The 560,511-nt window shown below is 46.4% G+C and overlaps 1 protein-coding gene across 1 annotated transcript; it reads left to right on the forward strand.

Moving 5' to 3' along the window:
- Positions 1-15,105: 15,105 nt before the first annotated feature.
- EPHB1 (EPH receptor B1) lies at positions 15,106-443,457 on the forward strand. Its single transcript, XM_027091661.1, has 16 exons — positions 15,106-15,536; positions 152,197-152,261; positions 175,402-176,083; positions 299,864-300,019; positions 324,561-324,896; positions 347,884-348,008; positions 355,971-356,133; positions 359,934-360,042; positions 360,856-360,920; positions 373,045-373,167; positions 386,674-386,921; positions 394,458-394,673; positions 429,679-429,828; positions 436,382-436,575; positions 438,450-438,605; positions 442,000-443,457. The coding sequence occupies exons 1-16, from the start codon at positions 15,479-15,481 to the stop codon at positions 442,106-442,108; spliced, it is 2,955 nt and encodes a 984-aa protein (XP_026947462.1). The 5' UTR covers positions 15,106-15,478; the 3' UTR covers positions 442,109-443,457.
- Positions 443,458-560,511: the final 117,054 nt, after the last annotated feature.

Raw genomic sequence — 560,511 nt, forward strand, 5'->3', positions numbered from 1 at the left:
CTCTCCCAGCAGCCTCAGAAGCAGCGGATTAAAGCTTCACAATCAACTTGATGTACCCTGCATCTGTGGAATACCTGAATATACAACGAATCATCCTAAATTGAGGAGGTGGTCTTTGAGAGCAAGATTTATTATTTTTTCCCTGTTTCCTCTTTTTGTGAGTGTGTATGTGGATGCTTCTGTGAAAGATTTGTCTGTATAGCTTTGATTTCACCATTTGCTCTAGGGTTCTATCTATCCTTTTTTTTTTTTTTTTTTTAAAACAATTTTTTTTCTTAATAATTATTTTTTATTTTAATAACTTTATTTTACCCTTTCTTTCTTTCTTTCTTTCTTTCTTTCTTTCTTTCTTTCTTTCTTTCTTTCTTTCTTTCTTTCTTTCTTTCTTTCTTTCTTTCTTCTTGTTCTCCCTTTTATTCTGAGCTGTGCAGATGAAATGCTCTTGGTGCTGCAGCCAGAAGTCAGTGCTGTGCCTCTGAGGTTGGAGAGCCAACTTCAGGACACTGGTCCACAAGAGACCTCCTAGGTCTACATAATATCAAACGGTGAAAATCTCACAGAGATCTCCATGTCAGCAGCAGCATCCAGCTTCACTCAACGACCAGCAAGTTTCAGTGCTAGACACCCTATGCCAAACAACTAGCAGAACAGGAACACAACCCCACACATTAACAGAGAGGCTGCCTAAATTTGTAATAAGTCCTCAGACACCCCAAAACACACCACCAGACGTGGACCTGCTCACCAGAAAGAAAAGATACAGCCTCATCCACCAGAACACAGGAACTAGTCCCCTCTACCAGGAAGCCTACACAACCCACTGAACCAACTTTAGCCACTGGGGACAGACACCAAAAACAATGGGAACTATGAACCTGAAGCCTGCAAAAAGGAGACCCTGAAAACAGTAAGATAAGCAAAATGAGAAGACAGAAAAACACACAGCAGATGAAGGAGCAAGATAAAAACCCACCAGACCTAACAAATGAAGAGGATATAGGCAGTCTACCTAAAAAAGAATTCAGAATAATGATAGTAAAGATGATCCAAAATCTTGGAAATAGAATAGAGAAAATGCAAGAAACATTTAACAAGAACCTAGAAGAACTAAAGATGAAACAAGCAATGATGAACAACACAATAAATGAAATTAAAAATACTCTAGATGGGATCAATAGCAGAATAACTGAGGCAAAAGGACGGATAAGTGACCTGGAAGATAAAAGAGTGGAAATAACTACTGCAGAGCAGAATAAAGAAAAACGAATGAAAAGAACTGAGGACAGTCTCAGAGACCTCTGGGACAACATTAAACGCACCAACATTCGAATTATAGGGGCTCCAGAAGAAGAACACAAAAATAAAGGGACTGAGAAAATATTTGAAGAGATTATAGTTGAAAACTTCCCTAATATGGGAAAGGAAATAGTTAATCAAGTCCAGGAAGCACAGAGAGTCCCATACAGGATAAATCCAAGGAGAAACATGCCAAGACATATGTTAATCAAACTGTCAAAAATTAAATACAAAGAAAACATATTAAAAGCAGCAAGGGAAAACAACAAAAAGCACACAAGGGAATCCCCATAAGGTTAACAGCTGATCTTTCAGCAGAAACTCTGCAAGCCAGAAGGGACTGGCAGGACATATTTAAAGTGATGAAGGACAGAAACCTACAACCAAGATTACTCTACCCAATAAGGATCTCATTCAGATTTGGTGGAGAACTTAAAACCTTTACAGACAAGCAAAAGCTGAAAGAGTTCAGCACCACCAAACCAGCTTTACAACAACTGCTAAAGGAACTTCTCTAGGCAAGAAACACAAGAGAAGGAAAATATCCACAATAACAAAACCAAAACAAGAAAATGGGAATAGGAACATACATATCGATAATTATCTTAAATGTAAATGGATTAAATGCTCCAGCCAAAAGACACAGACTGGCTGAATGGATACAAAACAAGACACATATATATGCTGTCTACAAGAGACCCACTTCAGACCTAGAGACACATACAGACTGAAAGTAAGGCGATGGAAAAAGATTTTCCATGCAAATGGAAACCAAAAGAAAGCTGGAGTAGCAATTCTCATATCAGATAAAATAGACTTTAAAATAAAGACTATTACAAGAAACAAAGAAGGACACTATAATGATCAAGGGATCGATCCAAGAAGAAGATATAACAATTGTAAATATTTATGCACCCAAAATAGGAGCACCTTAATACATCAGGCAAATACTAACAGCCATAAAAGGGGAAATCGACAGTAACACATTCATAGTAGGGGACATTAACACCCCACTTTCACCAATGGACAGATCATCCAAAATGAAAATAAATAAGGAAACACAAGCTTTAAATGATACATTAAACAAGATGGACTTGATATCTATAGGACATTCTATCCAAAAACAACAGAATACACATTTTTCTCAAGTTCTCACGGAACATTCTCCAGGAGAGATCATATCTTGGGTCACAAAACAAGCCTTGCTAAATTTAAGAAAATTGAAATCGTATTAAGTATCTTTTCTGACCACAATGCTATGAGACTAGATATTAATTACAGGAAAAGATCTGTAAAAAATATAAACACTTGGAGGCTAAACAATACAATACTTAATAACAAAGTGATCACTGAAGAAATCAAAAAATACCTAGAAACAAATGACAATGGAGACATGACGACCCAAAAACTATGGTATGCAGCAAAAGCAGTTCTAAGAGGGAAGTTTATAGCAATACAATCCTACCTTAAGAAACAGGAAACATCTCGAATAAACAACCTAACCTTGCACCTAAAGCAATTAGAGAAAGAAGAACAAAAACACCCCAAAGTTAGCAGAAGGAAAGAAATCATAAAGATCAGATCAGAAATAAATGAAAAAGAAATGAAGAAAACGATAACAAAGATCAATAAAACTAAAAGCTGGTTCTTTGAGAAGTTAAACAAAATTTATAAACCATTAGCCAGACACATCAAGAAAAAAAGGGAGAAGACTCAAATCAATAGAATTAGAAATGAAAAAGGAGAAGTAACAACTGACACTACAGAAATACAAAAGATCATGAGTGATTACTAAAACAACTCTATGCCAATAAAATGGACAACCTGGAAGAAATGGACAAATTCTTAGAAATGCACAACCTGCCAAGACTGAATCAGGAAGAAATAGAAAATATGAACAGACCAATCACAAGCACTGAAATTGAAAATGTGATTAAAAATCTTCCACCAAACAAAAGCCGAGGACCAGATGGATTCACAGGCGAATTCTATCAAACATTTAGAGAACACCTAACACCTATCCTTCTCAAACTCTTCCAAAATATAGCATAGGGAGGAACACTGTCAAACTCATTCTACGAGGCCACCATCACCCCGATACCAAAACCAAACAAGGATGTCACAAAGAAAGAAAACTATAGGCCAATATCACTGATGAACATAGATGCAAAAATCCTCAACAAAATGCTAGCAGACCAAATCCACTAGCATATTAAAAGGATCATACACCATGATTAAGTGGGGTTTATTCCAGGAATACAAGGATTCTTCAATATACGCAAATCAATCAACGTGATACACCATATTAACAAATTGAAGGAGAAAAACCACAGGATCTTCTCAATAGATGCAGAGAAAACTTTCGTAAAAATTCAACACCCATTTATGATAAAAACCCTGCAGAAAGTAGGCATAGAGGGACATTTCCTAAACATAATAAAGGCCATATATGACAAATCCACAGCAAACATCATCCTCAATGATGCAAAACTGAATGCATTTCCACTAAGGTCAGGAATGAGACAAGGTTGCCCACTCTCACCACTCTTATTCAATACAGTTTAGGAAGTTTTAGCCACAGCAATCAGAGAAGAAAAGGGAATAAAAGGAATACAAATTGGAAAAGAAGAAATAAACTGTCACTCTTTGCAGATGATATGATACTATACATAGAGAATCCTAAAGATACTACCAGAAATCTACTAGAGCTAGTCAATGAATTTGGTTAAGTAGCAGGATACAAAATTAATGCACAGAAATCTCTGGCATTCCTATACACTAATGATGAAAAATCTCAAAGTGAAATCAAGAAAACACTCCCATTTACCATTGCAACAAAAAGAATAAAATATCTAGGAATAAACCTACCTAAGGAGACAAAAGACCTGTATGGAGAAAACTATAAGACACTGATGAAAGAAATTAAAGATGATACAAATAGATGGAGAGATATACCATGTTCTTGGAATGGAAGAATCAACATTGTGAAAATGACTCTACAACCCAAAGCAATCTACAGATTCAATGCAATCCCTATCAAACTACCACTGGCATTTTTCACAGAACTAGATCAAAATTTTTCACAATTTGTATGGAAAACACAAAAGACCCTGAATAGCCAAAGCAATCTTGAGAACAAAAAACGGAGCTGGAGGAATCAGGTTCCTGGACTTCAGACTATGTTACAAAGCTACAGTAATCAAGACAGTATGGTACTGGCACAAAAACAGAAATATAGATCAATGGAACAGGATAGAAAGCCCAGATATAAACCCATGCACATATGGTCACCTTATCTTTGATAAAGGAGGCAAGAATATATAATGGAGAAAAGACAACCTTTTCAATAAGTGGTATTGGGAAAACTGGACAGGTACATGTAAAAGTATGAGATTAGATCACTCCCTAACACCATACACCAAAATATGCTCAAAATGGATTAAATACGTAAATGTATGGCCAGAAACTATCAAACTCTTAGAGAAAAACATAGGCAGGACACTCTATGACATAAATCTCAGCAAGATCCTTTTTGACCCACCTCCTAGAGAAATGGAAATAAAAACAAAAATAAACAAATGGTACCTAATGAAACTTCAAAGCTTTTGCACAGCAAAGGAAACCATAAACAAGACCAAAAGACAACCCTCAGAATGGGAGAAAATATTTGCAAATGAAGCAACTGACAAAGGATTAATCTCCAAAATTTATAAGCAGCTCATGCAGCTCAAAAACAAAAAGACAAACAACCTAATCCAAAAATGGGCAGAAGACCTAAATAGACATTTTTCCAAAGAAGATATACAGATTGCCAACAAACACATGAAAGAATGCTCAACATCATTAATCATTAGAGAAATGCAAATCAAAACTACAATGAGATATCATCTCACACCAGTCAGAATGGCCATCATCAAAAAACGTAGAAACAATAAATGCTGGAGAGGGTGTGGAGAAAAGGGAACACTCTTGGACTGCTGGTGGGAATGTGAATTGGTACAGCCACTATGGAGAATAGTGGAGGTTCCTTAAAAAACTAAAAATAAAACTACCATATCAATCCCACTACTGGGCATATACCCTGAGAAAGCCATAATCCAAAAAGAGTCATGTACCAAAATGTTAATTGCAGCTCTATTTACAATAGCCAGGACATGGAAGCAAACTAAGTGTCCATTGACAAATGAGTGGATAAAGAATATGTGGCACATATATACAATGGAATATTACTCAGCCATAAAAGAAATGAAATTGAGTTATTTGTAGTGAGGTGGATGGACCTAGAGTCTGTCATACAGAGTGAAGTAAGTCAGAAAGAGAAAGACAAATACCATATGCTAACACATATATATGGAATATAAGAAAAGAAAATGTCATGAAGAACCTAGGGGTAAGACGGGAATGAAGACACAGACCTACTAGAGAATGGACTTGAGGATATGGGGATGGGGAAGGGTAAGCTGTGACAAAGTGAGAGAGTAGCATGGACATATATACCCTACCAAACGTAAAATAGATAGCTAGTGGGAAGCAGCTGCATAGCACAGGGAGATCAGCTCCATGCTTTGTGACCACCTAGAGGTGGGATAGGGAGGGTGGGAGGGAGGGAGATGCAAGAGGGAGGAGATATGGGAACATATGTATATGTATAACTGATTCAGTTTGTTATAAAGCAGAAACTAACACAGCATTGTAAAGCAATTATACTCCAATAAAGATCTAAGTAAAATAAAATAAAATTTAAAAAATTAATAACTTTATTTCGTTTATATTTACTATGTTGCAGATACATTTATTGTGATTGCTAATATACTTGGATTTATTTCCATCGTCTTATTTTGTGCTTTGTGTATGTATGCTGTGCTTTTCTTTCCTTAGTTTTACTCCTTTCTTACTTACCATTGTATCGATAAAGTTTCATTATTCCCTTTTTCCCCCACTGCTTATCTGGGAAGTGGTTACCCTTAACAATTTAAAGCATGACTGACTAGATAGACAAGATCTAAATTTTTTCAATACCTCTGCCTGCCTCCAGAATGGCACCAGCATTTTTAAAAACATTTAGCTTTTTAACTCCTATCTTAGATGCTGTTCATATTCAGTATTTTATTGTTATTTAGTATTTAGTGCTTTTACAAATGCCAAAGATTTGCCCACATTATTGCCTCTTTCATCTTACTTTGCTCTTTTGATTTCATTTCTCTTATTCATGAATGATTTCTCTTAGTAGATCTCAGAGATAGTATCTTGGTGGTAAATGCCCTAAGTCTTGCTTGATAAAGCCTTTATTTTGCACTCAGTCCTGAATACAAATTTAGCTGGATATAGGATTTTAGGTTATACAAAATTTTAGATTCATAGTTATTTTCCTTCTGCACTTAACATTTTGCTGCTGGGAAGACTAATTTTCATTTCTTAAAAGTAACCATCATTTCTTTTCTTTCTATTTTTCTTTTTTTGAGTTTCATAGATTTTTAATATTTAATATTTTCTCCTTTTTACTTTTTATTTTATATTGGAGTATAGCTGATTAACAATGTTGTGATAGTCTCAGGTGCACAGCAAAGGGACTCAGCCATACATACACATGTATCCATTCTCCCCCAAACTCCCCTCCCATCCAGGCTGCCACATAACATTGAGGAGAGTTCCCTGTGCTACTGTCATTTATTTCTGATCACTTTTAAGGTTTTTTCTGTTTTTGGTGTCCTGAAGTTTCATTATGATTTGTCTAGGCATGAATATTTTTTGTTTATTCTGCTCAGGACTTCCTAAATCTGTGCTGCCTAAACCTGAACAATCCATTTCTTCCATCAGCTCTGGAAAACTTTCTGCCATTGTCTCTTAATATTGCTTAACCACCCCCCACTCCAATTACTTCAATTATTTCCTCTTAAGTATTTAAAAAATTATGATAGCCTTCTCTTTGCATCACCCATATACCTCAACCTCTTTTAATGTTTTACATGTCTATACTTTTCTGTGTTGCATTATAGCCTATTTTCTCAGATTTAACGTGAAATTCAGTAAACTTCTCTTTAAGCATATTTAATGTCTTAAGACTATCCATTTAGTTTTTAGTTTCAGTGTCTTTAAGTTTTTTCCTATTTTATGTTGTTCTCTCATAAATATTTAACTTTTTGTAGTGTCTTATTTTAAATATTGATATTTAAGTCTTTCTCTGATAGTTCTATTATAATGTGTCTACTCTGTTTAGTCTGCTGAATTTTGCTTATGGGAGATTTATTCATGTGTTCTGTGATTTTGGATTGTGAGTTCATATTTGGCAGGGCTTTATCTGTGGGAATCTTATGGGGGTGTGTGTCCTTTTTGCATTTCCTTCTACCAACCCATTTACAACAAATTATTTTCAATTGAGTTCTTGGCTTTGGAGATTTGAGATTAAGTAGTATAAATCTGAACTCAAGCCCGTGGTAAGTGAAGGGCTATCACAGGAGTTCTGTGGGGAGGTTACTGTCTCTCACACCCAAGTCAAGCCCAGGTTGAGATGCAAGCTTCCTAGTCCTCCTCTCTGACAGTGGGTAAATGTTTTTCTCAGTCCAGTATTTCAATGAAGATGTTGCAGTTTGAGGCCTCAACTTTATGCAGTGGTCTCAGTTCCAACTTTCTGTCTTGCATTCATTCAAAGCCTTGTTTCCAAGTGATATACATTAAAATTCAAGCCATTAGATTTCCGGACCAGGGACTAGTCCCTGCCCACACTGCAGCATAAGCTCCCACATTTATCATTCTGGATTTTAGTACTTTCTTTCTAGACTCTTAGGGATAATTATGGGCCCTGCAATGTATTGAAAAGAAGATACTTTACATATTATTGAGTTTTTCTCTGGATATGTTTAGCAAGAGTTTTGTGGCTTAACCTATAGTATTACCATGAATGAAAGTTATTCTTTTACTATTTATTTTCCCCTTTGTTTTAGGTATGATATGTAAAACGATAATACTTTTTAGCCAAAAAGTCTTCTTTATCAATATTCTGTTTATTCATTTTGTTATTGGAAGTGATTTCTGTCATTTCTTATGCATTCTTTTTGTTTAACAATGATTTATCTTCTGTTTAATAATTTTTCAATTCCTTTTAAAAAATATACAAGTTATATTTTATTTTTATCTTCTCCAGTGTTTTCAATGGTATATATACTTCTTTAAATTGTATTTGTGGAAAGCTTCAACTATTTAAAACTGTTTTTAAACTAATTTTAACTATTTTAAACCAATTTCAGTATTTGTAAGAAAGAAGCATTTAAGAAAAAAAGCTTCTGAATCCCTCCTATGTGAACAAGGAATTTCACAAAGCTTTGTTCCCCCACCTAACATCCCCCTCCTCTTTGGTCTTAATATAATTTGAGCTATTAGATTTAGGTTTTTGTAATTTGAATTTTAACAACATGTATATTCTCTATTGAGACTACTTTTGATATTTTTATTCAATTTAAAAGTGGTTTACAAACATTTAGACTTCTATTTTAATTGATTTTACTCTTGTCACCAAACTTCATCTCTATCATTTGGATATATTTTCAAGTAACTTTATTTTTAAAACTGCTGCAAATTTTCTGAGACTGGAAAATTTAACTGAAAATGTCTGTTGCTTTTTAGCCTGCTCAAATATATTATTTGTGTCACAAATTTTTCACTCATCAAAGTCTACAGCTTGGGCTCCATTTTCTTTTGGAATTTAGTGTTATGAAGTTAATGATATTTAGCCTAACTGTAGGTAATCTAATCTGTTTTTCTATGTGTCTGTTTGTGTGTGCCCTTGGGTAGATGTAAGATTTCTTTAAAATATCTTCAAAAACATCACCAAGATGGGACTATTAGGCCTTTACTCAGCTAAGTAAAGTGGTTTTTTTTTTTTTTAATATTGATAGCTTTGCCATTATTTCATGACATTTATACTGCTGCCTCTTTTAGGAACTCTAAACTCTTTCAGGAATGCTTCTGGGAATTCTTTGGAGTCCCCAGCCCCTGGCAAGCATGAACACAATTTTACGTATGTTGGTCCTCCATCTTGTGTCTTCCATATGTTCGTATTCTCTCTCAATGTTTTTCCTTTTCTGTCCATTTTGCATGCATTTTTGGAAAGATTCCCCAGCTTGTCTTCAACACCACTCATTCAATGCTCAGCAGCAACAAATCTGCTCTTTCCTGCCCCACCAGTGTAGAGTTTAATTCTGCCCTGCATTTTTATTTCCTTAAAACCCTCTCTCTTTCTCCTCCCTTCTCTCATTCTGTTGCCTTTTCCTCTTAGCCTGTTTTCTTGTCAGCTTCTTCCTTTGTCATGGAATTTGTCTTTATGCATACCAAGAAGCTTGTTGAAAATGTCTCTTGACTGGGCACAGCATCATTTTTTAAAGGGATGCTCCCCCTCAGGGTCTTGGAGGTACTGTCCCTGCTCTTTGTCTTGCAGTATTTCCAACAGGTCCCTGGACTCTCTTGACCCCTTTTCACTCCTTCTTGAGAAGGGAGGGACTCCTCATAGTCCTGTTTTATGCTAGGCAGGAGGAGTGGATTGGCCTTGGGCCCCCCATCTCCCTGCTTGCTTGATAGCTGAATCATCTTTTTAGATCTACAGCTGGAGGACCAGCCAGTGTAGCCTTCATCTAGTATATCTGCTCCACTGAGGTGGCGTCTTTCTCCAACTACCATGTTGATTCTCTGGTGCTCTGACCTGATGTGTCACAGGAAAAACTACACTCTGCAGTTGTACTGCTCCCACAATTATTACCATATCTGCTCCAGCCTCTTGACCTTTCTTCCCCTCCAGAATGCATTGTGTCTCCATTAGCCCATCATCTGTCCAGTTGTCTTGCTCATTTTCAGGCTCTTCTGGGTATAAGAAGACCTTGGGGAAGGGAGGAAGTTGACTTGGGGAAACTGTTCTTCATTTGGTTCAGAGTTGAAGCAATAATGGTGATGGATATTTACTCCATTCTCTGGTTAGTAGAGATCCTGGGTGTCTGAGTCAAGTATTGACAGAGTGGGAATTACCATGTATCTTCCTTTTTCTTTAAAGCAAGTTCTCTTTATGGAAGAGAACTTGGCATATGTCACACATGTGTTTGATAGGATTTTCTCCATCCAGCTTCATCTGCCTTATAAGGGTTGTTAGTTCCTTCCACATCCTGGCAATTAGGTTGTCTGTCAGTGTTCATTCACCTTGTTACTCTGAGCCTTCATATTTGTCTGTATTTGCTGGGGTGTTTTCCTGAGAAATAGGGAGAGGCTTTGTTAGAAGCCTCTAGCCAGAAACCATTTTGTACAGAAAGTCCCACAATGCATTTCAGTGTCTGTCTTCCCAAGAAGACCTTGAGATCCTTAAAGGGAGGGTTTGGGTCACAGACATCACTGGGTCCCCAGTATTTTGCAGGCAACCAACACTGAATTTCTGATCAATAAACATTGAAAGAACAAAAGAGGGAGAGGAAGCTTTTGTTATTTGTCTATTTTCCATTGTTAAAATGTTTTAAATAACTCATAAATGATCCACCTGCCTCTCCAAAAAGAACGATGAAAATGTGTCTTGCAGCTTAAGAATCTAATTAAAGGTAGCTTGGGCCATGGAGTGTATGACTAAACCTTTCATTTATGCAGTTAAATAATGTTTAGAAAGAAAAAGATGGGATAAGAGAGCAACTTAATATCTCAGGTACAAGACACCCATATGATCATCCTCAGGGTGGTTACTATTTGTCTATGCTCCCACTACTAAGTAGAATGAAGAAAACAGGCTTACACTACAACAAAAGGGATGCAGGTTAGCGGTGAGCAGGAACTTTCTAATAGAGTAGCTTCATAATGTGTAGAATGGAAGCTGGGCAATTGCTTTCACTAGAAATGCTTTTCAATCTTTTAGACACAAAACTGTTTAGAGGTGGGGGTGACCTGGTTAGCTGCCCCCAAACCTTCCAGCCAGAAGGGCCTCTGAGACCTAGAAAAAGGGTCAAGTCACCCTTGGGTGCCTGAGGGCCCTCAGCTGCTGGCTTGGAGGTAAGCATCTGTCACTTTGAAGGAATGATTTAGTGATATCCAATAGCTGGGTGATTAATCAAGAAAACAAGTGAGCATTTGACTTCAGAGAGAAGAAAAAACAGCCAAGGAGTTGCTTTGGGGAAAATGGGCACCCAGGCTTGGAATCCCAAACCAATGGTGCTTTCAGGGATATTTACAGAGTATAAATCATTGCAAGAGAGAGATCAATCTGCTGCACGGCTAAATTAATATTTAACTTGCTCAGGATAAGTCAATCCCCTGGGTTATTAGAGAAATTAACAAAAGTCCTAAACTGATGCTATTCTTACCTGAGCCATCAGCATGTGCTAAAAGTCATCAGTGCCGTTCCCTCATACCCTTTCAAGCTGTTGTGCCCCGTCCCTAACCCGATCCAACTCCCTCCTCTAACCCCTCTAATTTTTCCCCTACCTCTTTCTCTTCTTGCCACAGAACACTTCCTTCAAACAAAACCTGATATAGTCAATAGAGTAAAATGAAAAGCTGACGGAACAGAGGTGAGGTCTGCAGCCCCATCCACTGACCACTTCCCTATCTGCATGTCCCCTGAGAGGACCTCAGAGAACAGTTTGAAACTCCTAGGCAGTGGCTCCAGAGCCTCACTGTGCAGCAGAATCCACTGGCGTGAAGACTATAAAACACACCTGTGGCCCTACCACATCCTTACCAACTTAAAATCCTCGTGAGCCTTGGGTGAGCCTTGCAGGTCAGAAGATATTAAGTGGCTGATTCTTGTGTAATTTTCCTCGCACAGGTTCAGAGACCCTGGCAGAGCTCTTGGGACCCCTGTAATTGTGGTGTCCCAGGGTCCTCCCAGGAGTGAGGTTTGCAGTTGGATAATGCCTTCAGCCAAGTCTGGAACTGCTGCTCTGTACCCACACAAGGAGCTGTAGCACAAGACTGTGGGTGAGAGGGACAAGTTAAGGGACACCAAGGCTTCCTGGGAGAGGTGGGCTATGGGTAGAAGTTGAGGGCAAGAAATTCAATTCATTTCATTTCAGTTTGCATGAAAACATCTGGTGCAGTGCTTGTATGCAGCAGGTGCGCAATAAACAGAAGTCATTCCCCTCGTGTCTCACTACCCACCATCATCCTTTAGCTGTTAACCTTGCTTATTTTCCAGTCCTTCCCATCACCTGACACCTATTTCCTGGTTATTGTCATCCTTCTCCACTACACCGTAAGCTGCCTCAGAGCAGGGTCTGTGTCTGCGTCTCCCCAGCCTCGAGCAAGCCCTGCCTGGCTCATAGTAGGTACCCCATAAATATTTGTGGAATAAATGGGTGAATGCATGGCTAGCCGGGTGCAAGGGAAGGAGAGCCTGGGTTGGGTGTGGGGATGGTGAGGGGATCAAGCTGGCTGAGCAGCCCAGCACAGAGGGAGGCTGGCAAAGTCTGGGTTGAGAAGGCATGTTCCAGGGAGCTTGTAGAGGAATCTGGATGCCACGCTGAAGTGGTTGGTCTTTCTTTAGCACACAATGAGGAGCCATTAGGTTTCTGTGCTGGGAAGAGATAAGATCAAGCTTGGCTTGAGGAGGATTGGTTTGGCAGCAGAGTGCCGAAGGATTGGAGACGGGAGGGGATGGAAGCTGGGTGACCCAAGCAGCGGGCTGGCACTGGGACAGGCTAACGGTCATGGGTCAAGGGCATCAGAAGCAAGCTGTGGCACAGGGGACTCTGCCTAATGTACCTCTCAAACGACTATGATGTTCATACAGTGGATTTTGTGTTTTGTATTCAATATGCATCAAAAACAGGACCACAGTCCTTCCTCCTTGTAAAGTAAGAAAATTTTATTTATGATGTGTGTAGTTTACTTACCCTGCCTCAAAAAAAAAGCAGGTTAAATATTACATTTTTTTCCTTTAGGAAATGTAATTTGGGACAATTACCAACACCATTTTTTTGGTCCTTATTCCTATGGAAACTGTATACATTTTCTTCTTGGGTGCTCTTTATGACTTTTAAAAATATTTTAAAAAAGTAATTTAGAAGTAAGTTTTTCAAATAAAGCAATATTTCTTAAAAAAAAAAAAAGACTGTGATATAGCAAAGGACAGAAAGGAGTCTGAGACTCATCCATCTATCCATCCATGGGGGAAGGGCTGGAGGCAGAAGAGCAGGTGAAGCTGCTGAGGAATTGTCCATGGACCCAGTAAGAGTTGAAGAGGGAACAGTAAGAAGTGCTAAGATAGGTAGGAGGAGAGCGGGCACCATGGAAACTGAGGCAAGAGCTCCCTGATGTCAAGGGTGCTGAGGGCTTAGGAGGACTGTGGGTAACTGGGTCATCCCCGGGGTGATGGCTCCAGAGATGTTGGGATGTAGTTGGTGGGGTGAGGCAGGACAGAGGGCAGCTGGCATGCCGTAAAGAAGGAGGATGAGGGAATGAAGGCTGGTGCCGAGGCAGGGTGGGATGGAAGGTAGTGGGGAGGGAGGCAGCCTGAGTCAGAGTGCGGGAAGCAAAACAGTGTCAGGATGGGGAGAGGAGTCTGGCTATGACTGAGGCAAAGGAGAGACTAAACATTCAGGGTGGGAAGCTGATTTGGCAAAGCTGGAAGAGGAGGACGTAGAGCATGGGAGGGGTCATCACATCTGCCCACAGTTAAATCATTGACAAATCTGGGAAAGGCTTGGTGGGGAAGAGGTGACTGTTGGGGGGTTGACCTAACAGGTCCTCCCTGACCCTGTAGGACCAGACCATCATCAGGTCTGGGGTGGGAGTGATGGGATGAGGACATTTCTCCAGCATAGCTTTACAGACTCAAGGCAGATCTTGAATGCTCCGGCTATCCCTAGAGACAGGAAAAGAAAGCAGAGCTGGGGGTGCTGAGCCCGGGAGAATCGCTCCTGCCTCCAATGCCCTGTCCTCCTGTTGCTGTCTCTGCAAGTCCTTCCAGCCCCTCCCCCACAGTTTTGGTGCCTTCCCCCACCTGCCACCTTGCAGAGCTCTCGCTGTCCCTATTGCATTCTGCCCCTCTAAGGGGCTATGTGACCACTGGTCCCTCCCGCCTGACCTGTTCTCTGGGGTTGGGGCCCTCGGTGGATGGTCACAGAACACATGGGGAAGTGAAAATTAAAGGCAGCCAGAGATTTCTGGGGGACAAGAGCAGCAGGGAGCTGGACAGGAAGCATATCCAGTGCCCTGCACCCTGGGGCTACTGCCCCCAGATTCTCTGAACCTCATTCATTCAGTCAGCGGATACATGCCATCACCTTCTACGGGCCAGGCATTGTTCTAGGCACTGGCCATTCCGTAGTGAACAAAACACACACGAATCCCGTTCTGGTAAGGAGAGACCCACAATAAACAAAATTGATAAGTAAAAACCACAGTGTGTTAGGTGAAGTGCTACGGACAGGAGGGATAGGGTGTGCCATGGGGGCTGCACTAAATAGAGTAGTCAGGGTAGTCTCGCTGAGAAGATGAAAGAAGACAAATTTGATTATTTATAGTTCACCTAGTCCTGGTGGGCTGTAAGCGGAAGGGTCTTAGTCAGCCCCTTCCCTAGGCCCCCTAGGTTAGGGCATGGAGAGCTGGGGCTGGCCGGTGCGGTTCTCCGAGAGCACCACCAGGGGGAGCCCGGACCCCTCCTAGCGCCTTCCCAGCCCTCCCGCACAGCCTTGCAAGCAAAAGTTTTTCTTAAACTAACAATGCCAGTGTAAGGAGGTGCTCGCGCCTGATTGGACGGGGGAATTTTGCAGGTTTGATTCCTTGATTGGACAGGAGGTGTTAGGGGTGGGGAGAGAGCTGATGGTGGGGGATCCCGCACCCTCCCCCGTCAGTCTGGCCGGCTCAGTCCTCCAGTAGGCTCGGCTGTAGCTCGCAATGTGACACCAGGACGAACACGCACTCGCGCGCTCTCCCCGGCTAGCACTCCCTCGCCCGCTCTCTCACACACGCACGCACACACCCACCTCTCCCATAAACACACACACACACATGCACACCCACACCCACGCGCGCCCGCACCGCCCCACGCGCGCACAATCCCGCCCACGCCCACGCCGCGCTCCGGGGAGTCCGGTCCCAGCCAGAGCGCGAAAGGATACGGAGAAGCCACCGGCGGGGAGCGCAGCGGCACCCCGAGACGCGGTGCCCTCCCCCCGCGGCCGCCTCGGCTCGGGCTCGGCCTGGGGACCGCCGGCCGGCGATGGCCCTGGACTGCCTGCTGCTGCTCCTCCTGGCATCCGCAGTGGCCGCGATGGAAGGTAACGTACCCACCGCGGAGCAAGTTGGCGGCTGTATCCCCGGGGCTTCCGTGGCTGCTACGCGTCGCCTGCATCCCGCGACCCGAGAGCCAGGTTGTTGGGGAGCATCGGCCGCGGCCGAGCGCGGGGCTGGGGCGGCACCCACCCGCGCGCCCCCGGCTGGCTTTCGGCGCCCGCAGCTGGTTCGCGGAGCCCTCTGGCTCCCGCGCCCGGGCGCTCCTTAGCAGCCCCGGTCTCCCGCAGCTCGGCTCAGAGAGCACGGAGCCCGCTGCATTGCGGTGCAGGCTCCTTAGCTCCGGGGAGACCGGCGTTGGGGAGGAAGGGGCGTCTCGGGCGGTCCGGCCCCTGGAGTACGGGCGTCAGTCTGCTCGCTTCCTATCCCGGGCAAGGATGCTCTTAGGCAGCCGCGCGCCACCTCTCCTTTTCCTTCGCTCGGGATCCGCGGGCTCCAGGACTCGGCCCGGCGGGCTAGCGCTGCGCGCCGGGACCGGAGAAGCTCTGCCCCGGTACCTCGCAAGTGGCTGCCGAATGAGAGGAGCTGAGTTCATTGGCCCGACCCTCGGGGGACAGCTGGTGGTACCGGAGCCTGCGGGCTGCATCTTTCCCGGGTCGGTCGGGGCGGGGTGGACACGTTTGTCGCCTCTTGCTCCTGAAAACGGGGGTGGGGTGGGGTGCGTGATCAGTTCTGACGAAACTCGCCCAGTATCCCTCCGGCCTGGGAAGGTAGCCGACGCGCAGCGACGCTCTCCCTGCTACTTCAGCCTCGGCTGTGCCTCTGCCGCCGTGGCCCGGAAAGCGCGCTCCGCGGGCACAGCGCCTGGCGCAGCAGGGAGACCCGCGCTCGGCGGCGCCCGCGAATCCCTGTGGGAAATCCCTGCCCCTCTCCCGCCTCCCGCCCCCTTCCCCCGCCCCCTTCCCCGAAGCACAGCGGCGGCCGCAGCCCCCTCCCGAAACGCAGCCGGCCTAGAGCGGAGTTTAGTGTCGGGATGGAAGCAATTCTGGGGGGAGATACGCGCCTCAGCCCCGCAGCCCTGGTGTCCGGCGTGGGTGAAACTCCACCGAGGGACTCCGCACGCAACCCCCGGCACCTGCGCCGCCTTCCGAGCTGGGAGCTCGCTCCGCTGGGCCGCCCAGGTCCTCGTCCAACTGCTACTGGTTGCCCAGTGGAACCCTCCGCCCGGCCCCAAACCCCGTGATTCAGCGCCCCGACCCCTCCGGAAAGTGCTGCCCTTCTCGAAGCGAAGCTGGGGCCTTGTGGCCCCGAGGCGGGGCTGAGATTACCCGGCCTGGTAGCGAAGACCACCATATCCCGCGTTCGTTCTGGTGGCGGCGCGGGGGTGCGGCGATTAATGCCTAGAAAGCTCGCTTTTGCTTTTCTGAAGGTGGCTTTTTGTCTGCCCTCCGCCTGCCGCTGCCCTCTCTGGCTGCTGGGTCTTTGTGCCGAGGGGGTTGCTTTTGGGAGCGTACAGGGACTGGAACGTTGGGGAGCGCGATCAACACCCCGCAGAAGGGATGCTTGGATTTGGCTTATTGAGAGACAAGCGCGGGAGCGGTTGAATTAGGACAAGCCAGGCGAGGCACACCTCCAAACCAGTCGGGACGACCTGAGAGAGCGGGCATTTGCAATGGGCGAGGCCACACGGGACTTTCTAACGCTGGGGCGGAGCGTCCTGCCCGCCGATCTTCGCGCCCCTTGGAGAGTCAGCGGCTCGGTCTCGGAGAGCAGATAGGTGCCTACTTGGGGAGCCTGGTCTCGGCGTTGGGTCTCCATCGTTGAAGGAGGGCATATGCATTCGAGCGAAATTGGAGAGCAAATGTGTGGGAACTCACTGGGCGTCTGGCGGCGCGCGGTTTCTACCCTAGATCCCCTCTTGGCTAGCCCTCCCTGTCTTCTGGGCTGGAGAGGCCCCAGGGAGGGTGCCGTGGTGCGGGCGCCCAGCCGCGCGCGTACCGGTCCTGTCACCCAGGTCGTCCGGAGCCCTTGCCTCCTCGCAGCTCGGAAACTTTCCCGTTAGCCTGGCCAGAAGAGCCCGGCTTTCTGGGCTGAACGTCTGTCTCTCCAGTAAGGGTTAAAAGAAATGCCACGTTCAGCAGAATATTAAAGCAGCCCTGGCGTCCCTGCTCAGTGCACAGTGATAGTACACACCATTCACTCCTTCCTCTTCCCGATGAACACAGGCAGGCTCATTTTCTCCTCCTCACACGCGGAGCTGCCTTCCCGCCTGCCTGGCTGGGCTGGGGCCAGCGTCATTCGGTTTGCGATGAGTGAGGAATAATTATCAGAAAAGTGGATCAATGAGCTGCCTACACAGAGAGCAGATCCCTCTTACACTGCCGTGGCCAGGCGGCGCCTTCCCTTGCTGGTTTGGCCACTTTTGTGTCTGTCTGTCTTCTTTCTCTCGTGGGTCTCTGTTGGAATTTCAGAGGGCCCTTGTCACCCAGGGCAAGCAGCTCTAAGAGCAGTCAGGTCCTCAGCCCAGGCCAGGGCAGGGACAGAGGGATAACGGCAGCCGCGGGCCAGGTGGTGGGGACACTTAGCCAGAAGCAGGAGGGGCCCTAGGAGACCCTCTGCCTGGGTGGAAGGAGGGAAGGGGCTGGCTGACCTGGGGAGTGAGAGGCCCACACTGAAGGAGACGGCCCCTTCCCTCCCCGCTTACAGCCCGCTCTGCTGTGTGGGGAGAGAGATGGCATGCAGGGCAGAGGCATGGGCTTTTAAAGGCTATTTTCAGAGGGGAGCAGGCAGGCTGGGAGGCAGGGATGCTGACATACTCTGGACTTCTATACACAGAACCAGGGCTCTTTTCTCTGTCTCCAGAAAAACAACTGCCTCTTCAAGTCCATGTCTTTTCACACTGGGCCTGAGAGCTTGTTGAGAACAGGCTGCTGGTGTCTGCGGGCTGCATTCTCTGAGCTGCCCTTTGGCCCATACCCTTTGTGTTGGGGTCTGGAGACCTGGGCTTCTCTTGAGGTGCTTCTCAGGTGTTGGGCTGGCCGCAGACAGTTCTCCCTCAGAGTGGAGTATTCCTGAGCTAAGAGTATTGGTCCTTCTGGGAGGCAGTGCCCTGGAATCACTGGCAGCTCATAGCATCCTTCCAGCCCGAGCACTCATGGGCGTCCAGGAATGACCCTAGACATGCAGGTGGCCTCCGTGTTCCACGCTCGCTGACCAGAGCACTCCCGGGAGAACTGCTCTTTGATGTGGCCCAGAGTGAAATCTTGGGCTTGCCACCCTTGTACGTGCACACGTTTGATTTGGTGGTAGGGCTTAACAAATAGTGAGTTCTCGAAGGAATGGCTGATGTATGAATACATACACCCCTGAGTTACTGCACCCCTTCGTGGGGTACCCCACCTGGACATGCAAGGGCACTGAATCTCACCGTTCACAGATTGTGGCGAAAAACCCCAACCTCAGCCTGTGTGCCTACAACAGGCCACCAGGCCAGGGGGTAATTGGCAGTTTCTGCATTTTCTGTTAATATTCATTTGCTACATGTGCCTCTGTTTTGGGTACCCATGAGCGTGCATGAGCCGGCAAGTGGTAGCAGGCGCCAAAGATTGAAAAAAATGTCTGGGAGAGAAAAGTAAATTTGAGAGAATTCTATCCATTAGTTGATTATATTTTCTGTGTGTTATGAAACAGTTACCATTACTCAGTGTTTGTGGAGGGACCCCGAAGCCAGTGAGTGGAATGCTGGCGAGGAAAGGTAACGCAGCCCTAGGCCATTGCTTGAGAAAAGTCTTGGCAGTGTAGACAGCTACAGAGGTAGGACGCAGGCCTGAACCTTCTGGGTTGGTAAAGCAGAGCTGCCAGTAGCTGGTGATGCCCACCCATCCCAGCCTTAGAAGTTGGACAGGTAACATACGTTATGAGGATATCCCTGTACTGGTTTAAAAATAAAGTTGCTATTAAAGTCAAAGATGCATTCATATTATTAAACTAAAACAATCATCTTAGCTAATCCTCAAGAGTTCTTAGAAACCCTAAGGTTCAGGAGTGTAGGGTTTCCAGCGTGGGCAAAGGGTGGAGGCAGTTTTGGAAGTCAGTCATCTCAGGCAGGGATTTTTAGGCTTTAGGCAGCCTCATGGCACCTGGGCAATTTGCTATAGACTCCTGGACTCTTCCCACAAAAGTTCAGCAGGTCTGGATAGATCCTGAAAGTCTGCCTCCCAGAAAATCCTGTTGTAGGTGCTTCCTGAAATTCTGCCCAGGGGAATGGTTCTAAAATAGGCTGCGGTCACAAATCCTGGGCAGGTCTTGCTCCACTTTGCACTTACTGAATGGCCTGGGATCTTCATTTTTAATAAAGGACCCCAGTGATTCAGATGCAGGCAGTCTGGCACCGGTATATTTGGGAACTGCTGATAATAGCTAACACTTAACGCTAGGTGCTTTACGTAAATTAATTCATTTAATCTTTAGACAACCCTATCAGGTAGGTATTATTATTAACCCTCCTCTCCCATTTTTCAGATGAGAAGACTGAGGTACAGGGTGGTTCAGTAATTTGATAAGGCCACATAGCTAGTGAGGGGCTTGCACTGGAACCTAGGCAGTCAGGTTCTGGGGTTTGTGTTCTTAACCACTCCACCTCACTGCAGCACTTTTGTAGGCTTTGCATGAAGAAAGGTTCAGATCCACCTGAATCCATGGGCGGGAAGAATTCTAATGCTGATTCAGCCACTGGCCGATGGGTACTCCATTGATTACTGGGGAATCCATGTTTTCTTGGTCATGGGAGAAGAGATGAGTGAAAGTTTCGGGTAATCCCAGCACTTCAGCTGAAGCAGCAGTTTCCTACCCCTTCTTTCCCACCTCCCACTCTAGTCCCATCCTGTGCACAGGCAGACGCAGGGCTAGGGACCTGTACCGTGGTGAGGCTTCTGATAAGGAATCTAGTAGAAAGACTGGGAGCATCTTTCTTCCTCTTCTTGCCCTGGCTGCTCTCCCAAGGAAGAAATGATTGCAGACAAAGGTCCCTAAAGGAGGTGGGCCTGGGCACCCTGTGCATCCTGGGGGCAGTGGAGGGAGCACACTGGATCCTTACCTGTTTCACCCCCCCCTCACCAATAGTCTAGAGCACATCCCTGTACCTGGATTCCAGGAGTCCACATTCCTTGGAAGAACTGCCTTTATGTCTCCCTCTTCGGCATTAACCACTTAAGCAACCTGAATATTTCCATCAGATTTCCATGTCACCAAAGGTGGTGGAGAAACAGCATTGGATGCCTGCCCTTCTGAGGAAATTACTATAATAATAAAGTAACGCCCTGGGAGAGATTCCATATTTAAAAGCACAATTTTGCATGAGAAATTTCTCAGCCCCTTCTGTGGATTGCATTTCAATGGCAACAATAGTCAGGGTCCCCAGGTGTGTGTTTGTGCTCAGAAGGGAGGCATTGAGTGGCCAGGTCAGGGCCACCTGCTCCATCAAAGGCCCTCAAGCCTGACGTCTGAGTCACCTCACTGGCTTTTGTTGATCACTCCTCTGGGGGTTAGAGAGATGGGAACACACTGTGCAGGGAGGCCTGGAGGGTGGTGGGCTTCATTCTTCTTTGCTAATGGAACACTGCTTTCCACCTGACCTAAGACACAGGAAGCAACTGGATGTACAGTTTGCTCTCTCCCTCCCTGTGCCCCAGGTTCCTCATTGTTGAAAGGCTAACGGAGGGGCCGTTATGATGGAGAGGGTAGCAGGGGCTTGGGCTGGGCGCAAACCCCAGGGTAGAAGCAGTGGTAGAAGTAGGAGGTTTGGGGGTGACAGCTGTGGGTAAAATGCAGTCTGGGGCATGGTGACCCTCTGACTAGTTGTGGGTGAGGTGTGGATCCTCTTCGGCTGGCAGGGGTTCTGCAGCAGCACCTCAGAGGTGAGTGAGGGTGAGCTGGGCCGACGTTAAGAAGGGTCTTAGCCTGGTGTGCTCCACGAGGAGACCTTGCTCCCGGGACCTCTTGTTGCCGACCTGGTCCAGCACTGGGGCCACAGTCTTCCCTGGTCTCACGCAGAATCATCCGCGAGGTGTCTCTCGGTGCAATTGGCTTTTACGTTTGCCACTAACTTTGTGAAAGAGAAGGTTTCACTTCCACAGCCTAGGAAGAATATCTTAGCCACCTGCTCCCTCATTCCCCGGGCAGCATGGGAGCCGAAAATCTGGGACCCTTCACGACATCATAACGACCCCCTTAATGGGGTCTTCAGGATGCTCATCTGCTAGAGAGGCTGAAAAAGTGATGAAAAAGGCCGTCTCCCACTCTGCCCCCAGCAGAGGTGTTCCTCCAGGGCAGGGAAACCCCAGCGCCTGCAGACAAACCATTAGCAGCTTCTGAAGGAGGCTGCTCTGTCCCCTCATGGAAGGCTCCCAGAACTCTCTGGAGCAGATCTGGGCCAACGTGGAAACATATAGGAAATTTCCTGAGAATTACCAGGACTCATTTCTGCCCACACGTTGCACCTGAGGCCTGGAGTCTCTCCTCTCGTCCCTCCCCGTTTCCTGGCAGCAAGTGACAAAATGACTGATTTGAATTTAACCTCCTTGTTCTGCTTCTCCATCCCCCCAGTGGAGGTGATAATGAACAGAGAAATGGGCAGAGGCAGGTGGCCAGGAGGGGAGGGGCAAGTGAGGGAACAGGGGCCCCAGGCTGCAGCCTAGCACTAGCTTCTGAAGTCCCTGGGACTGATCCTGGGGCCGCTTCAGCTCGTGGGGGCCAACAGGGAGTCAGGCTTGTTCCCGGGGCCCCGACATGTCAGGAGAAGGACTGGAGACAAGTTGTAGGGAAGGGAAGAGACTTTGCAGAGATCTTACAGCCTAGCAGCACTAGAGCCAGGACTAGACTAAGCTTCTCTTGCCCATTTACCATGTGCTGATCCCATGCCCTTAATATCCAAGCATGTGTTCTCCCATTTTACAGGTGAGGAAGCTGAGGCACTACTGGCACAAGAGCTAAGATTCAAAGCCAAGTCTTGACAAATTGAAGTTGGACAGCTCCTCAGCCTCTGCCTCCCAGTTCAGTGCCTTTTCTATTGAACATTGCTTACTCATGAATGAAATTAGGGAGCACTTATTAAGCACCAGCTGTTTATTCACTGTTCTGCCAGGTGCTGTCAAAGGTACCAGACAATATCCTGGCCTCTGAGCCCAAGTCCCTGTGGCCAGGCTCCTGCTCTCTGGAACTGCCCCACCTGTGCCCCCAGCTGGAGGAAGAGCTTTTTCCTTCTCCATTTGCATTTTCCTGTTTGCACGTGGCCTTTCCCATGTTGTCCCACCAGTCAGACCCCCACTGTGGTCATTAGTGGTTTTCTTTCTGCCACGTGTCCGTCTGGCTCTTGTCTTTGATGTGTTGCTTAGACGGTGGTGGCTTGGCATCGGGGCCGGGCTCGTGATGGTGGGGGCGTGTGGGGAGCAGGTTGCTGTGGGCCTCCTAGAGCTCCCACCACAGGCCCGCCTTCCAGAGGGAGGGCCAGTTGCCTGTGTTCTCCTTTGGGGACCGCCCTGACTTCTGCCGTGTGCACCCTGCCCTGCCCGGGGCCATGTTACTCCCAGAGCTCTGGCAGCTCCTGTCCGTTGGGACAGGTGCAGACCCACAACATCAGGGGAGGACCCGGGGATTTAGCATCAGGTTTGAGTGTGGAAGGGCCCGTAGGAAGAGGGGGGAGAGAACCCCCCCAGCATCCTAGTGTCATTGGACAGTGCCCGGTCCCCCTGGGGCCGTGCCTGTGGACGGTGCTGAGCAGAAGGGCCCGCAATAAGGGCAGGCAGCTTCATCGACAGGGGCGGCAGAGAAAACGCCTTATCTGTGAGAAGCAGATGGGGCCTGCAGTTCATTGTTCTGTTGTTTTCCTCTTGCTATTTTTTTCAGTACGTCAAGGTGGGACCTTTGCCCTTGGCTTTCTCATTGATGCTGAGGCTTGAGCTGTGTGGTAAGCTTGGAAGGGGCAAAAGAAGGGAGGACCCTCGCTCAGGAGGGCTGGGAAGGGAGCCCAAAGAGGGATGCTCTCAGGCCCTTCGGCAATGCATCAAAGAGGTCTGGATGCGTTGGGGATGGGGTGGAGTGCAGGTTGTACGCTTCAGGGCAAGGAAGAGGGTCTTAGTATCAGACCATCCACGGAGCTGTAGGTGGGTGCCCAGGGGCCTGTGTTGGGCACTGGTCAGACCATACTTTAGGTGTCAGACCACACTGTGCTACTTAGGTTTACCCTGGCTGGGGCGTGTGTGAATCTCTTCCAGCACCTTCAGGACTGATGCGAGACCCTTCACAATCTGGGTCCCCCTTTCCCCGACTCTGGTCCTGCCAGCAGCACCTTCTGCTGCTCCATCTTCCCCTGCTCCGCACGGGCACAGATGCACACACGCTGCACAGGTACACACACCCCGGGCATCCCCTTTTTTTTTTCCCCATCTGTGCAGGGGCCCAACTGAGTGTTCTGTTGCCACGTGCCTCCGGGTCTGCACCTGCTTGCTCTGCCTGTGTTGCATTTGTCACTGATCTTTCCTTGGCTAGCTCTAACTTAGTCTTTAGAATTTGCTATAGTGGTTGCCTCCTCTTGGAAGCCTTCCTCCTAGCCCCAGGCTGGACCAAGTGGCCTGCTGGTCCCCACCACAGCTGCTTCTGCCTCCCTCTGTGGGAGCACAGTCCACACTGGTCTGTAATTGCGTGTTTATTTCACTGGAGACTCCACAGCTCTGTGAGCCCTTGAAGGGTGGGGCTCTGTCTTAATTGTCATGGTATCCCCAGCATGTGACATATAGGTAGCGGCAATGTGTATGTTGTATTAATGAATACAAAGAAAGAAAAGGTCAGTAGAACACACAAAAACCTGAAATCATTTCTTCTGTGGTAGTTTAAAACATGTCTGCAAATTTTTTGATATTCTTTTCATCAAAATATGAAACCTAGCTCTTCTCCATTTAAATATGGGCTGGCCTTCTACTCACTCTGATGAATAGAACATGGCAGAAGTGATCTTGCCTAACTTTGGAGGTGAGATCAGAGAAGATACTACAGTTTCTGCCTGGCTCTCTCTCACAAGGGATGTGAGACCTTGTGACCCTGCCACCATATTGTGAGGAAGCCCGAGCAACTTGGAGAGACCATGTGGAGATGTTCTAGCCACAGCCCTAGCTTCAATCCCAGCCCACTGCCAGCACCAAATGCCAGACATCTGAGTGAGTGAGTCTTCAGATGGCTGCAGCCTCCATCTTTCCAGCCATGTCTGCTGACTCTAAGTGGGAAGAGACAGGATTTCCTCCCTGAGCCCTGTCCAAATTATAGATTTGTGAACAAAATAAATCTTGTCATAGTTGAAAACCACTAGGGTTTGGATTGGTCTGTTATGTAGCAATTGATAACCAAAATATCCTAAGAGAAGTAGTAGAAGTAAAATGGTTTAGAGAAGATTAGAGAGGACTTAAGGAGAGGCCGGGGAGAGGGAAGAGAAATGGTATCTCATTCATTCAACATCTAACAAATATTTGTCAACCTCCTACTGTGTGCCAGGCAGTATGTGCAAAACAGGGAGTGGTGGAAAGGGAGCTCAGCCTTTGGGAGCATCTTAGTTGTAGGACAGACAGTTATTAAGCAGACAAATAACGTAGAACATAATTTTAGGAAAGTACTATAAACGGAGTAAACAGGGTGATGTGATTGAAGGTGATGGGTGCAGCCTTGGGCACCTGAAAATGAGGGGAGAATGTAGGGAAGGGAACACCTCTCTCTGTGAATACATGAAGGGTCATTTTGCCAAGCAGGCTTAACTTTACTCAGCATGGGAGATGGATTTTGGCATGATTATTAAATTCTTTCCAGACAAACTGAACCAAGCTGGGATAGGCTGCCTTGAGGGATGATACAGCCCCATTCCGGGGTATCCAAGGAGGGCTGAGTCACTCCCAGAGGTGAGAGCCCAAATTCTACAAAAGGCAAATGGGGAGTGGGAACAGAGGGGCAGAACTGACAGCTTGGCCTGGGAGCCATCAGGTTCATGAATACCCATACAGAGCACATTTATTGAGCATCTACATGAGAAACTTTGTACTTGAAGCTGAAAACATGAAGGTCAGGAAGACACAGGCTTTCCTTCCAGGAGCTCACCGATTAACAGACTGGTGGGGGAGACAGAGCCATGCAAACTACAAGCTGTAACAGGATGTATGATGGCATATGCTAGCTGTGGGGTATAACAGTTACACATCAGCTGCTAGGAGAAACCAAAGGAGAGGGTCATACTTCCAGTGGGAAGGATTTGAAGCAAGAGTGTGTGTGCAAGAGAGAGAAACACAGATAGAGACATGGGGAAAGCTCCTTGGAGGGTGGGTAGAAATTTGTCAGACAGAGATAGGAGTGGGTAGGGATGAGAAACCAAGACTGATAGTCATTCCTATTCTCTGTCTTATGAAGGTGGACTTCAGGAGCTCTCCATGAAGGGCTTTACCTATTTTATTAGCCATATCTTTGGTTGTAGGGACAGATGTACAGCTCAAGCTGGAGAAAAGCAAAGGGTAAGGAGTGATTACTGGCCCTTGTTGTTCCTGGACAGTTTGGGCCTTAGGTTGTGATTATATTTGGGGCACCAAGGCTGTCTTAGGACTCAGTCTCCCTTTCTTCATTCCTTAGCTTTGTGTCTGTGTCAACCCAGGTCCTGACAGAAAACCCGTGGCATTCTCAAAGGGTTAATAGAGGAGAGTTTAGTGAAGAGACACTTTCCAGAGGTATGAACAGGGTTAAGGGAACCAAAAAGTGTGGGATGCACCCAGGGTCTGGCAATAGTGGGAAGCCATAGCTCCCCAAGGCCAGAAATGGGAAGGGGAGGGACTGGTGCCACCAGGACCTGGCAAGAGCTGTACTTGGAGAGGGCTCCCTGATGGGAGCTGTAGACGTAGATAGAGGAATGCAGCTGCTGCCCAAACCGTGCATGGGGATGGGGAGAGGGGCATCATATTCTTTGAACTCTTTCTCCTCCACTATTTCATCACCTGCCAGTACCTCCTGTTGGGTGAACCCAACAGGAAGGCAGTGGACGTGGAAACCTGGTCCATGGAAGTCAGTTTCCTGAGGCTCAGAAGAGGGCAAAGAAATGGGTCTGGAGGGACAACGGAGAATAATCAGCCCAGTCATTTACGTTGACTTCATCCCCCAGCAGTTTCTCCTGCCAGATCGGTCATGTGGCCAGTGACAGCTCAAACTCACATCCTCTTGAAATTTCATCAGAGAGATGAATTCTCACTCCCAGTGGCTCCAGCAAAAGCCCTGGAAGTTTTGTCTCCTTGGTTCCCTTGGGTTCTAAGCCTCTCCATGAGCCAGGCTCTGTCACCAGCATGTTGAAATGCACTCATTGGCCAGGCTTGGGATGCATGACTACCCATCCCCAGAGCTGGGAGAGGGGGGTGAGAGTTAGCCCAGACCCACCTGAACCACCAGGCCTGAGATGGGGGATGGCTGACTCTCCACAGAAATATCAGGATGCCGTTACCAGAAGAAGCAGGAGTGGGTGCTGGACAGGGCAACAGTCTTCCACACCCATTCAACCTTCCTGCATCACTGGAACATTACAGAGGGCTAGTGTGCAGGAAAGGAAAAACATGGACTCTGGGGGCAGCAGTAGGAGGCTGCGCCTGTGATGGTCCTGGATGAAGATGTGGGAAAAGCGGGGGAAAGTGAAGGTGATAGAAAAGTGAAAATCCAGGAAGGGAGACCTAGAGATGGCTGGGCAAACAGCTTCTTTCTTGAGAAAGCTATTTTCTGTATTCCTGAGCAGCATGATCAAACTCAAAGTGATGGACAGCAAGACAGCAGGGGTGTTTGGCTGAAGGCAAAATGATTTTAAGACTAGGGTATCTCAACTAGACTCTGAAAAAGGGAGGGTTCCTATTTGGGACAAGATGAAAAAACAATGAGTGAGGGGCTATGCTTCTCACTGTAACTCTCTCCAACACAGATACCACAACATCTTAACCTAACCATTGCATTTAAATTGGATGCTCAGAGGAGAGCAAGAATGAAAGAAATGCAAACTCATAGATACAATGAGATGGCTTATTTCCTCTTATTGTCCCCATTCTCAATCATGGCTTAGTCTCACCAGGAATTTCCATTGTGTGTCAGCAGAATATTTAGTCAGTTTTCTGTGTACTTTTTGTCTAGGTTTTGAGACTTGTATAAAGATGGCAGGTCTTCAATGTCCTTTGCAGACTTCTTTCTTCACACCTTAGATGTCTCTTTCTCTTTTGAGAGAGAGGCATCTAAAATCTGCTAAAGTTCATCAGAGGAAGACTCCATTTGCCCTTTCAAGTTCCCTGCTCTTGGCTCCAACTTTCCTCTACTCCCAGCCAAGCAGAAAAAGAACAATTTTTTTTTTTAACACAGTAACACAATGCTGCCATTCTGCATGAAAACCCGTGGTTTTCTTTTTCCAATCAGAAGAAAGTTATTTTCCTTTCACTCACCTGACTAACTTGTTTAAAGCATCCCCTCCCCACCCTTGTCTGATATCTTGCTGCTAAGTATTTGCCAATTCATTTGCATCTCAATGGTTCCTTAGCAACTATCATACCCTCAGGATTAGGTACAAAGCTGCTCTCTGACACAGACTGCTGGGGCTACATCGCCCTCTTTTATGGTACCTGAGTTGCCAAACCGAGCCCTGCCCAGACACAAGGCACACTCACTGACAACATCACACAGGTTCTGAATTACAATGCGGTTCCTCCTGACCCTATCTGAGCATGCAGACTTCTCAGAAGACCCTTGTTTTTGAAATGCTCCCAATAGCCTATTGGTGCCTGCAAACTGCCCTCTGATAATACATCTTCAGGAAGAGAATCACAGATCTCAGCATTGGAGGTGAGTCCTGTCTTCAGATGAGCAGTGGATTTGGTCCATTTTATAGATCTGGCAGCTGAGGCTTAGAGAAGTGAAATGGCAAGGTGGGGCAGGTACTGTACATGCCGAGGTAGGATGGGAGCTCAGGGCTCTGCTGTTTCCTAGTGCTTGCTCCACTCACATGCTGCATCCTGTTAAGAGTGACTTCCATCTGCCAACTATTGTGAATTTCAGGAATAAACTTAAAGAAAGGTGTTTTTGTTTTTTTTTTTTTAAACATAGGTATGCTACTCTTCTTCTGAGATCCTAGGAGATTTCTCTTCTCACCTAACCAGAGAGAGTAATTGCCCAAATGAATATGCCAAATATGTACATCACCTCGTTTCTCTGCTCTTGGTGGTTGGTATTCTTTCCATCCTTGGGCTTGTAGCTGTGGGTAGCACTGGAGGAGTGAGGGGAAGCCCGGTGTGTGCGTGTGTCTGTGAGTGTGTGCGCTCGTGTGTGTATTTATGCAGATGGTGAGGATAGACAGTGGCACAGAGACTGGTAAGGAAATTAGAATATTCCACCCAGGGTAGGTGGTGCTACTTTTGTAGCAGCGCCAGGCCTCCACCACCAGGGCTCACTGACATGCAACAGCTGGCAAAGGGAAGATGCTATTCAGAAAAGGACAATAAGAACAAAGCTCGTTCTACAGTAGGGCTGACCTTCGCGACTCCCACTTCACGTTGTTATTAAATATCCAGAAGGGACTGAAAGAACAATTATAGTATTGTCATAACGTATAAGTGCACGAAGCAAGCCTTGCGTAGGGAGGCTGGGACTCGGCTGAGCTTGACAAAGCAGGGGACTCAGTGACAGCGCTTAATTTCTTCTCACTGGGAGGTTGTTTTCATTATTTCACACGGGCGGAAAACCACCAATGTGCTGCATGCGGTTCTACCATCAGGAGCTCCGGAAGCACAGGCATCCAGAGGAGAGGGGTGGAAATCCTTGGATTTGTACTTGGCTCCCTGTAGAACTCCACGTGGAGCCCTGATTGTAGCCGTCCTGATGGCCTGGGCTTCAATGGGTGCTGGCTGCTGGGGTTCTAGTGACAGTTTACTGAGTTGAGTTGGTTTAAAGGCTTTCATGGGATGGAGAGTGAGTGACTGGCTTTGCCATGACGGGGCGTCCTGTAAAGAAGGATCACAGGGGCTCACGTGGTCACTCCCTCCCTCACACATCCTCCGGCTCATGACGCCACCTCCCTGTGGTAAGGATGGGGACACGTATCACAGGAAAAACGATCAGGTGGGAGTTGCACACGTGCACTGGGGGCTGGCTCTGCGGTGTCACGGCTCTCTCTATTCTGCATCTAAACCAGTGTCTCTCAACCTTATTCTCATTGCCCCTCACCCCACCCCCCCACCTCCCAGGAGCCTTTGTAGACATTTTTCCTGACCACCCCCTACCACACCCTATGAAATGTTAATACCTGGATATACTGTACATCTCTTTATGGACGGAGGCCCTTTGGGGCCACAAACCATTGTAATATCTAAGATTTTTCACTCCCCACCCGCCCCCAAGAATCACCTTGCACCCCTGTGCAGAAAGCATGATCTAAATCAAATAAGTCCAGCAGCAAATTAGCCAGCCCTCCACTGAGTTAGAGCACAGCTTGGCATCTTCTGTTTTTCCGTATAAGTTTTGCTAAGAGTGGCACCGGCTGGTTGAAAGGATGTCCACCTTAGCTAGTCCAGGATGTCCCCTGCAGGCTGGTATTAACCTTTAGTTGTCAGGTCCTGGAGTGGTCCGGGGAGTGGTGTCCATTGAAGGCCTGGGGCACAGGGGTAACCAGAAGCCTTGGGCAGCGGTGATTTACCACTAAGTGCGGAAGGATTTCAGTATTTGAACAAGCATGGCTGTGCCAGCCCACACTTAGTCAATGTCAGTCCTGAGTTCCCCAGATTTGGAAATAGTTTCTTGAGTCTGGGTCCATTTTTTAAATAAATAAGCTTTATTGAGGTATACTTTCCATACAGTAACGTTCACCAAGTTTAACTGTACAATTCCATGAGACTTGACCAACGAATGTGGGTGTGTAGCCCCCATACAAACATGATACAGAACGTTTTCATCACTCCCATGTCCCTTTGCTGCCACCCCCTGCCTCTATCCCTCTCCCCTTGACGTTTGGTAAGCACTGATCTGATTTCTGCCTCTACAGTTTTGCCTTTTCTAGAAGTTCATACAAATGGACTCACAGAGCCTGTAGTCTTTCTGTTTGGCTTCTTTCACTCAGCACAATGCATTTCAGATTCATCCATGTCGTCCCACAATTGTGGATTCTTCCTTTTATTGCTGAGTAGTGTTCCATTGCATAGACATACATACGTGGTTTATCCATTCAACGGTTGATGGCCATTTCCTTCTAGTTTCTAGTTTTTGGCTTTCATGAATAAAGCTACTGTGAACATTTGAGTTAGGTTTCTTCGTGAAGACACAGAACGAAAAATAGGTTTTTCTTAGGTACTGGGTAAATACCTAAGAGTGGCGTTGCTGGATAATACGGTTAGTGTGAAGTTGTCTTGATAAGAGACTGCCAATTTGTTTTTCAAACATTTTGCATTCCCGTCAGCTGTGTGGGAGAGTGTCTGTGGCCCCACATCCTCACCAGCAATTGTTATCTTCAGTCTTTTTAGTTTTAGCCATTCTGGGGTGTGTATAAGGGCACCCCGTGGTTTTCATTTGCATTGACAGTGTTGTGCTTATCACGTGCTTCTTAGCCATTCATACATAGTCTTTGATGAAATGGATGTTCAGATCTTTTGTCCAATTTTTTTTTTTTAATTGGATTGTCTGTTCTGGGTCCATTTCCACTTGTACGGTTGTTTGGAGGTAACAGGGAAACCTCACCCCCACTCCTGCCTGTCTGTTGGGGTTGCTGTGTTGTGCTGAGAAGACCATAGGTTGGTACCTGCTGGGTCTCATTCCTGGAGGTGGGGTAGGGATGGGCCATGATCTCCTCAACAAGGATGGTTGTCAGTTATCAGGTAAGAAGTGCATCCCCAGATCGGAGCCACAACCTTGGAAAGTGGGCTCTTGCTGTGGGCATGTGTGAGCAGGAAGCCATAATTCAGGTGATCCAGCGTTGTGTCACCCTGTGTTTACTTCCCATGTGTTATCCCTAAGTTCCAAGCCTGTCTCCGCCATACTCCTGGGTATGAAAGGAGGGCCTGTGCCCTGCCCCGGCCCAGCGTTATGGGGGGAGCTGGGCCTCCATGGTGGTGGCAACAGAAATCAGGCAGAGATCCCCACACATCCTGCTTCTCCAGGTGGTCTTATTACAGGTATCTTTTGGTTTGGGCTTTCCTTCTTAAGGAGAAAGGTGATTCCTCTTCACAGGCTGCCCTCTGAAGGTTGGTCTGGCACTGCTCGGGATGCCTGGTCTCAGGCTGGGCCCATTTGATAGGGCGCCCGGGTGGCTTATCACCTTTCTGCTGCTCCGACTCCTGAGGGGTTTCCCAGCCCCACCAGTTTGTGCTGCATTGAAGCCGTGGAGAATGACTTTGGCTCATTTCTGAACTTCAGGTGACAGATGCAGGATTCCACAGGCTTCTCAACACCAGGGATGATGTAGGTGCTTCGACCACGTTTGCTGTTATTTGCATGACGATGATCAGTGATCATAGTGATCATGGGGGAGGTGACACATAACAAGCACGTGGAGGCCTGCCGTGGTGTCATCAAGAACTGATGGGCTCAGCTGCGCCCTGCGTCACAGCTCACAAGCACTTCTTGCGCCCACGAGCAAAGATGCAGCTGACTCTGCATCACTTCTGGCTCTGGGCAGGGCAGGGCAAGCACCCTGGCCAGAATCCACCCTGACCCTAACCCGGACACAGAGGAGGTACTTGGTAAGTGATGGGTGCCCGGATGGATGGACTGGATCCCTATCACACTGCACAGGGTCACTCAGGGAGAAGCTGGCGCTGGGGCCACCATGGCATAAAACCAGGGACTCATATCAAACAAAACAACAGCAGCATAGGAAACCCAGATCGAACTGTGAAGACAAGACCAACACACCTGGAGCTAGATGGAGAGACCTGAAGATGGTTCAGACCAGGAGACACCATTGAAAGGACCTGTTTTATGGGGAAGCTTAGGGTTAAACTGTACCTTGAACATGTGGAGACGGAGAGTGGCGGGGCACGTGTCATGGGAGAAGTAGCAGAAGCGGAAGTATGGCAATGGGAAAGGAAAGGCAAGCACGTGGAATAGCAATACAGTCAAGTGAGTGCTCAGTGGCTCAGCCAGGTGGCCGGGGCTGTAGGAGGTCAGAGGACGGAGAGACGGAATGGCCAGGGTAGCCAGGATGGCTTCCTGAAGGAGGGGTACCTCTTGCACGAAATAGAGGGTTCTTGCTGGTAGAAGAGGCAGAGCATAGGATTCTCTTCCAGCGAAGCTTGCCCTGCCCTGGGCCAGAATCATCGGGGGTGGAGAACCTGCAGAGAAGCTTGTTTCTGTGACCTCTGCCCCTCTGTCTTGGATCTCCTGGCTCCGGAAAGCCCGGGAGGTGTTCCTGTGGGGCAGGGCTCAGCAGCACTGTTGCATCCTGAGTCCCAGGGTGCAGCTGACACTGCCAACATGGGTTCACCTAGAGGAAAGCAAGATGCTTTTTGCAATGGTCTGGACCAGCTCTCACAGCTGTTTTCTCTGGTCTCACGCTCGGGGTGTGGTGTGTGAGCCAGGGCCTGGGCTTTACCTGGGAGCTCGCCCAAAATGCAGAATCTCAGGCCCTGCCTCGCAATGACCGGATTCAGATCTGCCTCGATCAGGAGTCCCAGGCTCTAAAACTTTTGCATCAGGGACGTACCCTTTTTAAACAATTTAACAAACCTTTTTTGAGCATTTTTTTTAAAAAAGGAATTGCTCCAGATTAATGAAGACCAAAGAGACATGACAAGTAAATGTAACACATGCTCCTTTACTAGATCTTGTACTGGAAAAAAATTTGTTCTAAAGGACAGTATTTGGACAATTGACAATAAACACCCCCAATTAAGGGAAAGGGTCTCATTAGATGAAAGTATCATCACAACGTTAAAATTTCCAAATTTAACAACTTGTGGTCAAGTAAGAGAATCTCCTTGTTCTCTTAATGTATGTACTCTGTTCTCAGAGGTCTTGGGGAGGAAAAGAAGTGAACAAGTGTGTGCATATCCTATAATAAATGTATACATAATACACAAATGTATATGTATATTCTCTTATACGCTAAAATATACTTGTAGAAAGAGAGAATAAAAAAGCAAATGTGGCAAAATGTGAAAAATTGGTGACTCAGGGTAAGGGTATATGGTGTTTGTTTTGTTCTATTCACACAACTTTCTTGTGTGATTGCTATTATTTTGAAAATAAAAAGTTTTTAAAAATGCGTCTTGTTTAAAAATTTGAGGGATGTTACCCTCCAAAAATGGTGAACCAATTTATATTCTCACAACACCGTGGGAGGGTTGGTGCAGCTGTTTGATGTAGCTATTTTTATCTGGCTATTTTCATGCCAGGGACTTTTTTTGGATGGGGTCATAGATCAGTTTTGACCTGGGGATATTTTGCTTTTTCCCGATTTATTATGAATATTTCTAAAAGTAAAGAAAATTCATAGTGCCGCAAACATCCATAGCTGACCACCCGGATTCAAGAACTGTTCATATTTCACCCTGTTTATTTATCAGGATGCATTTTTCAGGGAAGGTTGGGAATTGAGGCACAGCAAAATTCAGTAACAGCCAGAGGTGAGTGATGGAGCCCACCACCATATCCTCTGTACCTGGTGCTTTATCTCCTGTCTCCCGGATTTTCCCGAATTGCTTCCTGAACAGATAGAATTGTATTTATTTTTTTTTTTCTGAAGCACTTTAGGAGAGTGTTGGAGTCAGAGAAGCCTGAATTGGAGCTCCACCTCTGACCTTGGGCTCCGTAACCTCTCTATGCCTCAGTTTATTCATCTGATAAGTGGGGATGGCACTACTTACCTCTTCAGATTGTAGTAAAAGATAAATGGGATAACCTGCTTAGCCATTATTCTTGTCATTTCTTCTGAATGTCTCTTTTCATTTAGCACAGACCTCCAGGCAATCTCCTCCAGGAAGGCTGATCCCCAAGTCTTTACCCTGCCTACCAAGACCTTGTCTAGACCTTACGTTGCTGGTGTGTGGTTCTGTCTTGTCTGCTCCAGTAGTCTCTGGAAAGTTGATACTCAGGCGTGTGTGCTGGGGTGACGCTTGGTAGCTGGACAGCATGACCAGGAATCCCAGACCGTGGGCCTCCCATGTCACTAACCCCCAGCTGCGCAGGTCAGGGTGAAGTCCCCACAGCCCTAGCAGAGTAAGGAGAGGGCCTGTGGCCCACTGCTCCCTTTCCCACTGTGTCTCCAGATTCTTCTCACTAGGCCAGGATTTAAGTTTGTGGGGACAGGGAAGCACAGGGCTGGGGCTAGGGTCAGAGGACTGAGGCACTCAAAATTTAAGGGGGCACCCCAAAACTCAGTAACCAAGATAAATATTTGAATGGAATATTAAAAAAAAAATTCTTCAAACTCTAGCCTGTGGGCTGGCTGCCTGTTTTTGTAAACAGAAAATAGAGTTTTAAAATAAAGTTTGAGGGCCTCCATCTGCCCACACGCCCCTCTGCGGCCCCAGGAACTCTCCTGCACTTGCCGTCCTCAATGTGGAATATCCATCAGACCTGTGACTCTGGAGTTTACACAGCTCTTTCATGCCCTAAAGGCCGGACGCCCTGATGCTCTTAGCACCTGTGTCCCCAGGCCCATGGCCAGCGGGGCTCATGGCTCGGCTGGAGGGAACACTGGGCTGGAGGCGGATGTGTGTGGTGGGTTCACATGGTGCGGGTGGCACTGGTTTCCCTGTCGTGGTGGAGGGGTCCCCACGGGGCCCCTCCTTGGCCTTAAGCAGAAGGAGTGCCTCCACGGCAGAGGTGCAGTGCTGGGGTCAGAAGACTGGCTGCCGTGATCTTGGAAAGTCACCTTGTCACCTATCTAATGGAGGTGATGGGGTCCAATCCCCTCCCCTCTGGGCTCTCCAGTAAGAGGCTGTTGAGTAGGAATTAGAGCTGCGGTGTGTGAGATGTCCCAGAGCTGGCCCTTGCTCTGGAGCTGTCAAGCCTCCTCTCCCGTAACGGTGAGTGCAGTTGATTCCGGTGGCTAAGTGGTCATCCCCATGGAGGATCCCCATAGAGGGGATCAAGTCTAAGACCCCACCACCCAGCCCAGAGTGGTATTCAGCTCTGGGGTAACGAGATCGGAAGTCCCTGGCGCCCTAAGAGTCTGACAGGCGACAGCCGGGTGGGGGGTAAGGTGCCTTTGGTTTCCGATATTTGACCTGGCTCTGGTGTGTCCCTACTCCTGGGGACAATAATATGCTCCCCTGGGAGCCTTCTGCACAGCTGGCCTCTCCTCTCACAGGACTGTGTTTTAGGGTGAACAGGTAGCCTGGCTGGAAACGGAGTAGGGGTGGTAGATGGGAGCAGATTTAATCTTCAGACAACCAAGGGATGCTTAGGGGCCAGCTTATGAGCAGAGAGGGCTGTTTGAATAGGACAGAAATGGGTCTATACCTGGGGTACCAAACAGGAGAGGCGGCAGAGGTGAGCTCCTAACTGAACACAGAGAAATGGAAGGTGGGCGGGCAGAAACACCCCTCTGTTTTCCCATTGCCGTGATAAACTGGGGTTTTCCATTTGGTATGTGCCTCTCCCTTTCCTGTGCCTTGAGGTCTGGGACCTCCTATTTGTGTGTTGGTGCCCTGCACAGGCGGCCAGCAGGCAGGATGCACGTCCCCCGGGAGGTGCAGTGGTACATGTTGGGTGGTCTCCGAGACCAGGTGCCTGTCTTCGTTTGGCCACTCTCGACGTGTGGCCTTGGACAGTCATCTCCTCTGTAAAGTGGGAATGAATAATACCCCCTCGTAGGGGCTTCTGTAGGGAGAAAGTGAGCTAACACAAGTCCGGTGCCTGTTGCAGTGCTGAGTGTGTAGTGGGCACTCAATGAATGCGTCCTTCCATCTTCTTTCCCTCCTCCTTCGGGGCTGTAGCCTGGGGGGTTTACTTGGAGAAGCTGGGTCTCCACCTCGAGCCCACACCCTGCTTCCCACAGGCTGCTCAGACACTTCTCCTTGTGGGCAAGGTGGCTGCCCTGCCCCGAGCTCCTGCATCCCCGCTTCCCTCCTCTCTGCCCTGCTGGGGGCTTCCCTGTGACATTCTTGCCTCCTTCCCTAGCCCAGCCTTGCCTTCCCCACCCTCCTCCCCTGAGCCTCGCTCAGAGGACAGATGGACACCCTTGGTGCCGATTTCCAGTTTGGCCAGTGTCAGCTAATTGCCGTAACAACAGACTTCAAATCTGTTACCCGACGAGATAAAAGTTTATTTCCTCCTCATATCACAGTCCACGGAGGCCAGTGGCGATGACCCGTGCTGATGGAGAAGGCCGGCACTCCTACCTACCCCACCCTGGAGATGACACCCCACTTCCTCTCCTCTCGCGGTCCCGGCTAGACATGAGCTGGGAAATGGAGTGAGCATCCGTCTGGGAAGAGGGCGCAGGTTTAGAGAGCGGCTGGCAATGTCCCTGCTGCTGCACCACGGCCTCTCTGAGTCTGGGAACGGGGCAAATGCCTCCCTGTGGCCCAGGGAGGCCTGTCCGCCAGGAGGGCTCAGAACATTCCTCCCTCCCTTCCTGCCTTCCCCCCTTCCCCCTTCCTTTCCTTCCCTCCCTCCGTCTTTCCACGTTTACAGAGCAGCCCCTTAGACGAGAAACTGGCTGCCTTCATGCAGTGGAGGAAGAGATGCTTAGGGTAACTTTTCAGTTCATGAGGGCTGGGCTCTCGATCACAGGTAAATAATGATCCAGGTTATTCCACTTACCAAACGCTTCCTCAACAGCAAGTTCTTGGTAGTTGCTTTTTATTTATTTGGGTTTGTCTGACCACCTGCAGTGCGTGCTCCAGCTTCTCTCCCTTCGTGCTCCTGGCACTCCCCACGCTGCTGCCTTGGCTGGGAAAAAGGAGCAAAGGTCACATAAGCTTTAAGAGGGACAACTGCTTTTTAAAATGAAGAAAAAGTATTAGAATTAAGAGGATACGGACATTTAAAAATGCTAATAAAGTCATACAACCAGGGAACTAATTGCTTGAAAGAATTAGTGGAAGTGAAAAAGGTTTGAGTAAAGATAAAAGACAGGGACACAAGTTATGGTGAAAAGAGGGTGAAAGTCCAAAAGGGCAAGATGAAATGTGAAATCCAAACACCTAAAATACTGGAAGGCTAGATTACGTACCCCAAGAAGACTAAATTTGGAAGAAAGCAGACAGTCCCAAACCATAGGTGATGGGCGCACAGCCTGGCTCTGGGACCGTTTCTGTGCCTCTTTCTCTGAGGGTTCTTGGGTGTGAGAAGTTCTAACGTAGGTAGAAAGAAACAATGCTTCTCTTTATGAGAAAGAGGCTGGAGGCGGGGAGGGATGGTGGGGCTGGGGGCCTGGGGCGGCTGGTGCCATTTGTCTTGCCCACTGCCCACAGAAGACACCTCCCTTCTGGGAGCGTCCTCTTGCCCTTTTCTCCCTGTGTTTGGGACAGCTGGAGGCAAGGAGGTTGGGAGGTCAGAATTGGGGGCCACACGCGAAGAGCAGAGCGGCCCTTCCCAGGCAGCAACTCCAGGAGAACATTGGCTAAATGGAAAGGTAAGACAGTGTTAAAATGGGGCAGGTAGGGGCTTAGAGGGTGTCACCAGGGGCCTTGTGCTGTCTGGGAACTGGTGTAGGAGCTGGGAGGTCTTCTGCTTTGCTGGGGAGTTGGGTCCCGGTATAAAGGATTGCTTCAGCTGGCAGAGACATCCCCTTTCCCTCCCACTGCCCTCCGGCCTAGAACCCAGCCTCTGGGCTCCACAGCTCTTCATCCGCACTGGCCGCATCACCACACAGGCGGCTTCAGGGCTGTCCCCAGACATGGGCAGACCCCACAGACACCCTCTAGCCGAGGCTTCCCAGACCACTGGCATCTCTGACCGCTGATGCTGGCCATCCTTCACTCCCACCTGGTTGCAGGTGAGCTGCGATGTCGCAGGCTGATGGTGTGTGCAGGCCGGTGAGGGTGGGGCGCTAACTAGCATGTGTGTTTTCCTTTCTCATTCCTCTTGCAAAAGAATTGGCCCCCTAAAGTCAGGGCCTTGCCCTGACACTCCAGGAATGCCCATGATTCTTATTTAAAATCGTAGGATATTATCCTGTACTGCCACCCTCTCCCGCCTTGCTCTAGTGAGCCATCCCTTGCCAAAGCACGTTCCTTTTCCATTTTGTCTCATTTTGCAAAGGTGACAGGTCTAAGTTACATCAGGGACCCTTCTGCTTTTAAATAGCATACTTTTGCTGTTAAAAGATCTTTTTCCAATCACCTTGGAAGAAATTTGTGTCCTTCTCAGAAGCGTTGGCATAGTTTCTGGGAGTTGGCGTGCTGATAGGAGGGTTGGCTTGGCAAACATGCACCCAGACCGTCCAGCCTGGGGTCAGACTCAGCAAGACGTGCACCCTGCACCCTGGCCTCAGATCCAGCCAAGGGGGAAGCAGAAGTGCCCTTGATGGGGTGCCCTGGACCGCCCCTCACCTGCAGCGGGACCACCCAGCTTACCAGTTCCCTGCACCCCCAAGCACCCAGCACTGGGTTGAAAGTCTCCACTGGCTTGCCCCTGGGCCTGTGGCCTCTCAGATAATTGCATTTGCCATTAAATCTCTCAGGAGAAGGTGTGGACTGTTGTAAGTGACTCACCTGCCTTCTGTTTTTTGTTCATGTATGTACTTTTTATTTTTATCCTACCTTATTCTGAAAAAGATTTGTAGAAGAAAAAGGAAAGAAACAGGAAATGTTCATTCTCTTTAGTAATCAAATAATTGAATTAAATTACAATTTTAATCACATTAAATTATAAAAAATCTTTTCTTAAAAAAACCTGTTATGAAGTACATATCCAGTTTGCAATTAATGGATATAATTTACAGTGCTAATGGTATTATAGTTGACAATCTTTTGGAAAGCAATATAATAGATAGCATGAACCATAAACGGAGGCATAACTACTGAATGAGTAGTAATTCTAACCATTATTAATATCATTTTAAAAAAGCAAAATAATATTTGATGGATTTTCATTACAGTACAATCTTTAATTTCAACGAAGAGAACACTTCTTAATTTCTTATTTCTATTTAACTGTTTTTTTATCCAAAATAGTAGAAATGAGTTGGTAAATTTGAATAAATGAAATAATATTCTGAAGCTCCTCATAAAATAATTATTGAAACTATGGAAAAACATAAAAAATTATGAAACTACAGCAAATATAACAGTATAAATTAGGATGTCTGCCTATTGCATTTCTTGAAAAATTATTCATTGCAAACATCACCTGCCTTCTTAATGGAGGAAGTAAATTCAGAGAGAGGCTTCCAGAAAACAACTACAGGCCAAGCTCTCCCAGAAGGGAGGTGTCTTCTGTGGGCAGTGGGTTTGATGAAGGGAGTGGGGCGGAGCTTGCACAGTGGAGAATCAAAAGGGAGCCGGAGGTCACCCTGGACTTGGGGCTTGGAAGGAGCACGGTGTCCTGGGAAAGAGCAAGCCGTTACTGCTGGCGCGTGAAGGAAGCCCCGTGCAAGAGCCTGCACCTCCATTCAGAGCCGCCAGCCGGTGGATTCTTCCCATGGGGCTACCCAGGCTGACAGATGAGTGCCCTGGGATGGTGGGAGGGAGATCTTTCTGGACGAACGGAGGGTCAGGTCTTGGATTATGGAGTGTGGGAAGGAAGAAAGTGGGGAGCAAGGAAGAAAGTAGAGAGGAAGGGGAGGAGGTAGGTGGGGCTCAGGTTAAGTTTCTCCTGCTTCACTTGGCCCCTTCTGTGCAGAACCACCTGCAGAACCCAGGGGAAGCGGAGAGTGAGGACAGAGAAAGAACGGAGAGAGAGTGGGAGGGAACAAAGGGGCAGTGGGGTTGGTGGCATCCTGGTCCTCTGAGTAGCTCAGAATTTCCAGCTCCCATGTTCAGCCCCCACCTCTGCCAGGTTCCCCACTGAATCAGGCTGCACAGGCTCTTTAAGTCAGAACTCGGGGGGTCTTGTTGCCTGTTGAGTGCCTGCCTTCCTGCAGGCTCTGTGACAGGTAACCCCAGAGACCTTTCCATTTTACAGATAGGGAAACTAAGGCTCAGCTTGGCCCAGGTAACACCAGAGCTGCTTCTGGGCCCCAGACAGGGTTCTTTCTCCTATTCCCCTGAGGGAATCTGATGAATATTCTGGAAGTTGATGAATATTCTGGAAGCTGATGTTTCCCATTGACCATCAAGCTGAGGTCCTCTCAGGAAACTGTAAATACAAAGACATTTTATTGTCGACCTCAGAAGTTGGTGATAGCATCAGTTTTCGTGACAACAGGCTATGATGTCACAGACAGTTGCCTGGCACAGCAGAGACACAAGCAGGCAGAACATGGGGAACCATGGCAGAGAGGGTGTAAGACACAATCCATTAGCATAGATGCTGAAAGCCTTCCACCCACCCTGTCCCAGCGTCGGCTGCTGCTTTCTCAAAGGGAGACACACTGACATTTCGGAGCAAATACATGGGCTTGATGAACCATTGAATGCTTCTGCTTGCAAACTCACACAATTAATCAAAAACAAATATGATTTCCCTAAAAGTTTTCTTTGACTATTTCCTAAAAGGAAATAGTCTACTTTTTTCTTTCTTTTCTTCTCTTATTTTTTGTTTTGTTTTTGTACCCCTGGGATCTTGCAGTTGGCTAAGTGGTAGTTGGTTTCTTGTGTGCCCAGCAGGGGAAGCTATTAATTCCTGTCGACATGGCAGAGCAGGATGGGGATGACAGTGAGAAAGGGCCAGTAGGGGGTCAAGTACTGGGAGGCAAGTGAGTTTCTGGAAGGAGACTGGGAGGTTGAGCCCAGATGCTGAATATGCTGGGGCTGAAAGGCACTAGTTCTGGGGTTCTCACCGTGTGACACAGCAGCACTGGGTCCTCTTGCCAGTTGGAATCATTCTCATCGAAGTGCTCCATGTTGTTAAAAGCTGTGACTGATTATGTTGTTCAAAGAGGGCCACAACAACATCTTCCATCCCACACGCTCTTTGGCAAAGGGACTGTGCCAGCATAGAATTGAATTCCCCTTCCCTGGAGCCTGGACTGGTCTTGGTGAATTGCTCCACCAATAAAATGTGGCAGAAGTGATAGGCCTTCCAAAGTTAGGTAATCAGTATCTCGCAGCTTCCACCTGGATGTCTGGGAACTCAGCTGTTAGGATGCTCATGCTGGGAACCCAGAGGCCATGTTGTAAGATGCCCAAGCCACGTGGAGATGCCACGTGGAGGGGCTCCAGGGACAACCCCAGGTGTGCTCCCAGCCTTTGGGCATCAAGCTTGCTAGAGGTTCCAGTGACTGCAGCCCCTGCCAACATCTGACTGCAGCCTCCTGAGTGACCCTCAGTGAGAACTACCCAGCTGAGCCCAGCTGACCGGCAGAACTGTGACATAAAATGAGACATCATCATCTCAAGCCACTACATGTCCAGGGCGACTAATGGTAACAGGAACACAAGCAATGGCTTGAAGTTGTGTGAAACAAAACCCAGACAGGCCCAAGGTCAGAGACCACAGTCATGGCGGATTACTGGCCCTGTGGTGGGCCCTGAGGTCCAAGGCCTCTGACCTTCAGAACCAGGAGACAGTCAGTGGCCTGCCTGTGGGTGAATCCTGCCGTAAGGAGGGCGTGTGGGAAGCATGGGGATCAGCTGTCCGTCTGCTCCAGGAGCCTGGCTGTTGGTCTGCAGTTTGGCAACATAAATGCCAATCAGGCCAGATCTGCTCCAGCTCTGATGGGGTGGTTTGGAACCTCAGCGTGCAGGACCGTTCATTTTATCTGGTTGGTTTTGGCCGAGTCTCCCAGCAATTGAGATTGGATGAATGTCCCTTTGCAGAGTTTCATCCAAGCGGTTGATAAAAATGCCGGAGAGCGCCGAGCCTGTGAAATCTTACAGAAGATGCTGCTTCCACGGGGCCCTCTTTGGGTACTGTTATTCTGCCAGCTGTGAATCCACCAATTTGTACTTATCTCGGCCTGTGCTTTTCCATCTGATCCACCATTTCATGAAGTGCTTTACTGAAATCTAGTACAGAATGATTTAATGGCCTAGGAAAACTTCCAAGCAGGAAAGGAGTTTGAGTTGGTGGTTATTACTAACCCATCATCCTCCCAGAGACTTCCGTGTTTCCTCTGTGTGTAAGTATCCTCTGGTCCCCACCTTCCCCCATGGGTTGGCTCATGGGATACAGTGTTCACCATTTACATTTTTTTCCTTAAAGAAATATTACATTTGCCCTCTCAGTTTTCTCCCACTTTATCCATCCTGTCATTTCCTGAAGATGCCTTTCTTTGACCGTATCTGCATTGTCTTTCTATATTGTATTTCCCACCAGATAGTATTATACCATAAAAGGCAATGAAAACATTTTTAGATGTAGAGCTTAGAACCAGTATACATTTAGGAAGTTCTTCCTGTTGTCATCTTCCAATATTTTTTTTATTGAAGTATAGTTGATTTACAATGTTGTGTTAATTTCTGCTGTACAGCAAAGCGAATCAGTTATACATACATATATACCTTCTGTTTTTATAGTCTTTTCCATTATGGTTTATCATAGGATACTGAATATAGTTCTCTGTGCTTTACAGTAGGACCTGTTGTTTATCCATTCTCTATATAAAAGCTTACATCTGCTGACCCCAACCTCCCACTCCATCCCTCCCCCAACCCCCTCCCCCTTGGCAACCACCAGTCTGTTCTCTATGTCTGTGAGTCTGTTTCTATTTCTTAGATAAGTTCATTTGCATCATATTTTATTTTACTTATTTAATTTTTTAAAGATTTATTTATTTATATTTATTTTTTGGCTGCGTCAGGTCTTTAGTTGCAGCATGCAGGATCTTTGTTGAGGCATGTGGGATCTTATTTGTGGCGCACGAGCTTCTCTCTAGTTGTGGCGTGTGGGCTTCAGGGCTCATGGGCTCTGTAGTTTGAGGCATGCGGGCTCTCTAGTTGGGACATGTGAGCTCAGTAGTTGGGGCGCGTGGGCTTAGTTGCCCCGTGGCAGGTGGGGTCTTAGCTCCCTGGCCAGGGATTGAACCCGTGTCCCCTGCATTGTAAAGGCAGATTCTTTACCACTGGACCACCAGGGAAGTCCCTGCATCATATTTTAGATCCCACATACAAGCGATATCATATGGCATTTGTCTTTCTCTTTCTGACTTCACTTAGTATGATAATCTCTAGTTGCATCCATGTTGCTGCAAATGGTATTATTTCATTCTTTTTTATGGCTGAGTAGTATTCCACTGTATATATGTGCCACATCTTCTTTATCCATTCATCCGATGACGGACACTTAGGTTGTTTCCATGTCTTGGCTATTGTGAACAGTGCTGCTATGAACATAGGGTACACATATCTTTTTGAATTAAAGCTTTGTCTGGATATATGCCCAGGAGTGGGATTGCTGGATCATATGGTAATTCTAGTTTTAGTTTTCTGAGGAACCTCCATACTGTTATCCGTAGTGGCTGCACCAATATACATTCCCACCAACAGTATAGGAGGATTCCCTTTTCTCCACACCCTGTCCAGCCTCCTGTAGTCACCTTGATGTCTAGCCCATGTCAGCTGGGGTGCAGTGCCATCTCTCTTCCCATTTCTTTCCCCCTCATCATGTAAGGGGAAGAATCAGGCCTCTCCTCAGCAGACCTGCTCTCCATATAATTGACAGTTCTTGCTGTGCCCCTCATCTGCCTTCTCTGCTTCTGGATAAATAATCCCCACTTCCTGTGTGTTTCTTCACTACCCCTGTTCTTCAGGGCCCTAATCATTTTTATTTCATTCTCCACTATAAATGATTTTAAAGTCCCTTGGAAATATAAAGGTTCTCTAAATAATGCATCATCATTTTGGCAAATGATACTGAGACATTCAGAGAGAGAAAATTAATCACCCCCTTAGAGCCACAGAGTGGCTTTCCACAGGGTGTACCAAGTAGTTTGTAGAGCTCATCGTTAATCCTCGACCCCTTCCTGGAGAGAGTGGGTAGGGACCATTTATTTTACTGGGGGAAAGGCCATGGAGGTGCAGGCGACTTCTTTGTTGGCACCTCCAGCCAGTGCAGTCCATGGTGTAAAGAGGCCTCTGCTCTCAGCATCCGACACTGCACCTGTGGGTTGTGCTGTCTCTGCTCCACCGTCACACGGTGGGCTTCCTGGGCCCATTCCCTCTGTACATCAGCCTGTACAGAGCCCAGGATAATGACCATAAAGCACTTTTTCCTTAGAGCAAATTCTCTGTCCAGACTGCTGCAGTGTCTCCCACTGCATCTAGTACAAACACCACAGATTCTACCAATATTCAAGGAGCATGCACTTTCACATACATCAGCTCATGAATTATTATGTCCATTTTGTAGATGAGGAAACTGTGGCTTGTGGACCCTCAGTGGCTTATTCAAACCCACACAGCTAGCATGTGGCAGTGCTGGGATCTGAGGCCAGGTTAATCTAACACCCTAGTCTGGTACTTTCTCCTCTCTAGCCTGAGCTTATGGCTACATCCATTCTAGTTATTTAGGTTTTGAGTGACAGTAAGCAAAATCTATACACGTGAACACACATACATACACCTTATTGGCCCATGTAATCCAAAGTACAGTGTGATGCTGGTTTCAGGCTTGGCTGGATGCAGTATGCTGTCGTGACTCAGTTTCTGTCTTGTGGCCCCACTTCCTGTGAGTTGGTCTGACGCTCTCCCATCATGGTCAGCAGGTCCGTTGTCCTGATACAATACAAATAGGGAGATTCACTTCTTGGCAGTTCCTGCACAAGGCCTGGGAGTCATGCTGGTTGATGCCAACCTAGGTCATGTGCTCATCCCTGAACCAGTCACCACGCCCAGGGGCTGGAATTCGCTGATGGGCCTAGATTACTGTTTCTCTTGGGCAACTGAGGGGGTGGGGGTTTGGGTACTCTAAAGGGTGGGTGAAATTGCAAACCAAGACCGTGGACAGTTATGATAAGGAGGATGAGTGGGCGCCGGCTGGCAGAAAATAGGTGCCTTCCCTGGGCACCCCCGCTGAGACCTCGTGCTCTGGCTGGGCTGCTCCTCAGATGAACATTGCCTGTCCCACCAGCATCTCTTTGCTAATTTTTGTTTCCTGGTCCTATTTTTCACCCTTCCCATGTGAATCCCCCGTACCCTTTGGTCTGTTTCATGCCTCCCTGGACCGAGGAAACCTTCTTGTCTGCTTGGCACCTGAAAGCTTCCTCCCTTGAGGACCTGTGATCTGGATTCCTGCTTTCTTTTCCTTGGTACCCCATTGAGGAAAGACATCTGCTCGCCACCTTGGACGGTTTGCGAGAAATAGATTATGTCCAAGTTGGAATAAATGTGCAAAATTCACATCTCCGTGCTATTTGGGACTTTTGGTGAATAGTTGGTGAAAATCACTACAGCCAAGGATGGAGGCAAAACCAAGTGTGTATGAATGGGAACAAAAAAGATCCTGGGGTCTTAATAGACCGATGAAGACTCTGACTCTGAATACAGTGCCATAATGAAAAGTCTGGCAGGATCCTCCTGGGCACCAAATGGGATTCAAACAAATGGGGCATTTTGGCCCGGAAGGTCACGTCATCCTCTTGCTCTGTTCCTGGTCAGTTAGAACCTTCTCCGAGCCTCATCCCCAGTTGGGCCCATTATACCTGAAAACGTGTTAATTCCAAGCATCTGACTCAATCTGATCATTTTCTAGATCAGGAATCTGAGATCCTGAGAGGCTGAATTAATTCCCTAGGGTCATGCAGTGGGTTAGGGCATAGCTAGAAGTGGAGATTACTTCTGATGCCCCCTCTAGTGCTGTTTCCAGCCTCTGTGGTTTTCCAGGGTGGCTCAGCAAAACATTTACGCTGGGGAATGACTCTGTGCGGGAGGCTTGGGGACTGCAGGCTGTGCCCAGACAGAAGGAGGCTGAGGGCCATGGACGGGGTCTGATGGTGCTTCCTGGAGACTGGTCAGCATAGTCCTGGGCACACGTGGACACTGAGCCAGTGTGTGGGCACCGAATTGGCCGATTATACTTTTCAGGGTTGGGAAGATTCTGGTTAGGAAGGTACTGCCCCAATATTTTCTATACTGCAGAGGAATGTGCCTGTCAGGGCGACAGAATGCTGGGGTGGGCCACACAGGATGGCCACTGGGTCCCGTCTCTGGAGGTATCAGAGCAGGAGGTCTGAGTGGCTCAGACAGGAGCTGCCTGAGGCTGGCAAGGTGGGGCCCTCCATCACCCAGCTTGTACTCTGTTTGGGGAGCACCTACCATCTCCCGTTCCTTCCCACAGTCAGTGAAGTATTATGGTAGAGATGTGCCTTCTTACACATGATTTGGATAAATGGAAAACTCTCATATGGGAGGGTGCTATTTTTAAGAGATACTAGCTATGGAATAAAATTCTGTGAAACACACAATTATTTAGCTGTCTTTTGTTCAGGAACATTCTTCTAATTAACGGCCACTAGCATCTATTGAGATGTTGGGCAAGCATGCCTGCTATGTGCTTGTTTCGATGGGGAAAAAAATTAGTTTGTATCCTTGACCCCGGTCCTGAGTGAGCCTCCCCTCCAAGCACCTGAGACAGTCATCTCGGGGGTAAGTAGTAGGGGGACACTGAGACTTGGGGAGATTGCCTCCCCAGGTGCCTCTTGGCAGTGGCCTCCCTGGGGGGCTGTTATAACCCTGCGGCTCTGAGAGGGCCACTCAGTAATGCTGCCCTCCCCGGCCACACCCTCCCTTCAGTCCTTCTCAGAGCTCCTTTTCATTTATCTTAAAAAAAAGGAACTTATTTTGAAATGATTTCAGACCTATGGAAAAAATTTTTAGTACAAAGAATTCTATTATACTCTTGTATGGGTTGAACTATGTCCCCCACCCTCGCTGAAATCCTAACCCCCAATACCCCAGAGTGTGACCTTATTTGGAAATGGGTAGTTGCAGATATAATTAGTTAAATTATATATATGATGAGGTCATATTGGAGTAGGGTGGGGCCCTAATCCAATATGACTGGTGTCCTTATCAAGAGGGGAAATTTGTATGATACATGTGCACAGAGAGAGTGTCGTGTGAACACAAGGGCAGGGATCAGGGTGACGCATCCATGAACCAAGCAATGCCAAAGGTTGCCAGCAAACCACCGGAAGCTAGGAGAAAGGTATGGAAATACATCCTTTCTCCCTACTCACAGAAGTCAGCAAGGACTCAGCAAGAAGGCAGAGGCTGGGGGTGGGGTGGGGGGCAGGGGCATAGATCCTCATAACTTCCATTAGCTCTCCCTGCTTTCTTGAAATGGAGAGTGATTTCCTGCTCTCATGTCAACTGCATGGCATCCCCAACCAGAGTATTGCTCTTAAACCCTTCTAATCGAGAAATTCCAGAGTGGCCTCTGGGGAGGAGACGTGTCATAAGAGGGCTCCTCATTGGAGTAATTGAGATCCAGTGTCCTGTCCAGGCAGATAGCTTTGCAGAGCTCTGAAAACACTGGCCAGCGTGGCGTCCAATCTTCCTTGGAGCTTTCAAGAGCAGCTGGGAGGCCAAGAGTGGGCCCGCAGAGTTTTAGGCTCTAATGAGGGAAACTCTGGCCTGTGGAGCTGGACCCTCGCCCCACAGTTCTGGACCAGCTGCCTGCCCCATAGCTGAGCAGATTCAGGATCCAGCAGACGCTCTGGGACCATGTCTTCCCACCATGTCACGCCCTCCTTTTCTCCAGTTTTCCTTCCCCAAGTTTACAGACTTGCTCAGGTCCCTCCAAACAAGGAACAGAAGTTTGCTTCTGGCCTATCCTACCCCTCTGATGCTTCCACTTTCCCTTCCAGTGTCTCCAAAGTAGTTCCCACGGGCTGCTTCCACCTCTGTAAAGACTTTTCCCCTGCAGTTGAATTGACTCTTCATTCCCGTGCTTTCCTAAATGTTGCCTCTACACAAATGGAAAATCATCTCCCACCTTCCCCACCTTCAGGCCGCTGTGACTTGGCCCAGCGCTTTTTCACACTTTGTAACATTTATTGGCTTTCCCCCCGATTTCAAAAGAAATGCATGCTCTGAGCTCTCCTCATTTTCCAAAGAGGACTTCCTGTAGTCTTCCTTGGTTCAACTGCATTGTGGGAGAACTTACCTCTTTGAATGCTCGTGCGATCTGCTTGGGAGAATTCGGGGCTGTTACTCTGAAAAGGAAAATGTCAAGTGATGCTTTCGGAAATTGTCCAATGTGCCAACATACTGTGAGGGCAGCATGCTGGCTGGGTAGGGTCACCAGATAAAATACAGGATGCCCAGTTAAATTTGGAGTCCAGAGAAACAGTACACCATTTTTAGTATAAATGTGTCCCAAATACTGTGGGACGTGCACTGACATATTGCATGTGACATTGGGGATATACTTAATACTAAAAATGATTTATTATTTATCTGGAATTCACGTTTAACTGGGTATCCTGCTGTTTGTTGGTTTGCTGAGGCTGGAATCCTATATCTGGGCTGGACAGGTGGGATGGAGCTGGACAGGTGGGATGGAGCTAGGCAACCTGTGGACGGCCTTCATCTGAGGTAAACAAGGGCATTCGTGAATATAACATAAAGGCCAGACTGGGAGCAAACCAAGACAGAATGAAGCTGAAAGGAAATCTGGGACAAGTCGTGAGACAACTGAACTTCAGACCTTCAAGTGAAGTGTGAGTCATCGTAGCTCCCGAGAATTTGCCCTGTTAATCTGAGGCCCTCTTCTGTCCCCAGCTCCATCCCTCTGAGATCACTGCCATGACTCCCCCCTCACCCCCTATGTGCTAGTAGAGAACTAATATTTTCCCCTAAATCAATTCACTTAAAACCTTGAATGAATGTATTTCAAAAAGGAATACCATCGTTCTCAGGGGAAAAGCAGTCTCACTTTTCACAAAGTGCAGGTGACTTTCAATGTAAGGACAATGACATTGATGTTATTGAACTCTAACCTTTGACTCTGAGTCTGAAGCCTGCTCTTGATTCCTTAAGTGAACTTAGGGCTTCCCTGGTGGCGCAGTAGTTGAGAGTCCACCTGCCGATGTGGGGGACGCAGGTTCGTGCCCTGGTCCGGGAGGATCCCACGTGCCGCAGAGTGGCTGGGCCCGTGAAACGTGGCCGCTGGGCCTGCGTGTCCAGAGCCTGTGCTCTGCAATGGGAGAGGCCACAACAGTGAGAGGCCTGCGTACTACAAAAAAAAAAAAAAAAAGTGAACTTAGTAAGTGGTGGAGAGGTGCTAATGACACACCAGTCCCTGCTTGAAATTTTGTTCTTGACATAATCACAAGGGCCAAAGAAGAATTGCAGGGGACACAACTTTCTAACCCTGCAGGCCAGCATATTTAATGGTTAATGTGACTCTTGTTTCTAGAAAGTACTGGTGTTGGGTATGTCTTAGTAATGGCCGGTAATGCTAGTTTGCTTTGTTTTTTTAAAAAGTCCTTTATAAATGAATTTCTTCTTTCTGTGGAGAGAAGTTTGAATTTTTGCAAGTGGGAGTCAAGTTTCCACAGTGCATGCTTGTGGTGACCTGATCCCACATCCTCTGTGCTGGGGCCACCAGCCAACATCCAGCAGAAATCACCTTGGGGTCATTTGGGGCTCTCATTCCACCGTGAGTGAGGCTGCAGAGGTAAACACAACTAGACTCTCCCGCTTTGATCTGAAGAGGTCCCACTCTGCCCCTGTGACCCCCAGGCCCTCTGGTTTGATGGCAAGGCCAGGACAAGATAGAGTGTGCTGAATGGACCGATATCCTTGTCGTTGGGACTGTGAGTGGGCAAGCCTCGTCCCCGACAGGCCAGGCAGGACTTGGAACACAATTTTTCCATGGAAACAATGTACTAAAGGGTGGTTAGGTTTTATGGTATGATTGGTTCAGGATAGTAAATTTTCTTTGAGCTTCTAATATATTCCAGACACTGTGCTGGGACTAAAAAATGTAGAAAGCACTGTTTTGGGCTAAATGGAGTTCAGTCCTGTGGGAGAGATGGGCAGAGAACAGACCAACGGGCATTGGCTGCTTGGGGCAATGGGTGCCACAGGAAGGATGGAGGCCCAGTGTGCTGTCAGGGTCCAGCAGTGGGCCCGGCTAAACCTGAGAGCATCAGGAGGAGCTGCCCTGAAGCTGAGTCTTGAAGGGGGAGGAGGTGTTTGATGGTACAAGCAGGGATGTGGGGCATGCCCAACAGGGTGGACAGCTAGCAGTGGGGCCAGGGGGCTGACCTGCATGGTGTGTGCTGAGCTTCTCCCATCTGCCCGTATTTCTAAAGTAAGTTGAGTTTGGAGGGATAAGCAGAGGGGTTTTATGGAGGCCCCCCCAGAGCCTGATAAGAAGTGTGGACTCTCAGTTTTAGGCAGGGGAGCCACTAAAGGATTTTGGTCAAGTTCACATTTAAGGAAGTTGCTCTGGCAGTTGTGTGGGTGATGGATGAGAGGATGCTAAGACAGAGGGAAAAGACCAATAGAATGCTTCTGTGTCATTCTAGGCAGGGATGAGAAGGCCTGGGCCGGGGACTCGCTAGGCTCCCTAGAATGCAAGGCCCAGGAAGGCAGGGATCTTAATCTGTTTTGTTCAGACATATCCCAAATGCCTAGACGAGAGCCCACTACATAGTAAGTGATAAATAAGTATGTGTTGAGTGAGAGGTTCAGAGTGAGGGGAGATTCAGGGGGTCCAGTTTCGTGGAGATGAAATGGGCATTTGATGTTTCAAACTGGATTCCTAAGTGTCCCCTCTAGCAGACCTCCAGAGACAAGGAGGTCTTTTTGTTTTTCTTACACAAAGCAAACTCCTGACCTATGGATGGTCTTTTGGGATGCGAGTTGTTTGGGAATCTCTGGGTGAGGTCATCTCTGGGGTCTTTTCTGCTGGACTCAGTTTGGCCAGCCCAGGCCTCTCTAGCTTGGTCCTTAGTGGAGACGGAATAATGCTTTGCCCTCGTTTTATGTTCAGAACATGTCACCTTCTAGCTTCTTCTTAGGGATAACCCTACCCTTTGAGCCTTTTTACTATGTAAACATCAAGTGGTCTTTCCAAATTCTCCCATTTGGAGGTTGCCTTATAATCTGTGAGCTGAGGACACCAGGGGAAGGTCTCCTGGCCATTGGGACAGTTTGGGATGTCACCTGGTGGAGGAACATGAACAGCCACGCCATCAAAATCCGTGATTAATGGACATAATCTCCACCAGAGCATTAATTTGGGGCATAATCAAAGCCCGCTGAATTACTTCAGTGTCAGACCTTGACAGAGAAGTCAGCTTGGGATTAGCATTTTGATTTAAAGTTCAGGGGGTGGTATTTATCTTTATTTCTGTCACATATGACTGATTGACTGTCTGTCCTAGAAAATAAAAACAAATGCTACTTCCTCAGTCAAGTGAGCAGGGGGCAGTTTAGAGGTGCTTTCTCACGGTTGGCTGGACACATACGGAATGGGTTGGCAGCCTCCTGTCTTGGCTTCCACAAGGTGTCTGGGCTTCAGGTTCTCGCTTCTGTCAGAGGCCAGATGGCTGTGGGAGAAGTTGTGCTAACATCTGTGCAGGGGTGTCGCTCCTGATGGCAGTGCCTTGGCAGAGCCCTTGCCTGAGCTGAGAGGAGCTGGCATGTGGTGTTGGGGACCCTGGAGAAACTAGGTCCATCCCCGTGGGACTGGGTTCAGAACACTGGAGACCCCTCCCCTTCCCCGGGCTGAACAGCACTGAATGGTGGTAGATTTCAGATTCCAGGCCCTGTGATTGCCGCTTGCAACCCTGCAGAGGGGTTGCTTGGAGAACAGCTGAATGTGTGCGTGAACTTGACATTATTGACGCAGACAGTGCAGCCAGGCATTGGGCTGGTGTCTTTACCTTCATTGCCTTGAATCTTGACCACAACTCTTTATAGATGAGGACCTAGAGGCCCAGAGAGGTGAGGCAACATGTCCAAGGTGAGTAGAAATGGCAGGAGCTGAGTCCAGCCCTGGACAGTCTGGCTCCAAAGCCTGGGTTCTTCCTGTCCCTGCACCTGATTCATCTAGCCAGGTGGGGCAGACCACGGGGCCAGAGGTGACGGGCCCCTGAGCCTTGAGCGTGGCTCTGTAAAGGGAAGGGCCCGACTGCGGAAGAAGGACGGCAAAGGGGCATCAGGTTTTCCCGGGCTCCTCAGGGCTCCACCCATTCTTAGCCCCACATCTTCACCCTTCTCATAAGAACCCTGAGGTTCCTGTCGCCTGTCCTGTGGGCTCTTTGGCCGCAAGTTGGAGGCTGTTGCCTGGTAGCTGTTTTGGTCCAAACTCAGAAGTGATCGGCGCTCCGCCAAGAGTCAGCAAGCTCCTTTGCAAATAGGGTTTAGTGAAAGGTTGGGTCAGAGTCAGCAGTTTGGAGCTTCTGTGGACGTTTCATCTGAAAGCAGAAGCTGATGCAGAGAGTGTCTGGAGATGGGGAGGGTGCTTCCCCCCTCAGGGAGAGTGGTCCACGAGGCACCTGCCCTGCACAGCCATCCCAGTCCTTCTGGCCACACCAAGCACCCCCTAAAGCACAGACTCCCTTCATTCTCAGGGTTATCTGACAGCAATGGTCAATGCAAAGTATGATTTCAACATCTATTATACTCACTTTTTCAATTAAAAAGTAAATTTTAATAATGGATTTTAGCTCCTTATCTCTCATAACTCAGACACAGTTTTTTCAAAATGTGCATTTAAAGAATTACTTCATTTGTCTATTTTTAATTTTGCATCTGAAAATGTAGTCATCTTTCAGGAATTTCATCGAACACAAATCGAAGCAGATCTTTGTAAATTAAGAGGCAAACCATTAGCAATCTAACAGAGGTATGATATGTATTTGGTGAATTTTTAAAAATTATACTTTATTAGGCAAATAAAGTACAACTGAAATAACAGGCAGTGAAACTATTTTCTTTGATTAAAACTGTATATTTATATATTATGAATATTTATTTACATTCGACAGAAGCACATTTTAACAAAAACATGTACCATGCATTGTTCGTATTTTGGTTATAAATATGAAACATGGACTTTAAAAAAAAAACTGTAAATATGAATCAGCCTAAGTTTAATCAAGATAAGAAAGTTAATGTCTTCATTATGCAGCCGCTTACCTTCTTCCTGTTAATTCATTGACCGAAAAAGAAATAGGAGCTCGCCTGCTTTTCCAATTCCCAAGTGACTAATCTCAAATAGATTTGTCTAAAGAAAGAAGACATTGTTTCTTCATCTGTAGAAGACGGTACGGTTATTAAAAGCTTGGTTTATCATTTTAATAGTCTGCTCAATGCAGGTAAACAACTTTATTTGAAATTACTCATCGGCAAATCTCTCTCTTAATGTGTCCACCCTTAGCTCCGTCTCATAAAGCTGATGTTGCAAAAGGATGGTAGCTAGTTGTCCATGTGGCTGGATGCCAAGGTGTCCCTGCAAAGCAAGAGTGACCCCAGCCCACCTATGGGAATACTAGCAACCGGTGTGTCAGGGGCACATTGGGATTTATTTGTAGAATGTTTCTTTAAAAGATTAAAATAATCTATTCTCTCAAACACCCCATAACTAAAAGGTATGCTATCTATTCCATGATTATGTCTTTGAGCTTTAGTATATCTTTTTGGCTATGGAAAGCAAATGATTGGGGTTAATTTCTTTCAAAAATAGATGTTTCAAACATCTGATTTACTTCTAAAGGATCTCTGATTCTCATCCTTCTTGGTTCACACGGATGCAGATGTTGTTGATATAAACTCAAGGATGAACACCAAATGGTTCCCATGGCCTCAGGCTGCTTTGCAAAATGACTCCTGCTGTCCTGGGGCATGACAGGGGAGAGGGCAACCAGTCCTCTCCTGCAGACCTTGCCAGAGCTGGGAAGAGGTGGGGCTGGTGGGATGTGATGCCCACAGGGCTGGACCCTCATGGGGAACAGAGAGGGTATTTTGGCCTGGGGTTTCTTTAGGCCTTGCTAGCTTGCATCTATAAAAGCATGGCTTTATCAAAGGAACAAAGTACCAAAGAAAGCTCTCCTCTGGCCCCCAAAGATTGAGAATTAGCCAATATGACTTAAGTATTTAGGGGTATTTGGTGGAATTTTTAACAGTTTCCATACAAGGAAAATTTAGAAAATGGGGAACATGAGAGTAGCTCATTCACGCAATGGAGAGCACAGAATAGGGGCTTTGATTGACTGGGATTTCCCTTCAGGCTTTAAGGAATCTTTGGTCCTGGACCGTGCTTCTGCTCTGCTCTTTCTCCCAGAATCCTCATGCCTGATGGTCAGGTTTCTTATACCTTGGGAATGCCACTGGTCTCCTGACATTCTGGTCTGAGCTCTGTCTTCAGGTGGTGGGGGAATTGTTATCACCTTGGAGGCCCAGGCTTGGAACAGGGAGATGCTGCACAAAAAGGTGGAAGATTCATGGGGCCTGAGGTCCGGGGAGCCATAGGAGGTCATTTACTTGCTCATTTCCAGAGTTTTGAGAGGGTTAGAAGCAGACCCAAAAGGAAACTGTGGCTTCCTTTCCTGCCCCAGCCTTTTTGCCCTCTCACAGTTCTCCTGGGCTTCTTTCAGCTCCTGGGGAAGCCTCCTGGATGCCTCCTCCTCAGAGTCTCCTAGCAGTTTATGCTGAAATGTTGTTGCCCTGTTGGTCAATCAGTTCTTCCTAGTGTCTGTCATCTGTGTTGCCCAAAGTTAAAACCTCATCCTCTCATTGCTGTACTTGAAATCATAAGAAAATAATTGCTTAGCGCTCTCCTCTAAAAGAAAATTCTTCACTTAATAGAATCTTCTAGGGGGTTGGCCGCGTGAACACAGCCTGCAGGGGGTTAGTGCACCACGGCTAGCCAGGAGGGAGTCCGGGGAAAAGTCTGGACCTGCCGAAGAGGCAAGAGACTTTTTCTTCCCTCTTTGTTTCCTGGTGCGCGAGGAGAGGGGATTAAGAGCGCTGCTTAAAGGAGCTCCAGAGACGGGGGCGAGCCGCGGCTAACAGCGCGGACCCCAGATACGGGCATGAGACGCTAAGGCTGCTGCTGCTGCTGCCACCAAGAAGCCTGTGTGCGAGCACAGGTCACTATCCACATCTCCCCTCCGGGGAGCCTGTGCAGCCCACCACTGCCAGGGTCCCGGGATCCAGGGACAACTTCCCCAGGAGAATGCACGTTGCGCCTCAGGCTGGTGCAACGTCATGCCGGCCTCTGCCGCAGCAGGCTCGCCCCGAACTCCGTGCCCCTCCCTCCCCCCGGCCTGAGGGAGCCAGAGTCCCCGAATCAGCGGCTCCTTTAACTCCGTCCTGTCCGAGCAAAGAACAGACGCCCTCAGGCGACGTACACGCAGAGGCGGGGCCAAATCCAAAGCTGAACCCCTGGGAGCTGTGAGAACAAAGAAGAGAAAGGGAAATCTCTCCCAGCAGCCTCAGAAGCAGCGGATTAAAACACCACAATCAACTTGATGTACCCTGCATCTGTGGAACACATGAATAGACAACGAATCATCCCAAACTGAGGAGGTGGACTTTGAGAGCAAGATTTATTATTTTTTCCCCTTTTCCTCTTTTTGTGAATGTGTATGTGTATGCTCCTGTATGAGATTTTGTCTGTATAGCTTTGCTTTCACCATTTGTCCTAGGGTTCTATCCGTCTGTTTTTTTTTGTTTGTTTTGTTTTGTTTTTTCCTTTTTAAAAACATTTTATTCTGAATAATTATTTTTTATTTTAATAACTTTATTTTATTTTTCCTTACTTTATTTTATTTTTTTTTATCCTCTTTCTTTTTTTCTTTCTACTTTTTCTCCCTTTTATTCTGAGCCATGCAGATGAAAGGCTCTTGGTGCTGCAGCCAGGAGTCAGTGCTGTGCCTCTGAGGTGGGAGAGCCAATTTCAGGACACTGGTCCACAAGAGACCTCCAAGCTCCATGGAATATCAAACGGCAAAAATCTCCCAGAGATCTCCATCTCAACACCAACACCCAGCTTCACTCAACGACCAGCAAGCTACAGTGTTGGACACCCTATGCCAAACAACTAGCAAGACAGGAACACAACCCCACCCATTAGCAGAGAGGCTGCCTGAAATCATAAAAAGTCCACAGACACCCCAAAACACACCACCAGACGTGAACCTGCCCACCAGAAGACAAGATCCAGCCTCATCCACCAGAACACAGGCACTAGTCCCCTCCACCAGGAAGCCTACACAACCCACTGAACCAACTTTAGCCACTGGGGACAGACACCAAAAACAACGGGAACTATGAACCTGCAGCCTGCAAAAAGGAGACCCCAAACACAGTAAGGTAAGTAAAATTAGAAGACAGAAAAACACACAGCAGATGAAGGACCAAGGTAAAAACCCACCAGACCTAACAAATGAAGAGGAAATAGGCAGTCTACCTGAAAAAAATTCAGAATAATGATAGTAAAGATGATCCAAAATCTTGGAAATAGAATAGAGAAAATGCAAGAAACATTTAACAGGGACCTAGAAGAACTAAAGAGGAAACAAGCAACAATGAACAACACAATAAATGAAATTAAAAATACTCTAGATGGGATCAATAGCAGAATAACTGAGGCAGAAGGACGGATAAGTGACCTGGAAGATAAAAGAGTGGAAATAACTACTGCAGAGCAGAATAAAGAAAAATGAATGAAAAGAACTGAGGACAGTCTCAGAGACCTCTGGGACAACATTAAACGCACCAACATTCGAATTATAGGGGCTCCAGAAGAAGAAGACAAAAATAAAGGGACTGAGAAAATATTTGAAGAGATTATAGTTGAAAACTTCCCTAATATGGGAAAGGAAATAGTTAATCAAGTCCAGGAAGCACAGAGAGTCCCATACAGAATAAATCCAAGGAGAAACATGCCAAGACACATATTAATCAAACTATCAAAAATTAAATACAAAGAAAACATATTAAAAGCAGCAAGGGAAAAACAACAAATAACACACAAGGGAATGCCCATAAGATTAACCGCTGATCTTTCAACAGAAACTCTGCAAGCCAGAAGGGACTGGCAGGACATATTTAAAGTGATGAAGGAGAAAAACCTGCAACCAAGATTACTCTACCCAGCAAGGATCTCATTCAGATTTGAAGGAGAAATTAAAACCTTTACAGACAAGCAAAAGCTGAAAGAGTTCAGCACCACCAAACCAGCTTTACAACAAATGCTAAAGGAACTTCTCTAGGCAAGAAACACAAGAGAAGGAAAAGACCTACAATAACAAACCCAAAACAATTAATAAAATGGGAATAGGAACATACATATCGATAATTACCTTAAATGTAAATGGACTAAATGCTCCCACCAAAAGACACAGACTGGCTGAATGGATTAAAAAACAAGACCCGTATATAAGCTGTCTCCAAGAGACCCACTTCAGACCTAGGGACACATACAGACTGAAAGTGAGGGGATGGAAAAAGATATTCCATGCAAGTGGAAATCAGAAGAAAGCTGGAGTAGCAATTCTCATATCAGACAAAATAGACTTTAAAATAAAGACTATTATAAGAGACAAAGAAGGACACTACATAATGATCAAGGCATCAATCCAAGAAGAAGATATAACAACTGTAAATATTTATGCACCCAACCTAGGAGCACCTCAGTACATCAGGCAAATACTAACAGCCATAAAAGGGGAAATCGACAGTAACATATTCATAGCAGGGGACATTAACACCCCACTTTCACCAATGGACAGATAATCCAAAATGAAAATAAATAAGGAAACACAAGCTTTAAATGATACATTAAACAAGATAGACTTAATTGATATTTATAGGACATTCCATCCAAAAACAACAGAATACACATTTTTATCAAGTGCTCATGGAGCATTCTCCAGGATAGATCATATCTTGGGTCACAAAACAAGCCTTGCTAAATTTAAGAAAATTGAAATTGTTTCAAGTATCTTTTCTGACCACAACGCTATGAGACTAGATATCAATTATAGGAAAAGATCTGTAAAAAATACAGACACATGCAGGATAAACAATACACTACTTAATAACAAAGTGATCACTGAACAAATCAAAGAGGAAATCAAAAAAAAAAAAAACTAGAAACAAATGACAATGGAGACACGATGACCCAACACCTATGGGATGCAGCAAAAGCAGTTCTAAGAGGGAAGTTTATAGGCATACCATCCTACCTTAAGAAACAGGAAACATCTCAAAGAAACAACCTAACCTTGCACCTAAAGCAATTAGAGAAAGAAGAACAAAAAAACCCCCCCAAAGTTAGCAAAAGAAAAGAAATAATAAAGATCAGATCAGAAATAAATGAAAAAGAAATAAAGGAAATGATAGCAAAGATCAATAAAACTAAAAGCTGGTTCTTTGAGAAGTTAAACAAAATTTATAAACCATTAGCCAGGCTCATCAAGAAAAAAAGGGAGAAGACTCAAATCAATAGAATTAGAAATGTAAAAAGAGAAGTAACAACTGACACTGCAGAAATACAAAAGATCATGAGAGATTACTGCAAGCAACTCTATGGCAATAAAATGGACAACCTGGAAGAAATGGACAAATTCTTAAAAATGCACAACATGCCAAGACTGAGTCAGGAAGAAATAGAAAATACGAACAGACCAATCACAAGCACTGAAATTGAAACTGTGATTAAAAATCTTCCAACAAACAAAAGCCCAGGAACAGATGGCTGCACAGGAGAATTCTATCAAACATTTAGGGAAGAGCTAACACCTATCCCTCTCAAACTGTTCCAAAATATAGCAGAGGGAGAACACTCCCAAATTCATTCTACGAGGCCACCATCACCCTGATACAAAAACCACACAAGGGTGTCACAAAAAAGAAAACTACAGGCCAATATCACTGATGAACATAGATGCAAAAATCCTCAACAAAATGCTAGCAAACAGAATCCAACAGCACATTAAGAGGATGATACACCATGATCAAGTGAGGTTTATTCCAGGCATGCAAGGATTCTTCAACATATGCAAATCAATCAACGTGATACACCATATTAACAAATTGATGGAGAAAAACTATATAGTCATCTCAATAGATGCACAGAAAGCTTTCGACAAAATTCACCACCCATTTATGATAAAAACCCTGCAGAAAGTAGTCATAGAGGGAACTTTCCTCAACATAATAAAGGCCATATATGAAAAAATCAGCCAACATCATCCTAATGGTGAAAAACTGAAAGCATTTCCACTAAGATCAGGAACGAGACAAGGTTGCCCACTCTCACCACTCTTATTCAACATAGTTTTGGAAATTTTAGCCACAGCAATCAGAGAAGAAAAGGAAATAAAAGGAATCCAAACCGGAAAAGAAGAAGTAAAGCTGTCACTGTTTGCAGATGACATGATACTATACACAGAGAATCCTAAAGATGCTACCAGAAAACTACTAGAGCTAATCAATGAATTTGGTTAGGTAGCAGGATACAAAATTAATGCACAGAAATCTCTGGCATTCCTATACACTAATAATGATGAATCTGAAAGGGAAATCAAGAAAACACTCCCATTTACCACTGCAGCAAAAAGAATAAAATATCTAGAAATAAACCTACCTAAGGAGACAAAAGACCTGTATGCAGAAAATTATAAGACACTGATGAAAGAAATTAAAGATGATACAAATAGATGGAGAGATATACCATGTTCTTGGATTGGAAGAATCAACATTATGAAAATGACTCTACTACCCAAAGCAATCTACAGATTCAATGCAATCCGTATCAAACTACCACTGGCATTTTTCTCTGATCTAGAATAAAAAAATTCACAATTTGTATGGAAACACAAAAGACCCCAAATCGCCAAAGCAATCTTGAGAACAAAAAACGGAGCTGGAGGAATCAGGCTCCCTGCCTTCAGACTATACTACAAAGCTACAGTAATCAAGACAGTATGGTACTGGCACGAAAACAGAAATATAGATCAATGGAACAGGATAGAAAGCCCAGAGATAAACCCACGCACATATGGTAACCTTATCTTTGATAAAGGAGGCAGGAATGTACAGTGGAGAAAGGACAGCCTCTTCAATAAGTGGTGCTGGGAAATCTGGACAGGTACATGTAAAAGTATGAGATTAGAACACTCCCTAACACCATACACAAAAATAAGCTCAAAATGGATTAAAGACCTAAATTTAAGGTCAGACACTATCAAACTCTTAGAGGAAAACATAGGCAGAACACTCTATGGGATAAATCACAGCAAGATCCTTTTTGATCCACCTTCTAGAGAAATGGAAATAAAAACAAAAATAAACAAATGAGACCTAATGAAACTTCAAAGATTCTGCACAGCAAAGGAAGCCATAAACAAGACCAAAAGACAACCCTCAGAACGGGAGAAAATATTTGCAAATGAAGCAACAGACAAAGGATTAATCTCCAAAATTTACAAGCAGCTCATGCAGCTCAATAACAAAAAAAAAAACAACCCAATCCAAAAATGGGCAGAAGACCTAAATAGACATTTCTCCAAAGAAGATATACAGACTGCCAACAAACACATGAAAGAATGCTCAACATCATTAAACATTAGAGAAATGCAAATCAAAACTACAATGAGATATCATCTCACACCAGTCAGAATGGCTATCATCAAAAAATCTAGGAACAATAAATGCTGGAGAGGGTGTGGAGAAAAGGGAACTCTCTTGCACTGTTGGTGGGAATGTAAATTGATACTGCCACTTGGAGAACAGTATGGAGGTTCCTTAAAAAACTAAAAATAGAACTACCATATGACCCAGCAATCCCACTACTGGGCATATACCCTGATAAAACCATAATTCAAAAAGAGTCATGTACCAAAATGTTAATTGCAGCTCTATTTACAATAGCCAGGACATGGAAACTACCTAAGTGTCCAACATCGGATGAATGGATAAAGAATATGTGGCACATATATACAATGGAATATTACTCAGCCATAAAAAGAAACGAAATTGAGTTATTTGTAGTGTGGTGGATGGACCTAGAGTCTGTCATACAGAGTGAAGTCAGAAAGAGAAAGACAAATACCGTATGCTAACACATATATATGGAATCTAAGAAAAATAAAAATGTAATGTAGAACCCAGGGGTAAGACAGAAATAAAGACACAGACCTACTAGAGAATGGACTTGAGGATATGGGCTGGGGCTGGGTAAGCTGTGACAAAGTGAGAGAGTGGCATGGACATATATACACTACCAAACGTAAAATAGATAGCTAGTGGGAAGCAGCCGCCTGGCATGGAGAGATCAGCTCGGTGCTTTGTGACCACCAGAGGGGTGGGATAGGGAGGGTGTGAGGGAGGGAGACGCGACGGGGAAGGGATATGGGAATATATGTGTGTGTGTGTGACTGATTCACTTTGTTATGAAGCAGAAACTAGCACACCATTGTAAAGCAATTATACTCCACTAAAGATGTAAAAAAATAGAATCTACTAATCTATCACATGTAGCCTTTCTTGTTCTTTGAAAATTAATATATGGAAAATTCATGGTTGTAGCTGGATCTCAGGCAAATCAGGTGTCTTTCAGCTTGATGAGGAGCTCCGAGCAACCACTGCCACCTGGTGGCAATGTTGCCTAATTACAAGAGAAGTATATAAAAAGAGGGCAGCTTTCTTGTGTGGGACTTTGAAGCTAGAAAAAAAGCGAACATTGTACCCTTAGGCAGGCAGATTCTATCAAAAACAATAAGAGTAAAATAATTAGATGCAGTCTGGAACATGTTCAAGTAAATGAGTTCTTCTTTTTTTTTTTTACTGCATATTCATCCATTAATTCATCAATTAATGTTTGGGTGAAAGAGAAGAAATATTTATGTAGTGCCTACTGTATGCCAGGCACTGTATTAAGTGCTTTACATATGTTACCTCATTTGATTCTCAATATAAAACCCCAAAATATTATTCTTTTTTAATAGATGCCTTGAAGTTAACAGGCAAATCCACACACTCTGGAACTCACAGGGTTACGATGTGAACTCGATTTTTCAGGCCCAAGACCATACTTGTGTTCCTTGCCTCACTGATTCCTGATTCTGCAGCCTGCTGTGTGCTGATGGCATCAATGCTCAGTGGGCACATTCCTGCCCTCACCGTGTTGCTATTGGCTAGTGACTATTTCCCTGTTGTAGATATAATTACTGATTTGAGTTTCACCTAGCATTCTAGAGTCTGTTCCTTTGTTGTTGGCTGTTCTGGCTGTGTTACCAGCTTCTGCTGCTATGAGGCAGAAGTGGATGGGACTGAGTTCTGGGGATGTGACAGGTTCTTAGTTGTGCTAGGTTACAAGGCAGAGGGGCGGGGCGTGTCCTGAAAACGGCTCAGCCCGTGGACACCCAGGCACAAGTCTCAGGGCGCTTGATCCTGGGCCCCTGACTGAATTGTGACCTTATGCCAGGCTGGCCTGAGTAGGATGACCAATGCAGTGCGCAGCCCCAGAGGGAGAGGCTGTGTCCTGGGATGGGGCCTGGCATAGGTGGGATGGTGATGAGTAATGGGATCCATCCGGTATTTTTCCATGTGGCGACGACCAGACACCACCCAAAAAGGGAGTTCAACTCCACCGATGGTGGGACCTGTTTGCATGGGGGTGAAGAAGCCTCTAGATGAGTCTGCTGTATGTCTTGGGCCACCCTTTGGTGACCAAATAAGTGAAAGGTTGAATGTGCTTCTGCTTTGTTGAGGATTCACTTGGGGTGTGTTTGGACTGACAGCTCATTGGGGACCCCAGGGCATCCCACCAGGAGGTCCTGGGGCAATGGCAAGGAGTTCTATTTCTTCCTTTATTACTCCTCTGTCTCTCCCTAAGAAATCTCTTTATCTCCACTTGGTGCCTCCCTTATTGCTTGAAACTCATTCTTTTCTGGATCAGTTATTTCTGTGCGTCTGTGTGTCTGTCTCCCAGGCAGCATGAGTCACTAGGGCACAGGGACCAGGTCTTACTGTTTCCCCATGGTGCCTGGAACAGGGCTTTGCCTATCGTAGACTATGCCGTGAGTGTTTGTGGTTCATCTAAAATCAGGGACCCCAAATCCAGAAGCCAGCCGGGGACTTGCACGGTTCAGAGCCAGCTGAGGTTTCCTGGTGGGGGCCATGTGGACAGAGGAGCCCACGACCCATCTGACTATTTGGCCATTGCCTTGTCTTCTGGATTTTCATGGGATAATCCCCAATTTTTAAATGTTGGCAAAAATGTACTTTTTTCTTTCTACATTGGTGTGCAGGCCAAATAGAATCAGTCTGGCTCTCAGAAGCGTTAAAAACCTCTAAATTAAAGCACCACAAAAAGCCCTTGTCCTTTAAAAACTAGTTTCTCAGTGCTCATGCCTAATTAAATGGGCCTTGGCAATTGAACTTCTTTCTTTCAGGTGAGTGTGTAAGGGCATCCACTTCATGAGAAGGAAAACTTTATGAAGTTGTTTGGGTCAGAACCATAACAATACCAATAAAATGTATTTTATGAAGTTGGTGAGAAAGTTGTAATCTGGATGCTCTTTTACAGTGTGTAGAACTGATACACGTTGTAAATACCAGTTCCCTGACCGCCCCCTCGGCCACTCCTTTGGTGACAGATGTGAAGCCCCTTCCCTCCCTTTAAGAGCCCCCCTCAAAGCTTCCGGCACAGGTATGGGCTTTAATGGCCCTGGTAGCTTACAGCCCTCAGGCCCACTTCTGATCAACTCATTGTGGTGACAGTCACCAAGCTGGTGACTGCAGGTGTTATTAGGAAGACTGGAGGGTGGAGTTCAAATTGCAATGAGCTGCCCCATCTTCGGCTCCCTCCAGGGCACAGGCCCCCTCCCTGATCTCCCATGCTCTCAGAGCCCCCTCCTCTGGCTGCATCTCCCTTCACCTGGCCAGGAGAGGACGTGTGTGCCAAGAAGGGGCAGAACTCACCGGTGCTGCGGTGTGACTGGGGTTTCTGCCCCTCCTGGGGCATTTTCATGGTTTCTGGGAAGATCTCTGATGCGAGCAGGGATCAGGATGTCTCTAAAACCCCACTAGGTGCTCTGCCACCTTGGCTGTGTTCAGATCCAGCCTGGCCACCTTGGAGGAGTGGGCGGCCCATCCCAGCAGCCTTCTCCTACTTGCTCCTAGCACTGCTGGTCCCTCGGGCTGCCTTTTGATGGAGGCTGCTTTTTAGGCATATGTCAATGTGTGGGGGTGTGGCTGGGGGCGTGGCTGGGGGCAATGCTGAGCCCAGGTGTTTTGCTTCCTAGGGAACCCGGACAGGCTTGCAGGCAGTGGGAGGAGATATTCCTGAAGGGAGGCAGGGGCAACTCTAGCTTAAAGAGCTCTCCTCTCCTTATTTCTCCATTTGATTGATTGAAAAAGCTGACTCTTTGGAGTGGGCACCTCCTCACTGGAAAGAGTGACTGAGTCTGGGAGGAGCGTGTGTGGGGTGTTGGGCACTCGTGCATCTGAATCCTGCTCTGCTGCAAGCTTTCTGTGTGGCCTTGGGCCAATGAGTCCTCAGTCTCCTCCTCTATAACATGGACTTAATAAAATCTTCTTTTTAGGCTTAAATGAGGGAATTTGAGATGCTTATCAGAGTGTCTGGCATTGTGTATGGATTGATTTAAATTCTCTTATTTGCTTATTTATTTGGGCTGTCCACCTCTCAGGGTCTCCCTCATTCTTTATACCTTACTGAGCTTATCTGCAGGGATTTTGAGACCTGGGGCGAGAATAAAATAAGAGGATGTCATGGACATCACCACATACCATTAGGGTGGGCTCCTAAGTGACCTCTGTGATCTGAGCCACACTCCCCCACACCACACCATCCGGAGCCCACCCCATCATGGCTCACTCCATCCAGGACCCGCGCCACCTCCGTGCCAGAAGACCCTTCTGAAGGCACTGATTGGAAAGATCAGTTATTCTAATTTAAAAACAAAATCTGGGAGTTCCCTGGCAGTCCAGTGGTTAGGAATGGATACTTTTACTGCCATGGCCTGAGTTCAATCCCCAGTCAGGGAACTAAGATCCCGCAAGCTGCTTGCTTTTCATGGGACTCCTTAGTTGTTACCTGCAGCTGACTCTTCCAACCTCACTCTCTAGGTCCTCCAGTCAGACAGCTGACTCTTCCTTAGACATGGCTTTCCTGGCTGCACACTTTCGGCTGTTCAGTTCTCTCTGCCTGTAGGGCCTTCCTCACTGTCTCCACCTTTTACTATCCCACACACCCTTAACAGCCTGCTTGAAGTGGTGCCCTGATCCTCTCCTTTATGCTAATGTTGTATCTGTTATAGCTATAGATGTTATAAACTCAACAACACAGTGTTACAATGATTATATAATCTTATGCTTTTTAAAGATGCTAAGAGAAGACACAAGGAAAATATATTTATAGAGTCTTTTATATTAACCCACATATTTACCATTTCCAGTACTTTCTATGTTTTCTTCTGTTTCCATGTTACTTCTGGTGCCATTTCCTTCAATTCTGAATGACATCCTTTACTATTTTTTTGTGAGTCAGATTTTCCAGCAATGAAGTCTCTCTGTCTTTGTCTGGAAATGTCTTTATTTTGCCTTTGGTTTTTGTAGGATAGTTTGGCTGGATATAGAATTCTTACTTGACAGTTTTTTTCTTTTTTTTTTTTGGCAGGCGTGTGGGATCTTAGTTCCCCAACCAGGAATTAAACCCACAGCCCCTGTTTTGGAAACAGAGTCTTAACCCCTGGACCGCCAGGGAAGTCTGACAGTTTTTTTTTTTTCCTTTTGACGCTTTGAATATATCATTCCACTGCCTTTGGGACTCCATTGTTTCAGAAAAGAATCAGGAGTTAACCATATCGATGTTCCTCTGTACGTGATAAATAATTTTTCTTTTGCTATATTCAAAATGTTCTTTTTGCCTTTTAAATGTTTGACTATGATGTATCTATATGTGTCACTCTTTTTTTTTTTTTTTTTTTTTTTTTTTGGTTGGGGGGGTCACTGCTGTGGCCTCTCCTGTTGCGGAGCACAGGCTCCGGACATGCAGGCTCAGAAGCCATGGCTCACGGGCCCAGCCGCTCCGCGGCCTGTGGGATCTTCCCAGACCGGGGCACGAACCCGTGTCCCCTGCATCAGCAGGCGGACTCCCAACCACTGTGCCACCAGGGAAGCCCAATATATGTGAGTCTCTATACTTATCCTACTTTGGGTTCATTGAGCTTCCTGACTGTATATAGATCGATGTTTTGCATCAAATTCAAAAAGTTTTAAGCCATTATTTTTCAAATTTTTTCTGTTCTTTTTTCTCCTCTTCCTCTGGAATGCTCATCAAATGCATATTTGTGTGCTTGATGTTATCTAACAGATTTCTGAGGTTCTGTTGCTTTTTTACTTTAATCTTCTTTCTGTGTTCTTCAGATATTATAATTTCCATTGATCTATCTTCAAGTTCACTGATTTTCTTCCTTTTTCCAACTTGAAGAATCTTCTGTCAAGCTCCTCTAGGAAGTTTCTCATTTCAGTTATTACATTTTTCATCTCCAGAATTTCCATTTGATTCATTCTTTATAATTTCTGTCTCCTTAGTGAAAATACCTGTTTGTTGGTTCATTGTTTTCACACTTCTCTAAATGTTTAAACATGATTTCCTTTATTTTTGAACATATTTATAATAACTACTTTGAAGTCTTTGTCTGCTGAAGCCATTGGGGGACTACTTTTTTTCTTGACTCTGGGTTACACTTTCCTATTTTTTTGGGATGTGTCATAATTTTTTTATTGAAAACTGGACATTTAAGATAATATATTGTAGTATCTCTGGTTCTTCTTTCTTTTCCCCTAAAGGCTGTTTTAGATTTTATATTTGTTTTGTAACTTGCCTGGGTTAAATCTGTGAAATCTGTCTCCCCTGGGGTGTGTGGCCACTGATGTGTTAGTTTAGTTTTTATTTTTAAATTTTTGTTTTTATGTTTATGTCTTGCTTCCTAGGCATAACCCCTCTGTCTGTGTAGCTTCGTGGTCTTCCAGTGATTAGACAGAAGTTGTGCTCAAATGCGTTGAGCCAGTCCATCTTCCATTCTCTGCTGACTGATCTGTGTGTGGGTAAAAATGCTCAAAGTTCAGGCCATTTTGAAACCTACTCCAGCTTTGAATTTTCAGTGGGACCTTTTGTTTCTCCTCTGAACAAGCACAGTCTTAGGGCTAGTGTGTAGATATCTTGGGTTCTCTCTGATCTCCACTGGGCATGTGTGCAACCTAAGCCAGGGGTATGCTTGCCCCAACCATTACCACAGCCTTGCCTGCTGAGATCCTCACTTCTACTGACAATGCTGCTGGACCTGGGCATCACCAATCACCCCAAATCCCAAGTCCTCTTTGACCCCACAGCTCTGCTCTTCTCATGTCATTTCCTCCCCTGGCAGAACCTCCTTATCAACCCAGCTGGGGGGAGGGTGGGAGAGGAGGGTGCAGCTCCAGGCAAGAATACCACAAAGTTCTTACCCAAAGTTCAGCCTCTGAGACATAAACACTTCTCAGGTTGTCTCTGGTAAATTTTCAGAGTGCTGAGATTGTTGTTTTTGTCACTTTTGCCCAGCTTTATAGTTTCTTTTTAAAAAAGAGGTTTTGCTGACCTCCTTTCTCTGCTCAGCCATGAGTCTCTACTGGGTTGCATATTTTTTAAAATGTAATCAGCTTTTTCCTGGCTTCAGAGTCACTGGAGAGCTTGGGTCACCTTCCCTACTTACCCAAGAGCTCCTTCTGAATCCACTTTGGGTTCGTCTGTGGATCCTCAATGGGTGGCATCATACCTGGCACACAGCAGGTGCCCGGCATGTGTTTGTTGCTCTTATGATCCTAAAGATGGCTGATAGACGGGATGATCCATGTGAAAGTTGGATGTGGGCTCAGACAGACCTGGCTTTGGTTCTCAAGTAAGAAACTGAGAACTTTACTGCGCCTTAGTTTCTCATCTGTAAAATGTCAAAAATAAAACACTTCTTGTGGTAGTTACGTGAATTAAATAAGAGAGAGTGTAGAAGTCATCTAGAACAATCCCAGCCTGGAGTAGTGCTTTGTGACTATTAATTTCATTTCTTCTCCTAAGATATGGGGTTGATGAAGATAATATGCCTTCAGTAATCTGGCTTATTCATCTATCCATCCATCCATTCATCCATCCAGCTGTCCATCCATCTTTCTACAGATGCAGAGATAAATGAGACAGGGGATGTGCTCTGGAGAAACACCTCTAATGGAGAAGACAGACACATAAATAGATAATCTACAATCCTGTGGACAAGAGCTAAGGCAGGTATGAGTGAAGAGCTTCAGGTAAAGAGGCCAAAGGAGTGACATTGGGGTGGCAGTCTCGTGTCCATGCCCTTTTGCTGTGGCTTTGAGGCTCTCTGGTTAGGGGCAGGGAGCTGAGGTGGGTAGAGACAAGACCACCTAGCACTTTCTTCATCCCATACCATCCCAAGGGAGATAACCCAGCAGACCTCAGGCTGCAGCAGTCTTATATATGCTCACACTGCCTCTGTAGGAGGTACAATTTTACTTTTCCTGCCAAGACACTCATCATTTCTATCCACTGTTTTACTGCAAACCACTAATGTATCATGGTTTTTCATGGAGTCCAGGAGTGCCTAGCAAGCTCTCACTCTTTTTGTCACAGAGGAGGCACTCTCGCCTCTGTTAGGTGAATGGGACTATTTCCCCCTCCCCCGCCCCCCCCCCACCCCAAGCATGCCCATACTTAGGAGATGGAGGCTTTTGTGCACAGGTCGGAGAGAAGACTGTGGTCATTTCACATCTGCAGAGGGTCTTCTGAGGTGGCCACATCCTTGGGGAAGTGGGACTGCCAACCTGCGCCCCAGACTAGCATTTCCTTCTCTGCTTCAGGCATTGCCTCTTCTCGGGGGCCCACAGGCAGGACGGCAAGGAGCAGTGGACAGGTTTTCCCTGAGTCTGTTCGCCAGGCACTGTGGCCCCTGCCATGTTAAGCCAGCAACAGTTTTTCTCTGCAAACACAGACCCGTTTTAGAAGCTCAGTGCTGAGTATTGCGTCTGAATAGAAGGCCATTATGAAGTGGTTCACTGCTTGCATGTCGCGACCTGCCAGGGCAGGGCTCCGGGGCCCCGTTCAGGGGAATGTTAGTGCAGCCCAGCGCTGCTCCGCCTGCCCATCACACTGCCTTTGAGAGCCCTCCCGAGCCCTGCACTGCTGCCTGCATGCACGGCATCGGGAGCATCGCCCCAGCGCTCCTTGCCGGCCCTGGGAACTTTATAGCCCATGTTTACTATTCATTCTTGTTTCCACAGTACATCTTGTGTGATGCCTGTTCAGTGAAAAATGGTTCTTCCCCTGTCTTCTCCATGGAGTTACTTCAAAACCTGCTCCTGGCTGAGGGCAGGGGCTTTCCTGTTTGTGGAGAGGATGCTTACCTTTGCGGGCGGTGTTTGGGGAAGGAAAGGTTAAGGGCAGACAGGGGAGGCAGGCTGAGGGCTCTGGGGGGCCACTCCCCAGTCCGTTTTGGAAGTTGAAACTGAAACCTCTGGGTATTTACCCAGCCAAGTCACCTGGATGAGGAATGGGCCAGGAGGGTCATGTGACGGGAGTTGAGGCGAGCACAAAAGAATCCATTTATTATCCTGGCAGGAAATTTGTTCTTTTGGATTCTGGAGCTGCAGACATAATGATTTCATTTCCTTCAGGGGAGGGAGATTAATGGCCCTTCCCGGGCCCGTGTGGATTGCTGTTTCCTGCATTTCCCCGGGTGTTGTCAGCTCCAGTTTGCTGGGGTCAGGGGGCATGTGCCAGTTCACGCTGATTAAGGGAACGTGGCCTTCCCTGTGGAAGGCTCCAGGATACCCGGAGGTGACCCAGGTTAAAACACACACATCATGGAAAAACACATCCCAGACAGAGAGAGGCTGTCCCTGGAGCCTCTGTGAGCTGCCACCAGAAGTGGCAGGAGGCTGGGTCCCGTCCTGCTTTGGATGTAGCCACTCATCCTACGAGCGGGCTAGAGTGGTAACTGCCCAGGAGACAGCTGGGACCAGGACCCCACCAGCGCTGCCACTCGCCCGTTAGCTTTGTGACTGGGAGCAAGGTACCCAACCTCACCGAGCCCGGCTTCCTCATCTGTAAAATGTGGAGATTACACTTACACCACCAGGCCTTGCTTGGGATGTTAAATGAGAGCTGTGCCAAAGTGCTTTAAAACCAGAGTCCTTCGCGGGAGGGGTGGCCTCCTGGGGCCCCTCTGGACTCCTGATGGCTTCAGGGAGGACCACTCCTGATGCCGAATCTGCCTTATCTAGAGGACGAGATGAGGTGGGTCGACCGAGGCTGGTGGTCTGCCCTGAGACGAGGAGGTTGAGTAGAAGGCAGGACGAGGGAACCAGAAGGACCTCGCCTGGGCGCTCCTCCCAGAGGTGTCCCTGGGTGACCCAGGTGGCCATTGCAACCTGGCCCCAGTGTTTCATATTGTGTGTAGCAGACATCCCATATGGGGAGTCAGATTCTGTGTCTGGATAAGGACCAGTGTTGTGTTTAAAAAAAAACAAACATTTTTCCACTGTGGCCTGGAGACATTGTACCACACTGAGCAAAGATTGCTGTCAGGCTCTGGCTTGTGAGGCACTGGGGCCCCTCCCACTGAGCTTAGCTGTTTGCTCGTTAAGTATCTTTCATTAAACGAAACTTTTGCTTTCCAGAGAGATGCAGAGGTGGTTTATTTGGAGAAATTTGTGTTTTTTCCTTCCCTCAGTTTCCCATCTATGTCTGCACTCAACCCTGGTAGCACACCTGTCATGGAGAATAGTGAGTTTCTTCGTCTCTGCATAAAGAGATGTCAGATTGAATGACATGAAATGAATCTGAGTTAAATTGACAGAGCTGTTGAACACAAGAATGTGTGACCAGGACGAGGGGTTGTCTGTTCCCAGGGGGCCTTGGGAACAGGATGAGGCTCCCAGCAGCGGGTGGTTCCTGGAAGTCTTCCTGAAGGCAGGGGCGTGTCTCGACAAAGCATTACTAAACGTAAGTTAAATATGGATAACAGAGCGATTTTAATAAACATTTTCCTTTTTCTTTTAATATGTTTACACTGTTGTTAATTATCTCTCTAAGTGGAGAAAATAGAAACTGTAGCATATTGAACAAAGATTGCTGATTAGGATAATAAAGTGGAAATTTTAATCAAGACAATAACTTTAAGTCAAAGGAGGTTTTCTCCTAGGCTGCTGGAGCTTCCATCTTTATTAAACTCCCCATTTATCATCACCACTCCATTCATCACCAGCATTAGATTAATATTGACAATTTAAAACAGAAATAACTTTTTCTTGCCATTATGATGCTGATACGATAATGGTGCTGGAGACTTTGAGGAAACCGTCACAAGCTGTCGTGCTTCCCTTCCCTGCTGCAGTCAGCTGCCACTCTCCAGCCCAAACCTTAAGGCACCAGCCACTCGGCAGGGAGGCTTTTCTCGCGGGAAACTCCTCCACGATCCGTGACCCCCCAAGTCTTGTGTGCTCTTCCTTGAGAAAGCAGAAAGCCTTTGGTGGCTTGAGGTTGTCTCTTCATGGTAGAAGCGTGTCCAGGAGTCACAGGCCTCAATTTTTCAATCCAATGCGAGAGGTAGCTGTTGAATATCTATCTGCAAGGCACTGGGCAGAGGCCAAAAGAGGCGAGACTCAGCCCTGCCCTGTGGAGGCCACAACACGCACAAGGCTGGAGACGTGAGTCTCAGATGAACGGTGCAGACAGGAGCACCCAGAGGGTAAACAGAGCTGGCCTGATGACCACACTTGGAGAACCACTGATTTAGACTAAGACTGCTATGAACAAACCAGGAGGGCTTCATGGAGAAGGGTCCTTTTGGCTTTTGCTGGAGGCCTAGAACCTCACCAAGCAGAAAGGAAGAGAAGTCCTGGAAGGTGACAGGGCCAGAGTCGGAGGTGGGAAGTTCGAGGGCAGCTGGCCCAGGAAGAAAGCTGCAGAGCCTTTGCAGTTGACATGGAGGTGGACAGCAGGTGCATCTGGGGGTTGGAGATGGAGAACTCTCTCTCTCCATCTCCGCAGAGGGGTAAGTGGTGCAGGGAGAGCTGTGAGAATGCAGGAAGACCATGAGGGCAGAGCTAGGAGATCTGGGGTCAGAAGTCATTCACGCCAGCTGGACAGCTCCCTCCTGTGATGCACCCCAGCCAGACCACACCAAAGAGACCTGTGGTTCATGGCCCATCACCCCAGGCCTCCTGGTGGAGTTATTATTGCTGCCTTTGCTGGGTGGGGGAGGGGAAAGGGAGGGATGTGCCCCTGGAGCTCTGCTCCACGGAGCCCCTATTGTGGGGAAAAGGACCACCACCTTGGGAAGAGGCTGGCCACCTGCTGCATTAGGTCTGCTGGGCCCAGTTTTGGGCATCGCCCAGCAGCAGGGTGGCCTTGGCCTCTGGGGAGGCTGCTCCTGGTGGGCTGTGCCCTGGGGTGCTGGGGAGGGGACAGGGCCGAGGACGCCAGTGTGGAGCCTCCCCTGTGGAACCACTTCATTCTTCCACCTTCCCAATCCTCTAGGGCTTCTTAAATGTGCTACATATTTCTTAAAAGGCCTCTTTCTTTGCCTTGATCATAAAATTGCCAGGGAACAATGATGCTTATTTAAAACAGTAGCATTAAATCTCCTTCTCGCTAGTTGCTGTTGTCACCTCTGTTCCACATCAAAGCAGCGTGGAGCTCCCGGGAGAGCAGCAACGAGACCCTGGCTTCCAGGGCCTCGGGGACCAGCTCTCTGGCTGAGACCTTCTTTTTAAGAGGGGTGCCCTCCACTTTGGCCCCTGGGGATACCACCCCAGTTTGGGGCCTAGAGAAACGAGGCTAGGAGACCTCCAAGGGTGAGGGCCCCTCAATCCTCTTGGGGGTCCTCTGGGCTTGCCCTCACTGACCGCTCTCCAGGGGTGGGAAGAGGGGAGTGTGGGGCAGGGAAAGGCTTGTGTCCCAGGCACAGAGGTGAGAAGGACCGATGGGGTCTGGAGGCTGACTGAGGAGTCAAGGAGTTGTGCCTGAGCAGGGAAGGGCCGCCCACATTGCTGTGCCCACACAGCTGGGATTCTTGACTTGTCTAATGGCGTTGGGGGTCATGATCCATCCCACTTCCCATTCCCTAGGTGCTCCCATGACTGCCCTGTGGGCATGAGGGTGGCGCAGATAGTCTGCCTGTGGATGCAGCTGACTCTCTGGCTGGTTGGTGCAGAGCTAGGAGGGTGTTTGTGCCCTTCCTCCTGGGAAAGCCCAGCAGAAGCAGCTGGGAGGGAAATTGCATCACAGTGGAAGGATGGGCCTTGGCCTGTGCCTGGATCAGGAATCGTCTTTCTCCCTTCTTCCCTGTTGGATCATTGCCCTGTTTCCTCACGGCCAAAGGCCCAAATGTGTTTGTGAGGAAAGGTGCTGGTTCTGTGTCCTTCCACGGTCAGGCTGCGTCCAGCGAAGAAAGAAGCGGGTGCTGGGGCCCCCAGGGCTGGACAGGCCTTGTCTGGAAGGGAGAATCCAGGCTTCAGGGAGACGGCCCAGCAGGGGCCACACATGGCTCCTTAAAGCAGCTTCTCAACGACAGGTTTCCAAGGGTGGTTAAGGTCTCTGGAGACACTCCCCTCCACTGTCCAGTCCTCACACCTGTTTCCCACAGGTCCCTGGTACCCTGCATTCCTGCTTCTCCTCCTGGCACCCCCTTTCCTCTCCCTACTGCCCCTTTGCTCCCCTGAGCTTCCTTCCTCCCCCCACATTGGTTATTTCCTCTTCTCATTTCCCTTCCCTTTCTCTGCCCCTCCACCTTCTTCAGTCCCTCGGCACCTTCTCCTGTAAACCCCGTTTCTCCTGCCGACCGCATGCTCCCCTCCCTGCTGGAAGAACTCTGTGTACATTTGTTTGCATGGCAAGTTACACACCTGGTGACCCATGGGCACTGTGGTCACTTTTCCCTGCCTGACAAACGGTAGTTTGTTACAAATCTGAGGTTTATTTACATGTTAAGCCTTACAAAGGAAGGTATAAATATGGAATCCCCTTTGTTACACATTTAATGAATTATGTTGGCTGAAAATCATAAAATAGTGAAAATCTTGACAGTCTGGAAAACAAACTGTCGCCTTGTTTACCTTTTGGTAGCTATGTCCATGCTCGGAGCTGAGCCATCGTCCTTTGCCAGGCTCTGGAGGCCTGACGTGCTTCTGTGGACCTCAGGATGAGCCTGAATCTTAACCATCCTTCTCTGTCCAATGTTTGTCTTGAAATTCTGCTGCAGGGTGGATTTTCAATAGAACCCCAGGGCTACAAGGGTTTGTCCAACTTCAGATTATGCGCGCGGCCTCCATGCTGCATGGGTGGCTGTGTACTTAACCCGCCTCGGGGGTGTTTTCCTACCCATTTTAAGGACAGTGCACTGCCGTCTGGTGTCATCCACCTCCCCCAGCCTCTTACCACTGTCCGCCTCAGCGGTCCCCTTCTTTTGGTGACCCCACCCCTCTGGCAGTCTGCCTCGACCCTAAATCTGCAGCCGCACCGTGCACCCTGCCGCTCCCACCCTGGCGAGCAGCATTTTCGCAGATGGCTCTGTTAAATCCAGATGGGCTCCGAAGACGTTATTTGACTTCTGCAGCCCTCTTGTGCGAGACCATGTGGGGCTACAGGAGAAGAGGGCAGAGGGTCAGAGGCACTTAATCTCCCACCCCCATCCCCTGTATGTCCTTCGGGCACCTTCTTCATGGCACTTTAGTCAGTCCTTTGTGGTGAAATGGTGGGATTTTGAAGAGGATTTTTGTAGGTACCTCCAAGTGCAACAGAACGCATCAGCCTCATCAGGAGGAGAACTGAAGGCCTGAAAAGCCACAGAGTAACATGTGAGGAGGCGGAAACTAGTCTCCTCGGAGACTGTGGGTGCAGGTGTCAGGATGTGCGGTAAATACGGAGAGAGAGACATACAAAGAGACATACCCAAGCACCCTGGTTATTGATTTGTGTTGTGCAAAGGATGACCAGCCCTGTCTTTAGCCAGAGTCCTAAGCAAAGGGACAGGGACCAGGGGAATCAGTGAAATAGGGAGTGTGAGTGGGGCAGAGAGCTGGACTGGAGCCAGGACATCCGAGTCCTATAGGGCTGACCCTGTTGCCAGCCGCTCTGAAGATGTGGGCATGTGGCTCTACCATCTGAGCCCCACGTTCCCCCCCCATAAAGTGGGGAGGGCCAGTGAGGTCACTGCCACCTCTGATTTCCTATGACTGTCCCATCTGAAAAGGGGAAGAGAGTAGGGCTGGGGTGGGGTGGAGAGTGAGAGGGATGGAGAAGGAGGAAAGAGGGAGAGAAAGGAAAGAAATAGACAAAGCCAAGGAGTGGACGTGGATAAAGCAGAATCGAAGGTAACAGAGGCAAGAGGAGAGAAGGGGAGAGAAAGAACAGGTGAGCACTTACCTGAGAGCTGGCATTGTCAGAGGAAGAGAGAGGAAGGAAGCACATCACAGACCCCAGAGGCAGTGTGTTCTCGAGTCCCCATGTGACTCATGGCGCCAGCCTGAAAAAAACCAGGGGGGGCCATAGTGCCCCTGAAGGACCCCCTGGACCTGTGATGGGCTTGGGCAGTCTCTCACAATGGAGCTAGACAAGGGAAGAAATGGCAGACATGTTTTGGTGATAAAATCACAGATTTTAGTGATGAGTTGGCTGTGGGAATTAGTGGGGGGAGACGTGGCCAAAGGCGGCATCCAGGTTTCTGGCTTTCACAGTCAACGGATGATAGGGCCACTTGTTGAGATGGGAAAGATGGGAAGCCGACCACGTTTGGGGGACTTGGCTGTGCTGACTTGGAGATGCCCATAAGAATTCCAAGTGGACGTGGTGAAGGAGATTGGATGGATCTGGAGCTCCAAGGAGAGGTCGGTGGGCTGAGATGGAGGTAGAAAGTTGGTAGCCATGCGTATACAGGTGGTTAATTCCCCACCAGAAGCATCGTGGCCCAGCAGTGTTCTTGGACTCTTTTCGTAGGAGTAGAGAAAGAGAAGGCTTCGGGGAGGAAGAGAAGGCTTTGGACCCATGCCCCGCTCAGAGCTCAAGCAGGGTGGAGAGTATAAGACATGGGTTCCATGGAAAATATGAGACATGGATGGGTTCCTTACAAGAACGACAACACACCTCAGCAAAGCCTGTTCCCCTCGACCAGGACCCAGAACCCATCCATCACAGAGTTCTTCCTATGAGCCCATGCTCAGCCTCAGGATCCTTTCCTCCGGCGGCTCCTACCCGCTCTGAATCCTCTCCGTATACAAGCGGGCACACCTGTTCCTCTCCTGCCCTGGAGGTTTACCCAAGGCTCCTGTTCACAGAAATGGTGCTTGTCTTGCTGCAAGCCCGGAGCTGATGTCAGGTGGGGCTGGCTTGGGGCTCCGGGTGTGTGACGGATCTGGGATTATTGGGAGGAATCGTGCAGTAGGAGTGCCCAGTAGGTGCTCAGTGAAGACGTGTGGGATAAACAAACGTCCAGCTGAGCGGGTGCCTGAAGCCTCCTGGGGGCAGAGGCGTAAGGAATCTGTCTGATGACCTCAGGACTGAGCTGAGCTAAGCCGAGTCTGGGAGGTGTTCCATGAACGGTGATCTGTGTACTCACTGTGATCTACTGACGTCTCCCTCCGTTCTCAGACCTACCATGAACCTGGCCTCTTGGTTCCTGCTCCTCGAGGAAGTGCCTTTACTGCAGTGCACTTTGGCGCGATGCTATCCGTCTGCACCGAGAGGCTTTGGAAGAACAGCCCTGGGAAGTCTTGGTGGTGTTTATCACGAGGGTGTCATTGGCAGTGTTCCTTGCATTACACTGTGTCCTTGTGGGGGCCAGTGGGAGGCATTGGCTTCAGGCTTCCATATCCAGAACAGTGGGCTTTTCTGAGCAATCATTTTGTTTATGTCCTATGAACCCCATGACCAGTGTAACTGGTCAGGTTTTCCTCATCCATCTACTGCTAGAAAATCCAGCTTTAATGTGTGGCTTGGCCAAAGAAAATGAGTTGTTTCAGCCTCACCGTGGGCTCCAATTTATGCCTTTACTCTTGGTTTGGCTTTTTCTTCTCACCTATTTTTCTTTAGAGATTTTCTATTGCTTTTTTCTTAATATAAAACAAATATAGATGCTCTACAAAAGTTAAGAAAACATAAAAAACTATGAAGAAGAAAACCAAGTCAGTTGTAATCCCAACCCGCTCTTTGTGGCAATCTGTTAAATTTTGTGTTCAGCTTACCTGTCTCTGTTTTATACACACATGAGCACATGACACATAGGTGCACAATATTCAGACAATTTCACCATATTATACCTAGTGTTTGGTAACTTTAAAAATAGTAATACATAATATGTAATACATAATATGTTTTTTACTTGGTTACTTATATATCTTAGAGTATTTTACATAATCCTTGTAAGCCATCTTAAAGCTTCTAAAATAGAGTGCGTTATAAATAAAATAAATGTAAGAGTTAAGGCAGAGACTTCCAGGGAAGCTTAGGCCTGAGGCAAGTCAAGTGCTCGGGGTGGAGGTGCTCCCCAGCAGCCGGAGGCTCTGGATGGGGGTGCGAGAGCTGCCCTGTGGGTGGAATTGCTCTGGGAAGGTTGCCTGAGTTCTTGATAGAATTTTGAACATACTGGAAGAAATTCACGTGTGCCCATTGGATCCCACAGTCAGACTGGAAGAAACTTACCTATGGAACCTGCAGACAGAATACTGGGGCTGCTATGAAGTGTTGGAATGGGGGGAAGGCACACCATCTGAATGCCCTACCACTCATCTGAGCAGAGACAGCAGACCTCACCTTAAAGCAACAGGATGTCTCCTGGTTACAGACTGGGCTGTAACCTGAGTGTACAGACTATGATGGTGCTGATATGTGGAGATAGCTCCTGATACGTTTTTCTGTATCAGCAGGCTGCTTTATTTCCCTGTAGCCTTTCCACCAGTGATGCTGAGGGAAGGAGAGAGGGAATATACCACAGAGTAGGGAAGAAGGAAGCCAGGACCTAGAGATGTTTCTGCTCCACTGGAATAACTCTTATTATTGAGCCCTGACCCGGTACCGGGCACTCTTCTGAGTGTTTTATGTGTGTTCGGCATTGAATCCACAAAGCAACTCGATGAGATGGTAGTAGTAGGATTATACCCATTTTACAGATGATGAAATAAGAGGAAGAGAGGAGTCAAGCAACTTACTCAAGGTCATGTAGCTACTAAGGGGTGGAGCCAGGTCCAAAGTCAAGGGGCCTGACTACGGATGTCACACTTAATGCACGAGGCTCCAGGGTCCACACAGGAATACATATAAGAACACCCTTCCGGTTCCTGGAGGAAGACAGAAAGCAGGAGAGGAAGGTGAGGGTGGAACTGAGAGCTGGTGCCCCAGCGCCCCACTTTGGGGTGAGGGTGCTGGTGGGGGGCACTGTGGGCTTGGAGACCCTTAGGCAGGTTTGGAGGAGGGGTGGATGTGTGGAGAGGACAAGCAGTTGGGAGCAGGCCTGGAGAGGGGCTGCAGCACCATGGGAGTGACCCATGCAGGCACCCAGGGCCTCCATGATAAGCCAGGCAGTTCTGCCTTCCATCGGGGGACAGGCCGGGTGCTCGGCGTGGGTGGGGGCAGGAGCAGACGGCCACATCTCATGCCCCTGTATGTGAGGATAGCTGAGCTTCCTGGCCCCCCACCCCATTGTGGGATGGGGCAGATGAGCCTGAGTATATCTGAAAAGAGATTCTTTTAAGCTGGAAGAAGTGGAGTTTTCTTTAAGTTTACAGTGCATTTTTGTCTGCTGTCATCAGCACTTGGGGCTGATGAGCAAGAGATCAAATTTTAGACCTGTTTTGTTCGGTATGGTAGCTACTAACCACCTGTGGCTACTGAGCAGATGGAATGTGGCCAGTCCTTCCTGAGAGGTGCTATCAATCTCAAAGATACCCTGGATTTTGAAGACTTTGTATGACAGAAAGAATAAACTATCTCACGAATTTGTGTATTGATAAGTTTAATGGTACTATTTTGGACATATTAGGGATAAGTAAATTATTAAAGTTAATTCTACTTTTATTAATGTGAAATTTAAAATTACATGTGTAACTTATTATATTTCTGCTGGATAGCACTGTTTTAGACAAGGTGGAAAATAGTAAAAAAAAAAAAAAAGGAAGGAAGTTTGTGATTTTTTGCACATTTTATGACACTGTGTATTTCTGTGGCATAAGATGCATCTGAAGAAGGAATGTACCCTTTCAGAGGTAGCGTTAGGTCGGGTTCCTGGGCAGAGTGCCTTAGTGGGATCTGATGACAGGAAACCAGGGGAAGCCCAGGGAGCCAGCCCTGGGAGGGTGGCGGAGGGGTGGTGAGCTCCAAGAGGGGGGCGGCTCCTGGGAGAGCCAGCAGCGGCTCTGAGTTTCCGGGCACCCGTCCCCTTGTCTGCTCCCTGCCGGCATATGTTCTCCCTCTTCTATCGGTACTTTGCCCTGCTTCCTCCGGGCTTGCCCAGACCTGCCTCCTGTCCGCCTCTCAGCCCCGGCTCCTCCTGATGCAGGCATTCTGGTCAGTGAGATTCACCTTCTCACACCAGGCCATGTCCTGGCCACTGACCACCTGAGGATGTCAGTCCTGGGCTGGGTGCCGACCTCGATCCACTCAGTGACTGCCTCTGTGTGGATGCCAACTTGACGTGTGTCCCTGAGCACAGGGCAGGGAAGTTGGGCCTGACAGGCACTATGATAACGGGGGTCAGTCAGGAGAACAGAAGCAAAGACCGGCAGTGTCCATCCCAGCACCACACTTAGGGACAGTGTCGGCCCCAAGCACCTGTCCAGGAGCGATGTCTGTACATCCCCAGGTGGAGGTGAAGCAGAGCCTGTGAGCTTGATGCTACTGAGTATTTAAGATCTATTATCAGTTCCTCTGTGCCTGTTGGATCATGTGACTCTCCATGTAGCTTGTCCACAGGCAGGAGTGCACTGGTGAACCGTAATAGGTACCCTGGCTACCTGGAGAGGTACTTATTTCCTTTGAAAATGACACATTGGCATCCTGGTTATGCATTCCTCTCTGTGAAGCTGGTTGCGTGAGTCAGCCCCCTGTTATCACAGTTATGGGTCTGACCTGGTGTGCCGTGATTTCACGAAAGATGGTACCACTTAGACAAACTGCCTGGAAGCCATCTAGGGGGCCTTAGCTTGTGCCATCCCTCCACCTAACTTTTACAGAATGGCTTCAGGCTGACAACTTTCTCTTGCTCTCAATGGCAAGCATTTGGTCCCATCAAAATTGTCATCATTGTTGGGCTCCCCTGGTGGCGCAGTGGTTGAGAATCTGCCTGCTAATACAGGGGACACGGGTTCGAGCCCTGGTCTGGGAAGATCCCACATGCCACGGAGCAACTAGGCCCGTGAGCCACAACTACTGAGCCTGCGCGTCTGGAGCCTGTGCTCCGCAAGAGAGGCCGCGATAGTGAGAGGCCCGCGCACCGCTATGAAGAGTGGCCCCCACTCGCCACAACTAGAGAAAGCCCTCGCACAGAAACGAAGACCCAACACAGCCAAGATAAATAAATTAATTAATAATTTTAAAAAAATTGCATCATTGTTGTCATCGCCAGGTCTCACTGTAGATGGGGTGACATGTTCTCCTTGATTGGGACCCCTGAAACCTGTCCTGTTACCTTCCCAGATGCTTATTAGGTCCCCTGATGGGCCAGAATCAAAGACGATGCTTTGAGTGTGTTTATGTGAGCACTTGGGGTGGCATGTGGGAGGGCGACTGGGGCTCCCATAGCCGAGTAATTAAACAGGAGAATGTGTCTGATGTCCAGGTAATTACTGCTGAGCATCTGCTAAATACAGAGTTTCATTGATGGCTGGCGTTGTTAGGCACAAGAGGGCTGGTGTGTTTGCACTCCACATGGCAAAGGGATGATTTAAAATCTGTTCCCATCAGCGGCCCCTGGAGCAGCCCCAACATAAATTAAGGAAGCCTGGAGCTTATGTAACCTGACCCAAAAATCACTTCCAGAAAGGGGCACAGGAAAGCTCCTCTGCTCCGGAAAGGCTGCTAGAAATAACAGCATGAAATGATCGACTCTTGACTGAGAAAGGACCCCTGGGAGTTGGTCAAGCTCACGCGTCTGACGGTTGAGGAAACTGAGGCAGCGCAGGGAGGGGAAGGGACCACAGGGTCGGTGACAGAGCCAGGACCGGCTGGCCACCCCTTCCGCCCAGGACATCCCCCCATGGGGACCCCAAAGCCCAGCCTGCCCTGACAGATCCCTCGGAGGCACTTAACAGAAACCCTGGGCCCCTGCCCACCGGGCGAGTGGCAATCCTGGGGTGGCCTTCAGCTCATCCTGCCGCCTGGCCACGTAGGGGGCACGCTGCTCACCCCACGTCCTCCCTGCCGAATGGTCACATGGGCTGAGACCCACAGACGAAGGGCAAGAGGAATCTGGGGAGGTCTCCCATCTGGTTTGGAGGGCTTTTTCTTTTTCCCGTCCACGCCTGAGGGCAGATCACCCTGGATCTCCTGTCTCTGGGGCCTCTCTCTTCATTGACTACTAGTTAACTGTTTTAGGCTCTGCCCTGGGATGTGTGGTGTAACATCTTCTCTCCACCCTCGCTCCCTAATCGCCCCTCCCTAGGCCTCATCAAACGGTGGGTGGTCGCCAACCAGCAGAGAAAATTCTATTCCAACACAGCCTCGCAGTGGTGGCAACTGGAAGGTGTAGCAGAAGCTCACCTTGGGCTGCTCTCTCCACCCAGTCTTCCTGTGGGGAGTTAACTTGGAGGGTGGGAGGAGGTGTCCAGCCCATTCTAGGCCATTCTGGTCAAGGTGTATGGCAGGTCTGGGCCCTGATCTGGTCCAGTGGTCCCAGACTTGGGATCTCTAGAGGACCCATCCCAGGGTGCTGCTCTGGGAAGCCTGGTGCCCCCACCCCCCTGGCGGAGCCCCCACGGAGCCTTCTGCTAGAGGCTGCAGTGGCCATCACAGCTTTTAAAGCATCTTCCTCTGACCGTCAAGACCCTGACTTCGGTCTCCGTGGAGCCTGCCACCATTAGGACTTTAAATTTCTGCTACCCAAATGCAATCATTCATTCAATGAACAAGCATTTATTTGCAAACTTTCCCTTTTTTGAAATAATGCTTTATGTTACCAAAACACTAAGTACATTTTTTTTTTGGTGATACCTCTTCGAATCTGTGTCCAGAAGCATACAAATTTACTGTTTATCTTCCCTGCTTTACATAATCTCTATAATTGTCACTTTTCAATGGCTTTGTAAGAGTCTGTCAAATGGCTGTATAGTGTTTAATCATTCCCCTGCTTTGTGAAACTGGGAATAAGTAAGTCATGTATTTGTATTTTTTAATTTTTATTTTATATGGGAGTATAGTTGATTTACACTGTTGTGTTATTTTCAGGTGTACAGCAAAAGTATATTGTGTGTTTAGCTTTTTTATACTGCTTTTTTTTCCCCTTTGGTAAATTCTGAGGAGGGGATTATTTTGAACACTTTTAGCTGTTTAAAGTGCAGAGTTGAATCATATGCACATTTAAGTGACCAGACTTGAGCTCTAACAAAAGAGAAGGGGTGGAGACACACACACACACACACACACACACACACACACACACACACAGCTCTGCTGACCCCTAAGCCAGCTTCCCTCCCTCAAGCCTCCCATTCTGGTAGCCACACCCTCATTAAAGACTCTGATGTTAAAGATGCGTGGCTTTCGTGTTCTCTGGCATCTTAGGGTCCACCAACTGCTTCGTCTGGTACCCAGCCAAAGGAAGGGCCATCTGTTCCCGGGAAAGACGACGTGGCAGCGTCCAGCGTGGTGCCTTCCCCAGGGACTCTCAAGGGCAGTTTTGACTATATAGACTTTCAAACTCACCCTGGTGTAAGAAGCAAGCCCACTTAATACTTTCCAAAAGGTTGCTTGGCAGTGTCACTGTGAGTGACACTAGATCCTCTCACCAGTCATTGCACACCCCATGCATCCCAGCTCATTCCCAGATTAAATAAATGAAAAGCAGTACTTCAGGGCTCGCTGCCCAATTTGCCTGTGTTTGCTCCGTGTTTCTTTTTACTTTTTGTGTTTCCCCAAGAGGCACTTCCCTGGCTATGGACAGGATGAGTAGGACAGTGCATGGAGGAAATTGGTGGCTTGGAAGGCCATGAAAGGGCCGGGCCAGGTTTGCAGATGTTGGAATTTTGGGGCTACAGGGAGTGAATGCGGTGGGGAATGGGGCAGAAGTGGGGGAGACACATACATGCAGAACCCATTAGGGTCCCAGGAGCAGAGGGAGCCCCTGAGACCAGGAAAAAGAAATAGAACAGAAGGATGATAATGTCATGCTAGACTTGTCGAGGGCTAGGGCGTTTAAGAAGAAAGCAGTCAAGTGGAGTGCGTGGGATGTGGCCAAGACAGCCAGCCAAGGGCATGGATAGAAGAGCAGACCTTGGCAAGCTTGCTTTCTGGCATAGTGGGAGGAGCTCACGTGGGGGGGTAAGGAGGGGATGGGAGGTAGTGAGCCTCCGGGTATAGACCACTTACCTGAGAGTTTCAGCAACCAAGATTAGAGAACCTGTAATACCAGCTGGAAGAGGCAAGGAGATTTCAGAGTAAGGAGAGTCATGGCAGCTTCCAGAAAGGGAAGCTGCCCTGGAAAGAAGGTTTGTGAAAGAGTTAGGGAAGGGACGGGGGTGGAGGGAAATAAGAGGAGAACCATCCTCCCAGAGGTAGGAAAGCTGTATACAAACCCTGTTGGGCTAAGAGAATAGCCCGTGTGTAATATAGTCTCTGGGCTTCTGCCCTGTGTCTCACTTGGGTCTTCGTTTTGGAGGAGTGAAGAAATATGAACTTGGCAGCCTCCCACCACTCCTGGGGTGGGAGCTCCACTCTGCGGGGGTTCTTTGGAGCGTCCATCGCGGCCTCACTGCTGCCCCGGCGCAGAGTCCGTTCCCAGATTCTCAGCTTCCCCTGAGCAGCCTGGGTGAGGATGAGATGCTGCGGAGAGCAAGGAATCACGGGCCTTGCCCTGGGCCTTCCCTGCCTGCTGGGAGCATGAGGTCTAGTGCAGAGGGTGGTGGAGCTCATGGGCAAAGCCACCCGGGTGTCTAGCTTGGGGCTGATGTCCGGGAGAGGCACCTGGCTCTCTGGGGGAGGAGGGGTTGGTTCTGGATTGCAGGTGGGGCCAGCAGGGGGGGAGGGCTTTAAGTTGGGCCCAAAGAGGTCAGAGGTGTGTACTCCATGGATGTCCTTAGTCTGTCCCCCTGGAACCCTAAAACAGACTTAAACCTGTCTTGACCACAGTTCTTCCCCTGGGGATACTGGCCTGTTTGGTCTTAGATTTATTTTTGTGGACAAGCTCTTATTCTTTCTTTTGTTCAAACCTTGTGAACTCGAAAAAAAGACACCCAATTAGAATAAAACTTAAATTGAGACACCAATGAAAACATATCATCAATTAAAATAGAGCACTAATTAAAGTGCTTCCAACAGGCAGCAGCCAATAATGGCCCTGTGGCCTGGAAGCCCCAGCCTTGGTCATGGGACGGCTGGAGGGCCAGCCAGACATACTGCTGGTTTGGGGAGTAGGAAACGGAAGGCTGACTTTGGGCCCTGGGAACAGGACATCCCTCTTGTTGAGTCCTTCTACCTGTGGCACAGTTGGTGACCCTGTTGCTCCTTTTCCTGGAGGCAGAGGGGCTCACAGCTGGTGCTGGCTCCATACGGAGTGGAGCAGAGCCTGTCCCCATGGGGCCCAGAGTAGGAAGGGCTGCAGGTCACACACAGGGCTTCACAGGCCACAACTGGCAGAGCCACCTGGACTCAAAGCCACATGCACATTTGCGGGTGCTCGTTTCCTTTCTCTTGGTAGTGAGGCTCTGAGAACCACTCTGTATGTGTAGCTTTGCTCCACGGGTCCCTGGAGCGCAGGTGGGGTGAACCCTAGGCTCCCCCTGATCTGGCAGGCCTGGCATTCATGGCCGTGTGCCACCTGGGCCCTCAGCCCTGTCTTCCTCATCTCCCACCGTGCCTGTGTGTACTGAGGACCTCTGTTCGGCCACTCTGGTCCCCTGGCTAACTGGCAAGCTGTTGGAAGTAATAAGGTGTTCCTCTAAAACTGTCCCTGGTTACCCTCTCCTCAAGGCCCAGTGAGACACGTCTTCTTGCTTCTCCTCTAAGTCGGTCTGTTGACCTTGACCGGCCTGTCTTGCATCATTATGTGCACATCCACCTCTATCCTTCTGTACAAGTCAGGGTATATGTTAATATATAGTATTAAGCTACATCTTTCTTGTATAGGAGACTGCGTGTTTTTAAGGGTAGCAATTGACCTTTGCTTAACTTTTTATTATCCACTAGTTTTTATAGGCATCAACTCAAACTTTTAGAATTTTATTTTACTCATCTAAGGAAGCATTCTAGTTTGACAGGAACAAAATGTCTGTGGAAAGGCCCCTCCGGTGTCTGGCCAGCCTGCCCCACCTACAGAGGCTGGACCACTGGGCCGTAACGCCACCTACCTGATGTGAGCTCACTTCAAGAGCAGGCGAGTTCTTAGGAGAAAATCAATAACCTCATGTGTGCTTGTCTTTTTTTTTTTTTTTTTTTTTTTATGCTTGTCTTTTAAGCCCAATGCTCTTAAGTGGCAGCAAGCTCTACCAGGAACAAAAGAAGGAAGAAATTAGGTAAAGGGAGAATCAATATTTGTGTTGGGTTTTTAAAGACTTAACAGTCTGTTACTAGCCTTGGTTCCGGGGAACAGTAGCTGTTATTGCAGGGCTTCTGGAGCGAGCCTGGGGAAAGAAACTCCGTATTTGGAATTTGCTCGTCTACCTCCGAGCCTGGAAATAGAACGGGTGTGGCAACCCCTGCAGAGCCCTGTTCCTTCTTTGTAGCGTTGTATGTTTTTACCCAGCTTCGTGTTTAAGGCAAAGATGAGGAGAAGCAGGCCCAAGTGTTGACAGCCTATCGTGTCCAGTGTCCCGATCCCCAGACTGCATCCCCGGAGAGGGAAAACAGATGATGGAAGTGGGCATCTCTGTTGCCTGCCCTTCTCCAGCCACATATCAGCTTTCATTGGGGAGGCAGCTGGTGGGGAGGTGGGGCTCAGGGACAGTACTGCAGGAGGTCACAGCATCTCTGCTGGGGACAGGATGAAGGCTTCCTCACTGGAGAGATGCTTTCAGGAAAGTGGTGCATCCTGGCCTCTGTTGTCTCAAGAACAGCAGAGAAGATGGGTCAGCTGTGACCTCGCGCCCCAGCCCTGGACCTTTTCGTGTCTATTCACCTCCACCTGGCCCTCTTCTGAGCCCCGCTGCAGCTAGTTCTTTTGCATAAGGTTCCTTCACCTCCTCTTTTAAACCTCCTGATCTGTGGGTTCTGGACCGGGCTGGGCAGTCCTGGGGTCAGGAGAGGGCTTGCAAAGACCTGGGCCCTCATCCCCAGCTGTCAGTGTGGCTGGAGCTCCCACTTGCTCACCTTCCCTCAGGTTGTTTGGAGACCTGTGCACATACGCTCCTGTCCTGGAATGTCCCCCCCCCCGCCACCCTCCTTATTCCCCTGGCCTTTTCTAACCCTTGTCTCAGGCCCCCACTGATGGTCCTCTCCTTTGACATAATTTGCCTTCTCGCCCTTCTCCTCCCCACTCCCCTCTTCCTCTAATGTTCTATTTCTCTCCCGAGAGCCACAAGCTCAGAGTAAAAAAGAAATCAGTGGACTCAGAGGAAAGAAATCATTATTCTCTCTCTCTGTAACCCTTTCCCTCTCTTTTCATAAAACCAAAACAGCAGGTGAGGGACAGTATCACCATGGCTGAGAAAAAGAGGGAGTGGTGGAAGGCACATGGAGGGGATGTGTCAGGAAGAAGCATGGTTTGTTCATTTCTTCAGGGCAGCATGTGTTTTCAGAATACCTCGCTGCCAGAGGGGCTGCCCACGGGGGTGGGAAGACAACCCACTGGCCTGTTCTTGAGCGGCCCACAGTCATCAGCCCAGTATCTCCAGACCTGGGGTCCCTGCATGGGCCTCTGAGAGGTCAGAGATCAGAGATGTTGCATGTGTAGGTGCATTTTTCTGGGAAGAGTTTCTACAGTTTTCCTCAGATTCCTGAAAAGGTTCAAGATCTAAGACTTTCAAATTTTTTTTGACCATGACCTGCAGTTAAAAAGACCCATCTAGACCTTGTCTCACACATCTGTGTATGTGTGTGCGTGTGTCTATGTATGTGTGTGTGTGAGAGAGAGAGAGAGAGAGTGTGTTAGTTTTGTGGGTGTCTATATCTATTTCTATATCCATGTCTATCTATATCATCTCTGAAACAGAAGTTCCCCAAACACTACTTACCCTTCTACATGCAAATCAATGTGGTATTTTCTATTTTACTCTTCTTGATTCTATAATAAGCTATTCTATTCTGTTTCATTAAAAAAATACTGATTATAGCCCACAAAATTGATTTCATAACCCAGTAATGAGTCACAACCTGAACTTTGGAAAACACTGATCTAAAGGAAAGTGTTAAGGATCACTGATCCGGGAACTCTGGCACATTCTTGATGAGGGCCTTTTGGCAATATCAATGTACAAATACATTCACCCATTGACCCTGATGTTCCTACAGGGATGTTCTACTTCTAGGAATTTCTAGAAATCCCATTACTAGGAATTTCTCTTACAGATATACTTATGCACAATGATGTTCAAGATAATTCTTTGCTTTGTTGTTTATAATAGCAAAAGACTGGAGACAACTCAAATGTCCATCATGATGGGATGGGTTGAATAACTAATGGAACATCCACACAATGGAAGAATACTCTGCAGGTGTTAAAGAAGAAAGGGAAGCTCTCAATGACCTAAGTTGGAAAGATTGCCAAGATATATTAATTCAAACAACAAGGTGCAAAACAGCATGTTTAATCTGTTACATCTGGAGTGAAAAAGGGGGCAATTAGATTCTATATTCATACCTGCTTATATTGGGTTGGACCATATGAAATTCCCCCTTTTTTTTTTTGCTGTACTCAGGCCTCTCACTGTTGTGGCCTCTCCCGTTGCGGAGCACAGGCTCTGGACCCACGGGCTCAGGGCCCAGCCGCTCCGCGGCACGTGGGATCCTTCTGGACCGGGGCACGAACCCGTGTCCCCTGCGTTGGCAGGCGGACTCTCAACCACTGCGCCACCAGGGAAGCCCTGAAATTCCAATTTTTTAAAGATCAAAATAATTGAATATTGGCAGTTTCACATGGTTCAATATAATGTGCATAAAGGAAGTATAAGGTAAGAACGGGTGGGAGAATTCTTGCTGGGACCTGTTAAAATAAGGAATCCCATTGGTTAATGGGACAGGAAAGGGGCTCACTCTGAGCTGAGGCAGAACTGAGGGCAGTCCCATGGCCAAGTGGAGAATAAGCAGAGGCCGCTGGTCCTTGTCCTCGTGCCCGAGACTGAGGCAAGACGAGCCCCAGACGGGGCAAGAGGCTGGGATGGAGTGGGCAGCTGGAGAATCCCTCTGTCTCCCTCCTTTATCCCTCCCTCTTTCTAGATATCAAGCGTGAATGGTATGGTGGGAATGAGATAGAAATTTAACTTTCAAAATTTTAAATTTTGAACGCAATTGCATGTGTCAAAGAAAGCATCACCCAAGGAATGTTGATACCTGCAGACCGGACCAAGTAGGGCTTTTGACTTCTCAGGGCTGCGCTGGAGAGGGCTGAGGACTCAGGAGAGCTGCCCGCAGGCACAGAACATTTTTCTCATGCCCAGTACCTGCTGCCTACTGCCCAGCCTGCTGCTCAAGCTCAGTGAGGTTTCTGGGACCCTAGGGTTATCTGGGCAGGTGTCTCGAGGGGTTGGACCTGTTGAGGTGTGGGTGGGGGTACAGTTGAGGATGGAGGTGGGACCTGGTCTGTTTACCTCAAAGCCCATGCTGATTCTGTTCAGGTTTCCGGGGCTAAGGAGGATTGCTGGGCAGCTGGCAAGGTATTCAGCTAGGACCTTGTAGGGCAACATTTACCTGGCACCTCACCACCATGATCTTAGTGCTACAGACTTGGAGGTTTGTTTTCATTAGCATGTGGATGCTGTTCAGGCTCTCAGAGACTCATATGTAGACCCTGCCCTGTGTATTCATTACCCTGGGAACAGAACCACCAAGGGGAGTGGATACCCAGGCCCTCTGATCAGTATACCTTCTCCTTTAGGCAGCTCCAAAGGGGCAGAAAAGTATCATCAGAAGGCCTTTCGTAGGCAGGAATCTGAGCTATACAGGCCACCCTGGGGCTATGGGGCAGCAGCCCTGATGGATACCTGGGGACTGATCCTTTGCATTGAAAATGTATGAGATGAATGTGTGTTAGGTACTGGCGTGGGAGGCAATGCTGGCAGGGCCATGGCTTAATCACCTCTTAGAAGTTTCTTTTTATTCTCTATGTGTGAGGAGTCTCCCTTGTAGGGCACATTCCTTCATCAGCTTTATATACCTTTAATTCAATTATAGTTGATTCTATCTGGACAGATATCTTCGGTTCCCCTTGGAGGACTCCATGCCTGGACGTTTATCCAAGTTATATATGTATGTATGTATTTTGGCAGGAGAGGATCTTACACTCCCTCTCATTTCCTGCCTACATTTTACCCAAAACGCCAGTGCTCAGATAACAGAAACAGCCTTGGACAGTGTTTAGTAGAGAGAATTGTGGGACCCCAGTGGGGGTCTGTGAAATTAATCAGGAAGTACCAGGCAGACAGAGTGAGCAGGGACTGGGCAGGGCCAGCTAGAAAGCTACTGCAGAAGCTCCAGTGAGCAGCCCAAGGAAGGGCCTGGGCTGGGAGGAGCAGGCAGGTGAAAACAGGAAGGTGAGTGGTACCGGTGGCCTTGGGAAGGCGAAGAAACAGGCTTTGGAAGCTGACTCAGTATCAGAGGTAAGAGGACAGACATGGCATGGCTCCTCTAGATCGAGCCTGGGGGTGGGAAGTGTGATGGAGAGGAGTCCTTCGGGAAAGATGCTTAATTAGATGCTTAATTGGACTTTCAGATTTGAGTTGCTGATGGGGATGGAGAGTCCCATCTCCCTTGGCCCCGGTTCCCTGGTAGTTAATTTCAAGCTCGGGACTCAGTTCAAGATTTTGGCCTAAACTACACAGAAGTGAAAGGTGGTGACTCACTCACATGAAGGGATGAATGAAATCATTTAAGAGGGAGTACAGAGGATGTAGGTGACCGAAGACCAGATCTTGGGGACTGCTCCATTGGGGAGTGCTGTACCATGTTGCTTCTCATTGGGTCCTGGGCTGAGAGTGATGGGGGTGGTGGGGAGAGTTGAATGGACACGAGGCTGGTCTCCCAGGGCTTCTGAGGGAAATGCTGTGGGCAACACGTGTTGGAGGTCCCTTCCTGTGGGCTCTGTCCCCAACAGTCCCTTCAGCCTGTAGTGGAAATGGAACTGGGGGCACTGGTGCAGAATTGGAACCAGCAGAGGGTATACCCTGAGGACAGTAAGTAAAGACCTCATCTCTAAATGTGAAATTCAGGGAGATTTGAAGGAGGGGTTCTGCTTTAGCCAGGGGAGAAGGGTAGGGTTAGGCGAGTCATTGACTGATGAGTTAAGGTTTAATGAAAAGATATCAAATTGTACTTAAGTGCTTATCTTTCTGTGCCTCTTGTTCTTAAATTATTTATCAGATTTTTAAATGTGGACATGATTAATGCTATTAGGATTTCCGGCTTGGCTGTCTTAACAAAGACTTACATTTTAACTTAAAAACATAACTGAGTGGAGACTCTTACCATTTTTCATCAATTAATCACCTGCGTGTGAAGCTCAACTGTTCGGACCCTAAGGCCATATGCAAAGGCAGCCGCGCCCACTGGGTGGTATCACCCTCATTACGGGGCAGAATATTTTGGAGAAAGTAAACTGACTCCTGAATGTTGCAGCAGTAATGTGAGATGAAGGTCACTAGGAATGCAGAGGTTCTGTGTTGCACCAGGAAGGGAAATGGATGTAGAGGGTGAGAGGGGAAGAGCACAGTGCTGATGCCAGGGCAGGGGCAGTCTCATCTCCAGACACACCAGGCAGAGTCCATGGAGACTTGGTCCTTGAAGGTCCTTGGTCCTTGGTCCTTGGTCTACTGTTCAGAGCTTGGGAAGTGAAGTACCCAGGATGGGGCTGACTTGCACAGTTTAGTTCACTAGACATTTATTGAGCACCTACTATGTGACAGGTTCTGGGGATACAAATAGGAATAGGATACATTCTTGGCTTTAAATATTTCCCAGGTAGTGAGGAAAATGGACTGCTAAACATTGGATGTGATAAACCTGTGGCTTGTTCAATAATAGACGTTTGTATCAGATCTCCTGATGAGAAAATAATGAATCTGCAGTGCAGGCCTGCTGTTGTGCTGGACCCTCAGCCATCATGTGCCACTGGGTGGCCACTTGGTTCATTAGAGACCATGGGCCTCCAGGGTTTGATAAACTCTCACTGAAGGGATGATTACGTGGGTTCAGGTCTTGCCTCTGCCTCTTACAAGTTGTGTAGCCTTGAGTGAGTCACTTAACAACCCCCTGCCTCAGTTTCCTCACAGTGGTACTTACTTCACAGGGTTTTCAGAAGGATTAGATGTGTTACATAGTGTTAGCTTAATGATGGAGAAGTGGAAGGGGAGGTCTAGGAAGCAGATCTTGAAGGGCATTCTCAGAGGAGCAAAAGCTAAGCAGGTATAGAAATCCCAGCCCAGCTTGGCTTAAGTGAATGGGGAATTTATTGACTTTCTCAGTGAACCAGGAAGGTGAAGCAGTGCTGTGGACCTGGTTTCTCTCTCCCCTCATTGGCCACGCCCTCTGGGCTGATGTCATTCTCACAGACTCTCAGCACAACCTTATCAAGTTGGTTGCAGGCAGCTGCTGGGACTATAGCCCTCCAGGATGAATTTAGTGGGAAGAAATAGCAAGAGTCTTTGTTCCTGCATTTCTAGCAAGAGCCCTTGGATGGACTCTGAGGGGGTTAAGCCTGTGCCCGACCTTGAGCCGCTCGCTGAGGTCGGCTGAGTGCTCAGAGACCGTTCCGCTCTCTCCATTTAAGATACACCCTTTGCAATGTCCAATTCTGGCTTCTTGTAACGGAACAAGAACTTTAAGACCCTAAAGCATGTTGAGTGCAGAATCTGCTAGATTGTTAGTGATATTCTGTTTCTGATCTTTTAACTTTGTGTTACCCTGTCCAAAAAATGAACTTTTTTAGCAACTCGTTGTGGCTTTCCAAAGCATTCAACTTAATGCCATAGAATCGAAGCTCTTCTTCTTCACATTTATACTTCATAGATTTATTAATATTTGATTAAATTAAGTATTTATAACCACAAATACAGCTGGCAAACAGGTATGGGGACAAACACAGACTCTGAGCAAGCATTCTGGTTAACTCATGGGCACAAGTGCACAAGTCTCCTTGAGCTGTCACAGGACTGAGGGCATTGGGTCCATGCAGTTGACAGAGCGCATAGAAAGAGTAGGTAAAGCAGGCAATCACATAAGGTCATTAAAGAGAGTTTCCACTGCCCAGGTTTGCTCTTGGATGACTCCATGGCTGGGCCAGTTGCAGAGGATGTTGAGAAAGTGAGCTGAACCCACATGAGATGGGCAAGAGAGGAAGGGAGCTCTGGCCTCCCTAAGGAAAGCCAATGGTCCAGAGAGAGACATAATGACTTCAGTCACATGCAGACCTGATGTCCAGAGTCTGTGGGCATCCAATCTGAGCAAGGAAGATACCCAGGGCAGGGTTGGTGGGGGCAGGGTGGAGGTGTTAGGAGCATCCTGCCCACTCTAAGTGTATCCCCTCAGGGTGGTCCCAGGTGGCAAAGCGAAGCAGGGCGTAGCCTAGCTCACAGTCGGGAGTGTTCTCTTTGGGTCAGTTGAGGAGTATTCAGAAGGGGCTACCGGCCCAGGATGGCCAGGAGGGCACGGACCCTTTGCCAGGGAGTCACAACAAATTTCGAGTCCCACTGGATTCAGGTTCCTGGGCAGAGATTGGCATCATCTAATGCTGCCCTGGACAGCCTGACATCAGCTGCATTGTGCTAGGACGACCCAGCCTCAGAAAACCCCAGCCACACACAGAGCTGGTCTCGGGAGCCTCATCAATAAGATGGGGACAAGGGGACAGACCTCACAGATGGTGCGAGGATTAATGAAATGAGAATCGCTGAGTTCCCAGTACAGAATAAGTACATAGTAAGTCTCAGTTACCCCTTAGCCATGTCTCCCTGGTTTTCCACTGCGGAAACTGATCTCACAGAAGTTATGCAACCTGCCTGGCTTATATGGTACAAGAGGGGCCAAGCAGGGGCCACCGAAGCTTCCTCTTTTCCCCCCAAACCATACGTGGTCCATACACCAGGCAGGATGCTGCCTCTCTAATAGCTTGGACTCCCCGCTCTCGGCCCTGGGATGGGTGGCCTTTATCATGGATTCCTGCACAGTGAGAAGGACCTCAGCTTAATAATGTAACAGAGATTAGAAAAGCGTAGGCCAGAGGGAGGCCATAGAAATACCTAGTTACTAAAACAGTATCAGATAACGACCTTTCAAACCAGCTGCAGCTCAGAGAAGGAGCGGAGCAGAGTAATGATTACAGCTCCGGGCCTAAGGGGCCTAACAAGGAGCCCATCACTTATTTATAACACTGCTGCTTTCTGGCTGTTACTGCACGCATGCCCCTGGGTCTAGGCAGGGGTTACCTTTCATAATCTGAGCAACAAATGAGTCAATTTGGCCAATTCTCTGCACTGGGGGATTGGCTGGGATGAGGGGTGAGGAATTCAGCAGGTGAGGTCCTCACACACTGGTCCTGGGGTTGGGGGGCAGGGGTGCAAAGCTCTGCAGTTCTCAGAGTCTGTTGTTCAAAGTGGATTCATTTGCTGGGGACAAATCAAGTCGATGTAGGGTTGTTGATCTGCCACTTCGCCGTATTCATTATTTATGATCATTATTATCATTCCTTTATCGAGTGCACTGCACTTTGTAATCCAGGGCTCCCTAGGTGAGCTCAACCAAACCTGGGACTTTCAATACCACCTAGATGCTGACGACCCCAAAACTTATTTCCAGCCCAGTCTCTCTACTCACTGCAAACACATGATTCCCTCTGTTCCTGAATCTGTCCACTGGGATGTCTCACAGCCTCCTGAACCATAGCAAGTCCAAAATGGAACTGCTCCTCCACTAGCCTTTACACCCCAGCGAATGGCATTGTGATCTGTCTGGTTGTCATAGCCCCAAAGCATGGGTCCCCTTTAATCCCTCCTTTCCCTCATAGCCCTCAGCCGGTCACCCACATACCCTGCTGGTTCTCCTTCCAAAGTGCCTCCTGGATCTGTCCTCTTCTCTCCACCTGGTCCTAAGCCCCCAGCATCTTTTGCCTCCAGATTGCTTTGCCCCGGTTCTAAGTCTGAGTCAGGTGATCACCCTCTCCACCTCAAACCTCCTGTTCCCAGCACACTTAGAATAAGACCCCAACTTGGTGCCATGGCCCTCAGGTCCCCACGTGCTCTGACCCTTGCCCACCTCTGCAACCCCACCCCTTACTCGGAAATATTCCTCAGGCTGCAGTGACCTCTCTGGCCCTTTAACAGAGCAGGCTTGTTTCCATCTCGGGGTCTTTGCAGTTGCTGTTCCCTCTGCCTGGCATGGTTTCCCTCAGTGTTTCCTGGACTGGCTCTTTCTCCGGGCAGGTCCCAGAGAGGCCTTCCCAGCCCACCTTAGTTTAATAATACCCCTCTTATCTTGCCATCTTGCTTCATCATATATGCAGCACTTGTAATTATCTGAAATAAGCTTACTTATTTGTTTACTAATTTACAGTCTGCATGCACTGGAGTCTGCATGCAATGGAGCAGGAAGCTTTGGTTGCGGGTTCTGCTCTGAACAGGGCCTAGTATAGGACGTGGGACATCATAGGCTCTCAATAAATATTTACCGAGTGAATTCACAAACAAGTGTTTTTCTAATTTCAATAATAACCTAGCAAAGTAGGTTTCATTTGCTCAGTTTTATAGGAAGCTGAAGTTCAAAGAAGTCACAAAGCTTGCCTAAGGTCATCCAAGCTTGTACGTGGCAGAGATGAAGTTCATGCCCAGTTTTGTCTGCCTTAACACTCTTCTCCGAAACCATACTACCTTTTGCCAAGACAAACCTGTTTGGGTGCTGCTCCCAAAAGAAAGTGTGAGGATCCCCTGGGAAGATGTTCCTGAGCCGGCTCATGATCGCTCCTACAGAGCTGTTACTGTATCTGGACCCTGGGGTCTTTGCAGTTACCATCCCCATCAGCCTAGAAGCTGCAGGTGAGACAGCAAGTATGAGTGTGTTCGGGGGGAACGGGTGGAATGAGCAGTGGCTGCCCTAAAGCTCTGGGTTTTCCTCACAGGGACCACATCAGTGTGTCCCTTTGATGGCCAGCAGCTGGCCTGCTGAGGGGAGTTAATATAGTTAATGGCACCAAGCTATTAATGCAGCCAAGGGCAGTATCTGCAAAAGGTCCAGACCAGAGTGGAGCTACGTGGGTGGCTATTGGGCAGCAAGCACTGGATGCTGTGTCACCACGGGGTGACACAGGGGCTGCCAAATTGCCCTTCCACTCAGCTCTGATGGCTGCATCTGCTCCTGTCCCCCATGTGGAGGTGACCCCCCTTCTGCTGCAAAATCCTTGACTTTCTGGTCCTTTCCCACCACTCTGTGTCTCCGTGGGTTCGTTCTGTTTGTTCTGAGTCTCACCTGGTCCCATAGAATAAAGGACGACTTCTCACAACACATTGACAAAGGGTGGCTAGATTTGGGGTAACAACTCTGTCTCCCCCAGGAGGGAACCGATGGATCCCCCACTGAGGGGGCTCTGGGATCCCTCCCAAAGGAGCCTTGACGTGGTTTACCTGGGCCCTTATAAGCACATCGGAAAGGTAATTCCCTCTCGAGGGAGAGGCCTTGTGCTCACAGTGTCTTAGTTCTCTCTCCCATCGCCTCTTCTAATCCTTATAATTTGGATCCAGTACAATTAATCAGACTGTAAGAGTCCAGGAACATTAAGCAGAATTTGCCATTTTCATGCAAAGCTGAAAGACGTGGCTATTTCACATGCAGTGATTGGATGTTTTTATGGCCAACCTATCACATTACACACCACAGACTTCCAATAAATAAAGGAAAGCTAGAACGGGGCCTGCCAGTTGTATTACAATCCAGCTAACAATATCGTGGGCAGAGCAGTGCTTTCTTGACATCTAATTTACTCAATTACGCGAGTGATCGTGTCGCTCCCCGCTTAAGCTCCTTCAATGTCTTTCCATCAATTAGAGTGACGGTGAGGACCGCACCACTCCCCTCCATCCTGGCACCAGAGCACGATATGAGAATAGTCCATGGGCCTACTCCATCAGACTGGGTGTCCGTGAGGCAGGGACCACACTATTTTCCATATCCCAGCCTCCAGAGAGAGCCCAGCAGAGGCTGGCTGAGTGATGGATGACCGAATGACCCACCCGAGATACTGTGGACCTCGGCTGGTGGGGATGGATGGGGGGACATCTCACAGACCTGACACAGCTCGTGTTCACCCATAATTCACAAAGTAACATTGCTGGATATTTGACACATCACATGGAATTTTCTATCTCAGCCTAACCTGAACCATTAAATTAGAATTCATGAGCCAACTGATGCCCTCTTGGAGAGAGAGGGAGAGGGAGAGAGATGAACGCATGCCCCAGAGTGAGTGGGGGCCAGGCAATGCTTTCTCCTCTCTCCTGGCTCCCTTGTGCTCCTTGTGACCCGACATCTTGCTGCTCTGAGTGTGATAAAGGATTTGGCCTTTAAACCTAATTCACCCCACTCTTACCCCAAGTCAGAGAAAACTGTCCTGGGGTGTATTTGCCACACCTGAGCCACTCAGATGGCTTGGGGATTCATACTGAATGTATCCGTATTCTAATAATCAACCACAGTAACTGTCTTTTCACTTAGTCTGCACTGCATCAATTAAGAGTGTATATATTTATTGAGGAATGACAGTGGGGACTCATTACCTGCTGTTGTTAGTTCACAAGGTCTGCTCAGAGCTGCCTGTCCTGCACCCAGGAGATGGTCCTGCCCCATCCCCACCTGCTGCCCTTCTGGAGAAACCGGACTGGTGTGGGGATGGCCGTTAAATGATGACCCTTTCATGCGTCTGGGCCAGCAGGTGGTGGCGGACTGTGTCTCTTGACAGCCCTGACGAGGGCTGGTCGGGTGGGTTTAAGGGCACTGGCGGGGCCTCCAGTGTGGGCTGAAGAACAGAAGTAAACAAGACCAAGAAGGCAGTCTCTCAACCTCAGATCCCAGCTTTGGCAGGGTCGCCTTCCTTAGGACGTCGGTGGGCAGTGGTTTGGCACTCAGCTTGGCCTGAGAGGTTTCAAGCGGAGACTGAGCAAGGAGAATGGTGCGCCCTCCTCTCCAGAGAAACTTTTCCTTTTTTTAACATCTTTATTGGAGTATAATTACTTTACAATGGTGTGTAGTTTCTGCTGTATAACAAAGTGAATCAGCTGTACATATACATATATCCCCATATCTCCTCCCTCTTGCTTCTCCCTCCCACCTTCCCTATCCCACCCTCTAGGTGGTCACAAAGCACCGAGCTGATCTCCCTGTGCTATGCGGCTGCTTCCCACTAGCTAGCTATTTTACATTTGGTAGTGTATATATGTCCATGCCACTCTCTCACTTTGTCACAGCTTACCCTTCCCCCTCCCCATATCCTCAAGTTCATTCTCTAGTAGGTTTGCGTCTTTATTCCCATCCTGCCCCTAGCTTCTTCAGAACCATTTTTTCTTTTTTTTAGATTCCATATATATGTGTTAGTATACGGTATTTGTCTTTCTCTTTCTGACTTACTTCACTCTGTATGACAGACTCTAGGTCCATACACCTCACTACAAATAACTCAATTTTGTTTCTTTTTATGGCTGAGTAATACTCCATTGTATATATGTGCCACATTTTCTTTATCCATTCACCTGTCGATGGACACTTAGGTTGCTTCCATGTCCTGGCTATTGTAAATAGAGCTGCAATGAACATTGTGGTACATGTCTCTTTTTGAATTATGGTTTTCTCAGGGTATATGCCCAGTAGTGGGATTGCTGGGTCATATGGTAGTTCTATTTTTAGTTTTTTAAGGAACCTCCATACTGTTCTCCATAGTGGCTGTATCAATTTATATTCCCACCAACAGTGCAAGAGGGTTCCCTTTTCTCCACACGCTCTCCAGCATTTATTGTTTGTAGATTTTTTGGTGATGGCCATTCTGACAGGTGTGAGGTGATACATCACTGTCGTTTTTTTTTTTGCAGTACGCCGGCCTCTCACTGTTGTGGCCTCTCCCATTGCCGAGCTCAGGCTCAGTGGCCATGGCTCACAGGCCTAGCCGCTCCGCGGCCTGTGGGATCTTCCCGGACCGGGGCACAAACCCATGTCCCCTGCAACAGCAGGCGGACTCTCAACCACTGCGCCACCAGGGAAGCCCGTCATTGTAGTTTTGATTTGCATTTCTCAAATGATTAGTGATGTCAAGCATCTTTTCATGTGTTTGTTGACAATCTATATATCTTCATTGGAGAAATGTCTATTTAGGTCTTCTGCTCATTTTTAGATTGGGTTGTTTGTTTCCAGAGACACTTTGATCAGCGCAGAAATTCAGCTGCTTCCACGGGTTGGTTCTGGGTGGAAACCTGAAGTCCATGGGGCCTGGCCGGTGATGCTGGCAGGCACGTGGGCAGCCTGTGATGGCAGGCTCATTGCTCCAGCCCTGCCCTCGCCTGTAGCAGAGCAGGCACGGCCAGATCTTTACATGTTCTTTAATGCAATCCAGAAATTGGCATTTTTGTGTGAAAGTTGCACTTTTTAAACATTAGCAACAGATTTTTAAAACACTATACACTGTTCCCCCCTCTCACCTTCCCAGAAGGTCTGTGGGCAACGTAGTCGTTGGCTTCTGGAGGCAACAGACTCGCCCGGATGGCCTGGTGGCACTTGGTGTTGACTACCTCACGGGCCCGTGTGATTCTCCAAACCCCATCTGAAAGCACAGACAGAAATACTCCTAATGTGGAGACACGTTCCTCCTTCTTCTGCTGGAGAGTATCCAGAAGGAGGCCCCCAGCCTGGGGGCTGCGTTCATCATAGTGTTACCTGGTGGCCTATCTATAGAGCGTGGGCCCCCACTCTGCTGTCACCGGAGCCCCTTCCTTGCTCTGTTGCAGAGAGATGAGAATGCATCGATGCGCCCTCCTGAGAGCTTGGGGTCCCTGGAAGGGGGACAGTCCACTTCCCTCCATTTCCTCATTGTTGTCTGATCCGGGCAGCCAGCGGGCCAGGTTTTTGCATCATTTCTGGGGTCCTGCCCAGACCTTGGCTCCTGGTGTCCTTAGGAACTCATCCCCAAAGGGATCGGCCTCCCATGGGGCTTGTGGCACCTGGACAGAGTTTTCGGGGGTGAAGGCCCTGCCTAGTTACAACAGGCGAGGAAGCAGGGCGGCTCAGCTCATCGGCTGGCAGGTGGCTCCTAGGAAGATGCCGGGCCTTGTCCTGATGCCTTTCAATCTGAATCGGCCGGGAACAGCTGACCTCCCCGCCTGGTCCTTCACCAGGGCTTGTGTTGGCGGGCAGAGGGGAGCAGAAGGCCGGCTGGGAGGGCGAGTTTGGGCAGATGGAGGTGCTGCCGGCAGTGGGGAGGGCGCACATGGGCAGTGTGGAGAGGCCTTGGCCCAGGTCTCACTTGCGGAGCTGCACGGAGTGTGAGGGGCTGGTGGCCTTCAGGGGACCCCGGGAGGCCCGGGTAGCACGGCCCTGCACGCCTGTTCTTCCCTGAGCCTTCAAGCTGCTGCTGCCACAGTCACAGGAAGTTCCTCAGCACCTCTGAGCTCTCGTTTCCACATCTATAAAGTGTGGATAATAACCGTTCTGATGAGCTAATGTTTGCAAGAGGGCTTGAAACACCAGAGATCGCTACACCTAAGTGAGATGATTATTATGTTTACCTATTTTTATTCCACTTCTCGAGTACTTATTTTTCGTCCAGGTCTTTAAAGCAAAAATTTTAAAGGCATCCAAATAGAACAGATCAGGGAAGTGGCCACAGGGCCTCTTTTGAGCCTTTGTCATCTCCTGCTGCAAAGGAGAATGTTGCCTCCTCCCCGTAACTTGCCTCCCAGCACCCTACCTGGCCTCCTCTGCTTCCTCCTACACACGGACTGTGGAGGGAGCTTTTGGAAACTGCACTCCTGGTCTTGTCGTCTTCATACTCCACAAACTTCAGTTCATAACTCAGCTCTCACATAAGAGATGTACGCTGAGTTCTGTGCTAGGCAGAGAGCCGGGCGGGAGTGGGATGCAGCACCGTCCTGTCTCCGGGCTCATGGCCTGAGGCTTCTCTGCCCCTGCTGGGCAAGAGTCCTGGCTCCCAAGGCTTCTGGCACTGTCCCCTGCCCACCTCTCCAACTTATCCTCCTTGCCCCCTCCTCCCAAGCCCCAGGAGAAACAGCCCCAGTGCTGTTCTCCGACACACCCAGGCTGGTGCTGGGCCCCTCGCCCTTTCTTCTTCCTCCTTTCCTCTTCATGTGCCAGTTACCTGCCCAGCCTTCACGACTCAGCCTTTGGAGTGTTGCAAGGGATGGAAATTCCACTCAAAATAGCTTCAAGGAAAAGGAAATTTATTGATTCACGGTGACGAGTTACATGCTTTCCGGATGCAACATCAGGATCCGATCTCTCCCATCTCCTGGCTCTGCTGTCTTCCCTGGAAGCTTCATGCTTAGGCCCCCAAAGGGGTGGCAGAGGTGACCAGCCGCCAGTTTAGGCTTAAAATGTGGGCAGTGTGCATCTCCATGGTGGTACCAGAGAAGGGCCTAGGCTCACTCGGCTGGTATGGGTCATGTGGCTGGGGTAACGGGCTAAGATGGGGTGGATAGCTGGGGCAGGATGGGGAGTCCATGAATCCCATGGACGGAGAGTGGGAGGGAGTAGTTTACTGGAGAAGAATCAGGGGCTCTTAGTAAAGAAGAGGGCGTAAATGCTGGGCGGCAGGCACAGAAGATCCCAGCACACCTCCCGTGACTGTTCCCACCACCCCGGGGGGTGTGTGCTGCCCACGTGCCTTGCTGCTGTCAATAGAGTGGGAGGAATTTTTGCGCCTGTTTCTCCCACTGCACTGTGAGCTGCCTGAGGCCAGGGCGTTTGTCCCCTTCAGCACTGACCCCTCACCATCTGACCCCAGGCCTGAACCCCATGGGGGTTTGGTACCTGTGAGTCCACTGAGGCCCAGCCTCAGGCTCACACACAAATTGGAGAAGTCTGGAGTCAGATGGCAGAGCTGGGGTCATGGTCCTGGGTGTGGACCCTTGCCAAGCACACTGGTCCAGATCCTGTGGGTCCTGTGGTCTGATAAGAGCCACCCTTGGGGGCCATTCCTTCGTGAGCTGAGAATGCCCTGTCACGGACAGGATGCCTGGAGAACCTTAGCTTCGGATGGGGATGCTGCCCAGCACGAATGGAGATGAGCGGTGCAGCATCATCAGAGCTGGTCCTCTCCTTGTGGGGGAGGAACCCACCCAGCCGCCAGCACCATAGCCCCCAGGGAGCAGTGCTGGCCCCGAAACTGTGCTCCTTCCTCATTGAGAACTTCTCCTTATCCTCCTCTGACCTTCAGGCCTTCACATCCCACCAGCCCCTTTGATGGTGGGCTGAGCACACCCAGGATGTTACCCTCCCAAAGGCACCAACTCCAGAAACAGGGTCGCCATCAGTCAGGAGATAGACCATAAGAAAATTGTAACTGATGACAAAAAACCCAAGTTTGTGAATAATCTGTTTGCTTCTTTAGCAAGTTGTAGGGGTCCAAGGTTCCTCCATGTAACAACATTCCCCTCACTCACGTGTGCTTTCCTGTGTGGAAGGGGAGGGTGGCTCCACTGTAAGGGGTTGGGGGCTGAGTGTCACCTGCAGCCTCTCATACCCATGGTGCAGCCCCCTTACCTGGGGACCCTGGGAAGACTGTGCCCGGCCTGACAGTGTCTCCCAGCCAGGCAGGGGTTCAGGCAAGACCCACTGCTCTAGGCTTTCCTCCTTCCCTTCAGCAATAGGAGTGCCCCTCCCCCACTGCCTCAGCCCTCAGTACTGCCAGGTCAAGTTGGGGTGCAGTCGCCACGGGGCAGGGTGGCGGCTGAGGGAAGGCCAGCCCCTGCCACACCCCTGCGTGGAGGTGCCCACCAGCCCTCCCAGCGAAGGTGATGGCGGCACTGAGTGTGTCAGCTCTTCACATCCCAGCTGAGGTGGCCTGGGGAAGGCTGGGGCTTCCTGGAGAACCTTCTGGCTCTGTCTCCATTGATCTTTCTGAGGGATATTTGTATATCATGAATTAAGAAGGAGTTTCAGGCTGTTCTTCAAGCAATTTCTTAAGCAAATGGCCCAGGTGAAATTAGCTATTCTGAATAATTCATTTTCCTTCTTCCAAATTTAAATTTGCTCTTCCCTTGATGGTGAATCAGCTAGATGAGGGGCAGGGGTAGTTGGTGGTTCGTATTAAAGTTATTAAAGAACAGAGAGAGGCTGGAAACCGTAGGAATTAAAAACCACTGTGTCGGTAGAGGGAATTGCCCCTGGGGGTTGGCATGGTTATTCCTGGCCATCATGAGGCGGTCTGCTTGCCATGCACCAGGTGAGTCCACAGCGCTGGGGGGCTGAGCACTGTGGGGACAGGGCTCTCGCTGCTGTGACTTCCTCTGGCTTCCACAGAGCTGGTGGGAGGGGAGGATTTGGTCTCTTTGTGATGACTGTGATTACAGGGATGATTGGTTTCCCCAGTCAGGAGTCCAGATGCACAGGGCAGAAGGGACCCCCAGGGCCATTTGCCCAGCATTTCCTCCATTTCTGTTGTTCACACAATGACCACACTGATGAATTTTTGCCATGAGTTTACTATTGTTGATTCGCTATTGTACCATTGTTGATTCACTTTTCAAAAATCTAAGTGCATTCATTTGTAAAAGAAAGTTTAAATCAATCTAGTACATGGCAAATACGCAACCAATGGAAGACAACTATCAAAATGAATCGAATGAAAAAAACATTAAGCTTTAGCTAAAACATAAGCCGGTTTTCTTGTTTTTGAGTATCAAGTTTTCAAGAGGTGTTAAAGAAAGGCCACACCCAAACTAAGACTTTCTTCCTTAGGGTAGTCAGAAGGATGGAAAGGAAGTTAGAAGGGGCATGCATTTCTCCCAAAGTCATGCAGTACGATTGAGCGTGGTGTCTGGCGCCACCCTGAAATTGCTTTGAGTGTCACAATGGTGCCTGCCTCTGCCTTCTCACTTAGAAAACCCTGCTCCCCCTCAATCCTCTCGCCCATTTTGCAGAAAGCTTTACTGAGGCTCATAAATAGAGTAATACATCCAAGGTGCCCAGAGCTGGCCAGAGAGCAGAGTCCAGGTCTCAAGACTGTCTGGGGAACTGGAATCTTTGGATCACTGCTAAGGCTGGAAAACCAACATCTGATCCCAGTTCCAAGCCAACAGCATTTACCAAGCACAGATTCCATCAAGAAGTGCAAAGGATGGAGATTCAATGAGGGAAATCGGTCCCATTTCCTGAGCTTTAGAGGAAGGGAATCGAGATTGGACAAAGCTGTGAAAGAGATAAGATAGGTCTGCCGAGTTGACCTAGCCTGATGCCATCATAACAGGCAAGATCAAATCCAAAATGGACATTGGTAGGGTACGATTGATAGGGAAGTGATATAAATGAGGCTGGAAAAAGTCAGCACACCCCAGAGGATGTCTCTGAGCGTCCTGGGCTCCTGTTCCTTTATATCCACCCCAAACACTGGGCCTTCCCTCACACCATGCTTCACTCTGTTCTCAGCATTTTGCAGCTGTGCCTTTTGCTGGAAGAGGCCTTGTGAGAGGAAACACTCTGCCTTGGTCTGAATTGGCCAATGTGCAGCTGGCCAGAGAGTAAACACTGAAGCAAAGGTGACAAGGACGCTGCTGCCCTCCAGCCATTGAAGGACTAACTGGGAAAAGTGGAGGGGTTGGGTGGACGGACCCGGGCTGCTTTGCTCTGGGACTTCTGTGGAAGCGTGCTTCTTCAAGACACCTCAGTGGCATTTTAGGATTGTGAACAGTCTCTTAGGCCAACAAGGGGGCTTTGGTAAGGAGGCCTGCAGGGCTGGTTTGTCCACTTGGCAACGGCCGTGGGCTGCGTGCTGCCCATGGGAGGTAAAGGCTGGTTCTGCTCTTTCTTCTTTGTCCATTCCTCTCACCACTGGCTTGAAAGTTTCCTGGGCAGGCCTACTGGTGGTGGCAACATGCGGTCCACCTATTCAGGTGTTCTTCCTGGAGACTGCAGTAGCCCTCCACACAGCCAGGAGATGGTCTCCATCACTTCAGAGGACACGGCATTGAGGGCCCATCACCAGGGACCACAAGGCCAGACAGCTAGCCCCACATCACTGCTCAGCCAAGATTCGTCTCCCTGGGCCCCCCTCAGAGTACCCAGCCAGCGCTTGGCAGGGCGAGGCTACAGGGATGAGCATCTGGGCTGCAGGGCCGAGCGGTGAGGCTCTCAACACTGATGAGAATCCCTGATGTGTGCTCTCAGGAAGGTTAGGCAGCTTGGAATTGGGCTTCTGGGTCCTTCTTTCAAGAAGGAAGAGATGTTATTGCTTTATCTGTGAGAGGAAGGGGTGGTGTGAGAATTACATGGCCAAGGGTTCTGAGAATTGTGGTGCAGTTAAGGGGAGTAAATTTGTTCATCATTGGAACAGCGCCATTTCTACACTCATGTTGGCAGATCAAGGGTAGCAGAGGGGCCCTGGTCCAAACAGTCTGAGCACTCTGTTCTCGTGGGGGATTCTGGGTAGCCGAGACTTTGCTGGTTGTGGGAGTACCTGTGGTTAGCAGTGGCTCAGAGCCTTTGTACTAACATCCCTAATGCAGGAAATAGCATCTCCCAGGGAGGCAGAGGCCCCAAAGCCTCCATGGGAAGTGACGGGTGGGTGTGTGTTTCACATGTGCATGGGTATATCGGGTGTGTAGCAAGTATATAGTAGTATGTTACAGTAGTATGTAGAATGTATGCTGTGTATGTTGTGGGATGGGACATATAGGTGTGTGCAGGCAGGTAGGGTCAGGGAATTGTCAGAAAGGAAAGCCCATCAAGAAGCAAAATACGGGGCTTCCCTGGTGGCGCAGTGGTTGAGAGTCCGCCTGCCGATGCAGGGGACACGGGTTCGTGCCCCGGTTGGGGAAGATCCCACATGCTGCGGAGCGGCTGGGCCCATGAGCCATGGCTGCTGAGCCTGCGCATCCGGAGCCTGTGCTCCGCAACGGGAGAGGCCACAACAGTGAGAGGCCCGCGTACCGCAAAAAAAAAAAAAAAAAAAAGAAGCAAAATACAGACCCTAGGCTGACTTGAGATAAAGGTGTTTTGGTGGATGATGGATAAGATGCACCCCCCATTCCAGAGCAGGTTCACCTGGGGTCCCATCTGCCTCAGATCGATTAGGCCACTGGAGAGACCAGCTGGCAGAGACTGAGTGCCAGCCACCTGTGGGGCCAGGTCAGAAGGGACCTCTCTTTATAAACTAGGAAAGATCTACAGGGGCAGGAGGCCTGGCAAAGGACAATGACGGGTTCATGTCCACCAGCAGAGCTGCCTCAACAGACGACAGCACCAGAATGGTAAATAAATGAATAATTGAAATCAGCCCCCCAACACAGGCATAGATTTTATTTTTAATCCCTGGAATTCTGACTTTTTTGAAAAGAGCTTGACTTGGCAGGCAGCAGCAGAGAACGTGGGAGTGACTGCCTTAACGCCTGGCCATAGCCTAGCGCGGCTTCCCATCAAAGATGACTGAGTAAATGAAAAGAAGTGTTCACAGAGGGTTAATAAAGCTTTATTTAAAAAATCAAACAAAGAATTCATGGAATGAAATGATAATGGGGAGCTGTCCAACAATATTCTTTGGGATGTGTCCAAGACTGTAATCAGAGGCAAGCTAATGCAGTACTAATTTCAGGGAAAAAGATGGGGAAAAAATGGATAATTAGAGAAGAAAATGGGAACACTAGAGGAATCCTATAAACATAAATTAGGTCCCCAAATACTAGCACAATAAATTGCAGCCAGGGGAGAATCAAACCTCATCCTATCAAGAAGAACTGAAGATTTCAGTTCTGAAGAAGAACTGAAGAACTGAAAGTATACAGAAAAGGGATGAACCAAGAGGAATATAACCAGCCATAACTAAAACAAACAACCAAAAAAAGAACGCTTGTCAGAAATTAACAAGTGAAATGCAAGAGAGAAATAACATCTTCATTAACCCATGGGGATGAAAAGTAGACTCAAAAAATACAACAAATACTCATATTCCTCAAAGTCCCATCTCTTTCTATTGAAATTACAGGCATAACTTTCCAAAATCTTTCTATTTTTCCTCTCTCAGGAGCAGAATGATTCATTGTATATAAAAAGGAAAAGAGAACATAGGAAATAATTAAAGCTATAAAAAAATTCCCAATTATAATGCATCAGATTCCAGATGGCTGTGACACAGACTCACCATGAAGAATCAACTTGTGTGTGTGTGTGATCAGGGGGCATCTCTAACATGATGGAGTTGGAGGCCTGGAGAAGGATGTGCTGTTAGAACTCTTCTTTCCCCCTGAAATTAGGACTTCTTAGGACTGGAAGGGAATATTCCACCATGACGGCTCTTCACTCAGAAGGAGGAGAAACACGCCATGGTCTGCTCTGAGGAGCAGACTCTGGAAATCTGTTGTGAGAAGAACCATCGAAGCAATGAGGACGGGCTGGAGAGGGGAAAATCTCAGAGGTAGATGTGAGAGTTGCTGCAAGGAAAAGGTACCCCTAACACAAAGTTTACACTGAGTGTCTGACTTGGGCCCTAGCTGTCTTAAAAAGAAATATCCTGCCTTGGGGGACAGTGAGCTCTCCATCCCAAGCGGAGGTTGTACAACCTCCTGTCAGAAATGTTGAGAGCGATTCAAGTACTGAGTTTGAAAGGGCCTTTTTATCCTTACGTTGTTTAATTCTGAGATTGCAAGCTGGACCAACTTTAAACTTTCCTAGAAAGGACAAGTGATAGGTTTAAGAGTTTGGGAGGAGGAGAGTGAGTGTTCCTTGGCTAGCTTTTAACAGCTGGCCATGAACCCTGAGTTACCCATGAAAAAATAAAGGGCGTTACTTCTCTCGTGGAGAGGAATTGGGTGGGGTGCGGACAAGGGGATCACTGCCTGTTCTGAGATTGGACCTTCCTGAGAAACCTCTGGTTACCACGGAGCCTCCATAGCAGCTCCCGTCTGGGCTGAGATGCTCATAGGGCAGGTGTTGCCCTGCCTTGGGGGATCAGGGCACGGGTCAGGGAGAGTAGCCCTTACGGACCTTCCCTGTGCTGGGCATTGTGCTAAATGCATTTTATGCATCATCTCATGGCAACTCTATGAATCACAAACTGTTTCCCCTGGTTTAAGAGGTGGAGAAATGTAGTCTCCATGAATATAAAGGTTACAGTGTTGGTAGGTGGTGGGAGGATGGGTTTTGAGCCCAGGTCTATCCATTCTAGAGTTGGGTACACTGCCCTATGCTGCCTTCCATTTTGGCCTCTATGTGTCAGGCCCTGTGGCCACGGCAGGACTTCTGGGCCATGATATCTGAATGTCTGAGTGGTGTTCCATTGGCTGAACTCCACGCCTCAGAGGCTCTGGTCCCCCCCAGCATGTTGGAGAGCAGTGTTGGTGTGGAGAAGCCGAGAGCTGAAATTTCCTTTTTGGGCAGGGCACAGCTGGAAGAATTCTGAGTTCGTGAGCAATCACAATCCTGAAGCCTTAAAGAAGCCTTTTGTATGCATAAGCTTATTATAAATAAATGAGTGTAAGCTTTCTTTCCACTCTAAAATACATGCTTGAAGCCAAAGCTGCTCAGATGTTGTTCCTGGGGATTCAGAAGTTCATTTGATCAGAAGGTGGTCTGTTCTTGCCAGAGCGTACAGTGGGTTCTAATTAGCTCGGGTTCAAAGCCTGAGAGAGCACTGGCTACCGTTCTGTTAGTTAAAGACAATATCAAAAATCAGCATAAACAAGCAATAGGATATGAGTTAATAATACCATTTTCTTTCAAAACACCCGAATGACCCAGACCATATTTCCTTTGGCTAATTTGAATCTTAGCATTTTAAGAGGCCAAGGTACTGGGGCACTGGAATAACATAAGTGAGAAAGCCTCTCAGTTTACTCTGCTGTGTGGGTTGAGCTGTGCGATACCCACAGCTGACATGTGTAGGCACAAGGGAGGCACTGAACCAATGACCAGAAATTGAGCAATCCATCTATTTAGACCTGATCTCTGGAACTGCAGTCAATCAGTCAGCATGCATTTATTGAACACATATAAATAAAGGCATGCTGGAATTGACATCAGCCCTTGGAGGAAACACAAGGAGTGGATGCAATGATTCTCATGCTGCAGGTCTGAAAGGATGACTTTGTTTGGTATTCCCCCAAGTAATTGAAGAAAAAGTTTGGATTCTAATGGTGCAGAGTTATCTCTGCTTTTGGAGGAGGTAGAGGAATACATGAGCATGATACGGAGAGACAAAGAAGATGTAAAAAATGTCCAAGTTGAACATCTAGAGATGAACATCTGAGATGAGAAATACACAGGATGGGATTGAAGGAAGATGAGGCACTGCAAGAAAGATTAGTGAACTTGAAGACAATCCAAGATGAAACACAGAGGGATAAATGATTGAAGAATAATGAACAGAGAATCAGTGAACTGGTATTAAAAAACCAAATGTAGTGCCATGTATAATGTTAGAAAATATAAACAACAGAAAAAGTGCAGAATGAAAGTGATAGCCTCTTGCTCCAATCTGCACTCCCGTGTCATTCTCCAGCAATAATCACTGGTAACAGTTTCTTGTGATTCCTTTCAGAAAAATAAATACACCCATAGCCACCTATTTGTATTTATACATCTGAGAAGCAGTCCCGGGTTTGAGGACAGTTAACTAGCCAGCAACAGGCAGATCATCTTCTCCAGTTCTGTACCTCTAGGACCCCCTAAACACGCTTACTTACATGCCTCCAGGGAATTTTGTGGAACATAATTGATAGTGTGAGAAAGGAGGGTTCCATGGCTTAGAAAGTTTGGGAAACCTTGGGGACAACAAAGTCAAGTGAGCAGGCCTAGCTATTGCTGACCTGGCAGAGCTTCAGACTCCTGGTGAAGGAGAGATTTTTTCTCAGTCTTGGATCCAGGAACTCATTCAGGGAAGGGTGTGTCCTAAGCATGACCTGGGTGCTTCAGGAATCTTTTGGGAGATGCTGCTCTGCCAACAAATGGGAGACGGTGGCTTGACTGGAAACCAACTGAATCTATGGGGTGGTTGTGTGTGGGTGGCATGAGAGAGACAAAAGTCACACAGCTTGGAAGTGATGCTCCTTTCCAAAAAGTGAGCTCACCTGGGAGGAGATTGGGAAATAGGAAAAAAAAAAATTAGAGGTACAGACTCATGGGGCAACAGACATAGGACAACAGTTATCCATTGTTGCACAGCAAACCACACCCCTCCCTGCCTCCATTCCCCCACATGTAATGGCTTAAGACACTAACAGTGAATGACTTCTCAGAGTTCTCAGGATCAGCTGGGTCCTTTCTCTTCTGGTTTTACCTGGGCTCACTCCTGCAGCTGACTTTGGCTGCAGGGTGGTGGGTTCTAAAGTGGCATCACTCTTGTGTCTGGAAGTTGGTGTAGGCTGTTGGCTGGCGGCCTCGTTCTCCTCCATGTGGCTTCTCATCTGGTTCCAACTGGGCTTCTTTGTGGCACGGTGGGCTTGGGGACAGTGGAGTGGAAGTTGTCAGACCTCCTGAGCTCCTGAACTCACACATCACTTCCACACATGCGGTCGGTCAGAGCAAGCCACGGAGACAACCTGACTTCAAGAAAGTGGAGAAACAGACGCCATCTGTTGAGGGAAGGTGTGGCCAAGTCACATTACAAGAGGCATGAACACAGGGAGGGAGGCAAGATTCACTGGGAACCATTATTATAAGTGTCTGCCACACTGGGTTTGGGACAAAGGGCGCCAGAAACAAGGAATGACATTTGCCTAGGAAAGAATAGGAAGTATTTATTTTCGTTTATGTCTTTTGATGTTAGCTCAAAGGCTACCGAAACAACTCTTTATCAACCTGAATAATGTAAAGAAGTTGTTTGGGGAGTGATGCCAAAGGAAAATCAGGTTTTTGTTGTTTTAACTCTGCAGGATGATCCATTTTGTAAGTTAATAAAAAGTTGAAGATTAATGAGACCATATCCATGGAGTATTTAGAACTCCTTTTAAGGAGAGTGGAAGATTCATCAAACAGCTGTCCAAAATGCCATTTAAGAGAGGACAGGTCATATTTTCCACCTGTAAGAGTTGGCATCTGACTTTCAGGGGCCTCCCTGCCTGGATTTGTGTTGACTTAGTTCACCTACTCCTCTTGGCAAAGGGTAGGGTGACTACTTTTCTAAGGAGAGGATTTGGGGCCAGGGGAGGACTCGAGCTCCTCTAGCTGGGAGCACTGAGGGAGGGGTAGTGTGGAAGGGCCCACCTCCAATGTGTCCTGGAGGACAGCCCTTCCCTGTGGACAGCCTGAGCACAGCCCACGGGGCAGCTGCTCAGCACGGGGAATCCTTTCTGGGGAGGGGACGGAATTTCCTCCCCGTCCCCACAGACGGCATCCATGGTTTCACACAGGGGCAGCCAGCCAGAGCCCCAGGGGCCTTCCCATGACAGGACTGGACTAGGACAGTCTCAGCTCCACACCAACCTGGAAGGAAGGTCTCACCACCGAGCTCCATGCCATGAGGGAGAGGGATTCTTTAGGGACCCTAAGGCCCTACGGTCAAAGCATTCTATGCTCTGATGTGGCCTATATCCCTAGTCCCTTCTAGGAAAAGATACCTCTTTTCTGGAAATAAAACATATCTTCTGAGAGTGTCAGTCTTACCCACATGTGATTTGTTTATCCATCAAATATTCTGAGTGGCAGTGCATCCTGGGCAGTGTTCTAGGAAGGGAGACACAGCAATGAACAAGGCAGACAAAATTGCTGCTCTCCTGGAGCTTCAAAGAATGTTCCAGAAGGGGAAGGAGGACAGTGCAAAGGTTCTGAGGGGAGGAGCCTGGCAGATTCCAGTAGCCGAGAGAAATGTTAGTTGGCAGGGACTGACTGTAGGGCCTGGATGCTCAGAGGTGGGCCAAGGTAGACTCCTTGAAAGCCATTCATAGGTCCTGGTGAGGAATTTAGAATTCTGCTGTGTGCAGTGGGGTGCTGTGGAAGGGTTCTACGCAGGAGGGTGAATGGAGGTGGTACATGTTTAAAAGATCCCATGAGCTGTTGAGTAGGGAGGCAAGAGAGGAAACTGCGGGGAGGGGACCAGTGAGGGGCAGGTCCAGGAGGCCAGGCTTGAGGAGATGGTGGCCTGGGCTGGGGAATTATGCATAAGAATGTATTTTTGAGTAGATTGCAATTCTGCCTTTGCTGCAGCAATAAAGATTGAGCCTTCAAAGAAGTTTTGTCCCCATGGTGGGTCACTTTGGGCTGTGGTCCCAGACCCCCAGGTCCCTTGTTCACCACCATCCTATCATGAGGGATTCTTGGGTGAAAAACTGTGCAAAGGGGACTTCCCTGGTGGCGCAGTGGTTAAGAATCCACCTGCCAATGCAGGAGACATGGGTTCGATCCCTGGTCCGGGAAGATCCCACATGCTGCAGAGCAACTAAGCCCGTGCACCACAACTACTGAGCCCACGTACCTCAACTACTGAAGCCTGAGAGCCCTAGAGCCCATGCACTGCAACTGCTGAGCCCGCGAGCTGCATCTACAAAAGCCTGCATGCCCAGAGCCCGTGTTCCACAACGAGAGAAGCCACCACAGTGAGAAGCCTGTGCACTACAACGAAGAGTAGCCCCCACTCACCACAACTAGAGAAAGCCCGTGCACAACAATGAAGACCCAACACAGCGAAAAAAAAAAAAAAAAAAAAACTGTGCAAAGCATTACCACACAGAAACTATTGTGTTAGAACAAGTAGGTAGCCTTCTGGAAAAGGAAAGGCAGGGATATTTCGAAACTGTATTTTATTCCATTAATCTACTTGTTTTGATGCCAGTACCACACTGTTTTTACTGGCTATGGAATGATAATATGTTTTAATATCTGGTAGGACTGTTGCTTGTTCTTTTTTTTTTTAACATCTTTATTGGAGTATAATTGCTTTACAATGGTGTGTTAGTTTCTGCTGTATAACAAAGTGAATCAGCTATACATATACATATATCCCCATATCACCTCCCTCTTGCATCTCCCTCCCACCCTCCCTATCCCACCCCTCTAGGTGGTCACAAAGCACCGAGCTGATCTCCTTGTGCTATGTGGCTGCTTTCCACTAGCTATCTATTTTACATTTGGTAGTGTATATATGTCCATGCCACTCTCTCACTTCATCCCAGCTTACCCTTCCCCCACCTCATGTCCTCAAATCCATTCTCTACATCTGTCTGCATCTTTATTCCTATCCTGTGTATAGGTTCATCAGAACCATTTTTTTTAGATTGCATATATATGTGTTAGCATATGGTATTTGTTTTTCATACTTCACTCTGTATGACAGACTCTAGGTCCATCCACCTCACTACTAATAGCTCAATTCTGTTTCTTTTTATGGCTGAGTAATATTCCACTGTATATATGTGCCACATCTTCTTTATCCATTTATCTGTTGGTGGACACTTAGGTTGCTTCCATGTCCTGGCTATTGTAAATAGAGCTGCAATGAACATTGTGGTACATGACTCTTTTTGAATTATGGTTTTCTCAGGGTATATGCCGAGTAGTGGGATTGCTGGGTCGTATGGTAGTTCAATTTTTAGTTTTTTAAGGAACCTCCAAGCTGTTCTCCATAGTGGCTGTATCAATTTACATTCCCACCAACAGCTGCAGATGACATGATACTATACATAGAGAATCCTAAAGATGCTACCAGAAAACTATTAGAGCTAATCAATGAATTTGGTAAAGTAGTGGGATACAAAATTGATGCACAGAAATGTCTTGCATCTCTATACACTAACAATGAAAAATCTGAAAGAGAAATTAAGGAAACACTCCCATTTACCATTGCAACAAAAAGAATAAAATACCTAGGAATAAACCTACTTAAGGAGACAAAAGACCTGTATGAAGAAAACTATAAGACACTGATGAAAGAAATTAAAGATGATACAAACAGATGGACAGATATACCATGTTCTTGGATTGGAAAAATCAACATTGTGAAAATTACTCTACTACCCAAAGCAATCTACAGATTCATTGCAATCCCTATCAAACTACCAATGGCATTTTTCACAGAACTATAACAAAAAATTTTACAACTTGTATGGAAACACAAAAGACCCCGAATAGCCAAAGCAATCTTGAGAAAGAAAAACGGAGCTGGAGGAATCAGGCTCCCTGACTTCAGCCTATATTACAAAGCTACAGTAATCAAGACAGTATGGTACTGGCAGAAAAGCTGAAATATAGATCAATGGAACAGGATAGAAAGCCCAGAGGTAAACCCACACACTTATGGTCACCTTATCTTTGATAAAGGAGGCAAGAATATACAATGGAGAAAAGACAGCCTCTTCAATAAGTGGTGCTGGGAAAACTGAACAGCCATGTAAAAGAATGAAATTAGAACACTTCTTGTTCTTTTATTAAAGTTTTCCTGGTTTTTCTTGTTTGTTTATCTTGTAGTAAAATGTTTTAAAAATGTTTCACATCTATAAAGAGTAGAAAGAATAATGCAACATTTAAAAAAATAACTAAAAAGAAGAACATGTTCTAGACGCAGGTCTACTTACCACCTAGCTTCTGAAATCTCTTTCAATTTCCTCTACAAATGCAGAGAAACCCCATCCATCCCACCTCGGTCCCTGCCCCTCCTCCCACCAGGGTGGCCAATGAATTTGGTGGATTTTGGTCCCATGAATTTTATTCACTTTTAATGTCTATGTACGTGGGCCTAAATACAACAGTAATCTAGATGTTTCTAAATTTTATATAAACAGTATTATGCTTTGTGTCCTTCTGAATCATGCTTTTTTTCCCCCAACTCAACATTAAGCTTGAGAGACTCTTCCAAATTGAGATGATTTGCTCTAGTCCATTATTACCACAGCTGTGTGCTATTTTGTTGTATGAAAATACCACAATTTATTCATTTTCCTGTTAATGGGCATTTAGCTTGTATACAATTTTATGCCATTATAAACAGTACTTCTACTGACATTCTTGTGCATTTCTAAGAATTTCCCGTGGATCTTTTGCATCTATACTCAGGAATGGAATAACTTGTTCATCAGATATACACTTGTTCAGGCCTCCTAGATAGAGTCAAACTGATCTTTGAAGTGTGTGTACCTGTTGGTTTTCCTGTTTTAACTTTAGAATTAGCTCAACTATCTGCAAATGAGCATATAAATAAATAACAGTTTCAGTGGATTACATTTATAGATTAATTCAGGAATAATTAACATTTTATGATGTTTAGAATTCTTATCCAAGAATATGGAATTCATCTTTTTTCTTATTAAGTATATCTCCAGATATTTTGTCCTTTTTGGTCCTATTATACATGAGAATTTTCTCTCCTATTGTATCTTCCAGTTGGCTGTTGGTAAATATAAAAGCCATGGCTGTCTAGATATTACTTTGTCACCTGCCCTTTTACCATTTAGAGCAGAGTGCAAGTTGATTGTCTTGGGTTTGCCGGGCGTACAATCATAATATCTACTAACGTTGACTGTTTTTGTCTCCTCCTTTCCAATTTATACACCTGATTTCCTAATTAGGTATTAATTGTTTTGCCTACTGCTCCACAACACTGCTCAATAATATGGTAAATCTGGACATTTTGCCTTGCTTCTAATTTTCGTGGGGGAAAATCTGTTGTTTTTCCGTTAAACATTTTGTGTTGAGAAAGACATATATCATCGTGGCAGAAAATATCCATCTATCTCTGTTTTCTTATGAGTTTTTTAAAAAGCAAGAATGAGTGTTGAGTATTATTTATTGCCTCTTCAGTATCCATTGAGATGCTTAGATAATGTCTGGATCTAGTAAACTGGTTAAATTATTTTATGGATTCTCTAATATTGAATGATTCTTGTTTTGTAGTCAACCCCACTTAGTCCTTCAGGGTTTTGCTGGATTTTCAGCTAATAATTTATTTAGGACTTTTGCACTGCTATTCATAAGCAAGATTGATTTCAAAGGCCTGTCTGGATGGTGGGGAGCTGTGTGGGAAGCACCCTGCGGAATATGGGTGTTGGAGTCCCCCTTACAGCCTCAACATTTATACCATGAGCCAGTTCTCATGATTATTTGGGTCCCCAAATGTCCACAGACCTCCAGCCTTCTAGAGATGATCTCCTTCACAATCTTGTCACAGAGGAGGATGGCCTCTCAGGTAGGAGGGGTCTGTTCAGATTCCCACAGCCTCCTATTTCTGCTCGTATTATTCTCTCTCTAGTCTGGCTTTTTTCCATAGAAATGCATTTTGAGAACGAGGTGTAACTCATTGTCTAAGCAGATCTTCTCCCAGCCTTCTGTCCTCTCTGTTTACTGCTTCAGTAGAAGCACTTCGCAGTTTCCAAGCAGGTTCTTTTCTCAGAGTTGAATTTGTAAGGGAGACATTTAGATCTAGGAGTATACTTTCCCAGAGAAAGGATGTTTTAAGTTGTAGATGAACTACTACTTCTTCCTGGCCTTGAAGCCCACTAACTGCTTCTCGTCCCTACCAGGGATGTCCCAGCTACAGCTGCTCACCAGTTGTCATATTCTGGGGACAGGAACGTGGGCTGAGTTCTGTGCTGGGACCCTCCCCAGAGGAACATCCTTTCCAACCTTGGCCCAGCAAGAGCATCTCCACCTCCAAAAGGCCAATTGCTTCTGGAGGATGCTTAGACTGGGCTGCCTACTTGCAACAGGAGTACCAGGAACAGGTTAACTCTGTTTTGAGAGAAGGTCCCTCTCTATCTGCATGAGAAAAGAGAACTCAATACACTTTCTCCAGAGAAAGTAACTGCCCATCAATCACTCCCTAGGTGACCTCTTTGGAGAACAAAGGGCAGTTGGTTTTTTAAGTCAAGTGTTTCTAAGTTAGAGGTAACCAGCAAATGGGATCTCTCTTGGTAGGATGCTTTTACTTTTCTTTTTCTTTTTCTGCTGATGGACAAATTAGGCTCCATTTTTATTTCTTTCAGACTCCCCGCATCCCTGTAGGTCTCTGTTCCCTGGTTTTCCCTCTCCCCTTCCTTTTTATACTCACTTTTTCCAATTGGCTACCACTCTACTCTGCCTTCCCTCCCTCCCTCTCTCCATTCTATCTCTTGGTGTATAATTCGTTTGCAGTCAGGTTGTCTCTTTGATTTACTGGGCCTCTTCTCAGCAGAAGTATAATAAATGGATTGCTTTGCTGCGCCCCGGCTGGCTCACCACCCTTGCGCAGCCTGGGTCAAGCCCCTTGCAAACACAGGATGCTTGCGGCCTGCACAAAGGCACGTGCTCACACATACCATATCAGCCCTCTGCATCTTTTTCTAGCCAGATGTAATGAAAAATCTCAAGTCATCCATCTGAGACCCAATTAAGTTGCAAGAATATAGGAAGAGGTGTCCCCGGGGTGGTCCACCTCCGCATAGTGTGGTCCTGGGTGCCGATGGTCTCAGGAGCCTAGAGATTGTCCTGATTACAGACTTAATTAGCTGTGTAATTAGCAAGTGTAGGCCTGTAAAATCTTTGTTGTTTGCATCCAGAATGCATATAAAGAGTGTAAACTTAAACTGTGTTGCCTGAAACGAGGAGCGAGGAAATCCATTCATGGGCTGCTTGGCCTCAAACACACTTCAGCAGTTTCTCCCGGCACTGAGAATACAGTAGAAAAACAAGCAAACAAACCATAAATCCAAACAAAGAACATCTTAATGTGGCCTAGGAGGCCCAGCCTGCCCTGTCTCCCCCCAGATCTCTCTAATGCAAGTGCACACTCCCCCCACCCCGGCCACACGCACACCTATGCAGATGCCCACGGGAGCCTTTCACTTGCTCAGAAGTTCTGGACCTGCAAGCACTTGCGAGGGCCCTGGACCCACCCTTGCTCTGCCTGCTGCATCCTACCAGGCCCCAGCCCCGCCTCCTTCATCAGGCCCCTTCTAGCCATCCCTCTGTCTCAGTCTCAAAGCTGCTTCTTCCAGAAAATGTTCACATTCCCCAGCCCCCTATGTTGAGTGAGGTCCCCTTATCTACTCCACCCACTGGTGGCGTCCTCCGTGTCAGTCAGTGCAAAGGTCATGATATCAGTATTTGGGCCATTCCTTGCGGGATGTCTGTCTGTCCCCCTAGACCATAGACTGCCTGAGAGTTGGGCTCCTGCCTGTTACTTTCTGGGCTTTATCCGCAGACCAGGTGCTGCCCCTTAAGTACCTGTGGGTGAACTGAGGAAGGAAGGAAGGAAGCAAGGAAGGAAGAAAGGAAGGGGGGATGGAGGCGGGGAGGGGAGGAAGGAATGCCAAGAGTAACAGCATCTTTCTTCCCTCTGCTGTTGGGAGATGTTGGCATTGAAGTGTGCATTTTCTCCTGTATGTGCTTCCTCTGCTTCCCACCCTCAGCCCACCCTCCTTTATTCCTGTTTTTCTCTGAGTTGAGCCCATGCTGGTTTCTCCCCACCAAAGCCAGGGCATCGGGGAGGAAGGGCTAAGCTTCCTCCCTAGTGGTACTCCTGCAGCCAGTGCACATGGGGTTCACTCTGTACTTGTTGAACTGTTTAGTAATTTCATCCAGAGGTGTCCCTTCCCGGGGTCGCCTCTTGTCACTATGTCCGAGATGAGCATGGTGTGGCTGGTGGAAGAAGGGAGGGACTGGCAGCGAGGCCTCAGCTTCAGGAGGACCCGACTCATCGTGCTGCCTTGAGACCACACTCCCGATCTCAGTTTCTTCATCTGAGGACCCTTCTATTTTTCTTTTTTAACACCTTTATTGGAGTATAATTGCTTTACAGTGGTGTGCTAGTTTCCGCTTTATAACGAAGTGAATCAGCTATACCTATACATATGTCCCCATATCTCCTCCCTCTTGCGTCTCCCTCCCACCCTCCCTATCCCACCCCTCTAGGTGGTCACAAAGCACCGAGCTGATCTCCCCATGCTATGCAGCTGCTTCCCACTAGCTAGCTATTTTATGTTTGGTAGTGTATATATGTCCATGCCACTCTCTCACTTTGTCACAGCTTACCCTTCCCCCTCCCCATGTCCTCAAGTCCATTCTCTAGTAGATCTGTGTCTTTATTCCTGTCTTACCCCTAGGTTCTTCATGACATTTTTTCCCCTTAAATTCCATATATATGTGTTAGCATATGGTATTTGTCTTTCTCTTTCTGACTTACTTCACTCTGTATGACAGACTCTAGGTCCATCCACCTCATAACAAATAGCTCAATTTCATTTCTTTTTATGGCTGAGTAATATTCCATTGTATATATGTGCCACATCTTCTTTATCCATTCATCCAATGATGGACACTTAGGTTGCTTCCATGTCCTGGCAATTGTAAATAGAGCTGCAATGAATATTGTGGTACATGTCTCGTTTCGAATTATGGTTTTCTCAGGGTATATGACCAGTAGTGGGATTGCTTGGTCATACGATAGTTCTATTTTTAGTTTTTTAAGGAAACTCCATACTGTTTTCCATAGTGGCTGTACCAATTACATTCCCACCAACAGTGCAAGAGGGTTCCCTTTTCTCCACACCCTCTCCAGCATTTATTGTTTGTAGATTTTTGATGATGGCCATTCTGACAGGTGTGAGGTGATATGAGGACACTTCTATTAATACAGTTTGAACGTTTTGAAGCAGAAATGCAAAGACCGAAGCTTCTCAGCCTAGAAGCCTTCCAGGAGGCTGTCTAAGCCACTGCTAGCCTCCAGGAAAGCTAGCATTTCCTCTCTGAGGGTCTGTTTTTCTCTATTGTCCTTCTACCTGTCTACCTACCATTTGTGAAGCCCAGGATTGTTGGTTTGGGTCTTTCCTTGGGTTCTGGCAAATGAAATAATGTTCTGGAAGAATGATGGAGAGTTCTGTTTGGAACGAGGGCTCTGATGTCAGAACAAGCGGCCTCTGTCCCCAAACCCTCTGCCCTGGGCTCTTGGAGACTCACGCCTTCGTTCAGCGTTTGAGGATACACCAGTCATAGAAGGGACATTTCCCCTGCCTTCTCTTGCGGTCACCTCCCATCTGCAGAGGTATGTTGACAAGCCAAGTGCTTTGTTCTTGGAAGATGTCCCCTTCTGATGGTTTTATTCCCCTAACTGGTATTTTTCTGTCTCGTTTTTTCATTTTCTCTTTGTCTCTGGGAATGAGGAACCACAAAGGCCTCTCTTTTTCTTGTTCGAGTTCAGTAAATCTCCAGCATCTGAAAGGAGTGACAGCCTCCAGCCCTGGGTTTCTGCAGGGGAAACAGGCTTTTCACTCCTTAAGGTATAGCCAGATCTTCTGCGTTAATAATCACTCCCCTTTCTTCTGGGTATTTGCAGCTTAAAAGGTGTCATTTAAAATAAATTAATGCAAAGTAGGGGTCTGTGTTGTGAGGGAGCCCTAACGCCCTCTGCTTGCCCTGCTCCCTCCCTGTGGCCCTGTGGGCTGCCTTGCTTTTCCTGCCAAGCTTGGCTCCCAGGAATCGACATCCACAGACATCAAAACTGCCTCTATCTTGCCTTCTCACTCTGCATTTGGTGGCTCGTTGGATGCCCGGTGAATTAAACCTTTTACCCAATGACAGAGAATCAGGGTTCAGATGGACAGAGGTGTGGCCTTGGTGCCCAGCGCAGAAGGGGTGTGTTGGAGAGGGAGGGCCTGTGATTACCCACGGGCAGAGGGGGAGCTTGGAGAGAATAATCTTTGTTACCAATGCATTTTTTTCCACAAAGAAAATAAGAAAGCCACAGTTTTGAAGTGGAAACTTTCTAGGCTTGGAAGAAGCTGAAAAGTAAAATATGGTGCTCGGACCTTTTGTGTGCAGATACGGAACCCGAAAACATGCACTTTTCCTATCCAACATGCTCAAATATCTTTCTAGTTCTCTAGTAAGGAAACGTGAATTCACCGTTTTAAGCTCTAAGAGGAAAATCCACCAAATGCTAAGAAGGACAGCTGAAGTTTCTTTTGAAGTTGAAACTGCTAGAGAAGATGGATGATAACAGAAAAGCACGCCAGGTTTATCTTCTGCATTGTGAAACAGATGGGCTGGCCTGGGGACCTGGGTGCAGTTCAAACCCCAAATGTAAGGCACACGGGTCTGTCCATAAGGTCACCCTCTACCTTTCGATTTTGGTCCCAAATTCTGCAGCCTTTGCCAACCATCTTCAAGAGAGGCAAACAAGGCTTGAAGATGAGGTGGGGTTGAGAACAAACAAGGAACTGGAATCTTCTCTTTGGCTCCTTTGCCAGCTTTCTTCCATGTCGCCAGTAACAGGGAGTTGTAGGCTTTCTGGAATCTTTCTGGGATCACTGGGGAGATGTGGAAAGAGCAGCATTTGAATGGCTCACCAGGTCAGGCACATGGCGTGTTGAGGCCGGGGAAGAAGCTCTGAGATGCCAGGCAGAGCGCCCGAACCTCAAAGGGTCCTCCATACCACCCCCTGCAGAGCTCATCTCAGAGATGCCCAGTCTGGGTTTGCTTGGCATCTGACGGATGCTGAGCTTCTTCCCCAACCAGTTCTCTTTAGTCCTGGCATCCTCCCTCCTGTAACCTGGCCCATTGGATGAGAGCTGTCTGTCAGTAAAGGGAGACAATCATAGAACCTACCTCAAAGTCATCAGGGACCAACAGAGGCGCTGAGACCATACCTGGCGCATCATAAGCACCCAATAACAGTTGATGCTGTTGTGGTGGATATTATTATTTATTTTTTTGTGGTACGCGGGCCTCTCACTGCCGCGGCCTCTCCCGTTGCGGAGCACAGGCTCCGGATGCGCAGGCTCAGCGGCCATGGCTCACGGGCCCAGCCGCTCCGCGGCATGTGGGATCTTCCCGGACCGGGGCACGAACCCGTGTCCCCTGCATCGGCAGGCGGACTCCCAACCACTGCACCACCAGGGAAGTCCTGGATATTATTATTATTATTATAATAACAGACATTATTTCCACTCCCATTGCTTACTTTCCTGCCAGTTGACTTGCTGGTTTCCTCCTGTCAAAGCCTGTGCGGGCTGGTCTCCACTGTAGATCTTCGTGGGGTTGACCTCCTCCACCCCACACCCTCCGCCCTCAAGTGTTTTGAGTGCTTTGCTCGCTGGGAGTAATTCCCTGGGGTGTCAGGCTCAGAGGGAAGCCCCACTTGGGAAGACTTGCCAGAGATAGAAAGTACCATGGGTTTGGTGTTGGCAGAGGGGGCAATCTGAGTGCAGGACCGTGTCCTGAGGGAGGCAGAGCCCCTGCTGTCCTGATTCAAGGGCATGGAGGTGGGTGAAGGCTTAGCCCTGATGGGAAGCTCCCTCTGGGTGAATGTCACCTTCCTCCCCTGGCACCTCTTCCGTCCCCTGGGACACATCTGGGCTGTGCTAGACGGGACACGAGGAGGCCACCAGGGGGGTGGTGGAAGGAGGGCTCTGGCCCTTCGCTGAGATGGCTGTGCCCCGGAGAGCTTCCCTGAAAGGGTGAGGGCAGAGGTTCTCCCTGATCCTTTCTCACAACCAGGTTTGAGTGGGAGACCCAGGGCACACCCAGCCCCATCACCATATTTATCCCTAAAGAATAGTTTTCTTCTTGATCAGTTCAGTTCATCAACCTTAGGAGTCTGAAAGGTCCCAACCTCTCTTTGGCCTGGGGAGTGGTGAGGGGCCGCACCATCTTGAAGGGAAGGTGCCCCAATCCCAGCCACTCCCTAACCGCCTGGGACTCAGTCCAAGGGCAAAGGGAGGCGGGTCAGAGCAGCAGCAGTCCCACGGGAGAGCGTGGCCACCCTGGGAGTGCAGACCAGCAAAGCAGCACTTCCCGAGTGGTCCTCATTCACAGGGGTGTCAATCTTCGGGCACCGTCGGTTTCCTTTGCCTGGAATTCCTTCCCCACCAGTCTCTTCAGGGCCACAACTCATCCAGAGCTCAGAGGGGCATTTCCTCTGGGCAGCCTCCCCTGACCACCTGCTCTGAAGTTTCCAGCCCTGATCCTTCTGTTGCACTGTTGACTGATGCACTGAGTGGTCGGCTGTGAAAGCCTGGTGCTGGTTTGGGCCCCAGCCCGAGTATGTGTGTGTCTGCACATCCTCCCTGGGGAGAAGCCTCTTTCTGCTCAGGCAGCTGGGTCTCAGTGCTGTGATGAAGGGAGGGGTTTTAGAGACCCTTCCACTGGCAGCTCCTCTTCTCATAGAGCCCAAACTGCATGTGGACCGTGGCCTGAGGCTGTGGCCCTCCTGTATGTCACCATTAAATGTCCCTCAGGGATTTGTGGCTTGGGACTTCGCTGATGGATTAATCAGCGAAGGAATTAGTTTGCCAAGAAGGCAAATCGATGTTATCTCGTGTGCCAGCTGGCATCGAGTGGGGCGACAGCGGGGTGGGTGAGGAGGGGGGTGACTTGGTGGATGAACGTGCCTGGGTCGCCGGCCATGCCTATCGTGGGCGAGAGGAGAGGTGTGGCTGCACACAGCCTGCATGTTTGTCATCCCAGCTCATCAACTTCATGTCCAGCTCATCTCAGTCACACTTTACAGTCATCACCTCATGACTCCAAGCATCATCCTATAAGTGGGCTTCGTTCACAGCCCCATCTTCAGATGGGAGAAAATGACTTGATCACGTGGCAGCAGTGCTGATGGCAGGGCTGGGGGAGAAGCCGGGCTGGTGGAATTTGTAGCCCCACCTCTGCAGGTCCCCCCTTCCCCCTGGTCGATCTAACCATCAACCCCGCTTAATGGCACTGATTCAGCTCCTCTGTGTAGTTGGTGGGGGGACAGCCCCTGATGCTCCGACTCCCAGGAGGCTGCAGACGAGCGACGGCGGAGCCTGCGTGTAGCAGGTGATATGGGGCTTCGGCACAATCTGCAGTTTGGAAGCAACTCTGTGTTTTCCAGGCGCCCATCTGTGGAGGAGAGCGGGGTCTGTGCGGGGTCTGCTTGCTTGTTGAGGAAACAACTGCCGCTCAGGACTGGACGTGTCCGCCCCCTTATGTGTGCCATTTCGTTTCCAAGCTGAGAAGTCCCGGGCTTCTCTGGGGAGGGGCTCCGGCCCTCGGGAGCTCTGCCTGCAGGCCTGGGAGCACCTTGGTGATTCCCTTCCTTGCTGGAATGAACCTGTGCAGCACTGGGTATGCTGCACGTGGTCTAGGGGCTCAGACCTAGCCGTGCGCAGGATTCTGATTCGGGCCGGCACCCCGAGGGAGTGGGGTGGAGGGAGTACTGTGTGGGGCAGCGGTTTTCTTAATTTCCAGGGTGCTAGTCAGTGGAGTGGAGGACAAGAGGCGGGCCATGTGTTCTTCACATCACCTGAGATGCATACAGGATGCTTCCCAGGGGTTAGGAGTAGAAAAGGCACTGCAGACCCGTCATGCATGAGTTCCATCACTCATGATCACCTTCTTCATCACCATTGTTACCATCATCCTCAGCCATGGGGGCCTAGGGATTATGGAACTTTAAAAAAATTATAGCATAGTTGATTTACAATGTTGTGTCAGTTTTAGGTGTACAGAAAAGTGATTCAGTTATACACACACACACACACACACACACACACACACACACACATTCTTTTTCAGATTCTTTTTATGGAACATTTTTTGCTGGATGTTCTAGGCAGAGAGTAAAACTGCTCCTAACTGAGGTTGGCCTGGGGTGTTCATTCACTCTTGCCAATGTATCTGAGATTCTGTACTAGGCAGGTTGCTAACACTTCCCCCCAACCCCCGCCCAGCATTTCGCTGTTGAATGCTTCAGTGCCTTTGCCCTTGCTCTTCCCTTTTCCTAGAATGCCCTTACATGCTTCTTTGACTAGTATGTTCCTACTCATGCTCTAAGCCCCAGCTTAAGCCCCGCTTCTGTCAGGCAGAATAAATATCTTTGCAGGGATAGTGTTGATCACATCCTAAAGTTCATCTCTTCCCTATTTTTCAACCATCCAAAGCACACACTAAGACTTTGAGCTCATTGAGGGGAAGGGCTTTCTAGGGAATGGCACAGCGGGACAATGGACCACACCTGGTGAGTTTGCGAGGTGGTGGGGAGACTGATGGCCCCGGGGCTTGGTGCCCCCAGGCCAGGAGTGGCAGGACCCGGGCCGGGTGGGTGGTGGAGGCGGTTGGTGTCTAAGCTGATGAAACCATCCGAGGTGAATGGACTTGGGAGTTAGGACCTTGGTTGGAATTAGGTTCTGGGTGCAGTGTATTCTGAGGTTCCATCTCCTTTGAGCCTCAGTTCCTTTTTCTGTGGAAATGTGATGGTAGAGCCTATTGCAGAGGCTGCTGTGAGAATCATGTCGGGTGATGCAGGTAAAGGGCGAAGTAGGTGCTCAGACACGGTGGTCATAACTGAACTCATTCTGACTGAGAAGCTGAGGCCTTTGAGTGCAGGGGTGGTGCCTTTTCCGTCTTTAGATCTGCCAGTGGGCCTCGCACAGTGCAGGTGCTTACTGGCTGCTCACTTTTTAAAGCAGTCTGAGTGAAGATAATGCCCTGAGAAGGATTTTGAACCAGCGAGGGGCAGGGTGAAAGTGGTCGTTAAGGAAGACTTTGGCAGGGGTGTGTGTAGGGTGGGTTATAGGCAGCAGAGGTGTGTGGAGGGGAGCCCGAGAGATCAGGACCTTTCAAGCACACTCTGAAGTGACCTGGACTGAGCGCTTCCAGGAAGTCCTGGAGCCTCTTGAGGAAGAGCTTGGGCTCATGGGGCCCAGTGAGAGGTGGACTTGGGCAGAACATGTGCGAACGTGAGGGCGGGCGTGCTTGTGTGCGAGTAGAGGTGCTTGCCGGTGTGTGTAGGGGGTGGGGGATGTGTGTGCGTGTGTGAGTGTGCACTCACATGTGTCCACCCAACACTAACCAAAAGACACATATCCGCCCTCACAAAGCTTGTGACTGTAGTGACACGGGGAAGAAGGACTGTAATGACTTAATGAAATCATTACTCAAAAGTGTGATGACAGGTCTGTTGGGAAATTTCCGGAATTCTTTGAAAGTTCATACAAGTACCTCATTCATAACTGGGGGCTTGGAAGACAATCTGCTTTTTAAAAAGCTTTCATCTTTTCCACTTATTTATCATAATTTTAATAAACATAATTTATATTTTACATAAATACATGCACGTTTTCCTTGTGTAACATAACCACAGCACCATTATCACATCTGAAAACATCAGCACTGAGTCCTTAGTGATATCAAATAGCCGGTCGGTGTTCAGATTACCCTGCATGTCTCATGAACGTTTTTACAGCTGGTTTATTCAAATCGGGATCCAAACAAGATCCACACGTTATGTCTGGTTGACTTGTCTCTCAAGCCTCTTCTAGTCCATAGCTTCCCCCACCCTTTTTATTTTCCCATGTAATGTATTTGTTGAGTGAACCAGGTTACATGTCCTGTAGAGTTCTGCAGAGTCTGGATTTTGCTGATCCAACCCCGTGGTGTTGGTTAGTATGTTCCTTGGTCCCCCAGACGTCCTGTAAGCTGAGAGTCAGACCTATTGATCTGAACAGGTTCAGGTTCGATTTGGTTCCCACACAGGCCTTTCCCGGGTGGTTTGGCAGCCACTGGTGGCTGTGGCCTCCCGGGGGAGGACATCTCATTGATTACAGCATCTAAGCTGAAGCCAGCTGGGCGAGAAGAGTCACCAGGAGAAGGGAAGGGAGGGGATCATGAATCGAGGCTTGGGCGTCTGAGAGGACGTGTCAGAATTGAGCAGCTCGGAGGAGCTGGGAGGTGGGTGGCAAGGTCAGCACCGTGGTAAAAGAGGGCTGGGCTGGAAGCAGAAGCAGAGCAGTGCTGTGGGAACTTGGGCGGTCTCTCAGCCTCTTTAAGCATCATCTGTAGAATGGACACAATTCCTGTGATTACCTCCTAAAGGGACTGTGGAGATTAAAAGAGACAGCAGATGAAAAACCTTTAGCACCAGCATCTGGCAAATAGAAAGGAATCAATGGATGCTGTTGGTGACGAGGATGATGAGGGTGACAGCAATGTGAAGAAGGAGGGAAGGGAGCTGGGACTTTTCCCTGAGATCCATGGGGAGTGATTGAAAGCTTCTGGGTCAGAGTGATACGATCAGATTTGCATTTCAGGAAGCCTGACTTGTCTGCAAGATGGAGAATGAATTTGGGAGGTGCAAGAAAAGGAGTGAGACAGCAGTTAGGGGCTGATGTAGTTGTCCAGAGGAGAGGGGGCTGGCCTGGGTGGGGTGATGGCAGTGGGAATGGATGTGAATGGACTTATTGGGAGGTATCCAGAGAATAAACACAGAAATGAGATGACAGACAACACAGGTGAGAGAGGGGAGCCAGGAGGGGGTCGGGGTTTTGGCTTGGGTCTCTAGCAGGAGGCTGATGCCACCCACTGAGACGGTGGGGAATCTCCACACCTCCAGGACCCCAGGCCAAACACCACCCCAGTACTTGAATATTTATGTATTTAGTGAATGCGTGTGTGCTTATATATTCTGTGCATTTTAATATATTCAATACAATAAAAATTATTAAAAATCAGATAAAGATGAAATAAGCAATATTTTAAACTATCTTACTATGATGAAAATGGCTTCTTAATCTCATTAGCTGGTACAGCAAGGCAAAGTATACACTCAGGGAGAGATTCATCCTTCACAGTGGTAGATGTATATCCATATTTCAAACAGTCTTCCTGATTATTTGATGTTTTTGGCCAATTTCTTGTCAGATCTGATTAGACTGTCACGGCTTTTAGCTCTTCGTGTGGCTGATAAAGAGCTATTAGTAGGGGTGGGGCGAGCGTCAGCTCCCTCAGGCTCATGGGCTTACGACCGCGTGCAGTGTTGGAATGGTTCAACTTGTGCGTTCTTTGCCAGAATCTTTTAAAACCACTTATTCCACCTTTGTAAGGATCATAGAAGCTGTAAGTGCTCTTTGCCAGTACCTCACCCTGGAAATGAACAGAGTTAGGACACCTGGGCTCCCCTCCCTCGTGCTGCCTCCCATTCGGCTCCCAGGACACCTCGGAAGCTGCACCCGACATGGGACCATGACCATGGCCCAAGCGAGAGCATCAGGGTCCATCTGTATGTTCTGTAGGACTAAAGCTTAACTTTTTCTTTCATCTTCTTTTGTGTATTAAAAAAAAAAGAAATAGAAGTTCAGGCACCCCACTTGAGCTCTGGGCTGCTCTTTGCCAAGTTGGGGGAACGATATGCCTTGTGGGAGGTGCTTAAGGCAGGTGAGGCTCTGAGCAGCTGCCCGGGGCTCTAGTCTGGGCTCCTGCATCCCAGGTACACCTGCAGCTCATGGGTCTGGCTGTCGAGGTAGCTCCTATTGGTGCTGGAAGAGCTAGGATGGGTGTGTGGGGGAAGGGAGGGGTGGGGCTCCTTGTACCCCCTCTCTGGCTTCTTCATCAGTCAGGCCAGGAGAGAAGCCGCAGCTCACCCCAGGGCCTGGCGTGTGTCGGCATGCATGTTAATACTGGCACGTTTAGCAGCATCCTTTGCGCTTAAAAATGAATTTGCCTGGGACTATGCTGCCCTTTCTGAGAATCCCCTTCTCAGAAGGTCCTGGGGGCTGGAGGTCGGAGTCCTCCCACCGCTGCCCCTGGGCACTCCCCTCCCACCCAGCCCGGGCTGCACGCACCTGTACCAGGTTTATTTCTAGGGAGGAGGCTGATGAGGCCTCTGCAAGGGGAGGGGCCCGGGCACCCTCCAGAGATGGGAATCAGATAATAGATTAACCAGGTAGAGCTGACAGAAAAGAGATTTGTGGGGTTGTTTAAAATTATCCGGTGTTCATGGGGGCTTCCCTGGTGGCGCAGTGGTTGACAGTCCGCCTGCCGATGCAGGGGACACGGGTTCGTGCCCCTGTCCGGGAGGATCCCACATGCCGCGGAGCGGCTGGGCCTGTGAGCCATGGCCGCTGAGCCTGCGCATCCGGAGCCTGTGCTCCGCAACGGGAGAGGCCACAGAAGTCAGAGGCCCGCGTACCGCAAAAAAAAAAAAAAAAAAAAAAAAAAAGTATCCGGTGTTCTAAAGCCGGTTATCATTCTGTTGCTGTACATCCCGGGTTCTGAAGAATCCCCAGGAGACTGATGGGCTCACACGTTACACCTGTGCTGGGCAGTTCTGCCTCGACCCCAGGGCGGCCAGATGTGCCTGTGAAGGGAAAGTCCGGAGGACTGTGGGCCCTAATTGGCTGCCGCCGGACCATTTTTGATTGAGTGCAGAGGCAGTGCGAGCAGCTGCTCCTGCTTGAGCGAGGAGCCAGGCCAGTTCTCCAGAAAGGTGCCGCCCCCTGGGCCATTTTCAGGAGGGCGTGTCCACCCGTAGTGGGATGGGCCGCCGCTGGAAGGAGCCTCTGCTACGTCCCAGCGTTCCCCACCCCCCTCCACGCCCCGTGGAGAGGAAGAATCCCAGCGTGGGAAGAGAGACCGCTGGGCTCTGACCCATTAGGAGCCCTACTGCCTGGCGCCTTCGTCCTCTGACTATCCTGCCTTCTTCGGCGGGATTCTGCCCTCTGATTGTCGCAGTGCATGGTCTGTTTGATTTTTCTCGGTTTACCTCCCACAGTCATTTCGTGCATGAATGGGTACAATGAAACCCGTTTAATTTGCTGTTAATTCTCTGTTCAGAATATTCCCTTCTGTTTCAGGGACGCAGGCAGCTGCGGGGGTGGGGAGGGGGCGGGGAGGGCGGAGTCTTCAGGAAGTGGGTGAGCTCCGCGGGGAAGACATCCTCCTCTCAGAACCTGTGGGGAGGAGGCTCCGGGGTTGTCGGGCCCTTACACTTGCGGAGCTAGGGGTTGATCGGACTCTCTTTGCAGGGGGTGGGGGGTAGGGGGGAGTTCAGGGTTGGAGAAATTCCTCCAGATGGAGGGGCTGGAGGGGCTTTGGCAGGGAGATTTGAGGGTGCAAACCGAAGCTAGTGTCTGTGGGTCCCCAGCGTGGGAGTGAGGAAATGAATTCTGTGGCGAATCACCAGTTGTGAGGTAGTCGGGGAAGACATCGGATGTGATTTAGGGAACACAAACTTGAAAAATTGCCTCAAAGCGTCTAAATATAGTGTTTGTACAATTTTCTCAAGCTTAGCTGGTCCGAAGGAGATTTATTTTTGACAGAAAGTTGCTTGTTTTGGTTAACTGAGCCTCTCTTTCGCACCTCTGTGTTTTAACCCGGGCCTTTGGAGGGAGGGAGGGGCTTTGCACCTGGTGGCAGATGCTCGATCCCCAGTCACAGGGCTGCATTTTGAGAGACAGATGATGTCCACAGCAGCTGAATCTGCAAAAGCAATGTCGGGGTGAGGGGGCAGCAGCTGTGTCTCTTGGTCACCAGGCCGTCCCTCAGGCCACGTGGAGGTGGGTGGAGGCGGCTGGGTGGTGGATGGGTGGGGCCGGTCCATCAGAAGGGTCTGCCTCGCCCTCCAATAACTGCAGAAAGACCCCTCCCTCGGCAGGGTACCTTTTCAGATACTCTGGTAAGTTGCAGATGGAGAGGTTCAGATGCCGCCCGGGATCAGCCTCCTCCTTGGAGCTATGGAAAGTGCTGGTGGAAGGGGCCCAGGAGCCTCTCTGGAAGGCAACACTTTTGATCTGTGAGTTTGCACCATCTGCGGGCTTCCCAGACTGACTGTGATCATGGCAGGCACCGCCCTGCCTCACCTCCACACGGCCATCCAGTCGCCCTCCGTGGTGTCTAACATTCCTGTTGTCACCCTGGGGTTCCTGACCACCCAGCCACTGTGGACCTAGGTAGGAGGGTGAAGTTCTGCTTTGGAAAGCACACAAGCTTTATCCATCAGTTCAGCACATCTGTAGAGACAGCCTGCTGGGTAAAGATGCTTAGGTGGGTGCAAAGGGAAGGGAGCAGGACAAAGGCAGTGGTGGTGGGTGGCTTTACAGGACCAGTCAGTATGGCCTGGGGGCACACTCTGCTGTGTACTGCCTGGGGCACTGCCCAGGCTAGGAGCAGGGAGAGAATTCCAGAGACCAGGGATGCTGGGAGGCAGGGATCTTGGGAGCAGGTGCCGCCCTGAGAATGGGGTGAAGGGATGAGCTGGGTTGGGCTGGGCTCAGGGGTAGTGAAGGGGCTACCCCAGGCAGGAGGCTGCTTCCCACCCTCTCCACTTCCCGCTGCCCCTTCTTGAAATGAGCACCATTTGGGGAACTGGGGCAGGGATTCCTACCCAGGAGTGAGCTGCGAATGAACCAAATCAGGATCGATGTGCTGTTCAGGGGCACTGTAGTTCTACCAAAGTGGAACATTGTCGTTAAGTTCATCATAAAGGATATAAAATGAAGATAAACACAGTCTGTTCGTGTCATCTTGCCTTCTTTTTTAATTAGGAAGTTTTCCTCCTCACTAGAAAAGATGGAGTTGCTTGTGTCATGTGGGAGGGGACCTTTGCCCACCAGGTTCTTATCAGAGATGCCTCCACCCCAGATGTGGGCCCCCTTCATCTCCGGCGTCACGCCCAGCTCCTGAGTGATGTGGAAGGATGGCTGAGGGTGGTGAGGGTGGTCCAACCAGCTGACACCAGCCTAGCCCTGCCATGGCCACACTCCCCTGTCCATTTACCATCCCTCTTCTTGGCAGCCAGAGAGCTTGTCCAGTGGCAGCTACTGAGAACTGTCTTTTTCCCTGGAGCCCCACTTCTCAGCTCACCCCTTCACCCTCACTCTGAAGAGTCTTGCAGTAACGACACTGGCTTAACTAATTTCCCTAACTGATTTGACCGACTACTTATTTCCCCCTTGAAACACATGTTCTCTTTCCCCAGTTCCACAAATTACCCTTTGGGAAACACTGCTCCAAACCCTTCAGCCTCTCATTTCTCTTCTCACACAAATCCTTTGCATAATCCAAGCTATGCCTATTGTCTGCCTCTTGCAGGAAGCCTTCCCTGACCACCCCAGGCTCTTCTCTCCTCCCCCGAGCCCTGGTAGTCTATACCAGTTGGCTCCAAGGATTCTTTTGGACACTGCAGTGATGAGGGCATTTCTCAGGACAGCCTCAAGCCCCGGGGTCATGGCTTGCCAAGAACCCAGCTTCTGCTTCCAGCGGACCCTTGAACCCCTGCCGAACTTCCTCACTCCACTGCCCCAGTGCCCCTGAGCTCAGGACCTCCTGAGCCAAGCCAGAGAAGCACACAGCCTTCAGGCCAGTGCCTCGGCCAGCTGACCACTCACTTCTTGTCTCACCCTCAGGCCCAGGGACCACCTGTCAGCCAGCTCAGGGCCTCAGGTGGTCCTGACTATCCAAGCCCAGAGCAGGCGGTATATTTACAACGAGCCTGGGGCTGAGGACAGAGGACAGACAAGACAGACCATGCCCCTGGGATCATGGAAGGGACACGCCATTCCCAGCTGAATTAGCTTCCTAGGGTTGCTGTGAAAGAAAAAACAAACAAACATACAAAACCACCACCACAAATTGGGGGCTTAAAACAACAGACATTTATTCTCTCGCTGTTCTGGAGACCAGAAGTCTGGAACCAAGGTGTCAGCAGGGTGCTTCCTTCTTCAGGTTCTGAGGGAGAAGCCGTCACGCCCCCAGCTTCTGGTGGTACTGATGCTTGGTGTTCCTTAGTTATAAGTGCAGAAATTCAGTGTCTGCGTCTGTCCTCATGCGGCCTTCCCCTCTGTGCATCTCTGTGTGTCAGATCTCTTTCTCTCTTTGCTCTTCTAAGAGCACCTGTCATCGGATATAAGGCCCACCCTAAATCCAGGCTGATCTCAGCTCAAGGTCCTCAAAGGTCCCATTCACAGGTCCGTGGGATAGGACCTGGGCTCATCTTTCGGGGGACACACAACTCAACTCACTATGCTGGCCCTTGCTTCTCCCCGCTGGAGGTGTGGTGGGTTCCAGCCCCCTCACCCAGGAGCCCCAGCCATCACCCATTACAGCCATGCACGGTAACACGAGCCAGGTCTGGAGAGGGCTCGCCCTCGGCCTCACCATCTCGCTGGCTGTTGTCTGGGCTTCGTGGACCCACCGGTCTCCCCTTCACTGTGGGAGGAGTTTTGGAGACAGCCACAGGAACCTGCCATCACAGCGCTGCTTAGAGCTGTCTCTCATGCTGGAGGCTCCGCGGAGTAACCCTGTTGACCCCAGCCCTCCTTTGCTTGTGAGGTCTGGCCAAACCTGGACTGAGCCTCAGCTACGTTTTCTGCCGGGTGGTGACAGGGGCCTTGGGGTGTCTGTTTCCCCCAGCTGCCCTCTAGGCTGAGGGAGGCGGACAGAGCCCTGCCATCTCCCCATCGTTCCTGGGCAGGTCTTGGCCTGTAACGAGTGAGCCTCTTGCTGTTGGCTTCCCTTCTGGAGCCCTCTTGGCCCGTCTGCTCCCTTCTCTGCTTCTGCCACCTGGTTTGGCTGTGCCGCATTTTCTCCCATCTCCTTCATCATGCCTCTGATTGTGGTCCCAGCAGATCAGAGGGGACTCTTCCCTGAGCCCAGGGCCCTTCTGAGTGACCCTGTGATGACACATTTCCACTATGTGCCAGGTCCACAGACTCCCTGCTGACAAACACCCTAATTGTACATGTTCCTCTGCAAATTCGTTAGTGGTGAATGAGGCTTATGCTCCCCATGATTCTCCTGTTTCCTTTCAGATCCTCTAGGAAGGACTCAAATTCCCTCCCAAATCTGGGAGAAACCAGTTGCCCCAAGAGGACAGCATCACAGGCCAGAATTGGGCCAGTTGTCTTCTGTAGGTACACTTTGCTAAGATTACCTGTGAATATAAACCTTATTGAAGCTTGTTTTCTTTCACAAATATTCCCATGGTTCCTGCTGGTGTCTTTCTGATGTTCTGCAGGTCACAAAGGCTTCTGCGGAAGTCTGTAGTTATAGTAATGGCTAGAAAGATATGTTATTATTGTATGCTAAAATAATGAGTTAGTTGATCAAAAATTACAAGAAAACATTGAAATATCGCTGAACAAATTTTGTTAGCACATTTGTCCATGCCAGAACCCTCGCCTGTCTGGACGAGGGATGTGCAAACAGTGGCCTGCAGGCTGTTTTCAGGCTGCAGTGGCAATGGCAAAGTTGAATAGCTGCAACAGAGACCTTATAGCCCACGAATCCTAAAATAATTACTATCTGGACCTTTATAGAAGGTTGGCCAGCTGCCAGCGTAGGTGATTGTAGTGCACATCCTAGCAGCCCAGCTCCTGAGGGCCTGTGGTAAACTAAGACCACCCGGGAGGGTGTACTCCTGGGCTGGGCTGGAGGACTTCCCCTAGAGCTATGGTTCTCCCCAGCCAAGACGGTGTATCACCTGTATAGATCTAGGGGAATGCAAGCTAAGACCCATTCAACTGATGGTATTATGTCCAGTTTGTGTAATAAGATCTCAAGCTGGGGCTCAGAGAGTTTGTGTAGGGCTAATGCTTATCTCATAATGGTCTTCTGAAATGTGATCATGTTCGTGAAGACATTTATAGATTCTAAGGGCTAGAAAAGGACTATTTATAAAAAGCATACGTTGGCACTCCCCAAAATGAAATAGTTATGTATAAATCTAACAAAACATGTACAAGAACTATAGAAGGAAAAACTATAAAACTGATGAATGAAGTCAAAGAAGAACTAAATAAATGGAGAGATGTTCCGTGTTCATGGATAGGAAGACTCAAGATTGCCAAGATGTCTGTTCTTCCCAACTTGATCATAGATTCAATGTAATCCCAATCAAAATCCCAGCAAGTACTTTGTGGATATTGACAAACAGATGCTAATATTTATATGGAGAGGCAAAACACCCAGAATAGCCAACACAATGTTGAAGGAGAAGAACAAAATTGGAGGATTGACATTACTCAACTTCAAGACTTACTGTAAAGCTACAGTAATCGAGACAGTGTGATATTGACAAAAAGAATAGAGACATAGATCAATGGAACATAACAGAGAGCCCAGGAATAGACCCACATAAAGATAGTCAACTGATCTTTGATAAAGGAACAAAGGTAATAAAATGGAGCACAGATAGTCTCTTCAAAACATGATGCTGGAAAAACCAGACATCCACATGCCAAAAAAAAACAAAAATAGTCTAGACACAGACCTACACCCTTCATAAAAAGCATAATTTTTTAATCCAACTGTTTAGAAATAATAATAGATAATATTGATGTGTTGTTATTATGGGCTAGGAATAGTAATAGACACTCTACAAATAGCATTTCATTTGATCTTCATATTTCCTTAAGAAGCAGGTATATTGCACCCATGTTACCTGTGAAAAATCTGAGGCTCAGCGAGTTTGTGTGGGTTGCCCAGGCCACACTGCTCTTATGTACACAGCCTAGTTAGAACCCATGTCTTGCGACTTCAACTCCAGTGGTCTCCTAGCTACAGCATGGCTGACAAGGTCGGGGTCCTCTGAAGGAGGCAGGTGTGTGTTTACCTCTGCTGGTAAGTAAAGCTGGGCATCGTTTTTCTAAAGGAAGGGTAGGCGGGCCCAAGGACCTTAGTGAAACATAAAGAAAACACAGTTCATTGTCTCTGACCATTCCCAAATTTAACACTGAGTTTTGACTGTTGTAGAAGTTCCATGTCATTTTGCTGAGATGTGAACTTGACCAGGGGACCTGCCGGGAGGGACACAGTTGCTTTGCTATTTGCCATTTATCATCATTATATTGTGTATGTCCATTAGAGTAACTCTTATGAATTGGGGAAAAGGTGGCACCCTCCTTCCCAAGAAAGCCAGCCAGTAGTACTAATGAGAAGGTAAAGAGAATAGACATTTTACAAGAAAGATTATACCCTTGGTTGTATTATTCAATTTGAAAATTAATAGAAGTCTTGGAACCTGTCCACATTTCACCAGTTGGGAAAGCGAAGAATGGTCGTCATCCATGCCCACACCTACCTCACCTGCGCTCTCCCCTCCCGTGTGCCAGAATTTGGCCTCCTTCTGCAGGCATCCAATGTGTTGCTGCCCTTAAAGTCAGGGTCTCCCCCTCCAGAGTTAGGGACCAGTGTGTTCCAGATAAGCTGAGATGCTGTAGGCCATCTCCCCTGAGATGCTGTAGGCCAGAGCCGGTGGGTCTCGTTCCCTCACTGATTTGGTCGCTGATCCATTCCCCCGTCCTCACAGCAGACACGAAGGGGCCCGTGTTCGGTGTCTGACCCTCCAGGCACATTTCCCACCCTTAGGAAGCCTGGAGTGTCTTCCTGTTGGCAAGCCCTCATCTCTCAGAATCTAAACACAGGATGTGGGGTCTTCTGTATACCCATCCAGAGGCCCCAGTGTGTCAGGGATGGAGGTGCTGATACCCCCAGTGACTGCGTGAGGCGGCGACCACGTCAAGCCCCTGGGACTCTGCAGCTCTGTGACCTCCGACCCTTCCCATCGGCTCTCTCAGGCCCAGGGCCCAGGGCTCCAGCCTCTATGCTCAGGGCTCCCAGGCCCCCACAGCATCCCATGTGGGCAGCACGCAGGGCAGGGGTTTCTTCTCTGTGCCTGTCACTCTGCACTACGTGGAGGGCTTTTGTGAGTTCTCAAGTGAATCCACTGACCCATTGTCTCGGCCCAGTTCTCCCTAGACTTCCACCAGCTCCGTGAGGACAAGGGCGGGGCTGGGAAAGGCCAGATGTATTCCCAGCCAGAGCTGAACACACTATTCATCCCAGAGATACCCTGTTAAGCAGCAACAACAGCACAAAGAGGGAGGAGGGGGGACAGGGCAGGGAGGAAGGGGAGCTGGCGATGGATTCAGAGCTCTGAGGAGCCTCCTTTCTCCCAGGGAGACCCTGGCATGCTTGGTGGGATTCTTAAGGGGATCTACAGGGAGATGAGGAGAGAAGTAGAATGTGCCCACTGGGGCGGTGACAGCCCCCTTCTCTCTCCTGTGATGCTGGGAAACTGTCAGAGGTGGTAGGGCTGGAAGGACAGCTAATGGAGCCAGGAGTGTGGGACTGGAAGTGCTGCCGTGGAGAAAGGGGAGCAGTTGGTTCAGTGGGGACCCTTTCGGGGCACAGCAAGGGCCAAAGAAGGAAATCCCAGGAGCCAAGCCTCTGACAGTTTGGACTACCTGACAAGAAAACGGCCCATCTGGACAGGTAGTGAGTGCCTCGTCTTGGGTGGTATGCAAGCAGACATTGAATGGCCGATTGGTGAGGGTGCTGGATCAGAGGCTGAAGCTTGGGGAGGAGGAGTGCACCAAGTCTCTGCAGCTTTTTACCCCTTGAGAGGTTCTGAATTGAGAGCAGTGCCCGGATTTGGACCCAGTCCCTGACTGCGTTTGGATAGGCAGGAAGTGGCGTGGGCAGATGAGGTCTGGACTGGTCATCAGGTCCAAGCTGGAGGGCAGGGAACAGAGCTCCAGATCCCGGGCCACTGAACTTAATCTTTTCTCAGTTCAAAAGGAGGAGAAATGCAGGCCTGATTTTTCTAGAAGTCTGTTCTCTTTGCCAGAAAACCACAATGGAGAGTCTTGAGGTTCCAGCCCCTCAAGAAAATTTTTGCCCCACCCCAGTGGGGAGAATGCAAGGCCAGGTCCACGAGCGACCCTTCCCATTAGCTTCTAGCCCCTAACAGGAGGAGGAGATTTCCAGGGGCCCCAACTGCCTGTTGTCAGAGACCGGGAGCTGTGCTTCTGCTTCCTCTCACACAAGAGCTTCTGATAGAGAATCTGTTCTCATCACACCCGACCCTCCACCCCACCACATCCCTCCAGCTCTCTGAGGCCCGGCCACAGTCCCTCTCATCCTCTCGGGAAGCCTGCCTGGCCACACAGCCCTTGCTCTCCTCCTGCACCCGAGGATGTAGGCCACCCCTCACTGGCGCTCCAGCTCTGTAGGGCCTGAGCTCTGGGCTGCTCCTCTGGTGGTTCCCTGGCCACAGTGGCTTGTAGGCTGTGTGAGTGATGTCAGTCTCCTCCGTGGATCCTCTCTGCCTCGCCTGTGGCCACAGACAGATAGGGAACCCACTGATGTGGCCAGCCCTGCTATGTGAATCAGGGCCAAGATTCAAAGGCTGCAGGCTGCGAGGCAGAGGCCCCATCACTCCTCCTCCAGGAGCCTCCCTGCTGGTTGAAGCCACCCATTCTATCCCATGCCTCACCTTGTTCCCTCAGGGCAGCCTCAGTCACTCTCTGCCTTTCGTCCTTCCCCCTGTTCTGTGGGGTGGATCTTGAACTGCTTGTGATGGCCTGTCTGTCCTGGCTCTGATCCTGCCCTCCTGCACCCCATGACCGCTGTCATCTGCATGGTGGTAGAGGGAGCGAACAGGCCCCCGGTAACAGAGCCCATGAGAGGAACCTGCCAGGGGAATGGCTCCTTCCTGTCTGCGAGGTCACAGTTCTGGCCTCCTCTAGCTGAGCGGTGGTGGTGGCCAATGGCGTGATGCCCAAGGCCCCTCCAGTGCAGCTCTTGTAACTCCACGGATGCCTCCTACCCCAGGAATGGACCTTTGGCCATTGTGCCTCTCCTTGTCGGGGCCAGCCTGTCATTCCTGCTCCTGAGAATGCTCCAGCATCACCAAGGCACCTGGAGAGCGCCCCGGGAAGACTTCTATTTGTGTTTCCCAATCAGTAGCACTGACTGGCTCCTGGCATCCTGCCTTTCCTAAGACCCCAGACCACCTCGATGCCATTAGTGTCCTCCCCAAGCCTGGCAAACACCTGCAACGCATGCCTTTGTGCAGAAATGTCTCCAGAGATATTGAGGCCCCAAGCAAAGCTCCCTTGTTAGCCTTCGAGGGGTCCTGCTGGGTTTCCACAGCTGGGGGCTGGCAGGCCTGGTGGCCGCAGAGTCCTGCTTCCCTCCCGCCCTGGCCGGGAGTACCTCACCTGCCCTCTGCCACAGAAAGGGAGGGCAGGGGGCCGTCTGGTGCCTAAAAGCCCCCAGGGCCGGAACTGCCACACTCCCAGAGCTGTGAGGCTCTGGGGGCTGGATAAATGCCACATCACAACCCAGAAGCCACCCATCCACACCAAGCCTTAGGACAGCACCCTCAGCAACAGAGGAGACATTTTATGCAATTGTTGCCACTTAACAAGCAGCTAAAGTGAGACATGGAGAAGGGAGGCTGTCTCCACATAAGCTTGTCAGAGGGAACAGACCAGGAGACGGCGGACCTGGGGAGTAGGCCTGGCTCTGCCATCAGCATGTGATGTGACCCTGGACCCTCTCCACCCGGTCTCCTTGGGTGGACAACGATGGGGTGGCTGGCTGATCACTCTGGGCCTTTCTGGATGGCGCCTGGCTCTCTGGAGGGGGTGGGGGGGCGCTGGGCATGAAGGCTGGATGCCAGGAGAACGGTGCCATGAGACAGCAGCAGCCTCCGCAGGGCCGTGCCGAGGATTGCACACCCCTGGAAGGAGATGTCCGTGCATCTGGTGGGAGGTGTGCTGCGGAGCGGGTCCAAGGGGTCGTTTCAGCTCTGGTGGCCCCTTGGGACTCAGCAGCCCCAGTCTGGTCCAGGATGTGTCCACGAGAAGGCCAGGGCCTGCCTGCTAGCCGCCGCTCCTTCCTACTCTGGCTGGTTGCCCTGCCCCTTTGCACATCCTCAAGCCCCTACCACAGCCCTCCCCTGGGGGCCCCCTGGCTCTGTGGCTGCTGCTGGTGCCTGCAGGGGCCCTAGGCGCAGAGACATCTGAGAGTCACTGTGCCACAGATCAATCCAGGATGAGGGCGCAGGAGGGCCTGGCGGCGGGGCGCGGGGGGGTGGGGGTGGGCAGACGGCAGCGTGCTTCTTCTGATTAACGAGCCCGGGTGGCCATCCATCGCCGGCCTTCATTAGGGCTGCAGAGAGTTATTTTGCATGGGCGTGCGGCCTCTCCTCCCCGCTGTTCTCCAGGGTGATTGATGCCCCTTGGGTGCCGGCATCCCCCGGAAAGTGAGAGGCTCTCTCTCCTCGCGCCCATGAGGATCAGAGTGCCGCGCTTATCGTGCATGATTCTTACCTGTATGCCACTGGCGCCAACTCACAGGTCTGTCAGAGTGGGCGGGGCAAAAGGATTTAATCTCCCTTAGAATTCATGGCGCTGGGAGACGGGAAAATGCCAGACGCCTCAATCTTAACGGGTCTTTGACTCTCCCCACAAAAATGCAAATAGGTGGAGCACGGAGCAGTGGGGTCCCAGCCAGACCTGCGTCATCAGCGTGCCGGGACAATGATTTAAAGGATGTCCCTGGACCAGAGCACTCCTGTGCGGTTCTCTTTTCTCTCCTTGCTGCTAGATGGTGTTGGGGAAGAAGCTGGGTCAGGAGGAGGTGAGGGCTTTGGGCAAAAGCTCTGCTGCAGGGCTGGTTGAGGGCTCCCCTGATGCATGATGGCCTGGGCGTAGCCGGTGCTGCTGGAGGTCATGCCTGGGCTGGAGGGCAGCCTCGGAGGCCCGCCTTGCCTGTGCCCACCAACACGATCTGGCCGGTTTGGCTTCTGCCTTTAGGTGTTCGGTGGTGGAGAGGACCGGAGATCCCCAGCCAGGAGTGGTGAGACTCACTTTTCTTCTTGGCTCTCTGGCTGTGTGGTACTTTCAGACGTAAGAGGGGTGCACTTGGATTTGAGAGGGTGTCTGGTCATCTTGAAGGATCAGGGAATACAGGTATCAGAATGGGAAAGGGAGCTGAGATAGAAGGAACAGAAGGCAGACGAAGGAATCAGGCAGAAGAAAGACAGGCTGTTTGGCATTCAGGGCCTAAAATGAAGGCTTTCAGTCTCTCCTTTTCCCGGCTCCTGTGTTTAGTCTCACTTGCTCAGGGCTTCTCCTTTGTTGGAGAACAGCTATCAGTCCTTGCACCCCAGGCCCCCTCCTCCATCGGGGAGCCCTATGGAGGCGGGAAGCAGTGCAGGGGCGTGAGGGGGTGGGCGAAGAGTAGTTGAGCTGCTTGCTGGTCTCTTCCCAAAGTTCTCTGGGTGCAAGGAGAGACTCTTGCCTTCAGTTCTTGGTGACCTCCCAAGGTGGCACCTATGACAGTAGGTGGGCAAGAAGACCACTCCTAGCACCATCATTCTCAAACCAGTGATTCTTCAACCATAGTTTTGAAGAAGGAAGCCACAAAGCACCTGACTGAGGGGACCCATGCTCTCTGGAGCCAGGGCTGCTGGAGCCCACTGCCTCACGAGCAAGACAGGCCATGGGGCGTGTGTGATGTATAAATCCACTACTCTCTCCCACCCGCCCTCCACAGGCCGTGATGGGTCCCTATCCCAGTCCAGGGCCCTTACACGGACATTCATCTTCGGTTAATCCAGAATGTTTCTGCGTCCAGCCCAAGAGAGAGGCTGTGGTCCCCCAAGCCTGGCTGCTGGAGGCTGCAGACAACCAGCTGACCCCTGGCTGCAGAGCCCATGCCCTACCTTGGGATGGGGAGCTGTGTGCAGAACAGGGCAGTGTCGGGGGCACTGGGTCTGGAGTGTGGCCCGTTCACCCAGAGCAGAACCGTGGCTGGAGCCCGCACACGCCAGCCTCGCCAGTTCTGCACGAACACCAGGGCGCTGGGGCCCTGGTCTTCAGAGGCAGCCTGCGGGAGCGGCATTGGGTGCCAGGTCCCCCGTGCCAGGGGTCCGTGGGGTGAAGGCTGCAGCAAGTGTCCCTTGGTGGCTGGGTGGGGGCCTGAGGAGGAATTAGAGTGTGGCTGGAGGGCCGAGGCTTTTCAATCAACCAAGGCTGCCACGGTGGGCCGGGGTGAGGGGGGACCAAAACCCACCCTTCAGCGTGGGCCTCAGGGTCCGAGATCCAGTAGCTGGACCATCTCATAGGGCACAGCTAGGGACCTTAGGCCTGTGAGAGAGTCTACTGCCCACACCAGGACCAGACACGGGGCATGACAGTGCCTACTGCTAGCGGACCAACTTCTGCTTGTCAAGCACTTGTGCAGTAAGTGTCTGGTGACACTTACTTCCCTGGCTCCGCCGACTGCCTTGTGACGTGCGCATCACTACCCTTGTTTAATGAGGGTGGCTGAGCATGAGGTTTAGGGGTCTAGGTGACTTGCTCAAGGTCGTACAGCTGGAGAGCGTGGGGCTGGGACTCACACCCAGGTCGGTCTGATCCGAGCTCAGTGCGGTCAGGACAGGCCAGGCTGGCGGGTGGCTGCCTCCCATGTGCGACGCGGGGAGGGCACAGGAGACGAGGTGCTGCCAACCGGGGGCTACGGACCGAGGCCCTGCGTATCCCCAGGGACCTGGAGAAACAGATGTGACGCAGTCCAAAGAGGTGATGGGTGGAGATGAACGAGGGGACTGTTTGCAAAGGTTTGCACAGAGTTAAAGAAAGGCAACAAGGATGGCAAAACACATAGGGACTCGCAGCAGTGGGGAGCTTGTACCAGGCTAGGCCTGAAGGATGAGTGGAGGGGCCCTGTGAACAAGATCAGGCAGTAGGAGGGGACCAGCCCCCTCTGCAGCTCAGCAGGGGGCAGCTGGGGATACTGCCCCCCCCCGAAGCCTTTCCCTCCCACCCCCCCTAGGCTCCATGGCAGGGGGCCCAGTCCATGTGTCTATGAAGGCCTGCCTCCAGGTAAGCAGTGGGGGGTGGGTGAGCGGACCTGGAGCAGCTAATGAAGACCTCCCATTGCCTGCTAGAATGGGGTCTTCCAAGGAGGCACCTGGCCTTCTTTGTGTCTGAGTCTCCTAAGCTCCCAGCGCAAGGCCGGGCATTTGCTGGAGGAAACCCGACAGCCGTATTTCCTGGCATCCTACCCTCCTGTTATGGGTTCACTTGTGTCCCCTCAGAAAAAAAGATCTCCTGAGGCCCTAACCCCCAGTGCCTTACCATATGACCTTACATGGAAATAGGGTCATTGTGGATATAATTAGTTAAGATGAGGTCATACATACTGAAGCAGGGTGGACCCCTAACCCCATAGGACGGATGTCTTATAAGATGGCCATGTGAAGACAGAGACACACGGGGGACACCCTGTGACCCTGAAGGCACAGATTGGACTGATGCAGCTGCAAGGCAGGGAACGCCAAAGATCGCCATTAGGACCCCAGAAACTAGAAGAGGCAAGGAAGGATTCTCCCCTACAGGCTCCAGAGGGAGCATGGCCCTGCCGACACCCTGATTTTGGACTCAGCCTCCAGACCGGTGAGACAAAACATTTCTGTTTCCAAAGCCACCCAAATTGTGTACTTTTGCTATAGCAGCGCTGGGAAACTAATACACCTCCTGAAGCAATTTTTATATTTTATTAGTGAAAAGCATTTGCAGGGGACAGGTGTATGCACTGCTAAGTCACCAGAAGACCAAGCCAGACCTGGGGATTCAGGAGGCAGAGGGGTCCACCCAGGCTCCAGAGGTTCATTTCGGTTTCTTGCCATGTTTCTTAGAGATCACCCTAGGGACAGGGGGCCAGAAGTGACCCGCTGAGGCCAGAGAGGACAGGGACCCTCCCAAGGCAGGTACCAAGTCTGAGCTGGGCTGGGCAGAGAAAGAAGCCCTTCTGAGGCTTGGCCCCAGCCCCTTCCAGCTCCCTAGCTGAACAGACCGTGTCACGTCTCCATGCTGTGGTCTGCTCCCCGGGAGCCTCGCTCGCCCGAGCCCTGGGAGCGAGAGAAAGCAGGGCTGTGCGTCTGGGCCTTGCAGGCTTGCTCGTGGGCTCTGCCATGTGGGAACCGGAGCCCCTGCCCTCCTGGAAGCATATTTCTATGCTGTGATCCATCTAAGCTGTGGCTTCTTTCTATTTATGATAATGAACTGCACCTTGGAAAATAAAAGCAACAGAAGGAAAAGGGTGTGGTGGGGAGGACTGGGCTAATGTGTGTTCTTTAAAAGAGCAAATTTCACAGTTTGTATTTATAATTTAAGTGCCTGTTCCTACTCATTCAATCAGTCAGTCATTCAGCAGATGGGCTGGACTGGCTCATTCATTTACTCAGGCTTGTTGCTCTTCCTTGCTGGCCACTATTACACGTGAGTCGATGGAGACTTATGTAATAACAGCTTCTCTTGACCTAGCATTTTACACTTGGCATAGACAGTAAATAAATGTTATTCCAATCAGTGTTCTTAAGAAGATACAGAGCATCTTTCTGGGTCTGGTCTCCCTGGCTCGTGGATGCAGGGGAGACGCCCCTCTCCGTGAAAATCAGACTTTGATGCTCAGAGGTGACTTGATTTGCTTGTCAGTCCTGGAGCTGGGACTTGAACCCAGGTCTCCAGAGCTGATGGAGCATTTCTGCTGTATGAGACATCTGATCAAACTCTGTGGGATATGTCACAGCTCTACCTTCTCACGGTACTTACAAAGTACTTGGGGAGGAAAGATGCAAACCAGATTTCAGGTAGAGAAGAGGAAGAAGCCATTCCAGGCAGGAGGACCTGCCTGAGCGCAAGTGCAGGGATGAGAGGTGATGGGTCTCCTTTGGGAAATTGAAGATCAATTTGGAAAAGACGGGCTTGGAACAGAAGGTTCATGGAGGCCAGAAGTTTGTGGCATATCTTGGAATAGTGGAGAGATTTTGAAAATCATAAAGGAGGGGAGTGAGGTGGGATGAAAGAGGTATTTTTAGAAGGTGGGTTAAATTTCTATTTCTGAACATGTGTCTTCTAAAACAGCACAGTAGTAGTAAGGATGTAAGTAATAGTAAAACCGACATCCCTGACCCATCAGCCCTTGTACTTTGCTTTCTGGTCTTTGTACTCATGGTGCCATTTTACTCTATTGAAGCACTGTTTCCAGAGTTGCATCTGTGGTGCAGACACAGCTCTGTGTTTAATTGCCGGCATCCTGATGCTGTGACATTATCCTCATAACACTCCAGGAGCATGAATATGAGCACGCCATCCTTCACTTCCTTCCCCTATGCTGCTTCTAGTGTTCTCATATTCTAAATAATGCTGTAATGAACATCTTCACGAAACAGAACCTTTTGTTTTCTTTTCCTTTGGAATTATTTCCTTTGGACTAATTCTTGGGGGTGACATCACTGGGTGATCAGAGGACCTGAGATTCTCTAGGCCCTTGCTTAGTGTGGCCATATTGCCTTTGAACCATTTACACTGACAGCAAGAGCTGAACTGGGCAGCTGTGTGGAAAGTGGTGCAGCTGGGGGCTTCTGCTGAGACACCAGCTAGGAGGTGGTTGCTGTGGTCCCACTGTGCAGGGCTGATGCCCTAGACTCAGATACGGTGCCGAGACTGGAAAGGAATACACAGTGAAGAAGGTGCAAGAGTCACTGTGGCATGGTGAGTGATTTGATGATGGACTGAGGGAGAACAAGGAATCAAAGCTAAATGCCTCTGAGGTTTCACATATGGGCTCCAGGGAAGGGCAGTGGGAAAGCGTGGAGGGGGGCAAGTGTGAAGAAGCTTTGGATGGGTGGACACATGGGATGGGATGTGAAAGGTTTGCTTGGAATACTTTATCACTTCAGTCTTTCATAGCTGTGCAGGGCCTGGGGCCCAATTGTGCCAGAACATAAGCCCCTGAGGCTAGCTGGTGCCCTTCACAGTTCACACTCAACCAGAATCATCCCCAGACCCAGAGCCAGCAAGGCTTTCCCTCCTCTGGTCCAGGGAGGTGATTTGAGGCCTATTCAGAAGGATGGGGCTGAGATTACAGGGAGGCTGGCCTGAACTGGCAGTAGGAGGTCTGGGCAGGTGTGAAGTTGGGGCTTAGCAGCTATTGGTTCTGGGACCCTGTGTCAGGGGCTGAAGATTGCGGGGGCAGCAGACCACCTGAGGAGTCTGTGCCCAGTGAGCGGGGCGTGTGAAGACAGGACACAGCCCCAGGGAAGGTCTGGGGAAAGAGCCCCACGAGGCCTCTGCAGCAAGGCTGGGCTGGAGTCCTTGGCAGGCTGTGGTGATGGATGGAGCAGGGCCAGGAGTGGGGGCCACTGAGAAGCCTGGGGTGGTAGCTGGAGGATGTGAGCTCCAAGAAATGCTCAGGTTCTCTGTGATGAGTCCAGGTCTGGAGGGCAGCATGGGGATCCCATGGAAAGGCTGAGTACCACACCGTGGTCAGGGCTGCTCAGAACATCGTGGGTACCGGCACGCTCTGGATTTGGGGTGGGGGAGACTACCAACTACATGTCCTATTCCTGCAAGTATGAGCTCAATCCTGGGACAGGAGTGTGCATGTGTGCGTGAGCGTGTGTGTGTGTGTGTGTGTGTGTGTGTGTGTACATGCGTGTAAAGCAGGCAGTCCCTGTGCTTCCGTCAGCCGGGGGCTGGGGAAGGAAGGAGGAAGCGCCAGCTGTGTGCCAGGCTCCATACACCTGTCATTTTATTCAGTCTTCACAACTGTCCCTGGGATCACTCTTCCTGCCATTCACCAAGGCTGTAATTGCAGGTTTGGCTGTGTGCTTACTGGATTAATTTCTGTTTTCCCACTTGCCTGCAAGCTCCCTGGGGTGTCTGTCTTTCTCTGCTTTGTCTCTGGTGCCCACACAGTGCCCACCTGGCCTGTGGGAGTGACTTGGACAACCTTTGTTGAATGGGTACCAGCACCCCTTTATGCCACTGCGTTTCAGCCCTCTTCCAATGATCCCGACTGCACTGTGAAGGCGAGGGAGAGGGTGGGCTGCAGGGGGCTGACACCCAACTTCTGGCATTTACCTGATAGGACCTGGACTCATGAAGCAACTCTGTGCTGTGGCTCCTGGGTTTCAGGAGCTCTGTGGGTCACGGAGGGCTGAACAGGGCAATGACAGAACAGCTGCGCTGGTCCTTCCCTGCTTGGAAGGTCCATGGATTTGCCTTATCAAATACACGTGAGGCACTGCTCAGAGAAGGCCTGGAAGCCCCCATTCCATCTGTGTATGTTGTTGTGTATTGTGACCACCATGGAAGGACGTTGTAAATATTTTCAGCTGAATGTCTGATTAATGTCTCTCCAAAAACAGTGACAGAACGGTAAGGAGAGGATTCATTTAGCTCTCTTTCACCGTGATGGACATCTAATTCACCCCAAATGTCAATACATCCCAACGTGCCAATCCACACAGAAACAGGAGCCGTCTGAGAGTCGGGCGGCAGCTGCCTCTTCCCCCTAGCAGGGGGCTCAGACCTGCCCCCTCCACCTGGACCCTCGGGCGGCGGCCCCGTGTGGTTGGTTTCCATATTGAGACCCCTGTAGGGAAATCGTTCCCTGGGAAAATGGGGTCTCTCTGCCAGGCTGCTTGTGTGCCCCAGCCTTTCCGGCGTCTTGCCAATCTGGCCGGCTCTTGCCAGAGACCCCCTTCTGTCTCCCCACGGGGCCTCCCCTCCCCTCTGGCTCAGTCTTCCTCACCCCCGCCCCTTAGGCTTGGGACGGCTCCCACTTCGTTCCAATTGACCTGTCTCTGCTCCCTCCTGGTTGCTCTGGCAGTCACTCTGCCATCTCTGCCCAGGCGCCATGTGGACCTCTCCATTCTTGCCTCCCACCATGGCCCACCCTTATCCAGGAGACCACAGCATTGCTTTTGCCCATACACAGTGTGAGTCTCCCTTTTGGGACGGGTCCACTGACTCCCCACATGGAGAAGAATTGTGTCCATTCTCTTGAGTTTCTCAGTCTTCTTCTCATGGCCTCAGCCAGAATAGGATGTCTAGTGGAAATTTGTTTCTTATCTCTCCCTGAACTGGGCCATGAGTCCCTCCAGGGGATCCACTGCTCTGATTCACTGCTGTATCCTCCACGTGTCACTCCTTGGTCTTTACAAGGAAGGAGGTAGATGAGATATCTGTAGATATCCACGATCGTTGATTCTTCCATATATCTTATACGTATTTTACAGGTAACGATCGTTAGATTCTTTTCATAGCTAAGAAACAGAAGCTTGGAGTGATTAAGTTATAACAATAAAAGCATTTGTTTTGCGGTGCTTTGTGTCATGCAGTCCATCCATGGTCCTGAGCACTAACTGGCCCTAGCCCCGTTCTGCAGGTGAGGATGGAGGTAGGAAGAGAGAGAGAGGGAGGGGGAGAGAGAGATGGCCACTAAGTGGTGGAAGTGGGACCCGGACCCTGTCTGTCTGCCCATACCAGCGCCCTCTCTGCCTTCTGTGTGCCCTCCCCAGCTTTCCTCCCGTGGGCAGTGAGCACGCGCTCCCAGAGAGCAGAGGCTGGCGGTGGGTGGGAGTCCCAGAGTCATGTCCCCTGAAGGCATCGGATCTGACAGCAGCACGTGCACCTCCAGCTGGTTTGGTCCCCATGCCACTGTTTGAGAGTAGAAGTGATGGTAAATATTTAATTGTGCTTCCATCATAACTTTCTGCCAGAACTCTCAATATGCTTTATAAATGCAAATGAGTACACTCTTCTTCTCCAGGGAGATGTAAACCTCCTCAAATCACTTTAATTCAGCCCCCACCAGAGTGTAATGCCATAATCAGGAGCACTCTGTGCCAGAAAGGAAACTGCCCTTAATCACATCAAGCGGATGGTTTACGGTCTTGTGGTCTTTTGTCTCCACGCGGGCAGGATGCAGAGAAATGGATTCCTCTTGCTGCAACTTCTGTCCAAGAGGGTGGATGGAAAACATTATTTAGAAACAGATTCAATTACAGCCCTTGAGCAGGTAACTATGAATATCATGAACTCTTAGATTGTATTCCTGGGGTTAACAGAACAAGCCAGTCCTTGGAAGATTGAGGAGTGAAGGAGGATTCTTACTTTTGATTCTGGACTCTAGTTTCCTCCCCGCCCATGTCCTCTGCCTGTTTACTGCACTCCAACATGATCCTGAGTTTGGGGAGTGCCATGATATACATTATTATCACATTATGCCTTATCCTGGGGGCTTTTGTGGCTTCTTGGCTTTACGAGCAAGGACTTCCATTCCACGGCCACAGCAGAGCCACTGGACGCCCAGGTCTGCCTGGTGAGCAGCAAGCTGAGATTTGGGGCTGTCGGCATCAGGATGGGAGGCTGTGTGACCCAGCGGGAGGCACTGCACCTTTCTGTGCCCTAGTCCCCAACCCTGCCAAATGGGTTCAGTGACTCCTGCTTCAGGCCCACCTGGCGAAGACATTTTAATCATGGAGATGAATTTCTACAGGGCATCATGGAGTGCCTTCTGAGAAGTGTATTATGTAAATTTGGTGTGTCATTATGATCATTATTAGTGCTGTGAAGTGGAGAGAGGGAGGGCTGCTCCATGCAGGGATCTGCCTCCCCAGCTGTTGGAAGAATCGGAGGAGAGAACAAACTGGAGAAGTCTGCTACAGTGCTTCCCTTCCTTCAGATATGCACGGGGCATGGCTCTCAGTCCAGTTCCAAACTCAAATGGGCAAGAAAATCCAGCTCACTTTATTTGCTTTACTCCCCTCCGTTTGCAGTGTGAGACCCCCTTCCACTGGGGTGGCAGAAAAGCTGTCTAGGTTGCAGGCGGGCTGTATAGCGTCAGGTTGTGCGGGAGATGCCTCACTGACCTGTTAGCGCCCATCCACCCCAGCATGCATTGGGACACCCTGGACTCCATCTGACCCTTGTGTATAGTCTAGGCAGGTCACCACTGGGTGGTTCTGGGCTCCCTTCATTAGACCCGTTCTGGCTCAAAGGCTTCCTCTGCTCTGTCTGTGCCATGTCAGCCTGGTGGGGTCACTCCAGGCTGGGATGCTGGGTGTTCAAGGCCCTGTCACCTGGACAGACTTCCTCTATCCCTTTTCTGGGATTGAGCACTTGGAGACGAGAGTGTAGGGGACCCTTTTGCTCAGCATAGCTCCTCGTTTATCACTCTATTTTCACCCCTTCCATCCTGCCCATAGGGTGGGTTTCTTCTCAAACCTTTGGTTTATGCCAGGAGTCCTTCTATTTTCCAAGGGGCCCAACCAAGACTCTGCCTTCTGCCTTCGTACCTCCCATCTCCTGCCTGAAGCACTGAGCAGTGAATGGATGTTCACAGCGGGAAGGATGTTCAGGAGAAAAGGAAACAGAAGAGGGAGAAACCAAAACAACCCGTCATGTCTATTTCCTGTGCCTGTGTTTGTTGAGCACCTGTGCAGCTAGGGCGTGCTGTGCCTGGTCCTTTGATACATGCCCTGGGAAATTCAAGTGCATAAGACACCTCCACTAGCCTAAACAGCCCCATTGTGTGATTTTAAAAGGTGCCCCTCTGGAACACTGGATACCCATGTGAAAAGAAAAAAAAAAATGTATATTTGACTCAGAGCTCCCACCTTATGCAAAAATTAACTCAAAATAGATCATAGACCTAAGTAGGAGAAAAGTCTTTGTGGTCTTGGGTTAGGCAAAGATTTCTTAGATATGACACCAAACCATAAAAGAGAAAATTGAAAAATTAGACTTCTCCAAAATTGAAAACTTCTGCTTTTTGAAAGACGCTGTTAAAGGGACAAAAAGATAAGCCATAGAGTGGGAGAAAATATTTGCAGAGCGTACATCTGATAAAGGACTTGTATCCAGAAGATATAAAGAAGTTACCAGGCATTCCCTGGTGGTCCAGTGGTTAAGAATCTGCCTTCTAATGCAAGTGACGCGGGTTCGATCCCTGGCCGGGGAACTAAGATCCCACATGCTGCGGGGCAACTAAGACCACGCACCACAACAAAGAGCCCGCCTGCTGCAGTGAGAGATCCTGCATGCTGCAACGAAGATCCCATGTGCCACAACTAAGACCCGACGTAGCCAAATAAATTAAAAAAAAAAAAAGTTACCAAACTCAACAATAAGGAAACAAGCAACCCAATTTAAAAATGGAAAGATTAAACAGATGCTTCACTAAGAAAGACATACAGATGACAAAAAAAATCATGTGAAAAGCTGCTTAACATCATTCTTTATTAAGGAAATGAAAATTAAAACCACAATGAGATACCACTGCACATCTGTTAAAATGGCCAAAATTAAAAATGACTGATGCTGCCAAGTGTTGGTGAGGATGTGGAGGAACTGGAACTCTCATGTAATAGCCCTAAACTGGAAATGACAGGTGAACAGTAGACAAAATGCAGTCTCTCCATACAATGGAATATTACTCGGTGATAAAAAAGAATGAACTATTGTTACACACAAACATGATGAATCTTAAAAACAACTGTGCTGAGTGAAAGAAGCCAGGTTAAGAAAACAGTATATACTATATGATTCCATTGATGTAAAATTCTAGAGAATGCCAGTTAACCTATAGTGACAGAAAGCGGATCAGTCATTGCCCGGGCACAGTGACAGGGTGGGACAGGGGTAGGAGGGAAGGAGGGATTACAGAGGGACAGGAAACTTCTGGGAATGACAGATATGTTTATTATCTTGATTGTGGTGATGGTTATAAATATATGTCAAAACTTACAAATTGTATGCTTTAGTTATGTGCAGTTTATTGCATGTGATTTCTACCTCGATAAAACTGTTAAAAAAACAAAACAAACAAAACAAAGGGGCTTTTGGATTTGCTGATCAGAGCTCTTATCAGCCTTTGGGGAGGTGTTTCCCTTGAGAGGTGGGGCTGACAGAAGTCAATAATAGATTGAAAAGGAAAGAGAGGAAAAAGAAAAAGCTGCCCCGTTTTCAGGACACTTTACTACTAACTGCCAGAAAACAGGTCTAATAAACACCAGCTCTGTGATCACTACATGGTGCCTGGTGATCTCAGCGTGTGTACTGTAGCCACCCTGGTGGCCCCTGGGAGCTCACAGCCAAGCCAGGGTGTCTGTCTTTCCCTTACTGGCCAGAGGGATTGGTGACCAGGAAGCAGGCCCTTGGGGTCTGAGATGTGCATTTATGTTTGGGGTAAGGGCTTTGCCAAAGCTATGTGAGCCCGCAGCAGAGTCTTGGGAAAGGGGCTGGCCATGTATCTGGGCCCAGGGGCAAAGGGACCTGCAGGAGGGCTGAGTGTTGGGGCCAGAGGGGTTGAAGGGAAATCGGCCAAGAGTGTCAACACGGAGGCCTGAGGGGAGGTGGAGAAGAAGGGTGGGGAGAAAGGAAGGCAGGCAGATGAGGTTGGAGGGTGGGGAAGGAGCGGGGAGGAAGAGGGAAGAAGGAGGTGGCCGGGGAAGGCTTGAGGAAGGGATTAGGTTTGGCTACTGGGTCAACATGGCCTGGGAAGACCCTGGAGGTAGAGTGCTATGGGAAGAAGCTGCGTCTCAGGGTTAAAGTGATGAGTAGGCAGATGACTTCACCCCACCCAGGTGGCTTGGGGTCATTCAGGTAGAGACTTAGCATCAGGACACCTGAGGTCTGCGCCTAGCTCTGCCACGAGCTGCGTCCTCCTAGCAGACCTCTTCCTTCTCCGAGCCGTGGGCTTGGCAAAGGAGCCCCGGGCTCCTATCACTGATATTTACAGTCATAAGTAACTTCAAGAACGTAAGGACCACTGTCCAGTCACCCTTCTGATTCACCAGTTTTTTCTTTTTTTGATCTGCAGAAACTTTAATGGACACCAGGACAGCTACTGCAGAGCTGGGCTGGACCGCCAATCCCGCATCAGGGGTGAGTTTCAGACCATCCATCCTTCAATCCTGAGGAGTAGTCGTGGGAGCAGAGCCTGACTTGCCCGTTTGGGACGTGGAGTATAGGCGTGAATGGCTGTGTCCATGGTCCATCCACAGAGAGGCAGGAGCAGGGCCTTCAGACCTGAGCTGCTCCCTGGTGTGGAGTTGCAGACCATCAGGTGACCAGGGCCTGTGTGGGACTGGGGCCAGTGGCTGCCAATAGCTGGGCTCTCAAGCCAGTGGTGATGGGGCAGACATCCGTGCCACCCATGGGGCTGCAGAAAGGCAAGGGCATGAGGGGGAGCTGGAGTTCAGAAGGGCCGAGTTCTCTTTCACCTGACATTTCCTTAGAGAGATGTTCTGTATTCATTTGTTCAGTGCTCATGCAGCTGGCCAGACCCTGTAGCTACAAAGATGAAACAGCCTTGAGGAGCTCATGGCCTCCTGTGGGATCCACCATGTTCATGAATGAGCTGAAATGCATGTCTCCTTTGTGGCAGTGGAGAGGTCGACAGGCAGGTGTGGGCACAGAGCTGGGAGTGAGGCACTTCAGAGGGAGACATGAAGCCTTTATAGAGAAGGTGCACGCGAGCTGGGTTTTGGAGAGGGAGTAGGAGTTCGACAGGTAGTGAATGGGGAACTGGAAAGATATTCCAAGTACGAGGAATAGCTGGTTAAAAGGGATGGGGTCACGAAAAGATGTAAGAGCAAGAGTCTGTGTGTCTGGACCAGGGCAGGGTGTGGGCAGTGCTGAAGTTGGGCTAGGGTGTGGATTGGCTGGGGCACAGGGTGGGGAACTGGGACTGCCGTGCTGAGCTAGCAGTTTGCATTTATCCTATAGGTAATGGACGGATCTTGTCATGCTTGCTGACAGGATTGTAGGGAACAGTTGAGAGAAAGGCCTTTAAGAGGTTCTTTGAGCTGTCTCAGATGGGTTGGAAGCGTCAAATCAAAACGGGATACTTAGGACAGTTGGAGCAAAGCTAAGCAGGAGGCATTGGTAGCGGTTGGCAATGGATGGACTGCGGAGAAGAGAGGCAGAGAGAAGAGTAGGGAGGAGATTCGCATCCCTGGCTTCAGTGATGGGCTCTCTGAGGGGCTTAATCACGAAGGGAGAAGGCAGGAGGAGTGCGTGAACACTTCATCCCAGCAAGGGGGTGAAGCTGGCAGGGGTGGGGTGGGCTAGGCCCCCTTAGCTGCCCCACACCTCCTCTCTCCTCCCTGCCTTTGGTCACCTCCAGCCCAGGGCCTCTCTGCACCCTGGGGTGCACGTCACAGCCGGTCTTAACACACCCACTTCTGCCTTAGGGACACTGGGATTCGGGGCCCGAGGCAGGCTGTGGCTTCACCCGTACCCTCTCCCCTGGTTTCTCACTTTCACTGCCCTAGGTGCAGGCATCAAGCCTTGGGGCAGGAGGGCAAAGTCTGGCGTGAGCTGTGTTTCCCAAAGCAGGGGTGGGAGCAGGGGCACATCTTGCCCACTCTGACGAAGTCCAAATCCTGCTGGGCACACTGTGGGCCACTGGGGAACACTTCCCGCTCCCAGTAGGGACTTTATGCAAAGCCGACGAGGTGGCAGCTCTTCAGGTGGCCTGGACATTAAGAACTTGCCACTCTTTTACAAGTGATGTTGTTGCTTGAAGGTTTGCATGTTTTCTCACGAGGCAACAATGTGATTTACGGTTCATTTTTCCCTTAATTTTTGTACACACCACCTGTCTTCTTTAAACTTCTCATCTCCTTTCCCAAGGAAGATCGTCCTTTAGGGAAACATTCAAAGTCAAGAGATGCCCTGTAGAGACAGCAGCTGGCTGGGCTGCTCTCTGCTTACCCTTCCCTGGTTACCAGCCACGCTCGGCGGCCTTGCCCTCATTGCTCTCCTCCCAGGGACACACATCCAGATAGTTCTCCTGGCCCCCTGAGCAGCTTCTGAGCCTGTCTGGTTTAGGGCGAGGAGCCGGAGGGTCAGGCAGGCCCTTGGCCTGGTCGAGAGGGCGGAGCGAGGGCTACACTTCCACCCAAGCTCTTGCCCTGCCTCCCTGTGTTCTCGTCCCTGGAGAGTTGCCTCTGATTCCGTGAACACACCGGTGACTCCCAAGTTTGTCCCTGGCCCAGCTCACATATCCACCTGCCCTGTCTTTCATTAGCTGCTCAGCGTGGCCCGAGCAGAATTCACCCTCCTTTCCTTCCCCCACTGGCACACGCGGGCGCCGTCTTAGCGCACTGTGAAGGCCAGAAACCAGAGCCATTCTTGACTTTCCTCTTTCATCTTCAGGCCTCAGCTCACTCGGCCCATCCTCAGGATACCTTCCCTGCATCCCCAGCCATGTTAGGTCCTCCATCACAGGTCATCTCAGGGCCGGGGAGCTTTACTTCACAGCCCTTTTCACAGCTGCAAATTTTATATCTCTCTGTGTTAGTATTGGACCCATCTCCGCCCTTCCCCACTTTGGCCATAGTGTGGTCTCCATGGTGGCCTGGACTCTATTCGTTCACCATTGGACACTGGCGCCTAGTTCACTACGTATATTTCAATGTATTATTTGTTGACAGTTCTTGACTTGGGTGAGTGGGGGGCTGATGGTGTCATTCTTGGAGATGAGGACAAAGGAGGAGGGGCACGCTTGGTGGAAGGAGGCCGAGCTCATGAATCTGAAGTGCCCCTGGGCACCCGTGGGGAGGGGCCCATTAGCATGTGACTCCAGGGCAGGGGAATGAGAAGGCAGCCTCACGTGTGGGAGGCGAGCCCAGGGGGTGGCTGCAGTCTCCCAGGGAGAGTGTCTGGAGGGAGAAGAGGTGAGAACTTGGGATGGGTGACCTGACTGAAGTGTGAAATAGAGAAAGAGGAGCCTGAAAAGGGCATGAGAAGGAGTGGCCTGGGAGGCAGGAGAAAACCAAGGGGTGGTCTTCTCACGGGAGGAGGCGTCAAGGAGGAAGTGGGGCAAAAGTGCTGCTGGGTGTTGAAAGTTTCCACTGGGCTTGATTACAGGGACCCTATTGGTGACCTGTGCTGATGGCTTCAGAGGGGACCGGGGTCAGAAGCCAGAAATCAGGGTGTTGAAGGGTCAGGGGGAGGTGAGGATATGGAAGCAGCAGCTCATGAGGAGAGAGAATACAGAGTGTGGGGGGCGGAGGGAACGGGGGGCTGTGGGCGTGGGTGCCTTTCAGGGCACGGGACTCCTTTGCTGTTGAAATGGCAGTGCAGTGACCGGGTGCCTTCAGAGAGATGGGCATATTCAGGATTGGAGACAGAAGCCATGAAAGAGAAAAGTCTTTCAACTTCCTATCTTCTCTCTGAGGCTGGAGGGGAGGTTTGGAGAGTGGAGGTGGGGAGTCTTTTTATTTATTTTTTCTTTTTTCATTTTTATTATCAACAAGCATTGGCCAGAAATTTTAAACAATGTGTGTGATAAAATACTTTCCCCTGCCCACATGCCACTACCACTACAGAGTGGATTGAGAGCCAGGGAGTCGGAGAAGGGAGAATGCTTAAATCCAGAGTAGGACAGCCAGGCTTGAATCCCAGCTCTGATGTTTACTAGCTGGGTGACGTTGGGTGAGTTACTCCACTTCACTGAACCTTCGTTTTCCCACTTGTGAACTGAGTACCATACAAGTTCAGGCATTGTTGATAGCTTTACGCAAGTTATGAGGTAGGGAGTCTTGAGTAGCAGGTTTTAGGAGGGAGGAAAAGGTGTGAAGTAAGTGCCACTGCTGGTGACTTGGAGAGAGGCTGGACTTGTCTGGAAGGAATGTGGCTGGAATAAGGGCCTAGCTGAGGTCGAGGCCGTGTGTCTGTGACGGCCCTGATCAGGTGTACCTGGCGGCCGAGTGATCCTGAGTTATGTTTGTGCAAGAATGGTGGGTCCGGGGCTTCCCTGGTGGTGCAGTGGTTGAGACTCCGCCTGCCGATGCAGGGGACACGGGTTCGTGCCCCGGTCCGGGAAGATCCCACATGCTACGGAGCGGCTGGGCCCGTGAGCCATGGCCGCTGAGCCTGCGCGTCCAGAGCCCGTGCTCCGCAGCGGGAGAGGCCACAGCAGTGAGAGGCCCGCGTACCGCAACAAAAAAAAAAAAGAATGGTGGGTCCGGAGGGTCAGGAGCTGAGGACGTTGGCAGCAGGGAGTGGGCTCTTGCAACGTGGCATCGACCCCACGAGAAGAAGAATGAAGCCAGGACGGACTGACCATGTAACAAAGTATGGGGGGCCCAGTTGAGGGTCTTGGCGAGACTGGAGGAGGACCAGAGACTGTGGCCTTGAGTCAGGGCTTAGATTTAAAACAAACAGAGTACTTCTGGGTGATGAAGGGGTCCAGAGAGTGGGGCCAGGGCCGGGCATTTGAGAAGCCAGGAGGCTGGGCGGGTGGTCCACATCTTCTTGGGATCCAGTGGGAGAGGAAATCGCCCCCCCCCCCCACAACCCCAGAAAGGGGACAAAGGCCTCAGATGGTCCCTGCAGTCAAGGTACCATGCATGCGTAAGATGTTGAAGGGTGGGCGGACATTGTTCTGGTAGCCTGTGGGTCTCCAGGGAACTGGGTTGGCCTCATCCAGAAGAGGCACCATGATTCTGCCAGGGGGCACAGCTGGCATTTCAATGAACCCTATCCACAGTGCACTGTCTGTTAGGTGGGCTCCCCAGAGAGAGACCAAGAGACTTCCTTTTATGGGGTCAGTAGGTATCTTCACCCCTGTACTTGAGGACTGCCAGATGTGGGAAGGAGTTGGACTGCCCACCCACACATAGCCCGCAAATTGTTTTCAGCTATATTGCTGGAAAGTGGATTATAATATTACGTGTCAAAAGCAGAAAGTATTTCTGCTCAAATGGCAAAATGTTGCTTTATAATCTAATTGCAGCTTTAATTTAAAGCCTTTAGTTTTAACCGGAATCAGAGGCCACCTGGTGAGCAGAGGGAGAAAGTAACAAATACATTTCTAAAGTAACAAATGCCAGGGAGGGGCTGAGGTACCATCAAAGGGCATCCTGGGACCCTTACCCATGACCCTGCTGACCTCACCCTCCTCCCTCAGGCTGCCTTCAGTTACCTCTCCCAAACCCTTGTTTCCAGCCCTGCTCCAGAAGGGTCCTGACCTTCAATTTCAGGATCTCTGGGCAGTGGGGGAGCTCTGAGAGGTCCCGTGGGCAAGCACTCGGTGCTGTGCTCAGCCACCGGCAGAGCTCAGTAAGTGCTAGTCTCCGTGGTTGCATGGTCCATCTTAGCAGTCCACGCCGGTTCCTAGATGCTGCCTGGCCCTCTCCCCATTTTCTTTTTCCACTGCCCGCCCTCCTTGCATCACTCTCTGTCCCTCAAGTGTCAGCTCCGTTCTCCTCCCCTCAGGGAGCCCTCCTGGACGCCCCTCCCCACCAGGACTCTGTGGTAGGGGCCCTCTTCTTAAAGCAGAGGGCTTGGTGCTGACTTCTAATGTACTGTCCATAAACCTGTGTTGATGTGTGCTTTCTCCCACCGGCCAGAGAATGGAGTGGCTTCATCTCTGTCCCCGGTGCCCAGCACTGGTCCAGCAGAGGACAGACTCCAGTAAATGTCTGTTGGCCAAATAAATGAGGAAGGACTGAAGCATTCATGATACTTCCCTGCACCTTCAACCCAGGGTTCTGAATTTAGGAGATGCTCAATTTAGGTTTATTGTAGCCCAATAAAATGCTTGTTGTAGGCCTCTCAATACCCAATTGATTGTCCATATCTTTTTAAAGACGTTAGTTAGTGATGCAGATGGAGCCACCTCTCCTGAGATGAGCATGAGAGAGGAGACGAGGACACCCACCAGAAGGTCCCAGTTGCTTTCAGACACTGGCTGGGATGGATTAGGAAGGTGAGCCTGGGTCCCTCTGATAGTGAGGCTTCTTCAGCTTGCTTGCTGGAAATCCAAGCAAGCCCTTTTACTTTCACAGTTTTGCCAGGGCTCACTGGCTATTTGCATGTGGGCGGCCAGTGGCCTCTGCATGTGTAGGTTTCTGTGTCTGTGGGATGTGTGGCCCCCGTGTGACCATCTACAGATCGTGAGTTATCTTCAAACAACACTCCACGGGCTTTCAGACTCCAACTCCATCTGTGCTGCCCTTTGAAACCACCTTCCCGGCCCATGACATGCTCTGTTCTCTACTTTAATATTGGCAAAGGAGGACAGTCAATGGGAAGTGGGGGAGGTTGATAGAAGAAAGATGGAAAAGGAATCTGGAGCCAAGCCTGATGAGCCTTCAGGACGAGCAGGCTGGGTGTGTGCGTGCCTGTGCTCCATGTGTGTGTGCATGTGTGTATAGGTATGTGTCTGTGCATCTGTGTGTATATATATATATGATATATGTGTTTGCAAGTGTGTGTATCCAGGTACATGTACGTATATATGTGTGTATGTGTATATATGTGCTTCTGAGTATTTCTATGTGATATATGTGTGTATTTCTATGTGACATGATGTGTGTGTGTGTGTGTGTGTGTGTGTGTGTGTATGAAGTTAAATGAGCTTATTTCACCTTATGCCTCTGCAAGCAGTTCCCAGAGTTCCAGAAAAATCTTAAATGATGGGAGGATTATTGGACTAAGTAGAGAGCTTCCAGGGAGGCCAGTGTGAAGGGAACAACCTTCATTTGAATGCCTGTGTTTGATAAATTAACTCCCCACACAGGATGCATGCCCATGAGAGCAGTGCATTGGGATCTTCCTCCCTCACAGCCCTCCTTGTTCACGTGGGGACCCTCCTGGCAGCCTCCCGTCTCCTTGTCTGTCAGATCCAGGCACCCTCACCAGCTGCCCACATCCTGGGAATAAGGACAGCACGCACTGGAGAGAAATCCACCCTAATAACATCCCATTCGTTCCAAGGCCAAGCAAAATCAGTTGAAATTTAGCTGGTCTGATGGGTGGGAAGTTTATGGAGCAGCAGTGAAGGCATCAGGCCTTGACATCAAATAATCCGGCTCCCCTTCCCGCTCGGCAGCTCCCTGGCTGTGTGATCTTGGGCCCGTCATGCAGACTCCTTCAGTCCTGGTTTCCTCCTCTGCTCAGCAGAGTGAGAATGGGAAATGTTCCATATATGAAACCATGTCGGTAAAAAGTTTTCCTGGGTAAACACTCAGGAAGTGTTAGCATAGTACGCACCCTCTGGAGGTCTGGATTTTCTCTTTTCTTCCTCTGATGACTCAATCATGCTAATTAAGACAGAAAAGTCTGAGCTAAATTAGGCAAATCCAAGAGACATTTAACTCTGGGCAAAATGATTCTGTGAATGGAGTTGTACGGTTTTTGAATTTCCAGCCATGCCGGTGGCAGGCAGGCAGAGCGGGACAGAGTTGGTCATCCTTTCTCAGACTGGTACCCCTGCCTGGGACTTGGGGGTGTTGGACCTGGTTGCTGACTGCTGAGAGCCACACTTTTGTGTCAGTCAGGGCTTCCTGGTGGCCAGGGACAGCAAAGAGTAAGTCAGTCTTAAGGAAGGTATCTTGGCTCATGTAAATGAATGGTCCAGTGGCTGATGTGGCTTCATGGGTGGCTGGTCCACTTCCTTAGATCAATCTCTCTCTCTCTTCCCACCCACTTTTTCCTCTCTCTACTCCCCTGGTGTTGGCTCCATGCTGGGCCTCCTCTTGGTAATAAGAAGTCTGCAGAGGCTCCCGACCCTACAACCATATCCATCCATGTCCCCTGGGGAAGCGCAAGCACTTCCTCCTGGTCCCCCCAGCAGAAGCCCTGGAATTAGCCCTGAATGGGCCTGACTGGATCAGTTTGACTCCCGTGCCTGCCCTGATCCAGTCCCTTCATTCAGGAAGTACTGAGTGGTACTCCCAGGTCTTGTGTTCCAACCCCGTGTTGTGATGAGCCCACCGGAAGCCTTGGACTGACAGGCTGGCGGGAGTAATTCCCCAGAAGGAATCGGGATGTGGGTACCCGAGAACTGGGTAGGTGCTCAGCAGAGAAAGAGGAAACCTAACACTGTATCACAGGCCCCATGTGCTTTACAGCCAGGCGTGCATTAATCGTCACAACAGCCCCGTTTTACAAATGAGGAGACTGAGGCACGGAACAGCTGTTAAATTGCCTCTGGTCACATGGCTAGAAAGCGCCAGTGCTAATAACATCCAGCCTGCTCTCCTGCTGACAACCAGGCTGTACCCTCTTTCCCAGTGAAATGCTACAGTGTCTCCAGAGGGTGGCTTCCAAAGGAACTCCCAGCTCGAGTTGCTGGGGGTTCCTTGAATTCAGGTTCAGTATCCAAAAGGTTTTTCTCACAGTTCGGGACATGGGTGGTATCCTTTCCCTGAGCTGTTACCCAGGAATTAGTACTGCTTTCTCCTCTGGGAGGGGCCCTGCCTCCCAGCAGGTGGGCCTCTGCCCTCCCTACTCCCTCTCCCCTTCCCACCCCTCCCCTGCCCTCTTCAGGTAACCCCCTGAGATAAGTCAGAGCTCCCACCCTGGGCCTCCCACCCACTCTTTATCTTTTTCTCTCGCTACCAAAAGGCCTGTAATTAGGAAACATTAGCAGGCTCAAAACAGCTTTCATACCTGAAACGTCCTCTGTAATTGCACTCAGCAGTGCTCTTCTCTGGCTATTAATGTCACTTTTATGAAACAATGAGGAACAAAACACCCCAAGGCACTTAAAACATTTTTTTTTATATATAATATGTGTCTTTTAGGAATGGAAGTTTAAAATCACCTGCTTGACAGAGAGAGTGATAGAAAAGGCCTGGGGGCTCAGGACAGAGCCACGGGGGCGGGACCCTGGGGAGGTGGAAGGTGCTCCACGGGGTTCAGACGCTGCTCTGGGAAGTGTGACAGCCCTGGGGTGGGTTGGCCGAGGCTGATGGATCCCAGGGGAGGAGAGGTGGGCTGGACAAGGGCACAGTTCTGCTCTGTTTCATCTTGCGTGGTTGCTGTCTGTCACAGGGCTTTTATATGAGCTCTTTTCTGTGGGCACGTGTGTGCCTTTGACAGAGAGGTGACTAGAATGTTACAGATGACCAGTGTCATTGGTTAGAATATGAATGATTACATTGAGTAGAATATTAATCATTGCAACTGGTTGCAGAAATGCTAGGGAACCGTTGACCGAAACTGCCTGCCTTGGCCAGGCATGATGATAATTTGGGAGGGGCCGAAAGGAGGGAGGAGACGCCAGTCCCTATGTCCTGCTCTAACCTCCCAGAATCCTTCGCTTTGGAATCTATCTTGTCTGAGAGATGTGCGCACCAGGGGAAGGACACTGAGTCAGACCAAATATGGGCCACGCAAGATGACTGGCCAGAGACAAGCTGGAAACTAACCCCATTACCATAGAATTGGAGACAGCCAGCCACGTGGCAGAGCAGTTCTGGCTTCCCTTACCCTGCTGCTCTCCGCCCAGGCACCCCTTCCCAATAAAGTCTTTTGCTTTGTCAGTACGTGTGTCTCCTTGGACAATTCATTTACGAGTGTTAGACAAGAGCCCACTCTTGGGCCCTGGAAGGGGTCCCCCTTCCTGCAACAGAAATACATCGGATATGACTGCGTATATGTGTGTGTGGGTGGAGTGGAGAGAGAGACTGACTGAGGGAGAGATGCTTCTCCAACTTGCCGTGTTAAAGAACTTTGGGAGTTGTGGTGGTTTACCAGAACCTTACTGTCTGGCAGATTGATTTTCTTGCTCTTGGAAATGCCTTGCAGACTCATTCATCAGCAGAGCAGGAGATATCTCTGTCCGCAAACTCTGGGAGGGAACCACAGAGGTCACCCAGCCCCCCTCCCCCTCTCAGAGGCAGGCTTAACCCTCATTTGTCCGGACAGATAGGGGTCTTTTCTCTAAAACCTTCCCTAGAACGGCAAATCCCTGGCACACCCCTTGTCCCAACCCTGGAAACCTTTCTCCCACAAACATGTGAGGCTTAGGACCAGCTGCCTGGTGACAGCTTTTCTCAGGTTGAAGGCTGGAGCAGCCCTCAGGGCCCTGGAAGGAAACGGGGCTCCTGACACAGGCACTAGGATGCAGCTGAAGGGGTTCCGCAGGGGCTCATTGCCCTGACAGCCTGAACTCGCAGCTCCTCACTGGTCTCATAGGTGAAGGAAAGAAATATATTACAGGGGAGGATGAAGCATTAGAAGGAAGGTGAGGCAGAGTTAAGAGGCCTGGAGAAGATGGACAGGAGGAAAACGGATGGAGAAGGGGCGTCAGGGTGGGCAAAAGACATGGATCTTCTGGCTCTGGAAGGACAAGCCGAGCTTACGCGGGAACAGGGAAGCCCTGGGGGTGCACCCTTGGCCTTACCTCCAGCTACGGCCCGAGGGAGAAGAATCCTTTGGCCTGAATCCCACTGTACTTCCCGTAGCATCAAGGAGCAAACCCAGGATTTGCAATCTAATATTCTGGGTTTATTTCCATTTTCCTCTGAGTTCTTTCACTCCTCTGAGCCCATCTTCCCCCTCTGTCACATGGGTAATGTAAGATCTTATTTACAGAGTGGTTGACAGTATAAATTGGCTTTAGCTTCTTTGGAAACACCAAAGCTTAGTCAGTACCACTTGCCCTGACTAGTGCTAGTGGTCTCAGTGATTCTTGTCTGAGGGACTTAACTTGCATGGGATGAGGGTAGGAATTGATGGGTGAGGGGGCCCTGAGATGCAAGATCAGATTTCCAGCCTTTCTGTCAGGTTGTGGCTGTTGTGAGAATACCATCAGAGGGTGCACCCTGTTATTACTCATAGCACTTTTATTAGGAATAGTGATAACTACTGCTACCACTAGTTACTGTGAATTAACTACCAGCTGTGTACCAGGCACTGAACATCACTTGTATCACTTCGCTGAATTCTCACCAGGACCCCGCAAGCCAGGGGGGTATTTCTCCCATTTTACAGAGCAGACACTGAGGCTCGGGGCAATGGTCCAAAGTCACAGGACTGCTTAGGGGTTTTGCCGAGACTGACCCCAGGCCTGTCTGGCCACAGAGCTCACTCCTGTACTTGTACTTCTGCCCCTGGATGAGAGTGAGGAAGGGTGAGTCATACATTGTTGAGAAACCAGAGAACAGGGGGGCAAGGAGAGGAAAAGTTTCCCAGTTTTCTACAAAGGGAAAGGGTAGGTTTGAGAGTGAAACGTACACATGTTAAACACCCATGAATCGCTTTTTAAGGCAAGCTGTTTGGGGAGGGGTGGCGCAAGCGCTGTGTGATGTGTGGGGTTTGGGGGTAGAGTAGCAAGTCCAGGAAGAGCCTTGAGGGAGCAGCCCTGTTCCCAGGGCAGGTGAGGCCTGGCCAGGGAGCCAGAGGAGGACACAGGTGGTCCCTGGGGATGGCTGGTTCCAGATAGTGATGGAGGAGCGTGTGGTCAGCTCCCGCCCCCAGGCCTTGGCAAATGCTCAGGAAGTGAGGACTCCTGGGAAGGGAGAGAGGTGAGGGGTCTCCGTGAGCTGCTGTTTCCCATCCAGTGGCCCCCGTGTCAGTTCAGCTGAACCAGCCCCTCCTGCATTTGAGGTGCTCCTCTGCTAATAGAATGGGGGGGGGCGTCTAGTCGTGGCACACCCTCATCTCCATACGTACTGTCCCACTCACCACTCTTCCTGGTGGAGAGAGGCATGCCCAACACATTTCCCAGTGTCACAAAGGACAACCACATGAAAGATGTCACAGTCAAGATTCAGCCTTATCTTCTCAGTGAGAGCTCTGTCTTCAAACTGACATGGTCAGTGGTAATGGTCCACACTTGCGTTTAGGTGTAAATGGGCCACTGTGAGAAACAAGCCAGGGGTGACCCAGGTGGGCAGTGCCTCATGTGGTGGGAACTTCCGTGTGGCTGGCCACATATTCATAGGGACTGACTGCAAGACGCGGGTGCAGGAAAGGCAGCTGCAAGTCACAGGTGATGGTGGTCCCATTGTATGCTGTGCCGGCCTGAGCACATCTTCAGAAATGGGCTTATTCTGGGAGCAGAGTTTTGAAAGGGACAATGGACCCGAAGTGGTGCCTAGTCGGGGGTGGTGCCGAGTGGGGGGTGATACCTAGTGGGGGATCCTATTGGGGGTATGGCCTAGAGGAGGGTGGTACCTAGTGGGGGGTGATGCCTAGTGGGGGATGACCAGTGATCGTGTCATTCAGAGAATGTTGGTGGACCTGGGAACCTCAGCCCAGAAGCAGTCTGAAGCAAAGTCCAGGAGGCAGAAGCACGAGATCAAAGTCCTCCCCAGGCTTCCCAGGACCAAGCTCCAGCAGCCACAGTCCCTCAAAGTGGATCACACACAGTGACCACATTCCCAGAGTTGGGGAGGGGACAGGATGGAGGGGAGTGTGTCCCCTTCCCAGGTCAGATTTGATTTTCCTGCACCCTGAGAATGGGAATGATGCCAGGAGCTCCTCCAGGAAGGCCAGTCTCTTCCTCCCCCGTGGCTTGCTGCCTTGTCTCCAGGACAGCTCCAGCTTGCTACGGCCAGCCTGCCCACACTCAGTCAAAACTCTCTGCACTCATGGAATGAGGAGCCCATCTCCCTGGCCTGTAACCCAGCGTGCTGGCCTTGGCTACGCGTGCTGAGCGGAAATCCCTCCAGGCTGAAGGAAAATGCCATCAGTCTCTCCCAGGGGTAACTGCTCTTCATCAATGGAGCCCAGGCCCAGCAGAGCAGTTCCAGGCCACTAGGGCCTGGGGCCCGCATCTCCCGCCCCTGCCTTGTTCGACAAGGCCTTGTTGGACAGCAGTGGGGACTGCATTCAACCGACAGCTTAAGATAATCACATGTGTGAGGCGCTGGGATAATGACAGCTGAATACCCTGCCACCGTTGCCATAGTGACCAGCCAAGCACTGGTTCCCTCCTTTTTTTTTCTTTCTTATTTTCTGGGCCTCCTTGTTATAGTGCTGGCTGGTGGGCGGGGGGGTGAGTTTGGGAAATGGGAAAGAGGAGGAAAGGGGGAGGGGAGACCCAAGAGGGGTAGCCCATTATATGCTCTTTAAATACCCCAGCTGGAGGTGTTTTAAATCTCAACAGAGACAGAGAGAAACAGTGTCTTAATCCCCAGCTCCCTGTGAATTATTTAAAAGGGATCTTGTCAGAAGGATGAATTTGTCACTGTTTCAGTGTCAACAGCAGCAGCAGCTGTCATAATGGCCGAGGACCCCACTCCAGGCAGGGCCTGGTACCAAATGCTGCTTCCTGCTGGAAGTTACAGCGGCCCCGGTGCTGTGGACAGGGAGCCCCCACCCGAGGCACAAGCCTTCAGTGTTTCTCCTGGCGTGCTGACAGAGACTGGGCTGTGAAATGTGCCAGGATGCCGAGATGCAAGCCATCTGGACCTCAGGCCGGCTGGCCTTGCCCTCTGTTAGTGCGGCTCCCATGACCCATAGCCATGGCGTCTCTGTGTAGCGAGGGGCGCTCCCTGGCTGGGAGTGGGCTGACCCACTCACTCACAAATGCTTATACGGCATTTGATGGGTGGGCCTATACCCGAGGGAGGGCACACGGGCCCCACCTGGGCCACAGCCAGCACCCCCAACTACACACACACACACATGCACACCCAGGCATGCATGCACACATGTACATATGCATGCACACATATGCACCCGAGCACATGCCAGAGATGATGCACAGGTGCAGACAACTAGACAGACAGGAGAGAGTCAGAGTTCATACACATCACGGAGGGAGAGCAAGACTTTCAAGGGAAAATGCCTGGTGCTGAGAGAGAGGTGCTCAGAGGGCTGATAGCCGCGACTCGCAGGGGCCTCTTATTCAGGCGCATCACCACGTTTAATCCTCACAGCCATCTGGTGAGGTGGGTACCCTGAGTATCCCTGTGTTAGAGAAGGAAACCGAGGCTCAGGGAGGTTTAAAGACATGTCCATGGTCACAGGGCTGGGTCTGGCTGACTCCAGAGTCTGTGCACTGAACTCCTGAGCTAAAAGCCAGGGGTCACCATGACCTCTGGGGTTCAGGGTTAGGCAGGGTGACAGCAGTGCTTCTTCATCCCAACCCTTTGTTGCTCAGCACAAAAATCTCCTTCCGAACAACCTGGGTATGTTATGCTTGGGGCCATTTCTCTCACTCCCACCTCGACACAGTATTTCTTGCATTTTTCCACCATCCAAGTTTTCAGAAGGATTCTGTGGAGATTTATAGAGACTGCCTTAGGAAATAATAAGTATGTTTTCCATACTCTAATTCTTTCCATATTCTAATTGTGTCTGCCACCCCTATCCCCTGCTCTTCTGCATCTTACGCACCCTTTGGAAAATGCATCGCTTTGTGCCCTTTCAAGGCTCTGGACTCTCAGAAGCAGTGGCTGCCCCAAGCCAGGGGCCCAGCTCCTTGGCACACCGCATAGGGCCATGGTAGTGAACAGGGGCCAACGGGTCCTCCCAGCCCAGTCCATCAGGGAGGTAAATGAAGCATATCGGGAGGTGAGCTGGGGCTCGCAGCCCTCGGGGGAGCCATTGACTACGTGGCTGCCTTGCTTGGTTGGTGTACTAAATGGTAGATCCCTCTGGGCTTGTAGGAATTTATGCCCCACGGACCACATTTTACATTTTAATTAGCCCTCAAGCTTGTCTAATATCCAAACTCTTTCAGGCTTAGTTTACTGTCTACACTGGAGCTGTGTTCTTGGGATCCAGGTTGATTGGCGGTGGTGTCTCCAGCCCTGCCCGAGCCATCTGCTGTCCTGAAGAACCTCTGGCTTCCTGTGGGCTCTGTGAAGTTGCGTGTGGCTCAGGCCTCAGTGGGCTTCTCTTCCTGTTCAGAGAGCAGCCATCTCTTACTGGGAGCCTGAAAGCAGGTCTTTGGATTTCCCCTGATTGAGCAGTGCCATGGGAGTCAGGGTCCTAACGGGGTGTGGTGATGGCAACTGTTTGCAGAATAGCAGGTTCCTCCAAACAAAGGTTTGCGCCCAAATGCAAGCTGAATGGGAGCAAAGCCTGTGATGTGTGTCCAATCTTGTCTCCTTGTGGTCTGGTGGCTGACAGTGGCCCAGGGATTGCCTGGCTGAGGGAAGGGGGCCCATGCTGAAATCTGCCCAGAGGCAGCCCTGGAGATTCCGGGAGGCATGGGGAGAAGGCTGCTGGCTGTCCCTCTGGGTCCGTAAGGAGACTGAGTTCAGCCCTTTAGTCCCTGCATTTTCTGCTGACGGAAGGGTAGGATTATTTATCTAAAATGGAGGAGATGATTTCCACACCCTGATGCTCAGGTTAACATAACAGCGATGCTGCTGTGGATAGTAATGATAATAGTTGGTACTTAGTGAATGGTAGTTACTTGTAGGCTCAGTGCTAGGTGATTTCTTACCTAGGTGATGATCTTTGAGTCCTCGTGACACCCTGCAGGTAAAGAGTGTTTTGCAGATGAGGAAACTGAAGCTCAGAAAGCTGTGTGTGGTTGCAGAGCTGTAACTGGCAAGGGTGGGGTCCGCCTGCGCCCGGCAACCTCTCCTGCCTCCCCTCCTCCCACTTTCCCCCTGCCCTATGCCACTTGGCAGCCAGCCCGGCACCCTGGCTTTCTCGGCAACATGCCGGCAACACTCTTGCTCCAGAGAAGTTTGTTCTTCTTCCCTGAGCCTGGGGTGCTGCTCCCACATGTGCCCTCCAGGCTGGGGGCCCCTGAGTGTCATTCCCATCTCTACCCAAAAGGAGACCTCTGACGACCCCACTGCCAGCTGTCACTTGCTAACCCCTTACGTGCTCCTCAGTAGTATTTAACACTGTTCAACTTTATGTTATTAATTTGTTTGCTTGTTCATCTACTGGTTTGTTCCCTTAGGTTATCAGGCCCATGGGAGCAGGGCTTTGTCTCTTAGTCACTGCTGTGTCACCAACACCTAAGACCACTACTTGGGGATGTAGTAGGTGCTCAATTCTTTATTTTAAAAATGAGTTAAATAAACTGGGTTGGAAACAAATCAGAATAGCCTCTTGTTAGACTAATAGAGGCCAAAATGCCAATTTTGATGATTTCTGTCCTCATCTTAAATAGCAGTGTCCAGAGGAGCACCCCTTCCTGGACGGGCCCTGTAGAGGCGGCTTATTCTTGGCAATTGCTATGATGCAGCACCACGGCAGCCACTGGGCACTCTGGGGCGGGCAGGGCCGGCCCAGGGAGGTGCAGCAGTCCAAGGAAGGGCCAGCGATCATAGATCTTTGCAGAACTCCATGCTTGGAACTGTCTTCAGAGGCATAAGTAGCATCAGCTCCCTCTTCTTAACTTCATTTTATAGTGGTTCTTCATTTTCGACCAAGAACTAGTGTTGCTTAGCTTGCTCATCCATCTGACTCATCAGACTGGGCTCCAGAGGACCTTTGCCTGTTTCCGAAATCCAAACCCACCCTTGGAGGATAAAGAATGTGTTAGTGTTTCTGAAGGTTGTTCTAGAAGGGCAGTGTCGATGGACCAGTGGGTAGAGTTCATGGCAGTGGTTTTGAAGGAGAACAGTGTGTTCTATACACACATACGGACACAATCGGCGAGACAGCAAATGCCAGCAGTCACTCGGGGGCTACTCCAGAGCAACAGACCTGCAGGTTCTGATTCCAACAAGCCAGTCTGAGAAACCGAGATCTTGGAGGAACCTATAGGGGTCTTTATCATACATCAAAGTCCTGATCTGAAAGCCTGAACAAGTACTTTCTAGTGGGTGTCATTGTTTTCTTCATTATGTTTATCTCAAGGACAGGTGGTCCATTGGCATCAATAATAATGCCCTTTCAGAGGTTGTTAATATTCTGCTGGTTGTGCAAGGCTGCTTTGTTTCTTCTTCTCCCAGGGACAAGTTAGCCTGGTGGCACCTGCTATAAGTCCCCAGGCAAGGACCAGGGGCTGAGGAACAGACCAGGAACTTGCTCATTCCCTCAATTTGTCAGTATGTATGGAGGGTTAGGCACTGGGTATATCAGGAGGTCCCTAACACAGTCCAACCTTCTAGGGGGCAAGTCCACATTGGGGAGGGTGGGTGGAGGTTGGATTTTTGAGACTGCAGCAGGACTGCAGAGAGCAAGGAGGTGAGTTCCAGGAGGTTACCAGGAGATATCCAGCAGGCAGCTGGATAAACAAGTCTGGGCACTGGGAAGAGGTCGGTGATGTCGCGCATGGTGGTTGCGGCCTTGTGTGTGGCTGAGATCACCCAGGATAAAAGGTGAGACGAGAAGGGAGGAAGGGTAGAGCCCCAAGAAACCTGTGGATTTCACTGGTCCCTGACATCGCTGAATAACAACGTCATCATGTAATACCAGTGTTGCAAAGCTAAATGCACAGAACTATTTCGCTGTCGACAGAACTAATAACTTAGTCAAAACATAATTCCCGGGCTTCCCTGGTGGCGCAGTGGTTGGGAGTCCGCCTGCCGATGCAGGGGACACGGGTTCGTGCCCCGGTCCGGGAAGATCCCACATGCCGCGGAGCGGCTGGGCCCGTGAGCCATGGCCGCTGAGCCTGCGCATCCGGAGCCTGTGCTCCGCAACGGGAGAGGCCACGGCAGTGAGAGGCCCGCGTACCGCAAAAAAATACACACAAAAAAAAAAAAAAAAAAAAAAAAAAAAAACATAATTCCCCGTCCTCAAGGAGCTCACATCCTGGTAGCGGAAACGAAAGCAATTAACGAATCGTTCAAAGCAGTGCATTATCAAATGCTAAATTGTGGGGAATAGCTCAACCATACTCTAAGCATTTGGGAAGATGGTGGCTGAATATAAGCTGGGAAGGCCTCCTGGGAGAAATAAGACTTGAGGCCCCTCAAAGGAAAGGCTGCCGAGAGAGCTAGGCTCTGCCACCCACCAGCTGCCTGACTCCGGGCCACTATTGTGTCTCTGGGCCTCAGTATGCCCATTTGTCAACAAAAGGTCTTGGTCAACGCGACCTAGAGTGGTTTCCAGGCAGGCTGTTATTCTCCGGTTCTGTGTCACGGAGGAGTTGAGATGGGATGAGGATGGGGTAGAAGAAAAGCTTCAGAACATTAGCAACATTATCAGGAGACAAAAATGGGCACCGTCTCTGAGTGATGGGAGAAGATGTGGCCCTAGCTTGAGCCCTGGCTGTCTCTTGCCTGGTCTGCTGTCATTACTCTTTGACCAAACAGCAAGCCAGGGCATGAATCCAGGCGTGAGGTAATGCTAGCCGTAGGGCATGGCCACGGAAAGCAAGAAAGAAGCCAGATAGGAAGAACTTTGTTCTGGAAGAAATGGCAAATTGTGGTGACAAATTGGGCATGAAGTTGCCAGGGGCATACTGTTTGTGTATAATAGAGACCAGGCCAGCATTGTTGGGTGTTGAGGTGTAGGCTGGACCAGAAAACAAAGAGTGTTTTTCAGAAAAAGCTATGTTAGTTATTAGTTACATGTCATAAAATTTACTCATTTTAAGGGTACAATTCAGTGATTTTCAGTACATTTACAGAATTGTGTAATCATCACCACAATCCCATTTTAGAACATTTCCATCACCCCCAAAAAGATTTTTCATGCCCATTTGCAATCACTCTCCTTTCCCATCCACGATCTCAGGGAAATACTAACACTTTTCTGTCTATAGATTTGCCTTTTCGGGACATTTCATGCAAATGGGACCCTGCAATATGCGGTCTTTTGTGTCTGGTTTCTTTCACTGGGCATCACGTTTTAGAGGTTGTTGCATGTACCAGTGCTTCCTTCTTTTTTTATTTCCAAATAGTACTCCATCGTATGGCTACATCACATCATTTCTGTCATGCCAATTAAAAATGTATGGAGCTGAATTGATCAATATGTTCATTTATGGCTCCTGAGTTTCATGTCATAATTACTGTGCTTACATTGTCTCCATAGTTTCTTTTAGTATTTTTATGGTTTCATTTTTAATGTTTAAATCTTTGATTCACTGAGAATTCTTTTCTGGAGTAAGGTGGGAAATATGGATGAAAATTATGTGTTCTTTTCCAGATGGCTACCCAGCTATTACAACGATTTTAAAAAATGATTCACCTTTTCCCCACTGATTTGAGTTGTGGCCAACCTTTTAAATGTTGAGAGAAACTATTGATTTGACATCTAAAAAATTCCGCCAGTTACACTGCCACCAATAGGCTTGGGAGTGGCCTTTTCTCTTCATTCTTACGGAGACTTGATATTTTATCTTTTTAATTTTGTGCCAATCTGATAAGCAAATCACTGTGTTTTGTTGTTTTACTGGGAGGAGATAATTATAGAAAGGAACACAGGAGGCAGTGTGTCAAATGCCTAGAAGTGGAGGCTGAGAAGCTGCCACTGAACGGAGACCTTTAGGAAGAAATTAGCTTTGGAACAGGCGGTGAGAATGCGTCACAGAGACTGGAGCCAGCACAGGTCTTGGGTAGAAGAAATTGGGTCTGAATATCACTGGGGTCATATATCCATTACTGGTGAAACTCCCCCTTTTTAAGGATCTGGGAAGCGGTGTGCCCGGGGACACAGGGTACCTCAAAGCCTGGCTGGGGAAGCAGGCCTGATGCATGAAAGGGTGTTAAGGGAGCACACTGCCCGTTGGGTCTGGTTAAAGCAGCCTCTCTCTGTCCCTCCGCCCCCACCCCCACCCTGCCCACCTCGGCTGATGAGAGCCTAGAGCTTCTGCTACACCAAGATATATTTTCAGTGTCCACTGGTCTGGTCCAACCCACCATCATCTCTCACCTGGACTAGGACAGTGATGTACATGTCCCGCCGTACACTCGTCCAACCCAGTCTCTACTTTGCATCAGAGAAATCTTTTAAAAACTCAGCTCTGATCACCTGATTTTCCTCCTTAAAACTCATCAATACCTTCTAGTTACCCTCAGGATGAAATTCGAAGTTCTCTACCAGACTCATCCTCTCCCCAGTCTTCTTCCTGCCACCTCCAGCTTTTTATGACTCTTCATTCCTCAATGGTGCCAGGACACTTTTCCCCACCACAGGGCCTTTGCACTTGCTGTTCCTGGGCCTCGATGCTCTGCCCCTTCTCTGCCCCTCTCTGCCCCCAGCAGATGCACACTTTTCCTGGCTAACTTCTATCCATCCGTCCCTCTCAGCTTGGAGGGTCTTCTCTGCCAGACCTCTGTATATCAAGTACACCCCCCGTCACTTGTCATCCTGAAATTTTTCCTCACAGCAGTTAGCACAATTGTAATAATTTAGTTATTTTAATAACCATTTGTCTAATTTCTGTTTCTCTCACTAGATTATAAGCTTCATATTTCTGCATCCCCAGTGGCTAACGGAATGTCTGGCATAAAGTTGGCATTCAGTAATTATTTTTTCATTGATGGATGAATAAGGTAGAACTATAAAGCAATGACACTGATTCCAAGTATCATAAACAAATAATAATGTCTATCCTCGCTGCTGGGAATGCTATTCTACCCTCATCTCGATTTCCCCAAACCTTCTCTTTCCAGGCCCCCAATCCTAATTGCCACTAACTTGGAGAGCATTTGTGCCTCCTCCAGCCCCCTCTGATTGCTATATTTCCAACCCCCGTACCACCCGCGGGCAGGAGAAGAATGAAAAAAGGAAAGAAAAAGACTCCGTCATGGCCTTTTCCGGAACAACGAGGAGTTATTTTCCCTTCTCTCAATTTCTCTCTACTCTTTCCCTTTGAATATACAGCTGTATTCCCCCTAATTTGCTTTGATCGCTCCCTTGGGAGTTGTCATGGAATCAATTAGACCCGTAGATTTTTATGACTCCAGGTCACCCAGTATGATTCCTCATTTTACAGATGAGAAAACTGAGGCTCAGAGAGGTTAATGTTTGAAACAGTTACTTCTGTTGGGTCTTAAAATACCAATCAGTGTCATTTTCTAAGACAAATGTTCTCAATATCCCAGCTCCACAGGAGCGTAAATCCTCATTCTGTCTGTTTAAGGGTGTACTGGTGGTGATAGTCTCAGTGCTAAGGTGAGCCCCCAAAGGTGGGCTTCCTGTCCTGCTCCCACACAGCAGAGCTGCATTAGTCTTGGGTGGGTCAAGGTCCCCACCTTAATTGGGGCCTCAAGCTTCTCCTGTGCTTTGACAAAGGAGTCCCATGTTTGTGCTGAGACCTCATACAGCCCAATGAAATGATGGATCGTGAGTTTAAACAGTTGCAGAACGGCAAAAGAAAAATCCTTTCCTTCCCTCAGAAGTCATGTAGGGTCAACTGGGAAAATGTAATTTCAAAACAGCCATGGGAGAGAGGCCTGAAAATTTGAACTGAAACAACTGTCAGTGATGACTTCTCCCTAATGTATTTGCTTTCTGGTTCCAAAAAACCAGGCAAGCAGAACATAACTATAATGAACACATTTAAATAGAACATAACACAATCTAAAGAAGGAATAAAAAGTGGTTCCTCAACATCTAGAGATTCAATAAGAAATGAAGCAAGGTCTAGGTGCAGTTGGCTGTGTGCGAGGATCCCAGAAGGAGCCCACCAGCTAGAGAGGGAACGGGGCCCCCTGAGAGTGTGGAAGGGGCCTGGGGAGAAGGAGTGGCCATGGGGGTCACTGTACAGGCCTGGGTGGGTGGGGCCCGCTCTCCACGTACCCATCTTTCCTCTGCACCATGCCTGGTCATCAGAAGCCCTGGTACAAGTTTAAAGGACAGCTTTGCTTTGCCCTCCTGCTCCTACAGATAATTAATTCTGTGCAAGAAGAAGTTCTGGTATATTTTCCATGTACACTTGATTAGCTTTTAGCTCTTTTTTTTGCTGTACGCGGGCCTCTCACTGCTGTGGCCTCTCCCGTTGCGGAGCACAGGCTCCAGACGCGCAGGCCCAGCGTCCATGGCTCACGGTCCCAGCCGCTCCACAGCACACGGGATCTTCCCGGACCGGGGCACGAACCTGCGTCCCCTGCATTGGCAGGCGGACTCTCAACCACTGCGCCACCAGGGAAGCCCAGCAATTAATACAATATTTAAAGAAATGGCAGTTGTTTGGGGTTTTTTTGTCACCACTGATCTATTTTCTCTTTTCACTTTAGAAGTTGGATTTCTTCTACCCCTTATTTACTTCTTTAGCAAACACATTGGAACCTCCTGGGAAGACCCCCAGTTCTTGAGGTCAGCGTCCTGAGAGCTCCTCAGTATGGGCAGCTGCTTCCTCTCCCGACATAAGGAAGAAAGAATGACCCAGCAACTCTTCTTTGACCCCTGCCCCAGAGTGGCTCATTAAGGAAGCTGTGTCTTTATGGAGCCCCTCCTCTTATTGCCTGTTACTGAAATAAGTTACTAGGTGAATTTCTTTGGCCATTCAAAGCACTTGTTTCTATTTCCTCTCTTTCCCATCTCCTTTATGGCCATGGGACCATGGATGAAATTGCATGATGTCTTTTCACCTGTAAATTGAGGATGATAATCTAGTTGTATGGGGAACTGTTGAGACTATTGAGAGACATCACTTACTAAATGCATTTTTCCTCCTCTCCTTCCAATCTACAGGACTGCTAAAAGTGAGAGTTCTCTTTTCCAACATGAATCACAATAGTCTCTCCCTTATTAAGAAGCTTTCCTTATTCCCTAAGTAACCCCCTCCAACATTCTCTTCCATCACATCTTTGTTTGACGTGTGTGCAGATGATGCTTAATTTGCTTCATTAAGGATCTCTCTTAGTATCTCTACTCTTATCCGCTTCAGTCTAACTTTTTCAGAGATTGATGTTATAAAACAAAAGTTTATGCGAATCTAAGTTTATTGAACAATTCTGAAAAGCTTTATACTCATATGCTCTTTGGAGATATAAAAGAGTTTCACCACAATAAAGAAATTAGGTTCAGAAATGAGAATTTCCCAGGTGGGGGCGTCATGTGGTCAGACCCGTAATACACAGAGTGACTGCTGAGAGCAGAGGCAGTGGCATTGAAGATGAAAGTGCCTACCATTGCACGGGGCTAAGAGCTGCAGGTGGTCCCTTGGATGTGATGAGTCATTGTCACAATGAGAGCTGTGGGTTAGATGAAGGGAGGCTTTCTAGGGTGAAGTCTGTTATATTTTGGGATGGGCTGCAGAGAAGTCTTCTGAAGTCTGCTTATAAGGAGACCTTTAAAAGCAAGTTCAAATTAGGTGCGTTCATTTCTCAAGTCAAGCAGCCAGACTGGTGAGCTCGTAAGGCCCCCTCCAGTGCCAGGCTTCGCCTCTGCTCTGCCTCTCCTTGTCTTCTTACTCTCTATTTTGTGTTTTTCATGTGTGTGCCTGGCCTGCTTGGTACAGTGGGAAGAAGTCAGTGGCTATGATGAAAACCTGAACACCATCCGAACCTACCAGGTGTGCAATGTCTTCGAGCCCAACCAGAACAACTGGCTGCTCACCACCTTCATCAACCGGCGGGGGGCCCATCGCATCTACACGGAGATGCGCTTCACTGTGAGGGACTGCAGCAGCCTCCCCAACGTTCCAGGCTCCTGCAAGGAGACCTTCAACTTGTACTACTACGAGACTGACTCTGTCATTGCCACCAAGAAGTCGGCCTTCTGGTCCGAAGCCCCTTACCTCAAAGTGGACACCATTGCTGCAGATGAGAGCTTCTCCCAGGTGGACTTCGGGGGAAGGTTGATGAAGGTCAACACAGAAGTCAGGAGCTTTGGGCCTCTTACGCGGAATGGTTTTTATCTTGCTTTCCAGGATTATGGAGCCTGTATGTCTCTCCTTTCTGTCCGTGTCTTCTTCAAAAAGTGTCCTAGCATTGTGCAAAATTTTGCAGTGTTCCCAGAGACCATGACTGGGGCGGAAAGCACATCTTTGGTGATTGCTCGGGGCATATGCATCCCCAATGCAGAGGAAGTGGACGTGCCCATCAAACTCTACTGCAACGGGGACGGGGAGTGGATGGTGCCCATCGGGCGCTGCACCTGTAAGCCTGGCTATGAGCCTGAGAACAGCGTGGCCTGCAAGGGTAAGCCCTGAGGCTCTTGAGGCCTCTACTTCCTGCCCTTCTGGGGCAGGGCTGAGTCAGCAAAGGTCCCTGCCTCCAGCTCGGGATCATAAAGGAACAGAAGAGCCTAATGGCTTCTTCTAAATTTCTGGGGGGAACCTCCATCTCCAGTGCTAGGCCTGATGATTTTCCAGTTGTGTTCAACTGGATATCTGTATTATGGTGGGGGGAAGAGATGGGGAGAATTCCAAACGGTGGATAATAACTTAATAACCACTCAGGTATATTTAGTTTTGGGGACACTGGCACTCATATTCTCCTTCTCTCTCTCTTTCTCCCTCTTTCAGACACACACACACACAGAGACCCACACACCTGCATCCAGTCCAGCCCCGTGCTCTGAGGTGTGGACTATTTGGGTTGTCATAGACAAGTCACTCAAAGATAACTGAGAAATGACTGAAGTTGGAAAATATTTTTGTTCATTTCAGTACAGCTCCCACAGCACTTAGCTTGGTACCGAACTCATGTAGCTCATTAACTCAAAACCCCCTGGCTTGGCTGTCTTCCTCCAGGGTCTCAGTGCCAGGCCCTGGGGTAGGAATGGGGTCTAGCATTAGTAGGTCCTGAAAGGAGGTGAAGCTGTTGGAATCGGGGTGGGACAGTACTGTGTGTTCTACTACCTGTGCTTTGGGATGATACAGTGTGATGGTGACTGTGCAGATGGGGGCATCAGGGTACCCTGTGCTCACACTGACCCTCCTCAGTCCAGGAGAGCACGTGTGCAATACATGGCAATAAACGTGCTGAACTGGCTTGAGACTCCATCTTCTCTGGGAGTTAATAGAGGGGTCTAGAGGGTCCATGGCTCATCTGTTGCCTGAGTACGTGGAAGCTGAACAGGAGGGAATCCAAAGTTGGGGAAGAGAAGACTGTTTTCCTTTATCTTTTGCTTGTGGCTTTCAAAGTTTCAGATTCTTTCAAGAGCAAGGCTTCCCATATGGACCTCAGAAACCACCTTGACCCTGACTCCTTACTAGGGTTGCCCCAGTCCTTTGGGGACAAGTTGGAGGTGGAGGGGGCTGTGGTTGCTCCTTCTTCTCCATCATGAGCTTCATTCCAGCTGTCCTCCGTCATCATCCCCACCCTGCCTGAGCATCAGAACATCCCTTGCATGTCTCCTTCCCCACTTACCTTGCTCACCAAACACCTGCACAAAGCACCAGGCACAGGATTGCTGATGCCCACCGGCTCTGCGATCCTCTGGACTCAGCTAATTGCCTGGGCTGGGGCACTCACACAGCCTTTCTGAGGCCTGCTGAGAGCAGAGAGCTGTGCCTTTGTGTCTTGATTGGGTTTCTTGGTTATGGTACCCGTGATGGATGATGTGGAAACTGGAGGGAGAGAGTGCCAGATCAAGTGATGAATCAACGCAGACAGGTTTAAAACCAACCCAGCCTGGTCCCACAGCGCTCCTCTTTGTCCCATTGTTTGGGGGTGGGAGGGAGGTGCCCTCTTGGGCATGTGTCAGGGTCTGAGTGGAGACCCAGGCCCCAGGCTGAGTTCTTAAAGGCGCAGGTGCGGCAGCTGCCAGGCATGCTTGCAATAGCATGGGTGATTTCTCCAGGCTTCAAAGGGTGGCCACACTGTACTTACTGGCTGGGGTCCTCTTGTTTCCCATTATTTCCTGAGCAGAACGGCAGGAACCAGAGCAAGCATTGATTGGTTCTGATTTAATTGGGACTCTGGGAACAGGCTCTCATTTCTCTGGGCTAACTGGAAATGTTCTCTTTTGGGGGGTTCTTGTGTCCCTGTTGCTTGTCCGTCACCTCCTGTGGTTGTCCTGGGAGGGCCTATGGAGACAAATATGTAAATCCAAGTGGTTACTTTCCATCCTCCCTACTCAGCCCCACCCTCCTCCTGACTTTTGGTGGATGTTCCTGATCTAGGGCTGTCATGAACCTGACCTGACTTCACAAACTACTTGTTGCAAACTCACTGGAAGCTGGAGGAGATGGGGAGACCAGGACATCATCACTTTGCCATTTCAGAGGCACAGGCAGCCACATTTTGGTGGCATCTCTAAGAGCAGAGAGTGGCAAGCCAGGTGGCATCATGGGTCCTGCAGCCCAGCGGCCTGGCTGAGCTCAGTGCCCTAGAAAGGCAGAAAAGCACCTTTCCTCTGTCTCAAGAACTTTAAGCTGAATCTTCCAAATTCTTTGACCTTGGCTCTGCTAGTAACCCGGGCTTGATGGCTGAGCCTGACCTCCCTTCCCAGGGCTCATAGCAAGGGACTGCCCGGGGACGTAAAGGGGCCTGGGGCATAGATGGTGATCTTAGGAGGATTTTGCACCCTTTGCATAGGGATGGGCAGTGCATGGAAAGGTACTTGTAACTAGTCCTTGGGGTGTTTCTTCAAGAGAAGGTGCTCAATTCATTTTGGATGCTCATGCTGGGGGGGTGTCAGGTGGGCACTGTGGCCCTTCACAGCAGTTCTGGGGTGGCCTGCCTAGTACAGGCAATTCTCCTGAGGCAAGAAGCATGGAGATTGGTGGATGCAATAGAGACCTGTAGGTGAGAAAGTCTTGCGAGTCTCCATCAGCTGTCCCGGTAGGACTGGAGAATGAAGGCAAGCTGCTCTCTCTCAGTACAGCCCTGAGAACTGATGTCTTGGAGCCCGGCTGGGAGAAACCTGGATGGTTCTGTGATTCACGGTTATGTTGATCTGATTAACTTTCTTTTCCAGATATTTGAATCTGAGCCTCTGCATGTGTCGAATCTATGGGCTGACAGAAAGAATATCTTTTATATTGTTTTTCTGGCAGTTCAGACTTTCATCACAGGCAAGAATCTTATTCTGACTTTTGCCTTTGCATCTGCTAAACCCTCTCCTGTCAAAGACATGGTGACCAATTTCTTGGTTTTGCAGAAACATTTGGGGACCAATTAGGTAGCTCAACCAGCAAAGAGTGGTCCTGGCCTAGAGCTGTTCCTGTTGTGAGGAGGGAGGGTGCTGGAAGGAAGGGGTGGCAAGCAGAGGAAGCCGTGGGAGGAGCTTGCACATCAGGCTGTGCAGCGAGCACACTCTCTAGAGGTCTCCATGGCCCCAGGGGAGAGACTTCCTGTCCCCAACTCTCTCTCTGGAGCCTGTTCCGGACTCATCCTTCCTGCACACGTAGGTTGGATTGATCAGGCAGAATCACAGCAGCCTGTTGACCCCACCAGTGACTCTGACCCCATCATGCATTTATCTCTGTGAAATTGTTAATTACTAGGAAAATGACCTATATGCCCCACTTTCAAGTTTTATGCTCTTAGTTTAGCAGATTAATGAGAAATCATGGCTTTGTCTTTCCCCACCTGCATGCCTTCCCTGCTCAGGTTGATGGCTAAGTCCATTCTCTTTGTGAGTCCCTGTAGCCTAACTGTCCCTGGGCCAGGGAGGCCAAGAGCTGGTGCTTGGCAAGCTCCCTCTGTGCTGTGACGCCTAAAATGTTGCATCAGCTAAAGTTGGTCTCAGGGGTCAGCTAAGATCATTCCAGCTCTGGATGTTAGCAGGGCCTTGGCAGCTCCTGAGGAAGAACAGAGCTGTTCTCAGCTGTTCTCTGTCCCTCGTTTTGTGTCTCTTCTGCTCCTTAGCATCCATCAAAGGCCTGCCTTGGGCCCTACAACCTCATGGGCACTGTCTGTGCAGCCCTTCGCCCCCGCCCCCCGCCGCCCCGCTCCTCCCCCAGGTCTCTTCTTCCCTCCTTCCCTCCCTCCAAACGGGGACTGTTTTCCTTGGTAATTTTCCACCTACATGTAAATTCCTTCATGCCTGGAAACCCAAGGGACATTTTGAAGCTTTCAACAGTTTCAGCACCTTTGTCAACCTGAGCAGCCGAGATGAGCCAATCTATAAGCCTGGGGGAGTTGAGACAAAAAATCTGCAGGATTCGAAGGAGGAGAAAAATGTGTTTAATTTAGCTCCTCTTGGAAAAAAAGAAGTTTCTGGGACCTATTTCCACCTCCCTTCATCCTGGATGTTGAAAGAGAAACTGGGGGCCTGACAGAGAGTGCGTGTGTGTGTGTGTGTGTGTGTGTGTGTGTGTATGGTGCTGTGCTGGTGGCTGCATTCAGGGGCACTGAGGAACCTTTTCTGCTCTGCTCTCTGGCCCATCAGCTGTTGGCTGGTGACTGAGAGGAAGGCCACAACCTAGACGCCTCCTCTCAAGCCCCAGGGAGACCCGCTCTGTGGAGGCCAGGGTCATTAACACCGCAGCCTGGTAAGATGAGCTTCATAATGGGATTGCCCAACGGACTACTTCATTGAGAAACCTCTCGGGCCTCCACGGTGGCCCTGCCCAGCGCCCTCCAGAGAGGCCTCCTATGTAATTGGCTGGATGTAATGGACACCCGCATGAGCAGCAGGAAACAGAGCTGGAAGGATGCCCCCTGCCTCACCGACTCCAGCACGCTGGGCAGGGTGCATGGTCCCAGACTCTGGTGGTGGCAGGGGACAGCAAGGAGAACAGGGGAGAGGGGCAGCTCTGGGTTCCAAACCCCCTTGTGCTCTGCATCGCCCCTTCTGCCTTTGAAGGACAGGGGTAGAAGCACCCAATACAAGCAATCATGATTCTTCCAGGTCAGTGCTAGTGTAAAGAGAATGTTCTGGGCATGATAGCTGTCCTGGGTAGAAGTCCATGACTTAGTAAATATTATCAAAGATGATGACGAAGGCACCATACGGTCATTATTGAGTCGGTGTGGGCAGTGGAGACATCATGGGGTGAGCAGTTGAGCTGGGGCTCTGGGCCCACCACTATTGCACCATGAAGAACCATTGAGCCTGAAACAGCCCAAGCGGGTGGGTGGCGGTGAGGGTGGGGGTGGGAGTGGGCAGGATATGGAGAGACCATCTATTCTGACTGCCTCATTTATCCATGGAGAGAGGGCGGCCAGAGAGCATCTCTGGATACCAATCCAGGGAGCCCTGTTGGGTAATGTCAGAGCTGGGATCAGGACCCAGGTCTGGGAGGCCACCATCTGCCTCTGCTTCTGAGTCTGGTTTTTGTTGAAATTAACCGTCCTTGGACACACAACATCTGTTTCCAGGAATATCCACCCCCTCTCAGCTGTTTTCCCATGAACACTTTCTCTGTGTCTGTGTTGTCCCTTGTTTTATCTTGGGTCCAGGCGCTCCGTGGAGCTGTGCTCTACAGTCATACATTTCTGCACCATACAGCACAGGGCTCCACGTTGACTACCCCCATCTTCTTTGTAATCTTTCTGGGAGCAGTACCATGCCTCCAGATGTTCTGACATGTTGACGTGCCTGTGAGCCATCCAGAGGGGCATGGCATCTGGGTGGGGGTGGGGTGGGAGGGTGGTGACACCAAGCTCCCTGAAAAAGGTGAGGTCTAAGGCTTTGTGCTTTCAGAAGAGGACAGGGGGAATGGCAGGGCTGTGGGCTGGAGGCCTGATTGTGGCTCTGTAATCGGCATCAAGGAACAGCATGGGCCCCGAGGGCTGAACCCGGGCTCAGGCAGGGCTGGGGTCAGACTTACCCCCTTTGCTTCCTGTCCCCAACTCTCTCTCTGGAGCCGGACAGCCCCTGTATATGCAGAACTTGAGCACACCCATCTGCACAAACTTCCTTGCCTAGAGGGTGAATCACCACTTTTGAGTTTGAAGCATGGAGATGAAAACTCCCACTGGATCTGAGCTTGCCTGGAGCTGGGACCCTCCATTCTGGACCACAGGAGCTCTGATGATCTGAGCTCTGTTTCCACTGCTTTGGCCCGTTGACAAGCTGTGCTGACAGTGCCCTGATGCTTCTGGGCCTCAGTTCTCTCTCAAGGCAGCGGGGTGAAGATCCCGAGAAGAGTCAGCTCAGGGCAGCTGCAAATGGTGAAGGAATGCATCCTGTTTGCACACCGCCAGGAGCAAGCCTTATTTTGCCAACAGGGCCATGGCAGGGACACTGAGAGAGGGACACCCTGGCCTTTCCCTAGGGGTGGGGTCTCTGTCTGCAGATGTCCTGTCTGTACTGTCCTTGCTGGCTAAGAGCTGGAGTACCAGTTACCTGGTCAGGCAGCTGCAGCTGAGCCTTCCACTTTTGTTTTAACGGTCAGTTAATGAGGCAGGGCAGGAAAACCCCAGGGAGATGTGGCTTAGGACAGAGGAGTATGTCTCGATCTGTTTGGGGCCCCGAGAGCTATCCTCTATGACAGAGAGCATCTTGCCTTCTAGTGTGCCCACCCAGCCTGCCGCACGAGGAGTCTGTGCAGCTGCAGGTGTACTGGGTTCACCCTCTCGTGTGTGTTTGTGTGTGTGTGTGTGCATGCGCGCGGGCACACTCATGGCCCAAGAGGTCGGGAGGAAATCAGCTCGGCTGCGTCAGGCCCTGGAGAGGTTGGTGAGGGTTAGGAGGCACTGTGGGAAACCTCAGGAGGCTTCTTGGAATCACAGGACAGAAATTTAGGGCCAGGAGCAGCTCTGACAAGGGTTTTTATTGAGGGTGGGACTGGTTCAGGAGGAGGGCTGGACCAGGCCCTTCAGCTTCTAGCTTGTCCCTGGCGTCTGTCTGGAATAGCCCACCAACGCCGTGGGCACATAGTGCCCCTAGTGGGGGCTGGAGTTACTTGGTCTTCAGGTATGACCCTGGGGCCTGCTCGGGTCACCTCCTTGCAGGCCTTGGCACTTCTGGCCTCCCATTCCTCAGTCTAGCTGGATTCCACTTGTGAGTTCCCGTGGATGGAGTGTCTCTATGCTCATTCTTTCTCTAGGTTCTTATTGGACACCTACTGTTGCCAGGCCCTTTACACTTATACACTCAGATGAAGCGATTATGCTTCTGAGAATCTGCTAGATTCTTAGCTCTTAGAAAGCACTTGCAATAATCAGAGGGCAAGGAGACCACAAGTGGCCTATGGAGGGTGGCCCCTCCCAGCTAGGTAAGGCCTCTAAGCCCACCAGATGACACATACTTTGCTTTCCCACAGTGGTCCCCCAGCCTGCTCTTACACACCACTAGGGATGGGACACTCTGACTTCCTGAGGCAGCCTGGTTCATCACGGAGCCCTTCTTTCTAGGACTGAAATGAATTAGGGGCCCACTGCTGTTGTTCCTGGGTTGGAACTTTTAAGCAAATCTCCCTTATCCCAAGTTACCTTTTGTTGTTGTTATTTTTTAAATGCTTTGAACAGGTAGGACATATGAAATGAAGTTTCCCTTTGACTCTGGTCCTGATCAGGTCCCTCACTGTTTTAGTTTCTGATATTCTCTTGCCAATAGGATCCATGCATTTGCACATCCAGAATGTAGACAAGCCCTTTCCTCATCTACACAGGGCTTACTGCACAAGGTTTTTCACCTAGTTCCACACACCCCCACTTTCTTGCTTAACAAGGAAAGTTAGCAGTAGTTTGGTTGGTTGTGTTACCTAGAAATCTGGCCTTTTTCCTTCCAATGATTGTGTAATATTCCACTGGATGGTTGTACCTTTATTTAATTGGTCCTTCATTTATATACATGTAGGTTGCATCTTGTGTTTTGCTATTTCTAAACAATTTCAGCAAACATCCTTGTGCTTCATCTTTGCACTTAGGAGTGAGCATATCTGTGAGATTAATTAATTAATTTATTTATTCAATGAATATTTATTGAGGACTTTCTGGTGTGCCACGGACTTTTCTAAGAGCTAAGATGTAGCAAGTTCTTAGAAGTAAAATTGCTGAATCAGAATATAAATTTTTAATTTTGATAGATATTCCCAAATAGTCCTCCAAAAAAAGGACATTTTCTTCCAACTTTTGCTCCCACCAACAATGTATGAGGGTTCCTCTTCCCCATACCTTTGCCAAGATAATAAAATATCAATTGTTTTTAGCTTTGCCAATCTGAGAGATGAAAATTGGCCTCCCACTGTGCTTTCAGTTTCCATTTGTCTTGCCATGAGGGGCACTGAACATGGCAAAGATCCATAAATTGCCCTGCTTGTGGGTCGAGACGCAAGTGTTCCTATGTAACGCATCATTACGTTAGGTGGGTTTGCACTTGGCAGTCAGTTTGGAGTGTGCTCACTCCACGATGTAGTCTACCCTTCACTCTCCTCTGGTCCCTTCCCTCCTGCCCTTCATCCCACCCTTCATGCATTCTTCGCCCATCTCGAGCCTCAGGACATTTGGGCACGTGCTGTGCACCTATTTCAGTGTTTCCCAACTGTGGTAAGGAAAAGGAGAACAGGTGGGACAGGACAAGAGCTGGTGCTGTTGCAAAAGGGCCATGCCACCCTTCTGGCCAGTCTCAGGAAGGCTGGCCAAGCCCGGTTTGGGGGGAAACACACCTCATTTTTCCCATCCTTCTCCTGCCCAGGGCCTGTTCTGGGCTCCATGCTCCCCTTCTTGCAGTCCTGCTCTGCCCCACGCATCCCTCAGCTCTCACCCTTTGCCCAGTGCCTCCACCTGGCATCGCTTCCTTTTACTCTCTCAGCTTACCTCTGGGGCCTCGGGGCTCAGCTCACCCTGGTGACTCCCACTCCACTGCCCCTTCCTAAATCACCAGCCCTCAGCCGGTGCCTCCTCCAGCCTCCTCTACATTTCTTCTGCAGCCTCTCACCCTCACTAGACCTGCCACCCCTTCCGCGGCAGCCCTGAATCTGGCTCAGTCCCATCCCTGACCAGGTATCCTTGCCCAGCCTGCAGAAGCCCCAGGTCTACTTCTGCCAGTGGGCGTTGTCTTAGCCCTGGCCTGCGGCTCACTGCCTCATTCTCTTCTTGGTTTTGTCTTCAACTCTGCAGCAGTTCTTTCTCTCTGGGGCCATGGACTTCCCACCTCTCTTACTAGCCTCAGCCTCCCTCTCCCCTCTCCTCTCCCCTCCACTCCTCTCCCCTCTCCCCCTCCTTTCCATCTTCCTCCCTCCCTTCCTTCACTACTTTTCTGTTTAAATATATTCAGGTTAAAAGGTGAGTCAGCTTAAAAATAATAAGTTAAATAATAAATTTTAAAATCTGGCATGTAGATATGGCAAAAAGCAATCAAGATAATATGCAAGTGACTGATGTTTAAAAAACTGCTGACTTGGGCTTCCCTGGTGGCGCAGCTGTTGAGAGTCCGCCTGCCGATGCAGGGGACATGGGTTCATGCCCTGGTCCGGGAGGATCCCACATGCCGCGGAGCGGCTGGGCCCGTGAGCCATGGCCGCTGAGCCTGCGCGTCCGGAGCCTGTGCTCCGCAACGGGAGAGGCCACAACAGTGAGAGGCCTGCGTACTGCAAAAAAACAAAAACAAAAACGAAAACAACAACAACAAAAAAACTGCTGACTTGCCCCGTTTACCTAGGTTAAGAAAGCAGCCTGTGTGCTCTGCAGGGCAGTCCCACACTCCATTGTCAGATCATGCTGACGGCTCTGATTCGGGTACAGAGCAAACTTCTCTGGACTGGCTTTCAGCTTGCATTGAGGCACTAGTGCAGCGTGGCTATCCTTTATAGAGCACTCATATGTACCGGCTGCTCTGCCAAATTCCTCTCCTGCATTATCTCATAAATCCTCACTGTAGCCCTATGAAGTACATACAATCATCATGCTCGCTTTTCAGTTGAAGATACTGAGGCCCAGAGAAGCTAAGTAGCTTTGCCGAGGTCATGGAACATAGGACTCTGAGGCCTGGCTGATAACTCTTATTCTATATTCCTCTGACAGCTGGAGAAGGGCAAGATTTGCTTAGGGGCAGACCTGTGTTTTGTGAGGGGAGCTAGGGCTTCAGTGTCCCACGTGGACTGAGATATAAGCCTTCCCTAAGGTACCCAAAGAAAAGCCATCAGAGTTTGATCAGCATTTTCCATTGGCTAGGGATGAACCAGGAGGTTCATGGAGGGACCATGCTCATGGCAAGAATGAATCAAAGACACACCCCTCCGGCTCCATGGTCAGCCCAGCTCTCACCCTTCTCCTCCCCAAGCTCCCTACGGGCAGGGCCACCCCTGATGAGCCTCTGTGTCCCAAATGCCTACACTGTGCCATCTGTGAAATGAGAACCAAACAAAACACATTGAAAACAAAATTGGTGGAAACAGGATGTGAGCTGAGGAGGAAGAAAAGCTTTGCAAGTAAGTCAGACAGAGAAAGACAAATATCATATGATAGCGCTTATATGTGGAATCTAAAAAAAAAAAAAGTGATACAAATGAACTTCTTTACAAAACAAAAGCAGACTCACAGACTTAGAAAACAAACGTATGGATACAAAGGGGAAAGATACTGGGCAGAGTGGGCAGAGATAAATTGGGAGTTTGGGATTGACATGTACACACTACTACATTTAAAAGAGATAACCAACAAGGACCTACTGTATAGCACAGGGCTCAATATTGTGTAAGAACCTAAATGGGAGAAGAACTTGAAAAAGAATAGATACATGTATATGTATAACTGAATCACTTTGCTGGACGCTGAAACTAACACAACATTGTTAATCGACTCTACTCCAATATAAAATAAAAATTAAAAAAAAAAAAAGATGTTTAAGAAAACATCTCAGCTGAACCAGGCAGTGTAAACTCCGAACAAACCAGGCAGGAACAGAGCGCGAGTCCGATGACAAGGCGTGCACTCGGAGAGGTGACGATGGCAGAACCAGATGGAGGAAGTAACCAGTGATGACAGAGGCCTTGTCTGTTGTCCAATAGAGTGACACGTTGTACACACAGGCACACACAGAAGAAAATCAACAGAGCGGTTGCAAGCCCATACGTCATGAAACCCTTTTGCTAAAAGTTGGTGATAATGTGTCAGTTTGACAGAGGACATAAGGTCAGTGTAACGTGTGTGCTTCAAGCAGAAAATGACAATCTGCTCTTTGCACAAGATGGATACAGCTTCTCATTGAAATTGTATGGAATATGCAAGAACTCTGCCAAATCATGAACTTGGCAAAAATGTACCTGTTCTGCGAATTAGGCAATTGGAGGGTTTCTGTTGGGTTTTTGGGTCTGTCACACACATGCCTGTGTTGATCTGAATGTGGAGGCCCTTGTGGCTTGGGCTTCTCTTCTCTCACTGGTTCTGTTTGTCTTCCCCTCTGCATCTTTGGCCAAATTTGTCTCTCCTCTGTTTTCCTTTTTTTTTTTCCTCCATTTATTCTATTCTTTTGTCTGTCTTCTCTCTGGAGTTGATTCGAAAAGAGAGAAAAGAGAAAACACATTCCACTGGTAGAATTTTAATGAATGGATGGCTAATTCCATTCATTTTATTTTTTTTTTTCCTCTAGGAAACTGTTTAGATGCAAATTGCAAGGACAAATGCATTTTTTCACATAGGAAAATATAGGAAATCAATGTTCATCAGTGAAATCAATTGCAAATATTACGAGTAAATTTTTTCTCAAAATTATTAATATGTAATCACACGTGTTGATAATAAGGTTATTTTTTAAAAAGAGCATAGCTTTTAAAAAAATGTCTTTGTAGAATGCCCTGCTTCTCCATGCTCATTTCTTTATTTTTCTGGAACATACTCTACTGCTTTCAGCTTCTTCAGCCCCATTCTTGATTATTCCTGGCTTATGAGAATTCTTTCAAACTTCCTTTTTTTCCTAACATCTTTCAAATCTTTCAGTCCAGCTACTAGTTAAGAACCAGTTACCACAGACGTTTGTGTTTTTTTTTTTTAACATCTTTATTGGAGTATAATTGCTTTACAATGGTGTGTTAGTTTCTGTTTTACAACAAAATGAATCAGTTATATATATACATATGTTCCCATAACTCTTCCCTCTTGCGTACCCAATCAGAGTGACAGATGCAACCTTTCAGGCTGACAGCTGCCCCTCCCCTCTTGTAGGTAGCTCTAACCCGCTTACCTAGCCCACTTACCTCAGAATTTCCTCATGCAAACTCAGTTATTTGGGAGAGTGTTTCATCTTTGGGGATTGGACTTTCCACTCCCCTTTGCTCTGAACCCCATCAGGGGGCACTTACCGCCCCTCCTTGCGCATTTGTAGAGTCTAAATGTGAACTCACAGTCCCAACGCAGGCAGCAGCCCCCTCCCATCTGAGGACTTGCTGCAGCCTTGGAGGCAATGGACGTCTCCCCAGAGAGCTGACAGCATCAGCACACTAGCCAGTTGGACATCCACACCCCCACGTCTTCCTGACCAGGAGGAGGTAGAGGTGGCCGGACATCCTGACCCCCCGGGTCCTCTCCCTGCCCTGGCTCCCCCCGATGGCCCGGGCTCTTCTGGCCCTCCCCCCCCCCCCCCCCCCATGCCCCCAGTCTCCTTTCCCGCCCGTAGCTGTGTACCGGCCCTTCCTTCTGGGCCACAAAAGCTCTCTAGACAGACATTGTGTGCTGTTTGCCAACACGGGGGCCCGGGTACACAGAGGGGGCGAGGGAGAGGCCAGCTGCTCTCTCTTTTCACACAGACCTTTGCTTTCTCCCTTTCAGTCTCCCCCTGGCTCTCTGTCTTTGAACGTGCATACAAAAATAAAAAAAGCAGTTGCTAATTAGAGCCAGAGAATGAGAGCGAGCCTGGAAGAGGGAGGTAGTGGAGGGGCCAGCTCCCGTGCAAATCAACCAGGGAGGAAGGGCAGAGGGGCCCCTGTGGGGCTTGGGAGGGATAGTTGGTCAAAATAAGCAACAATGCTTCTTCGGAATGGCAAAGAGGGATCTTGTCTTAACCTCCTGTCCTAAAAGGGGAGGAAAGCAGAAATGACAGAGTTTCTTGTAAACTCCCACTGCTGGTGTCCATCTACCTTCTCATCTTTGTCCCTCTCTCAGTAGCCCCGTAAACAATAGTATCTATTTGGGGGACACTTAAGTGTATCCTTTTATTGGTCATTTTTGTTCTGGCTGATAGAGAATGCAGGATCACTGGCTGAGAGGGGAGCCCCCTTACGGAGGAGCCGCTGAGGCATCAGGAAGTGCCGCTTGGAAAACATCCTCTGACAAATCAAGGCTCTCCGTCAGGGCTTTTTTCTCACCCAGTCCTATTCTTGGTTCGCCAGGCAATTTCTTTTCCTAACCCCATGTCATTAAGTTCGCCAAAAGCAAAAGCAGCCCTGATGCCCGGGGCTGAAGGGCTGGAGGCCCGGTGGATGGCTGGGGAACAGCAGCCAGTGTCAGGACAGGAACCGACTCCGACCGGAGATCTTTGAACCCATTGCAGGCTCACAGAAGGTTCCAGATACCACAGCAGTCAGGGCCTGGGGGCACCTACCTGGCAGTTATGTGGCTTAGAATGACCCCGTGCTTCATGGGGCCAGGATCACTCTGAAGGCTGGGAGGTGCCCGGGGGCACTGGCTTTGGAGAGCTGGCAGTCACAGGGAGGAAGGGTTACCTGGTGACTCGGCCTGTCTAGAGATGCAGTTTCTCCAGGCATATGGTGAATGAACTGATGATGCAGATCTATAAAGGTTTTGACGTCAGTGCCCTGTGCGTTGAAAAAAAATGAGGTAATTTTCTGAAAAGGAGAACAGTGGAAGCCTCATCGTGATACACATTGGTACTAACAAGTCAGGAAGGAAGAAAGGAAAAGGAAATAGAACCTGGAAAGCAAAGACTATAACTAGCTCATTTTCTTCCACTGGTGGCTGTTTCAGGTGATGGCTACGTGTGAGAAGAGAGACCCCACTGGAATCTATTGGGAACATCCTCCAGTTCTGGGATGAGGTCTCAAAATGAGCTTTTCCGGAGTCCATACACAGTGGACTGTCTGTAGCACACAGCTCAGTGTAGCTCGTCTTAACCCTGCCCAAGGACTCCTCTGGAAAATAAGGGCTTGAATCCATATCCCATGCAACTAGCCAGACCACAAAGCTGTTGAGAAAACAGCCATCGATGGGTAGTTGTCAAGAGCAGGCGGCAGGAAAGCTTGGGTTGTTCTGTCCTGGCTCTGTGTTTATGGGCAGAATGACCTCTCTGGGCTCAGTATCGTGTTAAGTGGTTTTATAACACTGTGTTAAGTGGTCTTATAACACTGGGCTCGGGCTGGCAGTGAAGACACCATGAGAATCTCTGCCTGGGTAGAGTTCAGCCAAGATCTTGGCATGTTGCAAGGGTTCAGAAATAGATGCTGATTATTATCAACATTTTATTATTAAATAAGCCAGAGGATAATTTTCTATCTATCTGTGGGGTTGGTTCTCTTGAGGGGTATGAGAATTGTGGAAAGGATGTGGTACATTTACAGAGATCTGGTAAATATTAAGAAGGCTTAGATAACATGATCTGGGGTACATAAACGAGTTTAGAGTCTCTGGAGATAGTGGAAGCCACCCATCTAGTCATAAGTGGACATGAGTTTGTCCAGTTTCTCATTGCAAAATTAATTTTTTTTAATTCTTTTTTTCATTTTTCAGTAACTTTAAATTTTATTTAAAAAAATTATCATACAGAAAAGTTAACTTATTTTGGTGGACCGTTTTATGAACTTTAACACATGTTTAGATTTGTGTAACCTCCATAAAAATTAGGTAACAGAAGAGCTGCCTTATGCTTTCCCTTTATCTCCATTGCCTCCTCCCATCCCCCACCCCTGGCAATCAGTGATCTGTTCTTCATCACCATTATTTTGCCTTTTAAAATGGAATGATACACTGTGCCAACTTTTTTAGACTGGCGTCTTTCACTCAGCATAACGCCTGTGAGATTCATCTTAGCTGCTGTTTGTGTCAGTAATTTGTTCCTTTTCATTGCTGAGTAATAGCCCATTTTATGGATGCACCATAGTTTTGTGTACCTATTCACCTGCTGAAGAGCATTTAGATTGTTTCCAATTTTTGGTGATTACATATAGTTGCTATAAACATTCAGGTACACGTTTTTGTGTAGACATACATTTTCATTTCTCTAAGGTTAATACCCAGGAGAGGGATTATTAGGTCATATTAAAATGGGATGTTTTACTGCCAGGCCGATTTTCAGAGTGGCTGTACCATTCTGCATTACCAACAACAATTGCTCTGCATCCTTGTCAGCTCTTGGTATTATCAGTATTGTTTATTTTAGTCATTCTAATTGGTATGTCGTGGTTATTTCATGGTGGTTTTAATTTTCATTTCTCTAGTGAATAATGATGTTGAATATCTGTCATGTGCTTATTTGCCATCTCTTTATACTCTTTGGTGAAGTGTCTATTCAACATTTTTGCCCAAGTTTTAATTAGGTTATTTGTTTTCTTACTATTGAGTTTTGAGATTTCTTTGTATATTTTGGGTACAAGTAGTTCTGTTGAAAGTGCCATTTAAAAATATTTTCTAGTTTGTAACTTGTCTCTTCTTTCTCTTAACAATGTCTTTTACAAAGCAAACATTTTTAATATTGATGAAATCCAATTTATCCATTAAAATTTTTTTATTAAAGATTGTATTTTTAGAGCAATTTTAGTTTCAGAGCAAAATTGAGAGAAAGGTACAGGTTTTTCCCATATACCCCCTGCCCCACATGGGCATAGCCTCCCCCATTATCAACATCCCCCGACAGAGTGGCATATTTGTTACAACTGATGAATCTACACGAACACATCATACTCATTCAAAGTCCATAGTTTACATTAAAATTCACTCTTGGTGTACATTCTGTGGATTTGGACAAATGTATAATGACATGTCCATCATCATAGTATCATACAGAGTACTTTCACTGCCCTAAAAATCATCTGTGCTCTGCCTGTTCATCCCTCCCCACATCCATCCCCTGGCAACCTCTGATCATTTTACTGTCTCCATAATTTTGCCTTTTCCAGAATGTCATACAGTTGTAATCATGCAGTATATAGCCTTTTTTAATTGTCTTCTTTCACTTAGTAATATACATTTAAGTTTTCTCCAGGTCCTTTTCATGGTTTGACAGCTCATTTCTTTTGAGAGCTGAGTGATACTCCATTGTCTGGAGAATTTATCCCTTTTTTTCCAAATTATCCAACCAATTATTTTTTCAATTGTTCCAGGACAAGAATCATATTTTTGGTGTCATGTCCTGTAATTCTTTGCCCAACCCCAATTCACAAAGGTTTTCTCCAAATGTTATCTTCTGAAAGTTTTATAGTTTTGTGTTTTTAGGTCTATGATCTGTTTTGAGTTAGCATTTGTTGGAAGTATTTGTTGGAGGTTCAGGTTGAAGGTCATTTTATTATTACTTTGCCTGTGATGTCTAGTTGTTCCAGTACCAGAGATGACTCCTTCACCTCCTCCAAGGCTTTACTTGAATATTATCTTCTCAGTGCCCCCCACCCTGACCACCCTACTCACAGTGTAGACCACCCTCAGCAGCCCTTCTGTCTCTCCTACCTCACACTCATCATCTCTAAATAGTGTATAACTTATTGTTTATGTGTATTATCTGTCTCTCCTCAGTAGAACGTGGGCCACATGAGGGCAGGGATACTTTGAGGGTGTGTGAAGGTCTGCTTGTTAACTGATGTGTCCTGAGTGCTTAATAAGAACTGGATGCACGGAGAGGCTGGGCTCCCTCAGGGCACACGGCTGCAGAGGGTGAAGGAGCAGGGGTGGCTGGTGGAAGCTCCCAGGCCAGGTCAGATCTCAAGTGAGCTGTCCGGAGCCCTGCCTCCCATGTTCATCAGGCAAAACAGGTTTGTCAAACACTCCACGCTGAGCTCTCCTCTCACCCACCCGCCCACTGTATTATTTGAGGCCAGCAAGAACTTAAGCAATTAAACCATTTTTTTCTGTCTTAAAGTATTTGTTCCTTGAAACTTAAGCTTTATCCCTTTTTCACCCTTATACCCCTTGAAAAAAAGAAAGTGCTCTAATGCCCTGGGAAAGTGATCTTAAATTCTAATCAACCCTCAATTCTGGGGGTTGGAAGCCACTCAGCGATGAGGCGTTGGCAGGGCAGGGGTGCACGGGGAAAGCTATATAGGAGGCAGAGTCGGCTAAGGTGCAGGTTTCACCTGGCCGGACAGTCTTCCGTTCCAGCGAAGAGGCTTAACTTATCAAGACAGAGGCCCAGGGAATCCGAGAAGCAAACAGTACGAAGATATGGAGATGGCAGAAGAAAAGAGGGCAGCTTAGATGAACTGGGGTGGGGGACTTAATGGGTTCTTGTCCTCCGTAATGGAGTCCCTCTCCATGCTGTCCTCACCTTGAGTCCCAGCATCACTCACTCTCTCCACTGGCAGGTGGAAGGAGTGTATGATGCTGTGTCTCCCTGGGGTCGGCTCTGGAATTTCTATATAGGAGGGGTTTGGGGCCATGGCTTGGTTGGATGGGAGGGGAGGGAGCTGGCTGGGCACTTGAAGGCTGCGTTTGTACAGCAGTCTCACTGTTCTTAAAGGGAATGTTAATTTGGAGTGCAGGATGCTGATGGGAACAGGAAGGGAGGGAGCGTCTGTGGGGACCTGGCTGCAGAAGGAGCTGGTCCTTGCCTCACTGCAGAGGAATCTGCCCCATAGATACCACCCATCTCCCGCCCCAAGGTGGAACCCTGCTCTCTGATGATCTCTGAACAGCTAAGGCTCCTGGCCTGTTTAGAATCTGGTCACATACTATATTTGTTCCCAGAAAAGCAAACCCACGTTGTCTCCTATTTCTGTCTCATTTCCACCACTGGAGACACCAAGTCGGCTAATTTTCCCTTTTGATAAATTTGCTTTAGTTCAGTGGGAGGCGCTGCTGCTTTTGAGTCATCAGACCTATGAGGATGGGGGAACCCTACTTGTAATATTTCTTAAATTACACTTTAATGAAGATACCCACTAACACTTGTAATAATTCACAGAAAAGAAGCTCAAGCAGATCTGGTTGAAATGTCTTCCTTTGTGGTTTTTGTTTTTAAAGAAGTGTAACCAGCTTAAACAGAGGTCTTAATTACAGATCAGAAACAAAAACTTGCAGTGTCTGAGACTTGCTTCTCGCCTGTTCCCTTGGCCACACCTGTCTTCCGTGGCTCCTCAGGGGGAAGACCCACCCAGGAGAGGCTGCTTCTCCCCCTTGGGCCCCCTTCCCTTCCTCCCCCTTTGAAGCATCCTTGCTGTGAGCCAGCACTGGGTGCAGGGCTCCTTAGCTGTATAGAGAGTGCCTGGATCTTTGGTCTTTCTCTGAGAATCTATGTGTGGTAATGCCAAAACAGGGTTACAAAAATTGTGGTATGATTTAAGTGTTTGCATTCAACAAATAAATGCTTTGAACACAAAAATTGCAATACTTGATGTTATGCTACAAGAAGATACTTGCAGGGTTTATGAGATGTGTACACGTGCAGCCCCTTAGAGGCAGGCTGGTTGGATAATGTGATGTGTTTGAAGTTGTGATGGACTCCTCATCTCAGTCCTGTGACTCTCTCATCAAGTGTGAATTTGAGGCCTTTCCCAAACGGGAGTGAGGCCAGGTGGCCCTCCTACCTTGCCCATGACAGCCCGGCTTGGCCCCTGAGTCTGGGGGATGGGCAGCTCTGACAGAGATGGGTCCCTTGCCCACCTGTGCATCCCAGCCGGTCCTCAGCAGCATCCTCGTCTCTGGGAGTCTGACCCCTATTCTTCCTCCCTCTACAGCCCCGCTGGGGGCTCCATGGACAGAACCATTTGGAGTCTGATTCAGAGGACAGGTAAATCTGATGGCTGACCAAGCTGGGGGTTGCCGGTGCAGTCACTCTCCTTCCTTGGATGTGGGGCACGCATCATCCTGCAGGAGCCCCGCCCTGTGACTCCCCCTGTGGTCTAGATGTATGTGGGCATCTGTGTGCCCTGACACCCAGGTCTGCAGCCCGTTCCAAGGGCAGGTGCCCAAAGGGACTGCTTCTCTGGCTATCTTGATGGGCCCTTTGTCTTTCCTGGGGAGCCAGGCAGGGGAGCCTGATGGGAATGCTCCCTGCTTCTTTATTCTGGGGGATCCCACTGTAGGTCTGGCAGTAGGGGAAAAGCCAAGAAGAAGCTCTCCTTGTCTGTATTCTGGTCTTTCAAAAGGAATCAACTAAGTAGAATTAAAATGCCCAGGAGTGATGGGGTGGGTTGGTGTAGGGGTGGTCAAAGGACCTGGGGAGAAAACATTTGTGGAATGCTTAATCCTAGAGGAAAACACTGAGGCTGGTTCCTGACTCCAAGGCCTGAGTGGAAGGGTGTGCCTGATCTATGCAGGGCGACCCTGAGAAGTGTTATCTGACCTGGAACAACACAGAGACACATGTCTGCAGGAGGGATGATCCCAAGGCCAGTGGGAAGTTGGTGGTTTGGCTGAGGGGATAGTCTTCAGAGAGTACGGTGGAGTGATTTAGAGCTGCCCCTGGGATGGAGGGTGTATCCCATCCCTCTGCCTTCTTGTTGGAGATCCTGCCTAATGCAATGGCCTCTAACCAAACCCTGCCCCAGTACTCCACGTTCACCCCATCTCCAGATTCATCTTCCTAAATCCCAGACTGGCTGTCATCCATCTGCTCACAAACTCTTACAGCTCCTCATTGCTCTAAGAGCACGTCTCAGGCAAGCATTCAAAAGTCACACATACCCACAAATACTGCAGGCCCCAAAGCCTGGTTAAGAGTGTAGACTCTGGGATCAGACTGCCTGGTTTAACTCTGTCTCCACCACCTACTAGCTGTATGACCTTGGGTAGGTTACTTTACTTCTCCGTGCCTTGGTTTTCTCAGCTGTAAAATGGGCATAATAGTAACCTACTTCCTAGGGTGGCTCTCAGAGAGCATTCAGTATAAATGAATCATTGTTATTGTTTTCCAACTCTCACAGGTAGCCTGCTGGCACCCCTCCCCATTCAATTCCAAGAGTTCACATTTTAAATCTCATCAACGCCCTCAAGGCCTGACTGAACTTCTGCCTCTTCTTAAACAGTTTTTGATTTCTTGCTCCAATTGTCAGCTGGACATAATAATTGACTTTTCTGTCCATACGTATCTGCCAGTACATTGCCTATTTGCCCGTTTGTCCCCCAAGTGCCAGAGGCAGACTGTAAGCCCCTGAGGGGTCCCGTTTCTTGTCCTCATGTCCCTGTTTCTTGCAGGGGATGGGCTCTCACTGCTTCTCCTGGCTGAGCTGCTTCAGCACTGGCACCTCCTTGCCCATCTTCCTCCTCTCCCCGGACCCCACTCACCTCCCTCTGTTTCTTTTAGTCCTCCCCTCTTGCCATCCCTTCCTTCTTGATTCTCCTTGTTTCTCTGACCTCCCGCACCTCTCTCTTAATGAGAACTTTCACACGTCATATTGATTTGGAGTTTTAAAAAGCCAGCTTCGATTTTCCTGGGGCACTTTTCATGATCTTACTTTTAAATGTAGGAAGAAAGCTATTTCAAAAGCCATTGACTTTGTTCTGTTGAGTTAGGAGTTGAGGTTGGAAACTCTTTTCTGGAGACTCTGAGAACTCGGGGACCTCAGACGCCACATCTCATGAGCTGGGGCCGGGGCCAGAGAGCCTTGGGCAGGGGAGACCTTGCACACTGGCCTGGACTTGAGGATAAGGGTAAAGGGCAGGTGTAGAGCTGGACGAAGACCAAGCCGACGGACTGTCGGCCGCTGGGGTGAGGGCGGAGGAGAGGGGGACCGTGGTGGGGATTTGTTGGTGAGGCCCCGGCTCCCACTGCTTTGGCATCAGAGACAGGCTGGTCTCATCTCTTCCCACACAAAGCATGTAGTGATCCAGCCCCTGTGCTGAGGGCCCCCGCCTGCCTCATCCCATCTAATCCTTCAGTAACCTTAGGGGCTGGTCACATTATTTACATCTTGCTTTATGGGTAAGACGACATTACAGGAATAAAGCTAGGGAAGGGCAGTGGGTTCGAAAACACGATCTGTAAAGATGAAGTAATCGAAACAGCTAAGTGGGCTAAGGGGGGGAATGGCAGCATCCTACCTCCTGGAGGACGTGTGTGTTCACACATGCAGGCTGAAATACATCTTTTTGGGAATGACGCTGTATATATATATATATATATATATATATATATATATATATATATATATACACACATATATATAATATATATACATATATATATTATATATATATATACCAACAGAATCAAGGGAATAGTGAAGATATTGGATGAAGGGAAAATAAAGGCAGGGAAGGAAGATGATCTGTAGCTGAAAGTCCTGACGCCCATGGTCAGAGGTGGGTCCTCTGGATGGACTGCTTGCTTGTCACCAGGTTTGCCCTGCTTCTCCCTCCTATCCCCCGGCTTGGGTTCTGCAGCCATGAGCTGTGACCACCCCTCCCCACGTGACTTCAAAGCTCTATGGAAGCAGCCAGAAGAGCAGTAGCCTAACCACATCTCATCTGACCCAGGCTCCTGGGCAGGCGCAGGGAGGAAGTGTCAAGGGCATGGCCTGGTCCATGCAACAGCCCCTCTGGGCACTGCAGCCTGGCAGCCCCTGGCAAACGCAGAACAGCTTCCCCACCTGGCTCAGTAAACATGGCACAGGAACAATTCACAGGGACGTTGAAAGGTGATCAAATCATCCTGAGATGATACAGAATTTTAGCCTGTTTGCCAACTTTTAGATATTGTCTAGATTTCGTTGTGGAAAAATTTTGCCCTTTTTTTCACCAGGCTAACTTCTCCCCAGTTTTTGGATTTCAGCTTAGGGGTCACTTTATCCAGAAGTCGTGCCATCTCCTCCCGGATGCCTAGGATACTCTCCATGGCCCAGGCATTCTTCTGTAACGCAGCACATAATTCCCTAAATTTGCACCCTACAGTGCCATGGCTTCTGGGGAAAGAAAGGCTGGGGCTTGTCCTTCAACGTGTTGGAACTCTGTAGCCAAAGCCCTAAGGAAACAGCAGCCCAGGTAAATCTCTTCCTCCCCATAGGTAGAGGCTTTGTAGCCTTGAAGCCTGGCGCCCTGCCTTCTTCTTGGAAATGTAGGTCCCTGGAGGACGTTCACTTCTAGTTGAGACCCAATTTGTCAAAATTAAAAATCGGAAGCTTCCTTGTGGGTGTTTCAAGACAGACAGCCATGTCTTTGAGGCTGTTGCATCTGCATTCCCACCTTCATGGCTTAACGGAGGGCAGGAGGGGAGGTGCTTGAAGCCACTAAACGGCCACAACTTACACTAAAGGAAGCACGTGTGTAGACTTTCAGCTTGTGCTTGTGAGTGTCACAGGCACTGCCACATAGTGGTCTGGGGTGTGGAGGAGAGAGACTCAGAAAATCCCCAGCTCCTGGACAGGAGGAGGGGCGGGAGCTGCTGGAAATTCATCCTGGGCCCAGTGGATGCCCGGGTTCCGTGTCCTGTCCATCATCCCTCCGGGGCCCATACCATGCTGACACCCCCAAATACCTGTTCCTTCATTTTTAGGCTTTCCTTTCAAGAAAGACAGTGAGGCTCAAAATCTCTCCCTCGGTGACCAGACACCCTCTGGTCCCTTTCCCTCCTATGTCCCCCACCCCAGTTTCTCATCATCACCCTCGACACATTCAGTCTTCCTACAGTTAGAGGCCCCCAATTTGCTCTTGGGGTGAGATGCCCTGGTTTGTTTAGAGTCGGGGGTGCTCCCCACCAGAATCATTCTCTGTGACTCCCCCTGCTCGCTCTATACCCCCCAACTTCACCTCAGCTGCTTCCCCTCCCATCCCCACCATGGGCGGGATGAGTTTTCCACTCTCCCAAGATGCTCCCTGGGTCATCCACAGGAGGTGTAAGGATAGAGGCCTAACCCCAGTGAACGCGGGAAATCTTCAGGGCCGGGAACCGAGCCTCCGGTCTCCCCAGGGCAGGCTGGTGGGAAGGCTTTACTTGTGGAGAAAGGAATCAAAAGAGACTTTCCCACATCTTCTCCATCCTCCGTTTTACTTTCTGCAGTGTCCAGGCCTGTTTAGAGGATCCACAGACAGTGTGATGGATAATGAAGGAGACTGGTGTCTCTGCCATACTTACACATTGGCCCGTGGCTGACTTAAACCCCCTCTGAGGAGGCAGGGGCTTGCTTCCAGAACTTCAAAAATTGGAGGTCCAAGCTTTTCCCTCCTCCTCCCACAGAATCTTCCCATCTCCCCAAGCCATTGAGTTGCCAAGTTCTGTCCATTCTACTACTAAAGCTCTCTGGAACCTTCCCTTTCCGTCTGTTGCTCCTATTCTACTGCATTTGGGCCCTCTCTGGTCATCCTGACTCCTGTCCTGGCCCCTTAGTGCATCTTCCACACAGCTGCCGCAAGGGTCTTCCCAGAAGGTAAAGCTGGTCTTGACCACCTATGTAAAACTCTTTAGATCTCTCCATGACTTCTGTTGGATAAAATCTGATGCACCCCAACCCCTTAGCACCTGGGCATTTAGTAATTTGACCCCTGACTTATCTCCAGACTATCTCCTGTGACCCCACCTCAAGCTTCTGGCCGAACAGTGCTCAGGGGTGCCCAGCATTGAGTCTGGTTCTCAGTGTAACTTACATGCTCTTTCTTCTTCCTGGATTTCCCTTCTCTCTCTTCGATTGGTACAGCTTAAGTCTGCTCAAATGGCTCCTCCTTAGTAAGCCTCCCCTGTCTCCCCCACAAAAGCTTGTCAGCAGCTCTTGCTTCTGTGTCCCCAGTGCGTTGTAAGCATTGACTCTGGTGGCATGCATCGCACGGTACCACAGCGTGTCCTCTCTCCTGGTCCTCCCAGGAGATCGTGAGCTCCCTGAAGGCAGGACAACCTCCAGGTCACTTCTGTGGCTCCTCACCCGGCCCAGTGCAGGTATTATAAGGACTCATTGTACATGTGTTGAATGAGTGAATGAATGAATGAATGAGAGAATAGTGTGGGATCTACACAGTGATGTGCCGGTTGGTGGATGCCGCTGCCACCTGGCTTCGGAGGAGTAAAATAGAACCAGCCTTCTTGGGCTTCCTCCCACAATGTGCTGTCCCCATGGAGGGCAGGGCTGTGGGCCTTGGTCATGGGATCTGGAAGCTAGACAAACACTCAGGATTTCTGGCCCCACGATGTAACTTGTTGAAGCCACCAAGGAAACAAAATCAAGATGTTGTAGGATTTTTCCTTAGGGAAATAAATATTCTCAACTTATATTTAGAATGGTACAGTATCTTCTGCATGATGATTTGACTGACAGAAGAAGTGTGTTTAAAGGTATTTTTAACTTGGAATCTGAAGAAGAAATCTAGTGATTAGATCTTTGGAAGCTATTGTATAATTTTAAAACTTTGGTAAAGGAGTATGTTTAAAAAAGAGAGAGAAAAAAAAACAAAAAAAACAACCCAACCAGATTGATGTGTTTTAGTTCTCTCTGTAACTTTAGACTTTTGTTTGAAAGGCATCCATTTTCTTCAGAAAGGGGCAACTAGCAGAGTGTGAGTGTGTGTGTGTGTGTGTGTGTGTGTGTGTGTGTGTGTGTGTATTCACATCATTCTCCATAAATAGCTTAAGATTACATTCTTCCTTCAAGAAAACATTTTAGAAGGGGTCTTTTTCACTTTGTTAACAGCAACAGCGAGTGCTTGTGAAGAGGTTATTACTGTGATCATTATTATTCTCATTTTGTAGAAGGAAAAAGGTGCAAACAAGGGTGTTTGAATGACCCACGCGAGACCATTCTGTCAACACATGGTTATAGATGGTGTTTGAGCCCAGACCCTCTTTCCCTAAATCATGTATTTTTTCACAGTTATTTTGATGTCTGAATGCAGAAGTTATTTGGGTTATCCCCACATTGCATTGCTGGAAACTTAATGTGCAGAATTGTGTTTTGCTTACATCTTACTACATAACTAACCAACCTCAATGGTTGGGTAAAATAGTGACCAATTTTATTATGTTCTCAGATCCTCTGGATCGGAAATGTGGACAGAGCACAACAGGGATGGGTTGCCTCTGCTCCACCATGGCTGGGGCCTCAGCTGGGAGACTTGAGCAGCTGAGAGATGGAATCTTCTAGAGGCTTCTTCACTCACATGTCTGGCACCTGGGCTGGGATGACTAAAAGGCAGAACTCAGCTTCTAGAACTGGACTGGACCCTTACAGGTGCCCTCTCCATATGGCTTGGGCTTCCTCATAGCATGGCAGCCTCAAGGCAATTAGACATTTTACAAGGTGGTTCAAGGTTATTAGAGAGAGTATTTGAGTGAAGAAGGCAGAAGCTCCTTGGCTTTCAGGACCTAGTCTCAGGAGTCACACATCATTGCTTCTGCTCTACCCCACTGGTCAAAGAAGTGGTACGCTCACCCAGATGTAAGAAGAGGCAACATAGATCCCAATGAATGTAGATCTCAGTGGGAGGGTTGTCAAGAATTCACAGCCATGTTTTTAAAACCACAACAGATCATTTCTCTTCTGCCTGAATTGATCTGGATTCAGTGTTATCTGGAAGGAAGGGGAGGAAGAAGGTCGCCTCTAGAGAGACTTGCTAGCAGTGGACCTTTAGTGATACCTTAGATTTCTCCAACCACATGAGACGACAGGCCTTCCAGATTGTCCCAGTTAGTTCTCCTGGGCAGGACCAGGCCAGAGAAGAGGTGGACCCTGCCACACTCTGCTGGGATAGACGCTCAGTGCATGTCAGATGGATCACTGGGCACCATGCTAGGCCAGGGGCTTAAGTATTGTGTGGTTTGTGGTTTTTCTGCCTGCTGCTGCTAAGCCATAACCCTGTATCATCTTGGAGGGAAGATATTTCATCTGGCAAAGTCCTCGGGGGTGAAGGGATTGAGAACCTTTCAGAGAGAGGAGCAGACAAAGAGATGGCTTCCTGGAAATTCAAAGCACTTTATCCATGAGCTCCAAGGGTTCCCCCCCTCAACACTGGAGCAAGGAGATAAGCACAGGACCTGCAGGATATGGGACCTCACAGGGTCATCCTTGTCCTGCCGAGGCATTCCCGGCACATTAGGGTTTCCTGGAACACATGTTGACCAACTGCTTCATTCTTGGTAGTCAAAGGTGGGCCCAAGTGAGCCTTCTTACCTTATTTCCCACATGGTGGTCCCCTCCAGTCACACCAGATTTTGCATTAAATTTTCATGAGCCATCATGCCTGTACCAGTCAGCATAGGCTGGGTTATATTGCAGTAACAAATACCACCCCCCCCCCAAGTCTTAGTGGCTTAAAACAACACCTGTTTATTCCCCCTTCATAGTGTATGTTCATCATGGGTTGGCAAGGGCTGTGTTTCATGCCATCAAAAGTCATCTGTGAGAGGGAAAGGGGACTCTGGTGGGTCTTGCTTTGACAATTATGCCCTGGCTTAGAAGTGACACACGTCACTTCCATTTACAACTCAGTGACCAGAACTACATCCGTGGCCTCACCACCACCACTCTGCCCCCAAAAGGGCCAGGAAGCACAATCTTACCATGTACCTGCAACACAGGGAGCTGGAAAACATGGCAAATTGCATTGATTGCTACGTGAATACCACAATGGTCTCCTCAAATCATTATCTTTGCCCTCTCTTCACAATATCCTTTCCCTCTTCTTCACATTTGCATTCATGCCTACATTCCTGCATGCAACCATCCATCTGCCCATCTAATGTTTAGTGAGCACCTGTCCTGTGCCAGCTATGGCTCTAAGCATATGGAGATGAAAAGGTTCCCTGGAGAAGTTCCTAGTCTTAACTGGGGTTGTTCAAAATCTATCCAACTTTTTCAGGCTGTAGCAGAGTTGAGGTTTAAATCTGGGCCAAGTCCAAATTCTTACTCTTTGATGGCTACATCACACTTATTTTTAATGCTCATGCAATCTTTTTCTCTGAATCAGAGACCTGGAAACAACAAAGATTATTTTCCTGCCGTTGTACTAGGAGCACTTAAAAGGATCATTTCCAGTGATTTCTGATCATTCGAGTCCTTTTTGATGAACGAATGAAGGAGGGAGAAAGAGAGGGAGGGAAAGAAGAAAGGAAGGGAAGAAGGAAAGAGGGAAGAAAGGAACAAAGGAGGGGGAGGAGGGAGAGCAGTTGATGCTCTTGACATAGAGTGAAAGTCTTGCCTGTGAGGTGGCGTGGCTCTCTGGGCTGCAGGCAGGCGAGGGCATCACGGACCCTTTCGGAGGGTGTCCTGTAAGTCGGCAGTGCTGCTTTTATAACCGGATCATCACTGATCAACAGCTCTGTCCATCAGCCTCCCAGTTCCGTGCCTTGGCGTGTCTCATTAACGCTGAAGAGGATCACCCATCTACTACGTCTAAACTGACTACAATTAAATACACAGATGTATCCCTCCTCACTCGGATCCTGAAAAGGAAATATTTTTGAAAAATATGAAGCTCAGTATCACAGCTTGGAGAAACTGGAGGAAGAAAAGGCTACAAAGGAGGCATTAAACAGAATTTTTAAAGGTCACTCTGATTTTGTGTGTTACTTTCCAAAGCGATATTTTGAGATTAAAAAAGAAAAACAAACCTGCGACTATAACAATATGGCTCTCCTCCATCCTCTGCAGTTAAATAATAGTTTACATGGGAATCAACAGCGGTTGGTGAGGTCTGAAAGCATCAGCCTTTCTGCAGCTTGGCACTGTGTGCTAGGTCCAATTTGTTTTCCACGATTGCTCAGGCGTTATCAAAAGAACAATCTGCAGTCCTGGGCTGCTCTCATCTGGTGCCGGAGCCTTAGACTGTGTCCTATATATCGATACAAGGCTTGAGTTAACCTAGATTTTTCTAATGCAGCTTGTTGGCATTTAATAAAAAGGCCCCCCTTAGTGTCTTTCAGACTCCAACCTCGAGGGTCAAATTTCTTTCTTCTGTGTTCACTCCTTCGTGTGTGTGTACCCCTGTGCATGTGGGTGTGCCTCTGTATAAGTGTGTGCACCCCTTTGTATACTGTGCGTGTGCACGCACGCCCATGTGTGACCATGCATACACTAGTGACTACTGTGTTGGCAGCTTGTGGCTTGGAGATGATGTGTAGGCACTAATTTCATTTGCTCTTTAGCAATTAACCACTTGCAGGTGCAACTAGTTATGAGCACAGTTCTGTGTGTGTGACTAATTGCAGGTGTCAAGTGCTCACCTCTTGAGTTCCCTTCATGGCTCAGTGGGGCTCAGCGCTAAATCCCCCTCACCATCTGGGTTCAGGCACCTCCTCTGGCCAGAGCATCTCCTTGGGAGAGGGGCCCAAGGGGAGAGGTGGGAAAGCCGCTTCAGAGCAAGAAGGGGAAGGGAGGTGAAGGGCAGAGTTCCTGGGAGCCTCTGCAGGGAGTCAGAAGCTTAGCCGGTGAGCTGCTTCTCTAACGTGCCACCCATGCCACGCAGAGGATTAACTCTGTCTGGATGGCACAACCTCCACAACCAGGGCCTTGCATCTCCTCTGTGAAGGACTTTGGTTTTCTGAATGGCCTGCAGAGGGTGGCTCCCTCTCCTGGACCCAGGCAGTGACCCAAACCCTCAGGGACAGAGGTGGCGGATGGAAGTCTGGACAAGTGTTCCGGAAGCTGGGGCCCTTCCACAGTATCACCCCCCGCACTGTGTGACAGCTGCACCTTTGACCTTAGCAGCTCATCTGCAAAGTGGGAATGACCCCCTCCCTCACCTTCCTGGTGGGCCCCCAGTGTGTCCTGAGGGTTAGGCGACTGTGATTTCAATTGTGGACTTGCCTGGTGAAGAATACATTCTGTGCCCTGCAGGGGAGCAGGTGACTCTTGGGTGGCCATGGGCAGTTTCTTACCTGTAATGTGTTCATGGTAAAAATCTCCAAAGGGGTCAAGGGGCTGAAGAAGCAGGAGTGAGAGCAGAACTCTTGGCCCTGAGCTCTCCGCCCTGCATCTGAGCCCCTGTCTCACCACCAGTTGAAAGTGAGGGCCTGAGAGCAGCCTGAGATGACCCTCCTCAGGACATGGGTGGTCCTCCCAGTGGGGGCCCTGTGAGCGCCCTGCAGCTGGGCCTCCTTCCCCTACCCAACGAGGCACACCTACCTAGATGACGGTGGCCCTGACCATGGCCTTCAGAGAGCTCCTCTCCACAGCTCAGGCCTGGGTGGCATGGGGCTTCAGGGAGTGGAGAAATGGGATGAGGCAGAGCCCCAGGGAAGAATGAAGGCCAGGAGGTGGCCAGGACAGTGCCATGTGGCGAGCAAGCACAAGGTGGAGTATTAAGCTCTCCAAGAGGACTCTCTGGAAAGTCTGGGGGGATTGGCTGATTGGATTGGAGAGGGAAGAGCCCTCGCCCTGGGAGCTCCAGAGAGTTCGGAGTGCCCAGCCTAAGGGCATGCATGGAGCCCCTCTTGCCATGTTAAGGTCCAGACATGCATTCCCGGGGTGAAGGGACTCAGGGAGTCGTGGGGAGAAACCCTCAGAGAGTGACAGCTCAGTGTCCTACGGGGTGAGGTGTGCTAGAAGAGGCCAAAGAGGAGTGTGCAAGGGTGGGGCCTGAGGCCAGGGGAGATGGGGTGGCACAGGGCGAGAACAGTCATGTCATACTCTACCTTGTGGCCAGGGTCAGGGAGCTAGGGTGGCCTCAACGGAAGAGCATGGAGCCTGGCAGAGACCTCGTGGAATTTGTGATTCCCAGAGTTTACTCCACAGGGAAGCTGGGCCAGGGGGACCATAACCCTGGTGTCATATTTTCAGCTGAGTCCTTTTTTTTTTTTTTTTTTTTTGCGGTATACGGGCCTCTCACTGTTGTGGCCTCTCCCGTTGCGGAGCACAGGCTCCGGACGCGCAGGCTCAGCGGCCATGGCTCACGGGCCCAGCCGCTCCGCGGCATGTGGGATCTTCCCGGACCGGGGCACGAACCCGTGTCCCCTGCATCGGCAGGCGGACTCTCAACCACTGCATCACCAGGGAAGCCCCAGCTGAGTCCTTTTTATTGCAGGATTAAACCTGGCTTCCCAGTCCTGAGCCTTGGGTTTCCACTCTGGGCCACTTTCAGTAACTACCCTACAGGATTTAGCTCGACCCTGCGACCCTCGGCCTGCCCCTTGGAGGGATTCAATGGTGTGCGCTGGAGCAATTAAAGATGGCTTTCAGTTGGGATTGAGTTGACTGGTTCGTTTTGCCTTATTTCTGCAGATATTCTGATTCCTTGGAACAGAGATGAGGACTTTTCCATCTACTTTACCACTTGCTACTTGTGCCTCAGATTTCTTGTGTATAAAATGTGATAATATATATTTTTTTAATTTTTATTTTATATTGGAGCATAGTTGATTAACAAGTCATGTTAGTTTCAGGTGTCCAGCAAAGTGATTCAGTTATACATATACATGTATCTATTCTTTTTCAAATTCTTCTCCCATTTAGGTTATTACAGAATATCGAGCAGAGTTCCCTGTGCTATACAGTAGGTCCTTGCTGGTTATCTATTTTAAATATAGTAGTGTGTACATGTCAATCCCAATCTCCTAATTTATCCCTCCCCCCAACTTTCCCCTTCGGTTACCTTAAGTTTGTTTTCTATGTCTGTGAGTCTGTTTCTATTTTGTAAATAAGTTCATTTGTTTCATTTTTTTTTCAGATTCCGCATATAAGCAGTATCATATGTTATTTGTCTTTCTCTGACTGACTTACTTCACTTAGTATGATCATCTCCAGGTCCATCCATGTTGCTGCAAATGGCACTATTTCATTCTTAAAATGGGATATTAGAACCTATTTGTTAGGGTTGTAGGGAGGATTAAATGAGATGAGTAAAATGTTCATTTTAGGTAGAACAGAGCAAACCCACACTAAATGTTAGTACTCAGGTTACTCACGTTGTTATTACTGTTCTTACTTTTACTTTATTGAGACTACTTTCTTCCCAGAACACCTGCCCCTCACCCAGGATGGCTTAGTCAGTGTTGCCTGTTGGCTTTGGCTGCCAAGACCCCATAATTCTGAGATCAGTGTGGTCTGAGCCTGAGTTATTGGCCCAGTCATGAGAGCCAATGGCCGTGTGGTCGCTGGGCAATGTCTGGCTAGGAGTCATGAATGGTTCCAGCCAAGAAGAAGATGTGCTCGCCCAGATCATGGCCCTTGGACAAGGGGTTTCACTCGCAACAACTCGGGGGTGAGGCACAAATAAAGACTTTATTTCACCCATTGCTTTAGATCATAAACTCAAGCTTAACACAATCAGTTCAGGATGTGATCATTCAAATGCCGACTCCTCAGCTTCATCCCAAGATCCTGGGGAGTGACCGTATTCCATATAATTAAAGAATGTGAGTGCTGGGAGGATCCCGCATGATTATTCCACAAAACCATCTTTTTCCTTTGAGAAAAGTGGTGACAGAGTGTTCAGTAAATTTAGCCAGAGTTCAGCTGACTTGGGGTGCTTTATCTTTCAGTTGGTTCCTTTTAACTCATTCCTGTCAGATGCAGTGCAGCTTAAATGAGCCTTTCTTAATTGCCAGTACTCACCAAGAAGCATGTGCATTGATAAGTGTCTGTGTGCCTGGCAGTTAGCATCCTGGCCAATGCGGGGCTGATTCTGGACGTTAGCCTGAGGGGCCGGCTGAGGTTCAGCATCAGCCAGGGCACTTGGAAACCAAGTGAGGTCATGATCCAACTTATCCATCTGGAAAGTGGGGGCCTGGGACAGAGAGCTCTGATTTTTCAGTTCATATTGTACCACAGTCCAGCCCATGGATTCCAGACTTTTGGACCAAAAATGATGCCCAAAATACAGGTTACTAATATAAGCTCCCCATTAAGGATATTAAAACACACACGCACACGCACACACACACACACACTGCCTGAACAAAAACAAGAGAGCCGCTTTCCATCACAGGAGCATCATTTCTTAAAGAAGGTCAGTTTAACACCAGAAAAGGGATAAAAAGGGATCCTTTTTTTTCAGCATAATGTGTTTGTCATCACAGTCCTGGAACAGTGTAATTATATGTTTTCCAAAAAGGGGAGGGGGACATAATCTCAGAATTTAAACACTTAAGAATTTAATCTTTATGAAAATTTCATCTTTGTGAAAATCTCACTACATTACATTTATCTCTCTCATGTTCACAGAGCTCTTTCACCTTTGCCTGATCCAGGTGTGGGAATAACTGATCTAATCTGCTCTAAAGGTGAAGGACATTCCCCTTCTTATCTTGTACAACTCATCAAGACACTCACATAGAGAGAACTGTGAAAGATTGGACACTCGCTATTTTTCAAACATTAGTCTATGATGACTCAATCTTTTGATAACTATATCAATAATAATTGCTAACATTTATTAAGCATGTAGTACATACAGGCACTGTCCTACCTAAGTGCATCACATGCATTAACTCATCTAATCATCCCCACAACTGTTAGGGACTGGATTGTATCCCCACAAAATTCTAGTGTTGAAGCTCTAACCTCCATTGTGACAGTATTTGGAGGAAGGGCCTTTAACAAGGTGAGGGAGGTTAAATAAGTCATAAGGGTGGGGCTTTCAAAAGAAGAGGAAGGAACACCAGAGCTCTCGCTTCACATATGCACAGAGAAAAGGCCGCCTGAGGACACAGTACGAAGGTGCCATTGGCAAGCTGAGCTCTCACCAGAAACCAGCCCTGCTGGCACCTTAACTTAGACTTCCAGCCTCCAGAACTGTGAGAGATCAAATGTTTGATGTTTAGGTGACCAGTCTGTGGTATTCTGTTATGTCAGCCCAGGCACACGAATACAACAGCAACCCTTTGGGGTATGTACTTTTGTCAGCTCCTTTTTGCCAAGGAAGACCTTAAATCCCGGAATTGTGACCAGCTTGTCCAAGGTGGAGCAGAAATTGTGGCACTTGGCCTTGTTCCAGAGTCCGAGCTGGTATCCATTAAGGCACCTGTCTTACACTGAGAATGGAGGGAGGCCCAAGTCGCTGCTCTTCAATCTAAGCCAGTCAGTCTGTCCCTCTGAGCCAGGGCACAAGAGTCTGTGTTGAGAAATGCCCGACAGCCCAGTGGGGCTGTTATGGTAGAAAGAGAATGAATATAAAGTCCTGGGCTCAGCTCTGGGCACAAAGTAGGCAAGAGCTCAAGAGATGCTAATGGGATCTGATGAACAAACACACAAAGAGTACGTTGGCATCTCTTTATCTTCAGCTTAATGTGTGTAACCATGTTCCTAGAACAGCTTAAGTATATTTTCTTTCAAAGAAGAGCAGTTAGCCTAATCAAATGAGTAAACATGAGCAGAATGAATCACTGTGAGTTTCTATAAATTGTGTCTTGAAGTGCTAACAGCCCTAACAAGAGCAACCACAGTAAATGAATGTGCCATTAGGCTGAAAACAGAACTGTTCATACCAGAAGACGCCTGCCCCCACCCCCCTTATTGCTAATGGATACTGGCTGGGGTGACCATGACAGATACATGGTACAAGGGGTCAGGTGTCCAGATTCATGTGATTTGTACTTTACAGGGTTTTGTGTGTACAATAATCCCTCCCCAAACACAGATTCTCTTTTTATGGAATTCTGGTATCCCTGGATTTACTTCTGTATACTTTGAGAATTTCTGTTCCAGGCTACTCAGGTTTTGAGTCACTGCTGTTGGGAATACTTTAGAAATAGAGGAATTGGTGGTAGGAGAAAAGAGGCTGAGTGCAAGGTAGAGCAGTGGGCAGTGCTCACAAAGCTGTCTTGGAGGCAGACCTGGGTGCCCTCCTATGTCCAAGTCTGCTCTGGGAAGGGTATTGTGATGTGCCTTCCCTTGGATCAGAGTTTGAGGCCGGGGGCTGAGGAGCTCTGGCTGTCTCTCCCACCATGTTTGCAGGCAGGCTGAGGAATTAGACACCTACGGAGGTCTTCTGAGTCAGGGTCCAAGTAGCAGGTGACATAAATCACATAAATCAGAAAGGCTCTGAATATTTGATTAGAGGACAAGATAGGGCCATAAAAGTGAATTAGTGTGTGCATTTACTGCCCCAGAGTGAGAAAATTACAAATGCCTTTTCAAAACTATGGAGAGGGAGATTCTGAAAGTGTTTTAGCAAATGGGAGCTAGTAAATGGGAATTACTAACATGGAAATCATAAATTATTACTTTAATTTATACAGCAGGTTATTGATATTATTTTTGTGTCCGACATTTTTATTTTAAGAAAAGTGACTTTTTGTTTTTATTAAAGGTACACATTTCTACTAACATTTCACAGAAGAAAAAAAAGTATAATGAGGAAAGAAAAAATGACTCAAAAAAGTCAGAAACTATAATTGCTAACGTTAGGTCAACAGCACTTTAGATATGCCTCTATAATCTATCTTCACTATAGCTAGAAAGATAGATGAAGAGTCAGAACTAATTTTAGAAAAATGTGATAACGGTAATCTTGAAAACATTAATTTTGTTTAAATGTAACTGAAGAAAAAGAAACTCATGTAAAATGGAGGAAATTGCTACATTTGATAAATGTTTCTTCACCAGAAAATATATTTCCTGAAATATTCTCTTAAGATCAAGAAAGAATATTATCAAAAAAATGTGATTTGACTCATTATTCTAAACTTCATATTTCAATTTTAAATAGTAACTATTAACCTCTTTCTGTTATAAGGTTGGTATATATATTGTATATATAGTATTTCTTTCCCTTTCCCTGACTCCTAATTTTCATTAATTAAATTTTTTTTTAATATTAGGGTTTATAACAACTTCAGAATGTTTTCATTTTATTTCTATATTTAAAAGACTATAACAACTCCCAGTTGCTTCATCACAATTACTCTGTACTGAATTTATCATTTTGGTTTATCTCTTGGTTGATCGAATTTCATTATCAAGTAGCTTTTCCCCCTAGAAGGACTCTCTGTTACCTGAGGTTCTACATCTCTGAGAACATCTGCCTGCAAATGGAAGGTTGCTATAGACAGGCCTGGGGCTCACCTAGGCCTCCCCTGAGAGGTGACCTGCTGAGCATTTCCTTCCCTTTGAAGTTCAGCAACTTCACCACACTATGCCTTTGACTCTGCTGATAATTCCTTCACTTTTAGGAAATTTCTTTCTGTTGGGTCTCTGAATACTGAATACCTTTTTCTTTTTTTCTTTTTTTTTTGTCTCAGGCTTCTAATTTAGGAATACCAATTATCCTCCATAGATTATTTTGAGCCTTTTTTTTGCTCACCACTTATTTTTTATGTATTTACTCTGTCAGTAGTTCAGTCTTAAACTATATCAGTTCTGTAGCCTTTTCTGCTTTATTTATTTGCTTTATAATGTTACTTCCATCCATAACTTGTGTCTTTCATTCTGCCATCTCCCTTTCTAATTGTTTTCAGTTGTTTTATCGTCTGGTTTTGAGCTTTGTGTTACTGAGCTCTTCTGGAAATGAATCCTTATGGATACTTTTCTTCTAGTTCTTGGACTGTATTTTCTTCCATACTGAGTTCTATTCCTGTTTTCTTTTCATGCTATGTTTCTATATTTATTTTGTATTTTTTATACAGTTGGTAATGAGTTTGCATATTTGCCTTGCCCTTCATTTCTTTTCATATCGTTCACAGTCCCCAAGGGCAGCTCTGGGCGGACCTCCTGTTTCTCTGCCCCACTTGACTTTCTGCGCCCTTAGCCTTAGGCCCGTTTGTCTTCACACCTGAGCCACAGTTTAAGCGCCTGGTTATTCCTCCCTCCACCTTTCTGTCCCTGTGGGAGGAGGAAAGCTCAGCTAGGTCTATGCACCATCTTTGATAGAGGCACAATATCTACTCTCTATCAATGCTTCTAACTAGGGTTGGTCTTCCTCAGCTTTGGGGTGGTGGGTAGAGCCTTGGCACCCTGTTTCAGGGTGGAGCCCTGAAGTTTCTCCTTCTGTAAGGGTATTAGCCCTGAAAAGAAAAAAAATAAATAAATACCCTTTTAGACTGTTCCTTTCCAACTCTACACATGAGGAGGTCTGGAGAGAATTCTCAGAACTCTAACTTACCAGTTGCACTGAACTGGCCCCAGAGACCTGCGTGGTCTGCCTGACTCACCCCTCACCCCTGTGCAAACCAACTTCACCCTTGCCGACCACCCCTCCTGCTGGCCTGCTTTTGTTCCTTGCCCTGCCTCATTCTCTAAGTCAGACCTCAGCTCAGATGTCCCAACCTCAAGGAGCCCTCAGGGACCTCTCACACAGGCCATGCTTCTGCTGTTCACACAGCTCTCCATTCCCATTGGTGAGAATCCCTCTTCTTCTCTGAGTCAAGATGTGAGGTTAAACTCCCTCAGGACTTCTACTGGTGGGTAAGTCTGGAAGCTGGCCCCTTTCCAGGGCTGTTTATCTTAGTTATCCATTTCTCCCCATGATTCCCTCAGCCTCCACTTTTTCTAGCTGCATTTTGGAAACTTTAATCTCAGGTCACCTGTGAGAGAAAACCGCCTGTCCTTTTTCATTTGTTTTTTTTAAAGGTCACACAATAAATGAGCTCAATGTTGGGACCTCACATGAGATACTTTGGCTTTAGAAGCCTGTGATTTATGGTGCCGGGACATTAGCGCAGTACCAGAGGGCTGGTCTGGGGGATGAGGGGCGGCCCCGCAGTGAAAATGAAGGTTGGAAGCTGCTCTCGGGCCCGGGCTCCACGGAATCTCTCTTTTTGAGCTGTAAGCTTGTGGGAGCTTGGTAATGCTTTTGAGAGAGGCAGCCCCATGAAGCACGCTGGGCTCCAAACTTCCCTCTGGTTCCAGGACTACGTTGCCCAAACTTCTGACCAGTGTTCTGGATGAAAGTTTGTTTGTGTTCTTAGTTAAATCAAGACAGACATCCCTCAAGTGTTGACTGAGCATCTACTTGGTGCCAGGCAGTGTCTGAGGCTTTGAGCACAAGCACAGAATGGTCCTGCCCCAGTGGAGGGATCTTTAGTCGCACTAGGGCTGCCAAGTAAATGCCCTCCGCAGTCGCTTCCTATAGGAAACAGTGTCTAGGGTCAGGTGGGGACAATGTGGAGCCTTGTCACTCCCTGTCTGCACTGGGAGCTCCTGGAGGAAAGACCTGTCTTTTCACCCCCACCTGCAATGAGACAGCGGATGGAAGGGAATCTCACAGAACTTCTTCTTCCCTTCTCTTCCCCGAACACTCCAATCCCATCCCTCCTCACCTACATCACCCTGGCCCTGCTGTTGTGGCCCCTGAGTACCACTGTTGAGAGGTGTGCTTCCGGCCCTATCTGGGGATTTCTGCCTCTTGTTTCTCACCCGGATTTGGAGCTGACCGGTGGGGTCCCCCCTCCCTTGTTCCCCTAGCCCTTGGCCCCATGTCCTTTCCTGAAAGCCTTTCCCCAGATTGTACTTGTTCCTGACAGGCATCTCGAGGTCCAGAACGATGCCTGCCTGGCCAGAAGGGTGCTGTCCCCTGCCCCTCCACGGCCAGGGTGCCTATCTGCAGTTCTTGCTCTGACTCTTTGGAAGCTACAGCAGCATAGGCTACTGGCTGCCCTTGCTGCCAAAGCACTTGCTGGGAAGCCATCCAGCCTCATCCGGATGCCAGGCGAGTAAGACCTGAAGAAACAGATAGATCTAATCCTGGCCTGGGAGGGGACAGCTAAATTGTGAAGCAGCACACTAATGGGGACTGCTGACTGCACAGGTATCTCTGGGTTATAAATGCCCATCACCAGAGAGCCTCCTAAGTCACACAGAGGACAACTTTATGATCCAGAAAATAAAGAACTAGGACAAGATCAGCTCGTGACAGGGAGCAATTGATTGGGAACGGGAGAGAGCTTGGCCTGAGAGCTTGGAACTCCATAAACCACGGAGCTCAGTGCTTCCCGAGGGGACGTGCACTGACCACAGCACAGGGGGCCTGGGGAGCTGTGAGAGGGCTCTGAAGGGCTGTGTGGTGGGAACCTAGAGCACAGATGGGGCTGGGTTCCCTGCATCGCCCCAGTTGATTTCCCTCATTGCTCACAGCGTGATCTCCCTCCAGCTAAGTTCTGATCATGAGACTCTCCTGTAAAATAAAAGACTTCAGGGACTCCTCCACACCCTGCCGTTCAGGGTGCTGTGAGATCCTGGGTTTGATTAGCTTTCCAGCCACATTTGATGTCTTGGGTCCCCCCAACTGTGACACACATTTTCATCTCTGGGCCTTTGTACAAGCCATTGATTCCTTTTACCTTGAAGGCCATCCTTCCCCACCTTCTGCTCATTTGGATTTCTGTCACTGATGCTTCAGGTTTTAGTCCAGATGCCACCTCTTCCATGAAGCCCTCCAGGTTTAGGTGGCCCTTCCATATGCAGTCTGTGCATACTCTGTCATAGGACTTTTCAAAGAATAACGTTTTTGCATTTTTCTCTGTTTGCTTGTCCATATCCCCACCAAAACCTTGGCTGGGGGTGGGGGGGTTGGACAAGGATAGTTTCTTATTTATCATTTTATCCCTAGGGCATGGTGCAGTGTCTAGCACATGGAGGATATTTGTTGAACAAATGAATGAATTAATAAATAAATGAAAGATATAAAAATAAATGAAATAACATGACAAAGGGGGGAAAAATGTTGGCCCTCCTGGGACATCCTCTCTCCCTGTCTGCCCTGCTTCTTATGCCTCTACAGCAGGTTTCTGAGGCTTCAGAGATACGGTCATCACAGGATCTTAAGCTGCATCTTCAACTACTGCTGTTTCATGCCTGGGAATGCGCTTGCTGCTTAGAGTCCTTTCAGACTTCTCAGTCACCTTCCTCCAGGAAGGCCTCGCTGAATCTCTCGTGGGCCTCCCCCAACCTCTGGTGTTCACATTGCTCTTTGCATAGCTATGTCTTAGCCTGTATCTTGTTGCATTTTCGTATATTTTTTTGTCCCATATTTAATTTCTTTTTTTAAAATTTTTAGATAAGTACAGATTCTTAGGCACTTGTAAGAAATGATACAGAGAGACCCATGTGCCCTTCATCCAGTTCCGCCAAGTGGTATAGTTATGGTATAGTTATATGGTATAGTTATGGTATAGTTATATGCATAACTATAGTACAATATCACAATGAGGAGGTCGACACTGATACAGTCCATTGACTTTATTCAGATTTCACCAGTTTTACACGCACTCACTGTGTGTGTGTGTGTGTGTGTGTGTGTGTGTGTGTGTGTGATTAGATCTATTCATTTTAATCACACGTATAGAATTGTATGACCATCACCATAGTCAATATGTGGATAGTTTATCACAGGCGTCCCTAGAGATACCCTTTTGGAACCGTAGCCAACTCCTTTCCTCTTCTTCCTGCATCATTGGCAACCAACCTGTTCTCCATCCTTATGATTTTGTCTTTTCAAGAATGCCATATAGATGGAATTATGTAGTATGTAAACTTTAGAGACTGGCTTTTTTTTTCACTCAGCATTATTCCATTGAGATTCATCGAAGTTTTGTGTATCAGATATTTCTTTTTATTGCTGATTAGTGTTCCATGGTGTTGATGTACAGTCAGCTCTCCATATCTATGGATTCCACATATGCAGGTTCAACCAGTTACGGATCAAAAATATTTGGAAAAAAATTCCAGGAAGTTCCCAAAAGAAAAACTTGAATTTTCCATGTACCAGCAACTATTTACATAACATTTACATCGTATTACGTATTATAAGTAACTAGAGATAATTTAAAGTATATAAGAGGATGTATGTAGGTTATATGCAAATACTAGGCCATTTTATATAAGGGACTTGAGCATCCACACATTTTTCTATCCTTGGGGGGGTCCTGGAACCAATCCTCTGAGGGTTGACCATACTGTAGTTTGTTTAACCATTCACCCATTGAGAGAGATCTGGGTTTTTTCCAGTTTGGGGCAATTATGAATAAAGCTGCTGTGAACATTCATGTACAGGTTTTTGTGTAACCATAAGTTTTCATTTTTCTACAGATGGCTGATGAGCACATGAAAAGGTGTTTGACATCATTAGCCATTAGGGACATACCAATAAAAACCACAATGAGATACCACTATACACCTCTCAAAATGGCTAAAATAAAAAATAGTGACAACACCAAATGCTGGCAAGGATGTGGAGAAACTGCATCATACATTGCCAGTGGGAATGTAAAATGGTACAGTCACTCTGGCAAAGAATATCACAGTTTCTTACAAAACTGTGCATGTGCTTATCATATGACCCAGCAATTGCACTCTTGGGCATTTTAACTGTATATTAAAGCAAGTTTGAAAAAATACATAATTCATATCCATAATAAAAAAGTAGAAATATGAATAAACATAAAGGAAATAATCTCCTGTAATCTTGCCATAACTACTTGACATATCTACTGATAATATTTTGATGTACTCTCTGTGTGTGTGTAGTTCTTTCATCAAAAATGGTGGCGTATACTTTTCTGACTTTGTTTCTTTTTTTTTTTAACAATATAGTGTTCCCCCCCCCATATCAATGGATGCCTATGTTATCATGTTAACACTTGCCTTATATTAAGTTTGGTGACTTATTTCACTAAACTGAGACATCTAGGTTATTTTAATTTTTTTCTCCTGCTGTTATAAACAATACCTAATGAAATTCCTTATTCACATATTTTTGATAATTTAATAGATGATATTCTCAAGATAAGTTTCAATATGTAGAATTTTTGGATCAAACTTTTTCTCATTTTTAAGTTTTTTTTTTTTTTTTTTTGAGGTATGTGGGCCTCTCACTGTTGTGGCCTCTCCCGCTGTGGAGCACAGACTCCAGACGCGCAGGCTCAGCGGTCATGGCTCACAGGCCCAGCCGCTCCGTGGCATGTGGGATCTTCCCAGACAGGTGCACGAACCCGTGTCCCCTGCATCGGCAGGCGGACTCTCAACCACTGAGCCACCAGGGAAGCCTTAAGGTTTTTGATAAAATTCCCAACTGCCATTCAGGCAGGTTGCACTGACGTACCCTTCATATCCTAGGTGCTCATGAGTGAGCCCTGACTGTCTCCAGCAACGGCCATTGTAATTCTTCTTATTCTATGTTAGTCTGACAGCTGAAAATGATGTCTTAGCTATTTTATTTTAGATTTTTAAATTTGACTGCCAGAAGAACTAAATTTTTGTTTGGATTTCTTCTATTGTGAATCGCCCGCTTTTATTTTTATCCATTTATCTATTGATGGGAAGGATATGACCTTGGTCATCTGTATTTCATTTTTCCTAAATTTGTAATTAGATTTAGAAAAGTATTTTTTCAGCAAACCTTAAAATTTTACGTAGTTCAGTCTATCAGTTTTTCTTCTAAGTGCTTTTCCCTTCGGTTCCTTCTTTGAAAGTTCTTCCTCACTCTAAAGTTATATAAATATTCATCTGTGCTTTACCATATCACTTTTACGGCTCATTTTTTTTTTTTTTTTTTTTTTTCAGTACGCGGGCCTCTCACTGTTGTGGCTTCTCCCGTTGCAGAGCACAGGCTCCAGACGCGTAGGCTCAGTGGCCGTGGCTCACGGGCCCAGCCGCTCCGCGGCACGTGGGATCTTCCCAGACCGTGGCACGAACCCGTGTCCCCTGCATCGGCAGGTGGACTCTCAACCACTGCGCCACCAGGGAAGCCCTATGGCTCAATTTTTCATTTAAATATTTAATCCAGCAGGGATTCATTTGGAGGATTTGGTATAAAGTAGGGATTTAACTTGTTTTCCTGTAGCTAACTTGTGTCTCTGCCTGGTTCCCTGAGTAATTCACTCTTTCCCCCAACTGGAAAGGTCATCTTCATCATGGCCCACATCCTTCTCTGCCCTCAGGTCTGTTCTGTGTCACCAAGATGTCTGAAGCCACCTCATTCAACCTGCGAGCAGCCTGCTTTCTCTCTTCAACATTATCTTTATTATTTTCCATGATGCATCTAGGGTCTCTTTTTGCTGATTTTACCTGTTGAGCCCAACGGTCTGTACACACAGGTCTTTATCTTCAACTCAGTAACATTTTATTGCATTATGTCTTTCATTTCTCTTCTGCGTCATTTGTTGTGGATTCTATTTTAAGAATCCTCATTATCTACATGTGTTCTTCATTTTCTATTTGCCAAATCTTTCACCTTTGGCCATATTGTCTGAATTTCTTTCACATTTGTTTTCTGTGTTATTGACTTGATATCCTGAAGCTTGACTGCTACTCTTCCCTGCCTACAAAGTGGCTGTGTTTCCGCTATTGCATTTTCAGTTTCCTTGCTATCCTCTCATTTTGAATGCATCCTCCTTTTCATCTCATCGTGCTGATAGCCCCGTCTTGTGACTTTCTGTTCCTCTGTCTTAGAAGCCAAGCTTCTTGTACACTCCTGAAAAAAGTAAACAGTTTCCTGAACTTTTCTTCTGAATTCTGCAGTATCTCACTTTTAGAGGCATGCTCTTCCTCTGGCTGCACAGAATGATATTCCCATTCTTGTGGTATGTGGTGTTTTCCCTTGTAATTGAAAGCATGATAGACTTTGGTGAAACTTGGTGAGGTTCCACAAACTGGGTGAGAGGCCTGTCCTGAAAACCTATATCCATTCAATTCTGGGGGAGGCCTGCTCTGGGACTCCGTGTCTGCCCACTTCCAGGGTGACTTCATTCCCCTCTCAGCACCAGCTGGGGAGATGGATGTGTCCACTTTCTCACATCTAAAATGCTTCCATGATGCATTTCTCCCCTGCTCAGCTGGCACATTCCTTTGGCCTGCAGCATCTGGTTCTTTGGTTGTTCTAGTCTGATGTGATAGGTGAAAAGTATGATTTCCTGCCTGCATCGCTTCTGGGCATTACTCTCCTTACCCTTTCCCCAAAGTGCTCTTCCCCTCAGACAACAGCACTTAGATGCATGATGTTACTTGTAGACCTTGGATAGCTATGTTGTATCTGGCTGTTTTCTGGGAAGAGAAGAGAGTGTGGGGAGCAGGGTGGTGAAATGGAAACTTCCTTGACTCCCAGCATAGCCCAGTTCCTCACCAGTAGTAAGTAGCCTTGGATCTCTGGGGCAGGGACAGCGAGTGGATCTTATTACTTTTTTTCTCAGGCAGTCCTCTGTTTCAGGCAGCAGAGTCAGGGTGTGCCTGTCCCAAGTCCCAGCACATTTTCTCAACCCAGCCCTGATGCAGAGCCTCCCTTCCCCCATCCTGACACCGGATTATCTGATTATCTGTCAGTATTAGAATGAAGAAATGTTGTTGTGAGCTTTCAACATTCCTCTGACATGATAATAATTTTACTGAAAAATTGGGCATGCCTTGGGCTGCTCTCCCCATTTTGAACCAGAAAGTCTTCTTAATATAGTGTGTGCAATCATTTATTTATCTGTCTACACCCTCCTCCCCTCATTTGTCTGTCATCTTTTGGTAAGAATTATAATTCACCACTACATCAACAGTATCTAACAGAGTCTTGTGCGTGTGTTTAATAGAATTTTTTTTTTTTTTGAATTAAACTGGGATATGATTGCCAAGGAAGAGACTGGGGAGAGAGACAACACTAGCCTTTGAGAGACAAGGCAGCAGCAGGAGGAAGATACACCAGCAAGGGAGACAGCAGAGCAGGCAGGAGTGTGGGTGGGAGAGGGCTGGGCAGGTGGACTGGTCAGGGCTGACAGGGTCGGCCATGTGGCTGAGAAGGGCGATGAGTGAAGAGGTGATGCCTGGTCAGTCTCTGGTGACCTTTAGTTTCAGAAACGTGATGGAGACAATCCCTTCCCAAGTTGAAAGGCTGTGTAGGTTGAGGAAGGAGTTCAGAACAGATTTTAAAAGAAAAAGTGAAACAGAGAAAAAAGAGGTCTTGAGGGGAAATCGGCATGCCAGAAGGGATTTTTGTTTTGGTTACTGCTGTTGCTGTTGTTGGAATGGGGAAGATCTGATCAGCTTAATATCCAGAGGGAAGGAGATTGTGACTAGAAAGAGCAATTTGCAAGACAGAGGAGGAATATGGGCCAAAGCCAGTCTGAGTCTGATCTGAGGAGGAAGGAATCAAAGGAGTGAACGAGTGGAGGGAAGGCTGGTCTGAGAACTGGATGATGAGGGCTGAGCTCCCTGTGTAGGAGGTCCCTGGGCGAGGGAGGTGCGGGGCTTGTTGGGTGGGGAAGGCAGCCCAGGGCGGTGGTGGAGATACCTTAGATGGCAAGGACAGAGGGGAGGGGCGCCCTCTTCTCCCTGCTCCTAGTACAAGGGTAGGGGTTGGGCGGGGGAGGGGAGGACGAGAGGCACAGAAGGCCTGGTGTAGCAAAATGCGGAAAGATGAAAGGGTTACCCGGCAGCCTGCAGGCCCAGCCTAGGGGCAGAAGAAGCCTCTAGATCTGATGTTGGGTGGCACCACAAGAGACCTGAAAGCCTCTCGCTTCAGGTGGCCTTGTGCACTGTGCTAACATTGATTGCCTTTCTAGGAGTCTTGAGGAAAGGCTTTAGGAAGTGGCTTCAGGCCAGCAGGGAGGCACTCCCTGGACTACAGCCCTTTTTTCCTCACCTTTCAGATGTTTTGGGGGATTGCTTCATACTTGTTTCCAGAGATATGAAATACATGGGCTGAGGACACACAGTAAACCTCTGTAGAGATGTCCCTGTCCTGGATCCTCTGATCTCCAGACACCGGCAGTGGCTCCCCTCACACCCTCTGTGCCCCTGCCCACCCCCTCTCTGCTAATTTACCTCTCCGAGGACTAACCTGAGCCCCTCAAGTGGCCTGGCTTAGCACTGTCAGCTGGACCAGAAAGCTGGTTGTGAAATACGCAGCTCTGAACTTGTGCTTAAGATAGCCTTCTGGGGTTGAAAAACAAGATCTCAATTAACGAATTAATCAATTAATAAATAAAACATGTCCAAGAACCTTGTGTACGTCTGATACCCTAGAGGCAATCAGGCCATCATCCATGCCCATGAGAGTGTACACGTACCTCAATGAAAGAAAGTCACAGAAATAAAAGCCTTTAAACTAAGGGGGACAATTCATCTGAGGTCTGAGGGGTAGACAGTCCATTTAAAGGAGAGACAGAGGGGTGGATGAAGTGCGTCTGGAGTCCTGTCTCAACCAAACCGTTTCATTTTAAAGCAGGACTTGCAAATTAACTTTTCCTTTTGGTATTCTTCAACACCCTTTGAAACAAATAATTAGCCATGCAAAAATTCTAGAACTCAATTCCTAGTACTACTCTCCAGAGCACTTGAACCGTGCCCCGAAGCTGGCATTGTTACAAGGAACTCTTGATGAGAATAATGCCTGATACTGTGCAATTGTGTGCGGTTGGCCTTCCTTGCGTGGTTCTGTGTACGCACATCAATTACATGCATTCAGGATAATTTGTCTTTTTAAAATCACACCTTCTATTTCACCCCAAGAAGATAAATGGATCCTGCCTCAGTCCCAGTTCCATTGATTTTCCTGTGGTCCTATGGTGAGGCTATTACCAACACTAATCTCAAACCCTGCTAGGAGCCAGGAAGGCCTTAGAATTCAGAGCGCCAATTTCGGCAACTTTCACCTTAATTTTCTTTTCATGGGCTTTTGTTCTGACTCCCCTCCTCACATCTCATTTTCAAGTATGATTTGATTATCATTCCGTGAGGTCTGTTCCGCTGGCTCTGAGCAGACACCTTTTCGTCATATGCAGCTTGCAGGAGGGTGACAGGGGCCTCTCTTGGTGAGGGTGACCCTCCTCAGGGCAGGGTGTCCCTGCAGCTTTGAAGCCTCACCCCATGGCCTCCCCTTCTGGCCGGGTGAGCCCACAACCTTCACCTTGTAGCTCTCAAAGTTACTCTTCTAGGGAGAGGAGGAAGAAAAGAAGAAACGGGGAGTGGAATTGAGAAGCTACAGGCACTGGGGAGGGTTTTGATAGTGAGCTCAGTGTCGGAAGTTAGGGCAGCTGCCGCCCATGATCCCAGGGTTTGAAGTGATAGATGTCAGGTGGCCCTTTCCTTCCGTTTCCCAGGGCTGTTCTGCAGCCTCCCGGCTGTCACACATCCCCACCTTCTGCTGGACCCGGGACCACACTCAGGATCTGAAGAGATCACACGCCAATTAAAAAACGTACTGATTAATTTTCAGAAGGCAAACCATTCAGTTCATTAAGATATTTCTAACAGGACCGAGGGCATATAAGAAAGAGTAAGTCTTCCTTCACTGTTAACCCTGGGCCCAGTGGCCTCCCAGAGTATTGCTCTTAGTGGCTCCGTGGAACCTTCCAGGGACCGTCTATAAATAAGGCATGCCCTCAATTCCTCCTGCCACATCACTGTCCACGCTTCTGCTGTCCCTTTCTGCTTCATTTCCCTTCCTCCTCTTCCTCTCTCTCCTCCCTCTCCTTACCCCCCACTTCTTTTCCTTCTTTGATATAATAATTTATCTTGTAGATGGTTCCAGACCAAGGCTCATAAACCTGCCTCATTCTAAAGGGTTGCATAGTATTCTACCGTGTGGAAATATAATAAGTTATTTATCTAATCCCCTAGTAATAGTTATTTTGGTTGTTTCCACTCATTTTTTTTTAACCATTAAAAAGAATGCTGCACAAAAGAATTGAAAGCAGGGACTCAAAGTGATGTTTGTACGAAGATGTTTATAGCAGTATTGTTCACGGCCACAGTAGCTAAAAAGCAGAAACAACCCAACTGTCCATCAGGAGACGAATGGATAAACAAAATGTGGTATATCCATACAATGGACTATTATCCAGGCACAGAAAGGAATGAAATGCTGATATATAGGACAACATGAAAACAGTATGCCAAGTGAAAGGAGTAGCACACAGAAGGACAAATGTTTATGATTCTATTTATATGTATGAGGTACATAGAATAGGCAAATTCATAGAGATAAAAGTAAATGGAGGTTTTGGGGTGGAGGCGAAGGGGAATGGGGAGTTATTGTTTAACGGATACAAAGTTTTATGGTGGGGATGATGAAAATGTTTTAGGTATAGATAGTAGTGATGGTTGTGCAATATTGCAAAGGTATTTGTTTTCTTTTTGTGCGTGTGAATGTATTTAATATTACTGAATTATGCCCTTGCAAATAGTTAAAAGTGAAAATTATCATGCCATGTACATTTTATCACAATAAAAAGAAATGACGATAGAAAGATAGGAAAGATAATAATATGCTGCTGAAGCCTTAGAAAGAAAAGAATGCTGCAGGGAACATCCTTGTACAATAGGGCGCTCTGTAGGAACACAAGTGTATCTGTATGATACATTCCCAGAAATGGAGAAGGAGTGTGTACATTTTAAATTTTGATATACAATGCCAAATTTTCTTCAGAATATTGGACTAGGTAATGCTCTGACTCATGAGGTATGAGGTTGGTTTGATACCAACCACAGTCTGACATCAAACAGTTTGATCTTTGCCACCCTGACAGCTGAAACATGGACCCCTTGTCGATTTAATTCACATTTCTCTGAGGGGGTTAAGCCATATATGTGGTGAGTGTCACAGACTCCCCTGATCAGGAGTCACCTTGGGGCCAGGTCAAGATGGAAATAGGTCAGGAGCAGCCTGGAGGCACAAGGGCGGGCTGGCTGGCTGGGCGTGAAAGAAGAATTTCTGGCTCCTTTACCCCCTCTGCAGCCTCCCTCTACTTGCTGCCTCAGCTTTATTATGTGGTTCATGGAACCGCAGAATGGCACCTTGGAAGAGGACCTAACAGGTCCAGATGCCCAGCACAGCGAGTCCTTGGTGTGCTCCCTTCCCAGCTTTGAGAGTCTCTGCGCACTGCTCGTGACAGCAACCTCACTTCTTCCTGATTCCTAGGAAGGTTATTCTCCATCAAATGTACCTCCTCCTGGTTTTCCACCCCATGATCGTAGACCCTCTGAAGAACCAGAACAAGTGTAGTCCTTCTCTGAGCAGCTCTTGGGCCAGTCACTTGCAAAGATAAAGCCTGAAATAAATGATGGTGAATGGATCCCTGAATACATGCATTATCTGCAAACTTCAATCACTAATATTATTATCCTGCGGCTTCCATAACAGTATAGAGTTCTTAGAAAGGAACTTCCTCAATTCAGAGGACAGTGGGCTGGCCCTGTCTGGGGTACAGCCTGCGCTGAGTCAATGCAGGAAGCATGTAGCCACCTGGCATGCTTTGGCCTTCTTCACGTAGTGAGCTGCAGAGCCAAGGCACCTTGATTTATAATGTACATGTGTCCTGTCTAAGGACCACCTTCTCTTGGCTTCAATCCAGAATTCCAAACCCCCATGATCAGTCTGAGTGAATCTTAACTCACTCACCAGCATTTTAGTAATTTCTTCCAGCTTTTTGTCACTTCCTGATTTGATATATATTCCGTTAAATATTCTTCCTCCACTCTATGGATTACAATGTTGATTAGGTCAGGACCAAGGGCAGTGTCAGGTAATGACATCCCATTTCTCAAGGCTGACGGGATAGTTATTTAACAGAACTAGTCCTAATGGGATGGCTGAGGTCTCAGCCAACTATCACATTTATGGTGAAATCATGAGGGGCTCAGACGCTCTGCTGATATCAGGATGCTGGGGACAGTGGGAAGAGGTGGGAGACAAAACAGGAAAGTTATTGTTAGTGCTTGAGTTCTGACTACCAAGGAACAAGCAGGTTGTGCTGTGGAAGCGGGGGTGGGGTGGGGGCAGGGAACTTGGACCAGATCATTGGCTTGGTATGTGGAACTGCGGGAGGAGAGTAGGGTGCTTGCATTCAGACGCGTAGGTATAATTCGGGCCTCGGAATAACAAATCTATACGTAGGGCTTACTGTGTGTCAGACGCTGTCCTATGCACATACGAACTCATTTCATTCTTACACATCCTAGGAGGCAGGTGCAGTCATTATCTCCATTTTACAGATGAGGACACGGAAGCACAGAGAATGGTTAAATAATTTACCCTGAATCATACCTGCAAGGTTTAAAGCCAAGCCTGCTGGCTCCAGGGTGTGTGCTCTTAACCACTTCACTCTATGGCCTTGGAAAGCTCAACCTCCATCATATTACTGAATGGATTTCAGAGTCTGCTGGCATGTTCAGCTTCTAGAAAGAGGATGTGGCTAACCCCAGGGACTCCAGACCTCAGGGCAGTCTCTCCAGGGCCAGCAGTCCCTGAGGAATCTTCTCTCAACCAAGTGGGAGAGGTGAAAGTGACTGCTGTGAGGAGTTGTTAACTAATCTGCCTCAAAAGATGTCTTATCATGTTCTGAATGTGCGGTGGCATTTCCTAGCTGAGTGGGAATGGTACAGGGCCAGTGGGAGAAGGTCTGGGTCAAGGTAGGGCTTTGCCATCACCTGACTCCTTGGTCCCCAGTTGTCTCTTCTGTGAATAAACAAAGCTGAGCTAAAAGATAACTTTAGTGTAGTTACTTTCTTATGTAAAAGTTTAGTATGTCTTAAGATGGGGGAACTTTAGTTATATACCTGGATGAGTGCATTCAGTGCAGGCAGCCTCTTCACTGGACAGGTGTGGTCAACACAGGGATAGACTTGCCTTCTGTCACGCTCGGAAGTGACAGAGTCCTGTGTTGCCTGGGGAAGGGAAGCAGAATAAACCCACATCCTTCATTAGATCCCAGAACAGATGTGAGCGCAGTGGTTCTCAGCCCTGGCTGCCGTTGGATCACCTGCAGAGATGCTGAAGCACACATGGGAGCCGTGAGGGAGGGTAGAGCCCAGGCTGTTACATTTTTACCAAGTTTTCCTGGACGGATTCTGATCATCATCAAAATTTGAGAACTAGTGGTCTGGGGTGTGGCTCACAGTCATTGCTTAAAGTCCTGGGTGTTCTATTGTGCAGGTAAGGTGATACAGTCTGTGGGCTCTCCTGTATTTGGCTGTGAGAGGTGCAGAGAGCAGCAGAGGACAGGAAAGCAAAGGCAGGCCTCAGTGAGCTCAATCAGGGACTGGTGACACCAGGACAGGCCACAGCTGAAGCTGCAGGCACCGGCGTGGCATGGAGGGACAGAGCCCTGGAGAGGGACAGAGCCCTGGAGAGATCCAGTGCATTTGCAAACTGCCGGAGAAGCTTCTTAAAACAGAAAGCACTGCGAGGTTTTTCTAACGTCCTGGAACATAATGGAAAAACAGTGTTTAGTGGACCTAGGGTAATTAAATTTTTAGCCAGCTTATCTCCCAATTTGACTTCTTTTAGCCTCATTTTAATTATTTTCCCTTAGGATTTATACAAGTTCTAATTAGAACATCACATAAATCTGTTATTTAAAACAAAGACAGATCTTTCTGATCATGTTTCTTAAGAATTTTTTTTTTGTGAAATTGATACAAACCCATTATTTGTTTTTTCAATCAACTAATATACAAAAGTACCCAAAAAAAGAAACAGAAGAAATTACTTCAAATTCTGCCATGGAGAAGAAATTAACATTTGGTGAACATTATCACAGCTCTCTCTCTCTGATAGAGTGATAACTAATTAGGTAAATTGAAACACTTTTACAAAAATAGAATCTTACTGTACACATTTTTAAATTAAAAGCATTATGTTTAGTTTGATTCAAATTTAATAGCCAAATAAATTAAAATGAAACTTCAAAAATTGCTGAAGTTCCTTACAAGTTATTTCAATTTCGGAAAGAATTTTCTGAAGTTATTTATTTTGGGGAAGGAAGAAGAGTTTTAGTCCCAGTTTTAAAATGGCACAGTGACTCCTGCCACTTTCCACCATCCCTCCAACTCTGGATTTCTCTTGCTACTATTTTTACATCAACAAGGTTTGCAGCATTTGCATTCTGTTGTCTGCTGTCATGCCCAGGTGTTTACCGTACTCCCCTCTGCTCACCTGCTGTTTGCCTGACCTTCACCAGCACTTCTGTATTCCAGGGCAATGATTCTCAAACTTTAAAGTGTATATGAATCACTCGGGGATCTGGTTAAAATGCGGATTTTGGTGCCCTAGGTCTGAGGTGGGGGTCTGTATTTCTTACAGGCTCCCTTACGATACTCATGCTGCTGCTGCAAGAACCACACTTTGATGACAGGTTCTAAAATGTTTTACTTCTTAGATGATCAGACTCTATCCTCTGACCCCTACCCACCCACCCCTCTCCCCATAGCTCACTGGTGCTGTGTTCCCTGAAATGTGGCATTCTTTAGAATGCTTGGATCTTCTTGCCTGTTTGTATGCATGGGGTGGGGAGCAACCTGCCTGGCTTTAAAATACCTGGGTGACATACATTCCTTTGCTCAGAATTGTGGACATTTTTCAGTGTCTTCTGGCATTGAACATTGCTGTGGTCAGTTTAGGACAAGCCTGATTTTTACCTTTTTAAGATGATTTGCCTTTTTCCACTTGGATAGCCAGAGGATTCCTTCTTTATCCTTGAGGTTTGGTAATTCACGAGGATGTGTCTTGATTTGATCTTGGGATGTATTTTGACTTTTTCAGAGGGCAGTGTCAAGCCTTTAATTCAGGAAGCCTTTGCCCCATCTGCCCTCGAACCGTCTGCACTGTGCTTCTGGAGTCTTACGCAGAACACTGATGAAGCACTGTCGGTGGATGCACCGGGGTGTGCCGTTTGTCACTGGGGCTGTGGGCTGGGACCCACTGAGGCTGTTTCCCTGCCTCCTCCACACTCTCTCTGCAAGCTGCTCTCAGCCAGGAATCCTTGTCCTGGTAGCGCTGGAGATGGGGACAGGAAGAGGCAGAGACACAGGAGAGAGAGAGGAACACCCTCGGGCTATTTCACAGATTCCCACACCTCCCCTGCACCTTGGCTCTCATATCGCTGGAGGGCCTTTCAGGATGCAACATTTCCTTTGGAGAAATACAAATCTTGCCCAAAGTCTGCGGAGATTTGGGCCAGCTTTCAGTATTCTTCAAATTTCTCTGCATTTTCTACTATGCAGTTTGTGGCAGTGGCTGTTGCTTTTAGCAAGGGCTGGTCTTTCTTCCCTCCCTACAGGAAGAAGCCCTTTCCTTTGTGCATTTAGCTAGAGATACATGGGAGGAGACAGAAGGCTTCAGCTTTCCAGCTTTGCTTTCCTCCACCTTTCTAAGCCAAGGCCAGGATGAGGTTCAACCTGTCTCACATTTAACTGGGTTTTTTCTTCTCCTTTTTTTGTTTTTTGCTTTTTTTGCAATTGGATCTTGCAATGGCTAATGGCGGGACACCTGACCAGCAGGGGCCTGGCCCTCTGTCCCCGCTGCCGGGGTTCCTGCCTCTGAAGCTGCTCAGTGCTGGGGCAGCCCCAAGCCAACTCCCTCTCAAGGGGAATAAACTTCAGCCCAGGTGTATCCTCAGCTCTTTTCTCTGCAAGGCCCGTTTTTTTTTGGTACGCGGGCCTCTCACTGTTGTGGCCTCTCCCATTGCGGACCACAGGCTCTGGACGCGCAGGCTCAGCGGCCATGGCTCACGGGCCCAGCCGCTCCGCGGCATGTGGGATCTTCCCGGACCGGGGCACGAACCCGTGTCCCCTGCATCGGCAGGCGGAATCTCAACCACTGCGCCACCAGGGAAGCCCTGCAAGGCTTGTTTTATTGGCAAATGGTGAACCGGGAGAAAGTCTGAAACCACCGAACCCACTGACCCAGCTCCTTGGTTGAAAGACACTTGCACCATCATTACTTGTGCTATTATTTGCATATCTAGGCTTTACTGGGAAACAGGGAAGGCTGACTGGAGGTACTTCAGGGTGACCAAAACCTAATAGATGTGGCACCTGACCACTTCAGAGTGAAGGCCCTGCAGTCTCTCAAATCATCCCCACCTTTACCCATTTAGGATGGTGCCAAACAGGAGGGCCATCATCTCCACTTTCGAGAAAGGAAAGTTGAGGGAACAGAAGTGGGAGTCACAGACCCAACCTTGTTTCTACCTAAAACGATGAAACAGATGACGATAGACCCCCACCTCAGGACCTTAGTGACAGTTATTAGGGAATTGAGGAAGGTGCAAAGGTTTACCCCTGATGCAAACTCATGTGTGGTCCATTCCTGTGGTTCCCCCACTGCTCCCACACCTAGTGATGCTCACCCTCCTTATTGGGACAGCTGAGAAGTCAGCTGCCTTCGGGGAGGATGGACGACGAAGCAGATTGCAGGCACTGGGAGGGGCAGCCCGACCCGCTGCCTCACCACAGCGTGCCATGTGTCAGAGGACACATCTGGGAGAGCTGGCAGCAGATGGAGAGATGCTTTTAGGGTAAGATCGGGCAGGGGAAAAGGAGGAGGTGTCAGCCGTCAGGCTGAAAATCCTGGGGCTAAGCTCCACTAAGAGAGAAAAGTAGTTTTGTTCAGACCTCTGCTTCCTGCCAAGGTTGCGATCCCTCCTCCCCCCAGCCCCAGCCCATAGCTTGAAAACAACCTAGTTCTCTAAGGAAGCATTATCTTCTTCCCAAGTGTCTACCCCAGACAGTGTTCCTAGCTTCCTTTTGTAACCAGAGGCTAAAGTTACAACTGCCACCGTTTCCCCGTGGCTGTAGCTTAAGCGTGTTGTAAACACTAGATTGTAAAACTGAGTCCATTACACATCAAGCAAGAGAGCTGCTTCAATTCAGCTAGTTTTAAAAGTCTGCTGGAATGAAATTCTGGAAATTGAAGATGGGATTCCATGTTGTAGTGGACACATGTCTGGTGGGCTAGGGGCACCACTTAGAACACTCCTTCCTGCTTGAACGGGGCTGGGGGCGTCTACCTGGAGAGCCTCAGGAGCTCTGGGGGGCCCAGATGGTCTTCCACCTCAGGGAGCTGGGCGTGGGCACCGGGCCTCGGCTCAGCCACCTGGATGCGCCTCACTAAGGCTTTGACTTTTTTGTTTGTTTGTTTTTGCGGTACGCGGGCCTATCCCTGTTGTGGCCTCTGCAGTTGCGGAGCACAGGCTCCAGACGCGCAGGCTCAGCGGCCATGGCCCACGGGCCTAGCCGCTCCGCGGCATGTGGGATCTTCCCGGACCGGGGCACGAACCCGTGTCCCCTGCATCGGCAGGTGGACTCTCAACCACTGCGCCACCAGGGAAGCCCAGACTTTGACTTTTGAGGGAGCGACTCGAAGGTTTAGGAGACTTGGGACATTTGCAGCAGCATTAAGTCCCAGCAGCTGCATCTGCATCGGGCGTTTGGAGGGTGGGCAGGGCGGAGGGGCCATCAGGAGTGTCTAGGCAGGTCCAGACCCTCTAGGGTCTAGGTGCAGCCCAGGCTGCTTTGTCTGCTACCCAGCTTCTCCAATGATTCTGAGCACTGCTCCATTGCTTTCCGAAAGGCTGCCTCCCTTTTCTGTTTCTTTCGTTTAACCCAGTCAATTTCCATTGCTTGAAACCAGGAATCCTCACGGATACAAGAGTGGTGCCGAGTTTTGAGTTTGCCAGTTATTTCTTAGAGGAAGTCTGCGCCTAGCAGGAAGACCGTACCTGTGGAGGAGATGCAGGAATGCCCATTCCTAATTTAGTAAAGGGCTATCGAGTGGGTGCCGGTGGCAGGCACTGTGCTCAACAGTAGGAAGCATGCCTTCATGGAGCTTTCGCACAAGTGGAGGAGACGTGCCTGTCCAGCTTCCGGATCACGTCCCCAGGTGGGCCCCGTTTGGAAAGCTGCCTGCCTGGTGGGAGGCTGTGCCATCCACTCGCACAGCTGGTGCCCAGCAGGCCTGTGTGGAGGGTCAGGTAAGGTCCTGGCGTTCATCCGTGGCAAGTCACCTAGAGCCCAGTGTTCATGCAGGCACAAATCGCTCAGTCTTTCATGGGTTGTTATAGCTATTTCTTCTAGTTTTTGCTTTCTGGTTTTATTTTTCTTTCTTCTTATTTAGACTTCAAGAGGGAGAGAATTACTGGTCACAGCCAATCGCAGATTTACCCTCTGTCTTTAGGGTTGAAGGGACACTGGACTACCAGGTGCTTATATGTTTAGGGGTGTTAGGAGCCCCCATGCGGCACCCCAGGCTCCGGTCCTGACTCTTCCTTTGCACAGCCATCCCATTTGGGCCCAGAGCCTGACTGCAGCCTTCTGCAAGCAGGGCCGTGGCTCCCGTGTGCCAGTTTCTATGCTGTTCTTGCTGCTGCCCTCTGCCTGCTTCCTCATTCCTGGAGTCACTGGGCATCTCAGTGCCCATCAGCTGGAGCCTTGGACTTCTGGCTGCTCACCACTGACCCAGTGGCCTTTGCATACCTCCAAGGGCAGGTAGCACACGTCCCTAAGCGCTGATCCAGGGCTTCTTAACCCGGCCTGGGGAACTTTTAAAGCAACACTGATACCAGCCCCTGCCCCTCCCCTGCCATCTGAGCCCCCATGGGGATGGGCTATAGTATCTTTAAAATCTTCCCAGGTGATTCCATGAGGTGCCAGTGTTTAAAAGCACTGTTCGAGGTCTTTTGTTCTGGGATAAGCCTTCAAGGGGGAACCAAGCCCAGTCTTGCCCTGCCCAGGGTCTGGCAGCCAGGCGGGGGCCCTGCCCTCCCACTCAGGCCCAGACCCAGAATCCTGGGGGGGCAGTGTCCTCCCTTCCAGGAAAACTAAGAGATTTTCTCCTCTTCTCTCAAGATCAGAATAGGAACTTCACCAGAGAAGCATGGCCGTCATCCCATCCACTTGATGTGTTTCCCTTCAGAATGTCTGCCGTGCTTACTTCTCAGGACGCTGGCCAGGAGTGTGTTCTCACTGCAGAGATGCCCAGACGGCCCTCCCCGGCCTGGGCTGTGGCCAGCACACGACTCCCTTCCCTCCTCTCCAAGCGACGGCCGAAGGCCTGGAGCCTGAGGGGGCAGAGGATGCAGAATTGGCAGACATTTTCCTCAGGCAGGCTGGGGAAGATTGCTTAAATTTAGGCCCTCTCCTCCCAGAATGAAAATAAGTTATTTTTATGTGAGTAAGTATTTGTTATTGAATTAAATATAAGTCCAGGGCACTTCTCCTAATTTACGGCTGTGGGTACAGAGCTGAGGTGGCCTGCGTCACCGGGTGCCCCCTTTATGGCCATGCTGCCTTCACAGCATCTTTCCCACCCCCTACCATTGCTCATCCGTTTCGGTGTCTCTCCCAACTTTGTCAAATGTAACGTGAAATTAAAAGGAAACAAAAGAGAGATTTTCCAAGAGGAGAAATCAGATTTATCCTGAGGTAATTAAATGTGTAGAAAACCCAGAACAAAGGATTGCAAATAGTGTGCATGTGTGTCTGTGTGTAAGAGTAAGAGAATGAATCATTATTTCCCAGACAGCCAGAGCCTTCTGATTCATCTTAGGTTCAGGCGTCTCTGAGGTGGCGTCAGCCAGAGAGGCCACCCGCTCAGGTGTCCCAGCACCTGCACAGACGCTGTCAGCGCCCCGGGGCACCCCACAGAACCTCAGGTGGAAAACCAGCCACTGCCTTTCCTGGCAGCCTTCTGCTCTCACTGTCCTGCAGAACTGACCTTCCCTGTCTGAGCTCAGGGACCTTGGACTTTTCTCTTGTCTGTGTCATCTACTAGAAGCTGAATAGTTTGGGGTCAAAGACTGAGTCTTTCATGGTCTTTTATTGTGGCATTCCCAGGAGTCCACCGCAGGGCCTGGCTTACTGTGGTCAGTCTGTATGTGTTTGTTGAATGAGTAAATGAATGAATGGATGACTGGGCACAGAAGGGACCTGCAGACATTTCAGACACATTGAGGTCATCTCGCTGCCATCTTTGACAGATGCGTCCACCGTGCCTGAGCTGTGAGGTGGGGTGTGACGGGACTCCCGGGGGGGACAGAGGAGGGAGGAGAAGCTATGAGGTAGGAGGTGGTGCTTAAACTGGGCCTGGGCAGATGGACAGGTTCTGTGAAGCCCCCATCATAAGGGGTGCTGGTACTTCCAGGCAAGCAGCAGTCTCCCTCATCCTCCCCACACTCTGCTCAACTTAGACCCGTGGACATGGGTCCTCTGAGAAACAGTGCTGGTGAGTGGCCAGCAAGGCCTTTCAGCTGCTTTGATGGGATGCTGAGCAAGGACCAACCTCCTGGGGAGGCTCACTGGGGGTGTAGTCTACACAGGCCATCTGACACTTCTCCCACCTAGGGGACCTTGCTGATGCTGTGAGTTCCCTCTGTTGTGGCCTTCTTCCCCTTCTTCAATGAGCAGCTCAGGTGTCACCTTCTTCCCCTCAGTAGATTCTTGAAACCTCTGCTTACACTGTGACCACTGTCAGCCCTGTGTCTTGGCTGCTGCCGCGCTGTCTTTTCCTATGACGTGCCCGTCCACGCGCTGCACAGGACACGAATCACATCCCGTTCAGTTGGCTTGGTAGCTGCTGAATAAATGCAGGGCTTGTTTCCTTGATGGACCAATTTCCTAATGCGTTTTGAGTGACACTGTATGACAGGGATTATCCATGGGCTTTGGTGATGCTCTCATTTCCTCCTCAACACTGAGCAGGAGTGAGTCTTGCCAGCTGACGGGGACCGAGGGATAGAAATTCCGGGCTGGGGCTGTGCCTTGGAGAGGACTATGGGGACAGGGGGACCGAGACCGTTTGGGGTAAAGTCTGCCTGAGAATCTGTGTGTTCAGAGTGCTCTTGCCTTTCTTCCAAGGTTTAACCACAACAGACCGCCCAGCCGAGCTCTGTGTGCCATGCTGCAAAATACCTAGAGGCCCCATCTGGCGTGCCCCGTGCTCCAGCCTTCGGCTCCAGCATGGGAGGGGCTGCCCACAGCGACAGCCTTGGGGGCTGAGTGGAGACTCTTCCTCATCTCTTACACAGGCCTGAGTTTCCACCATGAGACATCCTTTGGATAAACTGTGGTAAAATACTGAAACACATCTTACTGTCTAAACCATTTTGAAGTATAAAGTTCATTGGTGCTAAGTTCATTCATATTGTGGTGCAGCCATCACCACCCTCCATCTCCAGGACTCTTTTCACTTTGCACAGTTAACATCTTGCTGGCTAAGCAATAGCTCCCCATGAACCCCTGCCCCCAGCCGTTGGCAACTACCATCTTACTTTTATCTCCCTATTTCCCCCATACCTCAGCCTCTGGTGACTACCATTCTACTCTCTGTTACTATGAGTTTGGCTTTTAATCTATATTCCACTTATATATAAGTGAGATTATTCACTCTTTGTCTTTCTGTGTCTGGCTTACTTCACTTAGCACAATGTCCTCCAGGTTCATCCATGTTGTCCCAAATGGCAGAATTTCCTTCTTTTTTAAGGCTGAATAATATTCCATTATATGATAGAATATATATATATATACACACACACACACACACACACTCATGTATACACACATATCACAGTTATATACAATGGAATATATACATATATATGAGTACATATATATCACATTTTATTTACTCATGAGACATACTTTTCACTGAGTTTTACAGGTTCTTTAGCCTTTAATATGTTCTTTGTTAGAATAAATACTACTTTGGGGGAAAAGACCTTTAGATGCATCAATATTGTCAGCTTTATTATTCTCTGAGATTCTCAGCTCCCAGAGATAAGAGCCTAGGTGAGCTGGAGCATAGGAGTGCTTCACAGTCAGTGCTGTGGTCTGAATGTTTGTGTCCCCCCCACCCCAACCAAGTTCATACGTTGAAATCCTAACCCCTAAGGGGATGGAATTAGGAGGTGGGGCCTTTGGGAGGTGATTAGATCACAAGGGTGGGACCCTCACAAATGGGATTAGTGGCTTTATAAAAGTGGGTCCAGAAAGTTCCTTTGCCCTTTTGGCCATGTGAGCATACACTGAGAAGTCTGCAACCTGGAAGAGGGCTTTTACCCGACCATGCTGGCACCCTAATCTCAGAATTCTAGGCTCCAGAACTGTGACAAATAAATTTCTGTGGTTTATAAGCCACTCAGTGTGTGACATTTTGTTATAGCAGCCTGTGTAGTCTAAGACGGCCAGGCAGGTCTAGCAGGATGGAGCTGCCCCCAGGAGAGTGGGTGGGCCTTTAAAACGGACTCCATCCCAGGACTCTGGGAGGAGGGAGGGCAGCCGGCGGGGCAGGGGTTGGGCGTGCAAAGCAGGTACCAGATTTCAAAGAAATTGGTTTTTCATACTTCTGGCCAAATACTTGTCTGTAGATGAATATTCCAGAAAAATATCAATTTTTTGTTTTTGAATTACAGTAATAAAATATGCCTATTGTAGGAAATGTGGCAGATATGGGAAATAAAAAGAAAAATGAAAATCACCCAGAATACCATCTAGAGATCATTTCTGCAGCCTTTTGGTGTATTTCATCCCAGCATTTTGTGTGTATGGGGTCATATGGTAAGCAATTTTATATCTTTCATCCACTGAACATTATACTGTGATCATTTTCCCTGTCATTAAATTTATTTGAAAACATTATTTTTAATGGCTGCATAATATTCAGTCTTGTGGCTGATACATAATTTATTTAACCATTTCTCCCTTTTTTTTCCTGAACACTTATTATGCTCATTCTAATTTGTGGATATTATGAATACCCACAAAATAATGATGCTGTGAACATCCTCATACATGAATCCTTGGACACTATGTGCTTAAGGACGGAGGACAGAATTCTAGACATGGAATAAAAGGTGTGTGATTTGGTGATGGGTCTGGGTGCTTACTTACAAGTTGCTTTCCAGCAAGGTCTCCAGATGAAGGCTTTGCCACAATAGATGAGAATGTCCTTGCTCTGGCACCTTCTTCTGCATTGAGCATTACTGTTCCTCAAATCTCTGCTAACTTGGTGGAATAGATACATTGGTTTCTTAGTTATTTACCGTCTGTTCATTGATTTTGCCCAGTTTTCCAATAGGGTGTCAGTCTTTTACTTATTAAAGAGTCCCCCATATATTATATCAAGATTATTAATCTTTTCTCAAATATGTTACAAATCTTTCTCCCAGTTGGTTATTTGCCATTACATTTTTCATAACAGCTTTACTGAGATACAATTCGCATACCATATAATTCACCCCATTAAAGTGTACAATTCACTGGTCTTTAGAATATTCATAGAATTGTGCCACCATCACCACAATCAATTTTAGAACATTTTTAACATCCTAAAAAGAAACCCCATACCCACCAGCAGTCACTTCCCATTTCACCTCCCCTCCCCTTGCCCCCAGCTCCTGGCGACCACTAATCTACTTTCTGTTTCTATGGACTTGCCTATTCTGGACATTCCATATAATGGGAAGCATACAATACATGGGCTTTTGTAACCAGCTTCTTTCATTTAACAGGATGTTTTCAAGGTTGCATCATGTCTCAGTACCTCAATGTGCCATTAAATTTTGCTTATGATTTTTAATAGTAGAAGTTCTAAATTTTTATGTAGTGAATGTTTTGAGCTTTCTTTCTGTGATCTACCTTCTCTCTCTCAAGGCTTTTATGCTTAAAATGTCCTTCAGTTAAATTTACAACTGTATTTTCTGTTAGTTTTTTTTTTTTTTTAACTGCTTCATTAAAACATTAGAATGAGGGCTTCCCTGGTGGCGCGGTGGTTGAGAGTCCACCTGCCAATGTAGGGGACACGGGTTCGTGCCCCGGTCCGGGAAGATCTCACATGCTGCAGAGTGGCTGGGCCCATGAGCCATGGCCGCTGAGCCTGCGCGTCCAGAGCCTGTGCTCCGCAACGGGAGAGGCCACAGCAGTGAGAGGCCTGCATACCGCAAAAAAAAAAACAAAAAACAAAAAAACACATTAGAATGATTAATCGCAACATAATACACGGATATAGCCCTGTTTTAAATGGCTTTAATTTTTATATGCATTCTTCAATCCACCTGGCATGTATTTTAGTAAATAGTAATAGGGTGAGAGTCTAATTTAATTTTTTTTCCCAATAGTCAATTGTCCCAGTGCATTTCTACCCCATTTACTTGTGCTGCTTCCTTTGTAATTTATTAAGTTCTCAAATGTACTTTGGTTTATTTTAGTACTGTGGCAGTGCTCTGTTTATCCACCACTGCACCAGAGCTGGGCTTTCTAATTCTAACAGTTGTAAAATAAAGTACAGTCTGGTTAGACTTGTACACCTCTCTTTATTCTTCTTTTTACGGACTTTCTTAATTCCTTTGCCCATTCATTTCACCCAAAGATCTGAGAATTTTTTTGGTCAAATTTCCTTCCCTTCTCTGGAACAATGTCTTCTCCCCACCAAACAGCTGCTGGTAATTTCATTGGTCATGCTTTAAACTTCCATGTTATTTTGAGAATTGATTATATTCAGTCTTTTATCCAGGAGCACGTCTCCCCATTTTGTCGAATCTTATTTTATATATTTTAGTAATGCTTTTAATTTTCCTCATTTTGGTGTCACAATTTAGGGCTATTCTGATCTCTTTGATTGCTTTTGATATTTTTTATTGCTCTTGTGAGTGGATTTTTAAAACTGGTTATTTCTTTTATTAAAGGAGGCTCTTTTTTCCCCCTGTTTGTAATGGTCTACTTTTCTGAACTCTCTTTTCTAATTATAGGATATTTTCCAGTTGTTTCTTTTGCAATTTCTCTGTCTCTAATCATACTGTCCAAAGCCACGATGGTTTCTTTCTTCCTTTCTAATAGTTACATCTCTATTTCTGTTTCATTTCTTATTGTCTTGGCTTGATCTTCCAGAAAAGTGTAAAGCATTAGTGAGAGGGAACAAGCTCATTTTCTTTACTGGAACTGACTTTAGTTGTTTCATTATTAAAATAGTGTAGGTTTAAAGTAGAAAGCTAGGGAGAAAAATAGAGTACATTTATTTGAAAAAATAATAAAGAATATAGTCAGTATGTTTTGAGATAAGCATATTGTTTTCTCTGTTGCTCAGTTGACATGGGGTTTTGATTAATATTAATAAAAATATATAAAACTATATTTTCATTTTTTAAAATAAAACTTAGTTGGCCATGGTGAGTGTTGTATTTGATTTATAGTGCTTTTATTTGGATGCTCGCATCTGTATTCATAAGTGAATTATTCTTTATTTTTTTTAGTTATATTGGCACATTTGGATACAAGGTTTTACTAACTTCATAAAATGAGCTAGATAGAGCTTTATATATTTTTAATGCATGGGACAGGTAATACAGCATGCAGTTATCTTTTTCTTAAAAGTTTGAAAGACCCCCCCCCTTGTAAAAGTATTTAGTCTTGGAATATTTCTCTGATGTAAACATTGGTAGTTTTTTCATTCTACCCTGATAACTAACCGATCGCTTAAGGTTTTTATTTTTTCCTGTATCATATTTTGATAATTAACATTTTTCAGGAAAACTATTCAATTCGTTGAGATTTTTCAATTCATTAGCACAGTGCTATACACAGATTTTTTTGAACTACAAGAAACCACTGTGTCTGTCCCTTATTAGTTATGCTATTTGTTTCCTCTCATTCTCATTTACAATAATAATATACAGAAGTTTACATTTGAATGGGTTTATCGCTTACTTCCAGCTTTCCCATTCTTGAATTCTTCATTTTGATTCATCACTCAGTCGGGTGAAGTGTATTTTCAAGTAATATTTTCTTTTCTACACAATACATGTTAAAATTTCAGAGTTCATGCTTTATCTTGAAATGTCTGTTGCTCCACATTTAGACAATGTATTGGTTGAGTATAAAATTTCATGGTCACAACCATTTTCTGCAAAACTCAATGGGTGTTGTTGTCTGAAGTCTTCTGTTCTTGCCTTTGTGATATTGCAGAGGTGATCTGAGGCTAGTCCTTTATTGTTATTTCATTTTTGTTTTGTTTTGTTTTGCTTTTTCTCCTGCCTGAATACTTGTATATTTTTAAAAAGTTCTTTTAGATAACAATATTAGGGGCTTCAAGCCTAATGTATTATGGTGTATTGTGAGAGAGAGAGAGAGAGAGAGAGAGAGAGTGTGAGCATGTGTGTGTGTGTGTGTATGTGTGTGTGTGTGTGTGTGTGTGTTATGATGGGAAAATAGATATTCTCATTGCCTTAAAATATATACCCCACATGGGTATTCCCTGGTGGTACAGTGGTTAAGACTTGTTGCTTTCACTGCCGTGGGCCCGGGTTCCATCCCTGGTCGGGGAACTAAGATCCCACAAGCCGTGTGGTGCTACCAAAAACATATATATATATATATATATATATATATATATATATATACACTCCACAAGGTACAGCAGTTTTTCTCATCATTGAAACTACTGACATTGTGTTTCAGATCATTGTTTGGGGAGCCATCTGTAAGATGTTGAGCAGCCTTCTTGGCCTCTGCCCACTAGAGGCCAGGAGCATCCCCTCTCTTCAAGTTGCAACAGCTCCAAATGTCCCCAAACGTTGTGAAATGTTTCCTAGGGGGCAAAGTCACCCCTGTGGAGAATCTCTGGAGAGAGGGTGGCATGAACTTGTGTTTTGAACTTGGGTTCAGGAACAGAACGTCTTCCCCATCTTACTTTAATTGGTCTGTAAGTCAAGCAAATATATATATATTGTGTTTGTGTTTTTCAGTCCTGCTCCCATGGCTTTATAATTGGTGGAAATCCCTCAAGGTTTTAGCACCAGATCAAATGTAGTTTATGTAGTGGCTTTTGAGTTTTTACTTGTCTAGTTTTTACCGGTGTTTTAGTGGGAATTTGAGAGAAACTGTCAGGCATTTCTGGCCAGTGACTATTTAACACCATTCTCCCTTGTGAATTTTCTCACTCTGCATTTTTATACTCAGACTTTAAAAAATAATTTTTGTTTCTTAGAGGAATTGTTTTGAATACATATGTTGGTGTTTCGGGTGACTATGTCACTGGTTCAGGTTGTAATTTGGGATGCCCAGTGAAGTCGTTTATTCTGGGCCACACTGAAAAACGGCCCCTCTGCAAGCTTCAGACCTCGATCAGCGATTCCAGACCCGCAGACAGCTTGGTTCAGACCACACGTGCTGGCTGGGATTGCTGGGCTGAGCTATCAGCTTGCGGTCTACACCTAGTCGGTTCTGAAACCAGGCAGTGATGAAAATCCCCTCTAAATGCAAAGATGTGTGAGACTCAGTCGAGGCTTGGTGTGAAAATAGTTTGGCTGCGCCCCCTCTGCCCAGCTTCATCTCAAGAGACTCGGGAGAAACACAGAAGCACCTCCTTTCCAGGATTGTTTATTTTCATGTCACACACTGTGCGGTGGAATGAAAACAGTGCCCTAGTGTGGCTCTAGTTGTGAAAATTCGAGTTTTACTTCTATTTTAATCCCGCAAAGGGAAAATTCCAACTAATCTGCTAAAGCCACCTTCTTTGAAACCTTTCAACTCATGGTTTAGAAACAAAGCTGGATGTCACCAGAATTTAAGAAGAGTGTCAGTCCCATTCAGAGTGGAACACGTGTTTCGGGGACTCCCTTGTCATTTGCCCCCTCCCTACCCCACACCAGCGGGGGGACCAGTACCTTCTCCCCCTCGTTGTAGTGGGCCCACCTGTGGAAAAAGCAGCTTTTCATTTTTTCAATTAATTTTAATTTTTATCAAAGTAAATGGATTAAAAAGTTCAATTAGTACCAAAGCGAAAAAATATCAGTTTCCTGACCATCTACCTCCCCCGCACCCCATCCTGTTCCCTAACACTTTGATCTGTTTCTTATATTTACTTCCATTTTTTGAATTATATACTCCTAATGCTATTTATTGATATCAGTTTAGACATTGTCTTTTGACTCCTCCCCATGGTTGCTGAGGATTTACCTCTCCTATTTCGTCCTTCTCCACAGCCCTCCTCTTCCCTCAGTTTGTTAATATCCATCACTTTTATCGCTTATATATAATTATATAATGTTTTGGTTATATATATCTGACTTTGGGATACCCACCTGTGTGTAATGCAGAATATATTTATATATTTTGTTAATTTATACTGATAACTTTTTGGTTAAATCCATATCGCGTTTACATTATTATATCTATGCAACCATTTTTCAGTGCTGAGTCAAGTTACATGGTTATTTTCTTTCTTGTATTCTTTTTATAAAATTTGGAATTAATAAAAGTTAATAATTTTTTCACTTATTTAATTTTCTATATAGTATCTATGTTTTTCACAAAATCAAATCGATCCAATAATAATCAATATTATTTTCCCAAAGCTCAGAAAATTCAAATGATCTCCCAAGTCCTTCCTGAAATCCTCTATCAACCTGCTTAAACCTGCTCTCCAGTCCTGCTGCCCACTTGGCATTTTAGGACTTTTCTTTGCTACTTTCATACATTGCTTCTTGTGTTTCCTGAGTCTTATGTCTTCACCTGTATTGGTTTACTCTCTTGTTTAGCTTGAGCGCATCTTTCGGAAATTTTGTTAAAAAAAAAGTGTGCTTGGGAGATAAATGTTTTGTATTCTCACCATGTCTGAGAAGATTATTTTACTCTTGTACTTGATTGATTGGCTGGGTATGAATTCTAGGTTAAAAAATCATTTGAAGACACTTAATTGGCTTCTTCTACATGTCAGTGCTGCTGTTGGGATGTCCAGTGACATTCTGATTTTCCTTATTTTATATTTGGTATTTTGTTTGCTTTTCTTCATTGGAAGTTTTTAATATCTTCTTGTATCCTTGGGATTCTGACATTTCAACCTTTTTTTTTTTTATTTTGTAAACACTCATTGCCGGGCACTCCATGAATATTTTAATCTGGAGTCTGCTGCTTTTTGTTCTGGTAAAATTTATGCTACTATTTTTTAAAAATCATTTCTTTCTGTCCATTTTATCAGTTATCTTTTTCCTAAACTCTCATTAGTCAGATATGAATGAGACCTCCTAGCTTGATTTTTTTTTCTAAATCTTTTTCCTATTTTTCATCTCTAATTTTTTTGTTCTCCTGTGTAGGTGATTTCCTTAATTTCATCATGCCATCATTTTACTGATTTTTTTCTTTTACTTTTATTTTCTAAGACCTGTTTCTTTTCATAGCATCCTATTCTTTTTTCATGAGTGTGATACCTTTCCATCTCTCTGAGGATATTTACATTAATCTTAGACATTTTCTTCAATTCTCTGCTTTCCTTCTTTTTCTTCTGGATGCACTTTCTGTTTGTAGGTTTTGCTTTCTCATGTTGCAGGCTTAAAAATCATATCTGAGTATTCAGGCAATCTGTTCGTATTTTAATGTATGACACTGAAAGATGGTCAGACATTCCACATGAGTGGCTGGGGCTTGTTGATGGATGGATAAAACTGTCAGGTAGTCAGATGGCAAAGGTGACCAATTCACTGGGGTCAGTATCCAGAGATCTTTTCCCAGATGCCCTCCAATTTCTCAAGAGATGGTTTCTCCAGTACCCTGATCTGTTATTTATCTGTTTGTTTGCAGCAGAGACATCTCTGCCTGCATGTCCCACTCCTACCCTCTGAGGCCTGTGCCTCTGAGGAGTTCCAGTGATCCAATAGCTCATATGGCCCCACTCGAGGCCTGGACGCTGTGGCCATTCCTCAAAGTCAGTGTCAACTCCTCTCTTCAAAAATATACACAGTCCTGGACTTCCCTGGTGGCGCAGTGGTTGAGAGTCCGCCTGCCGATGCAGGGGACACGGGTTCGTGCCCTGGTCCGGGAAGATCCCACATGCCGCGGAGCGGCTGGGCCCGTGAACCATGGCCGCTGAGCCTGCGCGTCCTGAGCCTGTGCTCTGCAACACGAGAGGCCACAACAGTGAGAGGCCTGCGTACTGCAAAAAATTAAAATTAAAAAAGAAAATACACAGACCTTTGTGTCCTGAGTCTCCCTGTTCTCTGGGAATTTACACATTTTCTACTGTTTATTGTCATTTCCCGGGTTGCAAGAGGTAGCAAAGAGAAGCATGTGTTTAAATTAGAGGTTTGACTGTGGATGACATTAGTAGTAAAGTCCATGTGACTGTCTAGCACAATGGTGCAGGGAAGAAGAACCTGAAGGGATCACCAGGCGGGAATAAGAGCCCCTGGGCTTTGATACAGGATTCAGTCTGTGTTTGGGATAGGGTATTGCAGGGGAATTCCTTTCCTGCAATGTGACAATCAGGGTAGATTCTGGAATTGTTTACTGTTGATTTAGCTTAAATCGTTTACTGTCTTTAGCTTAAAGACAGAGGGATAGACTCAGAGAACTCAAGGCCAAAGCTCATCTTGAGGACAAGGCAGCATGTGTCCTGCAGGGAAGGTCAGCTCCCCTTGGGACCTTCCATCGTTACAGCCACTGGAGTCCCTAGAATCAAGGCCAACCTAAGCCTGCAGGAATCACGCAGGACAGCTGCTCTCTCTGTTACATTGACTCACTAGGCCTCCTCCCTCCTGACTCTAAAGTGAGGAGATTGTTTCTAACCTCCTGGGGCATGTGGCTGTGAAATCACAATCTACACAAGGGTCTGGAGGCTCTAGGAAGGGAACCACCATTGATTGAGAGCTTGCTTTACACCAGAGCCAGCGTTAGGGATTTCACACACGTCCTCCTAGGAAGATGGAAGATAGCTAGAGTCAGGGTAGTATCCTTAAAAAAGCAAAAAATCGCTGTTTCTGAATAAATTGTTTGCAAATATGTTGAGAGTGGGAATCAGGATATGAAGGTGAATAAATCACCAGCCCTCTCCTGTTGCATCAGGAAGGTTCTATCCAAGTCCAGTGTGCTCTGCCTTGGCCCCCTGAGTGCTCTCAATAATGTGTCACAGATTCAGAGAGTTAAGTTGCTGGAAGGGGCCTGAAAGGTTCTAGCAAAACGCTTCCCTTTTGTAGATCCTGCTGCGGCAAAGCTGTTGTGCTGCACGCTCTCCCTCACACCATTAGTGTCAAACCCTCGTCAATATTTAAACATTCATTATTCAGAATTTCATTTCTCCGCTCCTCATTTTTTTTTTTTTTAATTTGGAGAAGGAAAGAAAAACAAGGTTAGCAACTATATCCTGTATTTCTGCAGGAAAGAAATGAGCCACTTCAAAGCTGAGTTGATTTACTGGATAAATATATATTTAGGCATTTGGGAACTTTAAATGTATATGATTTACCAGAGAAATAGGGGTCATCCTTCAGAATCCATTATGCAAAGACATACTGACACAATTTCCACTGTATGGTTATGTCTTTGATAAATCAGCCTGCCACCTGCAGACCTTCATGGTCCACTGGACATAAAATATGCACCTCCTGTCTGGGGAGGGGCAGGGGGCAGGCAGGCTGGGAAGTACGGCCACGTCTGCCTGGAAGGGTCTCACACGGGAGGCTCCTGTGTGGCCCAGAAGCTCAGCCTGGGAATCATGTGTGTGTGGTGGTTGGGGGGCTGGTGTTGGCCGCAGGCTCCTGACTGTGCGTTTGCAGCCAGGTCGGGGGCCGTGAGAGGCAGGCACTGTCTGCTTAGGGGAGAGCTGGAGGCTGGAACCCCATGTGGGACCCTGGTGGAGGTGGGCTGTGCTGAAGTGATAGCTCTACTGCCTGGACAAGGCTCGGCCCCAGTCACAGCCATGGAGGCCCTGGGCAGGTCCTGCCAGGTGGCTTTCCCCAGAAAATCCCTGCATGTGAGCTCAGGTGATCCTGTCAAAGCAGCTGTCGGAGGTCTTGACAGCGGGCGCTTTTGAAGGTCACTAGAGGGGGCTGGTGACTATTTAAGCAGGTGGGGGACCCCAGCCCTGTAGCTGGTGTGTAAGTGCAACCTCTCGTCGCCTGGGAGCCTTCGGAACCCCTCCTGCAGGGAGCCCTGCAGGATGGACCCTGCCTGGAGGACCTGAGTAGGACGTAGAGCCAGAAGGAAGGGGGACAACGGACGGGGAGGCTGCCGAGTGGAGCTGAGGAGGGACAGAGAGGCCCCCTGCATATCGGAGGCCGAGGAGGCCAAGCGCTCACACACTCTTCAGGCTGGAGCAATCTTCCGCGGGCGCACGCCCGCCTGCTGCCGGCTCACAACCATTGCCATGGCCACGTTCGGAGCTCATTCTTCTAATCCCACTGGGGTTTGGAGCCACGTGGCCTGAGCCCTAGGCTTCTGCTGCTCACATGGAGTGGGCGTGCGCTGTGCCAACAGCCCCGATTGCATCTAGCCCCTGCCCTCCTGAATCCATCTCCCCTCGGGGAGGCTGCAGAGATACCCGCCGTCATCCTTGGCAGGGGTCTCTTATCCACAGGCCTTGTCTGCTGCCCTTTCCCACTGACAGGGCCTGGCTTCTTACCCACCAAGTGGGAATTTTGCCACCCAGTTCCACAGATGCTGAAGCTAGAATCGCACAGGGAAAAACTAACTTTCTTATTCCAGGCCACTATTTACAATAATTCCACGCAGTGATAAATGGAATTGGGAAAAGTAAATTAGCTTTAATTAGAGGGTCTTTTATTCTTAAAGTACATCCTAGAGAGCACTTCCTTGGGTAATTAGAGAAGGAGGTTGAAATCCAGCAGGTTCTGTGTTTGGGGCATGGCCTCACCGCTCAGGACAACCCCGCCGCTCACCAGCACAACCCCTCTCACACCATTTGCATGGATCTGGTTCCTATTGCTGGGGGAAGCTGGGCTGGCTGGAGACCTGGAGTCTGTTGGCCTTGAGTCACTATTTCAGCGTCTCCTGCCACCACAGACATCCTTGCCTGATGAATGAGGCATAGGCCCATCCAAAGCTTTTGAGCCTGTGGCAGGTGTCAGATGACTGGCCCACTGGAGGCCTGTGTGTAATATGCCAGCCGTCTGCTGTACCACCAAGAAGAGAAGATTGGTCCCTAGGGAGGTCGGCTCATGGGACTTTTCAAAGTTTCTGGTCTGGGCAGGTCCACAGGTATGAGGAAAGGAGGGGCATGAGGGCTTGGGAATCCCTTTAGGTGCTAACGTTCATTTACTTCTCCCTCCATCCATCCTCCCTTCCATCCACCCATGTCTCCACCCATTCACGGATGCCACGTACACCCACAGAGTGGCTGCCAGGCTCTGGGCTAAAGGCTGAGGACAGGTGAGAAGCTACTTCTGATCCCTGGGAGTCCATGGTTGGGTGGGGAAGGCTGACAAGGCCAACAGCATAAACAGCACGGCAAGGCTGATGCAGCACGGCCTCTGGAGGACCAGAGCCTCAGACTCACATCATACCTAAAGGGGACAGGTAGTTCAAGGGAGGGCTGGGGCCAGTCTGACCAAGATGCTAGACTGTGCTTGAATTGGACAGGGAGAGACTTCATCAAGGCAGTGGTGGAATTGGCACACACCTGTCCAAACTGGCCAGGATGCAGGGGGCAGGCCTCGATGGGTCAGAAGGCCCCTCACTACTTTACCGTTCTGTGCCGTCTCTACCACATGGGGACCCTGCAGTGCACAGATTACCACACCCTGAGATGGAGGGAGGTGTGTGCCCTGCAGCCTTTCACAGCGCTATCTTCACCATTCTTTTCACCTTCACACCTATGTGGGGTCCTTTCAGCTCAGCCACCGTGACAGTGTAACTGGGGGGGTGTCCCAGCCCTCGCCTTACCCTGAAGAGCTGTCTGAACTTGGGATTGGTGCCTTCACCTCTCTGGTCAGTAGGGTCCTTGTGCCTATTTAGGAAACTTCTAAAATAGCAGGTTGTGTAGACGACAGGCAGCCAGGTTAGGAAACCAAAATTTGGAAGCCACAGTTAGGATCTACCCAGCAATGGGCTGGAGTGGCCAGGATCCAGGGCTGTAGAGGTTTACAGGGTGAGCATTGGGGCTTGACAAGCAGTAGCCATAAGGACAGCGTTCTGCTGCCCTGGTTGATTTGGGGAGTGGAACGTCAGGTGAAGTGGGCGGGACCAGGGCTCTGGGTTGGTAACTGGACCACGGAGAAATGAATGGGTTGCTATTCTGGAATCAGACTTTCTGAGACGTGGGCAGCATCCTGACCTAGGATGCTGCCACCGTCACACCAGGCCCGGTAACAAGAGAATTAGCGTGTGCCGAGGACCCCAAGTCGCTGCTCAGGTCCGGAAGCGAGATGAGGGTTTTCAGTGCAGGGAATCACTCCGAACTCAATCAATCTCCTCACCCCAGATGCACACTGAAAATGAAAAGTCTACTCTTTGTTTCAAATCTCCATGAGACAGAAGTCCTAATGGGATGAGTCTCTGGCCTCTGGGAAGGATTTGATAGAATTTTCTGTGGTCTTGGCCTTGAAAACTGGAGAGAGTTCAAACCCTCAGGGTGGTGTCCCTTGAGGATAAATGTTCTGTGAAGAAAAGCACTCGTTAGGTATGTGAGGGAGAAAATGATTAGTTTTGCATGGATTTGGCTTTTAAAGGTCATTGGCAGTAGTCCCCGACATAAAAATATTGGAAGAGATTTAGAAATCAAGTAGACCAAGTCCCTTTTACATAAGGGGAGACTGAGGTTCAGAGAGCTTAGGTGACTTGCCTGTGGCCAGGGACAGCATCTATTTCTATTCTATCCCCAACCCCCATCTAAAATAGCAGGGGGGCGAGGGGGTGGGTGTTGCAAAAAGAGTGAATGAACAAGCTAAAAATTTGCATTGTACCTCAGGTCCATTTGGGATAACAGTCTCATTACAGAGCAAGCCAAGAGGTACAAAGTTGCAGTGTGGATTTCATATGTCCTGGAGGTTCCACCATGTCTGCCTGCAGTGGGTACTAATTCATCTGTGTTGCTTGAATGGTGGATTTCATCAGGCCACACGTGCTCTGCCTCCTTGGCCTTTGACTATTGCAGCGATTTATGAAGAAAAGTTACAGGAATTCTGCAGTTAGTGTTAGAACACTTTTCTGGTATGCCCTTTGTCAGTCCCTATCCTTCTTTTTTTTTTTAAATTATGATCATTGTTTACACCCAGCAGCCTAAGATCCCCCAGCCTACAAGCCCCAGAACCGTTGCTCCTGCCACAGGGCTCTGGTGTCCCCCTGCCTGCAAGCATGCTACTCCCAACACCTTTAGCAGAATAAGGTGTGAGGGGCAAGTTGGCCATGTGTAGCTCCAGTGGGGCAGCCTGGCCAAGTCTATCTGTGGGTTTACTTATCCCCTGTGGGGGAATAGAGATGACAGCAAATTCTTTGACACTCATCCCATGGAGAGATGGGATCCATTTACTCTCCCCCGAATCTGCTCTGGCCTGTGACTACTTTGACAAACAGAGTGTGGTAAGAGTGACACTTTGCCACTTCCAGGCCTTGCCTATAAGCGTGTGTGCTGCTCTGTCCCTGGTCTCTTGGTGCCCTGCTAGAGAGAGGACACTGCAGGGTGAGGGTGAGGGAGATGGGCCCAGCTCAGCCCCGCTGGCCCTGCCATGGTTCCAGGCAGGTAAGTGAGGCCATCTTGGACCCTCTTGCCCAGTTCAGCCACCAACTGAGGGACACAGCTTAATGCCACTTGGAGCCCGAGAATTACCCCATCAACCTCTGTTTGAATTCCTGACCCACACAAACTCTACAGATAATAAAAATACGAGTTTGGAGTCTGACTTCCTGGGTTTGAATCCCAGTTCTGCCAGTTTCTGGCTGTGTGACTAGAAGCAAATACTGATCCTCTCTGAAACCTTAGTTCCAGTACCTATAAAATTGGATAACACTACTTTCCTTTCAGAGGAATAGTATACACCATAGTATGGTGTGAAGGGCTTGGCATATAGTAGGTGTACAATAAGTCCAAGCTATCCTTTGAACATTTTGTCAGCAAATCAGAATTCCCTCAGGCAGTGGGATCTTGGGAATAGCTCCCCACATGCAGTGTGATGTCCCAAGAGCTTCCCTGCTTGTCCTCTTGGGGACCTGAGGTATTGATAGGGAAGGGCCACCCAAAGATGCTGAGCCCTGGGTCTGGGGACATTTGGTGAGCTGGAGGCCCATGTCCCAACTTGCCAGGAATGCAGGAGTTGGGTTTATGGTTGAGACACACCTGTATCTACAAGGCATGTCTATGTGCCTGTGCACACATGTGCGTGTGTCAAAGGGGAGAAGGAACTGAGGTTGAAGGTGTTCAGTCCAGTGAGCGTGGCTGTGAGAACCGCTGAAGCAGGAGCTGCGAAGGCTCAGAGCAAATGTCCCAGCCCGGGAGGGTCACCGGTCTGCTTGGCTCAAAGACAATGCACGGAAAGCTCTTCCTAAACTGTAAAGCGCTCTCTGTGCACAAGGCACTATTCTTAATAGCATGACAAGGAGGAAGAGAAGTTAGAAGAAGTGGACAAGTAGAAATCCACCTGTGTCCTCCTGATAACAATTTTACATTGGAATTTTACGGGATTAGTGAGCATCCAGCTGAAGAAGGGCCGAAGCCTCTTAGGAAAGGCTCAGCTAGGACTTTATTTAATGAATCCCCTCAGAAGAGATTTTCTATTGTGTGGATATATTCCCTGCTGGTAAGGGATGTTTTCCACAGCCTGGGGCCCGCTCCTTGGGTCTCTGTAATCCAGGAGGGCAGGGATGAGCCCACTCTCCAGGATGTAGTGGTGGGTGCGTTGGTTGAACTACTTAGAACTCCATAGCCATTCTAATTTCCTCCCTCCTTGTCTCTGCCCTGGAGAGAATAGCTCCCAGACCTATCATTCCTCATTCCCCACACACCATAATGTGGTCCCCCTGGAGTTTACTTGTGTGGGCCAGAACTGCTGGCTTGTTCCCACGAAATGCCTGGGGAGACTTCTGTGGCTGCAGAAGTGCTAGCTGCGATGCTGGGGTTCTTGGCCTTCCTGTAGAGCTACTTCCTCAAGTGGGGTTTCTCAAATGCATTCCAACTAGTCTTTCATAAGGAATCCTATGGTCTTATCCCCCCCACCATGATAGCCCGAGCAGGCCTATGACCTGAAAAGATAAAGAAAGGTCCACAGTCCCTGGGCAAGGAGGTGAAAATGTGAAGCCCAAGATTTGAGACCATGAGGATGGGGTGGCCAGATAAAATATAGAAGGCCCAGTTAAGTTGGAATTTCAGAGAAACAGTAAATAACTTTTTAGTATGCCCCAAATGGACTTCTCACAAAGAATGAGTTTTCAGTATAAGTATATCCCATGCAATATTTGGGACCCACTTATGCTAAAAGAAAATGACTTGTTGTTTGTCTGAAATTCAGAGCCAGCTGGGTGGGCATCTTGCGTTTCATTTGTTAAATCCCCCGAGCCTGCCTCAGGAGGCTGCTCTCCTGCGGTGGTGGTTGGGTCTTGCGTACTGAGCTGAGTCTTTGCTGAGCTCGCTGAGTTTGCAAGGCAGCCTCAGCTGATTATTTCCTCTCAAGGAATTCACTTGCTCCAAGGTCGGTGGCCCCAGGTAGGCAAGATGCTGCTTTTTTATCTGGTCTGTCCAAACAGCAAGTGCATTCTTCAGCTGATCTAGAGAGACCTCATGACTCATCCCCTGATGCCCCTTCTTTAAGCATATGACCATCTCCCCACGCCAAACAGCAAATGGTAGACCATTGAATTAAAGAGGGTAACTGCTAGGAATTTACATTCTTGTTTACCTCCTATTCTCGTATCAAAAATAATGTGGAGTATCTGAGCCCCTAAACTTTTCTCTCTGATCTTTTAACTGTTAGTCAACCAGGTTCAGGCTTAATCAAGGCAAGAACGGTGCTGTCTTGTGCCCAAATATCCATCTCAGAATGTAAACCCCTCCATGAGGCCAAAGCTGGGAGTAGACTCTCCCCAGCAACAGTTCTCCCATCGTCCCTCCCCTCTGCCTCCCCCTCCTCCTGCACACCAGTTCCCCTGACTTGCCTGTTAGGAGAGGGTCTCGCTGACCTCCCCGCCAGGGGAGGCATCTTTTCCATGTCCCGTGTCCACCTCCCTGCCCTCTCCCATGTGAGGTCCTGCTCCGGCTCCCTACTAGGAATTCCCAAGATGCATTCCTTGGGTGGAAGCCTTTTGCATCCATAGAGATGCAGCTGCTTCCGGCGCCCATGGTGCCTTGAGGCTGATTGGTCCCTAATACCTCAGATTGTGCTACACAGGTCCTTTCCTGAGTTAGTGCCTGGGGAAGAAGAAGTGGGAGAGGCTGACCTGCATAAGTCCCCAAAGCCGGTGGTGGGAGGGGGCCAGTGAGGAGGGAGCATCGAGGACGTGGCTTGTCGGCTGGCCGCCTGATGATACCACTCCAGCTCTGCTCTGGAGTCTCCCCAGCACTCCACTCTTCCCAGGCTGACTGTCAGGGCTGGGTTTGTCCTAGAGCAGGTAGGACAGTCACAGATTCACAAGGTAGATTGTAAAATGAATGTCCTGAGTAGTGAATTTATCAGGAAATGGATTCTAATTAAAACGGAATCTATCTCACTTTCAAACCACTAATTTTTTTTTAAAAAAGGGTGTTCTGCCTATAGTTATGGCAGCTCCCCAGGATGTCGGGGAGGGGGTGGATGTTTCTGTATATGTCACAAGTATGTGTGGGCAGTTTGGTGCTGCCATGGCCACTGTAATGAAGACGATGGAAATGATGGGAAGGCAAGACCACACCTCTTGAAGGTTTGCAAATGTGGCAGAGACACGCTCTCCTGGAGGACAGCAGCTGTGCCTGCATCTGCCCTGAGGGACCAGTCCCCATGGATGCAGGTCAGCATCGAGCCCTCGGCAAGCAGCAGAGTAACGTCAGCCCAGCCTATGGGCAGCCATGCTCAAGGTGCTGCAGAGCAGAGAGGCTGAGACCACCAGCTTCCTGGTCAGACGGAACCAAGTTTGTGATCACAGTTCTGCTTACTTCTTTACTGTTCTTTGATATGGGGCACATTACTTCACCTCTCTGAGTCTTAGTTTCCTGGCCTGTAAATGGAGGTAATTATATTTGTTACATAGGTTGTTGGAAAGAGCAAACAAGATAATATAGGCAAAAGTCTCAGCACAATGTCTATCCCTTAGTAAATGTTTAATAAATGGTACTGATTATTATTAGAAAACTTATTAATTAGGTCTGTAGTATCTTAACACATTTGGTTGTTTTTAAAGTGATGCCTTTTAAGCTAAATTAAGCTGCCTGCTTAATTCAACTATATTAGCTCATGCACTGCAGTAGAGACTATTAACTTTCCTGAAATGTTTCCTCCTTACATTTTCACCTTTTGTGTTTTCTTTTCTTGATGTGTCTAATCTCTTAAGGCATCTCAGAAGCAAGGCTGAGTATGAACTGGATAGTTAGTTGTTCAGGTGGTGCCTCAGAAATGGAATTTAGTGCTACTGTAGCACAGGGGTTCTTAATGTGTGCTCCATGGACCCCTGAGTGTTCCTTTTATGGGGTCTTCAAGGTCAGAACTGTTTTCATAATAAAACTTATATGCCATTTGCCTATTTCCCTGTGTTGATATTTGCACAGATGGTGGGTAAAACTTGGATCTACCTGACTTTGAAGCTGGTATTCTTAAGTCAAAAGCCAAATATTCTACAGAAGGGAAGAGGGGAAAAAAATGCCTCTTCTGTTTAAGAACCCCGAGTCTAGAGTAAAGAGGGGCTTCCAGAAGGGTGTGAATAAATGTTTGTTAAGGGAAGGAACAAGAGAAATGAATGAATGAATGAATGAGTGAGTGAATCAGTGTACTGGAGAGGAAGCATTCTGCCCCTGGAGAGTCCTGGGTACAGAAACCTGAGAGCTGTAGGCAGAGAAGAGTTAAAGGGTCAGCGGGTCCTACTGAGGCCCTGCATCCTCAATGGGCTTTTGCTGGCTATGCAGTTCAATGCGTTTTCAATTAACGAGAAGACTTGTAGATGCCAATGGCTTTAATAGGGCCACAGGAATGGGGCCTCTGATAAGCCAGGCTGAATTCAGAGAGTGACACGGGAAGCTCAGGTACCTGTCTGCCGAGGAGCTGATTCATCCCTTTGTCAAGCTGTAGTTTGGAATGACAGCTTCTCACCTTCTGCTTCCCCAACTGCCATCTGCAAAGGTTACCTGCTCTAATTTGCCTGGCATTTCTCCTCCCTTAACCTCTCTCTAAGCTGTCACTTCTCTCCCTCCATCAGGGCCTCTTTTGCGGTTCACTGGACTGCTGTGTGCTGTCCCTCATTGCAGGGTTAAAAGTCGGCACACTTTCATCAGGAAGGAGAAGGAGACAGAGGGCTCAGGGGCCGGGCTGCATGCCATGCTTCCTCAGCCTCCTGGGCCTCTCTTCTCGCTCTCCAACTCAGCCACACTCCTTATCCTTACCCCAAGCTCGGGGCCCCAGAATGTGAGCAAGGGCTGGGCTGTGGGCGAGGAAACAGTCCAGTAGGCTATAAAATAGTCTAGGCATCCTTGGCCTTTTTTGGGTTTTTTTGTTTTGTTTTGTTTTGCGTTACGCGGGCCTCTCACTGTTGTGGCCTCTGCCATTGTGGAGCACAGGCTCCGGACGCGCAGGCTCAGCGGCCATGGCTCACAGGCCCAGCTGCTCCGCGGCATGCAGGATCCTCCTGGACCGGGGCACGAACCCGTGTCCCCTGCATCGGCAGGTGGACTCTCAACCACTGCGCCACCAGGGAAGCCCTTTGTTTTTTTAACACATTTATTTATTCTTTTTTTTTTTGGCTGTGTTGGGTCTTCATTGCTGTGCATGGGCTTTCTCTGGTTGAGGCAAGCAGTGGCTACTCTTCATGTGGTGCAAAGTTTTCTCATTGTCATGGCTTCTCTTGTTGCAGAGCACGGGCTCTAGAGCACAGGCTCAGTGGTTGTGGCGCACGGGCTTAGTTGATCCGCAGCATGTGGGATCTTCCCGGGCCAGGGGTTGAACCCGTGTCCCCTCCATTGGCAGGCAGATTCCTAACCACTGCGCCACCAGGGAAGCCCCATCTTTGGCCTTTAAAATGAGAATAAGTCCTTTTTTTCACTCACTGTAATTCTCTGAAGATTCATTCAAGTCTCTCTCTCTAAAGATATAGATAGATAGATAGATAGATAGATAGATAGATAGATAGAATATATAATACAATTTGTTCCTTTTTGATGCATTCCTGGAATAAACCCTATGTGGTCACTCTTTTTTTTATTAATTTTTATTGTAGTGATCATTTTTCTTATAGACTGCTGAATTTATTTGTTAAATTTTGTTAGGGATTTTTGCATGTATATTCATTATGGATATTGATCTCTAGTTTATTTTTGTACTGTTTTTGGTTTTTGTGTCAGTGTAATACTAGCTTCATAAAGTAAATTGAGAAGTGTTACATCCTATATCTCTTGGAAGAGATTGTTTAGGATTCTTCTTTATATATTTGGTAGAAAGCCAGTCCCATGTTCCATTTGTTGAACATGATTGAAATGACAAGATTATTGAAATAGAGAACAGATTATTGGTTGTTAGGGGTTAAGGTGGGAGAGAAGTGAATGTGGCTATAAAGGGCAACATAAGTGTTCCTTGTGATGATGGAAATGTTTTGTATCTTAATCGTTTCAATGTCAAGATGCTGGTTGTGATATTGCATTGCAGTTTTGCAAGATGTTACCATTGGGGTAAAAGTTACCTGGGATCTCTCTGGCTTATTTCTTATAACTGCATATAAATCTATAATTATCTTAAAATCAAAAGTTTAACAATAATAAAGTCCATGGAAATGGAAGACATGGATGCACGAAAAAGTGGATATAGCCCAGGAATACAATAAAAAGGAAGCCCAGGATGATTAAAAAAAAATGAGACTAGGTCCTGCTTATCGAGTGTCTAGGCATTGCTGCTAAGAGTCTTAGGACTATCACCTCATGGAATCTGTCAGCAACCCCCAGGAGTGAGACTCCTTGTCTCCATTTTACAGGAAAATAAAAGGTGTTTAGAAGTCCTCAAATTTTAAGGTACATCAGAATCACCTGGAGGGCCTGTTAAAACCCAGATGGCTGGGCCCCATTTCCAGAGTTTCTATTCAGTAGGTCTGGACTGGGGCCAGGGAATTTGTATTTCTCAACTAGAGTATGAATGCCTTAGACTAGAAACCAAGTAACTTACTCAAGTTACTACACAGATGCCGAGGCGGCAGGTATGGATGGGAACCAGGTCTCTTGGATAGTAGAGTCTGAAGTCATAACTTGACATCACTTCAGGTAACTCTGTGGACCAACAGATCCCATTTTTATAGATGGAGAGACAATCCAACAGCCATTATCCCACTCTTTAAATATTTACCAAACATCTGCCATGCGCTAGTTGCTGGGGATGCAAACAAAAACAGTAAGTTGTTCTCCGTGAGCTTATACCTCCATTGAGGGAGAGAGAGGCACACACACCAATAATTACAATAAAATGCCAGCAGAGCTACGGTTCAGAAAGAACAAAGCATTTGCTAGAGCAGCAGTCCTTAAATTGTTTTGGTCTTGGTGTCCTTTTATAATCTTAAAAATTATTGAGAACGCCAATAATAGAATCATTACATTGTAAACATAAATACCATATTTTATGAAAAATAACTATGCAAGTGATATTAGCATTGCTTTACAGTTTTTCAAATCTCTTTATATTTGGTTCAGTACAAGACAAATGGACCCACACTTGTGCTTCTGCATTCAACCAGATGTTATATGTTACTTTGGTTGAAGTATACGAAGAAAAGCCATCTCACGCAGATATGTAGTTGGAAAAGAGAAAGGCATCGTAGTAGCCTTTTCAGATGACTGAGGCTATTCTTCTCTAATACTACACCAAAACTCAGTAGACTTGGTTGCAATGTGGAAACTGAAACCTAAACAATGAAAATTTTGCTTTCGTGTTGCTTTACAAATGTATTCATCGATTTTGAATTTTTCGTGGAACTTTTACTTATGTTTGGTTTAGTCACATCATGCAGAGGTCGTGTGGCAAATATCAATAAAATGAGTTACGCAGGACTTCCAGATGTTGGCACATCATACAGTACCAAAAAAACCCGATATTCATTAAAATATAATCTCTAAAATAATGGGAAACTTTCAAGTGTCCCAAAGCTCTAATTTTCACTTGAAACCTCACATTTTATCATCATCATTAGCAACCAAATTTTTCAGGTGTTTTCCTTCGAATGATAAGCTCACTCCTTGTATTTTCAAGAAAACATCTGCCAAATATCCAAGTCTGAGTAGCCATAACTTGTATGTCTGCTGTTCTTTCAAGTAAAAAATGATGTTCCATTTAAAAAATGGCTAGTTCAGCTTGCAACTCAAACAATCACAAGCGTGCTTTTCCTTGAGACGACCATGACACATCAGCGTGCAGCAGAAGTTTTTTATCTGAACCTGGCATTTCATCACATGTTAAAAGGACATGTACTCAAGGATCAAGACTTTTAAAAATATTGTTAACTTGTGCTGCTTCATCAAGGACATTCTTAAGTGAAAATGACATATTCTGTTTGTTTTTTTGACTCTTAGTAAAGGACAGAATGACAACTAGTACACTTTGGTGCTTTAATCTTAGATAAGGTGTGTTCCCTTTGGAGTTTAAGCTCATGTGCAATGGGTATTCTGTTACTTGCATTCAAACTGATATAGAGCATTGACTAAGAATGAATTAGGGGGAATGATACAGGGATGCATGCGTGCCATCAAGTATGTATGGCTGCCATGGAAGGCTAATGGAGAGGCTTTTTGGGGATTAGACTTTAAGGCTTTTGTCTTATGTGCTGACTTTATAGCCTAACCTTTGAGTTGGTATGCGCTTCTTCTGTGAAACCACCGAAAATGTAATGACTACCTACAGCCATTGTTAATTCCGTAAAAGAGAAGACACCTTAACCCAACCCCCAAAGTGGCAAACACATAATAATAAAGGGCAGTGCTTTCAATTAAAATTAATTTATCTTTATGAAAGCATATTGCATTTTTCATATTTTTGTCATCATACTGCAGATTAATAATCAATGTTGTGGGTGCTGTCTTCCTGGGGCCCATCCTTTCTGCATGGGAAAGTGAGTGACTTTTGATTACTAGGCATGGTTTCTGCTTCTTGTAGCTTTGGGCCTCACCTCATTCATGAGTATTTGCCTCAGAACCTCTGATCCACTTGCAGTTGCTGATGGAATAACTCCAATATCCAACCACCAGTCATAGCTGGGTCTTTTTATCCTTGATTTTCTGGGCCTTTGTTAACTTTGAGAATGGACAAAAGGACAGGAAATAAGAAATCCAACAAACTAGAGTGTGTATGTGGAAGTTTATTTTATTCTAGCCCACCCTTACTCTGGGCTTGGAGACTAACCACCTTTACTTCTTCCCAAAGTTAATTTATTTTGCTTTGAAAACTAAGATAGACAAAGGCACCGAGGTGGTTATTCTCTAACAATAACTGCCCACCTCCACCACCAGCCTCTTTTCTATCATTCCATTAATGACTTAGTCCCTTGGAGGTTTCCTCTTGGAAATTTAGGGATGGCTCGAGCAAAAGCCTTCATCTTTCTAAATCATTTCTGATCAGAGCTTCAAGATTGATTAGCACCTGCTCTCCTATTTCTCCCCACCTGCAGGCATTTTTGAGAGCAACACACTGAAAAGACGACAACGGTAGGGACCTACGTAATCCATAAATGGCTTTGACTGTGTGGGTTTTGATGAGGCAATATGGAAAATGATTGCATTAAGCACTGCTATTTATTTACTTGACTTTGTACAGGACAATCAATTTGTTCACATTCTGTGCCCCCTGTCAGGAAGTTAAACAGCAGAGAAGGCAGGCTGGATGCATTACCTCATTGCTCTAAGAGATGCTGTCACTTCGTAAATCACTTTAGATTGTTTTTAATAACAGCATCTTTCATTCCGGTCCATGGAGGGAGTGGAGATTCTCTCTGCACAGAGAACAGGATGCTGAGGAAGGTGAGGTCCGACCAGGAAAAGATGAGCTCATTTTTCCTTGAACTCCATGAAAATGCTGTTTCCTAGGTCAAATATCAGCAATTTCCTATGGATCGACCTAATAGTTTAACACATGCCTTTGCCAGGATAGAGTTCATCTGTACTGGGAAGGGAGGAATAGGTCCTATGTGAGCATTTAGGAAAAAATTCCCAATCCTTGCTGAGAGAGCTGGTCAGTATTCAGCCCTGGTCACGGCAGACATCAAACTGAGGTTATGTAAAAAGATGGCAGGTCAGAGGCTGAACTGGACCCACGGGATGAGCCCAATTGGACAGTGCATGCATCTCTGGTGTGTGCTGATTGAATATTTTTGGAAGTTCTGGAAAATTGATCAGAATGATAGTACCTTTAAGATGGCCTCTGAGTTTGAATAAGCTCTGGAAATCAGGCTTCTGGGTTTAAGGAAAAGGCTGAATAGAAAATAGCAAAGGAAAAAAATATGTTTGCTATTGATTTAAGAGGTGTAGAGTGGAGGAGGGAAGTTGCATAGACACCAGATTGACTATGAGTTTAAGCTCTGTCAGCTCTGTGGCCAAGTCATGGTGTCTCCAAGGATTGGCTTTTTTCTCATCTATAAAACTATAAGATTAGTGTGATGGTTAATTTACTATGTCAACTTGGCTGGGCCATGGTATCCAGATAGTTGGTCAAACAGTATTCGAGATGTCTCTGTGAAGATTTGTTTTAGATGAGATTAACATGTAAATCGGTAGACTTTGAGTACGGTAGATTACTCTCCACACATGGGTAGGCCTCATCTAATCAGCTGAAGGCCTACATTAAAAAAAAGAAAAAAAAAAGATGGACATCCCCCAAGAAAGAGGGAATTTTGCCAGTAGACTCCCTTGGACTTGAACTGTAGCTCCTCCCTGGGTGCTCAGACAGCTGACCTAAAATATGACCTGCATAATTTGGACTTGCCAGATCCCATAGTTGTGTCAGCCAATTCCTTAAAATCTCTGTCTTTCTCTCTCTCTCTCCAAACACACACACACACACACACACACACACACACACACACACACACGCACCTCTTATTTGTTCTGTTTCTCTGGACAACTCTGACTAGTACAGTGGATAAAATTATTTTTAAGTTATCCCATTTACTCATTCAAGGCTTGAGGCATCTACTCTGGGTCTGACCCAGCACAAGGTACCTTGACAATAATTTAACCTCTAGGAGACCACAACTGACTCATTCACCTCTAGGCTCCAAGTTCCCTGCACAGCACTTAGCACACAATGTATTCCTATCAAATGATCATTCTTTTTCTTTTTGGGCCCTTAAATTTGGGGTCTGATCCAGAGGAGTGGGGCTTGGCTTGGAACTGGAGCAGAAGAAAGTGGATTGAAAGATGGGATACAACGTCTTCAGAGCCCTGGGAAGCCAGGTGCAGAGAGGAAAATTCAGGGAGCTCCGGGTAGATGCTAGAAAGGGTCTGGATGGGCGTGCTATATGCTGCACGTCTTGCTTTACCCTGTCCTGGAGGGCATCAGATGGCATCCCACACAGGTGAGGGAGGGCGACGGCCTCAGAGCATAGCCAGCTAAACCCACCATCGTTGTACCAAGGCCCCCAGTCGTCTGTGGGGAGCCTGAGACTTCTCACAGTGCTAGCTGGCATGGACATTAGCTCAACGGATCTTCACAGATTTATTATAAAAGATTTACATTATATACATATTTATTGTTCTTTTTTCCAACCACAACACAATTTCCACAAACACTGCATGTTTATTCCTTATAAACTCGAATTTATGATAGATTCAATTTTCTTTTTCTCGGCATGGGTTTCATCCTTCCCTTTCTGGGTGTTTTCCTGATTTTAGAGCTGCTTCTTCCAAAGGCGTCCATTTGTCCTGATGCATCTCATTCCCTTATGCCTCTTGATGCCTCACATCCTACATTATATTCCTCTGGCTCTCATTTTTCATTTTTGTTCAAGTAAATTAAATATTTTAATACACAGTTGGCCCTTTGTATCTGCAGGTTCCGCATCCATGGATTCAATCAACCATGGATCAAAAATATCCGGAAAAAAAAATTCCAGAAAGTTTCAAAAGGCAAAACTTGAATTTGCCACGCACTGGCAGATATTTACATAGCATTTACATTGTATTTACAACTATTTACATAGAATTTGCATTGTATTTACATAGCATTTACATTGTACTAAGTGTTACATGTAATCTGGAGATGATTTAAACTGTATGGGAAGATGTGCGTTGGTTATATGTGAATACTACATCATTTTATATAAGGAACTTGAAAATCTGAAGATTTTAGATTCTGCAGGGGGAACCAATCCCTTGCAGATACTGAAGGATGACTATATAATTAACAGATGCCTACTGTCAAAAAGTGGAGAAGTTGAACATAATAAAGAAGTAGGCAACACAGTACCCATAATTCTATTAATATTTTGGTATGTTTACTTTAACTTGTAGCCTCATTACCTGCTTTATTATCATTTGGTACCTAACAGTCTAGTCCAAATATTTGATATAAAACATCATGAACCTCCTTTTTAATGGCTGTCCATTTGGCTGTCTACCTTTAGGTATAATATCATCTAGAAAACAATTCCTATAATGTTGGATATTTGGTTTGTATCTGCTTTTCATAAAATGATGATGCATAACACTTCAAAGAACATATTGTACCTAGCTCTCTGTCTTTGGGGGTACATATTTAGGGAAGATCCCATCATACTGCTGGCTCCCACCTACCGTGCACTCCTGCGGGTGCTGCCTGGTTGCTTGTGAAGCAGCCTTATGGAATTGCTACCACTACTCCCATTTTTTAAGGAGGAGAACACCAAAGTATAAGGAGATGAGGTGACTGGGACTTGTCCACGATCACTGCTCAGTCAGCAAGCGGCAGAGCCCCCTTTGAAGGTGAATGGGGTCATGCAGCCAAGGCCTGGCACCAGCCCACACTTGGTCGGTGCCCAGAGGGATGGCTGCGTCATCTCTATGGCGAGACCTCCACAGCATAGGTCTATGAATGAGCCCTTCTTCCCCACCTGTGGGGAGGCTCCTACTCTCTCCATCCATGCATCTTCCTGACCTGTGGCCTAGAAGACAGGGAAGCAGGAAACACAGCATTCCCCCAGAGCTCATCCACCCGGGGTCTCCCTGGATAGCACTCTTCCCTGTGTCCTGTGTCCTAGCATTGATAGCCCACCCGTCAGATGCTCATTCCCTGGAAAAAGAGTGCTCTTCACATCCAAGCCCTGGCCTGGTGACCGTGGTACCCGGAAACCTGCGCATCACTGTGGAGCATTGGTCTGGAGCCTTCTGCCTCTAAAGCTCATACAGGGCACACTGAACACAGTAGGGGCAAGGCTCTGTCCTGCAGGGATGCTCACCCCCAGGCTGCAGAGGCTCCGCAGACATTTCACACACCCCTCCTTCTCTTTAGATGGAGCAGCCCTGCTAGGAGCCCTGCTCTTCCCAGAATGCACCGCGTCAGCAGGCTTGTGGACTCCCTGGAGTCTCTGGAAGGGCCTGTCATAGGCAGAGCCAATTTGATACTCTGTGTTCTACCCCAGAAGCAGCAGATTTCCCCAGAAGGGCCAGAGCTGTCATGGAGACTAACTCAGGTGTGCTGATGGTATCCCAGGGCGCTTCTGAACAAAGGCAGGGCCACATCCAGGGACACATGAGATGACAACATCAAATCCAGGACTGGGAGAGAGAAGTTAAATTCTGTTTTTCTATTATCCTCTGGTCTCATTAGTTTCCCAACAGATTTCATGCTTCCAAATGCATTTGCCACACAGAGGTGCTTGAGGTTTCTCGGAGGCTTTGCAGACAGGCAGGTGGGGAGGGAGGAAGCTCGGCCCCGGGGGCAGGGCTGCTGACAAGCAGGGGGCCTGAGGAGTATGGGCGGGGCTAGAGGACATGAGCCCCAAGAGCTATGACCAGGGTGGGAGAAGATTCCTGCCAAAGTCACTCAGGGTGACCTGCCCCTCCTGCATGGGCTGAGAGGACATCCATGTATGCAGAGCACTGAGATTGGGAGTCCCCTCTGGGCCGGCTCAGTGACCCCCAGGATAGCAGTTACTGGGTACCCTGGAGAAACCATCAGACCCCACGCACATCACAGCCACATCCCTCCTGCTGCCTCTGATCCAGGAGCAGGTGAGGCAGGGGTGGGGGAACGATCAGACACAGGCTCAGAGGTGTCCTGCCTACACAGACGGGCTCCAGGGACCACATGCCACCCAGGTTATCTTGGGAGAGCCCTTCCCGGCAGGAGTCCCTGAATAAGGAAGGCTTATATGAGAGGGGGGCCAAAAAGCAGGAAGTCACAGGCTGGAGGGCTTTGGGGGCAGATGAAAGGGATGGAGAACAGGAAACGTAGGGGCTGCCTGTGAACCCCTAGCGTCCGGTGCTGAGGCCACTGGGCTCATTCCCATCCTGCCCCGGGGACAGTACCACTTGTCTCTCCCGTCCTCTTCCTCCGTTCCTTCTCTTCCCGCTCTATTATTCTCTTCCCCTTTGGGCAGGTTCTTGTATGGCCTACTAATGGGGTTATCAAGTCCTCCAGACCCCAAATCCCCCAAACCCCAGCCCCACGCGTTCCTTAAACCACCCTCCTGGACCCACGGAGGACTGCGGTCCCTGCTGTGTCATTCCATCCGTGATGCTTACCAGCGCCCCCTGTCCTGCCTTCTGTCCACAGGACTGGGCAGTCTGGGCATGGGCTGGATCCCTTGTCCAGCTCTTCAGAGGTGTTCTGCTCCCAACTTCCCAAGGCTTTGGTCACTCTTTCTTCCTTGCAGGTTTTCTGAGTGTAGTGACCACATTTTCCAATCTCCTAATCAGACTCCTTGACATATGTACACCATGTCATACGTATGCATGTGTCTGTACACACACACATACTGTATTTGTCAGTATACACGTGTCGGTAGGGATGCTCCAAACCCTGTGCTTTTCTGCCTTTACTGAAAGCCCGGGACAGGCTTGGCTGTGGTGCTGAGCCCCTACCTGCTCGGGCGTTGTGCTCGGGCTTTGTCTTTCAGGTTGCTTCACTTCTAGCTCCCTTGCTTTAGTGAGTTTATTTTTCTCTCTCAACTGGAAAATCACATCCAATCAGCTGTAGAGAGCAATCAGATACCGAAACGTTGGGATTTTGCCCAGGAGGTGGCTCCTCCAAAGCTGGTATGCATTCTCTGGGGTGAGACGGGACTCATGGGAAACACACCCAAGCTTCAGGAACAGGGAGTCAGGCAGACGGCAGACGGGTGCAGACTGGGAGAGACAGAAATGAAGCAGCCAAAAAACTATACTGTGCTGAGCTCTGGAGCCCCAAGCTTCTGAGTTTGGGCTGGTGCCTTCTGTCAGCCTCGCTCTCACTCTCACGCTTCTGTTCTTAATCTCACTTGATGAACGTGACAAAAGGTGAATGAAGTGACTTCGTGGCAGCACCTATGTCCATTCCTCTGTTGCTGGGACATTCCGTGCATGGGAATGGTGGGGTGGGCACCTGGCAAGACAGTGGACTCAGCCCTCCTCTGCTCCCCACCCCTTCCCCCGCTGCCTGTGGCCACTCCATGCCCCGGAGAGGAAGAGGGCCAGCCACAATAGGGGCTTCCTTGCAGGCCTGTCTTCACCGCTGTTCCAGATCTCATGGGCAAAGCTCTCCTGCTGATGTATAAACATAGTCCGAGCAGCATCTCTGGGTGTCTGCCCACGTAAAGCTCCTGGAGGAATGCATCAGTCCATAGCCCGGAGGGTCCTCACACCAACCCACTCATCCCATCCTTAGTATCAATCCAGGCTCCAAAACACCTTACCTGCTTCTGCTGCTCGCCCATTCCCAGCATCGGAAGCTCAAACTGCTCCTTCAGCCCTGGCTGTCCTGCAGCATCCTTGGCTCAGCCATGGCATCTCCTACCTACGTCCACAGAGCTCCTGTTCCTTCAGCTAACATGGGGGTCTGTGGAAAAGGGTCCACAGTCAGAAGGATGCGGGGCACATGGGAGGGCTCTTCTCTGCAGACCCCCTAGATCTCTCATATTCTGGGGTGCTTCTTAAGACTCCACAGGGAGGTATAGTATGAACCTTCTACTAAACTTATTTGAGCACAGGAAACTTCTCTTCTCAGAACACCTTATGATACCTCCCAGAATACAGTTTGGGAGAAGCAATTTATTTTTAAGGTTGACTCCTCGTTCAAGTTCCTGAAGTGATCCTTAATGGATAATATCAAACAAATCGTATCAACAAAGATTTTTCATGCCCCTTCTACGTGCGGTGTATCAGGTTGGTCCCTACAGCAGCAGATTCTTCTGTCCAAATTCCGTTCTGTGATAAAACTGGGGGGCTTAGGCTCAGCTTCTCTACAAGGTTTACTTCTGAAGCAGGAAGAATTTTATTACAGAAGGAGCCCTCTCGGAGTGAACACAATCATTTTCTGCTTCACAGCTCCTAATTTGACATTTAGAATTCAGGTGTCACACGAGAGTGTCTGAACTAGCAGGTTATCTAGATATTATGACATGGGTCACTCTTCCTCTATAGGCTGATCCTTGACAGCTCACCCCATTACAGGGAGGTCTTCCAATTTGCCATTACTTGAGGCGCGAACTCCCACCTGCTTGAAACAACTCGAAAAGGGGGGCGGAGAGGGGAGGAAAGGTGGAGGTTTGTGGCAGAGAAGGAGGTGAGGCCCAGCCAGTGGGGGTTTTGGGGGAGCAAAAGTTGCCAAGCCTCCTGGATTCACTGTCAGTGTCTGTTATGTGAGAGGCATGGGGTTTTTATCTGTTTTAGGTATGATGGATATTTGCTTCCTAATGGGAGTGGATGGGGGTGGTGATAACATAGACATAAAAAAGCAAAGTATATATTTTACTCCAAATAGCATCCCACAAGGCCTCCAATTCCTAGGGCAGCTGAGTAGGTCCTTAGAGGCTCTGAGGTATGGGGACATGGGCTCTGGTTCCAGCTCCGCCACTGCTAACATGTGACCTTGGACAGGTCCCTGTGGCCTAAGTATGCTCATGCATAAGATGAGAATCATTTTGGGCCACAGTTCCCAGAGGCAGTGTCTAGAAGGGCCAATCCAGGGACAAGGCCACAGGCAGGGACGGGAGCGCCAGTGTGCATGTGTTCTCTCTCTCTCTTTCAATATTGAGATAGTTCCCGTATCATAAAATTCACCCTTTAAAATGGCTTTTAGTATATTCACAAAGTTGTGCAACCATCACCACTATCTTATTCCATAGGATTTTCATCACCCTAGAAATAAGTCCATCAGGAGTGAGGCAACCACTCATCTACTTGCTATCTCTGTGGGTTTGCCTATTCTGGACATTTCACGTGAATGGAATCATGTAATATGTGGTCTTTTGTAACTGGCTTATTTCACTCAGCTTAATGTTTTCAAAGTTCTCCAGCTTGTATCTTTCCTCTTTATGACTGAATAATATACCATTGTATAGATATCCCACATTTTCTTTCTCTATTCATCAGTTGATGAACATTGGATTGTTTCTACTTTTAGCTATTACGAATAATAATAAGATTTGTGTACAAGCTTTTGCATGGACATATGTTTTCGATTCTCCTGGGTTTGGGATTAGAAATTCTGGATCATATGCTAACTCTATGTTTAACTTTTAGAAGAACTGCAGAACTGTTTTACAAAGTAGCTGCACCATTTTACGTTCCCACCAACAACGTGTGAGCATTCCAACTTCCCCGCGTCCTCACCAATACTTGTTATTGTCCATCTTTTTGACTATAGCCATCCTAGTGGGTATGAAGTGGTACCTCATTGTAGTTTAATTTGCATTTCCCTAATGACTAATGTTGTTGAGTACCTTTTCATATGCTCATTGGGGCCATTGGTACATTTTCAGACAAATGTCTGTTCAACTCATTTGCCCATTTTTAAATTGAGTTATTTGCCTTTTTATTGTTGAGTCATAAGAGTTTTTATATATTCTGGATACTAGTCCCTTCTCAGATATATGATTTGCAAATACTTCCTCCCATTCTGTTGGTTGTCCTTTACTTTTTTAATAGTATCCTTTGAAGCACAGAAGTTTAATTTTGGTGAAATTCAATTTCCCTATTATTTCTTTTTTGCTGCTTGTGTGTTTGGTGTCACAGTTAAGAAACCATTACCTAAATTCAAGATCATAAAGATTTATATCTATGCTTTCTTCTAAGAATTTTATAGTTTTAGCTCTTAATTTAGGTCTTTTATTCATTTGAGTTAATTTTTGTAGCACCCTCTTTTAAGACAATCTATGCAATTGAAAACAAACAAAACCTTCTTGTGTTTTGTTGGGCCAAGCCAAGCCTTCCTGTGGGTCACTAGTTTTGCAAGTTCTGAGCAAGGGTTTTCTAAGGGATCTCTGCTACTTCTCTGTCAGGCTGCCCTCCTTTAATGAGTTACTGGGGAAGAACCTAGAACCCCAGGGAAGACAGTTTAGAGCAGGATCTCCAGCAGCAGTAGAGGCCAATGGGGCCGTCCTGGGACAGGGAAGTGTATCGGGTCTTCTGACGAGGAAGGCCAGATGGACACAGATGTGCTGCTCAGCGGGCCCCAGAGCTGGGTAAGGCCTTGCCAGGTTAGATTGAGGCTGACCCAAGTTCCGTTGGCTTAGGCCTGGTGTGCTTGCTTATACGTGTCCTCACAGAGCTCAAGCACTGGCCTGGTTTCTGGAGCTCTGGGTCCCCTTACTATTTCTCCTACAACCTGCTACGTGTTCCTAGGCCACTCACTGAACCACTCTGAGCCTCCAGTTTTTGCTTGAAACATGACATTGGTGACCTTGTATTAAAGATTCTGATGGCTGCTTGAGTCCCACTGACATATGATGTTTTCAAAACAGAAAGGTTTGATCGTGTAGATGCTGAGTAGCGTTTCCTGAAGGGCATACCACAGAAATGTGAGAGACTATGGCTGTGTGCACAAATGACTGAGAAACACTAAATTAAACACAAATAAGTCTCTTTACCATGGCACTTTCCAGAGTTTTTCTGGGAACATCGAGCCTGAATCTGTAGGAGGGAGGTGTGCCATGCAGGATTTCCCAAATTAGTTTAACTATGAAAAGGCTATTGAAAAAAAGTGAACGCTGCCTGTTTCACATCATGTAAATGAAACGACAGTCATGGAGCTGGACGTCTGCCTGTATGTGATGCTGTTGGGTCAGGTGCCACTCTGTCCAACCTAGCACAGCGTATTTTTGCCACCCAGAGTACGCTTTCCCCTCTGGGGTACCGAAAACAATCCATCAAGCTGGACTGGTTATGGAAAGGGACTCTGGGTAGCCTGTAAAGGCTGGTCTTCACTCCCAGCTGGTCTGACATTCAGGGCTACCTGCATTCCTCTTGGAATTGGCAGCCAAGGAACCCCATAATTCACCTGAGCTGTCCTGGACCAGTGAGGCTTTGACCTTTGATCATGTCCGAGATGGAAAGCCAGGTGTCTTGGGCTCATCCACAAGCATTACTGGCAGTAGAACTGGCCAGGCCACCAAGACGCTGAGCCCTAGAATTTGGGAAAGAGTCCCAGGCCCAGGGAGGAGAAGAAGGGTCTGACAAGGCCAATGTCCCAGGTGACTTCCCTCTTTTCATCAGCCCAGGTCATTTGCTTATTATTACTGTGAGGAGTTTGGGGTGGGGTGGGTGGAGATAGTAATGAAGGAAAAACTCTACACAGGAATGTAATTGATTAATTTATTCAATAATAATTTGATGTTAGATCCTTTTTGTATTCAATTTAACTCCATGGTTTTGCAGTTTTAGACAAATGTTTGCATTATTTTGCACCCCTAAAGTACACATTGAGAGTTGCAGGATGGATGGCAGGGTGGGAGGTGGGATTGGGACATGGGAGAGGGAGTTCTACACCTGAGACAGGTAGACAGGGACACCAGGCTGTAAGCTCTGATTCTGCACGTAATCAAAAATGATGCACGTGGCCAGGTGTTCATTGTATCCCAGAAGTGTGGCCTGTAGGGTCAGAGGGTGGTGTGTCTGGTCCATGTCTTCTTTCCTTCCACACAGCTGGGAGCTTGGGGAGTGAGCAAGGCCACTTCCTTGTATATAGTCCTCCTCAAGGGCCAAGGAGACCTGCTCCCAGCTGCACTTCCTCTGTTGACCTGACCTGGCTCTGCCTTGGCAACAAGATTTTGTAAACCTTCAACAATAGATGATCCTTCACTGAAAGAACCACTAAGGAGACCCTGGTTCCAAACATCCATCCACTTTGTGCTGGGATGCATAGGTGAGGCTGACACAGCCTCTGCTCCTGGGGACATCACAGTCTGGCTGAGGCTGACGGTGCCCACGTATTCACAGTACTAGGCTGACAGCAGGCAATCTCAGAGAAAGGCAGATGCATGTCAATGGGAGTCAGAGAAAGAAAGATCATTTCCACCCAGCCTGAGGGACAGGAAGCCTTCATGAGAATAACATGACTTTTTAAGAGTCCTCAAAGAGGGTTGGAGTTGCATATGCCGAGTCAGAGGAAGGGTTTTTGTGGCTTCTTCCAAGAGTTCATGCAGAGGAACTACACGGATACGAAGAGAGAATGTGCTGGACCAGAATGTGTGGAGTCTTACATGCTGGGCTCTGGAGGTTGACAATTTAAAGCTGTTTGACCCCTCTTTCTCTTCCAGCACCATTTCATTTGAAGTTAGAGATGTCTTGGGAAATGAAGTGGGGCCTCCCCTTAGTGTTTTATTTTGGTAATGAGTGCAAAAGCTCATAGCTCTAAATACCATCTATATGCTAATGACTCCAAAATTTACATCTCCAGCCAGACCTGAGCTCCAGAGTCATATATTCACCTGCTGACTTGACATCTCCCCCTGGATGGCTAATAGGCATTTCAAACTCAATGCCACCCACACAGAACTCCCGCGTTTCTCTTTCACATCAGCTGCTCCCCACTTTTCAACATCTCAATAAATGGCATGAGCACAGATCCAGCTGTTGAATTGAATAAGTTAGGACATTCTTGATTCTGCTTCTCAGAAGCTTTCCCAACCCTGCTTGCAGTCCACCAGTAAGTTCTATCAGCTCTACCTCGAGGATATGTTCCAGCCTTTGCTTCATCTCAGCTGTAGAGTCCAGCCCAGACTGCCATTGTCTTTCCCTTAATAAAACCATCATTGTCTTTCTCAATAAAACTAAATTCCTTACCAGCCTTCTGTGACATGACCCCTCTCTACTCTCTGACATGTCTCCTTCCGCCCCGCCCAGGTCCACTGAGATGCAGCCACGTCAGACCCAAACAGCCCATGATCATTCTGAGGCTTTTGGTACTTGCCACTTCTGCCTAGAAAGTTACTTCCCTGATCTTGTGTGTGGCTGACTCTGACCTTCCCTGACTTTAAAGTCTAAGAGATCCTTCATGCCCCATCCCTATCACTCACATTTTCCCTGTTCTATTGTCTTCAAGGCATTTATCATTGTATGCATTAGTTTATTTATTATCTGTCTCTTCCTCCTGCTCTACCCTCAGTAGAATGGAAGCCCCATGAGTGCCATGAGAATGTTTATATTTCCCGTCTAATTCACTGTTGCATCCTCTGCACTGTCACCTAGAAGCTCAAAGATATATTTTTAACTTATTTATAATGAAAAGTTTCCTACATGCACAAAAGTAGAGAGAATAGGATAATGAACCCACTTCTCATCACTCAGCTTCAACAATTATCAGCCCAAGGCCAATCTGTTTTCATCTATCCCCCTATATTGAAGCAAATCCAAGATATCATGTAAGTTCATCTATAAATATTTCAGTGTGTATCTCCAAAAGATAAGAGTTCTTCAGAACAAAAAATGCCATTATCATATCTACACAAATTTACAATAATCCCTTAATATCATCAAATATCCAGTGAGTTTTCAAAGTTCTCTGAATGTCTCACTTTTTTTTTTTTACAGGTTGTTGTTGTTTGAATTAGGCTCTAAAGAAGGTCTTTAAACTGCAATTGTTTATAATGTCTTTCAGTCTGTTTTAATCCCTCCAACTCTCTTGCTTTGTTCTTGCAATCTATTTATTGAAGAAACTAGATAATTTGTCCAGCAGAGTATCCCATAATCTAGGTTTGCTAATTGCATTCCAGTGATGTTGTTTAACACGGTTCCTCTGTTCCCTGCATTTTCTGTAAATTGGACTTAAGAGGCTTGATAAGATTCAGGTTTGTTTCTTTGGAAAGAATGCTTCTGCCTCATATTCTTCCATCAGGAGGCACATCATGTCTGCTTGTCTCCCGGTGATGTCAGAGGGGTTGGTTATCATTGCCCAGATCCAGTATTTCATTAGACGTGACAAAATGTTAATATTCTTCTGTCTTTCCTTCTACATATATTAGCTGAAATACTTTTATAAGGAGAAACTTACCCTGATTATGATTTGGTTACCTTGAGATATAGTTTATATAGGAAAGGCAGATAAATGCTTGATCCTCTCTCTTTGTCCATTTCCAAAATAATGAGTTGGTCCCTACATCCTCCAAAGTTTACCAGTGAGGATTTTCATTTTAAGTATCATCATGAGTTCATAAACTTAAACAAAAGTGATGCATTTCAATCAATAGATATTTGTTGAATTGATGCATGAATAATTGAGCAAATGCAAGTTTAGAACTTTCTATAGGCTTTCAGTTCTTTCTTTCCAGACTTTATAGTCCCAAATTTTACATGCAAAGCCACTGGGTGATTTTCCTTTAGGGTTAATTCTGTTCCTTAACTATTTACTTAGTCCTCTAGGGTTTAATTGAGTAGGTACCACACAGTCCCTGTTTTTAGAAATATGTTGATCCATCTGCTACTAGACAAAATGCCTTCAGTTAGATCCTGAATCAGTTCATTATCAAAACTCACTGATGTGCTTCCCACTTGGGAAAGTACTGGTCACTGACCCAGAGGCAGTGGCACTGATCAGGCCTGGTCCAGGCTCCTCTGCTGTGGACTTGGACCAATCACCTCCCCTTTGGATCTCAGCTTCTGCATCGGAACATGTAGGGAAGGTACCAAGTCATTACCAAGGCCCCTCCTCCTCAGTGTGTGTGACCTCTTGGTAGAGGCCATGTGAATGGCGTCAGATGGGGTGAGCGAGGCAGCAGTGGAGTGGGGGTGGGGAGGGAGGAATGGGACCCACCGGCCAGGAGGGAGAGCCTCCCACACACAATTCAACCAGCGGCTTAGAAGGCGCCATGGCTGAAAAACATGTGCAATTCTGCGTGCTGTCTTTAAAAGCTTTCTGGCATGTGGTGGGAGCAGCAGGTGTCTACCAGGTTAGGAAAGATTTCTGAAAGTGTTTGGTGGTCTCTGGAGGAAGAGAAGCTAGGTGCTGGATGCAGAAAGCTGTTTTCGTAGTATGGTCCCTGGAGCACGGGATCTGAGGCCTGAGCCATCCCCCTGCTCCGCCCCACATTTCCTGCTGGAGCTGCTCCAAACCCTCAGCCCATCTCCCGCTGTCCCTGCCGCCCTCCTGGAGGCAGAGGCAGCCTTGCCAGCTGCCCTGGCAGCTCTGCCCGTCTGGGAATTCAGACATTTGGAGTGCCAGAGGGTCTGCTGGCATTTTCCTTTTGTCTGCCACAGGTTTGCGTTGCGTGGGCCTCGATAGCCTGCATTCTGGGAGCTTTCTGAGGAGCAGGCCTGCTGCTGAGTTGTTGTCTGTGTCCCCACCCTCCAGTCACAGGGCCCACATTTCCCCATCTCCATCAGCGATGTGCAACACAGGCCCCCATAGAGATCAGTTTATCTGATGTTCACGTGGACCTGACAAGGTATCTAGAGATGATGCACCGTCTCTCTCTCCTGCTTCCTGACACTAGCTGCAATAGCCAGGGGCTGGTGAGGGTTTTTTTTATTAACCAAGGACAAACATTTGGCTGATAAGGGCATATGGTGGCTTCCTGCCCTCTGTGGTAGGAAGGCTGCTATCCTGCCCCCGCCCCCATCACCTTCACAGTTCTCCTCCATCACTGCCATCAGCCTGAGTGTGAACAGTGGGCAGGTCACCCTAAGAGGGGAGAGGTAAGCTCTGCACCCTGCAAGGAGGAGCTCCTGGGCCTTTCTCCTCAGCACCTTGTAGGCAGTGTTACTTTCCATTTGAGGCATCTGGGGATGATTGGATGGTCAGAGTCACATTGGTGGCTGGAAAGCATCCCAAGAGGTGGGTTCCTGGTGTTCGTTTAGAAAGAAGGCACAGTGGTTGGGACAGTTGGATATCCATACTCAAGAGAAACAAACACAGACTCTTAAATCACCCCATACACAAATATCAACTCAAAATGCATCATAGACCTAAATGGATAAACCAAAAGTATAAAACTTCTAGGAAAATATTTTGTGACCTTAAGGCAAATATTTCTTTGATATGATTCTAAAAACACAATCTATAGGAGAGAAAATCAATAAATTGGATTTCATCAAAATTCAAACTTTTGCTCTTCAGAAGATACCATTAAGAAAATTAGAAGACATGGCACAGACTGGGAGAAAATATATGTATATCATATATCTGATAAGGGACTTATATTCAGAATATATAGAACTCTTAAAACTCAATAGTAAAGAGTAAAGCAACTCAGTTAAAAATGAGCAAAAGATTTGAATAGGCATTTCAGCAAAAAAAGATATAAAAATGACTAATATGTACATGAAAATATGCCCAACATCATCAGTCAGCAGGGAAATACAAATCAAAACCACAATGAGGGGCTTCCCTGGTGACGCAGTGGTTGAGAATCCGCCTGCCTATGCAGGGGACACGGGTTCGTGCCCCGGTCCGGGAGGATCCCACGTGCCACGGAGCGCCTGGGCCCGTGAGCCATGGCCGCTGAGCCTGTGCGTCCGGAGCCTGTGCTCCGCAACAGGAGAGGCAACACAGTGAGAGGCCCACGTACCGCAAAAAAAAAAAAAAAAACCCACAATGGGCTACCACTTCACGCCCACTAGCATGGCTATAATTCTAAAATTTAAATTTAAAGAATGTGTCCCTTGTACATTACAGATGGTGGAAATATAAATTACACAGCCCCTTTGGAGAACAATTTCCTCATTCTCTTAAGTTAAACGTAAATTTACCATACGACCCCAAAATTCCATTCCTAGGTTTCTACCCAAGAGAATGGAAACATATGTCCACACAATGACTTGTATGTACATGTTCACAGCAGCATTATTTATAACAGCCAAAAAGTGGAAATTATACAAATGTCTATTAACTGGTGAGTGGGTAAACAAAATGTGATATACCCATACAGTGGAATATTATTCATCAATAAAAGGGAATGAAGTACTCACATATGCTACAATATGGATGAAATTCAAAACCATTATGCTAAGTGAAAGAAGCCAGATCCAAAGAAAATATAGAACAAGTCCATGAAATATCTGGAAAAGGGAATCTGTAGACAGAAAGTAGATCAGTCGTTGCCTGGGGTTGGGGGGTGACAGCAGTTATTGGCTATAGGGCATGAGGGAACTTTCAGGGGGTGATGGACATGTTGTAAAATTGGATTGGGGTAATTGTTGCACAACTCTATAAATTCACTAAAAATCATTGAAATGTACACTTACAATTAATTTTTTATGGTATGTTAATTATACCTCCATAAAACTGCTTAAGGAAAAAAAAAGGAAGAAGGGAGAGAGGTAGACTCCAAAATGTGCTTTGCCAAAGGGACCACCTCATCCAGGGAGAGAAGGGGAGAGTGGGTGCAGGACCTCATAAACAAGCCCCAGCCTCCAGGTAGGGTGCAGACCCCACCCGGTCCAGCCCACTGAGCTGAGTCCTGAGGACCTTCTACTGCCCCCTGCAGGAGGGGCAGCCATTGGCGGCTCTGCAGCTCAACCGTGAGGCCTCAGCTCACCACCCCGTCTCCCAAGCTTGTTCTCCCTTCCTCCAGCAGACAGCATGGGTGCCTTCCTGCTCTCTGCACCCGCTCAGCCATCACGGTCCTGCCCCGTCCCACTTCTGGAGTCTGCCATTCCTCCCACCTTCTCCATTGTCCTGCAAAAAGTTTCCTCTAACGGGCATGCTTGTTTTCTAGTGTACGTCACTGGGTCATGAGATGGCTGGGTGTAGACTTGCTGGGAAATGGTCCCAAATCTAGGGAAGGGGAAGACATAGTAGAAGAAGCAGACTGGATTGAGAGGGAGCTGAAGGAACATCGCGTGGGATGTGGGCAAACATAAAGAGCATCGGATGTCTGCACACAGGAGGGGCGGGACAACTCGAGGTAGGATGCTTTGGAGCAGCGAAGGCCTTCTGGGGTTGACTTTGCTGAATTTCAAGAATTGAGGCCCCCTGGAAGGTCAGCCCTTGCCACTGGTTTAGTCACTTACTTCAGAGTATGAACCAGCCCCTCAGAACTTTAAGCCCAGTTTTGGAGCCCTTAATACCTGGTAGATTCTATTGAAAGTATGTAGTCAGCATCAATTTATTTAATCCTCACAAAACTCTTTGAAGTAGGTGCTATTATTATCACTCCATTTTGCAAATGAATGGAACTGAGGTCCAAGCTTTGGAAAGCAATGAGCAGCAGAGCCTGGATTGGAGCCCAAACAATGGGTCTCTAATTCCTGCATCCCACCAGGTCCCTGCCAAGAGTGGGTTTGATGGGGTAAGAAGCCAGACTCTTAAAGGCCCAGTATGAGAAGGCTGGAGGCCTTCAGGGCAAGTTCATCTACTGGGCCCAGCAAGACAGGGAAGAAGGAAAGAAGTAAGAGAAGAAGCTGACATGCTCTGGGTTGGAGGATAGCACGGGTCCCCCCAGGGAGGTGTCCTGGGAACCCAAGGGGCCTGAGGCTGCCTGTCTCCTGGGGGGAGAGGAGCTGGTTGGGCAAGGCACCCTAAGCCCAGCTCCCTGGCTCAAGGTGGCAGGAAAGACCAGCCACACACAAGACCAGCTCTTACATCTGTAAGGTACAGAAAAGTAGAACCCTGTGGCCTGGGCACCGCAAAACCAGCACCTTCTCTGGCCACAGCCAGCTGAGGTCTTCCAAAAGAGCAGCCCATAAGGCCAGTGTGGGCAGAGATGGCACTGCCTGCATGAGAGGAAGGCAGAGGGAAGCAGAGGGAGTTTGGGGAGCTGGGATGTGTTGTGCCAAGAGAAACCTGATCTTGCATCTTTCTTAGGGAGAGTAGGGGCTCACAGCAGCAAGGGGCTAAGCCTCGAAGAACCCAGTGACAGAAGAGTCTTGAAATTCAAGAGAATTTTTACCTTCTCCTAGCGTGGCTTCTAGGAGATTCAACCTAGATTGAATCTAAGTACATGTTGAATCGTGGCTTCTAGATTCAACCTGTACTTTCTGAGCCTTACTATGTGCTTGGCTTCTAGGATAGAGGCCTTCTCATAGATCTGGGCAGGCTCATTCCCTTCTTTGCATCCTTTTTCCTTTTCTTTGATTTCTGTACTCACAGAGAGGGTCCTTGGGGTAACAGTATTTGTGAGCAGGTGCCACAGATATCCAACACCACAATGCTGAGCCCAAAACAGTGCCTGGGTTAGGAAGTGGGTGGGGAGCTATAGACATAAATTTAAAAACCAACCAACCAACCACTAAAGACTTACCCTCCACAACATCTTAGAAAATCGATGCCTCTCTTGGGCTTGGGCTCAGAAGGCTAGAATGAGTTGATCATAGAGCTCTCAGCCTACAGAACGATGGTAACCTGCGTATGGGCCCATGCCTCCAACCAGCTGGGACCTTTCCCTCCATCCAACTGGGACCCATGCCTCCATTCAAATGAAACTCATGCCCCTCCATCCAACTGGGACCCATACTTCCATGGGACCCAGGCCTCCATCCATTTGCGACCCATGCTTCCATCCAATCGGAACCCATGCCTCCATCCAAATGAAACTCATGCCCCTCCAACCAGTTGGGACCCATGCCTCCATCCACTTGGGATCCATGCCTCCATCCAAATGAAACTCATGCTCCTCCGTTCAGTTGGCACCCAAACTTCCATCCCAAAGCCTATGCCTCTCTCCAAAGGGCACCCATGTCTCCATCATAATGGGCCTGTGCCTCCAATTAATCGGTGCTAGGTGAGACTTCTGTCTGCTGCTGCTGCTGCTGCCACAAATTCCCTGATTCCATTAGAGCAAGTACTCCACAAAGCCCATGAGAGAGAGCAGGCCTCAATCTGCTTCCCAACTCCCGGAGCCCAGCCATTCATTTAGATAGTAATGCTGGGGAGCTGGGCGGGGAGGCCCTTGGCAGAACAGTCCTGAGCTCCCTCAGGGCGATTCTTCTTCCCTTTCCCTTCATTTTGATTGTTATTCCAAAGGCCTCGTTATGGAAATTACAAAATAATGGTTCTGCAATTTGTGCCTGTATGGCTATGTGCACAGTAATTGCCATCCCTGTGTACCCTCTCTAGGAGGCACTGCAGCAGCAACCGACGCGAATCACTCTTCACTGCAGCTTTGCCTCCCACTCCTGTCACCTGTCACCCCAGCTATCTCCTTTCTCCAGGGTGCCGGGATAAAGTGAGTGTCTGGGTAGAAATGGCCGCCCCAAGCCCACCTACATATATCTAAATGGGTCCAGGGCACACAAGGGATGTAGAGATGCCTCCTGGCTTCAAGATCTATGAAGCATGCCCACTGTTTTAACAGAGATCCTGTTGATTTGGGGGTGACTCTAGGGGGCTGGTAGAGATAATGAGGCACACTGTCCCTTGGCATTGTCACTGTGGCAGCCCCGCCTCCTGGTTTGCACAATCCTTGCAGGTTGGGAAGTTACTTGCAGGGTTGGGAAAGGGAAGGGTGGGAGAGAGGAAGCTCATGGCAGATGGGGGTGTTACTGCAAATCCTGGTCCAGGCGTGGTGCCCTGAGCAGGAGAGATCTTGGGCTCAGAGGAGGGCTTCATGGAGGAGGAGTGGCCCTCAGTTGGATTTCAGAAGGGCAAGCTAGGGCCAAGGAAGAGAGCAGAGAGGGCGGCAGGGCGAGAGGTGAGCAGAAACAACCTGCCCCAAACCCCAAACTCCTGTTGCTTGTACTTACAAGCTTAATCAGATTCTTTCTAAAGGAAATTGTTTCTGGGGAAACTCAAACTTTCTTTGCAAGAAAAGGTAAATTGCTTTCATCAAATTACCCCTGGGAACACTTGGCCTGGGGCAGAGCCTTCAGAACACCACCCTGCTTGAACTGTTTGAGGAAAGTGTGGTTCTGGGGAAGGGGAAGGGGCAGCAAGTGTGAGAAGGACTCAAAGAGGTGAGCACTGGCAGGACAACTTGGCATCTCTAGGATTCGAGGGCCAGTGAAAATGGCTGTAGGTCGTGGTCTGAAGCTTCAAATTTCACCTTGCCTCAACTTCAATCAGGTGCAGGAGTGACACAGACCTGGGTTGAATTTTGATTCTGTCTCTTGCAGCTGTAGGACCTGGGTGGAGCTACTTAATCTCTCTGTACCTTGGTTTCCACATCTATTAAAAGGTGTAATGACAGCACCTCCTTTGTGAGCTGGGGGGAGAAGTGAACATGACAAGGTAGCTGAGCCCTGAGTGCAACACTCTCCCAGAGGGAGTCCTTGCCTGCAATGGCCATTTGCTGTTGTTATTGTGCATGGTGGTTGTGCTGTTTTGAGGATTAACTGTCATAATTATGTAATTTCTGTACAGCATCAGCACAGTGCCTGGTACGTAACCACTGTTTATTGTGTTGACTATTGCCTTTACATCCAACCTCTTTCAGTTCAGTCAGACATCTCCCGCTCCAAATCTCCATCCTCTCTCCCTCCAGAGAAGTGAGGGGAAGTATCAGGTGGAGGGGAGAGGGGCGGGGGAGTGCCCAGGGTTCCGCCCCACCCCCTCCTCCATCATCAGCAAAGCACACGAAGTCCTTGAGGAATTTCATATTCCTGGTACCTTTGAATACCTTCTCACAAGTTCTCAGAGTGTGTAGCATAAAACTAGGGCTTTGGGAAGAATTATTTCAGCATATTTTAGAAAAAAAAGCTGTGTATGGAGAGGAGAAGGGAGTTGATATAGAAATATCCCAGTATTTCAAGTGGAATCAGATTAGGTATATTCCTATACTAGATATAGGAACTTAGATGCCTACAAAACCCTTGAAAGAGACAGGAGACAGAGGTCAGTCAGGCCCCTGAGCGCTCTCAGGTTGGACACTAATATCCAGGGGCTCAGTAGCCGGAAGGTGGTGTTCCAATGGTCATAGCTGCCCCCAGCACAGAGGCAAATGCAGGGACAACACGTGGAGGTCACTGTGACGCTTCACATCTGCCTAAACAAAGGGTGGCTGCTTCCCACGCCTGCCCAAGAGGCATCCCAGCTGCTGCCTCCTGTCCCCCTCCCCCTCTGGTGGGAGGGCCTCTCCTTGGTGGGCTCTAGTCCAGACCCCACAGGACAGCATTCTGGGAAATGTAGTTCTCCTGCTTCCAGCCCCTGAGGGGAGCCTGAAGGGAGCAGAAAAGGTAGGAGGTGGATGGGGGCTGATTGTCTAACAGACAATGCGTTGAGAAGGCAGCGGTCACATGTGCAGAGGTGGGACCCACATCAGGGAGGCAGGAGAGCACAGAAGGCACCAACAGGGTGGGTGTGCGCAGAGAGCTCAGAGCTGCACAACTTCTGGGGGAGGGAGGGGAAGGAGAGGTGACGCCTGGGCGCCTCCCCGTGAGGCGGATGAAGCAGCAGCAGGAGTGGGGTGATCGGAGCAGGATGCCCAGTCTAGGAGGTGCTAAATTAAGGCTCTCCCTAGCACAGGTGATGGGCAGTGTAGGAGGGATAAACTCAGAGCTACAGCAAATCCTGTATCGCCCCAGAGGCCCCCTAAAACTGGGTCAGGGCCAAGACAAGAGCTTGGGGAAAGCCAGGGGTTTCCGTGGAAAGACTGCAGGACCACCGTGGACAAACACGAGAGCCCAAGAGCCAATGGGGATATAAGGACAGTATTGTAGTGAATTTAATTCAACAAGTACCTGAAGCCACCGTCTGGGCTTTACAGGACTTTGACATAGAAGGGTACAAACGTGACCTGGATACAGCCTCAGCAATGTACTGTTTCGTGAAAGAGGCCGAACGATGATGGTGACAGTGGTGGTGAAGATTCTGGTGAGGTTGATGGTGATGAGCTAACTAACTAACTGTTGACTGCTTAGTATACAAACAGTTGTTTTATATGGATTGTCACATCTACTCTCCAACAGTACAGGTAGGCACTATTAATGTTATGCACTGTCCTTATGTACTATTATTCTTCTAGCAGGTAGGAACTACTGTATTCCTAGTTTACAGGTGGGGAGCCTGAGGCTTCGAGAAGCTAGTGCCTCTGGTCACACAGCTTATAGGAGGTGGGGCCACTTTCCCTCCCTGGGCCCCCTGACTCCATAGGCTGCACTGTAACGCAGGCAGACAGGACACAAATGCATGGGCAGTGTGCTAAGGGGGAATTCAGGGAGGAGACATTCTCACCAGCCGGGAAGTGAGGGGCACTGGCATGGGTAGGGTGGCATGAGCTAAGCTGGAGAGAATGGGCACATTTCAGGTGCAGAGCTGGGTGAGAAGGGCCTGCAGAGAGTGGGATTCATGTTAGCGACGTCTTGGAAGGTGACAAGTCATATAGTACGGAAAAGTAAACAAGAGGTCTGAGCTCTTCAATGTTTATCTGGCTTGTACCCATTCTTTTGCCCATTCAACACGAGTACGTGAGTGCTGGCAGAGGCGCACAGGGTACTGGGAGCAGCTTAGGGGGGAGGTAGGCCGGTAAACAGTCACACCCGGTGTGGGCACACAGAAGTCTAGAACAGGTACAGAAGCCGCAGTGCCTCCAGGATGAGGAGGCCCTGAGCGGTTCTGACACATGGATGGAGCGCCTCAGGCAGCCGGGCATGGGTGTTTAGGGGCAGGGAGAGGCTGATGAAGAGGCTGGAAGGGTGAGTAAGACCACTGATCCCAAGGGGCTTGGAAAAGACACAAACCAGGCATAGGACTTCATTGCCAAGTCAGAGGCGCCTTCGGAGCCTTTAGACAGGAAAGTGGCATCGATTCAGATCCCTGTTATTGGAAGATTTCTCTGGCAGGTGTACAGGGGAGGCAAGAAGCAGTCAGGGAAATCAGGGAGCTGGTGACAAGACAAGGGCCTGAACCAAGGTAGAGACAGAAATCAGGAGATTTGACAACAGCGCGGACAGATGACAGGATGTGGAGACAAGTGGATGTGGGGAGTGGGGGGGAGGTTAGGGAAGTAACAGGTGTGGGACATCTGCTGGTGGACCATCCACAGGATGCGTCCTAGAGGCAGAGGCCGAAAATACAGAAGAGAGGATGAGACCATTAGGGCAAGGCTCCAATCCCAGCAGAAATGGGGCTGAGAGTGAGTGGGAGTGGCGTGGGGTTCATCTCCATCACAAGGAACATCTTCTCTGGAGCCTGGGGAGGGGCAGGGGGGAGGTGGTGAGCCTCTCTCCTGCTGTTCTCCTGTGTCTCTAACTGGAGATTTTTTTTTACATCTTTATTGGAGTATAATTGCTTTACAGTGGTGTTAGTTTCTGCTTTATAACAAAGTGAATCAGTTAAACATATACATATGTTCCCATATCTCTTCCCTCTTGTGTCTCCCTCCCTCCCACCCTCCCTATCCCACCCCTCTAGGCGGTCACAAAGCACAGAGCTGATCTCCCTGTGCTATGCAGCTGCTTCCCACTAGCTATCTATTTTATGTTTGGTAGTGTATATATGTCCATGCCACTCTCTCACTTTGTCACAGCTTACCCTTCCCCCTCCCCATATCCTCAAGTCCATTCTCTAGTAGGTCTGTGTCTTTTTCCCTGTCTTACCCCTAGGTTCTTCATGACATTTTTTTTCTTTAATTCCATATATATGTGTTAGCATATGGTATTTGTCTTTCTCTCGCTGACTTACTTCACTCTGTATGACAGACTCTAGGTCCATCCACCTCATTACAAATAGCTCAGTTTCTTTTCTTTTTATGGCTGAGTAATATTCCATTGTATATATGTGCCAAAAGAAAAAAAGAGAGAAGGAATCTAACTGGAGCTTTTAATTGTGTGTAGTAGGCAAGTTAGTGCTGTGTGGGTCAACTTAATTAAAGCCTGCACATTGAAAAATGAGAAATGATAATAAAGGCCAAGTGCGTTCATCACATCTGTCCCGCTGGCTCCATCCCCAGCTTCCTGGGAAGCCTGGAGTAGCCCATGTAGACCTGGTCTCCATGGTCCCCAGTCCCATCCTGGGGCCCCTCAGGGGCCCTCTGAAGAGCAGGTGATGATAGCAGTTCAATGAGCACCCGCACAGGGCACGTTTGTGGCAGCAGAACCGTGAAATAGTGAATCTAGGAGGTGAGTAAAATCTTTGCTGGATTTCTCTCTCTCCTTTTCAGGACAGATTTTTCCCTTTCTTTCTTTCTTTCTTTCTTTCTTCCTTCCTTCCTTCCTTCCTTCCTTCCTTCCTTCCTTCCTTCCTTCCTCCCTCCCTCCCTCCCTCTCTCCCTCCCTCCCTCCCTCTCTCCCTCTCTCTCTCTCTCTCTCTCTCTCTCTTTCTTTCTTTCTTTCTTTCTTTCTTTCTTTCTTTCTTTCTTTCTTTCTTTCTTTCTTTCTTTCTTTCTTTCTTTCTTTCTTTTTAGCTCAGAGATATGCCAAGAAAATGAAATAAAGTAAAGGAGGGAGAGAGAGACCAAAGTGCTTTCAATTTGAATAACTTTTTCCCATGTGAAAAAGCGACAGTTCATTGCAAAATATTTATCTTCATCACTGCTGGTATCATTATTGATGGAGAAGCCCTACAGACTAGTGGGGAAATCTCTGTAGGAGGCCTGAATCCAGATGAGCTGAGTCTTCACCTTGCCTTCAACATTCTGGCTGAGCACGGCCTTTAATTTCTGGGTGCCCCCAACTGACCCACGGGTACAGCCGGAAAGGACAGTGCTCATGGTTGGGTTAGCCGCATAGAAGTGGGAGAGGTCCTCCATATCAGGGAGTGAGCTCCTTGTGGCTGGGACTGCTTCTTGCTTGCCTTTGTATTATGCGGGGCCCCTGCTTAATAAAGGTGTGTACTGAATGGCTGGAGGATGGATGGATGACCGTGAGAGCGAGCGTGTGCTAAAGGGATAGGCGGGTCACTGAATCCAGTTCAACCATTCATTTCACCAAAGGGGTCAGTGTGGTCCAGAGAGGGGGCTCACACCCATCAGCGGCACAGCTGAACTGAGGTTGAGCCCCTTCCTTCCCAGGGACTTCTCTGTCCCTGTCCCTTCTGCTGAGAGATGTTGTAAGATATAAATGAGAACGTGCTCTTGCAGCTATTTTTGCTACTCAGAATAAAAGGAGTTTACAACAATCAAAGTGTCATTTACCATGACGGATGTCTCAGAGGCTCAGGTTAGCAACCGTGGGAGCTGTAATTCACATGAAAATCAAGCCTTGTGTGTGTCCACCAGTCAACAGCAAAGGTGCAGAACTGGTCTTACTCCCCCCATTCCCATCTCACAGATGAGCCCACCATGGCTCAGAGAGGCGACAATGGGTCCTACCCAGGACCTCACAGGCAGCAAAGGTTTAGGAACTGGTTCTGGAGCCCCGGCGTTTGGAATCAACACTCAGGGTGAATTTTGCTCGCCCGTTGCCACGTCCTGTGACACCCTGGGCCACGTGTTGAATGTGCAGCCATGAGCAGTCGGGGCCAGGGCTCAGCTGGGTTTTCTGGCGGCTGAGCCGGTTGATTAACACAGGAGGTGCTGAGAACAGCCCTGACTTTGAGGAATTCCTCGAGGGGAGCTGACTGCATCTTCCCAAGCTTATTACCTGGTCTCAGAACTTCACAGCCACACCTCATAAATTGCTACAGTGTAACATGTGGCTGTTTCCAGGGAAGAGATGGCAGGGTGATTTAGAGCTCCTGCACGCGGGTTTCTGTGCTGTGTCAGCGCACGGAAAGCTTCTGGAGGACGGAGACCTTTATGAATTGTTTTTTGCCTTCACGCTCAGCCACTTTCAGGCCCAGGTTTACTGCTCTGAGGTTGTAAAGATGCCGAGGAAGGGAGCCTGGGCCTGATTTTGCCCGCGACTGCCTCAGAAGGCACCTGCTGGCCTGGACAAAGATAGCATCACGGATGTCTGACGGGGGACAGAGCTCGCCCTGTCCTGAGGGCGTGGGTCAGAGGTCCCCAGCACATCCCTCCCAGCAGCAGAAACAAGGCATCCAGGCACTGCCTTCCTGCATCCGTCTCCCCCAGGCAACCGGCCTCCCCTCTCACGTGTCCATCTCCGTGCTTTACCGACACCTCCTCTGCCTCATGCCGCTTCCCTTCCCCCAGGGAGTGCTGTGGGTTTGAAATGATGGTCTTTAATCATTTCTTAAGTGACCAGCCCAGAAATCATTTCTTAGTGCCATACACACAAATTAAATCATAAATCCACACGGGGCCCTGCCTGAAAAGGACGGAAGTACAGCCTGATTTGGAGCAGGGAGGAGGCCTCCGTAGGAGACAGGAATCAGCCTGCGCCTGGAGGGAAGGCCAGGGCCTGGGAGAAAAGGAAGACATGTCCTACCATCTGAGCGGGAACTGCTCTAACAAAATACCCCAGGCTGAGGGGTTTAAACAACACACATGTATTTCTCTCAGTTCTGGAGGCTGGGAAGTCCAAGATCAAGGCGCCAGCAGATTCGGTGTCTGGTGAGGGCCCGCTTCCTGGCTTGTAGGCCGTTTTCCCATTAAATCCTCACATGCCCTTTCTTTGTTGCTTGCGGGGGTGGGGTGGGAGGTGGGTCTCATGTCTCTTTTTTTTTAAAATAAGGGCATGAATCCCATCATGGGGGCCCCACTCTCATGATGTAGTCTAACCCCCATTACCTCTGAAAGGCACCACCTCCAAATACCTATCACATTGGCGGTTAGGACTTCAACATATGTATTTGATGGGGTAGATGAGGGACAAACATTCAGTTCATTGCACCTACTAACTCTCCTTCTTCAGAAGGGCCCTTTTGTACTTCTGTTATTCTGCTCTGGACAAAAGAGGTCCCAGAGAATGCAGACAAGTGGGTTCAGGGCATTAGAAATGTGCTTATCTCAGGGTTAGGAAGGCTGGGCAGCCCCATCCAGGGCTGAGACACCCATATCCTGCTATTCGGAATCAGCCAGGTCCAAGAGTTTCTTTAATTAGCTCTGGGAGGTTGGAAGGAGGTGGGAGAGTGAGGCAGGCGCTCATCAAGAGAGACTCAGCCTTGGGGGATGCAAGTGTGTGTTCCTGAAACATCCATGATTCCTACTTATTTCAAGACTCAGTGCAACATTCTGCCTCCATTCAAGACTAATTCCAGCCTATTTGAAACAGCTGATATCTCTCCCCATGAAGACAAAGTCTTCTCGTTGATTAGGTTGGTGATGGGCTTACAGCAAGGACACTAGCAAACTACTAAACATCCTTGACTCTTTCCCAATCACCATGCCTTTGCACATGCCATTTTCTTTGCCTGAATGCCTTCCTTCATTTTATCTACTTAGTAAACTCCTATTCATGCTTCAAAACCCAGATCAGCTGTCTTCTCCAAGAGACTTCTCCTCTCTCCCAACTAATACAGAGAGGGGATTGCCTCTTTTCTCCCCACTCTTATACATGCTTCTCTTTTCCCATTAATCATGCTATTTTATAATTACTGTTAGTATTTTGTTCTTTCATTAGGCCTGTGTTCCTTGAGAATGGGGACCTTAGCTTACTCTGCTCTGTATCTCCAGCAGCCTGCCTAGCACCTGGATCCAAGGAATGATATTTCTTGAGCTGTGTAGTCAAGTGATTGGAGCCTCAAATTGAAAGAGCTGCTGCCTATCTTTCCTTTGCCTCCAATATGCTTTGTTTATGTAAGTCACTCAGCTTCAGAGGAAGAAATCCAAGTTTCTTCCTCTGCAAAATGGGAGGGATAAAACCAGTGCCTTCACTATTTCAGAAGTCTGCAAAGAAGATGAATCTGAGAGCGGGTTGGTGGGGAATGTGTCGAAACACTTTAGCTTGAAAAAATCCATTAAGAAGTCAAGGTGTTCGTATTGCAATTATTATTTGATTCCCAAATGGTGAGAGTGCTTCCAGAGATGTGCTTTGCTTGATGAACCAATACATTCTCAGCCCCCACTGATGAATTTGGGAATCGAATACCTGTCATCTTGAAATAATTGACACATCTTGATGAAGCGCTTATATTCCTCTGATGAAATTCTGGAATCTTATTGAGAGCAAGGAGAAAGACATGTTACACGGGAGCAATATTGTTTTATGGACCTTTATCTTGGTTATTAACAAATGAGTGTTACGTGTAGAAATGGTGAAGGGGGAATTCAGTAATGAAGTTTCATAGGATTATAATGATTATTAGTCTGATGACGAGGAAATCCAGACTTCAATGCATGTGGTTTCCTTGGCCCTCACTGCTCTGTGCCCCCGATGCTGGAGGACAGCAGGCTGTCCTCTGTTCCATTCTGAAGTTATCTGGGAAGTTGGCATAAAGGTAATAGCCTCTTTTGGCATATTTGGACTGAGATGTAGTAAACAATAATAATTCAAGTGCCCATATGTCATGTCTATAGCAAACATCTTATGTTCTAGGAAGCTGGCACCCACTGGAGGTGGGAGCAGTGACTGCCAGTGAATACTCAGCCCCCACCTGCTGCTGGGCTGCCCACGTGTCCTCTGGAAAATCAGCCTGTCTCACCATTGACGCTGCCTTCCTTTCCCTCTGCCCACCGGAAGCCACAGGGAGGATGAATTTGCCTTTCAGAGCAGGCCTCTGCAGAATGCCCAGCAACCAGACATCACCTTTTTACACGTGGTCAGGAGTCCAGGCAGGCAGGGGGACTCAGAGGGCTCAGAGCCAGTATATGACATAGACCATAGCTGGTTTTCCTCCCTCCCCTTGGAAGCAGGGAAAGTAGGGCAAGATGACTTCAGTGAGCAGGAAAGCAATACATCTTGTCCCTTTCCCAAGCCTCTCATCCAAACTCATGTGCATTTGAACACGTCACTCTCAAGCCTAAGTGCACAGGCCCATAAATACAGAATGCTGCCACCCCCATGAATAAGTTATCTTAGTAAATATAACCGGGGAGGGTATCAGCTTTGAAGCCAAGCAGATCTGGTTTTGAATTCTGCCTCTGCCACAGATTAGCTGTGAAATACCAGGCAAGTTGTTTTACCTCTCTGAGCCTTAATGTCGTTGCCAGTGAAATGGGAATGATACTATCTTTCTTACAAAGTTTCATTGAAAAGAAATGGTATGTTAGGATTACAGTTGTCTATGAGAAAGGGAAAACATGTAAGATAATTCGGTTTTTAAAATATAGAGATTTGTTTTCTGTCATGGAAAATATATACAGGCTGGTAGAGCACTCCATAGCCTGGTGTTAGAGACCCAAGTATATTCAAACTTGTTGCTCTGATATCTTCACAGCCCAAGATGGCTGCCTGAGTGTCAGCCATCATGTCTACTTTCCAACTAGCTTTCTCTCTTGACAGTCACTGCCCAGAAGTCACATATGCTTCTGTTTACATCCCTAAATCTTAGCAATTCAAGCCGAGGCTCATGCATTATTAAACCTTGATGAGAATGTTCCATGTGGTGGGACAAATGTTGACTATAAAAAATGTAGAACATTAGCAAGGTGATAACACACTGCCTATAGTGAACACATTACAATTTTATAACAGAATAATATTAACAGCTACTTTTAATTGAGTAGTTAATACACGCCAGGAACTGCACCCAATATTTTATATTTATTATCTCATTCAATGATCAAAACAACTCTTATTAGATAGGGACAGTTATTCCATTTTTACAGATGAGGAAACCAAGGCTCAAAAAGATGACAGAACTTGCTTCCTATGGCTCTGGAGTAGTGGAGTCTGTAACTCAGAAGCTGGTATTCCTTCCCCATGAAGTTATGTTGGCATAGTTTGCATTTAACATGATATACACTAGTTTTTATTGGTTGCAAGGAAATTTATTTGATTTTAAAACATTCCAACCAATGAGTCAGGCAGGCTGTGTTCAATTCCTGGCTCCACCACTGACTGTGGAGCCTCAGACAAGCTGCTGATCTTGTTTGAGCCTCAGTTTCCTGATGTGCAAAATGGGAATAATTGTAGCATATGTCTCTTAGGGCTGTTATGAGTATGAAGTGAGGTCATGCTGAGCACCCGAGTACCTGGCCCTTGATAAGTGCTATTTAAATACTGATTGTTGTTATTATTAATAATATTGACACAATTTTGTAACCAATTTTAGCCAGTGGAGGTCAGCTTGGCAACCCACAGAACTTGCCTTTGAAGGCTCCTGAGGGTGGGAGGAGAGGGCCCAGCATTACGCCCCAACTGTGCTCTGCAGGAAAGGCTAGTCTCTCATTTAATAAGAGGCCTCTGCTGGCCTGACCCAAAGGCTGGCGGGGAGTGGGTGGGCAAGGAAAAGCAGGCCCCTTCCTCTGCAGTGGAGGGTTAGGGTAGTAGTCTCCTGTCCAGCTAGGCTCCTGTGAGCCCTTCAGCCCCAGACTTGTTTTGTTTGGGGAGGTACTCTCCCAAGCTGCCCAGGAGGGCCTGTGCCCACTCTCCCCACTCCTTCCTCCTGGCTCTCCCGGAGGTCTGCACCTGCCGCTCCTTCCTTAGGCCCTCCCTCATGTGGTGTCTTCAGAGGGATAGTTCTCTTGGCCTCCCCTAGGTATGCACCAAGATCTAAGTGCTAAGTGCACCCTTCACACCTCTGATCTTTGCTGGAAGCTTCCCCCTTAATCATGTTTAACTGACAAATCTGAAGGCAGCCGGTGATGCTAATGTATATCCAGGAACTGCAAATAGGGAGGACGCAGAGCACTTTGGAAATTACCTCTCAGCACCTGGGAATAAATGGTCACTCGAGAGACTACAACTCTTCAACCCTTTTCTGCCCTTCCTGCAACAGGAGCCCTCTCCCAACTGCTCTGATTTACAACAGCTGCTGGGCCACTCACACGGCCTCCAGGGGTCCAGTGCCTTGGGCGGCCCTGCTCAGCTGCGCCCAAGGATGGCATCCTCTCTATTCCAGAATCCATGAGCCCTGTTTCCCTGTTCAGATTTGGTGAGGTTCCTGAGCAAAGTCATGGGTCAGACAAAACATATTCCTCCAACTTTGTCGTCCTTCAGCCTTTTGGATAAATGTCATGTTCACTCCTACTTGGAGAATCTTTTGGGATGAGTATAACCTTATTATTTCAATACTGATTATTACTCACAGCTATTTCCTGTTTTTTGGAGTTGACACTGGGACTTGCTGAGTGGTACACCCACTGCCACTGCAGTTGAGGAGCTGAGACAGGGCCCAACACACCCTCCTGGCAGGGGACCCAACTGTTTCCTCTGTGACCTTGGACAGGCCCCTTTTCTCTGACACTCTGCAGGAAGGCCCATGCCACACTCTTTGTGCCACCAGGCCAGGCCAGGGCAGCATGAGGGAAGGATTCCTGTCCTTTATCTGTCAAGACAGCTCTGGTAATCCAGCTTGAGAATCTCAGCCTCAATGCTTTTGCTTTGTCATTACCAAAAAATAAAAATCATCTATTTTGCTCACTTATCCCACTTGAATGGTGTGTAATAGTGCCATAGATTGATGGTGTTTATGACTTTGTGACCTAGGGAGAAGCTGGAAATTCCACTGTGCCCATTTCTACTCCTGGGTTTCTGTAAAGGTCACAGTGAAATTATTCTATCAAGTACACCGCAGAAGGGGAAAATCTTAATCTTATATTATACATATGCAGCACTTGACCTTCTCTTGAGATGTGGCACCTCTTAGCTACACTTACTTAAACATAATGCAGCTCTTCCCCGGATGCACACAGAGAGAATAATTAGGTGCCATGGCATTCCGGCTGGAGAGGAGTCTGTGCTGTGGGGCTGACCTCAAAGATGAAAAGGAAAAGGAGTCGAGGTAGGTAGGGACAGGGATGGAGTGAGCACCCCAGGGCTGCAGCGGGCTTGTCCTGATGAGGCAAGTGGAGCGGACTCTGTGGCTTTTTCTGGTTCCCCCACTGACTGTGCATCTCTGGCCAAGATATTCATTGCCTTCTCTGGTCGTTAGTTTCCCCATCATAGATCTGGGATGTGCCAGCTTTGATCTGTGGGTAGTGGCTGCCTGGGACATTGTGTTAAAGGTTCTAAGCTCTGGTCCGGGTTGAGTGGGAATGAGTGCCATGATTGATTAGTGATGTCTGTCATGGGCAGCGTTGAGGCTTGGTGATCATAGCTACATGGGCTAACCCTGTTCTAGGGTGTTTCTTAAGTCTTTTTCCAGCCTGACCGCATGTGATTTGTGGACTCACCAAAGCCCTGGGGCGAGGAAGCTTAGAAAAGGGGAAACAGTAACAACCTTCCCTGAGAGAAGAGTACTATTTGCCTTGTCAGATTTTGGAGCGGAAATGAGATTTGTGTGATGCATCCAAACACGGTTCTTTTTTAGTATTTTTCACATCGGCTCTGTGAGAAGCGGAGAGACCAGGGGACAGCAGTGCTTTCTCTGGGTGTGATGACTCCCCAGACCTGGCTGTCTATGTGCGTGCAGGTGGCCGGCCCTGCCCCGGCCACAGGAAAGAGCGAGGAGCCCTGGGTGGCTTTTCGTCATTGTCTAGCCTTGAGAAATGCAGTAAGAAGTCACCTTCGTTTATCTTAAAGACTTGCTATAAACTATATTTTAAAGGGAATCCATCAAGGTCTGTGTCAGGGGAATACTTAAAAATAAGGCTTTTCTCAAAGGGTAAAATAAGCACTTCAGTTCGAAAATGTGGGAAGCAGCCTGACTGCCAGCATATGTCCCCTTGCCTGCTGCCCAGAGCTACCAGATTGACGGCGCTTTTAGAACGCTGGCAGCCGGGCTCTGACGTGGGTGGAGACAGGGCCTGGGGAGGGGACATGTGGGGATTCCCTGCCCTCCCCTTCCCCTGGCATAGCAGTGGGGGGTCTAGGCCCGGCAGCCCTGTGACCTAATGCGTCGGATCAAGATAGAGAACCTTGGGGCCCTTTGGAGTAGCCAAAGCGATCTGACCCTCACTTCCTCTTTGCTGAGGCCCAGGGTCCCCGGGAAGCATCTCTCTGGTGGTGGAGAAGGAAACGGGAAGCCCATATTCCCTTAAAGGAATCTGTCCTGCTGCTGGCAGGGTGCTTCTGCTCTCTTCTCAAGGACAGACCCCTCTCGCCCTGTCCCCCCAGCATGGGTTCACCCACCTCCTTCACCACCTGGCTGTGACATCAGCTCTTCTCCAGGAGGCTTTCCTCTGCCCCTGGAGCCCCACATCTAAAGAATTCCACCCTCCCTGGCCAACTGCTCCCTCTGGATTGAGGGCTCCTCCAGGCCCCCTTCCACTTCTGATTCCCTGCACATCTGCCCTCACTCCTCAACAATAGCCTTCTTCTTTCCCAAGGTAAAGAACGTGACTCTCTTATATCGAACTCAGGGCACGTAGGAAATGTTCCCCAAATAAGACAAGTGTATAAAAGGGAAAGGGCTCTGCTGGGCTAAAGGTTAGGAAGCGGCTCCAAGGCTGTCCAGGTGGCCCGCTGGGAAGGCGCGCTGGTAGCACTGCACCTTCAAGGTCCAGTGACCTCAAGTAGATGTCGGGGGTGGGTCTCAGCTAGAGGCCCCTCCCCTACCAAAGTCCCGAAGGGTTCCTGAGTCTGAAGGACCCTCCACGGTGGGTGGGCTCCTCCAGCCCCATTTGCAGGCTGGTGGGGAGGGGGCAGACTTGGGGAGCAGACCTAGCCAGTTCCCAGAGGAGCCGCCCCCCACCTTCCCTACTCTCCCCTCTCCTAATGTCACTCTCAACCCCCTCAAAGTCATCGGGACAGTGAACCCACTGCCAGGGTATAGGATTTTTAAAAGAGAGCTCCAGGAAGAGGAAAATGCCTGGCCCAAGTGGTTGAAGTGTGGAGGGAGGGCTTTCTGGCATTGATAGGAAAGTAGGGGTACAAGCCAGACAAGGGGTCACCTGGCCCAGTGCCTGGCACCCAGTAGGGGCTCTGCTGAATGAATGAGTGATCCCCAGTAATCACCAGATCCTCTTCTTCTAAATGACTCTGGACTGTTCCCACTACCCTGGTGATTATCACTCTTTCTGGACTCCTGTGTCTCCCCCTAGCTGTCCCCACTCCTCTGCTCCCTTGTCTTCCCAGAAGCCAGTGTGATCTTTCAGACACAAAAATCTGATGCATGTGTTTTCCCCATGTTAAACCCAACTGTGGCTTTCATGACCTAAGGATAAAGTCCAGGGGCTGCCATGAGCTCAGGTTACCTCTCCAGACTCAGCCTCTCCCTTGCCAACTGACCCCTGCCCAGCCCACGAACAACTGTCTGCCTGAGCCCGTGGCACTCACACTACACGTTGATCGATCATGGAAACGCTGCTCTCAGTTTGTTGACTGAGTCGTACTTTTTCTCCAGGGCCTTTGCACATGCTTCTCTCTCCACGTGGAGGGTTCTCTGTTTCCCCTCACTCACCCACCTTACCTCTGCCAACCCATATGGCCCCTATTCATTCTGTATGACTTGACTTAGACCTCACTTGCCCAAGACGCTCCCAGACTCAGAGAGGTCCCTGAGCCGGCCTCCTACACTGATTACCTCTGTTGGAATTTCCAGTTTAGAGTCTGTCTTCCTCCACTAGGATGTCAGCTCCATGGGGGAGAGCTCTTTGTGTGTTTCATCCATTGGTGGATCCCAGTGCCGAGCACAGCTCCAAGTTGACATTAAGTGGCCAATTTAAATACTTTAAAATGAATAATTGATGAAAACATTCAGCCTGGCTCCTTGCGGGAAACGCCCAGCTGCTATTTACTGAGGAGATGCTACATTCCAGAAAGTTTGCACTGACCTTCACAAAGCAATAAGAAGGAAGTTACCCTAGTACCCCTTTTTACAGAGGAGGTGGCTGAGGTTGAGGGTTAAGTAACTTTCATAAGATCACATAACCAGTAAGTGGCAGTTTTCACGGACACCAAGGCCAGGATGTTTCCTCTCTACCTGGAGGTCTAGAGCAGCGGTTCTCAAACTGGAGCTGCGTCAGAATCCCCTGGAGGGCTTGCAGACACTCAGATTTCTGGGCCTCACCCCAGAGTTTCTGGTTCAGTAGGTTTGGAGTGGGGTCTCAGATTCTGAGTTTCTACAACTTCCCAGGTGATGCTGCTTCTGCTGTCGGTCTGGAGACCACAGTTTGAGAATCTCTGGCGTAGGTCACAGAAAACCTCTGGGTTTGCTTTATGCTACCCCACTACCCAACCACACTGACCTTGGGCCAGGATTGCAGGATGCAGCCCTGAATTCCCTGCTGAGAGGCTCTGATGCCCAGCCCAGCCTCCCTCCCTGAACCTGGCCTTGGCTGTGCTGTGCCCGGCTGTTCCCTAGGGACAGGCGCCATCAGGACTTAAGGGCCTGCCCCTCCCCCTTGGGACACTGCCCTTCTGTTTGTCGTGTTTCAGTCCTGACCAGTGATCTCCCCATTCCACCAAGGCTAAGTGCCCCTGACCCTGACCCCACGTCTTTAACAACTTCCATGCTGATTGATGCATGCTAGGCTCGCTGCTGCTGCTGCCGGAGCAGCTTAATAGCACGGGAAGTTACAGTCTCGTCTGTGTCAAGGTGCCTGCAGCATTCGTCAATTTCAGCAAGCGTCACCGAGAGTGATAAGAGTGTATGACACAGCTAAGTGTTCCCTCTGCGCAGGCCATTACAGCTGGAGGTGGGCCCATGGAGACAGGGACTGGAGACCAATTTGGCCTCGTGTGTGCAGGCTGACATAGACACGAGCGCCGCAGGTCACCTCCTGCTGTGGCCCCTTGAATGCTGTGTGTGCCTGGCAGTCTCTACTGCCAGGTTCCCTCTCCCTACAGGTTCCCTCTCCCTACGGGCAAGTGCGGGTCCTGTTCTCTCTGATGCTTGGGGCACTCTTTTCCCTTGGCCTCACCCTCCCATTTCTGCATCAACTTTTACCTGTCCTTCAAGGCCTGTGCATGTGCCACCATCTCCAGGCAGCTTTCCCAGCTCTCCTTTACTTTCCCCTTCCTCCAAAGACCTCTGGCACAGGGCACCTCCGCCTCTGGTGTAGAGCTTTCCTCGGTAAGTAGCCCACTCTGACCTGCCCTGCTCATCGCAGCTCCTTGGGGTTGGAGGTTGCTGTCCATACTTTTGTGTCCTCCGCCAAATCTAAAAATGTAGTGATTGAGATTTTCTTTGATTACTCGAGTCCTGTGTATACAATGCAAAACACTGGGAAATTATGGAAAAGCACAAAATCATCACCATTGCTACCACTCCCAGTTTTTATTTTACTGCTTATGGTTTATATATATATATGTTTGCATATATATGTATATGCTTGTGTGTGTATGTATAACGATGTTCATACTCTATAGTTTAAAATGACTTAAAAATTTTTTCCATGACATAATTTTAATGACTGTGTAGTATCACACTATACAGATGTTCCATAATTTATTTAGTGAATACCCTATTATTTGACTTTTAAGTTCTTTTTTTTTCCCTTCCTTCCTTTCTTCTGCATTATAAATAGCAGTGGTGTAAGCATCCGTTAACATAAATCTTTTTCCACATCTCCTTGCTTTTTCTTCAGAAGTAGAATTGTTGGATCAAAACTCTGGACATTTTGAAGGTCTTAATGGAGAAAAGTTTTAAGAATCCACACTTTGTAGGAGAGTGCCAGTCACCTCTTACCCTGTAATGTTAAGATCTTGTCATTATTGTTGTTGTTATTATTTTTTTAATCGCAGCTTTTATCTTTGGGTCTTATCACAGCAGGCCTTCAGTGAACTTACAGTTCAACCAGCCGCAGAGTGCATGTGCCTACATGCAAGGCCTGTGCTCAGAACCAGGGAGAGGACAATACAAAGATGGCGACACCTAGCATCAGCCTTCAGAGAACTTTCAATCTAGTGCAGTAGTTGGAGTGCTGGCTGGCTGGCTGGCTGGATGCCTGGGAACTACTTCTGTGCTAGTGGTTTTCTCAACACATTGCCCTGACTATAAGGGGAAATGGGGGTTTCACCAGATCCTGGGTCCCACTGGGATGGCCTGGGGTTCTTCAGGGAGACGCAAAGATTGTTTTCTGGGAAACGCAAAGACTGTTTATAAGCATAGACAAGGAACCCCAGCACACATCCTTCCCTGGAGTTTCACACCTGGAGTTCCAGAGTCAAGAACCCCTGAGGTCAGCCCCCATAATGTGAAGATGAGGGAGGCATTGAGCTGCAGGTGTGATTCTAAATACTGTACGGGGCTCAATGAGAGGCCACAAGACCTGTGAGTAGAGCCGTGCAGAGCTGTGCGCATGCTCTGCAGGAAGCTCTTGTCCCCATCCCCTGCCCCACCCGCCACGCCCATCCCAGGGATCTCAGCGTCTGCCCAGAGCGGCTGGCTCTTTGCTTGTCTTCCAGAGCAGCAGCAGAACCTGGAGACCAAGGGGAGCTTGAGAGGCAGTGAGCTCAGGGCTGTTTACCTCTTTCTTCCCCACCAGGAACACGAGCCTTGCCCCTCTCACTGTCACCTCTCGAGGCAGGCACACCGCCCGAGCCAGCTGCTAGGCTGCACCTGCCTTGAGAAAAAGGCACCCGGTTCTTAAGCAGGGGATGAATATTCATTGGCATGAACCTTTGCAAACTCATTTGGGGAAAAAAAATTAGATCAGGAGCAGTAATCAGATTATTAAAAAGAAAACGCAAGGACAGAAGACAGCGGTGGAGGGAAGCATCACATTTAAAATGCAAGGAGAGACTTCCTTCCTGCAGAGAAGCTGTGACCCACCCCTGGACCATGCACCGGGAATAGTTAAGCTCTCCCACATTCCTGCTGCATAAAAATGTTTTGTGAGGCTTCTGTGGAGGGGGCAGGGGCAGAGGCAGTGTGCACCCTCCACGTACAAAAATTATAAAATAATGTTATGAGGTTTTCATTTTATCTTCCTTGGATATCAGGAAAAATTGTGAGAGCTAAAGAGGCTCTGGCGAGTGCTGAGTGACAGGTTAAAGGGCTCCAATAAAGATTAGATGGTCCACTATCTCCTGAGGAAATTGCATAAAAGTGGTTATTCCCTCTTGCTTCTATTAATTTCCTCTTCCTGGCTGCTTGGAAATGCTTCATAACCTGATGTTGCAGATGGGGACGAGAGGTGCTTTCCATTATCTCAATCACTGCACTGTTTATGAGACACTTAATCTGTTTCTTTATAAAGTAATAGTACTGTAGGTGATGGATTTAGTGTCACTGGAAGGCTGTGTGCAGGGATGGCAGGGGACGGGGTTCTCAAGAGCACCGTAAACACTAGGTAATTTGTTACATCTCGAGACTCTGAGAAGTTGGGTGGGCGTTTCAAGGTGATCTTCTGGATATCAGCTGGAGGTCACGCATACCAGTCCCTTCTTGCTTGAAGGGAGAGGGAAGTGCTGCATATTTTGCTTGGGGAATGGAAAATGCACACATGCTTAGGGACCTCACGTCTTATCTCTTCCTCTCTGCCAAAGTCAGAGGTGGGGAAAGAGGTGTGTATGTGGGGTGCCACTTAAAAGCTGCATCTATCACCTTGTCAGAACTGTGATCCCCTACAATGGAGGGAAGTCAACCCCCTTTTCTTAAGGAAACGAAGCCATCCGGGCTGCGCTGGTGTCAGAAATGTACAGCCCTCCACCTCACAGGTGTTCCATGGACAAAGGTCTTGTGGGAATACACAGCGACTCTTCCTTTCCCACCCACCTCCTGGAACAGTGATGAAACCCTCCTGGCTGAGATGGAGCTGAGCACTGTCTGACCTAATTCCCCTTCCTACCTCTCCTGTTCTTCCACCTCTTTCTTTCTAGCTTTGTCTTTGCCTCTCTTGAATCTCACCTCGTAGTCCCCACAAGAAAATGCTTTTTCTGGTCCTCGTCTCATAGCGATGGATCCTCCAAGTCAGCCACTTCCTGCCTGACGGGTCCCCCACCCCAACCCTGTGCACATATAAGCATAACACAGAACACAGACGACGCTGTGTGGGAATCAGCCAGCGTTCCATCGTCTGCCTCCTTCCTCACCCCCCAAGGAAGGCGGGCACTTCCCAGGGTCTGTCCCCCACCCTCTGTGCTCTGCTCTTTTCCTCTAGCAAGGTGCCAAGCTCACCTAGATCTTCTGTAAAATTTAGTTGAATGAGAGGTTCATGACTGTAGTGACAATGCTGACCATAATTTTAAATCAAGAGAAAGGCAACCCCTGAGTTTTGAAATGATATTAAAGCAAGTAGCTGTGCTATCCACTTCGAAATTTCTTGACAGTGTGGATACGTGCCTGATTAGATGATCACAGTATTTAATTGTTATTTTTTGAGCCTGCAGGCAGATGTGAGGTCTGCAGGCTGCTGGGGTCCCCACCATTCTCCGCTGTGTTACTCCCAACCACTTTATATATTCAGGTGATTTCTCTGGGCTGAGGTGATTGCTTTTACCTCCCTTGGTCTAAATATTCTTTGTTACACTCTACCCAGCAGCTCCACGTATCACCTCTAATTAAAGCTCCTTTTCCTCAAGGAGAAGCACAATTTTCTTATTTATTTTTCTATGTAAATTTGTGGTAAAATAACAATCTTATTCACTTCTATTTCTCATTAGTGGCGTCTGGTACAAGGTGAGTTAAAAAAGGCTTTGTGGACTAGCCTGGCACTTTAAGCATTATTTAAAGCATTAATTCTATGAGAAAATATAGTCCAGGTGTGCTTACAACTTACAGTCCACTTTGTCACTCTCTCACTTTGTCACAGCTTCCCCTTCCCCCTCCCCACATCCTCAAGTCCATTCTCTAGTCGGGTTTGTGTCTTTATTCCCATCTTGCCCCTATGTTTTTCATGACCTTTTTTTTTTTCCCTTAAATTCCATATATATGTGTGAGCATACGGTATTTGTTTTTCTCTTTCTGACTTACTTCACTCTGTATGACAGACTCTGTGTACATCCACCTCACTACAAATAACTCAATTTCGTTTCTTTTTATGGCTGAGTAATATTCCATTGTATATATGTGCCACAAAGCGAGAGAGTGGCATGGACATATATACACTACCAAACGTAAAATAGATAGCTAGTGGGAAGCAGCCGCATAGCACAGGGAGATCAGCTCAGTGCTTTGTGACCACCTAGAGGGGTGGGAAAGGGAGGGTGGGAGGGAGGGAGACGCAAGAGGGAGGAGATATGGGAACATATGTATGTGTATAACTGATTCACTTTATTATAAAGCAGAAATTAAAACACCATTGTAAAGCAATTATACTCCAATAAAGATGTTAAAAAAAAAGTTATAGGTCAAATGTTCAATAAATGAACCTAGGTATACTGTTTCTTTATAAATTAGGGAATGCCTACACATAGATTTTAATAAAATATTAACTTATGAAATGTGAATATTAATGAGTTTCATCCACTTTGTAATTATCGATCAAATATATTTTACAGATATAATGATCCTCCCATTATACAAAACAAAAATAATCTGTGCAGAAACACATTCTTCCATTTGGTTCCAGGATTTATTTGCCGACTTTGGGACTCTAAGTTTATATTCGAACCCTCAATTCTAAAAGTTTGTTGAAAGAAAACTTGTTTTTCAACAGGGACTGGATAAATGGAGGTAAAGAGGAATTAGCACTATTTAACACTTACTGCGCATAGGTAAATTTTCATATTTGAGTTTAATAAATTCTAATGACCTGTGGGAGTTGTTGTGAGAAGTGTTAAATTTCTTTTTTATGGATACTTTATACAGATGAGGAAGTGAGGATTACATAGCTTGCCAGTGATCACCCAGCTAGGATCCAGCAGAGCCAGGAATTGGACCCGGGACTGTTTGATCACTACCTGGTGCTCACTGCCCTGGGGAAGATGGAGTCATACCCCCTCCCAGGGCCTTTCACCCTAACCCTTCTCTGAGCTTCTCTCTCTTAAAGCTCAGCTTGGCCTCCCTCTCCTTCATTTCCTCCCTCTGTGGCTGTCAGAGTCTAGAGCCACCCAGTTCTGCCTTCCTTCATCAGAAATCTCAGAGGAAGACACTTTCTAAATCCCTCTGCTACTTGTGGACATCAGGATGGTTGTTTATGCTGTTAACTTATTAAATGTAAAGCAAGGAGGCTTTTAAATGCTGGAAAGAAAGTGAGAACACCTTGCGTCTCTTGGATTGATACATTAAGAAAATTACATGTGGCAGGGCTCCAGTGAATGCATGAGTCTCCACATTCCTCTCCCCCACTTTCCAGGGAAACAGCTTCCACTGGGTTTGGGCAGCACAGGCCTGGGATTTCTCTGTGTTCTCCAGCTCCAGAACTGAATGGGGTGCAGAAACGCTGGGAGATTTACAATAGAAAGGGCCAAGTGCTTCTCATGGGTGATAAGGAAGAGATGTGGAAAGAAGAAAGGGAGAGAGGAGGAAGGAAATAGGGGGAGAGACTTTACTGAGTGGGCTTGGAAAGATAGATCAGCAAGCCAAATTCTAGGATACTAGGTGTACCATTCAGAGTTTTCCTTTTGGTGTTTTATTTGTTGAGCCTTTCGTAGAGATTGAATTTTTTTTCTTTCTACTAAGAAGTTTATTTGAATGTACTGAGGTGGGTAGCAAGTGGCCCATTTTTACATGGGTTACAACAGAAATCCTTAAGAACCTTATTGTAGCATCTATTGTAGCACCTCAGTACGTTCCGTGGACTTGAATCCCAGGAGATGCTCTACAGTATAGGGCTTCTTGGTGAGAAAACACAGCATTCTGTATCCCATTTGGGGAAATTCTGAAAAATTCTGTAATAAAAGATGAGATGAACTTTTTAAACCCACAGATTCAAAATATCTGACCACAGACCCCTTTTGTAAGTATCAGGTGTTAACAATCCTAAGGACATGGACTCCGTTGAACACTCTTGGGTTATGCCATTCCAGGACATTCCATTTCAGAAATTCCCTCCCATTCAAGATGAGCTTCAGCCCCGGGGCACTTCCAGAGTGACTGAAACCCTATACCTCACGTCAAATGAGCAAAGGAGTGAGAAAACTTACCCAGCATAGGAAACGGTTCTTCTTTCTTGTCTTGGTAGAAAAGCTGTGGATATTAGTCACATAGTTTATATGTATATCATCGCTATTACTTCTCCCACTGTGTGATTCTGGGCAACTCTTTTAACCTTTCAGTGTCCCAAGATGGAGCTAATCATAGCTACCCCATAGAGGAATGCATGCAAAGCACTTAACAAGAATGTTAACAGATGGTGGCTACTGCTCCTGTTAAAGAATACTCCGCACTTTCCAGGAGGGAACAGTATATTTGGGAAGATGAGCTTTGTATAAGTAGAAACCTTTATAATGGTACGTCTACTATGGCAACGATCACATTGTATTGCAACTGTATGACCTCATTGGATCAAGAACTCCTTGAGGGCAGGCTCTGTTCTCAAAATTCCCTGGATCAGGTTCTCAGCAGGATCACAGTAAATGTCTGTTGAATGAATTAGTGAAGTATGTAAGAAAGCCAAATGAGTTGACCATGAAATTAGTTTTACCTGGTCTCAAAGGAGGATAAGCCAGAGCAGGTTTCTTGGGGACCAGAAGAGTCAGGAGCTGAGATAGTGAGGAAGGGCCTCAGGGAAGCAGGGCAGGCAGGGGCAATTTTCTGTGGAATCAGCAAGGCAGAGACCAGATGTCTGGAGTCAAAGGTCTCTGTAGATGAGGCATGGTAAAAGCTTGAGGGATGGCCTAGAGCCAGACATTTTGGGGCATGGCTCTTCACAGGCTGACCCATGGAGCAAGGAGAATAAGTGCCTCATATCTGAGCAAAGCTCCAGTGGGCTTCAGGCTATACCAGGTGTTCCCAATCTTCCCCACTGACATGTACATGATAGATGACACCAAGTGCATGACACATTCCCTGGTGCACTGCCTACAAATGCATCCTGCTTTGCCACCCCCAAAGCATTTCAAAATGCAATTAAGGGAGAATGTTGTTGTTAAGCCAGTAACCTTGAAATCACTTTAATTTCTTCTTAAAGAATCACTCATGAATTTCAGCCCTTTACCACCATTCATAATAAGTGTTAACACAACTCACAGTTTCCCTCATGTGTGTTGAAACATGGGATTTAAGAACCATGGGTCCAGTTCATTGTAAACCAGGACCTCTTTCCATCCGAGGCCGAGGTGAAATTTCTTCACTGAGTGAATCAGGGTAAGGTCATGACTGTTAACAGGTGGAAGAGGGAGGGAATAACCATTTATAGAGCACTTATGCCTCAGACACTGCGTTACACATTAAATCATTTTCTCAATTAAATCTCTTGACGCACCTGAAAGGGAAGAATCATTATTCATATTGTTCAAGTGAGAGAAGCCATTGGTACCAGGAAGGTATATTTCACTAAGGATGTTTGAAGACTTGGAAGTGTTAAGTAGGGGTTGCCTCAATCCGAAATGCTCACTTTGTGCAAGGGGGTATCTCAATGTCCTTTTTAAGGTGACAGAATGTTTCATTTTCCAGTTCCAGGGAAGGGCCTCTGACTGCCACTCTTCCATTAATTCTAAGATGGTCTCTTTGTGTTACAGCCTGCCCTGCCGGGATGTTCAAGGCCAACCAGGAAGCTGAGGGCTGCTCCCACTGTCCCTCCAACAGCAGATCTCCTTCAGAGGCATCTCCCATCTGCACCTGCCGGACTGGCTATTACCGGGCAGATTTTGACCCCCCAGAAGTGGCATGCACTAGTAAGTATCTAGCAGGGGCTCTGGGGTGGGGAGTTTGGTTGTCTGATAGTGCAAGTGGTGGGCCTAGGACAGGGAAGACTTAAGACACCATCCTCCAATTGCATAGTACAAAGCGGAGACGTTGGCTGTGGTGCTGAAACGGACAGCTCCTCGCTGGGCAAGCAGCGCCCCTCTTTCAGTAGTACCGGGTCAAGACTTTTTTCTTGGCCCCCTCCTCTCAGATGGGAGGGCCTTCCTCCCACCCAAAGAAGACAACTTATGCCCACCAGATGGTTAAAAAATCTCAACTGGAGAGTTCTTTGAGTGCAAAATCAAGATGCACCAGGATGTTGCAACAATTCCTAGTAACTCTTCCAGTCACCTCCTCCAAGAAGCCCCCTTGGTCTTGACAGATGAGAATATCCTCTCTTTTCACTGGGCTTCCTGTATCTCTGTGACCAGGCTCCCTCAAAACTCTCCTGATTTCATTACTTGTCCAATCATTCTGCACTTGTCTTCTTGGTTACCCAATGAAGGTCCTTGTGTGCCAGCTCCATGTATTCATCTCCCTGTGTCCCTTCCAGTGCCTAGTGTGGTGCATCCATGCCTCTGCCAAATGACAAGACCAGAGTCCTGGCCTGTGTGCACTGAGGCAGAACTTCTAGGGGCTGGGTCCAGAGCGTGAGCTCCACCACTCTCCTACTCTCTGCTGTAGAGGGAAGGGCAGTCATCCTGCCCAAAGTGGAGGCAGCAACTCCACTCCCTGGGGAGGGATGGATGAGGGGAGAATTTCCTCACAATCTTCTCCCGTATGATCCACAATCGTGGGGAGTCAGGAAGCACTACTCTCCCTGCACAACACTTTCAAGAACTTGTTCCTCCTCTCCTAAGTGTAGCAGCCCTGAAATAGGGACACTTCTTCTTCTCAGTATTCCTGTTGCATTCAAAAGTCAGTGCTCCAGGTTAATCTCTAATTATGCTAGAACTTTCTTCTGGGTTGGATGCTGTTGCCTGGATCCCTCTGAGCAAGAATCTTCCCTTCGCCTCCTCTGACCAAACTCCTTCCACCCATCCCCAGCATAGAAAGGCACAGACAGAGCATTTCATGCCTATTTGCAGTTTGATGAACAGAAAAGATATGACTGAGCTCCAAGTAGAATAATTTCTTAATTCTGGCCTTGCAGTTTACATAATCTTGGCTGGATAAAAAAGAAGAATGAAAGTGTCTTCTAGATCAAGGTCCTAAGGTCAATCAATGCTTAGAGATTTGAACTGAGGAAAAGCGCATCGTCTTATAAACTGATTTTTCCCCAGACCTCCCTGGGTTGGTATGAACAAAAATGATTCCATTTCTGCTGACTGGAGTCCCTGTCTTTCTGCTGTGTTATCCCATCTACTGATTTCGGAGGTTCCCCTGTGTGTCTCTGTAGGCTTGAGAAGCATTGTTTAATGTACTTCTTTAGAAGCCACTTAAGGATGCTGAATCTCTGCTGCCTGGATGTCCAGACCAAGGACCAGTCCCCATGATTGCCAAAGCCCAGGTCTCACAGCTTCCCTTCTGGAAACATTCCCCTCCACTCTGCTCATGGACCCTCTCTGATTGGCCAGGCTCCTTCTGCAGATAAATTCATGCAAATAAAATTCTGGGTCCCCAGCTTCCCACCTAGGGAAGTTCAGCAGACACACCCTGTAAACGCATCCAGCCCCTGGACAAGGTCACCTAGAGAGAAGGTAAACCAATAACCAGAGGCAGAATACTGACGTGGAGCTCCTTGCTATACAACGCCTCTCCCATCTACCTCTCACCTGACATCTCCCATCTACCTTCTATCACCTGACTTGATGTACTTGAACCAACAGGACTTATTCCTGGTATAAACAGGAACATCCCAGAGCCTTCACTCTGCACATTGCAGACCCTTACTCTGTGCTGCTTACCCATATTCTGAGTCCAGCTCATTAAAATCAGACCTCCCAGGCTTTTCTCTCCTGTCCTGGCCCAGCCAACTCTGAGTTAGGGACACCTTCCCACCCACTATGTCCCACCAAAATCTCCGCATCTTCCCCAGAGTGGGGGTGAATGCTGGACATGCCTGGGGGTGTCACCACATGCTGTACACAGCCCTGTGCTCTTTTCCCCCCAAAGGAGAGCTCTAGGGTCAGACCAGAAATCACCAAATCAGAGCCACACTTGCCTGTGAAGGTCAGGCCAAGAGCTGCTCAGGGACACATTGTCTGGCTCCCTGCCCTGGCCAGCAGGGGCCAGTACTGGGTGAGAGGACACAGAGGCCAGGCTGGGCAGCAGCACAATGCTAGGCAAAACAAGTGTAAACAAACCTATTACTTTATTGAGACTCATTATATATTTGATTTATTGTGTGCCAGGGAAGTACTGTATGAAAAAGTCAATTTGTTGGCTTTTATAATCTCATTAGGCTTTCCTTTTAAAGCATTCTATTTGGAGGTGCCATCTGTTCTCTTAAAAAGGCATCACACATCACCACAGTAAATAATTTTTCAGATACAAGGAGCATATCTGGAGCTGTGGAGGTCAGGCACAGCCCTGCACCATGGCCTGGGGCCCAGTTGGTTCTGCAGGTGGAGCAAGGTGGCCAGCATGGGCCCAGCCATCTGACAGAGGGTGGGAGGGGGGGCAGAAAGGGCCCAGGTGCTTGCTCACATTGCAAGTGCATCCCTCTCTCCATCCAAGCAGGAGACGGTGATGGCCCGGTCGGACACTGGGAGGACCCAGGCAAAGGTCTGTTCTAAAATGTACAGGACAGCGGGCATCTACAGTGTTCAGGTCCCATGGGTGTCAGGGAAAGGGGACACAGTGTCAGAAGCTTCCGAGATCCTAGGCCTCAGGTGTCACCTGTTGCCACCATCTTTAAATGAGGTTGTATCAAGAGTCATTCACTGACAATATTGAAAAGGTTACAGAGAATCCTACGATTTAAAATGTACTCTTTTACAAGGCTAAAAATATCTATAGTGTGCTAAAAATGAATGTTTTTAATGAATCATGTTAATCTCATGAAATGAGCACATATATATTCATCGTATTTTTTTATTGTGTTCAAAGTGTTAATTTATTCTAAATTAATCTAAACATTTAGAATGCATGACGACTTTTGTAGCCCTGTGTGGACATTTCTTCATTTTCTTTTTAATCTCCTGGGAGAGCCTGTCATTTCCTTGACCTCTGAGAGGCTCTGGCATCCCTGTGTGTCCAGCCTTATCCTTGACAATGTTCATAGATTCAGCAGGGATTTGAGCACACCCCAAGCTAAGGTGTCAAAAGGGCTGTTGTGGGCTTCAAATGAAGTGAGACGAGGGGCCTTAGGGAACACGGAGAATGAGTCTGTGATGATGTATTTCTGCTGGTCTTGGACCCCCAGCTCCCTTCTTCTTCCTTCCTCATCCTCCTTGCACCTCTGCCAGGCCTGGCATTCTGGATCTGTTGCATCAGTATCTGGCCGACTGCCTCCTGGTACAGCCATGGCCCCATGTGCTCATGTTCAGGAGGAGGCCTTGTCTCTGACAGGCTCTGGAGGGAGGGAAGGTAGTACCGGGAGGCTGATGTCAGGGTTTAGGGTGCACGCTGCATCATGTCAGGGCTGCCCTCAGAGACAGAGGGACAACCTAAGCCATGGATGGGATGAGGTGGGAGCTTGGGGGATGGCTAGAGGCAGGTCACAGGTGACCTCACCCCTCCCCGCTAGCAAAACCCTCTGAAAGAAGCCAGGCTACACAGAGTGGACAGTGGGGACCAGGTATAATGAGGAGTTACCAAAGGGCCACTTACAGCAGGGGGCAGGGGGAGACGTCAAGGGGAAGGTGCAGCCCCACCCGCCAGAGGGGTTGCAGAGGTTGTAGGCTGGGGAGCTGAGACCCTGAAGGTTTTCTGAGCTTCAGCTGAGGAAGTTGCAGCTTTCCTCCTCCTGCTGTCTCCCTGGGCCACTGTGCAAGAGGCCCTGAGGTCCCCTGGGGAGTCCTGGCACCCCAAACAGCCCCAACTTTGAGTGGGTCCTAGGAAAGCGTATTGAATCATCGATTTGCACGTAACACTGGGAAGGTAGGCTTGGCACTTCACAGACAAAAGTTTGAATCCTGACTCTGTCTCTTACCATCTCTGTGACCTTGCGCTAATGTCTTAACTTTTTTACATTCTGTCATTTTCTTCTCATGACCTCATAATAATGTATGCCTTTCTGGTTGTTATGAGGATTAAGCAAAATCATATTATGGAGTCTTTGGCGCAGTGCCTGGTGCATAGTAAACTCTCAGTCAGTGGTAGAACTTGCTTTGGTTATATCCCTGGAAAGTGTGAAGATTGCAGCAGATATGGAAGCTTCCAGCATGATAGGAGATCTAAAAATAAAAGTGACGTCCTTAGGGAGAGTATAGGTTTGACGCCAGCCCCACGTGTCACAGCAGAATCCATCGTGTGGCTCAGATCACAGTCACTATTCACCTTAGCCTGGAGATCCTGATGAAAACCAGCCAGAAGGTGACAGCCACTGGGAGCTGACGGGCTGTAGGAGGGGGGGAGGTGCAGATAGAGCATCAGAGAACTGCAGACACTGCTGAGCCCTCTCCTCCACGACTGAGATGTGCTGAGAAGCTGGGCAGGAGTGGCCACTGAGGAGATGGGCTCTCAGTTCTCAGGGAGCAGGGGCTCAGTGACTCCTCAGGCTTAGACCCGCTTCTTTCACAGGAGGGTCTGATGGCCCTGGAAGCGTGACGGGCGGGACATCAGGAGACAGGTGGCAGCCAGGAACATATGAGGAAGTGCATGACAATGTGAAACCAAGCACTGAAATGCATGTCTTCAGTTTTAAGTAATTTCTATTTACGGGAGGAAGAAATGGAAAGGAGGAATTTATGAAGCAGGTGAAAATAGATAATTATGCCTTATAAAATTGCTGTCTGTGAAAAACTATGCAAAAGGACTGGTGTAAAAATAATTACCTTGTTATGTTTCCGACCACAGAAACCCTTTTTTCTGCATCCACATGGGAGAAACTTTGACGGATCACAGAGACAAGCTAGTGCTTGTCTTGTTTCTTTATTTCTTCTTCAAATACAATGGGTTTCCCTCTGCAGTTTTGATTATAGAGGTGGAGTGAAAAGGGGCTCCAGAGATCATTGTCTTGTCCCCTGGCCCCGCCTGCCATCTCCTCCCATGGGGGGCACATTGGCGGCCAGCCCTTCAGGGTCCCCCAGAGACCACCCCTGACCTCCCTGCTGACTCAGAGAAGTGGCTGGGAAGCTAAGCAGCAAGGCAGGCACTTTGGGTGTGGATCCCAAAGGTGTGTGACCTGGGGCATGGGACGGCCTCTGTGAGCAGGGGCTTCTCATCGGCAGAATTGGGCATGATGGAACTCAAATTAGGAGGTCGTGGGAATTAAATGACAGGATGTCAGGCAAGCCCCAGGATGGAAACTCAGGTCTGTCTGCTTCCAATGCCACGACCTCATACACAGTTAGAGCTACAGTTTGGTAGCTCTTAGGAGCATGTTGTAGATGGTCATGGCAGGGATAGGGATTTGCTGTTACTCTCACTCTTGAATCTGTACCTCCCACAGAGAAGGATAAGAATCCAAGCTTCCCTCCCCCATCTCTGCCTACTCCCATTTCTCTCTTTTAAGCTCATGTTTCACCCTTTATGGGGCTGGCAGCTGTTTCCCTCTTTCATCCCAACTGCCCCAGGGCAGCAGAGTGGTCCCTATGATGCAGGGAACATACTCCTTGGATGGACTGCCCAGGAGTGTGGCACTGCCCAGACCCTGGTCTTTGCAGGCAGGGTGGGTGGAATGGAGAAGAGGGCCCAGAAGATGGAAAGAACCTTGGGATGACAGAGAAAGAAGGGAGTCCTCTGCAGCCAGGTCTCATGGCCTTTGTGGTGTTGTGAAAAGTCTGTAAGGACATCAGATCATAACCTCCTCCTGCCAGTCCTGGGTCCTGATGGCTTATGCTTGACAAGTTGGCCAGTGATGGTTTCCTTTGCAGCAGTGGTTTTTGGATGCAGTGCTTGGACGAACAGCCTCAGTGTCACCAGGGAACTTGGTGGGAATACAAATTCTCAGCCCCTCCCTAGACCTCCTGGATGACATACTCTGGGGATGGGGAGTGGGGAGGGGAGGGGGCAGAGATCTGAGTTTTAACAAAACCTCCAGATGATTCTGAAGCTCGCTAAAGTTTGAGAACGTTGCTTTAGAATTAGGTCATATTTCTCTGTCCTTTGCCTTATGACTCCTGGGGAGGCTATTGAGTGAATTCCTGCAGACTGGGACCACAGGCCTGCCCCTCCCCGTCAATGTCTTGTGTAGCAGGCTGGAGAGACAGAGAGAGAGAGACAGAGAGAGAGATGGAGAGAGAGAGAGAGAGAGAGAGAGAGAGAGAGGCTATGAATACATGCCTGAGGACTAAGAGAAGAAGGGTATGTTGTGATGTGAGTGTGTGTCTGTGTTTGAGTGTTTCAGGGAGGCTCTCACTAGTTCTCAGAACCACCCATCTTCTCTGGCCCAGTTTCCATTTCATTCTCAGTCTTGGGTGGTGGCAGCAGTGGTGGGAGAGACAGTGGAGACCATAGAGCACGACCTGGCTGGAGTGGGCTCAGGGAGAGCTGAGGGGGAAACTAAAGCAGAAGCAAAGTGACTGGTGGGGACCGTTGTCCTGAGCTCAGATGGAGGATCAGGTGGGCAGGGTGATGGGTGATGGGCCTCACCCCTCAGGTGACCTCTGGGGGCCACTGCTTCAGGGAGGGGCCCTTCAGTCCAGTAGGGCAGGAAGGTCCCCCAAGGCGACAAACACTCCACAGGACACAGGAATCCAGTGTTATAAATTGAGGACTGTTTGCTCGTTAGTCTACATGCCTTCACATTAGGGATGATTTTAAATACTTTTCAAAACCCAGCCTTTTCAAAAGCACTTACCTCCTCATCTAGGAGTTGCAACCTATTAAAAGAGGGCTGCTTTAGTCAAGGTTAGTTTCACTCATTCATTGCTGATCAGGGTTTTAGTAAAACGTCCACCATGTGCCCCTTTCTATAGGCAAAGGTGCTGCTTGATTTTACCCTGGTTTGTGATCCACACTGCGTATAAAAATACATCATTTGTGTTTTTGAGGGGGAGGTAATCTGTGTGTTCCTTGAGATGAGATTCCAACAGGGGTCACAGATAAGCAAGAGTCATAGGGTAAGCTGCTTCTCGGAGCGCCTGGATCTGGGTAGTGTATACATGTAGATGCAGAATTGAGGGAGTGTGACAGCAATCTGAAAGCTATTTAGAACTGTCAGTGCTGTTTCAAGAAGGGTCAGCATTACCTGTGTACATGGACTTTCACACTTCTATCATCTACAATTTCTTTTCACAGTTGTTGGACCCAAGTGGGTATAACTCTTAGGAGGCATCCTACAGCTCTAAGTTTTAAGCTAATAGCCGGGCACAGGCTCCGCTGTTTCTGCTTCAGCGTTTCCTCTTAAGAGCATTTCATCTAATGGGCATTTGGAGTCACAGATTATTAACACTCTGAGCAGCCTTCTAGGCCCTGCCACCCAAACCCCTCCCGAGTGCCAGCCTTGTCTCTCCAACAACCCTGAGAGGTAGTCGTTCCATTTTTAGTTTTCTGAATATTTGTGATGACGGACAGCTGATATATTTTGCAGGGCAGCTCCACTCCACTGTTAGGCACCCATCACCCATCACTGTAAGAGAGATTTTCTGGACCTTGGATCAGGCACTGCCTTCCTCCCAGCCTCACCACTGGTCCACCATTGAGGACCAGAGTCCTGCAGGTGGAACCAGTGGTTCCAGTGCTTACGAAGAATTTCCTTATCCTTCCTTAATCACCTACTGTAGGCAAAGCATTGGTTAAGTTATCTACTCCCCAACACGTATGATCTCCTGAACCCCAGTGTCCTGGCAGCCTTTTCTGAATCTCACATTTATCAATACAACTCTTAAAACATGGCAGCCAGATTGAAACATATGACCCTTGCTCCCAAAAATCCAGTGGAAACTTGGTGGATTTTCTCCTGTGACTGGGATACCGGGGATTGTTCACTTTGGTTGCAGCCTCTCGCATCGTGGGCTCCGACCATACTTTTTGACCACTGAACATTCAAAGTTTTTGTTTGTCCCTTTAGGAAATGCTGCCCATTTGGGTCTCCCCTTTTCTGCACTTACACATGTAACTTCAGGCATTTTGCCTTGTGGATTTGGGCACCATGCTCTTTCAAGTGTAGACCATTTTGAAAACTGATTTCAATGGACAAGTATTAACATAATTGTTAGGAGTGTGCGCTCTGGTGTCTGGGTTCAAACACTGCTCTGACGTTTGCCAGCTGTGTGATGTGGGGCAAGGGACAGGGCTATGTGTCTCTACTTTCTCATTCAAAAAGTGGGTATAGTATTAGTGTCTGCCTCACTATGTCGTCAAGGGTCTAAATGGAGTAATGCTATTTAGAACAGTGTTTGGCATTGTTCAAACAGGAAGCATTCAATGAAAGTAAGATATTTTATTTTACTACTATTATTGGAGTTGCTTACCCTACTTTTGTGCTATTTTCAAAGCAGCTAAAATCCAAGCGCTGGAATTAACATTTTGCTAACATTTCTTCCTTCAGTACACAAGTATCTGTGTACTTTTTTCAGTTTCCATTCTTAAAACCTAGGTATACTCTTTATATTCTTTTTCTCTAAAGGCTCATACATTTTAAAAAGAAACAGTGTCATGTGGCCATATTTAGAGACCCGTGCTGGTTTTTGTCATTGTTTCCTCGAGGCTCACCAGGCACTGATTTAACTATGAAGTTTCAGAAGTAGGAGGGGATTGAGGTAAAATTTATTTATTTAATCTACTTTCTTCTCTATTTTGAAAATCGGAACAAAACTGTCTACCCCATGGCTCTAGGACCCTCTGTTGTCCTGAATGTTCCTTGCTGGCCTTCAGGCAATGGCTCTGATGTCTAATTTGCAGGCTCTGATCCCAGGTGGGGCTGGTCTCGGAGGGATGCTGGAATTTGATGGCAGCTGTAGCTCAGGGTCCTTAAATCTTCTCTGCTCCAATTCTCCTCCTCAAAGGAGGAGACAGTCGGAGGCAGGTGGCTGTGCAACCTCTGTGTTCTGCCAACATCTTACCTCATCCCCAGGAAAGGAGATGCACACTCTGAATATTCTATTCAGATCTATTCAGGTGTAGGGCTTTCTCTGTCCACTGGACTGGAAGCTGTCGACACGCTGATTTGATTTTTTATCCCCTCTGTGGCCTTACGTGGTAGGTGCCCAACATAGCCAGGTGGTAAGAGCCCTGCTCTTGGGATCAGGTAGACCAGACTGGATTCTTGGCTCCTTTGCCATGGTTACTTAACCTCTCTGAACCTCTGTTCTTTTCCATAAAATGAGGATACTGTTTATTATTGTGCCAAGTTGTGATGATGTGTATACCTAACTCACTGTCAGACGTATGGTAAGGGCTCAAAAATTGTCTTTGTTTTGGTTGTTATGAATAAGGTTTGAGTCATATCTGAATTGCACGGTCCAAAATAAGAACAGAAAAAAAAGTGTGGGGAAAATGGGCATTTTAGGGCAGTTGCTTCTGGAGAGTCATCCTAGGTTGGCGGGAATCTTACACCATCACCCCTATCTCCACCCCATCACGATGTGATCACTAATCTGTGTGTTACGTGTGCAGACCACCTTGGTCCCCAGCTCCTCATAGGTGGTCCCCAGCTGTGACTAAGGTCTTGGTTCCCCAAGTCCGCCTTCTTCCATCCATGTAACCCAGAATCAGATCCTGATCCAGTTCTGACACCAGAGGCCAAGCCCAAGTCCCATGGGGAGGGGGTCAGGTCTGGGACTCCCTCCTAGACCTCCAACCAGTTTCTTCTTTGCAATCACCTTTCAAAGTCACCACTGCCCATCAGTCCTGGAACAAATATGGACCCACTGCACCCCTCTGTTACTGATCATTGACCTTGTCCAGGGACTGAGTTCAGAACCTACCCTCCAACTACATTACACTGGGTGGAATCACTGGCTCCACCCCTGTTTTCATTCTCTGGACCTCCAGCTGCCATATTGGAAACGTGGCACTAGCCAACCCTTTCCCAGACCAGGACTGTGATCTTCTGTATGCCCCAGTTGGCTAAAACATGTGAATGCAGCAAGGCAGTTAGAGCCAGAGACCCACAGATGTCCCTGATGGCTTCACTTGGGTGTGACAAAGACCAAGAGCCCCAGGTATCTTTGACTCTCATCAGAGATTTAGAAGGAAGCCACTTTCAACTTAGTCTAAGGGTAGATTCTGAACACCGTCCAAGAGAGTGCCCTGCGGCTGGGCCCGTGAGCCATGGCCACTGAGCCTGCGCGTCTGGAGCCTGTGCTCCGCAACGGGAGAGGCCACAGCAGCGAGAGCCCTGCGTACCGGAAAAATAAATAAATTAATTAATTAATTAATTAAAATGCTATTGTCCTGGTCCGATGCCACACATAATTCAGACAGCATGGACATGCTCAACACTGACTATGAGACTCATTTCTTTCCACTTCACCCAACCTCCCGCACAATTCAGAAGGCATCACCAGTACCTCTTTGTATACTTCCAGTTGGGAGTAGATCACTAATCACTCAGGAAATGGCAATAAAGGAAGCTCCACATTGCAGCGTGAAGTGAGGCCAGCATGACAGCTGTGCAGTGAGATGCGCCTTGGTGCAGTCTGTCTCTGTTGGTGGGTGATTGGGGGCCGGGGGGGCAGGTGGGCCATGGAAAGCCATGGTCACCACCAAGCCCTACCAGTGCTCAGTGAGCAGAGATAGAAAGCAACTCTGTTACTCCAGAGAGGGTGCTGTTTGCTGGCCAGCACAGGGGAACTTGCTTATGAGGTGAGAATTCACTCTCCCTGTGAGCAAAGGGCAGGCTTTGTGCCAGTGCCTGTCAACTGTGGAAGGACAAGGGCTTCCTGGTCCTTCCAGGGCTGTAGGCAGCTCTGATGAGGTTAGCCATGCCTGTACCTGTACCCCCTGCATGGAGAAGGCTGTGCACCACCACGGCCTAGGGCAGAGGCCTCTTCCGAGTGAACCCCAAGTGCTGTGTGCCTGGTGCTCCCCGACACAGCCCACAACCGACTGGAACAGGAACATAAGCGCCTAACATAATAGCTGATGCTGATTAAGCCCCTGACATGGAGTTTCTCAATTAACCTCACAGAATATAAGATAGCTACCTCTGTTATTCCTAATTTATAGATGAGAGAACTGAGGCCTGGCAGGGCTAGTACCCTAGCTCACACATTCGAGAGTGTCAGGGCCCGATTTCTGCCCAGAACTGACGGGTTCAGGGCTCCCTACCCGCAGTGCTGGACTGTATCCCTCAGGAAGGAGTACGGTTGCCTCTGAGCTGGCCCGACAGCACAGTAATGCTGATGTCTGCTTGAGACAGTGAAGGATTGCATTTCATTGGTCAAGATTCCTCATGTGATCTCTGTGGAAGTGGTTGGGAAATGTGTCTTCAGTGAGACTGGGGAAGAGAGGAGAGTTGGTGTGGTGGTGGAGGGGAGATGGCAGAGGGGGGGAGCAGGGGGATGGGAGGAGGGAGGGGAAGAGCAACCTCTGCTGTGTTATACAGTTCCCCATAGGTGGGCATTTGGGCCAACACAGTGTTTCACTAATACGAACAATACTGCCATGAAAACGCTCAGACATACCTTGGGGGCACATAAGCCTGTATTTGTGGAGGAAATTCACCTAGAAATAGAATTGCTGGGTTACTGGGCACATACACTCAGAAAGCCAATCAATACCACCAAAGTGCTTCCCCAGAAGACTGGACCAAGTGACACGCCTACCAGTGGTGTACATCTTGCTTCCCCACTGGCAGGCCAAGCTGGCTGTTATCAAGACTTCTGGCTTTTGCCAATTTGACTGACCTCCTAGTAATTTTGATGGTATTTCCCTCATTATAAATTAGTGTTTTTCATATATTGACCAATTTATTTTGTCTTCTGGGAATTGACTGTTCATAACATTTGCCCTTTTTCTATTTTTAAAAATTGATTTCTAGATGCCTATTAATTATATGTGACATCTTGCCCCCCAGCCCTGTACTTATTTTTAACTCTATTTATAAGTGTATTTGTTGGCATTATCGAGGTTTTTAATTTTTGAGCTCATACCTGACCATCTTTCTCTTTCTGGTTTTGAGGATTTGTGTCTTGACTTTTTGCCTGGGTTTTGTATATGTCCTCCCCACTCTAAGGTATAAAAACACTCTCATATTTTATTTTAAATCTTTATATAGAGTTTATTTTTAGCCCCTTCCTCCATCTAAAATTTATTTTTGTGTAAGATGTGATATTGGTATTCTTATTTCTCTTATTAAAAATAACATCCCGGGGCTTCCCTGGTGGCGCAGTGGTTAAGAATCTGCCTGCCAATGCAGGGGACATGGGTTTGAGCCCTGGTCTGGGAAGATCCCACATGCCATGGAGTAACTAAGCCCATGCACCACAACTACTGAGCCTGTGCTCTAGAGCCTGTGAGCCACAACTACTGACCCCACGTGCGTCAACTACTGAAGCCTGTGTGCCTAGGGCCTGTGTTCCGCAACAAGAGAAGCCACCGCAATGAGAAGCCTGCACACAACGAAGAGTAGCCCCCACTCACCACAACTAGAGAAAGTCCACACACAGCAATGAAGACCCAGTGCAGCCAAAAATAAATAAATAAATTTATTAAAAAATTAACATCCTGTGAGCTCCATCTGAATTGTCCAAAATGTTAGTGAGATAACTCTTTTATTACCTACTAAGTGACTGTACAGACTTATCTTTATTCTTTCCCATTGATTGTTTAGTCTTTCCTGGCACCAGTTCTAAGCTGTTCTAAAGATAGTAGCTTTATTGTATGTTTCAATAACTGGTAAACCAAGTCTGTACATATTATTCATTGTCAAAATATCTTGCCAATTCTGAAACATTTTTATCTTCAAGATGAGCTTTGAAATCAGCTTGGCACAGCTCATTAATCAATCCTACTACATTGGGATTGGGATAGCATTGACTAGAGAGATTACTTTGGAGATGACTATCATATTTATGATGTGCATCTCTTCATCCAGGAGCATGTGTTCGAGTCTTCTTTTGTGCCCTTAAGTAAAGTTTTATAGTTGTCTCCATACAAGTGTTATGCAGGTCTGGTGAGATTTAATTCTACATATTTTATGGGTTTTGTGGTATTGAGAATAGGTAACTTTTTTCATTGTATTTTCAAAGAGGTTATGATTATTGTTAGCAGATGACTTCCTGGTGGTGGGAGTAGTGAGCTTCCCATCACTGGAGGAATCAAACAGAGGCTGGCCAACCAGGTAGGGACTGTAGAGGGCATTCACCACCAGGGACACACTCTGACCTCCAAGGTTCCTTCCCATGCCAAGAATGAGTGTGTCTATGAAGTGTCAGAATCAGGACTTGCTTTTGATGACCCAAACCTTTCTGGGAGGTATACCTGCCTTTTCAATTTCTCTTTTTGTTCCCTTAACCTTAAATTGTTATCTTTGGATTCTGGGCCTTTTCTGTACACCTGGAAAAAGACAGTACAAGTCTCTTTTAGAACCACATACAGCAGTGCTGGGAGACTCTTCTGTGTATTCCCAGGGAAAATTAAATGAATAATCCATGACTATGTAACCCATAGTCTCTTCCCAGCTGTTTTCTTGATGCCATTCTGTTATACAGCCTCTAAAAAAGATGGAGAATTATGACAACTGGAAAAATTCTGCCACACGGTGAGGGGCTTTTTGTCATTTGTGAAGAACTGTGGAGATGCAGGAGTCCTTTATGGGCACCACACTCTCTCTGTGGATGGTGGAGAGAGCTACTGCTTATCCTGCAGTAGCCTTGAGGCCTTATCCCAGCTACCACCCCTGCATGCTGTAGGGGCTTCTCCAGTCTGGCCCAGATGGTTATTTTCTTTTAAAAACTACCTTGGAAGATCCTTGCCCTTCTCTCTTTAGTACCTAGTATCTGAGAGTTCAGAGTAGGCTCTGTGCCGAGAGGAGTTCAGAGGAGTTGAGATGCTTTACCTGCAAAACTTCCATCAAGTGTGTGACCCTCATCCTTGACAGGCCTTGGCCTAGTGACTGCCAACTGTACCTCAAGACACATAGGATCAGTTTCCTTGTTCTAGATTTCTTTCCTGATTTCAGTCTCCACACTGGCACCAGCCTGGGGGAAATTACCAAGCTCTGGGTTGAGTCAGGACATGCTAAATCAAATGAGTTGTTTGGGGTGATTCAGCGTTTGAGTTTGCATCAAGTAAGAATGATATTCCAAAACAAGGTGCTCTGTGGGAGACCCTGCCCAAGAACGGTCTATCCTTCTGTTGTGCCGAAGACTGAAGTGTGTCCCAAAGTCCTTTGACTTCAAGAAGAATCTGACTGGCTTATACTGTTGCCTCTGGTGGCAGCAAACACCTTAGAGCCTGCCTAGCAGGTTGTGACCTAGTGTATGGATCTTTCAGCAGGATGATCTATGGGGATTCTTTGTCTCAGGGACTACCTGAATCCTGCAGAGAAAGAATCCCAGTCTGGGGTGGGAGCCCTGTGTAGAAGCCTGGTAGATCCCATAGAGAAGATCTGCCTGGGACCTCAAAAGCCTTAGGCAGGAAGATGTGGTCAGAGGGCCTTCAGGTCAAATGTTCTGGACAGCGTCTTTTATTCACTGTACAGGTGTGCACGTGGTCACTCTTTCTCTGCTGGAAGGTGCATGGATGGGCAGGGATTCCTGGGTAACTATACTGAATAGTCTTTAATGCATGTGGAGCATACTAAGATACACTATGGCTTCAACGTATATTCTGCCATTTGATTCTCCCATAAGTAGGAAGAAGGCAGGGACCCTGCATGTCCCTGCAGCATGGTGCCTGCCCTGCTCAGGGCCTGGGGATGCGTCTCTACCAGTCTTGTCAGTCAGTGGCTTGTGTGACAGCTGTGCAGGTGCCCACCTCCCCTGCAGACTTTGAGCTCCTCAGGGTAGACGCCAGGGAATTTTTCATACCATAATCTTACATACGGGGCTTAGCACACTGTAGGGTCTCAGCAACACAGATGGATTGATCAGTCAAGAATCCATGAAAGATTAGGCTCAGAGAGCATGAGTGACCTGCCTAAAGTCACAAAACTGGCACTCAGCCCGATTTTCTTTGTGAGTCCAGTGGATCTTTCACCACTTCTGAAAGCCCTGGAGGCCACATTTCAGGGCCAGGAAGGAGGTCTTGATGGGCAGGTCTTTAAGAGGACATGACCTCTAGCTTTCCTTGACTTGAAGTGTCCCCAAGGAATCTGCAGGGGGTGTCATGTCCAAGCTCCCCTCTCTCTGGCCTCACTTTGGGCCACAAATAGAAGATTCCACCTTCTATCCCTCCCTCACACAGACAGTGACGCAAGATGGCTGTCAGCCATTCCTGCTGAGATACACTGCCTCTTGGGGTGCAGGGCCCTCAGCCATCCTCCAAGGGCTCCTGCAGCCCTGGGGAAACCTACATGCTCAGGCTTTGGCTTAGGCCAGGTGGAGGGGCTGTCTCTTTTCCCACAAAGTGAAACTCACCCCCTTCTCTCCCAGGCAATTAACTCCATAGAAGCAGGAGAAACAAGAATTATTTTCTACAAACATTGGTGTTTGGTGAAATGTGTAACACTGGGTTCTTTGATGCTCCTGAAATCCCTCTCAGCGGGGTCTCTCCTTGTTTTGACTAGTCATTTCTTCTTATTACTAACTCTTATAATTAGGAGAATTGCCTGAGTACAGGACCAGTGTTTCCAAGACCTTAAAGAGCAACAGACTCAGACGTGCTCAGCAAGGCCCTGGAACCACGGTTGCCCTGTTTCTATAGGGAAACTACTGAAACGGTTCCGGAACAAGAGCTTCCTGCCTCCACAAGGGACCTACCCCCTACCCCCCAGCACCTGCCTACATTTGCATCACACTTGCACCTTGCACCCTTAGGTGCCTCCACCCTAGGGGGAAGAGTAATTAAGAGTGCACTTTGGAACCATTCAAGCCTGTACTCAAGTCTTGATTCCAGCATTCACCCACCACATGATTTAGGCAAGTTATTTAATGGCTCTGAGCTACAGTTTCCTTATATGTAAAATGGGGATAATAGTTCCTACACCATGGGATATTGGGAAAATGAGATTTCATTAAGTTATATAACAAAATGCCTATGATAGTACTTTGCATAGAGGGTTTGTTGTTAAAATGAAATTCACAATTCCATGTAGAACTCCACTGAAAAGGAAACCACAGCCATCTCTCTGATCTTTTAGATGATCTTTGTAGAAATCTATTCTAGGCAAACTACCAAAATTACTCACTCACTCAGTGGCATGAAGCAAACGAGTTCCACCCAATCAAAGCCTTGTCCTCCTGACATCCATGCAGATGGCACAGGTGTCTACCCCCAGGAAGACTATGTCCCTGGGGTTCATTTTAAACTGGTTCAAAAGGTGACATAAAGTTGTCTCTGGGAACATTGAGATCTCAGGGCAGTCAGGAAAAGTAAAGCAACATGACTGCTCCAGGTTTCAATGTCCTCTCTTCCTTTCTCCAGCGGGGACAGCCTACATTTTGAGAGGAGTAACCGGCGTACCTGAGCTTACAAAGGGACAGACATGACTCAGTTTTCCGGTCCTGTGCCTCAGGCCCCCAGCACAGCTCCTTCTTTGGAAAAGACACCTCAGGACTTCAGACACTACCATTTTCACATTGAGCAAAACAGTGTTCTAATTGTCTGGTGCTCATCCCTCACAAATTATAGATAATCCTTGATCAGTTTTTCCCAAAGATCCCAAGCCCCTCTCAGCTTCCACTATTGAATGGAGGGTGCCTCAGTGGTCTGTTCATTTGATGCCGCTGCTCTCCACCAGGTCCCTGATAACTTACTCTTGGTTTCCTGATATGGCAAGTAGTCATACACCCCACCCCCTTAATGACAAAACTTTACAACCCCTGTTGTCGAAGACCCTTGTTATTGTGGTGTTATTGGTGCCTGACAGAGAAGCTTTGGGAACTGCCCACTGCCATCCAGGGAACCCCAGTGAAAGTGGGGGTGCTCAGGCTCATATGCTCCTCTCCAAGGTGCTGAACCTGCACGACACACCACGTCACAAACCTTTCCTCTAGCATAGCGGTCACTCTTGTCCAATCTCTCCCAGGAAGTCTACAGCAAGTGAAGGAATGGTGGAAGAGGAATTGGTGTCTCAGGAGGGAAAGAGAAATGGAGAGAGAGAGAGAGAGAGAGAGAGAGAGAGAGAGAGAGCTGAACTTAGTCTGAAGAGTATCAAAGCTACACGTGGCAGCCAGAGAGAATAAAGAGATGTTCTTTGTTTTGACATTGTTTTCAATAAACAAGTTACCAAAGAAGGAACCACAGCTGAACATGAAGTTGACCTCATGTTTATTTGGTAACTCTACAGCCTTTCTGACATTCACAAACTTTCCCCTTTTTGGCTTATGTTACCCTCCAACCCATCCTGCTTTCAGCCCTGTATGCTGTATTGAGGGCAAAGGCGTAACCACCAGCCTGACTTAGTTTCCTGCATACTTTGCCTATATATAAAACCTCTTCAGACCTTCATAGCCCCCATTTCCATGTCTGCCTCTTCTCCCTGATTCCTATCTATTTCTCTATAAAATCTCAAAGACCTTTATTCTTCCCTAGGAAGACTTCCAATCACTCAGACATGGTTCCTTAAAGTAGCTATGTCACAGTGAGCAGTGAGTAAAGAGATGTCCTGATAGTACTATCACTTTTGATAACCAGTCCTGGACCGCTCCTCACATGTCTTCCTTGCCCCTCACAACACACTTTTTTTTGCCATCCCTATCCCTGATATTATTTTCTGATCTCCCTTTCTCTCCTTTTTAATCCTCAGCCCACATTAAAATATGCAAACCACATATTTCCAAACTAAAATCTTGACTCTTCTTAGCCATGAGAACACTGTTTCTGCATTCAAGAGTCTTGAGTATCAAATGTCCTTTTTGGCTCATTCACAAATCCTATCTCAACCCTTTCTCCTAAAGGAAGATTGCATAGAGAACACAGTTTGCTGTAGGAGTATAAAGGTGGGGTTTCCCTGCCAGGAGGAAGGAGAATAAGCAAGACCGGATACTGGTCAAAGCCAGACAGCCTCTCAGAAGGCCAGAAAGCAGGTGTATAGATGTACACAGAGGTTCTGAGCCCAGGAGGTAAAAAGAGCTGGAACCATTCTGGAGACACAGCCCTATACTCAAGACTAGGGCTCTACCTAGGATGTGCTTGCAAGAGTTAGGTGTCCCAGAGGGTATAGACTAGAGCAGAAAGCCTTCAAGGTGTTTCTCCCCAAGTACAACTCCAATCTTGTAGGCAGGATGCCCAGACACCATCTCTAAAAATTTTTTTCTTCATTGATCTTATCATTCCTCAAACATCCGTTTGTAACTCTTTGTGTCTGTATCACTTGCTTTGACACTTAACTGTATGTGCCCACAATTCCCAGTACTCTGTAGGTAAGGGTTCTTGCCTCATTAATAAACATATGGGTTCCTCTTATCTTCATGGATGTCAGCATAGGTCTGGGCATCAGGGTTTCTGCTCAAGGAACAAGTGGCTGAATTAGATTAATCTTAGTTCAACGAGTGGGTCAACCAGATCATCCAATAATGACAATACTAATAATAATAGCAGCTGACATTAACTGAGTTTTTCTGGGTACCAACCATATAGCTAAACTCCTTGGACTTACTATCTCATTAAATCCTCAAAACTACCATTTTTCAGATGAGAAAATTAAGGCTTAGAAGTTCACATCCCTAAGTTTTGCCAACAAGAGAATATTTTTTTAACTTTGTTGCTGTGAACACTTAGGAGGTTTGTTGGTTGGTTTCAGAGACCTCTCAGAGTCTCTGGAAACAAGTATATGTTCAAGTACATGTTCATTTTTCTCAGGAAAATCTTCGTTGCTCTCATCAGATTCTTCAATGGGTCATGCACACAAAAGGGATGGCCTCATCTGTGGCCTTATGCAGAGCACTTCAATTCCAGCCTGCACAAGGAGCCTCCCAGGAGAGCATGGCCTCGCTGTGATTGTCACCCTCACCTGCTCCCCATGGGGAGGGGTACAAGGACACAGACCCTGGCAGCAGCAATGCACAGTTAGCTGGACACTGCCTGCTCTATACCTCGGACCAGCCAGAAATTCACATCTAAATTCTCAAGCCAGAATGTTGGCTTTATTAAGATTCCTAATAAAGAAATTGGCTTCCGGGGCTTCCCTGTCTTCAGCAGATTTTCCCTTTGATTACTCAAGAGTGCTCTTATTTCCAGCTTTATGCCTACAAATAAACTCAACTACTCTCTCCCACCCACCCTGTCTCTCGATTCTTTAAAAAAAAATCATCTGGCCTAAAGCACATTAAGAAGCAGGAGATTCTATCTCAATGTGACAACACTTGGGCTAGCCCTATGGCTCTAGAAGGATCACTTCTGCTTAACTCTTTGAAGTCCCAACGCCATCCACGCTCCATGCAGTCTGAGCCAACCTCTCAGGCACATCCTGGAAGACCCTGGAGACCCATCCCTACAACCCAGCACCCACCCTGTTCCTTCCACCCAGACAGAGGATCACAGCTCAGCAGTTTTCCCATCCTTTAAAAGGACTGAGTTTTCCTAGCCCTTTCATCAGGAAGCTTTCATCAGTAGTAACCGTGGCAACAGATCAGAGAGGCTTCAAAAAGCCTGTCTGTATGTAATTAAGAAAAACGAGGACACGGACGAGAGAGCAGGGAGTTTAGACAAGGAGACCCTGGCTCTGAGCCCTGCCAGTGTACTTCCCGAGGGCTTCTGAGGACGGAGAAAGCAGATTTTCTTCTCCCTCTGGCCTCCCTCTCCACTCCCCCTTTAAAGTTTTGGTTTGCTGGTCTCAATTGGCCTCCTTCCTGAGGATGTTGCTGGGGACCCCAGTGCTGGCCAAATACTCTCTGTGGGGGGAGGGTCCCAAACCCAGGGGATGCAGCCTGGATGGGTAGGAAATGGCCCTAGCACTTCCTCTAGGGAGATTTATTTGGAGGCCAAATCTGCTCTCTGGTTAGACTCTTTGTTCAGGCACAGGAGAGACTAGGCTGCCTACTTGCAGGAATGCATCCTTGTCATCAGGACAATGGAGCACAAACTTGAGGACAGTCATTGTTTTAGCTGCCCAGACACTGGGCCTGGCTTGCCTGGCCTGGAAGAAGCCTCGTGGGAAAAGGGACAGGAGCAAGCATTGTGGGGAGGCAATCTGAGCCTGGGGATGGCTTTATTTCCTGACACTTATTCTCACCTGGAACCGTCTCCTTTATCTCTGTGTTTCCTTTTTTCCTGTCAGTTTTTTCTCTCCATGTAAGCTCCATGGGAGTAGGAGCTTGTCTGGCTTGCTTTTTCCTATTTCCCAAGTGCCCAGAACAGTGCAAGAGTATTTATTAAAAGAGTGAGTGAGTGAACAAATGAATAAAGAATTGGGTTCTAGCCATCGTTTGTGGCCCAGACTTGGGTCACTTCCACAAGTATGTGCTGGGAGCCCAGGCACCGTGCAGGTTCTCCGAGCTCTCTGAGTCTGCTCTCCAGGGAAGGCTCTTAATGTCTGTTCCTGCTCCTTGGAAGGAAAGGATTCAGATTTATGCAGCCTTGGACTCGGCAACCACGGCTCCCACAGAGCCCTGTTCATGCCCCACAGATGCATTTGCTCTGGAGTGCAGCCATGAATGAGGGGTGGTTGCTTCATATGAAGCCTGTTTTTAAATAAACTTGAAAAATTCTTCTTGGAAACCCACTGCTTTTCTTCTTGAGTGGGAAGCAAATGAACAGACATGGAGAAAGTATTGACCAGGGTTGTTCTCCCCCAGCTGCCATGGGCACCAATGGATCAGGGACGGGGCAGCTCCTTACCTGCCACTTTATCTCACCAAAGCCTTTACCATTCAGGGGCACAAGCGGGGTCCTCCCTGCTGCTGCTGCTGCATCCTCTCTCAGCCCCACCACAGGGCATCATGTCTCATGCTGGAGAGGGGTGCACACGTGTGACCTGAAGCCTTGCACACTGCGTAGAGGTTGAAAACTGGTGGAATGGGGCCTCTTCCAGGCAAAATGCTGAGCGTAAGAATCATGGAGACTAACAAGCCACCAGCCCCTGCTCACCAGGAGGCCACAGCATGGTGAGGACATATAAGAAGAGCCCATCACAGTGCAATGGTGGATTCTGAGTTAGGCATCCAGAAATGGGCTTATGGAAGCCCAGCGCGGAGACGCATGACTCCTGGTGGAATGTGCTGGATCTGGAGGGTGAGCAGGAGTTCTTCAAGTAGATAGAAGGAAAAGAATTCCAGACAGAGGAGAAAGCACAGTGCAAAGGCTTGGCAGAAGTAAAGAGAGCTTAGTGTGCACAGGACATCACAGGAATCTTCCTGTTCGTTACAATATGAGGGTTAAGGTCCAAGGGGCCAGAGATGAGATCAAAAGCAGCAAGACCACATGGGGACCTGAAGGACTTGGAAAGGAGGGTGAACTTTTGAATAATTGGGGTTTGAGTAGAAAACAGTATGAGCGCATGTACGTTTGGAACTTACACCCTGGCAGGAGAGAATGGATAGGAGAGATGGAAAGTGATGTTAGAGAATTGTTAGGAGTCTTTGCAATAGGGCAGGAAAATTGACGAGGCCCATCACTGTGAGGCAGTGGAGATACAGAGGAAGGGAAAGCTCAGAGGAAAAGAGATAAGCGGACAGACTGTGTGTTGGGCTCCCACATGTGGTGACCACACAGGGAGTTGTCAGGAAGGTAAGGACTGAATTGTGTTCCCTGGATTTTTCAAGTAGGGGCCCCCCTGCCAAAAAAGGCAGGCATGGTGGTGGGGTGGGAGAGCAACCAGGCTGCAGCTGGCTGAGCAGGGAGAGAGGGAGGCCCAAAAGGGTGACTCCGCTTTGGGAAAGATTGGCTGGAGAGTAGATAGAGGACATGTAATATAGAGAAAGAAACACCAGGTGACCATATTTTGGTTTTAAAATGGCAATGACTGGGCTTCCCTGGTGGCGCAGTGGTTGAGAGTCTGCCTGCCAGTGCAGGGGACGTGGGTTCGTGCCCCGGTCCGGGAAGATCCCACATGCCGCGGAGTGGCTGGGCCCGTGAGCCATGGCCGCTGGGCCTGCGCGTCCGGAGCCTGTGCTCCGCCACGGGAGAGGCCACAACAGTGAGAGGCCCGCGTACCACAAAAAAAAAAAAAAAAAAAAAAATGGCAATGACTTATTCACATTTAAGGGGATAAGGTGGAGTTAGGGGAGAGGGTGAAGTTGAAGTTCAAGGGAGAGAGGAGGTAACTGAAGTGGGGAGGTCTCCAAAGGGTGGCAGGGGTGGGTGGTCACTCTCCCTGTCGGTACCTGTCTCTGCTCCTCCGCCCAAGGCTGCTTTCTGAGTGATAGCCTCAAGATATCCTAAGGATGCAGCAAGATAACATGGTTAAAGGATTTACCCCATGCCTGGCATAGAGCATGCGCTTGGTGAACGTAATTATTATGATCATGAGAAACAGCGGCCTGTGGCTGAAGCTAGGCTGTCTGCTGTAACAATGAGACAGGCAGGGATGGCACTGACCACTGGGAGCTTGTGGTCTGAGTGTCATCAGTGCAAGCAAACAGACACGTCTAAGACAGGCACCCACCGATATGACCATTTAGTGACTAGTGCAGTATGAGATGAGGCTGGCCACGACCTGTAGAAGCCCAGCTAGCGTGGTCCCAACTGCCCGCCCAGTACTAGTTGTGTGCTGATTCCCAAAGAGGTGGATGTTCATCCCTGGGCACATGGGTGGGGAATTCTTGGACACTATTTGCAAGACTTTAGTAAAAATGCTTCATGAATCCTGCCCTGTCATAAGCATGCATGACAGTCGTGCTTTAGCTCAGGCCTAATGGGTTTTATATAGTACAGTACTGATTTTCTTTCATGTTTTCATACAATCCGATTTAATATTTGCTTTCTGCTCTAGCTGCTTGCTGTTGACTGATTCAACACAGAATCCTTCCCTGGTGCCCCCCGACCTTGTTGTTATTCCCTCATTCTGTGTGTTGGCATTTGATTCCTGTCTCCAGCATGAATTGCCCTACACGTCTTCGTTCAGCTGGCGACAGTCACGTGCGTGAATTCTGAAAGCATTACTATCCAGAGCGGTGGCTCCAGCCGGCCCACCATTCGGGGGGGGCGGTGCTTCCAGGAGTGATCCATTTCCATCAGGTGGATACTGAAGATAAGAAGAGCTCAGCCTGGGAGCCAGAGGCTGTGATCTGCTCTGTTCTTGGGCAGGAGGTTCTCCAACTTAATCTCCAAATGCTCAGGACTGCGGCCGGCCATTAATTCGGCAGCATTTTTGCCCTCCTACTAGGGACCAGGCTTTCTAGAGTTTTGCAACAAGGCATTTCAGCCTTTGCCAGAGTGTGACCAGCAGCCATGGGCAGAACTTTCCAGAGGGAAGAGGCTGCCCTCCTTGAGTCCCTGTGAGCCACGCTGATTTGTAGGAGAGGCAGTCTGTTCAAATGTCCTGTTGTCCGTTCATAGATTTGACTGCCAACTCTTGGAGTGTCATATCAGAGTAAGGCCAGCTCTTCCCTTAGTAGGAAAAGATAGTTTCACTAACAGGCAGCCCAGGGCTATAGCTAAGAACGTGAGCTTTGGAATCAGGTAAATGTGGTGTCCATGCCAATTTTAGTTCTCATAGACAAAATGATCTATAGCCTGTCCCCCTTCTCAGCATCAGTTTCCCTTTCAATAAAATTGAATTAATTATTGTACCTTCCCAATAGCGTTCTTGGGGGGGGGGGGAGGCGTGTTAAATGCATGCAAAGTAGCTAGCAGAGTGTCTGGGACAAACCCCTGTGTTCTTCTAGTGTCATGGGGTCAAAAATGGTGGCTGCGTGAATTTCCTGACTTCATGCACCTAAACTTGTGCAATGTGAATATTCATCTCTCCAGGTCTTCTGGCAGCCCATCCTACAGAAAAACACTCCCAATGCCATGCACACACCACATAGATCCCAGATTGTATGAGATTTTATGCAGGATGCCTGGATATGTTGGGTCTTATGAGGGGTCACTCCTATCCCTCAACCCTTGAGCTCTACACCAATTAAGAAAAGACAAGGAATCCAATAAGAGTCCAATATACATACATGTTATTGATACTAAAGTTGCCTGGAGGATGCAGCTTGGTCCTTCGAACAGAAGGGCTTGTACCCAAGTCCTCCATCCTCCTCTCCCTTGGCACACATGATTCAAAGAAGGAAAACCCCAGTGGGGATGACTAAAAGGGGAGTGGGAGACAGGTTGTCATCTCTGTCATTTTTTCTCAGAATGGATTGAGGCATGGAGATTTGGGGCTGAGGGAGGAGAAGGGATGTGTGTATGTGATGAGAGTAGGAACACACCAAAGACAAATGGAGAGATGCTGGGGAAACTTCTATCCAACCTCACTGTCCTTTCGTTGTCTCCCTATAGGTGTGCCATCAGGTCCCCGCAATGTCATATCCATCGTCAATGAGACATCCATCATTTTGGAGTGGCACCCTCCTCGGGAGACGGGTGGGCGGGATGATGTCACCTACAACATCATCTGTAAGAAGTGCCGGGCAGACCGCCGGAGCTGCTCCCGCTGCGATGACAACGTAGAGTTCGTGCCCAGGCAGCTGGGCCTGACTGAGTGCCGTGTCTCCATCAGCAGCCTGTGGGCCCACACCCCCTACACCTTTGACATCCAGGCCGTCAATGGGGTCTCCAGCAAAAGTCCCTTCCCCCCACAGCACGTCTCCGTCAACATCACCACAAACCAAGCTGGTAAGTCTGGAGGCATCTGTGCTCCTGTCTGTCTGTCTGCGGGGCTGGCTCTTTGCCACTTCTGTGCAGGAACAAAGCTTCGGCCACACATATCCCGTTTGTCTGCCCTCAGGCCTCCTCCCAGGAGTGAAAGTATTAGGCGATGGGCGTTTGTGGCCATGGAGGAAAAGGCTGTAGTGTTTCACCTCTGAGAATGAACTGCATTCTGAGGGGTTTTCTTGTGCCCAGTTCAAAAGCAAAGATGTACATCCAAGCCAGAGTACGACCCAGTGCTCTGCAACCAGCTGGGGCTCAACGAATGTCCTTGGAAGGGTGGATGGACAGATGGATGGTTGGGTAGGTGGGTGGATGGGCAGAAACACCGCACGATCTTGAGAACACCAGTGCGGCTTTATTAGCCAGCCCAGCGAAAGAAACTTCCCAGAAATCATGTGATAGTCAGTGCTGCCTTCATAGATTATTTTTCAATTAAACCCATGTAATTCAGCAGTACGTTCTCCTTTACAACTTGGTCAGATGAATGCTAAACTGTTATACAGACTTCAGATAGTTGGCAGTAGATCACTCCTGATGGCTGGTACATCCCTGTGGCATGCATAGCTCAGAACACATTTTCTTCTCTTCTCTTTATTTCTGTATCTTTTGCTCTTCTGACCTTTTCCTTTTATTACTTTTCACACCCCTTGCAACAATCCATTTCTTTTTATATCCATTTAACCAGTCCATTCATGCACTCACTCATTTGTTTATTTATTCACTCAATTATTGAGACAGTTATTCAGCATTTACTGTGTGCCAAGCTATGGATTAGACACTGTGAGGGATACAATGATACTCGGACACCATCGTTCCTCCCGTGAAACTCAATCACTGAAGAATCTCCAGGACATAGACACAAAGTACAGAGCTAAGTATTGTGTGCTGTAAACATGCAGTAAATACCAAAGGAGCTAGAGAGAAATGAGCAATCTCCCCCTTGAAGGGAAGGTGCAAGGCTGCAGAGGGGACATGAAGATCACGTCTACAGGCAACGATGGGGGTCGTGGGCAGTGGACCATGATCTTCCTTGGAATTATGGATTTTTCTCAATCAACAAATTCTAAAAGGACAGCTTGTTAGCAGAATAGCAGGACCCGAGCATTTCTTTTTGCTCCCTCTCCCTCCACATAACCCCCAATTCTTGACCTCTTCTATTCTTCTCCATCTTTTCCTACTCCTCCTCTCCCCATCCCGAGACTCATTCCACCTCTTTTAACACCAGGCATCTTTGATGACAGATGATTCTTGGGTTTAAGCTGTCAGAACTGAGAAGAAAAAAAGGTGTCGTCGGAGAGCATGGCTATCCAGATGGCTGCGTTGTTGCTGTGAGCGTGTGTGTGTTCGTGTGTGCGTGTTTGTATGTATGCGTATGGTCACGTGTTTACATGCATACGTGTGTAGTGAGAAAATAAGAGTGGAAGTGTGGAAGCCTCCAGCTGGTGACCACAGCCCCAGTGCCATGGAGACAAAGGTTGTGACAGCCCGTCTTACTCAAAGAGAAGAGAACGGTAATTTCTGCATCATGATGAGCACATAACATGAGCAGCCTTTGTTAGCAGTATTTCCCTTGGAGAGTTTAAGGCAGAAAACTGGCTGAAATATTTTAGTGTCCCAGCTTCTGGGAATAATAATCCTTCCAGTCTGTCATGTTACGCTGGGCTTGGCTGTCTTTTCCCTCTCTCTAAGCATGTGTGAACAAACCTGCCACTTATATTGGTTTGCTTTGATTTCTGCCCCTCCCTTCCCTTCCCCTGCTATTCCCGAACCTGCCCATCTGCTTGTCTTGCCATCTGCACCTTCTCAGGCTGCCGTGGAGCTGAGGGACCAGGGCTTCTACAAGGGACCCTGCGTTACCAATATTCAAAATATTTATTTCTGTCGTTACCCGTTGGCCCCTCCAGGAACATTTCTCATGCCCTTTGTTCGCCCTCTCATGGGCCCTTTATTTTTAACCTTCCCTGATTTTGTAGTCCCAGCCCCATTGTCACTGTCCAATCTATGATTTCTCTTTGGAAATTCTGGAATTTGGGTGTCAGAAAAGTTTACAATCAACAAGGTAAGGTTGCAAGTGCTTCTTGGTGGCATATGGTTATTATAAAATAAAGGTCAAGTTAACCAGTGGTTTCTCATCCGTGGGCTGTGGGGCTCTGAGGAGCACGGTGCTGTTTGGTGAGTCCACATGTGAATGCAAGTTACTTTCCACAAACAGATATTTGTTTAAACAGATGAGAAGTTTCAAAATAAACACTTGAGCCTGTACCTCTGCAAGAAGAGTTTAGAAACATGAATGGAAGCCCCAGATTTTATAAGGGATGAAAGAGAGACTAAATAACAGGCATCAGAAAATCCCTAGTGACTCACTCAGATCCATTAAGAGACAAGGTGGATGAACCCCTGTATCACCAAGAAGTCATGATATGCCTGTCCCCTTTCCAGAGCAGCCCTGGGCTCTTCCACTCTGGGCAAGATCCAGGTCAGCCTTCCCCCTTGGACCTCCAGGTATGGTGCGACCCTTGTCAGTACCTGTGGCCACATTTGTCCTACTGTTTGTGTCATGAGTAGGTAGACGGCAGGTAAAGAAGTTGACCAAGAGCCGTCCTGGAATCAATCATTAAATCAACTGTTAAGTGTTTACTGCGTATATATTCCCTGCCTGGAACAGCCCAAACTGAAATGGTGGGGGGACTATTGAGTGGGTCCTGATTGAGTAATAGTTATTATTCATAGTTTGTGTCTCTTTTGAGTTGACAAACAATTTTGGAATATACAGACTCATTTGATCTTCATAATTACCCTGTGACTTGTACATTATTGTTCCCATTTTTCCTATAAGGAAGCAGAGACTTGAAGGGCTTGGGAAATCTGGGATTAGAAGGAGGGTCGGCAGGGCATCCGTTCTGTTTCTCTCTTCTGTTTCCTGCCCTAAAAGGTGGGCAGTCCCTCTGGGCTCCCCATATCATAGCCTCCAAGCACAGAGGGGTTCTTCAGAGACAGCCAGTGCCATCCGGCTGAGTGGATAGCATCTCAGTGTGCAGGCTGATTACCCTTCCACAATTTTCTCTGTGACGCTGAGCCATGAAAGGCTTCCCCCTGCCTCTGGGTGGAAATGGGAGATAGGCGTGTGTTTGTTGAGGGGTACAAGTTGTTCCAAGGTGAACTGGATCCTGACAATGGATATCAGGGTCACATGAGAGAAGGGTTTGGACAAGTTGTCTGCCAAGGGTTTGGGGCTTGATCTGAATGTGAGAATCTATTTTGGGAGGCTGCTCACTGCTCTGGGCTGGTTCCTCCTTTGTTTAGGAGCTATGGACAGCATCTGTGGCTGGGTGTGCCATTCTTACTGTCCAGTAGAGGCAGGATTGTCATGCTCTCCTTCCTTGGGGCTGCCCAGATGTGCCACGTTGGTGCTGCATCGTGTTGCTCTCATGAGCCCTGCCCAGCGGAGGCAGGCAGCTCATCTTAGCTGATTTAGCTACCTGACAAAAAGAGTCATGGTTGGTATCAGTCTATCAGAGAAAGTCACCAGTAGGCTTCTCTTTCTTTTTTTTTTTTTAACATCTTTATTGGGGTACAATTGCTCCACAATGGTGTGTTATTTTCTGCTTTATAACAAAGTGAATCAGCTATACATATACATATATCCCCATATCCCCTCCCTCTTGCATTTCCCTCCCACCCTCCCTGTCCCAGACCTCTAGGTGGTCACAAAGCCAGTAGGCTTCTCTTGACCCTAGGGTTTTGATCTAAGGAGATTTTGTAGTCATCTTTTGGTCCATTGGATACATATTAGGTACAGTTCTTCCCTCGGAACCAGCATGACTGGGGGACACCACAGGGTCTGTGGCATCCTGAGATCCAACAAGCCTTCATTTCCTTCTGTGATGACCCCAGTCAAGTATATATACTCAAGGATCTTGTATCGCTCGGAGAGTATCAGGATGGGATTCTCATGCAGCCCATAGGCTGAGGCAGAGGACTACCATTTTTGAGCACCTCCAGTGTGCCAAGCCCCTACCAAGTTCTTTACAAAACTGATGTGGGTCATATGAAGAAACCGAGGTCAGAATGCTTTTGGAATTTGCTCAGCATCTCACAGCCAGCAAATGATGTTTCTGGGTTTCATATTCAGGTTTGTGGCCATTTTATCCTCAGACTGATCAAAAGTTGCATTATGGTGAGCTGTGTAGCTTGTAAGCTCCCTCTAAGCTATGGCCACGTAGCTGGGCCACTTTAGGTGTCAAAAAAATGTCCATCACCTTTGGTCAGGGTTGGTCATGAATTATGCAAGCTCAGATTTACGTGAGGTCTTTAGGGATGCAGCCTGGAGCTGAATACAGCTGCCTTGAGTTTAAACTAGGCCAGATCAGGTGGAACTCTCTCTGTTCCAGTGGCCAAGCGATCTGCAGAGAGGTTGTTATCACCAGTAACTTCTGCGATCACTCTCCGGCACCTGGCCCCAGGTTCAGACTGATGGCCGGATCACCTGGCTGTCAGAGAGAATTAAAGTGAATGACAAACTTGACTTCTCTTTTCTGCCAACTAGACTCTGAGTGTCAGAGTTGGGGAAGACAACCTCAGAGGAAATCTTGGAAAAAATACATAAGTCAAATCAGACCAGCACATCTATAAAATCAACTTGTAGTGTGGTCAAATAAAGTCAGTAAATTTGGGAGCATCTGAGCCAGAGAGAACACACTCAAAGACCCATGAGGCCAGGCAGGTAATGGCAGGAGCGACACGGAGCCAGGAGTCACACGAGAGGGTGCGGTGGGGACTATATAGGGAGTTGAAGAGAAGAACAGGGGCAGCCCCTACTCAGCTCCAGCAAGTGGCATCATACCCAGCGCTGCCAGATGTTATAAGCTGAAAATCCACATTAAAAATGTTGACAACTAATTAGAAACTTTTAAAACACTTGAGAGGCAAGCAAATCCAATTCTGGATTTGGCCTTTTGGCTGTGGCTTGCAGCCTCTGATTCAGAGGGCTAATCTGACTTACCCAGGCTTGAAGGGTGAGTGTGCTGTGTGGTACCATCTCATCCCCCCTCGGGGCAGTCACCTTCCCTGACTCCTGGGCTCATGGTGACAGCCGTGCAGTGGGGAGGGGAGACGTGGGGTTGGCCCCTCTCTCTGCTCCTCACATGACTCATGCAAGTTCATTGAATTGCCGTGATCCCTCCTTTCTCCACAGTAAGATGGGAGGACTGGCACCTGCTTCCTAGTGCTGTGTGACAAGCAAATGAGACAGAGGAGAGAAAATCACTTTGCAAACCGTGTGATGGACTGGGAGATGAGCATAATTTCTGAGAATATGTCCTGAGCCAGACAGCAATTTGCTGGGCTTTTTTTTCCCCCCTAGGCTGTTTCCTTCCAAGGCCCCTGGTCCCTTTGTTTGGGACTGATGTCATCTAGATCAGATAAATGACAGATATTGGTTTGGCCACTCTTCAAGGAAGGAGTAGGCACCAGAAAGGGGAGCAGTGAAATCTGTGTTCCAGGGGGTTAATGAAGACGGCAGGGAAGGAACAGAACCTGTATACCCGACATAGGCTCAACCTGCCGCTCAGAGGAGCCTGACTGTCTTTCCTCATCATGTGTTTGGAGATGCAGCACTTTTCCCTTCCCTGTATGATGCATCAGCAGCATTTATATTGCGCACAGTTCATGTATGGCCTGTGGTGCCAACTGCATGTGAAACACTAACATATACACTGTGCCCACAACACAGACACAAGCCGTTACTTAATTTTATTTAAAAAATACTACACTACTCTGTCAGTCATCACAAGCCCCTATAGTTTGCCCATTTTTAAGGCATTTTCAAAGTTCCTAGACAATTAAACTCACTCAGAGATGCTACTTTTCCCACACATGAATTACCCAGCCCACCAATTCCTCTGAACACATCACCTAATTTGCATTATTCCTTGGTTAAGTATAGTATTTGCATGCATAAAGAATAATCTTTGAATATGAAAAGGACTTTTATGATATTGCAATATATTGAGCTCTTTGGAGGGAAGATATTATGTAAATCTCAAAATTAAATATTAAAACAATATTACACTGCTGCCTGTAAAAATTTAGAGTGTTAAGGTCCATATGCTGAATCTAGTCCATTTTTAAGGGCTGGTTTCACTGGAAATTAACAGGTGAAATTTGTTCCAGAGCAGAGAAAAAGATTGAGTCAGAACATCAAAAAGATGGGAATGACTTTAAGGAAAACTTTCACTGAACTTAATAAGGAAAAGTTAAAAACAAACTTAAGTCAATGACAATTTCACTGTTCTTAATTCAATTTCGTAGTTCATTTTATTGCTTTCTTCTCATTGTTAATCTCCAAAAGGCTGTTTTTATTGTTTCTTAAGTCCTGGCATTGAGGAGGAACTTCCAAGTGGCCTCAGAAAGGTCCTGCCATCTGCAAACAGGGGTTGTTGTCTCTTGAGTGGAACAGGTCACCACATAGCATTGCCCTTGACCAAAGTCATGGCCTTCCACTCCCAGCAGCCTTGGGTTCTCCGCTAGGTGGTGAGGTCTGCAGAGAATCAGACTTTCCAACCTACCCCACTGTCATGAGGGAGGGACCCACAGCACTAGGCATAGAACCTTGATAAATATTTGCCAGGCTCCTTTAATCCCTACATATAAGCTTTGGTATATAAATGTTTGGTTGATGTGTAGTGATCAGAATATATCCTGGTGGTCCACGGGTGGGCAGGTGCTCCCTCCATGTCAGCCAGGGGACAAGGTATCTTCCTCTCCTTTGGCTCTTAGAAGGAAAACTTAAGGGGATGACCTTAGGATGTTACCAGAAGCCCTGATGTACTCAGAGGAAAACAGTGAGATTCAAAGGGGGGTTTGTTTAAGCGCATTAACTTTGGAAATGCATTCATTCATTCACCACAATCTTTGTGACTGCCTTCCACATGCTGACTCCTTGGCTTCTGCTTCTAGGGGCTCCCATTCACTTACTCAACAGATATTTATTGATGTCTTCTGTGTGTCATTCACGGCTCCAGGCCTGAGGAACACAGGAGCAAACAGCACAGACAAGCGTCTGTGCCTTGGGGAGCTCCCATTCTGATCCCCAGCACTCATTGAGACTGGGCTCAGATGCCTAGAAAGTCACCAAGGGGGATCTCAGCCGGGCTATGGGTACCACAGCCCACTGAGGTGCTAGCTCTCACTTTGCAAAAGTTAGGATATGATCACATGCCATTGCTAGAAAGCATTTCAATCCGAGGAGGTTGTTGCTATACAGTGACAGTACAGGGTGGGATATCTTATTACTTACTATCTGACCAATTTGAACTTCTTGCGGACAGATTTCACATGCTGGGCCACGCAGTGGTTGGGCGTAGGAAAGCTCCCTGTTCCAGGTCCTGAGCAGTGCCTAAGATGCTGCTAAAAGCTGGAGAACAGCTGTGTGGCTCTGAGGATGACTAGAGGGCCCCACGGGCCCCAGGGACCTATTTGCTCATTTTACTACCTCTTGGGCACTCTAAATACACGGCTTGTTCAGTGAAAATGGGACTGCCAGGCAGTGAGATGTAGTAAGTTCCTTCCCCTGTTCAAAGTCCAAATGAGATTGTTATCGCCCTCATTACAGAGGGAGGCTCTAGTTGGATTACGAGATAGTTTCTGTTCGCCTTGTGGCCAAGGCACAGGGGGCAGGAGGGAGGAGGAGACTGGTGATGAGTCTGTCCTCGCTCCTCTGGCAAATGTCAGTTCCAGGAGAGCATGCCCTCTATCCACCTGAGTGGCTACTGTTCCCCAGTGTCTAGCTAGGTGCTATTATTCCTCTAATGACAGCATTTGAGAAATGTTCATTGAATGATTTAATAAATTATCAAATAAATGTATGAATGGATGCCTCGATCCTTCTTAAACTCATCTCAGACATCAGCAAATGGTGTGGCTTTAGCTTTCTCTGTGATCTTTCCTTCCTCCGGCATCTCTGTGCGGGCACTGTGATTGCAGTTAAGACCCCACATTCTCCCAGATGTTGGTGAGACCTGGACTTCCCGGGTGCACTGTCCTCCCAAAACACGGCCCTGCAGGAGACACTCTGCTATGCCCAGGCTGGGCTGCCCCCTCCCGCATAGGCAGGGCCCCAGCTGCTACAGCAGGCACCAGTGGGGGTGTCGGGTTGGCAATTCCGACGCTGCTGTCCATCCACCTGCACGCCAACTCTGCGCCTATCATTTTCACAGCACCATCCATGTTAAACAGGCAGGAGCACCAGGGGTTTTTGAATGCAGCAATTAACAAAACAGTAATCAAGCTAAGTGTTTAATTTCAGAAAATTAACATCTTCTCTGAGCGGATGTAAAAGATGAGGAAAAAAGGCACATTAAATGTTCTGGGTAAATAAAGGCAAAGCCGGACTACAAATATTTTCCAGTGCAAGTGGGACTTTTTGCCAACCCTCCAGGCCCTGGGATCAGTTTCCTTCTGAGAGCTGAGCCGCAGCACAACCTCAGCTATAGAAATGAGCCCTGGGGATTTGAAGTGTGTGTGTCTCTCTTTTGCTTCCTTTCTTTTTCTTTTCTTTTCTTTTCTTTTCTTTCCTTTCCTTTTCTTTTCTTTTCTTTCCTTTCCTTTTCTTTTCTTTCTTCCTTTCCTTCCTTCCTTCCTTCCTTCCTTCCTTTCCTTCCTTCCTTCCTTCCCTTCCTTTCTTCCTTCCTTCCTTCCTTTCTTTCTTTCTTTCTTTCTTTCTTTCTTTCTTTCTTTCTTTCTTTCTTGACAGAACAAATGCTTTATGTATCCAGAAGACCTCAGGGGAAGAAGCATGCCTCTGTGAGCCCGTCTGCCCCATAGAAACCCCTGATGTGTTTCTTGTCCTTCTCTGAGCAGTACTAGTTATAAGGATGGTGCATGAGTTCTTGAATGTGTAGGAGTTTTTTGTGTGCATGGGCCATATGTCTCCTGATAGACTGAGGGCTCCCGAGGGAAAACACCAGGTCTCACTGCTCCAGTAACCCTTGCACCTCAGTGCAGTGTCCTATGTGTCCCAGGAAGTCCTGTTAGGCCTGACATAATGTTCACAGTCTGGTGGCACCTCATAACCCAGTGGGCTGGCATTTGTTCGCAGGAACGGGTTTGCATGTGGGTAGGGAAGCTTGTGAGGAGGTGTGTATGTGGAGGGCTGGTTGGAAACAGGGCCTCCTGGTGTCTGTTGTCTCATCTGATGCCCTAGAAGGAGTGAGGACGAGGGCAAGGAAGGAGGCTTTGCAGGAGGGTCGCCGAGGTTTGAGGCCCAAATAGGCAGCCCCCAGGCTCCTGAGGAGGAGCTGCAGCTCAGCGGGGAGGTGGGCTTGGGAAGCTGAGTGGGTGCTGCCTCGGGGAGCACAGGGGAACCGTGTCCCCACAGGCCCACAGCTCCCCAGGGAGGGCCCTGGAAGTCTGGCTCAGGGAGCAGGTTTCCCAGGGGGCTCTTGCAGGCAGCCGACATGGAAAACAAAGAAACCAAAGCAGGAGAATAAGCGGATGGTTTGCAGATATGTGGGAGATGTGCCGCGGGCTCCCAGAAGTGCACAGGGACCGTGGGTTCGGTTTTGCGCATGTGCAATTTGAGGAGACTTTGAGTACCCGAGCCGCGATATTATTGATGCAGTTGGACGTTCAGGCATCTATTTTCTCTGTAGGTGGGTGGTAAGCTTGGTTGCTGAGAGTGAAAGAGGAGACACTGGGCTTGAGGGGTTAAGGAGAATGAAAAAAGTTAGGCAGTCCACTCCAGAGAATGGGAGATGGAATTGACCAGAGAAATTCAGCATTTCCAGAAAGTGTTTTGAAGGCTTATTTGAAGTTGGTGATCTTTTATTTACAAAGCTGCCCATTTGCCCCGTTTTGTGGCTTTCTCAGCAGTGCCTGGCTGCTCAGAGCAGACCCTACAGGAAGAGGATGGTGGGTCTCTCGCGGGTTGAGTTTTGCTGCTTGTACCCTATGGAAAGATAAAGGCAATTCACGCCTGAGGCTTTGGGGAGTATTGTCAATTACACTATTGCAAAATGGAACCCAAGCTGGATGATGCGGGATATGAACTGGGAGAGGTCTACGCAGAGACAAAGGCGGAGAGAGCCAGATGAGGCTGCAGCAGCTGGGGGCAGTTATCAGAGGTTGCCCCAGGCAGGATGCTTGCATTCAAGAATACTTGAACGTGTGGCTTTGAAACTGGAGCACCTTCAGATGAGGCCAAGTCCAACTGTCTGGTGGGGAGGGTCAGACATGGAGGAGTAGTGGGGCTGTGAGCGTGTGCTGTTCAGGTGGGTGTCAGAGTCACCCACAGGAGGGTGAGGCTGGGATTGAGAAGAAGATAGAGATGGAAGCCCAAGGCTTCAGTGAGTCAGGGAGTGAGTGGGAAGGAGTGCCCCGCGGTCCCAGGCTCAGGGAGCAGCGGCCCGGCCGGCATGTGGACAGAGGGGGAGGTGGTGAGCAACGGTGGAGAACACAGCCTGCCTCCTGACCCTGAGATGTGCCGGGCGTAAAGTCATACATACACTGCCACGCTGGAGAGAGCTGCAGGGCGGAGGGCGTGGAGGGAGTGTTCTGGGAAGAGCCAGGTGGAGGCCATGGGGGAGTTTTGGGCTCCTGAGCAGCCGTTTTGGAGGGCCTGGGGCAGCGGTGTGTGGAGTGGTGGAGGAGGAAGGAGGCCCCGGATGTAGTGGGGACGGGGGTGCAGGGAGGGCTCCAGCTGGGCAGTGCCCTGCAGGAGGCGGGCTCTCGTCCCTGAGGCCAGAAGACTTTGACCTCCGGGCCCAGGGAGGACAGTCACAGTGGCTGCAGGCACGGCTCCCCTGCCTGGTGGCAGTGGCAGTGATGTCAGGCTTTAGGTGGTGGTGGGTGCCCTACTGAACCCCTGTGGGTGAGAGCCAGGAGTAATGGGGCACACAGGGTGTCCTCTGCTCACTCCTGTGGCTTCCCCAGTACTGCCTTCTGTGCTCAAACACTCAATAAACCAGAGCTGCCATTGCTCTGGTCCCACACAAGGAAGTCTGACGGGCCTGCCCCAGGCACCCTCAAAGCCACTCTGGGGTGCCTGCCTAGGACTGGCATCACCTGACAAGAATTCCCGTCTCTCACACACCCCTGCATAGCCTCCTGCTGCCACAGGGCACAGCATTCAGGTTTGCTCCCTTTAACTGGTGCACCTTCTGGTTTCCCCAGGAAGAAGAAGGAACAGAGGAAAAGTGCCAGGCAGGGGTGACCCAGGGGCAGAGGGGCCCTAGGAACACACTACTGAGGATGCCTCATCCTCCTGGCACAGAGCTCTGCTCACATCCACCTCTGCTGGGACCCTGATCTCTCCAAGGGATCAAGGGTCCCAGAGGGCAGCACCCACCCGTGAACGATGTGACCCTGACCACACGCCTCCACATGCTGGGCATCCTCCAGGGGCTCTGAAAATGCGGGGTGCTTGAGTGTAGGGGGAAGGGAGAGAGAGCCAGCGTCCGTCTCAGGGACAGGAGCCAGGTTGATTTGGGCTCTGCTCTAGCCTGCTGGGGACATAGGGAAACAGTTTCTCTCTCTTACCCTCAGTACTGTAATCCATAGATAGTAAGAACTGACAGAAAACTGAATAACATCAGATGTCCTTTTAAAATGTAACATTCTGGACTTCCCTGGTGGCGCAGTGGTTAAGAATCCACCTGCCAATGCAGGGGACACGGGTTCGAGCCTTGGTCCGGGAAGATCCCACATGCCGCAGAGAGACTAAGCCCACGAGCCACAACAACTGAACCCGCATACCACAACTACTGAAGCCCGTGCGCCTAGAGCCCGTGCTCCGCAAAAAGAGAAGCCACTGCAGTGAGAAGCCCACGCACCACTATGAAGAGTAGCCCCCAATCACCGCACCTAGAGAAAGCTTGCATACAGCAACGAAATTAAAAAGAAATAAATTTAAAATTTATAAAAAAAGAAATAAAATTAATTAAATAAAATTAAATTAAAAAATAAAATGTAACGTTCTGATTTCTAGACAAAGTTTTCAAACTTGAACTTGCCTCAGAATCCCCTGGAGGGCTTGTTAAGACTCAGGTGGTTGGGCCACACCTCCAGGGTTTCTGATTCAGGAGATCTGAGATGGGGCTCAAGGTAGTGGGAAGGTTCTGCCTTTCTTATCAGTTCTCAGGTGATGTTGATCTGGGAGTATGTTTTAAGAACTAGCAGCATCAGATAGATGATCCCAAGAAAGAACCCACGCCCAATCAGAGACAATATCAAAAACGAGGGCCTCTGCTGTAAACCCACAAACCCAGAGCAGCCCCCAGCCCCCAACGCCCAATGTCACAGCTTGGCTTTTAGAACAAAACCCTTAGTGGATGGACCAGTGAGGGAGGAGCCCCTCTGGGGGGGGTGGGGTTGACTCAGCCACCCAGGCTGGAAGCCCTCACTTTCTCTCCCACTCACACTTGGTTGAGCCCGTGACAAGACTCAGCCAATATTCTACAACAGCATCGAACTGATGCCGCCCACCCAGAGCAGTCCTCTGTCCCCAGGGGACTCAAGGTAGAGAAGGAGATTGGAAAGGCTTGTCAGGGCCATCTCAAGGCACAGCCCAGAGCAAAAGCAAAGAAGCCAATGTCCACACTAGGGGAAAACAATTAGAAAAATAATGAATTCTGCTTTTGTAGTCATACCCAGTCTCCAAACTAATTACTTATTTGTTTAATCTACTTTGACCAGAAGTGTTACTGCATCAAAAATATTTAATGAGTCAGGCTTCCTGATGTAAAATTCAAGCATATTTGTGCAATGAAATGAGTTTCCATCAACAGAGGCGGAACCTGTTATCTAAGCAGTACCTTCTCAACAAAGTTCTCTCCTAGAATACGGATGTCAGAAGAGACAAGATTCTTCTATGCACAGTTCATCATTTGCACAATTCATCTGTGTGCAAATTATTCTTCTTTGTCATCAGTACTATTGGGCCTGATGTCTTTACCTGACATTTAAATACAGATTTTAGTTTTTTCCTAAGGGTGTATTTCATATAAGGAAAAAGATAACCCACAGCCCTTAACTCCTCATATCCAACCTCGAGACCCATGCCTTTTAGGAACTCACGTAATTTAATCTGAGGTCTCAAGGGGCCTTTTGGAGGCTGCCTAGCAGTTTTGGATTTTTCCATGAAACCTTCAGAGTCTGGGCTGGGGAGATAGGAAATGGACCAGCCTCGGGGCTCTGGGACCCCTGCTTCTGATTCATCCAGAGCAACATTGCATTGTTCTGCTTCACACTTTATACTTCAGGGAATCTTTTCTTGGTAGAAAGGATTTTACAGCTTAAAAAGAAAAGTTAGAAAACCACTCACGTTAAGGTAACCTTTCAGTTGAAACATAGTGAGATGGGAATGGCCCCAGCCTCCCCAGTTTCTGCCTCTGCTATCTAGAAGCACTCCTGTCCCCACTGCCCTGGGACCGCTGTGTTCAGACCCACTCCGTGTTCCTTCCCAGGTACAGGCTGCAGAATCACAACCCTGCCTCCCCTCCCCCAACACCCTTCTCCTTTAAAGGCCTATGTCCATGTTTGGTGCAACTGTGTAATTTTCCGACCCCTCTTACTTCCAGCGCCTTTGGGGAAGAGCCCACAGCCATTCCAGTAAAGGCAAACTTTTACTGAACATCGATTAGGGGCTAACACAGTGGGAAGAAGCTAAAAATAGGACTTGTGCCCTAAAGAGTTTATTCCAGTGATGGAGACCAGAGACAATCACCTGGAAAGTTAGATCCCAGTGCACTGTGTCCCAAGGTGGTAATTACAGCCCCATGAGAGTTATTAAAAGTAAGGACTTTGAGTTGGGAGGAGAGAAGGGACACTTTGGTGGGCATGGTCTGCCGTGGCTAAGCCAGGGCAGTGTGTGGACTGATCAGGACCTTTGAAGGCTGGTGGGGTTATGAAGAGAGGTGGCCGTAGTGGGAGATCCCTGAAGCTGAGTTCTGCTGAGACTCAATGAGTGGAACAGTGAGATGAGAGCAGCGGGCTCCTTAGAGGGAACCATGGGAGGCACCTGGACTGGCCAGCAGCTGCCACGTTGTAAAATGTTAGGGAAGGAGTTGAGATTTTTTTTCCAATGGGGATGCCATTTTTGAGCATCAGAGGAAGTGAGTAAAATGAGCTTTGGGACAGTTAATCTGGCTGCATTATATTTTAAACTGAAGAAGCCCAGAGGTGGACAAGGGATCTGGGACAGGATATTAGGTGTAAGGCAATGCCAGTGACCAGACCAAGAGAAAGGTGGGCACAGAGCCGAGGGAACATTGTGACTCCTGGACCTGAGTCACACCATGGGATGGGTGGGCCATGCCTCAGCCCCTCCCCACAGTCACAAGCTTTCCTTGTCCTCAAGGACAAGGCACCCCATTGTTTACTTCCTAGATTACGTCCCAGAGAAACTTCAGGTCATCTCCAGATGTTACAGGAAACCATCTTCCTTCTGGAGCACTTATCACACCCACCTCCGGGAACCCGCTGTTAGCCTTCCCTTTCTCCAAGCCCATTCTTATTCATCACTCCACTCTGACTGGGTTGACATGTTTATTTATCTCCTCAAAGCTATTTACCATACGAATACCCAAGGCTTGTCACTGGATTGTGCTCTTCACATTTACCTGGGGGAACGATGCCCAGGGATTGATTTGCATCTGTGAACACTGGTGGACCCAGAAGGAGACTTTGGGCTGGTTGCCAAGTCCCCTGGGCTAGCAGACTGGATCTAGTTGGAAGAAACAATGGACCACACAGGGCACATCCTCAGAACATTTGAAAACCTCATGACATCAGGGTTAATATTCTTGTTTTACAGTTGAAGAATTTGAGGCCCAAAGTAGTTAAGTAACCTTAACCCAAGATCACGGAGTAAGCAGATGGCAGAGCCAGAATAGGAGCCCTCCTCTCTCTGCAACATCTCTAGAGCCCTGAGCACAGTCCCTCTCTATTTTTGCTAATTTCTACTTCCCTAGACTGGGGCCCTTGGCTCCTTACTATTCCTTACCACCCCCCTTGTTTTCCTCACAGCTGGGATCTATGGTGTAGATTGCAGGTGGTTAGTCCAAGGATGATTTAGCTGGGAAATGCTATTCTAGAAAGAGTAGGAGAGGTTAGCATTACCATATGATCCAGCAATTCCACTCCTCAGTATATACCCAAGAGAAATGCAAATATAGGTCCATGCAGAAACTTGTACATGGATGTTCTTAGCCGCATTATTCACAATAGTCAAAATGTGGAAACATCCCAAATGTTCATCAAATGATGGATGTTTGTCCGAGAAACAGCAATGCCCCAGATGGCTGAAGTGACGATAACACTCAGATGCTCACTGTTCTGGCTGGGGCAGCTGTATCACTCTGAGGGGTCACTGTGGGGACCTCACCCCACCCCACAAGCCTTTCCCTATGGAAGGACAGGGGCAAGCTCCCCAACCCAACCCAGCATGAGTTATTGTGAGGGAGGCAGTGGGCTGCCCTTTCCATGGGCCTCCTTGGGAAGTTCAGACAGGAAAGCCTCCTAAGTGGAGACACCATTTGTCTTCCAGGACACTTGCTAGGCTTGTTACCTGAGCCCAGGCAGAGGGGACTCAGCTGTGACCCTCACCCCTGCTCTAGGGCAGGTAAGGGGTAGCCTCACAGCAAGGCTGTCCCTGGCATGATTTCCACCTGCAGAAGCAACACTGTTTTCCCCTTTAGATGAGATTTACTGAACTCTGAAAATCCAAGTTCCATATTTTTATAGCCTCTTCAAACTTTTTTCTCCAATAGGTCAACTTAATTTTGAATGTATGTGTGTTTTGCTATTATTTTTCTTCAAAACTACTGATAATACTTTTGATGTCTTAAATAAAATATTTTAACATCATTTATTATATCCCAAAATGGATTATGGTGATAACTGTTGAAAGAATTCTTTTGACACAAAAATCAACGAAGACATTAGGAAGTAATTTTTAATAAGCAAAGATAATGCTTTAGAACTTAGTAATTGTCCTAGGAAAAAAGCATCAGTTCGTTCTCACATTTTGGAATCTGAGATGCTTAATCATTGGGGGAAAATGCCCCTATCAGATAAGGAAAACAAAATGAGTAAGAGAAAACTTTGAATATGACTGAGTCAGTAACTAAATTAAAGGGTCAAGGAGTGTCATAAACATAAACTGTATGGTCCAGGAGAACCTGAGATAGGAAATCAAGGCTCCACACATTAAGAGCCAGGGTCCAGATTTGGGGTTATTAACTTGCAGACAGATTCATGCCACCCTCCCAAGACCCAGCCTGACTCTGACAGGAGTGCAGGCCCTATGATCTCTTTTGGAGCCCTTCTTACAAATGGAGGGCTGGTGGTGGTCCACCAGGCTGCATCCGTGATGCCACTGGCAGTGACCTGTGACTAGTTTGGGCTGATACTTGTCCCATGTCACCGGTGAGTTGTTTCATAACTTACAGCTGGGGCCATCCTGTCCCTGCAATTTATCCACATCTCCCTTGTCAGTTCAGACAAGAACGTTCTGTGCACTCTCGCTGCTGTATGTGATACACTATCTTAGATCTGTCTGCTTCAAAACAATGGACTTGAGGATATGGGGAGGGGGAAGGGTAAGATGGGACAAAGTGAGAGAGTGGCATGGACATATATACACTACCAAACGTAAGGTAGAGAGCTAGTGGGAAGCAGCCGCATAGCACAGGGAGATCAGCTTGGTGCTTTGTGACCACCTAGAGGGGTGGGATAGGGAGGGTGGGAGGGAGGGAGACGCAAGAGGGAAGAGATATGGGAACATATGTATATATATAACTGATTCACTTTGTTATAAAGCAGAAGTTAACACACCATTGTAAAGCAATTATACTCCAATAAAGATGTTAAAAAAAAAAAAAAAAGCACTTTGGGAGGAAGTTCTCCCCAAAGTCTTCCTTGGTAAAAACAGAGACAAAGGACTCACTCCACCTGCATTTGCAGTTTCTTCATCCCTAAGCCCTTTGACCTTTGGCGTTTAAGTCTCTTTCTGCTTCTGACACATTTAAAGGGCTTCTTATTATTGGCTGTGAACAATACCGGTGTGTGACTTTTACACACTCCTGGTTTTGATTCTGGTTGAACGCTCAAACAGATTTTCCTCAGTGCCTGACAGGACACTTGTCATTGCTTCTCCACTGTCCTCTTTGGATTCTGGTTTCCTGTTGGGCCAGCCTCTTTATTTTGCTGAAAAGAAGTGCAGGGCAATTTTGATTATGTTTGGATTTTTTGAGCACCGCCTCTTTAGGCCAAACAAATCTTTCTTTCTTTCATTTTAAAACGTTTTTGAAGTACAGTTGATTTACAATGTTGCGTTAATTTCTGCTGTACAGCAAAGTGACTCAGTTATACATACATATATTATTTTCATATATATTCTTTCATATTCATATATATATTTCTTACATATTCTTTTCATATATATATTCTTTTTCATATTCTTTTCCATTATGGTTTATCACAGGATATTAAATATAGTTGCCCTGTGCTATACAGTAGAACCTTGTTGTTTATCCATCCTATGTGAATACTTTGCTAATCCCAAACTCCCAGTCCAACCCTCCCCTTCCCTCCCTCCCCCTTGGCAACCACCAGTGTGGTCTCTATGTCTGCAAACACATCTTTCTTGATCCTTCAGTACCTTCTTTCCAAATAGCCCCTAAACTAATCCTTTGTCCGTACTTTTTCTAAAGAAAGGTCTATATTTGCTTATTTGCTGAAGTTTAATAATTTTCATTTCCTTCTCTCTGTAAAATGTTTAATTTAGTCAAAAACATTCTGTGTGCTTGTGAGGGAGAGACTCTTTCAAGCATTCAGTGAAACTGTCCCTTCATCTTAGGACGCAGGTTGGTTTATGGAGAAAAGACAGCTGGCCAGGACATACTGTTCAAACTACTGTATTCAGGGGTCCCAGGGGCTGCTGCTTTGAATTAATTTTCCCTTCCTGTCTTAGTCTGCCTTAGTTTTGCTAAAAGAAGTTGGTGTTTGAGTGGATACCTGAGCTCTTTTTTATTTTGTTTTGTCTGAAGGTTTTATTGCATGTGAAACACCAGATTTAGAGGTGGCATTTGCACTTGGAGAAGGAAAAAAAGCATTTGTCACCGTAGGTGATCACTGATGGCAGAGTACCAAATGTAAGCTGTTCTGATCTTCAGGGAGGAGGCGTGATACTTTCTTACTTTCTCCCCTGTGCAAAATCCCATCTCAGTTAAAAGGTAAGACATTTAGAGTGACCTGTGTGAGAATAGATGGCCTGCCAGGGGGCCCGTGACGGTGGTATCATCACCATAAATCTGAGAAATGCTGGCGGAGGTGACTGTCACCCTCCGGCAGCTTCTCCTGGATCTGTGTGCTACTGCTGGCCTGCTGGGAGGTCCTTGCCACCTGTATAACAGGGACACTCCTCTCAGTGGATTTGACTATCCATTGCGTCTGGATCACCTTACCTCTTTGCCAGTTGACCCCAAATGGGACCTTCAAGCAAGGGCTGTGACTTTCTTACTTGTCCTTCTGTCTTGAGTGATTAGAGCAGGGGCATGGCACAATGGTTGGCATATATGCTGAGTTTTGAATGATGGCTTTCCAGGGATTAGGAGCAAAATAAAGAACCAAGCCCATCAAAAATCCTCAGGCCATTGGGATTAAACTTTCTAATTTTTAATACATGATGCTTCAGCTTTTGAGGCAGAAGGATCCTGAAAACCTATATGACACTGACATGATAAAAAACATGTCAACTGAATCGTGTTTCCACAGAGGCCTGAAAGGGCAGCCCTTTCAGTGTGGTGGGCGGTGGCCGGGGATAGTGTAGAGAGGGGAGGATTAATAGGGGCCGTTCCCATCCATCCTGGTGGGCCCAGCAGGATCCCAAACCATCCAGACTGACTCCAGAACACTGTCTCACTTTCCTGAAGCTCCTTCATCCTCTCTTGGGGCTCTGCACAGCGCACACAGGCCTTGGGAAGAAAAATCCCAAGCACCCCATTGACCATTCAGCCTGTAAATCCACACTCACTGCCTAGTTTCACTGTGGTGACTCGGCAGTGGCATCTCACACATCCTGTCCTCCGGGGAAGGCTGGCTGCCACTTGATTTCTAGGTGATCACTCTCTGGTTCTCCCTCCACATCACTGGCCTTCTTTCTCAGGCCTCTTGGTGGCTTTCCCATCACCTCCTGAATCTTAGACTATATATCCTCTTCTGCTCCTTCTCTTGGCGATTTCTGTCATTTCCAGTGCTTTCAATATCTTTGAAATATGATGACTTCACATTTATAACTTCAGTCTGGACCTCTTCGACATGCATTTGCCTACTCAGCATCTCCTCTGGGACATCCTGGATGTCTTATAGCCAGCAGGTCCGAAGTGGATCACCTATGCTTTCCTCCCAAACTGTTTGTACCGATGTCGTCCCTGATCTCAGTTGATGGCTACTCCACTTTTCCAGCTGCTCAGACCAGAAACACAGCCATTGAGATATATTCTAAATATATTCAGAATCTGACCATCTCCTTTCTCACCACCTCCACCACTCCAAGCCTGGTCCAAGTCACCATGATCTTCCAGCTGGATCATTCTTTCAGCTTTCACACGGCCCCTGCACTCCATTAGCAATATAGCACAGGGTGATACTGGTAACATGTAACTCACATGATGTCATTCCCCTGTTTGCAACCCTCCCATGGGTCCCCATGTCTCTCAGTAGAAGCCAACATCCGCTTTTAGTGTCTCTGGGGGCCCTACCATCTGTGACCTCATTTCTGCATCAGTCCCACTGGCTCTTTTCTGTTTCCCTGAAACACCAGGATGCTCCCAGATCAGAAACTTTGCCCTGGCCTCTCCCTCTCACATGCTCTTCTCCCAGGCATCCGCCTGGCTCCCTCTTTGTCCTCTTTCATCTCTGTGCTCCTGCGTCTACTTCTCAGACAAGGCCTGGCCGAACATAAGATTCAGAATTGCAGTCTTCCCCTGGCCGGCCTTCTATATTTTGGCATTCTGTATCCCTTCTCCTCTGCTCCATTTTTTCCCATTGTACTTAATATTTTTAACATACCTTGTAATGTATTTATTTATTATGTCTAGTCTCTGAATCCCTCCACTAGAAAAGAAGCTCTATGAAGGCAAGAAATGTTAATTTGTTCACTAGGGAATCTTTACAACCTAGAACGATTACTGGCACATGACAGATGCTCAATAAATATGTGTTTAAATAGCTGATTAATGGATCTGGGCCATGATCCTAAGTTGGAAGAGAAGATGCATTTGATGGTTGAGTCAGGATCAAAAATTATTTCAACTTACCAAACTCATAGGCCGAATTAGCACCATAAAGGCGCATGTAAATCCCTGTAGTCAAAGCTAAAAGCCAACTCTACAGACAAAAGGTGAGGAGCATACCATGGGAAAACCTAAAGGTTATACTGACTGCGGTTTCAAAATCAAGTAGCAGGGGCCTCCCGGGTGGCGCAGTGGTTGAGAGTCCACCTGCTGTGCAGGGGACGCGGGTTCGTGCCCCGGTCTGGGAAGATCCCACATGCCGCAGAGCGGCTGGACCCGTGAGCCATGGCCGCTGAGGCTGCGCGTCCGGAGCCTGTGCTCCGCAGCGGGAGAGGCCACGGCAGTGAGACGCCCGCGTACAGCAAAAAAAAAAAATCAAATAGCAGGGACATGTTTTTGAAGCAAAGGCTAATGGTAATATTAATAGATGTATAGTATGCAGATCATGGTGGATATTAGTTTTACTCTAATCTTTGCTGTTCAAACAACAGTGAGAGAACTGGGTTCACCTCTGGGCCTTATGCCTAAAGAGATTTAGGTAACATGAGCCCCGTGTGGAAAAAAGCCACCTCAGGTGCCGGCATATCATGGGAGAAATGTTCATAGTATCTGGCCATTCTTTTCAGCAGGAAAAACTCAGGGGAGACCTCAATAGTTTCTTTCGCTATTTAACAAGCCAATCTGTGGAAGAGGGAACATTCTATATTACTTCACTTGGCAGAACTGAGACCGGTAGGAAAAGACATATTTCAGATAAGAATAAGGAAGACATGCAAATTGGTGAGAGGTATCCAGGTATGGAGCGGCAGCTTCTGGAGGCAGTGAGCTTCCCATCCCTGGCAATGCAGCAGGGCGGGGCAGGGAATACTTGATAGGGGGATTCAGGACTGCATCAACTCAGGTCCTCCACGAAGCAGACACCAAGATGGGATCGGATGGGATCAGATTTACTAGGGAAATGGGGTGGAGGCCAGAGGAGGCTGGGAGAGCTATCAGACCACAGTGAAGGTCTGATCCCTCTGAAGGAGAGAGAGAAGGAAGGAGGATTGAGTGGGAAGAGTCTTAGACTGCCGCGAGTTACAGGGAAGTGTTGGGATATCCAGTGGGCAGTATTTGCCCATCAGAAGAGGGCAGAAGAGGGCATATCCAGTGGGCAGAAGTTGCCCATCAGAAGAGTCAGGAACGGACCTGCCTTAGCATCCCCGCCATTCTCAGTCATTGGCTGGGAGCAGCATGTGGGAAGTGGGCTTTGCGTGGATGCAGTGATGGATCGCAGAATGCAGCAGCTGGGGTCATTAGGCAATTATGCTCCCAGGGGTAGGAGCTCTGAGGGGCACATTTTCATGGCCATGATGAGGTCTCTAATGGGAACTGGGCAAAGTCCCAGGCAGACACTGCAATTCTAAGGGCTCATCACAGCACCTCTCACTCTGTGCTCTCCTTACGGCTCCCCTGGACCGTGGGTATCTTCACAGCTCTGTGTCTCCACCCCGGCCCAGGGACCTCACGCAATAGGTTCTCACTGAGAGTCCGTGGATCGTGGAGAATGAGGAACCGCCTGTGACCCAGTACCCGTGCTCTGTAATTTCAGGTCTTGCAGGGGAATCTGTTAACTTAAATCCAGGATAGTAAATGTCACTCAGCCATGGTCCCCAGAGAAAGCCTTGTAAAGTGGAGTTCGTGTGAGGAAGCGACCTTCATCACTGCAGAAGTGCCAGGACTAAATGGAACAGCCCCTGAGCAGAGCACAGACCGCAGCCTCATCCATCACCCGCCTCTTCTCCTAGACAGACGACCCTCATTTATTATCTCCAGACTGTTTTCATTTTACTTACACTGTGTGAAAAATGTTGAATTGGGAAATAAATATTATTCTTTTTAAAGAGAGATTTCGGAAGCACTTCACAGATTTTGGAATTATTATTCTGTTTCCAAATGTTTGGTTTGTGTATCATTTCTTCATTTATATTTGTGAGCTCTCAACAGCAAATGTCCTCATTTGGAAAACTCTGACAGAAGTCTACAAGAACTCTGTTTTTGGTCTGTGTTCATGTCTTCTTGAGAGATGTCACCTCTCTTCCTTTGGAAATGCAGCAAAATCTTCCATGCAGTCTCAGAAGATGTTTGCTAGAATGTTCCTTTTCACTGCACAGCAATTCTGTACTGACCAGCTCGACTCTCTCTCTGTCAGTTCTTGCCTCTAGATCCTCTTCTCTGTGATGGCTCAGCCCATTCCTGCAAGACTGAGGTTCCTTCAACACCATCTGCTCAAAGACATTCCATCGCGCCTCTTGTCCCACTGCCTGAAGCCTGGACTTGTCCTGCTGGTCACATCCTCCATGCCTGTCTCCAACTTTCCCCACCCACACTGTTTTCCTGTGATTTCTCCAGCCATCTCTTGTTTTGGTCAAACCTTTTTTCTTCCTGTCCACTCTGTTCCCTACCCTCACACATGTTCTCCTGTCCTAAATTGTCACCTGTCCTCTCCTTTGGTACCCAAACTCCATTTGTTCTGCAAAACCCACAGAAAGTTCTATAGATCCAGCTTAGTTGATGAGAAATGTCCAATGACATTTCTCTGCCTCTTTGTCTCTGAAAGACAGCACTTCTCGTATAATCGAGGGTCTGTTCATCTGCCCTGTCTCTTCCTCTCTCTGCAGCCCCTTCCACTGTCCCCATCATGCACCAGGTCAGTGCCACCATGAGGAGCATCACCTTGTCATGGCCGCAGCCGGAGCAGCCCAATGGCATCATCCTGGACTATGAGATCCGGTACTATGAGAAGGTGAGCCAGCCCTGCCTGCAGGCTTGCAAGACCCAGGGCCAGCCACTTTTCCATGGGTGGTGGTCAGCTGAGGTCCCAGGGAGACAGGCTGGAGGGAGTCCTGAGTGGGGGAGGAATCTGGTGATGCAGATCAGAGGCTCCCTGAGAGTGCTCCCAGCTCTGCCCCAGAAAAGGCCTCCAAAGCCCAGGCACTTTCTGTACCAACTCAGGAGAGAACCTTCCAACCCCACTGTCTGCACCACTCACTGGGCTGTCATGGATGGGCAGGACCAATCCCATTCTCCCAGTCACATGCTTGCTATAGTAATGCAGATGCTACACACCCACCAGGTGTCCCTTGAACTTTCTGAAGATTCTGTGGTTTTGAAAACTAGTCTTTTTCTTTTTCTTTTATGGCCGTGCCACACGGCTTGCAGGATCTTAGTTCCCCAACCAGGGATTGAACCTGGGCCCATGGCAGTGAAAGCACGGAGTCCTAACCAATGTACCACCAGGAAATTACCTAAACTGGTGTTTTTTAAAGTTTTTGACCATATACCTCCAATATAAAATTGTTTATTTATAAATTATATGCATATACTACTGTGCTGAGCTATGTATGGAGGTTTCAAATATTTAAATGGAAATGTAAAAGGATAGATAGAAATTTTGAATAAATTTTGAATAATATGTTATTTCCCTTGACTGCTCTCTCACAGCTGCTGCTGGGGGCTACAGCAGGGCCTGCCCTGCCAAGAAGAGGGAAATGGTGCCCTGTGGAGTTGACCCCTGGCCTATCTGTGGGGGAAGCAGGGCTTTCCTTCCACCATGGTGATCTATAGCATTTGCAAAATCCCAGGAAAATAGAGTGCTTTCTATACTGACCCAACACAATATTTTTGCAAATACCAGATTTATTCCTTTATTATTCGGCAAGTTATTTATTGAGTGCCTGCTATTTGGCAGTTACTATTCTAAGATACATTTGTGATCAAAACAAGGATTCCTGCCCTCAAGAAGCTTACTTTCCAACAGAAAGAGAGAGACAATGAATAATGAATATAACAAATAAAGATCTCATATAGTGTGTTAGAAAATGAGTGTAAATTGGGGGGGAAGCAGATCAAGGTAAATGGGGTCAGGAGGGTCAGGTTTGGGGGAGGAGTAGGTTGCAGAAATAAATAGAATGGTAAAGGTGGGCCTCTTGGAGAAGGTAAGTTCTAAGTAAAGACCTGCAGGAGATAAGGGTGTTGTGAAGCAGGCATCTGGGGAATAAAGAGCCTGTGCAAAGGCCCTGAGGTGAGATCATGACTGTTGGTTCAAGGAGCAGGAAGGAGACTGGCATGACTGGAGTCATACGAGCAATGGGAAAATAGTAGTCAGGGGAGAGGTAATCAGAGGAGGTGCTCATGTTAGGCCTTAAGAACTTGAGCCTTTCCTCTGAATAAGATGGGAATCCATAGCAGGGTTTTGTGCAGAGGAGAAACAAAATCTGACTTACATTTTAAAAGGGTCATTCAGGCTTTTCCACTGAAAATAGACCTGTTAGATTATAATCATCTAAGACAAGGATGATGGTGGCTTGAATCAAAGTGGAAGCAGATGGCTGATGAAACATAGTTGATTTCCAGGGGTATAAACTAAAGACAAACCAACGGGATTTCCAACAGGTTGGGTTTGGGATGTGGGAGGGTTTGGGCCTGAGTCACTAGAAAAATGGCAACACCAGTGTCTGAGAAGAGGATCACTGTAGGCAGAGCCTGTCTGGGGTGAGGGAAGGGACCAAAGTTCAGCTCCGTGTCTAAAATTCCCCTGAGATAGCCAAGTGTAGATGTGGAGCAGGCAGCTAAATGTGCACATCTGGAGCTCAGGGGAGAGGACGGGCTGGAGATGACCATTTGGAAGTTGCCAGTGTGTGGATGGTATGGGTGAGATCATCCAGTGCGTCGGTGGGGATACGAAGAGGAACAGGGATGAAGACCTGCAGCCTCCAACATGGAGGCAGTGTTGAAAGTGGAGCATGACTGCACTGGGAAGGGAGCCCTGGATTCCAGGGCCGTCCATAACTGACAGACACACAGCCATGGTCCCATTACTGAACCACTTACTCTAGATTGGTTTTCACACTTGTAAAATGGTACCAATTTACCTCCCTGAAAGCAGAAGCTCAGATGGATCACCAGTCTAGCCTGCAAGGAGGTGTGCCCTTCAGCCATTACAGTCGAACTTGCAAGCAAGGTGAGGGTTCGGCGGCTTTCTACTCATTTAGAGGAAACTGGGTTTTGTAGACAGTTGATTCTGATAATTCAGGGAATTGGGGGTAACTCAAATGGTATGGATTCATAAGCAGCCATTATATCCATTCAACTTTGAATTGGGGACCCTTATTTACTAGATATTTTTTATCATTAAGTAAAGTAAATGTTGGACCAATCCAAAAATGTTTTGGACCTATTTGGGCCTATTGATTACATGGCCTCGTTTCATCACCAAAGTTGACCTAGACCAAGTTCAAGTTGACCTAGACCTAGTTCTATTGACCAAGTCCAGTAGGATATTATGCTTGGCCATATATGGTGTGATGTCAGAGTCACCAGTAAGGTCCCACCCAGCCCCCCTTCCCACACACACATGAACTTGAGCCTTATGGCTCATCTCAGATAAATAATAATACCTTCTCCCTAGCGTGCCCCTGTTGGGTGTCAGAGGCTTTCTAAACATCATCTCCTCTCCCCTTTCACAACTCAGTGTAGTAAATCTTAGTATCGTTGTTTTGGGTAAAAGAAACAAATGCACAAAGAAGTTGAAAAAAACAAAGCCCAGTTGCTCAGGTCACACAGCTAGAAAGGGAGTCTATAGCCTGAGTTCTTTGCCCTGCAGCCCGGGGCGGTGCTGGGAAGGGGTTGGACGCATGGGAAACCACCGGCCCTTCTCCTCACCTGCCGTGCCAAGGGCATTCACCCTGGGACGGGGGTGAAAGGCACAGAACCGAAACCATGAGGCTCATGCCTGTGTCCCCTGACTCCTCATTCCCCAGCCCACACCCGAGTCCTCCATGGCCTTTCCCTGTACAAACTGTAGTTGACCTCAACTTCTTGCTGGACAAACTGTAGTTGGCCTCAACTTCTGACACTATGAAGGAAGATTATTCTCCCATCTTAGGCCCTGTCCCTACTTCTCAGTAATTTATACCAATTATTAACAGAACACATGCACAGTAGCTCAAGACCTGAGGGGGCTTCCACACCTCAGTGAAGGATGTCATTGTCCCAGAAGATAGAATGCTTTTTTTAGGAACGCAGAAGATTCTTCACCTAAGCACTGGTTGCCATTTGGTATATTACGATAGAACTCTTCCTCACTTATAAAGTGCTTGACTATAAAATACATTACATGCCTTGACCATTTCTAATATGTCTAAAGGAAGGACATTGCCTTGTGAGGGCATTTTGAAATAATAGCCCCAATGATAATAATTCATCATATGTTGAGTGCCTATTATATGCCAAATATATTACTTCTGATCCTTAAAAGAAATAAAAGAAAGATACTTGAAAGCCAGGTATAACCAATTTATGGATGATGGAACTAAGTCACAGAAAGGTTAAATGACTTACCCATGACCTCACAGGTCGCAGCTAGAGAACCACAGAACTAGAACTATAGATATTTTTACTATATTTCAGTATATTTCTGAGCTCAGTGTAGGGCTGGATGCAATTGTGCTGATGCTGAGGATCTGAAAATTATCATGGCCCCCTGAAATAAGAGATTGTATCTTAATTTTCAATCCAAATGCTTGTAACCAGAATGGTTTCCCTCCCTGCTCCACAAGGCTGTGGAATCCTGGTCTTAAGAAGATGCAAACACAAGTAGAACTCAGCCCAGTACATGTCCTGGGTTCAGTCCAAAGAAACTGAACTCATCATTCCTCCATCCTGCACTACTTCTTCTAAACCAGGAATCAGCACCATTTTTCTGTGAGAACCAGGTAGTAAATATTTTAGGCTTGTGGGCCATAGAGTCTCTAGCCCGACTACGCAACTCTGCCTTTGTAGCAGGAAAGCAGCCATGGGCAATAGATGTCAATAGATGGGCATGGCTGGGATCCAATAAAACTTTATTTACAAAAACAGGTAGCTGGCCATAGGCTGTAGTTCTCCAAGCCCAGGTCTCCTGCTCCATATCACACTCATGGTTTGTGCTTGGTACACCTTTCAATCTCAGTGCTGTGAGTAGAATCAATGAGGCTTTCATCTCCTGCAACAGCTCATTAATAGAGTGCTCAGATGCCATCGAGCTGATGACACTTCCAGGGTCTCTCCCATGTTCATCTTCTTCCCCATTTTAATACGTTTCCATTCATCATTCCCTCTTGTTTACTGTCTTGTAGCACTTTTCACGCCTGGCATCAGCACTTGTAGGCAAACCAAGGGAGGAGCATCTACAGCTGCCCTCGGCTGTCTTAATGACTAAGTGTTTAGACATGTACTCGTCCTTCATATTAACTGTCTAGGTGAGAAGGGGCTGCTTTAGGCCTTGGGAATTTCTACCCTTCAAATTTAGGATCATTTTCTCATAGGAACTATTTCAGACTCTGGCAACGTCTTGTGCTCCATTGATGGGTTAAAATGACTGGTCCAAAGTGTGCTGTTTATTCATTCATTTAGCACTGAGGTGTTGGGCACTCAGGCAGGGCAAGCCCTGTGCTATGCATTGGGGATGGAGAAAGATGTGGTCTCTGCCCTCCACAGCTGCAGCCTCTGTCTCCCATACACTTGTGAAATCAGTCATAAGCAACCAAAAAAAAAAAAAAAAAAAGAAAGAAAAACAACAACAAAAAGCAACCCTGCTCTTCACTCTCACTTGTTTGCCTGAGGTTGATTAATGGTTCTGAGAGAACAAGGACTGATACTCATTTTAATCACTGAACTTCTTGAAGGATGCATAGACGATAAAGTGATTATGGGTTAATGTTTGGTCCTCACAATCCAAATGCCAATATACCAGAACACATTTTTCAGTAAAAGAGCTGCCCAGCCAATGCTTCACTTATTTCAAGCAGTGCACACTTGCATCTGATTCCAGTAAAACCAGAGAATTCAGGCAGTCACCTGGATTTTTTAGCAATGGGATTTTGTCCTAATTCGTAAGGTGAACTAAGATTTTCATAGTTTCAGATCTCCAGCGTGTCAAGATAGTAATGACCAAAGTTCTAGATGGCATCCCTTCTAGAGTGGATGACCTTCTTTCTGCTGAATCCCTGATTGGTGGGGGCTGGGTTGGGGGGGCATCCACCTACTTTTTAAGTAGATCAAATGATGGACAGGTGGTCCCTCCCCAGGCCGTCTCTCCCAGAGGCCAATGGATATCACCTCACTTAGTGTGAGCGTGGGCCTCTTTGTAACGTTCACATGTCTCTTTGCTCTGGCCTCTAACCTGGAGTCTCTTACAACTGCTCCCAAGCCACTCATCACCACCCCCATGCCACTCATGCTCCAGAGATGCCCACTCACTTGCAGGCTCCTGAAGCCCTTTAGGGCTTTTTTTTCAATCCTGTTTTATCCTGTTCTCAGGGGATATTCTACTCAGTTCTCACTCTCCTCACTCATCCATGGGGCTAATTTTTTTCCTCTTCCATGACTCACTCATGTCACCCTTTCTCGGAGCCCCTCTCAACTGCCTTGTCACTCTAGGCTGGGGGACCTCTTGAGCTGCCCTCTGCCAAGTCACTCACTCAGCACTGCTGTCATCTCCTGTTTGCTTTTGGCCCCACACCACACGATGTCGCATACCCAAGGGCAGCTACCATGCCTTGGTTCCTGCAGCCCTTGTATTGTGCCCAGCACATGGTAGTGTGTCATCAATATGACCGCCTGGCCAAATGAATGAATGATTACACATCCAGTCATCTCTGCCTCTGCAAAGTAGAATTTCTTCATATTTTAAGACCACGGTAATTTCTTATCATGGGGCTGTATTCTTTTGTCCTGGTTCAACTCCCCATGTTTCTTCTGTCCTTTGACTAAGGATGTGGCTTACAGACCTCTGGTCATCAGCTTTCCTCTCATTTGTCATCATGCCTCTTGGACTGCTGTGCCTAGAACTCGTCACAGTGCCCTAGATCTGTACGTGGGACTCGGGACCTCCTTCTCAGTGACCCAAGATCTTCATTTTCACTAATGTTGCCGTTTTACTCTAAGATTCATGGTGCAAAACAGGGGCAGACCCAGACTCTAGACTTCTGTGCCTGCACACTGGAGGATAAGCCACCATCTTCACAATGCTCACGTGGGAATGATTAGAGACCAGGAATGGTGTTCACGAAAGTGCTGAGGGTTAGGTGGAAGGATGAAGGGCAGCAGTGAAGAGAGTGCATGGGCTGGAATAGTGAGGGGTGCTTTCCTAGGAGAGGAGGACTTGAGGGGTGTAGGCGTAAGGAACCTGGAGACTGCAGAAGAGGCCTGGAGAGGCATTTCAAACTGGGAAAACAGCCTAAGCGAAGGCCTGGGGGCCAGGGCTGTGGTACCTGGAGGGGCAGCAAGGTGGCGATTTAGGGGGATGTGAGAGATTGGAATTGACTTTGTTATGAAAGACCCGTGGACTGAGATTGAGGAGTTTTGTCTTTATCTGATAATAGCTTTAGGGAGTCAGAGATCTTTTTTCTTTTTTCTTTTTTTTTTAATTAATGTGTATCCCTTAGAGTTTGTTTTTTAGATGTTGGGGGTAGGAGTTTATTAATTAATTTATTTATTTTTGCTGTGTCGGGTCTTTGTTTCTGTGTGAGGGCTTTCTCCAGTTGTGGTAAGCGGGGGCCACTCTTCATCGCAGTGCGTGGGCCTCTCACTATTGCGGCCTCCCTTGTTGCGGAGCACAGGCTCCAGATGCGCAGGCTCAGTAGTTGTGGCTCACGGGCCAAGTTGCTCTGAGGCATGTGGGATCCTCCCAGACCAGGGCTCGAACCCATGTCCCCTGCATTGGCAGGCAGATTCTCAACCACTGTGCCACCAGGGAAGCCCTCAGAGATCTTTTTTACAAACGAAGTTTAGTTTGGGTGGGGAGGGAGTGGCAGAAAAGATGGGAGGCTACAAAAGTCCAGGTGCAAACCATATATTACACAAGATCAGCAGCAAGGAGAGCAAAAGCAAGGACCCTTTAAGGGCACTCACGGTGGATGGGAGGGTCAGAAGGAAGAGACCCAAGCAAGGTCTGTGCATGCCAGAGGACACACGTGTGCAGGTAACAGGGACTGCAGAGGGCAGGGCAGAAGGTGCTGGAGACAGTGACACACAGGAGGGTGGGGCTGACCCCCTGGATAGTGGGAGAGGTGAGGACACAGGCCCTGCTCTCTAGGAGAAGGGGCATGTCCTCCCTAGATGCTGGTGGAGAGGAACTCAGACTATGGGGACCCAGACGGACACACACCAAAGCGAAGGCAGAAGCAGGTAGTCCAGAACGGCCTCAAGTTTTCAGTGGAGTGAGTGGACACAAAGCCATTTGTCTAAGGACTTAAGGGCCCTTAAGGAGTGATCTAGAATAGCCACTGTGCGGGGTGACCGAGAAGATCTTGAGTGAGGAGAGGAAAGACCAGGACTCAGCAGAAGCAACACAGAGAGAGGCAGGTAGGGTGTGAACGTGACCCAGTTTGCTTCGGCTGAGGTCAGAGACCAGAGTGGGTTTGCAAACCTGGATGTGCTTTGTGATTCTGTCTCTGAACCCCAGAGGGGAAGGAGTAGAAAATGACTGGGTCCCCCTTGCCAGTCCATGAGAGCTAAGCCATTTGCTCAGACCCCTCTCTTCAGAGCATCACCACCACATGGTCCAGAGCTGATTTGGCATTCTTTAGGTCCAGGTCAGCCTGTCCCTGTTTCGAGGGATGGCTTGGGGCTGGGGACAACTTCTAGCAGGTCTGCAGGACCAAGAACTGAGGGGCCCGCATGCTTAGGAGCAGGCTGCCCACCTCTTCCCCTTGCTTTTCTGTAGGAACACAACGAGTTCAACTCCTCCATGGCCAGGAGCCAGACCAACACTGCACGGATCGATGGCCTGCGGCCCGGCATGGTGTACGTGGTCCAGGTGCGCGCCCGCACCGTGGCCGGCTATGGCAAGTTCAGCGGCAAGATGTGCTTCCAGACTCTGACGGATGGTAAGAAGCAGGCCGGTGACCTGGGTACAGGGCAGGCCGCTGGAGGAGGGAAGAGCCCCCCGCAAGGCTGTACTCGCAGCCAAAATGCCAACTGCTAACTGGATTCCAGTGGAATTCCCAAGGCAGTGTTTGTCCCCAGTAGGGCCGTGTAGACTCCTCGATTCACTAGGCAGGGCAGCTGTCTGAAGTCTGGCCCGTTTCTCAATATCTAGTGGATTTGCCTTGGAAATGTCTATGTACCCCACATGCTCAGGGACCCCCACGTGTTGGCCTGTGTTTGCACAGCAGTGAGACACACACAGAACTCAAGAATATGCCTCTGTTGGTGCCTGTGTTGTTTCACCCTCACTCCCACTTCACTCCTCTGTTCTGGAGGCTGGGAGCTGAACGCGCAGCCTCCTTGTATGAGCTGAGGACTCCAGAAAGAAAACAGAGGGACACAATTTGGGAAGTGGCTGTCCCACGTGTCTCAGAACATTTGAAGCAGCTTCATGTGTGACCCTCAGTAGGTCCTGCTGAGGCGTCTCCAGAGAGCATGGCCACTGGTTTCCGAAATGTCCCCAAGGCCACACAATCTGTCACCAAAAATACTTTCACCTTTGAGCTTTATTAGTTCTCTGTTTTAACAATCGCCCCTAGTCCTCTGAGATCTCCTCATTTAATTGTTATGAAAATCCAATTCCCTGTAACCTCAGCCTTGTGTATGGGTGTCTGTCTCTACATTAGCCACTTACTGTAGTGTATGTATTCATTTACCTATCTACTATCTCTCCACCTATCTCTCTATATTTATTTATTCACTGAGGAGCTGTTTCCTGATAGTTTCCCAGGTGTCACTCTATTCCCAGCGTCACAAATTGAAAGCCTTTAATTTTTCCTTCATTACTTAAATTATATAGAAAACACTCTGCCCTTACATAACATTTTATTTTAGGCCAGCACTCTCTGATGAGGCCCTTAAGAGGGCTTGAGGTTTTCTACTGACCCATATTATATTTCGAAACAATTTAAAGAGTCATCAGAAAGATTTAAAAATCAAATGATTTTATATAAAAATTACACTATCCATTTTCTTATGAAAAATTGTAAGAGAAGCCAATGCTGGTGGGCATCCTAGTGTGAGGACTCTGCCTTGAGCTGGGGGCTTTCCCCCCACTTCCCAGTGATCTGTACTTGGATGCTTTGATGTGAGCTGTCTGGCCTTTGTAGGATGAGAGTTTGCAGCCAGCTCTGAGTTTATTTTAGGTGAGTTTTGGTTCATATTTTGAGGATAGTGAGCTAGGGTAGAAAGGTGAGCCACTTTATCCAGATGAGTAATACTGCTGGTATGAAAGAACACAGGCTGTCTTCGGTTCCTTAAGGATTCTGTTCCCCTCTTTGCACCTCACTTACCATCTAGATTTATGGGCACTTTGGCATCAGGAGGTACACAGGATTAAAAGCCCAAACTCAAAATGCTCTGAGTACTGGTCTCTTGGCAGTTCTGCTACACAAATCAAGAAGTAAAAATTTCCCCCAAGAAGGCTATTCCTTTTGCATTTGGCAGTTAAGTTTTGTAAACCCAACAGAGGTTGGATGTAGGAGAGTTCTGGTAAGTGGCCAAATTCGAGAGTATTTATCTTAATGACTAAGGTTCACACATCGGTAGTAATTATGTTCACTGAGGCTTCAGGCCTCCCTGCAGCACAAAGGTGAGTCTGAAGGTTGTCAGTGATAGGGTCACTGGGGCGGGCAGGACCTGTGGGATCCCGCCCAGGGTCAGTGACCCTGCTTTGGGCAGGTGATGTCCACGTGGGGCAGAGCCGCTGTGGTCCCGGCTGCTCTTAGCTACAGCCTGCTATTTTTTTACTTGCTCACCTCATTTTTTTTTTTTAAACCCATTTATACAGCAGGGTATCTACATGTTTACCACGTATTCTGCGTGATTCTTATGCACCCCAGTGTTTGAGAACCATCCTTCAACTCTGTGGGTGGCGAAGGAGACTTCTAAACCCAAGGATATTGGTTCTCGAAGCCTCTGACTCTCTAGAAATTAGTGGGAAAGGGTGAAGGTCACATGGCTTAGGAATTTTTTAATTAACATGAATTTTATTTTATTTTTTGCCAAATTATTTTTTCTTTAAACACACATATTACAAAAAGCTCGCAGCAGAGGGAAACTCTACCTTCAGTCTTTTAAATTGATTTCTAGGGAGTGGGAGACTTCAAGAACAACATCCTCGTCTTTTTTTTTTTTTTTTTTTTTAGGGTACGCAGGCCTCTCACTGTTATGACCTCTCCCATTGCGGAGCACAGGCTCCGGACGCGCAGGCCCAGCGGTCATGGCTCACAGGCCCAGCCGCTCCGCGGCATGTGGGATCTTCCCAGACCAGGGCACGAACCCGTGTCCCCTGCATCGGCAGGCGGACTCTCAACCACTGAGCCACCAGGGAAGCCCCATCCTTGTCTTTTGAAATCTCATCCTCCACGCACAGAGTTGAAGCATGGTTCCCAAACGTCAGGGTTCATAAGAACCACCTGGAGTGCTTGGTAAACACGCAGATACCCTGCCTTTCACTCACAGGTTCTGATTCAGTAGGTCTGAGGGACCTGGAAATAGGTCTAACAGTCGGGCTCGGGTGATTCTGATGCAGGGCCTGAGAACCTCACTTCAAGAGGAATTATTGTTATGGGGGCCAGATAAAATACAGGATGGTCAGTTAAATGTTGTGAATTTCAGATAAACAACAAATAATGTTTTAGTCTAAGTATCTCCCATGTAATATTTGGGTCATACTTAGACTAAAACATTATTTGTTGTTTATCTGAAATTCACATTTAACCGGCCAGAGCATACTTTTATTCACTATATCCGCCTACCCTACTTGTAATAGCACATACTTAGCTTGACCTCCATCTGCCTCAGTCCCGAACATTCGATAATGGCTCCTTGACACCAAGTGAGAGAATAACCACAATAATAATAGCCCACTGGGCCAAGTGGTCTACATGGATTAAGGAAAAGAGAATTCGTATTAAGGACATCTGTGATAGATCACACACTGTGAAATATGTCACATGATCTGATTAAAAAATTTATTTTAACAGATAAGACGTCTGAGAGTCAGAGAGGCTAAATGCTTTGTCCGAGATCACCAAGCTTCCCCGTGGTAAAGCCAGGGTTTGGGCGAGCTCTGTCTGTCTCTGTGACTGGCGGGCAACCGCTCCCCCGCGTGATACAGCCTGGTTCTAACACCAGCGGAAGCCTGGACCCATTCTCTTGAGTGTGAGCTTGAGAGTGCTGGGCTGTTTTCTTGGCATTTCCTCCATCCTCTGCAGTACTGGGTGCGGTGCTGGCTGGCTGCAGATACGCTTAAATCTCTGCTCAGCGAATCTGTCGACTGGGCTGCATCTCAGCGACTTTGTGTTTTAGAAGGTACTTCAGCAGTGGTTTCCATTCCCCCCATTAGACATACCCTTAAGGTGGCTGACAGACCTTTGAGAGACCTTCCGAATGAGGGCGTGTAGATCGGAGTCACCTCTGCTCTGGGACCAGTGTCATCAATTTAGTTCTGAGGTCCTCTGTCACTGCTGTTTTGCCTTTATTGTTGACACTGTGATTTGGTTTTCATTGTTTTTGTTTATTTGTGACAAAGATTACTCTTGGTTTGGGTCAGGCTTACAGCTCTGAAGTATAGAACCTATCATCTATCTATCTATCTATCTATCTATCTATCGTCTAATGTCTTTGTTGTCATCACTGAGTACCAGCCCTATGCAAAGGGCATACAGGAAGCTTCTAATGCCTCTTTCTCACCTAGACGATTACAAGTCTGAGCTGCGTGAACAGCTGCCCCTGATCGCTGGCTCGGCGGCAGCTGGGGTCGTGTTCGTCGTGTCCTTGGTGGCCATCTCCATTGTCTGCAGCAGGTAGGCCCCCCGCTCCTGCCCCCACCTGCTCTCCTTAGACCCAGGAAGCCCCGCTTGTGGACCCCTCCCATGCAGACTGGACAGGGCCAAACTCACCACAGTCATCATCCCATCTCCATCCACAGGCAGCCTAGAATTCTCCAGATTATTTATTTTCTCTGTGCCTGGGATAAAATCTTCTGTTAAGAGCTGGGCCAGCCTCTGAGCATTCATCCTCAAACCTCATTTTAGCCAAGACGTTTAGCCCACCTACACACACTGTTTTCCTGGAGTGACAGTTACAAAATCGCCCTTGACCCACTGGAGCATCACACCATGTGCAGCAGCCCATCCTCTGGCTACAGAGCTATAGGGCCCTCGGCACAGGGCACAGTGGGGCAGTAGGGGAGCCAAGGAGGAAATGAGGAGCTCTGTGTCCTTCAGGAGGGCAGGCCCTGAAGGCCTTGTGAATTTTTAATACTGTTGCTGCTGCCTTGGGTGGTTAGCCCAGATTCAGCTGGCCCCTCCCGAGAAGTTCTGCAGTGCGGCCAGAGTGCTAATAGGCGTCATCCAGAGCCTCTGCACCAAGCTCTGATGGAGACGCACAGCCCTGCCCGGCCTCTGACAGACGTTGACTTGAAAGACCTCCACCCAGCTGCCCAAGGTGGTGGTCAAGCCAGAATGCTGGCCACGACAGGAGCTCCACTTAAAGTGAGAGTTGCAGTACCCAATCCCACGAGATGCCTGGGTGAGCCCCCATCAGGACAGGAGGCCCGGGAGCAGGGTGGTCGGGGTGCACCCAGCTGAGAGCGCTCCTCTCCCTTGTGTCCACAGGAAACGGGCTTACAGCAAAGAAGCTGTGTACAGTGATAAGCTCCAGCATTACAGCACAGGCCGAGGTGAGTAGAAAGTAGACACCTACCACCTGAGCCCCGGAAAACCACTGAGTCGAACAGGCGAGTGCTTGGAGGGCTCCTTATAGCCAGACTGGCCAGTCCCGATCGCAAGCCCCCTCCCGGCCCCCAGCGCCCAGAGGCTGGGTCCCCAGGGACTGAGGCTGCCCACCCCATCTGTGTCCACCCTTCATGGGCACTCATTGGATGCCTGGTGGGTAGATTATCTTCTGCATTGATAAGCCCATAGAGGACATGGGATGCAGGGAGAAGATTGGGTTTAGCAAGCCAGCGAATCCTGAAATCAGACCCAGTGGGAAAAGACAGAGGGTTCTCTATTAACATCTTCTGCCTTATCTTATCCAATGGAGCGGCTGGGGAATGTGTTAACCAAATTCACAGATAAGTCAGAGAACACGAATGTAGGGAATTAAAAAGATAGCAGAGCCCAAGAGGCCAAAGTGTTGGGATATCTCCCAAGTGTTTTCTTTTAAGCAGTGCCTTTAAAAGTTTTTCTCACTCATTATCTACTCTCTTTTTTTTCAAAACCTAAATGTAATATTTTATAACTAAAATTTCCCCTCGCCAGCGTGCAACATAAAGGCCTGTGTCAGGATTATTCTTTGATCTGTGTAATGACAACGTTGCAGGATCTGCACAGGTCCCACTCAGTCCAGAAAGCAGAACGCTTAGATCTTTACAGCAGACAAGCTCTGATTCTAAATAACTCCTTTTGAATTCCACGGACTCCCTCAGAAACCTGCCCCAGCACTGTGTGCTGTGCACTCTCTGTCCCAGGCTTCCGCCGTGAGCTGCATCTCACCTGAGTCCTGCTGGGCAGTGAGCATGCAAAACAGGCTCCGTCTACACACATCCTAAGCTGGCTTTCACTGGGCGGTTCTGGGAGTGGAAATGGGCTCCAAGGCAAAAGTTTTCACCTGAGGTCACCCAAGGCAGGAGAGTGATGCCAGGTTGCTCCCATGGCAGCTTCACTGCCGAGGGGCTCGTGTTCGGGCGTGGCCAAGGTCGATGCTGGCTGGAGCTGCACAAAGGCCACTCTGTAGATATGGCTTTGTTTCCCGGGGGGCTTTCAATCCAAGAACAAGAACCTGCCAAGGGTCTGTAGAGGACCAAACCCCTGGCAGCTGGGCTGCTGTTCCACAGTCATGACTGGGAGAGGTCTGTGGGCTGGGCACCGGCTGAGGCTCCCACGGTGGTCCAGGCAGCCCCCATGATCAGGAGCACAAATGGGGAGTGAGGGTTTGGGAGAGCAGCCCCCTTCTAAGGCGATAGGCACAGCTCCTGCAACACTCAGAGTCCCATTTACCCCTCTTTCTTTCCCCCAGCAGGCCAGTTAGGCCTCCATTTTAACCAGACATCACTGGTTTTAGAGGGGAAACTAGAATGTGTTCTCTCTCCTCTCCTCACATCCTGACTCTGCACCTCACGGCAAAATCTACAGATGATTTTTCTTATAGTAACCGGGGCATTTCCCTTCCAGGAAGGGCCTTACCTTCCTAAAAACAGAGACTTTGATTGATCTGTGATTCTTAAGTGAAGGTGCCCCCTTCCAGGGTGCCTCAGAATTACCTGGAGGGCTTTCTCCACTGCCCTGCGTCCCTGCCTCTGCCTCTCGGGATTCTGACATCGCCACTCCTCCCTGCTCTGGGCTGACTCCTGGCCATGTTGAGAGCCACTATAAAGTCTATTTCAGATTTGGCATCCTTTGAACTCTGGATGAAACATTTAAAGATGGCCATGTGGGCTTGAAAGCAGAGGACACAAAATTGGGTTCAAAAGGAAGAGTGCCATTTTGAAGACTAGAGACGCCCAAAGGTGAGAATGTCCCTTTTTAAAGGCATGTAAGTTAAGCCTTGCCACCACCCCTTAGTTGGGGTACAGAAAGTCCCTAAGCATCAAGCTGGGATGCATCTTGCTGCCTGTTTGGACACTTCAACCTCAGACCTGACCACTCTGCTCTGAAGTGGCCGGCTTGGCTGGGCCGCCACATGGCACCCACGTGCACAGAGGTCTGCTCCCAAAGCACTCACAGCCCGCTTCTGGGGAACTCTGTCCCCTCTAAGACCAACAGAAGGAGGCTTCCCTGGTTCTCAGGGTCCACAGAAAACCCACCACCCAGTCTGCAGTAGCAGAGGCCTTGCTGCAACCAGTGAGGGTGGGACCCGGGAACGCAGAGTTCTTCACGGACCAGAGTTCACTCCCTCCTTGGCCTTAGAGGTCTGTCTTCTTTTAAAATCCATTCTCCTTTTTATAAATGCTCTTTCCTCCTATTCATAACTGTTCTCTTTTTATCCAGTCCCCGAAACCTGGCTCCTCTTTGCACTCTGGTTCTCTAAACTCATAGCCTCATGCTTTGAGCTGCATTAGTGCATTTTCTCCCACGGACATCCATCATTCTGACTAAAGCTATTACTGTTGGAGAATGACAGTCTAAGAGTTGTGGAGCTGGGAGAAAACTCAGCACACATATAGCAGAAGAGGAAACTCGAGGCTCTGGTGGAGAATAGGCCTGGCCCGAGACGGGGGAGTGTAGGAGTAATTAGTTATGGAAAGCCTACTCGGTGCATTGGGAACTTTATTCTGGAGGCTCGTATCCATCCCTCTGACTCTGACAACCACTCTAGGTGGCAGACATTAATGACATGACTTTGCCTGGTCTCACCACTCATGGGTGGCCAAGGTGGACTGCACACCCTCTAAACCTGGCTGCAGAGCCCATGATCTTACCATATTGCAGAGGCGCAAGGTGGCTGGAGGTCAGAAGCAAGTCAAAATGGGGTGAGGACTAATCTCAGAAGCCCTGGTTGGTGGCTTGTTGGTCCTCTCTCTGGGTCCCACTGCAGGAGGCAGAAAGGTGGACGCACCTGATGTGAATGTGTGCACATAACCATTCCTGGGCCATCCACGTGCATGTACCTCACTGTGGGACGTGGATGGTAACCTGGACATCTAAGTGCTTCCTGCCCTGAGAGGGACAGAAAACCTGCAGCAGTTCCCCAGCCTCACTCATCAGTACCCGAGAGGGCCCCTGCCTCTCTTCCCCGCAGGCAGGGAGGGCATAGGGCCACATACAGAGGTCAGCGGCCCCTGCCCTCCCAGACCTACCTTTCAAGCTGATGCAAAGGCTGAAGGAGACATAACAGAAATGTTGGCAAACATAATACCTTCTCTAGTCCGTGAAGCCCTGGCAGATCTGGTCAATTTGAGAATGCCAAGTGCTCCCTAAGGCACTGGCTTACATCCCCACTCTGAGCCTGCAGCACAGAGAACAGACTTGTAAGGGGGGATTTGATTTGGGTGAAAGAGACTAGAGGGAAGGCAGGTAGGGAAGTGAAAGTGCATGGATGCTGGACTGAAGAGCCTGGGAACCTGTGGTTCATGTTCAAGGGTGGGTGGGAGTGTGGGTTTCCCATGTCGGGGAAGAGGCAGACAGACGGAGTGTTCTCGTGGTTTCCGTGGGCCAGTCCGCAGAAGGTGCTGGCTGCCTAAAAGTTGCCTGGATGGGATGATCCAGGTGGGCTAGGGTAGGCTGGGTAATCTATCTTTAGAAAACTTCCAGCTGATGCTACATTTTGGAAGTGTTACCAGGTACTTATGGGGCTTGGATGGACAACTATACACTCGATGGTGATTGACACTGCACTGATTTCTGAGATGGATGGAGTGTGCAGGGGTGGGGAGAGAAGAAGGTAAGGGCTTGGTAAGGGGTCAAGGGCTTTCAGAAAGCAACCCTAACAGAATCATCTCCTTGTTACAGGCAACTGCAGATATAATCACCGAGCTACTTTTGTTAAGCTTTGAGAAAAGCAAAAACAGATAAGATATGTGTCTAAAGACCATAAGACTGGCAAACACACTAATTTTCACACAGGACAAGAGGACAGAACACAGGGACCACAGAACAGGAGGGTGAGCTTGATCCCTGCCAAATGCTCCAGAGACTGGGAAGCAGATGTGTTCTAAAACTAAATCATTTGGGAACGAACACAGGATTGTTAAGAAAAGTTAAGGGGACCTCATCTCTTTTACTAGGGTTACGCATTTAGTAAATTCAAGAGGAATTGTATACGTAGTGGATTTTTATTTTGGCAAAAATATTTTATGATCTCCCATGGGAAAGCATTGTAAAGTGGGTACAGAGCTGGTCATCATACGAAAAGATAGTGGGTTAGTGAGTCTGTCAGCCAGGAAGGAAGTCACCAGTTTTATTCTAGTTCTCGTCCAATTCAATCTCTTGTTCGTTTGATTGTTTTTTAAATTCATGAGTCAGGTGCAAGCCTAGGGATGCTTATCAAGTCTGTAGGTAACAGTCGGGTGGCTCAAGGAACTCCACAGAAGACAGAATCAAAATTCAGAACTATACAACAGCTTTGAACGCTAATTTGAAATCTGCAAGACAAAATGTTAGAGGGATAAATCTAGAAGCTAGTGTTGGTTAAAACAAAAATAAAGCACTACAAAAAGGAGGAGACCTGACTTGCTATCTGTTTGTATGGAAAAGTTTCAGTACTTAGTTGATCACGTGCCTAATAGGAGTGAGAAAAAGCTAATAAAAAAGGCTAAGCACTGTTACTAATGCAGAATACTACTACTAAAAGCCTCCAATTTGAGCACTTACTATGTTGAGCACAGTAACTTTAAATTAACTAATTTCAGCCTCATAACCGTCCCATGAGGTAGATTTGGCATGTGAAGAAACAGAGCCTCAGAGAAGTCAAGTAGCCTGTCCAGAGTTTTATGCCTCTGTGGTCACAATTAAAGTTGGGATCAGAGGAGGTGATACACAGAAATGCTGTCCTCTGTGCTGGTGAGAACACATCTAGAAGGACGTTCTTGGTTCTGGGGGCCCCATGTGTCAAGAAGGACTTTGTCAACAAAGCAGCTGACCCATGGAGGGTGCCAAGTCCTGACCTGTCACCTCAGAGACACCAACCGATTTGGTGCTGGAGAAGTGCAGGCAGGAACCTGGGGGTCAAAAGCATGACACTATCACAGCAAAAGAAAGGTGATACTGTTGTGCTCTGTTGTGTTAAATGGAACCATCGGTGAGAGATCCAAGTAGGCAGACTTTGATTCAATATATGAACAGCCCCCCAAACTGGAAGTGTACACACAGAGCCAGGCTGCTTTGTGGGGAGGGAGGTAAGCTCTCTGGTCTTGCAGAGACAGATATCAGTAAAGGCTACTGTAGAGGATGTTGTAGAGAGGATTCCTGCTTTAGGTAGGACACTGGACTTGATTCGACCCAAGATTCTGCACCCAGCTTTCTTGACTCTGGGTGGGAGGGACGTATCTGAACCGTTCAGGACACAGCATCCAGCGCACTGGAAATCGCCTTTGGACACCAGGGTGAAGGTCAGGTGTAGCTGGAGGAGGGACACAGACCATGGATATTTTGGCTGCCTCTCCTGAAGCTAACAGGAGCATTAGCACCTGAACATGAGTAAATGAGGGCCTATGGGAAGAGGAGGAAAGGCCCCCAGGTGCAAAAGGTGGCTGAGTGTTCAGTGAGTGTTTATTAAATGTCAAATAAATTTAACGAGCTAGCTTCACCCATTTGTCTGCTGCTGGCTCAAAGCCAGAGCCTCTAGAAACCAGGGTAACCCTTTGAGTCCCCAGCTCCTGGGCTGTTGCCCTCAGGTTCCTGGCAGGACTTCAGTGGCCCAGAGACAGTGGGCCTTGCCTGGAAGGACCTGCCTGTCCTGGTCATTGATACCCAAGAAGCAGGGAGATGTTTTTTTCCTGAAACTATTTTTCCTGAAATACCTTCCTCAATAGCAAGTAGCCTGTGGTCCACTTTCCTTCTCTTGGAGACACATATTAGGCAATAACTGTGGTTTTAAGAACAAATCTTGAAATGTGGTGAAACCCCCAAACAGAAGGTGGAAGGAAGAGCTTCCTCAGATTCGGTGCTTTTCCACCAGCCTTGTTGCCCACCCTGGGGCTCCCTCTCTTGGATTCTCCCTCTAGCCTTGGCTGGACACCCATGACCTCCACTCTTTCAGGGAAAAAGACAACCACCCATCATCCTGGTCTTGACCCCAAGCAGGGGGAGCAAAGTGTTTCTAGTGTCCATCAACCTTTCCTGGTAGATTTGCTCTGAGAAACTACCCGTTCTCAGCCTTTCACATCAACAGCTTCAACTGTGTGAAGCTCTGGGTAACTCATGTGTCCACCACATCCACCACTCCACATCCAGCCTTTCAGCTCTGTTTCCATTCTGAGTTTTCTGACTGACTTCTAGGCCTTGCATATTTCATCCATGCATTCAAAGTCTAAAGCCACGTGTGCAAACTTCCCTAACAATAGGGTTTCCTTCCCAAAGTCCATCACCTGGTTAATAGGACCACTTGATTCTGGAAGCCTTGGCATTGATTCGCATTCTTCTGGTCCTTCCTTCCTTCCTCATCTTTAATTGCTCACCAAGTGCTGTCAGTTATTCCTTTGAAATTTCTTTTGCCTCTTCTGCTGTTGTCATTGTGATGCTCTGCTTAAAAACTGTTATCTTGTACCGTAATTATAGCAGCAACCTCAGAGCTGTTTTCTCAGCCTCCAGCCCCTTCCCCGCAACAATGCAAGGGAATGCTGTGGCCTGTCAGCAAAGTGAACTCCCTGATGCCTTGCTCTCAGTACATCCCTTCCCTGCTGCTGGTACAGTTGTCAGCTCTGTGTGTCCAATGGCAGCAATCCAGATGCCTTTGATGGTAGTCAAGGCCCTCCCACTAGTGCATTAACACTGTTCCGCCTCAGACACCCCCTTCCTTCCACACTCAAGCTGACCACACTGTCCCTGCTCACGCAATGGCAGGTCTCTCTCTGAGCTGTGCCTCATGACACTTCAAGCTTCTCCCTCTTCAGTGAAGGACCACATGACCTGTCCTTCTAGAACTCTGACCTTGAAGGCTAGCATCCACAGTCCTCCACCTTCTCTGGTTTCTGCAGCACTTACAGCTTGTTTCCGGGTGTGGGATCCTGATTTTAGACTCTCTGGCACTGCTCCCCAGTTTGTTCACATCTCAGTGACCTGAGAACTCCACGAGCTCTGTTTTCCCTGTAGATCCCACAGTCCCTGGCACAGGGCTAGTTGCATGTCTGGTCAGCATTGAGAAAAAGAGGGGCGATCAACGTTCTGAGGCAGAGGACTGGACGAGGTCCCTCCCAGGAACCGGAGTTTACGTGCAGATCCCTAAACAGCTTCCCTCTTGTGCTTAGATATCTGGACCAAATTTAGGTGAGTCATGAATATGACAAAGTCTGCCTTGGATCCAGAATGGGGAATGAGGAGGCAGATGTTCCCCTTTCCTATGGCTCCATCAAACCTGCTGGGACACAAGATATTAACGACTGAAAACAACCTAATTTATGCACTAGCTTTCCGGACTCTACTGTGGGATTCTAGGAATCCTCCACTAGCAGGAGGGCACTGGGCTCTTCCTGGCACCCTGAAGCCTCCCTCATGGGACCCGCAAGCTGTCCGTGGTACTGATTTTGTCCTTTCTGAATGCGCAAGAGGGCTGAATGGCAGTATTCCATCTTCTTCTTCCACTTTTAATACCTAAATGTCACTTACTGTTTAGAACTGGCCCTTTACCAGCCCACGCTATCCTGCCCTGAGACCCTGGCAGTTGTAAACACGTCGAGCTGACTTTTTAGCTACACCCCACAATCTGCCAGCATCCCCCAAATTTATCCCAGCCTCTTCCCTTTTGAGAGCACACTAATCTCTTGCTACAGGATCTCCAACAATACTCAGGAGTTTCTTGTGCTTCAAGGACTGCTCCCTGCCATGCAGGAAGGCTCTGGATAATGGCGAAGTCATTTCTCCCCAAAGTTAATATCTTTAAAGCCTTGGTTCATGTTTGAGATTTTGCAGATCTCCTGGGACTATGGTCCTTTAAAGCTTTAACAGTCCAGGCTGTGACCCCACTCATAGCATAAATGGGTTTTGAGATCAAAGAATAAACATATCTGCAAATCAGATCTTTAATAGGGATTAGTAAACTAGAAGATCATAAAATTGAAGTTTTTCTTTTCTCTCTCTGGGCACCATCAACCAGTTTAGGTCTGTACATACCACTTTTGTGCCAAAGGTATGTAACCTATGTTAAAAATGATGAAAATAATCAGAAACTATAAGATATTATAAATATTAACACTAACAATAATATGAAGCATTGGACAGAGCATTCTAAAATGTCTTACATTATAGAGCTATATTACATCTGATATTATTATAACTGCCATTAATAATATTTCCCCAACAGTCACCATCTGAGAATATTTTCTGAGCCCTGTCTCTAAACGTTTGGCCGTGCCCGACTCCACAGCTGACTCGAATTCCTTGTTCACTGTCTGGTGATTCATTGCACTAAATACCATTTCCCTGATAATTAAAAACTGCTCACTGGCAAGTGGGAGCAGAAACAGGCTGATGCAGGATTTATGCAGAAACACAGAATGAGCCAAAAGACAAATGACCTGTTCTGCCTATCTGAAGACATTTTATTTTTCCTCATCATCTTCTGGGACTAGAAAAAGGTTAGCTGTGATGTGGGAAAGAGGTCTGGAGAGATGTGTCATCCCGAGACGAGGTGGATGCAGGGAGAGCCATTAGTGCACGTGTTCCGCCAAAGCACTCTTCAGACTTAGGACCTAGGGACCCTGCCCACAGCCATTCCTAGACCGGCCCTATCTGACCCTCATCAGAGGAAAAGCACTGAGTTTGAACCGTTTGTTAGACTTCTGATTTCAGTTTTCCTTCTTCAGTCTAACAAAGGTATCCTCAATTTCAGGGAAAACAAGAACTGATTCCTACCCTGCATAGGTGCAGGATGCTCTAAATTGACATTGCATCACCAGGTCTAGGCTCCGTGCCACCTCCTCGGCTTCTTGTGAAAAGCTTCAGTGAGGACCAAAGCCTCTGCCTGGCCCAGAGCAGCAGCTGAGACATCGTGTGTGCTCACACACGCACATACTCATACACACGCACATTTGTACACTCACACACACTCACATACATACATACACACATACGCACTCACACACACACACTCCTTAATTCCACAAGCCAGTGCGGTAGCACAGCTGCCCGTGAATAAACCACACAGTGGTTAGAATGTGAACTTTCTCCCATGCAGATGCCCTTGCTTGGACGCCACTGGCCTAAATGAATCCTGGCACCATCAAGAGATGAGCTCTACCTTCTGGGAATAGCGCCTTCCCAGAATTGATTGGGGCCAGTATCTGTGGAGCTCATTAACTCATAACCCTCTCTCATTCATCCTTACATATGTCTTTACTTGCAAACCATTCATTACAGCACATTCTAGATTATTTAATTAGTTTCTGTGGAAGAGTTCCTGTAGGACAGCTTAGCATACATCGTTTAAAAGCCCTTGATCCAAAATAACAAGGTGGTATTTTTAAAATAACTAATATAACCCTAAGCAGTTTACAGCCCCCCAATGCTCAGCTCCCATGCCCGCCCCCCCTGCTTCCTCTTCCTACCGCCCCAAACACTTCCTAGAACAATTTACTGATAATAATCACGAGCATATCAGCTTGTGAGCCCTCCCTGTACATCAGGCACCGTGTTAGGCATATCACTTGCAACATGGTCCTTAATATCACAGCCGCCCCAGGAGGAAGGTGTTCCCTCCTCCGTCAGCAGAGGAAAACGACGTTATAAGAGATGTATGTGGTCTTGGCTCAGAATGCCCAGCTAGTGAGAGGCTTTGGTGTTGTGACCTCACCTCTAGAGCCCAGCTTCTGGGCTCTGAGCCTTCTCTCATTTCAGCCCAGAACTGGGAAGAAGTCACAGGTTGTTGACACTGGCCTGCTGCCCCTGTGGCATTTTGAGTGGGTCTTTTGTGGTGACCTCGTCTCCTGAGCTCACCCCTCCAGCGCACACTAGCCAGCTTCCACCTGAAGCATCTGTGTTTCTTCACCTAAGCGCCTCTCAGGCCCTGGAGTCTCCCCGCCCACCTGCCCAGCAGGGCAGCCAGCCCTCAACCAATGACTGACGGGAGTCCTGTGGAGCTTCGCCAGCTCCCTCCACCCTAGGGTGGGCCAACTCTGAAGCATATGGTCTCAGAGATTCCTAGGGGCTGGGGAGTTAAGCCTGTGTCAGTTACTCACAGTCCCAAGGCAGTAAGTGCCTTGAGAGCACACCTTTCATAGGCTGCCTTCCTTTCCTACCTACCTGTCACACTTGCCTACGGCTACTTCTTCGGATCACCTCCCAGATGAGCCACTTGCTTTCGAAACCTTGTCTCAAGTTGTTGCTTCTGGAGAAACCCAAAGTGAGACTGCCTGGAGATACTGGTCTGGGTTGTTAGACTTTCTGTGTGGTTTCAATCCTTCCTGCACTTCACTTGTTCTCCACACCAAAGGAGAAAGGGATGAACCTCCGATTCTGTTTTCCCCTTTGTCCACTGTTATTAAAGTAAACTCTCCCTCTCTCTCTCTCTCTCTCTCTCTCTCTCTCTCTCTCTCTCTCTCTCTCTCCCCCCCTCCCTCCCTCCATCCCCCCAGGGATTAGAACGTTCTATTATAAAGATGAGGATTTGCTTTGTCCAAAGTTCAATCAGCAGATTCCAAAGTCAATGTTGTCATCCCCAAGTTTTCAAAGAGCATTCTAGAGTGACGTCGACCACCCTAAGCAAGCCGCCTAGCGTGCTTGGAGTGCTTTCATTTCATGACTGGGAATAACCCAGCTTTCAAAAGAAGCAATTCCTCTGGTCAGAGCACCTGGCTCTCTTTGGCTTTCAAAACATATCCCCCTTTAATTGTTTGCTGCATCTTCCTCCTCCCTCTGGATTGTATTCTGGCCTGAACTGGTGATCAGGGCAACATTGATCTGGGGCATCTGTAGAGTCACCAGAAGTTTTTTTGATGAAAGATGTCAAAATTAGACCATGCGCTCAGGGCTGGGACTCACTGAGAAGAAGCCACGGTGGCCGGGTGGGAAGTGTGCGCTGAGAGGAGCTCAGCTCGGGGAACCTGAGATCCAGCCTCCACCGCGGGCACGGCACTTGGGCTTTTGCACACCTGCCTGCCCTGCTGACCTGACTCTTCCACGAACCAGACAGCAGCGACGGGCAGGGAAAATGGCTGCTCTTCCCAAGAATGCGATGCCAGACCGTGCTGAGCAGCTTTCGAAGCTCCCACTACATCACCGCCAGGAAAACCATCTCCATTCTTGCCTAATGACACAACCAACATGGTGAAAAACGACATTGTGATGAATCCATTTGTTTTTGGATTCCATTTCCTTTCTTTTGTCCCCTCTCCTCCACTTTTTGAATGTATTTTTTCTGCAATGACGATTCTCTATTTTGTCCCCGTGCACACCTATTTATCTTGCCACTGTAAACATAAGTGACAAAGTCCATATTCCTTTATGTATTTCTCATTCACCATTTTATTCACTTTTCATACTTCACTGTGTCTGAGGGCATGAGGGTTCAATCACCATTTTTCTTTCATTCTACCTCATTTTTTTCTATGTAGACTTTGCTCTTTCCTCTCCCAGGGTTTTCTATGCTTTTCTCTTCCCATTTTCTCTTCTGGTATACTGGCTTAGCACTCCTGTCTTGAGGTTTTTCTAATAGCAATTTCTTTCTTTTTTTTTTTTTAAATCCATCCTCATCCCTCTTCCAGCCCTGGACACAGCTGTCAGTTATAACCTTAATGGTGGCCTCCACTCAGGAAAGTTGTCAAGTTGATAATATTGATATCTGCCCTACCATTTTACCACCACTTTTCTGCTAATGCATTTGGTTGGCATCAATCAGCTTCTTTGCCTTCTGTGAGTGCCCGGTGTGGGAACTGGTCCCAATCTGTCATTTATAAGTAATCTGCTCCACATTTCATCAAGAGCTCAAAAACAGAAGAAAATACAGAGGAGAAGTAGAGGACAGAGAACCAGGCTAGCATGGCCCAGAGGGAAGGGAGTTGGGGAGGCCCAGCAAGGAAAAGAGAGGCAGCCCTATGTGTAGGAGAGACACCCCTGCCCCAGTCATACCCTTACAGCTGGGGACATCAGCCAGTGCTTAATGACCACCGTGTCCTCTTTGGGATGTTAACCCTGCTTATCTCCTCTAAAAAGGCTCCCCAGGGATGAAGATCTACATTGACCCCTTCACTTATGAGGACCCCAACGAAGCTGTCCGGGAGTTTGCCAAGGAGATTGATGTCTCTTTTGTGAAAATCGAAGAGGTCATCGGAGCAGGTATGGCTCTCCCCTCCCCTCCTTTCTGTTCTCTTGGTGTCCAAACAACCTCTTCCCACCGCTCTGGGTGTTCTCTACCATCTTTTTCCCCAGAAGATACGTCTAAGCCATCTACAATGTGTGTCTAAGAATCATTTGGGGAGCTTGTTCGTGGTGTCCAAGCTTATTTAGTATTGCAGAGAAGTCAACTCTAGTCTAAAAAGATTCAGAAATAGCTTTGGAAATGGACCACCAAATGCAGATAAAGAGAGAGAAATAGGGTAACCAACTGAGAAATATACATTTCTAGAAGCTGGACCTAGTATCCCCTTCACTGACTCTCATATCTCCATGGCTTTGGGCCAAGATTTCTTCCCACACTTTCAGTTCTCCTTTTCTGATGTACATGGATTTGGAGGCAGACCGTGATAAACTGAAGAGGGACCACTATTTTCAGAAGAACGCTCACCCATATCCATATTTTTAAACAAAAGATCTATGATATGGGTGGTAGTACAAGACACATTTCTGTCCCCAAAACGTGTGCTCTCATCCAGCTCCCTGCATTGGAATAGAAACCCAGTCCAGCAGAGAACTAACTGCCTGAGATGCTCTTAGGAAATTCTACCTAAAGACTGATCTAAAATTTTCATCTTCCTTTAGTGGATCAGTAGTTGAGTCAGTTGGGCAATGGATACAGCCTTATTGATGTAAAGGAGTAAAATATCCCAAAATATCATTCCTTTGGAAGTAATCTCTTTACTGCCCCCTCTGCTATCTTTTCTGAATCTTCTCAAAGATGTGTTTGCTTTGTGTCCTCTTTCCTACTTTTGTTTCTACAACATTCTTTGTCTTCTCTTCTTCTTTAAATTGTATTAGCCACTATTCAATCTCTCTTCACTCATATGTTGTATTCTTCTTTGTAGTTCATATGTATGGAAGTGCTTTTTTTCACATCAGTATTTGGAGAGCCATGGGGTTGTCTCTCCGAATAATATTTTAAACTCCATAAAATATGTTTAGTCAAAGTCCTCCAGACAGCCACTCCATATATTGTCTTTAGGGGGAAAGTCACACTCTTTCCATTCATTGCCTCTCTTAATGCACTGAGGGTTCAAAAATCCATCTGTGAAATTGAAAGTCACATTTGAAAGCTTGCCCCATTAAGCCACCATTCTCATGCTCTGATTTCCCTCTTAAAGAGCTCCAAACTCATGGCATCCTTGTGGTGGGTGCTGGGACTCTCCCTATCAGGACACACAAATCTCTTCCTACCAACCCCTCACATGTTCCAGCCGGCTGACCATAATCTGATCCACTTGAGTCTATACATATTTCCCATTGACTTTCATTAAATACTGAACCACGACATTCACTTCTGTGCAGATAATTTTCTGTTCCCCCTTAGACACTGACAGACCTAAGGATCATGCCTTGGAAGGCTGGATCCCAGCTAAATTTGATGACTCATAGGGGCTCAGACTTCTCCAGTAAACTTGAAAGAGCGTTGGGCAGGGTGGGAGGGCGTTCAGTCTGGCATGCTATTCCTCCACGTTGTTCATTGTTGTTGTCATGTGGCAATGGTGATAGCAATTTTAATGTTGTTATTTATGTCACGTGCTTAGAGCAATGTGTTCTGGACTGCATTTCCTCCAGAGAGCACACGTCAGCCCCCCTCCCGACTTTGTCAGGGGAGGAGTAAAGAGCCTTCTCACTTTATGACCCTGCTGGGGAGTGGCAACTTGGAGTGAGCCCACCAACTGCTGGATGCTGGGTAGCATTTGCTGATGCTGCCATTTTTGTGCATTCTGCTCAAAGAAGGCTCAGTCCCCTCCATGGCTCACCTGATCCCGGGGAGGGTTGATACATGCAGCAGTTTATAAGATGGCCAGCAGCTTGGGATAAAGACTTCCACCCAGGTGCTGCTGACCGCCCTCTACCTGACACCCATCTGCTCACGATTCAGAAATCACAGAGCTAATCCCTGCGGATATGAATTCACTATGTGTAACTTGATGCAGTTTCAACAGGAGACACTCCTGGCTGGTGTCAACCTCTCTCCACTCTCCGGTTCTTTCTCTCTGTCACCACCCCTGCTTCTCCCACGCCCTGCCTTACTGAGACTGACTTCACATTGTGCTAAAAGAGCTGGTGTGAAGGTTGAGTTTAAAAAAAAAAAATTTTGTAAGGTAACATTTATGCAGTGTAATTGGCAATATTTCCCTTAGCCACCTGGCAGATTCGGCTCGGGGGACCAAATCTGGGATGCAAAATGGTAACACAACATGAGAAGAAGAATCAGAAATCATTTCTCCTTCCTTCCTTCTATTCCTTCCCACATTCCCTCAATAAGCTCTTATTGAATAATTTTTGCATGTGGGTGTGGAGAAGAACAGACACTCTCCTGTTCAGAGGTCTGACAGTCTTGCGGAGAAACAGGCCAGTAACATGCTCACTACTTCACACAACCCACAACACAGGTATGTGCAAAAGTTGTGACCAACATAGAGCAGTGTTTAGCTCCCTGTTCTGGGAGTGAGTTGGGGCATCAGGAAGACTTCACAAAGGAGATCACCTGTGGCCTGAGCTTTCAAGCATGGAAGCTAGTAGAGAAAGTAAGTTTCTGTGAAACTCATGAGAGGATGAGACAGAAGAGGAAAATTAAATGACAAAAGGAGGGGAATGACCATGACTTTCCAGCAGTGGTGTGCTGGAGCCAGCTTGCACTACTTCGCAGGAGCCAATTGTGTGCATCCTTTTCCAGCCCTGTGTTCGGTGGCATCATGTTGGTAGTTTGACATTAGCCATGGGAGGAGTATTTACACCGTAAGAATTAGCAAATGCTACAAATCAGGGGTCTTTGTTTCTTCGTTTTCTGGAGAGCTGGTAGTTGAATGCTTACCAGCACACTCCGGCCTTCCAGAAGGTGCAAGATAATTTCAAAGAGGTTGCAGAAAAACTGGCCCATTCCTGCTGAGAACAGATCCAGAGGAGAGGGCTATGTTTGTTGCAGGAGGGATTAGGTTGAGAATTCAAAAGATCACAGCCTGTGACTGTGGTGGATTCTGGAAAACACACTCAGTGCCTAATAATCCCGGCTGATATGTTAGTGTCTAACACAGATGCAGTCCCACTCCACGAGAGGAGGAGAGGAGACTGAGAGCTAAGACAAGGGACCAGAGAACACGCAGCGCCGGAGGTGGGAGGAGGAGAGGCCTGATGGCCGGAGAGGACTCAGGGAAGAGTCCCCCGAGGGCTTGGAGGCTGTGGATGGGCTGACACTCGGTACGGCACATTCTGAGAACAAGGCTGAGAGGAGGCTGCTAGGGAGGGGTTTCCTGAAGGTAGGAATCAAGCATTAAGTCTGGAATCAGGCTGAGACTTAGCAATCCAGAGACTGCAGTATGGATTTTATCCTGTAGAAAATGGCGAGTGGGCTGCTTTCTGACCAGGGTGGGTGGTAGGGGTGAGGGGGGAGAAGAACCTGATGAACCTGTGTTTCGATTGGACTGGAAGGGGTGCTGAGAAATTGTAGGTAAGGACTCAGAGGCATGCAGACCAGTTATGGGGCTTGGAAACGTGGAGAAGTTTTGAGATGGCCGATGCTGGGATCAAGGGTGGTAAGGAAGGCTGCTTTGCAGTGAGTAAACTCATCTAAACCGGAATGTACCCATACATGGCAAACGGAGTGAACAGTGGGCTTGGTGGCATGGAGGTTGTGACCAGAAGCGAGGGCCATCAGGTTAAACACCTTGAAGGGAGAGGGGGGCTGCCTGGCCCCCAGGGTGTGGGACTGGAGGTTGTGCTTGCGAGTAAAGGCCAATAGAGTAAAATCTAAAAACTATAAGGTTGAAGAATGGCACCAACCTCCAAAGTTTCTTCTATAGTTGTTGAGGATATTGAACAAAGAATAAATAACAAATCACTGTGAGCCAGGTGTGACACCAATCAAGAGGACTGAGTTACATTTGACCCTAGAACAACACAGGGGTTAGGTGCATCGACCCCCATGAGCTGTTGAAAATCTGCGTGTATAACTTGACAGGCAGCCCTCTGTATCCATGGGTCCACATCCCTGGAGTCAACCAGCTGTGGATAGCGTAGTACTGTAGTACCTATTGAAAAGAATTCTGCGTATAAGTGGACCTGTGCAGTTCAAACCCATGTTGCTCAAGGGCCAACTGTATAATTAGCTCATTAATCATTATGTAATTATTTGTTTAGTGACCCTCTTTTATCACCGTGCTTAAAGTTCCATGGGAGTGATGAAACTTAAGTACTTCTGTGAGTCCCATGCTTGGCCTGGTGTGGCACTCAGGTACTCGGTTAAACATTTGTTGTGTAGGGTTGAATGTCTTTGGGGGAAAACCATAACAGGGATAAGAATTTGGAGAACTGGGTGGAGTTTGGGAGAATGCAGAGAGATGAGAGAGAGGTTGAGTGAGGTTATGAGTCGTTCAGTGCTCTGAAAGAAGCCTACTGGAATGAGGAAGGCTGATCCTTCCTCTTTTCCCTGCAGATGATGGGAATGATTGAAGTCCCTTTACAGAGGGCAGACAGCCATCTGATATCTTTGGAGAATGTCAGCTTTTTATAACCATGAAGTCACTCACAGGTCAGCTTCAATTGACCTGTGGAGTTCTGATCCAATGCTTAATTCTTTTTTTGTTTGTTTGTTTTGTGGTACGCAAGCCTCTCACTGTTGTGGCCTCTCCCGTTGCACAGGCTCCGGACACGCAGGCTCAGCGGCCATAGCTCATGGGCCCAGCCGCGGGTGGGATCCTCCCGGACCGGGGCACGAACCCGCGTCCCCTGAATCGGCAGGCGGACTCCCAACCACTGCACCACCAGGGAAGCTCCAATGCTTAATTCTGATCGATTTGATCTGTAGACATGCCCAGAGCATAAAGCAGAGCTGCCATGTCTAATTGGGCTCCATAGCATGAATGGTGCTCCTGGGTCATACAGTGTGCAACCTGCATAACTGTATGTAGCAGCCCTGAGCATGACAAATGCATGAAAATAGAGGTGTCACCATAAGGGGTCATCCAAGGGGAGACATGCCAGTTGTATTTTAATTAATAAACACATCCTCCCCTGACTCAGCAGCTGCTGATCCAGCATGTCCATGGATGGCTTACTGTGAAGGAGAAAGAGGCTTGAGGTGAGAGGGCTGGGTAAGGAGAGCTGGGGAGAGGAAATTTGTGATGTATATGGGTGGAATGGGGCCAGCAAGGCCCACCATTTCTCTTTGAAGAAGAGGATGTGTTTCTTGGGGATGATTTGGTAGAAAGTCACCTGCCAGCCTGACTCTCGTGGGCTCACTCAGACCGAGGATGGGCAGGATGAGGGTAGCCTCATACTGGATAAGAATCACAGCAGGAAGGGTTTCCAGAGGAGCAAATCAAATAGATATTGCCTGTAAGTATGATTAATATAACTGGCATGCACTCAACATGTACATACTTTACAAGCATTGTCTCATTCAACTCTCATAATGGCCCTGTTAGCCCTGTGTGTTAGTGTGTGTGTGTGTGTGTGTGTGTGTGTGTGTGTGTGCGCGTGCACATCTGTGTGCATGCATGCATTTGTAGGCTGGTAAGGATATCCACATTCAGTGAACAGCTTGCCAAAGGCCATGCTACTGGTTGGACTGAGTTAACGGTAGAGCAAAAACTGAAACCCAGATAAGGTTGATCTTAGTCTGGTGAACGTAACTCCCACACTACCTGCCACTTTTGTCACTGTTCTGGAAAATGGCAGCTAAGTATAGAGACATTGTTTCTGATGGCAAACTCTAGCTAGCAGTTTGGAATACCCAAGCCTCTTGGCTGGAAATGACGGGACTCTCCTAGAATTCAGTATTCCCATATGGTGGTGCCACAAAGATGCCCTGGGGAGAGCATGTTCTTCCCAGAATACCCTTGTCCCATCCTCTGGTCCTCCTATTCTAGTATGATCAGTTATTTCCTTAAGAAGGTAACAATGAGGGCCAAGATATTTACCATTTTTAATTATGTGTGCTTGCTTATATTAAGAAAATAAGTAATATCTAGGTATGTGGTTGTCTAATGAATACAAGAAGCTATGAGAAAAGAGAAAGCTAGGTTTACTCTCACCATCTACATATTAGGTATTGTGGGCACCGTGGCTATTAATTAGATTCCATCTCATTTGCCAACCCCAGTAGCCTGGTAATGGGTACCTGGGGAACTCTGCTGAGGAGAAATAGGGTTGTGATCAATTAGTAATGTCTGTCCTGGGTGCAAGGACAGGAGGTGGTGGAATGCCTGTCATGGTTTTACTATCCCTGGTTTAGCATAACCTATCTTGCACAGGACAGTGTGAAAACTTGCTGGAAATCATACTTTAAAAACCTAGTTTAAATTAATTCTTTAAAAGTTTCTTTTCCGGTGGAAGCTTGAACTAGTAGTGAGAAGCTCTGCTTTCCTTTTTCCCTCCCTAAGGCAGTGTGTGACTTCACAATGCTGCTAAAAAAAAAAAAAAAAAAAAAGACTGAAATTGTGTGTAGAGCCACGCGGCACATAGCCAACAGCTAGTGCTTGAAATGTCTGCTGGCAGGTTGGATGTTTCATTTTCAAAAACTGAAAATTCTTTCCTTCTGATTTTACATATAATAGTTGAGGCATTTAATGCTGCTGAGCCACTTTTTCTCTCTTCCTCACTTTGTCAAGGAGCTGAAACTTGTAGGGAATAATTTCAGCAGCTGTCTGGGAGGGCAGTGACAGGAACTGGCAAAATGACACTCAGCTGACAGCCCTGAGGGCCACGGTTCTCAAACCGGAGCCAGGCATCAGAATCACCTGGAGGCAAGTTGAAACCCAAGTCACGGGGCCCTGTACTAAACTTTTGATCCCGTTGGATATAAATGGGGCTTGAAAGTCTGCATTTTCTAATAGGTTTCCAGGTGATGCTGATGCTGTTGGACAGGAGCCACACTTTGAGAACAACTGCTAAGAATCACTGGCACGAAGCTGGAGCTAGTTTAGTGCCAGTCCTAGCCAAGAGGTTGTTTGGCTGTAGGAGAGGGTCCAAGGTCAGCTGCAAAGATGTGTGCCAATCAGAGTCCAGCCAGACCAAAGTTAGGTTGGCTGCAATTACTATCAGTCAGCAAGCTGTACAGAAAGAACTAACCATAACCACTACCCAGTCATTTCCTGTAAGTATCTATTTTAAATATAATGCTGGGGAGTTCCCTGGTGGTCCAGTGGTTAGGACTCAGTGCTTTTACTGTCGTGGCCCCGGGTTCAATCCCCGGTTGGGGAACTAAGATCCCACAAGCCTCACAGTGCGGCCAAAATAAAAATAAATAAATATAATACGAATGCTTCATTTGTTGAAAATATTTTTTAGGCATTAAGAACTTTTCTTAAAAAGATGAAAAATGGATGGCCATGTTTTGGAGCTCATATGAAAGGAAGCTCTATAGAGTTCAGATCATGGCAAATCGAAGCACCACAGACCTCAAGTTCTGGCCCTAATGACAGGAAAGGTGTCCCAAAAGCAAAAATAGTTCCCTGAGCAAAGTATGTGAACCTGAAGTCAAAGATCACAGGTGACAGCAGTAAGATTGCAAGTGACACAAGGTCTTGGTTTTCTGTTTGCTACTAAAAAGGGCCCATCGACTCCCACTCCCTAGGAGTCTGTGGCGGTGCTAGGGGGCCAGAGACCCCAGACTTTAACGCCCCGGGCTTACCTGAAGACACCCTCCATGCCCAGATACCTGGCAGGGGGACTTCCCAGCACCCCTGGCAAGATGCTCTGCTGTGTCTTGGATCAGCCTCCTTCAAGTTCCGCTAGGCTACAGAAACCTATGTTTGCTACCTTTTCTCTTCCACTACCCATCCCCACTCCCTACCCCATGACCCTACCCTCACTTCCCACCCCACTCTCTACCCCTGGATTGTCTTTTCCTGTGTCTCCAACAGTGTGTAGTTTACAAAGCACTTTTTCAGAGCCCCCACGCCCTGTTAGGAAGGCCCCACAGTTGATCAGGTCCTTTTGTCCAACAGAGCTGAGAAAGCTGAGGCTGAACAAGGGAAGCACCCTGCCCCAGGTCCAGTGGGCGGGGAAGGAAGGGAGGATGGTGTAGACTCAAGCTTCTTCCCCCAGAGTTTCTTCTTCTGGCCAGAGTTTGCCCCAGCTGCAATGAGGGCCACTTAATTACAGGGTGGAGCACAGCCTCTGCGTAAGGACTGTGGATTAAGTGACTTCCTTTGCAGTTGGTGGTTGGAAAACCTCCGGGCTTGGGGAATATGAAGTCATTTCTTTGTCAGACACAGAAAAAGAGCTATTTTTACAGAATCACCATCCTTTAAGCCGCTGCTTTCCAGTGATTATAGAGCAGATTTCCAAGAGCAGTAACGATACAGAACCCATCTCTCCCAACCCAAGGAGAGCACTTTCTTTTTTGAAAAAGACTTTATGGGCTTCCCTGGTGGCGCAGTGGTTGAGAGTCCGCCTGCCGATGCAGGGGACATGGGTTTGTGCCCCGGTCCGGGAAGATCCCACATGCCACGGAGCGGCTGGGCCCGTGAGCCATGGCTGCTGAGCCTGCGCGTCCGGAGCCTGTGCTCCACAATGGGAGAGGCCACCACAGTGAGAGGCCCGTGAACCGCAAAAAAAAAAAAAATAAAAAAAAAAAAAGACTTTATTTTCTGGAGCAGTTTTAGGTTCACAGCAAAATTGAGTGGAAGGTACAGAGATTTCCCATATACGCCCTGCCCCACACATGCATAGCCTCTTCCATTATCAACATCTCCCCGCAGAGTGGTACATTGGTTACAATTGATAAACCTACACTGATACATCATTATCACCCAAGGTCCACAGTGAAGGTTCACTCTTTTTTTTTTTTGCGGTATGCGGGCCTCTCACTGTTGTGGCCTCTCCCGTTGCGGAGCACAGGCTCCGGACGCGCAGGCTTAGCGGCCATGGCTCACGGGCCCAGCCGCTCCGCGGCATGTGGGATCTTCCCGGACCGGGGCACGAACCCGTGTCCCCTGCATCGGCAGGCGGACTCTCAACCACTGCGCCACCAGGGAAGCCCAAGGTTCACTCTTGATGTTGTACATTCTATGGATTTAAACAAATGTATAATGACGTGTATCCACCATTTAATTTCATATAGAGTAATTTCACTGCCCTAAAAATCCTCTCAGGAGAGCACGTTTTTATTTTATAATTTCAAAAATCTATATGATGAGACCCCTACAGAGGATATAATTTGGAGCTAAAGTATTAGGAACACTGAACCTGAAGACCAGTCAGCCACAAAGATTAAACAATGACATGACATTTGTCAATTAGGAAACGAATATACGTAGCCCATACTGCTCTATACAGATAGGACTTTGCAAAGCCACACCTTCATTGATTTCTTGCTTCCTTCTCTTCTTTCTCTCCGCTCACAGCTACAAAGCCCACACTATGTGTCAGGCCCTGTGCAGTGAAAGGCAGCTTGTAGGCAAGCACTGCTTTCAAATGAATTCAAAGGTGTAGGGATGAATTCCAGGTACTCCAGGGCCTTTAGCAGTTCCCTAATCCGTTTGAAACACGCTTGGGTGGTTTAGACCCCTGGCTCTCAACGTTGGCTGTTCCTCAGAACCACCTGGGCAGCTAGGCCTGGTTTCATGGGACCTGTGTGGTCGCACGGAGTCCCATGCTCAGCAGGGCCCACACTTAGTTTAATGCTCTGCTGTCACCGTGTTGAACTTCTTAATAAATTTTGAACAGGGAGTCCTGCATTTTCATTTTGTACCAGGCCCTGCAAATTACGTAGCTGCTCCTGCGAGCAGCTTTTAACTATGTCCGTGCCCAGGCTGCACCCAGACCAACTAAACAGAATTCCTGGAGGTGGGACCCAGGCCTCTGTGCTTTGTAAGCTTCCCAGGGGATTGCAGTGGGCAGCCAACTTTGGGAACGCTGGTATATAACAGAAGTCCTCAACTGGGGAGTTTATGTGTATGTTGTGGGGAATAGCAGATTCACCTGGGGCACTTTTACACACTCCCCAGACTGATGTGTAGAAATTCATAAATATTCTGATTCCTAAATATTCTGATCTCATCTGACTAGCCGGGCAGGAACTTTCCATGAATATGATATTTGTCTATAAGGTAGTCCTGATGCCAACCAGGGTTCTTGGCCTTTCCCAATCAATAAAAATTGACTAGAGGCCAGACGAGAAATTCAGGCAAGGCTTTACTGTGACCCCTGCTACAGCAGAGGGGAGTGGGAACAAACAACAGTTTCCCTGCTTGCTAGCTCCCTCAGGAGGGGCGAGCTTGCTCCTTATACGGTGTGTGTGCAGGGGTCAGTCTGGAGGGGTGGCTTTGGTGTTTTGCCCACCCGTTAGGAGGTGTGGTTTGCAGGGGGCATGCGCAGTGCCCTGTTTTTGCTCCCGACTCCTTGCTCTTGCTCCGGGCTCTGCAAAAGTGGCAGTTGGGTTTCTTGGTCTCTTTGTATCTTTTGTCCATAATTTTGCCCAAACTGCGCATGCATGCAGTTATTTTTAGTCCCATACAGTTTCTTTGTATTTTGTTGCTTGAGGAGAGGTGTGTCCAGGTGCAAGCACTGCAGCACTGCAGCAAAGGGTCCCAGATCCCAGCCTGTCTCAGTCACACTGTGTTTGCTGTTCCCTGGTTACTGAGTCACTATAACAGTAACTGCATATGAATGGTTAGGACTTGCACAGTTGGAGCACAGTGGGCCCTGCATTGTGACTTCACATCCACCCAGCTCTCTTCTCTGTGGCACTGCTAACCGAACACACCTTCTGAGAGGCGGTATGGCAGGAAAAGGGATAGGCCCAGGGAGTATCCCTGGCTCTGCCTCACAGATGTGGGGTTTGAGGCATGTTTTCGTCGTGCCTCAGTTTCCTTATTAGTAAAATGGGCATAATAATACCCAGCTCATGAAGGTGCTGTGAGGATTAAGACATGCAAAGAGCCCAGCACGGTACCTGGCACAGAGCAGGTAGTCAAGACATTTTGGTGTACTATCTCCCCCAAGAAGAAATATTAGCATACTTTCCCCTCACTCTCAACCGTGTCTTTTTACTAAAAGAAAATAGAAGTCATTAGTATGACAACAGGGAAGAAATACTGATATTCTTCAATTAGTATGCTTATTAAATATGCAAGCTGTATTCATTCAGCTCATAGTTATTGAATAACTACTAGGTGCAGGTGTCAGAGAGATGGATTCCATATATCTCTATACACAGACACATATATATACATACAAAAATATATAGAGACACATCCATATATACAATATATGCACAAATGCATACAGACACATACATATATGCACATATATACACAAGTTTGTATACATACATACATATACATACTCTACACAAATATATATACATAGAGAAGCACACATATATGACAGGTGGTTGTTATTCAGTACTCTTCTTCAAATTTTACTCATTTGAACTGCAAAGACAATGCTTATTGTAACAATTTAAACGAAAAAGTAACTAAAGTTTACTAACCCATACTTCCCCACTCCTATTCCCACCATTCTAGTGTAACCAATTTTTAAAATAATTTGAAGTTGAAAGTAAATTTGCTATGAATTTTTTCCATAATGTTTTTTTTGGCATTCACCACCCCCCTACAGGCATATTCTACAGACCACATTCTATTAATATAACTTTCTCTTCTTTTCTGCTTCACTTAGCAATGTAATGCAGACATTTTTGAAGCCAATACATCTCACTCCTCTATTAGTTTTCAGAAGCTCATAGCATTCTGCAGGATGGCTGTCCCTTTCCAGCCATCCCCCTGATTATGGTCATATGGTATTTGGCTGTTGAAGGAGATGCTGCCATAAACAGCCTTTTGTAAAAATGTAAATACTGGTACCTCCACTTCTTTTGGAGCCTCCAGCAGTTTGTAACCCAAGAATGGGCAAAGCCAAACAAATAAGAATAAATAAGATACCCCAACTTTTATTGGCATACCTACCACGTACCAGACACCTCAGTGGTGTGTACAAGTTACGGACATGAATGAGACTTGGTCTGACCTCAAACAGTTGTGATCTCATGTCAAAACCAGTATTACACATGCTGTCTATCTTAGGTCCATGCTGAAACCTTCCTAATGGTGCTTAAGCCAACCTCTACTCCAGCCTTAGATTCTAACAAGTTCCATAGACTCTGGAGCAGTTCTGCATCCACAGGTCTTTCATGCAGCTTCCTTCCAACCTATGCAGCAGAAAATATAAGAAGTTCCCAACTAAATCACAGATGTTAACTTGCTTTTCTAATTCGGCCAGTAACGTATCTGATTGCTCACAGTTTGCTCCATCATCGCCTTGCAGAAGCTGAAAGTGAGAAAGAAAGTTTTCCCAGCAGAAATCCATGTTTCTCCTATCAGGCCTTTGACACCCGTTTCTGCAATGCACTTACAAGTAGATTCTAAATTGCTTCACATGAAAGAACTGAAGTTACAAAACCAAGTTAAATCATAAGATAACTTTTGAAAGCACGTTGAATGGGATTCAACAGATTTTTTAAGCAGCTGTGAAATAGTGTCACCAGAATTGTTTTTACTCTTGGTGATTTTACTGCAAAAATGTTTAAATGCTGTGGCACCCATGGAGGTGTGCAGCTCGTGTCTGCTTGAAAAAGCCACTGTTCAGCTGCCAGGAGTGCAGGTAGCTGCCAGCCTCCTGCTGCAGCGCCTTCAAGATCTGCCTCGGCTTTCTCACAGGGACCCAGCTCTTTCTGGCAGCCCCAGTCAGTGACTGAGCACAGTGGGATACTAGGGCCTGGGCCTTTCTGGAATGGGCACTCTTTATTCTGAAGCTCCTCATTGGGTTAGATGAGACTGTCAGGTCTGCATCAACCAGGTCTGCACTGCAATCTGGGCCTCTCCTTGCCCACTCCCGCTTCCCCCTTCTTTTCATAAAGTCAGGTCTGCACCATGATCTGGGACTCTGGCAATCCTACTTCTCTCCCCTTTATCCTGCAGTGTCTGCTAACTTACCTTCCTTACTCCACAGTTTCTGTTTTCCGAGGGACCCAATAGACACAAACACTTTCAGGGCAATGTAGGAACATAAACGCTATACATCTCATTCAGAGGACTAAAGTACCTGAACGTATCCCATAACCCCTGGACATTCTTGCACTAGGCTCTGCTAAAAATGAATTATGATTCTGCCACAGTGAAACTGACCATTTCATTTCAGTTGTTCATCTTGGATACAAATGAAAAAACAAATGAGGAAAAACAAACCCATATAGAGTCTGAAATTTCACTTTAGTTACCCAAGAGATCCGAGGTAAAGAACATATTTGGGTATTCCTTCTGTGTTTGCTGTGAACTGCATAGTGCTGGGACGTCACAATTACAGTGAGAGGACACTATTTCCTTTCTGCCACCTTAATCACCGTTCCACTTGGAGCACCATTGTTCTTGAAAAGCTGCCTCCCCTCATGGTTCCACAGACAGAAGGAAGTGAGTAATAATTGCATTCTTGTTGCAGGAGAGTTTGGAGAGGTGTACAAGGGGCGTTTGAAACTTCCAGGCAAGAGGGAAATCAATGTGGCCATCAAGACACTGAAGGCTGGGTACTCGGAGAAGCAGCGACGGGACTTTCTGAGCGAGGCGAGCATCATGGGCCAGTTCGACCATCCCAACATCATTCGCCTGGAGGGCGTGGTCACCAAGAGTCGGCCGGTCATGATCATCACGGAGTTCATGGAGAATGGCGCTTTGGATTCTTTCCTCAGGGTAAGAGCAGCTCAGCTCACCTTTACTCCTCAGGGCAAAAGCATGGATGATGCTGGCGCTGGTGGACGCTGGCAGACCGTCGTGGGCTGGGGAGAAGCGTCCGTGTGAGGACGGCCTGTCGCTCAGGAATCCCTGATGAAATGCGGGTGGGCGTTGAAGATGTTAGCGAGGTTAACAGATTTGCTGCTGAAAGGAAAGAACAAAGCAGAGCATGTGGACCCCTCTGTAGGAGGACAGCATCGAGCCAGGCCTGGATAAGTGCTTGCTGGATGAGTAAGAGTGAATAGAGGAGGACGGAGAATGGCCATCGGTGGCACTGAAGAGACTGAAGAGACCTCCAGCCGCTATGCTGTCCTGCGTGATTCACGCAGATGCCAGTGGCTATCTCTGCCTCTTCCCCAGCATAGCCGCCCTCCCAGACAGCTCCCTTTGTTCACAGTTCAGAGAAAAAACACGTTGCCCTTTTCTGATGCCTGGGCATCCCGGCCTCTGAGGAGGCGCTTCTGGGCAGGTCAGGGGAAGAGTGTGTTGCAGGTGTCCACAAGTCTTTCCTAGAGTTGATGGAGAACTGTGGCTCCCAACCACCTGCAGCAGAGGTGCGGGTGTCTGAAGGCCTATGGCCAGGAGATCTGCAAAGGACCGTTGTCAGAGCATGCCCACGCAGCCACAAAGGAAGCATTTTCACTACTGTGGGGTATTCCAGAGCTATTCACAGAAGGGGCAAGTGAGCATGGCCGAGGTGCTCATGTCTAGAGGGTAGAAGCTGTCTGACCACAGGCCACGGAGCAAGGCCTGCCCCGGACCAAAGGGACAGCTGGGCAGCCTGGGAGCAAGAGAGTGCAGGGAGTGGCATCAAAGAACGGGGCAGGACCTTCTGAGCAAGGGCTTCAGGGTAATACTAAGTAGCCAGCTATGCATGTCACCAAAGCTACCAAACAGTAGCTATGGCTGAAGATCAAAGGACCATTCGTAGAGTCTCATTGAAACAGTCATGAGGTGCCCTGTGCTGGGATGAGAGAGACATTGCTCTAATGCTGTGGAACAAATCACCCCAAGATTTTAGTGACTTAGCCCAACAACAATTTGGTTTGCTCACAAATCTGCAATTTGGGTAGGCCTCGGTGGAGACCTCTCTGTTTCATGTGTTGTCAGCAGGAGAAGCTCAAGGGTTAAGGCCTGGAATCGTCAGAGGCCTCATTCATTCGTCTGTCCCATGGTTGATGCTGGGTATGAGCCGGCATCTCTCCACCTGGCTGACTAGGGCTTCCTCACAGCAAGCTGGGCCCCAAGAACAAGCAACCCAAGAGTAGAAGGCAGAGGCTGTATCAGTTTTGAAACCTAGCCTGAAATGTCACAAAGCATCCTTCAACCACATTGATGGACCCACCCAGATTCAAGGGGAAGAAACATGTCCCACATCTTGATGGGGGACAGCAGCCTTCTTACACATAAGGGATGGGAGGTCCTGTTATATCCATTTTAGAGAATACAACCTGCATAGATGCCTCTGACCCCCAGGACCTTAGTGCCCAAAGCTTCCAGCAATCATCTGCCTGGATTATGCTTTTTGTTTCCGTACATGAAGTACAGAGGTATCACATAAAGAAGAACTGAAACCTTCCTGAGGAAGCCAGGGAAGGCTTCAAGGAAGAGAGAGAATTTCTCTGATATGGGAGAAGGAGGAATTTGCCAGACAGGTCAGGAATGGGCAGGTAGGCTCACAGAACAGTGGAGCTGTGTGTTCATAGGTCAAAGTCAGCGTGGCCTATTTGGTAATCTGTCGTCAGCTGCCTGGTGGCTCCAAAGCTCAGAAGCAGAGCTTAGGGGATGCAGTGTGGAAAGGGAGCTGAGGACTTGTCTGGAAGCTGCATTTGTACATACTGAACCTACCTTTGCAGGGGGAGCACACACTTTATGCCTCGTCTGAGTCATTAGGCAGCAGTGGCTTTTGTTTGGTGGGGTGGGGGACAGCTGATGTAGGTGATGGGCCCCACGTACTTTGCCTGGTACAGCCTCCTTGAGGGTGTGGGTTATGCTTTGTATTTTGAAACCCCAGCACCTAGCACACTGAGCACCAGGTCGAGGCTAGTTGAATGAAGAACAGTTTCTGGAGCAAAAGAGTTTGGGCAGGAGAGATGGAGCTTGCTGAGTGTACACGGTCTCTTGTCCTTGTAGCCGGACCTCTCGTGTCAGCCAAAGAAACGTGAATAGGAGGTAATGTTAGGAGAAAAGGTATTTTCCGGAACCAGCCTCTGGACCTATCAGGAGTCATTTACTTCCTGCAAGTCACCTGTCTGTGCTTCACAGAGACTCTCAACGCAATCTGGAGACTGTGATGAGACTCTTTCCCTGGAACGCACAGGCGAACAGGAAGATTCATTCTCAGGAGCCTGCGGAAAATCAGAACCCTGCACCACTGCTCTGCACACACCTGTTCCATTTTGGGGGCGCAGGACATGGGGGCAGGTTGGATACCAGTTATTTTTCATGACAATGTGGCCCAGGCAGTGGGAGAAAAGCTAGGGGAGAGAGAGGAGCACAGGGAAAAAGAGGGGAAAGGATGGCCAGAAGGGAGCGGCCAGAGCAGGTGGTGCTGGGAGCTGCGGGAAATGAAGCATGTCCGACTCCCCACCCGGCACAGAGACAGGTAATCTATAAATCTAATTTCAGCCTCACTACCAAACCCTGGAGCATAGCAGCATTAATTGATGTATTTGCTGCTTGATAAAATTGAATAGTGGGTCATCAGTTCCGTCCTGCAGGGTCCATCTTCTGGGAGGTAGTATACTTTTAAGATCACCATTCAGAGAAGAAAGGAAAAGGGTTAGTCTTCAATTTGTGCACCTGCTTCCTCCCCAACCCCCCACTGGTCCTTTCATACCAGACGTGGTGGCTTTGGAGAGTGACCACAACTCCAGCTCTGGATGGGTGTCTCAGAGGCTCTGGGCATCGAGGGTCCAGGGAACACACTGGAAAGGGCTTCTCACAGTCTGCTCACTGCTCCCCACTCATTTCAGGACTCAGAATTCTTCACATTCTGGAGGGATTGGAAACACCATTATTCTTTAACCACACATTCAGTAGGTTCATAATTATCCATTTTTTTTAAAAAATGTCTGTGCCATGGGTTAGGTAGACTGCAAATCCATAATTAAATATTTCCTTCTTGGCACTCAGATTCAGGGGATTCAACCTGGTAGCTCTTCCATAATCTTAGGCACAAGCCCTGAAGCCCTCCTCAATGCCTCACACCTCAGCCAAGAGGGTCGACCTGCTCCATAAGGCCTTCGTGGCTAAAGCTTGGCCTTGTGGTTACTGCTGGTTCATTCACAGATGGTCGTAACTGGAAGACTCTTGGAAGTCACTGAGCAATGTCAAATGGGGACATTTATCATTCATGGGGTGCTCGTTCATGGGCTGGAGCTAGAGGACAGCAAGCCAGTTGTCAGAAAGAGAACACCAGGTTGCAAGTTCTGAGACTGAGGCCCAGCTTTGGGCTCTGCTATGAGTCACCCTGTGGCCGTGAGCAAATCCGTTAACTCAATTTCCCAATCTATAAACTAAAGGCATTGAGCTGGATGATCTTGAAAGGGCTCTTTAAGGTAAAAAAAAAAAAAAAAGAAAAAAAAATCTATGATTCATTTTCTTCAAACAAATCAAATAAAGGTTTCATTTCCTGAAGTGGGTTTGTCAATGTAAGTTGAAATACCTAAATCCTTCCTGGCTAATAAAAGGGCCAGCAAGTGGCTTCAGTGAATTTGCAGAAAAGCAATTTCAGCAGAAAGCACTTCATAAAAGGAAGAAAGTTTAAATCACTTCACCCAGCCTGTATTTCTACTACAAACTGTGTTTTTACCATGTGCTCAGCACAGAATCACATCTTTCCCAAAGTTCTAAGAAATCTGTTTTTCTTTTTCTGTCTTGTTTATCTTTGTATGTTGATGCTCATATCTCTGAAAGTTCTTTTTTGGGAGTTTATATCAATGAAGTGAACATAAAACAGCTGGACATGTCAGAAAATCTTAATATGTTTATATCTCTAAGTTTCCAAGATTATGGACGCAACAGGTATGACTGTCTTATCATGATACCTGATTCTCCTGCAGATTCTAAAGAAAATGTGTTGTAGAGTCAGCATTTTCCAGTGGAAGAGGCACTGGACAGGAATTATAAAAGATTCAGATAAAGTAGCATATTTGTGGTACATGTTTCTACTTTATCTTTCTATGGCCATGGCAGACATCACTAATCAATCATAGATCTTCTTCCTACAAAGCTTATACACAGACTGCTCCACACAACATTGGAGGCAGCCATTACCAACTGATAAAAGATGAAACGTAAATGGAGAAGCAATTTGCTGTTTGGACTTAGATTCTTGTTATAAGTCAAAATCACACAGAGTGATTTAAGGCTGATCACTTAAACTTTCTGGACTTCCTTTATCTTCTCTATAAAAACAATGTAATATTGCCTGCCTTGCCTACTCCACAGGACTGGAGTTAAGGATGAAAACATATTCCATGAAGTACGACTTGCCATTCAAAGGCCAAGAAGGGAAGAAATCAGAGTTTGTAGATTAATTGATCCTAATTTCAGGCCTACATTATTAGTTCCTACTACAGTTAGGGTGGGGATGATTATTACAGATGCCAAACTGCTGAGCTTAGAATGCGCTGTGAACTAGGCTCTCTGAGGGCACTGATCCTAGGATGTCTGCCCCACACGCCCAGGAAGCCAGAAGGAAACTGCAGTCCTCGTCCAAGGTGTCCTCAGTCTCTCTCACCAGGCATCTGGGGGTCATGGGAGAGAGGATTTGTGAGACATTATGGCCTTGCTGATAATTCCAGCAGTCATTGCTGCTGTCTTAGTATTCATGGGGCACTGAGCTGAGCCCTCCACATGTATTATCTCATTTAACCTTGAATCTCAAATCTCAGGAAGAATGGACACTCTGTTCTTATTTTACAGATGTGGGAATCACTGCTCTGGAGGTTAAGTAACTTGCCCAAGAGCATGCAGCCAGTGAGAGACACAACCCGGACCCACCATGGTCTGTCTGGCTCCAAAGCCTGGACTTTTAATCACTTTTTGCCCTTTGTCAACACCAGAATCTATAAGATGACTGATCTAAACATTTAAACAAATCAGAAAATGAAGCAGCTCAGTGAAGTCTTTAATGACTTAAAGTAGAAACATAGACACAAATCTGCAAAAGCTTTCAACACTGCTCTTGGCAAAGCTGCTTCCAACCAGCACCAGTGCCCTCCCCAACATCTGTCTACAAGTGGGCTTCTGTAGGGAGACATTTATTTTTAACCACATTGTTGTCTCCACTTACAGAGGAGAAGAAACAAACTGAATTGAAAAAATCTGACCCTTGGGACTTGTGGCTGAAATATATTTTCTAATATGCGGAAGTCGCATGACAACTTTCTGGAGAGGCAGATCCCCAGAGACCTACTTAGAGAAATGATGGTGCTGGGGAAATCTGGGCTAGCTTCTCAAGGAAGTGTGGAGTGAAGTTCATTAGTGAGCAAGATTTGCATCACTCACGGCACATCCAGCTCTGGCAGATGGGCACCATGTGCTGAAAACCAATCAGTTTCCAAAAAGCAGCTCTGCACTTTATTTTGGAGTTGGTTAGAAGCAAATATTGCAGAGGAAGCATTCTGGGCAGATTGGGAGGTGGTTAAGGTTTGAGTGAGAACTTGGAACTTGGAGTATGTCAAACTCAGTGTGTTTGGGGGTCCTCCTTCTGGTGGGGGTTGGGGGCTCAGGAAGGAGTGGAAGGAGTGCCAGTTTGCTCCAGGGGTATAACCAACCCTCGGGCTTGCAATCTCTCATGAGGAACAAAGTCTTCAACAATCCATGCTACCGTTGTTAGACTTTTCAATTGTTGGAATATTTTCCCTAATAAATAGTGTATTTTTACAATAGCTCTTTTATTTTTCTTTACTTATTTTTGCATAGAAAATTACTTTTGCAGAAGCTCATGCATAAATGATGTGCCCATACATATTAGTGAGATAATGCATGTGAGTGCATTGGGCACCATCTCACAGACAGTAGGTGCTCAATAAATGGGAACTCCTCACACTGTTTATGCTTCCTGCATTTCACAGGAGGATCCTGGGGCAGAGGGAGGGACTGCCTTGCCCAAGGTCTGTGTTCAGCAGTAACTGGACTAGCCCAGGGTGCCCCGCCTCCTCCTCCCTCTCCCCCACTCAGAGCATCTCAATGCCTGGGCCATGCTCTGCTTACACAATACAACTCATAACCCTTCAGGGAGCATCTGGGGCTGGACTAGTTGGGGAAATGTGTTCTTGGCAGCATGGCCCAAGGTCCACTGATGTAACCAGTGTGTGCAGAGCCCAGACTCAGGGGCTTTGGGGAGGTGGAGGAAGGCATACATTCACTCACAGAAGAGCCTATCCTCTAACCACGGAGGAGGGAGGCCACCCAGGTAAGAAACTGTGATTGGAGAGAAGGCAGCACTTCAGGTTGGCAGGAGGAGGGGCAGCAACAGTTCCCATTCACTGGGAGAGTCCACACACGGTGTGTGTGCTCCTCCTGACCATCCAGCCCTCTGAGGCAGGTGTGTTATCCACTGTCGACCAAGACACCCTAAACATTTAATTCTGGAGACAAGAAGCGATGTACCAGCCATTCATTCAGCATATGTTTATCGAGCTACATCTGTCTACTCAAACGTTCTCAGCACTGGGAATGCTATGGTGACTGCAAGAGGGAGGGTTCTTGTCTCAAAGAGCTTAGAGTCAAGTAGCAGAGACAGACAGACAGACAGGCACACACACACACAACTAAACCTTGTGATACATGCTAAGAAGGAAAATAAGAGCATACACTGAAGGATAGTAGTAAGAAAGTGCTACTTGTGTGGGGGAGGGGACTGGCTAGAGAGACATCCTCTCCGAGGGAGTGACATTTAAGTGGAGACCTGAAGCAAGTAGGTGTTGATTGTGGGGAAAAGACAGAGGGAACAGCATGTGTAAGGGCCCTGAGGCAGGACGGGCTTGGCCAGGGAGAGGATTGAAAAGTCGCCAGTCACTGTGGCTTTAGCACAGGGGTGCAGGACAAAGTGACATAAGGTGAGGCAGTAGCTGATCCCATGGGGCCCCGTGGGCCACGCTGAGGAGTTTGGCACTTTCCCTTAACACAGTGGGAGGCCATTAGAGCGTTTCAGTGACGTGACCTGATTTCTGTCTTACGAGGATGACTCTAGCTGCCCTTGGAGAATGGATTGGGACGGGGGAAGGTGTAGGGAGGCTGTTACAGGTGATGGATGATGATGAGTTGGTTACAATGGTGTCAGTGAAGGTGGAGAGGACTGGATGGCTTTGAGATGTAATTTGAAGATGAAATCCACAAGACGGCAAGGAGAAGGCAGAGTGTTCAAGGAGAGGGAAGAGAATGGGAGTCAGAAGGGAGAAGGCAGTGGGGCCCTGGCACCTCAGCTTCTGCTTGACCACTGAAGCCCATCTTGATCTGGTTGCCCTTGGTGTCTTATTACAGCAAAATGATGGACAGTTCACGGTGATCCAGCTGGTGGGGATGCTGAGGGGCATTGCCGCGGGCATGAAGTACCTGGCTGAGATGAACTACGTGCACCGGGATCTGGCTGCGAGGAACATTCTGGTCAACAGTAACCTGGTGTGCAAGGTGTCTGACTTTGGCCTTTCCCGCTACCTCCAGGATGACACCTCAGACCCCACCTACACCAGCTCCTTGGTGAGTCCTTCTGTGTCTTCTCGGGTCAAAGTACGACAGGGGTGAAAGGTGGCTGCTCACGGCAGGGACCCATGACGGACCATACTGGGAGGGACTGGGACCAGAACTCATCTATCCACTGAGGGCAGCCAGATGCTGGGCGGACCATTCATCCAGGAGAAATTACAGTAGCTGTTTGTCCAGGCAAGCATTGGGGCATAGGCTGTGAGAAAGGGTCAGTGTCTCCTCTGAAGCCATGCTGTTCCTGGCCCATGAAGAGGACATTTTGGAAAGGACGATTTGAGGGAATCCAAACATTTGGACAGTGGCATTGGAGACAGCTGTCAGCAGGGAGTGGGCTGCAGTTGGGTTGAGCACTGTGATACCAGGTAGACTCCTGGCCCTCTTCTCTTTCCCTATCACTTCCAGAAAGCCTTAAGTACCATCTACATGATGAGTACTCTCAAATTTGTATTTCTTGCTCAGCCTCCCTCTCTACAGCCCAAGCAGCTTAATCATCTGTGTCCAGCTGCCTAGCTCACACAATTTCCTTTAGAACTTTCACAGGTCCAAAATAGAGCTCTTGATTTACTCTCTAATTTCCCCTCCCCCATCTCTTCAACTCAGTGGTTGCACCATTCAACTAATGACTGAAACCTAGGAATCAGTCTTGAGTTCTCTCTGTGCCTCCCCATCCGTGTCCAATCCCTCAGCTACTCCTATAGGTTTCTATAAAGTCTGTCCCTTTCTTCCCACCTCTGCTGTGCACCCACCCTGTTTCTAAGCACCATTCTCTTTCACCTGGACTGTTACAGTGGCTTCCTAGTTAGTCTCCCTGGTTTCCTTTTGTCTTCTTACATCTATTCCCAACAACATCCAAAGTGATTGATCTTCCTACTTAACTACCTACCTAGATTCCTTAAGCTTGCAGAAGCAATACATAATTATCATAAAAATCAAAACAAGACAGAGGAGAGGAAAGACTAACTCAGAACCTACAATTTCCTTGAAGCAAGTGTTGGTAAATTTTTCCTAAAGGGCCATATAGTAAATATTTTAGACTTTGCTGGCCAAGAGGCCAAATGAGTATATTATGCATATGATTATATAACCATTTAAAATGTAACCCTTTAAAAATGTATGAACACCACCTTTAGCCCATGGGCTGTAAGAAACCAGGTGACCTGCCAGATTTGGTACTTAGGCCATAGTTTACCAAGCCCTGTCCTGAAGCATCAGTTCCAACAATTAGGTGTGCCTGCTTTCACACTTTTCTCTTTGTTCAAAAATTTGAAAATTTTTATTTTATAGAAATGGGATCATACTATGCCTATTTCTCTGTGTCTTGTTTGTCTCTTGGGGATTCTTACAACAGGTTGCTGCTTTGAAAGTCTGTAAACATTCACACTCCATTAGGGATATACAGTGCCCATCTTCCAACATCCTCACCAGCATTGAAAGTAATCAATATTTTAAAATTTGCTAATCCAAAGGTGAAAAATCATACCTCATTTTGTTTTAATTTGCATTTTCAACTGACTGCTGGAGATATTACTGTCTTTTTGCACAGTTACTGGGATTCATGTTTCTTCTTTTGTTAATTATCTGTACATGTATTTACCTATTTTTCTATTGGGTTATTTTCTTGTTTCTTAGAAATTTATAGGAATTCTTTTTATGTAAGAGATGTTAACCCTTTTTCTGCCATATATGATACAATTAGTTCCTTCACCTTTTTCTGTACAAAAAAATACAATTCTTTTTTTTTTATTCAAAAGAATACAATTGTCCTTTTGATAGTGTTTATGATATCCTTTGGCTTGCAAAAGTGGTTCATATTCATTTAGTCAAAAATATCGATCTTTTCCTCTACTAATTGGATTTTCTGGTTTATTCTTAAAGTTCTCAGGGTTATAAAATGCCTTTTGAAGTGGGTTGTCCTATATCTAAGTAGTTAGTACACCTGAAATGTATTTATTTTTCCCAAGTTTTTAGTTTGAAAAATTTCAAGTGTACAGAGAACTTGATAGAATTTTGCAAAAGACAGCCATATTCTCACCACATAGATTCTAGAATTATTATCTTGCTATGTTTGCTTTATCATATAACTATTTAATCCATCCCTCTGTCTATTCATCACTCCATCCTATTTTGTTGATGCATTTCCAGATAAGTTGCAGGTATTAGTACACATCACCCCTAAATACTTCAGCATACACATCTTTAATAAGAGTTAAATATTTGTTTATAGTTCTTTCCTTAATTAGGGTAAAATTTGCATATAAAGAAGTGCACAAATCGTAAGTGTACACTTACAGAGTTTTAACAAATGCATGCAACTGTGTGACCCAAAATCCTATCAAGATAAAGAACATTGTCATCATACCAGGAAGTTCCCTCATGTCCCTCCCCTGCCCCACACCCAGAGGCACCCACTGTTCTGATTTTTTTTCTACCATAGGTTTGTTTTGCCTGTTCTTGAACTTCACATAAGTGGAATCAGGATGTTCTTTGTGTCTGGCTGCTTTCTCTTAGCATTCTGTGTGTACGATTCATTCCTATTGTTGTGTGCAGAAGTAGTTTGTTCTTATTTACTGTAGCATTCCACTGTTTATTTATCCATTCTCTTGTTGATAGACACCAGGGCTATTCTCAAATATGTTTCTGAATATGTGTTAGGACGTATATTCTTACCCTGTTTTCATACAGGTGAATAGATAATTATACCAACACCATTTATTGAAGGTATTTTCCATATTTTATTGAATCACATGTCATCCTTGTCATATGTTAAGTTCCTTACATAAACTATGTTTTGATTCTCAAATCTGCTCCATTAATCAACTTAAATTCTTATTCCCAACCATATTGTTCTAATTATAGTAACTTTATCAGAAGTTTTACTATATGATTACAAGAATTTTAGCAAGAGTTTTACTGTTTGGATAAAGTAAGTTATTCTTCATTCTTCTTTTAATAAAAGTTCTTGGCTCTTTTCAAATATCTTTTTTTTTTTTTCAATTTAAGATCACTCTGTCTGGTTCCAAAACATGCAGTGATACATATACACTCACATATGGATTTTGAATGCAATTCTACTCTACATTTGGAAGGACTCACATTTTAATGACCCTGCGTCACCTAAATTATAATGTGAGTCAAACATACAATCTCTATATGTCTTACATTGAAAGTTTCTTAAGTGAAATATTCTCCACATTACTTTCCTGCACACATTATTTAGATCATTTGCTGTGATTTTGTGTTTCTTCTAAATGATGAAGCTTATAAACTAAACCTAACAGCTTTCAGGATCCTTCACATTTTATCATATTATTCTTCTATGTTTTGCCTTTTATTCAAAATAGAGAAAATTATCATGTTTGCTGATTAAACTATTGATATTTCTAAAATTTCTAAATATGCAATTTATTCACATGAAAAATATTTATTGATCATCTGCTATGTGCCAATCCTGGGCTACAAGCTAGAGGCACAATTAGGATTGAAAAGAGGCAGCATTACTATTCTCACATTACTCACATTCGAATGAGGAAAAGGAAGATTAATCAGACACATACACAAGTAAGTGCATAATTGCCAGTTGAGATAAGAGCCACTGTGTTCTGTGAGAGCATGAAGAAAATAATAAATAAGAAAAATACCCTGGGGCTTCCCTGGTGGCGCAGTGGTTGAGAGTCTGCCTGCCGATGCAGGGGACACGGGTTCGTGCCCCGGTCCGGGAAGATCCCACGTGCCGCGGAGCAGCTGGGCCCGTGAGCCGTGGCCCATGAGCCTGCGTGTCCGGAGATTGTGCTCTGCAAGGGAGAGGCCCCAACAGTGAGAGGCCCGCGTACCGCAAAAAAAAAAAAGAAAAAGAAAAATACCCTGACTAGATCTAGGGGAATTAAGGGCTTCCAGAGGAGGAGATGGTGCTCCAGCAGAGATTTGAAGAATAAGTCACCCAAATGAATGGGGCAGGTTAGAGCACTGAGAAACATAAGCAGCACATACAAAGGCTCTGTGTCAAGAGGGAAGGTGGAATTTTAGAGGAGCTGAGAGAGGACTCCTGTGCTTGGCATTTGGAGAAAGAAGGGAAAGTGACCAAGGAGGTCAGCAGTAGTTACATAGGACAGGGCCTCCTAGAGGCTTGTGATGGAATTTACCTCCTTAGAGCAATGAGAATTCATTCAAGGGCTCTGTGTGGGGTGGGAGTGGGTGGTGGGAGGGGTGTACACAGATGTACACACATGACCCAAAGGTGATGAATTTGCATTTTAGAAAAATAACCTGGTTTTTCTCTTGCTTTTCCTTTCCAATATTTTCCTTCCCTTCTTTATAAACAAAACAAACAAAAAAACTTTCTTGGCTTTCTTCCTTCTTTCTTTCATCCAAAAGTCATTTGGCAAGCCCAGTCAAGGTAGATGTCCTGATCTAGAGAGGAAAGCCCTAGCAGGGATCAGGACCTACGGGTGAGGGGGCTGGAAGGCCAGCACTATTGGAAGATTAGCTATAGACAGGGATATTGAGAAATATATTGGAGACAATGGGACCTTTTGGTAAAGGAGGTACAAATATGGAAAGCATGAAAGCTAGAATGAATTATGTGATGTTGAATTGGAATTGGAGGTATCTGTGAGAACTTGTGGTTTTCAATATATAAGGAGATAGAGAAATAAATAAGAGCTGAGAGTGCCTGTACACAATGGTACCTGTGTAGCAAAAAGTACACCTGGCACTCATATCTTGGATTCTGTATTCTCTTCTATACTAAAAGCACCCAGGACTCATTAGAGAAATGGCCCCTTCCAAGGGCCTGGGTAGGAGTATTAGATGAGCCCAGTACATCTTTATGTGCCAGAAAGTAAGAAAGTACTCAAAGAATGATGGGACTATGTCAAAAGTACACAATACCCAGCTTAAAGGGCTTCAATGTCCAAATATAGTATAAAATGAACTTCAAAATATATACTGATGGTAACAGATTATAACCTATTGAATAAGATAGTAACTATGGAGTCCACACTGATATGAATATGAATGAGTAAATAAGAGAAGATAAAGCTTTTCCCAATAGTGGAAAGAATGGTGTTATTAGAAAAATCACTATTTGGTGACCATAAGATTAATAGTTAAGAAACATGTTGATACATGGGGTGAAACGAGAGAGAATGGGGACTTTACATAGCCTCAAAGTATTTCCCCCCAAATATTAATAACATAAAGGGAGAAAGTAAGTTTACGGAGAAGTCTGGTAATACTATCTGAATCAAAGATTAGAGTTCACACCACCAATAACAGACATTGTGTGCCACTGAGAGTGTGCAGTGAAAGAACATAGCATTTCAGATACTCTGTTCAAAATGTATAACTTAGATCTTATCATGAGGAAAAATCAGACTAATTAAAATTGAGATACATTCTATTAAATGCCTAACCTATGATCTTAAAATTTCAAGGGCATGAAAGTTAAGCAGACTGCCAACTGTTCCAGATTGAAGGGCATTAAAGAGGCATGATAAGCAGGTAATATTTACATATGATCCCTAAGAGGGCATTTCTGTGACAGTTGTTAAGAATTTGAATGGAGTATCTGGATGAGGAGTGTATAGGCATTCTTTGTAGTATTCTTGAAACTTTTCTAGACATTGAAACTGTCTCAGAATAAAATATTTTTTAAAAACATTTACCCTGGCTGAAGTGTAGAGGACAGATGGGGGAGGCAATAGTAGAAGCAAGATGGTCAGTGGAGTGAATGAAGCCCAGGGGGATCAGGGGAGAAACATGGAAAAGACTTGAGAGTGGATGATGCTTAGGGGTAAGGGTAACAGAGGTCCAAGGATGACACCTGGTATCTGGACTGTGTCTCTGGATGGATGATGGTGCCATTCCCTGAGAATGGGGATTCTGGAAAGGAACTGGTTGGAGGAATAGAAGGATTGAGAGTAAATTGTGGGTTTAGTTTAAAGCAGAGTCTCTCAAGTTTTGGTGAGTATCAGGTTTACCTGGAGAGCTAATAAGGAAAACAGAGGAACAGACTCATGAAGTTGAATAGAGTCTGGGCCTTGGCATTTTCACCAATATTTCCCAGATGATTCTGTTACAAAATTTGTAAGACACTTGTTTAGAATATTTTGACTTTTATGTGCTGGTAGGATATCTAAGTAGAGCTGCTGAACAGGCAGCTGGAAATCTGGGTTTGGAGCATGGAGGAGAAGTCCAAATGACGATGTGTATTTAGGAGTCATCAGCATAAAGACAAGAATCAAAACAGGGGGTGTAAATGCACTTGACTTGGGAGAGATAGAGTGGGCAAAGGGTCTCATTCTGAGCATGAAGAAGCCCAACATTGACCAATACAGATGTCTGTAAAGCAGGAAGCATGGATGTCCAACTGTCCCTTTCCTCCAGAGAGGCAATTACTAAGAATTTGCTATAAATCCTACCCCCTCACTTTGCAGAGGAGGGATCGAGGCCCAGAGTGGTCAAATGAGTTACTCAGTCACATAGGTTGTCAGTGCAGCTTTGGCCCTTCAGTTCAGGTTTCCAGACTCTGAATCCAGTGCTTGGGACACCATGGCTTCCTCTCTGGCCCCACAGTGTGCCAGACTCCCTGCTCAACTTGGGTCATTTGTGATATCCCAGAAAGCCTATTTCTCTTTCTCTCTTTCCCCTTTTCTTCCCAAAAATCCAGCAAAGGATTGTCATCTTTGCCAAATGGCTCTGCTGGCCTTTGGGCAATACACACAGAGGTCAGGCCATATTGCATTGCCCCCACCCCACCTTCAGGCAGAGGTGGGCAGGCTGTTAACTTTCATTTATCTATTGATTTCTTTTCAGCTCTACTTCTTTACATTTTTTTTATGGTTACTCTAGGATTTATATATATAAACACAAATATAAATATAAATAGTGACTTTTTCTCTGTTTGCTTTCAAGATTTTCTCATTATCTTTGGTTTTTAGCTTGACTATGATGTGCCTGGTCATACTTTTCTCCCCTAATTTATCTTGTTTGAGATCCTATCAGCTTCTTAAATCTGTAAATTTATGTCTTTTACTATTATTGGGGAATTTTTCAGCCACAATTCTTCAAATATTATTTCCTATCCCCTTTTCCTTCCTTCTAGGACTACCATTACTTATGTGTAAAACTTGTGAAATTGTCCCACAGGTTCCTGAGGCTCTGTTCATTACTTTCCCCATTTTTTTCTTCTCCCTTTCTCAGATCTATCTTTAAATTCATTGATTCTTTCATTTGTTATCTCCATTCTTCTAAGAAAAGTCCCTCAAGAGACTTTTTTTTTTGATATTGTATTTTTTAGCTCTATACTTTCTTATGAATCTTTCTTTTATACTTTCCAATTCTCAGCTGAGATGTCTTTTTTTTTTATTCATCATAAGCATATTTTTCTTTACCCCATTGATCATAGCCATAATAGCTGATCTTGTAAGTCTGGGTCATTCTGGGATTGGCATCTTTTTTTCCAATGAAAATGGATCACATTTCTCTGGCTCTTTGTATGTCTAGTAGTTTTGGATTACATGTGTTGTGAGTGTTGTATATGTGATGTAGAGACTTTGAATTCTATTACACTGATCCAAAGAGTGTTGCTCTTTTTGATTTAGCAGGAAATTAACATGTTATACTCAACCTGTAGACTCTGTCATGTCTGCAGTGGGCAACAGCTCAGATTTCAGTTCCTGTGGTTTTCAATCTGTCTTATACTTGCATGGTTTATGAGTCAGCCAGAGAACTGGCAAAAGTTTATACCCAGAATTTGGAATCCCATTTCCCTGGTTCTCTTGTGTCCAGGGATTCTTTCCCAACTCTCTAGCATCCCTGATTATCCAGGACTCCTTCACTTGGTTTCTCCAGCCAGAAAGGTGGTAGGTTTTTCCACTAGAGTTTTAGCCATTGGGTGGACAGCTGCCCCCAGGGCAAAACTGCAAAACGTAAAATTCACCTCATGCTGCTCAGTTTCTGGAACCTTCAGGTAGCTTTTCCTTTCTTTTCTTTCTTCTTTCCTTTTCTCTTCTCTTGTACTTTGTTGTTATTTGCTGGAGAGTCTGTTTGTTAGAAGCATACTCCTCCACATCAAAAGTGGAACCTTCAGCTTATTACCATAATTAGCAGGTCTGTAAGACAGCCCTTAAGGCTGCTTTACTCTATCTTAAGTTCCTTATTCATGCAGTTCTTTCAAGATCTTTTAAACATCGTCACCTTCTAATACATCTTGTTTTACTTTATAGGTGGAGACCTCAGTCATAGCTATTAAAGGTTTCTAGTTTTTCCTACTAGGCCCTCAGTTTTCATCTCTTATTCTGTCTTAATTCTCCAACATGCTTCCCCCAGGTTTTCCTTCTCTATTTTAAATTGCTATTTCTAGCCCCAAGAGCATTTCCTTCCCATCAGGCTCCTGGAATAATGAACAGATAGAATTTGCTCCTTTGTGCTTTTCTATGACTGGAATAAACCCACTAAAATAAGGAGGAGTTCTGTACTGCTCCTAACATTCCAGAGAGACAGATCAGTGAGCTGGGCTGGGCTCTAATACCTGTACAATTTATATAACTTTCTTTTTGGCAGGGGTATTTCTGAATACTGTTATGGGTGTTCAAAGTAACATTTCTACGTGTCTTAGTCTGCTCAGGCCACTCTAACAAAATATCATAGGCTACGTGGCTTAAATAACAGACATTTCTTTCTCACAGTTCTGGAGAAACTGGAGGCTGGGAAGTCCAAGATCAATGTGCTGGCAAATTTAGTTCCTGGTTGGAGCCCTCTTACTGGCTTGCAGATGGTCGCCTTCTTGTTGGGTGCTCACATGGCGGAGAGAGATAGAGACAGAGAGAGAGGCAGAGATAGAAACAGAGAGAGCAACAGCTCTGGTCTCTTTTCCTCTTCCTGTAAAGACACTAATCCCATCACGGGGGCCCACCCTCATGACCTCCTCTAAACCCAATTACCTCCCAAAAGGCCCAACCTCCAAACTGGGGGTTAGGGCTTCAACATATGAATTTTGAAAGGACACACTCATTCAATCCATAACACCGTGCTTGTGTTAAAGACCAGTGCTCAGTGTTTGACTTCACAGGTAACATTCTGGTTATTACTGGTCCTGTCTCCTGTTACCAAGGGACAAAAAGGCACACATATCAGGGAAAGTGCCACATCTTTGTTTAACTCTGCATTTGGGGCTCACATACACATTCACAAAACTGACCTTAGCCCTTTCTCAGCTCACACTGGTGGAGAGAGCCCCAACAGGGTCCCACAAGCCCTCTCTGCATGGCAGCTTTCTGCTGGTTAAGTCAAAAGCTCTGCTCCAGCATGCCTTGCTTTCTTTTCTGATCAGTAGGAAGAGGCCCCATCCGGTCCCTTTGTGAGCAAAATCTTTGCTTCTTCGTATTCAGCCAGGTTCCTTCTGCTAAAGTAGTGTTAACTTTCCCATCCTTCAAAGCCCCAGGCTGTCTCTCTAAGAAGTCTCTGGCCTTGCCCATGCCTTCCCTCAACGCTGCTCCCGGCAGACCTCCGTATTTTATCCTGAAGTGCACTCTGTCTTCAAGGCGCCTCTGATCTCCCCCAGCCCCTTCCCCTTTGCTCCTCCTGACTCTCAGCCCTCCTGTCTCAGTCCCCGGCTCCTCCCACACCCGGTGTTTTTGCCCTTCTGAGGCTCCCTTCCTTCCAAGCCTGCCAGTGTCTCCCTCCTCTTTGCTTTCTCTGTTCTAATGTCTGCTGATGTTCCCTGCCCCCTCTGTCCCCCTCTGGGAAATCTCAAATAAAGCTGCTTCTTGGGCATCTGCCCCTCCTGGCAAGAAGCAGAAGCCATTTTCTCAGGCGATTCGCCAGCCGCTCCTTGTCCTGCCTTGATCTCCGTGCCTGCCCAGCTCTCCCTCACATACTGCCCTCACTTCCCTCAATGACTGCCTGGACCAGCTCCAGGAGAGCTCAGCTGGTCTTTCCTCTAGAAGCTGCCCCATCTGCATTAGACTCATTTCTTGAGCTGCCCCAGGGGCACTGGACACGGAGGGTCCACCCTCCCCATGGGACAAGGGTCAGACTGTCCCGCAGGGACATCTCTGCGAGCACCTGTCCCACTGGCTCGTCCTGAACCTGCCGGGGAAACCAGGCCTGCCCCGCACGTGCTCTACAGAGGTTCTTGTTCCCCTGTGATGAATTTCAGTCACCCTGTCACCATGGAGGCAGGACCCTGTCTCATCCTCCCCCATTATTCCCATGAATTATTGTCTCAGCTGCAGCCTCCAATTTCACCAAGTTTCTGGGAGGGAGCATCCATTCTAGCCACAATCGATTCCCTGCTGAAGTCTCCAGGGCCTTTCCTTTCACAAAAAAATTGACCTTTATTCCATTATATTATGCTGCCCATGTCTTCAACAATGTGGGCTGGGAAGGTGGCAAAATATCCCTTCTAGAAGTCTCTCCCACTCTGAGGTAGCAAAATAATTCTATGGTAGGAAGATGCAGGATTTAGTTTCAAACTATGCTCTATAAATTTGGCCTTTGGTCTCCTCATCCATAAGACGGGATGTGGAAGAATTGTCAGATTCATATGACCCCCTGTGATAAACTGGAAACAACCCCTAATGTAGGTCCTGCCCTGGTCGCAGCGTCTGTGATTATTGTGGGTGCTGCCACCAGTGCATCCCAGGCTCTCAGAATCCATACCCCATGGCGACAGACACCCAGGTATACATTTTCACGGCTAACTGATAAAAAAGATTGTGACTTTACCTCTTCCTACTCACTCCAAAACAGAAAACAATAAAGCAGAGAGCTTCCAGAAGCCCAGGATATTTTGTGAATATTTTGATATTCACAAAGGAGAACAGGGCCCTCGTGACAGGATCCCCATGGAAGAATTTTGAAGAAGACTTCTCAGGAGAGAAGAGGGGAAAAGGCAGTTAAGATTATTGTGTCTAGGGAATTCCCTGGTGGTCCAGTGGTTAAGATTCAGTGCTTTCACTGCAGTGGGTCGGGTTCGATCCCTGGACCAGGGAACTAAGATCCCACAAGCTGCAAGGCGTGGACAAAAAAAAAATAAAGGATTATTGTGTCCACTGAAACCCGTGGTTCTCACACTTCCCTGTGCCCCAGGATCCCCTGGAGAGCTAGGAAAGTGGAGGTTTCTGGGCCCTGCCCTCAGAGTTTCTGATCAGTAGGTCTAAGGTGGGGCCCAGGAGTATGCATTTCATACAAGAACCCAGATAATGCTGATACCACTAGTGCTGGACTGCACTTTTAGCATGACTGCATTGAAACTATTTTAGGGCGCATAAATTCACTCACAAACCTGCGTTGCAAGAAAGGTCAGTTATTTTTCAAAAATCAAAGTAAATCTGACACTGGGTCCCCATCCTGTCAGACTAGAAAGGAAAATGTATTTTCAGGCATCCTGGAGCGTTTCCTCTCTCCCCAAGCCCGAGGGATTATGCAGGTCCTGGGGCCACACTGGGGCACCATGTCTTTGCAGGGACTAGAGCCCCTCCGACTCTGGCCCAGCATCACCTGTGTCTGGTGAGGTGGGGAGGGCACAGCGCCCATAGGTGTCCCCACCACAGAGCCCCAAACCAGCATCTGTCTCCAGGTCTTAGAACCTCCATCTGACCCTGCCACTTAGCTCCCCCAATAACCCATTTCTCAGAATCTGAATCCCCATCCTGCCCCATTCATCAGCTCTTTTGGAAAAAGAAAAAAAAAAGCAAAGTTGATTAAATCAGCCCTGAAGATCCCGGGGTTGTTTTTTGAGGAGCTGGGGACATATTGATGATCATCCTCAGTCTTGAGGTTCTTCAGTGCCATAGCACCAAACACACATGAATCAACACCTCAGTCATTTTCATTGACATAGTTACCAGTGAAATGGCTGCCCAGTAAACTGGAGTTCAACTCAGAGAGGGTATCTGGCATTGTGTTTGTCTACCCTCCATCTTCTATATTTAAATAAGGGCTTAAGGAAGGAAGGTGGTCCAGGGTGCCGGAGGGGCTCACCCATGTTTGGGATGGAGAATCTTTTTTCTCCAGGAACTTTTACTTGGGTGACTCAAAGAGGGGATCCACCGAGAAAAGACCAAGAGAGTCAAAGCCTCAGCCTTAGGGGCCCTCCCCCTTCCCCGCCAGGTCCTGAGCCCGACCTGCACAGGAGAAGTGGGTGCCCCAGTCTGAGAACCCCTTTGCTTTGACACATCTCAGAGGAGTGGCTGACCTGCATCCCTGTTCTCTGAACCAGCTGGGGACCGAGGGCAGAGCAGGGAGCGTAACCATCTCCCCGTCCAGGCTGCCCAGACTTTCTGTTCCACCAGGAGCCAGCAATGCTGTCCCTAGCCCTTGTGGGTGACAGATGGTTAGGGGGACTCTGTGATGAAGGTAGGAAGCCTCTGTGAACTTTCTTTAAAGCCTGTGGTGAGTGGCTCCCACCAGCAACACACACGTGGCATGCACAGGCATACACACAGGTACAGTGCAGTACACACACGTGGATACCCAAGCACAGAGACAGACAGAGAAACACACAGGCACCCGGGGCTACCTTGAGACAGGCACGTGCCTTCCCAGTTGCTGTGGGGCAAGGGCTAGGCTTTTCCTTTCCTTACCACTGAGAAGTGAGTTCGACTGCTAGAGCACTGATTTTTTGTTTTGTTTTGTTTTGTTTTTCTTATAATGTACTTAATGCTTAAAAGGTGCAAAGAAAGCAGAACATTATCTGAGATAATCCTTCCTGCAAGCCTTTGGGAAAAAGCCCCCTCCGTCTGCACTTTGCAGAAGTCGCTGCTGAGAAGGTTCATCCCTCTGCTTGATGGTTTGGGCTCAGGCTAGGAACTTGGTCCTTCCAAATGAGAAAGGTTTGCTGGCTTTCTGTCCAGTGACCCCAGGCCCAGTTTCACTTCTCCCCACCATTCTTGGCGGTTTTTACGTTTAAATCATACTTCTCTTCCCGGTCTGATCCCTGGCTTCCCTCAGGAGGCCGTTTTCAAATTGTGATTTCTCACTCTTCTTTCAGTCACTGAGTTAGGGTGACAGGTTCTCTCTTGGATGGATGGGAAAGTTTAGAGGGATGAAGACAAGCAAAGAAAAGAGGGGAGCCCCTTTAACTGCAGCTGGAATAAAACCGAGGCCCAGTCCCCCGGACATTCTACCCCAGCATTAATTAAGCTGAGGGCAGAATCACTCAAATTCCACTCCAGTCACCCCACTCTGCCGCTCACATCACTCTTCTTCAGGCAGCCCTGCCCTCCCCTTCCACCGATATCTCTCCCTGGATCATTTTGTCACCAGATGCTCAGTTAGGGATATCAAGCCCTGTCTGAAACGCCCTTTTGAAAAAGACTCAGCATAATTATGATTAGTGAGGCCAGTGTATTATTAGCATGAGTAGGATCGGATGGGATTTCAGAGCCTGAGCTAGCTCATACCCTGGTGACTGGCGCAAGATCAGGGTCAGTTTTCCCGGCCAGCACATCTCTCTGCTCTGAGTGTGGTATGTGGGGTCAGCCAGGCAAAGCCCTCCTCCGTGTGTGCCTGTCATCATGCAGGAGGGGCCAGCCACCTGCAGGAGCATGCAGATGCATGCAATGCCTCTACCAGCCATTCTCAGCCAATGCATATTTATTAAGCACCTACTGTGTGCAAAGCCCACCTACTGTATGCAAAGCCCAGCCCAAAAACAAAACAGACGCTTCCTGAGCTCTTTGAAGTTCCTTCCTAGCAAAAAAGATGGACATTAAACAGCTGATGCAATTAACTATGTAATTACAATTGTTAGGTGCTATAATTACAATTGTTAGGTGCCATGGAGAAGCATATATCAAGCATGTATTGCATACCCTGAGGAAGGAACATCTGGGCCGAAACTCAGAGGTGTTCATTAGGGCAAGAGTACAGCCAGGAATCCATGGGAAGAGCCCCAGAGCTGGAGGCAGACTCTGCTTCCTCAGCAAGGACAGGGCGTGGAGGAGAGGAGGGTGCTGGGGACACTTGTGCACAAGCACAGATTGGGGAGAAGCAGCTGCCCAGTGGAAAAGGCTTTCAAAAGAGATGTTGCAGGAAATGGCGAGTAGAGATGAGTCAGGATCGTGGGGTAGGACTGTGTGAGCAGCCCACGTGGGCTCACAGTAGCTTTGCTCCAAGCTGTGAACTTCGAGGGCGGGGCGGGAGGGGGCTGTTGGCCAGGGGAGGTAGGAAAAGAGGAAGAACCGGAAATGAGACCCTGATCTAGGTCCTCAGGGAATAGGCCTGGGAGCCCTGTGCAGACATGGAGGCTTGAACTGTGAGGGCACCTGGATTGAAGCACACCCAGCAGATGGTGGAGAGATTTTTCCTTCTCAGCTGAGGTCCCAAAGAGTCAGTCAAGAAGTCAGTGAACCAATCAATCAAGGATCATTGATTCCTTGCAAGACCTCTGCTAGAGAAGGTCGTTATTTAATATGTCGATTGGCAGTAGTATCTGTAAATCACTCACTAAGATTTAAGCTTACTTTCCTGATTGGGTGCTTAGTAAATAAAAGTTTGGAGCCATGGCTTAGAGAAAAGAGAGATGGCTTTCAGCTGAGATGAGAGAAGGGGGTGGAGTAGATTCCCAGATGAATTGGAGGTGAACTAGGCAGTAAAACTGGGCACAGTAAAGGTACTCAGTAACTGTTTATAGGATGGATGGGGAAATGAATAAGGTTATAAGGGCTCAGAGGCTGAGGGTTTTCCGGAAAGAGGTAACATCAGGATGGAACAGGTCAGGAGGTCAGAAAGTAGTGTGCTTGCTGCTGCACTCCCAGCTTGTAAACAGGCTCATCTGGCTGGTTTTGGGAAGAGGGTGTGCAGGCCGATAAAGTCAAGGTGTGCTAGCCCTTGAAGGGCCCTGTCATCGGCTGCATCGTGTTCCCCCCCCAAAAAGTTACTTGAAGTTCTAACCCCTGTATCTGTGAGTGTGCCCTCATTTGGAAATAGGGTCTTTGCAGATATAATTCAGGTTAAGATGAGGTGGATTAAGGTGGGCCCTAAATCCAATGACTGGTGTCCTTTTAAGAAGGAGATCCTGGAGTCTTTGGAAATCTCCCTCTAGTTCTGCGGGCCTCCTCTGCATCATTAGAGAAGTTGGTATCAGGGGGTGGAGGTGCTCATCCCCTGCACCTGTGAGCCCTGCACAGGGCTGAGCCTCTTCACGAAAAGAGGCCTCTGGGTCTAGCAAATCTCTAGAAGGCAAGGTGTTTATCCAAGGAAGCAACACCAGGCCCTTCAATCCAGTCCTCCGAGAGCACACGGAAACAAAAGCGATTTTTTAAAGACCCCAGTAGCTCAAAACCGGCCCTATTGAGGCTGAGCATATTACACCTCCTCTGGGAAAGCTGAATTTAAAAATGTGAAGGCAGCCAAGAAAGTCTCTTCCAGTGTAGTTTACAGATCCAGAGGTAAAAGAAAGAGTCAGAGTGTAAGCAAGAGAGAAAAAGAGAGCAGAGTGAGGCAGGGGGAGAGCTGATCAAAGGCCACTCTGCCCCCACTCGTTCTGCAGATACTCTAGCTGCTTGGGGCGGGGGGGATATGCAGGGAGGACTTTAGAGGGGAAGGTTTTATTTTAATCCTCCCACAAAAGCATTCAAGTAAACCCTTTCCCTGTGAGACAGCGAGAGAGTATAAAACAGGAAGAGAAGATTCTCAGTGAAAAGATCCATGTAGACTTCTACTAATACTGCTCACTTAGAGAACACATGCCATCTGGGTGCTTGATAAAAAGAAAAAAAAAGGCATAAAGAAAAGTTCAAAGCCCATGGATTCAGCTTGTGAGTTGCAAGCTGCTCGCCTCTCCTCCTGGCAGATACTTTTCTGTCTTGGTCAGCAATGACTAGCTTTTCAAAGTGACCTGTCAGATCTTCGTTCCTTTCTTCTCTTGTCGGCCAAGGAGCTGAGCAGTGGGGAGAAGCGAGAGGAGGTGACCCAGGTGACAAGAGCAAGGCTGACCTTCTATTCATTAACCTTCTGAGAATTTTCTATTGAAATACAAAGCCTCAGCCCACTTGTGCCTGGGCCTGACCCAGCAGCTTCACATCTTGCTACTCCATGCCAGATGGGACAAGACACCTGCCTCGATCCATGCACAATTTTTTACCTCTTGTCTGTTAGAGGTGTATATTTTGGGAACATGCCCCAGGGCTCTGGCCCATGACTTAGCCAGGAGTGGCCATGGGACCTTGATTTTAGGCCCCATCATTTTTTAAAACTTCTCCTTTGGAAGGGAATTTGGCATCCTCCAGGGATCGCAGAGGATGACAGAAAATCCGGGGAGGCTCCGTCTCCAGTTACCAAGCAATGTAAGTTCATACGCTTTTAAACCAACATCACTGATAAAACAGTATGAAGCAGCTTTGTAGTTAGATATTCTACCTGGAGAAATTAGAAGGGCAAAGGTTTTGTCAGGAAATGCTGTGGCAGGAGGGGGTAGAATGGGTGAAAGTTTGGGGGCAAAAGCCTGGACAAGGAGAGGGGCTGGTTCCTTAGCATCACCTTAAGATAGTTTATGTTCCTCCTAAATTACTTTTCTTCCTATTACACAAGCTATAGCTCTATTATTCTAAAATAATGATTAGTATTCTACAATAGCTGTCTATTAGAAAATTATTTTAGTTAATAAGACATCATTTAGGGCTTCCCTGGTGGTGCAGTGATTGGGAGTCCGCCTGCCGATGCAGGGGACGCGGGTTCGTGCCCCGATGCGGGGGGGATCCCGCATGCCGCGGGGCGGTTGGGCCCGTGGGCCATGGCCGCTGGGCCTGCGTGTCCGGGACCTGTGCTCCACGGCGGGAGAGGCCACAGCAGTGAGAGGCCCACATACCGCAAAAAAAAAAAAAAAAAAGACATCATTTAAAACCCATTATTCAATTTGTTGTTGTTTATTTGTATTGGCTTTTGATATGCATTATTCTACCAGTAATCATTATCTTCAATGACAAACACACTAAACTCATTCTTTCCTTCCTTTATTTTTCAATGTTTTCATCACATTTCAAAAAATGTAGCAAACTCGGTCCAATAGCTCTAATGACAAACAATTCAATGCATAGAACTTCACAGTAGATAATTCTGAAGGGTGGTCCCCTCAGCATTTATAAGGACAAGGCTGGATTTTCAGCCAGAAAACATGACTTGAGTCCTGGCCAATTATTAACTTAGGGTGAAAGTCACTTTACCTCTCTGAGGCTCCATTCCATTATTTGTCAAATGGGAATAGGATATTATACTCGGTCTGTATCACATGACTATTGTAGAGATCAAAGGAAAAATATTGTATTGAAAGTGCTTTAATAAATTTCTGAAGTCCTGTAAAATGTAACAAAATAAAAGTTACTATAAAAACTGATGCAATAGAATAAATTATTCTGGATCTTAGTGAAATACTTTTACCTGATTTGGGGGGAAAGATCTGTTCCAATACAGTTCCATTCAGTTAATAATGCAAGTGGTAGGATCTTGCTTTAAACTCTAACCAATGTAATATAAAGAGTACAAACTTGGATGGCAATGAGACTGAACTACAAACCCTGGCTCTGCTACTAATACATTATGTAAACCGGGTGAGGTCTTTACTTTGTGAGCCTCACTTTTCTAACCTGTAAAACAGGGATAAGAACCTACCTCTTAGTATGACTGTGAAAATTAGGTGATATTAAATATGTCAAGTGCCCAGCAGAGCAGCTGGCACCCAGTGATCCTTGATAAATGTCCATTTGCTCTAGCCTTCTCTGAGATTCCTCATAAAAATGGGAATGGAAATAGAGCCTGTTCTTTTACAGTGCCTACTTCTTCAAGGTGAACTCACTCAATATGTGGTTGATAAATTGGGGAATGACATTGGTATAATGGTTCTCATATAACCTTTTTCTGGGATATTTATGTCCTAAAGCAATAAGGGGCAAGATTTCTTACAATTAAAGAGAAAGTCTTAGCATCATAAGAAGACCTTAAGGAAAAAGTTGGAATTGACAGAAAAGCCTTTCTTTAGTGCATGCAAGTAGTGGCTAGTTTAGTGGTTTCCAGAACCACTATATTTTCCACTCTGTTACCTGGTAAAGCTGAGATAAAAAATTGAGGAGACTATGAAAGCATGTCCTTTATGTTAAATTATAATTTTTTGGACAAAGAAGTCTATACTCTGCGTCAGATTTTTAATTTTAATGAATCTGATCTCTGTGAGATGGGAATGCCGCCCCCTCTGACCCCCACCCAGGACCTATTTCTCCAAGGAGGAAGCACAAAATCCAGGGTTTTGGTTGCAAAGGATTGACTGACTTACGTAAAGGCAGGTTTTAATTTACCTGTGTTGCTATTTTTATTAGGATTGTTGTGTTTTTGTTACATTTTGAGTGGTCTTCTCCAAAAGCAATTTTGTCCCTTAGTCTCTGTTATTTTATTGTGCAATTTTGCAGAATGTGAGGTTTTTAAAATATATAGCATTATAGCAGAAAGCCTGTATTAGGAAATTAGAGTCCATTCAGTCACCTACAGGAAGCATATGCTCCATTTAGGTATAATAAATAGTTGAACCATCACTAGGCCTAACCATTTGAGACAGGGAATATTTTTAGAATTTTTAATAAGATCAAAATGAAAGCAATTATGTTAGAATATATATGTGAATCAAAGGAAAGGAAAAAAATGTGAGTCACTAGAATGCCTTTCAACTCATGTGATTGATAACGTCAGCTTCACATCCCAGAGTTTATAGGAACTGGGTCAGGGCCCTGCTGGGGTGATGGGGAAACCTAGCCAGGCTCCAGACCACCACCCGGCTTCAATCACAGAAGCTCCTCTCTTCTCTGTTTTAGATTGAACTTACACTGAGGTTTCCTTTCAGACAAGGGTTTTTGAAGACTATAAGTCATTAAATGTGATGACAATGGGTCATTTGCGGTCAATATTTCTGTCCCACCAATTGTCCTTTATCCAGGCCTAGAAGAGACTCTACAGATCATGACCAATGTTGGTCTTTAAGGAAGATTCAGAAAAATTTTATTACATTTCAAGAACTTCAAAGCTAGGATATTGTCCATGTTGCACTTTCTTCACTGCCTGCATTTGAAGTTATGGTAAAAATGCTTTCCAAAAAAAAAAAAAAAAATGCTTGGGGTACTCCTCTCCTCACTGGCTTCTCTGTAAGAACAGCTTCAAAAGGAAATGCCATTGTTTGGTCAGAGAATTCCTTTAGATACCTGATCATTTGAAAAGGAGATTTTTAAGAACTTTTTATTTGGATAAAATTTCCCCCCCAAATTTTAATGAAGACATCTACACTATGGTAAGATTTTTAATTTTGTCCAAACCAATCTCTAGGAGGAGTGACTGCCTTCCAGGACCTGCGGTCCAGGGTCTAGTCTTTTTTTTTTTTTTTTTTTTTTTTTTTTTTTTTTTTTGTTTGTTTGTTTTTTTTTTTTTTTAACATCTTTATTGGGGTATAATTGCTTCACAATGGCGTGCTAGTTTCTGCTTTATAACAAAGTGAATCAGTCATACATAAACATATGTTCCCATATGTCTTCCCTGTTGCGTCTCCCTCCCTCCCACCCTCCCCATCCCACCCCCCCAGGCTGTCACAAAGCACCGAGCCAATATCCCTGTGCCATGCGGCTACTTCCCACTAGCTATCTACCTTACTGCGTTTGTTAGTGTGTATATGCCCATGACTCTCTCTCGCCCTGTCACAGCTCACCCTTCCCCCTCCCCATAACCTCAAGTCCGTTCTCTAAGAGGTCTGCGTCTTTATTCCTGCTTTACCCCTAGGTTCTTCATGACATTTTTTTCTTAAATTCCATATATATGTGTTAGCATACGGTATTTGTCTTTTTCTTTCTGACTTACTTCACTCTGTATGACAGACTCTAGGTCTATCCACCTCATTACAAATAGCTCAATTTCGTTTCTTTTTATGGCTGAGTAATATTCCATTGTATATATGTGCCACATCTTCTTTATCCATTCATCCGATGATGGGCACTTAGGTTGTTTCCATCTCTGGGCTATTGTAAATAGAGCTGCAATGAACATTTTGGTACATGACTCTTTTTGAATTTTGGTTTCCTCAGGGTATATGCCCAGTAGTGGGATTGCTGGGTCATATGGTAGTTCTATTTGTAGTTTTTTAAGGAACCTCCATACTGTTCTCCATAGTGGCTGAACCAATTCACATTCCCACCAGCAGTGCAAGAGGGTTCCCTTTTCTCCACACCCTCTCCAGCATTTATTGTTTCTAGATTTTTTGATGATGGCCATTCTGACTGGTGTGAGATGATATCTCATTGTAGTTTTGATTTGCATTTCTCTAATGATTAATGATGTTGAGCATTCTTTCATGTGTTTGTTGGCAGTCTGTATATCTTCTTTGGAGAAATGTCTATTTAGGTCTTCTGCCCATTTTTGGATTGGGTTGTTTGTTTTCTTGTTATTGAGCTGCATGAGCTGCTTGTAAATTTTGGAGATTAATCCTTTGTCGGTTGCTTCATTTGCAAATATTTTCTCCCATTCTGAGGGTTGTCTTTTGGTCTTGTTTATGGTTTCCTTTGCTGTGCAAAAGCTTTGAAGTTTCATTAGGTCCCATTTGTTTATTTTTGTTTTTATTTCCATTACTCTAGGAGGTGGGTCAGAAAGGATCTTGCTTTGATTTATGTCATAGAGTGTTCTGCCTATGTTTTCCTCTAAGAGTTTGATAGTTTCTGGCCTTACATTTAGGTCTTTAATCCATTTTGAGCTTATTTTTGTGTATGGTGTTAGGGAGTGATCTAATCTCATACTTTTACATGTACCTGTCCAGTTTTCCCAGCACCACTTATTGAAGAGGCTGTCCTTTCTCCATTGTACATTACTGCCACCTTTATCAAAGATAAGGTGTCCATATGTGCATGGGTTTATCTCTGGGCTTTCTATCCTGTTCCATTGATCTATCTTTCTGTTTTTGTGCCAGTACCATACCGTCTTGATGACTGTAGCTTTGTAGTATAGTCTGAAGTCAGGGAGCCTGATTCCTCCAGTTCCTTCTTTCGTTCTCAAGATTGCTTTGGCTATTCGGGGTCTTTTGTGTTTCCATACAAATTGTGAATTTTTTTGTTCTAGTTCTGTGAAAAATGCCAGTGGTAGTTTGATAGGGATTGCGTTGAATCTATAGATCGCTTTGGGTAGTAGAGTCATTTTCACAATGTTGATTCTTCCAATCCAAGAACATGGTATATCTCTCCATCTATTTATATCATCTTTAATTTCTTTCATCAGTGTCTTATAATTTTCAGGGTCTAGTCTTAATCCTCATGTCTCTTCAGTCTCCTTCAGTGTGGAATATTTCCACTGTCTTTCTTTGTCTTTGATGACATTCACATTTTTTTTTCTTTTAAGAGTACATTCTTTTTTCATTAATAGAACATTCTTCCTTTGAGGTTTTCTGGTATTCTTCATAATTAGATTCAGGTTCTACATTCTTGGCCACAGTCTTACATTAAGTGATATGTGTCCTTCCTAAGGTATCATATCTCAAGACACAGGATGTCCATATGCCCCCTCAATGGACATACTGATCTTGATCACCCAATCAAGGTTTGCTCCAACTTCTCCAATGTATATTTACATGTAATATATATTACATATTGTTTTCTGATAAGCAGTCTCTGGGAAGACAGTTAGGCTATGTAAATATCCTGTTCTTCATCAAAATCCCTCCTCCCCCTTCCCCAGTTTTAGCATCCACTGATGATTCTTATCTGAACCAGTCAGTACTACCATGGCTGCCAAATGACCTTTTCCAACTCCAGCCAGCAGGCCAACACTTGTCATTGACAAGAGAATATTTTGGATGGTAGTTCCATAACCCAATAAAATGTTTTTTTGTCTTGCTTGGAAATTCAACCTAATAACATTCTGAAGATCACACTCTCTATGATTTTTATCTGAGAACTTTTGGAATGACCTTTGGCTAAAAACATTAAGATTCTCATCTGTCCCCAGGCTGCCAATCCCCGTTTTAGGTTATGACCTTTCAGACTGGTCTTGTCCCATCACTGTGCCCACACCTTTGATCTAAATAGTCTGATTTACTTGAAGGGAGGTCAGATGAGGAAGTTAGGCAGACAAGCTCCAATCTGTCGCACAAATATGCTGGCTCATTAATTCCTGGTTCTCTGCCTCGTGGCTGCTCTGCTCCAGAGCTAGGATGCCCTGCCCTCTACCTCCTCGTGTCCTAACCTCACCCATCCTTTGCCACAGGTAGTAAAATACAGACCTGGAGGGCTCAGAAATGTGAAAGTCTGAGAGGCCTCAAGAGATACTGAAATGTTCCTACAGGATATAGAGCCACTGGGAGGCTCTCCAGCAAGCCCAGAGGAGCAGTCTCTGCTTACCACGTGCAGAGGCCACAGATCTTGGGAAGTTGTGAGAGCTTCTCTTGACTTGTGGTTGAGGATTATCACCTGAAACTTTTAGGCTCCTATAAAACACTGGGTTCCCAGGCCTTGGGAGACCATGGATCTGGTGGAAATGGGAATTATTTTGGAGGGGCTCACAGTTCACCAGCCCCAGATAAAATGGGTTCTGAACTCTCTGAAGAGAGAGTCTTGGACTTCAGCAGGGGATGCTTCCATGACTCTCACAATTCCAGAAAATTCTGGAACAGAGGCCTGGCAGTTCTAGACAGAGCTTCAAGGCTATGGTGAGATTAGGAAGGCCCTAGTGAGCGGGGCTGGTGATAACAGCCACTAAGTGCCACAGCAAAAAAGTCACGTTCAGGGTTGGAGGAGCAGACACTGATGGGTCTCTCCTTCCCACTGTGAAGAACCCAGCTGCCTTTGGGACCGCCATATGGTCAGCCCATCTCTGGGCTCCCATGGGCCCAAGCAGGTCAGGCAGGGAGGCAGACCAGGGGTTTAGACCCACCAAGTTGGGAGAAAGCTAAGTCTGGGAATGCAGGGGGATCTCCAGGAGTTGGTTTTTCTAAAGAATGGGAAAACAGCATAAATTCTAAAGTAGATCATTAAAAAATAGATTAGTCAAGAGAAGGAACAGATAAGATACAAGCAGCATTGGCTAAAGTCTAAATCAAGCTGGGGTCCCAGTACACCTCAAGCAAGTTCTGTAGTGCAGGCCGAGGTAGGACAACAGAATCCGAGGCCAAAAGAATGAGAGTTTGGGAACAACCTTGGGCAGCTCAGCCCACGGTCCAGCCCCCGCCGTGCTCTCAATGCTACTCGTACAGCCTGTACCAGCTTTCACATCAGTGCCCTTGTCCAGGCTGTTCAGTGGCTCTTCAAAGCCTCTGCCACATGCCTCGTGGTGTCACCCAGCCCTGCATCCTTCTCTCCCAGCAGCTGGTTTGGCTTCCTCTTTCATCACAGCATCCCCGAGCTTTCGTGTGCTGCTCAGTAAGTGTTCGTGGAGTGAATTAAGAAATTAATTAATGAGTGACACACATATGCCTGGAGATCTGAGATACCAAGCAGGAGACTGGTCAGTGTTGACTAGAGCAGAAGCCTGTGTACCCAGGGAGAGAGATGGCTGTCCCAAGACAGCTGGGCTCTACACAGCGGGAAGAAGATACCCTTCAGTTCCTGCTCTTCCAGGCTGGACTTGACGCTTCCCCAGAGGCTCTTAGTGGCTGTTATCACTGGCCCCCCTCACCAGACTTACGCCTGTCATAACCCCCACTCCCTCTCCCCACATCTGGGGAGGACTGATCCCAGACCAGGCAGGGAGAAGGGACTCATTGGTCCAACTTGAAACGTCAGCCCATCTGAAGAAAGGGACCCAAAGAAGTCTCTAGAATGCTGTATTTTAAAATATTATGGTTTTATTTTTAAAAGCAATGCTTAAAAACATCAAAAGAAAAAGTATATTTAAAGTAAAAAGTGAAAAAGACTTTCCCTTCCCAATCCCCAGAAGTCAGTCATGAATAGTTTGGTGTGTTTCCTTCCCAGCTTGTGTGTGTGTGTGTGTGTGTGTGTGTGTGTGTGTGTGTGTATGTGTGTGTGTGTACTTATATTTTTAATGGTCTCAAAAATGGTCTCAATATACATACCAATCCATTCATCACCTTGCTTTGTCACTTAACAATGCATCATGAACATGAACTTTTCCCCTGTTAGTACCTTACTTCCTGCCTTTGGAAACATTTTGCTGCTGCTCCTGTAGGTTTCTTAGATTCTTTCTCAGGCATCCTTTGTATGAATGAGCTGTAGAAACTATTTAACAAGCTCTCTTTTTAAACAAGCTCTCTTTGACAGCCATCTAGGTAGCTTCTGATGTATTATTTCAAACAATGCTTCAGTGAATATTCTTAAGGAGATGCCTCTGCACACTTATATAGATAGTTCTATAAAGTTAATTTCAAGAAAAAAATTACTGGGCCAAAGAATTTGCACATTTAAAAAAATTTAAAGTAACGTCAAACTTAAAGAAAAGTTCCAAGAATAATACAAACAATACCCACATAACCTTTGCCCAGATTCTTTACCTGTTCTTATCATTTCACGCCATTTCTTTGTTATTTGCCTGCTCCTGACCAAATTTTTTTTTTTTCCTAAACTCTTGGAAGACACGCTACATGCATCATGGCTTTTATCCCCATAAGGTAACACATACTTCAGTGTGTATTTCTGTACTTCCTAAGAATAAGGATGTTCTCTTAATAAGTGTAATAGTACAGTTGTCAACCTAATTTAGTTTAACATGGATAAAATACTTTCATCAAATCTACGGTCTGTATTCTAATACTGTTAACTGACCCCCAAAAGTCCTTTTTAGCACTTTTTCCTCCTAGTACAAGATCCAGTCCAGGATCAGATATTGCATTTCGTTGTCATGTTGTTAAAGCCTCTTTTAACCTGGAACATTTTCACAGCCTTACTTTGTTTTTTATGCTATTGACATTGTTAAAGAATACTGCCCCTATTTGTAATAGAAGCTTCCTCTTTGGGGGTTTGTCTGATCTCTCCTCACGATTAGACCCAGGCTCTGCATCATGCATTACATAAATGATGGTGTGTGCTTCTCAGGGTACCACATCTAAGCACGTGATGTTCATTGGCTCCTCACGGTGATGTTAAGAACTGCATATTTTAAATTCTGGTAGGAAAAAAGTTCAGTTCCCAAAACGTTTTTCCCCGTGTATACTCCTGCCACACTTTGTGAGATTTCTGCACAACCCTATCCCTTTCCTTACGCAGGCACCACCACCAGTCTTCTCAACATATGCCCGGTCAGTACACTGTGCTTGTTAATGCTTTATTTTAAAAAGAAAGCAATACATTTTTTTTCTCATTTCATTTTGAGATACTCTTTAGTATTCTTATGCCTCAACAAAGGTTCCCCAAACATCAGAAATGCAGTAGAGTCCCATGGTCTTTTGTAGCCCCAAACTCACTGGGACTTGGACAGTGTGAGTGTGATGATGGCACAGGCGGGATGGGACCCTTGGCTGAGAGTTTGGGGCTCCACACTCTGTAAAAGCAAAACAGAAACGAGTCTTTTTATCCCCCACTTTGGGAGAGAAAAGATGCCCCTGCCCTCCATATGCAGGGACATTTATCTCCATTTATGCTTCCATCTTCTTTCCTATTATCTGCTATGAGGAAAAGGAAGCATGGGATTGGGAGTTGAAGGATCGGTTTCAAGTGTCCCCTCCACTTTCTATCAGGTGTGGACTCATGGCCACCCTCCTCGCCTCCCCCGGTTCACATACCTGATGAGTAAGGGACTCAGGAGGAGCTGGCCTCCCCGAATGGTCTTTGGGGCTGGCCCTGCCCTCCCTGGCCTCCCTCACTGCCACCAGAGAGGACAGGCAGCCCGGGGAACAGGGCTCCTGCCGGGAGACAGGCGGAGCAGCCTCACTCACGCATCTCACACGCTGCCAGCATCAGCCAGCAGCACCTCGTATGCCCCTCTGAGATAATTAAGCATTATTATCCCTATTGGCAGGTGGAGACAGTGAGACAGTGGTTCAGTGACTTGGTTATAACTGCCGGGATTGTTTGAGGGAGAAGCCGTGCCAAGAAGGGAGTGCAGTTCAGGAAGCTAGAAGAACTTAAGCTATTTAATGTGACTGATGATTTTAAAATAGCTGCTGGAGGGTGGGGGCCGGAAGAGGGGCTAGAGGCATGGCCAGTGGACGTCGGGGAGGCACTAGAAATTACCCTGCGGACGAGGAATAGACCTAGTATACCTGAGAAAATGGGTTGCCACAGTCTGTCAGATGCTTACAGAAGAGGAGGGAAAACACTGAAGGCTTAGTCAGCTCTGTGAGGACAGGAATAAACCCCTCAGCTTCCCGCAGAGCTGGACAGAGGTCCCCAGGATGGGCGTGTAGACAGAGCATCCACCCTACCGGCGCCCTCCCCTCACGGCTCAGCGTCTGGAGCGCTGCCGCGTTGCCCTAGGAGGTGTAGCACTACCTCAGAGTGGCAGGAAGCCCCGAGTGTCTCCATACACAGAGGTGGGAATAGAATGGGAGAAGAGTGGGTGCCTGCCTGAGGGTCACAGGGGAGACACTTGGGACAAAGGTGGGGAAGCCATCACGGCCTGTTGACAGAGACAGGAGCCACAGAGACCTGGTGCCAGCTGTCACTAGTGAGGCAAACAGATGCACTAGAAAAGGAGAGGAGAACTGTGGTCTCTAAGGGCGAGGCAGACAGGCAGCAGTGAAGCTGTGGAGATGGCAGCTCCAGGGAAAAGCACAATTCCTTCCATGTTCAGAAAAGCAGCCAATACACCCTGGACCAGCCCGGGCGGGGAAGGGTAGAGAGCACGGTGACTGGCCACCCTCGTCCTCAAGCCTGACCATCCCGTTTGCTGGCCCTCCCCGCCAACCTGGCCATTCCGAGGTCACATAGAGGTTCACCCTCCCACCCCACCCTCTTGGGGCCCAGGCTTGGGGGTTGCACCAGGGGAGACTAAGCCCCATCATCCCTGCCAGTTACCACTGTGGAATTCCCCACACAGTGCCCTCCTCAGGGCAGAAGTGGTTTTGTTCTCTTTCCCTCTACTGACCCTGACCTTGCCCGGAGAGGCTTGTGGAATGAATGAAGGCAGCATGTGAATGTTTAGCCCTTGTCTCTCCACCCTTTCTTTTTAATTATAACCTCGAGAAATGCTGTGTGATAAAAAAATATATAGTGAAATGCCCACATCTCAGCCATCGGGGGCTATTTTGGGGGTGGATAGTAAGAGACAGCTGTTTGCCCTGACAGTATAGTACAGAGAAACAACGTCTGTTTGGTTGAAGAACAGGGTTTTTTTATTATTTTTTTTTCCCAGCTGGGAAACGTCACCAAGTGGCCTTTCTGTTCTTCACACATGAAACACACACTATCATCCGCATATTTTTAGTTAATTTATGTCCAAATAGGCCTTTCTCTTGCTGCTGGAAAATGATGTTTGGGCTGCAATTACCTTTCCAGCATCTCACAGAAGGGTTTCAGCGCTCACAAAGCTCAGCGGAGAGGCAGCACGTACCCCACCGACTGTAAATCTCTCCATTTGTAGCTATTCAAATCACATATTTTATTACGAGTACAAAATACGTTGTGTCATTCATTTTGGAGGAGCAGCTAATGCTTCAAGAAAAGCTTTGAAAAACATTCTATTTAGAAACAATTTTGTCTGCAGCCAATGCATTGTGTCTTTTGGGGTTGTCTTTTCTCCCAGCCCTTTTCTCTGTTCTGTGTGCCACTTGCATGACAAATGAGATCATCTTCTCTCCAAAAGCTCACCTGTCCATGCAGCCGGTTTCCCACCTAAAGTTCTAATTCTCTGTATGTTGCATCATAATCCTTAGCATGGTAATAAATTACAGTGTCACCATCAAGATCGTGGCTTCTGGAAAGAAATAAGCAGCGGGGCCAGATGAACTCTCTCAGAAGATTGAGAGACTGTTTTCATGCAAATTCCTGGCATCCTGGGGAACTAGAAACAGCCTCTTTATTATATAGACTCAGTTGCAATCCAGCAGCCAGAAGCCATTTCCACTGGCTCTTAGAAGCCGGTAATGCTAGAGAAAGATAACCTTTTTGGCAGAAACTTCTTTTTCTTCTTGGCTGATACGGGTCTTATCTGGAAACATCACTTTGCTCATTAGGTTGGGCATAATGGGTCAGTGTACTTTCCAGAGTGCTTTTAAATAGAGACATTCATTCTAAAATACCTTCTTAATTTAACACTTAGAATCACGTTAGATCTCTGGGTCCAAAGCAGTGGACGGTGACTGGGGAGCAGCGCACAGTGACTGCAGGGCAGGAGGAGTGCGTGTCCCATGGATGCACCCTAGGGCAGGGCCATCTATGTCTGAACTGTCTACAGAGGGCTGCACAGAGCCAAGGCTGATCAGCCACATGGTCAGGATGGTCACCGCTTCAAGGGGGAGTGTTCAACCTGCCACTCCAGAGGGCCACTTGCTCTATGTGATGTGAACTTCACCCCAGTTCACCCTCCATTCCCCTTGAGTCATAGATACACTGGACAGAAACTTTGAGGAAGCCAGCTCATTGCCTTTTTCCCCATCATTTTAAGATCTTTTGCAGTTCAGTGCAGTAAGGCAAATACTTGCCAAATATAGGCTACTTATTCTCTCACCTGTAGCAGGCATCACTCATTAGTCATGGCAGCATTCCATGCTGAGCCCAGATGAAGCCTCAGAATCCTTCTCAACCCAGCCATTAACAACGACCAGAGTTGGTATATGAGATGAGACTTCACTCAGTCCATGACTTATGCTGGATTGATCTATGCCAGTGGTTCTTAAAGTATAGGAACCACACTGAGAATTTGTTAGAAATGTAAATTCTCAAAGCCAATCCCAGGACTAGTACATTTGAAAGTCCAGGTTAGGGCCCTTGTGATGTGTGTTTTAACAAGGCTTCCAGGAGAGTCTGATGCACACTCAAATTTGAGAACCACTGCTGCAGGCCAGTGCTTGTGACTAATGATTGCTCATTAGAATCACCTGGAGCATGTTAAAACTTACCAATGCTTGAGCACCACTCCCAGAGATTCTGAAGAAATTAGAACACCCACTGGCATTAAATAATAATAATAATAATAACCTTCCCCAGAGTGATTCCCAATGGGTAACCAAACTTGAGAAGCACACGCTAGTGTTTATGGGTATGTCAGGAAAAGGGATATTGACATGGCCTTCAGCTACTGTTGTGCAATTAAGATAAAGCTCCCCAGGCCTGGAGTGGCCACCTGGGTCTGTGGACACTGCTGGTGGAGTGAGGGTGGTTCTCCCTCAGGCATGTCACACCTCTCCAGTGAGTAGGGGTAGTGATGTGGCTCCAGAGCTGCCTTCTGACTGTTGTCCCCGTTTCCACATCCGTGGAGATGCCAAGGATCTGTCCCTTGAAGCCCTCACCCCACAGCACTCACATTGCTCAGCAAAGGGCAGTCCTTCAAGGAGTAGACTGGCCGGGTCTGAGCAACAGCGCTGAGGAAGTATTACAGAGGGCCCTGTGGTCCTCTGGGCTTCCACCTAAATGTTAGAGGTTTCCCTCACCCCCAATAGTAGCCCATGGTGGATCTGCCACCTGGGAATTTAACAACAGTATTTTTAAACTAGTGCCTGATAAAATGGTATATACTCAATGTATTCATTCCTAGGGCTGCTGTAACAAAGTACCACAAATTGGGTGACTTTAAGCAGCAGGATTTTTTTTTTTCTCTCCCAGTTCTGGAGCCTAGAAGTCCAAAATCAAGGTGTTGGCTGGGTCATATTCCCTCCAAAGTCTCCAGGGAGGAGTCTGGTCCATGCCTCTCTCTCCTCGTTTCTGGTGGTGGCTGTTGCTATCAGTCTTTGCAGTTGCTTGGCTTGTAGTTGCATCACTCCCCCCACTGCCTCCATCTTCACTTGGTATTCTCTCCTGCATCTCTGTTTTCACATGGCCTCCTTATAAGGACACCACTGGCTGGATTTAGGGACCACTCGAATCTGGTATGACCTCATCTTTTACTTTATGTTACCGAGCAAAGGGCTTGCTGCCTGACATGCATAGAAGCCAATACCATGGAACCAGCATTTGAGAAAAGAAAAGGCTTTATTGTGAGGTTAATCAGCAAGGAGACAGGAGGCAAGGCTCTCAAATCTGTCTCCCTGATCCAGGGCTGGGTCACAGTTCTTCGAATTAGGGGAGGATGGTTGGTAAACGGAAGCACTGGTGGGGCAGGTTTTGATTGGAGGGCTTTTGAACTTGGCTATTTATGGTAAGGTATGGTAAAGGGGCTTCAGCACCGGTCTTCATGGACAGCGCACCCTTAGTATCTGAAAGGGTTCCAGCATTCAGGTTCCAGTCACGTCCCAGTTTTTTGGTTCTGTGGGGTGGAGAAACTTTGGTTCCAGTGTTATTTGAGATCGAAAATTTCTCCTCTGTGTATGCTTCAGCTGCACGAGTTGCAGTTTTGTTCTGTTGTCTCTGAAAAACAACTCAGTATATTGCTAGAAACAGAATGGGGCCAGTTTGGGGCTGGTTCTTTGGTTACAGTTACATCCCCAAAGACCAGATTTCCAAATAAAGTCAGGAGTTTAAAAGTTGAACGTATCTTTTTTAGGGGGGGGGGGGGTGCATAAAGCAACTCACAACACTCAATAAATTCTTGTTTAATGGTAACAATAATATACTGGGTGATTTACGTATATATAATGTTGGATCTTCACAACAACCCTCATATGTTTTATATATTACAAACCTATTCAAGAGTGAGCATTGTGAAATTCAGGACCATTGTGTGATGATCTCGGTCATAAACCTATCACTCCAAGGGGATTCCTCATGAGGCACGATTCCAATGATTCCATGATCATGATACTCAATATGCATGAGTGTCTGGATTCCTGTTATATCCCTGCTGAGACTTCCTCTCACACATGATGGGGGAGAAAAGTACTGTAGCAACACCCAGACACACAGAAGCATTACCCTTATGGGCATCTCTAGGATAAGTAACTAGCAAGGGAAATCAGTCCTCTGCTCAGACTTTAGCCTGGAAAACTCCACAATTGGTTGGGTTCTAGAAACGAAAGCTACGAGCTGTGCCTATCTAATGTCACTGTGGCAAGGCAGTGAGCTGTCTGGGTGGCACTGGAGACATCCTTCACTCCTTGAGAGTAGGGTTGAGTCTCGTCACTGCCAGGTTCCCAGCCGGGTGCCAGGCAGAGTGGGTGCTGCATAGATGCTTGTTGCAGGCTGGCTGAGGCTGAGGGACTAAAGTACCTCTATGCTGGAACCTTCTACCTGTTGGCATCACTCCTGGTGGCAGGTGTAGATGTAAGTTATCAGCAGGTGCCCCTGCAGATGGCTAGGTTAAAATTAATCTGCTGCTAGACATCATCTCCTACTTTATCAAATTACACATGCACACACACAAAACACACACACGATCTTTATAGTTTGTCTCATACCTGAATTAAGGCATGATTATCCTGAAGCAAACTTTTAGAGATGTTAAACTTTTGAAGAATTTCTGGGCAGCACAACCATTCAATGCCAAGCTTTACCTGGAGGGTCAGTGTAGGAAGTACACCGATAGTGGCGAGATGCCTCTCCCTCCGTGCCTCTTCTCCCTCCCCCACATCCCAACAGTGCCCCCCTGATGCAGCTCTGGGGGAACCAGGTCCCTGCCGAATGCACACCTGCGACTTCAGCATCCCTGGGGGCATCGAGTCATCTGGTGCTTTGAGGAACCTCTGCAGGGGACAATGCTCTCTGCAAGCCCAGTGTTGTCCCCTCTTGCCCACGTGGGCACAGATTCCTTCCAGAGAGTCTCGCCTGTTCTTCATCCCCTGAGAATTCTTCCCTCATGCTTCTTCCCATCCAACAGAGCAAACCACTCCTTCCTTATTCCCCTTCCTCATGCCTGCATTGGTAATAACTGGGACCCTCAGAGAACTTTGCAGTCACAGGAATGCCTTGGCCTTGGACTTTCCAGTCCAGACTCCTCTTCTGGCAAGAAGACTTCCCTCACTAACAGAAGCCCTGGTGGCTGCAACACTATCCCACTTCCTTTTCTCCTAGTCCCCTGCGTGGAGCTGGTCACCATCCTCTACATTAATAGATTTCCTTTCATGTCATTGAAGATGGGTTAAATAATCATCACCATAATTACCTCTGAGCATCAGAAGGCAACGCTGATGACATGATGTTTGAAAGGCTGAGAGGAAATCGAAAACTCCCAGAAGGAAAACACCCATCCCCATGCTCCCCTGGCTGCCTTGGAGGTCAGCGCCCCCTGCTCTCATGGCAGAGGGCCGGTGGTGACAAGCTGTCACCTGCCTGTCCGGCCACTCTTCTCAAAGCCTCTGCCACCTGCTGGGATGGGGGCGGGGTAGTGACAGGCCAAACTCCGTGTTCAGTGAGGCCCAACAGCGCAAGGTGGCAGGAGGGCTGAGGCGCCTCAGTGGGCCTGGCACTGCTACTTGACATGCAGGAGGGAGGGCTCAACAGCTGTCACTGGTGGCCCCTGGGGTCTGCTCCAGACTCGGGAGAGAGGACACCTTCAGACTCCCACATTTCCTCTTTGAAGTTCAGAAGAATCACACTTTCGTCTCCCCTCCCTCTTCCCTCTGACACAAACAGATGCATAAAAGATAAGCCCTAACTCTCTTTTACCCACAGACCTACACGGCCAAGTTTTCTCTCTGTCTCTCTGTCACACACACTGGTAAATTCTCACTCACAGAGTCTCATTCCCTATCTCTCTCTCTCTCTCTCTCTCTCTCACACACACACACACACACACACACACACACTCACACTGATCTCTCCTACCTCAGGTAACCCAAGTGTATTGAGAGACCAGAAACCGCTCCCCTCTGGGGGAGCCCCAGGCGCCCTCCAGGTGTGGCAATACCACTTCCCCTAATGGGGACACACAGCATGGGGTCCCTGCGCTGTCAGACACCTGCCTCAGGTGTCTGACAACTCCCTGTTCGCTGGCTGAGTTTTCCACCTCTCTTCGCAGCCATGGTACCGAGGAGATAAAGCCAGTAAATTCATTCATGTTTTGGGGAATGGTGAGAACAGAGCCTCCTGTTGCCTCGCAGCCCAAGCCTGCCCTCCAGGCATTTGTCACGTTGCTGGCATTTGAGCTGAGAATGTCTCCCACCACAAAAGCCTGCCATCTCCTGGGGGAAATCAGGGCTGTCTTCTTGGCAGAAAGCTGGATGTGTGCCTGGGGAGGTCGGGGCCAGACAGCCTTTATTCCTCCCAGACCCCGGGTAGGAAACCAGGTAAAAATACACTTTGCAGTTTGCTCCTTTTTCTCTCACTCGTGCTCAGATTAACCACTTATATATACATTTTTTTTTTTTTTTTTTTTTTTTGCGGTATGCGGGCCTCTTACTGTTGTGGCCTCTCCTGTTGCGGAGCACAGGCTCCGGACGCGCAGGCTCAGCGGCCATGGCTCAGGGACCCAGCCGCTCCGCGGCATGTGGGATCTTCCCAGACTGGGGCACGAACCCATGTCCCCTGCATTGGCAGGCAGACTCTCAACCACTGCGCCACCAGGGAAGCCCTCCACTTATACATTTTTAAGGTATTTTTGCTAAAGTCCAACACATGTTTCTGGTGATTTGAACAGATCGTGGGAATGGTCAGTATAAAAATAACCTCCTTCAGCCGAGGCAGGAGGCAGATGAGAAGGGGGAGGAGATAGGGAGCTTCAGGTCTCATAGCCCAGGCATCGCAATGGGGCCGTGGGAGTGAAGTCCAATATTTGGCCTGGAGAATTGAAAATGAGGACCATTTGCTCTAGAGAATGATGAACTCCACCCTCGTAAGTGGTATCAGTGCCCTACAGAGCTGTTCTGCTCTCTGCTCCCCTCTATTTCCCCCGTGAGAGTTCCGTGCTCTAGCCATCCTGCATTGCTGGCAGTTACCATCTTCTCTGTTACCCCAGCATCTGCACAGGCTGCTCTCTGCCTGGACTTCCCTCCTCCCCACACTCTGCCTGATTAACTAGTTACCACATGTATAGCGTGGACCCTCTATGCCAGGCCCTGCCCCAGCACTAGATGGAGCGTAATCCACTTATCCTCATGATGACCTGACTGTGTAAGTGTGATCACTACCCCCATTTTGGCAATGAGATACAGAGGCACAGAGAGGTTAGGTAACTTGCCCTAGGTCACACAGGTAGAAAGGGACAATACTGGTATCCACACCTGGCCAAAGGCTTCAGGAAACTGCCCTTCTGACTGCTCCTGTCCACCTTCCCTGACCCCTTCCTATGTTAGGGAGTTTCCTCTGGTTCTCAGAACACCCCGTATCTGCCTCGGCCTCACCCTCATCACTTTCCACCTTGTTAACAATATGTATTAAGTTTCTGTTTTCTTGTCTGCCTCCCCATGCCTGCCCAGCTTGAGGGCAGGGCCCCTGGCTGGCTCAGCCCTGGGACACCAGCTCCTCAGAAAGGGCCTGGCACAAAGCAGTGCTTCTTGCCTATTTGTTGACGGGGTGCATGGATGGATGGATGGATAGCAACGCCTTAGGTTAACAAAACAGGCCAAGTTCTGGCGGACAAACCAAGGGCCAAACAGAGAGCCGAAGTGGAAACTCCCAGGGTGGGATTGGAGGGTAAAATGGAGAAACAAACCTAAGGGTGGCCCTTTAGAAAAATGTGTCTGCAGCTCTGCATGTCGACCTGCACAGAAGGACAGGGAGGAGAGCCAGCATCTATCCGCTCTGGGCCCGGTAAACCCAGTGCAGCTGGGGCTGCCTGCAGGCTGCAGAGTGAGGAAAACCTGTCCCCCAGGGCTGGAGCACAAGGCAAGTGGGGCAGAGGGGTGGCGCAGCATGATCTTGTAGTCAGGGGTGTCCCAGGAGGTATTACCAATCACTACCTTCGTGTTTGCTTGTTTTGCTTCCTTCTGGCCCAAGTGTTGTGACTCATACATGCTGCGGGACAGCAGAGCATCACCTGCCTGTCACGGCACGGTGCCCACTTTATTCTCACGCACCTTCAGCTAGGAACCCTACGGTTGGGCTGACCAGGTTTCTCCTTCCCACAGGGAGGCAAGATCCCCGTGAGATGGACGGCTCCAGAGGCCATCGCCTACCGCAAGTTCACGTCTGCCAGCGACGTCTGGAGCTACGGGATTGTCATGTGGGAAGTCATGTCGTTTGGAGAGAGACCCTATTGGGATATGTCCAACCAAGATGTGAGTGTCAGTGGCACCTGGCTGTTACAACCCTTACCCCAGGGGTCCCACAGGCCATGGCATGCCAAGCCCACCTATCTGTTTTCTGCTTGGGGCCTCAGAACGTGAACGTGAGGTGTCCAGGGCAGGGGATATTGGATCCCCTTGGCACCAATATTTGAACTAATCAAAGAGCCCAGCATGACCCCAAAGCCTGTAAAGATGCCCAGGGCAATGCAGGAGACAATGGGCTGGTTCCGAATGGCCAGGAACCATGAATAGATCAGGCCCAAAGTGAATCAGGAAATTCTACCCCACTTCAGAGCTCCATCATCACGTGTAAAGGAAGGGAAGCCGTGCTGGTGGGAGGGCGGGCCTGGCTTCCAGGCTGCTCTGCTCTGACAGATGTGCTGTGTTGAGCCAGCTGCAGCTTCTGTCTGGGACTCACACCTCTCCGCTTTAAAGAGAGGAATTAATCGTAAAAGCCCTTCTTTCCTGATAATCCGCTCTTCTGGGAGTCTGTGTCACCTGTCAGTGAAGGAGGTGCTGAGTGAGAGTCCCAAGGCTGGTCAGCTTCAGATGGGCCTCAGGAGGGGACCTGTCTGAGTGGAGGTCAGCAACAACCCTCCAGGCCACTCACAAGGGACAGGGGGAAAGGAAAGGGCCATCTGAGATGCTTTAAGCAGAGGCATTTTGGGGAGGTGTTCCAGAGGGGACCCTTTGCTACATAATTACTAAAAGGTAGGAAGACTTTGAGGATGATTTGCTTTGGTAAGGTCCCAGTCAAAATCCTACCTGGATTCCCCCACTGCCTTGGACCCTGGGCTGTTCCCCAGGGCCACTCCTCCTTTGTGTTCTGAATACATGCCCTCCCCTTGGAGAGTCTGCAGTGTCCGTGTTACCTCTGTTCTCTGCTTGCTCTTCCCATCACCTTGGGGGACAGTTATTATCTTTCCCAACTTCCAAGCAAGAAGAGGCAGAGCTGGCCCAGTCCAGATGGGGAAACCAGCCACCCCATAAGCACCTACAGAGTGGGTAGGCTCTTCGTTACTCGTAAACTGGAGAAGTCTGCCCCCAGCCAGCCCTCTATCCAGACAGACGTTCCGAGCCATGGCTGTCGCTCATAAGGTTGAGAAAGGTGGCCATCTGGGAGTCCAGGAAACACTTTCCAATGAGCCAAAATGGGAGCTGGGTGCTGCCGTGACAGTGGGTAGAGTGGCTTCAGCCCAGAGCAGGTGAAATGGCTGCGTCCTTAACCAGGTCCTGCTGCCGACCATGTGTGGCATCTAGGTCCTCTATTATCTCTGATTATCCATGCTTTGTCTCTGCTCCTGTAGCATGTCAAATCGGTAAGTGTTGGAATTGATGCCAAGGCTGCTTTCATGAAATCAAGTGCACCCTGGTTTTGTCCATACTGTCAGCTAGATGAGTAATAAACGTTAGCCGGAAAACGCAGACCCATTTTGTCCTGCCCGGAGACTGTAATCCGATTAAGCTCAATTCAGCACACATGGAACGGATTATGAAACTCTGACAGGCAAGATTTGACATTCAAGATATTCTCAGCAAATGCATTCACCTCTGCTGAAAACAAGTGAAGTTTCTGATATTAGACTTCCAGAATTCCCAAATCATTCATTCAACGAACACTCAGGGTATGCTAACTGTGACTAAGCATTGTGCTTGTCGGCTCTGTTCTTGGGGGGGTTTATAGGCCAGTGGCACATACACAGGGCTGTGGGAACATTTTGGGGGGAGGTAAGGAAGGTTTCCAGATATTTGACACTTGAGCTGGGCCTCAAAGGGAATAAGGACATCTGCAAAGTAGCTGTTTATTCTAATTTTATTGTATTTCTCCAAAATAAAGCCTCTCAGCATTGTTCCAAGTACCATTCCACTCTCTGTGGAAGGCGGAGGGTGACTTTTGCCCATTCAGAAGGTATCTTCTGACCCAGCCTGGGAGAGAGGCAGGAGGGGCTCCCAGCAGCTCGGGCTGCAGCCCGACTCATCAGAAACCACTGAGGTGGTGGCAATAAAGGATTTTACAGATGACAATTGAAAGGCTTTACGAAAGAGAATTGCAGAGGCAAGTCAGAGTGCTGGTAATTGGGCTTCCGGAGCCCAGGAAGGTCTTTGAACATGTACAGAGTTTGTCAGCCAGAGAGAGAACTTGGAAGTTCTACGGCTTGGATCTGATTGACAGAGATAATGAGAGTGGCAGTGTCTGTGGGGAGAAGCTGTGGTTTTATTGAAACATCAGAGCTCATCTTAACCCCCTCTGCCCTGGATCCTCCACTGCTCTGAGCTCCTCCACTTTTCTCCCTCCGCATGGAAGGTCGAGGAAGCCCGCCCACCGCCCAACTTCACTAATGAAAAGTGCACGTCTGGGGGCAGCCAGGAGCCCCTCTGGGGACAGGAGAGCAAGGGGAGGGGCCCTGCTCCTTTCCCAGAGGAGCTCCAGCCCTGGTCCCCAGTCCAGACCACCTGTCCCTGGTCCCCACCTAATACCCGCACCTGCCATCTCGGGGTACAGGTGAGCAAAGGCAGCCCTCACCCCATCCCGTTGCTGCAGACCATTCAAAGCAAGTCAGCCCTGCTCCGTGACAGCTGCCGAGACTGGTTCTCGCTGCCACACTCGCCATCACCTTCTGTCTGGAGACGCCATCTGATCTCATTTCAATCTCCAGTCTTTTCAGCATCCATTTATCTCATCCTGTTGTGGACCAAGGAAAGGGGCCCAGGACTCGCTCTGATTTTTCTATTCTGCTCAGCAAGACCCCCTCTGCCCCCAAGCTTGGGCCATATCTTTCTTCACAATGCAGACGCAGTCACTGGCGTTTGGACTGAAAGTGGTTCTCCTGCCTCCTACCTGTTTTCTCCATACCTGCCAGTGAAGCAGGCATGACAGGGAGTGATCCCAAAGCCCCATTAGAGGACTACAATTCTTTTTTCAAAATAACGATGTTTTAATTCGATTGTAAGTTATATGTATTTGGAAAATTTAGAAAACACCCAGATCCTTAAAAAGAACAAAAATCTCCAAAGGCATAGTGCTTCAGAGAAAGACTTGACTAGATAAATATTACCCATACAGCAATTAATGACGTAGTACTTTTTCTTTGGAGTGGAGGGTAAAGCTTTTATTTTTTTCATATGTGCAAGAAGCGTCAATGCTCCCAGAGCATCTATTCGAGTAATAACAACAAAGTTATCTAGAAGAAATAGCAAATAGGAATTCCCTGGTGGTCCAGTGGTTAGGACTCTGTGCTTTCCGATTTTTCACTCCCAAGGTCATGGGTTCGATCCCTGGTCAGGAACTAACATCCCTCAAGCTGCGAGGCGGGGCCAAACATTAAAAAAAAAAAAAAAAAAGAAATAGCAAATGGAATAAAGTCCCATTTGTAAACAAGAGCATGGGAAGGGGGCTCCTCTATCCTCTGTCCTGAAAGGTGAGATACAGAGAGGGAGGTGGCATTTACCAAGTCCCCACTACATGCTTGGTGCTTCCCAAACACCATCTTCCTGGACCTCCAGTTGTCCGGCAGCAGAACAGCAACCCTCTTTGAAGAGAAGACCTCCACTGTAATAGACGTGGCTGCAGTGACAGCCTCCATGTGATGATGGGATTCTTTCTACTCATATGTGTGGTGCTCACTGCGCATCACCTCACTGTGTCATTTAATCCTTCTCACACCCCCATCTGTACAGTTTCAGGAAGTCAACTGACTCTCCCAAGTTTCTGGAGCTAATAAGAAATGGAACTAGGATCTGAACCCAGACCTCCAAGGTCTATGCCCCTGATGGCAATGCCACACCATCACTAACACAGTGCGTGGGGCTACACTCCTGTGGACCTGCAGGGAGAAGGAATCAGTGACTCTCTGATGTCCTCTTAAAAGGAAAGTCAGCACATCAAACAAACAGAGGAAGTACAGAAACACACGCCAGGATGGTGTTCCAAAAATTCCAACGAGGTGGCCTGCAGAAGAGCTGGGGGAAAAGCAGCTTAGTGGCGTCCAGTCGAAAGCTCACAGACGGAAGAGTCAGCACGTGCCTGGGTCCCCAGTCTCTCGATGCTCTGCCAGGAGTGCTCGGGTCAGCTGGTCACACCTCTGAGTTGCGGCCCCCTTAGAGGGCTCCTTCCTCTTACGGGCAGATGGGAGAGTAATCTTGTTGGGGGGAACATTTGTGTTTGGGAATCTGGTCATCAAATAATTTGGGCAGCAATGCCAGTGGTTTAAGGGGAACAGGAGCTGCCCTACACTGGAAGACTTTGGGGGCCCCTAACCCCCAAAAGAAGTTGAATTTGGACACCAGCCCCTCCTGCTGGTCCCACCTAGCTTGTCCTTAGGCAGCCCAGAAAGAGCTCGTGGGGCCATTCAGTGGGTAATCCCACTTGTCCCCTTGGTGAGTGGGGACTCTGTGACAGGGCCCCTTAATCTGGCTGCTTGGAAGGAGCTGGAAAGGATGCCAGTTTTAAGCAAGGCTATTCATCCTCATGGATTACTTGGTTTAGCTCCATACCCCTGTTTCCTACCGTGAAGACATCAAATAGCTCCAAGGACTGTTCTCCAGGCTGAGATTCCTGTGGCATCCCCACAGAGCCTAGGAAGAGTGGGTTTCAAGGTATTCAAAACTTAAACTCAGGGACTTCCCTGGTGGTCCAGTGGGTAAGACTCCACGCTCCCAATGCAAGGGGCCCAGGTTCGATCCCTGGTCGGGGAACTAGATCCCACATGCATGCTGCAACTAAGAGTCAGCATGCCGCAGCTAAGAGCCCACATGCTGCAACTAAACATGTCACAACAAAGATCCTCCTGCATACTGCAACTAAGACTCGGCACAGATAAATAAATAAATAAATATTAAAAAAAAAAAATTAAACTCAGATACCCCTGTGATTTTTTCCCAACCCTATCCCTTAGTAGCTTCGTGCCCTCAGGCAAATGACTTCCCTGTTTGCGCATTCATTTCCTCATGGGGAAAATAGGGCTAAAATGCCCTCCTCAGAGGATAACAGGTAATTGACTGACAACAGTCTGGCTAAGATAAACATTTGTTAGTGGTATAAAATATTATTCAAAAGTGCATATTCCCAGTTGCTGTTGTTTTATAAAGTGGTCACATTGGTGTGGCTTGTATGCTTGTTCTGCCACATCGAACAGAAGGAATAATACACCTTGATTATCTCTAATGACTTCAGGTTATTATGTTATCTCATGCCCCGTCTCATGCCCTGTATCCTGTGCATAGAATTTGTAAAACTATAAACTGATTGAGAATGTTCACTTTCTGACCAATTTACAAAGTAAAAAAAAAAAGAATAATCAATTGAAATGAATCTGACATTTTTTAAAGTAGAGGCAAAAATACCTGAAAATCCCTGAACTCCAAATTATTCCCTATGTTGTTAAAGGTGCTTTAACTGTTTATATTAATGTAAAGTCAATGCCTAATTATTATAGAAAATAAACATACAAAGAAACAAAAAGAAAAACACAAAGGGCATTCATGTTTCTGCCTGCCCAGAGGCAACCACCGTTAGTTCCATGATACAGATCCTTCCAAGGACTTTTCTATGCATGTGTGTAATTATTAGTTTTTGTTTTGTTTTGATTCTTGCTTTTTTACAAAAGCAAGCTTATACCATACCTGCACTTACGCAGCCTGCTGTTTTGCCTAATATTACAATGTGAGTATATTTCCATTTCAATAGGCACATTTTTGTAACATCTTAAGGCCTGCATTGTATTCCTGGCCTTCCATTGTGTTATAATAAATTACAGAGCAGGCATAATTGTTTTAAATGAATTAGAAATTAAGAAGTAAAGGGTGAAAAACACAACAATCTGAAGAACAGAAAAAGGACTTAAAGATCCTAAAATCTTTGCAAAACTGTCCCCTGGAGTCTGCGAAAATTAACAAAACCTGATTGGAGATATTCATGTTGGATCACCTTGTTATTTCCACTGTTGTCATTGTACCGAACCAATTTGTTTAACTGGATTATCTTCTACCCAATTCCTGTCGCTGCCTCATGAAGGTTAAGGCAGAAGGTGCCTAGGAAGCATCTAGAGGGTCCCTGGCATGGAGTAGGCCCTCCATCAAATTGTAATCCCTTCTCCCACTTTCTTTTCCCGTAGCAGTGAAAGGATGAGGTCACGATGGGCTTTGGTGGGTGTCCTTTGCAAATAGTTGGCACGTTTCCCATGTGCCATTGTTTCATCTGCCCTGGTGCCACCAGCTGCCAATAAGGCAGAATTGGGCCTGACGTCCTCTCAGGGAGAAGCTCAAACCATTCTTCAGTAAACATTTACAGCCATCTAGTGCGTGTCAGGCCCTGTGCCAGGTGCTGGGGACACAAAGGCACAAGAAGAGGTGGGCCCTGCTTTCTGGGAACTCACAGTGTAGGGGGAAAAGCCAAGTACATGTAAAATCTCTTACTGCGGGAGGTATAGGAGCAGAGAAGGCGGGGCACCTGGGGTAAGGAGGCTCCATCCTCGGAAGCTAATTTGTGAATGACTGGCTGGTGGCTCATCCCCAATCACACCTGTTCCCATGTGTGTCACTGCAGGTCATCAATGCCATTGAGCAGGACTACAGGCTGCCCCCACCCATGGACTGCCCAGCTGCTCTACACCAGCTCATGCTGGACTGCTGGCAAAAAGACCGTAACAGCCGGCCCCGATTTGCAGAGATTGTCAACACCCTGGACAAGATGATCCGGAACCCAGCAAGTCTCAAGACTGTGGCAACCATCACCGCCGTGTGAGTCTAGTGGAGCCAGGTGGCTCCTAGGGGTGAGTGGTCTCACAGTCAGGCAGGGCCCAGAGCGAGGCTCCTAGCCTTCAGTCTACTGAGAGCAAGGGGGAGACAGCTGAGCTTATCCACGGATGGAAGAAGTTCCAACACTCTTCCCTTCCTTTTTCTCTTCCATCTCTCTGAAATATCCCCTGCCTCCAGCATGGGCTGTAGACAGATGAAAAGATAACATATCTGTATCTCTACCTTCCATTGGCCTCAGATGGGCTGGGCACTGGGCTCTGTAGTAGTTGAGTGTATCTGGTCTGACTGGTATGAGACCCCACTTGTGGGCAATCCTGTTTCAGGAAGGCACCCTTTCTGTTAACCACACCAGCGCATGAGGCAGGTGGAGCTGCAGACTTGGAACCTTGGCCAACCTATTAACAGGTAAAGGCCCTGACTGATGTGGGACAAAGAAATTCAGAGCAGTTGGATTTGTTATAAGCAAATGCACAGAACTGTCAGCTGTCAGCCAGAGTCAGCTGTACATCACTCCTTTACATTTGCAGAGTGAACTCATTTGTTAATTCATCCTTTCGACTAGAGTTTATTGGGTGCTTATGTGCTAAGCACTGTGCCCTTGCTGACTGTATAGAATAAGCAAGATAGACATGCCCTCATGGAGCTTAGAATCATTTAGGAGCAGCGAACATTAATCAGATGATTGCCCAAAGAAATACAAACTGAGACTTCACTGGCCAGTGCGGCAGGGAAGTGCCTGATGCTTGGAGAGCATACACCTTGGTCTGGCATCAGGGAGGCGACCCTGATGCCTGTTATTTTGGTTGCGAGCTGAGGAGGGAGGGTGCGTTAACTGAATGAAAGGAAGATGGGAGTAGAGAGTCAGGGTTCCAGATCAAGGGTACAGCATGTGCAGAGGCCCGAGTGTGCGAAGGACAGGGCCAGCGTGTTGGGAGTGCAGTTTGTGGGGGGACCAGGTGGGGACTGGGGCTGGTGAGGTGGGCGAGAGCCAGACACTCAGAGCCTTTAGGCCCTGCTAAGACTTCGGAGCTTGGTTTTCAGAGCAATGATCACCCACTGAAGGGTTTGACATGAATCAGGTCAGGAGTTGGGTTATTGTCAGGATCACATCTCCGTATTTTAAAGAGCACCAGGCTATAACATGGACCTGTTGTTGAGGGGACCATGAAGACAGAGTTGGTAGGAGGACATGGCAGTAGTAACCATGGTAGAGAAGAGAGCATTTTAAGTCAGGCTAATGGTGTGGAAAGAAGCGTTGAGCTTGAGAGATTTTGAAGGTCAAATCTTTATGACTTGGTGAAGGGTTGGGCATGGGTGCTGAAAGTGAGGGCGATGTGAAGATGACCCTGATTTCTGGACTGGGTACCTGGGGTGGGGGGTTCTGCTTTGAGAACATGCCCGAGAAGGTCAGTGGTGCGCTGCTCTGTTCCATTTCTTTCAGTTAGCTGAGGACGGAACCCGGAGGAAAAAATGTTACCGATAGATTTGGAGAGGTTGCAGTGAACTTTATATATTTGTTAAAGGAGCATATCTTTGGTAGGTGAAGCTCTTAGATTTCAGTTTACAAAGGAGTTGTGGTCCTTCTCTTCCCTTCAGACTGCCTGCTGTGCCAGTCTGCCCGTCTGGGCTGACCGGCATGGGACAGAGCCCAGAGCCAGGGGGACTGGCCACCCAGCCTTGAGAAACCAGGCAAGCTCAGGATTGTGTAGGGAAGGAAGGGTCAGCCTGGGTTTCCTGCATAATCCTCATCCCACCAGGGGTGCTGAACCTCCATGAAGTCTGCCGTCCGCCCAGAGTGTGCCTCTGCCCATGCGCCCCTGCAGCTGTGGGGTCACCTGCTCCCCTCTGTCTTCCAGGCCTTCCCAGCCCCTGCTCGACCGTTCCATCCCAGACTTCACTGCCTTTACCACCGTGGATGACTGGCTCAGTGCCATCAAAATGGTCCAGTACAGGGACAGCTTCCTCACCGCCGGCTTCACCTCCCTCCAGCTGGTCACCCAGATGACGTCGGAGTGAGTGACAGGAATCACCTCTGTCCGGCCTGTGGGTGGGGTCAAGGCTCCCTGCCTGCAATCACCCGTGGTGCAAGTCATGCCTTCTGGCCTCATCCTCAGGGCTCCACCTCAGCGCAGAATCGGACCTGGTGGGGAAGCGCCTTGGGAAGACGGAGGGCTGGGGTGGGGAGGCCCAGATCTATTCTGGGTCCCAAATGAGAGTTCTTCAAAGTCACAGCCATATGTCATTTGCCTAATCACTGAGAGTCTCTCCTCTGTTTAAGTTTTTAAACTCAGCCCATCAAAGAAAGCATCCAGCTGGAAAGAACACAGCCAGCCAGCACTTTAAACAGCATAGCAGGAAGAGGCAGAGCCTGATTCAGCAGCAATCTCCGATGTACTGGGAGCCTGTCTTCGTGCTTAGACAGCGCTTGTAAATAAGCCGACGTTTCCATCCCCCACTAGTTATTTTCTAGGCTGCAACCCCCATAAGAGTGTGGAAGAATACAAAAACTAAAATTATTCAAATCAGATGAGAGCCAGAAAGGGTCTTAAAGGCCCACGTAGTCCATCATTTCCCCAAGAATATTCTGAGCAGTACCCGCTCTGGGAAATGTTAATAGGTTCTCCTTGGAAAAAAGGTCCCATGGTCAAATAAATTTGGGAAATACTGAGCACTTTAGCACTCTCTTGGAGAGTCACTCCACATATTAGCATTGTAAAGGCTATAAGAAATCCCGAAGTAAAGAAACCCACGTAAAATTATTAAATACCATGGAAGCGTATTTCGGAGGGGTGGGGTTTTCTGGGCCTGCATTTTGGGAAATCTCTATCTAGTTCCACCCCTTCTATTCAGCGATTCAGAAAGGAGGTGATGTTAGTGCCTGAAGACTCGGCCATCAGGAGTGACAAAGCGGGAACAGAAGCCTGCTTTCCTGACTGCCGGGTCCATACGTTCCAGCCTGTCCATCCAGGGCCACATGGGGCCATACTTGGCTCTACACACCCTGGAGTCACCTGGGCGTCTTTAACTCCTGATGTCTGATTCCTACACCCAATGTAGATCTTCTGATTCATTTGGTACATGGTGAGACCTGGGCATCAGGATGTTAAAACTCCCCAGGTGATTCTAATGTGCAGCAAAGCTTGGGAACCACTGGACTAGAGTGGGCAAGTCGAATTTTGAATACATACACACACACACACACACACACACACACACACACACACACAGAGCAGGGACCTCACCAGCTGCCCGGCTGTGACGTGCACTAACAGCACCAGGGTTGGTAGCCTATGACACACATTTCCCCTGACAGAGGATAAATCAGTCCGCCAGGCAGTTGACAAACACTTATTGATCACCTGTTCTGTGTCAGGTTCAGTGCTGGGTGCTGGGATTCCCTGCTGGGGCAGGCCCGTTGCTGAGTCCCAGGGGAGAGGCAGGGGTAATCCATCCTGAGCAGTTGAGCCCCAGGGGGATGGCTTATTGAAACTCAGCCTTCCAACCCAGATTCCTGCTCTGCAGTCAGTCTTCATAGAGTCCAGCTTCATGTCTCTCAAGCTTATTCTTGCCTGAAATGATGGAACCTCCAGTTTCTCCCAGGAAATGACTTGGATGTGCCTCTAGCCTTGGATCCACTAAACACCAGAATTCACTTTTTCAAACCTGAGTTCATTTCCTGGTGATGCCTAAAAACGTCCTTACCATTATGAGTTATCGTCAGACAGCAAAAATAAACACTAACCCCTTCCCAGTGGAAAACCAGCTTTCCCACCCCACAGAGCTGAAAAGCATGCCTGGGCTCAGAGGCAGAGTGGGTGTCCATGAAGGCAGGGCTGCGCCTGCTTTCCCACTGTCATGGGGCTGAGTACGGGGACCATCATCACCTGATCCCCCACAAACTGAAGGAGTCAAATGGAGTAATTCCCTCAGTCTGGGAATAGCCACATGAAGAAGAGTTAGAGGAAAAATAAAAGGAAAGTGAAACTGAAAAGTAAGGGATTTACTTCAGAGTAAAAAATGTCCACACACTATTGGAGCACTTCCGTTTGCTACTTGAGAGAAAAAAGGCAGGAAAAGAATATGTGTACGTAAATAAAGTAGATTGAGGGACCATTTGTGAATTCAAAATCCAAGCATACCTCTCAAACTTGTGTGCTGAAAAGACGTGGGCAATTTGACAATCTAGACCAGTGACAGCCCTCGGGGGACTGAGAGCCAGCTGAAAGGAGGGGTCAGGAGAGCCCAGGCATTGTGGACGGGGGTCCAGCACAGGGGTCTCCTCATACACCTTGTGCACAGTGCACAGAGCGATCTGCTCGGCTGCGGCAGGGGGGGTCCTCAGGGAATACAGTCAGGACGTTAGAAGAATTCTGAGAGCAGCCCTGCAGGGTGGCTGAGAGCCAGGCCATCCTGAATTTGAAGCCCAGCTCCTCCACTGCTTACCTGCTGTGTGATCTTGAGCATGTTACTTAACTTCTCTGAGCCCTACTCTAGAAAGGGGCAAATAATAATAGTGCCCACCTCTTGGTTTGTGGTAAGAGGTGAGTGGAATAGTACATACAAGGCAACTGGCCTATTGTCTGCCTGCAGGACACACATGAGAAATGATGGCTGGTAAATTATTATCATTGACTCTGAGTGGTTTGACAGTTTTTATGAAATGCTTCCATAGGTATAAATAAGTTAGTATATGGCACATGGGAAGCACTCAAGTACTGTAATATTATTAACTAAAAAAAGATGTATGGGTCTCCCCAAAGACAAATATAAGCCATGAACTTGTTCATATTAAGATTCACAGTTCAGAGATGAATCCAGTGCAAATCCCTACCCTAAACATCTTCCTTGGATTCCTGCTCGGGCAGATATTTGAAAGTTATTTTGAGATCACCCTTCTTAAAAATTCATGATGTTAAAATTCAAACAGAGGCAGAAAATGGAAACTCAGGGGAAAACATCAGAAAACCAGGCAAGCCTCACATCTTTTCAATCACAGTGGGCGATCACTAATTTAGGCAGAAACCTCACAGAATAACCGAAGCCCCATACAGTGTGTGCTTGCATTGTTAAAAAAAAAAATAACAGAGGAAAGTTCTAGCCCACCTAGGGTCATGGACACAAGGAAGGGCTGCTCCAGAACCCGCAGGCAAGCAACAAGGCACAGCACTTCCAGGGTCATCTAAGTTGGAGGGGGCATTGGAGGTGGGGGCCACTGCTTGGAGGAAGTGAGATAGAGCAAGAGAATATCTAGTTAGGTGTTTTTCAGACTCGGGTAAACTTGGGCTCATCAGAGTTTAAACGCTTTTATTTGCCTACCCCACTATTACCAGGAGCTTGCCTTCTGTGACGAGTTTTGATCTGTGAAAAGCACTAACATGCCTTCTTTTGTGGCTTTTTCCCACCTAGAGACCTCCTGAGAATAGGCGTCACCTTGGCAGGTCATCAGAAGAAGATCCTGAACAGCATTCTGTCTATGAGGGTCCAGATGAGTCAATCACCAACGGCAATGGCATGAGAACTCTCGTTTTCTGTGGGGAGGAGAGGAAGGAAAAGGAACAGGCTCGGGGGGAACCAGAGGTTGACCACTGTGGAATGTCCTGGAGAGACTGGCTTTTCAGCTGAGAAATGCATTCTCATCAACGAAGAATAAACTGGACCTATTCCTAATAGGCAACCTTCATTTCTCAGTGACAGACGCAGGTTTAAGATGCCGTGGGAAACCAAATATGTAAGAATAAAAATACACAAAGGTGATGTTCGACGCAAGTGAAGACAAAACAATATGTGTCTGGGGCACCAAGCGTGAACACAGCTCCCACCCTGGGTGGGCTGGAGTCATCCATCTACAACAAGAAAGGGAAGGAGGTAGAGGGAAGAAACAGAAGCAATTTCCCATTTTCTTCCTCACCAATGACATTCTTTTCTTTTCTCCTTTTGTCCTCCTCTCTGAGTCCTCACCCTGCCCCCACATCCATCTCCCTTTGCTCATGACTCGTGTAGGGAAGTTTCTTCAAACAAACCCCAGCTCCTGAGTCTCCAGATGTTCTGTCAGTTGCCAAAGGACCTTGCTGACCACTGCATGGGGAATCCAACCAATTCAATTAATGTCTTCATATTGAAGAAGAGATGTACCTTCAATTGAAACCTTGTTTTTCTTTTGTTTGCATTTTCTGCAAAAAGGAAAAAAGAAACCACAAATTGGAAAAAGAAAAAAAAAAAAGAAAAACCTGTTTCCGTGTTCAAGGGCACGCCTATGTATGTCTGTGTTATAAAATGACCGCTTGTTCGTAACAGATGCAAACAAGAAAGAACTGGGAAGTCTTCGACCCTGGAAGATCCAAAGGGGCCAGGGCATGCTGTTGGTCTGGTTTTCTGATTGGCTCCATTGGCCTATTGGCTCAATGAGGAGACAGGGTAGGGAGAAAAATAAAATGAAAAGGGGGAAAAAAGACTCCAGAGGGTTTGCAAATTCAGACAGGAAACAGGTGAGTGGGTTTGAATTGGATGCAGTGTGGGACATTCGAGAATGAGACTGACTGATTCACTATTCTTGGTGACATCTGAAGAGAAGGAGAAGGAAGGTGTTTCTGGAGAATGTTCTTCCACATCCCTGGAATCTACAATTCAAGATGGCGAGGGCAAGTCCTTCTTCCCTTGTCTGGGGACTGGCTTAAGCTGTGTGACATCCGAGGAATGTTTCAGATGTGTCTGTGTTTCTCTGTATTCCTTCCTGTACCACAGTGTTCAATTCACTTTTGTAAATTCCACCTAACATTTAAATATTTTTAATTTCTCCTTCTACCTTAATCTCCTTGCTAATTTTATCTGTCTAATTAAAATGAGCAGAAGCATGTCTGGGTTTACATAGAATGGTGTCGGAGTGTGTGTTCCCAGACGCCATGTTATAGGAGAATCCTTTATAACTGCCCTTCTTCCCCTAATAGGGGAGGGAGGGAGGGAAACACATACCGGACCCAGGGACTCCCGAGAAGCAGAGTTTGTGAGAATCACCCAGGGACTCCCGAGAAGCAGAGTTTGTGAGAATCACTCTCACGGGAGTGACCCAAAGGAAGAACTAAATAAATAGGAGGCTCTCAAGCCTCAAATATGCAGCGTGAGAAGTCACTGGCAAATAAACATAAACAATCAGCGATAACGCACGACCTGCCCTGAGCTCGGTTTACACGCTGCATTTGAGAAGTTCACATCCAGGCCAAATCTGTAAAAGCCACTGAAGACTATTCCAGACTGCTTCCTTGTGGGGTCCGTGAATGTACAGTTACGGGGGGTGGGGGGATGCGGCAGCGAAAGCAGCTAGGTTTCCCACGTAGCTTGTTTCAAACATATTTAAGGTGAGATGAGCCTTTTTCCCTATTCCGAGGTAACTTTGTACTTGGAGAGATCCTTACCTCTGAGGCCCCTTCAAAGAGGCTCTTAGGCCTAGGGGTACAGCTCTGATGCAGAGAAGCCCCATCTTAAAGCTCCACCGTTTGCTTGGTGGGCTGGGAGAAGATGGAGAGAACTGTCTCAGCAGATTGGCATATGGCTGCAAGGGGCCCCCATCCAGCCATATAGCTGGTAGAAGAGAAAACTTCCCTTATTAATAGCTTACCAATTCCATGCACAATTTGCTAATTACCCCCACGACCTCAGTCCATGCCATGTCTTACAAGCCTAAGCAATTCAGCTAATCTACTCTCAGTTCTCCACAGGAATGAATTCTAATTTGTCACCAAATTCCTCAGGCAGCCTCCTGAGCCTGAAATCCTCACTGTGCCTCCACCAAGGCCAGCCCATCTCCTGGCTGTGGACAAAGCAAGGTCAAGGTGAAGGTCATGTCATGCCCTTAGTAAGTTTTGTCTGTAAGATCCCACAAGAGAGAGAAAGAGAAAGAACCCAACATACACAAGGGGAAAGCATGAGGGGTCAGCAGAGCCAAGGCCTGGGCACCTCAAGGCATAGTTCCCAGTGGCAAGAATGTCACCAAGTCTGGACACGGCCCCTCCCTGTAGATGCCCAGCACGGCTTCACAGGTCAAGATCGCCCCCTCCATAGCCCGAAAGGCAGTGTCTCTCCGGAGAGTGAAACCCTGTGTACTCCCTCTGGGCAAGGGCAGGTCTCTAACCTCTCTGACATCAGTTTCCTCAGGTGCATAGTCAGCTGGTGATAACTACCTTGGAGGAAGCCTAGCTAACACTCCGGGGCAGGCCCTCCGTGCCAGGCACGTTTCTAAGGACTTTACATGTATGAACGCTCAGCAGATGCTTTATTGTTCCCCATTTTCAGGTGAGGACACTGAAATACAAAGACCTATCTTAGATCACACAATGGTGGAGCCAGGATGTGGCTCAGGCTCTCTGACTCCGTGCTTTTACTCTCCATCCCAGCAGGGCTTACCCCTAAGTCTGCATCAGCGTCACCTGGAGGGTGTGTTAAATAAAACACAAGTCACTGGGCCCCACCTCCGAGTTTTCTGATTCGGTAGATCTCAGGAGGGAAACCCAAGAATGTGCATTTCTCACAAGTTGTCAGGTGGTACTGATGCTGCTGGTCCAGGGATCACACTTGGAGAAGCACTGCACTGCACAAACCTACCTTCCTAACAATTAGTAATAATAGACATAAAGCCCTTGACTCAGGCAATGATAGGCATCGAGGTTCTTGGGCTGCCCAGGAAGAGGGAAATGAACCCTCACACTCTTGGGCATGAGGGATGGGAGAGGCTGGTTCTCCTGCACCAGATGTCAGTGCCCACCTGCACTTTAGCACCAAGGGACTTTACTCACACCATGAAAAGAATTCCCTGGGGAGAAGGCTAGTGGCAGCAAGACCCCAGTCCTCTGAATTTCAGTTAGACAGGCTGCCTCACCATGTGGTAGAGAATTAATTCTAATTCAGATCCTTTCTTAAAAACACACTTTGCACAGTGGTCAGTGGCCTGGGGCCCTGAGAGCCAGGTTAGAAATGGAACCTACAGCCATGCAGTGCAGCCCAGGGTATGGCTCCCAGGGGAACCACCTGCAGCCACCAGGAGTCACAGGGGCGGGGACGACCTAGGAGGCAGGTGGGAGATGCTTAATTGATGTTCCTGGGTCAGGAGTTATGGGAATGGAGGCGATTTGTGGGAAAGCCTTGGAGATTATGACTCACCTCCTTGTGGCCCCTCCCTGCCCCTCTCTAATACTCGAAGATAGGAATGAAGAATAGAGTAGATAAATCTACAGACACGTGTTTATTGCATCATCTGAAAAGCATTGAAGTCCTTAGATGTTGAATAGGTATATGTACTTCTAAGGTCATATGTCTCCTTCCACCTCCCTGTAACCCCCTCCCCAAGTTATGTGTAGAACCAGGTCACTGGGCTCACACCGAGGACCCCTAGGATAATTTAAATCCAATGAGGATTAGAAGTTACCCTTGACCATCCATTTGTGAAGAGGAACAGAAACCAGTGAGGACTGAAGCCTATGGGACTCCAAGAACACTGGAGGGCAGGAAGGATGAGACAGGAAGGAAGGTGAGAATCTTCAACGCATCAGTTAACAAAGATGCCACCAGCTATGTTTCATTCCAGGAAAGCCTTTGTGGGCTGGCCTGGAACTTTCATTATCATTTCTGAAACAATAGTGGCTCTGGCACCAACTGATTAAGCATGATGAGTTCCTCCCCCAGAAAGTGAAGCAAGGGAGAAGCACAGCGTGATGGGGTACCAGCAGCAGACAGGCACCATCCAGAGTTCACTGCCACCAGGAAGGTTCAGAGGACACTTAAGATCCCTCAGAGTGAGCTCCGTGTTCATGGCCACACCTTGCAGTTCATATAGAAGTCACAGGGTCATTTTCAAAAGTAGCCAAAGGTTTTGTATTGTCCAAATTATCAATGGGCCTGAGGGCTGCGGGCTGTACAGGGCAGTCACTGAGGTCACAGAAAGGTTATCAAATGGAGGAAGGTCGTTCAAGCTGATTGGGGTCAAAATGTGAATTATTCACCACTGGGAGTCTTTTGAGTTCAGCAATTTCCAATTGAGAATAGAACAGGAGCACAGAGGTCTGAGAACAAACTCTCTGTCCCTCTCAGAGAGCAACAGTCCTGGGGGTGGGGGTAAGGATGGGGAACAATGCACTCTGCAGACCCCACTTCAGGGTGGATGGGCTGGACAGACCCACGGGCAGTGGTAGATGGACCTGTATCACCCACCTGAGAGAAAAGAAGAGCCCTCCACGCCTTTCCCTCCATGCTTGCATCCCTCCTGGGCTGACCATGTTATCACAGGCCCTTGATGGGTCTCATGTTGCTGGGAGTCATGATTGGCACACAGCGGTCCCAGACAGAACCTTCTGGTGATCCCCAGAGTGAGAGTGGACACAGGGCACGTCCTATTCACTTCTGTACCTGGCACACCGCCTGCCACAAGGAAGGTGCTCCATACATATTTGGTGGCTTAAACAAGTTTGAGTTGAGAAAGTCTAACATGTCCTATATCACCTGCATTGGTCCATGACCTTAACAACAGGCTTTTAAAGAAGTGAATCCCTAGGTATTTGGTTGGAATCTTTCTCATTACTCTTAGCTACAATCAATTGTAGGCTATTCTAATTTTAGTTTTGTGAAGTTAAACACACTCCTTTTCAACCCTGCATCTTTGATACAATGTCATGAACTTCCCCAGAGCACCAGCCTGGGAAAGCAGCCTCCCACTGAGTGTCAGTCACTGTGCAAAGTTCCTGAGATGCAGAAATGAAATCGGCACCATCCCTGGGACAATAGAGGCAAACTGGAAGGGCAATTAAGCACAGTGAGTGGCCCAGCCTTCTGAAAGCAGAACCAGGCCCTTGTCCCTCCAGGAAGATGTCCAGCTGGGCAAAGAGGATAGGCAGGACTTTCCTGGCCAGGGGAACTTTATTTGCATCTTTGCCACTCCCTGTCCAGTAAGACTTTCTTCTAAGAGTTGTTTTACCTTTCTAAAGACACCCTTACTCCTGTAGATTTCCTGTAGCCACACATTCACCAGAAGAAGTTAAAATAAGCAAACAAAATGATGGGCAAATAAGCCACTTTTAAGCTACTGAGATGCTGAGCCCATGCTGTTCTCCTAAAAGAGAGAGGTTCTCTTCACTCCAATAAGACTTCAATTTCCTTTTCTGATCTTTAAATTCATATTGGCAAGTACATTATGAACAAATGTAGCTCTGGAAATGGCTTTCAGACACAGAATACGATGGCAAGTCTCAGCTACCTTCTTTATTGCACAACTCAACTTCGTAAATAACTTCAATGGGGAAATAAACATGGCCATAGGAGCCAGAGAAGGGCACTGTCATTGTCCTAGGGGGTCAAAGAAGGCATTCTTGAGGGAGTTCACTGAGGAGTGAAAGGACTTATCAAATTGGGATGAGGGAGATGTTAGTGATGGAACTTGTATTGTAGGAGGAGGACGCAGCAGCATGGACAAAAGTTCAAAAGCCATAGAGTAGGTGGCATGTGTGTGGGATCATGGGCTGTTCAGCAAGGCTGTAAAATAAGATTCTGGATATGGGTACCTGGAGGGGGAGGCAGTGGCTAGATCATGAAGGGTCTTATATGGCATAAGTAATCTTGATACTATTCTGAATGCAATTGGTGGAAAGTGGGTTGAAGCAAGGGAATTATATTTTCTATAAATCACTCTGGCCGCAAAATTGAAAATGGAGTGGAGGAACTAGACTCAAGTCTGGGAGCCTGGTTAAAAGGCTAGTAGGCCATAAAGTAGGCAAGAGATGATGGTGGCCTGGGTGGGGGTGTGAAGTAACATTGGGAATGGAGAAAAGTGGACCCATTCAAGAAACATGAAGGAGGTAAGACCAGCAGAAGGCAGAGGTGGATTAGCTGACAGGGGTGAGGGAGGGAGGAGTTGAGGTTGACACTCCATTTCTGGCTTAGGCAACTGAGTGGGTTTTGATACCATTCACTGAAAAAAAGGGATACAAAAGGAGGAAGAAATGGCGGAGGGGGGTAACAATATGAATTTGATTTGCCCATGGCCCATTGGACACAGAAGTTCATAATTCAGCAAAGAGATTTGGGCTGATGATATAGATTTGGGAGCCATCTTTTTCGTCATGACACTCTTCCACTTCCGTGGTCATCAAAGCCACGGGAGTGGAAGAGTGTCCTGCATGAGAATGTGAGGGTGGAGAGAGGACACAGAATCCTGAGAACAGCCATATTTAAAAGATGCCCCAGCAAAGGGAGGCCCACAGAAGAGTGGGGATGGGGCCACTGCAGGGAACAAGGAAAAGCCAGAGTGTGCTGTGTCTGTGGAGCCAAAGGAAAGCCTTTCAGGGAGAGAGCAGCAGCACCAGGGTTCAGTGCCACCAAGCAGGGCTAATACGAGGCAAGGGTTGAAAACTGCCCATGGGCTTGGCCACAGGAGGCCATGGGTGACCTTGGTAAGGGCAGTTTCAGCAGAAGTGGTAGCAGAAGACACTGGCTGGATTGACGACAGGGAGGCCATCACAATCTTTCAAGAAGCTCGACTTCAAAGGGAAGAAGAAAAAGAAGGAAGTAGCTGGATGAGTCTTCCTTTGGTTGTTATTTTTTAGTGGGAAAGATTTGAGCATGTTAAAAGCCGATGACAAGGAATCGGGACTTCCCTGGAGGTCCAGTGGTTAAGACTCCCCGCTTCCACTGCAGGGGGCATGGGTTTGATCCCTGGTCAGAGAACTAAGATCTCACATCTTAGTTCAGTGTTGCCAGAAAAAAAAAAAAAAAAAAAAAAGGCCAATGTAAAGGAGTCCATGGGGAGAGAAGTAGAGAAGGAGGCTCATGGAGAGGGTCAAGCCCCGAGAAGGCAGCGGGTGTGGCCGGATGGGTGCTATGGCTGAAAATGCAATCACTGTAATTTGGTTTGGAGGGTGAAACGAAGAATGACATGAGTTCCTAGCAGAACTCCTTGAGCTCACCTTCCCAGCTCTTCCCAATTTAATCACATGGCTCCCGCAGCCCCTTGTGCAGACCTCCAGAGCCGTGACTGAACCCATGGGCCTCGCCACTGCAGTGCTAGAGCAACAGGTAAGCAGGCCCATTTGTGATGAAATGGATAAGCGGACAGTGAGAAGATGGTGAGGAATGCATGTGGGGCCTCCCAGGCCCCTCTCCCACTCCGATTCAGTGGCCACTCACCACCAAAGGTATAAAGTCCAAACTTCCCACCACAGCACCTGCTGCCTGCCTTGCCCTTTCCACCTCTGTTTCTGTACTCATGGCTGTCCTTGTGCTAGGATCCCTTCCACCAGGGAGGGATCTTGCCTGTAAGCCCACCAGGCCCCAGCTCAAACATCACAGGTCTTGTGAGGGTGGCCCCATCTGCCTGGTCACTAGCCTCCTTCTCATCTCCTATGGCTCACCTTCTAGTCTGTGATCTCCCTGAGGGCAGGGAATGGACTGTATTCATCTGTGTGTCTCCAGCATCCTGCCCAGGGACCACATATAATAAATACTTATGGGAGGAGAGGCATGGCCAGGTTCAGGGAAACTAAGCCCAGAAGGAAGGGGCTGTCTGGGTGCCCTGGGGTCAAGAAATAGATAACCTCTGGGCATTGGACAAAAGAGCATCAGACACAGAGAATGGAAGGGGAACAGGCCTAGGGAACAGGGGAACTGTCCAGGGGAACAGGCTCAGCTAGGATGGTAGTAAGAGGCCACAGGTGGTCACTCTGGCACATTGGGGTCAGGACTCGGAAGTCCAGGAGAAGTTCATGGACATCCTAATGAGTGGAAGGGCTGAACAACAGGCAGGCAGTGGGGTTGGGTTATCTATGCTTCAGGGTTAGACAGTCTTCACCAGAGGGCAGAGTCTAGGGTCAGGACCCCAGACTTCCAGGAACTAGGGTTGGGGGGGGTTGGAGAGTAGAACCTGGTAATAGCAAAGCAAGGAATCTGCTCATTTATTCAACCAACATGCATGAGACTGCTGCTGGGCTCTGGGGGCTTTGCAGAGTGGTGGGTGGATACCATGAAGTCATAAAGTTAGCATAGCCTTGTGAGCTATGTAAAGGGAAAACTACAGCTCAGGGCAAGGAGAAGCCTGCCTGGGGACCAAGGCTTCAGCCACAGGGAGAGCCAGGCAGCCAGCAGACAAGGGAAGGTAGGAGATAGCACTGCCCATCCACAGACAGGCCAGGACCTCAGGTCAGACGGATCGGGGAGGACCCTTGGCTTTTTCGCTCAAGCTTGGTGTGTGTTTGGACAGGTCACCAGCCTCCTCAACTGTGGCTTTCCCAGCGCTCACACAGGAGGAACACAACAAAACTGGGGGAGGGCGGGGGGCGGGACTGTTCTCCCAGGAGCTTTACTGCTGCAGAACACGATCCTGAGTGTGCACAGCGATGTTTCCCTGTCCAGGTGGTGGCTCCTGTTGAATGAACAGGTGGGCGGTGACGTGTGAGCTCAGGGCGCTATCTGCCCATGTCAGGGGCGGGGGCAGGAAATGAAGACCTCCTCAGAAACTGTCCAGTGTCTAAGCTGTACAAATAGAAGATGCTGCTTCCAAGTCCGACCGAGCACTTAGCCCACCTTTGCTGGATTGCTGTGGTTCTGTGTTGACAGAGTCCCCTCCATGCTGCTGGGGCAATAGGACTTGGTGACAGCCAAGTCCTATTAGGAGAGGCATTAGGAGAGGTCTGGGAGTAGAGTGCACAGCACTTAAGGCTGGTGGGGTTTGGCGCACCAACTGGGCTTTCTGTGTGACCACAGACGTCTCCAGGACCTCTGATCACAGCCAAGAGATTTTCCAAGGCAGATAAGCTAATTAAGGCTCCTATACCAGGTTTCGGTCTGAATAAGAGCTAGGAGTATGCTACATTTAGAATTTAAAGTGAGTCTTTCTATCAGATAATTAGAGGAGGTATTCCTGGGGTGAGGCCGGAATTATGGCCACTTGAGAAGTTCTCAAAAACAATAATCACAAATTCAATTATATAATTGGTAATAGCAATTCCTACTTTTTTTTTTTTTTTGAGCACTTGCTATGAGCCAGGCACGCCGAGTATTTATACAGCTGGTATTAGTATACCCATTTCACAAATGAATTAACTAGCGAGGCTCAAGTTCAAGAAGCTTGTTCTACATCACAGTGAAGAGTGAAGATTTGAACCCAGCTTGTTTGTCTGAAGTGTGTTCCCTGAATCACCAAGTATACTGTCACTAGAACAAGGAATCTCGCAGGAATTTCTGCTGGCCATCCCAGTCCTGTCACTCAGCACTGGTGACATTATTAACACTCCAAGGCTTTGTGTCTGTAAAATGGGGATAATACTATCTACCCCACGAGGTTTTTGTGAGGGGAAAAGAGGGGCCCTTATATATCACCCAGGCTAGTTTCTGTTTATAGGGAGTGCTCCATAAATGTTGCCTGGTATCAGTTAGTTTATTTTGCTTCTAGAGATTTGGAAACATGACCTAAAAATAGAAGGCTAATCAGTGCCCAGGGTTTGCTGTAAAAAGCCTTCTTGCATCTGATAAGGTCAATCCTTAACATCTGTGGATGTGGGGTTTGTGTGAACTTCACAGTTGCATGTTATCTGTCATCTTGATCATTTCTGCCTTCACCTTGCCTGTCTGCCGAGGTTGGAACTGAGCTTTGCCTTGCTCCAGAGTGGGTTCCCAGGCTGCCTGTCATCCTGGACCAAGGGTTGGATTCTGGAAACGTCTTCAATATGCTGCCTAGGCATGCTGCCTGCTCTCGTCCTTTCTGGTGCTAAACCAAACCTCTTCATTGGATTAAAACCCAATTTCTGGGCCTATTGGTCCATATGAGGGGCTTTCTTCAGCTAATAACTATTCCGAGATTTTCTTGTGACTGAAATGCCGTCCTTGGGGTCAACCTGCTGGGTTTCCAAGAATGCATCAATTGGCAAGAGGGTTTTAGGATGTACATGTCCAAATTCTTTAAAGCCATAAAAGTTATACATTTATCTTAATGTATACTAGAGAAAAAAATATATAGTGCATAAAATACATACTACAGGGAGTTGAGGAAGATGGCGGAAGAGTAAGACGCGGAGATCACCTTCCTCCCCGCAGATACACCAGAAATACATCTACACATGGATCTGCTCCTATAGAACACCCACTGAACGCTGGCATAAGACCTCAGACCTCCCAAAAGGCAAGAAACTCCCCACGTACCTGGGTAGGGCAAAAGAAAAACAATAAACAGAGACAAAAGGATAGGGACGGGACCTACACCAGTGGGAGGCAGCTGTGAAGGAGGAAAGGTTTCCACACACTAGGAAGCCCCTTGGCGGGTGGAGACTGCGGTTGGCGGAGGGGAAAAGCTTCGGAGCCACGGAGGAGAGCACAGCAACAGGGGTGCGGAAGGCAAAGCAGAGAGATTTCCGCACAGAGGATCGGTGCCGATCGGCACTCATCAGCCCAAGAGGCTTGTCTGCTCACCCGCTGGGTGGGCAGGGCTGGGAGCGGAGGCTTGGGCTTCGGTCGGAGCGCAGGGAGAGGACTGGGGTTGGCGGTGTGAACACAGCCTGCAGCGGGTGAGTGCACCAAGGCTAGCCGGGAGGGAGTCCGGGAAAAAGTCTGGAGCTGCCGAAGAGGCAAGAGACTTTTTCTTGCCTCCTTGTTTCCTGGTGCGCGAGGAGAGGGGATTAAGAGCGCGCCGCTTAAAGGAGCCCCAGAGACAGCGCGAGCCGCGGCTAAAAGCGCGGACCCCAGAGAAGGGCATGAGACGCTAAGGGTGCTGCTGCCGCCACCAAGAAGCCTGTGTGCGAGCACAGGTCACTATCCGCACCCCCCTTCCGGGGAGCCTGTGCAGCCCGCCACTGCCAGGGTCCCGGGATCCAGGGACAACTTCCCCAGGAGAACGCACGTCGTGCCTAGGGCTGGTGAAATGTCATGCCGGCCTCTGCCGCCGCAGGCTCACCCCGCACTCCGTGCTCCTCCCTACCCCCAGGCTGAGTGAGCCAGAGCCCCCGAATCAGCTACTCCTTTAACCCCATCCTGAGCGAAGAACAGGCGCCCTCAGGCGACCTATATGCAGAGGCGGGGCCAAATCCAAAGCTGAACCCCAGGAGCTGTGCGAACAAAGAAGAGAAAGGGAAATCTCTCCCAGCAACCTCAGCAGCAGCAGATTAAATCTCCACAATCAACTTGATGTACCCTGCATCTGTGGAATACATGAATAGACAACGAATCATCCCAAATTGAGGAGGTGGACTTTGAGAGCAAGACATATTATTTTTTCCCCTTTTCCTCTTTTTGTGAGTGTGTATGTGTATGCTTCTGTGTGAGATTCTGTCTGTATAGCTTTGCTTTCACCATTTGTCCAAGGATTCTGTCCGTCCGTTTTTTTTTTTGTTGTTTGTTTTTTACTTTTTAAAAAGCTTTTTCTTAATAATTGTTTTTTATTTTAATAACTTTATTATATTTTATCTTACTTTATCTTATTTTATTTTATCCTTTTTCTTTCCTTCCTTCCTTCCTTCCTTCTTTCGTTCTTTCCCTTCCTTCTTTTCTTTCTTTCTTTCTTCCTTCCTTCCTTCCTTCCTTCCTTCCTTCCTTTCTTTCTTTCTTTCTTTCTTTCTTTCTTTCTTTCTTTCTTTCTTCCTTTCTTTCTTTCTTAGTTTTTCTCCCTTTACTTCTGAGCCATGTGGATGAAAGGTTCTTGGTGCTCCAGCCAGAGTCAGTGCTGTGCCTCTGAGGTGGGAGAGCCAACTTCAGGACACTGGTGCACAAGAGACCTCCCAACTCCATGTAATATCAAATGGCGAAAATCTCCCACAGATCTCCATCTCAACAACAACATCTTCACTCAATGACCAGCAAGCTACAGTGCTTGACACCCTATGCCAAACAGCTAGCAAGACAGGAACACAACACCACCCACTAGAAGAGAGGCTGCCTAAAATCATAATAAGGCCACAGACACCCCAAAACACACCACCAGATGTGGACCTGCCCAACAAAAAGACAAGCTCCAGCCTCATCCACCAGAACACAGGCACTAGTCCCCTCCACCAGGAAGCCTACACAACCCACTGGACCAACTTTAGCCACTGGGGACAGACACCAAAAACAACAGGAACTACGAACCTGCAGCCTGCAAAAAGGAGACCCCAAACACAGTAAGATAAGCAAAATTAGAAGACAGAAAAACACACAGCAGATGAAGGAGCAAGGTAAAAACCCACCAGACCTAACAAAGGAAGAGGAAATAGGCATCTACCTGAAAAATAATTCAGAATAATGATAGTAAACATGATCCAAAATCTTGGAAATAGAATAGAGAAAATGCAAGAAACATTTAACAAGGACCTAGAAGAACTAAAGAGGAAATAAGCAACGAGGAACAACACAATAAATGAAATTAAAAATACTCTAGAAAGGATCAATAGCAGAATAATTGAGGCAGAAGAATGGATAAGTGGCCTGGAAGATAAAATAGTGTAAATAACTACTGCAGAGAAGAAAAAAGAATGAAAAGAACTGAGGACAGTCTCAGAGACCTCTGGGACAACATTAAATGCACCAACATTCGAATTATAAGGGTCCCAGAAGAAGAAGAGGAAAAGAAAGGGACTGAGAAAATATTTGAAGAGATTATAGTTGAAAAATTCCCTAATATGGGAAAGGAAATATCTAATCAAGTCCAGGAAGCACAGAGAGTCCCATACAGGATAAATCCAAGGAGAAACATGCCAAGACACATATTAATCAAACTATCAAAAATTAAATACAAAGAAAACAAATTAAAAGCAGCAAGGGAAAAACAACAAAAAGCACACAAGGGGATCCCCATAAGGTTAACAGGTGATCTTTCAGCAGAAACTCTGCAAGCCAGAAGGGACTGGCAGGACATATTTAAAGTGATGAAGGAGAAAAACCTGCAACCAAGATTACTCTACCCAGCAAGGATCTCATTCAGATTTGATGGAGAAATTAAAACCTTCACAGACAAGCAAAAGCAGAGAGAGTTGAGCACCACTAAACCAACTTTACAACAAATGCTAAAGGAACTTCTCTAGGCAAGAAACACAAGAGAAGGAAAAGACCTACAATAACAAACCCAAAACAATTTTAAAAATGGGAATAGGAACATACATGTTGATAATTACCTTAAATGTAAATGTATTAAATGCTCCCACCAAAAGACACAGACTGGCTGAGTGGATACAAAAACAAGACCCATATATATGCTGTCTACAAGAAACCCACTACGGACCTAGGGACACATACAGACTGAAAGTGAGGGGATGCAAAAAGATATTCCATGCAAATGGAAATCAAAAGAAAGCTGGAGTAGCAATCCACATATCATACAAAATAGACTTTAAAATAAAGACTATTACAAGAGACAAAGAAGGACACTACATAATGATCAAGGGATTGATCCAAGAAGAAGATATAACAATTGTAAATATTTATGCACCCAACATAGGAGCACCTCAATACATAAGGCAAATACTAACAACCATAAAAGGGGAAATTGACAGTAACACAATCATAGTAGGGGACTTTAACACCCCACTTTAACCAATGGACAGATCATCTAAAATGAAAATAAATAAGGAACACAAGCTTTAAATAACCCATTAAACAAGATGGACTTAATTGATATTTATAGGACATTCCATCCAAAAACAACAGAATACATATTTTTCTCAAGTGCTCATGGAACATTCTCCAGGATAGATCATATCTTGGGTCACAAATCAAGCCTTGATAAATTTAAGAAAATTGAAATTGTACCAAGTCTCTTTTCCGACCACAACGCTATGAGACTAGATATCAATTACAGGAAAAGACCTGTAAAAAATACAAACACATGGAGACTAAACAATACACTATTTAATAATGAAGTGACCACTGAAGAAATCAAAGAGGAAATCAAAAAATACCTAGAAACAAATGACAATGGAGACACGATGACCCAAAACCTATGGGATACAGCAAAAGCAGTTCTAAGAGGGAAGTTTATAGCAATACAATCCTACCTTAAGAAACAGGAAGCATCTCGAATAACAACCTAACATTGCACCTAATGCAATTAAGAAGAACAAAGAAACCCCAAAGTTAGCAGAAGGAAAGAAATCATAAATATCAGATCAGAAATAAATGAAAAAGAAATGAAGGAAATGATAGCAAAGATCAATAAAACTACAACCTTGTTCTTTGAGAAGATAAACAAAATTGATAAACCATTAGCCAGACTCATCAAGAATAAAAGAGAAGACTCAATCAATAGATTTAGAAATGAAAAAGGAGAAGTAACAACTGACACTGCAGAAATACAAAGGATCATGAGACATTACTACAAGCAACTCTATGCCAATAAAATGGACAACCTGGAAGAAATGAATAAATTTTTAGAAATGCACAACCTGCTGAGACTGAGTCAGAAAGAAATAAAAAATATGAATAGACCAATCACAAGCACTGAAATTAAAACTGTGATTATAAATCTTGCAACAAACAAAAGCCCAGGACCAGGTGGCTTCACAGGCGAATTCTATCAAACATTTAGAGAAGAGCTAACACCTATCCTTCTCAAACTCTTCCAAAATATAACAGAGGGAGGAACACTCCCAAACTCATTCTACAAAGCCACTATCACCCTGATTCCAAAACCAGACAAAGATGTCACAAAGGAAGAAAACTACAGACCAATATCACTGATGAACATAGATGCAAAAATCCTCAACAAAATACTAGCAAACAATCCAACAGTACGTTAAAAGGATCATACACCATGATCAAGTGGGTTTTTTTTTTCCAGGAATGCAAGGATTCTTCAATATATGCAAATCGATCATCGTGACAGACCATATTAACAGACTGAAGGAGAAAAACCATATGATCATCTCAATAGATGCAGAGAAAGCTTTTGACAAAATTCAACACCCATTTATGATAAAAACCCTGCAGAAAGTAGGCATAGAGGGAACTTTCCTGAACATAATAAAGCCTATATATGACAAACCCACAGCCAACATTGTCCTCAATGGTGAAAAACTGAAACCATTTCCACTAAGATCAGGAAGAAGACAAGGTTGCCCACTCTCACCATTCTTATTCAACATAGTTTTGGAAGTTTTAGCCACAGCAATCAGACAAGAAAAAGAAATAAAAGGAATCCAAACTGGAAAAGAAGAAGTAAAGCTGTCACTGTTTGCAGATGACATGATACTATACATAGAGAATCCTAAAGATGCTACCAGAAAACTACTAGAGCTAATCAGTGAATTTGGTAAGAGTAGCAGGATACAAAATTAATGCACAGAAATCTCTGGCATTCCTCTACACTAATGATGAAAAATCTGAAAATGAAATTAAGAAAACACTCCCATTTACCATTGCAACGAAAAGAATAAAATATCTAGGAATAAACCTACCTAAGGAGACAAAAGACCTGTATGCAGAAAATTATAAGACACTGATGAAAGAAATTAAAGATGATACAAATAGATGGAGAGATATACCATGTTCTTTGAGTGGAAGAATCAACATTCTGAAAATGACTCTACTACCCAAAGCAAACTACAGATTCAATGCAATCCCTATCAAACTACCGCTGGCATTTTTCACAGAACTAGCACAAAAAATTTCACAATTTGTATGGAAATGCAAAAGACCCCGAATAGCCAAAACAATCTGAGAATGAAAAAAAGGAGCTAGAGGAATCAGGCTCCCTGACTTCAGACTATACTACAAAGTTACAGTAATAAAGACAGTATGGTACTGGCACAAAAACAGAAATATAGATCAATGGAACAGGATAGAAAGCCCAGAGATAAACCCATGCACATATGGTCATCTTATCTTTGATAAAGGAGGCAAGAATATACAGTGGAGAAAAGACAGCCTCTGCAATAAGTGGTGCTGGGAAAACTGGACAGGTACATGTAAGAGTATGAGATTAGAACTCTTCCTAACATCATACACAAAAATAAGCTCAAAATGGATTAAAGACCTAAATGTAAAGCCAGACACTATAAAACTCTTAGAGGAAAACATAGGCAGAACACTCGATTACATAAATCATAGCAAGATCCTTTTTGACCCACCTCCTAGAGAAATGGAAATAAAAACAAAAATAAACAATGGGACCTAATGAAACTTAAAAGCTTTTTCACAGCAAAGGAATCCATAAACAAGACAAAAAGACAACCCTCAGAATGGGAGAAAATATTTGCAAATGAAGCAACTGACAAAGGATTAATCTCCAAAATTTACAAGCAGCCCATGCAGCTCAATAACAAAAAAACAAACAACCCAATCCAAAAATGGGCAGAAGACCTAAATAGACATTTCTTGAAAGAAGATATACAGATTGCCAGCAAACACATGAAAGAATGCTCAACATCATTAATCATTAGAGAAATGCAAATCAAAACTACAATGAGATATCATCTCACACCAGTCAGAATGGCCATCATCAAAAAATCTACAAACAGTAAATGCTGGAGAGGTTGTGGAGAAAAGGGAACCCTCTTGCACTGCTGGTGGGAATGTAAATTCATACAGCCACTATGGAAAATAGTATGGAGGTTCGTTAAAAAACTACAAATAGAACTACCATGTGACCCAGCAATCCCACTACTGGGCATATACCCTGAGAAAACCATAATTCAAAAAGAGTCATGTACCAATATGTTCACTGCAGCTCTATTTACAATAGCCAGGAGATGGAAGCAACCTAAGTGTCCATCAACAGATGAATGGATAAAGAAGATGTGGTACATATATACAATGGAATATTTTTCAGCCATAAAAAGAAACGAAATTGAGTTATTTGTGATGAGGTGGATGGACCTAGAGTCTGTCATACAAAGTGAAGTAAGTCAGAAAGAGAAAGACAAATACCTTATGCTAACACATATATAAGGAATCTAAGGAAAAGGAAAAAAAAAAGGGTCACGAAGAACCTAGGGGTAAGACGGGAATAAAGACACAGACCTACTAGAGAATGGACTTGAGGATATGGGGAGGGGGAAGTGTAAGCTGGGTTGAAGTGAGAGAGAGGCATGGACATATATACACTACCAAACGTAAAATAGATAGCTAGTGGGAAGCAGCCGCATAGCACAGGGAGATCAGCTCAGTGCTTTGTGACCATCTAGAGGGGTGGGATAGGGAGTGTGGGAGGGAGGGAGATGCAAGAGGGAAGTGATATGGGAACATATGTATATGTATAACTGATTCACTTTGTTATAAAGCAGAAACTAACACACCATTGTAAAGCAATTATACTCCAATAAAGATGTTAAAAAAATACATACTACATTATTTCACAGATATCAGGAAGTTTCCTTCTAAAATAATTTTATTCAAGGAAAACAGGGCCTTGGTTTGAAGAAGAAAGTGTAACTAAATGATAGTATAGTTAATATGTGGATATGGCAAAAAAACTTAATGGAGGGACTTGAAAAATGGAAGTTCTGAAACCTATGAATCCTCCTCACTTTTTTGTGTTTTCCAACCCCCGCTCTGGCACCTCCCATGACATTCACTTTCCCTGATACCCATGGCCTTGCCTTCTGTCCTGGGATTCCACGCTGGAGCAATGCCCTGGCCCACCTCTTCTCACCAGAAGGCTGCTTCCCGGCTCTGCCTTGAGCCTCAACTCCACTTGAAGGCATCCCGGAGCCCTCCCACCCGGTCAGCTGCTTCTCCTCTGGGGCCCCTCAGCTCCCTGTGCTTCTCACCATCATAATGCTCATTCTCTGTATTATAATGATCTGTATCCAACCCTCCCAGACTGAGAGCTTAGCCAAACTGGGGAGCATGTCTTATTCATGGCTGAATCTGCAGGCCTGGGGCACAGTCATCACACAGCAAATCTGCTGAATAAATGAACTGGTAATTGAATCCATGTACCTCTGACAACAGTTACTTCCAACCGAGGAAACCAAAGGACCAACAATACTCATTGATTACACTGATTCTTCTTGAAGTTACTTCACTACAGGCTCAAGACTGGGCCACGTTTACTCTAACTCTTTAGAACCGTGTTTACACCGCCTTGCTCACATGGTTTTATTTGTGCTTTCTCTAAAGGAAAATGCAGCAGCTGAGCAGGGCACCTGGTGATGGGTCTCTCTGCAGAACAGAGCAGGTGGCACCAAGCCTCGCATCCACTTTGCCCAGTGGGGGAAGGGCTCCTTTGTCTTACTGGTGACCTCCAGCCTTATTCACAATCATACTTTCCAAATGCAAACTGCCTACTGCAACTTGGAAAGATATTCTCTCTGACAACCAATTTAACAATTAACAATTTTTTTATTGCTTTTTTTTTTCCACCATGGGGCTTAACTCCTGCTGGGATGTTTCACAGAGAGGGCAGTTTGCCAAGCATTAACTTGTCTGGCCCAGAGGGCATAACTGTACAGTGGATTTCATCTGAGTGAACATCATTCCTTTGGTCTTATTTGAAAACTGTCATATAGTGCTGAGATTTAGTTAACCACTTGTGGTTCTGAGTCCTGCAGATAACCAGAGAGCAAGACTATCCAGCATCTCTTCTAAAATCTAGAGCAGCAGATGTAATCCAGGGGACGGTAGAACTTTTCTGTTAAGTGCCTGAGAATAAATATTTGAGACTCATGAGCCATATGGTGTCTGCCACAACTATTCAACTCTGCTGTTGTAGTATGAAAGCAGACAGGAGTGATATTTAGATGAGTGGGCATGACTGTGTTCCAATAAAACTTTATTTACAAAAACAGGTAGAGGGCTACATAAAGTACACAGGTATTACCTTGCCGAGCCTGGTCTAACTAGCGGTTAAGAGTTCCCTGCTCTGGAGTCAGGCCAACCTGGATGCAATCTGCCTCAGATGGATGAATGGGCAGTGCCTAGAATCAGGGAGACTGTGGCATAGTTCAGAAATCCAAAACACTTATAAAAGCCTCCCCAACTAAATCCCGATCCTGGGATGGTCTCATCAGTGGTCTCTCACAGTCATCCTTGAAAGCCCATTTTAGAAGAATCTTACTGGACTCTAACCCTGCTTATTACCACCCATATCATACAGAAAGGTGGAAACAAAGCATTTTTCTCAGAATATTGCTGGGAGTGGTGAAAAGTAGATGCTCATGGTCAGTGTTAAAATGATCATGGTCCTGAACTAAAGCACCAGGAAAGGGAACAGTCAGCCCCATGGACTCTGTCTCCTTAGGGATTAGGGCAAATGATGAGATCTTCTCCAGGCAACCAGCAGGGGTCAGGGGAAAGTAGAGACTCAGGAGACTCCAAGCAGGTGACTCAGGAGGGAGTGGTAGCAGTCAAGATCAAAGAGAGTGGGCTTCCCTGGTGGAGCAGTGGTTGAGAGTCTGCCTGCCGATTCAGGGGACACGGGTTCGTGCCCCGGTCCGGGAAGATCCCGCATGCCACGGAGCAGCTGGGCCCGTGAGCCATGGCTGCTGAGCCTGCGCGTCCGGAGCCTGTGCTCCACAACGGGAGAGGCCACAACAGTGAGGGGCCCGCGTACTGCAAAAAATAAATAAATAAAAAGATCAAGCAGAGTCTCTAGGAGGTAAAACATATATTTATTTACGTATTCATGCAGTCATTGACTCACACCTCTTTACTGAATCCCTATAAAGGCCAGGCACACTCTTTGCTCTAATGGCACTCAACAGTCAAATCAGGGAGTAGAGAAAAATGATGTGAGAGGCGCTGCCATAAGGGCAGGAGTCCTGAAGGAGGCAGAGGAGGCCGATTTCTGAAGGTCTGGCCTCCTGGCTGAGAGATCTGTTAGAAGACAAGGTGGCCATTTCCATGCACGAAGGGAGCAGCAGACATGCTCCAGAGAGAGGCCGGCTCGAGAAGCTTAGCCCCCAGCTGCGTGCCCCTCCCCCTGGCTCTCAGAGCCATCAGCGCACCTCTGCGGTCTCTGGGGCCCCTGAGAGCGCTCCGGAGGCCTCGCTAAGACTTGCACTCTCCAGATGCCACGCGGAAATTGTCCCTTTCCCAGCCCCCGCAGAGCAGCAAGCATAACCAGCTGCCTCACACGTGTAATTAGGAGAAATAAGAGCAATGAGCGAAAATTGGTTAAATAAGCTCAAAATGACTTTTTTTAAAAAAATGAAGGAATAAACCTCAGGGAAAAGAAGCGAAATTAAGGCAGTGTGTTCCCTTTTGCCACACCTCAGTTCTTTAGAAGGAATCCCAAGGTCCCCTGGCCGACACCGGGCTCTGCCTCACCCACACCAGAAGGCTAGTGGGCGGTCCCACTGCTGGCTGAAGGCGGAGAGCATCCGGACAGTCCCTGTGGCATGGCTACATTTCTGCAGACCCTGTGTTGTTTGTGTCTCTTGCTCTAGGACTACATTCTGATGTCAGCCCTGCCCTCTGGCAGGATCTGCGCTCCTAGGCGGGGACCTCTCTCCATATCTTCTTTCCTCCAAACACATATTATACAACTGCCTATCGATCAGCTGCTCCTCTCGCCCCATTCATCACCCTCCCCTCCTTCTCCTTTGCACTGCGGAAGCTTCTCAGTTGTCAGTTCCATTTCTATGGCAACCACAACCCCCAGCCTCATTGCCTTTCCCCCCTCCTGCTTTTCTCCCCATCCCCTCCTCCTTTTGTAAGTAGGATTTGCAGGGAAGCTGCTGACAGGCTGGTCTAGTAATTTCCCTCATAAAACAAACAGCTGAGGAGAGGGAGTTGGGAGGCGGGGCTGCAGGGTGGGCAGGGGGCAACAAGCTCCTCGGAAGACAGAAGGGGACAGAGAAACACAAGAGAGTGGTGTGCACGCAAAGAAAGAGTCCGGGGCACAGTGAGTGAAAGCAGTATGAAGTCGGGGCCACCCCATCCTGGGGGGCTGAGCGAGATGTGGAAGACTCCCTCCAGACGTGCAGGGATGATGGGCCAAGTGCCAGCCTGACTGTTGGCCATCCCACCAGCCCCCAGGGGAGGCACGCCTGCCTGGCTGCTGTGATACAGACCCGGGCGAGTGAGGACACAAGCTGCAGCCCACAGGGGACATTATCCCAAATATCCTCATTATCGAGGCAAGTGTCTCTGAACCCATCAGTGTTTAACAGCCGCAAGTGCCCTCACCCTGGAAGACAGGGCCATTTCACCAACTCTAATGGCAATTTTCCTCCATCCCAGTCGCTTGCGAGTCACAGGCTCCTCTGGGTGCTGGAGGTCACCAGGCAGGTGTCAGGCACAGAGCAGGTGTGTGGATGCAAAGTCCACCAGGGGGCACGTTGCTGGGGGCCAAGGTGAGGCAGGAGTTTTAAGTTGGAGCGAGTCAGCAGGCCAGAGCTCGGGAGGAGAGTAAATATTAATAGCTTTATTACATGTCTTTTTTATAAATAAAAGAAAAATATTTTTGGCTGCTAATGACCTTCAAATTAGCAGCTCTTTCAAAAAGCACTTATGTATTTTTAATTCCAAATTTAGCTGAGTGTCAGTTGCAGCAGCAATGGAAGCAGTAGGGCAGCTGGGTAGTTTTAAATAAGAGGAAATCCAGATCATTATTTTTGAAACTGTCAGCTTTTACGCCTTTTAATGGATTCACTTTCTCTCATCTCTTCCCCCACTTCTGTGCTCTTTGAAGATTCCCAGGCATTCTCCGTGGGAGAAAGGAACAGAGGCACAGGTCTGCCATATGGAAGGACCTGGGCTTTAGTTCCTACCTGGGCATGCAGGGTGTCACAGTCCCCGGCAGGGAGGCTTTGGCACAAGGGCTTGTGAAGAGCATCAGAGAGAAGAGGAGAGAGAGAGTTCCAGCCTGGGATGCAGGGTGCTGGGTAATGGGACCTGGGGCTTCCTTCTCTACCCTGCTCCTGATTCTAAGTAACCAAAAGAGAAATCAGTGACCTCAGAGCAGCAGACAGAGAGATTAGCAGGGACGTAGAAGATAGACCAATACAATGAGAGAGAGGACACGGAGGCAGAAGTAGATAGAGAATCAGTGAGAAGCTGAGTAGGGAGGAAACTAGCAATAGAGCAGGGCTTCTCGGCGTGGGACCCCAGACCGGAAGCTGCAGCATCGTCTGGGAACTTGTTAGAGTTGCAAGCTCTCGGGCTCCAGCCCAGAAGCAATGGATCAGAAGCTCTAAGGGATGGGCCCCACCACCCGTGTTTTCATAAGTCTTCCAAGTAGTTCTGGTGCTCACTAATGTGTGAGGACCACTGACCTAGAGCAGAGGAACCCATGCAGAGGAAGGAAGGCAGGAGGGCAGCGAAAGGAGGCGAGAAGGTAGGAAGACGTCTTGATAGTGGCAAAGGAGGAGGAAGAGGCACCTAAGAGAGAAGAGAAATGCGGGTGTGAGTCTATCCCTCCACTCATACACTCCTTGTCATTTTCGAATAGCCCACAGATGACTGTTCCACGGATGCCACAGACACCTGCGCTCACACCTGGGACCTCTCTTTCCCAGTGGGTTTCTTAGTTGAGCTGACCTCCAAGTCGCCAGTAACCTGCAGCTGTACCAGGCTTCTTCCGACACTGGGGAGGATGCTGTGTCATTTCGCTGATCTGAAAAATGGGGGTGGTGTTCCTCCTTTGCTCTTGTGGGCTCCTGACAATCCTTTCCAATGGGCACTCCATTTTCATCTCAGCTTCCAGAAGGACCAGCTTCCAGGCTGAATTTTACATAAAACTGAGCTTTTCTCCAAGTGTCAGGCTGATGGACAACGGGCAAGGATATTTCTCGTTTGGTCATGGAGATCTTGGTGCTTAAGGCATAAATGTCCGCATGTTCAAAGTTAGCAAACGCATGCCATCTCCAAATCCAGCCAATAGACCTTTATTAAATGCCTACTCCATACAAAGGTGACTCTACCTAGCTAAACCCCCACCCCCAAGGACCTCTGATCTCCTAGATAGTGATTGATAATAAGGACCCCGACCCCACACAGACCTCAGCCTGGTGTTTGTCTTCTCCAAAGACTTACTTTCTCAAGCATTCATTCTGGCACTGTGAAAAATGGGGCTCTCAGGACTACTCTGATTTTAGCAGTGTTAAGTGCAACTATTAATTCAACAAATGTTTATTTAGTAGGGACTTCAAGCCATCTGGAAACAGGCACTCTTTCCAAGTGCTTAGGATCCATCAGTAGACAAAACACAGATCTGGGTCTTCAACAGGATCTAGGAAGGGGAGACAGAGAAGTAACAATAAACGTAAACATAAATAAAATTTCTAACATCTTTGAAGGTAAAAGTGCTGTGGAAAAAGGAAAAGTTGGAGAGTAGGAGAGTAGTTTGCAATTTTAATTATGGTGATGGGGCAGAACTCATTGAGAAGGTGGGACTTGGGCAAATACTTGAAGGAGGTAAGGGAGTGAGCCAGGATGGGAGTCCTGCAGGCAAACGCCACTGGAGCTATGGTCTGGTATGTTCAAACAACAGCCTGACATCTTCAAAGAACAGTAAACAGACTTTCCATATGCTATCTCACTATGCCTTAATGCACCAGCTATTGCTATTAGCATTTCACTGATGTAAAAACTTAGATGTAAAAACAGAGGTTTAGGAAGTCTGCATGGTTTGGTTAAGGTACTGGGTTTCAGAGCAGAGATTCCAATCCTGATTGAAATGATCCTAAAACACACATTGTTTTCTACAACTTACCTTGCTTCCCTGTGTGTAAAAGTGGATGTGGGGATGTGGATCACAAATTGAACACAGAGCCAAGCCATGAAGACAAGGGAACTGCCACAAAGTATGGCCCATCTTCCAAACAGGGCACATGCATCTTTGTGTAAGACACAAAGGAAAATGGTCTTACACTAGAAAAGGGAAAACTCAGGGCCAACAGAAGATGCAAATCCTCAACAGTAACAGAAGAGTCAAGATCAGCCATTTTAAGTGATTTCAAATCTCCCAGCTGGTTGACTGATGTCACAGGGCTCTACCAGGAATTGTCTGATGGTAAGAAGTCAAGGCAATCTGGGTGCCCATTGCTGAGGAAGTCAATAGTCAACATGTGCTGGATGCACACCAGGAGTGCTTGTGTTCCAGGTAATGGACTGTTAGACTTTTTTCACATTAACAGTTGCATAGAGTTTAAGATCATAGGGCTCAATAGGCAAAGCAAGAATTAGGTTGGATATGTAATATAACACCTATTCTACAAGAACATACATAACCAAATTATCTGCATTGAACACAGTAGAATGGTTGCCTATGGTTGGGGATAATGGAGATAAGCTACCATTTCCCATTTATTTCTCTTGCTGCCTTTAAACTAGATCAATACACTTATGTGTGTATATATATATATATGTATATACATATATATGTATGTATATACATATATGTATACATACATATCTGTTTCTGGACATATGAGATGCTTCATGAGTCTGCCAACTCTTATTCTAAGACAGCACTCTCTTAATTATCACAGCCTCATTACACATTTTAATGTTGTGTAACATGGGTCATCCATCCTTATTCACTTTCATAATTCTCATGACTATTTTCACCTGTATATTTTTCCAATTGAATTATGAGATAATTTTGTAAAGTTCCAAAATACTGGTATTTTTATTGATATAGCTCTAACTATTAAATTAATATGGGAGAATGGAAATCTTTATACCAGATATATCTTCTAATTTACAAATATGGACATTTCTCTCTGTTTCATCAAGTAGTCTTTTGTACTCCTCAGCAAAGTGTTGTACTTTTCTTATGGATGCTGTGTATTTTTTGCTAAAAATGCCTATAATTCAAGTTTGGCTGTAGTCAAGGGAATCTTCTTTTTCATTACACTTTCTAATGATTTTTTCAGTGATAATGAGTGCTTTATTTATTTTTAACATCTTTGTTGGAGTATAATTGCTTTACATTGTTGTGTTAGTTTCTGCTGTATAACAAAGTGAATCAGTTATACATATATCTCCATATCTCCACCCTCTTGCATCTCCCTCCCTCCCACCCTCCCTATCCCACCCGTCTAGGTGGTCACAAAGCACCGAGCTGATCTCCCTGTGCTATGCGGCTGCTTCCCACTAGCTAGCTATTTTACATTTGGTAGTGTATAGATGTCCATGCCGCTCTCTCACTTCGTCCCAGCTTACTCTTCCCGCTACCCGTGTCCTCAGTTCCATTCTCTACGTCTGCGTCTTTATTCCTGTCCTGCCCCTAGGTTCTTCAGAACCTTTTTTTTTAGATTCCATATATATGTGTTAGCATACGGTATTTGTTTTTCTCTTTCTGACTTACTTCACTCTGTATGACAGACTCTAGGTCCATCCACCTCACTACAAATAACTCAATTTCATTTCTTTTTATGGCTGAGTAATATTCCATAGTATATATGTGCCACATCTTCTTTATCCATTCATCTGTCGATGGACACTTAGGTTGCTTCCATGTCCTGGCTATTGTAAATAGTGCTTCAATGAACATTGTGTTACATGACTCTCTGTGTGTGTGTGTGTGTGTGTGTGTGTGTGTGCACGTGTGTGTGAGACATCAAAAGCTGGGACATACCCAAGGAAAGAGATGAAGTTACTGATCTGAAATTATTTTTCTTTTTCAAGTGTAAATATTTACTGTTATAAATTTCCTTCTAAGCATTGCTTTTTATGCTTTCTGTTGTTCAGTGGAGTGTCCTACAAGTATCAATAAGATAAACTGGTTGATAGTGTTGTACAGGTCAGCTATATTCCTGCTGATTTCTGACTACTTATTTATTAAGGATTAAGGTCTGGAAGTGTTGCTGTAGATTTGTCTACTTTTGCTTTCAGATTTTTTTCTTTAATGTTTATTATTTATTTATTTATTTTTCTTATTAGTCATCCATTTTATGCACATCAGTGTATACATGTCAATCCCAATTGCCCAATTCATCACACCGCCACCCCCACCCCCCGCCATTTTCCCCCCTTGGTGTCCATACATTAGTTCTCTACATCTGTGTCTCAATTTCTTCTCGGCAAACTGGTTCATCTGTACAGTTTTCTAGGTTCCACATATATGTGTTAATATACGATATTTGTTTTTCTCTTTCTGACTTACCTCAGTCTGTATGACAGTCTCTAGATCCAACCACATCTCTAAAAATGACCCAATATCGTTCCTTTTTCTGGCTGAGTAATATTCCATCATATATATGTACCACATCTTCCTTATCCATTCGTCTGTCGATGGGCATTTAGGTTGCTTCCATGACCTGGCTATTGTAAATACAGCTGCAATGAACATTGGGGGTGCATGTGTCTTTTTGAATTATGGTTTTCTCTGGGTATATGCCCAGTAGTGGGATAACTGGGTCATATGGTAATTCTATTTTTAGTTCTTTAAGGAACCCCCATACTGTTCTCCATAGTGGCTGTATCAATTTACATTCCCACCAACAGTGCAAGAGGGTCCCCTTTTCTCCACACCCTCTCCAGCATTTGTTGTTTGTAGATTTTCTGATGATGTCCATTTTAACTTGTGTGAGGTGATACCACATTGTAGTTTCGACTTGCATTTCTCTAATGATTAGTGATGTTGAGCAGCTTTTCATATGCTTCTTGGCCATCTGTATGTCTTCTTTGGGGAAATGTCTATTTAGGTCTTCTGCCCATTTTGGAATTGGGTTGTTTGTTTTTATAATATTGAGCTACATGAGCTGCTTGTAAATTTTGGAGATTAATCCTATGTCAGTTGCTTCATTTGCAAATATCTTCTCCCATTCTGAGGGTTGTCTTTTCGTCTTGTTTATGGTTTCCTTTGCTGTGCAAAAGCTTTTAAGTTTCGTTAGGTCCCATTTGTTTATTTTTGTTTTTATTTCCATTACTCTATGAGGTGGATCAAAAAAGATCTTGCTGTGATTTATGTCATAGAGTGTTCTGCCTATGTTTTCCTCTAAGAGTTTTATAGTGTTCAGTCTTACATTTAGGTCTTTAATCCATTTTGAGTTTATTTTTGTTTATGGTGTTAGGGAGTGTTCAATTTCATTCTTTTACATGTAGCTGTCCAGTTTTCCCAGCACCACTTATTGAAGAGACTGTCTTTTCTCCATTGTATATCCTTGCCTCCTTTGTCATAGATTAGTTGACCATAGGTGCGTGGGTTTATCTCTGGGCTTTCTATCCTGTTCCATTGATCTATATTTCTGTTTTTTGTGACAGTACCATATTGTCTTGATTACTGTAGCTTTGTAGTATAGTCTGAAGTCAGGGAGTCTGATTCTTCCAGCTCCATTTTTTTCCCTCAAGACTGCTTTGGCTATTCGGGGTCTTTTGTGTTTCCATACAGATTGTGATTTTTTTTTGTTCTAGTTCTGTGAAAAATGCCATTGGTAATTTGATAGGGATTGCACTGAATCTGTAGATCGCTTTGGGTAGTATATTCATTTTCACAATATTGATTCTTCCAATCCAAGAACATGGTATATCTCTCCATCTGTTTGTATCACCTTTAATTTCTTTCATCAGTGTCTTATAGTTTTCTGCATACAGGTCTTTTGTCTCCTGAGGTAGGTTTATTCCTAGGTATTTTATTCTTTTTGTTGGAGTGGTAAATGCGAGTGTTTCCTTAATTTCTCTTTCAGATTTTTCATCATTAGTGTATAGGAATGCAAAAGAATGCATTAATTTTGTATCCTGCAACATTATCAAATTAATTGATTAGCTCTTGTGGTTTTCTGGTGTCATCTTTAGGATTCTCTATGTATAGTGTCATGTCATCTGCAAACAGTGACAGTTTTACTCGTCTTTTCCCATTTGTATTCCTTTTATTTCCTTTTCTTCTCTGAATGCCATGGCTAGGACTCCCAAAACTACGTTGAATAATAGTGGTGAGAGTGGACATCCTTGTCTTGTTCCTGATCTTAGAGGAAATGCTTTCAGTTTTTCACCATTGAGAATGATGTTTGCTGTGGGTTTGTCGTATATGGCCTTTATTATGTTGAAATAGGTTCCCTCTATGCCCACTTTCTGGAGAGTTTTTATCATAAATTGCTGTTGAATTTTCTCAAAAGCTTGTTCTGCAACTATTGAGATGACCATATGGTTTTTCTTCTTCAATTTTTAATATGGTGTATCACATTGATTGATTTATGTATGTTGAAGAATCCTTGCATCCCTGGGATAAATCCCAGTTGATCATGGTGTATGATCCTTTTAATGTGTTGTTGGATTGACTTTGCTAGTATTTTGTTGAGGATTTTTCTATCTATATTCATCAGTGATATTGGTCTGTAATTTTCTTTTTTTGTAGTATCTTTGTCTGGTTTTGGTATCAGGGTGATAGTGACCTCATAGAATAAGTTTGGGAGTGTTCCTTCCTCTGCAATTTTTTGGAAGAGTTTCAGAAGGATGGGTGTTATCTCTTCTCTAAATGTTTGATAGAATTCACCTGTTAAGTCTTCTGGTCCCAGACTTTTGTTTGTTGGAAGATTTTTAATGACAGCTTCAAATTCATTATATTTTATTTGTCTGTTCATATTTTCTATTTCTTCCTGTTCAGACTTGGAAGGTTTTACCTTTCTAAGAATTTGTCCATTTCTTCCAGGTTGTCCATTTTATTGGCATAGAGTCTCTTAGGCTGCTTTGTATTTCTGTGATGTTGTTTGTAACTTCTCATTTTTTTTAATTTCTAATTTTATTGATTTGAGTCCTCTCCCTCTTTTGCTTCATGAGCCTGGTTAAAGGTTATCAACTTAGTTTATCTTCTCAAAGAACAAGATTTTACTTTCAGTGATTTTTGCTAATGTTTTCTTCATCCCTGTTTCATTTATTCCTCTCTGGTCTTTAAGATTTCTTTCCTTCTGCTAACTTTGGGTTTTGTTTTTTCTTCTTTCTCTACTTCCTTTAGGTGTAAGGTTAGATTATTTATTTGAGATTTTTCTTGTTTCTTGAGGTAGGCTTGTATAGCTATAAACTTCCCTCTTAGAACTGCTTTTGCTGCATCCCATAGGCTTTGGATCATCGTGTTTTCATTTGTCTTTAGGTATTTTTTGATTTCCTCTTTGAATTCTTCAGTGATCTCTTGTTTATTTAGTAACATATTGTTTAGTCTCCATGTCTTTGTGTATTTTAAGTTTTTTTTCTCTGTAATTGATTTCTAATCTCATACCATTGTGATCAGAAAAGATGCTTGATATGATTTCAATGTTCTTAAATTTACTGAGGCTTGATTTGTGACCCAGGATGTGATCTATCCTGGAGAATGTTCCATGCACACTTGAGAGGAAAATGTAATCTGTTGTTTTTGGATGGAATGTCCTATAAATATCAATTAAATCTATCTGGTCTATTGTGTCATTTAAAACTTGTGTTTCCTTATTAATTTTCTGTTTGGATGATCTGTCCTTTGGTGTAAGTGAGGTGTTAAAGTCCCCCACTACTATTGTGTTACTGTCGATTTCCTCTTTTAGAGCTGTTAGCAGTTGCCTTATGTATTGAGGTGCTCCTATGTTGGGTGCATATATATTTATAATTGTTATATTTTCTTCTTGGATTGATCCCTTGATCATTACATAGTGTCCTTCCTTGTCTCCTGTAATATTCTTTATTTTAAAGTCTATTTTATCTGATATGAGTATTGCTACTCCAGCTTTCTTTTGATTTCCATTTGCATGGAATATCTTTTTCCATCCCTCTCTTTCAGTCTGTATGTGTCCCTATGTGTGAAGTGAGTCTCTTGCAGACAGCAAGAAAAGTAGGTGTTGTTTTTGTATCCATTCAGCAAGCCTGTGTCTTTTGGTTGGAGCATTTAATCCATTCACGTTTAAGGTGATTATTGATATGTGTGTTCCTATGACCATTTTCTTAATTGTTTTGGGTTTGTTTTTGTAGGTCCTTTTCTTCTATTGTGTTTCCCACTTAGAGAAGTTCCTTTAGCACTTGTTGTAGAGCTTGTTTGGTGGTGCTGAATTCTCTTAGCTTTTCCTTGCCTGTAAAACTTTTGATTTCTCTATCGAATGTGAATAAGATCCTTGCCGGCTAGAGTAATCTTGGTTGTAGGTTCTTCCCTTTCATCACTTTAAGTATATCATGACACTCCCTTCTGGCTTGTAGAGTTTCTGCTGAGAAATCAGCTGTTAACCTTATGGGAATTCCCTTGTAGGTTGTTTGTCATTTTTCCCTTGCTGCTTCAATAATTTTTCTTTGTCTTTAGTTTTTGCCAGTTTGATTACTATGTGTCTCAGTGTGTTTCTCCTCAGGACTCTCTGCTCTTCCTTGACTTGCATGGCTATTTCCTTTCCCATGTTAGGGAAGTTTTCCACTATAATCTCTTCAAATATTTACTTGGGTCCTTTCTCTCTCTTTTCTCCTTTTGGGACCCCTGTAATGCAAATGTTGTTGCTTTTAGTGTTGTCCCAGTGGTCTCTTAGGCTGTCTTCATTTCTTTTCATTCTTTTTTCTTCATTCTGTTCCACAGCAGTGAATTCCACCATTCTGTCTTCCAGGTCACTTATCCGTTCTTCTGCCACAGATATTCTGCTATTGATTCCTTCTAGTGTATTTTTAATTTAAATTATAGTATTGTTCATCTCTGTTTGTTTGTTCTTTAATTCTTCTAGATCTTTGTTAAACATTTCTTGCATCTTCTCGATCTTTGCCTCCATTCTTTTTCCGAGGTCCTGGATCATTTTCACTACCATTATTCTGAATTCTTTTTCTGGATTGTTGCCTATCTCCATTTCATTTAGTTGTTTTCCTGGGGTTTTATCTTGTTCCTTCATCTGGTACATAGCCCTCTGCCTTTTCATCTTGTCTATCTTTCTGTGAATGTGGTTTTTGTTCCACAGGCTGCAGGATTATAGTTCTTCATGCTTCTGCTCTGTGGAGCATGACTTTTTGAATTATGGTTTTCTCAGGGTATATGCCCAGTAGTCAGGTTGATGTGTCAAATGGTAGTTCTATTTTTAAGGAAACTCCACACTATTCTCCATAATGGCTGTATCAGTTTACATTCCCACCAACAGTGCAAGAGGGTTTCCTTTTCTCCACACCCTCTCCAGCATTTATTGTTTGTAGATTTTTCGATGATGGCCCTTCTGACCAGTGTGAGGTGATACCTCATTGTAGTTTTGATTTGCATTTCTCTAATGATTAGTGATGTTAAGCATCCCTTCATGTGTTTGTTGGCCATCTGTATGTCTTCTTTGGAGAACTGTCGATTTAGGTCTTCTGCCCATTTTTAGATTGGGTTGTTTGTTTTTTTGATATTGAACTGCATGAGCTGCTTGTGTATTTTGGAGATTAATCCTTTGTCAGTTGCTTCATTTACAAATATTTTCTCCTATTCTGAGGGTTGTCTTTTTGTTTTGTTTATGGTTTCCTTTTCTGTGCAAAAGCTTTAAAGTTTCGTTAGGTCCCATTTATTTACTTTTGTTTTTATTTCCATTTCTCTAGGAGGTGGGTCAAAAACGATCTTGCTGTGATTTATGTCATAGAGTGTCCTGCCTATGTTTTCCTCTAAGAGTTTTATAGTGTTCAGTCTTACATTTAGGTCTTTAATCCATTTTGAGTTTATTTTTGTGTGTGGTGTTTGGGAGTGTTTTCTGCATACAGATCTTTTTTCTCCTTAGGTAGGTTTATTCCTAGGTATTTTATTCTTTTGGTTGCAATGGTAAATGGTAGTGTTTCCTTAATTTCTCTTTCAGATTTTTCATTGTTAGTGTACAGGACTGCAAGAGATTTCTGTGCATTAATTTTATAACCTGCTACTTTACCAGATTCATTGATTAGTTCTAGTAGTTTTCTGGTAACATCTTTAGGATTCTCTATGTATAGTATCATGTCATCTGCAAACAATGACAGTTTTACTTCTTTTCTGATTTGGATTGTTTTTATTTCTTTTCTGTCTCTGGTTGATGTGGCTAAAACTTTGAAAACTCTGTTGAATAATAGTGGTGAGAGTGGGCAACCTTGTCTTATTCCTGATCTTACTGGAAATGGTTTCAGTTTTTCACTATTGAGGATGATGTTGGCTGTGGGTTTGTCATATATGGCCGTTATTATGTTGAAGTAAGTTCCCTCTAGGCCTACGTTTTGGAGAGTTTTTATCATAAATTGGTGTTGAATTTTCTCAGAAGTTTTTTCTGCATCTATTGAGATGATCATATGGTTTTTCTCATTCAATTTGTTAATATGGTGTATCACATTGATTGAAATGCATATACTGAAGAATCCTTGCTTTCCTGGGTTAAACCCCACTTGATCATGGTGTGTGATCCTTTTAATATGCTTTTGGATTCTGTTTGCTAGTATTTTGTTCAGGTTTTTCGCATTTATGTTCATCAGTGATATTGGCCTGTAGTTTTCTTTTTGGGGGACATCTTTGTCTGGTTTTGGTATCAGGATGGTGGCCTCATACAATGAGTTTGGGAGTGTTCCTCCCTCTGCTATATTTTGGAAGAGTTTGAGAAGGATAGGTATTAGCTCTTCTCTAAATGTTTGATAGAATTCGCCTGTGAAGCCATCTGGTCCTGGGCTTTTGTTTTTTGGAAGATTTTTAATCACAATTTCAATTTCAGTGCTTGCGATTAGTCTGTTTATATTTTCTATTTTTTCCTGGTTCAATCGCAGAAGGTTGGGCTTTTCTAAGAATTTATCGATTTCTTCCAGATTGTCCATTTTATTGGCATATAGTAGCTTGTAGTAATCTCTTGTGATTCTTTGTATTTCAGTAGTATCAGTTGTTGCTTCTTTTTTTTTCTTTTCTAATTCTGTTGATTTGAGTCTTCTCCCTTTTTTTCTTGATGAGTCTGGCTAATGATTTATCAATTTTGTTTATCTTCTTAAAGAACCAGCTTTTAGTTTTATTGATCTTTGCCATTGTTTCCTTCATTTCCTTTTCATTTATTTCTGATCTGATCTTTATGATTTCTTTCCTTCTGTTAACTTTGGGTTTTTTGTTTTTTTGTTTTTTGTTTTTTGTTTTTTGTTTTTTTTGGTTCTCCTTTCTCTAATTGCTTTAGGTGTAAGTTTAGGTTGTTTATTTGAGATTTTTCTTGTTACTTGAGGTAGGATTGTATTGCTATAAACCTCCCTCTTAGAACTGCTTTTGCTACATCCCATAGGTTTTGCATCATCATGTTTTCATTGTCATTTGTTTCTAGGTATTTTTTTATTTCCTCTTTGATTTCTTCAGTGATCTCTTTGTTTTTTAGTAGTGTATTGTTTAGCCCCCAGTGTTTGTATTTTGTACAGATTTTTTCCTCTAATTGATATCTAGTCTCATAGCATTGTGGTTGGAAAAGATACTTGATACGATTTCAATTTTCTTAAATTTACCAAGGCTCGATTTGTGACCAAAGATATGATCTATCCTGGAAAATGTTCCAGGAGCACTTGAGAAGAAAGTGTATTCTGTTGTTTTTGGATAGAATGTCCTATAAATATCAATTAAGTCCATCTTTTTAATGTGTCAATTAAACCTTGTGTTTCCTTATTTGTTTTCATTTTGGTTGATCTGTCCATTGGTGAAATTGGGATATTAAAGTCCCCTACTATGATTGTGTTACTGTTGATTTCCCCTTTTATGGCTGTTAGCATTTGCTTTATGTAGTGAGGTTTTCCTAGGTTGGGTGCATAAATTTTTACAATTGTTTTATCTTCTTCTTGGATTGATCCCTTGATCATTATGTAGTGTCCTTCTTTGTCTCTTGTAATAGTCTTTATTTTAAAGTCTCTTTTGTCTGATATGAGAATTGCTGCTCCAGCTTTCTTTTGATTTCCATTTGCATGGCATATCTTTTTCCATCCCCTCACTTTCAGTCTGTATGTGTCCCCAGGTCTGAAGTGGATCTCTTGTAGACAGCATATATACGGTCTTGTTTTTGGATCCATTCAGCTAGTATATGTCTTTTGGTTGGAGCATTTAATCCATTTCCATTTAAGGGAATTATTGATATGTATGTTCCTATTACTATTTTCTTAATTGTGTTGGGTTTGTTTTTGTAGGACTTTTCCTTCTGTTGTGTTTCCTGCCTTGAGAATTTCTTGTAGCATTTGTTGTAAAGGTGGTTTTAGTGGTGCTGAATCCTCTTAGCTTTTGCTTGTCTGTAAAGCTTTTAATTTCTCTGTCAAATATGAATGAGATCCTTGCTTTGTAGTGTAATCTTTTTTTTTTTTTCCGATACGTGTGCTTCTCACTGTTGTGGCCTCTCGCATTGTGGAGCACAGGCTCCAGACACGCGGGCTCAGTGACCATGGCTCACGGGCCTAGCCACTCCACAGCATGTGGGATCTTCCCAGAACAGGGCACCAACCCATGTTCCCTGCATCGGCAGGCGGACTCTCAACCACTGTGCCACCAGGGAAGCCCATAGCATAATCTTTGTTGTAGGTTTTTCCCTTTCATCACTTTAAATATGTCCTGCCACTCCCCTCTAGCTTGCAGAGTTTCTGCTGAAAGATCAGCTGTTAACCTTATGGGGATTCCCTTGTATATTATTTGTTGCTGATTTTAATATTTTTTTCTTTGTGTTTAATTTTTAATAGTTTTATTAATATGTGTCTTGGCATGTTTCTCCTAGGATTTATCCTGTATGGGATTCTCTGCACTTCCTGGATTTGATTGATTATTTCCTTTCCCCTATTAGGGAAGTTTTCAACTATAATCTCTTCAAATATTTTCTCAGTCCGTTGTTTTTCTCTTCTTCTTCTGGGACCCATATAATTTGAATGTTGTTGCATTTAATGTTGTCCCAGAGGTCTCTGAGACTGTCCTCAATTCTTTTCATTCTTTTTCTCTATTCTGCTCTGTGGTAGTTATATGCACTATTTTATTTTCCAGGACACTTATCCGTTCTTCTGCCTCAGTTATTCTGTTATTGATTCCTTCTAGAGATTTTTTAATATCACTTATATTGTTGTTCATCATTGTTTGGTTGCTCTTTAGTTCTTCTAGGTCCTTGTTAACAGTTTCTTGTATTTTCTCCATTCTATATCCAAGATTTTGGATATATTTATTCTCATTACTCTGAATTCTTTTTCAGGTAGACTACCTCTTTCCTCTTCATTTGTTTGGTCTGGTGGGTTTTTACCTTGCTCCTTCATCTGCAGCATATTTCTCTGTCTTTTTGTTTTTCTTAACTTACTGTGTTTGGGGTCTCCTTTTTGCAGGCTGCAGGTTTATAGTTCCCATTGTTTTTGGTGTCTGCCCCCAGCGGCTAAGATTGGTTCAGGGGGTTGTGTAGGCTTTCTGGTGGAGGGGACTAGTGCCTGTGTTCTGGTGGATGAGGCTGCATCTTGTCTTTCTGATGGGCAGGTCCATGTCTGGTGGTGTGTTTTGGGGTGTCTGTAGACTTATTATGATTTTAGGCAGCCTCTCTGGTAATGGGTGGGATTGTGTTCCTCTCTTGCTAGTTGTTTGCTATGGGGTGTCCAGCACTGGAACTTGCTGGTCATTGAGTGGTGCTGGGTCTTAGCATTGAGATGGATATCTCTGGGAGAGCTCTTGCCGATTGATATTACGTGGGGCTGGGAGGTCTCTGGTGGTCCAGTGTCCTAAACTTGGATCTCCCACCTCCGAGACCCAGGCCCAACACCCCTCCGGAGAGCTAAGACCCACTCAGCCACACAGCTCAGAAGAAAAGGGAGAGGAAAAAAAAGAAATAAAATAAAATAAAATAAAAATTATTATAATAAATTTTTTTAATATTATTAAAGTTAAAAATAATAGAAAAAAAAGAGCACAATAAAACCAATAAACAAATCCACCCATTATAAGAAGTGCTAAAACTTAAACTAAGATAAACATATAAATCAGAAACTAGTCAGTCACATACAGCAAACCCCAAGTCTACTGTTTCTCACAAAATCCACCACCTCAATTTTGGAATGATTCATTGTCTATTCAGGTATTCCACATATGCAAGGTACATCAAGTTGATTGTGTAGATTTAACCCACTGTTCCTGAGGCTGCTGGAGTAATTTCCCTTTCTCTTCTTTTTTTCGCACAGCTCCTGGTTTCAGCTTTGGATTTGACACTGCCTCTGCATATAGGTTGCCCTCTGGCATCTGTTCTCCATCCAGATAGAAGGGAGTTAAAGGAGCAGCAGATTAGGTGGCTCTGGCTCACTCAGGCCGGGGAGAGGGAGGGGTATGGAATGCGGGGTGAGCCTGTGGTGGCAGAGGCCAGCATGATGTCACAACAGCCTGAGCCATGTCATGTGTTCTCCTGGGGAAGTTGTCCCTGGATCACAGGACCCTGGCACTGGTGGATCACACAGGCTCCCAGGAGGGGAAGTATGGATGGTGACCTGTGCTTGCACACAGGATCCTTGGTTGCTGCAGCAGCAGCGTTAGCATTTCATAACCGTCTCTGCAGTCCACGTTGATAGCCATGGCTCACGCCCATTTCTGAAGCTCAATTAGGTGGTGCTCTGAATCTCCTCTCCTCACACACCCCGAAGCAATGGTCTCTTGTTTCTTAGGCAGGTCCAGAGTTTTTCCCAGACTCCCTCCCAGCTAGCTGTGGTGTACTAGCCTGCTTCAGGCTGTGTTCACACAGCCAAGCTCAGTCCTCTCTCTGGGATCTGACCTCCGAAGCCTGAGCCTCAGCTCCCAACTCCCACCCACCCCAGCGGGTGAGCAGACAAGCTTCTCAGGCTGGTGAGTGCTGGTCGGCACTGAATCTCTGTGCAGAAATCTCTCTGCTTTGCCCTCTGCACCCCTGTTGCTGCACTCTCCTCTGTGGTTCCAAGCTTCCCCAACCCGCAGACCCCCCATCTCTGCCAGTGAAGAGGATTCGTAGTGTGTGGAAACTTTTCCTCCTTCACGTCTCCCTCCAAAAGGTGCAGGTCCTGTCCCTATTCTTTTGCCTCTGTTTGTTCTTTTTTCTTTTGCCTTACCCAGGTACATGAGGAGTTTCTTGCCTTTTTGGAAGTCTGAGGTCTTCTGCCAGCATTCAGTAGGTATTCTGTAAGAGTTGTTCCACATGTAGATGTATTTTTGATGTATTTGTTGGGAGGAAGGTGATCTCCACGTCTAACTCCTCCATCATCTTGAAGGTCCTCTACACTTTCTAGTTTTTAATGTATATTTTATAAATATCAAACACGCTGAGCATTATTATTTAAATTTTCTTCAATGGAATTTATTATTTCATTTGTTTGTCTTTTATTCAGGCACATAATATCACAGTTTATAATACAAGAAAATATTAATTTCAAGTTATCCATATTTTTAATTTGTTTTCCTACCTTACTGCATTGTCTGGAACTTCTAGAAAAATATTCAATAATATATTGGCAGAAGTATTTCTCTTTCTTCTCATTTAGGTGGAAATGCCTTTATTTTTTCACAATGAAGTGTGCTATTCATTGCTGCTGTTATATGAATATTCAAATAAGGGAGTTCCTATCCTTGTTTTACTAAGAATTATTATTTTAAATAGATACTTTATTTTTTTCAAATGCATTTTAACATCTACAGATAAGAGAATATATTGAACCAGACTTGAATTCCTGAAGTAAACTCTACTTCATCATGGCATGTTTTGTTTTTAATTTACTGGTGGATCTAATATGCTATAATTTTACTTAGGATTCTTGCTTCCATATTAATAAATATGATTAAGGTGTAGTTTTCTTGTTTGCATATTTGCTAGCATTTTATTTTCAATGGCCCTGAGTATTTAATTTTCACTTTTATGAAAGTATAATATAGAAGAAAAACTGTCCAAATTATATCAACAGCCTGATGAATTTTCATAAAGCAAACTTACCCATGTAACCACCACCTACATCAGGAAATAAGAAAGCCACTAGCATCAAGTTCCCTCCCAGTCACTATTCCCCCAGCTTTGCAAAAGTAAACAGGTAGCCATCTCCTGACTTCTAAAACCAAAGACTGTTTTGCATTATTTTGGACTTTATATAAATGGAATAATAGTGTTTATTATTCTGTGTCTGATTTGTTTTGCTCAAATCATATTTGTGAAATTCATGTCCTTATAATTTAATTCATTCATCTGAATAGCTGTATGATATTCATTTGTATGAATATACCACAATTTGCTTATTTACTCCATTGTCATACATTTGAGCTATTTCCAGTTTTTGATTGTTATAATTGTACTATGAATATTCTCACACATGTCTTTTGGTGTACATGTCTTTCAATAAACACATGTCTGCATTTCTGTTAGTATATATATCCAGAAGTGAAATTGCTGGGTCCTGGAATATCTATATGTACTGTTTTAATAGGTACTTTCAAGTAGTTTTCTAAAGTCATAGAATAGGAGATGAAGTTTCTCCCAAAGAGATAGCTTCCACTTTTTCATGAAAAACCAAGGTGCTGTTGGGCCAACCTGGCTAAGGACTTGAATATAAAATTTCCATTTGACAAGTGAGGCTCATTGGACACTCCCCAATTTGTTAAATCATTGATCCTGGGTCACAAGGACTTCATGATCAAGCATTTACTTTCCACAAGAGAAAACTAATAGGTGGTTTTCAGAAGGGATGTACTTGAACACTGTGAATCCATCCACACAGTCCCATAGACTCAGAGAGCAGGATTTGAATTTTATCAGTTTATCGGCCACCCCAGAGTCATGATCACATTACAGTCAGAAACACAGAGACCCAAGTTTCTGACTTGCCAACCAACAGGACATCATTTATGTAGGAAAGCATTGGACATCAGGAAGTAGAAACACTCTTGCTAAAATCTGATTCATTCACCACTGGCAAATCACAGCACAGTTTAAGCACCCATGGGGAAATGTTAAGCATTCAGTGAGCACTTCTCTTCTGATCAAGAGACCCTCCTTTGCACTTTATGAGCATTCACAATGCATGCATGTAAAACATCAATATCAATTACACATTCAGCAGTGAAAGCCACAACCATAGTACATTTAATTGTCCTGAAGGGTCCCAACCACAAAATTACATTAACTCCCTTCCCCTTCTCTGAACCTTGTCTAAACCCCCATTAACTACATCTGCTTTTTTATTTCCTGATCTGGGTGGTGGTTACATGGGTGAGTTTGTTTTATGAAAATTCATCAGGCTTTTGACTTATCATTTGGACAATTTTTATTCTATATTATAGTTTCATAATGGTGAATATTAAATTATCAGGCAATGGGCACAATGGTGACTTGGGCAACTGTGTCCAACAGAGCCACAAAATTTGAATCTCTTCCCTCCCTGAAGTTCCCTAGCACACACAGACAGGTGCATATTGCCTTCAGTACTTCTGAACAGGAGGAGATCTCAGCCCCAAGTCTAATCATCTTTCTCCTTAAAGGAACTGAGAGAGTGAGGGAAAGATGAATCGAGGGGACTGGAGAGAAAGTGGCTTCACACCGTAAGTAAGGCACATTTACCTTCCATTTCGAGCAGTGCAGCAGCTACTCTCAGCTCAAACAAACAAAATTCCATTGTTTCAGCCTATCTAATACTATATGGAATGGTGATGTCCTCATGGCTAACACCCTCTGTTTCATCCTTGGGAATCTCTTGACTCAGCAATCACAGCCACATTGATTTCCAGCTGGGGTCATGGGGTGTGTGCCATCTGGCTGGCTTGGGCTTGGCTCCCACAGCAGTAACCTTCTTTGAGGAACCCATATTAATCTGGGACCTCATTTCCCATTAAGAAGATAACATTTCCTAAGTTCTTACTTGATCTCCACATAAGCGCTAGGGGAATTTTCCAGGGTGGCAGGGTTGAGAGCAAGCATTTATCTAGATTTCTTTGGGTCAGTTTCTCATTCTACAGTGGGTCACTTTCATCATTATAGTAAACCCAGTTCAGAGCAGTAAGACCCTGAATACTAGTCAACAACTCATTTATGGTTTCCCAGAGGAGTTTGTCTGTTTTAGGGAAAAGTCCTTTATTGCAGCCAGTACCTACTGCAAAAAAAAAAAAACAAAACAAAACTCTAAACCTATTATTGTCAGCTCCAAATGGACCTGCAGTTGTCATGACAGACTGACAGAGCCCTAAGATGAACCAGCTGTTCCCATTCTTCCTTAACAAGCATCATGCATCCCACCCCCTTCATCTCCCAAGTGAATCGGCCAAAGGTCTATAGATTTTCCTGTTTTCTGCACATTGTGGTAACAAATTTCCCTCCTTTCATTATCTGTGTATGTGAGTGTTTTTGTAACTGTTATTTCACAGAGACAGAACCTTTAACCAGCTACCCTCAAGAGAAATCTTAATATCAGTTATAGGGTCAACTTGAAGTTGACCACTGGACTGGCAAAGTGGAGAGTTACAATATCCAAGGCCCAGTTCAGGCAGCTGTTTTTGAACCTATTTCCCGGTATTTGATCTACAATTTCTCCCCAATTCCTTGTCATTAACAGGCAATGAAGTAGAGGACAATTTATTGCCTGGTTGAACATATATTTTGGTCAACATGTTTGCTGAAAATGTCAAAACTGTGAAGGGTCAGAGATTTTACCCTACTTTCAAGCTAACAAGGTACCCTGCCATTGTTTCATGAATGCTGTTCTACCAGACTCCTGGGTCAGAGATGAAGGACAGTTTATTACCACAGAAATAATAGTAACCAGAATATCATAACTTTTGGACCGTTCCCTGAGTCCCAGTTCCCACAGGGTGTCATGACATGGGCCAAAGGACACCTGCACGTGCAGCGTGTTGCATTGCAGAAGAGAAACCCTGAACTTACTCAACAGTAAGTTTTCTTTTTGACCCAGAGAGAGAGACTTTCTTTACTATACTTGACTAAGTATGCCTGTGCTTTGCTCCAGACAGTGTCTCCCAAGGCTATTTGCTATGCAAACATTCTTGAAAAAATAGTCCAGAACAAAGGGTAAGCATTGCCTTACCCACAGGACATGCAAGAAATCTAATTTACATAAAGTTCACCCTTTTGAGGTGTACAGTCCTCTGAGTTTTGAAAAACATATACAGTCATGTAATCACTAGCACAATCAATATAGAATATTTTATCATCCCCAAGAGTTCACTTGTGTTCCTTTGTTGTCAGTTTCTTCCCTCCACCCACAATCCCTGGCAACCACTGATCAGATTTTGAGCTCTATTGTTTTCCTTTTCCAGAGTGTTATATAAATGGAATCATAAAAAATATAACCATTTATGTCTGGCTTCTTTCACTTAGTGCAATGCTTTTGAGATTTGTCCATGTATTTTTAATGCTGAGTAGTATTCCATTGTATACACAACGATTTCTTTATCAATTCACCAGTTGATGGAAATTTGGATTGTTTCCAGTTTTTTACTATTATGAATAAATATGCTATAAACATCCACATACAGGCTTTTGGGTGAACCTATGTTTTCATTTCTTTTGAATAATTAGTTTGAAATAGTTGCTTGGGCCATATAGTAAGTTCATGTTTAACTTTTTAAAAAAACTGACTGCGGTTTTCCTAAGTGATTTGTATCGTTCACTTGTAGCAGCAATGGATGAAAACATTACTTCACATCCTCGCACTTGACATGGAATTGTTTTTAATTCCAACCATTCTAATAAGTGTTTAGTTATACTTTTCATTTACATTTCTCTAATGATTAATGATGCCAAGCACCTTTTCATGTCCTTATTGTTTTGTATGTCTTATTTGGTGAAGCAGCTATTCAAGTCTTCTTTCCATTTTTTAATTTTTTTTTTTCTTATTGAGTTTGGAGAATTCTTTACATATTCTGGATAGACATTTTTTTTTATCAGACTTTCTTTTTTTTTTTACCCCAGATTTTTTCTTCCAGTCTATGGCTTTTTATTTTCTTAACATTCAAAGAACCTAAGTTTTACATTTTAATTAAATTCAATTTATCTTTTTTTTAATCTCATGGTTTGTATTTTTGTGTCTTCTCTGATAAATCTTTGCTTAACTGAAAGTAAAAAACATTCTCTTCTATGTTTTCTTTGTTATGCTTTACAGTTTTCCGTTTTCTTTTCATTTTTTTTTTTTTTACTTTTTAAATTTTTTTGGCCACTCTGAAAAGATTGTGAGATCTTAGTTCCCCAACCACGGATTGAACTGGGGACCCTGCAGTAGAAGCACAGAGTCCTAACCGCTAGAACACCAGGGAATCCCCAGTTTTTCATTTTATATTTAGGTTTGTGGTCCGTTTTCAGTTGTTTTTGTTGAAGTTTTGTTTTGTTTTGTTTTTCTTTTTACATGTGGATATCCAACTCTTCCATCAATATTTGCTGAAAAGACTGTCTTTCATCTATTAAATTACATTGGGAACTTTAGTGAAAAATCAATTGATTACATAGGTTTGAACCTATTTCTGCTATCTTTATTCTGTTCCATTTATCAGTATGTCTAACCTTTCACAAATATTACAGTGTTAATTATTGTATTTTATGGTAAGTGTGTAAATGATGTGGTCGTGTCCTCTGTGGTCTTTAAAAAATTGTTTTAGCTATTCTAAATAATTTCTTAACTTTTCCATGTAGATTTTAGAATCAGCTTTCTGATTTATACAAAAAGGTCTGCTGGTATTTTGAATGGAGTTGCAATGAATTTATAGTATAACTCTCCATTTATTTAGTCCTTCTTTGATAGCTTTCATTAATATTTTGTAGTTTCATGATGCAAATACTGGAATATATTTTGTTAATATTTTGTGTTTATGATGCTATTATAAGTGAAACTAATTTATATTTTAAATAAATGAACTATTTATTTTATTTTATATTTAAGTGATCATCTCTACTATGTAGAAATGCAATTATTTTTTAATCTTGACCTTGTTAAATTTACTTATTAATTCTAAGAGCTTGTTTGTACATCCTTTAGGATTTTCTACATAGACACTCATGTTATCAGCAAATAAATACAGCTTTATTCCTTCCTTTCTAAACTAGATGTCTTTCTTTCTTTTTTGTCTTCCTTGTTGGCCTGGCTAGAAACTCCAGTAAAATGTTGGATAAAAGTGATATATATATATCTATATATATATATATATATATATCACTTTTATATATATATAAGTATATATACTTATATATATATATATATTTTATATATATATAAAAATGAGAGCAGACAAACCTGCCTTATTCCTTAGGGGGAAAGTTTTCAGTCTTTCACACTAAATATGGTGTTAAATGTAGGTTTTTCTAGATGCCCCTTTTTAGACTGAGGGAGTTCACTTCTTTTCCTAGTTTGATAAACATATTTCATCATGAATAGATACAGAATTTTGTCAAATGCTTTTTCTGCGTCTATTGAGATGATCATGTTTTTCTCTTTTTTAGCTTGTAATATGGCTAATTGAATCAATTAATATGCTAGTGTTAACCCAGCCTCACATTCCTGACATAAGCCCAGTTTGGTCATGGTGTATTATCCTTTTTATGCATTCAGGTTGCTAAAGTTTGGTTAAAGATTTTTTTTTTTTTTTCAGTATGCGGGCCTCTCACTGTTGTGGCCTCTCCCATTGCATAGCACAGGCTCCGGACGCGCAGGCCCAGCGGCCATGGCTCATGGGCCCAGCCGCTCCGCGGCATGTGGGATCCTCCTGGACTGGGGCACGAACCTGTGTCCCCTGCATCGGCAGGCGGACTCTGAACCACTGAACCACCAGGGAAGCCCTGGTTAAAGATTTTTGCATCGATGTTCATGAGGGATATTAGTCTACTGTTTACTTTTCTTGTAATGTCTTTGTCTGGTTTGGTATCAGTGTAATGCTGGCCACATAGAATTCCTTGGGAAGTTTTCCTTCCTCTTAAATTTTCAGAAAGACTTTGTGCAGAGTTGGTATTTTTCCTCCTTGTATGTTTGGTGGAACTCCCCACTGATGTGAACTATTCCTGGGGTTCTTTGTGAGAAGGGATTTAGTTACATATTCAATTTCTTTAATAATAAATGGCTATTTAAATTATCTGCTTCTTAAGAAAGCTTTGACAGTTTGTGCATTTCAAGGAAATATACCATTTCATCTAAGATTTTAAAATTCTATTGCTATAAAATTCTCTATAATGTTTTCTTAAATTTTTTTATAGCTATAGAATCTGTTTTGCTGCATATTTCTTTCTTTTAATTAATTTTTTATTGAAATATGGTTGAATTACAATGTTGTGTTAATAACTGCTGTACAATAAAGTGCCTCAGTTTTTTATATATATATATATTTATATATATATATATATATATACATTCTTTTTCATATTCTTTTTCATTATGGTTTATCACAGGATATTGAATATAATTCCCAGTGCTATAGAGTTGGACCTTGTTGTTTACCCTTTCTATATATACCAGCTTGCATCTGTTAATCCCAAGCTCCCAATCCAACCCCCTCCTCCTTGGCAACCACCAGTCTGTTCTCTATGTCCCTGAGTCTGTTTCTGTTTCATAGATAGGTTCATTTGTGTCACATTTTAGATTCTGCATATAAGTGATATCATGGTATTTGTCTTCCTCTTCCTAACTTACTTCACTTAGTATAATAATCTCTAGTTGCATCCATGTTGCTGCAAATGGCATTATTTCATTCTTTTTTATGGCTGAGTAGTATTCCATTGTATATATGTATACAATATTTACACATCTCCTTTACCCATCCATCTGTCTTGCTGAGTATTTCATTGCTGACATTGATAACTAGTGTCTTCTCTCTCTTTCTCATAATCTGTCTGGCTAAAGTCTATCAATTTTTTGATCTTCTGAAAAAAACTTTTGTTTTTATTGACTTTGTTTTCCTGTTTTCTATTTCATTGTCTTCCACTTTGATCTTTATTGTTTTCTTTTTTTCTACTTACTTGAACTTATTTTACACTTTTTTTTCTAGTTTCTAGAGATGGAAGCTGATTTGGGATTTTTTTTTTTGTTTTTTAGTTCCAAATATTTTCTAACTTCCCTTTTGATTTTTCTCTTTGATGCATGAGTTATTTGAAAGCATGTTATTTACTTTCAAGTATTTAGGAATTTTCTAGATATTGTTTTTTTACTGATTTCTAATGTAATTTTGGTTTTGGTCAAAGGGTAAACTTTTAATCATTTCAATTCTTTCAAATGTATTGAGATTTATTTTATGGTCCATAATATGGTCTATCCTTGTAAACAGTTCATGTGCATTTGAAAAAAGCTGTATTACACTGCTGTTGGGTGAGTGTACTATGCATGTCATGTAGCCCAGGTTGGTTGACAGTGTTGTGCAAGTCTTCCATATCTAGTTTTCTGTCTTCTCATTCTGTCAATTATTAAGAGAACAGTATTGACATTTCTAAAAATGATTGTTGTATTTATCTATTTCTTTTTGTAGTTTGTCAGTTTTTGTGTATTTTCAAACTCTGTTGTTTAGAGCATAAACATTTAGGGTTGTTACATTCTCCTGCTACATTGATATCTTTATTATCATGATATGCCCTTCTTTATCCCTGGTAATATTCTTTACTCTGATTAATGTTAGCATGCTGTATCATTTTCCATCCTTTCATTTTTAATCTACTTATGTCTTTATATTTAAAGTGCATTTCTTCTAGGCAGCAAGCACTTGGGCCTTATTTCTTATCCAATCTACAATTCCACTGTGCAGTTAGAGTGGTGACACCATTTTCATTTAATGTAATTACTGAATAACATTGTTATAAGGGTAACTTTTAAAATACTATTGAGAGACACAAAATAAGTTTTTAATAATGGAAAGGCTATTGTATTATTGGATAGAAAAAATCAGTATTATAAAGAGTTCACTTGGTCTTAACTTAATATCTACATTTAATTTTGATCCCTATAAAATCAATAGGTTATTTTTGAAGCAGAATAAATTGAATCATATATTGTTAGAAAACTAACCACATATGTATCTCTAAGAAAATTCTGAAAAATAAAAATAATGAGGAAAAAATCAGTCTTACAAATACTAAAATATTTTATAAATATAGAGTAAATAGTGTACTGTTGACATTACTGGAATATCTATGAGTGGAACAGAAAAGGGAACGGAGAAATAGACACAACATTCATGTAAAAATTTTGTATATGAGGAATCTGGATCAAGATGGTAGAGTAGGAAGATCCTGAACTCACCTCACATGGACACAACAAAACTACAACTATATATAGAACAAACATCTGAGAATGACCTGAAGACAAGCAGAACAGATTTTTTGCAACTAAGGATACAAAGTAAACGTCACTTTGAGACAGGTATGTGGGGGCAGAGATGTAGTCTTATCAGAACTTTCACCCCTGGTATGGGGACCCACAGGCAGGAGGGTTATAACGATTGCAGAATTTCCCCCTGAGGAGCCAGGATTCCAAGCCCCACATAATGGTCCCCAGCCTGGGGGACCTGCAGCAGGAAGAGAGTCCCCATAACATCTAGCTTTGAAAACCTGTGGGACTTACATCTGGGAGAACCAGAAGGCTGTGGGAAAACCAAGACTCCACTCTTGAAGTGTTCACACACAAGTACTCTCTCCAAGTCCCAGCACAGAAACAGAGACTTGAAAAGCACCTGGATCATATGGGAAGGAGATTCATTGACTAATTTTAAGGTATATGCCAGAGGGGGCAAGGGATTAGGTGGAAGTTTCACCAGGGACAGAAGTGCTGGAAGCCCCCCCTTTTTTTTTTATCCTTTTCTTTGGTGAAATTATTGTGTATGATACTGTGTTGTATACTGGCTTGACTTGATTTCAAATCCACTTGTTTATTATTTAAAAACGTAGTTTTAATCCATTTGTTTATGACAAAGACCAAAAAAAGTTGTTTTTAGCAATAAAGTTGTTTTGATATAAAAATAAAATAAATTGTGTCAAGATTTCATCATGTCATCTGTTGTCATTGATAAGCACTTAGTAGCTTTACTTCTGAGGGCTCCCACTGGGGGTTTATCAATAAAACAGATAAAGAAACAACTATGGAAAGGGGACACTTAAACGATAAATATTGAGAGTATGTAAGGAATATCCTAGAGTTTCGGTCAGAGGAAAGCTACCCTTTGCTGACCTGCTCTCTCAAGATCTTGAGACACTTGCTCCTGCCATAGCCAAGCGACTCTTTTTCAGTCGGCCGTGGTGTTGAATAGTGCAGCAGTCTCAGGAAGAGAAGGGACATTTGCCTCCACCCTAATAAAGGAGACTCCTTTATTGGCAGTGGTGGCAAACTTTGCAACAGCCTGAAAAGATCAGGCAGCCAGTCAACACCATTGTTCCCTAGCAATGTGCTCTAGCAACAAGGGACTTTTATTTTTGTGCTGGCAGCTGAACTTCAGCAAAGCCTCTCTCCAGAGAAACTCTACAAAAGGTAAACCTCCACTTAATTTGAACTTTATTCCTTTCATTTTACCTTGCTTGGAACAATAGAGTAATAAAGCTATCATTTGTTTGGAGTATGTTATTTATTGGCTTATTAAGAAACATTATTCTGTATGCTATTGGCTTGCAAAATTATTATAATTCCCACTGTGAATCTGTGTTAAATAAAATATTGGCAAAGACAATTTCAGTCTCTGAGCATAATTTGCCACCCCCCAAAACAAAACACACTGTAATTGTAACTGTATGACACTATACAGTTGCCAACCCTGTAGAACTTTAAAGCACAAAGAGTAAACCTTAACATCTGCAAATTTTAAAAACTCATTTAGGAAATTGTGAGAGCACCCTAGGATGGAAAGTAGAATGTGACAGAAGAATCTAACTGCATTACAAATGTATGGAACAACCTCACTGAAGAGGATGAGGGAAAAATTGCTAATCTAAGTACTTTGGAAGTGAGTAGAATCTGTAAGACTAAAAGCAAAGGGACATGTACTTCAACGCTGTACTCTAATTGATAAAGTTGTTTTCCAAGGAGTACAGGTTAACAATTCTGAAAACACTATACATGTATACTGGAATTGAGCAATTAAGTAAGTGCGTGACAGATGGTAGGAGCCAGGGTTCTCAATGTTAGAGTAGGATTTTACTGATAGGCAAGGAAGGAAGCTAGAAAGAACATGTGGTGCTGGATTATAGTTGAAGACATTGATAGAAACTCATGTTTAGCTTAGTATACGTTCAGATGGTTGTATAGAAATATTTATAGATATATGTATATACACGGGCTATTATACACACATATATTCCTTGTTCTGTCAGCTGAGAGGGCCTAGAAGCAATGACATTCCAATTAAAATGAGCACACCTAGCACCCATACCTTGGTTTGTAATATCATTCTCCAGTGAAAGGAATAGGGCTCCTTAGAGAAATGGTTGATTCTAGGACTGGGACAGGAAATATAAAGATGAGCCTGGAACATCTTGAAGTAAGGAAGTACTTAAGAAGACACACATTCACAGTGATGGGAGTATGCCAAAGGGACACAGGGTCCAGCTAAAGACCTCCCAATGGCCAAAGCAAAACAACTGGAGCAACAAAATAAATAAAGTGGTATTGGATTATAAACCAAATTATAAAATAAATATTCATGAGTCCATACTGACATAAATAAATCATTGACTAAGTAAACAAACAAATATGTACATACCTACATAACTTATAAATAGTGGGAGAATAGACAAATCTGCCATGCAGAATTCTCAATAATTCATGAAGATACTCTGCTTCAAGAAAGTAGAGCATAAGTCCCCACTCCTTAGATGTGAGCTGCACATAGCAACTTCCTTCCAAAGAGTAAAGTGTAGAAAGGGGGAAAAACAGGGTGACTTTACAGTGGAGAAACCTGACTACCTCAGCCAGGTAATCAAGGTTAACATCAACAGTAATTTAGTCATGTGTATAGTATGTTCGTTTTACATGATGTGATGAGAATGGTACTTTACCTTTGTGGTCTTCCTCCCAGTCTAATCATGAGAAAAACATCAGACAAAGCCTAACTGAAGGACACTATACAAAGTACCCAACCAGTGCTCCTCAAAATTGTCAAGGTCATCAGAAACAAGGGAAATCTGAAAAACTGACTAAAAGGAATCTAAGGAGATGTGATGACTAAATGTGATGTGATAAGATCCTGGAACAGGAAAAGGACATTAGATAAAAACTAAGGAAAATCTGAACAATAAAGTATGGACTTTAGTTAATAATAATATGTTAATATTGATTTATTAATTGCTTCTATTGAATCATACTAATCTAAGATGTTAATAATAGGAGAATCTGAGATGGGGTATATAGAAACTGTACTTCGCAATTTAAAAGAAAAATTTGAAACTATTCTAAATTTTTTTTTCAATAAAAAGTTTGTTGGAAATTTAAGATGGAAAAAACTCCATAAATAGTATCTAAATAAATGTTTTTAACTCACATGATAGCAAAATACTAATTTCTGTAACCCATAAAGAATTCCCATAAAACTTTAAAAATAGCAATAACTTAATAGATATGTGGTCCAGGTTTAACTAAATAGTTAACAGAAATTAAATTGCAAAAGACTTTTGAACGTATAATAATTTGATTTATAGCACTCATAAAAAGAAAAATGCAAATTAAACTATACTAAAATACCATTTTTCACCGATGAAGGTGGTCAAGTCTGACAGCATACTTTGTTGAAGAAGGGGTAGGACGCAGAACTCTCTTCACTCTGTGGGATTGTAAATAGTGACTCAGTGGATGAAGATTTGACAATACCTATCAAAATGAGCAGTGCATATACACTTCAACTTAGCACTTTTTGTTTATTTATTTAGTGTACTGTTTAGGTGCCAACTCTTTTTTTTTAATTGAAATATAACTGACATAACATTATATTCATTTCTGGTGTAAAATGTAATGATTTGATATTTGTATATATTGCAAAATGATCATCACATTAAATCCAGTTATCACCGCACATAGTTACAATAATTTTTTTTCTTGTGATGAGAAGATCTTGTGATTTCAAGATCCACTCTCCCAGCTACTTTCAAATATGCAATATAAATTATTAACTATAATCATCATGCTGTACATGCTATACTTCAGCACTTTTTACAACTATGAATTTATTCCACTGAAATGATAACCTATATGCACAAAGATATTCATACAAGGAGAATAATTGCAAAATTGTGAGTGTAATATCATTTCTATATTTTAAAGCCAGATATCATTAAGACACTTGTTAAAGAGTTACACATATGTAAAATATAAAATGAGATACAATGTTGCTATTAAGAAGAATTGAAATAACCTCATGGGTGCTGACATACAACAATTGCCAAAATAAACTGTCAGGTGAAAAAAAGCAAAGTTCAGAATACTGCGTTCCTAATAATAATTCATATTAGTATACATAACAACAATTTAAGAGAAAATATATCCCTAGAAGAAGAATTAGATCATTTAAAAAGTATCATCAGAAAAAAAAAGTGTTCTAAGTAATAAAATATGATTGCAAAAATAAAAAAATTAAATTGCATTCTGAATAATAAGTGCACAGCTGAAGACAAAGTTGATCCTCTGGCAAATAAAGTTATGTTAATGTCTCAAAACAGAATAAAGTGAAAAATATAATTGAAAGTTCGAGCACTGTAAGACAGGTTGTAGCCGTTCTAATATTCATACAGAAGAGATTTAAAAGAGAAAACTGAGGGGAAAAAATGATAATAACAAATTATCAAGGAAGTATTAAAAGAAAATGTCCTGAAGCTAAAGAAGAGATTCTTCCAATGGAAAGATGTGACCAAATTCCAACTGGGATTAACACAAAAAAAGCTCACATTGAGAAAAATCTTACTGACATTTCTGAACTCCAAACAGAAAGAGACAAATCCTAAAACTTCCTAGAGAGAAACAAAGAGATGACCTCAAAAGAAGAAAAATCAAACTGATCCAGACTTCTCATATGCAACAACGGGTTCTAGAAGACAAAGGAGAAATGCCTTCAAAATTCTGAAGGAAATCATTTGAATCCAGAATTCCATGCCAGTCTGAATGATCAATCAAGTGTGAGGCTAAATGAAGACATTTCAGGCATTCCAAAATTCTTAAAGTTTAAATTCCATTCACATATATTGATATTTTCTGAACAAAAACTCAAGGATGTATCCCAGATACCTGAATAAAAGAGGAAAACATGGACTTCCAAAATAACATTAAGTGCTGTATAGCCGTCCTAGAACAGAACTGGTCACATAAAAACAGCATAGAGGATTTCTGTGAAGACTGTTAGGGTAAAAAAAGGGGGATTTCATTCAATCAGCAGCATGATTAGGCACTTAAAGATCTTCAAATGTGAAAAGGATCTCAGTTACAATGTCTAGGAGAAATGAAAGGCTACCCAAGAAAAACACTGTTCTTTATTTAAAAGCAAGTTAGAAATGAGGCATGGTTATGTGCTAAAAGGGATGTAAGGAAAGAGAAAAAGCACTTGGCTTTTACATTCTTACCAATCTTCCTTAATAATGAAGGAGAATATACATTTTTGAGAGGAAAAATCTCAGTATTGGAAGTGGCATTGAACAAGTGTTACATATTCATAATAGTTTAAGAGATATTTATTTACTTTTGGAATTAACTTATGGATAAGTGCTTAGAGGACTAAATTATGTTTACAGAATAAAAATAAATGTTACAAACTTTGACCATGTAAAAGGTACAGGGGAGAAATGAATGTCAATTTCTTCTCCATACATTGTAGGGAGTAGATAATGTCTAAAGTTGAAAATAAAAAAAAAAGAACCTAACATTAATGCTGTCTGAAGTTTGAACAATTACAAGACGATAGCAGGTTATTTAGCAACACAGTGATAAATGACCATCAGACATGCTAAGTACAGGAGAGGTGATGAGTGGCTAACCCAGGGGAGTGGGACTTGTGTGTTTGGGCTGAAGGAAGACAATGAGGGTTATCAGTTTCCATAGCAGGCTCTACTGTACAATTTGAAATTGTTTAGCAATGTGCATGTTTGCTTCCATGATAAAAAGTGTGAAATAAATTATTAAACCAATGATCAGGGAAAATTAGAAAGTAAAACTGTAATCAGTTAGAGCCTTCATAGATATATTTATTATTATTATTTTTTAATCTCCTTGATGTGGTCTTATGAAAACCATAGTGGAAAACCAGTATTCTAGTCCTGGGTTTGCTGAGAACTCACTCCTTCCGAGTCGTTTCCTCTTTCGGGCCTCAGGTTCCTCCAATAAAATGGAGGCTTGAGCTTGACAATGTCTAGGTTCTTTTCAGCTCTAAATTTCTAACATTCTAATATGAACTTTATTTCACATTTGATAAGCTCACTAGCTTGGCCGATTAAGGGCATCCCACAGATCCTTGTATTTTGAGGCTGTCAGGTTTGGGCTGTCTGGTTGATCTATTCATGATGAGCCATGTGGTTGATGAAGTGCTGGGATGGAAGGCAGGCCAGCTTGTGGTACAACAGTCGCTTCTAATGAGTAGGGTTCTGGGCTTATGGCTACTTGGAAGGCAGGCAGGGTACATAGCCCTGTCTTTATTGACAAGGTTATCAATGCATCCACATGGGACCTGCAGAGTTGTACTTAGAGTTCATTTTGCAGAAAGACAGTCACCACAAGCACAATGGAAGAGTTTGCGGCAATAGATGCTAGAGTCCGGCATTGAGTCCATGAGTGGAAGGAGTGGGGTGGGGGGTGAGGGTGGCTTTGGCACGGCATCACGTGTTCGGAAAGGACTGGTTCTGAAGGAGGAGGAGAGGGGAGAGAACATCTCACCTGCTCACTCACACTCAAGGTCAGCCGGCCCCAGCTGCTGCGGGCAGGGAGCAGTAGTGCAGAGTTGTACCTCCAGGGGCACTGAAAGGACAGAAAAACCTTGGCTGTGATGTGATATTGTGATTTATAATAAGAAATATATATTTGGTCATTATTCCCATTCCTGGCACAGAGCTCCTAAACTCTTGTAATTTCCAGTGATAAGAGCACTAAATGTATCTTTTGCTATGTTAATGAGGTGACTTTCAGAAAACACCTAAGGATGGGGGCTGGTTGCCAGGAGAACCAACCATGGGATTAGAGGGTTGGAACTTTCAGTCCCATCTCCCTGACCTCTGGGAAGGGGAGAGAGGCTGGAGGTTGAATCAATCACCAATGGCCAATGATTAAATCAATCATGTCTGTGTAATGGAGCCTCCATAAAAACCAAAAAGATGGGGTTTGGAGAGCTTCCATGTTGGTGAACACATGGATGTGCTGGGAGAGTTGCAAGCTTTGAAAGAACATGGAAGCTCCAAGCTCTTTCCCCACACATTGCTCTATGCGTCTCGTTCATCTGGCTGTTCCTAAGATGTATCCTTTTATAATAAACTACTAATCTAGTAAGTAAAATGTTTCTCTGAGTTCTGTGAGCTGCTCTAGCAAATTAAGAGAATGCAAGGAGGGGGATATTGATACCTCCCATCTATGGTCTGTCCTTCAGAAGCACAGTTGACAACCTGGGCTTGAGATTACCATCTGAAGTTGGGGGAAGCAGTCTTGTAAGGTGAGCCCTTAACCTGTGGAATCTGACACTATCTCCAGTAGGTAGTGTCAGAGCTGAGTTGAACTGTAGGACACCCAGCTGGTGTCAGAGAATTGCTTAGTGTAGGGAAAACACCCACACATTGTAATTGCAGAATCTGAGGTGGCCTCAGCTATTAGTTTCCTGGCACTGCCATAAGAAAGTACTTCTCAAACTGGGTGGCTTAAACAATAGAAATGTATTGTTTCAAACTGCTGGAGGCTGGGAGTCTGAGATCACGGCATCTGCGGGGCTGCTTCCTTCGGAGGCTGTGAGGAAGAATCTGTTTCATGCTTCCCTCCTAGCTCCTGATGGTCTGCTGGCAATGTTTGTCATTCCTTAGCTTTTAGAAGCATCACCCTGATCTCTGCCTTCAGGTTCACGTGGGTGTTCTCCCTGTGTGTGTGTCTGTCTCCGTGTCCAAATTCCCTTTCTTTAATGGACACTGCTCACAATGGATCAGGGGCCTGCCCTACTCCACTATGACCTCATCTTAACTAATCACATCTGCAATGACCCTATTTTCAAATAAGGTCACATTCTGAGATGCTGGGGGTTAGGACTTCAGCAAGTGAATTTGGAAGGGACACGATTCAACTCACAACAACTCATAATTAAGCTGTAGACCAGAGCCCTTTCTACTGCACAGAACAGGAATGTTTGGAGAAAAGAATGTTAGGACTAGCCAGGAAGTGTGGCTTCCACTCCCTTACCTGCCATGTAGGTGATGGTGGGAAGCAAGTGACTCAAGGGCAGGAGTCAGTGAGCGTAACTGCAGTGGCTGGGGGTGAAGCACAAAGCAAGGAGAGGGTAACTACAATAGTTGGAGAAGGGTGGGCGACTATTGTCAGGACACACTGGTCAGCATGGGAGGAGCTGACTCTCCCTTCTAGTCAGTTATTACTGTAATTATGCTACTATTTTAAAAACTCCCCTGATTACGTTTATTTTTCTCAATCAGGTTTCCGTGGGTTGATGGGGGAATGGGGATTTCTGCCTTGGGCTATGGACCAGGGTGACATCTGCTCGAAGGGCTCTCAATTCTGGGACCAACGGCTACCTGGGGCACACCTTTCTCTTGGTGGATGGTGGGCTGCAGAAGCACAAGGGGCCAATCAGACCACACAAACAAGCTGATGCCTCTGCTCACATCACACCAGGTAATATCATACTGTCCATAGCAAGTCACATGGTCAAACCCTAAACCCAAAGTCAATAGATCAGGCACGAACACAGTGCTTACTCTACTGGGAGCCAGTACAAAGTGTCCCAGCAAAAGGAATGGGTGTATCATCTCTTTCAGGAAGACAATGAAGAGGTGGAAACAATATCCAATCAGTAAAATTCCTGCTTTTATTTCTTTTTTAAAAATGACAAAATTAACCCATGCTCATCGTTAAGCATTTGGAAAATATAGAAAAATACCCATCATCTGGAAATAGCCACTGCTGACATTTGGTGCATTTTTGGTATATTTCATTGTTAATACACTGACCCTCATAAACCATCCCTATACCCTCTTCGCGCCAGCCCTGCAGTTGCCCCTTTAGGCCTTGGAAAATAAGGGTATACTTATTAGACTTATGAAGGAGAAAGCTTCTAGGCTTTCGATTCAGAAGTAAAAAAAGATTTAATTCGCTGGAATGCTAGAACACAACCAGCTACATGAAACTCAGTAAGAAGATATAAAATATCCTACATTTAGGTGACAAAAAAAACTATACAAGATGGAGAGATGAAAACTTAATAACACTTCATGTGCGAAAGATATGGTTGTTCCAATTCATCATAAATAAAACAGGAGCCAATCGCAAGACTGTTTAACAGATGTAGCCAAGCTAAGAGTGGATCGTGTGTGTGTTATATATGTACCTATGTGTGTATATGTGTGTGTGTTCATTACTTTAAATGAAGAACACATTTTTTGAAAGACATACAAGAAACTGCTAACAGTGATGATCTCAAAGTGGAGCAGGGCTACTGGAGAGGGAGCTCTTTACTTTTTATTTTATATCCTTTTGTGTGTATGATTTTTTTTTTTACCATGAATGTGTATTATACATGTATTGTAAACATGGTTTAATTCGAAAGAAAATGTAATGAGGTGGTAGAAACACTGTTGGAGCTGGATAAAGCTGTGTTCTCTTTGGGGCATGCTGCTTTTTTATTATTTTTATTACAATAGCACAATTTGACAGCATTAGAGCATATGCAGTATATATCCTCATAGCTGCAGTTATGGCTTATATAGAGTTCTGTATCTGTGGCTTTATCATTTTAGCAGTGGCCAGGCACAGTTACTCTCAAACTAAACTGCCTGGGCTCTAGCTGTATGACTGTGGGCAAGTTACTCAGCCTCTCTGGGCCTCTTTCACTGCTTTTAAAATGGGAATAACAGTGTTATCTAGCTTGTGATTCAAGGAGGTAATCACTAATATACTGTGAACAGAGTCTGAGGTGTAGTCAATGCTCTCTTTAATGTTATTGTCATGAGTACTTCCTTAGGTTTCTATGTAGTTGCTACATAGTTTCTATGCGTAATATCTCATAGCCTAAATATGTCATAATGTAATTAATCTTTCTCCTATTGTTTGGCATAGAGGTTACATTTGAACGTGTGTGTTGCTATGAAGATGCTATAAGCCAATGCTTCCGGTATTTGTCGAAGTTTACCATGTATGTAAATCACCTAGAGAACCTGTTAAAAGGCGGATTCTAATTCAGGAGTTCTAGGATGTGACTTAAGATTCTGCATGTCTAAGAGGCTTCCAGGGGATGCGAAATCTGTTGGTCTGTGGACCGCACTTTGAGTAGCAAGTTATGAACATCCAGTGAAAATAGGAGGATTAAGAGGGGTTTAGAAACAGTCCCTGGAGAAACAAGGGGTCACTTGCAGACCACACAAACAAGCTGATGCCTGGATCAGCTGGATCCTATGGGTGCTGTGACTCTTGAATGCCTTTAAATACTGGGAAGACTGTCACACAAAGGAGAAGCCTGATTTTTGGAACTTCAGAATTCAGACTAATGGGTAGAAATTGTAGGGAGGAAAAATTTCCATCAGTACAAGGAAGAACTTTCTTATGGGTCCCCTTGATCTCCACAGCTCTAGAGGTATGGGAACTAGCACGGCTCAGCTAGTGACCATGGTGACACAGCTGGCACCCTGCATCAAAACGAGGAAGTGGCAGGGATGAATGACCCCACATACAGTGACAGCTCGAAGGGAGGAGATGAGCCTCCGAATGTGCTCACAAAGGAGCCCTGGAGTCCCCACCGTATTCTTCGTGCCCCTCTAGATCTTGCCAGTCCTTCCTCTGCCCTGAGCGGCTGTCGTGAGACCCCGTCTGGTGGCTGGATGGCTCTGCCTGCAAGTTCTTCCTGTGCCAGACTCTTTGAGCCTGCCTGCAGCCACGCTGCTCACTAACTCATTTCCTGGCTCTTGGTCTCTCCATGAACTTGCAGCCCGGAGACTGCCAAGACAGCAGACTTCAGTGACAGATTTTTGCTCACCACGTGGCCAGGAAGGATCTGGGCATGTCCTTCAGTGGGATGTAGGCATCTCATCGTCCCGCTGGCAGAAGTCAGTGGCACCTAAGTTCTCTCCTCTCTTGAAGTGGTGGGCCTGGCTCTCCACCCGCTGAGCAGGAACAGCTGTGCCTCTGCAGGAGCGGACGAGCACCAGATTTCCTGTCCCTGTTCTGCCTGGAAGCAGAGTACCGTTAGGGTCCTAGGTGACTTCTGAAGGGCAAAGGAAAGGGGGGAAGGGTGTGCAGGCGATAAGCAGGGCAGCCCAAGCTCTAACTGGAGCCGGCCCCAGAAGCCAAGAGGGGTGGAGGTGTTCTAGAGTCATAGAGTCTGGCCTGGGGAGGGGTTGTCATAGGAGAGGCTCCCTGTCAGTGATGTCCTACAGTGGGACCACTTTTGTCCCAAGAGACAGCTCTCACTCCAATGCAAATTCATCTCCTTTCATCTCAACACAGAACAAAACTTGCCCGGCAGAGCCTTTTCTTCTGTCAGTAATGTTTGCTACGAGACAAACGGGGTACAAGGTAAGTGAGATGTTTTGCAGTATTAGAACTCAAGCCTAAAGTCCTTCCTAAGATGCTGGAATGAGAAGAGGGTGTCAGGAAAGCAAAAGACCACACTACTATTAATAGTAGTTCACAGATGCTGCTGTGAATGATGGAGAAACAGGAAAGCTGGAAGCGAGCACCCCATACCATCCGCCTTGCCCTGGGGTGGGGTGGGCAAGGTGGCCTATCTCTCACGTGTTTATCTTCTGGTGCTGACTCAGAGCAGACATTTGATATTTATCTGTTTGTCTTGCATCCCCAGTGTGTGGTTCCAGCCCCACACTGAGAGCTGATTCTCAGTAAAATCTTGTTGAGTGACTGTGTCTCTGGCTGAAAGGGGAGGGAAGGAAGGGCCAAGAAAGAGATGAGAATAGCAGTGTGAACTCCCCAGCACAGTGCCTGGCACGTGGTGTGTACCCAACACTCGTAACAGAAGATGGGCCTTCTTTTTTCATAACCATCTGAGAAATGATGATCATTTTTCTCAAGGCCAAAGACAGGAACATTAAGTAAATCAACGGAAGGTATTTCTTGAGCACAACTTGTATTCTCCCCGGTGCTCAGTATGGTTAAAATATACAAAGCCCTCCACTCAAAGTTACTCACCTTGACATAACCAATATCTTTAGAACAGAGGAGGCTTCTGATGAACATTTGTTAATGAATGAATATGAAGCACCAATAACAATGGGACATAACATGGAAACCTTCTATTCAGTTTATTTCAAAGGGGAAGGAGAAGGATGTGAGGAGAAGAGAAAACAGAGAGGAGAGTGATCCCTAATGCAGCCTGAAGGAATTCAGAGCTGAGCTTGTGTGTTGAATGGCCAGGTGGAATTCTAGCTTGAATCTTGGTGGTGGACACACACCAATGGGAGATGGGGTCGGGTGGGGGGCCACCAGCTCACCGTTGCATGTACTCATGCATTGTCAGGTTCTCCATTCTCCCAGGCCTTGCTCTAATCTCCCTCTTTTTGATTATCTTATAAACACCCTTATTAGACAATTAAATGCTTAAGTTGGATAAAAGAAGAGAGGGTGTGAAAACGTTAGTTCACATGCACACCTAATTACTACTGAGTGGGACAGATTGCATAAGGCCCAACTTGGATGCATAAAGAGAACTAAGCTGGAGCTGCAAAACCAAACTCTGTTGAAATGCGGAGGGAGATGGGTGTCAGCCTGATCTTCCCACTGTTTGCCAGTGACATTACTTTATTGTCTCCCCACCCCTCTCAACCCACACCTTCACTTTATATTATTGTTTTCTTTAACAGGAAGCGTACAAAGCTCTTTAGGTCACTTGACTGTGATGGTAGAGTTCAAATGCATTATCAAGACATCTTCAAGGTATAGAGAGCATAAAAGGAAGCTCTTTCACACTCTGCATGCATGGTTTGTTCTCTGGCACCTTCCAGAGCTGGGGCCTAGCAGGTGGAGGGAACTGCCAAACAGTGGGTTGGCCTGGACCCAGAGACTGGATCTGTCCTCAGGCCCTAGGAAAGGTGCAGGTCCAAGCATCAGGCAACAGAAGATTGACCAAGCAAGATAGTAAAAGGAACTTGCCTCCTTCCTGAATAAAAAAAAATCCCAATCACCCAAGGCTGGAAACGTATTAAATTTGATAGACACCATTTATTGAGAACTTACTATGTTCCAGGCCCTATGCTGGATATATTATATACAGCATATATTATCTCAATTAATTCCTATAATCCAAGTATTAGAGTTTTTACTTTATAAGTGAGAAAAGTAAGGAACAGAGAGTTTAGGTAAATTGTCCAAATTGTAAATATAGTGGGTGATGGAGGAGTGTCTGTAACCCAGGACCATCTGCATTCAAAATCCATACTTGTAAGTACTCCACCACCACCAGCCTCCTAGGGATGGTGGGTCTCCAACAGGAGGGCTAATGGAACCAGTTCACTCAGATTCTCACCCCCAAGGTTCTGATTCCCTTTGAGATCTTACTGATAGTTGATGCCACCGTCACCTAGTTTCAGGTGATCTGATTTGTGATTTCATATTCCAGCCCAAACAGAAACCCTGAACCCTACCTCATGTGGCTAAAACCATGTTGCAAGATTGGAATGAGGCTCAATATTTCATACTCAGGATACCACCACACACCTCCCTATAGTCAGGATGGTCTTGTTTGCTTTTAATGCAGTATGTACTCTATAAATGTTTGTAACATGACATCAGGTAATTGATTACAAAATAGAGTCAATTTTCAAGGGCCAATTGCTCCAGCCCTTCCTACTGGATGGTCTGCACCCTTCTTGTGGATACCATCAAAGCACCCTTTACAACCAAGAAGCACATGCTTAGCTCTCTTAGCATAAAATATGGTCCCTCTTGGTACCTTCAGAGAGGCAACTGGTGTCACCTATCCAACTGGCCTGAGTATGAAGCTGGCATCTGGGTAATTGTCCAGAGGGATGGCCCTACCCTTCAGAGCCAACCCATAGACACAGGGCACAGCACAAGCCCAGTAGATCGTGGGATCAATGAAGGCAGCATTGGGTGGGAGGAGGTCTTGCCGATATCTTCCAGCAAGCAGGACAGTGACAAGAGGTCAGAAGGTAGCACTAAACCCACCCAGTAGGAGCTGGGAACCTAGACCACGAGGGCAGGGAGATAAGCATATGTCCAGAGGGTATGGCATCCTAAGATGTAGTCTGGGCAGACATTTAACAGGAGGATGGGGCACAGGTGTTCAAGTCTGGAGCAAAAAGGGACTCTGGTGGGTGTGTAAGGCATGTAGGGGTATTAATGGCTAGGTCCAGGGATGGGATAGAACCTGTGGGTGGGGGTCAGAGGAAGGCAAAGGCTGAGAATAAGACAAAGTCTGAGTAATATCAGGGTCCCAGACACAGACTCAGGGCAGGACCAATCTCTGGAAGACTTGAGGTCAATCAGGACCTGCCATAGGTCAGGAGGAGCTGGAACCCAGAGATGCAAATTCACTGTAGAGGATAAGTCCGGGTCAAAAGAAGATAAAAAGAAAGGCTGATCCTAGACAAGGGGTGAATGCCTTGGTTCTGTAATCCAGGACACTTGACATGGTACCACAACCAGGCTGATGGAATCCCAAGTCAACAAGTCACAGAGCCCAGGCTCCTTACAGAACACCTGCCTGAAGCTGGATGTGGTCTCTGAGACTGGAATGGTTGCAGCTTCCTGCGAGGGTTAAACGGTCAAGTTACAGGGGAGGGCTGTGGGAGCCAGGATCTGAGCAGGCAAGCTGTCTCATCACTGTCCTTCTGTCTGGTGTGATATCAACTGCAGATCAGCCATCTGTGGAAATCCAATAGACATATAACATGGACATGTCAAGTAAATCAGTCTCCGATTGACCTGGACCAGACGTTTCTGCTTCTTGCCCTGAGTGGGTGCCACTCAGGAGCTGGCTGACAGCTCAGACCACAATGTCATGACCTTCCTGCAGGATGCCCGGGGCTCCACATTCACTGTACCAGGCTCCTCTCCCTGGGACTGCAGGGGCTTCAAGGAGTGTGTATGGTCTGACAGCAGTCCGAGCCTTACAAAGGGAACCTTCAGGATGGAAAACACTCCCCAGGCCTTATCATGCTCGTGTCCTTAGCAGGCTCAGAGAACAATTACCTCACTACCAAGAGGAAGCAACCCAGCATTTGGCCATCAGGAGTCAAGCCACCAATCCAGAAATCTCTGCTCCTTCCTCAAAAATCTCTAATGGCTCCCCATCCCCTGGGCCCCCAGCACTGGTCCTGAGGCTGCCCTCCTCTACCCTGCCTGGCTTTGGGCTAATCCCAATTTAGCCATCCAAGAAACAGAGAAGCCCCCTTTCCTACCATGAGTTGGAATCCCTGGCTGGAACATGAGGCCTTATTCCCATCAGTCCCTTCCCCAGGGTCAAGGTTCTGTTGTGATAAAAAAAGGAGACTGTGGTTCAGGAAGACAAGACATATTCATAGTCATAAGTGTAGTGAGGGCCTGGCACTGAGGAGGGGTCCCACAGGTAGAGGGGTAAACTAATGAACAGATGAAGAAGCACAGAATCACACCAATGGGAATCATCCTTATCCATGAAAGGGTTTGCTAAGAAGATGTGTACAGAGGAGACAGTATTTTTTTTTTTTGCTTCCACTACCCAGACCTTGATAGAGTATAAGTGTGCCCTGATGACGGAAAGGCAGGTGTAGAAGATGGAGGAGTAGGAAAACCCTGAGCTCACCTTCCCTCATAGGCACGACCACAGTATAACGATTTACGGAGCAACTGTCTATGAGAACAATCTGAGGACGAGCAGAAAAGATTTTCCACAACTAAAGACAGATATGGGTAAGAAGGTTGGTGACTCAGTATAGTCAAGACCCACCCCCCCCAGGTAGGTGCCCACACATGGGAGGCTTATAATAATAGCAGAGGTTCACCACAAGGATCGAGGGTCCAAGCCCCACATATCGGGTTCCCTAGCCCCGGGAGTTCTCCATCAGGAAGAGTGCCCCCCAAAACATCCTTCTTTGAAGGCCAGTGGGGCAGGTGCACGGGAAAGCTAGAGGGCAGTGGAAACAGAGACTCCTTTCTCCAAGGGCACATGCAGAATCTCACACACTCTAACCACCCACCCAATTCCCCAGCCACTGTCAGAAATTGTGTGGATCCTTAACCTCAGCTTGTCTACACGTCCAGGCTGATCTTCCGGGAGGGGTTCCCTTCTCCAGTGGTGGTTCAAGCCATCTCTGAGAGGAGATGCATTCACTTCTTGGTGGGACTGACAGATGCTGTTGGAACCACCCGAGGGTCAGCCTCTCATTTTTTCTCATTGTTGTGTAAAGGTCTCAGAGAATGTTCCCATAGTGTCATAGGTGCTGTGTGATAAGCAGGTGAATAGGGTGGTAGTCAGAATTAGGTTTTTTTCCCAATTATTTTCATCTCTCCACTTTTAAGTACACAGTAAACTGTGTTTCCTGGCTTCCTATTGGTTGGGCGGGCCTGTGTGACTACTTCTGCCCAATGAGAAATCATATGTGTCCCTCCTTTGAGGCTGAGTGTGAGACCCGCTCCCCAGATCTCCCTCTCCTGGGTGTGACCCACATCATTTGAGATAGTGTCTACTTCATCCCCTTGGGCCTATATATAACCATGAGGACCACAGCCCTCCCCAGTCCCCTCCTCTGAGTAACCCTCAGTGGAAAATGGTATTGAGTGAGAGGGATTTACATCTTTGTTATCTTAAGTAAGTGACATTGCAGGAGCTGTTTGTTACTGCACCATGACCTAGCCTGAGCTGAGTGATACAGACTCTGAGGTGGTCACAGTCTCTGGGGCACATGACTGTTTGATCACAGCTAGTTATTGCTAGGTGTAAGACCCTTCACTGAGTCCCAACCACACTTATAAAACTGTCTGAGAACCAAAACTGCTTTGCTTCTAGCTGTGCCCTGGACCATATCATTCTAAGATTCTTCCATCCCCAAGGATACCAAGGGCCCATTTTGAGTGAGCCCCATCCACAATATTCGTGCCCAGAGGGAACTATCAGTAGAGTATTTTTAAAAGATCCTGACATTTCCCTTACCATCTCTTCCTCAAGGCAAGGGAAATAGAAGAGTCTTTGGGGCCCTGTCAAGGGATAAGCAAGAGAGTAAGTTTCCGAATTTCCTTCTCTGCATTGCTGCAGAGCTTTCTGGCCATTTGGTTCCACCCAGCATGGGCCAGTTTTTAGGAGAAATGTTCATTAATGAAAGCATCCAATTGTTGGAACCCAGCTGACTGTCCAAGCAGGCACACAGCAGGTACAGCAACTGACGGGCTCACCTATGACAATAGATTCTGCCTCATTTAAAATTTTATTTCAACTTCATTAGTTAACTCTCAAAATGTATGCCTCCAAGTTACCCCAGGTGATGGAGCTATAATTATTTCCAGGCACATCATTTTCTTTTGTATCCTGATTATCCATTTTACCTCCAGGCCATGTCGACTCCAACTCTTGCTTATTCAGAGAGGAACAGTGAGGAGGGGTATCAGACTGTCAGCCCCTTTGACAGGCAAGAGAGGGGTACAGTGGGTGTGTGTTTCAGAGGGGTTTGGAGAAGGAGGGTCCTCAAGTCCTCCCATGCTCAGAGGTCCCCATGCCAGTATCATGAGCTCCCTTCTCCACACCCCTGGGTCATGAGGTTGTGAATTAAGGAGTGCTGTCATTCAGAAACTGGAAGACTCAATCTTTGGAATTTTTATTTATTTATTTATTTATTTTTTTTTTTACATCTTTATTGGAGTATAATTGCTTTACAATGGTGTGTTAGTTTCTGCTTTATAATAAAGTGAATCAGTTATACATATACATATGTTCCCATATCTCTTCCCTCTTGCGTCTCCCTCCCTCCCACCCTCCCTATCCCACCCCTCCAGGCGGTCACAAAGCACCGAGCTGATCTCCCTGTGCTATGCGGAATTTTTAAAGGTGCATCAGCCCAACAGCCACAGATAGGAAATGATCTACTTTAAGGAGAGATTTTTGATTGAGCTGAGGTTAGGGCACTTGCTTATGCTATCGGATGCTCTGCCAAGGACCCACCATGCCCACGGCTCGCCCCTTACGTGCTCTGTGGCAGGGCTGCTGGTCCCCAGCACTGCACCCTCATTGGACTAGTGGAGTCTCAGGTGAACACAAGAGGTAACCAGTCGCTGCTCCTTCTCTGTCTATTCACACATTCCATCTGGGCCCACGAGCAATTCCACACACCCCGAGGGCCTGCTGACAACCACTTATTTCTGGAACCAATTTCTATATCAGCCAAGATTTTGCTGCAACAACAGAAACCAGTTCTGACCGACTTAAGCAGGGGGAAAAAAACTGCGAGGAAAGAAGGGGGTTTGTGTGTGTGATTAATTGGAAGGAACCCGAGGTAGCCCGCAGAACTGAGGAGTGAAAAGTTGGCCTCGGAACCTGGGATCTCAGGAACGGGACTGTTCCACGCATCTCAGCAGCAGCAGGAACCAGGAGTCTTTCTTGGGTGATATATGTGACCCTTTATCTTCCTTTGTCCCACAATTATATTTTCCAGGATAGAATATGAGATTGGTCCAGCTTGATCACGTGTGCAGTCCTGGGAAGAGTCAAACTCTGCTACCAGCAGTAGGGGAAGAAATAGGAGTCCATGTAGAAATGCCTTGACCCCTTCACCCATCCTGAGGCCACGCAGCCCTTTCTCCTGAGCACCCTTCCTACCAAGAAAGCAATATGGGGGGATACGTGGCACAGCTGCCTGCCAATGAGCAGCCTCTCCTTGTCTAGTGGAGAGGTTGGTGTCTCTGAGACCCTAGACACAGGGACCCCTGGGTCACTGTCCAGACCCCGCCCAGAAGGAATTCCTCTGAGCTTCTCTTCATCAGCCTCCCAGATCTGCCTGCTTTCGCTACAGAACAGGTTTCTCAAGCATCACAGGAGCCTGGAGAAGAGACACAGACCCAGTGGGACTCTTCCCCTAGATGCAGGGGTACACATTCTTTTACTCTTTTCCATCCCTGCTAGGAGGTAGTAGTCAGGAAAGATACCATTCTCTACTTCCACTGGGTGGAATTAACACGACCCTAGGTGAACCCCCTTAGCACACTTGGCAAAAGGGCGGGTTTCACTCAAGAAATCCTTTCAACACCTTACCAGCAGCAGACTCTCTTGAGAAGACTGATCCCCACGTGAGTTCACTGACAGTACGAAATCTCCTCCCTGCGAGTGTGAAAGCTCACTTCACTGAAAATAATGCACCCCCCACCCCTGACAGCACAGGGAGGACTGGGCTGTAGGGAGAGCTATAGTTTGGAAGGCAAATGCCCATACGTCTCCATATCCCAGCCTGAAAGAGCATTGGCAACAGGCCCATGAGTTTCCAGAGGTCTGTTTGTATGACCAGAAGCCACATCCCATCATGACCAAATGCCTATCTTACCACAGGGCAGGGCCTGATTCTCACATTAACCCAGCTTCTTACAAGGGGTGATGCTGACAGGAAACAGGTCAGGTACTTGTCCAGGAATTTGTGGCTAGGCATTTACTTCTTGTCATGAGTTGACTCTAGGATAGCCTCTTCCCTGCTAAAGCCCCACCATGCTCCTTCCTGCCTGGTCCCTGTCTACACTTAACTTCTTTCTCCCCTTCACACTTGACTCCCATGCCATCTACTATTTACCTTCCAAACTCATCTTCTTTGGATCCCTCCTGACCACATGCTCAGCCCCTCTCTCCGGGATAACTGGCTACTTTCCTGTGCCCCCGTGTCTCCCGTATTTCTGTTAGAGCACCTTAGCAATTGTGTGCAATTATTTGCTTAACCTCCTTCCTTCTCCTGTAAACTAGGAGCTCCTCCTGGGCAGGCACCACACGTCTTTCTATCTGAGAGCCCAGCAGAGTGCTTAGCGTGAAAACCATTCCAAGCAAGTATCAGACAAATGGGTGCATGGGTGCAGCAGCCCGTGCCCTGTGTGCTCAGGACAACGTTAGGATCCAGGCACCTGCACAAGTCCTTCTTCAGCCTAACTGGCTCCACACTCAGCTTTCTAGAGCCTCCTCTTATTCACGCCCCCGATGCCACTTTGTAGCGCTTCAAATAGTATCAAGGCTTTAACTCTCCACCAGCAGCCTTTTCACACTGTCTCTGCTGACAGAGAAGAGCAAGTTGGGAGAAGAGTTATGAAATGCATCTTTCCATTTTTAGTAAATTCCAATTTTGTTAAAGCCAGGTATGAGAACAAGTTGGGAAGCAATATCAGCTGACAGGGAGAGGCAAGCAGACTGGCCTGGGTCTTTCCTACTTGTTCTACACCTCCCCTCCATGATCATGGGTTTTTCCATCTATGAAAGAAGCAAACCCTCCACAGAGGCTTAATGTGAATTGTAATGGAGTAAAATAGGTTAAGCACTTAGCAGTGTTTGGCTTATGCTAAGCATTGACTATCCCTAGTTTGAGCAATAAAATAGCTGGTTAAATGAGAATTTCCAGGAAGCATCTAAAAATATATATAAAATCTAGGAAAATCAGCAACATGGAATCTGAACAGGAGCTTGCATGAAGATTCCATGAACTCATTATACTTTGTATCAGAAGCTCTTTCTCCCCTGCAAAAGCCAGAGACCCTACTGCTTTCAGAGGAAGGCCCAGCCTGAGGTACCGAGGGCTAACAGTGCCTATCGATTCTGAGAAAGTAGCTTGTGTCTACTAAAACTGTACATACACATACTGCATGATACAGCAATTTCATCCAACAGAAACACATCCTAAATTCATCAAAATCATGTACATTACTACTATTCATAGCAACTCTGTGCATGACAGCCTAAAACTTGAAACTACCTACATGACCATTAACAAAGAATGGATAGCAATGGTGTATACATTCAATGGAATACTGAACATCAATGAGGATGAATGAACTACAACCACATGTGTTGACATGGGTGAATCCCACCTTGTAATATTGAGTGAAAGAAACCAGGCACAAAGGAAGACACGCTCTATGATTCTATTTACATAAATTTCAAAAGCAGGTGAATCACATATATGCTGTTAAAAGTCAAGAGAATGTCCATCGACAGAAGAATGGATAAAGAAAATGAGGTATCTATATATACAATGAACTCAGCCATAAAAAAGAAGGAAATCCTGCCCTTGTGACAACATAGCTGGACCTTGAGGGCATTATGCTAAGTGAAATAAATCAGAGAAAGATGAATACTATGTGATCTCATTTATATATGGAATGTAAAAAAAAAAACTAATGGAAACAGAGATCAGATTGGTGGTTGTCAGAGGCAGGAAGTAGGTGGTGGGGGAATTGGATGAAAGGGGTCAAAAGGTACACACTTCCAGGTACAAGATAAATAAGTTCTGGGGATGTAATGTACAGCATGGTGACTATAGTTAACACTACTGTTTTATGTATTTGAAAATTGCTAAGAGAGTAGATCTTAAAAGTTCTCATCATAAGGAAAAAAATTGTTACTATGTGAGGTGATGGATGTTAATGAAACTTACTGTGGTGATTCTTTTGCAATATACATATATAAAATCATTATGTTGTACACATTAAACTTACACTGTGTTATACATCAATTATATCTCAATAAATATTGAAAAAAAATCAAGAGAGCTGTCACTTTTGGAAGAGGAATTATTAACAGGAAGGGGTGCTAGTAATGTTTTGCTTCTTGATCTGGGTGCAGGTTACATGCAAATGTCCAGATGATAAAAAAATCCATCAAACTGGACATTTATCATTTGTGATTCTTTTCTTTCTTTCTTTCTTTTAACATCTTTATTGGAATATAATTGCTTTACAATGGTGTGTTAGTGTCTGCTGTTTAACAAAGTGAATCAGCTATACATATACATACATCCCCATATCTCCTCCCTCTTGCATCTCCCTCCCATCCTATCCCACCCCTCTAGGTGGTCACAAAGCATGGAGCTGATCTCCCCGTGCTATGCAGCTGCTTCCCACTAGCTATCTATTTTACGTTTGGTAGTGTATATATGTCAAATATGTCAATGCCACTCTCTCACTTCTTCCCAGCTTACCCTTCCCCCTCCCTGTGTCCTCAAGTCCATTCTCTACATCTGTGTCTTTATTCCTGTCCTGCCCCTAGATTCTTCAGAAGCTTTTTTTTTTTTTTTTACTTTCCATATAAATGTGTTAGCATATGGTATTTGTTTTTCTCTTTCTGACTTACTTCACTCTGTATGACAGACTCTAGGTCCATCCACCTCACTACAAATAACTCAATTTCATTTCCTTTTATGGCTGAGTAATATTCCATTGTATATATGTGCCACATATTCTTTATCCATTCATCTGTCGATTGACACTTAGGTTGCTTCCATGTCCTGGCTATTGTAAATAGAGCTACAATGAACATTTTTGTACATTACTCTTTTGGAATTATGGTTGTCTCAGGGTATATGCCCAGTAGTGGGATTGCTGGGTCGTATGGTAGCTCTATTTTTAGTTTTTTAAGGAACCTCCATACTGTTCTCCATAGTGGCTATATCAATTTACATTCCCACCAACAGTGCAAGAGGGTTCTGTTTTCTCCACACTCTCTCCAGAATTTATTGTTTGTAGATTTTTTGATGATGGCAATTCTGAGTGGTGTCAGGTGATACCTCACTGTAGTTTTGATTTGCATTTCTCTAATGATTAGTGACGTTGAGCATCCTTTCATGTGTTTGTTGGCAATCTGTATATCTTCTTTGGAGAAATGTCTATTTAGGTCTTCTCCCCATTTGGGGATTGGGTTGTTTGTTTTCTTTTTGGTATTGAGCTGCATGAGCTGCTTATAAATTTTGGAGATTAGTTCTTTGTCAGTTGCTTCATTTGCAAATATTTTCTCCCATTCTGAGGGTTGTCTTTTCATTTTGTCTATGGTTTCCTTTGTTGCACAAAATCTTTAAAGTTTCATTAGGTCCCATTTGTTTATTTTTGTTTTTATTTCCATTTCTCTAGGAGGTGGGTCAAAAAGGATCTTACTATGATTTATGCCATAGAGTGTTCTGCCTATGTTTTCCTCTAAGAGTTTTATAGTGTCTGGCCTTACATTTAGGTCTCTAATCCATTTTGAGTTTATTTTTGTGTATGGTGTTAGGGAGTGTTCTAATTTCATACTTTTACATGCAGCTGTCCAGTTTTCCCAGCACCACTTATTGAAGAGGCTGTCTTTTCTCCACTGTATATTCTTGCCTCCTTTATTAAAGATAAGGTGACCATATGTGCATGGGTTTATCTCTGGGCTTTCTATACTGTGCCCTTGATCTATATTTCTGTTTTTGTGCCAGTACCATATTGTCTTGATTACTGTGGCTTTGTAGTATAGTCTGAAGTCAGGGAGCCTGATTCTTCCAGCTCTGTTTTTCTTTCTCAAGATTGCTTTGGCTATTCGGGGTCTTTTGTGTTTCTGATTTTTTTTCTATATGTATGTTATACTCTAATTTTTTTAATTACTAAAATCTTACTACACATGCACACAAAAAATGTGGCCTATGGCAAGGCCTCTGAAGAAGTGGTCACGTTGGATGTCTGGGTGAGCCATGGTTCCTACATCTGTGGGAATGTGATACCCACTCCATGCCAAATGGGATACAGAATTTTTCCAGTGATGACACAACATCTGATGAACTGCCTGGAGCCAAAGAAGAGAGCTTTTAAGATGAATTCTGATTCTAGGGTTCCCTTAAAACTGTGCTGGGTTGTGGACTATGATTCTTACAAAACACTTTACTCCAAATAATTGGGCAGGTTTGCCCCAAAGTCTATTTAATGACTCTAAAGAAGGTAATCCTTGGCTTCCCCAAATTTTAGCTACGTCAGCCCATTGAATGTACCTTCAATTTGGTGCCAGCTCTATCTTAGATAAACAACCTAGGTACTTCAATTGGAAATACTCTGTGTGGTCTGTTTTCCTCTAATTGGAAACACAAGTAAAGATAACCTAAGACCTGGAAGCATGTATTGATCTTGTCATCAACTATTTACACCACAGACAGAAATCAAACCTGGCCTAAGCTGTACAACCTCATTATTGACCCAAGCCTATTTAACTCTCTTTCAGAGACTTTAATGCAAGAATCAGACTGTAAGAAATGGCCTTATCCCTCACAAAATTACCAATATCATAAAAAATATTTGTGCCCTATACCCATTCTGATAGTTTCCAGATTATTTGAATTTATTTTTGTCTGCTGAAGCAGAAAACGATGGCCGGCTTCTTTTGTCTAAAGATAGTGTAGCATTCTGGGGAGGGGTCTCACGAGGCAGCTTCCGTCACCAAGAGCGGTTGATGACTAGTTGTGCCTGTGGCAGACACTGCTGGTTGGTGTACCCTCCAGCCATTCCCATTCCCCTCCCCCCTTGCCACTTGTCATTGCAAGAATATGAAGAGCTAAATACTTTGCCATCATCTGCCACAACTAGACACAGTTACAGCCAAGGAGACTTCAGCAGAAGTTTTCCAGAAGGTTGTTTTGTTGATTAATGAGAAAGCCAGCTGGCATTTCCTTTATCATTTCTTCCTGCATTGACTATGAATGATGTCTGGAAGTTCAGCTGCCATCTTGTCACTGTACCATGTAAGTCAACCTGCTAAGGATGGTGGAGAGGAAAAACAGAAAGATCATGGAATGCCTACTTCCAAACAAGAAGGGACACTGCGGAGATAAAAAACAGAATATTTGGTAGAACCATAATATATCTAGACAGTAAAATTGTAGCAATATATTTCCTATGGTTGCCAGCATAACATGGAGAACTATCTATAAACTAGGCCTAAGTTTAGGGAGCCAATTGTCACACAGGAATATGTGTACGGAGGGAGAGAGGCAATGCAGCTCTATAAGGAAGGAGTCTGAGTCACTGGTGAATTTGACTTGCTTGGGCCTGCAGGACCTGTGTGAGGCTGATCATTTGTATCATTTATATTTTTACTTGATAATAAGTTGCCACAGTGATTCTTGCCAGAAGACACGAAGAGCTTCAGAAACTATGTGACATTGGCTCTGCTAGGTCATAGGGAACAAACATCAGAGTCTCTTGCCCTGAAGCCTGGATTCTTGCAGAGCCTCTCTTTCTCTGAGACCCATTTAAAACTTTCAGTTCACTTGATAAATAGGTCTGAACATCACATTCAAAGGTGCTATATGTCACCTCCAATATTCAAAGAAGTTCGAAAAATGTTGTTCCATCTTCTGCGGTACATGGTACAAGGTGCAGGCACTTTCGTTCACATTGAAGACTATATCCCATATGATCCAGATCATAGGAACCCTAGACTTGTCGCTGACATTGTAGGCCCTTGAAATTTTATGGGATTTATCTCCAGTCCTCTGGCACCAATGTGTCTTACTAAAACATCTAAGGTACCTGATACTTTCAGATTTTCAGGGCCAGCAGTGATCAGTGTGATATTCTATAGAATATAGAATGTCAAGATGACTAATATCTCTGGATAAGATGGCAAAGAGTAAGAGAGTTGGCGTAGCCTGAGAGCAACCAGGAAGGTGTACTGAAGCCCCAGCCAGGTGAAAGAAAACCACTTCTTGTAGCACTTGTAAACTGATATAGTGCTAAAGCATTTGCTATACAAATAGCTGTGTAATAGGTTCCAGGGGCTGTGTCATTTTGCTCCAGGAGAGAGTCCACATCTGGAACAGCTGCTGTAATTCGCGTCAGCACATAATTAAGTTTACAATACTCTGCAGTTATTCCCCAAGTTCCATTCACCTCCTGCACAAGCCCAGGAGACCAAATTCAATGGGATCTGAGAAAAATTACCCCCCTTGCTCCTTTCAAGTCTTTAATGGTAGCACTAATCTTTGCAGTTTCCCCTGAGGTATGGTTTTGCCTTGGGCTTACTATCCTAATAGGGACAATAAGTTCCAGAGGCTTCTGCTTGGCCTTTCCTGCTATAAGAGTCCTTATTTCTTAAATCAGGCAGCCAATGTGGGAGTCCTACTTGTTGCTGAGTATGTCTATTCTAATTGTATGTTAAAAAATCAGGAAAATACACACAAAGAGGACCTATAGAGCAACAGATGGGACAGAATTGGGCCCAATTTATCACCAAGACTCTGTGGCATTTTGGGTCCTCAAGTATTAACATTAAATCAGAGCCAGTGTCTGGCTAATTCCTGAAAGGTCTTGATATTACCCATTAGCCTGTGTACAATCGTCCTAGTAAATGTCTTCCTACACCTTTGCAGAATTTGCGGAGGCAGACATGGAGGTGGTGTTGCAGGGACTTGTCTCAAAAGAACTCAGTCTTCCCAGCCATCTAGGGCTCTGTGTCTGTGACCTGATGTAGGCTTTGAAGCTGGGAGAGAGACCAGTATCCTCCATTCTGGTGTCTCTCTCCAGGTTTTGGACAAGCAGACTGTAGTTTTTCCTGTTATATCAATTAAGATAACAGTCTAAGAGGCTGTTTACATATTTTATTCCTTGGGACATTGTGATCAACTAGCCAACTGCCAAAAATACCTGCAGGTTAAAACTGCTCAAATGACGAGTATCACTTTGTCCTTGCTGCTCATTATGGTCATTCTACCCACCTTGTCTCTGATAGTTTGGTGTTATCACTTGGTTTCTGCTACTTCAGAATTCTATCAACCTCATTGAAATCAGGAAACCATGTCACAGACAGCATCTCCCAGCCTACAGATGGCCACAACACAGCTATTAAGATTTCAGGTGTTCCTTCACTAATGCTCTTCTCAATACCTTAATTAAGGAAATGCACCCTGGGCCTTTTGGTGGACTTAGTCGGGCTGAGGAACTGTGGAGTCTGCACAAGATAAATCCACCTCAACGTTTTTATTTTCTTCCGCATTTTGACTTTCCTCTCTATTATGCCAGAGAAGTTTGAGTATCTCAGCATCACTAAGCTTGGGTTTCAGTCGACTACCCAAGAACCATATAGATAAATTCAGCCTGATTCACTATTATAGACAACCCTTCTTGCTCTATCACCTTATAAATCATCCCCAGACTATTTTCCAGGTCTCTGCTTATGTAAATTAGCAAAATCTTGCAGATATTTGGGCCTCTCAGCTCTTTTCCTCTGAGACAGACTTTGCACCTGTCCTCTGGAACATGTAATCTACCTCTGGGTATATGTCCAGAAATAAGGAAGGCGAAGAACTAGAGGCAATAGCTCAGGCAAGAATGGTTCTGGAAGGCCCAAAAGAAGCTGGGGCTGGAGCCAACCTTCTGCTGTTATTGGAAGGAAGATGAAGAAAACATGAAAACTGAAATAAATTCCCCTTTTTCCTCTTCTCTTTTCTAGTCTTCCTCTAGTGCCTCCCATTGGTAAAATTTAATAGAAGTCTTGCCGAAAAGGGAGCTTGGGGAGTGGAGATTGCAGGATCTCCACCCCAGCATCACAGAGCAAAGTATGAAGGAGTGGTCTTGAGGGTGAGATACAATAGGTGAATAGCTGATCCTTGTATGGCCCCAGCATTGTTTCATTTATCCCTTTTGCCACACAGCATCCATCCACTTTCTCCTGGACAAAAGCAATATCATCAAATTTTTTTGGAACCCATTTTTCTCAGTCTCAGTCCTTGCAAATTAGGTAAAATGATTCACCCCCAGCTCCAGAGGTGAGGCTTAAATGGGTGTAAGCCAATCAGAGCACCACATCACACTGATCATCATGAAGAGGAACTAAAAGGCAATATGACAAAATTCAGCCAGAGTGAATGTGGTGCATGGAGACCACCCTGCGATTTCTGGGACAAGGGCAGAAAGAAGATTAAGGCTGACCTGAACATTTTTAGACTGAAGCTCCTACCAGTATCTTGCTGGAACTTGAGTCTATGCATAAAATCAACACATGGAGGAAGGTAGAGCTGAGACAAGACAATCCATGCCCTGGTGACATTGTATAAGCCCCAATCAAGCTTTGCCTGAAACCAGCATTATCTCTGAACATTTCCATGTTATCAACTATATCCTCCCTTTTTGCTGGGCCAGTGCACCATTTCTTTTGGTATCTACTTGACACAATACTCCAGAGAACTGCCAGCGAACAGTAGGATCTGTTACAAGATGAATGGCTATTTACAGATTGTGAATCCGTAGGCTGGATTGTAAGTTTATGGGAAAAGACCAGGGCATAGGTCAGCTCTCCACACAGGGATAAAATCCAGGTGCTCAACCTTATTAACATGGTGCTGATAACCAAATAAATTGACTTAGTAAAACTATTATAGACTTAAATCTGCCAGCTTCAAGAGTGTATTTGAGATGGGTATAAAACATAAACACATACAAAGTAGAATGATGCAAAATGAAAACAAAGAGAAATCTGAAAAAAGGGGACAGAAGAATAGATGCTGGCAGTGAGCTCTGAGTTTCCTGGCAGAAAAGAAGGAAAGAGAAAGACGCTGATTTATACCATCCTCACACTAAGATGAAATGAAGCCCACAGATTTGTTTGCAGAAAGAAGAAGGCATCAATGTTCATTTAGCACCTACTGTGTGGCAAACACTCTCCATGTATTATTTCATTCACCTCTCTAACTCAGTGGAATGAATGTTAGTCTCCAAGATTTAGAGATAAAAGAACAGTGGTTCAAATAAATTAAATAAATACCTGGCCCATGGTTTCAGCTGTAGAAAGTGGTGGAGCCAGGATGTGAGCTCAGATCTGGCACCTGGTTCCAAGCGCATATCCATCCACCACCTCCTAGAATTAAAGGTTATGTGTAAATCATGAGCAGTTACAAGATGCTTATTTAGTACCCAAAGGATCCAAGGATCATCACACATGTGGCCACAGTCGACCTTCCCAACAGCCCAGAAAGGTAATTACATGAGGCCATATCACAAATAGGAAAGCCGTGTTGGATGTTTTTCTTGATGCTGAAGGAAACAAAGTTCTAAAAGGGAGGCTCCTAATAAGGGAGGGTTATTGTGGGATTATATGAAATCATGTGTGTGAAACTTTTGAAAGTTGTAAAGCACTATAGAATCATTTAAAGATCATAGAATCTTTAAAGAATTTTAAAGCATTGTAGAATAATTTAAAGATCATCTTTCATTCAATTAAAAAAAAGATGTGAGAAAAAAATTCAAATAAAGGTAAAATTTAAAATAAATAAATAAAATAAAAGAGAGGCTCCTCAGATAAGAGATATTGATTACTTGATAGTAATTACTTGATGTCTTTAACCTCAGTTTGAGAAAAACGCAGAGCATTTTTCCAGGTGGATGGTTCTTGTATAAATGAAATGTCATTAAATGCCAGGTCTGCAATGGCATGCCTGTGGGGGAACTAAAACGGCCCAGGCCAAGCATTTTGTTTTCTGATGACCTTGCTAGGTAAAAGTACAGAGCTTAGGGGGTCCAGGAAAATGGGGAACTAGTGTGCTGTTCTGACTGTCTCTTTCAAATCACCTATGACTGAAGAAGACCTGTGGGAAGGGTTGGATTTCTGTATATCTGTGCTGAATTCTCTAGACTGCAACTAGAATGATCTTTCTAAAATGCAAATCTAAGCATGACATTATCTTGCTTAAAAAATCGTATTAAAGCTACACATTATATATACACTACCAAACGTAAAATAGATAGCTAGTGGGAAGCAGCCGCATAGCACAGGGAGATCAGCTCGGTGCTTTGTGACCACCTAGAGGGGTGGGATAGGGAGGGTGGGAGGGAGACGCAAGAGGGAAGAGATATTGGAACATATGTATATGTATAACTGATTCACTTTGTTATAAAGCAGAAACTAACACACCATTGTAAAGCAATTATACTCCAATAAAGAATTTTTTTAAAAAAGCTACACATTAAAAAAAAAAAAAAGCTACACATGGACTTTGGGATAAAATCCAAGACCCTTAATGTGTTCCTTTATGACTAAGCCCTCACACTCTGGACTCATGTACCACCTCTCTCTTCTTCCCCAAACTCTATACTCAAGTCACACTGCACCCTCCCCTCACCTCCTGGCATTTCTCTGTGCTGCTTCTTCCTCCAAGAATGTCCTCTGACTATTCCCTCCTTTTGCCCTTTCCCAAGCCATCTTTGCCTGTCTTATATTTACTCACATTTCAGGAGCCAGATCAGGCCTTTCCTTCCCTGAGAAGCCTTCTCTGACCCCCAGTTCTGGACTGAGATGATACAGCACCTGGGCTCATGCCCATCCTGGCACTCCCACCCCAAAACGTCATTGCCTCTTTTTGCATCGGACTCACTTATTTCTCTGCCAAGTCTCAGGGGAAGCACTAAGTATATGGTGCTTGCTGGAAGAAACAGTTGATGAAATTCACAAAAAGAGTCTTGAGTATGAAGTGTCTACACTGAAAGAAATTTTCCTAAGTTTCAGTTCCTGGATGTATAGGTAAAAGAGATGACCACTTGCCATGGAAGCTTGATTTCTGAGTTAAATTCTGCTCTAGACATAACAATTAAGCTGTGGACAAAAATGAATAATGTACTGGAGTGGGTTCAAAATGAGCTGAAGTTCAGTCACTGAAAGACGATGTCACTACGGACTAGTTGGACCAGCAGCTTCTGAGCCAGAGCATCTGATGTTCCTGCCCCCAGGGCCAGGCCTGGGCTGAGTCCAGAGGTGGGGGAAGAAGTAGCCACAGCTGTGGGAATTTATGGACCATGGGAGCTCGGGACGAGATCTGCCAATGGTCAGCTTTATTTCTAACTTAAGCTTTCTCCATTGTAGCCAGGGAAATCTTAATGGGGTCGATTCCTACACAGTCTCCAGAACAGGGCACAGAAAGCCTCAGGGAGCACATACATCTCCTACATTGGACAGAGCCAATATCAAATATCTCAATCACCCCAGCTTCTCAATCCCTGGTCCCTCAAACACCAACAGGGCAAGGCAATGCAGTGTGGCAGAAAGAGCACTGATGTAGCCATCAAAGGCTTGACACTAGTCCAGTCTCCTCAAGTTTGGGGGTTGTTGTCATCTTGGGACAAATCTCCATCTCTCTGAGCCCTAGATTTCTCATCTGTAAAATGGGGATAAAGATACCTTCCCTGCCCATCTCAGGGGTTGTCATGAGGATCAAATAAGAAAACGGCTTTGAAAGAGCTTTGAAAACTGTAAAGTGCCGTGGAAATGCCAGAGAGTGTGATTAATAGACAGCGGCTGCCCCCACGCTTACTTCAAAGGGGAGAAACAGGGTGGAGAAGGCTGACATGCCCTGCTTTTGAAGTGCACAAGAGCAGCTCTCAGCAGAGAGAAAACAGTGTTGCTGCTTAAAAGGCAACTTTCAAAACAACCATTTTCTGTCTGAAGGGAGAATATAGTTGGGAGTACTTCAAAGACTGGGGAAAATTTCCAGAAAAAAAAATGACGTTCTCAATCCAACTTTTAGTCAAGTCAGAGTTATTTAAAAAACCTTCAGAACTCGTCACTTGTTTAAAAAGGATTTTAATGCATTGAAAAGTTAGAAACCGTTAACAGGGGCAGATGAAGGCACCGTTTTCCCCTTTCCTGAGGATCACACTGCAGAAGGCGGATATCTGGGCAGAAGTCTGCCCGTCGTTCATCGCTCACCACTTCCTCTGATTAAACGTTCTCTCCAAGGCTTTTCTCGCTGTCCTGATGCATTTCATACCAAGAATAAGTCACCAGGAATAGGCCTTTATCTCCCTCTCTGACACCTAGCCATCAAGCATGGTGAGATTATTTATTCGGTTTTTCTTTCTCCTTCCTTTAAATATGGCAGCCTACCAAAGATCACCTTGAAAAAGCCAGAGCAGAATTACGATATCCTACTTAGAGGGAAAAAGACATCTCCACCTCCAAGCAAAGAGAGACCCCTCTTTTAAAACAACTAAATACAAAAATCAATAAACCCGGTCTTAATTCTAGTGGGCAGTGAATAGCGATGGAGAAGAAGTGCCTGGCCATGATGCCCGGGAGGTCAGCCAACTGGAACTTGGCCAGACTTATATTGAAATGTGACCATGCCCCCCTCCCAGCCCCCTGTCCCTTCATGTTCCCAGTATTGTGATGAGGAAGCAGCTTGAGACTGAGGTCCCCAAGGTCCTGAAGAAACAAGCTTTCCCCTCAACTCTGTCCTGAAAGGACTGATTCTTCAGGCCTCTGTGGACATGATGGCATTATGGTTGCTGGAAGACCCGGGTTATTTTCCCCACAGGTGTTAACTCTGTCTATAGGATATGAGCAAATGAGATACCTCTTAGACAACATGCAACGCTCAATTGGACAGTCACATTTCCTACTCTTATTACGCACAACCAGACAGGAGTAGGGGGTGAACAGGAGAGGGTACAAAAAGACTTCCCTCTTCCCAAAGGGGCAACCCACAGAGAGGAAGCTTTTTCTGCCTCCACTCCCCACTAGATTTGGCCTCAGAGTTTATTTTTGTGAAGGGCTTTGAAAGCAGAAATTAAAGAAATCTCAATGGTCTGAAGTCAGAGAACGGCAGCTGCCAAGGGGAGATTAGTCCAGAGGAGAGGAGAAAGGAAGGCTGCAAGTCGGGTGATGTCATAGGAGAGAAGAGGCTCTCTGAGCCCCAGTGCTCCTGCCACACTTTTAAGCAACCTCGTTTAATTAAAGTTGTGCCTTGCCCTGGCATGAGAGCAATGGAAGTGTCAGTGTGCTTGTCAGGAGCTCCTTTGCCCAGAGCACAGATCGGTATACCCATGGCTGAGTGCCAGGCTTCATCTCCAGCACAGATGGGAAGGCCAGAGGTAATAGCCCCACCTTGGCCAGTAGCCTTCCTGGGTAAAATCACAGAAAATTAGGAGACAGCAGCTCCATCTGATTCTTAGTCAGCATCATTTCCAGGGAAGAAATGAAGACAATCAAGCACGACATTCTGATTTGGGCAGGAAGGCAGCCCTGAATCTCTCCATGCCATGGACCAATTTGTAGGAAAGTTAAGTCAGAGACACGGGCATGCTGTGAACTGGCCCCTCAGTGGTCCACTCTGGCACCCAGCTCCACAAATGGAACCAGCTAATTGAACCGTCTGAACTCTGCAGGACACATACCTGAAGGGGTCTTCCTCCAATATCTGTCTCCAGTTGTGCTTTGTCCAATCTCCCCTTCCCATCCTTCAAGTATTTCTTGGACTATTTTGGGCTTTCTAGTCATCTCCAGTCTAGATTGCTACTTTAGATTTCCCCTTCCTCATTGTAGGCCTGGGGGGACAGGGAGTGGGGAGGAGAGGGCACCGTCCATCCTCCCACTTGCCCCCACATTTCTCACCTGCATTGAAGAGGGTGCGACCTGCCTCTAGGGCACATCATCCAGTGGCCCATGTGCCCAATGCCCTTCCTTGCACGTGTTCACTAGGCAGTGTTCCCTTGGTGTCCACCTTTATAGCTACAGAGCCCATGCCTCTTCCTCATTCTCTCCATGTTCCAAAAAGGCTATCAAGGACCACGTCTATGTCCTCTGGAGACCACTGGCAAATGAGGACCACTGCCCCATCTACTTTTGGGACAGACCATCCATAGTTCCTCCCTGCAGACACCTTTGAAAAGCCCTTTCCTCCAACCAGGGGAAAAGCTCTATGACGCCGCCCTCCTTGCATGCACAACCGCCTATTTTGTAGGTTAGGAAACTTGGATTGAGTAAGCACAGGAGACCTGGGGGTCATGAAGAAAAGTCTACAGGAGAGGGGCTCAGGATGCTTTGCTGAGTGTGCAATTTGTCTGAAGTTGGTGCTGATACACAGTAGAGGACACTACATGTAGCTCTGAGGTTATTGGGAAACCTGGTTCTGTGCCAACACAATGACCAGGACCAGCGTGTGGCTGACAAAGTGTGAACGTGACCTTGAGCTTGCATTAATTGTGATGAGGACAAGAAGAAGAAAAATAACAAAGATTTATCGAGCACTGTGTATCGGACAATTCTTGCAACCACCTTTATTCAAGTGTAACCCGATAACACCTTGCTTCTGCTGCACCTCGTCCCTGTTGCTTTTGAGGATTCTCAGATTCCTCAGTGTGGGACATTTTGGGAACCTGCTGGCACTTCCATATGCAGTCAGAAAGTATGAGGAAGTCAACACCCAAGAAGGCAATCTTTGGCCAGGGGGCAACAATAAATTCTCTTCTCTTCCAGAGAGACAAATACCATATCATATCACTTATTTGAGGAGTCCAAAATATGACACAAATTAACTTGTCTATGAAAGAGAAACAGACTCACAGACAGAGAACAGCCTTGTGGTTGCCAAGGGAGAGGGGGGATGGTGGAGGGACTGGAAGTTTGGGGTTAGTAGATGCAAACTATTAAGTAGAGAATGGATAAACAACAAGGTCCTACTGTATAGCGCAGAGAACTATATTCAATACCCTAGGATAAACCATAATGGAAAAGAATATATATATATATATATGTGTGTGTGTGTGTGTGTGTGTGTGTGTATAGCTGAGTCACTTTGCTATACAGCAGAAATTAACACAACATTGTAAATCAACTATACTTCAATAAAAAATATGTAAATTAAAAAAAAATTCCCCTCTCTTCCATACCTCAGGTGGACAATTCCAAGATATGCTGCTTTGCAGAGGATCCCAGCAGGATTGAGCCCCAGCTGGCAACAGTGGTGACCAGCTCAAGGACACGGGTATGTATTGGCCTTACCTCCCTCTTTTCTCACTTTTCCTAGGACTGTATGTGGCCCTCCCATCCCCCATTCCTATTCCCTGCCACCTTCTTCCAAAATAAATTCTCTGCCTACAAATCTTTGTCTCAGACTCCAGAGGTGACCCAGCTAAGTTCATAAACCATGTTTAGTCAGTGTGTAAGGTGATTTACATAGATTATCTGCTTTAACCTCAAATGACCTTATGAGGTTAGTACCATTTTTGTCCTCCTTTGATAGATCAGGAAAGTGGGATGCCGAGAGATGAAATAACAGAATTAGAATGTCTGCCTTGTGTGGTGGGGCAGGAGCGGGGTCAATGACCCCATTGAACTCAAGTGAGAACATTTCCCCAACCTGGGGTGCTGGGTTTAGCTCTGAGCTCTGACCCCATCACAAGGAGTATGGCCATAGGTAGACCAAGGATGATGAGGGAAAGTAAAACCAAGCCTTAGGAGGGAGAATAGGAAGAAATGGGTGGCTGAGCCCAGGAAACATCCAGAAGGCACCTGAGAGCAGCCTTCTCCTCAGGACTACCTGCAGAAGAGGGGGTGGTTTGCCCTGAGTCAGCTGGGAAGATGGAATGATCACCATACAGGGAGGCAAGTCTGCACTCAATATAAGGCAGAACTTTATGACAGAACTGCCCAAGCACAGAATGAGCAACCTGGCAGAGAGCAAACCTGATATTGCAGGAGAGAGAGCTGAGGGTGCATGGCCAGCCATTTCTTGGAAATGTGAGGAGAATCCTATGGGGGAATTCTATCAGATTAGGGTAGGAGCCTAATTTTGGGCTGACAAAGATTTGCCTCTTCATTGACCAGCCCAAGACAGCCTTGTCTGCCCTTAGGGTACCTGCGAATCCTTACTGCTGGGAGAGCCACCAAGAGGTAAGAGTTCACTGGGGCATAGGACATTGCCAGATGCCTTTCTAAGCAGGAAATAACCTGCTGTTTGCTGAACGAATAAGGTGCTTATTCTCTTAGGTAAAGTGTAAAGGTAAGGACCTACCTTGAGATTGATTTCTATTCTCTACAGTACTTGGAGCTGAGATGCGCACAAAGAAGATGCCCAGTAAATACTTGGTATGCAAACGGAGTATGCCAATGAGTTGAGCATCCTCCTGACTTTGAAAGTCACTTCCCTTAAAACAGTGAATTCCCTTCTTCCCAGAGAAGAAGTCTGGAGCTAGAAACGGAGCGATGCAGGACTGGGCTCAAGAAATGGGTCTGTGGGCCTGGTGAGTAGATTGTCCATGGACTTTGGAGGGCTCTGAGGGCTGAATGGATAAAAAGCTTCCCGCTCAGAGCTGGGTGGTCAAGACTGTGCTCCACCCGCAGACACACAAGGCAGAAGGGCTGTTGCCCCAGACTTTGCCCTTAATGTATGTGTTACACATGCATGGAAGGGGGCTGGAAGGGGCCATTACTTCTATCCGTTCCTCAGAGAGAAAAGGAAATGGTCTGGAAAACAGGCATTTTAGGGAGGAATTTAAGGAAATGAGTGAATCAGGGTCCAGGCTTCCCACTGCCTCAAAAACCATCCAAGTTACTGGAGACACCATCCTCGTCAGGCTCTCTCTGTTTCTCTCCCCTAAGTCCACTTTGATACAATCAGTGTAAGTGGCCTCTGGCTCTGGGTGAATTTTGCCCAGTTTCTGGAAGAAGAGGCCCAGAGAGTCAGGAAGCTCCAAGGAAGGAGAAATGAATCATAAGTGTTTCAGGACCACGAGCTACCCCAGCTCCAGCCCAGCAGCTCTCAGGCTGAGGAGAAAAGAGCTCAACAATCAAGGAGAGAAGTTGTCTTAGACTAAGAGGATGCCCAGGAGTTTGGGCCCTACCCATCCTCACTAGGCCAAGGGGGAAAGGAAACGTACTTGGACTTTGCCCTGTTCTCTCCATCCCCACTGGCACCTCCTGGCATAGATGCAACAGCCTCCCCTGGGTCTCCCTTTCTCCTCATGTGACCCAGTCCAATCCCTCTCCACACAGCAGCCAGCAAGAATCTTTCTTCTGCCCAGATGTGTATTCATCAGACTGCCTCAGCTAGTATCTCTGGTAGTTTGGATGTCTTTGGAGGCAGTTAGAGGTCTCTGAAGGGTGTTAAGCAGAGTGAAGGGAGTCATCAGTTTACTGTTTAAAAAGATCACTATGATTGCCCAGTGGAAAATGTGTTGGATTTGGGGAAACGATTTAAGAGGAAGTCCCAGTGAGAAATGATAATGGCTTAGATGTTGGTGATTGCAACTCAGACGGAGAGAAGTGGACAGATTAAATTTGTCTTTGAAGGAAGAACGATCAGAGCTTGGTGGCTGGATGTGGTGCTTGAGAGAGAGCTATGATCAGGAATAACTTCCAGGTATCTGACTTGAGCAATGGCAGATAGAGACAACATTTACTGTGATGACAGCAGCGAGGGTGGAACAGGTACGGTTCTGTTCACAAGGGAAACATTCTTATTTTTTCCTTGGACCTATTTTTCCCTACCCTGTAATACCTTTTATCTACATGAGGAACCTATTATCTGTCACTTATGTATCTATTTATTATTTATTTGTCATCTATCAATCATGTCTTGAAATTTAAATTATAGTGTATATAATCATGCTGTGAATTCACTTTCCTATTGTTCACTGCTACTACATAGACATTCATTTGCATTCTGTATTGATTTTTTTTTTTTTACATCTTTATTGGAGTATAATTGCTTTACAATGCTGTGTTAGTTTCTGCTTTATAACAAAGTGAATCAGTTATACATATGCATATGTTCCCATATCTCTTCCCTCTTGTGTCTCCCTCCCTCTCACCCTCCCTATCCCACCCCTCTAGGTGGTCACAAAGCACCGAGTTGATCTCCCTGTGCTATGCGGCTGCTTCCCACTAGCTATCCACCTTACGTTTGGTAGTGTATATATGTCCATGCCACTCTCTTGCTTTGTCACAGCTTACTCTTCCCCCTCCCTATATCCTCAAGTCCATTCTCTAGTAATTCTGTGTCTTTGTTCCTCTCTTACCCCTAGGTTTTTCACGACATTTTTTTTCTTAGATTCCACATATATGTGTTAGCATACAGTATTTGTCTTTCTCTTTCTGACTTACTTCACTCTGTATGACAGACTCTAGGTCCATCCACCTCACTACAAATAACTCAATTTCATTTCTTTTTATAGCTGAGTAATATTCCATTGTATATATGTGCCACATCTTCTTTATCCATTCACCCGATGATGGACACTTAGATTGTTTCCATCTCCTGGTTATTGTAAATAGAGCTGCAATGAACATTTTGGTACATGACTCTTTTTGAATTATGGTTTTCTCAGGGTATATGCCCAGTAGTGGGATTGCTGGGTCATATGGTAGTTCTATTTTTAGTTTTTTAAGGAACCTCCATACTGTTCTCCATAGTGGCTGTATCAATTTACATTCCTACCAACAGTGCAAGAGGGTTCCCTTTTCTCCACACCCTCTCCAGCATTTATTGTTTGTAGATTTTTTGATTATGGCCATTCTGACTGGTGTGAGGTGATATCTCATTGTACTTTTCATTTGCATTTCTCTAATGATTAGTGATGTTGAGCATCTTTTCATGTGTTTGTTGTCAATGTGAATAACTTATTTGGAGAAATGTCTATTTAGGTCTTCTGCCCATTTTTGGATTGGTTTGTTTTTCTTTTTTTGTTATTGAGCTGCATGAGTTGCTTGTAAATTTTGGAGATTAATCCTTTGTCAGTTGCTTCATTTGCAAATATTTTCTCCCATTCTGAGGGTTGTCTTTTGGTCTTGTTTATGGTTTCCTTTGCTGTGCAAAAGCTTTTAAGTTTCATTAGGTCCCATTTGTTTATTTTTGTTTTTATTTCCATTTCTCTAGGAGGTGGGTCAAAAAGGATCTTGCTATGATTTATGTCATAGAGTGTTCTGCCTATGTTTACCTCTAAGAGTTTGAAAGTTTCTGGCCTTACTTTTAGGTCTTTAATCCATTTTGAGCTTATTTTTGTGTATGGTGTTAGGGAGGGCTCTAATCTCATACTTTTACATGTACCTGTCCAGTTTTCCCAGCACCACTTATTGAAGAGACTGTCCTTTCTCCACTGTACATTCCTGCCTCCTTTATCAAAGATAAGGTGACCATATGTGCGTGGGTTTATCTCTGGGCTTTCTATACTGTTCCATTGATCTATCTTTTTGTTTTTGTGCCAGTACCATACTGTCTTGATTACTGTAGCTTTGTAATATAGTCTGAAGTCAGGGAGCCTGATTCCTCCAGCTCCGTTTTTTGTTCTCAAGATTGCTTTGGCTATTCGGGGTCTTTTGTGTTTCCATACAAACTGTGAAATTTTTTATTCTAGTTCAGTGAAAACTGCCAGTGGTAGTTTGATAGAGATTGCATTGAATCTGTAGATTGCTTTGCGTAGTAGATTCATTTTCACAATGTTGATTCTTCCAATCCAAGAACATGGTATATCGCTCCAACTATTTGTATCATCTTTCATTTCTTTCATCAGTGTCATAATTTTCTGCATACAGGTCTTTTGTATGCTTAGGTAGGTTTATTCCTAGATACTTTATTCTTTTTGTTGCAATGGTAAATATGAGTGTTTTCTTGATTTCACTTTCAGATTTTTCATCATTAGTGTATAGGAATGCCAGAGATTTCTGTGCATTAATTTTGTATCCTGCTACTTTACCAAATTCATTGATTAGCTCTAGTAGTTTTCTGGTAGCATCTTTAGGATTCTCTATGTATAGTATCATGTCATCTGCAAACAGTGACAGCTTTACTTCTTCTTTTCCAATTTGGATTCCTTTTATTTCCTTTTCTTCTCTGATTGTTGTGGCTAAAACTTCCAAAACTATGTTGAATAAGAGTGGTGAGAGTGGGCAACCTTGTCTTGTTCCTGATCTTAGTGGAAATGTTTTCAGTTTTTCACCATTAGGATGATGTCAGCTGTGGGTTTGTCATATATGGCCTTTATTATGTTGAGGAAAGTTCCCTCAATGTCTACTTTCAGGAGGGTTTTTTATCATCAATTGGTGTTGAATTTTGTCAAAAGCTTTCTCTTCATCTATTGAGATGACCATATGGTTTTTCTTCTTCAATTTGTTAATATGGTGTATCGCGTTGATTGATTTGAGTATATTGAAGAATCCTTGCATGCCTGGAATAAACCCCACTTGATCATGGTGTATGATCCTCTTACTGTGCTGTTGGATTCTGTTTGTTAGTATCTTGTTGAGGATTTTTGCATCTATGTTCATCAGTGATATTGGCCTGTAGTTTTCTTTCTTTGTGACATCTTTGTCTGGTTTTGGTATCAGGGTGATGGTGGCCTCATAGAATGAGTTTGGGAGTGTTCCTCCCTCTGCTATATTTTGGAAGAGTTTGAGAAGGATAGGCATTAGCTTTTCTCTAAATGTTTGATAGAATTCCCCTGTGAAGCCATCTGTTCCTGGGCTTTTGTTTGTTGGAAGATTTTTAATCACAGTTTCAATTTCAGTGCTTGTGGTTGGTCTGTTCATATTTTCTATTTCTTCCTGACTCAGTCTAGGCAGGTTGTGCATTTCTAAGAATTTGTCCATTTCTTCCAGGTTGTCCATTTTATTGCCATAGATTTGCTTGCAGTAATCTCTCGTGATCTTTTGTATTTCCGCAGTGTCAGTTGTTACTTCTCCTTTTACATTTCTAATTCTATTGATTTGAGTCTTCTCCCTTTTTTTTGTGATGAGTCTGGCTAATGGTTTATCAATTTTGTTTACCTTCTTAAAGAACCAGCTTTTAGTTTTATTGATCTTTGCTATCATTTCATTTATTTCTTTTTCATTTATTTCTGATCTGATCTTTATGATTTCTTTTCTTTTGCTAACTTTGGGAATTTTTGTTCTTCTTTCTCTAATTGCTTTAGGTGCAAGGTTAGGTTGTTTATTCGAGATGCTTCCTGTTTCTTAAGGTAGGATTGTATTGCTATAAACTTCCCTCTTAGAACTGCTTTTGCTGCATCCCATAGGTTTTGGGTCATTGTGTCTCCATTGTCATTTGTTTCTAGGTATTTTTTTGATTTCCTCTTTGATTTCTTCAGTAATCACTTCGTTATTCAGTAGTGTATTGTTTAGCCTCCATGTGTTTGTATTTTTTACAGATCTTTTCCTGTAATTGATATCTAGTCTCATAGCGTTGTGGTCAGAAAAGATACTTGATACAATTTCAATTTTCTTAAATTTACCAAGCCTTGATTTGTGACCCAAGATATGATCAATCCTGAAGAATGTTCCATGAGCACTTGAGAAAAATTTGTATTCTGTTGTTTTTGGATGGAATGTCCTACAAATATCAATGAAGTCCATCTTGTTTAAGGTATCATTTAAAGCTTGTGTTTCCTTATTTATTTTCATTTTGGATGATCTGTCCATTGGTGAAAGTAGGGTGTTAAAGTCCCCTACTATGAATGTGTTACTGTCTATTTCCCCTTTTATGGCTGTTAGTATTTGCCTTATGTATTGAGGTGCTCCTATGTTGGGTGCATAAATATTTACAATTGTTATATCTTCTTCTCGGATCGATCCCTTGATCGTTATGTACTGTCCTTCTTTGTCTGTTGTAATAATCTTTGTTTTAAAGTCTATTTTGTGTGATTTGAGTATTGCTACAGCAGCTGTCTTTTGGTTTCCATTTGCATGGAATATCCTTTTCCATCCCCTCACTTTCAGTCTGTATGTGTCCCTAGGTCTGAAGTGGGTCTCTTGTAGACAGCATATATATGGGTCTTGTTTTTGTATCCACTCAGCCAGTCTGTGTCTTTTGGTGGGAGCATTTAATCCATTTACATTTAAGGTAATTTTCGATATGTATGTTCCTATTCCCATTTCCTTAATTGTTTTCCATTTGTTATTGTAGGTCTTTTCCTTCTCTTGTGTTTCTTGCCTAGAGAAGATCTTTTGGCATTTATTGTAAAACTGGTTTGGTGGTGTTGAACTCTCTCAGCTTTTGCTTGTCTGTAAAGGTTTTAATTTCTCCATCAAATCTGAATGAGATCCTTGCTGGGTAGGGTAATCTTGGTTGTAGCTTTTTCTCCTTCATCACTTTAAATATGCCCTGCCACTCCCTTCTGGCTTGCAGAGTTTCTGCTGAAAGATCAGCTGTTACCCTTATGTGGATTCCCTTGTGTGTTATTTGTTATTTTCCCTTGCTGCTTTTAATATGTTTTCTTTGTATTTAATTTTTGACAGTTTGATTAATATGTGTCTTGGCGTGTTTCTCCTTGGATTTATCCTGTATGGGACTCTCTGTGCTTCCTGGACTTGATTAGATATTTCCTTTCCCATATTAGGGAAGTTTTCAACTATAATTTCTTCAAATATTTTCTCAGTCCTTTTCTTTTTCTCTTCTTCTTCTGGAACCCCTATAATTCGAACGTTGGTGTGTTTAATTTTTCCCAGAGGTCTCTGAGACAGGTCTCAGTTCTTTTCATTCTTTTATCTTTATTCTGCTCTCCAGTAGTTATTTCCACTATTTTATCTTCCAAGTCACTTATCCATTCTTCTGCCTCAGTTATTCTGCTATTGATTTTTTCTAGAGTATTTTTAATTTCATTTATTGTGCTGTTCATCGTTGCTTGTTTCATCTTTACTTCTTCTTGGTCCTTGTTAAATGGTTCTTGCACTTTCTCTATTCTATTTCCAAGATTTTGGATCATCTTTACTATCATTATTCTGAATTCTTGTTCTGGTAGACTGCCTGTTTCCTCTTCATTTATTAGGTCTGGTGGGTTTTTATCTTGCTCCTTCATCTGCTGTGTGTTTTTCTGTCTTCTAATTTTGCTTATCTTACTGTGTTTGGGGTCTCCTTTTTGCAGGCTGCATGTTCGTAGTTCCCGTTGTTTTTGGTGTCTGTCCCCAGTGGCTAAGGTTGGTTCAGTGGGTTGTGTAAGCTTCCTGGTGGAGGGGACTAGTGCCTGTGTTCTGGTGGATGAGGCTGGATCTTGTCTTTCTGGTGGGCAGGTCCACGTCTGGTGGTGTGTTTTGGGGTGTCTGTGGAGTTATTATGATTTTAGGCAGCCTCTCTACTAATGGGTGGGGTTGTGTTCCTGTCTTGCTAGTTGTTTGGCATAGAGTGTCCAGCACTGTAGCTTGCTGGTCGTTGAGTGAAGCTGGGTGCTGGTTTTGAGATAGAGATCTCTGGGAGATTTTCACCATCTGTTATTACATGGAGCTGGGAGGTCTATTGTGGACCAGTGTCCTGAAGTTGGTTCTCCCACCTCAGAGGCACAGCACTGACTCCTGGCTGGAGCACCAAGAGCCTTTCATACACACGGCTCAGAATAAAAGGAAGAAAAATAAGAAAGAAAGAAAGAAAGAAAGAAAGAAAGAAAGAAAGAAAGAAAGAAAGGGGATAAAATAAAATAAAGTAAGATAAAATAAAATAAAGTTATTAAAATAAAAAATAATTATTAAGAAAAAAAATTTTTTTAAGTAAAAAACCAAACAAAAAAACGGATGGATAGAACCCTCGGACAAATGGTGAAAGCAAAGCTATACAGACAAAATCTGACACGGAAGCATACACACACACTCACAAAAAGACGAAAAGGGGAAAAAATAATAAATCTTGCTCTCAAAGTCCACCTCCTCAATTTGGGATAACTCGTTGTCTATTCAGGTATTCCACAGATGCAGGGCACATCAAGTTGATTGTGGAGATTTAATCCGCGCCTCCTGAGGCTGCTGGGAGAGATTTCCCTTTCCCTTCTTTGTTCGCACAGCTCCTGGGGTTCTGCTTTGTATCCAGCCCCGCCTCTCTGTCTAGGTCGCCAGAGGGGCTTCTGTTCTTCGCTCAGACAAGACGGGGTTAAAGGATCCGCTGATTTGGGGGCTCTGGCTCACTCAGGCCAGCGGGAGGGAGCTGTATTGACTTTATATTTTGTCCTTTGTCAGTTTCATAAACTAAATCCTGTAGGTTTTCTTGGTGTGTGAATTCCTTAAAGTTTTCTACGTGAACGATAATATTGACTGTGGAAAAGGACAGTTTTACTTCTTTGCTCACATCTTTGTAACTTTATTTCTATATATTGCCTTATTACAATGGCTAGAACCTCCAATAAATTGTTGAATAGAAGTGATGAGAATGACCATCCTTGCCTTGACACCAATCTTAGCCGGAAAGTGTTGAATACTTCAACATCAAGTACAATGTTTAGCTGTAGGATATATTTTTTTTATAGGCTCTTCATCAGATTGGGACAATTTTCTTCTTAGTTTCTGAGAATATTTATCATGAAAATTTGTTGAATTTTGTCAAATATTTTTTCTCTATCTATTGAAATAATCACATTTCCCCCTTTATTTTGTTAATGTGGTAAATTACAATGTTTTTGAAATGTTAAGCCAACTTGCCTGGGATAAGTCTCACTTGGCTAAAGTGTATTACTTTTTTCATATAGTGCTGGATTCAATTTGCTAATATTTTGTTAAGGATCTTTTGTGCTTTTGTTAATGTCTATTTTTTTGTTTATTACAATGTGTGTGACTTTTGTAGCTAAGATATGGCCTTTTGGGGGTTTCTTGAATAGTCCAGAGGTATAATAAACACTCTTCACTCTGACTCAGTTGAAATCAAATGTCTCTGTTCAGCTGTTGTCCTGCAACATCTGTTCCCTGCTGGGCATGTCAGGTCTCTGTGTGCTCATAGCCATCCCTCTAAGCCATGTCAGCAGATTCAAACCTCCATATCTTCCTCCTCAGTTCAGTGAGACAATGGTCCCTCCAGCTCTCTGCACTATCTTAAGGAAAGTGGCCCCAGACAGAAAGCCGGTGAACTTGCGGCCAGCTCTTGTTGTTTCCCTTCTATATTTTTTTCATTTGACAGAAAAAATGATGGCTTGATACCTAAGACTAGAACTGGTAGCCCACAGTTACCAATGGGAAGCAAGCATGCCAAGTTTTCCAAATATATGCAGTGTTAAGATGAATATAAACCTTTTTCCCAAACTCCACATCAGTAGACTAAGAAAGCAAGCCTTAAATTTGAAGGTATGATAAAAATGAACGTCTACCCACTGTAGATGGAGAGCATAGGAAACTCATTATCACATGAACTGGTACAGGCTATTGATTTACATACAGTTGTTTTCCCAAATGATCAGAAAAACCTTGAGAAGCAAAGCCGTAGTAGATCCCATAAGGCAGCAGCATTTGGGACCCATTCAGGAGCCCATCTATCTCTATGATAGCCCTTGCCTCCTGTGCTCACCCACATTATGAGCTTAATACCCCCAAATCCCCTCTCTGGCTCTTGGTCACAGCTACCTCCACTCAGACCCAGCAGGAAGATGCTTTTTCATCATTACGACCGATTGATGGAAAAAGCATCCCTCCCTGTGTCTAGTTTAAATTATTTAGGACTCTGTGGCTAGCTATGTTCTCAGCTGCAGCCCTCAGACTCTATTCACTTGGGACAGTAACTACAGTAGCCATCAGCTATTTCCAGAAGCCTTGAGGAGACAGTATTTCTCTAAGACCTTCTTTCCTGAGAAAGTGAACACCCTCCCCATGATCTGCAACCCTCAGAAGGTGGGAAAGGAACTTAGTACAAATGACTATCATATCAAGGTGTCTGTGCCTCCTGATTTGGAAGGTAGGTCTCCCCCTGGTGCTGGGCCCCGGGCACTACAACCTACCTCATCCCCACAGGTGCTTGCACCCAGCCTCTGGAACATCATTCTCTCCAGGACACAAGCCTGACAACCACACCCTGTCTGCCTCCAGCCTCCAGAAATCCACAGACAGTCCTGCGCTTCCCGTTAACCCTCAGAGAACAGCAGTAAATATAGAAAGGGCTGGACAGAGGGCATTATCAGATAACATTTTCTCCTGCAGGTTGAGAGATTTCAATTTGATTCTGTCTTCAGCGCTGCATTATGATATAGCAATGTCATGATCACTTCACAGCCATAGAAGGAATTATTTTCACTGGCATCTTTCATTTCTGATCCTCTCATCCTCATGTGTCTGCCTGCTTACAAACCAGAGCTGTCAGAGCCACCTGTCACTGTGGGGGGAAAAATACCTTTTTGACAACTGTATCTTCCTCTAGAAGATACTTTTTGTACCTGATGTCTGCTTCCCAACCTGTATTTGTGACACTTCTGTTATTTCAAAGGGCTTCATGAAATTCTCCAAAAAGGAATCTCAAATCCAATTAATTTAAATTCATTTTTGTGTTGAAGGTGCAACATGACATATTTAGGAGGGAGTGTGTGCAACATAAAGTTAAGCAATAGGAGGGCCTTGTTGTAAAGAACCAGACTCCCTCATTAAAAGCAAATCCAGGAGCCTCGAAGCACCTAAGCAGTGAAGGGCACCAGGAAGTGGCACGTTGCAGTCGGCGTAGGGTGAGTGGGGAATGCTTGGCTCTAATTCTAATTCTCTACCATGCTGGTAGAGATTTTTCTAGGTGGAAAGAAATAGTCATTTCTATTTCCCTTTAAATAACACCACCCAATGATAATAACAACCTGCCCTTCATCCTGCCAGTCTCACCTTCCCCTTGGACAACCTGCAAAAGCCACGTTGGTCCCCAGAAGTCCCCTACTGCATTACAAAATCTAAACTTGCATGCTCTATCCCTGATTCCTGAATCTGGCTGCTTTTATTCATTTGTTGACTTTTTTTTAATAAAGACCAACAGGAAATAAAAAGAAAGTAGTCTTTATAGAGAAGACATTCAGTGGAGAATTTCTTGTTCTCCACGTTCAATAGCAACATTTTGGCTTTAGATTTGAGGTGGTGGCCAATACATATGCATTGTCCCCACCTCCTGCAGGACTCCACAGAAGTGTCAAAGACATTTGGCAAAAAAAGAATAAATCCATTGCAGTCTTAAATACATGGAAGAGTGTCATTGATGGAACAGGAATGATAAAAAATTTATGGACAGTGGAATATAGATGTGACTGGATTATTGCAACTCAAAGCCATGAGGGAGAAAGCTCTAGCAGTAGTAAGTACAGTACTTCCCAGGGGAGCCCCAGAGGATCTCCCTGTTTGAGTTTGGCTGTGAAGTGAAAATCAGAATCATTTGTTGGAGGACTATCTACAGAAGTGGTTTCCAAATTATTTTGAGTCACATACTCTAACACTTAAAAAAATTAAGCACATGTCCACAGTTTATGTAAATTTATTTATTGATAAACTACATATATATATTATACTTATTAGCAAATATCTCAACAGAATTTATATTTAGGTGAGATTAATCATTAACGATCATGAGAGACTACATCTTCCAAGTAGTCTTCATGATAGTTTGAACTTTAGGGACCGAATTCCCATCAGATCTCATAAAATCATCATTATTTTCATCACATAATGCAGTCAATAAAAGTTAGACGTTGCTATTCTCAAGGTGTTTACTAGTGTTGGCATTTTCAAATTCTCTTTGATTCACATTTCCTTTGCCAGAATTTTTAATCACTTAACCATTTTGAAAGAATTAGATTTTTTTAATGGAATATATTATCCATAAATCTCCTTAACCAAGAAGATATGAACTGCAATTCAACACAAGACAATCAAACAAGCAAATAAGTGGATTAAGGAACTCTTGGACTTACTGGAATGACAATCTATATGTTAAAATTAGTGTATTATTGTCTTTCTTATTTGAGATAAAATTCATGTCAGTAAAAGTTCTAAGCATTTCTTTGCACACCCAGTGGATCCACATGCACAACCCTCAGCCCCCCCACCCCCACCACTAGCACCCATGGTGTGTTATCCGGGCTAATTGGCCCTATGCCTTCCTGATTCACAAAGATGTTGGCTGCAACATGTGTACATGGCTGGCCCTGAGGCCACAGTGTGGGTATTGGAGGAAGTAGAGAGGAGAGACTGGATATCCCCCAACCTCCTCAGCAGACAAACAGAAATGGAGGCAGAGTAAAATACAGTGAAGTGCTATGACAAAAGTCAAGAATAATGTATTTAGGCAGTGATGGGAATCATGAACCTGCTCGTCTGCCCACGCTCAACACCAATACTCCCCCCCACCAAGGCCTTGCACACAGTGGCAAAGGGTCCCTTGTGTGCCTTTTGTACCAAACAGCCTTGTCTTTCACTCATAAATGTGAGAAGTCAGCCATGGATCACAAGGCCTTTAAGGACTTTAAGGAAAATCAACAGCATGAAAGAGGAGCCAAAATGAACCACAACAACAACGTATGAAAGAAATCAAGGAAAAGAAAGTGATTTAAAAACTGTACTTCTTACTTGAATACTTAGGGTCATTTGGGAAAATATTTAAAAAGAGTAATCAGAAGGGAAGAGAACTATTGAAAATCAGAATTTTGAAAATTGAAATTAAAATTAAATAGCAGGGCAGAAAAAAAAAAAGAATGAATAAAATGAAAACCAAAATTGTGGATGGGAAGATAAGGAAATCTTCCATAGCAAAAAGGCAGAGATGGAAAATTTTTAAAGTAAAGATTTCTTAAAGTGAAGGAAGAAAACAGAGTCCAAAGTACATTTAATAGGAATTCTAGTAGGAGAGATCAAAGTCAATGAAGATGAGGAAATCGTCAAAGAAAAATGGTGGAGTTCCATCCAGACATGATGGTGTAAACCTGTTTTTCCTGTCTCCTCCATGCTAAGCATAACCCTGGAAATAGAGCAAGAGACAACCAGAGAAGAACTCTAAAATGTGGTAAGAGAAAAGTGAATTGGTTTGGGACCTCAAGACTAGAGCAACAACACAGAGGCAGACATCTTGCCTCCCCCCAACCAACACAAGAAGGCTATCCAGACCAGTCCCCAACCTCACAGTAGAAGGCAGCCCAGGTAGGTTCTTTCTTCCCCCAGATCCAATAGGAGCCCCTCTGGCAACGTCAGGTGAGCCCAACACAACAGGCAAGGGGAATTCATCAGGAGCCAGGAGAGGCATTCTCTTTCCTCCCCAGGCCCAAGATTCCTCTTTTTCACAAAGATATATAAGAAGTGGGCAGGAGAAGCCAGCAGGAGAGACACAGTTACAGCAGGCAGCCTGATCTAAGAAGAATCTTTGTCTCCATGAGTCCAAGACTTTCCTTCCCCACCCAGAGACACCTGGGGATGGGACATAGGTGAGGAAGTGAAGGTTGAGTGGGCTCTGGTAGGGGGATCCCATTATATGCCCCTGCACCTGGAGCCACCCGGGAATCCCACCTGGGGAGTCTCCTTCTACCTCTAAAGGCAGCACCAGCAAGGACCAGTGAGAACCCCAGTGGCACCAGATACACTCTGCAGACCAAAATAACACTGTAAAGGCTTTGATTAATTAGTCTGCCTTTTGAACAACAGCCCACAAAAGTAAGCCAAGACCAGCATGTTAAACCTAAACAAGGTGACTGCTACCCCAGGTGTAGAGGAGAGAGGAGCTGAAAGAGTCTTTGAAAAAATCATGGCTGAAAACTTTCCAAATTTGGTGAAAGACACAAACTTATAGAAACAAGACACTAAGTAAACCTCAAAAAGAATAAACCCATGCCAAGACACATCATAATTAAAAATTTTAAAGTAAAAATAAAGAAAAAATACCTTGAAAATAGTCAGAGGGAAAGAACACATTACCTGTAGGAGAACACCCATTTGAATGACAGTAGATTTTTCATATGAAACCATGGAGGTCAGAAAGAAGTGGTGCAATACTTTTGAAGTACTGAAGAAAAAGAATTGTAAACTGCAAATGTAATATCTGTTGAAACTATCCCTTCAGAAATAAAGCGTAAATAAAAACTTTCTCAGACAAAGGAAAATTTTTAAAATTTGTCATTATCAAACATCCTTAAAGTGTTGCTAAAGAAATTTCTTCAAAGGGAAAGAAAACAAGAAAAGGAGGAATCTTGGAGTTTCAGGAAAGAAGAACAAAGGAAGGAGCAGAAATACAGTTACATCCAAAAGATATTTTCCTCATGAGTTTTATAAATTGTAATCGATGTTTAAAACAAAAATTATAACACTTCATGTCCAAGACAATGATATTTAAAAGTGGATAAGGTAAAGCAATCTAAATGGTAATGAGGTTACCACATTTCAATGGAAGTGGTAAAATGTTGATACCAGTTGTGGTAGGTTAAATAATGGCCCCCAGTCATGCTCTTCTAATCCCCAGAACCTGTGAATTTGTCACTTTACATAGTAAAAGGGACTCTGTAGATGTGATTACATTGAGGATCTTGAGATGGAGAGATTATCTTGGATTATCTAGGTGGACCCAGTGTGATCACAAGGGTTCTCATTCTAAGGAAAGAGGGTGATCATAGTCAGAGAGAGAAGATGTAAGGATAGAAGTAGAGGCCAGAGAAGAGAGAAGCTGCTATACTGCTGGCTTTGAATGTGGAGGAAGGTTCCAGACCAAGGACTGTAGGCACCTTTATGGGTAAATCTTTTACAACCATGGATTTGGCAATGATTTATTAGATATGATACCAAAAGAACAAGCAACAAAATAAAAAAATTAATAAATTGAACATCACTAAAATTTAAAATTTTATGCCTCAAAAGACACTGTCAAGAAAATGAAAAACACCTACAGAATAGGAGAGCCTATTTTCAAATCATACATCTGACAAGTATGTACTATCTAACATATATAAAGAACTCAACAACAAAAAGACAAATAACTCGACTAAGAAATGGGCAAATGACTTGAATTAGACATCTCATCTCTCCAAAAAAGATATACAAATGGCCAACCAGCACACAAAAGGGTCCTCAACATCATTAGTGATTAGGGAAATGCAAATCAATACAATGAGATACCACCTCATACCCACTAAAATGGCTATAATCAAAAGCAGAAAATAACAGGTGCTGGTGAAGATGTAGAAAATTTAGAATGCTTGTGTATTGCTGGTGGGAATGGTGCAGCAGCTAAGAAAAATAATTTTACATTTCCTCAAAAACGTAAACATAGTGTCATCATATGACCCTGTAATTCCAAACAGGTATATACCCAAAAGAATTGAAGATAGGTATTCAAACAAAAACTTGCACAGGAATGTTCATAAGCAGCACTTTTCACAATAACCAAAAGGTGGAAATAACCCAAATATCTATCAACTGATAAATGGATAAACAAAAATGTGGTCTATCCATACAATGAAAACAGTATTCAGCCATTAAAAGGAATGAAGTACTGATACGTGCTACCTCATGAATGAACTTCAACATTATGCTAAGTGAAAGAGGCCATATACAAAATGTCACATATTATATGACTTCATTTATACAGAATATCCAGAATAGGTAAATCCATAGAGACATAAAGCAGATTATTGGTTGCCAGGGGCTCTGGGGAAGGGCTTTAGGGAAGGACTGCTTAATAGGTTTGAGTTTCCTTTTGGAATAATGAAAGTGTTTTGAACTTAATAGAGGTGACGGTTGCACACTGAGAATGTAGTAAGTACAACTGGATCGTGCACTTTAAAATAGTTAATTTTACGTTATGTGAGTGTTACTTTAAGGAAAAAGCCAATTTCATACTTACGGTTACATACAGTACTATTCTGTTCACATGACATTTTTGAAATCACAAAATTTTAGAAATGGAGGATAGATTACAGGTTGTAGAGGGAGGGGTATAGATGGGAAACAGGTAGTTATTAAAAGGCTACAGAATTGGTAGCCCTGTGGCATTGGAACCATTTAGTATCTCAGCTGTGGTGGGTAGATACAGAAGCTTACACAGAGGATAAAGTTGTATTGAACTTAATTCACATGTACGCATACTCACACACATGAGTACAAGTAAAACCAGGGAACTCTGAATAAAATTGGTAGATTGTATCAATGTCAATACTTTGGGTGTGATATAAGCCTATAGTTCTGCAAAATGTTAGAGAAAACTGGGCAAAGTATACAAAAGATCTCTCTGTATTACTTAAAACTGCAAATGAATCTATGAAAACTTCAATTGTAGGTACTGATATATATATATATATTCTTGTGGTGAGAGGATACAGATGATAAACAATGAACAAATAAACACATATAATATGTAAATGAAAGATATGGGGACTACTATTTTTTTTTAATTAGTTAGTGAAGGCCTATCCAATGACAGCATTTAATCAAGTTATAAACAAAAGAAAGTTAATGTGGCAGTAGTCATTTCACTCAAGATATTATATATGGCAACATAATAGGAGTAAAGAATGATTGCACAAAATGATAAAAGAAACAATCTAGAAATAAGATACAACAATCATGAACTATCAACAGAGATCCTGTTACGAAACTTGTATGATTAAGAACATGAAATTCTGTAATGGTTAAATGAAGGCAGACCCATCATCCACTAATTAAAAAAAAAAAAAAAGAAATTCTAAACAAGAGAGTAGCCAGTTTTAGAAATTCTTCTTTCTCAACTATAGCAGCTCGCTATAGTATAGTATATACCAACAGAAACCATGTTTGAATTGGGGAAGTAAGCCAAGAGGTGAGGGGGACAGCAGACTTGCAGTGTTTTTGTGAAGATTAAATGAGGTCATATTACTTACTCATGTGTTTAATTTACTGTTTAATACATAGTAGACATTTGTGTTTGTCAGGATAGTATAAGCGATACTGCAGTAACAAATAAACTCCAAAATTTCAGGGTCTTAACATGAAAAGACTTACTTATTCCTCAGATAAATTATAATGCAGGTCTAGTAGCCCTCGTCTATCATGCAGCTAAAACACATGGAATACGTGATCTCAAGGTCAATGCATCAAGGAAAGAAAGGTTGGGAGGATTTTGTAGAATGTTTGTAAGCACAAGCTGGGAACCAGCTCGTAACATCATTTCCACCTGCATCCCACTGGTCACAATTCTGTCACGTGGCTCTAAACTAACTGAAGAGGAAGCTGGGGCATGTGGTCTTCTGGTGTGTCCAAGATGACAGAATGGTATGGAGACCACAGATCACTACGGTGCCACGGCATTCAATAAATGGACACCCTGCTCTCCTGCTACAGCTTCTATTTCCACTGCCATTACTTCTAAAGCCCCCAAAATACAATAGCAACACCCAACCCTTGTTGCCAGGCACTGACTGCTTTTTATTGTTTCAGTTTGCAAAACAACCCTACCAAATGAGTTTATAATTTATTATTATAAATCAAGATACAGAGATGCATAAATTGCCTGAAGTTACAAGCTAGTACATAGTTGTCTTATTACCAGTACTTCTGCTACTAAAAAGAAAGAGTGCCCTCCACAGGGCTGGGCAGCTCCAGTGCAGACTCATGGCAGATGCCAGCCTTCTCAGCTCTAAGCGACCTGCCTGGAACATAACCGTTGGCACATCTGTAGAAAGCTTCCTTCCGTGGTAATTTTTTCTTTGATTTACTGGCTGTGTTAAAAATGTTCTATAATGGTCAATTCTGGAGGATGTTGCACTTAAAGAGAAAACTGCCCTAAATAAAAACAAATGATACTAGAATCCCTTCTCTCCCAATGAAATGACTCTCCTGCATTTTGTTCTCCTTGTGAGCACACCAAAAAAGCTTCTTCGGTCTATTATTTCCCAATTACCTCCTCTAGTGTTAGCTGAGAGCAGAGAAGGAAGATGGGATCATGAGGCTCATAACATTTGATCTTTTCCAGGCTTCAGCAAACCTGTGAATCACTTTCATAAGCTCAATCAATATCAGGTGTCACCTGGTGGCAGGTAAGGGCAATTCCATGGCTTTTCTAATACCTTGCAGGCATTGATTTCCCCACATATCAGGAGAGAGGAGACTGAATAGAGTGTGGAGAAACAGGAAAAGGCAGAGTGGCCATGCAGCTCAGCGGGTCAGCCCCGAGATCCCAGAGCTAGCATCTGCCCTGACTGCATGATGATTTCCCAGACTCTCCAGACTCTCCCAGCCAGGCCCACTGCCCTCAGAGCCTGCCCAAGACCACCAGCCAGGAGCACATGGCTTAGCATCCATGTGCGAAAATCCACCGGGATCCCGCATTCGCAGGCTGAGATAAGGCAATTCTTCTGCTTTCTCTGTTTTAAGGGGCTGAGCAACCCAAATGGTGTGACTCAAAATTGCTCTCAGAAGATGAAAGGCAGAAAACATGGTTCTTGAAATCTGGTCCCCGACCAGCAGCATCAGCATCACCTGGAAACTGGTTTGAAACCAGAGCCTCAGGCCCCACCCCAGACCTACAGGATCAGGGTCTCTCTCTGGGGGTGGGGCCCGGTCACCTGTGTTTTAACAAGCCCAAGAAGATTCGAATACAGCTACAGTTGGAGAATCACTGTACTAAAAGACATTGTGAGAGGCTGAGCTCCCTGTTTCCCTGAAATAAAAAGCGGGGTTCAGGGCAAGGGAGAGTTACGGCACATGAGGATGGGAACCCAGTTTCCGTCAGGAAGCTTAGATTGGTTAATTTGGCACTGCCCTTTGCTGCTTCCTCTAGGTAGCTGACCAGGCATCCTGAAGCTGGGAAGGGTGATCCTCCAAACTGCAGAATGGCAGCTGTGATGCAGAGCTGAAGCCCAGAGAGTAAGAGCAAAACAACAGCCATGGCTGGGAAATGCCATTGGGGCATTGGGGGGCCCTGGTGAGAGCCACAAGGGCCCGGCAGCAGGAGGCACTTCTCAGCTGAGGGTAACCCACTGCTCCAAGAGAGAGTGGGCTGAGGGCCTTTAAAGTCCCACCAGTGGAGTCATTGCTGAACTGAATCCCAAAGGAACCCAGCTCAACACAGGCGGGCTTACTACTTGGGCATGCTTCTTCCCTAAGAAAAGGTAAAGGCAAAGGGGTGTGCTCATCCTTTGTTCTGGATCCCCAGATTCTTTCCTGCTTCCCTGCCCCCCAGGCCTGGCTACCTCTCTCCTGGTCCAGTACAGGAGTTTTCTACAGAATTGCCTCCTCCATTGTCACTGTCCTCCAGCCATTCTCCATCCAGAGATGGGGAGAGGTATCTCTCATCTGACCATGCCTCTCCCATGCTTAAAATCTTTCCCCGGCCTCCCAGTGCTTCAGAACGAAATCTACCTCCCTTGTTGGCATACTCAGCCCTCGATACCTGACCCCTGGCCCTCTCCAGCATCACCTCCTACCACTTCCCTGCCAGGGCCCTTGTCTGGCAGGAGAAAACATTTGCAGTACCAGGGATGCTGCTTCCTCACACTCTTGTCACTTAATTCCCACTTCTTTCAAATATTCAGATTGAGGTCCTTTCATCCAAAGAGTCAGAACCCCTTGCCCCATCAGCACTCTCACAACAGCTGGACACACATCTAACTCAGCCCAAATCATGGAATATATCTGTCTGCCTCCCCCACCAAACAGCGAAAAACTGAGTGTAAAATAAATTCCCTGATGATGCTGTCCTGAAACCATTAGCGTTTATGTGTGTCCACACTGTACATTCACCAGATATTTTTAAACACTTGGGTTATTGCCCAACTCATATTCTTTTTTTTTTTTTTTTTTTTTTTTTTTTTGGTATGCGGGCCTCTCGCTGCTGTGGCCTCTCCCATTGCAGAGCACAGGCTCCGGACACGCAGGTTCAGCGGCCATGGCTCACGGGCCCAGCCGCTCCGTGGCATGTGGGATCTTCCCCCTCGGGATCTTCCCAGACCAGGGCATGAACCCGTGTCCCCTGCATCGGCAGGCGGACTCTCAACCACTGCGCCACCAGGGAAGCCCCCAACTCATCTTCTTTGAGCGCCACCTCAGGTAGGAAAGAGGAAAGGCATGGAAGTTCAAATTCTGATGGTTTCTTGCTTTTTATCCTAATTATTCATTCAGGCTGTAAGATCCCTTGAGAGGTCATCTCATCCAGCCCCTATCACTGAGCAAGACTAAAGGAGGCTTTTGGGCTCCTTTTTACAATAATTCTCAGTACATCTAAGTCAGACTGGAAAAGATACAGATCAGATGCCGATGGGTGGTATCCACACTGCACAAGACCCGTTCTCCGAACGTTCCACTGTCAGTGGGCAGAATATGAAGCCCTCTGGGCGGGGTGAGACCCAGCATAGAGTATTTACCCAGAGACACCATTTGAAATACATTGTCACTGAAAATAAAAATTAACATGTCTTCTTGCTTTTATCTAAATTTAACCCCATTACTTTTCCTATCTTGGTAATAAAGCAGATTGAAGTGTGTAGTTGAAGAAGTTTGAAAAAAGAAGATTGCTTTCCTCTTTTTTTTAAATTTTTGTTTATATCCAACTTTGGTTTAAAAAAAAAATGAGGCACTCAGGGAGGATTATAAATCCTCACAAGGCTCCCCGTCTTACAGATGGAGAGATGCTCAAAACAGTCTCTTGTTCATTTTGTTGTTTGAGGCCCAGATCATGTTTCCTATAAGTAGAGGTTTCCCAGAGCAACATCAGGTGAGCTGCAGCAGGAAAGGGAAAGTTTAACCTTGAGCTTGCCTTGGGCCCTGGGGGTCATCCGAGGATGACCAGGAAAGCAAGTGAGGCTACCTGATTGGTAGACGTTTCACCAAGGAGTCCTGGACCTATACAACCAAGAAGGAGGGGAAACAAGCTATGCCATCCTTAGGACACACATACCAGAAGGGGACATCTGGGTGCATCCTCCAGCTTCCTTGGAGGCACCTCAACACAGACTGGCTTGAGTGCTGTGCCAAAGTGCAAAGGATAGGACCTGGTGATAGGTCACCAGGGAAGACAAGTCTGTCAGGTCTGCCTGGAGACCTTGGGTTCTCCTGGGGTTGCTTTAACCACACTTCATTCAGCCTGTTCCTCAACATGGCATGAGTCATTACATCTGTGCCTCCAGAGTCTAGCTGCTCTTTATCGCCTGAAATAGCCTGAGAGCCACATGGCTGGTTATTCTTAGGTATCAGAACGAGAGAGAAGTGTTCTTGAGATGGGTGTATATCAGTAGATCCTCTCACTTGTTTTCATACCACCAATCCCCATATTGCTCCTCCAGGAACCCTTCTTTTCCTCAGGTCAAAGTGGCCCCATGGGAACTCCCCAGAGAATGAAATTGGGCTAGCTCTAATCACTATTGTATTAGTCAGGATAGAGCAGGTTTTGCTACACCAACAAAAAATTTCAAAATCTCAGTGATGTAACACAACACAAGTATCTTAGGCCGATAGGAGGGTGCTGCTGAGATTAGACACTCAGGGACACAGGGTGACAGAGGTTTTACCTTGACATGTGCTTCTATGACCACTGAGGACGTCTGGCTCTTTAAGTCTTCCACCTGTAAGGGACACAGTTCATACCTGTACATATTTCATTGGCCAAAATCAATCACACAGCCCCATAAAAAAGATGTACAGAAGCACATGTAGCCCCAGATAGAGGCCCTCAAAGAAGGACAGCAGCATGGTCCTACTATGTGCTTGGAAGGTAGATGGTGAACTGGAAATATTTAGTGAACACATGCAGCCAGCATCTCACGGAGCCAGACAGTACACCTTCCCAAGCATGACAAGGCTATAGGTCCCTCCTGCAAGGTATGCCAAGAGCTATGCAGACCATGCTGATGCCTCCAGATACAAACCCAGTCTGTTCAGAGACCACATGCTCTCCCATTCCTCTTAGGCGAGCTTTAATTATAGCAAACAGCCCTACCATCTCTGTCACAAGAATCCCAGGATATCAGGGAGAGTGAAAGGAATCTCTGCATCACACAGTCTGCTCTGCAACCTCCCTGAAGTAGACTAGTGCTTTTTAAGAAAATTATAAAAAGAAGGAAAACCCCAGAGCCTCCTCCCCTCACCCATTCTAGGGCTAAATAATTATGACCTTTCCATTCCTCTTTCCTGACTATTGAAAGCACTTGGAAAGCAAAATAGTGAAAAACAAAACAAAAAACAGTTAACAAACATTAAATATTGAAAGAAGATATCACAGTGTGTGTGTGTGTGTGTGTGTGTGTGTGAATAAAATAGATCTCCCCCTGCCCACGTACTCTCCCTCAGAAAGGCTGTCTAAGAGACATACCCAGTTGGACTGTAGGCTATGATATAATTAGAAAAATATTGCCCAATTGCAAAGACATGTGCCTGTTTGCATGAAATGGAAGCATCTGCTGAAATTATTTGAGGTGTCCCATCACTAATTAAAAGAGCTTTCATTTATAGAGAATGCACCATATGGATGCTGTTGCTGGATGTGAATGAGTGCTAAGGGAGCTGTTAGGGCAGGTGTATAGTGAGGAATATCTGGGAAAATATGATTTAGCCTTCCAAAAATTCTCCTTACAAGGAGGTGGGGGTGGGGGAGGTGCTGCTGGAAGTTGTAGTGAGACACGGAAAGGTGACACACCAACCCAAATTGCACCTGGCTGTGTCTGTGACCACTGAGGAGCTTTGACCCTGGAGTCTTGCTATGCCCCTTTTATTTGCTAAGTCACTACTTTGTCTTCAATGGGCTTTCCAGGTAAACAAGATCAGCTAAAGAATTTGGGCAGCTCTGTGAAAAATGAAAATATGGGGCCTCTTGCTAAAAATTATTAAGAATTTCCAGACAGTGACAGCAGAGCATTAAACCATGTGCAGGCCATTCTGAGTGTGGGGTCCTGTGCAACTGGAAGGATCACATACTCATGAAGCCAGCCCTGAAAGTAAGAAAAAAGGAAGAGCTGCTAGAGAAATAGAGGTCAAGGGGTGGGGCAGTTAAAGCAGAGAGGAATGCCAGAAAACATTCACCCCAGCACATTATAGCCCATAAGGGACTTTCACAACCACACTCTGCCCTGTGGGCCTCATTGCCCATGCTCTTGGCAAGACTGACTCAGGGAGAAGAAAGGACTTGTTCTCACATCTCCTTACTGTGTAGACCTGTAATAAAACCCAGAAGCTAACTTCTGTCCCTACTTGTCTTCTCCTTCTTTATACCTTACCTACTCAGCAAGTTCTGCTGCCTATGGACTCTACTCTGCGTCATTCTCTCCCAGCACATACCTACTCTAGCAGCCATGTACATCCCACTTAGCACAGTGAACTAGTCCAAATAGGTATCAGGAAAATTAAAGTCAGTCCCAGCTGAGCTGGAGACATGCATCCAGGAGACACTAGTAAAGTTGATTCTTATAATTCTTCCCAGTTAGAAGAGAGGTATCAGATTATTCAAGATGTGATTTCCAACCAACTTGGGCTTAGAGGTTCAATAACTGTAACATACTTGAAACAATTATAGAATTATTTCTCTCAGAGAAGATATTGGGGGCAAGGAAATAATGGCTACTGATCTAAGGCTTCTGGTCTAGGACTAGCATTCTTTTTTCAAGTTCAAGTGAGTAGTCCCATTGCAAAATCGCTTTGGGGTCCAGTTATATCCTTGTTTCAGATTCCAGTTTTTAAGAAGGGTCTTAAGAGACAGGAGACCTGTAACATCCAATGGATACAATGATCTTTTTGAAAAACAACAGACACATAACACATCAAAATTTGTCACATGTAGTAAAGCTTTACTTGGAAAGAAAGACTTAACATCAATTCCCCAGAGTTTCAACTTAGGAAACTAGAAAACGAAGAGCAAAGTAAACTCAAAGTTAGTAGAAAGAAGGGAATAAAGGCTTAGAGCAGAAATTAATGCAATAAAGTGCAGGCAGAAAGTAAAGAAAGTTAACACAGCAAAAAGCTCATTCTTCAAAAAGTTCAACAAAATGGACAAGCTACGTAGATCAAGCAAAAAAGAGAAAGAACACGTATCACCAATTTAGTAATGAAAAGGATTGATCACCATAGATCCTACATACATGAAAAGAATAACAAGAGAATTCTATGAACAAATTTAAGCCAATAAATCTGACAATTTAGGTGAAACAGAGAATTTTCTTTAAAAATACAACTTACCAAAATTGACAAAAGAAGAAACAGAAAAGCTGAATAGTGCTATACCTATTAGAGAAATTGAAAAAAAAAATTAAATCCATCTCACAAAGAAAACTCCAGCCTGAGATGGTATGGTAGGCAGAACAATGGCTTTCCAAAGATGTCTACATCTTAATCTCTGGAATTTGTGACTGTGTTATAGCAAAAGAAATTAAGATAGCAAATGGAATTACTGTTTCTAACCAGCTGACCTTAAGGTAGAGAGAGTATCCTAGATTAGCCAGATGGGCCCAATGTAACCATAGGGTCCTTAAATGTGAATGAGGAAAGCAGAAGTGGGAGTGTCAGAGATATTCAATCGGAGAAAGACTCAACTGGCCACTGTGGACTTTGAAAATGGAAGGGGCCATGAGCCAAAGAAAGCAGGCAGCATCTAGAAGCTGGAAAAGGCAAGAAAACAGATTATTCCCTAGAATCTTTCTTCAGAAAGGAATAGAGTCCTGCTCATGCGATGAATTTAACCCATTTCAGGCTTCTGGCCTCCAGAATTGTAAGAAAATAGATTTATATTATTTAAGCCACAAATTTTGTTGGCATTTACTACAGCAGCAATAAGAAAGTAATGCACACAGTTTCGCTGGTGAATTCTATAAAACAATGAAGAAAAAAGTAACACTAATATTACACAGGTTTTTCAAAAAGTAGAGGAAGAAGAATCAATGCCTAACTCATCTTCTGAGGTCAGAATAGCTTCAATTCCAAAACCTAACAAAGATGTAGCAAAGAAAAAAAATTGCAAACCAATATTTCTTATGACTATAGATGCGAAAATCCTTAACAAAATAGTAGCAAGCTGACCCCAACAATATATAAAAAAAGGAAAAATACATCATAACCAAGTAGGGCTTATCCCAAGAATTCAAGTTTAGTTTAACATGTGCAAATTAATCAACACAATCTAACATGTCAATAAAATTAAAGGAGAGAAATGCAATATTAATTTATTATATGTGAAAAATAATTTGACAAAATTAAACACCTATTCATAATTATTTTTTAATCTCTCATCAAACTAGGACTAGAAGAGCACTTTTTCAACCTAGGCATCTATATCTAAAAACAAAACAAAAACAAACAAACAAAACAAAACAAACAAAAAAAAAGCTAACACCATACTTAATGGTGAGAGACTGAATGTTTTACCTCCTAAGCTAGGGACAAGGCAAGAATGCTCACCTTCACCAAATCTATTCACATTTTTCTGGAGGTACCTGTACTAAGGCAAGAAAATAAAATCAATACTGGAAAAACTGGAAAGAAAGAAATAGAACTCTCCCTATTTGCAGATAATATGATTGTTCATGTAGAAAATTCCAGAGAAGCTACAAAAATCAGTATTAAAATTAATGAATTTAGCAAGGTTGTAGGTTATAAGGTTAATGTGCAAAAACAATTTTATTTTTAGATACATACAGCAACCAAGTAGAAAGTGAAATTTAAAAAATCCATTTAGAGTGGTACAAAAATATGAATATGTAGGAATAAGTATAATAAAGAGGTCCAAGACCTCTATACTGAAACTATAAAATATTGCTAACAGAAATTAAGAGACCTAAATAAACGGAAAAAATATTGTTTTAGTCTGTGAATTGGAAGATTCAATATCATTATGTGACAGTTCTCTCCATATTCAATGCAATCTCAGTCAAAATTCCAACAGCCATTTGGTAGAAGTTGGCAAGCTAAAATGTATATGGAAATTCTATATAAATTCATATAAACTCTAAAATTTGCATGGAAATGGAAAATACCTAGAATAACCAAAGCAATTTTTTAAAAGAACAAAGTTGGAGGACTTACCATACCTGATTTCAGTAATCAAGACAGTTTGATATTGGTGGAAATATAGACGTATAGATCAAAGGAACAGCACAGATAGTCCAGAAATATACTACATATATTTGATCAATTGATTTATGACAAAGAGGTTGAGGCAATTCAACTGGGAAAGGCAAGTGTTTTGGAAATGATGTCCAGATAGCTACGTGGTAAAAAGTAATAAGCATTGATCTTTCCCTCACACCATACAAAATAATTAATTCAAGATGGATCATAGACCCAAGTGTAAAGCTCAAAAGTACAAAATTTCTAGAAGAAAATATAGTATATCTTTGTGATCTTGGGATATGCAAATGATCCTTAGAGGACAAAAATCGTGACCCATAAAAGAAAAAATGACAAATCGGACTACATCAGAATGAAAACTTTCTGCTCTTTGAAAGAAATCATTAAGAAAACAAAAAGGCAGGTCACATACTGGGAGAAAATGCTCACAACACACATAACAAAGAACTTGAATCCAGATTAGATAAAGTGCGAACAGTCACTTCAACGAAGAAGTCATCCAAATGGCCAATATTCACATGAAAAGATGCTCAACATCATTAGTCACCTGGAAAATGCAAATTAAACCACAATTAAATACCACTAGATACCGTTAGAAGGGCTAAAATTGAAAGACTGACCATGCCAGTGTTGGACAGGATGTGGAGGAAATGAAACTCTCATGTACTGTGAATGGGAATAAAATAGTTTGTCAGTTTCTTACAAAGTTAAAGGTACACCTACCGTATGACCCAGCCATTCTATCCCTAGGTATTTACCCAAGAGCAACGAAAACATACATATACTTATATACAAATGTTCATAGCAGCTTTATTTGAAATAACCAAAAAACCGGAAACAACCTAAATGTTTATCCACAGATAAGTGGTTAAACAAATGTGGTACATCCACACAATGAAATACTATTCAGCAATAAAAACTAACTTGTTGATATACACAACAACAGGGATGAATCTCAAAACAATTATGCTGAATGAAAGAAGCCAGATTAAAAGAGTATAATGTGTGATTTCATTTATATAAAATCCTAGAAAATGCAAAATAATCTACATATAGTGATGTGAAACAGATTTGTGGTTGCCTGGGGAATGAGAGTAGAGGGAGAAATAGATTACAAGGAAGGGGAAAATAATTTTGGGGAGTGATGCAAAGTTTGTTGTTTTAATTGTGGCGACGATTTAACAGGTGAAGGCAACTGGCTCTCAGAGCACGGCAGCTACCAGGAAAGGGTGCCCAGGGATCCAGAGACAGGTCTGTCTCCCCCCTCCCAGTCTACAGCCCATTACCTGCACCACCACACCTCTAAAAAGAGGGATTCTTCTAAAACTTATGGGCATGGAAGTCTCTAAGACACATCAACACATTGAAACAGACCTTTGCGAGGCTCGTTCAAAGAGATCTGAATTGGTTTCATGAGAGTGAGAGGAAAACCAGTGTCTGCATACTAGCAGATTGGGTCCCAGTTACCTTCCAGCAATAATTTCTATCTTTTGGGTTCTCTGTTCTTAGCACCATTTTTTTAAATTAATTAACTTATTTATTTATTTTTGGCTGTGTTGGGTCTTCGTTTCTGTGCGAGGACTTTCTCTAGTTGCGGTGAGCGGAGGCCACTCTTCATCGTGGTGCGCGGGCCTCTCGCTGTCGCGGCCTCTCTTGTTGTGGAGCACAAGCTCCAGGCACGCAGGCTCAGTAGTTGTGGATCACGGGCCTAGTTGCTCCGCGGCATGTGGGATCTTCCCAAACCAGGGCTCGAACCCATGTCCCCTGCATTGGCAGGCAGATTCTCAACCACTGCACCACCAGGGAAGCCCCAAGCACCATTTTTTGATTGCTTACTAGGAAGTGAAGGTATGTATAAAAACATTGCCAATTTCAAACAGAAAATCCATGGCAGAATCAGGATTCAAAGGCCGGCAGCCTGACCTTAGGGCTTGAGTGCTTAACTGGGATGTTATCCTGCCTCCTTTCCTCTGCCCTGAGCAGTCTCTCCCCTAGGGTGCCCAGTTGTGTTTCGTTGGCACCTTATCCAGATCATCAGTTCTGGTTTTCCAAGGTGATGGATGTGTGGAGTCGCACCCTCACTCATCCATTTATACAAAGACAGTAACAATATAATTGCAGCAAAGCAGACAGTCCTCTCATTTGATGGCCATGGTGGTTCAACATATAGAACCAACCTCCTTGAATTGAGTCCCTTCAACAAGGACCATCTCCTATTAGTGTAAATGTCAATGAACAAATGGTCATGGATGGGCCTGTGGACCACTTCCTGGGTAACTAGATGGGATAGAGATTCTAAGACCTCAAGGAGTTTGTAAGTGGGTTGGGGTAATGTGATTAACATACAGGAAAAAATGAGAGCCAATATAGGAAGAGTAGCTGAAAATGCTTGTAGGAGGCTCAAACAGAATTCAGCTGATGGGAACTGGGTTGGGGAGGTGTCAGAGGCCATGAGGAGAAAATGATATAGTCGGAAAACTTTAGGCTTGATAAATAAAATGACAAACTTGTGATGCATCCTCATCTTCTTCCTGGATCCTCTGTTTATCTGGAAGATGGTTTCTGATCATCCTTCCAGTGGATCTTCAAAGGATTTGCCAGAAAGCTCTACCTTGGGCTTCTTCAAACTCCTTGGCCCTGAAATGCTGGAGAGAAACAAAACAGCACCATTTGTGTGCCTTGAGTCTGAAAAAGAAGCAAATCAAGCAGCTGGGAGATGCAGATTTTGCTGAATAACCATCTTCAGAGAAGACAACAAAGAATCCGTTTAAATGCAAGATAGGAAAATGATTGTTTTAACCAATGTAATTTTGTATATTTTTGAATTGAAATAATTATGTTTCTGAATCAATCAAAATTTCCAATACAATCAACCTCCTTGATAAAATTACCCAGACTTATTTAAAGAAAACAAGGAGCACTTCCCTCTTTCAATTGAAAACTATCAGGAATCAATTTCCAATTTGTCCTCAAGGAAGATTTCCCAGTTGGCTCAAGCTATTCTCGGTGCATTAGCACTTCCTTGGAGCCATCCTCCTCATCAACAGATGTGTCAGCTTAGGACAAAACAGCATCTGCACTCCCTCCCTATGAGCCCACTATCCTGCAACACACACACACACACACACACACACTCTCTCTCTGTCTCTCTCTCTCTCTCTCTCTCTGCCCACAGAGGGAGGTTAGAAGACAAGATCAAAGTGGCAGATGCTAAGAGGGCTTTCAGCCACAGGGAAGATGCTAACTGATCAACAGTTTTGTAGGGCACCAGTCAGGGAGACATGCAGCCTTGAGGTTGGGGAGACAAAAAAAAAAAAAAAAAAAAACACAACAGAAATTGTTGAAAAGAATTAGCAGGACAGGCCAACTATTTGTTGGGAAAGCAAAAGGCAGAGGCAGATCCAAAGTGACAACGAATATCCTTCCTAAAAGATGGGAGAGGTGACTGCTCAACCACCACAGTGGAGAAATCAGGATCAGGGAGAAGACAGCTGAGCCTCTCTGTTGTCCTGTGCTAGTGTGGGGACCTCAGTGTGGGCAATCAATGGCATGGCTATCAGGTCCAGATAGGAAACCTGTAGGAAAGAGCAAATGCCTATTGCTGAGTCTGGATGAGACACATTCCTCTGCAGCAGGAAGCTTGGTCCTGCTGTGTCTTTGCAAGACAAAGGGAATTTTTAAGGACAGCAGGCTGCCTGTGAGTCTCTGTGGTTTCCAGAATAAAGCACAGTCTCCCCAGCCTGGCCCTTGAGATCCTCTGTATTCTGATAATTGGGGTGATCTTCCACTGACCAATAAAAATTGGTCACTGGCCATAGTGCTAGAGCAGGCTGGCCCTGGAGGGCCCCTGTAGTGATCGGCATTAATCTTTAGTTCTGGGTTTGAGAAACTTCCTGGGTTGTCCCAGGTTGATGACAGTATGTGGGCAGATTTCAGTACTCTAATGACCAGTATGGTCTCACTGCAGGCGCCACCTGAATCTCTGCCCAATCCACAATGTTACTACAGCAACCCCTTAAGATGAAACCTTCATTTCTAGCCAGATTGGTCTCCTCATATACAAACACACACCCCAACTTATCACACTAGGCCAAGCCCCTCTGACTTTGCTTCTTATGTCCTCTTACCTGAAATGACCTCACGTCATCCTGGATTGTTGCTTAGAGCAGAGGGTATATCCTGCCCCTGCTCTCTCCTTGCCTGAGCTAGTGCAATACCAAGTGTCTATAACAGGTAAGAACACACTGCATAAAGTGTCTTCTTTCAGATGGAGAGCTCCCTGGAGGTAGAAATGATGCCTCATACTCCTTGCTCTTACTGTGGGTCTTCTACAGAATCTTGCACACTGCTTGGCACACAGCTGGCCCTCCTTAAATGCTTTCTGCAAGGACTGAACTGACATAAAGGGATGTTATTCAAATGGTGAGAGAAATCAGAGACGAAGAAGTGAGAATCACCATCCCCTTCTCTCCCACCCCTGCCTCTGTGGAGCTACTTTTTGGCTTACTGCACTTGATCCCTGTATTATCAATACCATCTGATGAGTATTCAGCATTTATTAGCTTCTAAGTGCTATGTACATGTATTTTATCTTTACAACAAACCCATGTATTAGTTATTGTAATTATTCCCATTTCACAAGTGAGGTATCTGACACAGAACAAAGCAAGATGTCTTGTCCATGGTGACTCCAGAATCCAGTCACTTTGCTGTATCAGCTCTGTCAGGTGAGTGAGGCTTTCTCCAGCATAGCTTGTTTCTTGGGTTTTCTTTACAGCTATTTTGAGATTGATCCTTCTGTACCTCCTCCATTCCAAGATGATGCTGATTTCTTCCTGGCAGCACTGTAATGGAAGACAAGACAGCACTCACATAAGATCAATTTCTGAACCAATAGAATGTATCTAAATTTGTTGTGGATCATTGGAGTCCTGTTCTACAAACCCATGAGGGAAACAGGATATAGATCAAACCCTTTTTCTGAAAATTCCAGACCATTGTCCACATGATGATTGTGTTGATGACTCATTGGAAGATGTAAGCTGCCTGTTGCAACTTAGCAATGTTTTGATATTAATATTAATGGATATTTTTGGACACTTACTATGGATCAAGTGTTGCCCTAAGAGATGTACATGCATTCTCCCATTTAATCCTCCCCAAAATCTGATGAGATAGGTGTAGTTATTTTTTCCACTTTAAAGTTGAAGAAACAAAGGCACAGCCAAGTCTAAGTTGTACAAACTCTCATAGGTAGTTGGTAATGGAGCCATGATTCAAACCTTGGCATGCTTGAACTCAAGCACTGTTCTGTGCTCAATGGGATGTCCTGATCAGGATATATGTCCATCTCCTTCTTGTTGTTTAAAATTTTTCATTGGAGCTGGGTTTGATGCCACACACTAAAATGTGATGTGCGGGAAAGCATGCTTAACTGAGGATCAAACACCATTCAGAATCCTGAACCAGATAATCTCTTAGGGGTCCCCCAGTTCCAAGTCTGTATGAGCTTATGGTTCTTTACCTCAGCTGATAACACGGTACGAGGTATAGGCATACCTTGAACATATTACAGGTTTGGTTCCAGACCACTGCAATAAAGTGAATAATGCAATAAAGCAAGTGACATGAATTTTTCAGTTTCCCAGTGCATATAAAAGCTATGTTTACACTATACTGTAGTTTATTTTGTGTGCAACAGCATTATGTCTTAACAAAAAAAACAATATACACAGCTTAATTAAAAAATGCTTTATTGCTAAAAAATATGCCAACCATCACCTGACTCTTCAATGAGTTGTAATCTTTTGCTGGTGGAGGGTCTTGCTTCGACGTTGATAGCTGCTAACTGATCAGGGAGGTGGTTCCTGAAGGCTGGGACGGCTGTGACAATTTCTTAAAATAAGGCAATAATGAAGTTTGCCACATTGACTGACACTTCATCTCATGAAAGATTTCTCTGTAACATGCATTGCTGTTTGATAGCATTTTACCCACAGTACAACTTCTTTCAAAATTGGAGTCAATCCTCTCAAACCCAGCTCCTCCTTTATCAACTAAGTTTAGTAATACTCTAAATCTTTTATTGTCATTTCAACAACCTTCACAGCATCTTCACCAGAAGTAGATTCCATCTTAAGAAACCACTCTCTTTGCTCATCCATAAGAAGCAACTCCTCATCTGTTCAAATTTTATCAGGAGATTTGCAGCAATTCAGTCACATCTTCAGACTCCATTTCTAATTCTATTTCTCTTGCTATTTTCACCGCATCTGCCGTTACTTCCTCCACTGAAGTCTTGAACCCCTTAAAGTCATCCACAAGAGTTGGAATCAACTTCTTCCAAATTCCTGTTAATGTTGATATTTTCACCTCTTCCCATGAATCACCAATGTTCTTAATGGCATCTAGAATGAGGAATCCTTTTCAGAAGGTTCTTAATTGACTTTTCCCAGATCAATCAGAGGAATCACTATCTATGGCAGCTATAGCCTTATGGAATGTATTTATGTAATAATAAGCTTTGAAAGTCCAAATTAGTATTTGATCCATGATCTGCAGAATGAATGTTGTGTTAGCAGGCATGAAAACAACATGAATCTTGCTGTCAGTCTCCATCAGAGGTCTTGGGTGACCAGGTACATTTTCAACAAACAGTAATATTTTGAAAGGAATCTTTTGTTTTGTTTTGTTTTGTTTTTTTCCTGAGCAGTAGGTCTTAACAGTGGGATTAAAATATTCAGTAAACCATGTTGTAAAAAGATGTGCTGTCATCTAGGCTTTGTTATTTCATTTCTAGAGCAGAGTAGATGTAACATAATTCTTAAGAACCCTAGGATGTTTGGAATGGTAAATAAGCATTGGCTTTAACTTAAAGTCACTAGCTGCATTAGTCCCTAATAAGAGAGCCTATCCTTTGAAGCTTTGAAGCCAGGCATCGACTTCTCCTCTCTAGCTATGAAAGTCTTAGATGACATCTTCCTCCAATAGAAGGCTGTTTCATCTACCATTGAAAATCTTATTTAGTGTAGCTACCTTCATTAATCATCTTAGCTAGATCTTCTAGATAACTTACTGCAGCTTCTAAAGCAGCACTTGCTGCTTCACCTTGCACTTTTATGTTATGAAAACAGCTTCTTTCAACCTCTGCTAGCTTCAAACTTTTCTTTTGCAGCTTCCCACCTCTCTCAGCATTCATAGAATTGAAGAGAGTTAGGGCCTTGCTCTGTATTAGGCTTTGGCTCAGGGAAAGCTGTGGCATTCTAGATAATCTCCTATCTAGCCCACTAAACTTTCTCCATATTAGCAATAAGCCTGTTTCACTTTGTTATCATCTGTGTATCCACAGGAGTAGCACTTTTAATTTCCTTCAGGAACTTTTCCTTTGCATTCACAACTTAGCTAACTGGTGCAAGAGGCCTAGCTTTCAGTCTATCTTGGCTTTCAACATGCCTTCCTCACTAAACTTAATCATTTCTAGCTTTTAATTTAAAGTGAGAGATGTGTGACCCTTCCTTTCATTTGAACACTTATAGGCCATTGTAGGGTTATTAAATGGCCTAATTTCAATATTGTTGTGTCTCAAGGAATAGGGAGGCCTGAGAAGAGGGAGAGGAGCAGTCAGAACACACACAGTATTTACGGATTAAGTTTGCCATCTTATATGGGCATGGTTTGTGTTGCTCTAAAATAATTACAATAGTAACATCAAAGACCACTGATCACAGATCATCATAGCAAATATAATAATAATGAAAATTTTGAGATATTGCAAGGATTACCAAAATGTGACACAGAAACACAAAGTGAGCAAATGTTGCTGGAGGGCTTCCCTGGTGGCGCAGTGGTTGGGAGTCCGCCTGCCGATGCAGGGGACACAGGTTCGTGCCCCAGTCCAGGAAGATCCCACATGCCGCGGAGCGGCTGGGCCCATGAGCCATGGCCGCTGAGCCTGCGCGTTCGGAGCCTGTGCTCCGCAATGGGAGAGGCCACAACAGAGAGAGGCCTGCGTACCGCAAAAAAAAAAAAAAAAAAAAGAAAATTGCTGGAAAAATAGCACTGATAGTCTTGCTCCATACAGGGTTGCCACAAACCTTTCATATGTAAAAAATGCAATATCAAAAAAGTGAGGTGTGTCTGTACTTCTTTTTGTCATAGCAACTAGGATTCATATGTTCTTTGAAGACAGTTATCAAAAGATTAATATAAATATACATATGGACACAGATATTAATATAGACACAGATACTTAGAACTATTTAGCCTAATTTTGTGCAAGCTCCCATACCAGACACTTTGGATTCAGTATAGCCTATTAAATCTCACAACAAACATTAGAAGTAGTTATTACATACTCATTTTACAAATAAGAACTGGGATTCAGCAAGGTTGAGAAACTTGCCCATTGTTACACAGAGAGGAAGTGACAGAACTCTACCCTTCTTTCAGATTCCTGACCTAGTGCCCAGTTGAGAATCAGGTACTCTTTTTTGAAAATATTATTTTCAGGTACACAACATTATAATTCAAATCTGTAAACACTACCAAGTGATCACCACCACAAAGTTAGTTATCATCGATCACCATACAGTTATTTCCCTCACTGATTTTGCTCACTCCTCAACCATCTTCTCTCCTGCCAACCACTAATCTGACCTTTGTACCTATGAGTTTGTTTGTTTTTGTTGTTCATTGTTTTGTTTCTTAGATTCCACATATGAGTGAAATCATATGGCATTTGTCTTTCTCCATCTGACTTTCTTCACTTAGCATAATACCTTCAAGGTCCATCGACATTGTTGCAACTAGCAAAACTTTATTCTTATTTTGTGTGAATAGTATCCCTTTGTGTATATATACCATATCTTCTTTATCCATTCATTCATTGATGGACCCTTAGGTTGTTTCCATATGTTGACTATTGTAGATAAGGCCGAAATGAACAACAAAAACTCAGGACCAAGCAGCTTCACTGGAAAATTCTATAAAACATTCAAAGAAGATTTAATACCTATCTTTTTCAAAAAAATTGAAGAGGATGGAAACGTTCCAAACACACTTTACAAAGCCATAACTACCCTGATACCAAAACCAGAAAACAACATTGCATAAAGGGAGGAGGGAGAGAAAATTACAGGCCAATAACCTTGATGGACATAGATGCAAAACTTCTCAACAAAATATTAGCAAACCAAATCCAACAATACATTAAAAGGATCATACAGCACAATCAAGTGGTATTTATTCCAGGGATGCAAAGATGGTTCAACATCCACAAATCAATCAACCGGCTGTATCACATTAACAAAATGAAGAATAAAAATCATATGATCAAATCAATAGATGCAGAGAAGAGCATTTAACAAAATTAAGCATCTATTTATAATAAAAACCCTCAAGAAAGTGGGTATAGAGAGAATGTAGAGCAACATAATAAAAGCCATAGATGACAAACCCACAGTTAACATCATACTCAACAGTGAAAACCTGAAAGCTTTTCCTCAAAGATCGGGAACAAGACAAGGATGCCCATTCTCACCACTTTTATTCAGCATAACATTGGAAGTCCTAGCCACAGCAATTAGGCTAAATAATTAGAAAAAGGAATAAAAGCCATCCAAATTGAAAATGAAGTAAATTTGTCACTGTTTGCAGATGACATGATACTATATATACATATATATAAAACCTTAAAGACTCCACCAAAAACTGTTAGAACTAATAGATGAATCAGTAAAGTCACTGGATACAATATACGTATTTGTGGCATTTGTATAAACTAATAATAAACTAGAAAGAGAAATTAAGAAAACAATCCCATTTACAATTGCATCAAGAACAATAAAATACCTAGGAAGAGATTTAGCAAAGGAGGTGAAAGACATGTACACAAAAACTATAAGACAGCAATGAAAGAAATCAAAGAATATGCAAATAAATGAAAAATGAAAAGATATTCCATGTTCATGGATTAGAAGAATTAATATTATTAAAATGTGCACACTACCCAAAACAATCTACAGATTCAATACAATTCCAATCAAAATACCAGCAGTATATTTCACAGAACTAGAACAAATAATTCTAAAATTTGTATGGAACCACCGGAGTCAGGTGTTCAATGGGTGTCCCCTATGTGGGCTACATGTGCCCTCTTGTTGTGGTGGGGATAAGGCTGCTGCTGCAGCATGATGGTGGATGGGGCTGGCCCCAGACTGGCTGTAGGGACTGATTGTGGCTTCTGAGAGGCACTGGTGGGCAGGGCTGGCCCACAGACTGGCTCTGAGGCCCACTCAAGACTATTGCACTGCCCTGGTGGGTGGTTCTATCAGCCCAACCAGCTGTGAAGCCCAGCTGAGGCACAGGGGTGCATGAGCTCTTAGCAGGGCATGCCCACTGGCAATAACAAGTTAGAGGGAGAATTCCAAAGTGGCACTTGCCAGCATTGGCATTAGCAAGTAGCCTGAGATTGCAAAACTGGCCTTCACCAGTGTCTCAATCTCCAGGGAGCATCCTAACTAGTCCCTTTCTCTTTAGCATGTACTTCCAGATTAGTAAGTGGGTCCCCTTCACCTATGGTCCATGTGATTTTCAGTATGGAGTTTTTGAACTGGTTTTCAGGTTGAGTAAGTCTATGTGTGAGCCCTTTAAGAGCGGGTTTTCTATTCCCTGCTGTTGCTGGATGTATTCCCTATTGGGTTTTTTTTTTTTTTTACATCTTTATTAGAGTATAA

The sequence above is a fragment of the Aethalodelphis obliquidens genome, unplaced genomic scaffold, assembly GCF_003676395.1.
Source record: "Aethalodelphis obliquidens isolate GAN/ISIS:26980383/991018 unplaced genomic scaffold, ASM367639v1 scaffold72, whole genome shotgun sequence".
NCBI lineage: Eukaryota > Metazoa > Chordata > Mammalia > Artiodactyla > Delphinidae > Aethalodelphis > Aethalodelphis obliquidens.

Coding starts and splice junctions, on each gene's coding strand:
- EPHB1 (XM_027091661.1), top strand. CDS start 15,479: ATGGCCCTGGACTGCCTGCTGCTGCTCCTCCTGGCATCCGCAGTGGCC. Junction 176,084..299,863: donor GAACAGCGTGGCCTGCAAGG/GTAAGCCCTGAG, acceptor TTTGTGTTACAG/CCTGCCCTGCCGGGATGTTC. Junction 360,043..360,855: donor ATCTCCATTGTCTGCAGCAG/GTAGGCCCCCCG, acceptor TTGTGTCCACAG/GAAACGGGCTTACAGCAAAG.